Here is a 507,340-nt window from a genome sequence, read left to right as displayed (position 1 = left end):
AGTAAATGCACCCCATTCTCTGACCGCCGGTGTGCTGACATTTGAGATGGGGGTAACAACAGCTTCAATGGTTTTAGTGTTTGTGTTGTGCCAAGCACTGGTCTGAGGGCTGTAGGAGGTGTAAGCCTCAGAGTAGTCATCAGAAGTGAGAGCCGGCACCGTGGCTCAATAGGCTAATCCTCCACCTTGCGGCGCCGGCACACCGGGTTCTAGTCCCGGTTAGGGTGCCGGATTCTGTCCCGGTTGCCCCTCTTCCAGGCCAGCCCTCTGCTATGGCCAGGGAGTGCAGTGGAGGATGGCCCAGGTGCTTGGGCCCTGTACCCCATGGGAGACCAGGAAAAGCACCTGGCTCCTGGCTCCTGCCATCGGATCAGCGCGGTGCGCCGGCTGCAGCGGCGGCCATTGGAGGGTGAACCAACGGCAAAGGAAGACCTTTCTCTCTGTCTCTCTCTCTCACTGTCCACTCTGCCTGTCAAAAAAAAAAAAAAAAAATTCTTAAAAAAAAAGAAGTGAATACTGCTCTTAGCTCATTTTACCACTGCATAAGGAAGCAGAGGCACATGCTTAGAGACGTGTTTTTAGGAAGGGGTGAGCCAAGTGTCCAATCCAGCGAGCTGTGAACTCTGCATACACAGCCTCCAGGACGAACCAGCGAGGCTCTCCCTGCAGCAGGCAGGAGACCCCAGGAGGTCAAACAGTGTCCTCTGCTGCGGCTCTCAGTTTGGATCTCCATCTCTTAGTGGACCCCATGCATGGTACACTAAGGGTCTTCAAAAAGTTCGTGGAAATGGAATTCAATATTTTGGTGTGAGAAAAAAAATAGAAATCAATGTGTATGCCGTGTCCTCAAAAAATTCACAGAGAATGTTTTTTGCCCCCAGATAAACTTATCTTTCAATTCCATGTTCCATGGACTGTTTGAAGTTCCTCAAAATTGTCACCCTATCTATAAAGACACATTGTTAAATTCATCATCTCGAGATCGGTTCCCTGTCAGTGCCCATGCGTCTTACCCACCTCTACCCCGAGTCTCATCCCTCATGTGACAGAGCTTCAGCCCTGGTTTACTCCTTCAGTATTCATTTATCCTTTCAGGAGATTGCTAAATACATATATGCATGGTGAAGCAAACTAATATGCAGTAGTCCCCTCCCATCCGTGACCTCAGTTACACGCAGGCAACTGCATCTTGAAAATCTTAAATGGAAAATTCCAGAAAAAAAAATTTATAAGTTTGAAAGAACTTTTACTGTAGTTTATTGTTTGAAATGTTCTACTATTACTGTTAATCTCTTACTAAGTCTAATTTATAAATTGAGTTTTATCATAGGTGTGTGTTTGTCGGTAGCACCTGTGGCTCAGGTGTTCACTGGGAGTCTCAGAAAAGACCCTCCTCAGATAAGAGACAACTATGGTACCCATCATCTCTAGCGCTTCCTTCCTCCTTCCCTCGCTCCCTCCCTCCCTGCCATAGTGCTCCCATGCTACCTGAGCCCTCTGGCCTCATTCATCCTGCTGAACTGAAACCTTGCACTTTTTATCTGCGTTTCCTCCTACCCCGCCCCCGCCCCCTACTTCTGACTCTGCCTCCAAGATGGTGCTCCCTGGGGACACTCACATGCTGTTTCCAACAAATCATAAGGCCAACCTGTCTCCCAGGTGGCACCTCCCTGAAGATGTAGAGACTTTGAAGCTAACATGATTGATAATTTTAAACACCAATGTCTCAAAACAGAAATGACACAATAAATAAAAAGATATATATATATTAAAATGTTCAGAACCAGCAAAATGTAGGAGATTTGAGAAGCTGAACTGAAAATTCTGGACACCTCACTTTTCAGGTTCCTGATCTAAAATACTACATCCCAAACCTTTTTAACCCTGAAGTTCAACTCTGACTTGCAAAATCTGTCCTTCAACTGACTGTCCTGAAAACCGAGGTGGCCAGAATAAGATTCTTAAAACACATCTCAGTACGTTTTATTGCCATCCACAAACAACTTGGGTCATCACAGCAAATTGGAAAGCCCCCTGCTACGGAACAAATGGACAGTGAAGAGATTAAGTAGGTAGCAGCGACTTATTGGAGATTACAACAAGGGGTTTGGTATGCTGCTGGATCCCCGTCCCCTGCCGCCATCACATGCTTCGCTGCTTCCAGATGAATAAAATGCTCCCAGGGCACAGCATCGCCCTATCAGTACAAAGTGGGGCGGGAAGGGGGAAATCGCAATTGTTGTCACATATCTACAGTCAGCCTGCACTCTGGAATCCATTCGCTGTGATGTGTCATATGTCATCTGGAAGGTAATCTCCCCTTAAATTTGCAATTAGGCACTGGGAGTCAGCCCGTGACCTTGATGCCAGAGAGTATCAATTATACTGCCATGACGTACTCCATGCCTTAGCTTGCAAGAAACAAAGCAGAACCTGAATCATCTTTTGAGTTCCATGGAATCCCCAAAATGCAAAGCACGTGTTAACCTCGTGCCTTGTGCTGTGTCCTTGTGGGCTGTTCTTCCATCATTGACTTTGTTTCAGTCTCGACTTCTTCCTGTGAGAAACCCAGCCTTCCAGAGGCTGTAAAACCCACTCCGGCACCCCTCTCTTGCTACCTCCTCGTTTCTTAGAAACATCCTGCTCTCCTACTAAGTTTCCAGTGCTTTCTTTTGTCATTCCCAGGGTTCTGTCCCCAACTTGAGTAAGTAAAGGAGGAAAAGCCATGCAGGAATATAAATGGGTTTTGTTGTATTCATTCGTGGAAGCAATTGTTTCCTGCCTATTGTATGCGAGGTGCTGCGCTATGTATTGTGGATATAAAGATGAATTAAAACATAGTCGGCCGGTGCCATGGCTCAATAGGCTAATCCTCCGCCTAGCGGTGCCAGCACACTGGGTTCTAGTCCCGGTTAGGGCACCAGATTCTGTCCCGGTTGCCCCTCTTCCAGGCCAGCTCTCTGCTGTGGCCAGGGAGTGCAGTGGAGGATGGCCCAAGTGCTTGGGCCCTGCACCCGCATGGGAGACCAGGATAAGCACCTGGCTCCTGGCTCCTGGTTCTTGCCTTCGGATAGGCGCGGTGTGCCGGCTGCAGCGTGCCGGCCGCAGCGCGCCGGCCGCAGCGCGCCAGCCGCGGCGGCCATTGGAGGGTGAACCAACGGCAAAAGGAAGACCTTTCTCTCTGTCTCTCTCTCTCTCACTGTTCACTCTGCCTGTTTAAAACACACACACACACACACACACACACAGAGTCATCAAAAAGTGAAATAAAAAACAAAAACAAAAGGTCTGTTCTGTCCTTGCTATTGGATTTATGAGCACAATGGTTAGACTCTAAGAAGTAAATCTTTCAAAGTCACACAACCGAGACCACCACGCCGTGGAGGACAGAAAATAAAAACAAAATGAAGAAAAGGTTCAGTTCATCATAGAGAATTCACCAACAGTCTGTGCAAGGCCCTTCTCTTTTTAAATTTTAATTTCTTCTCTTTTTTCCCCACCTCATTCCTGGTCCCATCAGCCCTTCTGAGCACACTTACTGTAAGATGTTAGGCCCTTGTCCTTGGACATGTGTGCATCTGTGAAAAACAGAGTTGTGATATGTTTGTCAATATTTAAATTCACATCAGTAGTATGGTGCTGTTGATCTCATTCTTTTTCTTACTTTTTTGAAGAATTACCATGCTTTAAAGACCCCTGGGTGTTGCCGTCGGTGCCTCTGGCCTCTTCCTCCATCTGCTTCACTCTCTTCTAATAGATTCAGCCATCATTTTTCTCACTCATTCCCCTAGGTTAAATCCCAGGGTACCTCCCACTTGCCACGTCCACAGAGCTGTGCTAAATCACCAGGGCCTTGCTCCCCGGGGCCGGTGCTGCCGGGGAGTCTGTTCCTGGGAGTGGGATTGGTGGCTCAGAGCTCGGGAGCTCGCCTATTTCACCAAGTGCTGCCGTGCTGCTCTCAATTGGCTGCACCCTTGCACTCATGGCAGCAGCACTACGTTTTCGCCATATTTGCCAGCTTGGAATTTAGAATATTGACAATGACAATGACTTCCACTGAGCAAACATCTCCTCCTACCAAGCTCTACGATAGATGCTTTATGCGCACGATCCAGATCACCCACACTCTGCAAGGCACAGGTGAGGAATCCAAGAATCGGAAAGGCTGAGCTACTCCCTCAGAGGCAAACAGCTGTTCTCAGAAGAGGCCGGGTTTACCCCTGTCAGTCACTGGTGCTGAGCTCAATGTGGTTTGACAGGTCCTGTATTAGCAGGTGTACCAGGGTTTGTTATTATGGTAGCATAATGATGGGGGGAGGGGTGACCCTGGTCCAGACTTGACCTTGGGATGATGCAGTGGCACTTTGGAGAGGTTGTACACCACTCTGGGTGCTCAGAGAGACCTGGAAACTCTTGTACTTGGCTACAGCTGAAGTACAAATGAGGTCTTTGTGTTATTCCTCGTAAGTCCAGTAGTCCCTCCTTTATCTGAAGATATAGTCATCTGCAGTCAGCTTCTACCCAGAATTATTACATGGAAAATTCCTGTTTTATCTCAGGAATAAAACAATTCATGAATTTAAATAACTTGTTACAGATTATTGTCATAATGATTCTACTTCATTATTAGTTGCTGTTCCTCTCTTTACTGTTTTAAAAATTAAACATTTTATTTTCTTATTTGAGAGGCAGAGAGAAACAGAGTTCTCATCACTGGTTCACTCCCAAAATATCTGCAACAGGACAGGACAGGGCCAAGCCAAAGCCAGGAGCCCCATGGGGTCTCCCACGTGGGTGGCAGTGACCCAATCACTTGAGCCATCACTTTTGCATCCCAAGGTCTGCATCAGCAGGGCTCTCAACTGTGGGATGAGGGCTTGCAGACTGACATCTTAATCACCACATTAAATGCTGCCCCTATAAATTAAACTATATCATAGGAAGGTATGTATAGGAAATAACAGTACAAATAGGGTCAGAACTCTCTGTGGTTTCAAGCAGTCACCGGGGGTCTTGGAATGTATCCCCTGCAGATAAGTGGGACAGCTGTGTTCTAGCAGCAAAAACAAAACTTCTCAGTGGTCTCAGTATGGAGGGGCTGTCTTTGGAGACCCTCTCTATTTTATAATCTTGTAAGAACAGTATTATAAATTTTTTTCTCAGGGATTCAGACTATAAATCACAATGTTTAATGGTTGAAATGGCCAAGTCTTCTAGGGTAGACTGGAAATTACAGTTTCTACTCAAGGGTAAAAATGTGTTTGCTTAATACAAAAGCTTCCATGGGTGCAAGGATGGATGAGGTGTCCCCTCCAGCCTCGATGTGCTTGCAAGCTAATGAGAGCAGCATCGATCAACAATGCTGAGGTGGAATAAGGTCTGTACCAGCACGTGGAGAGACCCTAGGGTATCAGAACAGAAACCCGTGCGCAGGGGAAGTGCAGCCCTCCTTGCAGGTCTGTGGGTGACACCAGGCTTTTGTTACCTGAATGTAGGGGGACAAACAGCCTGCCCTGCTCCCGAGTCAGACAGACTCCTTTTCCAGTGTGAAAAAACCTGGCCCAATGAGCCACAAGCATGAGATAAAAGAAAATGCTCTGGCCTGGGCCATGGGGACTCCCAGTTGAGACCAGGAGTGAGCAGGGAAGTTGGAGCCAGCCTCGGGGTGGGGGGTGGGGGGAGAAAGGTTCAGTCTGCAGAGCAGCAGGTGGCTGGAGGTGTGCTAGTTCCCCCCAACTTTCAGAGCCCATCCTCCACCCTGTGCTCAGAGAGCAATCTTACAGGTGTTGGGGGAGCTCATCTGGGTAACATGAATCGGCATGGATGAAGAGTCTACTTCCTCTGACCCTTCCTGCAAGAGTTGCTTGGCGGATCAGAGGGAGTCACTTTTCAGAGAGGCTGCTCTGGGTGGGTGCATAGCTGGCATTCAGCCAAACAGAGATCAGAGCGAGTCCCTCTGCTACTTGGAGTTATAAAGCACAAACTGCTTGCTTCCTTGTTGCTTCCTCCTTTGCTGCTGAGTGAACAGCCACCGTCAGGAAGGGCAGGTGCATATCTGACATTTTCTTAGAGCAGGGTCCCATAAAGCATTCTGTGGCTTTCTGCAGTGTACAGTCATTGGCGCGGTTTGCAAGAGCTACTTCACCGTGCTGGGCTGTTCTGTTGTCAGTTCTGAAAACCCAGGGCTTTTCTAGATAGCAGGTTTAATAAGCAGTTTCCCCCTGCTCCCGGGAAAGAGAAAGGAGGAGAACGAGCCCGCCCTGTGATTGGAATGGCAATAAGCTCCCAAACGTGTTCTTAATTGTCTTCCGTAACTTAGCAACATGTTGGCAAAGAAAGGAGCTGGGTAATTTGAAGTGATTGGTAAGATGTGGGTGGGAAGAGAGCACAAGGGCCCCCAGGTGCAATCCCAGGAGGCGTTAGCTGGGTGGGGCACAGGGGTGGTTGCTGGTGCGTGCAGTTCTTCTTGGTTTGAGAAGTGAAGGAGAGAGCAGGAGCCAAGTGACAAAGGTGTTGCTTGCCAAGCTGCTGTAAGATGGGTTGGTTGCCCAGGAAGGGACCTGAACCTGCGCTGTTGCTTCCAAGCACGCACGGTGTGGGGCTGGCAGACAGGGGATTCTTGCTCGCTAAGCACTTTCTGCACCTGATTGACTTCCCAGCCGCTGAGCGCTGCCTGATTCTTTCAGAATGTCAGGGGAACTCTGCTCTCTCCTTGTGCTTAAAGGAAGAATTATGCTACAGAGATGTGCAGCAGGAGATGAATTTGTGACAACTGCCCAGGGCCCATCTGGCATGGGGGTGGGGTGGGGCAGTCCTCTCACAGGGCTCTGAGAACACAAGATAGCAAATACAATAGTTGCCAGAGCCAGGTTTACAATGGTGCTGAATGCTTCCCATGAGTAGACGTAAAGGCACTTATTTCTAAAATTCAAGTTCATTATGCTCCTTGACGTAGGATAGGGTTTTGTGCCAATAAACGCATTACAAATTGAAAATATCGTATGTGGAAAATGCACCCGATCATCTACACTGCCGCACAGCACAGCTCAGCTGCACAGCCGAGTGTTGGTTGTGTCCCTTAGCGTCTGAGAGAGGATAGGACTGCACTGTGCTAGCCGGGGAAGGTTGAGATTCCACCTTCTTCTGAATGCACATTGCTTGTACACCATTGTAAAGTTAAAAACTTGCATGTTGAACCATTCTGCGTCAGAGACTATCTGTATTGGTCAGATATTGGGGCTGGATTTTGTTGAATCACAAACTGATGATGAGACTTAAGATGAGCAGGTGATAAACACCTAAGGCGAACTCACCTGCCTTCCCAGAAGCATGGGGTTTCGGATAAGGGGGAGTAGGGATTTTGTTGTTGCTTTCCATGTGGATCACAGAGACTGTCACATGAGTGGAAGATCCAGTTCTGTGCCTGCTTTTAAAAAATTTTATTGATTTATTCCACAAGCAAAGTAACAGAGATCTTCTGTCCTCTGGTTCGCTCCCCCAAATGACTGCAAAGTCCAGGGTTGATCCAGGCCAAAGCCAAGAGCCTGGAGTTCCATCCGGATCTTCCAGCTGGGTAGCAGAGGCCCAAACACTGGGGCCATCTTCCGCTGCTTTCTCAGGTGCGTTAGCAGGGAGCTGGATCAGAAGTGAAGGAACTGGGACTCAAACTGGCACTCAGATATGGGATGCTGGTGTCCAAGGTAGCAGCTTAACCCACTACACCACAATGCTAACCCCTTAATTTTTAAACATTTATTTATTTAAAATCTTATTTAAAAGGCAAAGAGATGGGGCCGGCTCTGTGGCATAGCAGGTGGAGCCGCCGCCTGCAGTGCTGGCATCCCATATGGGCACAGCTTGGAGTCCTGGCTGCTCCACTTCCGATCCAGAGCTGGGACTTGAACCCAGGCACTCTGATATGAGCTGCTGGCATCCTAAGTGGCGTCTTAACTGCTGCACTGACATTGATCGACTTGAGGATGTCCCAAGGAATGGTGCAGCTGAGCCACAGTGCCGGCCCCTGGGCTGTGCTTTTCAAGTCGGCAGGACTTGGGGACTGGCTAGAGATGGGTACAGAGGAGGAGGCAGAGGAATATGGAGGTGGCAAAGAGAGTCCAAGGTTTAGGGCCATCGACTGGGAGTGGTCATGGGTGAAATAGTGTAGGGGAAGGCTAGATGCAAGAGGAACGCAGGTGCAATTTTTATTTTTCTTCAAGCCCCTCTTCATGGCAGACAGCAAGCAGGAAGGTTCCACTGGCAGAAGCGGGTACAGGACTCAGCTCCAGAAGAGAGTGGGTTGGAGCTGTTGGTTTTGGCAACTCCTGCATGGTGATGGCAGCAAGTGGGAGAGCTCGGATGTGCCCTGCCCTGGACAGAGCCAAGTGTGGCCCACAGGAAAGCAGCCCAGGGCAGGACACAGCCAGCCCAACGGCACAATGAGCAGATTCGACTCCAGTCTGAGAAGTGAAGCTGACTTCCCTGTGACCCAAAGGAGTTAAAAACTTGTTCCTTCTGTTTTCAGTCACATTTCCACAGGGCTGTCTGTGCCCCTGACAAACGGTCTTCCTTGGGTCCTTGGGTCTTTGTCTCTGAAGGCTACAATGTCACTAAAACCTTGGGACAGTTTTCAATAAAGGCAAGACAGTAAACATGCAGAGAGAGGGTCGTGCTGCTTCCTGCACTATCGCAGGGGCATGATGCGAGCTTGCATCTCGGAAAGCCCAGAAAGGCTTTCCCTCCGTGTCCCCAAGGGATCCCGTGGGAAACCCGACCATGCAGCTGCGGACCTGCGTGAAGAGAGGAGGCCCAGAGTCCTCCCTGGCCTGCCCTGGGTGCCTAACTACAGCCCTGCTCCCTGCCCCCCTGCACACCCAGTCACAGCACACTGTGGATCAGCCCATGGTCCTCCCTCCCCGCCCAGGGAACAACCGAGAGCTCTCGGGATGAATCCGTGCTTCTGTTTTCTCTTCGCCAAGGACACTGGGAGAAACAGACGGTGGCCCTTAAAAATGGCTTCACTGATAGCAATCTTTGTCAGACCCTGAAGATTCCTGGCTCCTTTGCTGGTGGACATCTTTGGGTTTTAGAAATCCCAGCTGAAATGTCAAGGAATTGATTCCCTTTCAAAGGCGGTGAATGGTAGGGCAAAGCCAGGCACGGTAGGGGGTGAAGACAGAAGGGCTGAAAAGCCCCTTCCGTGGCCCCCTCATCTCCCCACGCTCCGGAGCACAGCCAGGCTCTGGCACCCTGAGAGACTCTTTGATCTTCAACCTGACAAGTTTCCCACCAAGTCTGCAACCCCTGGGCGGGCGGAGGGGTGGGGTGGGAGGGCACCAGGCTCCCTCTGCTTCCTCTCCTTCGGGAGCTGCGGCTGGTGTCACAGAGGTGGTGGAGGGCTCCTGATAAGGCTCTGGGGGCTGGAGCCACTGCCTGGGCCCTGGATGGCTGCTGGCTGCTCAATTGCTCACATGGGTCCTGCCCCTCCAGGCTTGGGCCTCTTCCCAGCACCTCGCCCGGCTGCCTTTGTCCAATTGTGTTGAGCAATTGTTTTATAACATCTTGACAGCTGTGTTGGACCTTCCAGTTTGTAAGTTAGCCAAATGCCCCGCTGAGATGCAAGCACTGGGATCATGCATTTCTGGTCTCGTGAGCTTAATTCATCGTGTGATTGGCGAATTGCCATTTGAAGACTTGGGCTGAGACACAGACTGGGGAGACAGGGCGCTAACCTCTGCTGAAAGTTGCCTTTGTGGCTCCAGGGTTTCCAAAACAATGTTTGCAGTGAGGATTGTTTCCATTTTACAGAGAAGCAAAGTGAGGCTCCCAGCTTTCTGGAAATTAGCCAGAGTCACATGACTGTTACATGTCCGAATGGGGATTAGAACCTAAATCCAGCTGACTTCAAGCTCTGAAGTCTGTTTCTACTCCATGCTTCAGAGTGGAGCTCCGGGTCCACTGTTTTGATGACTCTCAGTGGGAACACGGAACTGTAGGCGTGCGCTGCCTGTCTCTATGGAAACATGCAGTAACAAACGCGGATTGTTGGATCAACACCTAGAGGAGGGGCAGACCCTCAAGATGTTCCTAGAAGGTTGTAACTGTGCTTTTTTTAAAAAAATAATGTAATAAACCTGCCTTTTTGTGTTTTTTAAAATTGACAATCATTGCACATATTTACAGGAACAGTGTGGGATTTGGCTCCATGTAAAACCTACTTTTAAAAAAAGATTTATTTAATAAATTTGAAAGACAGAGAGAGAAGGAGAGAGAGAGAGAGAGAGAGTTTTTCCATCCACTGGTTCACTCCCCAAATGGCCTCAATGGCTGGAGCTGCACCGATCCGAAGCCAGGAGCCAGGAGCTTCTTCCTGGTCTTCCCACGTGGGTGCAGGGGCCCAAGGACTCGGGCCATCTTCCACTGCTTTCCCAGGCCACGGCAGAGAGCTGGATTGGAAGAGGAGCAGCTGGGATTAGAATCGGCACCCATATGGGATGCCGGCACCGCAGGTGGAGGATTAACCTACTGCACCACAGCGCCGGCCCCCGGGGACAGCTTCTTTTCCTCCTGTAACTGGATGCATCCACGATGTCAAAACCCCTGGCTGTGGAGGCCTGGCTCTATTTACGTTTTCACCATTGTGGGCCAGAAAGGCGAAGGATTACCACTTGTCATAGACGAAGTAAGTGGGAGAGCCCAGGCTCAGGGACGGCTGTGCTGGTTCTGAATCTTCGGGGTTTCCCACACGATGGGCATTACCACACCTCCTCAGGGCCAGGACAGATGGTCGATAGTAGCCTTGTGTGGGACTTTGTATACACATGTATACTATGCACGTGTCTTTTATGAAATAACCACAAACCATCAGAAAGCCAAAGACTCTGTAGTGTGAGCCTGGCCTGTGTGGTGTCTGGAACGTCTTATGCTCACACATCTGAAAGTCCACAACCACTGTGGGTAACTCGGAAGCAACAGAAACGGCTTTCAAATGGGTTTCTTTCCGGTCCAGAGGCTGGGGAGCTCCAGCGTCACGGTGCTCGTGTTCAGCGAGGGCCCTATCTCTGCTTCTGAGATGGTTCCTTGTTGCTGTGGCCTCCAGAGGGTATGGATGCTGGGTCCTCACAGGGCAGAAGGGAAACGTGAGTCCCCTCCAGGAGAACCCCACCTTCATGGGGTAATCCCTACCCAAAGGCCCTACTTCCTAGTTGCGTTGCACTGGCAATGGAGTTTCAGCTTGTGAATTTAGGAGACCTTGAGACCACAGCACCAGACAGCCTGCGATTTCTTCTCGCCCTGGCAACTCTCAGGACATCCCCAGTTCTGTGTTCTGGCACAGCCCTCATGGACTTAGACCTGTTCTCCACTAGACATTCAAGTGTGGGGCCTGCTTCACTCTTCTCTTGCTGGGGTCTCATGTGGGCATTCTTTAAAAAAAAAAAAAAAAGATTTATTTGAAGGGCAGAATGACACACACACACACACACACAGAGAGAGAGAGAGAGAGAGAGAGAGGTTTACTCCCCAAATGGCTGCAAAAGTCAGGGCCAGGCCAGGCTGAAGCTGGGAGCCAGGAACTCCATCCGGGTCTCCCACGTGAATGGCAGAGGCCCGACTACTTGGGCCATCTTGCACTGCTTTACCAGGCGCATCGGCAGGGAGCTGGATTGGAAGTGGAGCAGCCAGGGCTCAGCAAACCTGTGCTCCAAAATGGGGTCCTGGCATCACAGGAGGGGGCCTCACCTGTTGTGCCACAACACCGGCCCCACGGGCTTGATTTTTATGAACAGTGCCTGATGTTGATGAACTTCCACTTCTGTCACTCCAGCCACATCTCTGTCCCAACCAGTAATCCTGAATATCTGTTTATGGTGGATTCTGCAAAAAGTTCGTGAACAACGGAATTAAATGAACAATGCAAATTGTCTGTGAACTCTCTGTGGTCCCCTTGTACTTAGCATCTTTTTTTTTTTTTTTTTTTTTTTTTTTTTTTTTTTTGACAGGCAGAGTGGACAGTGAGAGAGAGAGAGACAGAGAGAAAGGTCTTCCTTTGCCGTTGGTTCACCCTCCAATGGCCGCCGCGCACCGTGCTGATCCGATGGCAGGAGCCAGGAGCCAGGTGCTTTTCCTGGTCTCCCATGGGGTGCAGGGCCCAAGCACCTGGGCCATCCTCCACTGCACTCCCTGGCCACAGCAGAGAGCTGGCCTGGAAGAGGGGCAACCGGGACAGAATCCGGCGCCCCAACCGGGACTAGAACCCGGTGTGCCGGCGCCGCTAGGCGGAGGATTAGCCTAGTGAGCCGCGGCGCCAGCCTGTACTTAGCATCTTCACTGGGAAGTCCCATAAGCATCTCCCAGTCAGCCGTCCTAAGTGGACTTAACCTCCCCTGCTGTCTACTGAATGGCTTCACCACCCGAACTTGAGCCAGGACAATGTCTGCTCCCTCCTATTCCTTTCCTCTCCACTCAGCCACTCCAGGCTGCTGACATCACTGAACCTGCTGCTGTGCCCCATCCCCTCTTGCCTGAGCTTCCAAACAGCCTCCCACAGAGTCCCTGCCTGCTTTGCCTGCTTTGCCTGCTTTGCCTGCTTTGCCCGTTCTTAACCCCCTACACAGCAGCCGGGTGGGGAAGTCATTGCCAAACCCAAATCTGATTGATTGTGTCATTGCTGGCCAATGAATTCCATTTCCCTTGCAATAAACCCCAAACTCCTTGGCTTGGCCTGCAAGGCCCTGAACATTGTGGGTCTGTGTTGATGTCCTTATGAGGCAGAGGTGCACCTTACAACCAAGGGAGAGAAACAAATAAACAAGCAAACGGACTGTGATTCGTGTCATGAAAGAAAGCAAGGGGTTTTCTTTGGGAAGAACTGAGTTGATGCTGTAGATGGGGTGCTAAGGGGAGGCCGCTCTCAGAGGGCAGATTCGGCCAGACAGGGGAGCAGTTCCAGGAAAAGGAAAAGCCTGGAGGTGGGAAATGAGTTGGATTTTTTTTTAAAAGATGTATTTATTTGAAAGACAGAGCTACAGAGAGAGAGAGAGAGAGAGACAAAGGGAGAGACAGAGACAGAGAGATCTTTCATTCACTGCTTCATTCCCCAGATGGCTGCCGTGGCCATAGCTGGACCAGCCAAATCCACGAGCTTGGAGCTTCTTCCTGGTCTCCCACATGGGTGCAGGGGCCCAAGCAATAGGGCCATCTTCTGCTGCTTTCTCAGGCACATTGGTAGGGAGCTGGATTGGAAGTGGAGCAGCCGGGACTCAAATCAGCACTCAAATGAGATGCTGGCATCACAGACTGGAGCCTACCCTGCTGTGCCACAATGCTGACCCTATCAGTTGGAATTTGAGGAATGAAAGCCTAGGTCCTGGAGCAGGGACAACCGGGTCAGCTGGGAAGAGCAAGGGGCAGGATAGCAGTTCTGGTTTTAGCCCAAGTGGACTGCTCAGCAGAAGGGCACAAGGTGCGATGGACTGGGCTTGTCACGATGGGAACATGGTGGGGGTCCCCACTGCCAGAACCCCCTGCAGAGTTCTGGGGGCGAGAAGTAGCCTCCCCACATACACAACAGGGAAGGGGGGCCCTGGCGGTGGAGCAGAACTAGTGAGACTGAGTGACATATGCAGAACGCACACAGACCCCAACCCTCCCAATTTGCAGCCTGCTTCTCCAATTCAACAAGCAAATCAAGGTGGTAGCAATGGTTCTTAGACGTGATGGGAAAATGCACCTGCCCTTCCCCGTTTTGGTTGTGGGGGAGGCAGGCATGGACTGTGTACCACGGAAACCCCGGGGCTAGGGCACTCATGCTCTCAGGGACCGTGTGCGTCCTGGCCCCTGGGTGCAACTGGCCCCTGTCTCCCACCAGAGTGTGAACAGGACTGTGCTTGGCCAGCTCAGAGACGGCATCCACTGAGTGTGAACTCTTCTGCACTCACAAACTTTTCTTGTGCCAGCTGGGGCCTTGCTAGTTGGGTACCTGGCCAGTACATTCCTCTCCTGTGATCTGCTTCTCTCCTAGACCTGAGGACAGTGGGAAGGGGGCAGACAAGGAGCCAACCAGCACTTGTGTATACAAAAGCTGCAGTCTAGAACTTTCTGGAAGTTTCCTGAAGACCCTCAAACCACACTACTGTGCAGGAACAATCTCTGTTCCCTACACAGGAAGTGTTCCAAGGTGACCACTGATATTTGCCCAACTTTTTTTTTAAAGACTTATCTGAAAGGCAGAGTTAGAGAGAGAGGTAGAGACAGAGAGAGAGGTCTTCCATCTGCTGGTTCACTCCCCAGATGGCCTCAATGGTCAGAGCTGCGCCAATCCAAAGCCAGGAGCCAGGAGCTTCTTCCAAGTCACGCATGTGGGTACAAGGGCCCAAGCACTTGGGCCATCTTCTACTGCTTTCCCAGGCCATAGCAGAGAGCTGGATCGGAAGAGAAGCAGCAGGAACCAGAACCAGCGCCCATATGGGATGCTGGCACTTCAGGCCAGGGCATTAACCCGCTGTGCCACAGCACCAGCCGCTTGCCCAACTTTAAGTAGCGGCTAACAAGGCAAATCTTATTGAGCAATATTCCACTTAGTCTTTTTTTTTTTTTTTTTTTTTTTTTTTTGGACAGGCGGAGTTAGACAGTGAAAGAAAGAGAGAGAGAGAGAGAGAGAGAGAGAGAGAGAGAGAAAGGTCTTCCTTCCGTTGGTTCACCCCCCCAAAATGGCCGCTATGGCTGGTGTGCTGTGGCTGGCGTGCTGCGCTGATCTGAAGCCAGGAGCCAGGTGCTTCCTCCTGGTCTCCCACGCGGGTGCAGGGCCCAAGCACTTGGGCCATCCTCCACTGCCTTCCCAGGCCACAACAGAGAGCTGGACTGGAAGAGGAGCAACCAGGACAGAATCCAGCGCCCCAACTGGGACTAGAACCCGGGGTGTCGGCACCACAGGCAGAGGACTAGCCAAGGGAGCTGCAGCACCAGCCCCACTTAGTCTCAACCTTTAAAATGCACTTAAAGGAATGACATTTGGTCTAGCAGTTGAGATGCCAGTTAAGATGCTCACACCCCATATCACAACATCTGGGCTTGAGTCCTAGTTCCACGCCTGGTTCTAGCTTTGTGCTATTGGCTCAAGTAGTTGGGTTTCTGCCACCTCTTGGGTTTCCTGGATTGAGTTCCCAGTCCTGACCATCTGGGGAGTGAACCAGAAGATGGGAGCATTCTCTCTCTCTCTCTCTCTCTCAAAATCCCTTCTTAAATAAAATGAACTTTATTTTCTTGTCTGCAACCTACTCTGGAACTTTGGGTATCCATGTTCACTTGGACTACCAGGAGGCTCACTTTTGTCTGAGAATTTGGAGGAAAGAAATGTAGCAGTCATCAGTGTTAAAGAGACCCCTCCAGGGTCTCAGGAGAGGTCCAGCTTCACTCTTCTATGTGTAAATGTGCAATTGTTAGAGCACTACTTGATGAAGACTATTCTTTCCTTATGAATTGCCTTGGCCCCTTTGTGAAAACTCAGTTGACCATAAATGTAAGGGTTTGCTTCTATAATTCTCATTCTGTTTCATTGATTGATACACAAGGTCTTCAAAAAGTCCATGGAAGATTATGAAAGATCTAGGCATGAGTTTCAAATGTCTTTGCATCAAAATGAATTTAAAGTTCTAATTTGAGAAAGAAAGAGAGAGAGAGTGCATTCTCATAGGCTGGTTCACTCCCCAGCAGTGAACTAACTACTCCACAGCTGCCAGGGCTGGACCAGGACCAAAGCCAGCTCCAGGAATTCAGTCCATGTGTCCTTCTGTGTGGCAGGAACCCAATTCCTTGAGCTATAATTCTGCCTTTCAGGGTCCGCATTAACAGGAAGGTGGAGTCAGGAGCTGGAGCTGGGAACTGAACCCAGCCCCTCTCAGTGGGACATCCTAAATGGCATCTTAGCTGCTAGGCTGAAGGCCCCTCTCAATACACTTTTAATTCTACTTTTTCCAAAAATTTTTTGAAATATATTCATGTATCTATACTTGTGCCAGTGCCACACCATGTTGTTTATTATACTTTATAATGTTTCTAAAATTACAGATTTTGAGTACTGCAACTTTGATCTATTTCAAGATTGTTTTGGCTATTCTGGGTCTTGTCAGTGTTTACAAAAAGGCAGCTGGGAGATTTCTAGGGATCACTGTGAATCTGTAGGTCAACTTGAGAGGCATTGTCATCCTAATGATATTAAGTTTTCTGACCTGTGAGTAAGCAGTATCTTTCCATTTATTTAGTTCTTTAATGATGTTTTATATAGATTTCATTGTATCTGTTTTTTGAATTTATTTAAATTTATTTCTAAGTATTTTATTCTCTTAAACATTATTATAAAATGGGAATTTTGGGGAAATTTATTTGTGTTTTTATTGTGAATGTCTAGAAATAGAACTGACTTTATATATTTTTGTATCTGGCAATCTTTTGTTTTCTACAAACTTACTGAATTTGTTTATTAATTCTAACGAATTTGTATGTATTCATAAGCCTTTTCTATATAAAAAATTAGTCATCTGCATATAGTTAACACTTCTTCTCTCCCAATCTGGATGCCTTGTATTTCTTCTTCTCGCTTGTCCTGGATGGAACTCCAATACAGCTATTAAAAAAAGTGGTAAAAACAGACATCCATGCCTTGCTTCTGGTGCTGGGGGAAAACACTTAATTCACCGTTAAGTTCAATGTTTGCTGTGAATTATTCAGGTTGGGGAAGTTCCTTCTTTTCTTAGTTGGTTGAGTGGTTTCATCATGAAATAGCATTGAATTTCATCAAATTCTTTTTCTGTGCCTGTGCTATGATTGCATGGTTCTTGTCCTTTATTCTAGTTATCATATATCAATTTTTGTGATATCTTTGTCTAGTTATTTATATCATACTACAGGCCTAATAGAATGAGGTGCAAAGTCTTCTCTTCTATTTTTGGAAAAGTCTTCCATGGACTGGAACAAATTATTCTTTAAATATTTGGTAAGATTTGCCAGTGAAGCCATCTGGGCCTGGGGTTTTCTTTGTGGACGTTTATTGGTTACAAATGTAATTTCTTTACTTGTTATATGTCTAATGAGATTTTTTATTTCTTCCTGAACTAGGTTCAGTAGTTTGTGTCTTTCCAGAAATACATGTGGTTATCTAAATTGTTGGCATAAAATTACTCACACTGTATTTCGTTTTATTTTTATAAGGTTAGTAAGGCTAGCACCTCTTTCCTTCCTGATATTAGAAATTTAAGTCTTCTCCCATTTTTTTATTTCTCAATTTAACTAAGGTTTTAGAAATTTTGTTATCTTTTTTTGACTTAACCTTTGGTTTTGTTGATCTATTTTTCTATTTCCTATTTAATTTATTTCCATTCTAATCTTTATCATTTTCTTCATTCTGCTTTTCAGAGGTTTAGTTTGCTCTTCTCTGTCTAGTTTCCCCAGGTGGAAGATTCTATTATTAATTCAAGGTCTTTTTTCTTTTTTATAGGATTTACAGCTGTTACATTTCTCTCCAAGCACTGCTTTAACTGTGCTGTTTAAGTTTTGGTATTTCCTCCAGTTTAATTTATGTCAAGTAGGTTCTAATTTTCTTTGTGATTTCCTCTTTGATCATTGGTTGTGTAGCAACGTGTTTTTAAATTTCCATAGATTCATTTATACGAGTTGTTTCTCAGTTATTGGTCTCTAATCTCATTCCATTGCGATCACAGAACACATTTGTTTGCTTTCACTTCTTGACTTTTTATGCGGTTTTATGGCTTAGCACATGGTCTTTTTTTTTTTTTTAAGACGTATTTATTTATTTGAAAGGCAGAGTTACAGAGAGGCAGAGGCAGAGAGAGGTCTTCCATCCGCTGCTTCACTCCCTAAATGGCCACAATGGCTGGAGCTGGGCTGATCTGAAGCCAGGAGCCAGGAGTTTCATCCGGGTCTCCCAAGCAGGTGCAGGGGCCCAAGGACTTGGGTCATCTTTTACTACTTTCCCAGGCCACAGCAGAGAGCTAGATCCGAAGTGGAGCAGCCGGGACTAGAACCGGCACCCATATGGGATGCCAGCACTGCAGGCAGTGGCTTTACCCACTATACCACAGCACCAGCCCCCATATACATTGAGAAGGATAGTACTCTACTGTTGTTGAGTGGATTATTCTACACATATCTGTTAGGTCTGCTTGGTTTATGATGTGGTTCAAGTCCTCCATTTCCTGGTTGGTCTTCTGCCTGGCCATTTTATCCACGGTTGACAGTAGGATATGGAAGCTTCCAGCTGTTACAGCTCAATTGCCTATTATTTCTCTTTTCAATTCTTTTGAGTTTTTGCTTCATGCTTTTTTTTATTTTAGCACACATTTTCCAACTCTAGAATTTGTATTTAGTTCCTTTTTTTATATATAAATTGTATCTCATTCTCTAATTGGTGAGATATTAATTATATACTGACTCTGAATTATTTAGATAAATTTCCTTTAGTGAATTGAATATATTTATAGTAGCTGAGTTATAGTCCTTGTTTAGTAAATCTAACATCTGGGCTTTCTCTAGGACAGTGTCCACTGACTACTTTATTTCCTGTGCATGAACCCTACTTTCCATGCCTCACATTCTTTTTTGTTGAAAGCTGTATGTTTTAAACACTGAATATCCAAATTCCCTACTCCCTAGGATTAGTTGCTGTTGCTGCTATTTACTTTTCTGGTGGTTTGTTGACTTTTGTGAACTAATTCTATAAAGTCTATCTTCTCCGTGGTTTATACCTACTAAAATATCTATGCATTAGGGTAGTGGTTCCCAAGTCTCCCAGTCTTACTGAAGGACTCACTGTGTGTTGCATTGAAGTAAACCAGCAACTCTCCAGCAAACAATTTACATTGCCTTAGCCTTAACTCCCTGCTTGCACAGAGACGCCAGGTCAACCAGACATGAAAGACTAAGTCCTTCTGAGAGCTTACCAGGGCATTAATACAGCCTGGCACCTGTGAGTGGTCTTCTAAGTTCTCAGGAATATATCACAGCTTTACAAAGCTCACTACAGACACCTCATAGCCCAGAACTCTAAGTTTTTTGGTCAGCCTCTTGTTAGCCCCAACTAATGTCACCAGGACCAGAAGGTGTCATGTTAGATAACAGCCGCTGACTATGTTTGACAAATGCCCTGAGGGTACAGCTGTGGGCACTGAACGTTCTCTGGAGAAGGTCAATGAAGTCAGGCTCTGAGAATGGAGCTCTTCAGGGAACAGCCACGCAGCTGAAATAATGACAGTTTTTTAGGGGTAGCTTTGGGGGGGCTCCAAGCACATGTCTGCCCCTTCTCCTGGCTGCAAGGATGCTTGCTGGGGTTCATAGTTCCCACAGGTCAAAGCTGTTAGATTTCAATGCTAAGTAGAAGCCGGGAGAGGAGTAGAGTGGGAACAGGCAGTTGAAATGCCACAGGACATATTCCTTGAGTAAATAAATACTCCTTGGATTGTTGCAAGCCTAGGATTAACTTATAGAGTTCTGGAAAAGTTACGTGGGCCATATTTTGCCAGTTTTCTCATTTTTTTAAATGGAGAAGTGGGTTTTTGCTATTAAGTACTTCTCCAGTATTCACTACTTCAAAGTGCTTCTTAGAGCTCACCCTTAACCCAAGGAAGAAGCTGCTTTTGTGCTATAATTTTAGGCTCTCTGGCAGCTCTCCGAGGGAGCTATGGTGCACAGGGGATTCTGGATCAGGTGAAGTCATTAGGGGTGTGTCTCACTTATGTTTCACACCCCTAGTTGGCTTTTATTATTTCCTTGCTTCTTGAGAGACTACAATTGGTATGACCTGAATAATGCATAAGAGATAATGGATCTCATTTTAGAAGGAGATGAATCCATGAGAGGCAGATTCTCACAAGCGGTGGTGGTCATGAAGCAATGTGGGAAGTAATTAAATGAGTTTATGAAAAGAATTGGGGCCGGCGCCGTGGCTCACTTGGTTTATCCTCCGCCTGTGTCGCCAGCAACCCATATGGGCGCCGGGTTCTAGTCCCGGTTGCTCCTCTTCCAGTCCAGCTCTCTGCTGTGGCCCGGGAGTGCAGTGGAGGACGGCCCAAGTGCTTGGGCCCTGCACCCTCATGGGAGACCAGGAGGAAGCACCTGGCTCCTGGCTTTGGATTGGCGCAGCGCTGGCCGTGGCGGCCATTTGGGGGGGTGAACCAATAGAAGGAAGACCTTTCTCTCCGTCTCTCTCTCTCACTATCTAACTCTGTCAAATAAATAAATAAATAAAAAGAATTGAAACCGAAGATTATTCAATGGCCATCGACCCATGTTAGAGTCTGTTAGCAATGAGCTGCCTGTAGCGCTATGTAGAAATCCACACCATGGCATCTTCTCCCAGCCTCTGACTCTTAAAAATAGATTTTCCTATGGACATATTGTTCCCTATGAAACTACCACATGTTTGGCACCTTACTATTTCTATGTTTTAAAGGTGCAGCTTTGTGAAGAAGGTAGTCATTTTCAGTAATCAGATGCAGGCATTTTTATCTGAAGCTTCCGTAGGCCACAGGTTTACTGAAAAATAAAACTGAAGACTGGTTGAGTAAGCCTGAAACAGTAACATTAAGTTGAACTGTTTAATGTTTGGTATCTGTTCATTAACAACACAGGTGATTATTTCTTTATAAACAGACTCGGAGGGCACCGTAGCTGAGAGGGTAATTCATGTTATTTTCCAGAGCATCCTAGTGAAAAGCAGTGAGAGTGTTCACATTCTGTTAGCAGGGTCACATTTTGCTTGAATTATGTATTATTCAAAGCCATAAACAGTCCATCCATTCCCCCACCTGACCCTAATAAACAGGGCCTATATTTCACAAGGTTAAAAGGTCAGCCTCATTGAGACGCATCCATGGGAATCTGGTGTGTCTCACTGTGGCTGAGCTTGGCTTCAGGAAGGTTTTAATACAGAGTGAAAACGAATGTCTTTGGGTTCACTGAAGCTGAGCATCAGGAAATGCTGCGATTGGCTTGCAGTCCCCAGGTTCCCTCTGCTCTGCGCCCTTAAGGGTGCAAATGCTTTACCGTCACTTGACAACTTCTCAAAGGGCCTGGTGGAAGGCATTCCATCTAGCGGTTAAGAAGCTGCTGGGGATGCCGACATCGCATATCCGAGTTCTGGGTTTGAATCCCAGTGCCTCTCCTGATTTCAGCTTCCTGCTAGCGCAGATCTTCAGAGACAGGTTTGATGGCTAAAGTGATTGGGAGGTCTCCAACATGGGAGACTCAGTTGTGGTCTGGTCCAGCACTGGCCATTGCAGACATTTGTAGAGTAAACTGGAATGGGGGAGACAATGTTTTGAAAGATATTATTGTTGGTGATGTAGGTTTTCTCTCTCTTTTTTTAAAAGATGTATTTATTAATTTGAAAGGTGGAGTGACAGAGAGAAAGAGAAAGAGATTTCCCATCAGCTGATTTCTTCCCCAAGTGGTCACAATGGCTGGGGCTGAAAAGCCAGGAATCCAGAACCCCACCCAGGTCTCCCTCATGGGTGGCAGGGACCCCAAGTACTTGGACCATCCTCTGCTGCTTTCCTAGGCACATTAGCAGGGAGTTGGGTGGGAAGCAGAGGAACCAGGAGGCCAGCTGGCACTCTGATGTAAGATACAGGAGTCATAAGCAGTGGCTTACCCCCCCGTGCCACACCACCTAGGTTTTCTTTCTTTCTTTCTTTCTTTCTTTATTTTTTTTTTTTTTTGACAGGCAGAGTGGACAGTGAGAGAGAGAGACAGAGAGAAAGGTCTTCCTTTGCCGTTGGTTCACCCTCCAATGGCCGCCGCGGCCGGCACGCTGCGGCCGGCGCACCGCGCTGATCCGATGGCAGGAGCCAGGAGCCAGGTGCTTTTCCTGGTCTCCCATGGGGTGCAGGGCCCAAGCACCTGGGCCATCCTCCACTGCACTCCCTGGCCACAGCAGAGGGCTGGCCTGGAAGAGGGGCAACCGGGACAGAATCCGGCGCCCCAACCGGGACTAGAACCTGGTGTGCCGGCGCCGCAAGGCGGAGGATTAGCCTAGTGAGCCGCGGCGCCGGCCTACCTAGGTTTTCTTAATGCAAATGATTTTCTGAAAATTGAGATGGGCTTAAGTAGAAATGATCTATTAAATAGTCCCAATACAAACATGAAGTTCGGGTATGTTTCAGATAGAGCCCGAAGAACAGGTAGAAAGATCTGGCCCGGATGCTCCACCAAGATCTGCTCGACTTGTTTCTTCTCCGCAGAATGGGGAAACTGGGGGGCGGGGCAGTGTCCAGCAGAGGAAATAGAAACTTGACATTGTTGACTGTGAGGAAACTCTTGGATGGGTTCATTTGAAATATTTTCTATTTGTTAACTTCTAATGTATTAAGAAAGGACTGGCTGCTTTAAGAACCAAGAGGCAGGGAACACAGGACAGACAAAGGGGAAAGAGCTGGCTGTGGGCCTCAAACTTAGCACACTGCTTCCCATCATGGACTGCAGGAGTCATCTGGAATGCTTGTTGAAAGCATAGCGGCCTGATCTTTTCTTGTCCTGAGAAACTGAAATCTAGGATGTGGGATTATTGATGGTTAACAATGCTTCTCCCGGCCGGCGCCGCGGCTCACTAGGCTAATCCTCCGCCTTGTGGCGCCGGCACACCAGGTTCTAGTCCGGGTCAGGGCACCGGATTCTGCCCCGGTTGCCCCTCTTCCAGGCCAGCTCTCTGCTGTGGCCAGGGAGTGCAGTGGAGGATGGCCCAAGTCCCTGGGCCCTGCACCCCATGGGAGACCAGGAGAAGCACCTGGCTCCTGCCATTGCATCAGTGCGGTGCGCCAGCCGCGGCAGCCATTGGAGGGTGAACCAACGGCAAAGGAAGACCTTTCTCTCTGTCTCTCTCTCTCACTGTCCACTCTGCCTGTCAAAAAAAACAAAAAAACAATGCTTCTCCCAAACTTCTGTGCACTCTGAGTTGAGAGCTGCTGACTCAGAACGTCATGGAACTTTGGTTTTCCACTTATAAACAACTTCTTAGGCCACTTAGCACAAGAAAGCAAAACTAGCTTGTAGCACCAACCATACACTAACTTCCCCTCTCATTTCTTAACTGTCCCCAGCTCTGCTTACCTAGACACTCTGAACAACTCTTTCTCCTTCTCCTGTGCCTGGGCCCTCCTACCGGCTTTCATCGTGCTCGGCTGGTTTTCTCTGGGAAGATGTTTATTTCTCCACAATATTTTGTGCATTTTTAAAAATGTGTCTTCCTAAACTAGAAAAAAAAAACAATTTTTTTTGCTCCGGTCTCATGGTGAAAGTTAATGGCCTAGAACTACAGCTGCATCATGTCTGCCTATCCTGATATTTAAAAAAAAAGACAAGTGAAAGTACATGTCTTAGTCTACACCAGCTGCCACAGACTGGGGGGCTTATGGAGAACTGAAATGTGTTGCTCTCTATTCTAGAGGCTGGGTGGTTCAAGGTCAAAGTGCTGGCAGATTTGGTATCTGGTAAGGGCCAGTTTCCTGGGTTATAAGTGGCTCCTTCTTGTTGTGTCTCCACATCGTGGGAGAGGCAAGCAGGCTCTCTGAGGTCCCTTTTATAAGAGCACTAATCCCATTCACGAAGGCTCCACTATGGATTTGGGGAGAACAAAAGCATTCAGTTTTCAGCAGTTCAGATCCCCAGGTCTCTCAAGTATCCACATACCAAGGGAACTCAGTCACTACCCATAAACCATTTCAGCTTTCAACCCAGGGCAGCCTCCTTAAATGTGCACAGGGCACAGGTCAGTGTTCTCACATATCAACAGGCAAAGGACTCATGTTAAGGACTTGCTAAAAATATACATTCCTCGGCTTCGGCCACAGAGCTCCTGATCCATCAAGCCCCCCTCCACCCCTGGTGATTCTGGAGTCCTGGGCCCAACTTCCTGCACTGAGGGATTCTGCCAGGTCTTAGAGAATTTCAGTGGGGAATTGAAGTGGCCAGGGGAGAATCTATACACAGCCAACAGCCGTGGAAGGACAGGCCCCCGTGAATACTAACCCTTTGAGTCCAGCACAGAGAGCTCTAAGGGCACAGGCCTCACCTAAGAATCACACTGAGTTTAAATGAGAGTTAGCAGAGCTTGCGTCTTCTCGGTGAGTGATTTGCATGTGGGATGATGAAAGATGTTCTTTATGCAACAATTCAGATTTATCCATGCATTGAACATCTATGCTTAATATTCTTTTAGAATTGGGTGCACCATCTTTTTCCTCTACCTCCCCCTCTTCTTCCCTATGTTCCCAGACACACTGTCACCCACAACACCCACCCACACATGTGTTTTGGTGTTTGGATGGTTCTAGAGTTAAAGTGAAAGGCATTGTTAAGGGTTCTGAATGTAAGATTCCAGACGTGATTTTTCAGTCAATGTTTCTAGTGCTTTCTTAGAGAGAATGACAGTTCACATCGTCATTGATAGCACAAAATTATATTTTTTGCCACTCCATGAAAGCTAAAGGAACATTGGCTTTTAAGTATGGTGCCCGAAAATTGGCAGATTTATTGTCTGCACTGACACTTTAAGAGGCATGTTAAAAAATAAATAAATAAAAAGTGGTTATGGCCATTGTTTGAAGATGTTGTAATAAGAAGCACTGTTTTACTAGCTAGCAGATCATGTGGTCCTTATACATCTGAGCTCCTCGAGAGGCCAGCTGCTTCTGGGGGCCTTACCACTTCCACTTCATGCTCTCCGGGGCCCAGGGGTACTGAGCTCTGTGGTGGACGTGTCTGCGTAGTGCTCACAGTTTTGGGGTCTTCACTTTGGGTGAGTTGTAGATGCAGTTTCAAGTGTGTAGATGGGGTGATGTGAGGGTTCTGATAGGGCCTTAGATACTGCAATTAGATTCTGTATTTCAGGCCTCTCTCCATCTGAGAGGGTTAGTTAGAGGCCATCAGGATGTGACAGTGGTGCAGGTCCAGTCCTTCACAGGTGGACGAGAAATGCAGATGTCAGCATGAGCCAGACCCCAGGTGCCTGCCTTCCACTCCTTTTTAAGTGGAGGGGGATGCCTTTACAAGTTTTATGCAATAGAATGACAGGGTCAGATTTTTGTTTTTGAAAGAACACTCAGCCTAGTTTGGAGAGATTGGTTTGAAAAGAAGCAAAGAAGAAGCAGGAAGTTGATTTAGTGGCTCCTGCAGACGTCTAGGGAGAGATGGTTGTGACCCACACTGGTGCCCATAGAGTTGAAATGCAGTGGATCTGGACTCCTGCTGGATCAGGTACAGAGAGGGAGCCATTCAGGTTCTGGCAGAGGTGACTGGGCGATAGAGGAGGCATTTAATAGTGCTCGTAAATTGACATTTTACTGTAAACCATTGAATCTCAATAATCCTGTTGGGTAGGAGCTTGCAGAAGAGAATATAAATAACTTTGCCAAGGTCACAAAGCTACAAGTGATTCAGGAAACCCACAACTTAGTCTGCTAATTCCAGGACCCAAGATTTATGGGACAACCAGAAGAAAATAAAATTTGGAAGAGAAGAGCCACAACTGAGTTTTGGATTTATGTTTCCTGACCACATTCTCCTAGCTCAGAAGGCTGAAATACTAGATTCTGAGGAGGCTGGAGCCGCAGCAGGGTGATTCCTAGATCTCTGAACCAAAACACTAAAACACAAAGCAGCGAGATTAAAAGAAGAAGAAGAAAAACACCATGGACATCAATTACAATGGAAAGTATGGCAGGCCAATTTGAAAATTGCCACAGAGAATTTGCAAGTTTTCCCAATGTATGTGTAGGTGAAGGCCCCACACTCAGCAGAACGAACCCTCAGAGAACAGAAGCAAAATTGAATAAGGTGGGGACAGTAGAGATGGAAGGGGTGCCTGGGTTCAGTGTCTACCTGCACTCCTGATTCCAGCTTCCTGTGGATGCAGACCCCTGGAGGCAGTGGTGATGGCTCAAGTAGGTGTGTCCCTGCTACCCACTTGACAGACCTGGATTAAGCTCCCATCTCCCGCCTTCCACCTGGTCCAGCTCCAGCCATTGTGGCCACTTGGGGGAAGTAAACTAGTATATGGGAGCTCTGTCTGTCTGTCTGCCTCTGTAATATGTTTTTACCTTTTATTTTTAATGTAAAAAATGAGCCTGGCACATCTTCTCTGTCCAGACCACACAGAAGCTAGAGCAATGTCAAAGATTCAGGAAACAACAAAAAGTGGGACATCTGAACAAAAGTGGGATGATCTGAGTTTTACACTGAATGTTAGTGGCTACTGATTGAAACTCAAATATATTTCAATACATGAGTTTATAAAAATTACAGTTAAAAATATTTGTAATCAATTTAAAAAAATTGTAATTCATCTGAGAAAGAGAGAGAGAGAGAGAGAGAAAGAGAGAGAGAGCCCCTCTGCTGGTTCACTCTCAAGTCCCACAATGGCTGGGACTAGGCCAGGCTGAAGTTAAGAGCTGGGAATTCAATCCAAGCTTTTTACATGAGTGATAGGAGCCTGACTACTTGAGCCATCATTGCTGCCTCCTGGGAAATTGGAACTGGGAATTAAGATTAAGCACTGAAGCTACTCACTCTGGTATGGGATGTGGGTGACCCACCCAGTTGGATGGGCCAACCACTAGGCCAACCATCCCTCCCTAAAATATTTTCAGACTATTAAAATATATTTTTAAACTCTAATTGATCTCTTTTAGAGATTGGTAAGGAACCAAGTCATTATCCTGAACATTTTTCAACAGTGGAGAAAAAACAAACACGTATCCTACTTTATTTCTGTATACTGTTCCAGTTGATGAAATAAGGGTAAACATCTCTTTATAAAGTCATTCTTATTCATAAAGGAACAAAAAAATGAACTGCAGTATCACAATTTACAATCCCCAACGAAGCTGAAATGTGTGCTGTCCAGTAGGCTATTTGTCTCTACATTTTAATTAAATATCCTTAAATAAAATGGAAGCCTTAGTTTTTCCATCACAGTAGCCACATACATGTGCCAGTGGCTGCCCTAGGGCAGTGCAGCTGTGGAGCATATTGCTTGTTGCAAAAAGCATTGTTTAGATGTTGAATATCAACAGCTGCATTGCAGAGAGGACAGCAGACAAGGGTCCTTTGGACAGACCACAACAGACCCAAGTCCTGCCCCATAGGCCCAGCACAAGTCAGCTCAAGCTCTGAATCCAGCTGCCGACTTAGGAGAAGTAGAGAGGACAGAGTGATGAGTGAGCAGATAGTTCCAGATCTGGGAAATTCTACAGAGCAAATGATCTTGTTTTTATAAAGATTTTTACATTATTTATTTGAAAGGTAGAGTTAGAGAGAGAGAGAGAGAGATTGAGATTGATTTTCCATCTGTTCACTCCCCAAATGGCTGCAACAGCCGGGGCTGGGCCAGGCTGAAGCCAGGAGCCCAGAACTTCTTCCTGGTCTCCCACGTGGGTGCAGGGACCCAAGCACTTGGGCCATCCTCCAGTGCTTCCCAGGCCATTTGCAGGGAACTGGATTGGAAGTGGAACAGCTGGGTCTCCAACGGGCGCCCACAGGGGATGCTAGTGCCACAGGCGGCAGCTTAACTCACTATTCCACAATGCCTGGTCCCGTCCCGTTTTTTAAAACATATAAATTATAAGGAAAGCAAAGTGATTAGGTAGAAACTACAGTTTCAAAGGGACTTAAAATTCAAACTGCCAAGACTAAACTATCGTTTCTGTGAACGGACACCTGGATGAAAAACCTGCAAAGTGCAAGGAACTGATTGCCTGAGCCATCATCCTCCCAGGATCTGCATCAGCGGGAAGCTGGAATCAGGAGCCAGGGCTGGGATTCAAACCCAGGCACCCTGATGTGGAACATGGGTGTCAGCAGACATCCTAACCTCTACTCTAAATGCCCACCCCAGTGTTTTATTTTACAAAAAAAAAGTAATAATAATAATTTTTTTTTGACAGGCAGAGTGGACAGTGAGAGAGAGAGAAAGGTCTTCCTTTGCCGTTGGTTCACCCTCCAATGGCCGCCGCGGCCGGCACGCTGCAGCCGGCGCACCGCGCTGATCCGATGGCAGGAGCCAGGTGCTTCTCCTGGTCTCCCATGAGGTGCAGGGCCCAAGCACTTGGGCCATCCTCCACTGCACTCCGGGCCATAGCAGAGAGCTGGCCTGGAAGGGGGGCAACCAGGACAGAATCCAGCGCCCCAACCAGGACTAGAACCCGGTGTGCCGGCGCCGCTAGGTGGAGGATTAGCCTATTGAGCCGTGGCGCCGGCAATAATTTATTTTTAAAGAACCTTGATGTACCTCGTCAGGGCACTGTGCCTCTGATAGGCTAACTTCTGTGACTTGGGATCCTTAGTTTTCCTTACCAAACCTTTTTGCTAAGTGGCATTGATACTCCCCACTGCATTCGAACCAAAGATTATGTTCTGCTTGCTCAGAGCAGCTCTTTAAAGGAGAAAAAATAGCTTTTTCATTCTGCTCTTAAACATTTCGTTTTCAGATGAATTTACTTCTTTGATAGCTTATGCATCTTTAAGTGTGCTTGCTGAAACCGCGTCTCCTCTCTCTCTCTCTCTCTCTCTCTCTCTCTCTCTCATAGAGCATTTCACCTGTTACCTCTGTTGAGTAATGACAGAAGGTTCTGCCAACAGACACGGGCAGATGCTGACTGGGGTCCATCCCCTTTAACATTCGCTTTAGAGAACTGAGGCTGCAGGAGGTCGAAACTGTTTTCCAAAGTCACAGAAGTATTCAGAGTTGGGAGCTGATACTTTGGCCTTTGAATCTCCCACTTAGTTTCTCTTCAAAAGCCTACATAGAGACTAAGGCGGATTTTGTTTTTCCCTGAGCTCCGCCATCCTTGTCAGCCTCGCTGTAGGATTCAGCTCGCTGCACATCCTCACCCAGCCCCCACCCTCCTCCCAGTGAACTCTTGACTTCAAGTGGTAGATAGTAAATTCAGTGGTGCACTCATGCATTCTTTGAATAGAACTTTTCGGTGCATTTTAGAGTGCTGAGAAGATCAAACATCTACTTCTGACACTCACTTGGGGGTGCAGGTGGAGTGCGCAGCACTGAGTGTGACTTCTGGCTTCCCACTGCTCCGGTGCCCTTGACCCCTTATTCCTGTCCACATCAGGCTAGGGTCCCAGGCTCTGGGTGTCCCACGCTGCAAAGATTCTGCTCCCCACAGTAACAGGGACGCCCATTCCAGTGTCGTCTTCTTGAAGAGCTTTTCAAAACAATGTAGTTTTTAATTTAAAAATATTTTCTGTCAAATTACATGCCTGTTATAAAATCTTGAAAAATGCTTTCAAAAAAGCAAGGATAACAACTTCCTATTAACATCTCCCAGCACTGGTTTGATTATGTTACCTGCTATTGCTTCCCTCCACTCTCTTTCCTTCCCCCTCCTCATCGCTTCCCTTCTCTTTCCCGCTCTCCTCGCTCGACACATGCACATATAATTTGTTGAAAGGTGAACCAGCAGGACCCTTCTTGCTCGAGCAACACACATCTTCATCCATGATCTGCCCACGCCTGTCTCTTGCAGCGTCCCTTGTCCTGTGTGGGTCAGGCTCCCTCCAAGGACAATGTTGCAAGGTAAGCCTCCCTAGGGCATCTTCTGAAAAAGACGCTCCAAAGGTAAACCATGTCAGATTTTCTGCCTCTGTTCCTGTGCTCCTCTCTTGCCTGAGTCCCACACTCTCGGTTACATCTTCAGGTTTCATCCATGTTGCAGTGTATGACAGAATATCCTTATACATTGGAGCTGAATACTATTCCATTGTATGTATACACCTCATTCCATTTATCCTTTCAAACATTGGTGGATGTTTGGGTTGCACCCGCCTCTTGGTTATTGTGTTTGTGCAGTGAATATGAATGTGCCAATATCTCTTTGAGACTCGGCTTCCAGTTCTTTCGAATATATGCCTGGAAGTAGGATTGCTGGATCATATGGTGATTCTGTTTTTAACTAGTTGATGACTCTCCATACACTTTTCTTTAGTGGTTGGAAACATTTAACATTTCCACAAACAGTGCACAAGGGTTCCAAATTTCTCCTTGTCCTCACCAACACTTACTTGTTTCTTGCTTAAAAAAAAAGTAGTGAGTGTGAGGTGATATCTCATGATTCTGATTTGCATTTCCCTGATGATTAGTGACATTGGGCATCTCATGCACTTGTTGCCTATTTGCATACAGTACCTTATTTGGAAATATGTCTATTCAACTTCTTTGCCCGTTTTTAAGTCAGGTTACTTGTCATCTGTTGCTGAGTTGTAGGAGTTCATTATATATTCTAGATATTAATCCTTTGTTAGTCATATGCTTTGCCAGTATTTTCTCCCATTCTGTAGGTTACCTTTTCATTTTTTTGGTATTTTTCCTTTGCTGCACAGAACTTTTTATGGTTGACATAGTCTCTTTCATCTATTTTTGCTTTTGTTGCCTGTACTTTTGGTATCATATCCAAGAAATCATTGCTGAGATCAATGTCTTGGAGTTTCCCCCTCTATTTTCCTCTAGGTTCACATCTTGCATTTAGTTCTTTAATTCATTTTGAGCTGATCATGTGTTTTGTGAGAGGTAAGGTTCCAGCTCCCTTCCTTTGTATGTGGCTGTCCCCTTTTCCCAGCACCATTGTTGAAGAGAGCAGTGAAAACATTTTTACAGAGGTGAAATGGAAAATACCAAGTCACATATGCTAAATCATTTCAGGTTTCACTGTCATGATACCACCTTAAGGTTATTGACTCACTTGTAACAGAAATTGATCAGCGATCAATGTTCAACCCAAAGGTTATTGGGGGCCTATGGGCCTATGCTGTACTCTGAGGGAGACAACAAGATGAAGACTTTCAGTTGACTGAGGAGCAGAACAGGAGTTTCTGTTGATTTCGAGAGGTGTGACCACGCCCTCTCGGCCTCTGGCTCCTCCCCCTTACCCACCTTGCACTAGACACTTCCGTTTGCACTCGGATTGTGTTCTGCACAGGTGCAGTGGCTTCTTTTGCATATGAATTGCTGAAAATGAGGATGCTACTGGCTACGGCCTCCCCTGTAGAGTCAAATATCGGCCATACGGGATATTCTGGGCACTCACAAGGGATGGAGAAGTCCCTGGTGGGACAGTGAGGGCGGTGGACAAGGTATTTCACGGTTGAGGTCTGGACTCTCTGTGGTTCTCACTGATTTGGAGCTGGGTGGAGTGGTCTGTGGTTGGAGATGGGTACGTGGTTGATTTGGGAGGGGCTTGATTTAGTGAGTCTGGTTTCTGCCCTCAGGTAAGACGTCGTAAGGGCAGGAGGATCTCGTGAACTTCATTTAAAAAATAATTCTGGAAGCAGGCTCTAGCCTAGCAGTTAAGATGTTTGCATCTTACATCTGAGTGCCGGGGTTGGGTTCTGGGATTCTGACTCCCGCGTCCTGCTAATACAGACTTGGGAAGCAGTGATAATAGCTCAAGTAACTGGGTTCCTGCCACCCACATGGAAGTTCCGAATTGCATTACCAGCACCCAGCTTCAGCCTCGACCCAGCCCCAGCCATTGCAGGCATTTAGGGAGTGAACTAGCAGATGGAAGTACACTGTCTCTCTCTCTCTCTCTCTCTCTCTCTGCCTCTCAAATAAAAATAATAATAAGCCTGAATATGCTATAATGTGAAAATAACAGTAGCTATCAGCTATCCCACATACTCCACAAATGTTAATCTGTGTTACTATCAGTTTGTGTATTTTCTTTTTTTAATTAATTATTTATTTATTTTATTTGAAAGGCAGGGTTACAGAACAGAGTCAGAGAGAGAGGGAGAGACAGAGAGTGAGAGAAAGATCTTCCATCCTCAACAGCTGGGGCTGTGCCGATCCGAAGCCAGGAGCCAGGCGCTTCTTCCAGGTCTCCCATTTGGGTGCAGGGGCCCAAGGACTTGGGCCATATTCCACTGCTTTCCCAGGCCATAGCAGAGAGATGGATTGGAAATGGAGCAGCCGGGACTCGAACCGGCGCCCTTATGGGAAGCCGGTACTACAGGCAGCAGCTTTACCCGCTAAGCCACAGTGCTTTTTATCAACACTTTGCACACTTACAATTGAAAAGACCAATCGTGGTGTTATTTGCTATACAAAAGAGCCAGCCTGCACACCAAAATATTACTTGAACATACAGATTTTGGATGTCTGCACATACTCTGCCTTCACCGATGGACAGATGGCCTTTGACTTACAGTGATTCCAGTTACTGTTCCAACTTTCCAATGATGTGAGAGTGACCCAAACTCAGCAGACACTGCACTTGGGGGACTGGGTTGGGATCTTCCCCTGCCAGTGTTGTGCAGTCCGATCTTCGCTCCTGTGCCAGGCTGCAGCAGTGGCCGATGCTTTTTGGTGCACTGTGTGGCTGAGCTGGGATGTGCAGAAGGTTAGGTACATTGCATGCATTTTTGGCTTCTGGTATTTTCAACTTAGGATGGATTTATTGGGACGCAAATCACCGTGAGTCAAGGAGCACCTGTATATGTGTAAATATACCATCAACAAAGTTAGTAAAATTTTCCAGTGTCAGGGCAGGAAGCAAGGAAAGATAAGAGAAGGAAGAGATAAGGTTCCCCTGTAGAGAAGCTAACCCTGAAGAACACAGCTTCCTTTTACAGGGAATTTTCATCCTTTTTGAGAGTTCTAGCAATGTCCGGAACGGCCCTTTCATTACTCCTCCGGGAAGGGTGCCCTTCCGGCCAGGCTGCCCTAGGTTAAATTTGTCACTTCTCCCTGGTTATTCGCTGAGTAGGAGTTACTCTAAATAGGGCTGATTTTAGCACTTTCCAGTAATTACTTAGTTTGTTTCCTTCAGCCTTTCTGATTACAACGTCCTAAGTAATCCTGTTATATTAAAAACAACACAACAGTAGGCCTCCCTCTCAGCTGGACCCTGCGCTGGCACGTCCACTGCTGGCCACGGACATTCTCCTTCTGCGTCTGTAGCTTGAGCCTTCTTTACCTAATACCCAGCCATCACTCTAACAAAGACTCTTTATTCTACAGTCTAATAACTCTGATGGAATTAAATGTGGTTCCCCTAGTTAACTAGACAGAACCTAACCATACAGGTTTTCCAAAAAGGGCATCCATACTGTGCTTAATGTTTATAGAAAGTTTTAAGGCATTTTTTAAAAATTGCAAGACTGTTTTGGTAAAGCGTTTTATGGCTGTGTTTGCAGCACAAACATGCAGGAAGCTATTAATAGTGACAGGGTGATGGTCAACAGGCCTGTGACCTTCCAAGCCACCTCTGCACAGAGTGAGAAGACAGGGGCCTGGCAAACGCAGACCACATGGACCTCATGGCAACTTGTTTTGTGAAAAGCATAGTCTCCTTGAGAGTATTTCATGCAAGTCATATCCCTTTTGGGAAATGGAAATTAAAGGTGACATTAGCAGCTAAGGTCCAAATTCATATGACCTGGCTGGGTCAAGAACTTTTTCTAACTTCAGCTGCATCTCAGCCACAGAAAGCTTTGCTGATACAAACCAATACTGCTCCTGTCTCTGTCCCCTTGCATTTATGTGCTGTCATCCCATATGGGCACTGGTTCAAGTCCTGGCGCTCTACTTCTGATCCAACCCTCTGCTGTGGCCTGGGAAAGCAGTAGAAGATGGCCCAAGTCCTTGGGCCCCTGCACCCACGTGGAAGACCCAGGGGAAGTTCCTGGCTCCTGGCACAGCTCCGGCCTGTTGCGGACACCTGGGGAGTGAACCGGAGGATGGAAGACCTCTCTGTCTCTCTCTGACTCTGTGTGTGTGTGTCTCTCTCTGCCTCTCCTTCTCTCTCTGTGTAACTCTACTTTCAAATAAATAAATAAATCTTTAAAGAAAATTTATGAGGAAAGAGAGGAAACCAGGGGCCAGAGTGGGCAGGTAGGGTGGACAGGAAGTGGTGGAGGAAGACGGAGAGGGATGAAGATGGAGAAAGCCCAGGGTCTCCTCCTGGAGGCTGCACACCTCCCTGCCCCAGGACCAGCCCTTGTCTGAGTCTCATGTTCCTCTTTAAATTAGGAGACAATTCCTATGCTTAAGGTTGTTGGGAGATTAAGAAGCAACGCACTAATGCACTTGGTGCAAATGAAGCACTCCATAGATGGTCACTATTGTTGTTACTCTTGTTAGCTATAATTTATCCTTCCTAGTTTTGGGGAAAAAATCAAACTTAATTATAAATAGCATCCTCAATCTATATTCTCTTTGAGCCATGCTTACAGAAACAAAAGCCTTCTGGCAATGTATCTGCTGTGCATGGGGAGAAGAAAGCTGGCTGTTGTCCCTTGCTTGGCTTCCGCCAGCCCCCCACACAGGCGGGCTGACCCTGGACAGCTGTGGAGCCGACAGAGCTGGGGGCAGGGGCTGCGGGTTGCACTGCCAGGCACTGTCCTGGGTGGCCCGCTCTCTGCTGCCTTCTTTTCTTGCAGCAGCAAAAGCAGCTGAATACATTGCGTGATGGATTTTGTTGCACTACTCGTTTGTGGGCTCCGGGTGATGTATGAATAAACTAATAGTTATGAAGCCTTCTTCACCAGTGTAACAGCAGTTTCAATCGCAGGCTCTAACAGGGCTCAAAACCGATGCGCAAATCATGGCTCTTGGAGGGGGGGCATTTTGCTCGATTTCACACCCTTAATAAAGAGAAAAACAGTCTTTACCCCAAAGATTAGTGGAGAAATTAAATGCATTAATTATCCATAAAGTATTTAGCCTCGTCGACTGTGTTTGCTATTATTTGCTGGATGTTGGGCGCTGTGGGTGATGGGGAGTTAGGAATGCTGCACTTTTAATGATTTTATAAATGAAGTTACCTATAGGAAACTGTTAGAGAGGAGTAGATAAGAAACTTGACGACGTCCATGGCAGGCTGTCCACCATATATATAAGCACTGAGAAACTTCCAGGAAGGAGGTCGCGCTGGGGGAACGGTTGGGTTTTGCTGAATAGTAGAGGATAGAATGGGGCCTTTCTTAAGGAAAGGGTGTTTTATGTTTGACGAAAAGGAGCAGCTGATATTTCTTCATGTTAACTTAAAGGGGCTCTTACTAGATTAGTTTGTTAAAAAGAATAAATTATTATTAGTGTTTAAGTAGGTCGATTTGGAAATTCTCATGGTAGGTGTAAACCTACCAATCCTTACCACGCTTTCCCTTAAATACCCGTGTAAGGAACAGTGCTTTGTATTCCACACCTATACAATCTCCCTCTTGTCCTGGATGGGATCGTGACCATCCTTAGAGACAGTAGTGCCTCTGGAAAACAGGATTCCAGGAACACTCTTTCTATTTGATGGAATGGAGTGTTTCCCAGTTGTAGAATTGAAAATACAGATAATTAAGATCTAGGAAGAAAAGAGGAGAGGGGAGAGAGAAAGAAAGGAAGATTCCCTTTCGTCTAGTCACTATTCTTTCATAACAGTGATAGGATATATGAAATGCAAATAAAAGACTAGGGAAAGGTCCTGTGTTTCATGAGCTGAGTGTAACTAGCAAGGCCCAATGAACTGAGAAGGTATCACATAATATAAGAATAGTGCTTTGCACATAGCAGGTGTTCGGCAATCTAGATTTTCATACATTAGCTTGCGAGTTAATATTTTATATGATCAGCTGATTTGCTCTGGATAAAGCCCTAACTTTGTAGCCTTGTTACCACCAAGCTCACCAACTTCATTCCCACTCAGTCCCTCACACCAGCCTCCCAGTCCATGCCATCCCTTTCATGTTCTGTACTTTGCAATCTCGTGTCTTCCAGAGTGAAAACATCTCCATTTTCTCTGCCTAATGAATTCAGGTTCATTATTTTAAGAGCCTCTTCATTCCACGCTCTCAACTTTCTTGCTCCCAGGAGGAAGGAGTCACGTGGTCTTCCTAACTGCCACAAACCCCATTCACCCCTCTATTACAGTTACCCGAAATTAATTTTTTACAATTTTTTTCCATGTCACTATCTAGCCTGGGACAGGAGCTGTCCTGAGAACTCTAGCACCAACCACAATGTGAGGTGACAGTTGGGAAACTCAATAAATATGTGTTGCATGTATAGTAAAAGAAAAGGCCAGTGCCTGTGCTGTGGCATTGTGGGTAAAGCTGCCACCTGCAGTGCCGACATCCCATATGGGTGCTGTTCAAGTCCAGGCTGCTCCGCTTCTGATCCAACTCTTTGCTATGACCTGGGAAAGCAGTAGACGATGGTTCAAGTCCCTGGGCCCCTGCATCCATGTGGGAAACCCAGAAAAAGCTCCTGACTCCTGGCTTTGCATCAGCCCAGTTGCGGCCATTTGGGAAGTGAACCAGTAGATAAAAGATCTCTCTGCCTCTGCCTCTCTGTAACTCTGCCTTTCAAATAATAAATAAATTTTAAAAGAAAAAAGGCCTATGGAATCATAGTTACAAGAAATCTACAGAGACCATGTGTGGAAAGCACACAAAGACTCTTATAAGGGCTGAATTGTTCATATGCTGAAGGCCTAATGCCAGTTTTTCAGAATGTGACTTATTTGGAAACGGGGCCTTTAAAAAGGTGATCATGTTAAGTGGAACTGTCAGATACTCCCAGTGGGAAGACCATGTGGGCACACAGGTGGAAGATGGAATCTACAAGCCAAGGAGAGGGGAGAGAGAAAGAAACAGAGCCTGTGATACCTCCACTCCCAGCCCCAGAACAGGGGGAAATCAGTTTCTGTTGTTTGAGGCTCAGCTCTCACTGATGGAAAATTTTCCCATCTCTCGTCTCTCATTTGTTAGCAGCCCAGTTATTTTTCTCTACACTCAAGTTCCCTCGTACATAAAAATGTGAAGTATTCCACTCTTGAAGCTGTGGGAATCGTGACAGCTTTTTCGGTTTCCTGTCGTTCCTCTCACTTGGGCTAAGCAATTGTGCTGAAGCAACAAAGCCTGCTGGTGCACGGCTTAGCAGAGGGGCAGCCGCTGGCATGCACAGCACAACGCTCGCATTGTGTGTCACTGGGTCTAAAGACCAACAATCCAGTCACTGTTTGCCTCCAGTGTGGAATCCCTTGGGCTGGCTCTCAGTCCAGAGCAGACTTCACAAACAAGTTCAAGGTGAGGGCCTTGTCCACTTTACAGAGATCCCACGTTGCAGCTATTAAACTAAGAGCTTGCTAAAAGAAATGAGAATAATAGGTGGTCATGTACAGAAAGAGACAACAAAAGAAAAATCTTGTTCTGAAATTCATTAGATTACAGATAGCAGATTGGGTGAGTTCCAATCAATGTGGGATTATGAATTTGGAGTGTAGCCGTGTCCTAGTGTCTAGGGTGCCTTCTGGACACCCTTGCAACTGACTGATAGAATTTCAGTTGCATTTCCTCTCTGAAAACTATATTTCTGGGAACCTTCAGATTAAGCACAAACATGAAAGGATGATAAGGGCAGAAGGGGAAAAAAAGGGAAGAAATTTATGCTTGCCAAAGTAGTGGATAGGATAAATAAAGCTTTTACAGCTCTATCAGGGGAAGGAAATACTAGAAACTGGAGTAGATATATTGAGAAAAGGAGAGTGCAGTGCAAGATGATCACAAATTGGCTAGGGTCTCAAGTGCTCTTTGAAGTCTCCCTTTAAGGAAGAAAAAAAGAGACAGAAAATGTGAGGTCCTGGCCCTCTGGTCAGTCTACTGCCTGGAACACACTGCTGAAAGTGCCCCATACATCATCGATGATCCGCATCCCCAAAGGGGGGCAGTTTTATCCAGGTCTCCACTAAGTCATTTCAAGGGGCCAGAACAATGGTCGACAGATGTGAAAAAAAAATGTGAAGGCATAGAAGCCGAAATACTGACTTCTAATGTAAATTAGCTTGTTCTCTGGGGAAATATGAAAGACAAATATCAATTCTGAATGCGTGGAAATTCATAGATAAAAATTAGCTTCTCACTAAACGTACCTTAGTGCCAACTCCAACGTTGTTACATTTATGTGTGTCTGAATTCCACGTGGAATTCCATCTGCTGGTTCACTCTTCAAATACCTGCAACAGTCAGCATTGGGCCAGGCCAAAGCCAGGAGCCCAAAACTCAATCCAGGTCTCCCACAGGGGTGGCAGGGATCCAGCTCCTTAAGTTATCACCTGCTGCTTCCCAGGATGTGCACTGCTGGAAGCTGGAATCAGAAGCAGAGGCAGGACTTGAACTCAGGCACTTTGACATAGAATGGGGGCATCTTAACTGCTCTGCCAAGTGCCCGCCCCAGTACATGTTTCCTTTTTTGTTTTTTTCTTTTTCTTTTTCTTTTCTTTTTTTTTTTTTTTTTTTTTTTTTTTGACAGGTAGAGTTAGTTTGAGAGACAGAGGGAAAGGTCTTCCTTCTGTTAGTTCACCCCCAAAATGGCCCCTGCGGCTGGTGCGCTGCGCTGATCTGAAGCCAGGAGCCAGGTGCTTCCTCCTGGTTTCCCATGCAAGTGCAGGGCCCAAGAACTTGGGCCATCCTCCACTGCCTTCTCGGGCCACAGCAGAGAGCTGGACTGGAAGAAGAGCAACTGGGACAGAACCGGTGCCCCAACTAGGAATAGAACCCGGGGTGCCGGCGCTGCAGGCGGAGGATTCGCCTAGTGAGCTGTGGCGCTGGCTACCTTTTTTGTTTTTTAAGATTTATTCATTTGAAAGTCAGAGTTACAGAGAGAGGGAAAGAGAAAGAGAGAGACATCTTCCATCCACTGATTCACTCCCCAAATGGTCACATGGCCAGCACTGGACCAGGCTGAAGTCAAGATCCAGGAGCTTCTTCCAGGTCTCCCATGTGAGTGCAGAGGCCCAACCATTGGGCCATCTTCTGCTTTCCCAGGCCATAGCAGAGAGCTGGATGGGAAGTGGAGCAGCCAGGACTTGAACCAGTGCCCATATGGGATGGCGGCACCACAGGTGGTGGCTTTACTCGCTGTGCCACAGCACCCACCCCAGTGCATCTTTCTATTTCATTTTCCACACCCCTTTTGAAGCCCCCTCGTAGATGGACATAGTGAAAAACAAAGTCCAGGGAGTGATTACCCACACCCCGGAGACAGCGTCTAGTCATTTTTTAGACCTTTCAGTGGTAGCACTCATCTGGCTGTAAGCAAGATATGATAAAGATGCTACTGGCACGGTGGTGTAGTAGGCTAAGCCTCTGCCTGCAGCGCCAGCATCCTATTGGGCACTCTTTCATGTCCCAGCTGCTTCTCTCTCTTTTTTTTTTTTTTTTGACAGGCAGAGTGCATAGTGTGAGAGAGACAGAGAGAAAGGTCTTCCTTTTGCCGTTGGTTCACCCTCCAATGGCCGCTGCAGCCGGTGCATCGCGCTGATCCAAAGCCAGGAGCCAGGTGCTTCTCCTGGTCTCCCATGGGGTACAGGGCCCAAGCACTTGGGCCATCCTCCACTGCACTCCCGGGCCATAGCAGAGAGCTGGCCTGGAAGAGGGGCAACCGGGACAGAATCCGGCACCCCGACCGGGACTAGAACCCAGTGTGCCGGCGCCGCAAGGCGGAGGATTAGCCTAATGAGCCGCGGCGCCAGCTACTTCTCTTTCAATCCAGCTCTCTGCTATGGCCTGGAAAAGCAGTAGAAGATGGCCCAAGTCCTTGTGCCCTTGCACCCGTGTGGGAGACCCGGAAGAAGCTTCTGGCTCCTGGCTTTGAATTGGCCCAGCTCTGGCCATTGCAGCCATTTGGGGAGTGAACCAGTGGATGGAAGACTTCTCTTTCTGTCTCTCCCTCTCTCTAATTCTACCACTCAAATAAATAAAAAAAAATTTAAAAATGTTTTTTAAAAGATGCATATATTGCTCTATGAATGTATTAGTGTTCCACAGTATCTTTTGAGTCTCTAGTATAAAACCTGCTCATTGGGGCCGGTGCTGTGGCAGAGCAGGTAAGGCCGACACCTGCAGTGCCAGCATCCCATATGGGTGGCAGTTTGAGACCCAGCTGCTGCACTTCCAATCCAGCTCTCTGCTGTGGCCTGGGAAAGCAGTGGAAGATGGCCCAGGTCCTTGTGCCCCTGCACCCGTGTGGGAGACCTGGATGAAGCTCCTGGCTCCTGGCTTCAGATCGGCGCAGATCCGGCTGTTTCGGCCACTTGGGGGAGTGAACCAGTGGATGGAAGACCTCTCTTTCTCTCTCTCTCTCTCTCTGTCTGTCTCCCTCTCTCTGCCTCTCCTTTTCTCTCTGTGTAACTCTGACCTTCAAATAAATAAATAAATCTTAAAAAAAAAGAAAACCTGTTCATCTGTACTAACCTGGGCCCTCTTTCCCAATTTTAATAAGTATTATGTTTAGTTCTTAGGCTGTTGGTTCTGCTCTATCAAAATACTTCAGAGTGGGTGATTTATCAGAACAGAAATCTACTTGCAGTTCTAGCAGCTGGCAAGTCTGATGTTGAGGCGCTGGCTGGTTTGGTGTCGGGTAAGATCCTGGTCTGCACACCCAATGTGGTACTGGCTTGCTGTGGCCTCCGGAGAGGAGGAACACTCTGTTCTCAGCTGGTGGAGGGAATGCAAGCCACGAGCATCCCATCCGTCTTGGACCTCACGACTTAATCACCTCCCAAAGCCCTACCTCTTCTCGTCATCTCATCACCTTGGTGATTAAGTTCCAACTCCTGGATTCTGGAGGAACACATTCCGACCACAGCAGTTCTATCAGTTACCTCTGCATTTTTGTACCCAGGCTTCAGTGTCAGTGAGAGCACTTCAAACGTCCATGGAAGATGCCTAAAAGCTCCATGGATTTCTGAATTTTTTTTTGGTACCAACATACGACCACAGCAGTTCTATCAGTTACCTCTGCATTTTTGTACCCAGGCTTCAGTGTCAGTGAGAGCACTTCAAAATGTCCATGGAAGATGCCTAAAAGCTCCATGGATTTCTGAATTTTTTTTTGGTACCAACATAAACCCATCTTTTAATACCATTCTCCAGGAACTCTTTAAAATACCCTAGTGTTTCTTGATCCTTCAGTGTTGAACTTGATTACCCCAAATGTGGTTGTTGCCTATTTATATTTCAGAATAAAGGCTTCAGTTCATTGTTCTAGGTGCTTGGGATTTGAGGGCTGGGGAGCCTGCCTGGGGGACCCTGTGTTTGCATGGGCAGGGCCTGCTGCGCGTAGAGACTTGCTTTATGGGAAGCTTATGCTGAGTTCCTCACCCAGCAGCCAAGAGCCTTCCAAAGCTGTTTCCTTCATTTTCTCTTTAGAAGAAACTCTAAGCAGCGTGGGGTCTGGAAGTAAATGCTGGCTCCTGCCAGGCAGGGGAGTGCCAGAGTGCGGTGCCGGGGGCAGACTTCCAGGGTGATCCTGTGGTTCAGTGCCATCGCCTGTTCTTGCCCTTAAGGCCTTTGGCCCCAAGCTCAGAGTTTCTCTGGGGTTTTGCCAGAAAGATTGGCTCTCACACCAGCAGTTCAATCCACTTGGTTTCCCCTAGCAACCCACTTTGTATTTGCTGTGTCTTTGAGAAATGTTGAAAATCTCTCTTCCCCTGAGGGTCTGCCCCACTGGGTTCTCTTCGCCATTGTACATTCATTTCATCTTGTTTTTCTTCACCGTTATTTTATTGGGTCTCAGAAGGGAGGCAAGGCAGATACAGAAATAAGAAACAGTAGAGAGAGACCTGTAGTTTTTCTGTTTTTGTTTTGTTTTCATTGTCCTGGGTTAGGCATCATGGATCGGAACGCAAACCTATGGGAATTCTTTAAAAAATGAGCTCATTACTAGACACACATTTTCCCACAGTTAGCAACATCTTTCGAAGGACAAAAGTTTCAAAAAAGTTCAAAGAAATGTGTATTAATAAAAAAGACTATGGGGGCAGCCTCTGGAGCAGTGGATTAAGGCATCACTTGAGACACCAGCGTCCCCTGTGGGAATGCTGGTTTGAGTCCCAGCTGCTCTGCTTCTGATCCAGCTTCCTGCTCATGCTCCTGGGAAAGCAGTGGAAGAGAGCCCAAGTACTTGGGGCCCCTACCTCCAACATGCGAGATCTGGGTGAAGTTTCTGGCTTCAGCCTAACTCAGCCCTCACTGTTGCAGCCATCTGGGGCATGAACCAGTGGATGGAAGCTTGCTTTCTTTCTCTTTCTAAGTCTCTCCCTCTCCCGGTCTCTCTGTCACTCCACCTTTCAAATATATTTTTAATCTAATGTTTTTTATATAAAAAAAAAAACTATGGCTAGGATTCAGTTTTTTGCATCAAAATAATTTTAATTTCATCTTCACAAGCTTTTTGAAGTATTTTCACATTTTCTCCATCGTTACTTTTTTAAACTATCACTGACAAGCACACCTATTTATTGGGCACTGTTTGTAAATTTGACTACAGTAAATAAACCCAGCTGTAGTGAATATCTTTGTCAGTAGAATCCGTGTGCATTACTGACTATCCTGACTATTTCCTGGGGTTACATTTCTTTTTTTGTTTGTTTGTTTGTTTTTTGGACAGGCAGAGTGGACAGTGAGAGAGACAGAGAGAAAGGTCTTCCTTTGCCATTTGTTCACCCTTCAATGGCTACTACGGCTGGCACGCTGCAACCGGCACATCGCGCTGATCCAAAGCCAGGAGCCAGGTGCTTCTCCTGGTCTCCCATGCGGGTGCAGAGCCCAAGCACTTGGGCCATCCTCCACTGCACTCCCGGGCCACAGCAGAGAGCTGGCCTGGAAGAGGGGCAACCGGGACAGAATCCGGTGCCCTGACCGGGACTAGAACCCGGTGTGCCGGCGCCGCTAGGCGGAGGATTAGCCTAGTGAGCTGCGGCGCTGGCCCCTGGGGTTACATTTCTATATTCACTAAGACAAAAGGTTGTATATTTTAAGGCCTTTGATATACACTGCCAAATGGCCTCACAGAAAGTGTATATCAGGTTTTTCTTTCCTCTTCTACACTAATTTCCTTCTGACCCTGAATGGGAGCACATTTTGAAACTTGCTAATTTGGAGCCAGTGCTATGGCATAGCACATTAAGCTGCTGCCTGCAGTGCTGGCATCCCATGTGGGCGCCAGTTCGATTCCCAGCTGCTCCATTTCTGGTCCAGCTCTCTGCTATGGCCTAGGAAAGAAGTGGACAACGGCTTGAGTCCTTGGGCCCCTGCACCCACGGAGGGAGACCCAGAACACATTCTCGCTCCTGGCTTCGAATTGGCGCAGCTCCAGCAGTTGTGGCCATCTGGGGGAGTGAACCAGCAGGTGAAGACCTCTCTCTCTCTCTCTCTCTCTCTCTCAATGCCTCCGCCTCTCTGTAACTCCGCCTTTCAAATAAATAAATAAATAAATATTGAGAAAGAAAGGAAAGAAGGAAAGAAGGAAGGAAAGAAGGAAGGTAGGAAGGAAGGAAGAGAGAAAGGAGAGAGAAAGAGAGAAAGAGAGAGAGAGAGAGAGAGAGAAAGAAAGAAAGAAAGAAAGAAAGAAAGAAAGAAAGAAAGAAGCTTGCTAATTTGATAGTGAAAATTGCATCTTATCTCACTTTTTGGCTTTCTTACTGTTAACACTATAATCCTAGCACTAAGGGAAATAAAGTTATTTGGGTTTTTAAAAATATTTTACTTTTATTTATTTAAAAAATTCAATGACAAAGAGAGAGATGGAGACACAGAAAAAGATACTGTCCATCAGCTGGCTTACTCCCCAGATGGCCACAACACAGGAGATTGGAACTCCATCCAGGTCTCTGTGCTACATGGGTGGCAGGGGCCCAAGTACTTGGACTATCATCTGCCACTTTCCTAGGTGCATTAGCAGGGAATTGGATCAGAAGCAGAGCAGCTAGGACCCAAATCAATGTTCTGACATGGGATGCCAGTGCTGCAGGCAACAGCTTAACCTATGCTGGGCTGCAACACCAGCCCCAGCCTTGGTTTCTTTACCTTCATGGGCTCCCCACAGGGGAAACCAGGAGCAGTAAAAATTGGAGCCTGTAGAACCACTGCTTCCTGCTAAGCTCCTCTCCATGAGCCTTCAAGGTGGTGCAGGTGGCCAGACCACTGAATAAGGTGTGGGCAGAGGGAGGGCGGAAGGAAGATGGTTCTCCATTAGACCTCATCCCCCTTGTGTGGTGGATTGACAGGAAACGAGGGAAAGTGAGGACAAACCAGAGGAGGGGACTGTATTTTTGGGCCCAGATGATGGCCCTATTATAGATCAGGAGACAATCAGGGGTCAAGAAAGAGCTGGAGGAACTATGTCACCACTGCCTCCCCTAGAGTTGCCTCTAAAACTCCTCCCAGGGTGAGCTGCCCAGAACTAGCAACAGCTGAATGTATCAAACTTGGCTGCATCTCCATGATGACCTATGGTCTATTATAATAGTAAGATAAAATTGCCATGGCTGACCCTCCCACCATACCCCTGACATTGTGATACTTTTCAGACTTGCTAAAAAGGCCAGAAAATGGCAGTCACCAAATTCCTGGAAATCCTACTCATTCCTAGAAAACTCCATCCCTATGCCTCAAGGGATGACCCCAAACCTCCAGGGCTGTAGCTCACTCTAGCATGCCTGAACTCCATCCTGAATGTGTCCTTTCACTTTGTTAATAAATCTTATTTCTCTGCTAACCTTTATCTATGACTTGCCCTTGAATTCTTTCGTGAGTTAGAGACAAGAACTTGGACCCCTTGGACTCTCAACTGAACTAGATACAAATTCACTTAATATTGAAGTATGCGCATGGGCCAGGTCCGCACCTCTTGACCCTCCTGGCTGCAGTGGAGATGAATTGCTTCACGTGAATCAGCATCAGCCCCCTGATCTGTTGACAGGTGGGGGAAGGTAGTGGAAAAGTAGGGTCTGCAGACAAATGATCATGTGTTTTTCACTCATCAAACTTTTGTTGAATGCCTACCATGTGCTGGGTCCTGGGTACAAAGAATTAAAACAAGCATGCCCCTGCAGATAAGGTCCTTGCAGGCTCTTTGGGAAATATGTAACCTATGAGAGTAGACCCGTCATCTTATAACCCGTGGAGCTGATTACACACAGGTGGGCTGAATCTTCCCAGTCAACACCTTTGGATAAAAGAGTGAATTTTTAATACCAATGGTTTTGGATTCTGGCTAAAGATTGAAATATGTTTGCAGTATCTGTGAATATAAGGTATTCTTGACTCTCTTTGATTAATAAAAATAATATTTAAATCTCAAAAAAATAAAATAATAAAAGAAATAACAGGGAAAGATTTCTAAAAAAATGAAGTATAATATCTTCTATTCTACCTGCTTCTGTTGTTAAAGTCCTTTTTTAAAGATATATTTATTTATTTGAGAGGTAGAGTTACAGACAGAAAGAGGGAGAAAGGCAGAGAGAATGGTCTTCCATATGCTGGTTCACTCCCCAAATGACTGCAATGGCAGGAACTGTGCCAATCCAAAGCCAAGAGCCAGGAGCTTCTTCCACACAGGTGCAGAGGCCCAAGCACTTGGGCCATCTTCTACTGCTTTCCCAGGCCATAGAAGAGAGCTGGATAGGAAGAGGAGCAGTGGGGACATGTGCTGGCGCAAATATAGGATGCCAGTGCCGTAAGCAGAGGCTTAGCCTATTATGCCACAGCACTGGCCCCTGTTGCTAAAATCTTTTTTTTAATATTCAATTTATTTATTTGAAAGAGTTACAGAGAGAGGTAGAGACAAAGAGGTCTTCCATATGCTAGTTCACTCCCCAGATGGCTGTAATGGCTGGAGCTGAGCTGATCCGAAGCTAGGAGCCAGGAGCCAGGAGCTTTTTCCAGGTCTCCCAAGTGGGCACAGGGATCCAAGCACCTAGACCATCCTCCGATGCTCTCCTAGGTGCACCAGCAGAGAGCTGGATCAGAAGTGGAGCAGCCAGGACTCAACCAGTGCCCAACTGGAATGCTAACACTGCAGGCCAGAGCCTCAACCTGCTGTGCCACAGCTAAAATCTTTACTCATTTTCTTTGCCAAACATGGATCTTACCTCGTGGAGTCTATCCTTCCATTGGACTTTGATTGACTCCCTATTTATTTTATGTAATCAAATGGTCAATTTTTCCTTATGTGAAACCCTTCTTATATTTCCTAGTTGGTCATGAAAGGACTTTGAAAATGCATCTTGGAGTTTGCTTGCTGATAGAGAGGCTCCATGCTTAGAATGGAGTTACAGCCTGATGAGCCCCTCTCAAGTGGAAAATGTTAAGTCACACACATAGTGAAGGGCAGGCATTTTTGCACAGTGTGCTTGGGTTGCCCACTTCCCATATCAAAGTACCTGGGACCAATCCACTTCCTATCCAGTTTCCTGATAACATGCCTGCCAGATCGTGAGCAATGGCCTGAGTACTTGGGTCCTACTGCCCATGTGGGAGAACCAGATGGAGTTCCTGATTCCTGGCTTAGCCCCGGGCCAACTCTGGCTATTGTGAGCATCTGGGAGAGTGAACCAGTGTATGTATCAACCAATGATAGATCAATCTTACTGTCTGTTGCCCTGCCTTTCTAATTAAAAGAAAAATAGGGGCTGGCACTGTGGCATAGTAGGTTAAGCCTCAGACGTGGTGCTGGCATCCCATGTGGGCATTGGTTCAAGTCCCAGCTGCTCCTCTTCTGATCAAGCTCCCTGTTATTGCACCTAGGAAAGCAATGGAAGATGAGAGACCTGGAAGAAGCTCCTGGTTCCTGGCTTTGGATCAGCACAGCTCTAGCTGTTGCAGCCATTTGGGGACTGAATCAGCAGATGGAAGACCTCTCTGTCTGTTTGTGTCTGTCTATCTCTCTCTCTCTCTGTCCAATAAATAAATAAATAAATAAATAAATCTTTTAAGCAAATAAACTAAGAATGCTTTGCCTCCACCTGCCCTACCACACATTGCCGCTTAGTCACATAGTATACTGCAGAGCGCAGCTTATGGTCCCCTGTGACCGTGGGGCTGACTGACAGTGGCAGGCTGTGGGGAGCAAACCGGACTAGACTGAGTTACTGGAATTAAGACTTATTCTATGCATCTGCTCTCCCACAATATGGCGCTGGGAGAGAAGTAAACAGCTTCCGCACAGCTGCCTCCAGTTCAACTAATAAACTGTAGGACTTGCTCCTGATTGGAGGAGAGCAGCGTACTCGGCGTGTGGGCAGCCGAGTTAGGATTGGCGGAGGAGGACTATAAAGGAGGAGAGAGACGGCATGCACCGGGAACATCTATGGGGAACATCTAAGGGGAACACCTGTGCAGCCCCCCGAGAAAGCCGGCCGGTGGAGTGCCGCTCCCCTGCGGAAGTGGGGAATGTGGCCAGGGGGAACTGCCCTTCCACGGAGGTGGAAGGGATAGTAGCCAACCCGGGAAGAACCAGCAGCAAACCCGGGGAGGGCCGAGCAGACGAGAGAACAGCGCAGGGTCCTGTGTCGTTCCTCCACGAAGAGGGGGAGCGACAGCAGGCACTGCTACTGACTAGCACCCGAGAAAGAACTGCACCATACTATGCTTCCCAGAGAAGGTGCAAATCCAGCCTTCCAAGTGCAGTGTCTCTGGAGTGCATATAGCTTTCACGCCATCCAGAAGTCTAAAAGTCACATATCGAACCATCTTGGTCACAGACTGTTTCTCTCTTAAAAAAAAATTATTTATTTATTTATTTATTTGAAAGTCAGAGTTACACACACACACAGAGAGAGAGAGAGAGAGAGAGAGAGAGAGAGAGATCTTTCATCTGCTGGTTCACTCCCCAGTTGGCCACAACAGCCAGAGCTGAGCTGATCCAAAGCCAGGATCCAAGAGCCTCTTCTGGGTCTCCCACATGGGCGCAGGGGCCCAAGGACTTGGGCCACCCTCCACTGCTTTCCCAGGCCATAGCAGAGAGCTAGATTGGAAATGGAGCAGCCGGGAATCGAACCGGCGTCCAGATGGGATGCTAGCACTGCAGGCGGTGGCTTAACCCTCTACGCCAAAGTGCCAGCCCAGTGTTTTTTATTTAGGCTGTTTTGCCTTCGTGCTCATAATTGAGATTCACTGACGCTTTCCCCAGTTACACTGTCCTTGGTTGCTATCGGGACTGGTGTCGTACTAGATCCACCCAGTGAGCCGAGGCGCATTCTCGTTCTCTAAGTCGTCTTGAAAATGGAAAAGCGTCCTTGGAGAGGCGGTGGTGGTGGCTGCTTGGCCTCCCGTTCTCTTGCAGAGCAGCACTTGCCTCAGTCGCCTTTGGGTCGCCTTTCTCTACTCAGCGCGGGGGCACTCAGTTATCTGTCAGTGAGGTGGGTGGGCATGTCCTTCCCTTTCCGCATTCCTCTCACCACCCTTCTTGCTGACCGCTGAGCATGTTCAGGGTGGGACACGAATGAGGACTGGCTGTGCTCTTCCTGGGCACTGCGGCCCATCTGTATGGTTTGGCCTAAGCGTCTTCCGCTCCCCAGGCAGTTCCGTACTCTGCTCTCGTTGCCTCCCAGCACCTCATGCATAGCTCTGTAGCACTCACCACACTGCACCATCCTGAGCTGTAGGACTCTCTTGTCTCCAGCCAGGACACGTGAGCTCTTTATATCCTGGGCCTCGGAGTGGGAATTGGCAGGATGCAGCTCCATCCTTGTGTCCCATTTTGCATGCCTGCCCCTCCTCCCCAGTAACACTTGTTGAATAAATGCACTAAATGTTCTGAGCACTTAATCACAAACAATTTGTTACAGATCTAATAATACCTGGCATTAAAAAAGTTCATGAGAAATTGCGTAATATGAAAATACTACCTGGTTTTCTAAATAATCTTATTTTTAATTCCATTTTTCCATGAACTTTTTAAAGTCCCCTCATACTCCCAGTTTCTAACCAGGCACATGGATGTCTCAATCCTATTCTCTACCTTCTGAGCCTTGATCCTCAGTCCTCTGTTCCCTGCTTCCCAGGGCTGGGGACTGTCTCCCCCAAGTTCTTCCACATCTACTTGATGCATTATTTGGTCTTTGCGGTTGCTCCAGATTTTTTTTTTTTTTTTTTTGACAGGCAGAGTGGATACTGAGAGAGACAGAGAGAAAGGTCTTCCTTTGCCGTTGGTTTGCCCTCCAATGGCCGCTGCGGCTGGCGCGCTGCAGCCGGCCCACCGTGCTGATCCGACGGCAGGAGCCAGGTACTTCTCCTGGTCTCCCATGGGGTGCAGGGCCCAAGCACTTGGGCCATCCTCCACTGCACTCCCGGGCCACAGCAGAGAGCTGGCCTGGAAGAGGGGCAACCGGGACAGAATCTGGCGTCCTGACCGGGACTAGAACCTGGTGTGCCGGCGCCGCAAGGCGGAGGATTAGCCTAGTGAGCCACGGCGCCGGTGGTTGCTCCAGATTCTTACTCATGCCTTTACTGTGCTGTTTCATCAGCTCAGCTGCCAAGGTCTCCTTTCTATTGTTCAGACATCCTCGAGAACATTCTAGAATTTTACTGTTTTTTAGTTCATTCTACAGATCCCACTTAGCAGGAAGGAATCCTTAGGGGTAAGTCACAGACAAACCTGGCTTCTGGGAAGCTGGGTTCCTAGGATTGGGGAAGGAGAATGAATGTTGACACGGCTGGCCTTCCAAAAGTGTTCCTGAAGTGCCACTTAAAGGACATTCGGACGATGTCTACTTTGAGATTTAGTTTTGTAAACCACTGTATGTGGCTTATATATGCACATACCAAAATAAAATAAAAATCAGTTATCTAATATCTTGGGCAAAAGTTGTTGGGTTGTGGCCGGCGCCACGGAATCCTCCACCTAGCAGCGCCGGCACACCAGGTTCTAGTCCCGGTCGGGGCGCCGGATTCTTTCCCGGTTGCCCCTCTTCCAGGCCAGCTCTCTGCTGTGGCCCGGGAAGGCAGTGGAGGATGGCCCAAGTGCTTGGGCCCTGCACCCCGTGGGAGACCAGGAGAAACACCTGGCTCCTGCCATTGGATCAGCGCAGTACGCCGGCCGCAGCGCGCCAGCCGTGGCAGCCATTGGAGGGTGAACCAATGGCAAAGGAAGACCTTTCTCTGTCTCTCTCAGTATCCACTCTGCCTGTCAAAAAAAAAGAAAAAAAAAAGTTGTTGGGTTGAAATCATCCTTAGTAGTGACCTTAATTCTCTTTTGAAGTGGATGCTAGATGAAGCTACTTCTGTAAAGCAATCATGTTATATTTTTTAATAAAACAGGGAAAAAAGCAAGTTATATAGACACCTGCTCAAGTGTTGAGGATGCTATAAGTTTGCAAAGTGTTCTCTGTGGTTAGGGATTTGGTTTCTCATGCAGATTACTGGAATCATGAAAATGTTTTCTGCAAGTCTGAATGTGGAAGAATAATTTAGCTTGTCATTAGTGCTTATTTGAGAAGTACCAAGTCTTTCATTTGCTGTGTTGATTGACATATGTGGACGTTGGTTAGATTCTATAATGCAGACGTGCTGCAAGGCACCACAGTGCCTCTCCTGAAGTTGCCTTTGGAGACATTGCTAGACGGATCAAGTCCGCTGGAGAATGCTTGCTGTTCCTCTCTCTGGAAGTCTGTCAAATCTGAATGTGAATTGTCCTCACTGCTTCCTCAGAGCTAGAGCTGACTGGAAACCAAAACGTGAGCACAGGGCACAGGGAAACCAATTCAGTGTACGTGGGTGTGGGCATACGTGCACATGTGTTCACACAGGTGTGTGTGTGTGTGCATTTGCATGATGTGCAAGTATGAAGCCTCTCATGGATAATGCCTGCTGTGGAATAAATGAGTCTCCCAAATTTCATGTGCTCAAAACATAGTGCCCAAAGTCCTATGTTAATGGTATTTGTAGGCAGGACCTTTGGGAGGACATTGGGTCATGATGGCTCTACCTCATGAATGAATGATCCCATTAGCAGATTAGTGGGTTATCAAGGGAGTGGCTTAATCATAAAAGCAAACTTTCTCTGACCCACGTGTCTTCCCATGTGATGACGCCCTGGGCTGCCTCGGGGACTCACCAGATTCAGTCCCTTGACTTTGCACCCTCATTGTTTTTCATTACATATTTTGCAGTCTCAGGCATTGTGGTAAAGCAGTGGAAGATGGACTAAGAGCCTTCCTTCTGTGCTACTTCACATTTGGTGATCAGAAGAGAGAGCCAGCAGCACACACTGGCCCCATGTGGCCCTCCCTGGCCCCTCGAAGCTTCTCTGCACTGACTCAAGACCACAGCTACATTTTTCATGTTTTTAAAGATTTATTTATTTATTTATTTGAAATCCAGAGTTACAAAGAAAGAAGGACAGACAGAGAGATCTTCCATCTGCTGGTTAACTCCCCACATAGCCACAGCAGCCAGGGCTGGGCCAAGATCTTCATCTGGGTCTTCCACGTGGGTGCAGGGGCTCAAGCACTTGGGTCATCCTCCATTGCTTTCCCAGGTGTATTAGCAGGGAGCTGCATCAGAAGTAGAGCAGCTGGGACATATAGCTCCCATATGGAAGCCACTGTCGCAGGCAGCAGCTTAACCCACTGCACAACAATTCCAGCCCCAACATTTTCCATTTTTAAATTTTGATGATTTCTTCCATGTAGGGTATTGGGTTTTGGAAGGAGCTGAAGGTCAAACTCTTCTTGGTTCTGCTTTGAACTCAGCCCAAGTTAGGTTCTAGAGGTTGATTGGAGCAATTTCCAAAAATGTTCTGCCAGGGGAGAAGACAAGAATTTCCCTTGCCATTCTTTTTTTAAGTTCATTTATTTATTTGAAAGGTAGAGTTACAGAGAGGCAGAGGCAAAGAGAGAGAGGTCTTCCATCCACTGGTTCACTCCCCAATTGGCTGCAATGGCTAGAGCTGACCCAATCCAAAACCAGGAGCTTCCTCCAGGTCCCCAACATGGACACAGGAGCCCAAGGACTTGGGCCATCTTCCACTGCTTTCCCAGGCTATAGCAGGGAGCTGGATCAGAAGTGAAGCAGGCAGGACTCGAACCGATGCCCATATGGGATGCTGACACTGCAGGCAATGGCTTTACCTGCTAAACTACAGTGCTGGTCCCGCCATGCTGTTTTGATATAAAAAGGGAAAGAGCTAGAGAGGCCAAATAGCCCTGTACTTTTGATATGGTAAATTTCATAAATATAGTAGAAAGACATTTAAATGGTGGGTGTTTTGCATAGCATTGAAGTCATTGCTTGGGATAACCATATTAGAATGCTTGGTTCGAGTCTCAGCTGCTCAGCTTCTGATCCAGCTTCCTGCTAATGGGCACCGAGAGGCAGCAGGTGATGGCTCAGATAGCTGAGTTCCTGCCACCATGTGGGAAACCCAAATGGAATTCCAGACTCCTGGCTTTAGCCAAGCCTGGCCTTAGTTGTTGTGGGCATTTGGAGAATGAAGCAGGTTAAAACCCTGGCCTGCAGTGCTAGCATCCCATGTGGGCACCAGCTTGAATCCCAGCTGCTCTACTTCCAATCCATCTCTCTGTTAAGGTGCCTAGGAAAGCAGAGGAGGATGGCCCAAATCCTTGGGCCCCTGCACCCACATGGGAGACCGAGAAAAAGCTCCTGGCTCCTGGCTTCAGATCAGCTCTGCTCCAGAGATTGTTGCAACTTGGGGAGTAAACCAGAAGATGGAAGTCATCTCTCTTTCTCTGTCTGTACCTCTGTCTTTCAAATAAATAAAATGTTTTTTTATATATAGAAAAGATATTGGCTGAGACCACAGTCATCTGAAGGCTTGACCAGGCACAGAAAGTCAGCTTCAAAGGTGCTCAGCCAAGCCCAGCAGGCTGCCTGTTGGCAGGCACCTAGGCTCCTCACCACATGGTAGCCACTTCCTCCAGAGAAAGGATCCAAGGGAGGACAGGGTGAGGGCCACAGCTTCTACTGTGACCTAAGCTTAGAAGTCAGACCCATTATTCCTGCAGCGTCCCAGTCAGCCCTATTCACTGTGGAAGTGGAGTAGAGGAGTCTTCATCTATCTGGGCTGCTGTCATAGAAAACTGTAGACAGTGTGACATAAACAGAAATGCAGTACTCACAGTTCGGGGGCTGGGAAGTCCCAGGTCAGAGCACTGGCAGATTCAGAGTTAGGGGATGATCTATTTCATGATTCCAAGATGGCATCTTCTTGCTGTGCCCTCCCTTGGTGGAAGGGGTGATTAAGACTGCCTTCATGACCTAAGCACTACCCAAAAGACCCCATCTACAGTGGGCATTTGACCTAGTGGTTAAGATGCTAGGTTTGGATGCCTGCATCCCATAGAAGAGTGCTAGGTTTGAGACTTGGCTGTACTTCCAATTCCAGCTACCTGCTAATGTAGACCCTGGGAGGCCACAAGTAGTTGAGTACCTGCCACCCATGTGGGAAACCCAGATTGAGTTCCCTGCTCTCAGCTTTGTACTGGGCCAACTCCAACCAGTAAATTGGATCAATTTTTCTCTCTCTTTCTCTCCACTCTCCCCACCTCTTGAATAAATAAATAAAATTTTTAACAAAGATCCCATCTCCTAAGACCATTATGTTGGGGTTAAGATTTCAATATATGAATTTAGGGGACCCATGCTTGTTCAAAACACAGGAATAGGCAGTACAAGCTGTGGGCAGGGGCGGAGAGGACAACTGGAGGCTGGCTGTCATAGAAGAATTTTTTTTTTTTTTTTTTTTGACAGGCAGAGTGGACAGTGAGAGAGACAGAGACAGAGAGAAAGGTCTTCCTTTGCCCTTGGTTCACCCTCCAATAGCTGCCACGGCCGGCGCGCTGCAGCCGGCGCACAGCGCTGATCCGATGGCAGAAGCCAGGTACTTATCCTTGTCTCCCACGGGGTGCAGGGCCCAAGCACTTGGGCCATCCTCCACTGCACTCCCTGGCCACAGCAGAGAGCTGGCCTGGAAGAGGGGCAACCGGGACAGAATCCGGTGCCCCGACTGGGACTAGAACCCGGTGTGCCGGCGCCACAAGGTGGAGGATTAGCCTAGTGAGCCGCAGCGCCGGCCATAGAGGAATTTCTCAGAACCATATTTTTGTGCCTTGTACCCACATTTGGCACTGCAGTGTCTGGTCGGATATTTTACCTTCAGGTTACAGATGAAATGTTTCAGAGGATGACTAGTTTGCCCAATATAAAGGAAAAAGGCAGGATTCCAACCTAGGTCCAACTGTCATTGAAGTGTGAGGTGTTCATCATCTGCACACTGAATTGTGCTCCCCCAAAGTTGCATACTAAAGCCCTAACCTCCAGTGTGGTGGTATTTGGAGGTGGGGCCTTTGGGAGGTGATTTTGTTTCAATGAGGTCATGAGGATGGGTTCCTCATGGAGGAATTCATGTCCTTATGAGAAGAGACATCAGAGCTTCTCTCTTCCCTGCGCCCCGCCCCATCCCCCTCCTCCACCATCTGAGGACACAGTGAGATGGTGGCAGTCTGCAAGCCAAGAGGAGAGTCCTCCTCAGGAACTGAACTGGCTGGCACCTTGGTCTTGGACTTTCCACCCTCCAGAAACATGAGAAGGAAAAGTCTGTTACTGAAGCACCCAGTCTACATGTTTTGTTGGAGCAGCCCAAGCGGACCAAAACAACCGCTGTATTCTACTTTTAAGTCTTACATTTTGAAAGACAATACAAGATCTTCATTCCACTGTAAGATCTATGCCTTTGTTATAGATAGGATAACTGAATGATAGATGCAGATTTAATAACAGAGAGCATAGGTGTGGTCTGATATTAATTTGAAACCCTGAGTGTATTGTACTGAGAAAGTCATCAGTATCCTTGTAGACTTGTCGACATTTTCTTTTCTGGTCCTCTTGTTCTGCAAACTAATTCTCATTGTGTTTGCTGACTCATACCAAACTGCCTCACATTAGGACTGTCATGCCACCACCAATAGTGCTCAATCTTGGTCTGGAATTTCTCAGTTGAGAGAAGACTTCATCGAATGCATTTCCATGTGTTTTAATTGATTTCCTTATTGGATGACTTATTGCATAAATCTGGGTAAATTGTGAATCTTTTGGAGGTATGTTCATGTCTCAGTTCTCCAAAACTACTTGCACTGTCATTTTCCCTTAGCATCTCAGGAAGCTCCTGAAAATGATTTATAAGCACCTTTTTGAAAAGAGAGACAAAAAGAACAAGAAAACCACTCAAAATATTCCTGAATCGCACAAAGACCATTCTCCCCAGTGACTGCAGCTGCAGAGTTTGCTGTTTATTTCATTCCCTTATGGTTGCGTTACAGAGAAAACCCAGAATTGGAGTGCCATTATGCAAAGGAACAATGTTTGTTCATAATTTTAAAAGCACCAGTAATGCATGCCTTCTCCAGCTTCAGCATAATTAGCTTCCAAAAATCACTTTAACCATAAAAATTATTTCATTTTGCAAAAACTAAATAGGGCCTTAGAAAGACTTGAATAATATTTGTTTTCCTAAAGGAATTTCTATAGTAATCAACTTTTCTAGTTCAATTTCATTTGTTAGAACCAACTACAAATTACAAATTGTTGATCAAAACACTAAAACAGAAATCTGAAAGACAATATCATGAGGATATCCTGAATAGCACATGAAGTCATCTCCAAGCATAAAGTGGCCCCAGCTGACCCAAGTGTAGACCACTACTAACTTACCCAAGTGTAGACAACCACCAACTGACCCACCATAGATCTCCACCAGCTGACATCAGCATACACCACCAACTTCACACCATCACCAGCAGGTCTATGCACACACCACCACCAGCTCTCTCAAGCATAGACCACTGTCAGATGACCTCAGCGCAGGCCAGCAGCAGCTTAGAAGCCACTTGCTGAAAGAAGAGGCTCTGAGTTCCTCCACTTCACAGTTTTCTACACCAGAGCGTGCTCACTCCCCATCTCAATCCCTTATTACTTCTAGGGCTCTGATCAAGTCTCCCTAATTAATGGATAAACTCTTTCACATGCACAACAGGGAAATGCAGTGTGCACAACAATTGTTCATGGTCATTATAAAAACTGCATGTGACAACTCGGATTATTCAACAAGATGTACCCAGGACTTGGGAGTTTCTAAGCACAGGAAGTTCAGTTCACTGAAACTTAGAATCACGATGAGACCTGTTAGATATGTCCCATTCATTTTGTTGCAGCTCTTGACCTTCAGCCTGCATCAGAGCCTAAAGATCTAAAGAGAGCTTTGTTGAAAATAGATGGTTGGGTCTATTCAATGGGTTTCTAATGCAGTGGGTCTGGTTGAGTGGCTGAGAATTTGCATTTTCAGCAAGTCCCTGGTGCTGTGGTTTTGGGGACCTCACTTGGAAACTGTTGGGTGAGGCTGTCCCTTGAGAAGGGGCTCATGGTAAAGAGTCTTCCCATCTGTAGCCCCCGGCATAGTGCCTAACACACAGTCATCTCTCATTGATTAGCAACAGCAGGAAGAGCTAACTTTTATTTAGTACTGGCCACATGCTGGTCCCTGCGTTAAGACTTCTTTACAAGGTTAGGGCAAGCACTGTGATTTAGTTGGTAACCATCCTGGCTACTCTGCTTCCGATCCAGCTTGCTGTTAATGTCTCCAGGGAGGCAGCAGAGGATGGCTCAAGTGCTTAGACCCCTGTCACCCATGTGGGAGACCCAGATGGAGTTCCAGGCTCCTGGCTTTGGTCTGGCCTGGACCTCGCAGCTACAGCTATTTGAGGAATAAATCAGTAAATGGAAGATCTCTCTCTCTCTCTCTCTCTCTCTCTCTCTCTCTGTATATTGCTCTTTAAAACAAATAAATATTTAAAAAATGAATTAAAACAATTACCTCATCTAATTCCTACAGCTCTATCTGCTAAAGATTAATTTATAGTCCCATTTTGACAGACAAAAAAAATGGAGTCTTAGCACCGAGTCCAAAGTCACATGACCAGTACTTAGCAGGGTCAGGAGAAATGTTTTGCAGGTTGAATTGGAAAAAACTAAAGGAGCTGACATTGTGGTGCAGGGGGTTAAGCTTCAGCCTGCAACACTGGCATCCCATAAGAGCAACGGATTTGAATCCTGGCTATTCCACTGCTGATCCAGCTCCTTGTTATTGTATGTACTTGGAAAGCAGTGGAAGATGGCTGAAGTCCTTGGATCTCTGCCTCCCAGGTGAGAGACAAAAATTGAGTTCCTAGCTTTGGCCTGGCCCAGCCCCAGTCATTGCAGCCGTTTGGGGAGTGAACCAGTGGATGGAAGATCTCTGTCTCCCCTGTTTCTGTAACTCTGCCTCTCAAATAAATAAATAAGATCCTTAGCCAATATTCTTTTTGGTGATGGTTCTCAAGTTCTTCTCAAATCCCTGCCAAGGATAAACTTGGCAGTATTTTAAAAGAAGTAAACCCTTTACAAATTCAACAGAAACATTTTCAAATTGCTATTGGGGTGGGGGGTAGAGAGGGGCCACAGAATATTAGGCAGCTTACCTTTGCAAATGCAATTTTTTCTTAGTGGCCATGAGATTGTTTCCCATGGCCCCAGATGTCTAGGAACTCGCCTCTGGGAGCATCCATCAGAGCGTCCTCTCAGACTCCCTGTGCTCCAGCTGGGGCCGCTGGGAAAACCTTTGCATGCTATCAGCAGCTGTCAGTCACGTGTCTTCCAAAGCTGCAGAGTCCCTTCCTCAGGCTTTCCTGCGGACTTGCGGCTGTGGAGTAGCCTTATCTCCCGCTTCTCTGTAAACACTTCCACTGACAGCCACACCGCCCGCCTTCCCCCGGTGGGTATGAAGCCCAGGACAGCTGGAGCGCCTGGCAGGGCAGACAGGTGGAGCCTGTTCTCAGGTGCCAGTCTCAGGAGGACGTGTCCAGAGAGCATCTGCAGAGTCGATATCCAAAGCATTTGGGCAGAATTCCCACTGGCTTTCTCATGAAGTCAAATACCACAACGTGCCCTCTGAACAGCACAGTCTGAGTGATCCCCTCCCTCCCCCGCTCCTGACACACACACACACACACACACACACACACACACGGAGCAACTAGGAAGCATCAGCAAATGGCCCTGTTCAGCTGACGTGTTTATTTCCGCTGTCAGTAGTGGGGGAATTGATCAGATCCACCCCTGCTGGGATCTGTATCTGGCACCAAGGCCATCAGGACCCCAGTCTCCCTTGGGACCTCGTCCCCTCCCCCAAGCTCCAGAGACTCGGTTTCCTCCCTTTGGAAACAAGTCAGGGCTTCAGGACTGCCTCCTTTCCTGGTTAATAATTGTGGCACACTGCCATGTGACCACAGAGCTGTGGCGGAATGCGAGGCACCCTGCCTTTCCAAATGCTGGGTGGCCTCTGTGACTTTCTGAGGCCCTGTTGTTTTGCTTTGGGAATAACCACGACTTAAGCCATCTTTTCCTTGCCCTTGTCCCTTACACGGGTAGCATCAGTAGGAGCCACGAGCACAGTAAGATACCTGATCATTAGGGTCAGATTGCCTGGATTGAAACTCCAGCTGTGCCATTCACTCACTGTGTGACCTGGGCAAACTGCTATACTTCCCTGTGCCTTGGTTTTCTCGTCTGTAAAATGGAGATACTAGTGAAACCCAGTTCCTTGGGTGCCATGAAACTTAAATGTTGATGTTTAATAGTGCTTAGACAATGGCCAACAGACACATGAAAAAATGTTCAGGATCACTAGCCATCAGGAAAATGCAAATCAAAACCACAATGAGGTCTCACCTCACCCAGTTAGAATGGCTTTCATACAGAAGTCAACAAACAATAAATGTTGGTGAGGATGGGGGGAAAAAGGTACCCTAATCCACTGTTAGTGGGAATGTAAACTGGTGAAACCACTATGGAAGACAGTTTGGAGATACCTCAGAAATCTGAATATAGAACTACCATATGACCCAGCCATCCCACCCTGGGAATTTACCCAAGGGAAATGAATTGAGCAAATAAAAGAGTTATCTGCACCTCCATGTTTATTGCAGCTCAGTTTGCAATAGCTAAGACATGGAACCAACCTAAATGGCCATCAACTGAAGACTGGAAATAGAAATTTATGGGATATATACTCTATGGAATACTACACAGCAGTTAAAAAATGAAATCCGGTCATTTTGCAACAAAATGGATGAATCTGGAAAATATCATACTTAGTGAAATAAGCCAGTCCCAAAGGGACAAATACCATATGTTCTCCCTGATCTGTGATAACTAATAGAGCACCTAAAAGGAAATCTGTAGAAGTGAAATGGACACTTTGAGAAACGATGGCTTGAACAGCCTTTGTCTTGACTGTTTTTTTTGGTTTTGTTTTTGTTTTTCTCTTCTTCATATTATTTGTTGAACTCTTTACTTAACATAGAGTTAATCATATGTATATAAAGTCAATTGAAAATATATCTCAGTAAAAAATAAGAGTGGGAATAAGAGAGGGAGGAGGAAGTTTGTAACTGTAAAGCTGTATAGTTCTGCATATATTCCTACAGACTTACTTCCTTTTTTTTTTTTTATTTTTTTTTTGACAGGCAGAGTGGATAGTAAGAGAGACAGAGAGAAAGGTCTTCCTTTTGCTGTTGGTTCACCCTCCAATGGCCACCGCGCTGATCCGAAGCCAGGAGCCAGGTGCTTCTCCTGGTCTCCCATGCGGGTGCAGGACCCAAGGACTTGGGCCATCCTCCACTGCACTCCCAGGCCATAGTAGAGAGCTGGCCTGGAAGAGGGGCAACCGGGACAGAATCCGGCGCCCCAACCGGGACTAGAACCCGGTGTGTCAGTGCCGCAAGGTGGAGGATTAGCCTATTGAGCCTCGGTACCAGCCAGACTTACTTTTTATTTTTTTTTGACAGGCAGAGTGGACAGTGAGAGATAGAGACAGCGAGAAAAGCCAGACTTACTTTTAAGGGTACGGTTTAAAAACTTGCCATGGGACCCCAAATCCCGTTAAACTGGGTGGCAAAAATGTCATCTTATGTGTTAAAGTGATCATATAGATAGGATTAAGTGTTAAAGAGATCATATAAGTAGGATCAAGGGTCTGGTAATGATAATAGGTAGAATTAAAAAGGAGAGAATGTTCCACACAGCAGACTAATAGAATGACAATTGCTCTAAACAGCATTCTGACCTCACAATCAGCCCTTAATGCATTCTGGTCTGGCTGAAAAGCCCATGAGAGCATTTCAGGCATGGAAAGCCAAGACACTATGGCAAAAAAAAAAAAGTCCCATATGAAGGATCCCTGTGAGTGAGACCCCAGTGGAAAGAAGTGGCTATCAAAGAAGGAGGTGCTTTTTCTCTAAAGAGAGGAGATAACTTCTGGATTCAAAAGGCTTCCATAGCCATGGCACCTCATTTCAAGAGTCTCGGGTGATCACTGACATATGTTAAGAGTGTTAATTGTTTTTTTAAAAGATTTATTTATTTATTTGAAAGTCAGAGTTACACAGAGAGAGGAGAGGCAGAGAGAGAGAGGTCTTCCATCCGATGGTTCACTCCCCAGTTGGCTGCAACAGCCAGAGCTGCCCAGATCCAAAGCCAGGAGCTTCTTCTGGGTCTCCCACATGCGTGCAGGGGCCTAAGGACTTGGGCCATCTTCTACAGCTTTCCCAGGCCATGTCAGAGAGCTGGATTGGAAATGAAGTAGCCGGGACTCGAACCAGCACCCATATGGGATGCCGGTGCTTCAGGCCAGGGCATTAACCTGCTGCACCACAGCATCGGCCCCAAAAGTGTTAATTATTAGATTAACAACAAGAGTCACTATGCACTAACTACCCATGCAGGATCTCTGTCCTCAGTGAGTTGTATTGATATCGGACATGACCCCCTAAAATCTACACAAAAATGTGGCCCCTTAAGGTTCCCCAGAAGCGCTATCTGGGGTGCCACGCGTGCTACTGGAATTTGGGGTGCCATGCGATTTCACCATGGGCTTATTACTAAATCCTCAATATTAATAAGCCCAAGAGAGTTCTTGCCTAATATTTAGAGAAGAATTCTAAATACCAGCACAGATAAATGAGGCAGCATGGTACATTTTAAGCTTTTATTTAGTGCGAAAGATGCATAGGAGAGAGAGAGCTTTATTAAAGGCGAGAGGTAAATCTGGGTTCACACCAAGCACTAGGAACCAGCCATGTGGAGGAGCATCTGCATCTAAGCCAGGAAGCCTAGGGCACATGGCCTGAAGGCCACGCGCCCTGGAGGCACAGGGCTACAGCAAGCCCCCTCCAGGCAAGAGGCCAGGGCTGAAGAGAGGAGCAGACACACCGTGTCCCAGGCTTTTAACCCACTTCCAAAGGGGAGTGACTAATTAACCTGATTGGCTGGTGGGCACCCAGGTGTGGCCAGGTAGGGGAATAAGGTCACACAGAGGCGTGGTGAAGGTGTGGTCTTCCAGCTCACAAACCTAATCAGTTTTAACCTATATGCCTGCCTACTTCAGTACTATGAGAATTAACTGTAAAACTTGTTCTCAAATAGTTTGTGTGTGTATGTGTGTGTGTGTGTGTGTGTGTAAATCATTGAAATCATTACTTAGTATAGAGTTGGTCTTCTGTTGTATAAAGTTAATTGAAAATGAATCTTTTCTTTTTAAAGATTTATTTATTGAAAGTCAGAGTTACACAGAGAGAGAAGGAGAGGCAGAGAGAGAGAGAGAGAGCGAGAGAGAGGTCTTCCATCTGCTGGTTCATTCCCCAAATGGCTGCACTGGCTGGAACTGCACCAATCTGAAGCCAGGAGCCAGGCACTTCTTCCGGATCTCCAACACAGGTGCAGGGGCCCAAGGACTTGGGCCATCTTCTACTGCTTTCCCAAGCTATAGCAGAGAGCTGGATCCAAAGTGAAGCAGCCAGGACTAGAACCTGTGCCCATATGGGATGGCGGCATTAGGGGTGGTGGCTTTATGGAGAGTGGGAAAGGGAATGGGAGAGAGAGGAGGAAGTGGGGCAGGAAGGTGAGTATAGTGGGAAGAATCACTATATTCCTAAAGTTGTACTTAAAAAATGTGTACTCGTTAAATAAAAGGTTTCTTTGGAGAAAAAAAAATAAAAGTGCTTAGATTTTGACACAAAGTAAATACTGCATAAGTCCTTGCTGTTTGTTGTCATTACAAATACTTAAAGTGAAAATCAAACTATCCTCTTTTTTTTTTTTTTTTTTTTTGTTATTTTTGACAGGCAGAGTTAGACAGTGAGAGAGAGAGACAGAGAGAAAGGTCTTCCTTCCATTGGTTCATCCCCAAAATGGCCGCTACGGCTGCCGCATTGCGCTGATCCGAAGCTAGAAGCCAGGTGCTTCCTCCTGGTCTCCCATGCGGGTGCAGGGCCCAAGCTCTTGGGCCATCCTCCACTGCACTCCCGGGCCACAGCAGAGAGCTGGACTGGAAGAGGAGCAACCGGCACAGAACCCGGCGCCCCAACTGGGACTAGAACCTGGAGTGTCAGCACCGCAGGTGGAGGATTAACCAAGTGAGCTGCGGCGCTGGCCCAAAGTATCCTCTTAAAAATAAAAAAAATTAAAAAAAAACCACACCTTTTTGTGCATGTTTTGGAACTAGAAGGCTTGCCCAGTGTTTTAGAATCATTATCTACCAAGTATTTACAGTTTGAAGAAGTGGCAGGGCCAAACAGGCATTTGTGGCGTTCAATTCACCAAGGTGAACTTAGTTAGGTACAATGCTGTTTGGAAAGAATGGATGGCCCTCGTAGTGGGAAGTTTCCTGGGCTGGTGGACCTTGGGCAGAAAATTCAAGATTATAAATGATAAAGGGGAAGTGGGAGTTGTCTGGGGCTTGCTTAAAAAAAAAGCTTTTTTAATTACAAAAGCAATGAAAGCCCATTGGGGAATATACAGGAATGTTTAACGCAGAAAGTAAAGTCATTTAAACCTCCTCCGCCCAGAGATAACCATTGTTAATTCCCTCACAAATTTCCTGTTTTAGACTTTGGAGATAATCTGGGCAAACCCTGGCCATGGGAAAGGAAGGCCCAGGGCCCTGGGAGCTGTTTGTGCAGATTCACTTGGCCTGGGCTGGGGTGGATGGGCCTTGGTTCTGGGGCCTGCAGTCCATGCCTGCATAGACACAAAGCAGAAGGGTTCCTCAGAATCAGAACCAGCCTCCTTTGCCCAGTTCAGCCTGATCAGTGCTAAATCTTCTAAGCACCAAATAACATGTAAATCAATACAGAAAGCAATTATCTGTGGGTTCATACAGAGAAATCAGCTGAGTATTCGTTGATTGGGGATTTTTAATATTTTTGTACTTGGAGGCCAGCGCTGTGGCATAGTAGGCTAAGCCTCTCCCTACAGCTTTGACATCCCATATGGGTGCCAGTTCGTGTCTCAGCTGCTCCACTTCCTATCCAGCTCTCTGTTTATGGCCTGGGAAAGCAGTGGAAGATTACCCAAGTGCTTGGGCGCCTGTACCCACATGGGAGACCCAGAAGAAGCTGCTGGCTACTAGCTTTGGATCTGCTCGTCTTCAGCTGTCGTGGCCATTTAGGAAGTGAACCAGTGGATGGAAGACCTCTCTCTCTGTCTCTCGCTCTCTCTGTCTTTTTTTTTTGTATTTGACAGGCAGAGAGACATAGAAGCACAGTTACACAGAGATAGGTTCTATCCACTGTTCACTCCCCAAAGGCTCACCATGGCCAGGACTGTGCTGGGACCAAAGACAGGGGCTAAGAACTAGTCCAGGTCTCTCCGGTGGGTGGCAGGGAGCCAATTGAGCCTCCACCTGCTGCCTCCTAGAGTCTGCATCAGGGGGAAGCTGGTGTCAGGAGCTGGAGCTGGGTATTGAACACAGGCTGTCTGATAATGACATGGGCTACTTAGTTGAAATTTCAATGAGTTGAAACTCTTGTATACTTTCAAAGTGATGCTATCGCTTTAACTGTCTTATGGGTGGATAGGCCCAAGTTCCCTGGAAGCACATAAATATGTGCAACCAGGGTGCATGCTCAGACTCCACCCTGGTTGTGTATATCCACTTGGGGTACCAGCTTCTTCTCCTTATAAAAAGAAGTGTCAGAGGGGAGAGCGCTCTCTTCCTGCCACAGCCCTTGCTTAAACGTGCCGCTTTCATGTTCTATCTTTCAGCCACAGGCCCACCTAGGATGCGCCCCTCCTGCTGAGATACCGTTTTCCTGTTTTTCTCTCTCTCTCTCATACATGGACATCTCCTTGGCCCACTCATGTTGGGCATTTCTCAGTGTGAAGCAGCCCACCCTCACGTGTGAATGAACATTTATTTCCTCATGTCAAATAAATTATGTTTGTATTTGCCTGTGACACCAGTCTTTGCTCAGTATTTCTGTGTGGGAGGCAAGAAGCTGGATTAAAAATGAAGATGTTCATTGCCCGGATCCGTGTGGGATGTGGATTTTTAAAGATTTGTTCGGAGCTTTAAAACGTTTTATTTGTTTGGGGATATTGTGTCATTACCACTTGCTATAGTTTGGTTGTGGTTTGTCTCCCAAGGTTTGCGTGCTGGAAGCTTGGTGACAACATGGCAATATTGAGGTAGGCCTTTAAGAGGCGGGGCTTGTGGGAGGTCATCAGGTGATTCATGTATCTTGTGGAGGGTTACAAAAGAAGGAAGCCTGGCCCTTGAGCCTTTCTGGCTTCCTGTCGCACACACATGCTCCTGCCACACTGTGTTGCAGCCAGGGGGCTCTGCATAGAGGGTGAACACATGGAGCCACCCAATCTGGGATTTTCATCAATAAGCCTCCTTTGTTGGTGAAGTACCCAAGCCTTAAGCTAAGCCTAAGACAAGCCATAGAGCCGCTTCTGCCCCATCTGTAGGATCAGGAGGGTGCCAGCCACACGTTCTGCCCCTGAGTCACTCACTGCCTCTCAGGGCAGCCAGCAGAGGCCTCCTTCAGGACACAGCCTACACTGTAGCCCCTGAGTGATCTGAAATAATCTAAAGACAAGGCTGGGAGAAAGTGCCAGCCCTTCCAGTGCAGTCGCCGGAGATCAGAGCTTCCCAGACACAGGTGGGTGCCACCCGGGGCCACCGTGCTGTCTTCGAGGCTTTGGTAAAAATAGCAGAACTAGCCGGCGCCACAGCTCACTAGGCTAAGCCTCCGCCTTGTGGCGCCGGCACACAGGGTTCTAGTCCCGGTCGGGGCGCTGGATTCTGTCCCGGTTGCCCCTCTTCCAGGCCAGTTCTCTGCTGTGGCCAGGGAGTGCAGGGGAGGATGGCCCAAGTGCTTGGGCCCTGCACCCCATGGGAGACCAGGAGAAGCACCTGGCTCCTGCCATCAGATCAGCGCGGTGCGCTGGCTGCAGCGCGCCTGCCGCAGCGCGCCGGCCGCGGCAGCCATTGGAGGGTGAACCAACAACAAAAGGAAGACCTTTCTCTCTGTCTCTCTCTCTCACTGTCCACTCTGCCTGTCAAATAAGTTAAAAAAAAAAAAGGTCCATTTATCTTGGAACAAAGAAATTGAAATCCATGCAGAATGAATTTTGTAATGTACATTTTCTATGAGCTTTTGAAAGACTCCTCTGTGCATGGACTTCACTTTTTGAGGGGGCCTAAGTAAATGCCCCTTCATTCCATTTGCCACAAACTTTTTGAGGTGCTCTTAAATTTTGATGTAAGCAGTGCTCAGCGCCCTCTCGTTAGTGTTTTGCGCCCTGTATAGACGGCCAGGTTTTTGTTTTCTCGTGTCAGTCTGCCTGCTAGATTGGTGCGACCGGGGACCTCATTTGGGTGAAGGATCAAGGACTTGGAAGGACACGACACTCATTGCCAGGGTGAGGAGGGTGGGAGGCCTTAGACAATGTAGCGGCTCCATGGCTCCAGGGTCCTCTATCTGCTTTGTTTCCCTTCTTCTCCTCCCTCCCTCCCACCTCCTCCGTAAGGGCCCTCATGCCCCCCCCCCCCCCCCCGCACACCCCCATAGGTTAGGTGTATACCTACAGCTGCTGCTTAGGCAGCCACTCTGGAAGTGGTGTTGGGCGGTTCAGGGCTCACCTGTTCTGATGCCATAGGCAGAGGAACCTGCCAGTCTCCTGTCCAGGAGCTGCTTCCTCTCACAGAGGTGGAGGGAGAAGACCCTGTTCACTCAGAGTAGGGAGTCGTCTCTCTGCCTCAGGAGGAAAGAAAGTCATCAGGGACCCTCTGGGCCTCCGAGTCCAGGGAAGGAGCAGAGGGGAGGCTGGGGCGAGAAGAAGGCCTGTGTGCTCTTAACGGGAGCAGTTGGGGGACCAAGCTGAGCAGGGACACTGCAAGTTTCTCCCTTTCTCTGTGTCCTGCAGCATAGCATAGACAAAGAATGTGACCCTTGAGGGCTCAGAGGGAGAAAGCTAAACTGCACCCTCTCCCCACCCCCAACACACACATTCTAGAACTCTCTGAAAAGATCCGGTGGGTTAAGGAGTGAGAGAGGGTTGAGCAGGCAGTTTCTTCTCTGTGGCTTGTATTGTCACGATTCAAGGGATGGACATTGTTCCTCCTTGGGGTCAGGAAGGAGAGAGGAGTACATGGGGGAGGTGAGGACAAGCAGGAGGGCAGAAGTACTGTGGGCAACCCCAGGCAAAGGTGCGTGGCTGGGAATGGAAGGCAGCTGGGAGGCGGGAGGCAGGCACAGGCAGCCCAGGGCTCTTCTAAAAAAGAGCTCAGGAAACATCCGGCCAATGGACTGAAAGAGTAGCGCGAGGAGGAGGTGAAAGGGAACGCACTCTGGAATGTGGATTCCAGATGTTTCCATTCCCCAGCAATGATCCCCTCCCCACCACCTTGCAACTGAGAGCAACTATCTTCAGCTCTGCCCCAGGCCCTGGCCCTGTGGCTCCTGGAGAGGTGGAGACAAAGCAGGTGAACCAGGAGCCCTGTGTCAAACAGGTGAGAGTCTTGTGCCTTCCCCTGGAACCCAGCCAACAAGTGACAGGCAAGCATCTGTGTTGCATGAGCCTGCTGCAATCCCACTCCCTCCTCTGCCTGAGCAGGCTGCAGGGCTGCCTCTGGGGAGGAGGTAAGGTGGGCAGGAGCCATGGGGAGCCCTTGCTGCTGCAGCTCATTACGGGGTCCAGGAGAGGGGTACCTAGATACAGGATGCAGCCTGGGACTATGAAGCAGTGTTTCACAGCACTGAATTAATGAGCAGGACAGGAGTTTGGCCTAGCAGTTAAAACGCTGGCTAGGACACCTGCATTAAAGTTCAAGTACCTGAGTTACCTCCTGGCTTTGCTTCCAATTCCAGCTTCTTCTTCATGCAGACCCTGGGAAGTAGCACTGATACTCAAGTAACTGGGCTCCTGCTGCCCATTTGGGAGACCCAGATTGAGTTCCTGGCTCCTGACTTTGGCCTTGGCTTACCCCCAGCCTTAACAAAACGAATCAGCAGATTCATATTTGGAAACGAATCTCCCTCTGCCTTTCTCTCTCTCTGTCTCTCTCTCTCTTCTCCCTCTTCTGAATGTGTATGTGTATGTCTTCCCTGCTTGTCTCTCTGCCCCTCAAATAAATTCAACAGTCTTTTAAAAAGATAAAAGGAAAGGAATAATGAGCAATGGAGGGACTCAGGCGCAGATGTCGGTGTGGTTACTGCCACGCCGTGCCCGGGGCTAGCCCGGGGCTCGCACACTGCTCCTCAGAAACAGCTTAAAGCTGGTGATGCTCACGCTCATTCTGGAGTTTCCTGGACAGAACAGAGAGAGAGAGCAAAAACAAACAGGCAAACAAAAATAAATAAGCATTACTGTTCTCTTTATCATGAACTGGGAAGCTCTTTGCTAATCCGTAGCACAAACCTCTCTGTCCCTCTCTTGTCTGCATCTCTCTCTCTCTTATCATAAGATCAAAGCTTGTGACATGGCCAGCCATGGATCCTGCCACATCTGTTATCTAACTGTGGTCGTGGGGACATCCGAACGTCTCTGAGACTGGCTCCAGTCTATAAAATGAGGTTCACACTATCTACCTCGGTAACTCATTAGACTGAATGACATAATACCAGAGTCGGGACAGCCTTGCCCTTCCACCCCCATGGGAAGCAGGAGTAGCTGGAAGAACGTTTAATAAACGAGTTATTTAGCCGGCGCCATGGCTCAATAGGCTAATCTTCTGCCTTGTGGCGCCGGCACACCGGGTTCTAGTCCCGGTTGGGGCGCCGGATTCTGTCCCGGTTGCCCCTCTTCCAGGCCAGCTCTCTGCTATGGCCAGGGAGTGCAGTGGAGGATGGCCCAGGTGCTTGGGCCCTGCACCCCATGGGAGACCAGGAAAAGCACCTGGATCCTGGCTCCTGCCATCGGATCAGCGCGGTGCGCCGGCTGCAGCGGCGGCCATTGGAGGGTGAACCAACGGCAAAGGAAGACCTTTCTCTCTTTGTCTCTCTCTCTCACTGTCCACTCTGCCTGTCAAAAATTAAAAAAAAAAAAAATAAACGAGTTATTTATGTAGGGTCAGAAAGGAGTGGCTCCTCTCCTTCCCAGCCGAAGAGTCACAGCGACACTCCTAGAGCAAAAGCCCGGTGAGTGAGAGAGAAGCAGGACACATCCATTGAATGCAGCTGTCACAGGACACAGGAGCCTGCAGAGATGAAGACACAAAGAGCCAGGGGATCCATCTGTTTGCATTTAGGCTGGGGTGAGGGCTGGTGGTGATGGACTGCGGGGGAGCTCAGCCAGGCCCCGGTGCTCAGCTGCTCCCAGGCCTCTGTGTGCAGCATTCCTACCTCCCACGGAAGGGCCAGCCCCTCGGGAATGAGGGTCCCAGGATCCGCTGTCCCTCAAGGTGGGTCACAGGAAGTCACTGCCAGCTGTAACACAGGAGAGTGGGGGAAGCTCCGGGTGATAGGTCCAGGTTGTGTGGCTGGCTCGGGGGGTGAGGTTCTGGTTTCGATGACGCACCTTGAGGGAGAAAGGGACCAGGAGGAGGAGGGGCAGGGGAAGATCAGAAAGAGACTTTCCTTCTGAGACCCTTCCAGCATTCTCCAGTGCCAGGTGCTCAGCGTGTGGAATGCTATGCTAGGAGCTATCATTTTCTGAGCCCAAGCATTTAAAGGCTGTGGTCTGGGGGTAGAAAGCCCCAGGGATAGTGCCTACTCCAGGCTGATGGCATTGCGGTCACTCCCTGTGGCCTGAGCAGGACATCTGGGAGCACTGCCCAAACCTGGGGACAGAGGACTGCCATTGCCAGGAGCCAGGAGCTTCTTCCGGGTCTCCTACATGGATGGGAAGAGCACAAGCACTTGGGCCATCCTCTGTGTTTTTTCCCAGGTGCATTAGCAGGAAGCTGGACCGGAAGTGGAGTAGCCAGGGCATGAACCTGTGTCCATATGGGATGCGGGTGTTGCGGGTGTTGCGGGTGGTGGCTTTACCAGCTATGCCACAATGCTGGCCCTAACTTGAACGTTTCTTGAGAGCAAGCATCTCCATTTCCCTACAAAACGTTGGAGAACCTCCTATAGAGAGTTGGTGCAGCCAGCGGTTGCTGAACCGTAATCAAGTTCTGGAGAGGGCATAAAAGACTGACTTGCAAGCAGCCTTAACAGTTGGATTTATTGTGTTAAAAGGTATTTTGGGGGCCGGCGCCGTGGCTCACTAGGTTAATCCTCCACCTGTGGCACCGGCATCCCATATGGGCGCCGGGTTCTAGTCCCAGGTGCTCCTCTTCCAGTCCAGTTCTCTGCTGTGGCCCTGGAGGGCAGTGGAGGATGGTGCAGGTGATTGGGCGCCTGCACCCGCATGGGAGACCAGGAGGAAGCACCTGGCTCCTGGCTTCGGATCAGCGCAGCGCCGGCCATAGCGGCCATTTGGGGAGTGAACCAGCGGAAGGAAGACCTTTCTCTCTGTCTCTCTCTGTCTATAACTCTACCTGTCAAAGTCAAAATAAAAAAATTTTTTAAAAAAAGGTATTTTGGGGCTGGCACTGTGGCATAGAGGGTAGAGCTCCCGCCTGCAGCGCTGGCGTCCCATTTGCTCCACTTCCCATTCAGCTGCCTGCTAATGTGCGTAGTAAAGCAATGGAGGATGGTCCAAGTTTTTGGGCCCCTGCACCCACCTATGTGGGAGACCTGGAAGAAGCTCCTGGCTCCTGGCTTTGGCCTGACTCAACCCTGGCCTGGCCATTGCAGCCATTTGGGGAATGAACCAGTGCATGGAAGATCTCTCTCTCTCTCTCTCTCTCTCTCTCTGCCTCTGCATCTCCTTCTCTCTAGCTTTGACTTTCAAATAAGTAAGTAAATTTACAAAAAATAAAAAATAAAAACAGTATTTCCAAGCTGGTGTTGTGCAGTAGTGGATTAAGCCACTGCGTGCAGTGCTGGCATCCTGTATTGGCGTACTGGGTCAAGTCCTGGCTTCTGTGCAGCTGCCTGCTAATGCTTCTGCAAAAGCAGCAGATGGCCCAAGTACTTGAGCCCCTACCACCCACGTGGGAGGCCTGGATGGAGTTCTGGGTTCCTAGCACTGGCCTGGCCAAAATAAATAAACAAACAAACAAACAAACAAAAATACAGTTTGCTCAAAGACAGTGCTGTTAATGACTGAAAGTTGCTGCATCTTTATTCACTTATTTTTTCTCTGGAATTGAGTTTGCATCCTTTTCCTCTGCGAAGGGCAAAATGACAGCATCATAACTCACAGTATTTACAAATAAATGATGTGAACTACTGTGGAAGCCAAGGGCCAACCCATGTGCCACACTGTTGCTGTGGATTCGTTCTGAGAGGAGCGTGGTGGGGGCAAGAGGCACGGAGTCACCACACAGACCCCGGGAGCTGAGTGAAAGCCGGCCAGAGGCGAGCAGCCCGCAGACTCATTTATTTCAGTTAGTACAGCAGCTTAAATAGCCAAGGCAGCCAATCTGGTCAAGGGGCAGTCTATGCCCTAACCAATCACAGCCTGTTGCCAGTCAGGCTCCTTTGCCAGGTGGGTTCCAAAGCCATTCCTGAGTAACTGACGCTCGCTTGCCAGCAGCCATCTTGGCATGGCCTTCTCATTCCACCACACCATACAACCACCTCTTGGGGTCTGTGATTTTCTTTGAAGTGGGTAGGGGAGCTTTCTGCTTGTAGGGGAGACTCTGGATGGTAGAAGCTCTCACATATCAACCATGACTCCTGGAGTCTTGGGGCTTTACCTGAGGGAAGAAAGCGCCATTCACAGGCTGCCCTACAGCAGTCTGTTCTGGAACTGGGCCCCTGGCCCTTAGAACTGGTCTCCCTAATGGCCAGTCAGACATTTTCCTTGAGCCCTGAGGCACAACCAACTCGTGTGCACTTGTCAAGCCTGGGAGAGAAATACACACAGTGGCTGCCACGTGCAGAGGTGTTCTTCCTGGGCCTGACCCTGGAGCCTGCCTAACCCACTCTGTAAGTGTTTCAGAACATTCCAAGTCACCACTTTAATTTATTCAAATCCCAGTGCACAGTCAGTTTTTATGGCTTGATTTAGCCGCTTGAAGGGAACAGTAACGCTAAGAGGAAACCACACAGCACGGCATAGCAATCAGGAAGGTGCACTGGGCCAACTCATGCAGCGCAGGCCTCGGGTAGCTCCTCCATCTCAAAGTAAGGCTTCTGAAACCTCTCTGTCTCGTGGCCCAGGAATCTGCATCTAGGGCTCCACTGGGGCAGGTGTGGCTCTAGCAGTTAAGATGCTGCTTGGAATGCCCTCATCCCATATCAGGGTGCCTGGGTTTGAGTCCTGATTCTGGCTCCTGACTCCAGCTTCCTGCTAATGTGGGCCTGGGCAGCACTGGGCATGGCTCAAGTAGTTGGGTCCCTGCCACCCATATGGGAAACCTCGACTGGATTGCTGGCTCCTGGCTGTGGCCTAGATGAGCCTTTGGAGAGTAAACCAAACTGGAGTAGATGGGAGATTCCTCTCTGTCTGTCTGTCTCTCTCTCTGTTTGTCTGCCTTTCAAATAAATAAAGATTAATTGAATGAAGCTTCATTGGCATGAGCATACTGATACACCCTTATTTTGGAGACAGGATTCTGAAAACAAGGGTATAAAGAATATATTTGGGGAGAATTCAAACATAAAAATGTCCTACTTTATATAATAAGGAAATGCGTACCTCCCATAACAAATATGAACTCAAGTTTAGCCACTTACACTTATCTTATTACTGGTATCATTAAGTTCTGCTTGCATTTCTTACAAAATAACATTTTGCTACCATTTGATCTTTAAAGCCTGAGAAGAAAACAAGTGAACAGAAAACTTTCTAACCTTTTTCTAACATCCGAATCAGGTAATGCTTGGTAGCACTAAAGGCTTGGTAGCAAAATCAGCCCAATGTGACAGCTGTAGACTGCTGGACAAGATCAGCACCAGAACACCTGCCCTTCGCTGAGCCCCTGTGATGTATGGCCGTCTAGTGAGCGTGTGTCTAGAAGAGGTGGGCCTTCAGTCCAAAGTCTTGGGGGTGCCGGCTGAAAGGAGGAACAGTCTAGACTCTGGGCCTGGGTCAAAGATCTGCTTTCCACAGCCCACACTAGCATGCTGCGGTCAGAGGAGCACCCCGGGTCAAAGAAGTAGTGAGAAACCTATGCTGTGGGTGTGGGAGGAGATGGGAGGCCTAGCCCTGACTTTCATCCCTCAGTTCCCACGGCCCATCTTTAACCTTCCTGTTCCAGGATAGAAAAACGACCAAAAGCTCCGCTGCCCTCTAGTCTGGAGAAACATCGCAGATGTGAGAGAAAGGTCAGGCCTCAGGCCCTCACGGCCCCCGACCTCCCCAAGTTGGGGGCTGGTGAGAAACTACAGACGTGTCTCCTGCCGGAGGGCCCCAGCCCTGAGATCAGAAAGCCCAGGGTTTGTTAATTGCTGGATATGTGCCTGGAGTCAGAGGGGATCGGAGGGCCTCTGGGTATGAGACTAAGAGCACGAAGGGCTGGTTGGTGCCTTCTGATTTCCTGGGCATAAGACAGCCTCTGCCTTGTGTATTCAGTATGCCCCAGAGGCTGTGTGACGGACGTGCAGTTCTCATTCGGGACTTAAGACTCACTTTTGTAGGGCAGGAGTCGTCAGCCCCAGACTTCTCCTTGGACTGAAATTCAGCCCCATGTGAAGCGGGACTGTCCAGTTGTCGAAGGAAAACCTGTGCAATGGTGCAAGCACTTGGGCCCACCGTGGTTAGTACAGGGACCACTTCAATGGGGTCTGGCAGTAGGGGACAGAGAAAGGGTTCAACCCCCAATCCAGAAGGAGCAACTGGGCCTTGACAGCCCAGGAGCAGGCTGGGGACAGGGAATGGACACTTCCCAAGAGGAAGCATCCGGGTGGGAGGGATTCTGGCTGAACCGACCTAGCAGGATTCTTGTTGAAGACCAGCCAGGATGACCAGACAGCCCCTGAGGGACGGCTGGGCCTGAGGAAGCTGAAGCGATATTGAGGGTGATCAGATGTCAAGGAGGGGATGCCTGCTAAACGGACATATCGGGGCTCTCAGCTCCACATGGGTTTTACAAGGAAGCGCGCATACAGGCCTGAGAGAATCAGTGTGGCTGTGCAGAGGCTGTGTGGGGAGGGTACTGGGAGTTAACAGCCCCAGGACCTGCTGCTTCCTGCTGTGGAAAGTCACCTGGGACTCCCTCCAAAGCCTCAGTGTTTGAGGGAAGTGCAAAGAGGTGGGTGAGGCAAGCGGCCTGAAGGCTCCCTGCCCCCCTGCCCCCTTCTTCAGGGATGTTTTTTTCAGCCCAGAGCTGGCACTGAATGACAGGCTGACCTCATCCCCCTGTCTGAGGGCCTGTCCTTGCTGGAGGCATCTTTCCATTGTGCCCATGTGTGCCTGCACCCTGTGTGAAGGAATCACGCCAGGGAAACCACAAGTCCCCAGACCCAGGCGTCCACCCTAGAAACCACTGATTGACACTCCGCACAAACAGGTGCATGGTGCCGGTGACTTAGGGAGCAGAGCTTAGACCTCCTCAGCCCAAAGGAGAAATCGACCTATAACTGAATCAAAAGGAGCTGCTTAGCCAATATCAAAACAGGCCCAAGCCCCAGCCAGTAGGACAGAAAATAGGAAGCAGAGAAGAGAAAACATGGGAAGAAGCCAGAGATGCAGGCAAAGGCAGAGTTGATGAGAATTTCAGGAGACCATGGGGAATGATTGCTGCTCTGATTGATGGACTACTTGCCATCATGAGGTTTAATGCCTTTCAATGTCTTGTGGACAAGGTGCTTATCAGACAAGATCAGAGTGTAAGGGTGATCAGCTTTTTAGAATTGGTCATTCCACATGCATGTTCCCTAAGCAGAGAAGGAGTTAGTCCTTTGTGCTGGTGGCATGCTGAGGGTTTAATAGTTTTCAGGATAAAACACAGACCCCATGTGAGGAAGTCATCACTTACCCTTGGACTGAAAAGACACAAATCACCAGACCCTGGAAACAGATTCTGAGCTGATGGAACTGCCTTAAGGAACCCTGGTGAGCTGTGAGGGCGAGAGAAAGTGCTCAGCCATGGGCTCTCCTGCTTCATCCAGATTCACTTATTTGTCTCCATCTGAACCCCCTTGTTTTGAGAAATGAAACTCATCTGCAAAGACAAAGGTTTTTTCAACTGGGGACACTCGAAAGCGTTTCCATTTAACCCTGAGAGTAATTCACAAATAGAATTAAAAAATTGCTTTGAACAAAATCTGCATTATTAAAGTCCTCTTATTAGGTGACTGCTTTGAGGAGACTGGCATTTATGTGGGTTTTTATGCATTTGTTTACAGTAGAGAGGGAGTTACAATGCTGCTTAGTTTTATTTCTAGCACTGTGACTACGCACCTGTCACAGATGCGGTGTGAATTATTTATTCTTTTTGAAAGCAAAGGCAGAAATAGATTGGTCACCCTTCCATAGCAGGGGGAACTGGCTCCTGGATCCCCGTGGATACCAAAATCTGCAGACCCTCAAGTCCCTTAAGTAAAATGGAGTGGTATTTGCATAGAGCCACACATTTGCATAGAAACTATGCCTGTGGAAAGACCAACTGTATGCTGTGTTCAAAACTGGAGGAGATGCACAGCTTCCCTAACAGAAGCAAACAGCAGGAAGTTCTGTGAACCAAGGAAGCCAGGCAGCTAGGTAAGCTTGGCTAGCAGGCAGAGGAATGTGGGTTGGATCTGAGACAAGCGGGAAGCCTGCAGGTGCCTGAACAGGGCAGGGGACATAATGCAAACAATATTCCAGACTAATCTGACCCACGGGTGCCTTGAAGCTAGGGAAGGTAGAGAAAGACCAGGGAAAGGTCAGAGGATAGACAACACAGTCAACATTTGCAGATGGAGTCACGGCTTACAAAACTGTTAGGGAAAATGCACCCAGGGAAAGTCCCTGACGGGGTGGAATCCTGCTCTTTGTTCTGGAACTCTTCAGGTGCCTCTGCTCCACTAGAAGAGCAGGATTCTAGAAGCCTTCATCCTGAGACCCAGGATTCACACAGAACTCCAGCTGTATACAATAGATCCCTGGACGTGAGCCCCGGTACTAGTACTTAGTCAGAAATTGGCCAGAAACCTTACTTCTATCAGGTGCCTCGCTAGCCCAGCTGGGATCCCTGGAGCACCTGTCTCCCTGTTTGAGTCTAAGAACTCCTCCAGCTCCTGAGGCCCCTCTGCTGGCATCTGTCTGCCTCTTGTCGAGCCAAGCCCCAGCTGCTGTGTTCATTCTAGGTACCAGGAGGCGACACTAAGAAATTCCAAGTGGGTGGGAGGTGGGTCCCAAAAGCACAGGGGGCTCCGTTCCTGGTTCTCATTTGCACTTTATCTGTCCTAGGGCAGATAGCAAGTGATGGCTTCCCTTGTTTAATGTGCAGGTTATAGAGGGGGTCCAGAGATTGAGATCAAGAGAACCTGGCGTGTGGATCAAGGTGTGGATAGGCAGAGAGGTAGGGAGCACCCTGGGGACTCAAGGTTAGGACAAGAGGACATTGCATTCCTGAGTGTCACCAACATGGGAAGGAGCTGACATCAGCAATGGATCCCTGCCATTCTCAGTGGACGAATGGATGTGGTAGCAGCTGTCACCAAGACCTGCTGGCACCCATACACCCACTGTGAGGCTTGTGCAGACTGGAAGACAGCATGGGGTCAAACCCCTCCCCTGAACTTTCCCTCTGCCCAGAATGAAAGAAAAGACAAACTTGAACAATGGAGCATTTGCCCCAGTGAGACTAAACTTAACCTGGTAGGGATTGTTTAGGCCCATGATAAATATGTTATCTTAGGCCGGCGCCGTGGCTCACTAGGCTAATCCTCCGCCTTGTTGCGCCGGCACACTGGTTCTAGTCCCGGTCGGGGCGCCGGATTCCGTCCCAGTTGCCCCTCTTCCAGGCCGGCTCTCTGCTGTGGCCCAGGAGTGCAGTGGAGGATGGCCCACGTGCTTGGGCCCTGCACCCCATGGGAGACCAGGATAAGTACCTGGCTCCTGCCATCGGATTAGCGCCGTGCGCCGGCAGCAGCGGCCATTGGAGGGTGAACCAATGGCAAAAGGAAGACCTTTCTCTCTGTCTCTCTCTCTCACTGTCCACTCTGCCTGTAAAAAAAAAAAAAAAGTTATCTTTTCCTACCTCCACGAAGAAATGGCAGTCTTGGAATAGTTGAGATTAATTATTAAAAATAAAGTTAGATAGAGTTGGCCTTCTGTATCCACAAATTCTGCACTCACAGATTCAGCCAATGGTGGATTGAAAATATTTGAAAAAAATTATATCTGTATAGAATACATACAGACTTTTTTCTTGTCATTATTCCTTAAATAATACAGTATAACAATTCTCTACCTAGCCTTTGCATTGCATTAGGTATTATTAGCCACGTAGGGATGATTTAAAGTCTACAGAAAGATGTGAAGATGTGTACAAGTTCCATGCAAGTTCTACTTAATTGAATATGAGGCACTTGGCTGGCGCCGCAGCTCACTTGGCTAATCTTCCGCCTGCAGCGTCAGCACCCCGGGTTGTAGTCCCGGTTGGGGCGCTGGATTCTGTCCCGGTTGCTCCTCTTCCAGTCCAGCTCTCTGCTGTGGCCCAGGAATGCAGTGGAGGATGGCCCAAGGGCTTGGGCCCTGCACCCGCATGGGAGACCAGGAGGAAGCACCTGGCTCCTGGCTTCAGATCAGCACAGCATGCCGGCCATAGCGGCCATTTGGGGGGGTGAACCAACAGAAAAGGAAGACCTTTCTCTCTGTCTCTCTCTCTCACTGTCTAACTCAGCCTATCAAAAAAAAAAAAAAAAAAAAAGAAAAGAAAGAAAGAAAGAAAAAAGAATATGAGGCACTTGCGTATCCACAGATTTTGGTATCTGAAGATTCCTGGAACCAATCCCCCATGGATAATGAGAGACAACTATATTTGTATATCTGTGCCATTGCATGTAAATTTCAGTGCACATGCCCATAGCTCCAGAAGGGTTAATGTCAGTGGGTACAGGGAAGACAGAGTCAAACATGGAACTAGATACTCCTGCTGTGCTGGGGCAGGTGCTAGAGATACTCAAAAGGGAGTGGTGGGGGGGGGGGGAGCAGGTCATGCAGGTAAAATACAATAGGCAGAGGCAAGCAGCTGGTGGAAGGTAGGCCAAAAGTGTTGATTCCCTAACAGGTGTGTGGGTGGAACATGGCACAGGAATGCAGAGTCAGGAGCTCCAGAGCCATCAGCAGATGGCTGGGCTGGAGAGGTTGGCCCCACCCATGGAGCCAGGGTGTCGGGCAGACAGTAGGAGAGTGGCAAGAGAATACAGGCATGGCCTACCAGGGCAAGGGAACAGGACAAATGATCAAGTCAAGGACATTGGCACTGGCCTCCAAGAGAAGTCACGGCCCAGTGTGGAGCCAGGAGACGGACACTACACTGAGTGTGTTCAGAGGAGCTGCAGTGAGTGTGCTGCCTGGGAGAGGCCTGGCTGCACATACCCACCAAGGGCAGGGGCTGTGTTTGGTGCTGGCAGGATGTCTGCATGGGTAGGGAGAGATATCAAATGGTCCAGATAGAGGAGTGAGGTAGAATTATGCCAGAACCTCCGAAGCTGCATTGCTGGCTAGAGGTTCCAGCCCAGTGAATCTCCCTCCCTGCACAAAGACCTCATTGCCTTGATGCAAGGAGTAAGTAATGGCAGATGGTAACAGATAGCATTGATGTGCTGGGGTCTGGGGCCTTTTCAGACACCCTAAACGCCACTGTAAAAATTGCCAGCCTCAACTATCCTTTTCTGTGAGTAGTTCTGCCCTATGACTCCGTGGTGAGCTGCTCAGGGGCTGGACACACCCTGTGCTGCCTGCCTCTGCTATTTTATCACAGAGGCAGATGGAGGTCGATGGGCGTTGGCTGTGTAGAGGTTGAACTGGTGCCCAGAGTGGCACGTATGTTTTTGGCAGTTTAGACCACGCCTGCATCAGCCAAGGGGCTCCCCTAGGAAATGCTTTCAAGAGCAAGGAGAAAAGATCGTTTTCAGGGAGAAAGAGGCAAGGAAACATCAATAGAGACCGTGGACGTGCTATCCTGATAGCCCAGTCGTTCCTACTGACAGCCTGGTAGCCCAGTCGCTCCTACTCTTTTTGGCACCCCTGACTTCTAAGAGAAGTGGTTGAAACCCCAACACCCTCATCCCAGATCAGCATGCACCCTTGTTCACCACGTGCCTGAATTTCAGAGGAGTCAGGGGCTTGGTGCAGAACTCTTGCTGGACCAGCGGATGGCGTTCTTCATCAAGACGGTGAGTCTGGACTTCTCAGCCTTGTGTTCCCAGTACAAGAGGGGATGGAAGAGTTGCTCAGAGTTTCACCCAAGGCTGATGAGGCATTAGCTGTGACGTTATATTTTGAGCAGAAAGGCGCCTTTTCAATCTGTAGGAAACTGAGTCTGGTGAGTTGGAGAAGGAAAACCTGGGCTGGCGCTGTGGCTCACTAGGCTAATCCTCCGCCTGTGGCACTGGCACCCCAGGTTCTAGTCCCAGTTGGGACGCCAGATTCTTTCCTGGCTGCTCCTCTTCCAGTCCAGCTCTCTGCTGTGGCCCGGGAAGGCAGTGGAGGATGGCCCAAGTGCTTGGGCCCTGCACCTGCATGGGAGACCAGGAGGAAGCACCTGGCTCCTGGCTTCAGATCAATGCAGCGCGCTGGCCGTAGCAGCTACTTAGGGGGTGAACCAACAGAAAAGGAAGACCTTTCTCTCTGTCTCTCTCTCTCACTGCCTAACTCTGCCTGTCAAAAACAACAACAACAAACAAACAAACAAAAAAACCTGGATGCAGAATTGGGTGGCAGAGCCATGGGTCATAGACTCAGAACTGGCATGTGGTCGCTCAAGATCATGGCAGGTCATTTGACAGCTCCAGGTCTCGATTTCCCCATCCCCCAGAGGGGGCTACTCTCCCATTTACCATTGAAGGTTTCATTGAGGTGACAAAGGTGAAAGTTAAATTCTTGGTAAAATGTGATGCTGCATGTGAAATGTAAATTATATCATCCAGGTCGCCTGCTAGCTCCTGGCCTACAAAGACAAGACTTGATCCTTCTGACACAAACTGTCTTCCCTCAGTCCCAGGTTGTTCCTCATAAAGCTGGTGGAGAAAACTCACACTTCCCAGTTGTAACCCACTGTTGTAACGATGAGTAGCCAACATTGCCCTGAGCCTATGAAATGGCAGGCCTCTGTTCAGTGGTTTTATGACCTCACAATGGCTTTCCTTCTGATTATTAGCTGAATGTACCCACCCACATACATTCATGTATTGAAGTCCTAAGCCCCAGAACCTCAAGATGTGACCTTGTTTGGAAGTAGGGTCACTACCAATATTACTGGTTAAAATGAAGTCATCATGGTGGCCCTTAACCCAGTATAACTGGAGTTTTGTGGAGTGGGGGTTATTCAGACACAGAGACACTCAGCGGGAAGATGATGAGGAATGAGAAGAGGCACAGGGAGAAGACAGCATCTACCAGCCAAAGATAGAGCCTGCAAGAGATGCACCTCTGAGCTGGGAAGGAACACACCCTGCCCACGCCTTGGCCTTGGACTTCTAGCCCTTGGGACCGTGAGAAAATGAGGATCTGCTGTTGAAGCCCCCAAGGCAGCGATACTTTGTCAAGGCAACCCCAGCAAACTAATGCCCTCATCATTCACAAAAAATGAACAACAAAATCTACTTTCCTTTCTCTCCCACTGATTTGCCCTCTGATTTGCAGTGATTGGATAAGAGATAGTACAGCAATATTAAGATTGTAATAATCTATTAGAAGTTCAATTCCTCGTACAAAAAGAAAATCACTCAAAGATTGAAAACCACATAATGTGCTTCACTTTCACACTCAAAGAATATTTTTAGGTAGAGTTCACTTTCCCCAACTATGAGATTTTCCTAATCCCTAGAATTACTGCTGGGTGAAGGGAACTGTAATGAAATGCTAATGGTATTTGCTGAGAGTAAATACGCTAAGCTTGGGATCCTCAGGGGTGATTCATTTGCCTGACCTGGGGCAGGCACATTCATCTCACAAAAAGTCTGCAAATCTAGCACAATATAGAAGAAAATGGGCGCCGGGTACTTCTTTGTAGATCTTTTGATCTCTTGAAAACAAAGTATTCACTTTCCTGATCCCAGTTAAGAAGTTCGTAGTAGCGGTCAGCCTTAGAAGTTGCTCAAAGAGTATTAAGCTCGGTTGAGCTGGTGTGTGGGAGAGAAGTTTCTCTAAGCAGATTATTAGCAGGACGTTACTCCTCTGAGTTCCTGAATGGTCTTTCAATGCCAGACCACCAAAAAAAAAATCTTTTTTTCAAATATAAACAATGGAGAGAAATAACTAGAAAGCCCTCAGGAAAATTTTTAGATGACTAGTCTAGACTTCCCAAAGCCAAGTTGAAGAGCTCAACTCTGAGGGCAGCAGTGCCCACCAATACTTTGGATGAGGACAATTTGCACCCAACACAAGGTTGGCACATGGTAGGCCCACAAGAAATATTGGCTTAAGGAGCGATGCATGGCTGAATAGATTTATCTTTAAGAAATCTGGGTAATTGGTGGAAATTTTATTTAATGTATTTGTCATTTTTATGAAAGGTACCACGTGGCTCAGAAATAGGTGTGGACATCTGGGAATTGCTGTGCGAATGTGGCTAAATCATTTCGCCTCCTGAGGCTTCAGTCTTCTCATGAATAAATTGATTTCCAAGTCATCAACTTAGACTTTCCTAGTGTCATGGTGGGGTGGAAGGTCACTGAGGGTGGGGTGGAAGGTCACTGAGGGTGGCGTCAGAAGACGTGGGCTCCAGCCCCGCCCGAGTCTGCCAAGAATTCGCTCAGTTCAAGCTGTCTCTCTTTAAGTTTCCTCTTTGGTAAAATGGGGAAAACAGAACTTGTCTTGGTAATTTCAGGGAGAAATTGATTATGTAACAGAGAAGGAATTTTTCATTATGAGGAATTGTAAAATACAGTGTGTGCTATAATTTTTAATGACTAGGCTGGGCTTTTTGGAAGGCAGCTTCTGTGTTGTGTTCTTTTATGAGACAGTCAGACAGGGGCAGACACAAGAAGAGACACACAGTTTATTACACTCACTAGAGACTGGCTGCATGGCATGCTGCACAGGGCCACCCGGGAGAGACCCTGGGCGGTCAGCACATTGTTGGTGAAGGCTCAAGTACTTAGGAGATCCAGATTGAGGCCCAGGAGTCCCAGGCTCCAGTTTTGGCCTGGCCCAGCCTTGGCTTTTGTGGGTATTTGAGGAGTGAATCAATGCATGCGGGATCTCTCTTCATCTGTCTGTCTCTCTCACATTCTCTGTCTCACTGCCTTTCACATACAATAAAAATAATTTTTTAAAAAAGAGAGAAAAGTCCTTGGAAAAATAGAAGTAAAAGATAAGTTTATTTTGTTGCAAAAAATTTTTTTTAGTTAATGCATAGTGTTTTCATAATGTACATTTGCCAGACACTTTTTGGAAGATCCTTGAATTTATAGATTTCAAAGATCTTTTAATTCCATCTTCAGCAGTCTTTGAAGTTACCCTCATTTAAGGGTACTGCAGCAAGCCATGATCTCCAAATTTTAGACTATTTGCATTTTCAATATAAATGTATGACGTTAGTAAAGATTTCATTCTTTCCTTTTTACCAGTTCCTAACCTCTAGAACTGCAGAATGGGTAGATAGAAAACACATTCTCCATCAGCTTGGGTGCTCTGGGTTTTCCCCGGTTCTGGGACTGCTTAGCTACTTGACATAGGTACATTTGTCCAGTCGAGGAAGCTGTTCTTGTTTCTGATCTAGTGACATGCAGGCTGTAGCCTCCTCCAAGGCTTCTTGCAATTCTTGTCGCCAGTGAGTTCACGTGCATTCTAAGATCCCTTTGCTTCAGTTCCCATGTGTCTGTGTCTAGAGGTAAACAGTCGATTTTGTGTTTAGGAACGCAAGCCCTGTCAGCTAGCGTACAGTTAACTTACTCTCCAACCACTGCTATCCTGAAATACCACGTTGGGCTCTGAGAATGCCAAGAACTCCAACAGATGTTGAAAAGCTCAGATAATCAATGCAGTTTGTTTCCCCACATGAATCGAGGCTATTTTCCAAAGGTTCATTGATGTTAAAAGGGGAACCAATGCGACTCAACTATAGCCCTCCAAAGTACACCGTAATCAAGAGAGCTGTGGGACCCATGGGAGGAGATTCTGGGGACCAGCATTGTGGCACAGTGGCCACCTGGGACGTCAGCCTCCCATAGAGTCCTGGCTGCTCCACTTCTGATCCAACTTCCTGATAATGCTCCTGGAAAAGCAATTGAAAATGGCCCAAGTACTTAGACCCTCCCACCCCTGTAGGAGACCTGGTTTGATTTTCTGGCTCTTGGTTTTAGTATGGCTCAGCCCTGGCCATTGCCACCATTTGAAGGGAAAAGCAGTAGGCCGGCGTCGTGGCTCACTAGGCTAATCCTCCGCCTTGTGGTGCCTAGTGAGCCGCAGTGCCGGCACACCGGGTTCTAGTCCCAGTCGGGACGCCGGATTCTGTCCCGGTTGGCCCTCTTCCAGGCCAGCTCTCTGCTGTGGCCAGGGAGTGCAGTGGAGGATGGCCCAAGTCCTTGGGCCCTGCACCCCATGGTAGATCAGGAGAAGTACCTGGCTCCTGCCATTGGATCAGCGCGGTGCGCCGGCCGCAGCACGCCGGCCGCAGCGGCCATTGGAGGGTGAACCAATGGCAAAAGGAAGACCTTTCTCTCTGTCTCTCTCTCTCTCACTGTCCACTCTGCCTGTCAAAAAAAAAAAAAAAGAAAAGCAGTAGATGGAAGTGCTCTCTCTCTCTCTCTCTGTATCTCCCTCATCTCTCTGTAACTCTGCTTTTCAAATAAATCTATATATATGTATGTGTGCATGTGTGTGTGTGTGTGTATGCATATGAGAGAGAGAGAGATTGATTCTGGAACCCTAAGCAAGGAGGTCAGAGGTAGGAGCAGAGCTGTTTGCATCATGAGTCCACCTCTTCCTACTGGGGCACAGGGTCTTGTCCAAAAGTTTGGTTCTATGTGTACTTGTGTTCCTGTGAACGTCCTTCTGGAACAACTCTCTGTAATTTATTAAGCAAACAAGACTAATATTAAGCTAAGTAGTATTTCTGAAACTCTGCAGTTCCCTTAAGCAAAAAAGCCAAGACTGATATTGCACAAGGTGGGCCCACAGGTTCTGGGTAAATTTTTTAACTTAATAAGTGATGGACACCAGGATTCCCTTTGATGAGTGTTTGCCACATTTTTAGCATCAAAACTAGACAAGCCCATCTGTGTCATATAATCTTACAGGGTAATCATGAAAATAAATACTTTTAAAATTATTGCATTAAGGGGCTGGTGTTGGCTTGCATCACTGGCATCCTATTTTAGAGCATGAATTTAAGTCCCAGATGCCCCACGTCCCATCCAGCTTCTCACTAATGCACCTCAGAAGGCAGCAAAGTAGGACACTGCCACTCACATGGGAGACCCAGATGGAGTTCTGGGCTCCTGGCTTCAGCCTGGAGCAGCCCTGGCTATGGTAGGCATTTGGGGAGTGAAACAGCAGATGGAAGCTCTCTCTCTCTCTCTCTCTCTTTCTGTCCCCCACCCCACCTTTGTTATTCTGCCTTTCAAATAAAGAAATCAATAAGTCTGTTTTTTAAAGTAGCTATGCATTTAGATTTATTTATTTTAAGGCGGAGTTACAGAGCAAGAAGAGAGACAGAGATCTTTCATCTGCTGGTTCATTCCCCAAATGGCCGCAATGACCAGAGCTGAACCAATCCTAAGCCAGGAGCCTGGAGCTTCCTCCAGGTTTCCACGTGGGTGCAGGGGCCCAAGCACTTGGGCCATCTTCTACTGCCTTCCCAGATACATTAGCAGGGAGCTGGACTGGCAATGGAGCAGCTGGGATGCAAATCGTCATTCCGTTAGGAGACACTGGTGTTACAAGCAGCAGCTTAGCCCACTGCCCCACAACGCCGGCCCTGACAGTTTTAAAAACATTTTCTATCTGCAGTGGTGAATCCATCCGTGGATAGAGAGTTGGCTGTCGCTCCCCCTCTTCACGGAGGAGCAACACTAAACCCTGCCTAGGCTTCATATCCGAGTCACGGCACCATTATGTCGCTCCCCCTCTTCGTGGAGGAACGACACAGGACCCTGCGCTGTTCTTTTGTCTGCTCGGCCCTCCCCGGGTTTGCTGCTGGTTCTTCCCGGGTTGGCTACCGTCCCTTCCACCTCCGTGGAAGGGCGGTTCCCCCTGCCACTTTCCCCACTTCCGCAGGGGAGCGGCACACCGCCCGCCGGCTCTCTCGGGGGCTGCACAGGTGTTCCTTCAGATAGATGTTCCTGGTGCATGTTGTCTCTCTCCTCCTTTATAGTCCTCTTCCACCAATCCCAACTCTGCTACCCACAACGCCGAGTACGCTGCTCTCCTCCAATCAGGAGCAGGTCCTGCTGTTTATTGGTTGAACTGGAGGCAGCTGTGTAGAAGCTGTTTCCTCCTCTCCCAGCGCCATATTGTGGGAGAGCAGATGCATAGAATAAGTCTTAATTCCAGTAATTTAGTCTAGTCCGAGTTGCTCCCAGTTGCTCCCCACAGTTGGCCACTATGGAGGGCTGAGTGCTTTGTGAAGTCTCACTCCTCTGCCTTCCCTTTTGCACCTGACCCAGTCCTGCTTGTTCCTCCAAGCCTTCCTTGACTTCTCCAGCTAATTCTTCACTCCTTCCCATGCTCCCCAAATAGTTTGTCCTCTATGGAAGAGCGTATCAATATATCAGCTACTCAGGACAAGCACCATCGGGACGTGAAACCTTCATGGGGGGATGCTGTAAATCCTGTTGATCCTTGCTGCCTGGCTGCCTACTACACAGGAGGTATTTAATGTATGCCAGACGAGTCTAAAGTAGGGCAAACCATAAAAGGTTTTGCCTTTTATTATCAATAGCTGTGAAACCTCCAATTTAAGAAAACGAGACCCAGAGGTATCATTTTCTAATTCATGCATCTCTTCAAGGGCAATGATGTGCTGTTTTAGAGAGGACTAACCATCACTTTGGGCATGTCTGAGGTTTTCCTTTTCTGCAAAGCTGCCATTTAACTTGAACTTGCAAATGGAAGGCAGATCTTCCTGCTGCTATTGATCTTCTCCGCTAGGACATGTCAGAAGAACTAGAAACAACCCGTTAGAAGCGATGTGGCCGAGAATGAAGCAAACAGGACTTAGAGAGACTGCCATGGAAGGTCCAACCTGTACGATTCTGAATAAGAACAGGCAGTGCCTTTTGCCTTTTTCCTCTTACTTTTTAACAGAAATAATCCAACAAACTTTTTTTCCAATTGTGATTTATAGTCCGGATGTCAGAGCTGCCTCAAACAACTGTTAGTCATTTGTAGAAAAGGTTGCTTTAGCTTTTTTTTTTTTTTTTTTTTTTTGACAGGCAGAGTGGACAGTGAGAAAGAGAGACAGAGAGAAAGGTCTTCCTTTGCCGTTGGTTCACCCTCCAATGGCCGCCACCGCCGGCACGCTGCGGCCGGCGCACTGCACTGATCCGATGGCAGGAGCCAGGAGCCAGGTGCTTTTCCTGGTCTCCCATGGGGTGCAGGGCCCAAGCACCTGGGCCATCCTCCACTGCACTCCCTGGCCACAGCAGAGAGCTGGCCTGGAAGAGGGGCAACCGGGACAGAATCCGGCGCCCCGACCGGGACTAGAACCTGGTGTGCCGGCGCTGCAAGGCGGAGGATTAGCCTAGTGAGCCGCGGCGCCGGCCTGCTTTAGCTTTTATTTTAAAATTAATCTGAGGGACCAGGCATTGTGGCGTAGTGAGTAAAGCTACCGCCTGCAGCACCTGTATCCCATGTGGGCTCAGGTTTGAGTCCTGGCTGCCCCACTTCCCATCCAGCTCTCTGCTATGGCCTGGGAAAGCAGTAGAAGATGGCCCAAGTCCTTGGGCCTCTGTACCTGTGTGGGAAACCTGGAAGAAGCTCCTGGCTTCTGGCTTTGCTCTGGCCCAGCCCTGGCCATTGTTGCCATTTGAGGGGTGAACCAGTGGATGGAGGATCTCTCTCTCTCCCTCCTCCTGCTTCTGCCTCTCCAGCAAAAAATAATCTTAGACTTACAAAAACTTTGCAGAAATTGAATAGAGGGTTCCTACGTAGTCTTCCCTTCCTTTGCCAGATAAGAATACCTGTGGCGGGCCGGTGCCATGGCTTACTTGGCTAATCATCTGCCTTCGGTGCTGGAATCCCATATGGGTGCTGGGTTCTAGTCCCGGTTGCTCCTCTTCCAGTCCAGCTCTCTGCTGTGGCCCAGGAAGGCAGTGGAGGATGGTCCAAGTGCTTGGGCACCTGCACCCGTGTGGGAGACCAGGAAGAAGTACCTGGCTCCTGGCTTCGGATCGGCATAGCTCTGGCCGTAGCGGCCATTTTGGGGGTGAACCAATGGAAGGAAGACCTTTCTCTCTGTCTCTCCGTCTCACTGTCTGTAACTCTACCTGTCAAATAAATAAATAAAAAAATCTTAAAAAAAAATAATACCTGTAGCATCAACAGTGCAGTAACCAAAGCCAGATCACTATCACTGACACAGAACTCCATTCTAACCTGAAGGTCTTACACAGAATTCGCCCCTTTTGGCCGGTGCCACGGCTCATTTGGCTAATCTTCCACCTCTGGCACCGGCACACCGGGTTCTAGTCCCGGTTGGGGCACCTGTTCTGTCCCGGTTGCCCCTCTTCCAGTCTAGCTCTCTGCTGTGGCCCAGGAAGGCAGTAGAGGATGGCCCAAGTGCTTGGGCCCTGCACCGCATGGGAGACCAGGAGGAAGCACCTGGCTCCTGGCTTCGGATCGGCGTAGTGCGCCAGCCGTAGTGGCCATTTTGGGGGTGAACCAATGGAAAGGAAGACCTTTGTCTCTCTCTCTCTCTCTCTCACTGTCTAACTCTGCAAAAAAAAAAAAAAAAAAAAAAAAAAAAAGAATTCTCCCCTTTCCTTGCTGATGTCCTCTTTCTTGTTCAGGGGTCCCACCTGCTACTTCAATGCCAACTAAGTTCTTTTTCTGGGCTGTTACAATTCTTCAGTTTTTCTTTGTCTTTTCTGAGCTTAATGCTTTGAAGAGTCCAAGCCAGTTTCTTTCTCAGTTTCAGTTTGTCTGATGTTTTCTTATGCTGAACTGAAATGCTACCATAGAGGTATTGCACCCTTAAAAGTGCATGTGAAACACTTTTACATTGACTTCCTGTGTGAGTGTTGGAACTTGTCCATTTTTAAAAAGTTTTATTCATTTATTTATTGATTTGAAAGGCACAGGGACAGATGGTGGGGTGGGAATGGGGACAGTGAGAGAAAGAGAGAAATCTTCCATCCTTTGCTTCACTCCCCAAATGGCTGCAACATTCAAGGGTGGGCCAGGCCAAAGCCGGGAGCCAGAAGCTCCATCTTGGTCTCCCACGTAGGTGGCAGGGGCTCAGATACTTGGGCCATCATCTGCTGCCTCCTAAGCTGTGCAGTAACAGAAGCTGAATCAAAAGCAGAGGCAGATGTGGGACTCGATCCCAGCACTCTGATATGGGATATGGATATCCCAAGCGGTGGCTTATCTTGCCACACCACAATGCCTGCCCCTGGAACTTGCCCATTAAGAAGTAATGATTTCTTCTTTTTGGCATTTGGCAGTCTGCGTTTCTCAGGAATCTGGTAGCTCATGGCTATGGTTTGGATGTGTCTTGTCCCCCGGGAGTTCATGTGCTGGAAGCTTGGTCCCAGTGTGGTGGTGTCGAGTGGTGGCACCTCCAGAAGGTGAGGCTCAGTGGGAGATGGTTCGATTCCTGCAGAAGCTGACCCTGAGATGGTGACTTGGTTCTTAAGTCATTTATTTGGGCGGGGAGTAGGGAGGAGAGGCATTGGGGTGGAAGGACTTGGTGCTTCATCTGCTGCTGTGGCTGTACTGGGGGAGCGCCCCTCCCAGCGTTCACTTTCTGACATGAGAGCCTGTTTCAAAGCAGACAAAGCCCACAGGCAGAGAGTATCAGGTGCCTGAAGCAGAAAGTCCAGAAAGTCTTCAGTGTTTAAGGCAACTGCCGTGAGAAGGGAAAGGCACAACATCGCGTTTTCTCCCTTTGCCTCCCTCCTTTCTCCTTTTTCTCCTCCCATTCTCCCTAATATTAAAAAAAAATAGTGATAATATTGATAGTAATAATCCATGGGCCTAGCAGTGGACACACCAGGTAGGACTCCTGCATCCCGTATCAGAGTGCTTGGATTCGAAGTCTCTTTCAGCTTCCTGCCTACACACACGCTGGGGAGCAGCAGGTGATGCTTCAGGTGGTTGGGTCGTTGTCACCCATGTAGGCGACCTGGATTAAGTTCCTGGTCCCTGCTTCACTCCATCCAGCCTCAGCCATTGTGGGCATTTAGGGAATGAACCAGTGGGTGGGAGTTATCTCTGTCTCTCTTCCTCTCAAATAAATAAATGAATGAATAAAGATTTTTAAAAATCCTAAGTGGCAGATGGAGTGAGGTTGGGCAGGGAGCAATCAGAGCAGAAGTATTGTGCAAATCCTCATATCCCGGTAGCATTATCATTAGTATATTCTTTTTTATTTTGAATCAATTGATTAGTCCTATTTTTTTAAATGATGAATGACTCAAGGCAGGAAAATAAAAGTGTTTTCTAAACTTAAAAAGGTGTCTTTTCTGAGTTGTGGTCTTTCTTCCCAGGCCTCACAACCCTGCCATCCGCTATAAAGACAGGCGACATACCTGAAGTTGGGGATGCCCTGATAAAGCCCTCACTTAACTGCAGACACCCTACACAGGAAGCCCAGCACAGCCACCACTGGGAGTTTAACTTTTTCAGGAACTTGCTGGCTGCTTCGAGCCACATGGCAGAGTCCCACAATCCAGGATAAAGGGCTCATTTAGCGGGCAGAAAACAGACAGCTTTAATACTGTGCTGTCCGGCCAGATGGTCGCAGGCAAGTTAGTTGTCCGATTTCCTTGCTTGTAAAATGGAAATAACGACACCTGTCTCATGTGGTTGCCTTGAAGTTGACAAGATCCGGTCACATTGGTGGAACCTGGCCAGTCCAGGGTGGGCAGGAGGCGCCCCGGCGCGCAGGGGAGCAGTGGGGAAGGCGAGCTGCTGCTGTATCTCACACCGGGTGTGCTCCATGAGCGGCACCTGCTGTCCCAGCTGCTCCCAGCACTAACCCTGTGAAGTTGTTACTGTCATCCCCAGTTTGCAGAGAAACTCCCTACCCAGAGGGTTCAAGACCCCGCCTGCAGTCAGGATTTGAACTCAGGTCAGCTCCCCTTCTTTCCTCTGTGGTCCATTAGGCACAGGACACTGTCTTAGGCCACTTCCTGTTGCTGTAACAGAACACTGCAGACTGGGTTATATAATAGAGGTTTGTCTGGCTCAGAGTTTAGAGGCTGAGAAGTCCGAGAGCACAGAACCAGCATCTGCTCAGCCTCTGGTGAGGACCTCCCACAGGGTGTGGGGTGGGGGGCTCTGCAGACTCCACAGGCAGTGCAGGCCACCTGTGGTGAGACAGAGCAGTGTCCTCTCACCAAGCCACTAAAGCCACCCCACTCTTGTGACCTCATCTGATCCCAATCCCCTCCCAATCCCCTTCAACTTCCATTAACCTGGGACCGTGGGGGTTGAATTTCCACAGGTGTGTTAGAGGGGACGTTCAAGCTGCAGCTTACGGGCGCTCCACCCCTTTTTTTTTTTTTTTTTTTTTTTTTTTTGACAGGCAGAGTGGACAGTGAGAGAGAGAGAGAGAAAGGTCTTCCTTTTGCCGCTGGTTCACCCTCCAATGGCCGCCGCCCATCTTAATGGACCAGACTTTTAACCCTGGCTCAGTTCACCATCTGAGCCTGAGCATCCGCCACCTTCATGCTCACTAAGCTCACCAACTGTTAGTTGCTTCCACTTAGGACTACAAGAGAGTAGTTGATTTAATTTAAAAACAGGAGTGGAGAGGTGAGCATTTGGTGTGCCAGTTGGAACACCTGCACCCCAGATCTGAGAGCCTCACTCAGGTACCTGCTGTACTTTTGATCCAGTTTCTGGCTGGTGTGCACCCTGAGAGGCAGCAGGTGAGGGCTCAAGTACTTGGGTTTCTTACATCCATCTGAGAGACCAGGATTGGGTTCCCAGCTCCTGGTTCACTCCTGGCTCAGCCTTAGCCATTTGCAAGCATATGAGGATTGAACTCTGTGACTCTATATCACAAATGAGTTTAATTATTTTTTATAAATTTAAAAATTGCTGGCCGGCGCCGCAGCTCACTAGGCTAATCCTCCGCCTTGGAGCTGGCACACCAGGTTCTAGTCCCAGTTGGGGCACCGGATTCTGTCCCGGTTGCTCCTCTTCCAGGCCAGCTCTCTGCTGTGGCCAGGGAGTGCAGTGGAGGATGGCCCAGGTGCTTGGGCCCTGCACCCCATGGGAGACCAGGAGAAGTACCTGGCTCCTGCCATCGGATCAGCGCGGTACGCCAGCCGCGGCGGCCATTGGAGGGTGAACAAATGGCAAAAGGAAGACCTTTCTCTCTGTCTCTCTCTCTCTCACTGACCACTCTGCCTGTCCAAAACAAACAAACAAACAAACAAAATTTAAAAATTGCTAGGGAGATACATAACTAAATGGTCTATAGTCTTATCTACATAGTCTTAATAAGAAATAATATAGAAATCAGTATGATAATTAACACAGAGGAATTTAGGCTTTAAGTAGCCTCTAAAACATCCTTGTAGATAATATCATTACAGGAAGTATGCAGAAATTTTAAAAATTGCCAGTAGTTTTCTTACTTACCATCAATATATTTTCAAATGTCATGATTGATTTTATACACACACACACACACACACATTTATTTATTTGAAAGTCAGAGTTACACAGAGAGAGGAGAGGCAGAGAGAGAGAGAGAGGTCTTCCATCCAATGGGTCACTCCTCTATTGGCCATAACAGCTGGAGCTGCACTGATCTGAAGCCAGGAGCCAGGAGTTTCTTCTGGGTCTCCCACAGGGTCTAGAACCAGCCCCCATATGGGATGCCAGCACTGCAGGTGGTGGCTTAACCCACTACGCCATAGCACTGGCCCGTGTGTGTGTGTGTGTGTGTGTGTGTGTGTAAAATCAGTATATTCCTCTGTGTCTAAAGATTTTCCATCGTGGTTGCGTGTATTTTTTACAGTCTCAAATACCTCCTGCAATATGTAGACTATCTCATCCCACAGATGGGCTGAGATTTGTTGAACCCTGTCTCTGATTTGGGACATTTGCTCAAGTTCTGGTCATGCACAAAACCTTATTCTGATATAAGATGTTTTCTTCCTAGAAAAGCTGTAGAAATAAAGAGAAAGAAACATTTCAGTGATTCTTGGTATATAACAATAAATTTTTCCCCATAGGACTCTCAGTGAGCCTATTATTTTCCACAGTCTGTAACTCCAAGCATACATCAGGTGAAAAATGATACCTGATTATTAAGACTTTTTCTTTTTTACTACCAAGAGTGGAATTTTTTTCCATATATAGAAAAAAATTGTGCTTCAAGAACTCCGCCCTGGTTCATTGACATGCATGGGGGGGTGGGGTGTTTCTCGATGTGTAGTGTGTCTAATAACTCTGGCAGAACATGAGGCAGTGAAAGCAGAAAGGAGAAGGATGACTTTTCATAATTCAGCAATGCCAAACCTTAAATCTCTTCCACAGTGGCCGGCACCGAGGCACAGCGGGTTAACACCCTGGCCTGAAGTGCCGGCATCCCACATGGGCTCTGGTTCTAGTCCTGGCTGCTCCACTTCCGATCCAGCTCTCTGCTATGGCCTGGGAAAGCAGTAGAAGATGGCCCAAGTCCTTGGGACCCTGCTACCCACATGGGAGACCCGGAAGAAACTCCTGGCTCCTGGCTTCGGATTGGCTCAGCTCCAGCTGTTGAGGCCTACTGGGGAGTGAACCATCTGATGGAAGATTCTCTCTCTCTCTCTCTCTCTGCCTCTCCTTCTCTCTGCATAATTCTGACTTTCAAATAAATAAATAAGTCTTAAAAAAAAGTCTACAATAAAAAAAATCCCTTCCACAAAGCAACTCACACTATGTAAAAAATGGTAGAATACATAGAAAATAAGATTGAGCATAGTAACCATTTCTGCATGTCGAGTGCATGCATTGCTCTGCAGCTACCATCACCAGCCATCTCGAGAATGTTCCCGTCTTCCCAGAAGGAAACTGCACTCATGAAACAACCCCCGTTTCCTCTGTCTCCCCACCTCCCGCCCCCAGCAACCACCATTCTATTTCCTGTCTACTAGTTTGCCCACTCTAAGCACATCCTCTCAGTGGACTCATCCTGAACAGTGGTGCTGGGTATCCAAGGGAGGTTGGTTGCAGTGCCCGCACAGACACGTAAGTCACTTATTTAAAATGATGTAGTATTTGTGTAGTATCCGTGCACATCCTCCTGTAGACTTGAAAGCTTTTTTGGGTACTTATCATACCTAAATGGTAGGTAAATTGTTGTTACATTATATATATACATATTTTTTTTTTGACAGGCAGAGTGGACAGTGAGAGAGAGAGACAGAGAGAAAGGTCTTCCTTTTGCCGTTGGTTCACCCTCCAATGGCCGCCGCGGCCGGCGCACCACGCTGATCCAATGGCAGGAGCCAGGTACTTCTCCTGGTCTCCCATGCTGGTGCAGGGACCAGGGACTTGGGCCATCCTCCACTGCACTCCCTGGCCACAGCAGAGAGCTGGCCTGGAAGAGGGGCAACCGGGACAGAATCCGGCGCCCCAACCGGGACTAGAACCCGGTGTGCCGGCGCCGCAAGGCAGAGGATTAGCCTAGTGAGCTGTGGCGCCAGCCTGTTACATTATATTGTTTAGGGAATAAGTACAAGCAAGCAAGTCTGTGCATGTTCATTACAGATGCAATTTATTTTGTCTGAATATCTTCTATCTGAAGTTGGTTGAAAATCATGGATGTAGAAATCACTGATACAGAGAGCTGGCTGTATTTGTCTTTTCATGCTTGCCTTATTTCCTTTAGCATAATGTCCTCAAAGTTTATCCATGTTTTAGCACATGTCAGAATTTCTTTCCTTTTAAGGGTGAATGATATTCCATTTTGTGTGTGCCTATCTGGACGACCTTTTCTTTATTCATTCATCAGTAGACACTCGGGTTGCTTCCATCTCTTGGTTTTTGTGGATAATACTGCTATAAATACGAATATTCAAAAATTATTCAAGATCCGCTTTGAACTCACCATACACTCAGGCTACATTTTCCCACCTTTTTAGAAGACAAAGTCCGATATTTGCTGTTGTGTTTCTTCACTAAGAATCTGACATATCTTTTTAGCTGGGCAGTCCTTGGGGTAGGATTGTCACTGCTGCATTAGGGCTCGCCTTATAAAATTGTAGGTGTTTTTGGGGGGTCTGACTGGACCCCACTTCTCCCATGAGCCCTGTCATTTTTTGTGCACTTTGAACAGAACTCAAGGGATCTGTTTTTTGTTTCCTGGAGCAGAAATGCCCTTAAAGTTGAATAGAAATAGCTTGGAGGGGGTATAACTCTTGTGCGGTGCTACATAATTACCTTGGCAACCTTTGAAGAATTAACAGCCTCAGCTTTTGATTCAAGAAGGTTGCCTTGCAGGGTTCCAGCACAAGTCTCTGCCCTGAGGCCCGAAATACAAACACTTAGCCTACACATAACCAGTGTCATGTTGCCATTTCTAATGGGAGCGGGCAGAGTCGAGAGGTGTCTGTTAGCAACTGGCTTGATCTTTTCTTGTGCCTATAACTTCTAGCATCATACACGAGGCTTAATGGAGCAGACAAAGGAGACAAGTGGAAAACATAAACAAGAGTGTTCTGTTCCAGCCATGAGGATGTGTGGAGAGATCTGGAAAGCTTGAGGAAGGCAGGGAGGGGTGCAAAGAGGGGAGTAAGGACACAGGAATTGCTGTTATTTTCAGTGGAGCTGCTGGTTTATTATTCATAGTTTCCATGAGTGCTTCTACCAAGGAAGGCTCTACCCAGCAGGCCACATACAGGGGACTTTGTGATTCAGGGATGTGACTAGCCTTGATGGAATGTCAGCTCCATCTGCAAACAAAGTAGGATGAGGACTTGCTTGTTACATTGGAGCAAAGGGTAAAATTATTGGTAGCTGAGGGAGAAAGGGGCTCAGAGATTCCCCGGGGGTCCAGGACTTTGGGTAACCCTGGTGATCCTGGTCTAGATACCCATCTAGGCCTCAGGGTAGTTAGGCCTAAACTGTCACCAGCATTGAGTTCTTGGGATTCTTCTTTTGAGAAAAACTAGAAATGAGCACCATTTTTAAACAAAATGGTATCAGCATTATTGTAAAAATAAATGTTCAGAAGCTTGAAGTTACAATCAGAACATAGGAGAGAAGAGGAATAACATCCGTGTGTTTGGCAGGCAGCCATGAGCACATCAGGAGCTGAGACCAACGGTCTGCCCTGGAGGAGGACGTGGAGGGGACAGGCAAGCAGGTCCCTCTGCACCTGCCTGTCGTCATCATGCTCTGTCATTCCACATTCAGGTCACCACAGTGTTTCTACAACGATGGGACTCGTCCCACCAGTGGGTCCTGAAATCAATTTAGTGAGCTTCCACCAGAAGTGGATAAGATAGAGAATATCAGAATGCATGGTGTGAATGGGCCTGTTGTTCATGATTTCTCTTTACATTGATGTATCTATGCACTGTGGCCTGGACATGATGTGGCTCCTGCATCATGCAGACATTGAAGCCTCAAAGTCTTAAGTTAATGGTGCTAAAAGGGCAGAAACTTGATCACATTACAGTGTGTAGAGGTGAGGTCACACAGGAGGTCCTTCAGCCGATGGGGGTATATGCCCTAGGAAGATAGCTCTCAAGAGAGGATTGAAGTAAAAACCTGAGTTTGGGCCCAGCCACTCTCTACTCCATGACCACCCTCTGCACAGGCCCTGCTGTTGTCATCCTCCACCCTCACCAGAGCCTAACCAATGGGACTGTTGGATCTTGCATTGGACCCTACACAACTGTGAGCTAAATAAGCCCTTTGATAAAATGTGTTGCCTTGGGTATTTCATTATCATAGTGAACATCTGACTAGTAAAATGTGTCTTATGGATTCTGAGATGAACTATGTCTCTTCATTGTGAGGTGTGATCCGAAGTTTGAGAAACAGCCTGACATTGTGCCTGTCTTCACCAGCTTCCTTTTCTGTTAATGAGAATGTTGTGTCAATTCTGGCTAAGGGTGGGCTCCAGGGAGATGGTCCCTGTTAACTCTGTTGCTCGTTAACTTTGTGCCACTCTGTCATCAGGACTCAGGGTGACTGGGGGTGCTCTGTGCTCCTGGTACATCTGTCATAGGTGGAGTAGTGGAGAGAGAGTAAATTTAGAGTGAAAGACTTGGATCTGCAACTTAGCCACTTGCCAGGTGTATGACCACAGAGAGAGTTGCTTAACACATCTCCACCTCTAGCCCATCCTTTCCAGAGCAACTTAATCCAACAAGTCCTTATTGAGTGCCTACTGAATACAGGGGTGATACCAGGCACCAGAACTCCAGAGGCTTGCTTGCTTATGTTGAAGATAAACACATGTTCTAAAAAGAGCTATGAGGAAGAAAGATGAGGGGTGCTTGGGTCCGTGCATAGGAAGGGTGGGATGTGAAACACGGGCTGAGCCTCTGAGACAGAATAGCTTGCAGTTGCCTAGTGGAGAACTGCAGGCCTGGCTTTTCAGGTAGAGAGATGACCAGAAGCAGACTACAGGTGTGGGAAAACTCCTGGTATATCCAGGGAAGACATTCAGAGAGCAGGGGGCAGCACTGTAGTGCAGTGGGTTAAAGCCATGGCCTGCAGCACCAGCATCTCATAGCACACCAGTTCGAGTCCCGGCTGCTCCACTTCCAGTCCAGCTCCCTGCTAATTTGCCTGAGAAAGCAGGAGAGGATGGCACAAGTGCTTGGGCCCTTGAACTCATATGGGAGCTACAGAACAGGTTCCTGGCTCCTGGCTTCGGCCTGGCCCAGCCCCGGTTGTTGCAGCCATTTGAGGAGCGAACCAGTGGATGGAAGATCTCTCTGTCTCTCCTTCCCTCTCTGTAACTCTGTCTTTCAAATAAATAAATAAAAAGAAATTCAGAGGACAGTGTGGTTCATGCAAAAGCCTTATGGACAGGGCACAGGAGTCAGAGAAAGCTGGAAACACACAGGCCGGCTTGTGATGGGCCTTGTGTGATGTCCCAAGACACTTGACCATGATGGCATCCGTGGTGAGGAGTGTCTGTGTGTTTCAGAAAGAGCTCCCAGCAGCAGGAGCGGCTTGGGAGAGGAACACTGAGGCCTGAGCCTGCCTGCAGGGATGGGCATCATCGGGGCAGGTGCAGGGCCACCACAGCAAGGCAGTGGTTGATGCACCGATGCCGCAGTATTTGAGAACCTGTCCCCAGGAGGCTGGCATCTGCTCTGCGCAGCAGCCAAGAGTGCAGCCTGAAGGGGGCTGGAGCTGGACAAGGCTGAGACTTCTGGGTAGATGGATGCAGGAGGATCACATCAGAAAAGGGCAAAGAGGAAAAATCCAGCAGTAAGGCAACGAAGCAGCCCCTCCTTCCCAAGGCACCTCAGGACTAGCATGAGCTTCCTCCTGGCTCTGTGCTCACAGCCCTGGCTTCCCTAAATACTCAAGTATCTCCCCCACGCCCTGCTCAGCCCCAGAACACCCTTCGCACACGTCCCTTCACCTCCCTCAGTTGGCATTGCTACAGAATTCCCCTCCAGCCAGTCACCTTGAAAGTAGACAGGAGCATGAAGAACGTTCCAGCATATCTTTATCATTCATATTCAAGTCCTATCAGATGTCTCTTCACTGGCACCTGCAAGCTCCTGGCAGAGACCTGCTTCAGGCTTTTCAAAGCCTTCCTAGACTTGCTGTCTCAGTCAGGGTTCTCCAGAGAAACAGAACCAGTAGCAGATGGAGTAGGCGCCCCTGTGTCAGTGGTTTTGTTCTTAGTTTCAATTACCTGTGGTCAACCATGGTCTGAAAAATATTATGTCATGGAAAGTTCCAGAAGTAAACAATTGATAAGTTTTAAATTGTGTATCATTGTGAGTCGCATGCCCCAATCTCACCCTGTCCTGTCTAGGATGTGAATCATCCCTTCATCCAGCGTATCCACACTGTATATGCTACCCGACTATTACTCAGTAGCTGTCTCAATGATCATATTGACAGTTGGAGTATCACAGTGCTCGTGTTAAGTAACCCAATTTTACTTAATAATGGCTCCAATGCATAAGAGTAGTGATTCAGAAGAGGCACCAGGACCTAAAACATGGGAGGACAGATTACTACTATGTGGCAATGTTGAGAGCATATAGGAAAAAACATAACATGTATAGGGTTTGGTACTATCCATGGTTTCAGGCATCCACTGGGAGACTTGGAATGTATCCCCCACAGATAAGGGGAACGATGATCAGTAGATCAATCTGTAGGTAGATGGAAAGAGAGGGAGAGAGAGAGAGACAAAGAGAGAGAGAGAGAAAGAGAGAAAGGAAGAGTGAATGAGAGAACTTTTAAAAGGAATTGGCTTATACGTTTGTGAGGGCTGGCAAGTCCAAAATTTGTAATACAGGCCCGAGACTCATGTAAAGATTGATATTGCAGTCTTGAGTCCAAAACCCACAGGACAGATTAGTAGACTGGGAATTCAGGAAAGGTTTCTGAATTGCAGTCTTACAACCAAAATCTGGGGGCTGGTATTGTGGCATAGTGGGTAAAGCTACCACCTGCAACACCAGCATCCCATTTGGGCACTGGTTCGAGTCTCAGCTGCTCTACTTCCCATCCACTTCCCGACTAATGCGCTTGAGAAAGCAGCGGAGGATGGCCCAAGTTCGTAGGTCCCTGCACCCACATGCAGGACCCGGAGGAAACTCCTGGCTCCTCATTTGAGACTGGCTCAGCTCCGGCCATTGTGTTCATCTGGGGAGTGAAACCAGAGGATGGAAGATTCTCTCTCTCTCTCTTTCTCAACTCTGCCTTTCAAATAAATAAATAAATCTTCTAAAAAACTACCAAAATCTTCCTTCTTTGGAGATCCTCGGTCTTCAGGCCATCCAGTGATTCTGTGAAGCCCACCCATGTTCTGGAGGGTGGTCTGCTCACTCAGAGTCTGCCATTTAGCTGTCAGTCAAATCTAAAAAAGACCTTGACAGCAATTTCTAGACCAGTGTTTGACCAAACAGCTGGGCACCATGGCCTAGTCAAGTTGACGCATAAAATTAGTCATTACATATCCCCATTGAGGAGCTGGCAAATTCTTTTCTGCAGTCTTGGCATTCTCGTCATTTTACAGATGGGAACGTGGAGACTTGACCCAAACCACACAGTTCTGGAAATACATTTGTTATGTTTTCATGGCCGTGGGTGTCTCCTTCGGCAGTGCTGGCCTATCTGTGCTCCTAAAGTGGCCATGGGCACTGCAGGGGACAGAAATTCATCCCTGCTGCCCCAGGGCTTTCAAAGCCTGGGAGACCGAGGCGTAAACGCCATCTCTGCCAAGGACATGCAGCTGAGGTCCCAGGACTATTTGCTTAATTGCTTTCTGCCTCAGTTTCCCTATTTATAGAACAAAAACAATCACACACATTCCCTATAGGGTGGCATCTACAATGAAATGAAACATACAACGTGGTACCCCACATAGTGATCATGCCCTAGACAATAATAATGTTAGCAATAACAAAAATGCTTCACCATTCACAGCTGATTTATATAGAGCAGGGAGCAGGAACCTTGACACAACAGTTAAGATGCTGCTTAACACGGCTGCAACCTGTGATGGAGTACCTGGGTTTGAGTCCTGGTTTTGCTCCTGATGCCAGCTCCTTGCCAGTGCACACCCTGGGCTGTAGCAGATGATGGCTCAAGGAGTTGGTACCCACGTGGGAAACCTGGATGGAGTTTCAGATTCCTGGCTCAGCCCAACCCCTGCTCTTGCAGGATATTGGGGAGTGAATTAGTGGATGAGAGATCTTTGTCTCTCTCTCTCTCTCTCTCTCTCTCTCCACATTTCAAATAAATAAACATTAAAATAAATAAGTAATTTATAAAAATACCACCCTATTTCTCTGATAAAGAAAATAAAAAAAAACAGGCTAAGAGGACACCAAGTGTTAGTGAAGGTGGTATAAGCTGGGAGGCCAGCCTGCAGCAGTGGCTGGCAGTCCCTCTGGAAGCTAAATATGGAAGCACTGTGAAAGGTCGTATGGATGCAGGTAGGGCCCAGAGTGTACTCTGGCGGACAGAGTGGTACCTATCAAAGTGATGACAAGCATTTCAGTTTTATGACTTGTAAACATTACTGGTTTCCTGTGAAACATGTTCAGGAAGCAGTGTGTATATTCCAAACAATGCAGTCATTCTGAGAAGCTTCCAGAATTTCAGCACTTCTGTCTAATCTAACAGGGGTGGGGGAATCTTTTTGTCTGCCAAGGGCCATCTGAATATTAATACCAATACCACCATTTGTGGGCCAAACAAGACTATCACTTTAAAAATGATCCACCGTGGATTGATTGGATTTCAAGTCCCATCTGTGGTTGTCTCAGCAGAGCCAGACCAAATGATTTCACAGGACTTCCACATGGCACTCCAGGCCCGATGTTCCCCACCCCTGGTCTAAGGCTACTCCTGCTGTGTTTGGTTAGAGATATGCCCGTAGCGCTTGTGTTGGTCCTCTTTTTGTTCACCTTAATGGAAACACCTGAGAGGAACTTCTTGGGAAAGAAAAGGTTTATTGCGGCTTTCAGTTTGGAGCTTGCAGTTCAGGATCCGGTGGGCCCCACAGCTGGGGTCTGTGGAGGCTGGTCATGGCAGGTGTCAGGGAATGACTGCTCAGGGTTGCAGTTCAGGATCTGGTGGGCCGCACAGTTGGGGGTATGTGGAGGCTGGTCATAGCAGGTGACCTGGGGAATGATTGCTCAGGGAGCCAGGAACCTAGGCCAAAGGAACTCAAATGCTAATCATCCTCCTAGGGCACACCCCCAGTGACCCAAACACCTCCCCCAACCCCGCTCTCCCAATGAGACCAAATCTCCACCCTGAATCTATTGACCATTGAGACATCAGAATTTAAACATCTTTAAGAGTTTTGGGGCAACATGTCCTACTCAGACCAAAACACCACTGTGTTCTTAAGCTTCCCAAAGCGGGATTCCCTTCCTACAGTTCATTTTCCCAGCACGTCCATCCGTCTGTCTGTCCTGTCCCAAGGTCTGGATGTTCACTGTCAATTTCTTCAGTGATTTTTTTTTTATGATTTATTTATTTATTTGAAAGGGAGAATTAGAGAGAGGCAGAGGTGGAAAGAGAGAGAGAATCTTCCTTCCACTGGTTCACTCCCTAAATGACCACAATGGCCAGAGCTTCACCGAGCTAAAGCCAGGAGCCAGGATCTTCTTCCAGATACTGCACATGATTGTAGGGGCTCAAAGAACTTGGGCCATCTGCTACTGCTTTGCCAGGCCATAGCAGAGAGCTGGATCGGAAGTAGAGCAGCTGGGACTTGAACCTGCATCCATATGGGCTGCCAGCATTGCAAGTGGCAGCTTGACCCACTACCCCACAGCGCCAGCCCCTTCAGTGAATGTTTTAAGACTACCTGTAATACGAATGTCTCCTTAGCTTACTCCCTGTTGGAAAGTTACTTACAGGCAAACAGTGAATCACCTAGTTCTCTCCCATTTGTTCTCCTGCACTTTTGAATCTGGCTGCGGGGTGTGGGGGAAAATTAATGTGGGTTTTAAAATGGAAGGGTTTGATCAGGGCTGAAATTCAAAACTGGTCACCTGATGCAGCTCAAATGACAGTTGCCAGCTTCAGTTGTTACAAGGGGTGTGCTTAGAATTTTAGAGTTGAAAAGAATTATTGTTTTAATGTGAAACATAAAAATCAGCCAAATAGAACTGGCTACGTGCCTAGACTATGAGATCCAGGATTTCAGGAACAGGTTTTTATCTTTCTATTTTCATATTTTATTTATTGCATTCTTTGTGTAACTAATAGTATATTAATGTTATTATTACTTATTTTATTGAATACCTAGTACTACTATAAATTTATATTGTGGGAGATCCAAAAGAAAATAAAAATTAAAAAAAAAACACTGCTGTCAAGGAGCATATATGATCTCTTTGAATATGCTGAAAACAAATGTGTGATAAGGTCTTACGGTGACACTGGGTTTGAGGCACTTAATGATACAAGGTGGAGGTGTCAGGGTAGGCATCAGCAAAGGGAACTTGAAACAAGTCTGAAAAAGCCCTTGTGTTACCAGGAAGTCACGGGCTTGGGTGTCTGCACTTGATTTCTATTACCCACTCGGCACCTCAGGTCACCCTTGACACAAAGCAGAGCAGGGGGTATCATTCCCATCTCACACAGAAAGAAATGAAGGCACCAGGCAGTTTGTCCAAGGCCACCCAACTGGGGAAAGGCGAAGGGGGATTCCATGTGAGACTGCAGAGTGCACCCCGGGAGAGCATCAGATGCACCCTGTGTAGACGAAGGAGTCTGAGTGGCAAACTAAGCGTGTCAGAGGACACCAATCATGACAACATCATAAAGGGAGACAAGATGTCAGGGGCTACATGACTGAAGCATTGCAAAGCCTGCTTGTGGGGAACAACTCCAGCAGAGTGCTCTTCCAAGGTAGTCCAGCCGTGTTCTTTAATCCTGGAGTCACAAAGAGGGACCAGGCCCAGGCATTCAAATATCACTGGGGGCCCGGCATAGTGGTGTAGCTGGTAAAGCCGCCACCTGCACTGCCGGCATCCCTTACGGGCACCGGTTCAAGTCCTGGCTGCACCCCTTCAGATCCCGCTCTCTGCTATGGCCTGGGAAAGCAGTGGAAGATGGCCCAAGTCCTTGAGCCCCTGCACCCACGTGGGAGAACTGGAGGAAGCACCTAGCTCTTGGCTTCAGATCAGCTGAGCTCTAGCCGTTGCGGCCAATTGGAAAGTGAACCAGTACTTGGAAGACCTCTCTCTCTCTCTGCCTCTCATTCTCTCTGTGTAACTCTGAATTTCAAATAAATAAATAAACCTTAAAAAAAAAAATCTACTGGAAGCTTCCGGTTGCAGAGATAGCTACTTTCCCCAGATTCTAATGACTTTATGCAAATTCTGGCATGCAGGCTAGAAGCTGCGGGCTTTTTTTTTCTAACTGTAGTAAACTATGCACAGGATTTACCATCCTAACTACTTTTTTTTTTTTTAATTTATTTGACAGGTAGAGTTATAGACAGTGAGAGAGAGAGAGACAGAGAGAAAGGTCTTCCTTCTGTTGGTTCACTCCCCAAATGGCCACTACAGCCGATGCTGCGCTGATCCGATGGCAGGAGCCAGGTGCTTCTCCTGGTTTCCCATGCGGGTGCAGGGCCCAAGCACTTGGGCCATCCCCCACTGCCCTCCCAGGCCACGGCAGAGAGCTGGACTGGAAGAGGAGCAACTGGGACTAGAACCCAGTGCCCATATGGGATACCAGTACTGCAGGCAGAGGATTAACCAAGTGAGCCATGGCGCAGGTCCCCATCCTAACTACTTTTAAATGTATAGTGGAGTGGCATTAAATACATTCACGCTGTTAGGCAACCGTCACCACCATCCATTTCCAGAACTCTTTTTATCTTGCAAAACTGAAACTCTGTACCCATTAAACAAGGATCTAATCTCCCAGCCCAGCCCCTGACACTAGCATTCTACCTTCCTCCTAGGACTGCCATGGGTACCTTGTGATTGGCTTATTTCACTTAGCATGGTGTCCTCAAGTGTGATCCATGCCAGGGTTTCGTTCCTTTTTAAAGGCTGAATAATATTCCAATTGCATGTACAGACCACATTTTTCTTATCCACCCATCTACCGCTGGACACATGAGTTGCTTGTGGCTGTGGTGGATAATGCTGCCGTGGACGTGGGTGTATGAGTGTCTGCTCCAGTCCCTGCTTTCCATTCTTGTTAGTATATCTCCAGATGTGGAATTGCTAGGTCATTTGGTCATTCTGTTTTTAGGTTTCTAGAAATCTCCATCCCTGTTTTCCTTGGTGATGGTGGGGACAGTGTCACGTGTTCATTCTCCTGTCTTTCCTGTGGCTGCCTTGCCGAACCCTATTTCTTCCAAGCCCAGGTGTGAGAGCCTCCCTTTTGCTGAGTAAACAGGACCGCCTGCACAGGTGCATGGGCTCCCAGCCACTCATCCTGTATTCTCCAGGCCCCATTTCCGGGCACAGGGTAAGGAAAGAGCTTTCTTCCCTCTGCCTCAATTAGTTGGGCCCTCCCCACTCTGCCCTGAAGAAGTGCTTATAGGCTCACATAACTGGATAAACACCATACATTGCCCTGTCATCCTAGCAAGCCTTAAATCAGAGACACCTAATCTGATAAACTGCAGAACAAAGTATGGAAATCGCTTTAGCCATTCTAATCAACCATGACCGCCACTTAACTGAGCATCTGACTGCATGCCAGACACTGAGCGAGGACTTTACACACATTATCACCCTTAATCTTCACCCCAGTATTTCACAGAGAAGGATCCAGTCACAGCGAGATTTAGGCAGTCCTCTGACACCACAGGACAAGACAGTAGAAGAGACTTATCCTCTTTGGCCTTACCTGATGCTCCAGGCCCAGTCTTGGGCCATCCAATCCCCCCTCTTCTCTTCTCAACTTCACAACCAAACACAACACTGGGCACTGACTGAGGAAAATGAAGACATCAGCGATCTAACTGACAATGTCAACTGGTTTCCTGGCTGGTTCTAGACCTAACTTAGCCCCCCTAAGTGAAATCCTGGTTTGCAGTATCCAAACACCTACCCCATTGCTCCTTGCTGGGGTGAAAGTGTGAGCTAGAATCTTCTGAGCTGTAAATAAGAGAATAATTAGGGTAGTTGGATCAACATAGATGAACCAGTGAATTTTTCCCCCCACAATTTGGTAGTTGGTGGGGAGAGACTAGAACTGTTGCTTTGTGGAAAATCCTCCAAGAGAGAAACTAAAATGAGTTTCCTTTCCTGCCCTGTTCCTTTTGAGAATCCCCTGCCAAACCCTGAGTAATGGGACTGTCAGCAGACAGAATATAACACTGCTTCTTGGGGGAGATCCAGTCCTGGCTCCTTCACTTACTACCACTGTGATTTTACATAATTCATTCAAGCTCTCTGCTATTCATTTCCCTATCTGCAAAGTGAGAATGATAAGAGAAGCCCAACGACTGCTTCGAGTCTATTGGGAGATGATGCATGTAAAGACATGGCATACACAGTGCTCTATGGATATGAAGGGAGAGACACTGTCTCATTTCGGAGATGTTACTGGGTGGGGAGAATAAACCCACCAGGCACCTTCGACTTGGCGAAAGTTGGTGGCTTCTATCCCTGGGCATTCATTGTCCTGCAGAAGGTGTCAGTGTTGTTAGGGTGAATCTTTGGCTGTTTTGAACTGGCTGCTGTTAGTGAACGTGGGTACCAGCAGATCAGCAGAGAGGAACAAAGATCTCAGAGATCCTTGGAGGTTCCATCTGCAGGGAACACCAGAAAGGAGATGTCAGCTTTGTTGGCAGGGCTGTAAATGATGCTGGCCATGTGGGCAGAGAGCAGCCACGGAAGGAGTCTCGGGTTTTTCTTTATTAACTTAGCGTCACACTGTGATTCCTGTGCAGTAATGGAAACAGAAGGAAATTTAGAGATTCTTGAGTCTAAATTCTCATTTAAGAAGAGTGAGAATTTGAGGCTGGTGCTGTGGCATAGTAGGTTAAACCTCTGCCTGAGGCGCCGGCATCCCCTATGGGTGCTGGTCTGTGTCCCAGCTGCTCCTCTTCTGATCCAGCTCTCTGCCAATGGTCTGGGAAAGCAGCAGAGGATGGCCCAGAAGCTTGGCCCCCTGCACCTGCGTGGGATACCCGCAAGAAGCTCCTGGCTCCTGGCTTTGGATCATGGCAGCTCCAGCCAGCCATTGCAGCCATTTGGGAAAGTGAAATAGCAGATGGAAGACCTCTCTCTCTGTCTCTCCCTTTCTCTGTCTGTACCTCTGCTTCTCAAATAAATAATCTTAAAAAAATTAAAAGTAAGAAGAAGAGTGACAATCAAAGATGCTTGTGATTTACCTGTGTGATGCACACAGCTAGTGACAGAGTCAGGGTTACAATACTCCTCCTCTCTGAGTCAGATCAATGATTTTTCTCTTCAACCATCCTACCTTTCTCCAACAAATTTATAATCCTAATCCAGAAATAGATTTTGTCCTGGAAGCCCATGGTTCTTCTGGAAACCCTGGAAAATGTTTTTTGAAGGACAGGAACTAACAATTACCAACCACCAAACCGTGCCAAGATGATATCAAGAGTCTTAACTTAGGCTAAAGTTTTCATTCTCCTCTCACCTGTTCATCGAAGAGGAAGCTGAAACTCAGCCAGGTAAAGAGCTTGCCCAAGGTCACACAGGGAATCAGGGAGCAGGATGTCTTTAGGCCAAATCCGTAAGACTGCAGAAACCTGAGAGCTAGGCTTGTTTCCCTAAGGTCTTAGTTTCAAGTATAGTGATTTTTTTTTTTTTTTTGCACCAGAAAAAGCATTGTATGCAAACTATCAATAGTGATTTCCAAGCAGGCAGAAATGATCCTTTCAAATACAGATGTTTTCTTTTAAAAATTTTTAATTTATTTGAAAGGCGGAAAGATAAATAGAGCACAAAGAGAGATCTTTCATTCACTGGTTCACTCCTTAAATGCCCACAACAGCCAGGGCTGGGCCCGGCTGAAGCCAGGAGACCGGAATCCTGTCCAGGTCTCCCACATGGGTGGCAGGGACCCAAGTGTGTGAGCCGTCACCTGCTGCCTTTCAGGTGCCTGTTTTTAGCAGGAAGAGCAGAGTCAGGACTCGAGCCCAGGCAGGCTGGGGTGTGGGTGTGCCAAGGGGCAACTTAGCCACTGTGCCAAATGCCCCCCCCCACAGATTTTTTTAAAGAAAGATTAAAGTCTTGTCAGATTTGTACTAATTCTAAAGAAATAATAAACCCCTTTCAATTTAGCCTGTGGTCTTTTTTTTAACAATACTAAAATAGATTGCATTTTGACATTTCTGATGGTTTCATGCAGACTTTTTAAAGTTATAAAACAGATGGAGGCTGACGCCCCATATCAGAGTGCTGGTTCAAATCCTGGCTTCCCTGTCACCCACACAGCTCTCTGCTAATGTGCCTGGGAAAGCAGTGGAAGATGGCCCAAGTGCTTGGACTCCTGCCACCCAGATGGGAGACCTGGATGGAGTTCCAGGCTCCTGACTTCTGCCTCGCCTAGCCTTGGCCGTTACAGCCATCTGTGGAGTGACCCAGCAGATGAAAGATCTCTGTCTCTTCCTGTTTCTCCGTTACTCTGCTTTACAAATAAACCTTGTATAAAAAGGCAAATATAAAAAAGGAAATAAAATAGAGTATTAAATCATATTTGCGTCTCATGTCATGTCTCTAAAATTTTCCAAAATTTATTTTGTAATTTGTTTTGCTTTATACATAGGAGAGTCCTTTCAAAAAGCACACCAAAAAACAATTAAAATTTACATTTACTTTGGTGCAAAAAAATTTGAAATCCATAGATACATAGATATATTTCTCCTAATCTGCATTTTCCATAAACTTTTTGAAGAAGTCCTCATACATACTCATTGCTGAAAATGTGGAAAATTTCAATAAAAATTCAAAGAATAAATTAAATTTTCCCGTATTTCCACCTCTCTGATATACTCACCATTATTGTTTTGGTGTATGTTTTCATCAGACTTTATTTCTTAAAGGAGTTCATTAGTTTATTGGAGTTTATTATTAGTGCATCAATTAGACGAATTTTTAGAGGAAAAACGAGGAGTCCCACCCTTTGTGTAACGCCCATTGCTTATGAGGTTTACTCCTGAGGGTTTTAACAAGTACAAAAGGTGTGTACCCACTACCATATCATACAGGGCTGTCTTTTCAATATTTAAAAAAGCGTCTATAAAATTAGTTTTGACTTCACATTTACCAGTTTTTGCGTTGTTTAAAAATATTGTTGTCCTTTGATTATAAAAACAATGCATGTTTATAATAGCAACGCTAGCGTATAAGACTCCTCTGGGAAAGTACACTTTTTTAAAGAATGTACCAGAACAGATGTTTGGGGCAGGATCTCAGCGCAGCACCCAGGCCTCGCCTCTGGGGGTTCAGGTGCATTCACGATTAGATCCTGAGCCACCTCAGGAGGGTGATGGTTCCTGGGGGACTAGCCCCGGCCCCGGGGAGACTGGTGGGTTTCCTTTCCCCTGGCTCCAAAAGCCCAGCCCCAGAGCCTTCGCCCGGAGTGAACTCGCCGGGGCGGAGGTGGGGCGAGTGGGCAGCGGGAGGTGGTTGCCCCGGCGACGCGGCGGCTCCGCCCAGCCTGGGCGGGGCTGGAGGGTTGGTGGGGGGTGGGGGCGTAGTTGGGCGATCAGACGGTGGGTGCTAATGGGGGAGAAGTTAGGGTGGCTGGAGGAGAACTAGGCTGGGGTGGGCGAGCGAGGGCGGCTCGAGGGTGCAATCTGGTGGGAGTGGGGGTGGGGCGGGAAGTGGCTCTGAGGGACGACGGGGAGGGCCGGGTCAGGGGCGTGGCCTGTGTTCAGGGTGCAGGTCTGGGGGGCGTGTCCTAGGGTCGAGCGGGGGGGGGTCGGCTTGGGGGCGTGGCCTGCGAGGAGCCGGGCCGGGGGCGTGGTTCGGGGCCGGGGGCGTGGCCCCGGGAGCCGGCGCGAGCGGCTAGTGCGCGCCTGGCTTTCTCCCGCGGCCGCCTAGCGCGCCGCCAGCGCCCAGGCCAAGCACCGGAGCACACACTCCGAGGGCGCGGCGAGCTCTGGGCTGCGCCGTCCTGGAGATGCAGGAACGACTTGGAAACGCCGACTTTGGAGGCTCCGCCGAGTAGGGGCTGCACTAGGTGAGGCTGCACCGGCGGCGCGTGACTCTGCCGGGCGGGCGCGGGGCGCGGTCTGTTAGGTGAGAATTGCTCTCCCGGCGACGGCTTTCTTGGCGTGGGGGCGCCCTGCTCCCAGCGCCTCTAACGCAAGCGCCGCTCACCTGTTGGGCCACTGTGGGTGTTCCTTGCCCGCGAGCTGCTCGGAGCCGCATCGCCCTGGGGCAGATGTACGGGTGGTGTTCTTGCGAAAGGCCGTTTCCAGCAGGACCTGTCCAGGGATTATCCTGAAACTTTACCCCGCGCTCCCTGCGCCGGGCGGGCGGACAGAGCTTGGGGGAGCCTGGTGGTGTCCAGGTCCCCTTGAACGACTCGCTCCCTCCCTCCGGCGGCGGCTGGACCTGCGCATCCAGGGCACCGGGAAGGGATCTAACTTAGAAAGCAAGTTTCTCCCCATCTCCCAACCGGATCTTATTGCAGGAGAAAGGCTCAGGGAGCCGGCGCCTGCCGTCCCTGGACTGGAGGGGGGCGAGCTGGCGGGGCCGGTTTGGTTGCGCGTGTGTTAGGGAGGTGGGGAGGTTGACTCACTGGCCCCGGCCACGGGCCACTGCGGCCACACTCAGGGGGGACCTCGGCTGCCCGGCGCTGGCGGCCGCCGGTGCCGCTGTGCGCGGAGTTCCAGAGCCTGAGCAAATTCCCCTCCCTGCAAACACAGCCCCTGTGGTCGCTCGCGCCTCAGCGGCGGGCCGTGGTGCCGCTAAGTCGGATAATTTGACTGTGTTCCACACGTGTTGGCGAGGCTCTCCGCTGCTCCCCAAGGTTTCCTGGTACTTCACCTCTGCTTTCTTTGGCTTGCTCTTTTCCCCACCCAGCCCGTTCTTGGCTTTATGTTTCTTTGGTCTGCTGAGAGGCACAGAAATTGCACTCCCCTTTCCCTTCCCACCTGTCTTAACAGGTGCCCCTTTTCTCTGATGCTCCCCCTCCACACACGCACACACACACACACACACACACACACACACGCTGTCTTCCCTGGCTGCATTGTGCTCTGAATCAGGCACCCCACCATGTGCGGCTGAACCTTGTTCTCTGCCCCTCCCCCCATCCTTCCCAGTTGTGTGAGGCTGTTTCTTAACATCCCAATATTCAAAGTCTCGTGTACCCCCGTGGGCCCCCACACCTGCCGTCTTCCTCCCTCCCACTTGGATGATATTTGTGCACCAGTGCCCCTGTGGGTTTCTTCCTTCTTCCTGGCTGTTCCTCCCCACCCCCCCACTCCGCAGGCACTCTCTGCCCCTTTGCCTGCCACTCCCCGACAGGTGCCTGCTGCTGCTGCCCTCAGCTTCCTCGTGCTGGTTCCGCACTCCATCAACATCCCCGGGGTTCTTTCGGCACCTTTCCTGCTACCCTGACCTTCCCTGCATACATCTGCAGCTCAGAACATCTGGCGAGGGGGAAGAAGGGGGGAGGTAAGCAGCAGCCTTTCCCCAGGAGGCTGTGGAACCTTCCCCTCTGCCTCTATTTTCTTCCTTTAGGCCAAATCCTATAGGTAGTCCTGGAATGATGATTCCATTGCCTCGAGATACCTTTTATTAAACAGTGAGTGCCCAGCCCTGTGCTTACTCACTTCAAATCCTCACAGCCCTGTAGCCCAGGAACAACCACTGTCCCATCTTGGAGAGGAGGAAAGGGAGGCTCGGAAAGGGGTTTCTCCTGGCTGGCTGATGCTGGAAGCCCCTTTCTCACCTGTTGGCCCGGGTTCCTTGTCCCCAGCCTCTTGAACTCAGACTTGGGCGGGAGTTCAGCTTTGGGAATGAGGTCATTCTTTGACATGTTTTAGTTTTCAGTGTACACCAGTTGAGGGCACAAACTCCACACCTGTAGGGCAGTGCAGGGTGGTGGTGGTGAGGGGGACCCAATGCTGGGTGTTCCCGAGAGAGCTTGGGACAGTCCGGACCGACTGTACACTCACTCATCCCTGCTTTTGCCTGGCCCTCAGCCACAGGCAACCTTGAAGAAAGTGTCATAAAAAAAGGCTATCGCCAACGGTCTCCTCCTGTACAGGGGAAGTTCAGTTTCACTTTGGCAGGTGGACATCTGGGGTCCCTGAAGGCTGTGTGATTTATGGGTCTTGTTTATCTCCAACTGAGTTCCTAATCTTAGAGCCCCGATCAGACATTTCCTTGTTAGGCTGCACCTTCCTGGAGTTGGAGGCCAGCTTTCTACTGTGACAGAGACTGAAGCAGAGCCCCGGGAAAGCTGTGCACCGTGGAAGCCGGAAGGGACCTTAGGGAAACTGTGGCCCCTTGCATCCAATGGGGAGCAGCAGGACAAAAGCGTTGGCTCCACACCTAAGTCTTCTGACCACTGGCCCAGGGCTCCTGCGTGGCCCTGTGCTCTGTGGTTTGACCTCTGCTTAGTGCTAAAAGCGACTTTCTGTTGCTTCCTTGCCTTAGCTGAGAGGCTCAGAATGGAAATCATCTGTGGATTTCTTCCTTTTGTGTGTGAAAGCTACACATGAAAACAGGCTTGCTACCAGGGCAGGTAATGGGCATACATCACGGAAGTCTAAAATTCCAGTGTTGCAGGAAAGAACATTCCAGTTATTTCCACGACACCAGGAGGAACACCAAAGGGGCCTGGCTTCCAGGTACCACGCGGCACTTTGAAAACCAGTAGCTGGAGTGCTTGAGGGTCTTCGCCATTTGCAGAGAGAGAGAGAGGCATTAGTGTGAAGTGTGTATGTGACTTTCTGCATCCCTGTGTTACCCATCAAACAGCAGTGGGGGAAGCCGGTCTGTGTAGGCACAGAGTAGCTGCTGATTGTATATTGGCCTTTGCCGGGCCCACGCCCTTCTTCCCTGGACCTGCACCTGTGCCTCTGCTCCATCCCTGTGTAATCCCCCTCTCCTGGCCCTCTCTGGGCCCAGGGAGTGTGCGGGAGACTGTTCACCCCATACTCACCTCCTTGCATAGCTGCCGTTCTTGACGGCACTGAGGACGGTGCTCTGAGGTCCGAGTTGTGTGTAGCGACCCCACGTGCAACTTCCCCATCTAGAATGAGATGGGCCATCGCTGCCATGCTTGGGAGAAGAGAGGAGACCCGTGGGCAAGTCCTCCTGTATGTGGTGCGGTTCAGACTAGGATTGTCACACCTGAGCAGCCATTGAGGTGTCGCTGCTCCCTAAAGGGATACAGGCGTCAGGGGAAGTTTTTGTGACCAAAGACCCAGAGTCAGTGACGGGACTGAGATTCGAACCTGGGGCTACCCGGCTTAGGAGAGCCAGGTGCCTCTTTCTTTGCGGCTGTCCCCGTGGCTTGTAACTGCTGCAGGTTCCTGCTGCTGAGCTGAAGCAAGAACTCAGGAGGGAGAGGGAACAGCAGCCCCAGGGCTCGAGGGGAGTCCCGGGGCCGCTCTCCATGCCTGTGCTCCTCCCTTCCCTGTGTGCATGACTCGCTCTGGGCCTGGCAGGCCCAGTCGTGGCATCGCCACGAGGCACAGAGGATGCTCCGTGGGTTTGCTTCGAGGTTGTGGCACTTTGCTGGGGTTGGGACGTCAGCGCTGGTGATTGCGAGTGATGCCTCATCTGTGCCGCTCTGTTCAGCGTCCTAGACGTAGAACTGTCAGCTCCCCCAACCAGGAGCACGGAGGACCCCATCTCCTGGCCGGAAGTCACGTCCCCTGTTTCCCTGAGGCGGGACCGCCTTGTGTCTCCGTGGGACACTTGAGAGCTCAGATGTCATAATTTTAGGGATCTTGAGCCTGCCTGATGAGGACTTGGAAGCCTACCTCTTGTCTTCCTGCTCTGGATTCAGCCTCTGGTTTGAGTAACTCAGAGAGGAGTCCAGTCTGGGAGGGGTAAGGGCCAGGCTTTCTCCCTGGTCCCCATTCACTGCCACTGTGGCAGAGTGGGTTTTCCTGAGACTGGTGAGCTGTCCCTGAAGAAAAAGAGTGTAAGCCGGAAGTGGCCGGATTGAAAGGTCTTGATGGAGGGAGGCAGCCTGCAAGGTCTCTGGCCCCAGGGGTCTTCCTCAGCCTCCTGGGCTACCTGGCGGCCCTGCCCTGCCCTGCCCCCTCCTAGGGCCCCTCCCAGTCACAGCCCGACCCAGGGCCTCTCACTTAGACAGTAGGCAACTGGGCAAGGAGCCTCTTAGCCCAGGTCTGGGCAGGTGCAAGGGAAGGTGAATCTGAGTCCTACGGCAGGCGGGTCTGGAGGCAGCAAGGCGATGTGTTCAGCAGGTGTTGTGGATGGGAACTTTGATGGCAGCTGTTCACGGGGATACTGTTCTGTGGGATAGGAACAGTGCACATCTGTTGCACTTGAGTGTTAAAATTACAATTCAGACTCACTCAGCTAGTTTCTGACGTCAGGCCCTCTGCCCTCAGCAACCAGGCATGATCTAGATCTGGGCGGGGAAGCTTTTTCCCCTGCCTCATTTGGATATCTGTAACGTCATTCGCGGGCCATACAAAATTATGGACTGAAAAATGAGCCGGCTGCAGATGCATGGAATTTTGAGCCCTCCCTGCGGTTGCCTTGCCAGGGCCACACCAAATGATTTTGTGGGCCTGTTACGTTCCCCACCCCTGATCTAGGTAGATGTGCAGGTGTCTGGAGTCCTAACGGTGTACCGTACACTTGTATGTCGCACTCCTGACGGCTGAAAGAGAACTTCAGCAGTGTGTGTCGGGTGCTCCCTTCCTGGCAGTGCCTGTCTCCTGTGAGCTTCTTGCCCATTGATCATGAACTGCCGCCTCAGGGAGGGGGTGGGGGATTGTGCAGATTCGATGGCACAAGGTGGGGGTGGTAGTAGCTTTCGTGCAGGTTTGGAGGGCCAGATGCATACCTAACACTTGCTGTCTTGCACGCAGCAGGCTGTGTGCTAGATGTTAAAGATGGGGAGATTAATTCAAAGCACTTTCGTAAATAGACTCACATTCTGGTCCAGGAAGAAAGGTGGGCAAAGTAGTGAAAAGTGTGAGCATGCTGGTCTGGGGCCAAAAATCCAGGAAGGCTTCCTGGAGGAGGATCTCAGTAAACTCGGCTGAATCTGAACAGAAGAGGGAGCAGGCTGGGGCAGGAGGAGGACAGAGGAGGTGCTGTAGCCTCTGGGGACAAATGCAGCTTGGCGACTCTCGGGACCCTCAAACTGTTCCGTGTGACCCCAGGCTCCAGTTTTTCACTCATGGCTGAATCTGAGTGCTTAGAACGTGGTTCCAGCATCAGCAGCACTTGGGAATTTGTTAGGAAAGCGGATTCCAGGGCTCCTCCCCATCCCCAGACCTACTGAGTTAGAGGTTCTGGGGCTGCAGCCCAGTGATGTGTATTTTCGCACACCTTCCAGGTCACTTTCATAGGATAGACGTTTCTATTATGCGAGGGAAATGCCCATCCTGTGGTTTACTCCTCAGATGCCCACTGGAGTTGTGAGTGGTCAAGCCGAAGTACAGAGCTCAATCCAGTTCTCCCTGGATGGCAAGTATCCAACTAGCTGAGCCCACACTGCGGCTCCCAGGGTCTGTTTTAGCACGAAGCTGGAGTCATGATCTGGGAATGGAACCCAGGCGCTCCACTGTGCGGTGTGGGTACCTTCACCCCAGGCCAGATGCGGGCCCAGACAACTTCTCTTCCCAGTGCAGGCTCATCTCTCAAAGGTCTGTGACCTGCCCGTGCCCCCGGCTGGGGCTGCGGAGGCCCCCTCAAGCTCAAGGCCATCCACATTTCTGACACACTGTTTCTGTTGCCAACCCTGGTTCCTGTCATTGTTTTTCCTTTCGTTTTTATTTTATTTATTTATTTGAGAGGCAGAGTTATGGACAGAGAGAGGGAGGGACAGAGGGAGAGGTCTTCCATCTGCTGGTTCACTCCCCAAATGATTGGAGCTGGGCTGATCCAAAGCCAGGAACCAGGAGCTTCTTCTGGGTCTCCCATGTGGGTTCAGGGGCCCAAGCACTTGGGGCATCCTCTACTGCTTTCCCAGGTGCATTAGCAGGGAGGTGGATCAGAGGTGGAGTAATTGGGACACGAATCAGCGTCCATATGGGATGCCAGTATCGCAGATGGAGGCTTAACCTACTATGCCACAGTGCCAGCCCCCATATTCTCATTCTTCTTAAGTGAGAATTTAGACCCAGGGATCTTCTTCTGTCTCCATTACTGCACAGGAATCACTGTGTGACAGCTAAGTTAATAATGGGATGCTGGCACCACAGGCAGAGGCTTTAGCCCACAGTGCTGGTCCCTCCATTTAAAAAAAAAAAATTTACTGATTTATTTATGTGAAAGTCTCAGTGCCTAGAGCAGGGGTGGGGGTGCGGAGAGAGAAACACAGAGATCTTCTGTCTGCTGGTGTTCACTTCCCAAATGCCCAAACAGCCAGGCCTGGGCCAGTCCAAAGCGAGTAGCCAGGAACTCCATCAGGTCTCCTACATGGGTTTCAGGGACCCAAGTACTTGAACCATCATCTGTTGCTATCATCAAGGAATTCCAACTGGCACTCTGCTAGGAATGCAGGTATCTCAGGCAGAGGCTTAACCTACTGGGTCACTGTGCCTGCCACTGCTTCCTGTCACTGGCACACTCTACGTGATTTCCATGGCACCTGTAGCTATTGTGACTTCCTAGGGAATGGCAGTCCTCAGACAACTTGGATTCAGATCCCAGCCCTGTTGTCAGCTGGCTGGGCAACCTTGGGAAGGTCCTAACCTCTCTGTGCCTCAGCTGCCTAATCTTAAAATTATGGATAGGCTCTGTCTTGGTGCACTCCTACTGCTATAGCCAAATACTTTAGACTGGATATTGTGTAAAGAAGAGAAATGCGTTTCTCACTGTCCAGGAGGCAGGGAAGTCCAAGATCAAAACCCTGGTGTGGCTTTCTGATGAAGGTTTTCTTGCTGTGTCCTACTTGGTAGAAGAGAGGGATGGGCCGGGCAGCTGTCTGAAATCCCCCGGTAGCCACAGGCTTCCATACCCATCGATTCAACCAACTGGATTGGGAATTTGAAAAAAGTGGGTCTACGCATGGGAGACCAGGAGGAAGCATCTGGCTCCTGGCTTTGGATTGGTGCAGTGCACCAGCTGTAGTGGCCATTTTGGGGGTGACCCAATGGAAAGAAGACCTTTCTGTCTGTCTCTCTCTCTCACTGTCTAACTCTGCCTGTAAAAAAAAAAAAAAAAAAAAAAAAGTGGGTCTAAGTGTGTACAAGCTTTTCTCTTGTTGTTGTACAGCAGCGATTCGCCTGCGTTGTGTTAGGTGTTATAAGTCATCTAGAGATGATCTAAAGTCTGCGGGAGGATGCGTGTAGGCTCCGTGCGTTACGTCGTTTTATATAAGGGACCTGACTATCCCAGGTCCCGTGTGCCTGGAGTTTGGGAACCACTGCCACAGGCTGTTGAGAGGACGAAATATGTCACTCTTTCAGTGTTAGGAAGAGTGCACCTGGGACACAGGAATTGCTTAGGGTTTGTGTGGTGACAGAGGCTGGTGTTTAGGAATGAGAAGAAAGTATGCTGACTGCTTGTCCTGTGTCAGTGCAAGTCCGTTTGGAGATATGGTGCGTTCTGTCTTGTTTGGAGAGGTGAAGTAGAACAGCCCCACATCTGATTCTGTGAGCACCCTTCAAGCACACACAAAAGACGGTGCTGTGAGCAGAGCACATGGCTCCCACCAAGCCAATCTTCCCAGCATCTGGCACTATTTTGCTTACTTCTGTACAGTAAAAATTGAAGTTTTGAAATAACCAGATTCTAGCATCATGAAATACCAGCACTTTACAGCACACGTGAGGATATCCAGGTGAATCAGATGCCCAGAGAGTCTGTATCTCCCCTAATCCCATCATTTATAATTCAATACCAGTTTTCCAATACATGCAATCCATCTCTAGGCTTGGTCTTTCTTTGGCAACTAGTTTGTCTTCTTGGATTTAAATGTCACTGTAAGTTATGTATTTCTAAACAGTATCTGAAAGAATATGTAGTCTAGGGGCCGACATTGTGGTGTAGAGGTAAAGCTGTAGCCTACAACTCCGGCATTCCAATATGGGTACTGGTTCGTGTGCCGGCTGCTCCACTTCCAATCCAGCTCCTTGTTAATGGTCTGGGAAAAGTAGCAGAAGATGGCCCAAGTGCTTGGGCCCCCTGCTGCGTAAATGGGAGACTCAAATGAAGCTCTGGCTATTTGGGGAGAGAACTAGTAGACAGAAGATCTCTCTATTTCTGTCTCTTCTTCTCTCTCTGTAACTCTTTCAAAATAAATAACTAAATCTTTAAATAAAAGAATATATAGTCTGTTTGCATATCCTGTCATACATATTCATTGTTTTATTCATTCGAGAAATATTTGATGAGCACCTGGTTTGGACAAACTCCTACCTAGCAGTTCCACATTTCTGTCTTCGTCAGCTTGCGTATGTCTTTCTCTTGGTTCCAGTTTACGACAGCAGACTTCTCTATACATGTTTCTTTGGGGGACATAATTACTCAGCTTTTAATAATAGAACATCTGAAGGACATTTTTCATGTTGATTTCACGGGCCTTCTTTGAACCCTGCTGAGATTAATTAAATCAAGCCCCATGCAACAATTGCTCTAAAATATTCTGACAAGTTATTAAAACTGAGTTGACCTAAGACCGTAGGACTCAACCCACTGCACATGGTCGCCTTGGAAGGAAACCCGTGATTCTGTTCAAGCTCTAGTTTATTTTGGTGCTGAAGCAGCCCTGGTAGTGTGGGCAAATTAATTATATAAATGAAAAATACAAGTTTGTGAACGCATGTCTGGAATTTGTGATTTGTTTCTCTTTCCGTGGAAAGGTTCGATTAGGCTTCTGGTTTTGTTTGGCCCCGCAGGCTTGCGAGTCATGGCTGTTTACTGAGAGGTTGGCCCTAGAACATTTGAATGGAAAGAATTGATTCACTAAGGGGATTCTGCTGCCCGGCTGCTAAGCAGAAATCCACCAGTAGGCAAACTTTTGTACAGCCCCACAGAAACAGCTCAGTGTTTTATGGTAAAGACTGGCCTCCATTGTGTGGCCTTACCATTGTCACCCGCCTTACCCACGGGCTGAATAGGGTTTAGAAATACAGCCCTTCAAAGCAATTGCCCCTGCTGAAATGGTCCATGGATCCTTCTGAAATAACATCCCTCCAACCCTCATTTGAAACAAAGAAGGAAGGGGATGTATTAATATCTGCAGCTTCAGTTATATCGAAAAAGAACATATGTATTTAAATGAGAAAATTTAAAAATACAACAATTTTTAAAACCTCGTAAGTAATCTATACTATGCTTGGAACACTAAATACTGTATTCTTTCATGCGGTGTATTTTATGATCTGCCAGAGCTGCTTTCTATGTTTCTCTACTTCTGGCTTTTCTAAAACAAACCTAAAATCCCCAGGGTGGATGGCCCAGCTCATCTTACTGCAGATCCTGTTTATTCGACCAAATTCAGCTCAAAGCTGGCTCAGAGTGTCTCTGTGTGGCCTCAGGCAACTCTGCCAGAACCGTGGGTCCCTGCACTTCCTAGAAAAGAGCGTGGCTCTCACTCTGCTCCCAGTTCCCCTTCATGGCTGTGATATGTGGGGGAGCTGGTGGGTGATGGGCTGGAACGTTCTGCTCTGCTTTGCTTGCTAACCCGTGCCAAGTTCCACTCCCCTAGTCAGGTCTCGGACCCCTGGCCTTAGTCAGTGACTTAAACACCAGGGCCCTGACCGAGGAGAGTTGGCGGCTGCTTTTGAGTATTTCGGTTTTTTCATGACTTGAGGTGTGAGTTGGGAGACTGATTTCCAGCCTGTGAATGGATGTGATTGTCGGGGCGCCAGCTGCACAGTGGTTCATGGTGTAATGATGGGAGCACGTTCTGAGAAAGGCAGGTTAGGAGATTTTGTCATTTTGAGAACTTTGTGGAGTACACCTACACAAACTAAGATGTCTGTGACGCCACTAGGCGGTAGGATCTTAGGGGACCACCTTCTGTGCAGTCTGTTGTTGAATGTTGTTATGTAGTAGCGGTGGCCTTCTACATCTCCTGGATTGCATCATTCTCCCTCATGCTTGATTTAATCTCATGTTCTGTTCACATGGCCCTAGGATTAAATAGGCCGCACCATCCATCAATGCGGTATAGACCGCATAGCTTCCGTGTGCAGTACGGAAGTGCACCTGATGATGTTCCCAGATGCTGGAACCTATCCATTCCATTCTGAGTGCTTTCCCACGGTGAAGTGGGCGTGTTGGCCACTGCTGCCCTTACCCGCCGGCATCGGCTCTGCCAGATGCTGAGTCATCTGAAGGCAGGCACCTTCTCTAGGCCCAGTTCTTTTTTAAAGAATTATTTATTTGAAAGGCCCAGTTACAGAGAGAGAGAGAGAGAGTGAGAGGGATATAGAGTTCTTCTACATGCTGGTTCAGTCCCCAAATGGCCGCAATACGCAGGGCTGAGCCAGGCCAAAGCCAGGAGCCAGGAGCTTCTTCCGAGTCTCCCACATGGATGCAGGGGCCCAAGGACTTGGGCTATCTTCCACTGCTTTCCCAAGAACATCAGCAGGGAACTGGATCAGAAGTGGAGCAGCCGGAATTTGAACCGGCACCCTTATGGGATGCTGGTGTCACAGGCAGCAGTTTAACCCACCACAACACCACAGGCCCAGTTCTTGAACTCTGGGATGTGGCCCAATGTCCTGTACACCCCCACCCCGCCCCAGCTCATCCTGGAACATGATGCCACCATGCTGGCCCCTGCAGGTTCCTGAGGTTCAGTCCCAACCGTGACTCAGGTGGTGCTCAGCTCTGCCCTCCTTGACTCTTTCTCTAGGTGGTTCCTTCTGGGCTAGAATATTCAGCTTCAAGGAGTGGGCACTCATGGCCCTGTCAATCCTTGCTCTCCTCTCACATCTGCTTGCTGTGCCTGCAGACCACCTGTGCCTCTCAGGGTGCCCCTCCAAATTAGGAAAAATCCTCCGTGCTCAGAGCGAGCTGGACACTTGCGTGCCAGCGTTCGCTGGGAGGAGGAAGCAAGCACTCTTCCTGCTTTTCCTAACCCTTCTTGTTGATCGGATCTCTTCCTTAAAGCTCCCTGCCTTGATGGGATCTGGCCCTCAGGCCTTCAGGCCTTTTAGAATGGTTTGACATCACCACGTCATGTCTTCCATTTACGTGTTAGCCTTCAAATGTTTGCCGGTGAATAGCTTAAACCCGATAATAAATATAGGAGCCGCTGCCACATGCTTTCTTATATTTCATGCTAAAATTCCTGAAAGCAGGTACTCACTATGACTTCCCGGGGCTATGTTTAAAGCCAGCTGAGATTGATTAAGTCATGTCCCATGCAACAGTTACTCTAAAGCACGGCGGCTTCTCAGGTATCAGTGCCTGCTGGACTACCGAGTTTGAATCATCCGAGTAGATGCTGACGTTTTGATTGATGTCCTGCTAAACACTTGCAGTCTCTTCCAGTTGGTATGTTTTTGTTTTTGTTTTGTTTTGTTTTTCACGCAGGGATGGGGAGCCTGTAAAGCAGGAGTGGGGATCGGCCTGCCTGTGGGCCACAGAAGGCCTGGGAAATCATTTGGTCTGGCCCTGCCAAGGCGACCACAGGGGGCACTTGACATTCAATACATCTATGGCAGGCTAATTTTTAAGTTGATTGTTTTGTATGGCCCGCGAATGACATTGCGAATATCCAGATGGCCCTTGGCAGAGACAGTGTTCCCCAGCCCTGGAGGAAGGAGGAACTGTGCTGTTTTCTAGGCTTTCCTGGAAAGTTGTCCCTGTGGAAGCCACGTCTTCCTCGGCACAGGGCCCCTCTGTTGTCCTCAGGTTGGGCCTTTGCAGAACACTTTGTGTCCCTGGGAACCCTTTTCTTCTGAGATGGAGATAGTGAGTATCTCTTTAGATCAGTCTGGGAGAGACAGAGCACTGTGAACAGAGACCTGCTCAGCAGGAGGCTTCCTGGGTCCGTGTTAGGCTGAACTGGCACAGCCACCCGCTCTGGGTGTGCTTCTCGGTCAACCGAACAGAGCTGGAAGACTCTAGTCTGTTTTGGAGAGAGGATTACAAAAAAAAGTCACTCCCCAAAGCCAATGCTGGTATAACTGCTTTTCTGAATGGAAGAGGTTCTTTGATGCGATAGTTTGAAAGAGAACTGGGCCATCCAGTGACCGGTTATCACTCGTGCCTGGTTACTCCCTCCCTTCTGTCAGCTCATCCCTGCAGGATTCAGAAGGCCTGGAGGCACTGCCCCGTGGGGCAGCCCTGCCGCTTTCCCCCAGAGAAGTGGGAGGTCGAGAATCGGTCTCCTAGTGGCTCCCTAGATCTGGGTGGGTTTTGACTCCTAAGGAAATGGCCCTACTGCTGTCTGAGCGCAAAGGCACCTGGAAGCTGCTGAGTGGACGGGAGGTGGGGGCGCCCTCATCTCAGAACTCAGCAGGACAGAGCTGAGGGCGCATGCTGCTTCCCAGTGGAGGCTGCAGCGGGGAGGGGAGAACAGGTGCGGTGCGGGGAAGGCCAGGTGCCTGCCAGTGAGTCTCCTGTGTGGTTTTATAAGGACAGTTGTCTCCCCTTATCTGCAGTTTTGCTTCCGGCGGTTTCGGTTACCTGCAGTCAAGCAGTCTGAAAATACTAAATGGAAAATTCCAAAAATGAATAATTCATCAATTCTAAGTAGCTTTGATTACAGTATATTGTTGTTGTTATTCTATTTTGTTATTAGTTATCGTTCATCTCTTCCTGTGCCTACTTTACAAGTTAAGCTTTATCATAGGAATGTATATGTACAGGACACAGCACTATGTATAGCACACAGTATGTATCAGGCACCTATTGGAAGTATCCCTCGTGCGTAACGGGTACAGGAGCCACATCCTGCATCTCTCCCACGGTGTCATGCCAATGACAGCAGGAATGTTACAAGGGTTGGGCGAATGGTTTCAAAGCAGACGGTGTAGAGGGTTGGTAATTACAAGCGATTTAATGGGGGAGGTGGCCACATGTGCTTGCTAGTGGGTGGCTGGGTCATCCGTGCTGGAATTCCACAGACTTCTGAATTTGTTCTTGATTGTCCTGCTGAACCTTCACACACCAGTGGTGAGGTTTGGATATTCAAGAAGAGGTCTCTGTAAAGTAATTTCAAGCTTCTAGATCCTGGTGAAAGAAAGACAAAGCTGGGATGCACCGATGGCTTTCATTAGCTGGAGTAGTGATGGGAAGGTCAGCATCTGACACAGGAGAGGCAGGTGGAAAGAAAGAGTAGGAGTTTTTCAAGGCAGTTATATCGGTTAAGAGCTCAAAACTCTTGCCTACTAATATCTTAAAGTTTTTATTTCAAGATTGTGAAGAGATTGCTCGGTTTCCCCCTTGACAACATCTTGCACAACGGTGGTCCAGTGCCTCAGCCTGGATCTTGCCACGGGTACAGTCAGGATACAGAAGTTTCCATCAGCACGGAGGTCCCTCCTGTTTGTCCTTCTGTTACCACACCTGCTTGCCTCCTGCCCCCACCCCTGCCTGTACCCCTGACACTCACTGATTTAATCTCCATGTAATTTTGTCCTTTCAAAAAATGTTATAAAACTGGAATTGGCTTTTTTCACCTAGCATCATTCTCTGAAGATACTAATCCCTTTTCAGACCTGGGGCTTGCAAACGCGCTGTCTCCATAGCTTTTTAGCCTCTTCACAGGGTGAAAGCTTTTGTAGAACAAGAGTTTTTCATTTTGATGAGACTGCAGTTGATCGATTTTTTTCTTTTATGGATTATGCTTTTGGTGTCAGATTTAAAACTTTGTCTAGTCCTAGATCCCAAAGAATTTCATTTCTGTTTTCTAAAAGTTTTATGGTTTTACCTGTAAATCCATGATCTCTTCGAATTCATTTTTGTATCAGGTAAGAAGTTTTGGTTGAGGTTCTTTGGGTGGCCAGTTGCTCCAGCGCTATTTGTTGAAAAGGCTTTCTCTCTTGCATTCAGCTGGTTTTACTTCTTTTTCAAAAATTGGTTTATAGATCTGTTTCCTGGTGCTGTGTTCTATGTGTCTATACCTCAGGCAGTATCACAGCCTTGATTTGTAAAGCTGTTCACATCTTTTTTATAAAAAGACTACTTATTTATTTCACAGGGAGGTGGGGAGAGAGGTATCTTTCATCCAGTGGTTCACTCCCCAAATGACGGCAACACCTGGGTTGTGCCACGCTTCACTGAGGAGCCTGGAACTCCATCCGGGTCTCCCATGTGGGTCACAGGGGCCTGGAGTACTTGCACCGTCTTTTCTGCTGCTTTTCCCAGGCACGTTAGAGGGGAGCTGGGTAAAAAGCGGAGCAGCAGGGACCTGAACTGGGGCTCATAGCACCTTTTCTTTTCTTGTTATTGCATTAGCTATGGCATCCATCTTTAACCATTGAGTAAAATGGTAGCTGTGGTTTTTGGTGGATACTCCTTAGCAAGATGAAGAGAGTTCCCTTCTGTATTTGTTTTTCTGAGAGATGTGTGTGTGTGTGTGAAGAACGGTGTTGAATTTTATAAAGTGTTTTTTCTAAAGCGATTAATGTGATCATAACAATTCTTCTTCTTTAGCCTGGTAATAAGTGGGGTTGCACTATTAACTTTCAAATACTGAACCAGTGTTGGACATCAGAATAAACCTGAATGGAATGCCACTGAGTCATATGTACAATTATTTTATATTTTGCCCAATTGGATTCTGTTTTGTTAAGACATTTTTTGGTCTGTATTCATGAGTAATATTTGTCTGTAGTTTTTTTTTTTTAAAGATTATTTATTTGAGAGAGAGAGTTACAGAGAGAGGGAGAGACAGAGAGAGAGAGAGATCTTCCATCTGCTGGTTCACTCCTCAAATGGCCACAATGGCCAAGGCTGGGCCAGGCTGAAGGCAGTAGCCAAGAGCTTCATTCCAGGTCTCTCACATGGGTGCAGAGGCCCAAGGACTTGAGCCATCCTCTGCTACTTTCCCAGGCCATCAGCAGGGAGCTGGATTGGAAGTGGAGCAGCTGGGACTTGAACCGACACTCACATGGGATGCTGGCACCGCAGGTGGAGGCTTAGCCTACTATGGCATAGTGCCGGCCCCTGTAGTTTTCTTTTTTGTGTTTTTTAAAATGAGGTATAATGTCAACTTTTTAGAATGAATCAATAATCACTCCCTTTCCTTGTATTTCCTGGAAGAGATGGTGTGGACTGATTGTTAATTCTTATTTAAATATTTGGTAGAGTTTTTGAGTGAAGCCACCTGTGCTTGGAGATTGCTTTTTTTGGGGAGTTTAAAATTACCGATTCAGTTGCCTTAATGGCTAAGAGCTGCTGAAGTTAACCCTTTCACAATCTGTGAGTTGTGGTGGTTTGTAGTTTTTGTTTTTTTAAAGACTTATTAATTTATTTGAAAGTCAAAGTTACTGAGAGAGAAAGAGAGAGAGAGGCAGAGATCTTCATCCATTGGTTCACTCCCCAGATGGCTGCAGTGGCCAGAGCTGGGTCAGGTTGAAGTCAGGAGTCCAGAGCCAGGAGCTTCATCCAGGTCTCCCACATGAGTGGCAGGGGCCCAAGTTCTTAGGCCATCTTCCACTGCTTTTCCAAGGCACATTAGCAGGGAGCTGGATCGGAAGTGGAGCAGCTGGGACTTGAACTGGTGCCCATATGGGAGGCCAGCATCACAGGTGGCAGCTTTACCTGCTGCGCCACAACACCAGCCCCGGTCTGTGTTTTTTGAGGAAGTGGTCCTTTGTGTCATTGTCAAAGTGATGTGTGTGGATTTGTTTGTAGTATTCCCCGATTATTTTTCTTTGCTGGGGAGTGGAATCTACAGGGTCTGTAGCGATAACCTGCTTCATTGCTGATATTGGTGTCTTGTGTCTTTTCTTCTTTGTCTTGCCAGAAGCTTGTCAGTTATATCAGTCTTTTCGAAGAGCAGCTCTTTGTTTAATTCATTTTTCTGTTTTCAATTTCTTTTAAAGCTGTTTTCATCCTTAAGTATTTCTTCCTTCTGCATGCCTTTTTATAGGTTTTTGAGGAAGGAGCTTAGATCACTGATTTGAGAGACTCCTTCTTTTCGTGTATATGCATTTTGTCCCATAAATTTCCATCACAGCACTGCTTTAGCTATGTCCCACACTTTTTGATATGTTACATTTTCATTGAGTTAAATTTTTTTTTTAATTTATTTACTTGGAAGTCAGAGTTAAAAGAAGCAGAGGCACTCCCCAAATGGTCACAACAGCTGGAGCTGGGCCTATCAAAAGCCAGGAGCCAGGAGCTTCCTCCAGGTCTCTCACATGAGTGCAGCGGCCCAAACACTTGGATCATCTTCCACTGCTTTCCTAGGCCATAACAGGGAGCTGGACTGGAAGTGGAGCAACCGGATCTCAAACCGGTGCCCATATGGGATGCCGGCACTGCAGGCTGCAGCTTTACCTGCTGTCACAGCGCCAGCCCAGAGTTAAAAGTATTTTTTTTTTTTTTAAATTTCCCTTTAGACTTCCTGTGGGTTATGTAGAAGTGTGTTGTTTACTTCCCAAGTGTTTGGAGATTTTCTTGTTCTCATTCTGTAGTGGGAGAACATATTGTCTATGATTTCAGTTCCTTTAGATTTGTTGAGGTTTGTGCTATGGCCCAGGACATCTTGATAGATGTTCTAGAAATGCTGGAAAACAGAGCCGGCGCCGCGGCTCACTAGGCTAATCCTCCGCCTTGTGGCGCCGGCACACCGGGTTCTAGTCCCGGTCAGGGCGCTGGATTCTGTCCCGGTTGCCCCTCTTCCAGGCCAGTTCTCTGCTGTGGCCAGGGAGTGCAGTGGAGGATGGCCCAAGTCCTTGGGCCCTGCACCCCATGGGAGACCAGGAGAAGCACCTGGCTCCTGCCTTTGGATCAGCGTGGTGCGCCGGCTGCAGCGGCCATTGGAGGGTGAACCAACGGCAAAGGAAGACCTTTCTCTCTGTCCACTCTGCCTGTAAAAATAAATTAATTAATTAAAAAAATTTTTAAAAAATGCTGGAAAACAGGGTGCATTCTGCTCTTACAGGGTCGAGACTTCTGTAACTGTCTAATCCTGTTGGTTGATGGTGTTACTCTTGCAATGGAGTATTTTGTAGTGATATTGATAGCAGTGTTTGGGTTTTTCTTTGATTTATTTTTAACTGATTAATGAAGCTTCTGGCTCCTGGCTTCAGATTGGTGCAGCTCTGGCTATTGCAGCCATCTAGAGAGTGAACTAGCAGATGAAAGACCTCTCCCTCTCTCTCTGCCTCTGCCTCTCTCTAACTCTGCCTTTCAAATAAATAAATAAAAATAAGTTTGAAATGAACCAAGGTTGCTCTCAAAATCAGAGGTTAAACAGCTAAACTTGCCAACTAGGAGAGGAAGATAATGTTTCAAGGTTATCTAGATTGCTTCTTATTGAGTAATGTTTATGAGTAAACTACCTTAATGTTGACTAAATACTTATCCAATCATTAGTTCAATTATTAGACCAGAACAGAGAAATTGATTGTTAATATAAATGCTAGATTATTCATCTCTTCTAAACAATTTCTTGAATACTTCCTCCATTCCAGACATGGCATGGTTTCCAAGGATGTACATGCAAACCAGGGCATCCCAGACCCAAGTATCTTTTTCTTTTTCCACAAAAAAAAGACATAGAAGTATCAAAGGCTTCTGTAAAGAATGAGTTCTAGAACGCATAGGTCAATTCAACTTCAAAGATTATTTTAGTTTCAGATGCTATGGCTTGAATTTCCAAAGTGATATTGGTGGTGGGCATTTGGTGTAGCAGTTAATACAGTCCTTGGGATGCCCGTATCCCTTATGGGAGTCCTGGTCCTGCTTATGATCCAGCTTCATGCTAATGTGCATCCTGAGAGGTACCAAGTGATGGCCCAAGGACTTGGGTCCCTGCCACCCACATGGGAGACCCAAATGGAGAGTTAGTTCCTGGCCTTGGCCTGGCCAGCCCTAGCTGTTAGGCATTTGGGGAGTGAACCAACAGATAGACAGTATCCCTCTCTCTCTCTCCATCTCTCTGCCTTTAAAATAAATTTAATAAGCAAATAATTTCTAAACAAGAAGAAATAATTGATACTAAAAAAAGCTTTGCAGGGAAGCTGCTGTGTGCCTTAGGTTACGTAGTCACTTTAAATTCAAAACCTGGGATCGAGGGCTTGTTTCCTTCAGTGTGCCGGTCACGGGCAAAGGTGCAGGGAATCTGGGTTTGCTCAGCCCCTGGTGTATTTCTTTCTAAAGTTTATTCTGAAGATAGTGGCCAAGTATATACTTCTGAAGCTTTCTGTCCTTTTTTATATTTTATTTCTTAAGAAATAGAAGCTTTAGGCACTGGCCCTGTGGTACAGGAGTCTGGGCCTACGCCTGTGGCACTGGCATCCCATATGGGCCCTGGTTTGTGTCCCAGCTGCTCCTCTTCCAATCTAGCTCTCTGCTTTTGGGCTGAGAAAGCAATGGAAGATGGCCCAAGTCCTTGGCCCCCTGCACCCATGTGGTAGACACGGATGAAGCTCCTGGCTCAGCTGCGGCCATTGAAGCCATTTGGGGAGTGAACCAATGGATGGAAGACCTTTTTCTCTGTCTCTCCCTCTCTCTGTCTGTGACTCTTCATCTCAAATAAATAAATAAAATCTTTAAAAAACATAAGAGAAAAAACCAGAAATAGAATCTTCATGCACACAGGAACAACAGATCTGTTTTATGGCCAGGGTATTGTCTATGCAGTGTGTTCCACGGGCACTTGAAGAGAATGCGCTTCTGTCTTGTACAGTGCAGTGTCCTTTGACTGTCTGATCCCATTGGCCATGTCTTCTCAATGACACAGCTTTATGAGGACTGCCTAGGTCAAATCTGCTATCAATACTGAAGTTACTTCATGTCGTTTTGTAAACACAGCATTAGTTTAACCTGTTTTACCAGGTCTGACTTTGGAAGGGCAGCGAAGACCTTGGTCTGTTACTTTGCAGGTAACATGTACAAATAGTTAGAAAATGCAGCTATATAAAGCATGGTGTTTGCTCTCCTTTTCCCCTTGACATCATAGTTTCCCTTTAAGATCAGCTTTTTGGATCACAAAAACATGTTATTTTCCCAGAAAGCCAGGTCTTTTGATTAATGAAGCCAGTGAGGCCAGGGCCAGGTTAAGTACACTTAGTCCTGGCATGAATCCTGGAAGTGACCCTCAGTCTTCTTTCTCTCACTTTGGAGCTGTTTAATTTAATCTAATGCGTTTTCTGTGAAAATGGAGCCTGGTGATTCGCTAAAAACACTCCATAAATCTAAATAAATAATATAATGATTGGTTGATAGGCCATTTATTATAAATAGATAATAAACACGGTTTTTTATATCTTTTTTAAAAAGATGTATTTTATTTGTAAGGTGAAGGGGCAGAAAGAGAAGAAGAGATAGAGAGATCTTCTGTCTGCTGGTTTACCCCCTCCCCCCAATGCCCACAAAATCCAGGGCTGGGCCAGGCTAAAGCCAGGAGTCCAGAGCCAGGAACTCCATCTCAGTCTCCCATGTGGGTGGCAGGAACCCAAGCACCTGGGCCATTTCCTGCTGCTCTCCCGGGCACATTAGCAGGAAGATCAGAAGCATGGAGCAGCCAGGACTCAAATCAGCACTCTAATAAGGGATACAGTGTCCCAAGCTGATGTGTCACAGTGCCCACCCCAGTATACACCATTTTATTAGCAAACCTCTTCTTTCCTCCTTAGTATAAAATGGAGTTGAAAATTGTGCTGTCTATTCAACTTCTTTGACTCTCTAATCACTCAAAGCATAGTGGGAAAACACTGTTTTACTTTTCTGATTTTGTCATTATTTGGACTGTTGCAGTAAGAAGGTCTTCATAGATAAGTGAAATAGATACTTTCACAATAAGTCGGGGCTTTTGGCAGAGTAACTGGTGTGGTTTGCTTCAGGTAAATTAGGTAACTTTTTTTTAAGATTATTTATTTGGAAGAGTTATGGGGTGGGGAGGGAGGATCTTCCATCTGCTGGTTCATGCCCCAGATGCTGCAGTGGCCAGCGTTGGGCCAGACTGAGCCTGGAGCCAGGAGCTACATCCAGGTTCTTAATGTGGGTGACAGGGACCCAAACACTTGGGTCATCTTCCACAGCTTTTCCCAGGCTGTTAGAAGTGGAGCAGTCGGGAGACAAACTGGCACCCATATAGGATGCTGGCGTCATAGGCAATGGCTTTACCTACTGCACCACAATGGCAGCCCCAGCTAACTTCATTGAACCTTGTTTTTTTGTTTTTTGCTTTTTCTCTGTAAAATGAGTCCTGCTCATAATTTCTGACGCCACCTGTTTTGTGTGGGACGCTGTCTGTTTTGTGTGGTCGTTTTCATTGTCTCCTGTTAGTCTGAGAGCTCCTACAGATTGAGAGTTGGGACCTATTTATCTTTGTTATCTCCAGTCTGACAGCTGCAGATGCTACAAATGCATATGCCTCTTGAGGCCACACAGATAGCGGAGTTACACAGTCTTGGTGGAGACTTTTGTTCCGTAAGTTCCACCTACAGGGCCTATAGAGGAACATGGCCCAGAGTGCCCAAACTTTCCAATTTTCCAAGAGAAATCAAGGTGAAATTTCTCTGTTCTTAAAGATTGGAAATGAACTCCACCTTTTATTATTATTATTATTTATTTGACAGATAGAATTAGACAGAGAGAGAGAGAGACAGAGAGAAAGGTCTTCCTTCCATTGGTTCACCCCTCAAATGGCCGCCACAGCCAGCGCTGCGCCAATCCAAAGCCAGGAGCCAGGTGCCTCCTCCTGGTCTCCCATGTGGTACAGGGCCCAAGCACTTGGGCCATCCTCCACTGCCCTCCCGGGCCACAGCAGAGAGCTGGACTGGAAGAGGAGCAACTAGGACTAGAACCAGGTGCCCATATGGGATGCTGGTGCCGCAGGTGGAGGATTAACCAAGTGAGCCACGGCGCCGACCCCCTGAACTCCATCTTTTAAGTCTCTGTGCAGGCCAACTGAGGCATAAATACTGTCTTAGTCTTTTTGGGTTGCTATAACAAAATGTTATGGATTGTGGGGCTTAAACAACAGAAATTTATTTCTCATGGTTCTGGAGGCTCAGTAGTCCAGGATCAAGACAATGACAGGCGCAGTGTCAGGTCAGCGCTTGCTTCCTGGTTCTTAGATAGCAGCTTCACACTGTGTCCTTATAGGGTGGGAGGGAGAGGATGGTCTCAAGGCCCTTTTTATCAGGGCATTAATCTCAATCATAAAGGCTCTGCCCATGACCTAGTCACTTCCCCAAAGTCCTGCATTCTTTTTTTTTTTTTTTTTTTTGACAGGCAGAGTGGACAGTGAGAGAGAGAGAGAGACAGAGAGAAAGGTCTTCCTTTGCCGTTGGTTCACCCTCCAATGGCCGCCGCGGCCGGCGCACCGTGCTGATCTGATGGCAGGAGCCAGGTGCTTCTCCTGGTCTCCCATGGGGTGCAGGGCCCAAGGACTTGGGCCATCCTCCACTGCACTCCCTGGCCACAGCAGAGAACTGGCCTGGAAGAGGGGCAACCGGGACAGAATCCGGCGCTCCAACCGGGACTAGAACCTGGTGTACCGGCGCTGCAAGGCGGAGGATTAGCCTAGTGAGCCGCGGCGCAGGCCAAGTCCTGCATTCTAAAAAGCCTTCTTATCTCTTTAAGAAAGATGAATAAATTGAGGATCAGAAAGTTCACAAAATGACCCAGGCTGGCACCTGTATCTAGTGACTGAGGTGAGAAGCTAATATTTCATTCTGTGCTGTTTTGGAATGTTATCACCTTCTGTCTAAGGTTAGGAATTGACCCCATGGTGAAGAAGCTAGCCTTCATGTTTCTTTATTGACAGCTTTATTGAGATATGATTTCCACTTTATATAATTCATTCACTTAAGGTTAACATTCAGTTGTTTTCAGTATGTTCATGGTTGTGCAGTCATCACCGCAGTCAGTTTTAACATTTTCATCACCCCCAAAGGCAACCCTGAACTCATCAGCAGCCAATCCTCCATTTCCTGCCAGGCCCCTAGCCCCTGGCAACCACAAATCGACAGTCTGTTCTCATAGATTTGCTTAATTCTAGACATTTCACTGAAATGGATTCACACAATGTGGTGATTTTTTGTGTCTGGCTTCTTTCACTTATTTTACTGTTTCAGGGTTCATCTGTGTTGTAGCGTGAATCAACATTTTATTTCTTTTTATCGATGAGTAATACTTCATTATGTGTGAAACACATTGTATTTATTCACTCATCAGGTGATGAGCATCGAGTCATCTATGCTTTTTAGCTATTATGGGTAATATTGCTATGAATATTTGGGCACTAGTTTTTATATGGACATGTGCTTTCATTTCTCTTGGGTGTAGACACCTAGGAGAGGCTTTACAGCGTCATGGGGTAAGTCTGTGTTTAGCCTTTCAAAGTTTATAGTCCCACCAGCAGTATAGGAGCATTCCAGTTTTTCTATTCTGTCACCAACAGTTTAAAGTGGTGGTAAAATCTGTATAACGCATCATTTTCAGTTAATATTAAGTATATCGACATTTGTGCCACCAATTTCCAAAACTTTTCATCTTGGAAAACTTGATATGTGTACCCATTGAACACCTCCCCTTTCTCTCCTCCTCACGGCTATCAGCAGCACTTGTTTTATCTGCCTTTTGACTCCAGCCGTATTTATGTGTATAAAGTGTATTTCTCCTGGTTTTGGTTTGCATCTTCCTAATGTATGGCCATGTGCACATCTTTTCATGTGCTTGTTGGGTATTTGTGTGTCTTTGGAGAATGCCTATTCAGGTCCTGTGCCTAGTTTTAATTAGGTTCTTTGCTCTTTTACTGTTGAGTTATAAGAGCTCTTCATTTATTCCGGATATTAAACTCTTATCAGAGCTATGATTTCCAAGTATCTCTCCCATTTTATTGCTTTTCTAGGGATGTCTTTTACATCAGGTTTTAATTTTGATGAAATCCAATTTAGCAAATTTTTCTCTTGTCATTTGTACTAAGAAACCTTGTCTAACCCAAGGCCTTACACTCATATTTTTATCTAAGAGTTTGATAGTTTTAGCTCTTATATTTAGATAAATGCTCCATTCTGAGTTAGATTTGTATGAAGTGTGAGGGGAAAATCCAGTTTCATTGTTTTGTATGTATATCTGTGTTTATCCTGGCACAATTACAGAAAAGGTGATTCTTTCACCATCGAATGATCTTGACACCCTTGTTGAAAATGAATGTACAATAAATTTTCTTTTATTTTTTAAAAGATATTTATTTGAAAGGCAGAGTGATAGAGAGAGAGAGAGAGAGAGAGAGATCTTCCTTTACTCCCCAGATGGCTGCAACAACCAATTCTTGGCCAGACCAAAGCCACGAGCCAGGAATTCCATCCTGACCTCCCAAAGCGGTGCCTGGGAGCCAAGTACTTGGGACATGCTTCGTTGCCTTTCCAGGCACACTAGTAGGAATGTTGGATTGGAAGTGGAGTAGCCAGGACACAACCAGCACTCCAGTATGGGATGCTGTCATACAAGTGACCCCACTGAGCCACAATACCAGCCTTTAGTAAGTTTTAAATTGTGAAGTCTAAATTATCTAACTTTATTTTTCTTTTCAAGAGTGTTTTGGCTATTCTGAATCCCTTGAATTTTCTTTTCTTTTCTTTTTTTTTTTTTTTTTTTTTTTTTTTTTTTGACAGGCAGAGTTAGACAGTGAGAGAGAGAGACAGAGAGAAAGGTCTTCCTTTCGTTGGTTCACCGCCGAAATGGCTGCCACGGCCAGCGTACTGTGCCAATACAAAGCCAGGAACCAGGTACTTCCTCCTGGTCTCCCATGGGGGTGCTTTCCCAGGCCATAGCAGAGGCGTGGATCAGAAGTAGAGCAGCCGGGTCTCAAATTGGCACCTATATGGCATGCTGGCACTGCAGGCGGCGGCTTAACCTGCTATGCCACAGCACCAGCCCCTCACGCTGTCTTAAGAAGTCATGTCAATCTAGGATAGAAAATCATCTAAGTGGACAGTGACAGGCACACAGTGGCAGCCAGTGTTAGAATGCTGGGCCAAGAGTTCAACATGCATAGTTTCATTGGTTCTTAGATAAAGGCAGATGAAAACATTCCATATTTCACCCTTGAGATCAAGGCCATGAGGAGTTGAACAGTTTTTGCCCAGTTTGCCAACATTATCAATATTTTTTTGACAGAGTTAGACAGTGAGAGAGAGAGAGACAGAGAGAAAGGTCTTCCTTTTCCATTGGTTCACCCCCCAAATGGCTGCTATGGCCGGCGCGCTGTGCCGATTCGAAGCCAGGAGCCAAGTACTTCCTCCTGGTCTCCCATGTGGGTGCAGGGCCCAAGTACCTGGGCCGTCCTCTACTGCCTTCCTGGGCCACAGCAGAGAGCTGGCCTGGAAGAGGAGCAACCGGGACAGAACCAGCGCCCCAACCGGGACTAGAACCCCGGGGTGCCTGCACTGCAGGCGGAGGATTAGCCTAGTGTGCCGCGGCGCCTGCCAAGGGGCCCTTGAATTTTCTTACGAATTCTAGGATCAGCTTACAAATGTGTGCAAAGTGGTTAGGTAGGATTTTGATAGAATTGTGTTGAATGTATAGCTGAATTTGGAGCATGTTATCATTTTAACAGTATCAGGTCTCTAATTCATGGGTCCACTTATACTTCATTTGTTAGATTTATTCTTTTTTTTTTTTTTTTTTTTTTTTTGACAGGCAGAGTGGACAGTGAGAGAGACAGAGAGAAAGGTCTTCCTTTTGCCGTTGGTTCACCCTCCAATGGCCGCCATGGCTGGCACGCTGCGGCCGGCGCACCGTGCTGATCCGATGGCAGGAGCCAGGTGCTTCTCCTGGTCTCCCATGGGGTGCAGGGCCCAAGGACTTGGGCCATCCTCCACTGCACTCCCGGGCCACAGCAGAGAGCTAGCCTGGAAGAGGGGTAACCGGGACAGAATCCAGCACCCCGACCGGGACTAGAACCCAGTGTGCCAGCACCACAAGGCAGAGGATTAGCCTATTGAGCCGCGGCACTGGCCTAGATTTATTCTTAATATCTTATTCTTTCTAATGCTTTTTTTTTTTTTTTTTTTGACAGGCAGAGTGGACAGTGAGAGAGAGAGAAACAGAGAGAAAGGTCTTCCTTTTGCTGTTGGTTCACCCTCCAATGGCCTCCACAGCTGGTGGATGCGGCTGGTGCACCACGCTGATCCAATGGCAGGAGCCAGGTGCTTCTCCTGGTCTCCCATGGGGTGCAGGGACCAAGCACTTGGGCCATCCTCCACTGCCTTCCCGGGCCACAGCAGAGAGCTGGCCTGGAAGAGGGGCAACCAGGACAGAATCCGGCGCCCTGACCGGGACTAGAACCCGGTGTGCTGGTGCTGCTAGGTGGAGGATTAGCCTATTGAGCCGCGGCGCCGGCCTCTAATGCTTTTGTGAACGGAATTCTTTTCTTAGTTTTCTTTTTGTGTTGTTCATTGAAAGTATATAGAAATATAATTGATTGTTTCCATATTCACCTTTATCTTACAGCCTTCCTGAACTCACTTAAAGTCCAATTGTTTTTTAGTGTTATCTTTGATAATCTTTCTATAAAAGATCATGTCACATATAAATAGATATAGCTATATTTCTTCTTTTCCAATCTGGTTGCCTTTATTTCATTTGCAAGCTGGACTTCCTTGGAAAGAACCTCCAGAACAATGAGGGATAGAAATGGTAACAGCAGGCATCCTTGCCTTACTCCTTATCTTAGCATCCAGCCTTCTCTATCACTAGCTATGATGTTGGCTGTGGATATTTTGGGGATGTTTTTCATCAGCTTGAGGAAGTTCCCTCATAGTCTTCATTTTTTTTGAGTGCTTTTATCATGAAGGGGAATTTAATTTTTCGAAAAAAAAAAAGTGTATGTGTCTCTTGAAATTATTATGTATGTGTCTTTTATTGATATTTTGTATTCCATTAAATGATTTTTTTGATGTTAAACCAACTTTGCATTTCGGGATAAATTCTACTTGGTTATGGTATATAACTGTTATCGATGTTGCTGGAGTTATGCTGGTTTGTTTAGGATCTTTGTGTTTCTGTTCATGAGAGGTATTGGCCTGTCATTTCTGGCCTCACAGAAGGGGAAATGCACTTAGTAGTGTTTTCTCCTAGTCTGTTTTCTGGAAGATTTTGTGAAGAATTGGTTGAAATTCTCCTTATTTGTTGTAATTCCCGAAAGGACCAACAAAATGATTTTTCAAATGCCATCACATCTGCCTTTCTCTGCAGCCATTCTGATGTTTTCATCTTTCATGGCCGTGTAGCAGGAGTCCACCTGCTCGAAGCCTTCTCCTGAACTTCGATGCCGAAGTTCCGTTAGTGCAGTTACCTGTGTGTGCTATGTTGTTGTACTGGCTGATGGTTCATGCTTGCTCCTTTTATCTGCTCCACTGATTGTGAATTTCTCGAGGGCAGTGACTGCATTCTCAGCCTCACTTGAGAGTCCTGTGTGTACCCTGAAGTACCCAGCACATTGCAGCAAGAAAAAGTAGAACCTTTTAGATAGTTACCTATGTAACTTTGAAATATCTTTTTCAAGATTTCCTATTATGTATGAGTTTCTCCAAGTCCAATAAGTATCAAGAAACATCTTCATATGAATATATATTTATGCATGCCTGTATGGGTATATAGATCAATGTATGTGTGTTATGTGCCTATATGGATATACATACATGACTGTGTATATTATTTCAAACATGGGCCTAGCTATAGGTAAAAGCAATCACAAAGTTGATGGAAAATTCATATTATGGAATAACTACATGGATTTCACATTCCTTTTTGCACCAAAATAAACTTTATCTTTTAATTCCATTTTCCATGAGCTTTTTGAAGTATCCTTGAATTTTGGGGATTCAATCCTAGCTCTTTCACGCTGAGCTAAATACTGTGTACTAGACTCTGAGTCTTGGCTTCAGTCTTTTACTCATATATAAGTATGACATGGGAAATTGGTATGTAGGCCAGAATAAAATATATAAATTATTTAGCCCAATACCAGTAGGTACTGAGCAAATTAGGAAGAGCTGTTGATGGTATTTTTAATTTAAAAATTGTAGAGTCAGGGAGAAAGCGAGCTCTCCTGCTGGTTCACTCCCCAGGTGCCTGCAGCAGCCCTGGCAAACTGAATCCAGGACTCCCACATGGGTGATGGGAACCCAACCCTTAAACCATCACCACTGCCTCCCAGGGTCTGCACGAGCAAGAAGGTGGTGTCAAGAGCCAGAGCCAAGTAGGGAACCCTGGCACTCTGATATGGAGCATGGACATGACCCCAATAGGCATCTTTTTTACATAGTTGTTTCTTTTTAAGATTTATCTATTTATTTGAAAGGCAGTTACAGGGATATAGGGAGAGAGAGAGAGTGAGAGAGAGATCTTCCACTGGTTCTCTTCCCAAGTGGTTACAATGGCCAGGACTGGGCCAGGCCAAAGCCAGGAGCCAGGAGCTATATTTGGGTTTCCCACTTGGGTGGTAGAGGTCCAAGCACTTGGACCATCTTCTGCTGCCTTTCCCAGGCCATCAGTAGGGAGCTGGATCAGAAATGGAGCAGCTGGGACATGAACCAGTGCCCATTTGGGATGCTGACGTCACAGGCAGTGGCTTTATCTGCTACACCACAACACTGGTCCCTCAACAGACATCTTAACTGCTCAGCTAAATGCCTGCATCTTAAGTTCTTTATCAATGAGTATGAAATTCTGATATTTATATTTTAATATTTGTCTAATGTTAATGATTTTCTAATCTTGGCTCCAAATCATATTAATTTGCACCAATAGATGGAGATTTTGTTTAACAGCTGATTATTGAAGTGTTTCCTTATTAAATTCTTTGGCAAATGAGTATTTTTTCCATTAACTTCTATAGAATGTCTTTGGAGTCTGCTAAAAACTGTCATTTAACTGTTTGGAATATTTTTTGGAGGCCCTGAGACTGACATTTTCCTTGACCATAAAACTGTGGGGTCCTGAGAAAGTACTTAAAATGTGTGGACTCCAGGGCACTCAAGTTCAGCGCCTGTTGTTCCGCCCTCCCCCACTTCCTGATCTGTCACACAGGGATCAGTCCCTGCTTGCTAAGGTCCTTCTGAGAATTCAGAGACTCAGCGATAAGCCCTTGGCGTGCGGTCTGATGTTCAGCAAGTGCTGTATGTTGAGGAATTGTGTTCCTCTGACTCGTTGTCTTCAACACTTCATATGATGTGTGGTGCACAATAAATGGTGGAGTGAAAGGTTTTGTTGAAATTATTAAACTACTTGTGGAGCATTTCTGCTCACAATGGTTTCTGTTTTTTGTCTGTTTTTTCCTGTCGGAAGGATTCCTGTGTTGGGAATGAGGCCTGAGTAGATGAGATGGAAAACCTATTTCTAGATAGGCTAAGTCAGAATCTCAAGAATCCTTCTCCGTTGGCCTGTGTGTGGAGCGGGGGTGACCGGGTCTGCAAGACTACCATTTATTGGTTACGTGTTCGTCCTACTTTGAAACAAAACCTTTAACTTTTCAAACTTGCTTCTAGCAGCTTTGTTCTGCTAGGGTTAAATATGTTCAGCTGTGTGGATTTTATCAGCATATGTGGCTCTACTTCATTAATCGGGCCAGTTAAACAAAGCTGGTCCATTAAACCGACCTAGTGAAACCAAAATCACCCTTAGGGAACACAGCAGCCTTGCTCCAAGTGGTGGCACTGGTGCCGGTGGTGGATCAGTGACACACAGGGGCACTGTGTTTATGGCTACGTTTGGGATCAAAGTGTCTAAAACTTCTGAAAAAAAAATCTGCTCACCTATATTCTTTATTCATGTAATTTGCCAGAAAAGAGAATGATTTCAATATACTTAAGTGATCTCAAAGTAATTAAGTTATGTATTTTGAGGGATTATGATTATTATCATTTTCAAAACTTTTTTTAACATTTTATTTATTTGAAAGAGTTACAGAAAGAAAGAGGCACAGAGAGAGAACGAGAGAGAGCAAGAGAGATCTTTCATCCGCTGGTTCACTCCTCAAATGGCTGCAATGGCCAGGGCTGAGCCAGGCTCAAGCCAAGAGCCAGAAACTTCTTCCAGATCTCCCACATGGGTGCAGGAGACCAAGGACTTGGGCCATCTTCCACTGCTTTCTCAGGTGCATTAGCAGGGAGCTGGATCGGAAGTGGAGTAGCTGGGACTCGAACTGGGCTGCCATATGGGATGCGTGCACTGCAAGCAGTGGCTTTCCCCGCTATGCCACAGTGCTGGCCCCAAAACTGTCTCTCTTAAAAGAACTTAAAATTTTTGACCTTGTTCTTTCTTGTTTGCCTGTTGAGGTTCTTTTGGTATAGGGCTGAATTTTTCAAAGTATAACATCACATAATTTTTTTTTTTTTGACAGGCAGAGTAGACAGTGAGAGAGAGAGAGAGAGAGAGACAGACAGACAGAGAGAAAGTCTTCCTTTACCGTTGGTTCACCCTCCAATGGCTGCTATGGCCGGCGCACCGCGCTGATCTGGAGCCAGGAGCCAGGTGCTTCTCCTGGTCTCCCATGGGGTGCAGGGCCCAAGCACTTGGGCCATCCTCCACTGCCTTCCCAGGCCACAGCAGAGAGCTGGACTGGAAGAGGAACAACCAGGACAGAATCCAGCGCCCCAACTGGGACTAGAATCCGGTGTGCCGGCGCCGCTAGGTAGAGGATTAGCCTATTGAGCCATGACGCTGGCCTACATCACATAATTTGAGCATAAATTCTTCAGATACACATCAAATATAGTCAACATAAAATCCCTTTTTTTAAAAGAGTTTATTTATTTTGAGAGTTAGAATTACAGACAGTGAGAGGGAGAGACAGAGAGAAAGGTCTTCCTTCCGTTGGTTCACTCCCTAAATGGCTGCTACAGCCGGAGCTGCGCTGATCCAAAGCCAGGAGCTAGGAGCTTCTTCCTGATCTCCCACATGGGTACAGGGGTCCAAGGACTTGGGCCATCTTCTGCTGCTTTCCCAGGCCATAGCAGAGAGCTGGACTGGAAGTGGAGCAGTGGGGACTAGAACCGGCGCCCATATGGATGCCAGTGCCGCAGGTGGAGGATTAACCTACTGCACCATGGCACCGGCCCCAGCATAAAATTCCTTTAGAACAGATACAATTCTTCCCCCATTTCCCTCTGAAAACTATCATCACCCCCAGCCAAGAGTGAATGGCAGACCTAGAAACATATGACAAGGGTATCTTCACACATTGCACTTAGTATAGAAGCAAGCATGGCTTCCAGAAGTTGGAACTCTAAATGAGGAGTGTTTAAGGAGGTGCGGATCAAGGCGTCTATGATGTTATCACATTCTCCATAGGCCAGTAGTGGCCTTGCTGTCAGCACGCCTGAGACTGAGAAAGGAAGAGAGGTGAGCTGGATTCCTGCCTACCCTGGGTGGACATTTAGAGGCATTCATTCAAATCCAGATTTGGCTTGGTGTGATTTTATACATTTATTTAATTTATTTGAGAAAGAGAGAGAGCCTTCCCACATCTGCTGCTTCACTCCCCAGATGCCTGAAGTGTCTGATACTGGGCTGGGCCAAATCCTGGAACCGGGTCTCCGACATGATGGTGGGGACCTAATGACTGGAGTCAACACCACTGCCTCCATGCATCTGCGTTAGCAAGAAGCTGGGGTCAGGAGCTCAGCCAGGACTTGAACCTGGGCACTCGAGTGTGAGATACAGGTGACCCAAGCAGTGTCTAAATCACTCTGCCAAAGGCCCACTCACTTTGTGTAGTATTTTAAAAGTGCTCTTGGGGCCGGCGCTATGGCTCACTAGGCTAATCCTCCGCCTTGCAGCGCCGGCACACCGGGTTCTAGTCCCGGTCGGGGTGCCGCATTCTGTCCTGGTTGCCCCTCTTCCAGGCCAGCTCTCTGCTGTGGCCCGGGAGTGCAGCAGAGGATGGCCCAAGTGCTTGGGCCCTGCACCCCATGGGAGACCAGGATAAGCACCTGGCTCCTGCTATCGGATCAGTGCGGTGTGCCAGCCACAGCGCGCCGGCCGGGGCAGCCGTTGGAGGGTGAACCAACGGCAAAGGAAGACCTTTCTCTCTCTCACTGTCCACTCTGCCTGTCAAAAAATAAATAAATAAATAAATAAATAAATAAAATTAAAAAAAAAAGTGCTCTTGGAAGCTCGTTCTCCACAGTGCCATCGTGTCTTTCACGTATGGATCGCTTCCTACACAGCTCGTGAATGGACGTTATTATTCCTGCTTTGCTATAGAAGAGGAGACTGAAGTTCAGATTTGGGCACTTGTTTAAAGTCATTCAGAAAAACTGACTTCCTTCCTAGGGTCATTGTGGGAAGTAACGTGGAATACGATGCTAAATGAGAAGTAACTAGAACTGTGCATTTCTTCTTTATTTGTAGCCTGTGTTTGCATGACTCATTTTGAATAAATAGATGTCTGGTTTCAGGGTTTACTGAGAATGACTTATTTTGAAGAATCAGTGTGAAAGTCACTTGGATGTTGAGATTCCACACAAAACATTCTCCAGGAGAAATGTTTGGTTCTATTTTCAGTCAAGAACCACTTAGTCACGAGCAGAGGTACCCACATGTCCAGAAAGTGAAGGGAAAAGTATAGTCCAAGTAGAAGCAGCTAGATCACGAAGATGATCACTTTTTCTTGTTGTTGTTGCCAGTTTTGGTTTTCCTAGAGTGTATATTTAACTTGTTGATTTTTTTCCCCTCTCTCTGATGTGTGATTGCTGTTATACATTAACTTAATACCAGGCAGCAGCGTGAACTTAGCAAATCATGCTGGTGGGTTTTTGTGTTCTGTGCAGGACAAAGTTCAAAGCTCTGATAATTTCGTGGTCTGAGCTCTCCTGCCAAGTGACTGGACCTAAAATAAAATCATACCCACTGGGGTGTGACCTCTGTAACTTTTTGGAAACTTGCAGAAGGTAGGATGGGTCCCGTTTGTTGCTTTTAAATAAAGTGGCTCTTTTAGTTATCTTAATGAAAATCAGAGTTCACGGAAAAGCCATTATTTAATCATTGTTCTGTGTTTCAAGTTAGATGATAGAGTGTGTAAAAAGTGACCACTGCTTCTCTGTTATGGAGTTTAATCAGCTGTCTCAGTTGTTCCTTGGGAAAAACTAATGCTTTTGAAAGTGGGTACTGGGAATCAGTCCCTTTTTAGAAGTGCATGGGTGTAGCATTGTGTGTTGCTTCTCCAGGAGACCGGCTCTGTTAATTGCATTTATTGTCAGTTTGGGCGGCTCCCTTCTTTATGGCGTTCAATATAACCAGTTCCTAATAATGAACACCAAAGCGCCACACTGTGACAGGTGTTTGTGGCAGTGAGTAGATGCTGGTTTGCGTTACAAAAGACCATACAATAAATGCCTTTGTCTGTCATAGTGCCCAGCACATGGGAAAGGCACTCTGTAAAGTTTTATTGCCTGCTTTATGAAGGATTTTTTTTTTCCACAAAGGATTTTATTTATTAGCAAAGTACTGCCATGGGCATGATTTTTAGGAGCCTATAATTTAGATTTTCCTGATCCAAGGCTATAATTTATTCTAAAGCTATCTGGAGAGCCATTCAGTAAGAAATGAGCCTGTGCAAAGAACTTAAGAGATGGGGTTTAGAAGGGCCAAAGTCAGCTATAACTTTTATATTACCTCTGGAAATAATCCCTACTTTAATTTCAAATCCATTAGAAGCCTTCTATAATTTTTGGACATCATAATTATTGATAAGTCTTTTAATGTGATCTCATTTCAGAAAGCTTAAGCAAATCCTGGGTTTTAACAAAACAGGAATGGTGCTGTAAAAATCCTGTGATGCATTTTATTGACGGGTTCTAATTACCTGGATTTAACTTTGAGGACCTACAAATAAATCTTTTTCCTTCATGACCCCTGTATTAGTCAGAGGTCTGCAGGGAAATGGAAGCAGTAGCGTGCATGTGTGTTTGTGTATGTGGGTGTGTGTGGATTTTAAAAATTGCCTCATGTGACTCTGCAGGCTGGTGAGTTTAGAATCAGCAGGGCAGGCCAACAAGCTGGCCACTCCAGCAAGCACTTAATGTTTGAGTCTGGAACCAGAGGACTTCTTGAGGCCAAATTCCTTTCTCTTCCACCAACTTTGGTCTTTGCTCTGCAGGCCATCGGCTGATGGCACGAGGCCCACCCACGTCTTGGAGGGTCGTTTGCTTTACTCAGAGTCTGCTGTTGTAGCTGTTGATCACGTGTGACAGCTGCCTTCCTAGAGGCATCTAGACTGGTGCTTGACTAAGCAACTTGGCCTGGCCAAGCTGACGCAGAATTAACCGTGACAGGCCCCACTCAAAGACATGGGCATGGTGACCTTCTAACCATGAGGACACAGAGAGTCATCTTCCCTTCACCTGCTCATGCAGTTTAGACTTAATTACTAAGTGCAAGTGGAAAATTGGAAAGTCTGGGAGTAGCCACAGGAAAATCTGATGCTATGTCCGCAATTAGGAATTAACAGTATGACGAGGGCCAGAAGTTTCGGGTGTGTCAAGGATACATAAAGTCCCATGTATCCTTGTTTGCTGAAGGCTAATAATAGCCTTCAAACAGAAAGGGGTGCAGGAGAAGGATGGCCCAGCTACACCAAAGTGCCCTAAATCCCAGAACTGAATAAAAAGAGAATGCTGGCAATCTTCTGCGAGCCCCTTCCAGCTGAAATGCTTTCAGGCTGTCATAGGATCTAAATCCTGCCACTGTGCTGGGCCTGGTAGCTAAGAAGTTTATTACCTTTCAGAATTTTGCAGCCTTCGACTCTAGGAAGCCAAAGCACAACCATGTTGCAGGTACATTCATTTTCTGCATGGAAAATACCGGTTTTTGAGAAAAGCACTCCGCAGGGCACCTTGTTTGAAATGGGCAATGGAGCTGTTGAAACAGTCAATCAGATTGAGCTGAAGAAGGAAGGAAGGAAGGCCGGGAAGACTGAGCTAGGATTGGAAGCAGTAATGCATTTGACTTGTGTGTATCCTCGGGAAATGAAAATTGGCAGTAAAGCCACACTTAATATGCTGTTCAGTTAAAAGGAGCCTCAGTGTGGGTCCGATGTGTAGGTGTAGGTTTATGCAAACTGAGCAGAACCAACAAAGAGATTTCTATTAATTCTTTTCCTTGAGGGGGCAGTTGCAGCAAACACCAGGTTGCAAGCTGCGACACTTTGGCAGAAAGTAGTTTTGTCAAAGCGGTGTCATCAGCTGATCTCTTCCCTTTAAGACCCTGTACTATCACTACTGTGCACTTGCAGCCTTCAGAACCCATGAATTCCTTTGCTATATGAAGGAAGGAAAGAGATAAATGTTTGGCACAGCCGCTAAGATGCTGCTCAGGCTACCCACATCTCGTGTCTGAGTGCTGGGTTCATGTCCCAGCCCTGTTTCCAGTCCCAACTTCCTGTGCACTCTGGGAGGCAGCAGGTGATAGTTCAGGTACTTGGGTCCCTGCCACGCACGTGGGAGACCCAGATTGAGTTTTGGACTCCTGGTTTCAACCTGGTCCAACCCCAGCTATTGCAGGGGCATTAACCAGTGAATGGAAGATCTCTCTGTCTCTGTGTGTCTCTGCCTTTCAAATAATAAAAACTTTATTTTTTTTTTAGAAAAAGGAGAAATAGGTATAACCAAATCTATTTTTTCTCTTGCTGAATCCTCCCTGCCCCAAAGTTACACCTGAGTCATTGCAGACATTAGATGAGGCAGGTACAGCTCTTGGTTGTCAGGTGGCAGCTTGTCTGAGTATCTCTGCTGGCTGTCTGCTGTGCACTGCTGGTTTTGTTCACACACAGTCATCGCCCTCTATGTCTCCACCTTCTCTTTCTAGAAGTCTGACAGTGGAAAACAGCTCCCTCCTCTTCCTCACTAGGTAGCTCTAAACCCCTTGTGTTCAGTGTACACCTCATGAGAGTGATGAAAGCATATTCTAAGTCAAACAGTGATTGCTTAATTTCCGAGTCAATGGCATTTACTGCTGCTTGATTCTCTGCAATGCTCAGCATGTGAATTTGCCCCTCCTGGCAACCCTGCTCAGTGATGTGTCACTTGCCATGCTCATTTTCCCCTAGTCCTGTCGACCTCTGTGCTGGCTCCTCTTCCTCCTTCTCCATGCTACATTTATTTATTTATTTATTTATTTATTTGTTAGTTAGTTAGTTCATTCATTCGTTCAAGAGACAGAGAGAGACAGACAGACAGTTCCCATTCACTGGTTCACTCCCTAATGCTCTTAATGGCTAGGGCTGGGCCAGGCCAAAGCCAGGAACACAATCCAAAGTTAGTTTCCATGTGGGTGGCAGGGACCCAGCTGCTGAGGCCACCACCTGCTGCTTCCCAGGGTGTATATTGGAATCAGAGAATAGATCTTGATCTCATGTAGGATGTGGGCTTCTTAAGTGCAAGGCCAAATGGCAGCCCCCCACTTACAGCACTTGAACAGGAATGATGTGAGATGAAATGATTCCTACTGTTTTCAAGGAAGTCACCAATGCTGTGCCTTGTAAGTGTTCTTGAAAGTTTCTGAGACTAGGTGGAAGTAAGGGTGTGTGTGTGTGTGTGTGTGTGTGTGTGAGATAAGGGCTCTGAGGGCCCTGAGGGCCAGGCTGGGGAGACTGATATTTCATCTGGCAAAGCAGGAAGCCTTTGCGCTCAATGTAGATTGAGGGTGCCTTACCTGACACCCTGCATGCATGGGAGAGGAGAAAAATGGACAAATGAGATCACATCTTGGGGAGAAATAACATAGTTTGAGTTAGAGACTCAAATGTGCAGGAAGGAATGACTCCAGGAACCTGAAGGTGAGGGTGGAAGATGGGTGAGGCTGGCAGAGAGAGATGAAGACATACAGACGGTGCCCACTTAACAGTGGCTTGACTTGAGATTTTCTGACTTTGTGACAGTGCTAGAGTGGCCTGCCCTGAGAAGGTACCACCCTTGGAAAGTTGCATTGCGATCTTTCCTGACTAGCTTTGTGGGGTCTGAGTCTCCCTCCGATGCTGGATAGCTCTGGGGTCACAGAGGACACAGCCAATGCTCTGCAGTGATAGGCAGTGGGGTAGGTGTTTGATGGATATTTCCAACTTATAGTGGGTTTATTGGATGGAGCCCAACGTAAGTCAAGGAGCATCTGTATTCTCAAGTCTGTGAGCAACAATGGCCAATGAGGTGTTGTGAGAAGCGACTATGGCTTTGTTGGAAGTTAGTGCAAGGGTGGCTCCTGGTGGTGATGCACCTGCCTGTTTTTAGGGTCCCTTAACTTGAGCTGTGGAGAGGGTGTGACACAGCAGGCCTTCAGGCATGTCAGGAAGCTGCAGAGAGAAGTTGAGTCTGGAATCTTGGGAGTGGTCAGAGGAGAAGAGGGAGTGAGTAGGGATGGAGAAGGGGCAGGCAGGTGGGAAGGCATCAGAAGACCCTGCCGAGAGCGGCACTTCAGAAGCCAAGAGAGGAGTCTGCAGTTAGGGCCTTGGAGGCTGCAGGCTCATTAAGTTGCCTTATCTCAGAAGAGTCTGCATGATTGCTGGAGACATGTAGCTAGGCACGTCCTCACCAGTTACTTGTCGAGTTCTGCTGCACGTTAGGTACCGTGCTAGGTGGTGGAGCAACAGTGACAAGTGGGGCGGAGGCAGAGGGCTCATGGGCAGTGTACTATAAGATATGTCATTGTGAGATGTGTGGAGGGAAGAAATTCTGAGAAGGACAGAAATGCAAAAGAGAGCTAGCACCTTGAGAAGAGTTTGTAGAGGAGACTACATGGCTGTCCAAGTTCCCGGTCCATCTTCCCATCCTTGCATCTGCAGTTCAGTGGCGGAATCCTGGGGCTACCTCGCTGACCACTGCTGCCCTTCTGTTATGTGAACCCTGACAGCTTCACACACAGGCGCTGAGGGCCTTGAAGAACAGAGATTCTGGTCCAGGGACACTGAACTCAGCGATAAAAGATGAGTGCGTACATATCAAATGGTTTAAATGAGCAATGCAAATTGTCCCAAATGTTGTTATATCAAGCATATAACTAAGAAAGAAGAAGCAAGGAAAAATCTCATGCAGTTAAAGCAGGTTGAGTTTTCTCTTCGCCTGAGAGCCTGTCACGGAAGAGGCCAGTTCCCAGGCTCTTGGCAGGATGAGGAGAGTTTTGTTGGAAATGTTGAAAAGCGGGGACAGAGAAGTGAAGTTGGTGGTGGTGGGACACTAGATTGGGTGCTGTGAGTACCACTGTGTGTGGGTCACCCAGGCATGAGTTTGTGCAACAGACCACAGAAATGCATGAGGGGGCCGGCGCGCGGCTCACTTGGTTAATCCTCCGCCCGCTGCGCCGGCATCCCATATGGGTGCTGGCTTCTAGTCCCAGTAGCTCCTCTTCCAGTCCAGCTCTCTGCTGTGGCCTGGGAAGGCAGTGGAGGATGGCCCAAGTGCTTGGGCCCTACACCTGCATGGGAGACCAGGAAGAAGCACCTGGCTTCTGGCTTCTGGCTTCTGGTTTCTGGCTTCTGGCTTCTGGCTTCTGGCTTCTGGCTTCGGATCTGCGCAGTGCCAGCCATAGCGGCCATTTTGGGGAGTGAACCTACGGAAGGAAGACCTTTCTCTCTGTCTCTCTCTCTCACTGTCTATAACACTACCTGTCAAATAAAAAAGAAAGAAAGAAAGAAATGCATGAGATATTCTTCATCCAACCTCCCTTGTAAGTGAAGTTTTTGTTTTTGTTTTTGTTTGACAGGCAGAGTGGACAGTGAGAGAGAGAGACAGAGAGAAAGGTCTTCCTTTGCCGTTGGTTCACCCTCCAATGGCCGCTGCGGCTGGTGCGCTGCGGCCGGTGCAGCGCGCTGATCCGATGGCAGGAGCCAGGTGCTTCTCCCGGTCTCCCATGGGGTGCAGGGCCCAAGCACTTGGGCCATCCTCCACTGCACTCCCGGGCCACAGCAGAGAGCTGGCCTGGAAGAGGGGCAACCAGGACAGAATCCGGTGCCCCGACCAGGACTAGAACCTGGTGTGCCAGCGCCACAAGGCGGAGGATTAGCCTAGTGAGCTGCGGTGCTGGCCAGTGAAGTTTTAAAAGATTTTTTTTTTAAGATTTTATTTATTTACTTGAAAGGCAGACTTACAGAGAAGCAGAGGCAGAGAGAGAGAGAAAGAAAAAGAGAGAGAGAGGTTTTTCAGCTACTGGTTCACTCCCCAGTTGGCCACAATGGCCACAGCTAGGCTGATCTGAAGCCAGGAGCTTCTTCCAGGACTCCCATATGGGTGCCCAAGGACTTAGGTCATCTTCCATTGCTTTCTCAGGCCATTTCAGAGAGCTGGATCGGAAGTAGAGCATCTGGGACTCAAACTGGCGGCAATTGGGATGCTAGCACTGCAGGCAGCAGCTTTACCCACCACACTACAGTGCTGGCCCCCCAGAAGACGGGTTATTCTATGCCCTCCTTACCTGCACTGGTTTTAGAACTTGGTTGTCAGCTTGGTAGTAACTGTGCTTGCAGTGTTTGCCCAAGAGCGACTTGGCTGGCTGTGCCTGTAGAAGGACAAGGATTTCCTCTTCTCTCGCTCACAGTTTTGCTCTGTGATGGAATCATTGTATGCTATTCAAAATTCCACCTGCTCAAAGGTATGTGGAATTTTGACCTCACCTGCAGAAATTTAATCAGTGATTTCATCTGTTCCTATCCAAGGAGCTCACGATGGCTTTCTGACCCAAAGGACAGTTGCAAAATATTTGTTAATTGGAATAAAGCTAAGAGAGTGCATCTTGTGTGGATGAATTATGACAAAATGCATGGGGAGTAGGCAAAACAGCTTTTAAAAACAGCCTTGAGCATAATTTAAAATACCACAGAGATCACCCATGTATATAATTGAACTGAATGGTTTGCAGTATTTCTGAATGTGGAGAAATAGAAGTAAAACATGGTTATTTTGGTGCAAAAATGTTTGAGATGTATGCATGATTTTTCATAATACCCATTTCCATGGACGTTTGCCCTAGGGATCCCGGAGCATTTTTACCACCCTACAGAGAAACCCTCGTACCTGTTAGCAGATGGCCTCTCGTCCTCATCCCCTAACCTCTGGCCAATCATTAATCTGTTTTCTATCTGTCTGTGTGTGTCCCTTCTGGATATTTTATACAAATGGAATCATACAGTAGGTGGCCTTTTGTGATAGTGTCTTTTACATGGAATAACGTTTTCAAGGTTTTTCTGGATTGTCCAGTTATGTGGATACAGTACATTTGCTGTACTGTTCCTGGCTTTCTGGTTGTTCACTTATCTGGACAGAGTACATTTTGTCTTCCATGCATGTATTAATGGATGTTTGCTTTGTTTCTGCTTCCTAACTATTACGAATACTTTCATTATAAACATGAATATACATGGTGTGGACATGGGTTTTCGGGATCTTAAGGAATTTACCTGGGAGTAGTATTGCTTCTATGACAACTATGTTTAATATTTTGAGGAACTGAGAAATTCTTTTCTAAAGTGACTGAACAATTTTACATTCCCACCAGCCAGTGTAAGAGGGTTCTGAATTCTCCACATCTTTACCTACACTTGTTGTTGGGAACAATAGGGTATCGTACCAAACTCTTAATTGTTCACATGCTGATCTGCTAGAAGTGGTTTTTCTAGGATCTTTATCTTTCTTTGTCTCCTAAGTTACTGATTTGTTGGTTTCACTTTAATATCTAGCTTCACTTCCTTGGAGAGAGGAAGGTGAAGAGAACATGGCTAACTGGGTTAATGTAGATACACATTAACACCTGTTAACTTGCTGGCTGGACAGGTGTAAGTGGAAAAGATCTAAATTTGTTAGCTAAAGTCATGCTTTGGATTAATGGTAAGTATATCTTTGAACGACTGGGTGTTCTCGGCTAAACTATTCTTGGGTTCTATAACAAATGTGTTAGTTTTGTGTTTTCATTTATGAAAACATTCAACATTTAGTTGGGCATGTTCCATATTATCTGCATAACCACTATATAGGGGAATATAGCAAATCCTAATATTTCATTTGCATTTGAGTAATTCTTTGGTGACAAGAAATTCAACTAAAATGACAGCATTTAACTTGACCCAGCATTGAGTTAAGAACAGAACATCTTAGGGAGTCTGGGAAAATTTTCCTGAAAGCTTCCTGTGTGACTTCAACTTGGTGAGGTCCATCAGTCAGTCCAGAGCAGATTTTCACTATCCTTTCACATCATCCAGTCATTTCCTAAAGGTTCATTTACCCCTGCACTGGGGATGTGAAGAACATAAAGATGTCCATTCTTTTCAAGATTGCACGTGGTGCTGAGGAAGCAGCATTAAAATGTGATAGTGGAAATCAAGTACAGGTACAATAAAACGGAAAAGAACCTTCAAGAACTGTTAGATATATTTTTGGGCTGACTGATTAAAAATACTTGTGAATAAATCATTGAAAAGGAGTTTTGCAGCCAGTTTATGAGTTTATGCTGCAATTCTTACACTTGCTGTATGACTTAGCCTAAGATATTTACGTCTTCTAAGCATCACTTTACATGCATGCAAGTTCATGCTGAGAACTTTTAGAAGTAAGTGAGCTTGGAGAGGCAATGCGGAAAAGTGGAGAATAAATCAGATTCTGTTATCCCGTGAATGTCCCCCTCAGACCTGCTTCTGGGTGGGCTTGGGTCACTCTGAGGTCTCTAGGAGTCGTGACCTTGTATGTACAGTGCAGATTGTTGGAGTTGCATGTGGTGGAGAGAAAAGGACAATTAGACCATGCCTGGTCTTTTTACAAATTTGGGCATTTGATGTTGGAATCTGGAGAATGAATAGCACAAAAAGAACCATATTTAAAAGCTGTAGAAGCTAAATTTCTCTTTGTAATATAATAATTAATAGAAAACAAAAGGGAAAAATAGGAAAGCACTCAGAGTGGAGACATGCAGTGGAGGGAAATGAAGTTTTTTAGGATCATAACTGCGGATTATGATTTTTTAGAATACCAAGTAAAGATTGCAGTTCATGCGGCCGGTGCTGCGGCTCACTAGGCTAATCCTCCGCCTGTGGCACTGGCACACCGGGTTCTAGTCCCGGTTGGAGTGCCGGATTCTGCCCTGGTTGCTCCTCTTCCAGTCCAGCTCTCTGCTATGGCCAGGGAGTGCAGTGGAGGATGAACCAACGGGAAAAAAAAAAAAAAAAAAGGAAGACCTTTCTCTCTGTCTTTCTCACTGTCCACTCTGCCTGTCAAAAAAAAAAAAAAAAAAAAAAAAGGATTGCAGTTCATTTAAAAAGTAATTTTGGTTTCTTTCTTACCTGTTCACGCACAGGAATGGTTTAGTACAATGTCTCACACTTAGTCGTCCATAGATATCATACCAGTTTCTGAAGAAAAAATGGCAGATGGTTGGAGAGTAGTGTTTTTGAAGAGACAATGATGGAAATGATTTTTGAATTAGACTAGAGTATTGAATTAACTAGGAAAAAAGGACCAATTTGAAGAGAAGAAAAAGGAATGAGTTCAAAATGAATCTCTAGTTACCAGGTGTCGTGATCAAATACATTGGAAAAGCAGAACGTAGGTCTGTGGAAATCTTAACTTTGTGCTAAAACTTTTTATTGTTTCCATTTTTATTATTTTTCAGTCTTTAGAAAGGATCCATATTTAGAGAAAGATTTAATTCTTTAATTCACTAAGTCCTCTTCAACTGCTCAATTGTCTACAATAGTCAAGCATTAGAAGAGTTAAGAGTGAAAAATATTAGTAAGAAAGATTTTGACACAATACAGACTCAGTCGAAAGAAACAATGAAGATGGCAGGATTGAATAGGCAGTTGTGATGTGGAGAAGTAGGTATATCAAAGTAAAGCTTTCAAAGTGTTCAAGTGTGGCTGGCTAACAAATACATCATGAACATCTGTCAAAGCCTCCTTTAGCCTGTTAATGAGGGAAACAGCAGGGTGCTACAAAGATTTATATAGGCTGTCAAGCAAGGCAGACTGAAGGGTTGGCCAAGTTGGATACAAAACTAGTTAATGTCCTAGAAGGCAGTAAAACCATAACCTTTCCAGTTCTTTTCTGAAGTTATTTGCATCTCTATTGGACAAAAAAATTACTAATTAACCTGCAATTTACCTACTCAGTGGTAGTAAATAGTAAGTTAGAGAATGCAGTGATCTCTGCCCAGACCACCTGGACTTGTTCTGGTGTGATAGTGAAAGGGCCACTAGCCATCCTTAGCCATATTTCCATGTTCTGGATAATTTTAAAAATTTGCTTAGGATTAGGGAGGGGCCGTCAACCACCAGAACTACTGGGTACCACTGTGTTCCTCAGGTCTGTCAATGGGTGTGGGGTCTCTTGGAGGCAGATTTTCCCCTGGACTGAAGTCCAATGAACATGTGCCCCAGTCAGGCCTTTGTATCATTGGCTTTAGCATCCTGAGTTTCAGTCAACAGCAGGTTGAAAATATTTGGGGCGTAAAATTGTGCCTTTAAGGAATATATATACACTTTTTTCTTTTTTCCTAAACAATATTGTCTAATAAGTATTTACATAGCACTTACATTGTCTTGGGAATTTTAAGTAAACCAGAGGTGACTTAAAGTATATGGGAGAACGTGTAAATCCTATTCAAATGCTAGCCTGTTTTATATAAAGGACTCGGGTACCCATGGATTTAGGTATCCTTGGGATCCCGGGACCACTTTCCCCCAGACACTGAGGAGCTCCTGTGTTTGGCTCAAGAACAGAGCTGTTGTTCTTTAAACTCCTTTCTTTCTCACTTTTCCTCTCCTGTGACCTTGTTTTACTTCTAAATTCAGTAAACTCTCAATGGTTCTTGCCCTCTCCCAGCACTCTGAAAAAAACATCGACTCTTTGAAAGTTGCTTTACAATAAAGCAGCGTCTGTTTCAGAATCACATTGCTTTGCTGGATGTTCCAGAAATGAGAAAAAAAAATCTCACGCATATCTGAAACCCTTTGCCCTTAAATCCTTCACATCTGGTAGACAAAATCCAACATATTGCCCACAGAGGCGTTGTTGGGTTTGGCATGGGATTATTATGGAGGTATTATCCCATCTCATTTTTGTGCTAGTTCACATCAGTTTCCTTAGTAAGTGTCGATTGGAATTTTATTTATTTATTTGAAAGTCATAGTTACACAGAGAAAGAGAGAGAGAGGTCTTCCATCCGCTAGTTTACTCTCCAAATGGCCTCAATGGCCTGAGCTATGCTGATCCGAAGCCAGGAGCCAGGAGCTTCTTCCAGATCTCCCACATGGGTGCAGGGGCCCAAGGACTTGGACCATCTTCTACTGCTTTCCCAGGCCATAGCAGAGAGCTGGATCAGAAGAGGAGCAGCTGGGTCTCGAACTGGTGCCCATATGGGATGCCAGCACTTCAGGCCAGGGCATTAACTTGCTGCATCACAGCGCAGGCCTCAATTGGAATTTAAAACTCGACATACTATCAAGCAAGGAGATGAGTCTTGCTTCATAGACTCTTTGTTCTGGTTCCCCAGAGTCTGCCAGCGTGATGTGGGCCTGTCCCACGTGTTGTCATCAGGACTTAGAAACTATTAAGAGGTTCTGTGGTTCAGCAAAATTAGGTGAGAACCAGCGCCAGTGAGAGGTCGAATAGTAACCAGGGGACATCCGAGATGGCCACTTCTTCCCAAGGGAGTGATGCAGAACCTTTTCTGCTGTTAACAGGAAGACTATAACTGTAGACTCTCTGCTGTGTATTCTTTTCACAGTAGAAGCTTAAAGTTGGAGGGAACCTCAGAGGTTTGTAATCCATTCGCAGTCTGTGGTTCCCAGCCTCTGGGCCTTGCTGAAGGTGAGAAGTGTGAATGTGGCTGGACGGTGTGTTCATTCCGTCAACATCTTTCAGTGAATTTTCTGTCTTAGAGTGAAAATCAGCCACATTCTTGACATTTATTCTACCAGAGTGTGTGTTGAGGAAATTTCTAATTCTTCTTCCATAGCAAAACCATTATGCCATCTTCCCTAAAAATTGTCTTTTTCAAGCTGAATGTCTCAGAATCCTTCTGTTTGTGATAGGATACGAGGCGGCAGAACCTTGTCTAATCCCATCTGCAGTTTGTTTCTTTACAGATGTAGTTCTTAGGACAGGATGTATGGCTTTAAGTTAACTCACCAGTGCAGGAGCTGGGGGAAGCGTGGGGGAACTTGCTTTTTTGATCTGAGCTCTACTTCTGTGGTTTGCCCAGATTAAGAGAGTACTGGGGTTTTTGCTAAGTCTGTGACACTGTTAGGTGAGATCAGGCATCCATGACACCACATCTTTAGGTTCTTTTTCAAGTATATTGCTTTTGTGACAGGTGTTGTCATCCAGATATAGCTAAAAGGACATCTTTAACCTATTTTTTAAAATCTTAGTCAAGAATATTTGTTATGATAATAAATGATACCGCTAATAAAAATATATGTCTTATCAGGAAGATAATGACATGATGGTGATGAGCTTAGTGCTGGGATCAGAATGTGTTCAAATTCTATCTCTTGCTTAATGCATGATTTTGGAGTAATTACATGTGATCATACCTGTACAGTCCTTCTCATGGCTCCTGGCACATGGTCACTAATCAACAAATGAGAACTATTGTTATTCTTTATGCTGACTCCTTCTGATCTCTTCGATAGGTGTTTTCTTATCTAACCCATCTATAATTTGACAGTTCCAACTTTGTTTACATGCAAGAACTGAAACCAGAGCTACGTACTGTGTCCAGGGATATGAGTACCGCATGAATTTGAACATAGGTCCCTGATGTCAAATGATTTGTGTACCTTGTCAGCCTTATTACATTATGTTTGTTGTTTATATTGTTATTTTCTAACGCATCCTTAATAATATACATGTATCTTTTAAAATTGTTTTACTAAGTATTTAATTCACACAAAGATTATAACATATGCAAGAACAAAGATTAACAAACACCATGTATTCATGATTCAACCTGATGTATAAGATGCCGCCCATGTCTTTGAATTTCTTATTCTGTTCTCAGCCCCTTCCATTCCAAAAGGTGAGCGTCATTTGGAATTTGGGGATTCTCGTTCCCTATCGCTTCTTGTTGTTGTTTTTTTGTTTTTTTTTGTTTTTTTGTTTTTGACAGGCAGAGTGGACAGTGAGAGAGAGAGACAGAGAGAAAGGTCTTCCTTTGCCGTTGGTTCACCCTCCAATGGCCGCTGCGGCTGGTGCGCTGCGGCCGGTGCAGCGCGCTGATCTGGTGGCAGGAGCCAGGTACTTCTCCTGGTCTCCCATGGGGTGCAGGGCCCAAGCACCTGGGCCATCCTCCACTGCACTCCCTGGCCACAGCAGAGAGCTGGCCTGGAAGAGGGGCAATTGGGACAGAATCCGGTGCCCCAACCGGGACTAGAACCCAGTGTGCTGGTGCCGCAAGGCGGAGGATTAGCCTAGTGAGCCGTGGCGCCGGCCCCCTATAATTGGCTCTAGTGTCCAGGGGCTCTACAGCTGTAGATTCCACCAATCACAGATTTGAAAGTATTCTAAGTAAATTGCATCTGTCCTGGATGCATACAGACTTTTTGGGTCCATATTTCCTAATCAGTGTAGTACAACATCTATTTACATCACAGTTGCACTGTATTACGTATTATAAGCAATCTAGGTATGATCTAAAATATATAGGGGAATGTATATAGGTTCTATGCAAGCCATGCACCATTTTATATAAGGGACTTGGGCATCTGCAGATTTTGGTGTTTGCAGAGTTCTGGAACCAATCCCCTATGGATGCTGAGGGACAAATATACGAATGTATCCCTAAACAATGTTTCTCTTTGCATAACTGCTTAATAGAATAAGCATGAAGTATGAGATTGACTACAAAGCAGATTACTTTTTTTCCTTCCTGTGATCCTCTTAAATTACCTGTGTACCTTGGATGAAAACCCAGGCAGGTCTCATGACTCTTTGGACCACTTTCGGGTCATAAAAATTTCACAGTCACTTCAAGTTCAAAAACAGAAACAAAAACCATTCCCTGCAGTGGGCATTTGGCCTAACAGTTGGGAAGCCAGTTATGAGAAGTTATGAGCCACATCCCGTATTAGTGCACCTGGGTTTGATACCCAGCTCCAGCCTCTGATTCCAGCTTCCTGCTAATGCAGCAATGGCTCAAGTAATTGATGCCCTGCCAGTCATGTGGGAGACTTGGACTGAGTTGCTGACTCTCGGCTGCAGCTCCCCAGTGTTACGGGCATTTGGAGAGTGAACCAGCAGAGGAGAGCTCGAGCCGACACTTCCAAAGAAGTAAATAAAAGCCCACTTGCTTCTGCAACAAAAATCCTTAAATTCATGGAATAATAAAAACTTTAATATCGCTTTTAAATGAAAGCCCTTTAATACTGACAGGTCAGGTCTTACCTGTTTGATGTTTTTTTCTTTTCTCTGAGGAATAGTGTAGCTTTCTGAGTCTTTTTCATGTTAACTGAAAATTCATCTAGTCAAAGTCACACACACACACACACACACACACACACACACATAGTTTGGATTTGGATGGGTAGATTTTTTTTTTTTTACAGGCAGAGTGGACAGTGAGAGAGAGAGACAGGGAGAAAGGTCTTCCTTTACTGTTGGTTCACCCTCCAATGGCCACTGCGGTTGGTGCTTCCTCCTGGTCTCCCATGCGGTACAGGGCCCAAGCACTGGGCCATCCTCCACTGCCCTCCTGAGCCACAGCAGAGAGCTGGACTGGAAGAGGAGCAACCGGGACAGAATCCGGCGCCCCGACTGGGACTAGAACCCGGTGTGCCGGCGCCGCAGGCAGAGGATTAGCTTATTGAGCTGCGGCGCCAGCCATGGGTAGAATTTTTAAATGTTGGTATTGTTGTGGAATTAGCTTTTCCTTGCTTCAGTCAAGCTAACATGGTTATCAACATGAAGGGGTGATTTTTTTCTGAGCATTTAACCCTACACACTGTTTCGAACTCACTTAACAGCTGTTTGGTTTGTTTTTTTTTTTAATTAATAGACTTAAGGTTTACAAAAAAATTGATTGGAATGTACAGAACCCAAATGTCCCCTCTTTTACACACAGTTTGCCTTATTGTTTTTTTTTCCAGAACCTTTTTAAAAATATTTTTTATTTATTTATTTGAGAGGTAGAGTTACAGACAGAGAAGGAGAGACACAGAGAGAGATCTTCTATCCACTGCTTCACTCCCCAGATGGCCATAGTGGCCAGGAGCCAGGAGCATCTCTGGTCTCCCATGCAGGTGCAGGGGCCCAAGCACTTGGGCTATCTTCTACTGCTTTCCTAGGCCATAGCAGAGAGTTGGATTGAGAAGTGGAGCAGCTGGGACTCAAACTAAGTGCCATATGGGATGCCAGCACCAGAGGCAGAGGCTTAGTCCACTATGCCACAGCTCCAGCTCCTCCAGAAACCTTTTATTTAAGGTATACAAACTTCATGCATTTCCTAAATACTACTTCAGGTACATAATGATTCTTCCCACCCTCCCACCCGCCTTCCAACCTTTCTTCCTCCTCCTCTACTATTCCCATTCTTATTTTTTACAAAGATCTATTTTCAATTAACTTTATACACATAAGATTAACCCTGTACTAAGTAAAGTGTTCAACAAATAGTATGAAAAAAACTTCTTCAACAGTCAAGACAAGGGCTGTTCAAAGTCATCACGTCTCAAAATGTCAATTTCGTGTCTATAGATTAACTTTTAGGTGCTCTGTTAGTTACCACTGATCAGGGAGAACATATGGTATTTGTCCTTTCTGGACTGGCTCATCAGTTGTAGCAAATATATTCACTAAAGCAAAAAATAAGTGTCATGTTTTCCAGTTCCATCCATTTTGTTGGAAATGACAGGATTTTATTTTATTTTTTTTTTTACTGCTGTGTAGTATTCATGGTGTATATATCCCATTATTTCTTTACCTATTCTTCAGTTGACAGGCATTTGGGCTGATTCCATATCTTAGCTATTGTAAATTGAGCTACAATAAACATGGGAGCACAGATAACTCTTTCATATGCTCATTTCATTTCTCTTGGGAAAATTCCCAGGAATGGGATGGCTGGGTCATATGGTAGGTCTATATTCAGATTTCCGAGTATTGCTTTAATGAAATATATTTGCTCAATTGATGAGTCAGCATTAATAACATTCTTAACTGAAGTCTGTTGATGTTAGGGGTGACTTTTTTTGTGTGTTAAGATTTATTTGGCCGGTGCCGCAGCTCACTAGGCTAATCCTCCGCCTTGAGGCGCCGGCACACCGGGTTCTAGTCCCAGTCCGGGCGCCGGATTCTGTCCCGGTTGCCCCTCTTCCAGGCCAGCTCTCTGCTGTGGCCAGGGAGTGCAGTGGAGGATGGCCCAAGTGCTTGGGCCGTGTACCCGCATGGGAGACCAGGATAAGTACCTGGCTCCTGCCATCGGATCAGCGCAGTGCGCCAGCCGCAGTGCGCTGGCCGCAGTGGCCATTGGAGGGTGAACCAACGGCAAAGGAAGACCTTTCTCTCTGTCTCTCTCTCTCACTGTCCACTCTGCCTGTCAAAAAAAAAATTATTTGTTAATTTATTTTAAGATTTATATATTTTTTGGTTTTTTTTATTTTTTTTATTTAGTAAATATAAATTTCCAAAGTACAGTTTATGGATTACAATGGCTCCCCCCCCCCCATAATTTCCCTTCCACTCACACCCCTCCCATCTCCCGCTCCCTCTCCCATTCCATTCACATCAAGATTCATTTTCAATTCTCTTTATATACAGAAGATCAATTCAGTATATATTAAGGAAAGATTTCATCAGTTTGCACCCACACAGAAACACAAAGTGTAAAATACTGTTTCAGTACTAGTTATAGCATTACTTCACACTGGACAACAATGTGGACAGATCCCACATGAGAAGTAAGTACACAGTGACTCCTGTTGTTGACTTAACAATTTGACACTCTTGTTTATGGCGTCAGTAATCTCCCTAGGCTCTAGTCATGAGTTGCCAAGGCTATGGAAGCCTTTTGAGTTCACTGACTTTGATCTTATTCCGACAGGGTCATAGTCAAGGTGAAAGTTCTCTCCTCCCTTCAAAGAAATGTACCTCCTTCTTTGATGGCCCCATTCTTTCCACTGGGATCTCACTCACAGAGATCTTTCATTTAGGTCTTCTTTTTTTTTTTTTTTTTCCCAGAGTGTCTTGGCTTTCCATGCCTAAAATACTCTCATGGGCTCTTCAGCCAGATCCGAATGTCTTAAGGGCTGATTCTGAGTCCAGAGTGCTGTTTAGGACATCTGCCATTCTATGAGTCTGCTGTGTATCCTGCTTCCCATGATGGGTTGTTCTCTCCCTTTTTGATTCTATCAGTTAGTATTAGCAGACACTTGTCTTGTTTGTGTGATCCCTTTGACTCTTAGACCTATCAGTGTGATCAATTGTGAACTGAAATTGATCACTTGGACTAGTGAGATGGCATTGGTACATGCCACCTTAATTGGATTGTATTGGAATCCCCTGGCATGTTTCTAACTCCACCATTTGGGGCAAGTCTGATTGAGCAAAAAAAAAAAAAAGGATTTATATATTTTATATATTTTTTGAAAGGCAAAGTTACAGAGAGGCAGAGGCAGAGAGGGAGAGACAGAGAGAGAGGTCTTCCATCTGCTGGTTCACTCCCCAAATGGTTGCCTTGGCCAGAACCAGGCCGATCTGAAGCCAGGAGCCAGAAGCTTCTCTGGGTCTCCCATGCGGGTGCAGGGGTCCAAACACTTTGGTCATTTTCTACTGCTTTTCGAGGCCATAGCAGAGAGCTGGATCAGAAGTGGAGCAGCCAGCACCAGAACCAGCGCCCATATGGGATGCCGGCACTGCATACAGCAGCTTTACCCTCTATGCCACAGCGCCAGCCCCTAGAGGTGACTCTTGATGCTGTGTATTCTGTGGGTCTAAACAAACACAGAGTGACCTGTTTCTACCATTATACTCTCATACAGTATGTTTACCTCCTAAAAATCCCTCCCTTCCCACTAATCCCTGAGGATGACTGATGAAATAAGTAATTTATACGACTGAGCCTTGGTGAAAAGGTGATGTCCACACAGGCATATACTAAGAAGTCAAAGTTTCTTGTTAAAGTGAAAAAAAATGACAGAGAAGACATTTTCTGCACTCACTGGTGATGAGGATAGAAAAATTAGGCAGTAGCTTACAGATTTTCCTGAAGTATGGGTTTGAAAAGAAGTATATTGTGCCTCCTGACTGAAACCTATTACTTGCATTGTTAAGTATATGCTTTACATTGAATTATTTGACCTGTTACCTAAATCATCTTCATATTTGGTAGACTATTCATAAAGCAATTATTAATTTCTAAAAAAATTTCAGAGCTTCATTGAAATCATTTATATATATCATAAGATTCACTGACTTTCTAGAATTCAAAAAATTTTAGTGCCTTCCAGAGCTGTGCATTCATCACTGTAATCTAATTTTAGAACACTCCCATTATTCCCCTCAAAACCCCATGCCCATTTATCCTCTCTGCCTATTTCTCCTCCATCCCAGGCAACCACTGCTGACCTTGTGTCTCTGTGAACTTGCCCCTTTCTGGACATCCCAGTATGTCTATAGAATCACACTGTGTGAAGAATCTTCAAATAGTTCATGGAAAATGCATATTATTTTTAAAAACACATGGATTTCAACTTTTTTGCACCAAAATAAATTTTTAATTTCATTTTTCTAGGGAAAAAAATTGGGGAGGTAGAGTGATTTATCAAACAGACAGAGCTCTTATCTGCTGGTTCACTACCCAGATGACTTCAGTAGCCAGGGCTGGGCCAAGTCAAATCTGAGAGCCAGGACCTCAGTCTGTGTCTCCCACTGCCAGTGGAAGTGGCAGTGCCCTAACTCAGTGAGCCATCACATCTGCCTCCCAGGAGCTGCAGTAGCAGCAGGCTGGAATGGAGAGTGCTGCCATGACTTGCACTCAGGCCCTCCGTATGGGATACAGGCATCCCAAGCAGTATCTTCACCACTAGGCCAAATGCCTGCCCTCCACAAACTTCATCAAGTCCCTCTGTGTGAGTGACCTGTATTCTCTCACTTAAGTGGTGCTTTCGATGTTCATCCACGTTGCAGCAATATTTATTTTTATATAACTAAGGTTGGGGTCGACATTAGCCTAGTGGATAAAACCCAGATTAAGATGCTGGGTCCCACAAATACTGGTACCAACTACTGATGCTAACCTTCAATTCCAGAATTTCTGCTAATGCATCCCCTGGGAGGTATGTTGATGGTTCAAGTAATTGGGTCCTTGCCACACACAACAGACTTGGATTGAATTCCCAGCTTCCAGCTCTGACCTATCCCAGTTCCAGCTGTTGCAGTTATTTGGGGGAGTAAACAGTATATGGGAGCTCATCTCTGTCTGTCTTTATCTCAAATAAATGTTTAAAAATGGGTCTACCATGTTTAACTCCTGTATTTTTGATGCATCTGAGTTTGCCCTCGACTTTTAAAAGCTACAGGTAAGGGTATCATTTTGTTGTGAGATTTGAGTTCCAAAGGACATTAGCAGTGTCATTCTGTAGCAGAATTCAGTCTTCCTGGGACTAAGCCCCAGGCCGCACGGCCACATTGAATAGCTGGCCCAGCAGCAGTCAGTGTTACACCCTCATCAGAAAGGACATTAGTTCTGCACTTTCCTGGGACAGGTGCTTACCTGAGAGCTTTCTCATCCAAACCCAGCCTCCCCCAGAGACCCACGTTCTTGTTTCTTTAGCTTCACTTGTACTTTAAAGGTACAATAATAGAAACCCCTATTATTTGTGTGTGTGTGTGTGTGTGTGTGTGTGTGTGAGTGAGTTGGGGAAAAAGTTAAAATTGATGTTTTGATGTTTCAACCCAGCAAAGAGTAGGAGGAAGCAGCCTGCTAGAATAATAGATAATAGACCCAGGTTTTTATTCTGAAGCCTTAAGTGGAAGAAAGTGAGGCCTGTCTTGTTAGGCAAGCTTTTTCTCTTTTGTTCTCCATGTCTTTTTCCATTTCTTATTGAGATAAAGTTTCTAAAGTTGACTTGGAGTTGAGCTTGGAGTTGCCTCTTCCCTGGCACACCCCTGCCCTAAAGCCTACGGGATCTTTCTGCGGGTGGTATAAGTTAGTGCTGGGGTGATCAGTTCACAGAGAAGGGGAAAGTACCCATAATAGAGCACTTAAGCTTTTTCATATCTCTTCTCAGCCTTCCTCACGAGGAAGCCTGGCCACATTTTGTAAAGGCTGTCGTGGTATTTGACTTGTGAGACAGGGGTCACATCAAAGCAAAGAATATAAACCTCATGGCCCTTTATGTTGTTCCCTTAAACCTTGCCATTGGGCATTAGACATGGCATGCAGGTCTCTGTATGAGGTATCTGGATGGACAGTCACACGTGCGTACTGGGGACAGCATGACCTCAGTAATGGGGGCCTTCCAGTCATTTCAAGGCTGATTCATGAGGACCAGAACTGGGATAACGTATTTTCTTTTCTTTCTTTCTTTTTTCTTTTTTTTTAAATTTGTTTTATTTATTTGAAAGTTACAGAGAGAGTTAGATACAGAGAGAGAGAGTGGTCTTCCATCCGCTGGTTTACTCCTCTGTTGGCCACAAAGGCCAGACTGGAGCTGATTCAAAACTAGGAGCTTCTTCTGGGTCTCCCACATGGGTGCAGGTGCCCAAGCACTTGGGCCATATTCTGCTGCTTTCCCAGGTGCATTAGCAGGGAGCTGGAGTGGAAATAGAGCAGCCGGGACTCCAACCAGCAACCATATGTGATGCCAGCGCTGCAGGCCAGGGCTTTAACCTGCAGAGCCACAGCACCAGCCCCGGGGATAACATATTTTCTTAAATCCCATGGATCCTCCAATGCTCAGATTCACTTATCTTTTTTCTTGGTGGTTCTATGGGAGAAGAAGCTACAAAATCAGTCTCTCTCTCTCTCTCTCTCTCTTTTTCTCTCTCTCTCTCTCTCCCCCTCTCTCTCAATGTTGGAAAGTGCAGATAATTCACCAGAAGCAGTTTTGTCATCACTCCCACAGAAAGGTAAATTTACTTTGTAGCCATCCAAGCTTAATGTTTACAAAGAGGTCCTGAACATTTCATCACTGAGCTGCTGTTAGGTGGCAGACACGGTGCTATATAAGTATATAAGTATGCCGCAACGAAGGGTGACTGAGACAGTGCCGTCTAGTAGAGGGCATCAGTCATGCAGAGGTGTAGCTCTGTGTGGTTGTGGGTACCCCTTGAGCTGCCACCAGCAGCGTGGCTTCAGCCAGGAGTGGTCAGCACCAGGACGCCATAGCAGGACATCATTTCCTGAAATAACAGTTTCTGTTCGGAAGTTCAAAGTTAAGTTCACATTGCTCAGTGAGGGTGGCAGGAGATCACAGGGCCGTGTATGTCATGGCAGCCAGGACCTAAGCAGAATGTCTGTGATGTGTCAGTGTCACATGAATGATACTATTTATTCTTCATCGCCATCTTCCAAAGTCTCTGTTACTGTTTTCCTCATGAAAAAAAAAAAAAAAAACACTAAGGAAGTATTTGAAACCATAGAATAATTGTAAATCTTCATGAATCAAGTATATTTTGGAAATGTTTAAGGAATTTAACAGGTAAATTATTAAAGCCTTATTTTTATGCATTTGTTTAGCCAGAGCTTTCTTTTATGGTCATAAAATATGTGTAGCATGAAATTCACCATTTTAACCCCACGTCCACTCTCTTGTTATTTTCTGTCTTTATTTAAAGTCAGAGTTACAGAGAAAGAGAGATCTTCCATTCGCTGGTTTATTCCCCAAATGGATGCAATGGCTGAGGTTGGACCAGGCTAAAGCCAGGAGCCTAGAACTCCATCCAGGTCTCCCATGGGAGTGGCAGGGGCCCAAGCACTCAAGGGGCCCACACGGCACTCAGCTGGGATGCTGGCATCAGAAGTGGCTTAACTGACTGTGCCGCAGTGCTGTCCCCAGTCTCTTGTTCTTATGAGACATCCTCTGGAGGGAAAGTTGGAGGCGCTTGCCAGCTGTGGGGCTGTGGAAGAGGATTCAGCTGGGAAACCCCAAACCTTGCTCTTGTTAGAACTGGCTCAGTATTTGGAGGCGGAAGCCCCTTTGTCAGCAGGCTGGAGGGAGGCCATTGATGTCAGGTGAGGCTCAGGGTTGCTGGATGTGTGTGGACCTGGTCTCCCAGAACAGGGAGGAGCTGGAGAGGAGTGATCTCATCCCAGCATTTCCCTAGCGCTTTGTAGCCAAATAGGCTGACCTGGGTGCCATCTTCCTGTTGCTTAAACACACAGTGCATCCAATTCCGAGTTGTACTGCTGTGAAATAAAACACAGAATACGTGTAGAATGTGCCCGAGGAACATAGAGTGTAATGTTGGGTCAGGCCTTGTGGTGCAGCAGTCTGGGGTGCTGCTTGTGACACTGGCATCCCATACCAGTACCAGTTCCATTCCTGGCTCCTCGGATTCTAAGCCAGTCCCTGCCATGTATCTCGGGAGCAGCAGGAGATGGCTCCAGTGTTTGGTCCCTGCCACCCACATGGGAGATCTTTCTGGTTTTCCTGGCTCCTGGCTTTGAGCTGGCCCAATCCTGGCTGCTGTGGCCCTTTGTAGAGTCAGCCAGAGGGTGGGAGGTCTCCTTCTCCCTCTCATTCCCTCTCCCTCCCTCCTTCAAACTCTGATTCTGACACTCCTTTCAAATTAAAAAAAAAAAAATGAAATCTTTTTTAAAAGAGCATAATTTCGCCGCCGCCGCCGCGGCTCATTAGGCTAATCCTCCGCCTTGCAGCGCCGGCACACCGGGTTCTAGTCCCGGTCGGGGCGCCGGATTCTGTCCCGGTTGCCCCTCTTCCAGGCCAGCTCTCTGCTGTGGCCAGGGAGTGCAGTGGAGGATGGCCCAAGTCCTTGGGCCCTGCCCCCCATGGGAGACCAGGAAAAGCACCTGGCTCCTGACTCCTGCCTTCGGATCAGCGCAGTGCGCCGGCCGCAGTGCGCTGGCCGCGGCGGCCATTGGAGGGTGGACCAACGGCAAAGGAAGACCTTTCTTTCTGTCTCTCTCTCTCACTGTCCACTCTGCCTGTCAAAAAAATAAAAATTAAAAAAAGAGCATAATTTCATAATCGCCAGTACTCCTAGTATTCCACAGAGTTAGTGTGTATATATATAGTGTCCATGTTTTCCTGCCCCAACTGGGTGGCAGTGTACACTGGTCTTTGTCCAGCGGACAGTCAGCGGTGCCCAGGAGTGGGGACTTTCCAGATTGCTGGCTAGCTACAAATAGTTTTAGCCTCACTTCCTTAGTTCACAGAACCCTGGTGTCTCAAAAGTCTTTTATGGAATATGTAGGCCAAAAGAAATATAAATATATGGCAGTTCCATTTATAAAATAGCTTCTGATCATCTGTTTAGAAAAGAATACTCCTAAGAATAGAGTGAAAGAAGAAACTTAAGGAACGTTCCTGGCTTTTTGAAAGAGTTATAGAGAGAGAGAGAGAGTGAGATCTTCCATCTGATGGTTCACTCCCCTGATGGCCATAATGACAGGATGGGCCAGGTCGAAGCCAAGAACCAGGAGTTTCTTCCACTTGTCCCTTGTGAGTGCAGGAACCCAAGAACTTGGGTCATCCTCGGCTGCTTTTCCCAGGCACAGTCGCAGGGAGCTGGATCAGAAGTGGAGCAGCTGGGACTTGAACTGGCACCCATATGAGAAGCTGGTGTCGCAGGTGGTGGCTTTGCCTATCTATGCCATTATGTCGGCCCCAGTTTCTGTTTCTTTAGAGATTACTGTGCTTGATTTAATTTGAGGTCAACTGAGAGCCCCAAGAGGTGAATATTCACCCCATTGTTGAAGATTGTTTATTTTTTTTAACTTTTATTTAATGAATATAAATTTCCAAAGTACAGCTTATGGATTACAATGGTTCCCCCCCTCATAACTTCCCTCCCATCTGCAACCCTCCCCTTTCCCTCTCCCTCCCCCCTTCCATTCACATCAAGATTCATTTTCAATTCTCTTTATATACAGAAGATCAGTTTAGCATATAGTAAGTAAATATTTCAACAGTTTGCACCCACATAGAAACACAAAGTGAAAAATACTGTTTGAGTACTAGTTATAGCATTAAATCACAATGTACAGCACATTAAGGACAGAGATCCTACATGAGGAGTAAGTGCACAGTGACTCCTGTTGTTGACTTAACAAATTGACACTCTTGTTTATGGCATCAGTAATCACCCTAGGCTCTTGTCATGAGTCGCCAAGGCTATGGAAGCCTTTTGAGTTCACCAACTCTGATCATATTTAGACAAGGTCGTAGTCAAAGTGGAAGTTCTCTCCTCCCTTCAGAGAAAGGTACCTCCGTCTTTGATGACGCGTTCTTTTCACTGGGATCTCACTCGCGGAGACCTTTCATTTAGGTGTGTGTTTTTTTTTTTTTTTTTTTTTTGCCAGAGTGTTTTGGCTTTCCATGCCTGTAATACTCTCATGGGCTTTTCAGCCAGATCCGCGTGCCTTAGGGCATATTCTGAGGCCAGAGTGCTGTTTAGGACATCTGCCATTCTATGGGTCTGCTGTGTATCCCACTTCCCATGTTGGATCGTTCTCTCCCTTATTAATAGTTTCCTTTTTGAACCTGAAGTTTACCCAAATTATGTGGAAAATACAATGTCCCTGGAAAATAGGGATGAATAACTATGGGTTTGGTGTCTTCTGGGTGATGTTATAATCTCCTTGAGGACAGAGCCTTGTGGGTCTTGGCTCCTGGACCCTGATACTTGGTAGTTCTTAGCAGGTGTGATCCTAAAAAGTACAGAGATGTCACCAGGCTCCAACAAGGATGGTCAAGAACAGGGCCATTTTAGAAATTCAATGTGAAAATGCCTATGAGCACAACATATCAAGAGTAATTATTTTATTTTATTTTTGACTTTTAAAAATACTTGAGAGAGAAAGGAATCTCCTGTCCAGGGGTTTGTTCCTCAAATACCTACGTGGCTAGGGCTAAGCTGGGAACTCAGTCCAGGTCTCCCAAAGGGGTGCCAGGGACCTAACTACTTGAGTCATCACTGCTGCCTCTGCTTAGTAGGACTGAGTTAGGTGATGGACGTGGGACTTGAACCCAGGTACTGTGATGGGGGATGCAGGTGTTTTAACTTCTAGGCCAAATACATGGTCCCTATGTAAGATTTTCACTTCCTTTCCATTTCTAGATTTAAAAGGTTGTTGGTTTTATTGAAGCTAGATTGCCACACATAAGGTGGCAGGGGATGAAAAGTGAGAAGACAGCTTTGCCCAGTGTTGTCAATAAAGGGAGACAAGGCTATCTGGAGGAGGCCACAGCATCAGCGCCAGGTTCTTGCTGCTCCCAGAGCCCACCTGTGCAACAGGAATGAAAGCCACAATTCTGCCACGTTTCCCTCCCAGCTAAGTCCGCCTGTGTGCTGGACCACTCACAGGTGTTTCTTAAGGCATTGCACTGGCCTGCCCCCTCTGAACTGATTAATGTCCAAAGTGACAGAGTAGCTTTGGAGCTGTCTCCAGCCCAGAACTCTGGTCCACTCCAGGACAGCACTGACCCTCAGGGGATTTCAAAACATTCATAGAAGTAGACTTAAAAGGTAAGTGTACTTTGGTCAAATTTTTTTTTTTCAAATTCATGCATAGGGGCCGGCACTGTGGCGCAGTGGGTTAATCTTCCATCTGCAGCACTGGCATCCCATGTGGGCACCAGTTCTAGTCCTGGCTGCTCCTCTTCCAATCCAGCTCTCTGCTGTGGCCTGGAGAGCGGTGGAAGATGGCACAAGTGCTTGGGCCCCTGCACCCGCGTTGGAGACCCGGAAGAAACACCTGGCTTCTGGCTTCGGATCAGCGCAGCTCCGGCCATTGCAGCCATCTGGGGAGTTAACCAATGGAAGGAACACTTCTCTCCATCTGTCCCTCTCATTGTCTGTTACTCTTCCTCTCAAATAAATAAAATTTTTAAAAAATTATGCATAGTTTTTTCATAATATATATTGTCTGTGAAATTTTTGAATACCCTTGGGTGTGTGTATGTCTATATATGTGTAAATATATATCTATTATATATCTATATACTTAACATCTGTATATTCTATATATGTGGGAGTGTGTGTGTGTGTGTGTACTTGGTGTTCTTGATGTGCGTTTCCCAGATGATTGAGCATTTTTTTCATTTATGTATTCATCAGTTGTATGTCTTCTTTGGAGAAATATGTCTGTTCAGATCCTTTGCCCATTTTGATCTCGGGTTATTTGTGGTTGGTTTTTGTTTTCTTTCTTGTTTTTTTTTTTTTCTGCTGATGAATTGTTTCAGTTCCTTATGTATTTTGCATGTTAGTTAGCTCACTATTGGAAATATGATTTGCAAATATTTTCTCCCCATTCTGTTGGCTGCTTTTTCATTTTGTTGATTGTTTCATTCACTATGTAGAAGCTTTTAAATTTGATAAATTCTAGTTATTTTTGCTTCTATTGCCTGTGCTTTTGGTGTCATGGCCAAAAGAAAAAAAAAGTCTTTGCCTAGACTAATGTCAAGAAGCTTTCCCCTATGTTTTCTTGTAGAACTTTTACAGTTCAAATTGTATATTTAAGTCCTTAATCCATTGAATTGTTTTAAGAAAAGGAGCCATTTTCATTCTTTCACATGTGGATATCCAGTTTTCCCAGCACCATTTAAGAGACTGCCCTTTCCCTCTAGGTATTGTTGGCATCCTTGTTGAATTAGTTCACTGTGTATGTATGGGTTTATTCTGGGCCTCCCTCTTCAGTTCTATTAGTCTATGAGTCTGTGTCTATGCCAGTGTCATACTGTTCTGATTACGGTAGCTTTATAATATGATTGAAATCAGGTATGCCTCCAGCTTTATTCTTCTTTTTCAAGATTACTTGTGGAGTCTTTTATGGTTCCAAATGAGTTTTAGAATTTTTCCTGTTTCTGTGATAAATACCATTGGAATTTTTCTAGGAACTGCACTGGATCTTTAAATGACTTTGGGTACTGTGGACATTTTAATAATAGTAATCTTCCAATCCATGAATAAAGGAGATGTTTCCATTTATTTGTTTTCAGTTTTTTTCACCACATTTTCTAGTTTTTGTTGTACAGACATTTCAGTTCTTTGGTTTAGTTTACTCCCAAGTTTTTTATTCTTTTTGATATTATTTTAAATGGATTGTCTTCTTGATTTTTTTTTTTTTTTTGGATAGCTCATTGTTAGTGTGTAGAAATGCAACTGATTGGGAGACCTGAATGGGGTCTCTGTCTCAGTCCCTTGTACGCCCCATCATCTATCATCTCTGACATTCTGGGGGACACCAGGAAGCATGCACGCATCCAAACACCCTTAGAACCTATTTAAATTCTGTGCCTTTCCCGTGTTGGTTTGAGCTCTCTGGTGGCTGAGACCACATCTCCTGTGTCCGTGTTCCTCCTAATGAGTCTACCCTGGTCCTTCTCAGACAGGAGGAAGCAAGGAAGCAGCCATTGCATGAGTTAATGAATGAATGGAGGTTCTTTCTTCACAAGGTGAAGGGAGCAAACCACAGGCACCACGTTGATGCGGAAGACGCCAGTGGTCCTTTCCAGTTTGTTTGCTCGCTGATGACAGCCTTAGTTGACTTTGCAGGTGTTCTCCGCTGCTCAAGGCCGTGACTTGCTTATGTAACCACCCCAGGGGCTACTGAGGCAGCGAGCATTGCCAAACGCGGAGGCTGTTGCATCAGGACACTTGCTTGGTCTAGGAGGGCCTTTTGAGCCCTGCAGGGTTGATTGCTGTGCTATTGCAGTTCTGGAGTTATAATTGGAAAAGAAACAAACCAGAAGACTTTGAGAGGTTTTTTTGAGGGGTGAGCATGGGGAATGGGTGAAGCCAAGGTTGTTTGTTAAGTGAAACTAGAGTGTACTTAAGAGGTCACCTCACAGCCTGGGCAGCTGAAAGGCGGGCTGTGTTGGGTGCGTGGGCAAGCTGAGGCTCACCCGTCTCACCTGCTTCCAGGCAAGTGCTCCTGCCGCACCTTCCCATCCCTTGAATCCTAAAGTTGCAAAATTGGGAGAAACGACAAGGAGCCAAACAAGCTCAGCATGTGTTAAAGAGGCCAGGCGTATAGGGTGTGTTGACATACTCAGATAGCTGCCTCCCTGGCTAGTCTGACCCCCTCAGTGCAATAGGGAGGCACAGCAGTGGAAGTTACAGCATGTTCACCTCTGGGCACTGGCCTGTTTGCATTTGTCCCTGTCCCCATGCGTGGAGGACAGATTCCTGGATTGAGAAAGAGGAAAAAGGTGGGGTGAGGTGAGAGCAGCTCGCAGAGGACAAAGGTATAGAGAGAGGTCAGGGAATGGCTAAGACAGAGACCCATTGCCAAATACGAGGGGTCTGCGGAAAGTTCATGGAAAATGCCTACTACGAAAGGACTGTGGATATCTGAAGTTTGGGGTACTAAAATAAATTTATCTTGAAAAACGTTTTTTGTTAAACTGATTTATTTGAGGTACAGAGACAGAGATCCTATCTCCTGATTCACTCCCCCAAATGCCTGCTACACCTGGGGCTGGGCTCAACCCAGGAGCCAAGAACTCAAGCCAGGTCTCCAGGGTAGCCATCCCCACTGCTTCCTGGAGTACACATTGGTAGGAAGTAAGACTCAGGAGCTGAGCTGGGAATTGAACCCAGGCACTCAAATGTTGGGACATGGGTGTCTTAACTGCTAGGTTAAATACCCACCCCAAACTTATTTTTTTAAAAGATTTATTTATTGGCTGGCGCCATGGCTCACTTGGCTAATCCTCCGCCTGCGGCGCTGGCACCCCAGGTTCTAGTCCTGGTTGGGGCACCAGATTCTGTCCCAGTTGCTCCTCTTCCAGTCCAGCTCTCTGCTGTGGCCTGGGAGGGCAGAGGAGAATGGCCCAAGTGCTTGGGTCCCTGCACCCGCATGGGAGACCAGGAAGAAGCACCTGGCTCCTGGATTCTGATCGGCGCAGCGCCGGCCGTAGCGGCCATTAGGGGAGTGAACCAACTGAAGGAAGACCTTTCTCTCTGTCTCTCCCTCACTGTCTATAACTCTCTCTCTCTGTGTCTCTCCCTCACTAACTCTGCCTGACAAAAAATAAAAAAAAAATAAAAATTAAAAGATTTATTTATTTATTTGAAAGCCAGAGTTACACAGAGAGAGGAAAGGCAGAGAGAGAGAGAGGTCCTCCATCTGCTGGTTCACTCCCCAGTTGGCTGCAATGGCCGGAGCTGTGCCGATCCGAAGCCAGGAGCCAGGAGCTTCTTCCAGGTCTCCCATGCAGGTGCAGGGGCCTAAGGACTTGGACCATCTTCCACTGCTTTCCTAGGCCATAGCAGAGAGCTAGATCAGAAGTGGAGCAGCCAGGTGTCGAACCAGCGCCTGTATGGGATGCCGGTGCTTCAGGCCAGGGTGTTAACCTGCTGTGCCACAGTGCCAGCCCCCAAACTTATTTTAATTCTTTTTCACAAACGTTTTGAAATATTCATATTTCAAAGAGTCTTTCTCCAAGTGGAAAGAAGGCAGAGCTGGGCCAGCATTGTGGCACAGCAGGTTGAGCTACTGCCTGTGATACCACATTCTGTATTGGAGCACCACTTCCAGTCCTGGTGGCTGCACTTCCAAGTGGCTCCTGGCTTTGCCTGGCGCAGCCCCAATCATCGCGGCTACAGGGGAAGTGAATAAGCAGATCAAAGATCTCTTTCTCTTTGTCTCTTTCTCTCTGTAGCTCTCTTTCAAATAAATAAAATAAATCTTAAAAAAAAAATCAGCTCCATGTCAGAGGAGCCGTCCAGTGAGACGTGATTCCAGAACAATCCTTAGTCAGATACTCTCCCCTGTTCCATTCTATCAAGCATCTTCTTTTTTATTTGTGAAGAGTAAATATTTATTTCCTAATACATTGTCACATAATGCAGATCTTTCATACTGAATGTTGATAATAGTTATATTGGTATTGAGTGTCTTAGGATACAAAGCACAAAGCCAAAAACAGATCCAAAGAGTGCAAGAGGGGCAGTGTTGTGGTGGACCACATGCAATGCCAGCATCCCATGTGGGCACCAGTTTGAGTTCCCACTGTTCCACTTCTGATCCACATCCCTGCTAGTGGCTTGAGAAAACCAGCAGAAGATGGCCCAAGTGTTTGTGCACCTGCCACCCACATGGGAAACATGGATGAAGCTCCTGGCTCCTGGCCATTGTGACCATCTGAGGAGGGAACCTGCAGATGGAAGATATTCTCTCTCTCTCTCTCTCTCTCTCACTCTTGACTTTCAAAATAAATCTTTGAAAATAAAAAAAAAAAAAAGTGTGGAAGAAGACCACTGCCTAAGAGTAATCTCCAAGAACTTTGTATTTTCCATGGTAAGGCAAATGCTAGGGAGCCCACACTCTGTAACTGTAGTTTGAAGCCATTCATGAAGATATGCATCAGGGCTGTCCCCTTCTGAGGCAAATTTCGGCAGAAGTGCCACTTGGGTCTCTTTAGAACAGCTGCCATCATACAGTGCTTTTGTGATGCCCTCTCCCAGGACACATGCCAAGCTCAGACTCCTCCTTTGCAGGAACACATGGGTGTTTTCCCATATTGTGCCACTTAAGACTCTTTATTTTATCTTGAACACATTTTTTTTTTTATGGAAGGTGTATGTAGGTCCTGGGATGGGGTGTTGCAGAGCTGTTTATCACTAGGAAGTGATAGGAAATGACTGTCGGGAGGAACAGTAACCCTAACACAGCTACCACTTTTCACCCAGGAAAGCAGTTTTTCACAGAATGACTTAGATTTATACCTTGTAAAAACGGAGTTTAACTGAAGAGCCGCTAGCTCCTTTGGAAGCAATGAATATACTTCTGCATTTGTACTGAGTTTGGTTGCATTTTCTTCCACTGTTGCATAGGGGTTGTTTCCAATCATTGGCATGTGACAGTCAGTATAGAAGTAACTGATTGCAAACATAATCAGGGTAGAAATGATCAGACCTATTGCAAACTGGCTCACATTTTCAGTGTGGTGTCAGGCGCGTGAAGTCTGACAGGTCGGGGCAGCTCTTTGCAGTCACCAAGTGCAGTCACGGCAGGGTGGGACCAAGGGAACAAGTGCATGCCTGGAAAGAACACTCAGGCAGGCAGAAACCCAAGCTTGGTGCCTGCACCCCACGCCCAAGTCCCTAGATCATCAGGCAGCTGCTGAGCTCTTGAGGGCTGGACCATCACATGCAAGGAAAGACCCATGTGGCCAAGGCTTCCCCCCGACAGGCCATGTTGGAGGTTTGGGTAAGGTTGTGCCTGGTGACCGTCCCCAGGTTCACAAAGACGGTGTGGTTGGGAAGAAAATCAGGAGTGAAGGCGGAAGGTCAGAGATGCCCCCCGAGGCAGCAGGAGGTGTTGCAGTTTTGCGGACGAAGCTGCTGTATGCTGTTCTCTCCTGCTATCCCCTCAACCTGGCTGCAAAAGCCAGGGCTGTGCCAGGTCAAAGCCAGGAGCCAGGAGCTTCTTCCACGTCTCCCACATGGATGCAGGGGCCTAAGTGCCTGGGCCATCTTCCACTGCCTTTCCAGGCACATCAGCAGGGATGCTGGATTGGAAGTGGAACAGTCAGGACTCAAACCGGTGCCCATATGGGATGCTGGTGCCGTAGCCAGAGACTTAACCTACTGTGCCACAGTGCCAGACTCAATAAATGAATCTTTAAAAAAAAAAATGAATTGGGGCTCTGCCTTGAAATACATTTTTTATGTAAAGGGCAAAAATAAAAATGTACTTGAACACTAAAGTAAATGCAGGGAAACACTACACAGACATGCCCCTAACAGTTATTAAGTGAGTCTGGTTAAGTGCCAGAAGTTAGCGCTGCACTGTTTGTTCCTCAAAAGGCATTAACTGTGTCAGCTGCACTACAGAACATCTCAGCCTGTGAATGCAGGCTCCGGATTCTGGCCAATCTGCCTCCAGCGAGCAGAGACACTCTTGTTGTTCCAGTGACCTTGCAAGTACCTTCGAGATGAGGGCCGTCCATCTGGAAAACTTTCCTTGTTCTGAATGGTAACGGGGGAGGCGCGGTCTCGGCGGTGACATCAGTCTTGGCATTGGCTGCAGGCGTTAGGTAGTCCTAACTGTGAACACTGGCGATTACTGTTGCAGCCTTATGATTTTCGCCCCCAGGAAGGAGCTGGGCAGGGGATGAGCTGGAGGAAGCCAGACAGAAAGCTGCGCGTGTTCGGAGCTGCAGTGGATAGTGGCTCCCTGGAACCTTTCCAGGCTCGTGTAGCCCCCTGTGTTGATGTGATAGTAGAGAAAGAAAGGGCACGGAGGACTGGATCTTTGTGGGGCACTGAGGACAGGGTCAGGGAAGGACAGCTGGGGAAGATGTCACCTGCCCTTTCGTCTGGTGCTGCACCTCCCCCATCGCAGACAGATTTGGAGATTTCCCTCTTTGGTCTAAGACTGCCTGTACAAGCGTGCTTTTTCTCCATCCCATTGCCCCACAGGGTTGAAAAGCAAGCCTCCATCCCCATGGGGGAAACACCGTTCTCCCCCAGAGGAATGTGGCTTAGCCCAGTAACCCAAATAAGACAAGCCAAGACAGTCGCTCACTTGTATAAAATTGACGCCTTTCCCCAAGATGTGATTATTCCACCTTTGAACCATGTTTTTATTTATTCGAGAGGCACAGAGAGCAAGTGCTCCCGTGCAGGGATTTACTCCCCGAATGCGTACAACGGCCAGGGCTGGGAAAAGGCCAAAGCTGGGAGCCAGAAATTCAATACAGGTCGTCTGCTTGGGTGACAAGGACCCACGTGCTTAGCCATGACTGCTGCCTCCCGGGGTCTGCATTAGCAGGAAGCTGGAATTGGGAGCCAGACCTGGAAATGCCAACCCAGGCATGGGATGCAGGCATCTTAACCGCGAGGCCAGTCTCTTGCTTTCTGACTCAGTGTTTCCATGTGGACTTTCAGTTTACAAACATTTAGCATAAGTGGTCAAATATGTAAATAAAACCAGAGCTGCTGTTTCCATTGAAGCATCCTCCTCTCCCCACCTTGTGCAGAAGAGACCCTGAGAATCTCAGATCGGTCCACGAGTAAGGGCAGCCTTCTTTCCTTTCCTGGGGTGTGTCTGTCTGGGCTGCCAGAGTCTGGCATGAGGACTGCAGGAAGGGAAAGCAACTCTGTTACTGGACTTGGAACCTTGGATGCATTTGCCTACAGAAAAGCTGCAGATTGTGATTAAATTAAAGGCAGCTCTATTACAGACGCTATATATAACGAGATGATCTAAGAAGGCAATATTTAGACCTTGCTATAGGGAACTAGTGTGCTCATATGAGTAAACTGTGAGAATATACCTCATTCATGAAAGGTGGGGTGCTGGGATTGCCAGCCTCTGGTCAGACTCCAGAGAGACTGGCGTGAAAGAAGGGGGATAATGGGGAGAGAAAAGGGGAGACCAACCTGGGCTTGTCAAGCACAGGAGTAAGTCCTGTCACCATGAGGGCTGTCTTTCTACAGACCCCTAGACTGTCATTTGTAAAAAAGAACTGCTGTATAATTGTTAGCAAGCAATGCATTAACTGTTTTCAAGTACTTTGAGTTGTCGTATTTATCTGAATATATTTCAACAACTCATTTGCAATTCATTTGACTTAATGATAGAAGTTTAGTATTTCAAAAACTCAGATGACACAAAATATATATTTCAGGTAGGTTAATACAACAGCATTTGACCTGAAATGGCTACTGTTATTTTCAACCCAAATATGAGTGCTTTCAACTTTAAATTTCTAGACCAAGAGGTTCATAAAGCAGTATGCAATTTTACTTCTCCTTTATATTTTATAAATTTAAAATAGTTTCTCTGAACCAAGAGTAAGGAAAATATTAAGCTATAACTTGCATTAAGAAGTTATGCTAAGAGGCCGGCATTGTGGCCTGCAGGCAAAGCCACTGCCTGCAATGCCAGATCCCGTATGGGTGCCAGTTTTAGTCCCTGCTGCCCTACTTCCAACCCAGCTCCTTGCTAATGGCCTGAGAAGAGCAGCAGAGATGGCCCAGGTGCTTGGGTCCCTGCCACCCATGTGGGAGACCCAGATGAAGCTCCTGGCTCCTGGCTTCGACCTGGCTCAGCCCTGGCTTTTGCAGACACTTGGAGAGTGAACCAGCAGAAGGAAGATTCTCTCTCTCTCTCTCTCTCTCTCTCTCTCTCTAACTTTTTCAAATAAATAAACAAATCTTTAAAAAATTTTTTTTCCGAAAAAGAAGTAATGCTAACATATTTTGTAGATAAAATGTCTATATTTTTAATAAAAGGTAAGATTTTATGAAAGAAATATCATTTTCCTAATAATCACAGTACTTCAGAATCCCCCTTGAGCATTTTTTTAGTTAGATACTGCTGATTAACATGAGACTTAAGCATTATATGTTAATATTTTATCAATATCTAAATTTGGACTTTTTAAAAAAACATTTATTTGAAAGAGTTACGGGGAGGGAGAGGGAGAGGGAGACGGAGGAGGAGAAAGAGAGGGAGGAAGAGAGAGATAGAGAGAGAGGTCTTCCACCTATTGGTTCACTCACCAAATGGCTGCAACAGCCAGAGCTGTGCTGATCCAAAACCAGGAGCCAGGAGTGTCCTCCAGGTCTCCCACGTGGGTGCAGGGACCCAAGGATTTGGGCCATCTACTGCTTTCCCAGGTGCATTAACACCTAAAGCTGGATTGGAAGTGGAGCAGCTGGAACCAAACCAGTGCCCATATGGGATACCAGCACTGCACACAGTGCCAGCCCTTGGACATTAATTTTTAAAACTATTTTAAATGTGTTATAAAGCATTTCTTTATAACATTATTTTATTTAAAAAAGATAGATAGGAGTTGGCTTATTAAAAAGATTCATTTATTTATTTGAAAGGCAGAGTTAGAGAGAGAGGGAGAGAGAGAACTTCTGTCTGCTGATTTACTCCCCATATAGCTGCAACAGCTGAGGCTGGGCTAGTTGGAAGCCAGGAGCTAGATGGTTCATCTGGGTTTCCCATGTGAGAGGCAGGGGCCCAGATACTTGGGCCATCTTCCTCTTTCCAGGTCCAAGGAGCTGGATCAAAAGTGGAGCAGGTGGGACTTGAACTGCAGCTCATATGGGATGCCAGCACCACAGCTGTACCACAACACTGTCCCCTCTTCATAACATTCTTGTCACATTAACTCAAATGTTCATTTTGTGTAATCTGAGCATTCAATTTATACTAAACTTTGGTAGGCGAATTGATTCTCTGTTAAAATGAACTATCTGTATTAGTTAAAAAGTGACTGATTTGAGTATAATTATTAACAAGTCGTATTTACTTTTCTGTGATATTAAAATTTCTTTTTAACTGAATATTGAAAAAGTCACAGAATTAGACACATTACTGCAGTATTAGAACATTACTGCAGTATTAGAACATAACCATCATTAAATTGAACATTCTACCTCAGGACATTGTAACTGTTAATAATTTTTTTTATTTAAAGATTTATTTATTTGAAAGTCAGAGTGGCCAGCGCCGCAGGCTGCGGCGCCGGCACACCGGGTTCTAGTCCCGGTCGGAGCGCCGGATTCTTTCCCAGTTGCCCCTCTTCCAGGCCAGCTCTCTGCTGTGGCCTGGGAGTGCAGTGGAGGATGGCCCAAGTGCTTGGGCCCTGCACCTGCATGGGAGACCAGGAGAAGCACCTGGCTCCTGGCTTCGGATCAGCGCAGTGCGCCGGCTGCAGCGGCCATTGGAGGGTGAACCAACGGTAAAGGAAGATCTTTCTCTCACTGTCTAACTCTGCCTGTCCAAAAAAAAAAAAAAAAAAAAAAAAAAGAGTTACACAGGAAGAGAGAGAGGTCTTCCAACTGCTGGTTTACTCCCCACTTTGTCTGAAGCCAGGAGCTTCTCCCAGTCTCCCACGTGAGTGCAGGGGCCCAAGGACTTGGGCCATCTTCTACTGCTATCCCAGGTCATAGCAGAGAGCTGGATCAGAAGTGGAGCAGCCGGGACTGGAACTGGTGCCTATTTGGCATGCCAACACTGCAGGTGGCAGCGTTACCTGCTACGTCACAGTGCCAGGGCCTTCCTTTTATTGTTTATCAGTACTATCCAACAATAAATAGAATCTTCTCTTTAAAAATGATACATCCTAATAATTTCAAAGAAACCACTGTGAAACTAGTTGATGACACATTCACTTTCTCTATTTACTGTATTTCTTGTTCCTGAAAGCATCAGTGGCCACAAGGGTGATGGACATCCTGTGAAGCACCGGGAAGCGTCCTCAGGGAAGCTTGTTCTAGTCCTGCCTGCTGGGCTGACAGTCCTGAGATCTGCACAAGTGACACTTTCCCCATCCATCCTCAGTCATTCAACTGACGGCATGCTGAGAATGCAGGGTGAAACACAAAGTGGTTTCTGCCTTCAAAGAATTTGTCAGAGGTGGGCTTTGACCTTGAAGTTAAGGTGCCCACTGTCCACATCAGAGGACCCACCTGACTGCCAGTCCAGGTTCTGGCTCCTAACTCCAGCTTCCTGCCAGTGCAGGCCTGGAAAGCAGTGGTGATGGCTCAAGTAGTTGGGTCCCTGCCACCCATGGGGGAGACCTGAATCAAATTTCTGACTTCAGTCTGGCCCAGTCCTGGCCACTTTGGGCATTTGGAGAGAGAAACTTTAGATGGGAGCTCCTTCTGCCTCTTGGATAAGTTGTGTTTTTTGTAAGTAAATGAGAAAGTTAACAAAAAAGAAAATGTCAGACTCTTCCTAGAGATTAGTAGAGAATCAGACAAGCAAAGCAGAGTGACAGAGCCTCATGGCAAGACTAGAAAGAGCTATGTACAGGTTCCTGGAGCCCACAGGGAGCAGCTGACCGGGATAAGAAGGAAGGAATTCCTTTAGGACAAAATGCATTTGAATTCAGAAAGGTTAGGCAAAACACACTCAGATCTATGAGTGAGGAAGAGAAGTGCCTCTAGGTGCTTTGAGTAGACAATCTAACACAAGGGTTTCTTTATACCACAGAGAAGGCAGTGAAGCAACTCAGGTGGTAGCAGGAAGGTGCATGACTGGAGGGCCACAGAGGAGCTTGGTGTTACTGTAGCCAGGGACTGGTGCCACCTGTAAGACCTTGGAGCTGGGGTGAGGGGCGGGACGGGGAGCTACTCACAAGGGCTGCAGCGAAGGGGAGCTGCAACTACTGGAAATACCCCTCAGAGAGAGGGGGAATGCCTGGGACCCCCTTCACCCCACCTTCGCATCACTCACCCCTGCTTCCTGCTGCCCAGAGCCATTGTTGCAGGGACTGTGTTTCCCTGCAATACAGAGACAACAATGCTGGAGAATGAGAGCAGGCCAGGAGCTCCGAAGAAGGCACAGCAGTCCGTGAATTACTCAGCCGCAGCTCCACTGCAGTTTGGGAAGGAGACTGGCAGTAGCGTTGAGGACGGGTAGGGGTGAGCCAGTCCTGAGATCTGAGATTCCTCAGGAGGCTAAGGCATTGCCCAGGTGGAAGGTTCTACAGGACAGGGGGTGGTGGTGGCCACACTGAGCAAGAGCTGATGAGATACACGATGGAGTCTCTCTTGTGGGGCGAGATGGAGGTTGTGGTCTGGGAGGATCTCAGGTGTGGCCAGTAGAGGGCAGTGCTGGGGGTGGAAGTCCAGTCCGTTGAGCTTTCCTGACTGGTGTGTTGGGCCCCATCTACCTATCTTCCAAGAACCCAGTGGTGCCTGAGACCTCAGCACTGAGCGCTGTCCGTACTGTGTTTGTTCTCTCTCTCTCTCTCTTTTTTTTTTTTTTTTTAAGATTTATTTTTTTACTTGAGAGGTAGAGTTACAGACAGAGAGAGGTCTTCCATCCACTGGTTCACTCCCTAGAGGGCTGCAACGGCTGGAGATGTGCCGACCCGAAGCCAGGAGCCAAAAGCTTCTTCTGGGTCTCCCACGCGGGTGCAGGGGCCCAAGCACTTGGGCCATCTTCTACTGCTTTCCCAGGCTCATTAGCAGAGAGCTGGATTGGAAATGGAACAGGCGGAACATGAACCTGTGCCCATATGGGATGCCGACGCTGCACTTGGAGGCTCAGCCCACTATGCCACAGTGCCAGCCCCACCGTATTTGTTCTTATACATACACACCTACAATCAAATTATGACCTGTCATGTATGGCAGGCACATGAAGGCTTCTCTTTGGCGTGTCCAAATTGCCAGCCAAGTACTTGCTGTAAGATTATGAATTGTGTATTTGTGGAATTTTCCATGTAGTACTTGGGGGCTGTAGTTGACCACGTGGGTCCGGGCAACCCATGTGGGAGACCTGGATGGAGTTCTAGGCTCCTGGTTTGGGGCTGGCCCAGCCTGGACTCCTGTGGCCATTTGAGGCCACAAGAGTAGATGTCAGCTATCTTACTGTCTCTCCTACTCTCTTTGTCACTCCACCTTTTAAATAAACAAAATAAATATTTTTTTAAATAAGCTTGTTCCCTAAGATAATATTCTGTAGTGTTCTGATTCAAGGAGCTGACCTTTCATTCCTTCAGAATTTCAGATTTAATGTATTTTTTTCCAATGTCACACTTTCTGTAATTTACATAAGCATTTTACAGAAATTTTCTTGCTTGGATATTTAACCTGTTGTATATCCCAGAATTTTAAATGTAAGTTCTAACTTTAAAATTGCTAGTCTGAATTGTTTTTACAGAATTCTCATACCAATGAGACGAAATGTTCTATTCTAAAGTTCAGACACCCCGGAATCCAGCTTGTAGGAATGGATTTCACAACATTCCCATCTGAAAGTCTTTCTTGTGGTTCTGTTCATAGTATCTCTGGCAGAGCTCCCACGATTTATAAGACTTGCTCCAAAGCCACTCATTGAATTGCAACCCTTGTTAGTTCACGGAGGTCAAAGTCTTATTTCTAAATAATGCAACTTGGTATGTCACTCAGAAATTCCAGGAAAAGCTGTTTTCCGTGATTTTCAGTTTCGTTCCAAGCAGCACACAACAGTCATGTTGTTCAGCTCATGAACAAATTAGTAAGTCACTCATATTTAACAAGTGTTGCTCTAAACAGGAACTCGGATTTTCTTCCTGTCTCTTATGGAATCTGAATCTTAAACCGTAAACAAGACGAGCATTTGCCCTAGCAGGAAGACAGTGCTGGAGACACTGCATCCAATGTCAGGTACCTGGGATCGAGTCCCAGCTACACTCTAGATTTCATCTTCCTGCTAATGCACACCAGGGGAGGTGACAGGTAATGGCTTAAGTGATTGGATCCTTGCCATCCATTCGAGAGACCTGGATTGGGTTCCTGGCTTCCAGTTTTGGTCTGGCCCAGCCCTGACCCCTGTCATGGCAGGCATTTGTGGAGTGAACCAGTGGTAGAGGGGAGCTCTGTCTGTCTCCTATCTCTCTGCCTCTCAAATCAATAAACTGATTTTTAAAAACTTAATTAAGTTTTAAGTGAATATTTAGAATTGCCAGTGTTATAAAACTTTAATCATTTTTATTCTAGAAAAGTGTGTAATGATGATTTGTTTTGCTTGTATAGACAAAAAGGATAGCTGATAAAATTTCTTTGCTTATTTTTAGATTTATTTATTTATTTTAGATTATTTATTTTAGACTTACAGAGAGAGGGTGAGGGAGAAGCAGCGAGACAGAGAAGTCTTCTGTCTGTTGGTTCATTTTCCAAATGGCCACAATTACCCACGCTGGGCCACAGGTGGGTAGACCCACAGGTCTCCCATGTGGGTGTGGGGGCCCAAGTACTTGGGCTCATCTCCCACTGCCTTCCCAGGTGCATTAGCAGGGAGCTGGGTTGAGAGCAAAGCCGAAGGGACTCCAACCAGCACTCCAATATGAGATGCTGGCCTCCCAAGGGGCAGCTTAACCCACTACATCACAGTGCCTGCCCCCCCGGGTAAAACTTCACATCAAGATAAATGATCTGAGTGTGCAAAGTGCAGTTCTTGCCCTCCGAGTGCACAGTCTTGTTCTGAAGGCAACCATGTAAAAGTATCATTAGATTATATTTTGGTAAAACAGTTGGGTGAGAAGCTTGAGCACAGAGTAAGAATCTCATTCATTCTAGGAGGTTTAGGAAGGACATCCAGGAAACATGGCACCTGGCTTGGTCTCAAAGAAGGATCAGGTGTTAGAGTAGGAGTAGGTGGGCTTTCTAAGTCCATTTTCCCCTTACTTTCTGCTCGTCCTTACCTTGAGCTATCCTTCCAGCTATAGGCGAGTACTTCAAAAAGCTCATGGAAAATGAGATTTAGAAGATAAATTTATTCGAGTGCAAAATGAAAAATTGAAATCCATGCACATGAGGATTTTTCTACTTTCTGAAGGGATTGGCTGTTCCCAGTTTGTAAGGACTTTTTCAGCTTCATCCCTGAAAGTCTCACGTCGTGGGATGCTCCTTACTCCTGGGCAATCCGGACAGCTGCCCACCCTGGTTGCCTGCCTCGCAATCACACGTTCATGTTCTCGACCGTGCTGCTTTGCTCACATCATGTTACCGTGTAAAATGAGCCATTGCCATTCACTGCCTAGAGGCTCATGCTCATGGATGGCTCAGTTGGGTGACATATGCATAAATGTAGGCACCTGTTGTGTTGTAGACAACACTGCAGCATAGAATACTGAAATGTCTTACTCAAGATCCATGTGACAGGAGCTGGCACTGTGGCTTAGCAGGTAAAGCCACCTGCAGTGCCGGCATCCCATATGGGCACCGGTTGGAGTCCCAGCTGCTCCACTTCCAATCCAGTTCTCTGCTATGGCCTGGGAAAACAGTGGATGATGGCCCAGGTCCTTGGTCCCCTGCACCTGTGGGAGGCTCCAGGCTCCTGGCTTCAGATTGGCCCAGCTCTTACCTTTGTGGCTGTTTGGGGGAGTGAACCAGCAGATGGAAGACCTCTCTCTCTGTTCTCTCTTCCTCTGCCTGTCTGTAACTCTGCCTTTCAAATAAGTAAATAAATCTTTTTTTAAAAAATCCATAAAACAGTGCTAGATTGAATTTAGGGATCAGCATTGTGGCACAATGAGTTAAGCTGCAGCCTGCAATGCTAGTGTCCCATCTCAGCACCAGTTTGAGTCCCAGCTACTCCACTTCCAATCCAGCTCCCTGCTAATGCATCTTGGAAAGCAGCAAAAGATGAGCCAAGTCCTTGGGCCCCTGCACTCATGTGGGAGACCCAGAGGAAGCTCCTGGCTCCTTGCTTCAGCCTAGGGCAGCCTTAGCCGTTGTAGCCATTTGGGGAGTGAACCAGTGATGGAAGTTCTTTCTCTGTGTGTGTGTGTGTCTCTCTCTCTCTGTAACTGTGCCTTTCAAATGAATAAAATTTTTTCTAAAGAAAAAAATTGAATTTAGTTCCTACGCCACGGAATATTCTCAGACATACCCAGCATTTAATCATGTGCTTCCCTGTACCTCCTGAGCCCTTAGGGTCAGGTTAGCCCGGTCCTCCTTCCTTACAGTGTCCTCTACTTGTGGTGTCCACAAACAGGCTTTGTCTAGCTGAAGTGCAAGGCAGAGATGGGGCCTTCTCTCCTGTGTCCAATGCAAGTCATAATGAGAGCATTGTTACTACTTACTAGGCAGTCTGTCAACGCCCGTGAACGGACTTGACAGTTGGACTAAGCTGTCTGGTTCCTTTCGGGAGTCTGAGACACAGGAACAATCACAGTGCTCTGTCCCCGCCAGAGCAGGTGAAGGTGGACAGATGATTCCGGTGCCACACAGCGAGGGCTGCCCGGTGCCCAGGGCCTTGCTTTTGCTTCAAGAAGGAGTTCAGGAGTGAGTCAGAGAATAGTGAATAGTGAACTGCAGATGTTTTATTGAGCAAGCAAAGATAACACACTCCATAGTCAGAGTGAGGCCTGACTAGAGGGCATTGGCCCTGTCTCTGAACTGTTTTTTTTTTTTTTTAATTTATTTTACTTGAAAGTCAGAGTTACAGAGAAGCAGAGGCAGAGAGAGAGAGAGAGAGAGAGAGAGAGAGAGAGAGAAAGTCTTTCATCTACTGGTTCGCTCCCCAAATGGCTGCAACGGCTAGAGCTGAGCCAATCTAAAGCCAGGAGCCAGGAGTTTCTTCCGGGTCTCCCACGTGGGTGCAGGGGCCCAAGGACTTGGGCCATCTTCTACTGCACTCCCTGGCCACAGCAGAGAGCTGGATTGGAAGTGGAGCAGCCAGGACTCAAACCAGTGCCCATATGGGAGGCCGGCACTGACACAGCACCTGCCCCCTCTGCACTATTTTTTAACATTAGATGGGCATTTAATGAAAGGGGAAGCACTTTCTTTTTTTTATTATTTTTATTTTATTTTATTTTTTACAGGCAGAGTGGACAGTGAGAGAGAGAGAGACAGAGAGAAAGGTCTTCCTTTACCGTTGGTTCACCCTCCAATGGCCGCCGCGGCCGGCGCACCGTGCTGATCTGATGGCAGGAGCCAGGTGCTTCTCCTGGTCTTCCATGGGGTACATGGCCCAAGGACTTGGGCCATCCTCCACTGCACTCCCTGGCCACAGCAGAGAGCTGGCCTGGAAGAGGGGCAACCGGGACAGAATCTGGCGCCCCGACTGGGACTAGAACCCAGTGTGCCGGCGCAGCAAGGTGGAGGATTAGCCTATTGAGCCATGGCGCCGGCCAGGGGAAGCACTTTCTAATAAAGTGACATACAGTCTAATAAAGGGAAGGGGTATTTGTGGTTTTTCTGAGAAGTAGGTGAAGATTTTCCTGAATCTGGTTACTGCTCCTCTTTGTTCCTTTTATCATGGCTTCTGGTTAGGTGTGTCATTTAGCTTGCTGAGGTGTTACAAAGAGTGTATAATAAGGTCCATCTAGGTCAGCCTTGGGCCCTACACTGGTGTGACCTTCTCCAGTCAGGGGGGGTCTGTGTATCTTCAGAGCAAGGGGAACCAAACGCATATCCTGTAGGTCTTGGGATAACAGGACCTGTTATCTCCTGGTGGCTCAGCTGCTTCCTCTGCCTCCCTGTCTCACTACCAAACGTTGGATTTGTTTTGAAGCTGGTTGCAGATTTTTACACCCAATCTCAGTGAAGAAATGATTCAAGACTGCTTATGTGACTCATTCAGATGCCACCCACAGCTCCCCAGGCCCCCTGATTTCTCCCTTAGAACTTGAAATGTCAGGGCATAGGTCTTAGCCCATCCATCTTCTGATTAATGGATTGGCTGACAGGCTGAGTCAGTGCAGCCTCCCTGGTCCTAGCTGGGACCTTCAGCCCCGGGACTCTGGCTCTGCCTGAGAATCTGTCCTCACTGGGCACAATGGAGGGCAGATGTCTCTGCATGAGGTCAAATTCTGCACTTGGCAGCGGTAAGGTCTTTATCCAACTCCCTCCTCCTCCTCTTCTGCCTTTACTATTGCTTTGGAGGTAGTGGACTTGACTGGTGCCTAAAGACTGCTGGGATTCTTTTCATTTAAGGTCATGAGAACTGGAATTGGAGCCAGATACAGCCTGGGGTGCAAGTTCCAGCGGTGCTTGTCCTCTTCATTAATTCATTCATTCATTCAATGTAGTCCAGAACAGCATAGGCTTTTTTTCTTTGGGGGGTGGGCAGCTGTAGGCCCCCCCAGACCAATGACCTAACCTACCCTGCCCAAGCATCAGTTTGATATCATAAAAATGAAAATCATTCCATTGATCCTGTCGGTGTGTATGAGTACTTGGTGGCATGGTTTTTTTGTTTTTTGTTTTTTTGGACAGGCAGAGTGGACAGTGAGAGAGAGAGACAGAGAGAAAGGTCTTCCTTTGCCGTTGGTTCACCCTCCAATGGCCGCTGATCCGAAGCCAGGAGCCAGGTGCTTTTCCTGGTCTCCCATGGGGTGCAGGGCCCAAGCACTTGGGCCATCCTCCACTGCACTCCCTGGCCACAGCAGAGAGCTGGCCTGGAAGAGGGGCAACTGGGACAGAATCCGGCGCCCCGACCGGGACTAGAACCCAGTGTGCCGGCGCCGCAAGGCGGAGGATTAGCCTAGTGAGCCGCGGCACCAGCCGGCAAATTGTTCTTAATGACCTGACTACAAGGTCATGGACACAGGTGAATGGTGGGAGGGGCAAGGACACAGGTGAATGGAGGAGGGGCATGAATAAAGATGTTTCTTGGGAAAGGAATGGACACGAGTATGTGGGAGGAGGGCAAGGACACAGGTATATGGGGGAAGGGCCTGTGGAGGAGGAAAGAAGATATAACAGCTGTTTCTCTTGAATTATTGTGTCTGAATTTACAGTACCTCAGTGCCATCCTCACATCTGTCCCTTCCTTGGCCACTTGGAATCTGTTGAAAAGGCCCCTCAGCAGTGCTGCTTCTGTCACAAAGCCTGTCCTCAGTCTCCCTTCCCTGGTCCCTGCCCCCCTGGGCAGCTCTCTCCTCTTTGACCAGGGGAATCTGAGGCCCTCCTTGGACAGGGAGCAGCTGACATCCCAGCTCCTTGCACAGGCGCAGTTTGTGTATTACCAGCGCTGAACTTGACATAGTCTGGCTTTGTGATGTGACACGCTTTGAAATAGTTGTGGGATTTTTGGGGGGAGAGGGGGAGCATTTGATAATAAAAAGTTGTTCCATGTCAAATACAGACAGTCTTGCATAATGCCTTGACATATTCAGTCTGGTGGTGCAAAAGTTTCAGTTTAAAAATAGATTTCCGTGGATTCAAGAGTTTGCTATTCTAGTGAATGCACAACTCCAGCCTTATTAAAAAAGGGATACACACACACACACACACACACACACGCAGCTCTCCTTAGATTTATTATGAAATGAATAGGGGGAGGGGAAGTAAAAGTTTAATTTAATTTAAAGTAGTTCTTACTCGATGGGCCCTTTTGTTGTTAGCGATCCTTAAGCCAAGTGTTGGGTGCCTGCTCATTTGCTCCCTTGCTTTCTACCGCAGGTGCTGGCCTCTGAGCAGCGGGATGCGCCCAGCAGGTGCCAGAGCCAGTCCGATGGCCTTGGAGGTGAGGGGCTGCAGGTGGGGCCGGCGGACTCCGATGTGCACGGGGGTCTGAGCCTCGCCGCCCTGTGGCCGCGGGCGCCCCACCCCAAGAACATGACCACGGCCCAGAACGGCCATGGGCAAGGGGCTGCCATCGCCTGTTCAGCCTGCGAGCCGCAGGACCCCAGCACGGCGACCTGTGAGCATGGAGGCTATGGCGGCGATGCTGAGGCGCAGGGGGCCCGGCTCGGCCCTTCCAGGCTCGTGCGCCTTTTCTCCGTGAGTCGGAAGAGAATGGGCGCCAACCCTGAGAGGCCCCGCTCACTGGTCCTCGTGGGGAATTCCTCGACGTGGAACGCGCTGGCCTCCTTCCGGAAAATGGGCTCTTTCAAAAAGCTGAAGTCTTCAGTCCTACAAGGGATTCAGAACCGAGAGGGGTCGGAACCCTGGAAGGAGGAGGCGTCAGAACGCGACCCGGCCAAACCCCTGGCCAACGGGGCGGGGCCAGGGGGCCTGCCCCGCAGGGGCTCCCCCTCGGCCTCGACGAGGGAGCCCCACAGGACCGGGGAGGAGGCGGCGTCCGACTGCTCGGACCCCGAGGACGCTGACGACGACGCCTTCCAGAGGAGCACCCACCGCTCCCGCAGCATCCGCAGGGCCTATGGGCTGGGCCGCATCAGCTTGGCGGACGCAGAGAAGCGCCAGGGACCCCGGGGCCACGCCGAGCCTCTGTCCCCGGTCATGCAGGAGCCCACGCTGTGTGAGATCCTAGTGAAAGAGTCCGAGAACAACAGCATCGTCTACCGGAGGAGCAAGAGCACAGACAACCTGAGCTTCCTGAAGAAGAGCTCCTTCAAACGCAAGTCCACGTCCAACCTGGCCGACCTGCGCGGGGCGCACGAAAAGCCACAGGCGCCGCCCCGGACCCTGAGCAGCTCCTCCGCAGACTCGGAAAAGCTCGGCGGGTCCGAGAGAAGGACGAAGCGCTGGCGGAGCCCGATCAGGGCCAAGGACTTCGACAGGGTCCTCAAACTCGTGAGCAACGTGACCGACGCCGCCTGGAAGAGAGAGGGCCCTAAAGGCAGCGCCGCGTCTCCTGTGGGAGCCCCATCCCCCGTGGGAGCCCCATCCCCCTTGGGGGCCCCGTCCCCCGCGGAGGCCCCGCCGAGGCTCGGGCTGCACAGCAGGCTGCACGACGACTACTCCCGCCGGGTGTCCAGCTGCAGCGAGCGGGACAGAAGGCGCGCGGCGTCACCCGCGCTCAGCGCCCCCTCGTCCTGCGCCGCAGCCGCCTCCCGGGATGCCCGAATAGACGTTGACACCGCTGTGTTTCCGCTGGAAGCCCGAAACTCTCGTGCGTCGGAAAGCGATGGCCCCTGTGCCAGCAGCGCCTCTTCAAGTCCCATGGCTTTGGAATCGCCCAGCAGAGACCCCAGTGAGCCGCTGTCGGGCAGCCAGTTCACCTTGGAGCCGGAGCAGCCTCCCACCCCGCTGAGGCCCACCTCGCCCAAGCCCCAGAGTCCCCAGAGTCCCCAGAGCCCCCAGAGCCCCGGGCTGCTCAAGTATCCCAACACTCTCAGTGCGCCGTCGCTGAGTTCGGTGGAAAGTGAAGAACAGGCCGAGGACCCTGCTCAGCGGAGGATCCTGCAGGAGGTCGTGCAGACCGCGGGCAGCGAAGAGAGCAGCAGGGACGCCGGCCCCGGGAGCCATCCTCAGCTGACCCTCAGCGGGGCAGCTGGTCGGGAGGAAAGGAATGAGGAGGTAGGTGTCCGCGCGGGGCGACGGAGATTTCCAAGCTGCTCAGGGATTGTCCTTGGTCCTTACCCTTCCTTCCGCAGAGACTGCATGTCCCTGGGCGAATTGTGTCACCGAGATTAATGGGAACGGAAGTTATCCAATTGCGATGTCCCAGGTTCACGGGTTTTTTAAAATGAATTGCTGGCCGGCGCCACGGCTCACTAGGCTAATCCTCCGCCTTGCGGCGCCGGCACACCGGGTTCTAGTCCCGGTCTGGGTGCCGGATTCTGTCCCGGTTGCCCCTCTTCCAGGCTAGCTCTCTGCTGTGGCCAGGGAGTGCAGTGGAGGATGGCCCAAGTGCTTGGGCCCTGCGCCCCATGGGAGACCAGGAGAAGTACCTGGCTCCTGGCTTCGGCTAAGGTGTGAATTCCTTGAGATGACATTTACAACACCACTCATTCCCAAGGCACTATTAGTTGGATTCTGGGTGGAGGGAGAGACCCTGAAAAGCCTTCTTCCACTCCATTCAGCTGTTAGGTACTTTCTGGTTATTCGTTATGGAAGCAGTTTTTATTACCTGTGTCTGACTTCTTTATATTTTAAGCTGTTTCTCTGCCCTTTCGAGCAGACATCTAAATGAAATGCTTTGTGTTAAGTGGCCCTTACTTGTTCTGAATCTGTTTTCTTTCCTGGGAGTGGATTAGGAACATGCCGTTTGATACCTGTCAACCCCTGAAGTGTGCTTGTTCAGAGACATTTTTATGATGGTTATTGTGCTTATTTTTAGAGTAGAGCATAAGGATTTCGTGAATCGAGTCAGGTAGTTACTGTCAAGGCTACAAGAGCAATGTTCTTTTCATATCCTTCAAACATGCAGGCATTTTTACTCTGTAATTTTCATTTTTTAAGTGCACTCAGTAATACTTACCTTACATAGCTGAACGAGGTGGGAGTGCATCCATGTGGATTTACTGCAAATTATTCGTCGTGTACATCCTGAGATGATCTTAGAGGCATAAATGGGTGCTTGCCATGGAAAACAGTCTCCCGGCAGGCACTCCTTCCCACCGACCCCTGGAGAGCACCTCCGCTCTGTGTTAAAAGTCCGATGAGTGACTGCATAGCAATGTATGCAAACACAAAAGCCAGCACACAGCCAAACTGCCATCCATATTTTTGACCTTTGCTGTAGAGACACATAGATAGTAGAACCTTTCAAGAAAGACCTAAAAGGCAGCACCACTGTAGAGAACTTACAGGAGATTCAGCTCAGCCTGGAGGATCCCTGGTTGCTCAGAGCCCTGGGCAGCCAGAGAATGGAGGCAGCCTCACTCCTGTGGACTGGGTTCCCCCAGAGGCCTCAGGGCTGGTTTGTCCAGCAGAGATCTTGAATATTGATGACTACCCACTTATTTGCATATTGGGAAAAGAAGCCAGTGAAACAGTTGTAAGGACACAGGACCATTGGCAGCCTTGGGAAGGAGTCCCAGCTCCATCAGGTGTGGTCTGAACAATTGGCAACACCTGACCCGGCGTGAGCATCACTCATTCCTGGCTGCTCCACTGAAACCTTCCTTCCTAAAAGAGAATTTTCCTGAGTCTAGAAGATTCTTTCTGTGGTAAGGGTAAGATTTTATTTTCTGTTTAACAAAATGACTCTTAAAAATGTTTTATTGCTGAGTATATATTAGATGCAAGATTTAGTGTCTGACTTAGTCACTTGCCAAGTTGTGTGTGTGTGTGTGTGTGTGTGCTTGCTATTAATTACATATGACTTAATTTCTTCCCACAAGAGATCACCAAAGAGAAAAAACATTGGTATTGAAATTCTGTTTATAAAAGTGCACACATGGTGATAATTCTACAAATTTGCCTCAAGATATTTATCACATTTTAAAGTTGCATTAATTTCCTTGAAATTCTTATAAAAAAGAGAAAATGCAAGAATAATGATGATTTTATACAACTTGCATGTTATAGACTGGGAATCGCTGAAGTTACTTGCAGAACAGTGTTTGTAAAAATGACCTACAAGCTTCTCTTTTAGCTGGCACTGAGAAACAGTGCAAACAAAATGAAGCAAAAAAAAAAAAAAAAAAAAAAAAAAAAAAAAAAAAAAAAACCTTTGCAAAATTCAAGAATTCTGGACCTCATGGATTAAAAACTGTTTTATCCATTTTATATAGCATTATACAAGATTGAATTTTCTGCCTGTATTTTAATATGCAGCCTGTTGCTTTTTATCTAGTTCATTCGTAGTATAGTTCTTCTTTGAAGTTTTTTTTTCTTCTTTGAAGTTTAAAGCAAATTTAAGCTGTTTCTATTGTTGAATGTAAAAAGGTGGAAGATACATATATTGTGGTTCTATTCAAAATGTGTACAATATATTTGCAAAGAATCACGGGAAACAGAGCCGGCGCCGTGGCTCAATAGGCTAATCCTCCACCTTGCGGCGCCGGCACACCGGGTTCTAGTCCCGGTCGGGGCGACGGATTCTGTCCCGGTTGCCCCTCTTCCAGGCCAGCTCTCTGCTATGGCCAGGGAGTGCAGTGGAGGATGGCCCAGGTGCTTGGGCCCTGCACCCCATGGGAGACCAGGAAAAAGCACCTGGATCCTGGCTCCTGCCATCGGAGCAGCGCGGTGCGCCGGCTGCAGCGGCGGCCATTGGAGGGTGAACCAACGGCAAAGGAAGACCTTTCTCTCTCTGTCTCTCTCTCACTGTCCACTCTGCCTGTCAAAAAAAAAAAAAAAAAAAAAAAAAAAGAATCACGGGAAACAAAAAATGCATGGATTTTTTTTTTTGCAGGAAAATAAATGTATCTTTTAATTTCATTTTCCATGAACTTGTTTAAGCACCTCACATTATAGTGCACTTTCAATAAGCAAGAATATCTTTTATTTAGAATAATTTCTTTTTAACGTACTTCCCTACAATGACAAAATAATCTTTGAAAAGTTATAAGCAGTTTAAGAAGATCCTGCGTGACTGGGAATCAGAGCTGGAAATTTGTGCTGCTCTTATTTACAAAGCATGTTCTCCTTCTGCCACCTAGTGGTGAGCTTTGTTGTTCAAACTGTTTGGAGCAGGTCCCTGAAGTTGTCACCTGCTTGAAAAACGCATCTTGGCATTTACTTGTTGGTAGTGCTGCCTGGTCCCTATAAACGTACAAGCACTGGAGTTTAGAGTGTTACAGCTGGTTTCTGGATAGGACTTTGGCCTTCTGTTCCTGCAGTAGATGGCTCTTTAATTAATTAATTAATTAATTTTTTTTTTTGACAGGCAAAGTTCGACAGTGAAAGAGAGAGAGAGACAGAGAGAAAGGTCTTCTTTTGCTGTTGGTTCATCCCCCAAGTGGCCGCTATGGCCGATGTGCTGCACCCATCCGAAGCCAGGAGCCAAGTGTTTCCTCCTAGTCTCCCATGTGGGTGTAGGGCCCAAGGACCTAGGCCATCCTCCACTGCACTCCCGGGCCACAGCAGAGAGCTGGACTGAAAGAGGAGCAACCGGGACAGAACCGGCACCCCAACTGGGACTAGAACCCAGGGTGCCAGCGCCACAGGTGGAGGATTAACCTAGTGAGCCGCCGTGCCGGCCTAATTAATTAATTTTTAAAGATTTATCTTATTTGGGCCGGTGCCATGGCTCACTTGGCTAATACTCCACCTGCGGCACTGGCACCCCGGGTTCTAGTCTCGGTTGGGGAACCGAATACTAGTCCCGGTTGCTCCTCTTCCAGTCAGGCTCTCTGCTGTGGCCTGGGAAAGCAGTGGAGGATGGTCCAAGTGCTTGGACCCCTGCACCTGCATGGGAGACCAGGAGGAAGCACCTGGCTTCTGGCTTCTGATCGTCGCAGTGCCGGCCATAGCGGCCATTAGGTGAGTGAACCAACGGAAGGAAGACCTTTCTCTGTCTCTCTCTCTCACTGTCTATAACTCTCTCTCTTTCTCTCTCTCTCTCTCTCTCTCTCTTTCACTGTCTAACTCTGCCTGGCAAAAAAAAAAAAAAAAAAAAAAAGATTTATCTTATTTATTTGAAAGATTGGGGGGGAGGCCGGCGCCACGGCTCACTAGGCTAATTCTCCGCCTTGCGGCGCCGGCACACCAGGTTCTAGTCCCGGTCGGGGCGCCGGATTCTGTCCCGGTTGCCCCTCTTCCAGGCCAGCTCTCTGCTGTGGCCAGGGAGTGCAGTGGAGGATGGCCCAAGTGCGTGGGCCCTGTACCCCATGCGAGACCAGGAGAAGCACCTGGCTCCTGCCATCGGATCAGCGCGGTGTGCCGGCCGCAGCGCGCCAGCCGCGGCAGCCATTGGAGGGTGAACCAACAGCAAAAAGGAAGACCTTTCTCTCTGTCTCTCTCTCTCACTATTCACTCTGCCTGTCAAAAAAAAAAAAAAGATGGGGGGGTGGGTAGGGGGTGCCTTCCATGTGTGGGTTCACTCCCCAAATGGCTGCAACAGCTGGAACCGAGCTGATCCCAAGCCAAGAGCCAGGAGCTTCTTCTTGGTCTCCCACATGGGAGCAGGGGCCCAATGAGTTGAGCCATCCTCTCTGCTTTCCCAGGCACGTTAGCAGGGGGCTGGATGGGAATGGAGCAGCCAGGACTCGAACCAGTGCCTATGTGGGATGCTGGCGCTGCAGGCCTGGGCTTTAACCCACTGTGCCACAGCATTGGCCCCCTAATTTATTTTTAAATTTCTTTATTTTTATTTATTTGAAAGGCAGAGACAGAGGAAGATGTTCCATCTGCTGGTTCACTCTCCAGGTGTCTACAATAGTCAGGGCTGGGCTAAGCTGAAGCTCTCTCACATGGGTGACAGAGAATCAAGAATTTGAACATTGCCTGCTGCCTCCCAGGGTGTACAATAGCAGGAAACTGGAATCAGAAGCAGAGCTGGTACTGGAACCCATGCATTCTTACTGGAACACACGCATTCCAATCAGTGTCTTAACCTTTATGTCAAATGCTCACCCCTAGATAGCTCTTTTAAACAAAACAAGCTAATTGTGGGGCCAGCATTGTGTCATAACAGGTAAAGCCACCACCTGCCATGTCAGCACCTCTACGGGCACCAGTTTGTATCCCAGCTGCTCCACTTCTACGCACACTTGATCTTAGCCAAAAGGCCGAGAAACGATTCCACTTCCAATCCAGCTCCCTGCTAATGGCCTGGGGAAAGCAGCAGAGGTTGGCCCAGGTGCTTGGACCCCTGCACCCACGTGGAAGACCCGGAGGAAGCTCCTGGCTTGGCCTGGCCCAGCCCCAGCTTTTGTGGCCACTTGGGGAATGAGCCAGACCTCTCTCTCTGTAACTCTGCCTTTCAGATACATAAATAAATCTTTAAAACAAAACAGTCATGTCCCTTTCCAGGACAAACTATAGTCTTTTGATAAGTGTTTCTAATTTGATGGACCCTGGCTCTGCTATTAAAATATTGATAATGTTGGCAAACTGGGCAAAAACTGTTCAACTTCTCAGGGCCTCGGTCTTCTCAAGGGTGAAATGTGGAATGTCTTCATCTGCCTTTATCTAAGAACCAATGAAACTATGCATGTTGAACTCTTGGCCCAGCATTCTAACACTGGCTGCCACTGTGTGCCTGTCACTGTCCACTTAGATGATTTTCCATCCTAGATTGATGTGACTGCTTAAGACGACATGAGGGGCTGGTGCTGTGGTGTAGCAGGTTAAGCTGCCGCCTGCAGTGCCAGCATGCCATATGGGTGCCAGTTTGAGACCCGGCTGCTTTACTTCCGATCCAGCTCTCTGCTATGGCCTGGGAAAGCAGTGGAAGATGACCCAAGTCCTTGGGCCCCTGCACCCGTGTGGGAGACCTGGAAGAGGATCCTGGCTTCGGATTGGCGCAGCTCTGGCCATTGCGGCCAGTTGGGGAGTGAACCAGTGAGGGGAAGACCTCTCTCTCTCTCTCTCTCTCTCTCTCTCTGCCTCTCCTTTTCTCTTTGTGTAACTCTGACTTTCAAATAAATAAATAAATAAATCTTTTAAAAAAAGAAAAAAAGATAGGGGTGAATTAAGGTCTGTTTCCTCCAGAGTTCTTTTTTTTTTTTTTTTTTCTGATGGACCACTGTATTATAGTCTTAAGAGCATTGGGAAATTCTTCAAGCAATTAGTTGACAATCATTAATTTTTGAAAATGCATTGAGTTGTCATGTAATGTAACACTGATATGTTCATTCAATAATGGGTCACCCTGAATGTGTCGAGCACCTAGCAGGTGTCTGTGCTCTCTGGGGGACATGGGTAATGCCAGCGAGTATGCATGTGCATCCAGATGTGTCTGACTTACAGAAGAACTGTGCAGGATGGGTTAGACACCACACAGGAGGATTTCAGAAGAGATGCAGTTCTCACCCAAGTATCGGCTTCACCAGGGTAACTGAATCTGAGCTGGGGAAGCAGTGGAAGATGGTCTCCCGTACCCGCACGGGAGACCTGGAGGAAGCTCCTGGCTCCTGGCTTGGAGGATCAGTGCAGTTCCAGCTGTTATTGCCGTCTAGGGAGTGAACCAGTGGATGGAAGACCTCTGTTTCTCTGCCTCTGCCTCTCTGTAACTCCACCTTTCAAATAAATAGATAAATCTTTGGAAAAAAAAGAAAAAAATGAAGTAGGATTTCTATAGGTAGTTATGAATAGGATAGCGGGACATGTCAGTAAGATGCAGTAGCTTGGATAGGTGTGCAGAGATATTCTGTGATTGGAGAGAATTGGAAGTAATGTAACTTGATTTTTATATAGGGTAATAATCCAAGTTAAGATGAATCTGTTGGCTGGTGCTGCGGCTCAATAGGCTAATCCTCCACCTGCGGCACCAGCACACGGGGTTCTAGTCCTGGTCGGGGCGCTGGATTCTGTCCCGGTTGCCCCTCTTCCAGGCCAGCTCTCTGCTGTGGCCCGGGAGTGCAGTGGAGGATGGCCCAAGTGCTTGGGCCCTGCACCCACATGGGAGACCAGGAGAAGCACCTGGCTCCCAGCTTCGGATCAGCGAGATGCGCCGGCCGCAGCGCACGTGCTGCGGGCCATTGGAGGGTGAACCAACAGCAAAAAGGAAGACCTTTCTCTCTGTCTCTCTCTCTCACTATCCACTCTGCCTGTTTAAAAAAAAAAAAAAAAAAAAAAAAAAAAAAAAAAACCTGTTAAGTCTAAATCACAAGCACTTTGAATTCCAGGGTAAAGAGTCTATGAAGAATAGTCAGACCTTGGTGTATCCATAGGAGTGGTTCCAAGACCTTCCAAAATCTGCAGATGCCCAAATCCCTTATGGGAGTAGCATTTGCATGGAACCTGCATACATCCTCCTGTAGACTTTGCATCTTCTCTGGATGACTTACAACACCTAATACAATGTAAATGCTGCATGGATAGTTGTTATATGCATTGTTTAGGAAGTATGGCAAGAAAAAAGTCTACAAATGTTTCAGTGCAGGACAAAGGTTTCCCCCAAATATTTTCCCTCTAGGTTGGTAGGATTGGCAGATGCAAACTCCCTAGATACAGACTGCACTTAGTATGCACTGAGAGACCAGAAACATTTATGAGCAGAGACAAGATAGGCTAGATCCTGTGCTGAAGGGAACTGAATTCACTGTGGATAGAGAATCAGGAAGAAAGGCGCCCAGAGGAAAAAGCTGTCAGGAGTTTATTGTTCAAGAGCTGTCAGGTGATCAGGGCGTGAAATGTAAGTAAGGGTGGACGTGGAAGACGTAAAGGAGGAGCAGCAGTGGCTGACACTGGAAGACAGACCACACACAACTGATAGTTATACCCGTGGTTCGTCCACACCTGCTGTGTGCCAGGCATAGGGAAAACAAATAGTTAAAAAAATGTGTCCTTATCCTTGTGAGTTCATAGTCTAATTGGTAGCCTGGAATGTATCCAGGCAGTTTACACTCTGTGATAAATGCTGCTCCTGAGAACCTACAGTGCCATGGGAGCACCAGACTGGAATTAATCACTGCAGGTGAAAAGTAGCAGAACAGAAGAGCTGGATGGGATATTACAGGAAGACTGGGGCCGGGGGCCCGGGGTAACAGTGATGCGTGGCCTGGTCTTCCACAAGGAGGAGGCAGGTACTGCAGCTGGGTCTCAGCTCTGCTGCTCACTAGTTCTCTGCTTACTCAATGGTCTTCTCACCTCTCTCCCCTATAAATGGGGGTGATAAGAGTTATCACTGCATAGGGTGGCTGTGAAGAGTAAATGAAGCGAGAGCCCCGTATTGTGGTGCAGCGGTTAAGCCTACATTCGGGATCCCTGCATTCCATGTCAGAATGCCTGGGTTCAAGTCCTGCCTCTGCTTCCAATCCAACTTCCTGCTAATGTGCACCCCAGAGGTAACAGATGATGACTCAAGTACTTGGGTCCCTGCCACCCACGTGGGAGACCAAGATGGAGCTCCTGGCTCCTCATTTCAGCCTGACCCAGCCCTGGTTGTTGTGGGCATTTGGGAAGGGAAACAGTAGGTGAAAGACATTCTCTCTCTTTCTCATTCTTACTTTCAAATAAAAACAAATAAATCTGCTTTTTTGCTGCATCTACGGCGAGAATGAAGACCATTTGCAACAATCAGACTGTCAGCATTCCAGAAAATGTCGACGTCAACCTAAAGGGGCACAGAGTTATCATGAGGCGTCCCAGAGGAACCTGTGGAGGGACTTCAGTCACGTCTACGTAGAACTCAGGCTCCCCGGAAAGGAAAAGCAGAGGCTGTGGGTTGACCAATGGTGGGGAAGTAGAAAGGAACTGGCAACCGTTCGCACTGTCTGTAGACATGGGCAGAATCTGATCGCGGGGGTTACATGGGGCTCTGTTTCAAGATGAGGTCTGTGTGTGCTCACTTCCCCAACAGTGTGCTTGCTCAGGAGAATGGGTCTCTTGTTATCCTCCAAGATTTCCTGGGTGAAAAGTACATCCCTAGGGTTCGGATGAGGCACGGTATTACTTGTTCATATCTCAAGCCCAGAGAGATGAATTAGCCCTCAGAAGCAAGGACACTGAACTTGTTTGAAATTCAGCTGCCTTGATTCAGCAGGCGGCAACAGTTAAAAACAAGGATATTGACAAATTTAGGGATGGCTATGTCTCTGAAAAAGGAACAGTTGTGGAGGGGTGGGAGTGTGGGTGGGAGGGCTGATATGATGGGAAGAAGAGCTATATTCCTAAAGTTGTACTTAGGAAATTTGTATTCCTTAAAAAATAAATTAAAAAATAGTTAACTGGCAAAAAAAAATCTAAAAGTTGTCTGGCTACAGAAGCAAGAACCCGATTATGCCTCGTGGCATTTTAATAATGCAATAAAGGATTTATTGATTTGACCCTTCAAAATAAGTAAATAAATAAACCTTAAAACAATAAAATAAACGAGGTGAGATAGGCACCTAACAGCCCTGAGTATGTCTGCAGATAAGTGTCCAGTGGAGGGACTGACCCGCTGTGACCAGGGAACTGCGAATTGCTGTCCGTAACTTCCTCAGGGGTTGGGTGGGTGGAGAAGTGGGAGATAAGGTTGGCAGATAGGTCTGAACTTGATTAGGGAGGGCCTTACTTAGGTCTGTGGATCTGGACTTTGCCCTGCAGGCAGTGGAAGGGCAGAGATTGTGTCTGAGCAGGCCTGCAGAACAGAACACTTGTGTGGCTGAGGTGGACCAGACCAGCTTGTAGACAGGGCCGGGGTGCGGTAGCCAAGAGAGAGACACTGTCCTTCAGTACTTGAGTCCAGGGGTTGGAGATGGAGGGATGGAATGGGTTCATTAAAATTTTTTTTTATTTTTTTATTTATTTGAGAGGCAAAGATGGACAAATAGAGAGATCTCCTATCCACTGGTTCACTCCTCCAAACGCTCATACCAGCAGTGGTTAGGCTGGGGCCAGGATCTCAATTCGAGTCTCTCATGTGGGTCGTAAGGACCCGACCACTTCAGCCATTGCCTGCTGCCTCCCAGGGTCGCGGTTTCTGTTTTTAACATGTGTTTGGATGTTGATGGGAGAAAGCTCTCAAAGAAGGTAGGTGACTGGGTAGACTCGTGCTTTGGCATGCCACCAATCAACAAGCCACCAAAAGAACCAACTGGACAGAGAGAGGAAGGGTTCTTTTTTATTTTTTTCCCTAAAGATTTATTAATTGATTTATTTGAAAGGCAAAGTTACAGAGAGAGGGAGAAAGAGATCAATCTTCCATCTGCTCATTCACGCCCCAAATAGCCACAAAGCCAAGGGTGACCCAAGCCAAACCCAGGAGCCTGGAACTCCATCCAAGTGTCCCACGTGAGTGGTGGGCCATCTTCTGTTTCTTTCCCAGACCATTAGCAGGGAGCTGGATCAGAAGTGGAGCAGCCAGAATTTGAACCAGTGTTCACATGGGATGCTGGTTTCACAGGCTGTGGCTTAACACAGCTATGCCACAACACTGACCCCGAGGACTGCAGAATTCGTGGCAGTACCAAAAGCCAAAAGGTCTAAAATAAAGCCTCCCTGTAACCTTGTAGTTCTGGAATACTCCCGGTGATGAACAGGGGCTAAAGTCAGAACTACTTTGAATTGGAATGAAGGATTGTGGAGTTTTATGATGGTAATGGATGATACTTCCTAAATAATGAAAGCTCAAAGGTACATATTAATTAGAGGAACAGATCCATGATACAATTTAGTCTGTAGATTGTCAAAGCATTCCTGTTTTTAAATATTTATTTATTTTCATTTTTATTTAACAAACATAGACAGACAGATAGCTTCCACCTGCTGGTTCACTCCCCAGATGCCCACAACAGCCAGGGCTGAAACCAAGAGCCCAGAATTCAATCCAGGTGTCCATGTGGGTGGTAAGGACCCAACCACCTGAGCCTTCAGCTCCTGTTTCCCAGCGTGTACATAAGTAGGAAGCTGGATTGCAAGCAGAGGAGCTGGGACTTAAACCCAGCACTTTCATATGGGATGCAGGTGTCCCACTGTTGACTTACCCATTATGCCAAATGCTTACCCGTAGACATTACTCATTAGGTGCCCAATGTCCAGTTAGGGGATATTAAGCATTCCGGAGTTTAGAAATTATACATAGCTGCTCCAAAGATCCATTTCTAGAAGCAGAAAGATGATGTGTTTATGGAAATAAATGTAACCCCAGAAAGTTTGCCCAAGATTTTTTCAGCAATCTTACTGAGGTATAAATCGCATAGCATCCAATTCATCCATTGTAAGTATACAGTTTACTTAGTTTCAGGACATTTACAGTTGTGCAGCTACTGCCATAGTTAAAAGACAAACACTTCCATCACCCTGAACAGTTCTCCCAGGCCCCTTTGCAGCCAGTCCCTGTTCCCATCCAAGAGCAGGCAACTGCTGGTCTGCCTTCTGTATCTATCCTTTTTCTTAAGTAAATGATTCCTGTTCAGAGGTCACCACTATCTAATTTTATTTTTTAATTTTATTTATTTATTGAGAGGCAGAGTTAAACAATTAGAGAGAGAAAGAGAGAGACAGAGACAGAGAGAGAGACAGAGACAGAGAGAAAGGTCTTCCATCCACTAGTTCACTCCCCAAACGGCCACAACAGTTGGAGCTGGGCCAACCTGAAGCCAGGAGTCAGGAGCTTCCTCCTGGTCTCTCACATGCGTGCAGGGGCCCAAGCACTAAGGCCACCCTCCACTGCTCTCCCAGACCATAGCAGAGAGCTGGATTGGAAGAAGAGCAGCCAGGATACGAGCCAGTGCCCTTATGGGATGCTGACACTGCAGGCAGAGGTCTAGCCCACTAATACCACAGTGCAGGCTCCTCAGATATTTTTTGATCCAGGGTTCTCTGAACCCAAGGATGCAGAATCCGTAAATATGGCAACCAACTGTAATTGTCTTCTCATCACACTACAAAGCACTCCATGAGGGGTAAATACCTGTTGTATATCCACTCCAGGGTGGCTATTCAGGTATTATTATAAAGTACTGACGGTCACGGCAGATGATAACAAAATGCTAAATTCAATATAAAAATGTATAACAACACAAATAATATTAGAAAATTATCTTAGTACCAATAATTTCAATTTTGTGATTTAAGTCTAGGACTTCCTTCTCATAGAGAATGAATGATAAAGAACTCAGTGGAGCAGTAGATGACTTCCATTCTCTGTGGCATAAAAACCACCAGCAGTTCAACAAAAGACATAGGATTACTGGAAGTCCATAGGTAAAACAACAAAACTAAACAATTAGCCTTGGTGTGATGTTCAAAAATGACTACAAATAAAGCGTGTCCCTAAGTGTAAGAGCTAAAAAATCACAAAACTTGGGGCCGGCTCTGTGGTGCGGTGGGTTAAAGCCCCGGCCTATGGCGCCAGCATCCCATATGGGTGCCGAGTCCTGGTTGCTCCTCTTCCAATCCAGCTCTCTGCTATGACCTAGGAAAGCAGTAGAAGATGGCCCAAGTCCTTGGGCCCCTGCACCCGCGTGGGAGACCTGGAAGTTCCTGGCTCCTGGCTTTGGATCAGCTTAGCTCTAGCCATTGCGGTCATTTTGGGGAGTGAAGCAGCAGAATGGAAGACCTCTCTCTCTGTTTCTCCTTCTCTCTCTGTGTAACTCTGACTTTCAAATAAATAAAATAATTCTAAAAGAATAAAAAAATCACAAAACTTCCAGAGTGTAACCTAGGAGAAAATCTTTGTGACTTTGGGATAGACAAAGATTTCTTAGGTCTAACACCAAAAACACACAAAACTATTAACTTTGTTTTCATCAACAAATGGAAACATTTGTTCTTTGAAATCCATTATTCACAAAAAAAACCAAAAAGATCCATCAGCCTGTGAGACAATATTTGCAAAGCAAATCTGTACTGAACACGTGTAGTTTTTGTTTGTCATGAGTCTCCATACAATACAGTATAACAAATGTTTACATAGCAATTGCATTATATCAGGAGTATATGTAATCTAGAGAGGATTTAAAGAATATGAATGTGATCAGGATCTATGAAAATACTATACCAATTTATATAAGCAACTTGTATGAATGAGGATTTTGTACGTAAGGCCCTGGGACCAACTTTTGTGTGAGTTTAAGTCTTCCTAGAGTGTTTATAGTTTATGTCATTTGTTTTTTCTTTTATCAGGAGAAAAATTCATAGAGAAAAAAATCTGTTGCTGAAATCTTAAACCATAGAAATTCAGATCGTGAGTCTAAATATGAAAGTAGCTTTTTACTTTAACAACTGAGTCATTTTCAAACTTTTGAAAATAAATTTCCACTTGCTTGTGCTCCCGATTACATAATGTACTCCTTTGCCAGTGGAAAGTTTCACAGTATTTCTGAATGGGTGTGCAACTTTTGACAGGCCGTGGGACTCTGTAAACTTGAAAAACAGCCTCTGAGATGGTTTCTAAAACTGTGAAAGTTAAACATGCATGTGGGTTTTTAACTTTCCAGTGGCTCATTTCTAGAGTAGTTTTTCTGCCGTGAAATGTCACCAAATAGGATTTTGACTTTAAAAACTGTGGGGCAGAGGGAGACAGAGTCACAAACCTGTGTACCTGAGTGAGCATCTCGTTGCTAGCTTGTATAGAAATGACCACAGGTTTGTACCTTTGGCCCAGCAGTTAGAGCCACCTTAGTGGGGATGCCACATCCCCCATCTCAGTGCGTCTGGGCTGGAATCTCATCGTGGCTCCCAGTTCCCACTTGCTGCTAATGTGCACCATGGGAGGCGGCAGCTGATGCCTCAGGTTGTTAGATTTCTGCCAGCTACATGGGAGAACTGGACTGAGTTCCCTGTTCCTGGCTTTAAGATTATTGTAGGTATTTGAGAAGTCAGCCAGTAGATGAGAGTTCTCTCTCTGTCTCTCAAGTTAAAAAAAAAAAAAGTTAAACAAATTACCATAATAACCATTTATTAAGCTATAAGTTATACACCATTCATATTAATACTCTGCATATTGAGCTCTCTACAGTTTATGAGGAGCGAGCATTGTGGCACAGAGGGTAAGGCTGCCACTTGGGATATGTCCTACAGCAGAGTGGCAGTTCCAGTCCTGGCTGGGCTGCTTCTCATGCAGCTTCTTGTTCATGAGCTTGAGGAGCCAGTGGATGATGTCTCAAGGGCCTGGTCCCCTGCCACTGATGTGGATGGAGTTCCAGTCTCCTGGCAATACAGGTTTTTAAAAAGAAAGCTTACGGGGCTGGCGCTTTTGCGTAGTGGGTAAAGCCCCCGCCTGCAGTGCCAGCATCCCATATGGGCGCCAGTTCGAGACCTGGCTGCTCCACTTCCAATCCAGCTCTCTGCTGTGGCCTGGGAAAGCAGTAGAAGATGGCCCAAGTCCTTGGGCCCCTGCATCCGCATGGAAGACCCAGAAGAAGCTCCTGGCTCCTGGCTTCAGATCGGCACAGCTCTGGCCATTGCGGCCAAATGGGGAGTGAACCAGGGGTTGGAAGACCTCTCTCTGTGTGTAATTCTAACTTTCAAATAAATAAATCTTCAAAAAAATAAAGCTTATGAAATACTTAGATGAAATTATATGAACTGGTATCATAAGATATTCACCAAATTTTTCTTTTTTCTCTCTTTTTAAAAAGTTATTTATGTGAAAAAGAGAGTGACACAGAGAGAAAGATCTTCCATCCACTGGTTCACTTCCCAAATGCTGCAACAGCTAGGGCTAGGCCAGGCTGAAGCCAGGAGCCAGGAACTACATCCAGGTCTCCCAAGTACTTGACCTGTTAGCTGCTGCCTCTCAGGTACAAGAGCAAGAAGCTGGATGGAAAGCCGAGTAGCTAAGGTTTGAACTGGCACTCTGATATGGGATGTGGTGTCATAAGCAGTGGCTTAACCCATTGAACCACAAGGCTGGCTCCTATTATTTTCTGTTAGTGCCTTATTTTAACTTGAGAATAGCAAAGGCACAATAAGCCATGCCGAAGTCCCAAAATACACAAAGGTAAAATTTTAGTATTCTCTTGGGGAAGTTTTAATTTCATGGCTACAAAACCGAGTATTTACATGCTTTCTCTGGTTCTCATTTTCTCTTCTCAAGCTTTCCTGTAAAAATTAAGATCAAAGAGCATTTAAGGGGCGGGTGTTGTGGTACAGAGGATTAAGCCACTGGCGTCTTTACACTTCTGTTTCATTTTATGCATTTAAAAATGTGCTTCTGAGAAAGTGTCTGTAGGTTTCCCCCGGTTGCCTGGGGCACCCGTTATCAGAGCCTTCCCTCCTCCACGAAGCCCCCTCAACTAAGGGAAGGAATGTCCACGGTGTTCTGCTTCCCTCCTGTCCATGTATATGCCAAGGACTTGCAGTGGGCAGCAGAAAGGACAGGGGGTTAGAAATCAGATGGATGGAGAGGTCCCGCCCCCTTCTGGCTCTCTGTATTTATTTGAGCTGCAACGTCTTGGTCAGTTACTTGTGGATAGTGCCTGCCTCCACAGAGTGACTGTGAAGGTTAAACCAGGAAACGTGCACCTGGCACAGGTCTGGCACATTGCAGGCATTCAGAAACCCCTGCTTTCATTCCTGCCATTGTCGCAGCCCTCTCTGCGTTGGTTGTCAAATGCTTTCCCTTCTCGCTTCCATTTCTGTGGCTGTTCCTGAATCCCGTGCCGGGATCTGGGACCCTGGAGCCCCGGGGGAAACCTGGGCGGTGAATTCCTGATATGCCTCTTCAGAACACCTGTGTGCTTTCCAAGTCTTCTGCTGTATTTACTTTACAAATTGTCACAGAGCGTTTTTAATTTCCTAGTTTACAGAGTTGTCTTCTGAATCACTTAGTTGTCTGACCTGTCCATCCCCTAGGGATAGTGCTCCCAACACTGGGTGTTTCGTTCTCTCGCAGTGCTCTTGCTTAGCTTGCAGCAGCATTGTTCTGGCCCCTGCCCCTACTCTCGTGGCTTACTTCCTCTTGTGTAGGTCCACGTCGACATTTCCCTCCTCTTACAAGGACCTCAGCCGTTGGATTCGAACCCGCCTAACCCACGGAGACTTCATTTTTAACCTGATTATGTCTGCAAAGATCCCATCTCTAAATACAATAATGTTCACAGGTATCTGAGGTTAGGCCTCCCACGTATCTTTTTTGGGGGACACAACTCCCCCCCTAACACTTGCTCTCTGACCCTGTATATTGACTGTGGGTCAGGCTTCTGAATTGCATATATGGGAAATCAAATTATTTCATATGACTCTTTCTTTTTTCCCCTTTGGGTTAATTGTTTGCTTTTCCTGTGGTTTCAAAAAAAAGGCTTAGAGGGTCTAACAGGGGGTGACAAGTTGGTATTGGTTCTCTATTTTCACAAACTGAACGAAGAAATCTTGTAGAGGAAGCAAATGGGTCTTACTGAGCAGGGAAAGTGCTTTGAAAGTGCTCAGGGATGCAAGAGTTAAAAGAACAGTGACTCCACCAAAAAGTCTGTTTACAAACGTTTATGACTAGGGTGTGAATTAACCAGTCAAGCTTATAGGGCCCTGAGTGATCCGAAGCTGAGACTGTTGGATTGGACGAGGCAGGGCTCTGAGATGGCCACGTAGGTCTCCGGCTGTAGAGTTTTAAAGGCAAGAAAGACTGCCGAGAGCGATGGACATGGTTCATTGCTTGTTCCTGCAGTGTGTCTGTGGGGCACCGCTGCCCATGGCCCAGTCCAAGGTAGGCTCTCTGCTGGGGGGGTGGGGGGGGTGGGGAGCGTTTGCACGGGGGAGGGGCGTGTGTGTTTGGAGTTCAAGATAACCACAGCCAGGACTTAACTTTACCTCCAAAGACTCCGTTTCAGGATATCCATCAAGGTTCAGATCTGTTTGCTGAGGAGGCTGGCTAGCTCCCTTCTGGCTGAGAACGGTGCCTGAACGGGAGCTAAATCTGAAGGGCTGCCCCGCTCCTCCCCTCTGCATTTTTCCCGGGAGTGAAGTGGACATTTCCGCTTTGTGATTGCCCTGTTACCTGGGTTCTGCAGTTCCTAGAACACGCAGGGCCTTTTACAGAGGGTGTTTTCTCCCCTTATGTTTTCAGTGGAGCTCTAGAAATCCGGAAACTAGACTCACGGTTGGTTTGGGTAGGCGTTGCCCTGTGCCGGGGCGGCAGCTGACACTGAGGCCCGATGGCGTTGGAGGATTAGTCCGCAGCCTCTCCACCTCCGCGTGTGGCCTGCTTTGGGCATACCTGCCTTACCCAGCCTGGGTGCCTTCCTGGAGTACTTCCTTATTTCAACATCAGTGGAAACAAAACAAACAACTGCCTCCCCCCCCAAAAAAAAAAATAAAGGGAAAAAGCAGGCTGCATGTTGTATAATTGCAATAAGAAAATGAATGCAAACCAAAAAAAAATCTAAAAACAAAACCGAATCACTGCTTCTACATTTGTGAGCAGTTAAACTACTCCTTGCTCGTGTCTTCTCACAGGGTGGTAATAGAAATGAACGTATTCTCACTGTGTATTCAAGTTGTCTGTGCCATTTGATACAGTAATTTATTTAAACCATCTGTAATAATCTGTGTTTTGTACGTAATGCAAAATACTGTTTTCTATGATTTCTCTGATATTTTACCATGGTGTTGCTGGGGAGGAAAAACTTTTCCATGCCCCTAGATGCAGTTCTTGGGGGCCTGTGAATTAAACAGACAAGTGTAAGATTAGGAAAAGAAAAGGCAGGTGTTTATTCCTGAGTGTATGTGTGTGTGTGTGAGAGAGAGAGAGAGTTCACAGACAGCGTGACTCAAGAAGGCAGCTAGAATTTGAGGGTTACATATTGTCTTCATAGTGGAAGGGACAGGAGAGAAGGAAACTTAGGAGAAAGCAAATGAATGACAGTAGGAAAGGTGAAAGACTGTGTCTTTAGGGGAGTAGATGGAGATGGAGTGTTTAGAAATGGCTCCTTCAGGGCCAGCGCCGTGGCTCACTTGGTTAATCCTCTGCCTGTGGCCCCAGCATCCCATATGGGTGCTGGGTTCTAGTCCTGGTTGCTTCTCTTCCAGTCCAGCTCTCTGCTGTGGCAGTGAAGGATGGCCTAGGTGCTTGGGCCTCTGCACCTGCATGGGAGACCAGGAAGAAGCACCTGGCTCCTGGCTCCTGGCACAGCACCAGCCGTAGTGGCCATTTGGGGGGGTGAACCAATGGAAGGAAGACCTTTCTCTTTCTCTCACTGTCTATAACTCTACCTGTCAAAAAAAAAAAAAAAAGAAAGAAAGAAAGAAAAGAAAAGAAAAGAAAAAGAAAAAAAGAAATGGCTCCTCCTCTCTCCCTGGCCCCCAGAGACTCCCAGGACAGGATTTATGACAGTTGAGTTCTTAGAAGGTTCTGCTTTTATCCAGATAGCAGAGTGCAGGAACAAACAAACAAAAAGCCTATTCTGCAGTGCTTCAGCTCCGAGGAATCTCTGTACCACAGGGGCATATTCCAGACCCTGCAGCGTGCCTCAGTGGAAGACGGCATCCGGGCTGTAGGAGTCAGTAGATCAGATGGCAGCATGAGTGGAGGTGGGGAGGACTCAGCAGATTTTCTTTGGAGCAGCAGCGATGTGCACTGTGCACTGGGGGAAAGTCTGGAGCTGCCACTAGGAGGCCAGCTGTTTCCAGGCTTTGTGTCCAGTGACTGGGCGGGCTGCCCTGGGGGAGTCAACTCACTGCTTTAGGACTCCGCTTTCTTAACTTGAAAACCGAGTGCATTGGAGTAGATCTTTAAATCCCTGCAGCTTCCTTGCATCTTTGTCAAACTTGATCATGCCTCCCGGTGTCCCCAGGGATTGGCCCTAGGACCCCCAGGGACGCCAGCACCCTCGGATGCTCAAGTCCCTTCTGTAAATCTACACATGGCCTCCTCTACACTTTACATCATCTCTAGATTCCTTATACTACCTAATACTATATAAATAGGGTTTGGGGGAATAAAGACAAGAAAAAAGTCTGTATGTTCAGTACACTTGTTTTTCCATATATTTTCTTTATTTTTAAATTTTTGTTGAATTTTCTTTAATGTGTCTATGTTGATATCTGACTTCCCTGACTATTTTTGATCCACATGTGTGGAACCCATGGACGTAGGTGGCTGGCTTAGGGAAAGCTAAACATAGCAGACTGGAAATTAGAAATTCAGGTCTCCGTTGCCATGGACATGAGGTGTGTCTTCTTGGCCCACAGCCACTTAGTTTTTCCACGCCCACTGGGGCCACCTCCAGGTGCACTTGCCGCCTGCCCTGCTGTCACACACACTCAGCCTCTCTGGCTGTTCTGGTTGACCCTTCCTGTGCCTGTGGCCTGATGGCCTTTTTTGTTTGTATTGTTGAATAATGACTAGGGACGGAGGAACTGCAGGCACCCAGCCTGCCTCGCAGGTGCCCTGCTCTGCCTGTGGCTGGCTCTGCTGCCACAGGTCTCTGCACATTCCTCCTTAGTAGCGGGACATAGAGGAGTCTTCCCAGAAGAGCCCTGTCCTGTCAGTCCCCTCGGGATGGATACTCCTTGGCATTGCTTCTTTTATGTCTACGTATAGATACACACACACACACACACATATATATATATATGCAGGGCCATATACTTGTGTGTGTGTGTGTGTGTATAAATGTATTTGAGAGAGACAGAGAAACAGCCCCAGTCTGCTTGTTCAATCCCCAAATGCCTGCAGCAGCTGGGGCTGGGATGGGGCCCAGCCAGGCCGGGAGCTGGGAACCTAGAACTCAATCAAGTCTCCCACATGGATGGCAGGAACCCAATTGCTGCCATGGCCTAGCTTTTTGGAAAGCGGTAATTAACTCCAACTGATAAGCGCTAAGTTACTATGACCATGCTCCATCCTGACAAGTCCCTGTTATTTCCCCACTGAACAGTTACAGAACCAAATCATGGAATTTAAGCAGCCTGGCTGGGGTTACACTTCTAGCTCTTGGCCCAGATGCGCACATCTGCCCCATGCATCCCTCATGATTGTCTAATGCACGGCCTGGTCTCTCTGAAAATAGGAGTTGAGAAATGACACAGTGTGATCGTATACTCGTGAGCTGTGGGATTGTTCAGTATGAAATCTGGGAGCCACCGAGGTTAGCTGTGTCTTGTGCAAGCTCACACAGCTGGTGGGGAGTGGAGTCTATTTCATTGAACCCCAGTTCATTGCCCTCCCCCTTCACACCGCTGCTCCGAGGCTGTCCGCCTGAGCACCGGGACCCCACCTCCCAGCCCTGGACTTAATCTTCTTAAGGTACCTTCTGTTTTTAAGTCGTGCACGGTATTGAAAGAAGACACCTCCGTGCAGCCATGGGTAGCATTTCACATTCATTCCTTTGGCAGGCCTGCTAGCCCTGCATGCTGTTGTTATGCATTTGGAGGGAGACGCTGCCCATAGTTGCAAGCTCATTTTATTAACTCACAATGGTGCTGACTTTCCCTTTGTCTTTGACCTTGATCATCATGGGTCACCAAATATCACAATTTAAATTGTGGTTGTAATTCAGCCTGGAATCAATTATTTTCATCCTTGTGTTCGTTGTGCCTTGGCTTTCTGTTACACAAATAACTGTTTTTAAATAAACAAGTAAATCAAGAAAGCCTTATGGCCGGGCCAAGGAGGAGGGTGGGAGGGGAGGCAGCCGGCTTTGTTCTTTGCTAATACCTCCCTGGATCGTGGAGCTCACCTAACTTGTTCGCCTTTGACAAGGTTGTTACTGATGACACGTGGAGGCGAGGCTCATCACAGGATGAGGAAAGGACCGAGGCCCAGAGAGTCACCAGGCGGAGATGGGGCTCCGGGAGGCGGGCCAGGCCGCGGCCACTCTCCGACTACGGCCAGTTGGCCAGCCGAAGCTTGTCCATTCCTGAAGACGCGATTGCTGCGGATCCCCAGGGCGAGGACTGTGTGGATGGGGCCCCCCCAGCCAGCATGACGGCCCCCAGGCCTGCAGACCAGAACGCTCCAGCAGCCTGCACCAAGGGAGGCCGGAGAAGACGCCCCATTTCCGTGATCGGGGGGGTCAGCTTCTATGGGAACAGCCAGACAGAGGAAATCGAGAATCTTCTAACCCAAGTAAGACCCCGTGTGCCTCCACCAAAGGCAGCCAAGACCCTCCAGCTTCCTGGCCTTTGTTCTGCTGCCTCGCACTAAACAGGAAGCTGCCTGTGCTCTCTCCTCTCTTCCTCAAGGATGTCGCCGTCTGCTCACCACCTTTTCTGCCTGACTTGAAACACGTGCATGGGTTCAGACTAACTCTCCCACGTTTGGACACCTCTTACTAATCTCCTTCCTTTCCTGGGGTCTCCAGTGGGTGAAGCTAGGTCGCTGCTTGTCTCCCAATAACCTGAGCTCTTAACCTAGGGAAGGTAGCAGCACGGTTTATTCCGGGAGCTTCCTAGAAGAAGTCATCTTTGAAAAAGAAAGTGCTGTCTGTTGTTAAAATGTAAGATAAGAAAAAAGTGAAGAGGAAATAGATGACTTTTTTAGGAGATAAGGAAGTAATAATGCTTTTTTTTTCCTACTTTTTACTTTTGAGTTGTGTCTTTGCAGCTGGTTTGACAGTAAACACTTACTATTGATGCCTTCGTATATTTTAGTAATTCAACAAGGACTTGTCATGCACTAAGTGAGCACTTGGAGGAAACAAAGCACTTATTTTTAAATGCCCTGTCCTGGTGTAGTTTATACTTGTTTGACAAGGCTAATACTACCTGGCTGTGGTCAGATGTTCACAGAACAGCGTATGAGTAATGTGTGTGCTCAGTTTCATTTTTAAAGCCTGCTAGCTGTCGTTGTACATGACCTGTAAAATTCCCTTAAAGGGAGACCCGTGAATGAGTCGTGGATTGCACGATTCCCTTCTTGTGAACCTTGACCACAATGCCTTGTTTATGGAAAGCATCAGCAACTCCCGTTTAATTCCATTGAGTTGCATTGACTTTTTAAGGTAAGAGCAGATCAAGTTGAAGAACACCTTAACATCTTTAGGAATGTTTTAAGAGTCTCTACCTATTAAGAAATAATTCTAAACTGACACAAAATGTAATCTACTCTAACTCAAAACACAGTAGAGGCTGGATCTAAAGCACTTACAGATTGCCTCTCTGCACTGTAACCCAGTTGAGGGAGTTGGGTGGAAACGTCTTAAGAAAAGCAAGAACTGGGTCTTGATGCCGAGTTCTTGCGATCGTTAATATGGAAAATCAGAAGGGCAATATGGATAACCCTGGGGCAATACATAAGCAACCAGCTCTTCTTGGTGGTGCTCACGTAGGCAAGGGAGAATTGTTCCCACCAGCACTGGTCCAGGCTCTGCAAGCATGGCTGAGATGAGGCTGAATAAATACCCGAGGGTGCACCTGTCATCCCAGCTGGGGCTTGAGGCCCGGGCCCTGCTTCCTTCCTTCCAGAGGCTGCCCCTAGGGAGGCATGCCCTTGCCCATCTGACCCCGCATGGGTGTGAGAATAGTGCCTCTTCCAAGAGTGACCTCTGCTCTCGCAGACCCAAGTGCTCTCCCTCAGTGCTCCCCATTGGCACGTCGGTGGCTGACAAGTGATGCTGAAGGCCCGAGCTTGTGAGCTGATAATGACTGCTAACAACTGCCTAAGCGTTAGTGCAGCCCGCAGCTCGGCAGGATTTGGAGAAACATCTGTGAGTGGCTTCGAGGCGAGAACGCTGCGTGTGCGATGCTCGCAGGAGCTGTGACTTCCTGGCACCTCCTCACAACCGTTTGCTTTCCTTTTGCAGCCAGCAGCCAGGCCGCCGGTGCCCGCACACCAGGTGCCACCCTACAAGGCCGTGTCGGCCCGGCTCCGGCCCTTCACCTTTTCCCAGAGCACGCCCATCGGGCTGGACCGCGTGGGACGCCGGCGGCAGATGCGAGCGTCCAACAGTGAGTCTCAGAGGGCCCTTGCGGAGACTGCATTGGAGCTGTCTCAGGGACTGTTGCCGGGTAGCCTGAGGCAGGCAGGGGCTCCCACACCCTTCCCCCCGCTGGCCCGGTGAGGGCCAGGCCGTGAGGAAGGCTGGTCTTGGGAGAAGAGTGTTGTCAGATGTCAGGGGTGGGTGCGCTGATGAGTCTGACAAGTTGGCTCCTCTCGTGGTGTCTGCACACCTTACTTCCTACAGCCAGAGAGGCCAACAAGAACTGGGCTAGCACTCTGAGATCACAGTGTCACAGGGCTGTCCCTCTGTCTGTTCCAAACCCCTCCCCCCCCAACTCCAGGTAGCCTCTGGCACACTTGGTTAGGAGGTGTATGCTCTGGATCTCTGTTTTCGTTTTTTTTCCCCCCACAATGATGTATTTATTTGAAAGAATTACAGAAAGAGAGACTGAGAGATCTTCCATCCACTGGTTCACTCCCCAGATGGCCACAACAGCCAGAGCTGGGTCAGGCTGAAGCCAGGAGCCAGAGCTTCATCCAGGTCTCCCACCTGGGCAGCGGGGACTCAGATACTTGGGGCTATCTTCTGTTGCCTTCCCCACGCCATTAGCAGGCATGCTGGGTTGGAAGTGGAGCAGCCAGGACATGAACCAGCACCCACATGGGATTCTGGCTTCGCAGACAGCAGCTTTACCCACTACACCACAACAGCAGCCTCGGATCTCTGCTTTCTGCTCCCACAGCCTTTTCTGTGTCCAGCTTTCTCCTTTTAGGAGGTCTCCAGTCTCACTGGATGTGGGCCCACCCTAAGGTCTTCATCTTAACTTGGTCATCTACAAAGACTACTTTTCCTATAACACAGTCAGTTCTTGGATACTGGAAGGGAGGACTCCTGGTTTTTGGAGGAGACATAATTCAACCAAAAATATAGACCATGATCATAACCATCTACAACATGTGCATATCTCAGGAATCTTCAAAACATTCATGGAAAATGTGTATGACGGAAAAAACTGCCTGGATTTCACTTTTTTCTTGGCACCAAAATAAACCTGTCTTTCCATTCTATTTTTCTTCATGATTTTTGAAGTTTCCTGAGATGGTCAAGACTTTCAGAGACTAGACAGAAATGAAAATGGTGTTTTGAGGGTTTTGGGAATATAAAGGGCTTCTTCAACCCCCACACTTACAAACAGCTCATGTTGTGTTTTCTGTAATACTGTCTTGTTTTTTTAAGAATTTTTTTTAATTTTAGGGTTCTTTTGTTGAAAAGCAGCAAAACCAACTCTGGCTAGTATAGGCTAGAGGAGAATGGTTTGGAAGGGTGTCAGGTGCTCCCAGAGTAGATGGGGTAGCTAGGAAACCAGGCCAGGACATGAACAGTAATCTAGGCTGCTCCCAGGAGCTGGGGAACTGCAAGCAGGTATGTGTGGAGGACTGGCCAGGATATAACCCCTGGGGATGAGAGAAAGCCAGCTGGCCCTTCTGTCACTCACCCAAGAGTCAGAGTCCCAGGATGGAGGAGCTTGGGTACCATGTCTACCACTGGCACAGGGAGAAGGATTGGGTGCGTCCAGGGACCCCTTGCCTTCCCTGTCTGCTGTGACTGAATGCAGTAGAGCAGAGGTCATTCTCCCAAAGGAAATCAGGTGGTGTTAGAAAGAGGAATAGAGGGATGGATGTATGGCTTAGCAGTTAAGTCATCACTTGAGAAACACACATCCCATATTGCTTAAGACAAACCACATCAGTGTGAGATAGAAATAGAACCTTAAAAATCATTTCTTGATGGGGTGAGCATTTGGCACAATTGTGAAGTCACTGCTTGGGTTGCCCACAGCCCATACTGGAGTGTCTGCTTCCAGTCCTGGCTCCTCAGCTTCTGATCCAGCTTTCTGCTAATGTGCACCCTGGGAGGCAGCAGATGGTGGTCCCTGCCACCCACAGTCTCCTGTGCCCCTCCCTTATGTTACAGACATTTGGGGAGTGAAGCAGCTGATGAAAGATCTCTGTCTCTCTGTGTTTTTCAGGCAAAAATAAATAAATTAGCAGATAAAACAGAGGAGTAGATTCTAGGCAGGTCCTGCATGCCTGTGAGCATTTGTTCGTTTATACAGTAACTGCAGAGTGCTTCCTGCAAACCAGGTGACGGCAGTGAATAAAACAAAGCCCCTTCAAATCACTTACATCCTAATGAGAGGATGATAAGTAACCAAGTAAGCATTTATGGGGGTGAGTGCTGCTATAGAGAAAAATAAAGCAAGGCAGAGGGCGTTCTCCAGAAGGGAGCCACTCTAACATGCACTGATTGCCTGTGTCATTGATAACCCTCTGGCTCTCTAGCTGGAAGAATACAACCCATAGCTTTTTCAGTTAAGCACGCATCTCCGTGTCTAGACCCCCTGCCTGATAACCAACCCTGCCCCAGTGTTGTCACAGTGCTTTTCAGTGCTTCTAACCCAAGGCATATGTCAGCCAGTGATCCAAAGGGCGAAGAGGATGAACAGAGAAATTAAATTGTATGCACACATACATGCCATCCTAAAAGGAAGCATCTCTCTTTTACCTGTGGCTGCAAGGCCACAGGTAATTATCCAGCTTAGCATCGCCCTGGGGCCAAGCCTTTGGGGGCACTGAAGCTAATACCAGCCTACAGCAGGTAGTTCTGGCTCTGCTCATAATGTTCCTGTTGCCTGCTCCCTGGTCTCTCCCATCACCTTCCCTGATAGGGCTCTCTGCTAGCTGAAGTGGTACAGACCTGTAAGTTTCTGAGCTGCTCATAGTCCTTCTTGCTTATAGTAGCCATAGTCACCTTTCGTTCTATTAGTCAACAATCAGTCAATTTTCGAAAATGTGTGGAGCATTACCTATGAGCCCAGACCGTCTCTCTCCTGTGGGATACAGCAAAGAACTCAGCATCACAAGAAAATCCATAGTCACCTCTGCATATCCACGGGTTCCACATCCATAGATTGAACCAACCATGGATTGAAAATACTGGGAAAATTGAGCTAGCATTGTAGCAGAGTGGGTTAAGCCGCTGCCTCTGATGCCAGCATCCCATCAAAGTGCCCGTTCAAGTCCCAGCTGCTCCATATCAGATCCAGCTCTCGGTTGGACCTGAGACTGCAGCTGAAGATGGCCAAAATGTTTGAGCCCCTGCCACCCATGTGGGAGACCCTGGTGGAGTTCCTGTCTCCAGGCTTCAGCCTGGCCTAGCCCAGACGATTGTAACTGTTTGGGGAGTAAACTAGATGAAAGATCTGTCTCTCTGTCTCTCCCTCTCCATAAGTCTGCCTTTCAAAGAAACAAAAATAAATCTTAAAAAAAAATTAGGGGGGGCAGGCGCTGTGGCATAGTGGGTTAACGCCCTGGCCTGAAGCACTGGCATCCCATATGGGCGCCGGTTCAAGACCCAGCTGCTCCACTTCCAATCCGGCTCTCTGCTGTGGCCTGGGAAAGCAGTACAAGATGGAAAGTGGTAGGAGATGGCCCAAGTCCTTGGGCCCCTGCATCCACGTCAGAGACCCGGAAGAAGCTCCTGGCTCCTAGCTTCGGATCGACGCAGCTCTGGCCGTTGCAGCCAACTGGGCAGTGAACCAGCAGATGGAAGACTTTCTCTCTCTCTCTCTCTCTGCCTCTCCTTCTCTCTGTGTAACTCTGACATTCAAATAAATAAAAAACCAAATATTTTTAAAAAATTAGGGAAAAACATGCCTCTGTACTGAACATGTAGACTTTTTTTGGTTTGTCATTTCCTAAACAATTCAGTATAATAGCTAATTACATAGTATTTACATGGTATCAGGTATTATAAGTAATTGAAATATTGAAGAAGTCAGAAGAATTGTGTAAGTTCTATGCAAATACTATGCCACTGAAAAAAAAAAATAAAAAGTCAGAGGGAGCTGGTTCACTGGTTTACTCCCAAAATTCCTGTGATAGCTAGGCTGGGCTGGGCAATGCAGAAACCGCAATCCAGGTCTCCCACATGAGTGTCAGCGACCCAGTTACTTGAGCCATACTGCTGCTTCCCAGGGTCTACATTAGCAGGAAGCTGGAATTGAGAGCAGGAGTCAGATACTAAACCCAGGTACTTCAATATGAGATACAGGCATCTTAACCAGTAGGCCAAACTCCTGCTCTCATTATGCCATTTTTAAAAGATTTTTATTTATTTATTTACTTATTTATTCATTTGGGAGATAGAGTTACAGAGAGAGAGGGAGGGAGAGACAGAAAGAGAGAGGTCTTCCATCCACTGGTTCATTACCCAAATGGCCACAATGGCCAGAGCAATGCCAAAATGAAGCCAGGAGCCAGGAGCTTCCTCCAGGTCTCCCACATGAATGCGGGGGCCCAAGCACTTGGGCCATCTTCTTATGTTTTCCCAGGCCATAGCAGAGAGCTGGATTGGAAGAGGAGCAGCTGGGACACAAACTGGCGCCCATATGGGATGCTGGCACTGCAGGTGGAGGCTTAGCCTATTATGCCACATGCCATTTCATATAAGGGACTTAAGCATGCTCAGATTCTGGTATCTTAGGGGAGTCCTGGAGGCAGTCTTTGCAGGCACTGTGGGACGACTGTACCTTCCAGCATTTAAATAGATTTTGTAATCAATACATAGGATTGTCTAAGGCACCACTGATTGCCCTGGATGAACTGAATGTGGGTAACGTGGTAGAGGGTAGAAGTAGGAAGGAGAGGAGAAGGCCGCCTCTCCAAGGTTCACCATGAAGAGGACACTTGAAGATGAGTAGGAGGCAGGGAGGCCGAGATCTGGGGGAGGAGAAATCTCAGTGGTGGACTGGCGGGAACTCCATGTGTGTAAGGTTCAGTGAGGGTGACTGGGGCTCTGAAAGGAAGGGTTCCAAGAGGAGCAGTCTGGAAGGCAGCCTGTGGCTGGACAGAAAGGGCACAGCAGGTCACAAGGAGGAGCTGCGGTTACTCCAAGTGCAGCAGGAAGCCATTGCCAGCCGGAGATGATACCTTCTGATTCATGCTTCAGAGACGATGGATGGTTTGGGGGACAAAGGCAGAGGAAGGGAGATGGACTTGAGGGCTGTTGTGCGAGTCCAGTAAAGAAACAACAGTGATCATGACCACAAAAAGCCACCCACGTCTTGCTTCGGCGCTCATTTACTTCCCCAGTGGCATGAGGAGGCTAAAATTGCCAGCTGTAGTTCAGATTCAGGGGGCTGGGGCCGTGAACTCCAGAGGAAGAACTTCCCCTTGCGGGGGCCAAACTCAGTTTTAACACAGCAGAGTGACTGGGTGGGAAGGAGAAATGTTGCAAGAGAATCACGAAGCAAAGTCGAAGCCCCGTCCATGTTTGCCCGTGGTCTTGAGACCTGCACGCTCTGGGAGTGGTGAGCTTCTGGCGGTGACATTAGTCATTGGTCCCAGCCAGGCAGTGTGGCTTCAGGGTGTGACTCCACCCAGCCTCCACCTTTCCTTTTCATTTGACCATTGTTGAGAGTGATAGGATCACGTGCTCCATGGACTGCGGCATTCTGGGGATGAGCAGGGTTACGTGAGGTGCCCCATCAGTGGCAGAGCCTTCATTAAGCTCGAGCGAGACCTGAGGGCTAAGGGAAACCAAGTCCAGCATAAGTGGCTCTTGCAGAAAGGACAAATCATGGGCCCCTCCATTACCAAGAGGCCTATTGTAATCAACTTTCCACAAGTAGCTGTCTGGTTCCTTCAAGCAACCACATCATTAACTTTGTTAAGGGGAAAGCCCTGTGGTTTAGCCCAGCTTTGGCATCCATTTTGCCACCATGGCCTTGGGAGGTTTTTCTTTTTTTTTAATGATCCCACTGAGCAAGCATGAAGATGACAAGCATAGAAGATTGAACAGCTGGGACATAATGTCTACAGTATTTTTAAATTATTGATTCATTCAAAAGACAGTGAAAGAGAGAGGTCTGGTTCACTCTCCAAATGGTGGCAAAAGCCAGGGCTGGAGGGGGTCATTGTGGAGTAGCAGGTAAAGCCACTGCCTGTAATGCCAACACTGGTTTGTGTTCTGGCTGCTCCATTTCTGATCCAGCTTCCTGTTAATGGCCTGGAAAAACGGCAAAGGATGGCCCAAGTGCTTGGGCCCCTGCTACGTATGTGGGATACCTGGAAGAAGCTCCTGGCTGTAGCCGTCTAGGGAATGAACCAGCAGATGGAAGATTTCTGTGTCTGTCCTGTGTGTGTCTCTCTTTTTCTCTCAGTAACTCTTTCAAATATGTAAATAAATAAATTTAAAAGCCAGGGCTGGGCCAGCCCAAAGCCTAGGAGCTAGGAATTCCATCTGTGTCCCCTACATGGGTGACAGTGGCTCAAGCACTGGGGCCATCTTCTGCTGCCTTTCCCTTTAAGGGGAAGAATCTGGATTGGAACTGGGGCAGCTGGGACTTTAATAGCACTCTGAGAGGGGGCACTGTCATCGCGAGCAGTGGCTCAGCCTACCTCACCACAACACAGGCCACTCTGCAGGGTTATTAAACAACCTCTGTGGCAGTGAGGATTCCCTTGGGACAGATGCCTTCTCGTGCTTTGAGTGTATGCTGATACGTACAGTCATACCTTCCCTAAACCAATCTCCAATCCATTTTATCCTTTCCACACTCCCCCAGGCCATTAGCTCCTAGGGAGTCGACACAAGCTAAATGTTTCTTGAGGCCACACTTCTTTCCAGTGAGAAAGGATTGGAAAGAATATTTGTTGGGCCAGCGCCGTGGCTCACTTGGTTAATCCTCCACCTGCGGCGCTGGCATCCCATATGGGCACGAAGTTCTGGTCCCGGTTGCTCCTCTTCCAGTCCAGCTCTCTGCTGTGGCCTGGGAAGGCAGTGGAGGATGGCCCAAGTGCTTGGGCCCTGCACCCGCATGGGAGACCAGGAGGAGGCACCTGGCTCCTGGCTTCGGATCGGTGCAGCATGCCAGCCGTGGCGGCCATGTTGGGGGTGAACCAACAGAAGGAAGACCTTTCTCTCTGTTTCTCTCTCTCTCACTGTCTTAAAAAAAAAAAAAAAAAAGAATATTATTTGCATTTTGCCAATGGGGCGTTTCTGACTTAGGGCCACAGTGGACCAGGTAGATGGTGAAAGTTCCCCTTTGGAACTTTGGCTGGGAAGAAGACTGGTAGCCTCAGACGCCTTCCCCAGGGTTACCTGGCTTTCCCTTCATAAAGAGGCCCTGAGGGCTCTTGACTGCTCTGTTACCATGGCTCCCATCAGGCCCTACTCATCAGACCTGGAGATTTCCTGTCACAAATCAAGTGACGCCTTAGTGGAGTTTACTCATCGATTTTGTTATCATGGACTCTGCGATGAGTCAGACCATTCTGATGACCGACAGAGCTATGCCCGCTTTTTCCCTCACAAGTGTCCCTCCTCCCTGGGGGTCAGGATTTTCACTGCAATGAAACCATCTCTTACCAGCATCTCTGGCTGGAGAGGTTAATGGCACGTGGCTGACAAGAGTTGCTGCCACCATCCTCATCTGGTTTGGGAGATGTAGTCTGGGGTGGTGGGACTCACAGGATAGAACATCACCAATATCTCAGTCTCCCAGAATTAGGACTCCTTACTTTCCACTTTCTAAGGATTTTTGGCACCCAGTTCCATGAGGCCACAGATTGAATGCCAAATTTCTGAAAGTGTCACCTAAATGGAGATATTTGGTTTAATGCAAATTATATTTGGTCAGTGCAGTGTGTGAACTACATTGGGTTCTGAAACAATAAGCCAGATGTGAAAAGATAATTTCGAGACAAGCTGGGGGAGTTTTCACAGGGGCTGAATATTTGCTCACGAGAAGGAGTTGTTGTTCCTTTTATTAGCTGAGTAATGATAGTGCAGTGACTTTTAAGTCCTTAATTGTCACAGATGTAAACTGAAGTAGTGAGGTTTGCTTTCAAATACTTTAAAAAAGGGTGGTAGGAAATAGTTAAAAGTTGTAAAATATGGATCATTGGGGCCTCATCATATTAATTTATCTGCTTTTGTTTGAAACTTTGTATAATCAAAACTTTAAAAGATAATAAAAGTGTATTTCCTCCTCCCTGGTCAAGTGCTCTTAAAACCTCCAAATGAAGAAATATCAACCCCACCTCACCCCCCCAAAAAAGAAATCAATATAACACATTTTTCTCAAAATATAGGAAATTGAACATTAGCAGTTTAACTTTTTTTTTTTTTAAGAAATGCAGTCCTACTCCTCCTAGGTGGTGCAAGCACTCCCTTCTCAGAATTTTGCAGGACTGTCCTGTGCTCTTGGGTTCCTGTCTTACCCTGACGGAATCCCCTGCCTTCCCTCGTCCGGCCCAGTCTGTGAGGACAGTCACGTGGAACAGTCCTGAGTAATGCTCACCAGCCTCCTGGGCGTGGTATTTGAGATACCAAATCAGGACGGTGAATCACTCAGAAGTGCCTTTATAAAGTTCATGCATAAGAAGGCTGCCCACCTATAAAAACACGCGATTGCTTTATTGTGGTGGTGTTTGTGGTTTCTCCTCCCTTGGGTTTAGGAGGGGCACCCATTCCCTGGGCTGCCTTTTGCTTTCTGCTTTCATGAAGCTTTTCTCTTGTGTGGGAGACAGCTTCACACATCACAGCCTACTGACGCTCCTAACTTTTCCATATTTCCGTAGGTTCGAGCTAAACTTCTTCCTCCTTTAAGGAGTGTATATTTTGGTCAAAATGCAAGTTTGATTGTTTTTCGACATTCTTATCTTCATGTCCAGTTTTCTTTCTGCTTATCCTGTCCATTGTCTATTCAGGTTAGTTTGCTCTTGTGGTAAACCAAGATTATCTTAATTGTTTTCCAGACAGGAGAATATCTAATTCATTAGCTTTTAAACATGAGTAGCCTTTCCCCAATTGCAGACAAAGGGCCAAAGCACACCCATCCTTTGCCATCAGTAGTTGTGTGTGCCACTAAAGTGACCTGGGCCAAATCCTTCTATCTTCACCTGGACAATATAGCAATATGAGCAGCTAACCAAGTTGCAGAACTCTTTAAATCATAACAACCTTCTACATTTTTCACTAGGAAACAACAAAATTTTAGTCCTTTAGGGGCATGATACACATATATACATGGTACTTATATACAAAGGATTGCCTGATCTAATTGGTTCTGCATCTGTGGATGCAGCCAACCTCAGATTGAAAAAAACTGGGGGGGGGGGGGCAGGCACTGTGGCACAGTGGGTTAACGCCCTGGCCTGAAGCACTGGCATCCCATATGGGATGCTCCACTTCCAATCCGGCTCTCTGCTGTGGCCTGGGAAAGCAGTACAAGATGGAAAGTGGTAGGAGATGGCCCAGGTCCTTGGGCCCCTGCACTCACGTGGGAGACCCAGAAGAAGCTCCTGGCTCCTGGCTTCGGATCAGCGCAGCTCCAGACATTGTGACCAATTGGGGAGTGAACCATCGGATGGAAGACCTCTCTCTCTGCCTTTCCTCTCTCTGTGTAACTCTGACTTTCAAATAAATAAATAAATCTTTAAAAAAATGGGAAAAAAACATTTTCAGACTTTGGTTCTTTTCCTTTTTGAGTTTTCATTATTCAAAGAGCTCTAGAGAGAGAAAGAGAAGAGAGCTCTTTCATCTGTTAATCAAGTCCCCAGATGCCCACAATAGCCAAAGCTGCATCAGGCTAAAGCCAGGATCCTGGACCTCAGCATCTCTTACTTGGGTGGCAGGGACCCAGTCACTTGAGCCATTATCTGCTGCATCGCAGCTGTTCCAAGCCCTGACTTCTGTGCCAAACACGTGCCCCCAGACATGTTTTTTCTTGAGACCATTCCTTAAAGAATACAACTATTTACCTAGCATTTGCATTGCATTGAGAATTATGGGTAATCTGGAGATGATATGGGAGGATGTGAATAGGTTACATGCAGATATTATTATGCCACTTTATATAAATCTCAGCATCAGATTATGGTATCTGCAGCAGGTTTCCTGGAACCAAACCTCCAGGAATACAACGAATGATTGTACTCCTATATGCTGGTCTACCTGTGAAAACTAATCAGAGCTAGCCAATGATTGGTGGGGAAACTATCTTGAAGCTTTAAAAAAACTTTCCAGTTCTGCTGCCAATACAAAAGCAGGTAAAAAGTGTTAACAGATGCACTGAAATTGATCAATGTTTTTACCAGGCTCTCACAAAAAAAACAGGTTCAAAATAAGCACAGGGAATGAGATGCTTAAATTTATCTTTTCTTTTTTTTAAAAAAGATTTATTCATTTATTATTATTTTTTAAAGATGTATTTTATTTATTTGAAAGGCAAAGTTACAGAGAGGGAGAGACAGAAAGATCATCCATCTGCTGGTTCACTTCCCAAATGACCACAATGGCTAGGGATGGGCCAGACCGAAGCCAGAAGCCAGGCTCCTCTTTCAGGTTCCCATGTGGGTGCCAGGGCCCAAGCACCTGGGCCCTCCTCCACTGCTTTTCCAGGCACATCAGCAGGGAGCTGGACTGGAAATGGAGCAGCCAGGACTCAAACCAGCAGCCTACATGGGATGCCAGCATTAAAGCTGGCTACTATACCACAGCACCAGCCCTTATTTATTTCAAAGGCAGAGCTAGAGAGAAAGAGAGACAGATCTTCCATCTTTTGGTTCACTCCTCAAATGGCCCCAATGGCCTGGGCTGGGCCAGGCTGAAGCCAGCAGCCTGGAACTCCATCCAGGTCTCCCACTTGTGTGACAGGGGCCCAAGCACTTGGGCCATTTCCTGCTGCTTTCCTAGTGGGGAGCTGGATCGGAAATGGAGCAGCCGGGACTCCGACAAGCGCTCATGTGGGATCCTGGTGTCTCAGACCAGGGCTTACCCACAGTGCCACAATGTTGGCCCCTAGATTTTTCAAGATTAATTTCTTGGTGATTAAAAAAACTAGGTTACTGCATTTTTTCTTTTTCCAGAGGAACAAACTAAGGCCAATTTTCATAAGAAATACTCAGTTCTACAAAGAGTGACAGCATTATCTTCCTCCAAAAAAAAAAAAAAAACAAAAACAACTTCCTGCTTCCCCATATAACTGCTGTTAAATGTGGAAAAACTTTGGAGATTTGCGAGGGCCACGTCCTAGGCAGCCAGGTGGACGCACAGTTACCGTCTTCCAGGGTAGGCCCACCCCTTTGCGTGGGCAGATGGTGGATAAACATCTGCGAACCAGCCCTGGGCACTGGCTGCTGCCCAGGTTCTGAGCTGCTGGCTCAGTCCTGCCTGTGATCTCCTTCCCTAAGCCTTCGGTGCCCCACAGGGATTCAAGGGGCTTTGCTGAACCCTGGAGAGGGAGAAAGGCCCCAGCGCTGTGGGCTCTAGGGGGGACATTTCTAGCAGATGGAAGACTACCTCCACGGGGGGCGGGGGGGGCGGATCCCAAGCTGAGCAGGGGGGAGGCAGCGTCGCCCTCGCCACGCCCCACGCCCCACGCCCCGCGTGACCTCGGGCTCCGGGCCCCTTGGCGATGCCTTAGCGTGACTGCGCACTTGGCTCCACACGGCCCGCCCCACACCGTGGCCCCGTCCCACGTGACCTCTCCCGCTGTTGAGAGGATTGCTGTCGCCACCCCCTGCTCCCACAACGGCCCGCCAAGCTGCGTGTGGTAAATAAGTGTTTCACGTACAGGTTGTAGGTCGGGTTGTATAAAGACGATAAACGTGCCAAGACTTTTTCAGCGTGCGGGGGTCCGGTGATTTCAAGGAAGCCTCGGGGTTGTGGGTGGCCTCCATTGTTGCGCTTGATTTTCTAGAGTGGGTAGGCGCCTAAGAAACGGCCAAGAGTTGTTCGTGTTTACTGACTTTCGGTGCTTCAGCTGGTATCGGGTGTGAGATCACGCCGGGGTGCCATTGCTCCGGCACCTGCAGCCTCCGTTGCCCTGGGAGAGGCCGTAGTGGGCGCCCACAGGACTGTGGCGGGCGATGGCCCACCTGGGCTGGAGCCTGTGCCAGGTGGGGTTTCCGTGTGCTCTCGGTTTCGGTTTCTGGTTTGGGCATATTTAACAAATACTTGTTCGGTGCCCATGATAAGTGAGGCACCGTGCTGCGGGCTGGGGTGTCCTGAGGAAGCTAGACCGTGTTCTCCCGGAGCTGCTGCTGGTATGCTGATGCCCAGTGACGCCATTGCACACGGACACGTGCCAGTCAGATCCGGGGAGTCCCCTGACGTTCTCCAGGAGGTGGCACCAAATGCAAGTTGGGTTAAGTTGGTTCTTTTTTTTGGGGGGTGCCAGTCTGAGGGAACAGCACATGCAAAGGGTGGGAGTCAGAAACAGTAAGGTAGCCCAACACAGACCACCCTAACCAGGCCCCATGCTTATCACATTAAAGCTGTCCTCCAGTGCTTCTGTGAAGGGAGCTGACTGATGCCCACAGTGTAAGGCCGCCACGAAACACACCAAACCCCGGAGTAAGGGAAAGGGTTTATTAGTGGGGAAACCTGGCAGACTTGGGGGGAAGGGCAAAGAAGGAAAAAGAGCATAAGAGATCGAGAGAGAGAGACAGAGAGAGAGAAAGCCATGTGTTCAGAACAGGTCCTGTTAAACCTTGGGTGGGGGGGGGGGGCGAGTAGGGAAGTAGGAGCAGCAAATCCCATTAGGATGGGGGTGGAGCTGATGCTGGATGTTGGGCTGTGGGGTTAGCTGGCTTCCAGCCATGGCAGCGGGGGCCAGAGCCTAGGATGGTGTCCAGGGTGTAGATCTCGCCATGCTACTGTCCTCTCATAAGCCCGGATATAGCCTTACCAGCCAAGGGCATAGCCCTCCAGCTTGTTTATGGCTGTTGATTATGGAGCTGCTTTAGAAATAAAAGCAAATGAAATGTGAATTCGAAACTTAAAAGGAAACTTGAGTCTTTGAAAACTTTGGAGAGACTCCAAAATGAATTGCCAAACAAAACAAAAAAAATCATCTGTCAAATTAGATAAGAATTAGATGATCTTAGAAAAATGGAACAGTCATGGAATCAGAACCCTAATTGTGTCACCTGTGCCTCTGGTATTATTGTTACACTTTAAAGAAGCCCAAACTGGAGTCAATAGTTAACATACTGTAGGTGTTTGTACTGTAAGAAACAATGGAGTCCTTTCAGATGTTCATCACAGGAGACTGGGTCTTACATTAAGACACAGTCGGGGGCTGGCGCTGTGGCCTAGTGGGTAAAGCAGCAGCCTGCAGTGCCGGCATCCCATCTGAGTGCCAGTTCAAGTCCCGGCTGCTCCATTTCTGATCCAGCTCTCTGCTACGGCCTTGGAAAGCAGTAGAAGAGGGCCCAAGTTCTTGGGCCCCTGCACCCGCTTGGGAGACCTGGAAGAAGCTCCTGGCACCTGGCTTCGGATCGATGCAGCTCCGACTGTTCCGGCCATTTGGAGAGTGAACCAGTGGATGGAAGGCATCTCTCTCCATCCTCTCTGCCTCTCCTTCTCTCTGTGTGTAACTCTGACTCTCAAGTAAAATAAATCTTTAAAAAAAAAAAAAAAATGACACAGATGGGGGCTGGTGCTGTGGTGTAGCAGTGCCTGCAGTGCCGGCATCCCATATGGCGCTAGTTCGAGACCCGGCTGCTCCACTTCCGATCCAGCTCTCTGCTGTGGCCCGGGAAAGCAGTAGAAGATGGCCCAAGTGCTTGGGCCCCTCCACCCATGTGGGAGACCTAGAAGAAGCTCCTGGCTCCAGGCTTCAGATTGGCGGAGCTCTGACCTTTGTGGCCAATTGGGGGATGAACCAGCAGATGGAAGATCTTGCTCTGTCTCTGTCTCTCTCCTCTCTGCCTCTGCCTCTGCCTCTCTGTAACCCTGCCTTTCAAATAAATAAATAAATCTTTAAAAAGAAAAAAAAGACACAGATGAAGAGGTAAATATTTTAAGTTAAAGTGTTTATGGCACAGAGACATGAATCGAGTGTTTTGACTTAGGACTTTTACGCAGTCCCAGCTGCTTGGGGTGAGAGAATTTCAGCTGTGGGTCCTAATGGTTTGACTCAATGGAGGTGGGGGAGGGGCGGAGAGATGGGTCTAGACTACAGATCAGGCTGCTGGAAGGAAGGAGCCTGGGGCAAGCAGGAACCACTGCAGGGTTTAAAGGAGGGAGATGAGCAGATTTGCATTTTAGAGAGCTCCTGGTTGGGTTGTGGAGTGAGTAGAAGTCTGTTGCTTCCTCCAGTGGCCGGGGAGCCATTAATTGGGAAAACAACAGTAGTACTGGAAAAATAAATTGGAAGTCAAGCTCTTTGGAGGTTTTGGGTGAGGGAAGAGGAGTTAGTTCTGACACCGAAGCCCGGGTAATCGGGGCCTAGGAGAGCACATTGGTGGGGGCCTGGTTCTGGTCTAGGAGGGTGGTCTGAGAGCCAGCTCAGTGGAGACGTCATCAGGACGCCCTGGATTACAAGTGTCTGATGTGGGAGAGACAGACCCAGGCTGGAGGCAGTGATTTGGGCAAAGGGGCCAAGGAAGGAGCATGATCGCTGCGGGTAGGGGAGGCTGTGAGCAGTGCTCTGAGGAGACCAGTGAAGGCAAAGCAGCTGACAAAGGTAGGGAAAAGAAAAGGCCAGAAAGGTAAGTGGTGTCTTGGTTGTTCAGGGACGCCAGGGCTTCAAGGAGGAAGGGATTGGCAAGTGTTACAGACCAGAGAGTCCCAAGTGAGACAGAATCTATTGGATTCAGCTGCAAGGTAGAGCTCAAAAAGCAGTTTGGGTCTGTTGCTGGGGCAGAGCCAGAATGCACTGGGAGAGTGTGGAAGGATAGGGTCAAGAGGTTAAGTTTTAAGATTGAGATACTGTATCTTTTTAATTTTTTTTTTTTTTTTGACAGGCAGAGTGGACAGTGAGAGAGAGAGACAGAGAGAAAGGTCTTCCTTTGCCGTTGGTTCACCCTCCAATGGCCGCCGCGGTCGGCACGCTGCGGCCGGCGCACCGCGCTGATCCGATTGCAGGAGCCAGGAGCCAGGTGCTTTTCCTGGTCTCCCATGGGGTGCAGGGCCCAAGCACCTGGGCCATCCTCCACTGCACTCCCTGGCCACAGCAGAGGGCTGGCCTGGAAGAGGGGCAACCGGGACAGAATCCGGCGCCCCGACCGGGACTAGAACCCGGTGTGCCGGCGCCGCTAGGCGGAGGATTAGCCTAGTGAGCCGCGGCGCCGGCCTGTATCTTTTTAAATTTGTGTTGATGGATTTCTGGTTTTCCCTCAAGTGCTACAGATTAATTAAAAATTATTTGTTAGGCTACTGTATTAAATTATTTTGTCCTTACATTAAAGTGACTGGTTCATTTGAATTTGTCAATATTTATTACTAAATGTGTTTGAAAGAAAGAATAATGGTAAGCCAGCACCACAGCTCACTAGGCTAATCCTCTACCTGCGGCGCCGGCACCCCGGGTTCTAGTCCCGGTTGGGGTGTCGGATTCTGTGCTGGTTGGGGCACCGGATTCTGTTCTGGTTGCTCCTCTTCCAGTCCAGCTCTCTGCTGTGGCCTGGGAAGGCAGTGGAGGATGGCCTAAGTCCTTGGGCCCTGCACCCGCATGGGAGACCAGGAGGAAGCACCTGGCTCCTGGCTTCAGATCGGCGCAGCACGCTGGCCGAAGTGGCCATTTGGAGGGTGAACCAATGGAAAAGGAGGACCTTTCTCTCTGTTTCTCTCTCTCTCACTGTCTAACTCTGCCTGTCAAAAAAAAAAACCACACACACACACACACATAAAGTTCCATTCATTGATTTATACTTTGGATGTGATATCCCAACATTTTGGAAATAGAGGAATTTAATAAGTGCTTAATGTTATTTCAAATCTGATTTTTAAAGTAAGTTTGAGGCCAGCTCTGTGGCATAGCAGGTAAAGCTGCCGGCTGGCAGTGCTGGCATCCCAGCTGGTTCAGGTCCCAGCTCTTCCACTTCTGATCCAGCTCCCTGCTGGTGCACCTGGGAGAGCAGCTGAGGATGGCCCAGGTTCTTGGGCCTCTGCACACTTGTGGTTAGACCCAGAAAAAGCTCCTGGCTCCTAACTTCCAATGGACCCAGCTCTGGCTGTTATGGCCATTTGGAGAGTGAACCAGAGAATGGAGGATCTCCCTCTCTGTAACTCTGCCTTTCAAATAAATACGTAAATCTTTTTTTAAAAAAAGTTAAATTGTAAGAACTTCCTGGAGAATATTTCTTTGCAGGGTCTTGGGGTGAAGCTAAGGAATTCATTAAAACTCTTTGGATTTATTTTTTGCTTGGTCCTGACAGTTTTTTTTTTAATCCTTTGCCTTCAATTTGTGTGTGTGTGTGTGTGTGTGTGTGTTTTAAGATTTATTTATTTATTTGAAAGGCAGACCTACAGAGAGGAAGAGAGAGAGAAAGAGAGAATCTTCTGTCCACTGGTTCACTCTTCAGATGGTCTGAAGCCAGGAGCCAGGAGTTTCTCCTGGGTCTCCCACATGGGTGCATGGGCCCAAGGACTTGGACCATCTTCTGCTGCTTTCCAGGCTACAGCAGAGAGCTGGATTGGAAGTAGAGCAGCCGGGTCTCAAACCTGCATTCGTATGGGGTGCCAACACTGCAGGTGGCTGCTTTACCTGCTGTGCCACAGTGCTTGTCCTTTTTGTGGTTGTTAAAAAGACCCTTTCATTTTGTTGGAAATAGAAAATTCACATGCTGATTATTCAATTAAAAACCAATTGTAGCGGCTGGTGGTACAGTGCAGCAGGTTAAGCTGCCACTTGGATGCAGGTATCCTATTTCAGAGTGCCTGGAGTTAAGTCCCATCTCTGTTTCTGATCCAGCTTCCTCCTGATGTGCACTATGTATATAGGAGACACAGATGGAATCCCTGCCTCTGCCTGGCCCTGCCCAGCTGTTTTGGAAGTGAATCAAGGGATAGAATGTCCTTCCCTTGTCCCTTTCTGTGTCTCTCTGCCTTTCACATAAATAAAAATAAAAAACACAGATCACAACATGTTTCTTTCCTTAGGACAATCAGTAGACAAAGACATTAAGAATTTTTTTTAAGATTTTATTTATTTTATTTGAAAAGAGTTACAGTGAGAGGGAGAGACAGAGAGAAAGGTCTTCTCTCTATTGGTTCACTCCCCAAATGGCTGCAACGGCCGGAGCTGCACCGATCTGAAGCCAGGAGCCAGGCACTTTCTCTTGGTCTCCCACGTGGGTTCAGGGGCCCAAGGACTTGGGCCATCTTCTACTGCTTTTCAAGGCCATAGCAGAGAGCTGGATCCGAAGTGGAGCAACCGGGACTAGAACTACCACCCACATGGGATGCCGGCGCTGCAGGCATAGGATTAACCTACTGCACCATGGCGCCGCCCCCCCCCCCCTTTTTTAAGATTTTTAAAAATTTTATTTGACATTAAGAATTTTTAATAGGGGCCGACGCTGTGATATAGTAGGTTAAGCACCCGCCTGTGGCACCAGCATCCCATATGGGTGCTGATTCGAGTCCTAGTTGCTCCACTTCTGATCCAGCTCTTTGCTATGGCCTGTGAAAGCAGTAGAGTATGGGCCAAGTGCTTGGTCCCCTGCATCCACATGGGAGACCAGGAAGAACTCCTGGCTTCAGATAGGCTCAGCTCCAGCCATTGCAGCCATTTAGGGAATGAACCAGCAGATGGAAGATTGCTTTCTGTCTCTCCCTCTCCCTATCTGTAACTATAACTCTCAAGTAAATAAATCTTTTTTTAAATGACAATTTAGCATATACTTGTTTTTAAAAAAAAAAAGAATTCTTAATAGGCAGACCCAGTGAATGACAAGAGGAAGCAGATTCACACAGTTCTGGGGTTATTCTGTTCTAATTATTATTGGCCAAGTTAATTTTCTTATTGACAGATCTAAAAGCTAGAATTGAATCCCAGTTCTCTATTGAAATGATGTATGTGAATCACCTAATCTTGAAGTCTATTTTTTTCTCTTAAAATATTTATTTATTTGAGAGGCAGGAGTAGGGGAGAGTTTTTTTTGTTTGTTTGTTTTTTGTTTTTTGTTTTTTTTTTTTTTTTTTTTTTTTTTGACAGGCAGAGTGGACAGTGAGAGAGAGAGACAGAGAGAAAGGTCTTCCTTTGCCGTTGGTTCACCCTCCAATGGCTGCCGCGGCCGGCGCGCTGCCGCCGGTGCACCGCGCTGCTCCGATGGCAGGAGCCAGGAGCCAGGTGCTTTTCCTGGTCTCCCATGGGGTGCAGGGCCCAAGCACCTGGGCCGTCCTCCACTGCACTCCCTGGCCACAGCAGAGAGCTGGCCTGGAAGAGGGGCAACCGGGACAGAATCCGGCGCCCCAACCAGGACTAGAACCCGGTGTGCCGGCGCCGCTGGGCGGGGGATTAGCCTAGTGAGCTGCGGCGCCGGCCATAGGGGAGAGTTTTTATCCACTGGTTCACACCCCAGATGGCTGGAATGGCCAGGGTTGGTGCAGGATGAAGCCACCCCAGAACTCTATCCTGTTCTCTCATGTGGCTGCCTTTCCAGGCACATTAGTAGGGAGCTGGATAAAAAATGAACAACTGGGGCTTGAACTAGTGTTCCAGTATGGGATGCTGGCTTGGCAGTGGCAGCTTAGCTCGCTGCTCCACAACAGTAGCCCCTGCAGTTGAACTGTTACAGTAAATTATATAATCAGCTCATGGGTTAGGAAAGTGTGTTTTCTTTCTTTCACATTACTTAGCACAGTGCTGTGAATCCAGTTTCTATCATCTTTTAGCAAACTATATGATAGTAGTCAGAACTCTAAATCCATGGGTTCTACACGTGTGGATTCAACTGTAGATCCCATTCCAGAGAGTCAGAGCCATACGGAGGATCACAGCCCTCCTCCATTGGGACGCACATGGAGAAGACGTTACCTGCTGACAGGCAGTTGCCTCTATATTAACCTAGAAGTCCTAATGTTTGTGTGCAATGGGAGATACTAATATAATCTACCTACAGAGGTGGAAGAATGACCTGGTGCACAGTGAGGCATTAGTAATTAGGGAAATATTAATTACTGCAGACAGGGGCAGTGGTGAACAGTGAGCTGTTTAGATTAAGTAATGCCACTAACCAGCAGCTCAACCCTATGCCTAGTCACTTAATCTAATCAATGAAGCCCTGGAACACTAGTCCATATAGAACAATATTTTGATTTAATCATTGTCCAAATATAGGTTAAACAAAATTAAAATATATAAACTATTATTATTAGAGAGATAAAAAGCTGGACTGAATCTTTCCTGTTAGTTTTCTTGACCCAATCTAAATTCCTTCTTCAAAAGAAGAGAAATAGCAGGAGTTGGGGGAGGGTATGTGGTATGTATGTATGAGAGCTTTTGAAACAATTTTTAAGTACTCCATGAAGTCTTTTGTTCTTTTTTATTGTATTTTTCAAGATTTATTTATTTATTTGAAAGTCGGAACTACAGAGAGAGAAGGAGAGCCAGAGATCTCCCGTTCACTCCCCATGTGACTGCAACAGCCAGGGCTGAGCCCAGCCAAAGCCAGAAGCCAGGATCTTCATCCTGGTCTTCCATGTAGACAGCAGGGGACCAAACAATTGGGCCACCTTCTGCTTTTCCCAGGCACATTAGCAGGGAGCTGGATCAGAAGTGGAGTAGCCAGGACACAAATGGGCACCCATAGGGGAGGGTGGCATTGTAGGCAGCAGCTTTACCTGCTGCGTCATGACACCAGCCCCTGTATTGTGTCTTTCTGCTTCTTCATTTTATTCAAATTATTTCTCAAAAGTTTTCTTTCAATAAATAATCAGAAAACATAAAATCCAGTGGCACCTGTTGAGTGATAGTAGCAGAGCTCTTAGGAAAGCTGACTGAAGTATGGGTGAACCCAGGGCTTTGGTTGTAAGATGTGGATGTTATGTGTCTTGCCTACTTCCCTTCTCTGTTTCTCATCCCACTTTCTATTCTCATCCCAAGGAACACTGAGTGTTGGGTGTATTTATTTACAAAACAAGATGAATCAGTTCCCTTATCTGTAGGCAAGTATTTGCAGTAAAAATGTTTTCCTGACTGCGAAGACTGCACAGTAAGATTACTGTCTTCTGACCCCGCTGTGAGCCAGCACAGATTCCATAGAGGCTAAGGAATTTAGAAATTATGAAAGGCTTCCGTATGGAGGAACAAGGACTACAAATATGGACATCAGTGCTTGAAACCATACTGCCCGCAAGGCTTGGAGATTATAGTAGCTAGCGCCAGTAGCACTTATCTTAGCTGTTTTTTCATGCCATATCATTGCCTATAATCAGGATTTTTAAAAAGGAACATAGTGTTCTGGTCCCTGTCTCAGAAAAACATAATAAAGTATTCAGCATTTTTCCAGAAAGCACGAATTTCATCTTGTAGCAGTTAAAACATCTTCAGTTTTAAAACTTGTATTTGAATCTTCCTAAACTACCAAGTTTCAGAAATTGAATTTTAAAAGGAAAATAAAGAATATCCCACATCAGAGGAAGGTGAGCAAGAGCCCTAAACACCCAGAAGACCACCCCGGAATGCCGGTGGTGCTCTCTGCATGCTGCTGGCCTGATCTTACAGACAAGGAATCCCAAGGCATAGCGATGTTCAGTAACTTTCTCTAGTTCAGCTGAGCAAGATTTAAGTAGGAGGTAGTGAAGCAGGTATTCAAACAACTAAGATATTTTAACCATCCAGAAAGAAAACTAGGTAAAGATGAACACAGAAAAGAGGAGCTACTCATTTGTACTAGACCTTGAAGCATGAAAAGGATCCACAAGAAATAGTGGCCAATTTTTATTTGTTTCTGTTAAAGTTCTATTCAGTGGCCAGGTGCAGAGCGTCTTATTTGGAGCAATTATAGGAGAAGGTGGAGTATGAACTAGAGGCAGGTGATGGGAGGGTTCATTTAAGCCACTGAGAGCAAATCTTCATGGCTTTGTGTGTTTCTGGCCTTGAGGCCATATTACCCCATGAAGAAAAGCAACGGCTTTGAAGCATGGAGTAGCAGCCCTCCTTCATTGTCTGCAAGGTCGCACTGGGTGTTTCTCACACAGTGTAGGTTCTGGTAACCCATGCTCCATTTCCTGTGTGCTGCCTGTGATTGCGCCCTGCCCTCTGGCTGCTGAACATTGTGTCACTAAGACTGAAATGGAGCCAGGCTCTGCTGCACAAGAGCAGGTAGCATGCTGAAACAAGAGTCCACGGTGTAGGCCACCAGGTGCTAGGTAATGTTAGGTTGTATGTCATGTGAAATGTCTTTTAGATTTCTCCAGAAAATAGCATAGCTATGACCTCTGTTTTAATAGTAATGTTTGTCTTTCATCCATTTAGAATTAAAGGATCACTCTGGATACTCAATTATTCATGCTAATAGAGGAGAGAAAGTTGAACCGAGTAATTAGTGGCAAACTTGGCAAGTTATTTCCTGCTGAGGGATCCCTCATCCCACCTTTAGACACGGCAGCCCTATTTCAGCAATGGCAAATCAGCACACCCAGCTCCTGGTTCTGTTCCTCTGGGCTCTGGGTAGTGATTACCCATGTGGGAGTTGAGACTATGGTTCTGTCCAGCCAATGAGAGTTGTAGGAAAGGGGGTTCCTTGGCCAAGTTGCCTGCCTGTCCACCCTGTAGCCCATTTGCTAAAATTGACAATACATAGTGCCAAAAAGTAGAATTACCCTGTTCTGAGACCTCCTGACTAGCATTTTTCCAAAAGTTTGTAAATATGTATGGGTCAACTTGGGGTCCCTGTGTCAAAAGTAACTTAAATTCCTTCATCTATAGAATGCAAAATGATTCTAACATTCTATGTGCATCCAACATTTATTTTATCCTCTCTGATTTCTAACTATTTGATATTAATGTATACTTTGGCTCTCTCCACTTCTCTGGGACTGATCCGCTGGCTAATTCCTTCAGTGTTGCCACTCATCAGGGTGTTGTAGTGGCATCTTAGCCAAAGCCAGTGGATTAATCTGGGGGACGAGCAGGTTTTGAAGACTTTTTCCAACTGTGCTTAAGGTTTGTTTTTATTTGTAATATTCTTACTGATCTGGTAAATGTAGGCTGTCATCACTAAAAAAAAAAATTTAAAAGCTGGAAATCAGACCCTCTCTTTATTCTAGAATACCCCTTTCTACACTTGTAGCTTCTTCCAAAAATATTTTAGTAGCATTGTGGGGTCAGTGTCCTTTGAGAAGATGACTCTGAGTTAAGTGTAATTTCTCTGTCTTGTCAAGACCTTTTCCCGTTCTTTTTATCTTTTGTTTTGAGTGTGCAGTAGAGAAAGTTTTCTTCGTGAGTACCTCTGGTTTAAGATATTAAGATCCCAAGGCTCTCAATCTAATACCCTGACCTATCCCTGGATTTAGGGGGAAAAAAAAAACTCTTGAGAAACAGAAGCTACCGTCTGTACCAGATGCCAATGAAAAGTGAAAGCAAACAAAGAGACTTGGAACACAGGACTGAGGAATCATAGCAGTGAGAGCTTTTGCTTCTTGAAAACTAGCAATTTTAACAACACCAAAACATTAAGAAAATGGAAATACTTGAGTTTTATTCTCCTACCATGGGGCTTTAGGCTTTGTTAGAACGGATACTCTTTAGAATGAATTCACTCTTCCTTACTACTTTGTCTGACAGTATTCAGCATTTTATCTCTTCATTCTGACTGAAACCAGGCCTACCTGTTCCTTCTGTGGTCTATTAGTTTCTGACTTGGTGAACAAAAGCACGCTGGCATTTGAGATAGTCTTGCTGCAGTTTCTCGAAGTGTGTTGTTCAGTTTCTTGAGGTGCCTAGAACGATGGAATGACTTGGGATCTCGTTAAAATGCAGATTTCTGATTCTGTAGACCTAAGGTCTGAGAATCTTCATTTCCTTTTAATTTTTATTCATTTGAAAAACGCAGAGGGACAGAGACAGACAGAAATCCCGCATGTAATGATTCAATCCCCAAATGCCTACAACAAAACCGAGGCGAGGCGAGACCAAAGCCAGGAGCCAGGAACTCAGTGCGGTCTCCTACGTGAGTGGCAGGGACTCCTGTACCTAAGCCATCACCTTCTGCCTCCCAGGGTGCACACTAATAGCAAGCTGGAATTGGGAGTGGACTGGGACTTGGAGCCATGTACTCTGCGATATGGGATGTGGGCATCCCAAGTAGCATCTTAACTCCTGCTGCTAACCCTCACTCCCAATCCTGAATATTCATGTTTAACTCACTCCCGGGTCACGCCAGTGCTACTGATCCGTGGACCCCACTTTTAAGTAGCAAAGTTGTGGGGCACTTTCTTTGGGATGGTGATACCTAAAAGAGCTCTGGGAAATTCTGTGTGAAACTAGATTATTCAGTGGTCCATGTGGACTTCAGAAAGCTTGTAAATCATTTTTTCATAATACTAGGGAAGATCTAAAGCTCATCTGGTTTTATGTGTGTTTCACTTTTATTGTGGGTTATTAAAGTGGTAAATTCCTCCAGAAAATTTTTCTTAGCTGCATTTAAGGGAAGGAGGCACCAAGTCAATAGAAGCGCTAATACTTGAAGGTACGAAAAGTCCACAGTGCAGCGTGAATATTAGAACCAACCACGCAGCTCTGCCCTCTAAGCTGGAGTTGTGATTTTAGCAGGAACTAACGTGTTACGGACCTAAGGCTTTGCAGAGCAACCATAGCAGCACTAACACGAATCCCTGAAGAAGCGCTGGTGCCGCTGGAAACACTTTGTGATATGTCTTCTAATAACCTGACAAGGTTCATCGGTGCCGGCTCTGCAAATGAGGCAGTTGAGCTGCCCAGTGGAAATGTTTCCTAGTTTTGCTGTGGTAGAGCAGTAAATCCTGATAGCAGTTAGTTATTGGAGAGAAGTTAATTATGGTAGAGCAGATTTTGAACACAGGCTGACTGCAAAGTCCATCACTGTTAAGCTTGCATTTTACAGCTTGGCGCTTGTCTAACCCCCATTATTTAACGATGGTGGTCACTATTTCGCATGTACTGTGTCATTTTTCATTCATTTAAAAAGGCAGTGTCTTCCTGTCATGAAGAATTTGAAGGAAGCATACTGTTAACAGTTGTTTCATGATTAACAGACAGCTTTGATCATTATAGATTAATTGGGAAACAGAGAAGAATGAAGGGAAATAAGAATAGCCCATAATATTATCAAAGAGAATCTCTTTAAATAAAAACTTTCCTCATTATAGGGGATTATCTATGAAAGGATTTTTTAAAAGTTCACAGAAAGGCCAGCTTTGTGGTGCAGCAGGTAAAGCTGCCATCCGTGCCAGCTTTGTCCCAGCTGCTCCGCTTCTGATCCAGCTGCTTGCTAATGGCCAGCAGAGAGTGGCCGAAGTGCTTGGGCCCCCGCCACGGATGTGGAAGACTTGGAAGAAGTTTCCCTGGCTCCTGCCTTAGGCCTGGCCGAGCCCTGGCCATTGTAACCATATGGGGAGAGAACAGCAGATGGAAGATCTCTCTCTCTGTGTCTCTCTTTCTCTCTCTGTAACTCTCACTCTCAAATAAATCTTTTTTTTTTTTAAAGCTCATGGAAAAATAAATTAAAATGTAAGTTTATTTTGGTGTAAAAAGTTTAAGTCGATGTAAGTTTTTTTCATGATATGAGTTTTCCATGAAATTTTGAAGACCCATTACACTTTACATAGTAACAGATGACACATATTTCTTTGACACTGTAGAGTAAACACATAGGTGTATCTTACAAACAGAATCCTCCTTTTAAAGTGATTTCATAAATTTACAGATAACACAATGTAGCGTCATAACTTAAATTTTTGTCATACCATAGAGTGAAATCCTGACTTCCTTTTTTAACTAAGTGACCTCTGTGCTTTTCTCCCATGAAATAAATACCTTCTGAACAGCTCTCTGAGAGTCTAACTCAGGCTTGGGGATCTTAGTTCGATGCAGCAAGCACATTTCCACCGCCTTCCTTGGGGGCTCTCCACGGCCCCTGATAGGCTTGGGAGTCTGTTTGGGTTTGCTGTGCACAGGCTTAGCTTTCGTTTAGAATTTCCTGCCCGACGACATCCCGCGCTGTCTCCGGAGTGACTAACAGTCAGTCATACTGAGCCAGCAGGGAGCCGGCTGTCAGTTTCTGGGCAGGCTCTGGCCAGGAATGCACACAGCGTGAAGCAGTGAATAAGCGATTTCTGCAGTTCCCGAGCTGCAAGCCTGGGAGATCCTCGGCGATGCTTTGAGAACAGACTTCCTCAATCACACCCTGGTGCTGCTGTGAATGTCGCTGTTTTCCAAGGAACCATGGTAGCCAGAGGGGAAATAGCACGATTTTGGAGTCTGGAAAGCCTTCACATGGGTATGTGTGCAGAAAATGAATTACTCTCTTGGGACAGTGTTGCTGATTCAACTCAACCTTTTTCTCTCTCTCTCCCCCACCCTTTCTGTTTCTTTCCCTTCCTCTCCCCCTTCCTCCCTGCTGCTTGTCAGGTGTGAATGTACATGGGAAAGTTCCTTCCTTGTAAGAAACAGTACCAGCTAGTGTGAGTGGTGGACATAGTCCGTCCAAGACAGTGGTTCTGTTTCTGGCACATTAGTTACTATGAAATAGAAGACAGTGAGACGCATGGGCTATCCTGTGTGAAGAATGAGTCTGGCTTTTGCTTCTGGTATTCTTAGTGGGTCTTTACTTCTATTACAAGGAAGTTATTGTTGGGGTTACAGAAAATGTTCCTTGCTAATTTAGAATATATAAGTGGCTATTGATTAAAAAAAAAAAAAAACCTGCTATTTACCATTTTCAAAAGTGACTTTGCCCAGTACTCGGTTACTGTGTTGTGCCTACTCTCCTTTTTAAGTTTTGTTGTGAGTGTCATCATCTGGACTAGTTCCTATTTAAATGTGAACTGAATGTTATCCTCTCATACTAAGAAGTTATAAATTGTGATCCATGTATTCTTAAAAGGAAGAGGAAAAATACTTCACAGGAAGAATTTTCCCTGGCTGCAGTACATGGATATAATACAATGCTTTAAAAACAGATCTTGTCTCTGGTTTTGCTTAAAATAGACGCCAGCGCCTCATGCTGAAATGAATGAGCATTGTAGATGACAGCTTGAAGACAGCCTTGGGCCTTGTCAGAGCAAGAGTTTGTAGTTTGTGATTTCTGCCTTGTTTTGATTGGCTTCTCTGCTGGCCCTAAGAAAACAGGAATGTGGTTACGGCTTCTATATCTGGGATCATCAAAACAAGCCCTGGCTGGGCTTCACTCCACTAGCCGGAGTTCAGCAAAAGAAAAGCCTCGCCCGGCGATTTCGCTCCTGAGAACAGAGACCTGCCTTCCCAGTGGCCGTGTTGGTCACTTGATTGGCAGGGCCCAGGAAGGCCAGTGTCCAGCCCGGTACTCACTGAGCGAGGCTGGGTTGGAGGGAGTAGGGAGAACAGGAAGCCCCTGCCTGGGGCTGTGAGTGATGGTGTCCTGACTCCCACAGAGAGCATGAGTCCGGTGTGTGGGCAGGCAGGCACGACCGGCCAGGCAGGCCTGTCGGCCTCCTGCTATCCCCCAGCGTTGCTCCGCTCCTGCCTGTGCTCCTACACACATGCAGAGGTGGAGGAGGAGTGGTCTCCGACTCTCAGTGGAATGCTCTCTCCATGTTGCTAAAGCGTGCCTTAATCTTCTGCCTGAGGCTTTGTCCTCTGAGAAATGAATTCACAGCGCTCCCCACCACCTCTGCCTCCAAAGCTCCCTTCTGGAACTGGATGATCCCAGCGCAGTGGGCTCAGCTGCCCTGGACTAGTCTGGTCATGAAGAGGAAACAATAAGCTCCCATGCCAAGGTTGCCTTCTAAGGCCTTCTGGAGCCATCTTTCATTTTCCTCTTCTGAAAGTTCCCTGATTCCTCGGATTCCAACGATGGTGGTCTCATGCACTCACCTAATGAAATGCCCACAGGCACAGTATTTAATCACCTTTAGGTGGTGTGCCAGTGGAACATGAAGAATAGAGCTTGCTGATGGCGGGAGCCCTGAGGGACCTGGGCAGGGGAGGGCTATCTATGGTCGTTGGGCTGTTCCTGTCTTGTGAGCTCAGGGAGGCCAGAACAAGACAGGCTCTTGAAAGAATTGCTTTGGAGCCAGGCACACATGGGTTTGAATGCAGTCCCTTCTCCAGCGAGCAAAGACTTAGCCCTCTTTGAGCCTGGTTTCCTCCTGGATAAATGGATAGTCATGATTGAGGATGCCTGTGATGCTAGAATGAGGTATATTTATGTTAGTACTGAGAACAGAAGTACTCAGTACTGAGAACACCTTTCTCAGCAGATGCAGTGAAAGTAGATGGTTGCTGATCCCATTTGTTAGCCAACCAGTGAGGCGGCTGTTGGAGCCAGGCGGGGTGGTGAGACACCAGCGAAAGGTAGAGAAGAAAGCATCAGGACAGAACCTCAGGCTTCAGCAAGGATGGACAGGAGGAGGCCCCAGTGCAGCCAGAAACCCAAGGAGGAACAGTAACTGGTAAAGAGGGAACAGTCACCAGGAATGAACCAAATTCTTAAAGACCAAGTCCCAGGTCTGAATTGGAGATTGAACAGAGACTGAGCTTTGAGAGCTGGAATGAGGAGAAATGCTGGCTGAGAACTCTGGAGCCCTCATGTTCCCAGAAGTGGGCACGTACAGGACCCTGCAGACCCACTGTACATATGAACACTGTCAGACTTTTAAGTGACACAGAGCACGTAGGAAACAACTCCAGGGCACACTTTGGCTTCAAATTGAGAGGAGGGAAAGTTATTGATGGGCACTTTTACTTGATTAAAATAAATATTTAGTGAACCATTTGTAGAAAAAGCATCTATTCTCAAGGATTTGGTATAAACTGAGTTCCATCTTGACAGAACTCACTCTTAGCATCTTTGGGCAGCCAAAGTCGTTACAACTCTTATTGAATGCCATGAAAAGCTGTGCAGTGGAAAAAGTGTTTCTTAGAGACCCTTGTGCATTGCAAAAGCTGGTTTGTAGGGGTACTATATCAATTGTAACGGTGTTTTTGGTTGTAATCATTGTCAGTGTGCTTAAAAGATTCAAAAATACTATTTATTGAAAATGATTTAAAAGTCCAGGTTAGGTATAATTCACACTGAGCATCTCTAATCTGAAAAATCTCTGTGTTCCCAAATCCAAATCTTCGAGCACTAATTGTGACACTACCAGTGGAAAATTTCATACCGAAGAACTTTCATACAAGCACAAAATTATTAAAAACAGGACACCTGCATTCCACACTACAGTGGCTGTGTTTGGGTTCCAGCTCCAGCTCCTGACTCCGGTCTTTCTGCCAGTGCAGATGCTGGGAATTAGCGATGATGACTCAGGTCGTTGAGTTCCTGGCACCTGTGTGGAAGGCTTGGCTTGTGTTCCCATCTCCCTACTTCAGCCCTGGCTGTTGCAGGCATTTGGGGAGTGAACCAGCAGATGGTAGCTGTCTATGTCTGTCTCTTTGCCTCTCAAAAAAATAAATAAATAATAGTGTATTTTGTGAGGCTACCTTCAGATTATGTATATAAGGTGTATATGAAACATGAATGAATTCCATGCTCAGACTTGAGTCTCAGTCCTAAGATACCTCATGTGTATGCAGATATTCAAAGATTAAAAAAATCTAAACTGCTTCTGTCCCCAAGCATTTGGGCAAGAGGTACTCTCCTGTAGTAGCTTTTCTGGCAGTAACGTTTTACATTCTAGAGTATGAGATATTTTGTGCTTCAACTCAGTCAGCCAACACTGGGTACCAAGTATGTTATTTGTCCTTGAAAAAGTCATAGCTGGAGTAGTAGTGACAGATATAAGGAGACTGGAGCATAAACAGCTATCTTAAGTATAATGGTTAGAATATGAATATGATAAAATTTTTTGAAAGAAGTACTCTGAAAGTGTTTGTAGAATATTAGCAGGTTGTGATGCTGGCAATGCCATTATCAGATTATTGGTTCAAGTCCCTGATGCTCCACATCCAATCCAGCTTCCTGCTAATGTGCCTGGGAAGGTAGCAGAAAATGGCCCAGAAACTTGGGTCCCTACTATGCAAGTGGGGACCCAGATTGAATTCCTGGTTTCAACCTGGCCCAATCCCAGCCATTGTTTGGAGAGTGAGCCAGCAGATTGAAGCTCTCTCCCTCTCACCTTTGACTCTCTGCCTTTCAAATAAATAAATAAATAAATAGTTGTGTGTGTTTTTTTTTTTTAAAAGAAAAATAGATTCTTAACAAACCACATCCTTCCCACCACCCAACCTGTTTTGTTGGTCCAGGGTTAGAATAGGATCTTTATTTTTCTAAACACTCTGTGTCACTGAATGTGGGAACCCCTGAGGGGGAATGGTCAGGGGCCCTGGAAGTCTTGGAACATATTTGACGTTGCTTGAGCCCTCTGTGTGCCTGTCCGTGGCTGGAGAGCTGTTCTCGGGGAGCAGAGGTGAAGCCATGGTTTCAACCCCCAGAGCAGCAGCTTGTGAGGGCTGCAAGCTTGCGGGCAGCTGTAAACACAGCTGCCTGCCTGTGCTTGCCATTTCCGCTTATCAGATGGGAAGCCAGAGCGGCATCTCAAGTCTGAGGAAGTCAGAATGAGCAGCAGCAGATTTACTCTGATGTGTGTTTGTGACAGATTATTCTAGGCGCAGGAATTCCCCCCACGCTGGTGTAGGGAAATCCCCGCTGCGGGTGCTGCTCCTGAGCTGCTTGGTGTTGGGTGACTGGGGAGGTGGGGACGTGTGACTGCCACCTGCATCACCTCTAGGCCAGCTTCCTGTAACGTAACAAAACACTTCCACATCCAACCCCCAGCCCCAGTCCCCAGACACTTAAGACAGGGGCATTGTTCCCAGTTACACATGAGAAAGCAAAGATTCAGAGATGTCAAGGCCTTTCCCAAGGTGGCATCCCTGGTGCTTCACCAAGGTCTTAAAGAAACGGAGAGAGAGAGAGAGAGAGAGAGAGAGAGGTGTTTGGTGATTTTGAAGAGCAGAATGTCAGAGAGCTCTTCTGTCTAGTTACTCCCTAAATGGCCACAGCGCTAGGGCTGAAGCTAGGTGTCAGGAACTCCATCCAGGTTTCCCACATGGTGGCAGGGACCCAAGTACTTGGGCCATCATCCTCTGCCTCCAAGTGCATCAGCCGAAAGCTAAATTGGAAGTGAAGGCAGGACTCAATCCCAGGTACTCTGGTGCGGGATGCAGGTTTTCCCACGTAGCAGCTTAACCCATTGCACCATAATGCTTACCCCAACCTAGTGCTTTAAAGAAAAATGTATTTTCTTGAAAGGCAGCTTGTCAGAGAGAAAGAAATGTCCATCCTTTGATTCACTCCCCAAATGACCACAACACCAAGGCCAAAACCAGGAACTCCTTTGGGGTCTTCCACATGGGTGACAGGGCCCAAGCACTTGAGCCATCATCCTTGCCTCTGCAGAAGTGGAGGCAGGACTTAATCCCAATCCCAGGCATTCGGGTATGGGATGCAGGTGTCTCAAGTGGCAGCTTAACCTGCTACCAACACCCACCCCAGTGTAGTACTTTTGAAGTTCTGTCATTGAGCAGAAGCCCTGTGTGTGCAAAAATAAACCAAATGGGAATGAGACCTGCTATTTTGAGAAAAGCTCCCCCACCCCCCGCCAGACCTAGCTGTGAATCTGTCTTCTGTGTGTGCCAGTAGGAAGGTGGTGTAAAATAATACTTCCCATTGTTAATGCTGGTTGATGCTTCCAGTCCTAAAAAGTCGCCTTTAAAATCAGTGATCAAGGGCTGGTGCTGTGGGGTAGTAGGCTAAGCCTCCACCTGTGGTGCCCGCAACTCATATGGACACTGGTTCGTCTCCTGGTTGCTTCTCTTCTGATTCAACTCTCTGCTTATGCCCTGGGAAAGCAGAAGACGGCCCAAGTGCTTGAGCCCCTGCATCTATGTCGGAGACCTAGAAGAGGCTCCTTGCTCCTGGTTTTGGTTGGGCCCCGCTCTGGCTGTTGTGGCCATTTGGGGAGTGAACCAGCAGATGGAAGACCTTTCTGTCTGTCTCTTCCTCTCTCTGTCTCTCCCTCTCTCTGTGTATAACACTGCTTCTCAAATAAATAAATAAAATCTTAAAAAATGAATGGTCAGTTTTGGTTCTTTCATAGATGTAAAACCCGAGTTCAGACAGAAGCATGTCTGTTGCTTTCGTGAGCAGCATGGAAGCTATTGGTTATTTTTTGTTGTTTCATAGTTTCTTTATATTCTTTCTCTTAAACAAGAATTTATTTTCAGGACTGTACTCTAGATTAAAATTTAATACAGTTTCATGCACTTATGAAGACAACTGTAGAAGCTAGCTGGGTATGACGATTGCTATTGATTATTGTCTTCTTGCTGTGTCTTTTCTGTGCTTGAAAAAGTCCTGTTGACCTAGGAACCTGGCACATCCCACGTAGAGGCCATGCTACTCTCTGCTGTTGCTCTTCACATGGCAGCCACAGCCTGCAGAGCCAGGAAGTTCATCTAGGAAGTAGACAGATTTGGGGGTAGACGAGATGTTCTGGGGCTGAACCTTGAGATGGTGCTGGAGAAGAGACAGGGCTGCTAAACAGGTAGATGATTGCAGAGAAGCTTGCCCAAGGACAGTGCTTGGGAGACTTAGGAAGCCAGTGTCCAGGAGTGTTAGTTAAGCCATGACAATGGAGAGGATTGTACATGCATTCTGTTCTGCTTTGGAATTGGTCATGGTCCGTGGACAAAGTGGCTGCTCTTGGGCTTGTCCCTAGCAGAACCTGTGTTGGCGGGCGGCACGTGGAGCTGCCGTGGAATAAATGCTATCATATCAGCTCCAGGCTGCCCAGAAGCTCTGGGAAGTGCTGTGGAAGGAGACCTCGTTATCTCTCCAGGTTTTTGGGGTGGAGACACTTCTGGTCTATGCACTTAGAAAGGGGTCAAGATGATAAAATGCAGCGAGAGAAGAGGAAAAAAACAAGAATAAAATGGACTTTTTTGTTATATATTTATTTTCCTTGATTTTGCTGACATTCTGAGAATTTATAATAGCTCTCACTATGTAAAATTCCCCTGGATAAAGACTTTGATCTGTAGTAGAGGATTCTGATTCCCGTGGGAGTCAGTGAGACGCCACTGTGGAAAAGGCCAGAGCCAGGCTGGGCCTGGGCCGGAGGAGGCCCGCCCATTACAAGTGGGTGTGGCTTTGGCGCACAGTGGCCATGAATGAGGTTATCAGCTGAACTGCAAGGCACGCTTTCATCACCAGCAATTTGTAGTTCAGTTGAAAAACACTTAACTGCGCACACATCTGGTTGTTAAGTAGAGTGAAAGCCGATTACAGGAGGGCTTTAGACTTATGCTGAGGGATTTTGCCACGGTGCAATAGATGACTACTGTGTCATTGCTTGTGAAACCACTGTTTTAGGAAGTTTACCTTGGAAATAAAATATAGAGGAGCTCTTGGAGAGGGAGATAGGAGGCCAGGAGACTAGCGGGGAGAGTTTTCTAGCTAGGGGCTGAGCTGAGCGCTGAAGTGAGAGTCAGGAAGACTTGGGTCTGCTCCTGGTTTTGCCCACCTTTAGCGTGGGCCAGTTAAATTAACTGAGCTTCTTGGAACCCCAGTTTCCCATCAGCGGTTGCAGTTCAGTGAAAAACACTGATGCTAGATGCTGGGAATACAAAATGAGAAAGATTCTATCTGTTCCCAAAAGAAAGTAGCCTTCTTAGGAGGAAAGGCACACACGAAGGGCAAGTATGGGAAACAAGGGAACCATGCTAGGCGCAGGCGTAACAGCGAAATGAGTGTGGCACTGAAATCCCTCCTTTCTAGACCCCAGGTACTGACAACTTCAACTCCATAAAACACATGGAGTTACAGCACAGGAACACAGGGAGGCACTTAGAGGGACTTTGAAGTCATGAAAGCAGTTCAGATCATGAAGGAAAAAGGCTGGAAGAAAACAGAATCAGGTCAGTGATAGACCTGGTTGAGAGCAGAGATCAGGAGTAGGAAAAGAAGGTTAGCAAATGAGCAGAGAATCCATGACTACTGCTGCTCTCCAAAATGGGCTACAAGTACCAGAATTGGGGTACTGAGCTGTTTTTGGTAACTGTCCGATGGCTTTGTTTACTTCGTGGTGACTGAGGTCCCACAGGAAGAGGCAGTACTGCCCAGCAGGTCAGGGTGAATGGCTGGAGCAAGGGCTTGCTGCACACAGCCCTGTGCTATTGGAGCTCCAGTTCACTCATCTGTAAATTGGGAAAGCTCAGTGTATCATGGCATGGTGTGGCATGAGGTACTCCAAAAAAGGCTTACACTGGTGCCTGGCACATTTTGAGCACGCAATAAAATAATATCTTGCAGTTCTATTCTGCTGTTCAGTTCACAGAGTTTTTACTATTCTCATTTTATTTGAGGCACAGCAAACCAACAGCAGTTAGTTGTTGAAGATTTACAGACAAGTTTGATAGATAGGCATTATTTATCCACATTCAACAAGTTTAGGAAAAAAAAAAAAAAAACTAAGAATTCACTGTCATTTGAAGCCAGGTCTGCTGACCTGAAACCCTACATTAAGGCAATACCTTGTTCATCTATCTGTCCCTTAGTGATAGAGACATGTCCCGAGAAATATATTACCCAGCAGTTTTTGTCATTGTGCAGACACCAAAAGTGTGCTTACACAAACCCAGGCAGTTTAGCCTGCTGTACACCCAGGTTGTATGGTAAGGCCTGTTGCTGTATAGCTTTTACTGGACTGAACAGTGTGGTAGTTACAACACAATGATAAGTATTTGTATATCTGAACATGTAAAACGTACCATAAAAATACTAGGTAGTGGGAAGTTTTTAACTCCATTACAATCTTACGGAACCAAACGTCATTACACAGCACATTACTGTATTTCCTTCTGTCCATCCATCCTTCCTTCCTTACTGGGTATCAGTATGTGCCAGGCTGTGGTGTTGCTACTATGAATGCAGTTAGGAATAAAACAGATGAGAATTACTGCCTTCATATACCTTACATTTCTAGACAGACAACAAAATATATTAGATGGTGATAACTGCTGTGAGAAATGATCCATGGAGAAAGACATGGAGACAGAACGGGAGCTGCAGCTTTAAATGAGAGCATCAAGGAAGGTCTTGCCTGGAGAGGGGCGGGTGTGTGTCTGGAGAGGGGTGTGAGCACAGGGGCAGCCAGCTCTGCGCAGGGAAGAGGCCATCAGGGCCAAAGTGGAGTGCGGGGGTAGGAGGCGCAGGGTGTGTTTGGGGAGGACCCTCAAGGACTTTGGCTCTCCCTTGTGGAGAGAAGTGATATGATGTGACTTTTTAATGTTTTGTGTGTATTTATCCATTTGAAAGGCAGAGGGACAGGGAGAGAGAGAGCACGCTAGCTAGCTCTTCTGTCTGCTGGTTCAATTCCCAAATGGCTGTAACCGCTGGGGCTGGGCCAAGCCAAAGCCAGGAGCCTGGACTCGAGTACTTGTACCATCATGTACTGCTTCTCATGTGTATGAAGAATGGAGAGCTGGGTAGAAGTGGAGCAGCCAGTCCTCTAACCAGAACTCAGATATGGGATGTGGGCACCACCACCAGCAGTTTAACCCAGTGCACTGCAGTACCCACCCCCCCCCCGTGAATGGTTTAACAGCGTTGCTCTGACCACTTTGGTGAGAATTACCTGTATGGGGTGGGGGTGTCAGCATGGCCAGCAGGGGTTGCTAGAGTGAGCTGAACAGGGTGACCCAGGCATGAATGGTAGGAGAGGGGCGAGAGGTGGCCAGATTCTGACACAGGACTGTGAACTGATACCATTTTCTACAGAAGTCATTTCGCTGGAAGGTGGTGACACTAGGAAATGTGTACAGGGTATATTGACTTTAAATTCCATCACTTTTTTTTTTCTTTTTTTTTTTTTTAAGCACTGCATCTCTCCCACGCAGATCTCTGCCTGCCTCACCCAGCCCACAGGTGACAAACTGAGTCAGCCAATCTGAGAGCACTCAGGGCGATTTTGTTTCCAGCGCTCAGTACATACTAATCCTCGACATTGAAACAGTCTGTTGAAGTTCTTACGAGCCACTCGTTTTCCTGGGTGTTTATGGTCGCAGCAGAGAGCATCGCCGCACCATGACCATTTCTCCTTCCTGTGGGTTCTATTCTGGTAACTGCTATCCAAGTTTAACACTTTTTCAGTGGAGTCCCCTTTTCATTAGACTCCTGCAGCTTGTGGGTTTGTATATGATTTCTGCTGGCTGGCTTGCTTTCTTTCCTACTTTTCCTTTTCTTTCTTTACTGATTTTCATAGCAGCAGCCAGATCAGATGGTAAAGAATTCTCCCTGGGAAAACAGCACTCAATGGTTCTTGGAAGGAGGAAGTGCTGTTTTCAGGGCTTCGCTTTGGTAGGAGGCCCAGCTGCCTTTATTTTCCTGAGCTTCATATTTGGGGGCTCAGCCGTGGCTGAAATGTGATCAGGAGCAATGGCCTTGGTGCTGGCCAAGATTCCTGTGGCTTTGGGCCCCTCACAGACCAAAGGTTTGTCTTTGTTCTGACCCAAGAGCATCAAAACATTGCAGCCACCAACCCACGTCATTGTCAGGCTCCGTGGTCTGGGCAGCTGGCTCAAGGTTAGAGAAGGCTTTCAACTTTAATGTGTCTTCTTTATAGTGCAAGACATAATCATGTGTGGAAACAGAGCTGTACTTGCTTCCTCGAGACCCCAGATACACACCCCAGAAAAGTGCTCTGCAGTAGACTAGGTAGCCCTCAGATCTCCACCTGCAAGCACTCTGACTGCGGCATGGGAAGCGGAGGTTGCATTGAAAGAGGAGCAGTCATGGTATGTTGTACAAGCTTAAGTGCCTTTCTCAGACAGCAGAGGTTTGGCATTCTCAAGACCTCCCACCTGCACCCTCGCACAGCTCTGTGTTCCCCAGGGAGGGGACCTCCCCACCCAGAGAGATGGAGGGAGGGAGCTAGTAGATGTAGTGGATGGCATCTCCCCTCTCAGCTGGGGGTGCCCAAGACAGACAGACACAGCTGGCTGTCTGCTGCCCACCTGCCTGCACTTTTCTCACTTATGTGTGCTGACAGTGCTTTCTCCCTCCCCCTGGTGAGCCAGTAGGAAAGCAGGTGCCCAGGGGACAACTCCAAGGCTCTGGAAAGCTTCTGTTTGCTTCTGGGCCTTGTCCTCACGTCTGGGACACAGGACCCCTGCACCTTGGTTCTGAGATATGTCCCCAGGTCCAAGCCTGGTCCTTTCCTGAATGAGACTGGAGATGGGGACTGGAGGAGGGGTTGAGCAGGGGAGTGGGGGCCAGGCCCTGTGCAGTCAGAGCCGAGAATCAAGACTTTGCCCATGCCAAGAGCTCTGACTCAGCTCGGCTGTTGTCGGCTCATCTTCCGAGGATCCAGGACTCCCTGAAGACATTCAGTGTGCCAGTCTTGGCAGTTTCACACCTGAGGTGCAGACACGAGGATGAGGGGTGGCTGGCTTCCCCTGAGCTCACAGAAGGGCTCCAGGGAGGAGGTGCCCCTGAGTGACTGTGGGTGGAGGGAGCACCCAGAAGCAGGGAGAGCAGTTGAAGAGCACAGGCTTGTTGAGCAGACCTGGCTCAGGGGTGCTACTGAGAGGTGCTTTGCACCACAGGATGCAGCTGGGCACACAGAGCAAGGACAGCCAGTCAGGAGGTGGCTGGGGCGGAGTCCGAGTGAAGGGGCTGGAAAAGGTTCTCAGCTGCTTGGGTGCCTACTCACCTTCCTGTATTCTTCTGTTCCTGTTTCCAGTGCTCAAGTGCATCACCCATCTCTAATTTATTGGCTTGAATTCTTCTCATTCTCATTAAGATTCAGCTTGGAACACCTGCATCCTGTATCCGAGGGCCTAGGTTAGGGTGTCAGATCTCTTTTTTTTTTTTTTTTTTTTTTTTTTTTTAATGACAGGCAGAGTGGGCAGTGAGAGAGAGAGAGAGAAAGGTCTTCCTTTTGCCATTGGTTCACCCTCCAATGGCCGGCGCGGCCGGCGCGCTGAAGCCAGCTCATTGCGCTGATCCGAAGGCAGGAGCCAGGTGCTTTTCCTGGTCTCCCATGCGGGTGCAGGGCCCAAGCACTTGGGCCATCCTCCACTACACTCCCTGGCCACAGCAGAGAGCTGGCCTGGAAGAGGGGCAACCGGGACAGAATCCAGCGCCCCGACCGGGACTAGAACCTGGTGTGCTGGCGCTGCAAGGCAGAGGATTAGCCTATTGAGCCACAGTGCTGGCCAGATCTCCTGATGATTCTAGCTTCCAGTGAGTGTAAACCTTGGGAGGCAGTACTTGAGTCCCTGCTTCTAGTTTTCTGTTGTAGCAAAGTCATTCCTTTTTTCTTTTTAAAAATTACTTATTTATTTAGTTGCAAGGTAGAGTGATAGGAAGAGACAGAAAGAAATCTTCCATCTGCTGGTTCACTCCCCAAATGGCTGCACAGCCAGGGCTGGGCCAGGCAGAAGTCAGGACCCGGAACTCCATCTGGGTCTCATTTGGGTGACAGGGACCCAAATACTTGGGCTGTCATCTACTGCCTTCCCAGATGCACATTGGCAGGAAGCTGGATTAGAAGCAGAGTAGCCAAGACTCTCACTGGCCCTCCAGCATGGGATGCCACTGTCACAAGCAGCAGCTTAACCTGCTGCACCACAGCACTCGCCTCCAAGTTGTTGTTGTTGTTTTTAGCCTAGCTCTTTTGTGTTCCATACCATCTCTCACTGGGTTCCAGCTACGTGCCAAGGATGCCAGGACCTTGATACACTCTTGCCTAACGAAAGAAGTATGTGAAGCTCAGACAAGAAGTTGCCATCTTCTGTCGCATGCCTACAGAGGGGCAGGGCTGGAATTCAGATCCAGGCCTCTGTGACCCTAAAGAGCCTTCTCTTTCTGTAGCATCGTGAAACCTATACTCAGAACCTATCACTCCATGACCCAGAGCCCTGAAAAAGTAACCCCAAGGTTTGTTGTGTCCCTGAGGCCCTCCAGTGGGCCTCATCTGATATACCTAGGCTCATCTTTCATTCCATGTACTAACTCCCATGCAGCATGTGCTTTGAATTAAATCATGCTGTTCTCAACCAGGGATCACTCAATGTCTAAAAAAGCCAGCTGCCTGCTGGGGCTGGCACTGTGGCGTAGCGGGTAAAGCTGACTCAGATGAAGCTCTTGGCTTTGGCCTAGCCCAGCTGGGGAGCGAACCTACCAACGGAAGATCTCACACTTTGTTTCTTCCTCTAATTCTTTCAAATAAATAAATAAATCTTAAAAAAAAAAAGTCTGTCATTAAATAGAGACAGATTTCTTTTCAGGCTGAAAGCCTGACCTCAGGACCAGAGATGTCTCCATCACTACTTTCTCAATGGAATGATTGCCAGGCGCTGGGGTACACAAAGCTAAGCCACAGATGGTCCCTGTCTGCTAAGGGCCAGGGCCAGTACTCTAGTGAGGCTGCAGTGAAGACTGTGGGAGGCACAGGAGTAGATGATTAAACCTAAATACTGATGAAGAAGGCCAGGAAGCGGAACTCCAATAAGCAAGGTTCAAACGGAGCAGCAGGAGGATTTAAAAGAGAAAGGGAACGTGCCTTGTGTAGAGGATCAGGAAAGGGCTGTGTGACCAGGCAGTTAGCTTTTTTTTTTTTTAAGATTTATTTATTTATTTATTTGAAAGTCAAAGTTACACAGAGAGAGGAGGAGAGGGGAGAGAGAGAGAGAGAGGGGGAGAGAGAGAGGGAGAGGGAGAGAGAGAGAGAGAGAGGGAGAGGTCTTCCATCTGCTGGTTCACACTCCCCAGGTTGGCTGCAACGGCTGGAGCTGTGCGGATCTGAAGCCAGGAGCCAGGAGCTTCTTCCGGGTCTCCCAGGTGGGCGCAGGGGCCCAAGGACTTGGGCCATCTTCTACTGCTTTCCCAGGCCATAGCAGAGAGCTGGATCAGAAGTGGAGCAGCTGGGTCTTGAACCGGCACCCATATGGGATGCTGGTGCTTCAGGCTAGGGCTTCAACCCGCTGCGCCACAGCGCCGGCCCCCATGGAGACATTTTCTAATGATTTTTTATTCTGGGTAAGATAAAAATGATTGGGGACTGGCATTATGGAGTAGCGGGTTGAAGCTGCTGCCTGTAATGCTGGCATCCCATATGGATGCTGGTTTGAGTCCAGCTACTTAACTTCCAATCCAGTTCCTTGCTAATATGCCTGGGAAAGCAGAAGAGGATGGGCCAAGTGCTTGGGTCTCTGCATTCATGTGGGAGACCTAGAAGAAGCTTCTGACTCCTGGCTTTGGTCTGTCCCAGATCTGGCCCTTGTGGCCATTTGGGGAGTGAACCAAGTAATTCTCTCTTTCAATTAAATACATAAATAAATCTTTAAAAAAAAATAAAAAGATTACCTCCTCTAGGGAATGTGTTGTAAGAGACTGTTGTATGAAAAATTTGTTAGCTATATCTTTTAAACCATGCCTTCATTTTCTTTTTTCTTTTTTTTAAGTTTCTTCAGATGGAGGTACGGAGTCCTCTGCCTTAGTAGATGACAATGGTAGTGAGGAAGACTTCAGCTATGAAGAACTTTGCCAGGCCAACCCTCGGTATCTACAGCCAGGTGGGGAACAGCTGGCCATCAACGAGGTACTGTCATTTCCACAACTGTGGCAATATTGGATCCCAGGGTCCAAAACCATCTCTGAGTCTGCCATGTAATTTTTTTGTATATATACTAAGAATATCCTGGAATCTAGAAGTCTGATTAAAACAACACTGTTATTTTCTTACATTGATCAGGTAAATGTGTGTGCTAGAACTTTCTGGGTAACTGAAAGTTGCCTTTAGATAAGAAGACCAGCGGTCATTAGCATCTGGGGGATACGTTTCAGTTTACAGATTTTCTGCCTTCGTTGTCTCATGTAGTTCTTCATAGTATCTTGGTTTATCTCACTAAGGAGAAATAGTCTTACGTAATTCTCACAACTGACGAAAGAGGTGAATGTTACAGTTATCATCCACATTGTAATACACGCTCTGCAACAGAGAGGTTCAATTACCTGTTAACAAATGGGAGAGCTGGAATTCACCACATGTTCCTCACTCCCAGTCTCATGTTCTTTCTGCCACAACTCAGCCCTGGCCCTTTGCGTGGAAATCTAGAAGGCGCCTCCAGCTGTGGCGTTCTTGAGCAGGGCATGTGGAGCGTACTTCTCAGCAAGCTGAGGTCCCTGCTGAGATGGGCAGTCCTCACTGTATAAGATGAAACAACAGGTCTGGGAGCCAAGGAGATGTGCAGAACCACCTGCACCTGCAGCCAAACATCGGCAGCTACAGTGTGTCCTTAATTGTCTGTCTTTATTAAATTTTAAACATCCTGAGAACATGCTGAACTCTCTTTAATAACAGTAGCGATAAAGCTGGCTCCAAGCTTACTCAGATTGTGAACCAGGCCTGAATACTTCACTCCGGGGAAGATGGGAGACTTCAGTAACACACGTGCACAGCTTTAGGAGGTCTATCTTGCTGACATGTTGGCTGCTCAGAAACATGTTTTTTGGTTCTTATACTTTAGTTTGTTAGATACCAATTTACAGCCAAGTGAGCTTTTATACTGGTGATGCCCAACTTTTGAGGATTTGACTTGGAATTTTTTTTTTTACTTCACAATAGAGTGAAAGTGATACCCATTCAGAAGAAACCATACTTCAAATTTTGCATTCTGATTTTTTTTCCAGGCTAGAGAAACAAAATAACTATTCTGTTTTCACTTTCATTGGGTATTCAGTAGAGTACATGAGACACTCAACATTTTATTAGAAAATGGGCTTTGTGTGATATGATTTTGCCCAAGTATAGACTAATGGAAGTGTTCTGAGCACCTGGAAGATAGGTGAGGCTTAGCTGGGATGTTGAGTAAGTTATGTATAATGTGTTTTCCACTTGGGATATTTTCTATTTACAGTGGGTTTCTCAAGAGGCAGCCCTGATATAAGTAAAGAAACACCTGTATACTTTTAAAAAATATTTATTTACTTATTTGAGAGGCAGAGCTATAGAGAGAGGGAGAGACAGATAGAAAAGTCTTCCTTCCACTGGTTCACTCCCCAAATGACTGGCTGCAGTGGCTGGAGCTGGTCTGATCCAAAGCCAGGAGCCAGTGCTTCCTCCAGGTCTGCCTTGAAGGTGCAGGGGCCCAAGCACATGGGCCATCTTCTGCTTTGCCAGGATGTTGCAGAGAGCTGGATCAAGACTCGAACCCGTGCCCATATGGGATGCCAGCACCATAGGTGGAGGCTCAGCTCACTACACCACAGCGCCGGCCCCACATCTGTACACTTTTAAAATAGATTTGGGGTTTCCTCTAAGAGATGCTCCCATGATTTTGTTTTCCCTGGAATGATTTTCTCATTTTGTATAACCAAACAATAGGGAGTTCACTGGATGCCCCTTGTGCGTCCGAACAAGAAGCAGAAGATGTTGGCGTTGCCCTGAGAGAGTTCACACTGAGGCCCCTGGCCATCCTGCCCACTTGGTTTCCACACTGAGCATGCCCTCTGTCTCTGTTTCAGCTCATCAATGATGGCAGTGTGGTCTGCGCAGAGGCCCTGTGGGACCATGTAACCATGGACGACCAGGAACTGGGCTTCAAGGCCGGCGATGTCATCCAGGTTCTGGAAGCCTCTAACAAGGACTGGTGGTGGGGCCGGAATGAGGATAAGGAAGCCTGGTTCCCCGCAAGCTTTGTGAGAGTAAGTATGTGGTGCTCTGTGCTTTTCAGAAGTATCTGTCACAGGCTGCAGAATCATTTCAGGCCAGATCTCACGCTTCACACAGATTTCATTCTTTTGTAATTGTTTTTAATCCAACATGTAAATCACACCTGTAGGAAATTAAAACTGAGTCAAAGTAAAAGTTTCGTCAAAAGTAAACGGGTTGTTTGCCACCATTGCTCTGTTACTTGAGCCTGCTGGTGGGGCTGAGGCTCTGCTAAGTACAAAAAGACGTAAGCTGGGACTGGGCTGCCTTCATGCCTTGCCATGGAGAAGTAGAAACCAGGAAGGTATTCTGCACTGGGTCTGGTGTCACCATCCCCTCCCCAAGTCACCTGTCCCCTGTGTGTGAACCGCAGCTGCGAGTCAATCAGGAGGAGCTGTCGGAGAATTCCAGCAGCACCCATGGGGAGGAGCAGGAGGAGGATGCCAGCAAACCCCGCCACAAGCACTCTGAGAACAAGCACCAGATGAGGACCAACGTCATCCAGGAGATCATGAACACCGAGCGGGTGTACATCAAGCACCTCAAGGATATCTGCGAGGTAAGGCGCCAGCTCCGCAGGTCACAGTACGCAGAGAGTGAAGCCCCCGTGCGCGGCCTTCCCCAGCTCGTCCCCAGTCCCACCTTCGTATTTGATACCCTTCCACACCCCTCATTTCTCCTCACTGCCTGGCCCATCAGGGCCCTGCGCAGACTCATTAAGCACCTGCTGTCTGCGTTGCTGCAAACACATACGTGGCTGTTTCTGTGGCTAACCCACCCTCAGTTACTGTAGCTGGTTCTCCTTAAGGACACGGTCTCCAGCTAGCTCTATCATGATTTAATTCTTGAGATTATTAAAAGTGGATGACTTCCCTAGAAGGTGGCAACACCCTTAAAGTGAAACCCACCTGGCTTTACAAATCATCAAAGGTTTGTCACTGTCTCCAACCCCACTGTCTCTGATCACTGACTCGCATATGAGATTCACAATCATTTGACACAGACCAAAACAAAAAAATTTATCTGATGGTAACCAGTGCTGTATTTTACACGGTCACAGTCTAATTGGCTATCAATTTTATTTTCTAAAAAAATATATTGTCTTGACTTCAGAGAACTGATTATTAGTAGATGTGAATCTGAAAGAGTTTTTCCTTCCATATTTTTCATTGTTGTGGATTTCATCAGATAATTACACTGCACTATTGTTGGCCCAGTCTGATCATTCCAGCATTCCTGAATGCTGGTGTCGGTCTTGTGAGTTCAGCTGTGACCACTCAGTGCTAAAGGCAAGTGGAAATCAGCAGTGCTCATTCTGTGATCAGATGAGCCAGTTTGGCTTAGATGTGCCACATCTTATTCTGTATTGATGTATGGCTGTAGTCACCTTAAAATGATGGTTGCTAGTAGTTACTGAGTGCTGACTTTTGCCAGCCCTTTACTTGGATTAACTCAGCTGTTAAAGCTTCCTCGTTGAACAGGTCCTGTGAGCCCCGTGTTGCAGATGAGGCACGGAGAAGTTAAGTAGTGGACAAGGGATTCAAACCCCAGAGCCTGAACTCTGAACTATAACATTACACATTTTCTCTGTGAAAATGTATACCAAATAATCAGTGGTTTATATTATATTTAATTCATTTAGTCTGTTTAATTCCATGATGCTAGTTTAGAGGTGACTTTACATATATCTAAGTGTTAGTGTGCCACTAACACTATAGCCATGGTGTTGTACATTGAGAATTAATTAGTGCAGGCCTCTGGGTAAGAATGTACAGACTTACTGTGTATCTAGAAAGTGGGTGACAGTGGAATACTCTGGTAGGAAATTCTTAGCTCCTTGCCATGATTGACAATGAACAGAACTTTGTTAGCTGCTCAGCAAGTGGTGATATTCTGTGTTTGACAAGTCTTCTCGGCTGTGGAATGGAATTCATGATGGGAAAATGATTATCTTAAGAGTTTAGAAAAAAGTGTGGCAACACCAGTTTTTGAGCTTTGGTATTTGAAACTGCCATTTGAAACTTGTTTCTGGAAACTTCCTGTGATGTCTTCGATGATACATCCAGCTGCATGAAGCTTTTCATGTTTCTTTTGTTCTTCAAATATTTCTGGCAAATTGTAGTCATGGAAATAAGATCATTTCATCAGGGACTCAGAGAAGTTAAAATAATTTTCTCTGATTAAAATTCCAAATGCTCTGGCATAGGGCCCTAAGAACTATATTATTCAAATAAAGAATTTCTTTGAACTTCCAGATAAATAAAGTTTGCTTTTGTATTTTGCAGGGTTACATTCGACAGTGTCGTAAGCATACAGGAATGTTCACTGTTTCGCAACTAGCCACTATTTTTGGAAACATTGAAGATATTTACAAATTCCAAAGAAAATTCCTGAAAGACCTTGAGAAACGGTACAACAAAGAGGAGCCTCATTTAAGTGAAATAGGATCCTGCTTTCTGCAGCACGTAGGTCACCCTTTGCTTCAGTATTAGTGCATCCGGTTACTGCACTAACAACAGGAGTTTTTGTTTTGTTTGTTTGCTAGATTAATTTCCCGTACAGTAGAAATTTCTATGCTAAATGTGATTGATTTATGAGGACAGTGTTTGCCTAAATACCCCAAGTCATTTTTCAAATTCCCCTAATGTAGTTTGAAGTTAGAGGGCTGTGTCAGCTGGCTTATACTATCTGGTAAATATGCGGTATTTCACGTGCTGTGAGTCTCCTGTTGACTGCTGTGCTAACCTGAGGCAGGTCTGATTATTTCCTCCATCTTACAGATGGAGGATTTACCAAGTTACTTAATTTACCAAGTAATAACCATGACAACAAAACCACCTCCTTCACTTCCTGGGTGCAGGACCCAATAGCTTTCAGAGCCAGTAAAGGGAGCCAGTCCTCTGGATGAGAGGATTTCACATAGCTGAGCATGACATGTTTTGGGGAGTGGGCCCCAGAGGTGGCCTGGGCATGTTTGGAGCATTGGAAAAGCCTTGTGCAGGCAGGGTGGGCAGGGCAGCCACATCCTATAGCATGGTGATGTGAGCTTCCAGTGTCAGGTCGAGGGGCAGGGCCATGTGAGGCCCCCAGCCTCAGATGGCAGGTCTGCCTGGAGGGCCACACGCTCTGCCACGTGGCTGCTGCCACGGCCGTCGGGGAGATGGGTAAAGAGATATTTGTTCAAATTCGTGTTCTTCAGAAAAGCTGACCAGAAGGGTTGTAGGCAACAAAGGTCACAGTCAAAACTGCCTGCATGGTTTTGCCTATCAAAGGATTAGCAGGTTGACTAGGAAGATCTGTTCTCTAGGGGGTGGGGGTTTGGTGTTAGACATGTTGCCTTGGTCAGGGAGGTTCAGCAGTGGAAGTACAGTGGACAAAGCCAAGAGGCGGGCTTTGGTCTGCCACCTTCCCCTGCTACCTGAAAGGCAGATCAAACTGATAAGGAAGGTGTTGTAGAGGGATTCGTGAACAGAGACGAGACACCAAGGCCAGGAAGCAGTCTTTTATTATTATTATTATTATGCTGGCATAAGGCTCAGTTGGATTTTTATCCAAAAGCCTGAGCTTCAAAGGAAGAGGAGTATTAGGGGTGTTAGCCTCTTTGTCTCCCTTATGTGGTTTCATGCATACATTTGATTGGATATTCTCATGCTCCATGGAGGCTATAGGAATTGATACAGTACTGCACATGTGTAGATATTCACTGAGGATGTTTCCTTTACACACATTCTGAGCTGTGTGCTGTCTAGCACACAGAACACCAGGAACCCAAGCAGATAGCAGATAGCAATTTCACAGGCAAGCAGAGAACAACTGCATTTCATTCTCAGGACAGGTTTTCCCCACCCCGCCACCCCTGTGTTTTGTTTTGTTTTTCTTTCTTCTGACCTTGGGAAGGCCTCCACCACAGCTTCAATCGTGTTAGTTAGAGACAAGTTTAATTAAAAGACAAAGGCCTCGGATGTCCTAAACAGCATTCTGGCCTCAGAATCAGCCCTTAAGGCATGCGGATCTGGCTGAAAAGCCTATGAGAGTATTTCAGGCATGGAAAGCCAAGACACTCTGGCAAAAAAAAAAAAAAAAAAAAAAAAAAAACCTAAATGAAAGATCTCCACGAGTGAGATCCCAGTGGAAAGAACGGGTCATCAAAGAAGGAGGTACCTTTCTCTGAAGGGAGGAGAGAACTTCCACTTTGACTATGACCTTGTCTAAATATGATAAGAGTCGGTGAACTCAAAAGGCTTCCATAGCCTTGGCAACTCATGACTGGAGCCTAGGGAGATTCATGATGCCATAAACAAGAGTGTCACTGTGCACTTACTCCTCATGTAGAATCTCGGTCCTTAATGTGCCGTACATTGTGATTTAATGCTATAACTAGTACTGAAACAGTATTTTTCACTTTGTGTTTCTATGTGGATGCAAACTGTTGAAATCTTTACTTAATATATACTAAACTGATCTTCTGTATATAAGAGAAATGAAAATGAATCTCGATGTGAATGGAAGGGGAGAAGGAGCGAGAAAGGGGAGGGTTGCAGTGGGAGGGAAGTTATGGGGGGGCATTGTAATCCATAAGCTGTACTTTGGAAATTTATATTCATTAAATAAAAGTAAAAAAAAAAAGAAAAGAAAAAGGCCTCTACCACAGTGTGGCAGAGGTCCCTGCCCCTTTTACCTGTCAGGGTAAGTGGAGGTGGGGCTGTATCCCAGAACAGCCTGGCCCTTCACCCCACCAAGAGAGAACCGCAGGTAACCACCCACTGAGAGCCTGTGACAGCGCCCCGTCTTGCAGACAAGACACAGGTTCACTGTCCAGGCATGAAGCCCATGCGGAGCAGCCTGGGTTGCAGTCACAATCTCCCCCTTTTCCAGGAGTGTCCTCTTGTGTGGGGCTGGGCTGTTGCCAGAGCCGCCTGTAACCTGATGAGGCTGTGCTTTCCCTTCCTCAGCAAGAGGGCTTTGCCATCTATTCCGAGTACTGCAACAACCACCCGGGCGCCTGCGTGGAGCTCTCCAACCTCATGAAGCAGGGCAAGTACAGGCACTTCTTTGAAGCCTGCCGCCTGCTGCAGCAGATGATTGACATCGCCCTCGACGGCTTCCTCCTCACGCCCGTGCAGAAGATCTGTAAATACCCCCTGCAGCTGGCCGAGCTGCTCAAGTACACCACACAGGAGCACAGGTGAGGGAGTCCTGCCTCGCGCGTCCCTCAGGCTCGGCCCCACCCCGGCCCCGCCCCCGCCCCCCACGGGCTTCTGGCATAGCAGAGACAGATGCCCTAAAATGATGACCTCTAGTTCCGGGCAGAACCATGCGCGGCATGGTTAAGATGCCTACATCCCATCCCGCATGCCTTCTGATCCAGCTTCCCCTAAATGTGGACCCTGGGAGGCCATGGCGGTGATTCAGGTATTTGGGTTCCTGCCACCCACGTGGGAGACCCAGAGTTCCAGGCTCTTTGTTCTTAGCCTGGTCTCGCTCTTGCTATTGCAGGCATTTGGGGAGTGAACCATTGGAAGTTTCTTTCTCTCTCTATGCCTTTCAAATAAAATGAACGTAAATAAATAATAATGAATAAATAAAACACAGTCTTAGCACTGTCATTGAGCTCAATATGAGTAGTTTGTGGATTGATTAGTGTTTGCATGCGATTGTCAACTCTTGAAATAAAGTACAGCAATTCCCTCCTCTGCCCTCCCCGACCCCCAACCCCCATTTGTGGAAATCCAGTTATCCATGGTCAGTCACATTCCAAAACTACTAAGTGGAAAATTTCAGAGATTAAGAACTTTTTTTTTGACAGGCAGAGTTAGTGTGAAAGAGAGAGAGACAGAAAGGTCTTCCTTTTTCCGTTGGTTCACCCCCCAAGTGGCTGCTATGGCTGGTGCGTTGTGGCTGGCGCGCTGCGCTGATCCGAAGCCAGGAGCCAGGTGCTTCCTCGTGGTCTGCCATGCGGGTGCAGGGCCCAAGGACCTGAGCCATCCTCTGCTGCCCTCCCGGGCCACAGCAGAGAGCTGGACTGGAAGAGGAGCAACCGGTACAGAATCCGGCGCCCCAACCAGGACTAGAACCCAGGGTGTCAGTGCCGCAGGTGGAAGATTAGCCTAGTGAGCTGCGGCGCTTGCCGAGATTAATGACTTTTAACTTCTGCATAACTTTCATTGTGGTATATTGTTATAATTCAATTTTACTGTGACTCATTGTTTTGAATCTCTTACTGTGCTGTATTTATGAATTAAACTTTATTATGGGAATATCTGCACAGGAAAAAATATAGCTTATATCAGGTTCAGCTCTACTCAAAGTACAGAGAATGCATGGTGTTTTGGAACGTGCCCCATGGATAAGGGGCTTGCTATGTTTGATAAAGTCTCCAAAATATCCATTCCTAGAGAAATGAAAATATTATCTCATTCTCACACTGTTCCATGCGTGCCTAGGGACTTGTACCATAGTGTTAGTCCTTATCATTTACAGATACACACACACACACACACACACGTATTCCTTTGTTGTTGTTTGTTAGTTAAAAAAAACCATTTTTTAAAAAAGATTTTATTTATTTATCTGAGAGGTAGAGTTACAGACAGAGAGAGGGAGGGACAGAAAGAGAGGTCTTCCCTCCACCGGTTCACTCCCCAAATGGCCACAACAGCTAGAGCTGTGCCAATCCAAAGCCAGGAGTCCAGAGCTTCTTTCAGGTCTCCCAAGCCAGTGCAGAGGCCCAAGCACTTGGACCATCTTTCACTGCTTTCCCAGGCAGGCCATAGACAGAGAGCTGGATTGGAAGCGGAGCAACCAGTGTATGAACCGGCCCCTATTTGGGATGCTGGCACTGCAGGCGAAGGCTTGGCCTATTATGCCACAGCACCAGCACCAGCCGTTTTTAAATAAGGATGATTGACAACGCCCTTGATGGGTTCCTCCTCATGCCAGTAAGAAGGTCTATAAATACCCTCTGCAGCTGGCTGAGCCCCAGTGCAGCACGCAGGAACACAGGTGTTACAGGTGTGCCTGTAGCCTCACAAATTCGTTCCTTCTCTCCTGTACTCCTGTACTCCTTACCTTGGTTGACAACAGCTCACTCCCTGAGAAGTATTTACTACACCAAAAAAGGTTACTGTATAGAAGGGGTAAAGATATACAAAAGTTTGAAGCATGACAGATTAGGGAATACCCACAGGATAGAGGAGCACCAGGGTCTTTCCGTGACTGGGTTTGCCCTGTGTCACCTTGTGTGTTGGAGCCTCAGCTTCTGAATGACCACACACTTTATTGTCAGCTTGGATTGTTTCTGGATTCTTCTCAGTCCCTTGTATCCTAGCCATATAGGGGAACCACTTATCCCTTGCTTACTTAACAGCAACCCATCATTGTCCTGCATGTACATAGCCTTGCCATGACTCCATGTAAGAGGGTGCATCACCCATTCAGCATTGGAAGAGGCACGCCCATTGTCTGCCACATGGGAAAATGCCACCACAGTGCAGTGCCATGCTGATTGCTGGTGTTCTCATCTGGCTGTGGCTGGGAAGCCTACAGGGCCAGGACAGTAGCAAGGCACCAATTCTGCCAGGCCACACAGTAATGCATAAGAATGCATAAACTGCATGCCCATGTCTTTCAAGAACTCTTTGCTTCTTAATTACTTGTATTTTCTCTGGCTTCTTATCATGATCTGTTTTCATACTTTTATTATTATTTCTTGGATTCCCTAACTTTTCTGGTTTTTTTTTTTTTTTTTTTTGATAAATGTAATTTGCTTTTCTCTATTTCACGAACTCTCTAGTGCTAATTCTCTAAATTAAAACCCTTAGCTAGAGTCTGCTGTTCACTGACCTCCCTGTTACTTTCAAGCCAGTGCCGTGGCTCACTTGGCTAATCCTCTGACTGCAGCACCGGCACCCCGGGTTCTAGTCCCGGTTGGGGCTCTGGGTTCTAGTCCCACTTGCTCCTCTTCCAGTCTAGCTCTCTGCTGTGGCATGGGAGGGCAGCGGAGGATGGCCCAAGTGCTTGGGTCTCTGCACCCGCATGGGAGACCAGGAGGAAGCACCCGGCTCCTGGCTTTGGATCAGTGCAGCACCGGCTGTAGCAGCCATTAGGGGAGTGAACCAACAGAAGGAAGACGTCTCTCTCTGTCTCTCTCTCTCTCTCTCTCTCTCTCTCTCAGTCTATAACTCTGTCTCTGTCTCTCTCTCACTGTCTAACTCTGCCTGTCAAAAAATAAAAATTAAAAAATTTAAAAAAACAGATTGCAATCTAGGGGCGGGTGCTGTGGCGTAGCAGGTAAAGCTGCCACCTGCAGTGCCAGCATCCCATATGGGCGCCAGTTTGAGACCTGGCTGCTCCACTTCCTATGCAGCTCTCTGCTGTGGCCTGGGAAAGCAGTAGAAGATGGCCCAAGTCCTTGGACTCCTGCACCCATATGGGAGACCTGGAAGAAACTCTTGGATCCTGGCTTCGAATTGGCCCAGCTCTGACCGTTGTGGCCATTTGGGGAGTGAGCCAGCGTTTGGAAGATCTCTCTCTCTCTCTGCCTCTGCCTTTCTGTAACTCTTTCAGGTGGATAAAAAAAAAGATTTCAATCTAATTGTAAAAGGTTACCCCCCCCCCCATTTTAAGACTTATTTATTTATTTGAAAGACAAAGTAAGAGAGAGAGAGGGAGGTAGAGAGGGAGGGAGAGAATCGATCTTCCATCTACTGGTTCACTCCCCAGGTGGCCACAACAGCCAGGTCTGGGCCAGACCAAAACCAGGAGCCAGGAGTTTCTTCTGGGTTGCTGTCCTACATGCATGACAGGGGCCCAAACACTTGAGCCATCTTTTGCTCGCAGGCCATTAGCAGAGAGCTACATTGGAAGTAGAGCAGCCAGGACATGAACCAGCACCCATATGGGATGCCGGCATCACAGACTGTAGCTTTACCTGCTAACACCACAACATTGCCCCCAAAAATGGCTCCCTTTTTAAAGAAGTCTCCCCTTAGGTGCTCAGAGACAGAGAGAACAACAACTATTAATTTGCTGTTCTGTGCAGGACAGCACAACAGTGCCCCCCCCTTACCAGGCTTCCGCTTTCCAGGGTTTCAGCAGTTTCACCTACCCAAGGGCAACTATTTGAAAAGATTTAATGGAAAATTCTGGAAATACACACTCATAGTTTAACTTATTATATTGTTATAATGGTTCTGTTTTATTATTATTGTCAATCTGTGACTGAATTATAAATTAAACTTTATCCTAGGTGTATATGTATAGGAAAAAGTATATCACAAGGTTACTTCAAAAAGTTATCTAAAAATGGAATTAGTTTGTTTTGGTGTAAAAAAATTTGAAATTCATACATATAAAGAGTCTTAAAAATGTTCATTAAATGTTACAGAAAAACTATTGTGGATTTCAAAATGTTTTTGCACCAAAATTTTTAATTTTCCTCAAAGTTTTGTAGTACTCTCATACATATAATGGTTTGTATCTGCAGTTTGAGACAAGTTCAGGATGTTAGAAAAACTAGTCATGGACAAGGGAGAATTACTGTATTGAGTTGATTTTTTTCTCTCTTTTTTAATTTGTTGTCTTCATTGTAATTTTAGTTACAGTGAATTTTAGTTATTTGAAAGACAGAGAGGCACAGGAGGATCTTCCATCTGCTGCTTCACTCCCCAAATGCCCACAATAGCTTGGGCTGGGTCAGGCTGAAGCTAGGAGCCCAGAACTCAATCTTGGTCTCCCACGTTGTGGCAGCGACCCAGGCACTTGGGCCTCATCATCATCTGTTGTTCCCTGGAATGAGCGTTAGTGAGAAGAAACTGGAGTTGGAAGTAGAGCCAGAACTCAGCCAGGCACTCTGATACTGGATGTAGGCATCCTGAGTGGTGATTTAATAGCTTTGTCCTATTCCCTACTCCATAATTTTTCTGTTAAAGGGCACTTTTTTTTTTTTTTTTTTTTTTTTTTTTTACAGGCAGAGTGGACAGTGAGAGAGAGAGAGACAGAGAGAAAGGTCTTCCTTTTGCCATTGGTTCACCCTCCAATGGCCGCTGTGACCGGCGCACTGCGGCCGGCGCACTGCGCTGATTCGAAGACAGGAGCCAGGTGCTTCTCCTGGTCTCCTATGGGGTGCAGGGCCCAAGCACTTGGGCCATCCTCCACTGCCCTCCCGGGCCACAGCAGAGAGCTGGCCTGGAAGAGGGGCAACCGGGACAGAACCCGGCGCCCCAACCGGGACTAGAACCCGGTGTGCCGGCGCCACTAGGCGGAGGATTAGCCTAGTGAGCCGCGGCGCCGGCCTAAGGGCACTTTTCAATATGAGCATTTGCAGATCTTGACTATTAAAAAAAAATATATATATATAAAATATATATTATATATATAAAATATATATATAATATATATATATATATTTGAAAGAGAGAGTTACAGAGAGAGGTAGAGACAGAGAGGTCTTCCATCCGCTGGTTCACTCCCCGGGTGACCGCAATGGCCGGAGCTATGCCAATCTGAAGCCAGGAGCCAGGAGCTTCTTCCAGGTCTCCCACAATGGTGCAGGGGCCCAAGGACTTGGGCCATCTTCTACTGCTATCCCAGGCAGTAGCAGAGAGCTGGATTGGAAGAGGATCAGCCGGTTCTTGAACCGGTGCCCATGTGGGATGCCGGCACTTCAAGCCAGGGCTTTAACCTACTACGCCACAAAGCCAGCCCCATAAGTAAATCTTTTTAAAAAAAGAAAGTTGCTACAGGAAAGTAGAAGGTTCCTCCCATTAGTGGGTGATTGTTTACATGTCCCAAATTATTAAGGCTGAACAAAACCAGAATGCAAAACTTCAAATTACCTGTTTTCTAGCCTGTGTGAGATTGGAAGTATGTCATTTGTTTTTCCATTGCATACAATTGTGGAGGCCTGGGAACAGGACTCTGCTGGGGAGAATCCGAATTTGATTTGACTGTAGTGTATGCAAAACAACAGAATTGCAGATGTGTTGCTGAGCCAAGTGCCCCTCTAGCACTGGCATAACTCAGATTCAGGTATCTGAATCTGTGGCTTTCATCCTCTTCCTTCCCTTCCTGAGCAACCTAAACGATGAAACCCAGCAAATAACTGCTCTTGAAATGGTGCGGGATTTAAAAAGTATCTCACAGGACAAAACCGGTTAAACCAGAATCAAAGCACTGAAAAAAGATTACTCTTTCTGTATTAACAAAAATATTCCATTGTCACAGTGGCTAGAACTTAATTCTTGTGGCATTTACATTCATTCGTTGTGATTTCTGGGAAGTGAATGAAAACATTCTTATTCCAGATAACTCTGAATTGCATTCCATTCCGTCAGCTCCCTTAACCTATGCAGACTGTGGTCTATTCATGGGGGAACAGAACAAGGAAACAATAGCTATTATTTGAATGCCACTTCGTCTAGACTATTAGTATACAAGTCGGGGATTGAACGCATTATTTTGTCAGCTCTCATTTGTGAGTTGCATGTTGTATGACTAAAAGTAACCTCCCATTTTGTAGTGATTACAACAACATAAAGGCAGCCTATGAGGCCATGAAGAATGTGGCCTGTTTGATCAATGAGCGCAAACGGAAGCTGGAAAGCATTGACAAGATCGCCCGCTGGCAGGTGTCCATCGTGGGCTGGGAGGTAAGTGAAGACCCCGGAGCCACCAGCACCATGTCACCCAGCACCAGCCTTTCTGTACCTTTGACCTAGTGGTGACATACTTAAATATCCTGTGGCTGAGCACGTTAATAGCTTATATACACTTTGCTGCATTTACCAGTCAACACTCTATCCTCCTTGCAGACAAAGAAATAAAAATCTGAAAGGTGCCTGTGATTAATTTACTGCCCAGGCTCCATCTCTCCCAGTAGAGTCAACTCCATGGGGGCAGCTGGAGTATATTTCACATACAGTCACATAAGACAGTGGTAGGAGCAGGGGGAGTCTGAGTTACTGCCTGCATTTGGATCCTGTCAGATCTGGGCAAGATTAATTTTCCCATCTCTTCAAGTTAGGGAGAAAAATTACCAACCTCAGACGCTACTGTAAGCAGCAGCAGCACTACTTACTATGACCCGTAATGGCCCAGCAAATACACACACATGTACACAAGCCTTTCTTATTTGTTTATAGAAACTGCAGTGACTGTTTATCACTTTGCTTTTGTCTGGCACTGGTCTAAGCTGTGTGTGTACACAAACTCACTTGATCCTCTCAGCAATCCTAAGAATTAGGCAGTATAGATAACACCCATTTAACAGATGGGAAACACTTAAGCACAGAAAGATTAAATAGCTTGCCCCAAGGCCACACAACTACAAAGTGGCAGCCCTGGATTGAGACTCAAACACGCAACCTGGCTTCTAAGTCTGTACATGTACCCACTGTGCTCTTCCACTGTTAGGAAGAACAGTAGGCTGACACCATTCAGATTGTGTTCAGAACAAGAAAAATTTGTATACTCATCAACTGGGGAGAACTTGCTCCCCAAAACGACCAAGAAGATGCATTGAGAAGTTAGGGTTTTAGTCACTGAAGGGCATAGTGGTGGAAGTTGGGAAAAATTACCTATATTTCAAGCGACTTATGGACTTCTGTTGCATAGATGGGATCTCAAAGATGGCTGAATCTAACTCCTTTGTTTTGTAAGAAAAGAATCTAGGGCACACATTGCTCTAAGCAAGTAAATAGAAGAACTGCTTCAGAGTGGAGCTTTTTTGCATCCAAAAACTGTTGTACATGGCTAAGATTAAAGGGGAATAAAATCTTAAAGAAACAAAGGCTGGTGTTGTACCAAATACCATAAAGTAACATTGGATTAGATCCAACCTAAATATTGTAAAAGTGTGCTTTTCATTCTGATCTTGGACTCTGACAATGAAGGGCTGATTTACCTTCAGAAGTTTTCTTGGTTCTTACCACAGTTTGCTGCCTGGTTTCATTGCCAGGGCCCTAAACTAGTTGTTACTCCAGGGAGCTGCCGTACACGTGACTTCAGAAGCCACAAGAGCGTGTACGCTGGTGTTCTGTGTTCCCCCACGTTCCAACCTCCCAGTGCTTCCTTATCCTGAGAGGGGCAGTCTTGGTCAGCTTCTGTTTCAGATCTTGACCAATCATATTAAGTTAGCATACATTTCGCTGGAGTTTTAGGTCCGAAAGACTCCTCAGGTAACCTAAAGGTTCTATGATGTTTTCTCACTGAGTAGGGGGACAAAGAAATTTCATGCACAAGGCAATCAAGAAGCAATTTTTAAATGGCTTTTGAGGTCCTGCCCACCTGTGAAGGAAGGAAGGCTGTGGATGGTCTGAAGTTACTGGAAAATGCTAAAAAGACTATCAGGGGCCCCTTCTATGTGCCAAACACCCAGAAGAATCTGAATTGGAAGATTTTTTTTTAAATCTATTAATTTATTTGAAAGTGAGAGTTATATAGAGAAAAGCAGAATGAGATCTTTCAGCTGCTGGTTCACTCCCCTGGATGGCCACAATGGTCAGGGGTGGACCAGGCCAAAGCCAGGAGCCCAAAGCTTCTTCTGGGTCTCCCACATGGGTGGCAGGGGCCCAAACACTTGGCCATCTTCTGAGACTTTTCCCAGGCCATCAGCGAGGAGCTGGATTGAAAGTGGAGCAACTAGGACTTGAACCAGCGCCCATATGGGATGCTGGTGTTGCTGGTGGCGGCTTTATTGGAAGCGTGTTTTTCTCTCTCCAGGGACTGGATATTTTAGATCGAAGCTCAGAGCTGATTCATTCTGGGGAACTGACCAAAATCACAAAGCAGGGCAGGAGCCAGCAGCGGACGTTCTTCCTGTTCGACCACCAGCTGGTGTCCTGCAAGAAGGACCTGCTGCGCCGGGACATGCTGTACTACAAGGGCCGCATAGACATGGACGAGATGGAGCTTGTGGACGTGGAGGACGGGCGGGACAAGGACTGGAACCTCAGTGTGAGAAACGCCTTCAAGCTCGTCAGTAGGACCACTTCTGAGGTTCATCTGTTCTGTGCCAAAAAGCAGGAAGACAAGGCGAGGTGGCTGCAGGCCTGTGCGGATGAGAGGCTGCGGGTACAGGAGGACCAGGAGATGGGTGAGCAGCCATCAGTGACCCCGGGGCTCATCTGCCTCTGCTTCTGACCTCATCCTTCACCCCACGCCACAGGCCTGCCTGGCCCTGGCCCTGGCCCTGGCCCTCGCCATCACCCCCTTCTTCGAAACTAAATCCTGCAATTGGGAAAAGAGAAAGGGTTTGCAAATCCCAGTGCAGTCGACCCTCTGTATACATGAGTTCCGAATATGCAGATTCAGCCAACTGCAGATCCCATAACAATACACTACAACTATTTGCATAGTTTTTCCACTGTATTAGATGTTCTGAATTATCCAGAGATGGTTTAGAGTGTACAGGGAGTGTGCACAGGTTCAATGCAAATACTAACTACTAAGGACTTGTGCATCCACAGATCTTGGTATCTGAGGAGGATCCCCAAATCAGTCCTCCACAGTACCAAAGGACAGCCAAACTCACTGAAAATGAGCCCTGGTCTCCTTGCCACATGTTCAGAGGACCTAGATTCATCTGACTACTTGGAGCCAGACTTGGCTTTAGAAGACAGACCCTACCATGTAGTTACTGCAGACAGCATTCATTAGTCACTGCTGCCAAGACTCTGCTCCAGTTTCTGGTTTGTCTCATTCAGTCCCTAGGATGTGGTTACTACGATTATACACATTTTACAGATGAGAAAATGGAGGCTTAAAGAACTGACTTACTCTTAGAACATGGCTGGGTAGCATTTAAAGCTGCCTCAGTGTGACCCCAGAGACCAAAGCATGTTGAGTCATTCTCACCCAGCCCATCAGAAATGCCAGATGATTCTTTTCTTAAAAAAAAAAAAAAAGTTTATTTATGTATTTGAAAGTCAGAGATACACACAGAGAGAGGAGAGGCAGAGAGAGAGAGAGAGAGAGAGAGAGTGAGTCCTCCTTCCACTGGTTCACTCTCCAATTGGCTGCAATGGCTGGAGCTGCACAGACCTGAAGCCAGGAGCCAGGAGCCTCCTTGGGGTCTCCCATGAAGGTATACTGGCTCAAACACTTGGACCATCTTCTACTGCTTTTCCAGGCCATAGCAGAGAGCTGGATCGGAAGTGGAGCAGCTGGGACTTGAACCAGCGCCCATATGAGATGCTGGCACTGCAGGTGGCAGCTTTACCCACTGTGCCACAGCACCGGCCCCTCAGATGATTCTTGAAGCTGCCTCCTCCATAGTAACTTTGCAAAAAGCACTTTAAAAACACATTTATTTATTTGAAAGGCAGCGTTACAGAAAGAGGGAGAAACAGACAGTTCTCTCTGCTGGTTCACTCCCCAAATGGTTGCAACAGCCAGGGCTGGGCCATGCCAAGTCCAGTAGCTAGGAATTTCATCTGGGCCTCCCACTTGGGTTCACTTGGGTTCAGGGGCCCAAACACTCGGGCTATCTTCTGCTGCTTCCCCAGCTGCATTAGCAGCGAGCTAGATGGGAAGTTGAGCAGCCGGTGCTCAACCTGGTGCTCATATGAGATACCAGTGTTGCAGGTGGCGGCTTAGCCTGCCGTGCCATAACGCTGGTGCCTGCAAAAAGCACTTGGAGTTACTTTTGCTGCCACAGTCCATTCAGACCCAGCAACGCTGCCTATGTACATCCCCATCTCCCTCCTCCATGGCACCGAGGACATCAGGGCTGCTTTGTCTTCCCAGCTTCCACTGACCTCAGGTACTGTGTGTCCCTGTGCCACTGAGGCCGCTGTGCCTGGGGTAAATGATGGTGGCACCCACAGACTCTGGCAGCATCAGCCACAGAGGCCCCAGTGGAGCCAGCACCTGCCTCCGGGAGGGAAGGCTTTCCATTGGAGAAGGCTGTTCCCTGGGCCTGTCCCTCAGTCTCTCTCTGCAGCTTGTCTTATCCCGTTTGGCCAGTGCAGCCGTTCCCAGCCAGTCTGCACATGGGTGCGACGGCATCCATCTGCTCTAGAACTGCAGAGCGTGGGGGGAGTTCATGGCACACAGTGTGCCCAGATGTGATACAAAGTCCAGTTCCCCCTCTGGGGTGGTACATTCATTCACGATTGAATCCCTGATCCACAAAGCTCACAGAATGTAGGGGACACACCCGGGGAACCCTTCCGCTTTGTCATCTCCTGAGCTTCACCCTTCAGGGTCGTATTAGATGATCCTGAATGAACATTGGCCCAGTGTGTCTGGCTTTACACAAGCACCCATTTCACGTGTGTGACTGTCCTCTGCCACGGTTTCAGTCTCTTGTGGTTCTGAGGACCACACTCCATGGATCCGGGTAATGGTAAATGCCTCAGCCCTGATTTGGGTCATGCTGCACGTTCTACTCTAAGGTGTTTCTATTTGCTCTGAATATACTGTTGTTTGTTTCTGAATCCAGGAATGGAAATCTCAGAAAATCAAAAGAAGCTTGCCATGTTGAATGCCCAAAAGACGGGACATGGAAAGTCCAAAGGTAAGTTTCGGAAGGGGCTTTGTCTCCTGGGTGGGTGTTAGTATTGTCATGAAAATAGAGCCGGCGCCGTGGCTCAATAGGCTAATCCTCCACCTTGCGGCGCCGGCACACCGGGTTCTAGTCCCGGTTGGGGCGCTGGATTCTGTCCTGGTTGCCCCTCTTCCAGGCCAGCTCTCTGCTATGGCCAGGGAGTGCAGTGGAGGATGGCCCAGGTGCTTGGGCCCTGCACCCCATGGGAGACCAGGAAAAGCACCTGGCTCCTGGCTCCTGCCAGGATCAGCGCGGTGCGCCGGCTGCAGCGGCGGCCATTGGAGGGTGAACCAACGGCAAAGGAAGACCTTTCTCTCTCTGTCTCTCTCTCTCACTGTCCACTCTGCCTGTCAAAAAAAAAAAAAAAAAAAAGTATTGTCATGAAAATAGAGGAAGGGCCCAAACTGTAAGTCTGTGACCAGCTCCGAGTGAGGGAGAGGAGGAGTAAGGGTGAGACGCCGAAGGGCAGACCCAACCTCATGGACAGGTGACCATAGTCTGCATTTGGTTTTTGAACTTGACATAGAAGATGTCACTGGAGATGGCACCAGAGGATGACAGACCACCCTGTCCTGCCCAGACCTCTGCCCCTCACCTTCCTGAGGGCATGGTAGTGTTACTCACCAGGCCAAGGTCACCAGTCTGAGGCAAACTAAAGACTGTGCCTGGGGCACATTAAGGAATCACCAACCCCAAGCTTCTTGTTGGCTCTGGGCTGGCCACATCCCAGTGTAGGAAGGAAAGAGCCATAAATCCAGCCCATCAGGCAGGGAGATCAACACAGTGGAGACGCACAGGCTAGTTGAGAAGTGGCCGTCTGGCCTCCACACACATCAGAGTAGCCTGGCGTCTGCAGCAGAAGCAGCAAGGCTCGGGCGTGCACGTGGGAGTCCCTGTGCACACAGAGGTCTCCACAGTAGAGACACCGCACAGGCTCTAACCCAGAGGGAATTCAGTAATGGGGATTTTTGTTACAAACATGAGCACGGTATTCCTAGGAACTTTATTCAGATCAACTTTGTAGGCTAGGAAGGATTTGTGCTATGAAAGTGATCCCATGCTGTGTTTTCCTAACTGAAAATGCAAAAAGGAAGACCAGTTAAAGCCCAGGTTGTACTAGGCCATCAGCCAATGGGCTAAGAAGGAGTCATTACCAGACACTTAGCGGCCCCCTGCTTTCTCTGCAAATGCAGATCTTTTCTTCCCTAAGTTGTATCTTCAAGGCAGATAGGCCCATTGTACTATTTTTTTCATGTTTCTGATTTTAATACCCATTTGATTTATCAGTTTCTCTCTGTAATTTCTGAGTCACTCAACAACAGCTGGGCTCCTGGGGAACAGAGGAACACAGATGTTCTTAGGTGACCCCATGCTGGGCAACTTACGTGGGCTGTCTTAGTTCATCCTCTGTGTCACCCCCTGAGTCAAGGGAAGCCTTCTGGCAAGTCAGGTTAGGCTTGGGTTCTGCACCAAGTCCTGTCTGCTTCAAAATCCCCTCTCTTGGGGCCAGTGCTGTGGCTCGGTGGGTTAACACCATCTGCAGTGCTGGCATCCCATACGGATGCCAGTTCATGTCCTGGCTGCTTCATTTCTGATCCAGCTCTCTGCTATGGCCTGAGAAAGCAATAGAAGATGGCCTAAGTACTTGGGCCCTGCACCCACATAGGAGACCCGGAAGAACCGCCAGGCTCCTAGCTTTAGACTGGCCCAGCCCTGTCCTGGTCATCTGGGGAGTGAATCAACAGATGGAAGATTCTCTCTCTTTCTCTCTCTCTCTCTCTCTCTGTAACTCTGACTTTCAAATAAATAAATGTCTTTTAAAAAATGCCCCCCCTTTTTTCAAACTTTTATTTAGTAAATATAATTTTCCAAAGTATAGTTTATGGATTACAATGGCTTCCCCCACCCCATAACTTCCCTCCCACCCACACCCCAAAAATGCCCCCATTCTTCATATCGTGCTGCCACATGCAGTTACCTTTCCATCTTAAACTAATTTCAGTCTATCTCTAATTACCACCACACACATTTAAAATGTCTATTCTGATGAGATGATTTTGTTTAAAGCAATTAGGTAGGGGACCCTTTATTTATTTATTTATTTTTGCCAGGCAGAGTTAGACAGTGAGAGAGAGAGACAGAGAGAGAGTTATAGACAGAGAGAGACAGAGAGAAAGGTCTTTCTTCCGTTGGTTCACTCCCCTAATGGCCGCTACGGCCGGCGCTGCGCCGATCCAAAGGCAGGAGCCAGGTGCTTCCTCCCGGTCTCCCATGCGGGTGCAGGGACCCAAGCACTTGGGCCATCCTCCACTGCCCTCCCAGGCCACAACAGAGAGCTGGACTGGAAGAGGAGCAACCGGGACTAATACCTGGCACCCCAACTGGGACTAGACCCTCGGGTACTGGCACCGCAGACGGAGGATTAGCCAAGTGAGCCACAGCGCCGGCCAGGTAGGGGTTCCTTTTGTAAGCTCTTACATTCATTTAATTCTCATAGCAACCTGGTAGGTTCTATGAACCTCCATGTTAGAGATCAGGAAACTGAGGCACCAGGAAATCAAATGATTTCCCCAGTAATTCCAGCTGTGAAGTGGCAGAGTGGGATTTGGGCTGAGGCAGTGTGAACTCCAGGCTTTCACTGGGAGGATTTTCTTGCTTCAGATCCCAACAGGCAGAGCAGTTCCAGTTCTGCCTCACGAGGCCTTCTGGGGCCTCAGTGCCCTTCTTGGCACCTTGACGTCATGGTGCCTTCCCTGCGTGGTCCTGGGAGGATCCAGTGAACTAACCGACCTTAAGTCCCACACGTAGTCTCTCATCCTAATGAGTATTCCACGATAGCCATTAGGGGTTCTTTTGGATAACGTGTATTAAGAATCAGCTAAGAACTTGGAGTCTTGCCACCTTTTGCTTTGGCGTTGTGGTAGAAGAGTGCCCTTCAGCCTGTGTTCTGTCTTCTTCTCCTCTCGAGTCAGGCTACAGCGGATGCCCCGTGGCCCCGCCGCACCAGAACCTGCACCCCATGCACCAGCGCCACGTCACCGTGCCCACCAGCGTGCCCCAGCAGCAGGTCTTTGCCCTGGCAGAGCCCAAGAGGAAGCCCTCGCTCTTCTGGCACACCTTCAATAAGCTCACACCCTTCAGGAAGTGAACACGGGGGCTGCACTTCCCTGGAGGGGGCTGTGAAGAAGAGAACCATTTTGGTTTCTTCTGCAGGAAATGTCTGAGACCCAGTGCTGAAAACTTCTTTCGGGGATCAATGAAGGAGCCGAAGGGCTTGGGCTCCCTTCTGTCTTCGGAGATCCAGCTGCCTTCATGGAAGGGAAGAGAAGGTCATGACGCACCGCTTGTCTGCACCAGAGCCCCCGGGGCCCGCCCAGCAGCCCGTGTCGTGTTCTACAGCGGAGGCCGATGCTGTGGCCCCGGTGAGCCGTGCCAGGCTGAGCGCGCTCCTGCTGCGGTCCGAGCACGTTTCATCCGAAGCAGGGGGTCCCTGGTGGGTCACTGCTGTATTTGATTGTGAAGGGAGTCGTTAACGGAGTCGCTAAGACACTGCTGCTTGCTCTAGCACGTGTCTGGTCACACCGAGAAGGCGAGCTCTTCCTCCCTTCCGTAGTATTAGCGGACCCACAGCTGCAGGGGCCATGGCCGTGGTGTTCCCGGTGTTGTCAGCTGCCACGTGTGCAGGATCTGTCTTGCAGGGCTGATCCTCACAGGCTGAGGAGGGACACCTGTGGCCACAGCCACCCTGCAGCGTGGCCTGCAGTGCAGGGGTGGAAGCTCCCTCCTGATTCTGCTGCCAGGAGCGGGAGCGAGAATCCTGCTGCAGGCAGCCCGGCACGTCCTTCTCAAACCAGGTCCTCACCTGCCCGAGTGCCTTGTGTAACTCCACGAGCCAGAGTCACTGAGAAACCCCGACTCCTGCAGCTGGTGGCCACGGAAAGGCCTGTTTACCTTCCCTCTTGTGACAGCAAGCACGGAAGCACTCTGGTTGGAAGATACCCGTAAAGAGCATCCTCTGCTTCTTCCTGTGCTTGCTTCTGGCGTCCTTGCTGGCTGATGAAGTTACAAACACGCAGACTTTCCATGGAGAAAACACGAGGGGCACAGCCGTCCCGCCGCCCAGGGGTTGAAGCTGCCTTTCTCATGTCAGCCCCGGACAGGAGTGCATAGCCGTGCCGTCATTATGTCAGCGGATTCCTGAAAATCCATTCCTTATAGAGAGACCTCGACCAAATACCTCGGCTCAGAGAGAGCAGTCTTTGCTAACGAAGGCCACGCGGGGCTGGTGCCTGCAGGTAATAGTCTCCTTTTCTGGGACCATATTGTAAAGTTTGCAGAACACATGTTTTAAATACGCGTGGAGAAGACAGGCTGAATCAGAGAGAGAAGCTGTTTCCCTTCCCCCCAGGCATGCTGGATCGGGAGGGGAATGTGTTGCAGTTTGTTTGCGTTTGACAAGCCCCATTTTTTGTATGTTGCTCTTGCAGAGTTCCTTTTTCTAACAGGCCCCTGTGTGCGAATAAACAAACCTTCAGTGTCCAACAGAGGTGTAGTCTTCCGTCTCCAGGGGTGCTGTTCCTCCATTCTCCCTGCCTTTCCCCATATCCAGAGCTGTTCCTGGAGGAGGTAACATCACGTGTCAAATGCGTCAAGAAAACATAACCCTGGGCCTCTCTGCTGGGCCCCTGGAGCACTGTGTGACTGTGCGTGACCCTGTGTCGCCTGGGAATGCCTGCCTGCGGCAGCAGTGCTGAGAGAGTCCCGTGCCCCGTGGCAAGCCGCCCTAGGGTTGCCTCTGTGGCCCCTCATGCTACAAGTTGCTGCATGAGGAAGGTTTTTGGGAGGTGCCGTGGCTTCCCCCGCATTTGCCCCTGTGGGTGGCTGTGCGTTTCCCAATAGACGGCTCAGCTGTAGCTGCATTTATAGAACTGACCTTTTTACTAACAAAGGGTAATGATGCATTTTGGAAACGGCACTTACTGATTTTTTGGACACCTCAGCAGTAACTGTAGGAGTCTGTGTGCTACATGGAGTTGCTTGTACATATGTACAGCAGTTCTCAACAGTGTTGTGTAATGTAATATAAGAGAATTGCTTTAAGGAAGCAGAGATCCTTCGCTTACGTTACATTTTCAGCGAGAACTCAATTTCAGTAAAGAAACACCCTGAGGGTTTCCATTTCCTGCTGTGTACTATCAGGCTGATGAAGAAATGCTTTAAGTTTTGTAACCAGTCCTAATTTATTTCCCAGTCGAGCCCTGACTTCCTGTTCCCACCTACCTCCGTGGACTTCCTGACAGAGGATTGTGAATATCAGGACATGTTTTCAGAAAATCAGGTTCAGTTGTCCAGAATTGTCCAGTCAGCTTTATACGGTGTGAGAGTCACTTGATCAAATGTCTGTCCTGGGTAGACCCTACCTGGATTTTCAGGCCATTTTGAAATCTGTTAACATTTTTAAAAGGATACACCATCCTTTGACTTTCTGAAAATCTTTATGTCTAGCTTAGATTTTTCTTAGTGAATACTTGAGTTCTACAAAGAATAGAAGACTCAACTATCCTCACTTTTCTTTTGCTGAACTTCCTTATTTAAGTCACAGGTTCCCCTTGGAAAGAAACAAACAGCCCCTACATGAATTGTGGGTGCAGTCTCTCCTCTCCTCTCCTCTCTCCTCTCTCCTCCTGTCTCATTTTAACCCTATGTTCCTTAATATGAGTGAGCTAAAAAAAATGGCTCAATCTTTTGATGCATTTCACCTATCTTTCACATTTCAGAATCTGCCCACTCTGTTGACAGACAGTTGAAATGGCCTTGGATCACAAGCAGCCTTCTCCATGTTGGTCATACCTAAAGTGTGTCACTGCCCTGCAGGAGACGCTAAGCAGTCATCCAAGGGAATATTCGCAATGTTCTCTGGAGAGTAAGCACTGTCTGTCTCTGACCTGCAAACTAAAAAGAGGAGAAGTGATTTACCAGAGCTTTCATGATGATAACCATCCACACAGCTTTCGTTAGATCAGTCTTTTGTCTCCCACTTGAGTATCTGATTTCATTGTCAGAAACATTTTACCAACATCTAGTGCTATTTCTGAATATTGTGCCTTTTTGTGCCTATTTCAGCTGAAGACTGTTCAGTACTGTTGTCTAGACAGAAAGCAAACATATGCTTAATTCAAAACTCTGCTCCCATAGACACCTTCTGTAGAAGCCCAGGTGACCCAGCATTTTACCAAGTGGAAGTTTCTGTACACTGAAATTCCTGCTGTTCTTCAGGACACTTCTACCCAGCTTCCGAGGCAGAGAGAACAGCCTGCTCACCTGGGTTGAGGGGGAGATTTCTGCAGAATGACTGCATCAAGGGGAAGAGAAACAGAGACGTGTCCCTCGCAGCGCAGTGCCCACAGTGAGAACAGGTGCCCTTTCAATAGCGCACAGGCCCAGGATGCTGCACTCAGCCCCACTGTAGGCTTAAACCAGAAGCAGAAAATTGCCCCCTCATCCCCCTCATCGCAGCCTCGAAATTGCTGTCTTTGTGCAGCCTCACCTGGCTAATGCTGTTTGTTTTCAGGATGCAGTGAAAGTGGAGCTCAAAAGACTTCAGGAAGAACTAAGTGCAAGCTAGCTGGTCTTGACCAAAAAAGAAGCCTAAGTATTCGATGTAAATTTATTTAGCTACAAATACTTTTCATTGTTGCCTGCCTGTAATTATCTCATAGGCATTGACATTTGTATATAGAAAAGGCTTTTAACAGATTCATTAATTTAATAATTGGTCTTTTTTGTAAATATTAGCATCCATTGTGTGTGACTTGCTGACCTATTTGGCAAGACTTATTAGTAACTTTTTAACTCAGCGACATCAAGATGATGTTCTTTGTAAAAGTGGGAACTTCCACAATGATGAACTAGCTGTTGACAGCTGAACTAGGGTGTACAAGATTGCTGTAACTTGATATGTATTTTTGTTGAATGAGGATTTTGTAAAAAAAAAAAAAATGTTATTTGAATGATTTCTTGTAAATGCTGTGAATCTATATTTGTTGTTCTGTATATTAAAAATCATTTGCCAAACTGCTTCTGGTTACAATGTGTTTGAGTAGTAAGGGAGGTTAGAGCAAGAGAAGCAGGGAGTGCTTGCCGGGAAAGGCCGGGACTTGCTGATCTTTGCCTGCCCTGCTGTCTTTGGATAACCTTTTTGCGTCACAAGCCATCCATGAATGAGCTGGTCAGACCCTGCGTGGGGGCTGGGCTGGGCACTTGAAGCAAGCTCTGTAAACAGAACCGGAAGTGAGAGGTCTTCGATTGTAGCAGCAGCTTTGCTATCCATGGTGGAGGGCAGATAGAATTTGCCTTTATGCCCCTTTGGACCCCAAAGCTGTGGGCGGGACCCTCCAGTAGGACGTTGGCCAGTGTCCAGGGGCTCTCTTACTTTTGGGAGTGGGGTAGAAAAGAATTTCCTCCGCTAATTAACAGTTCGGAAAAGCGGAGTAAACAGCCCATTGTTTGCTGTGACTGTAATCAGAAAAGGGTTCCTATAAAGGTTTCTGAGCCAGGACTTCCAGTGTGGCCTGGCCCGCCCCTTCCTGGGCTGGTCTGAGAGCTCTGGAAACCGAACGGTGCCCCGAGATGGAGTCCTATATAGCAAAGAGTGGAGAAAGGTAGATGGCAGTGGCGATTTCTTCTAGAAGGCTGGTGGGGCAGATGAAGAGAGGCCAAGCATCAATGTGTCAGTCCCTGTACAGAATGAGTGGTACAGGCAAGCAACAGCACAGAGAGGGAGTGAAATTCACTAACTGGACAGGGCTGGAGGTGTGTCACAGCTGTGCAGAACGTGCAGACAGGGAGGCCCTGGTTTGCTGGGCATGGGGGCACGGATGACCCCATGGGACTGGCAGAGCTAGGCAAGGCCCTGCAGAGACTCGGGGTCTCAATGTGGCTGGGTTTGAAGTGGGAGCCCACGATGGTGAGGACGGGGCCCTGCAGCCAGGTGGGGTGTGGGGCATTTCCTTCTGCAACAGCAGGATCCAGGCTGCTGGGACCAGCTTTGTCCACTGGGGAGCCTGCAGGTGGCAGTGAAGATGTGGGGGCCTTTGGGGTGGGGGAAGATAGGGGTGCATGGAGGCTGGGGCCACAGTCTTCAGTGAGCAGGTGAAGATGGTTGGGAGGTGGAGCCTCCCGTCCCCACCACGATGGGAAGAGACCTTGTCGTGCCCTTGGACCTCCTGGTGAGGGAGTGGAGGCGCTGTGAGGGGAGCCAGAGAGGCGGCCTGCCATCCCTGTTACCCGTGTGCCTTCTACAGCTGGGCTCAGTCCTCCTCACGCCCCTGAGATGCCACGTTGGGGACCTTCGGCCTCTTGAAGCTGGGTTTCAAGTTTCAGTTGAGAGACACCCAGGAGTGTGCCTGCAGGGCGCTGGAAGCATGGTGGCACCAGGGTGGAGTGGGCCCTCTGTCCTCACCTGCACACGTGCTACACGCAAGTCTAAACACCCCAGTGAGGGGACAGAGCCTACTGGGCCAACATCCAGTCTGGTGTCCTGCTGCTCCACAGCTGAGAGGCGCAGGGAGTCCCACCTCCAGACGCCACTCAAAAGAACACCTGCAGTTCCCTCCTTTGATGAACAGGGACCACAACAAACCAAAAAATGAAGGGTTCTGGGAGGAGATGCTCCTGACGCACGTGTGGCTGTGAGTTCTGCAGCCCTGCCCCTGTCCCTCCCCTTCCTGCTGTTTTGCACACAGAGCCACTAGGGACTTGGTGTGGCGGGAAGGCTGTACTTCTTCAGTTTGCCCTGGATTCCTGGTCCGCACTACACCTGGGTCCAGCCTGCAGCCCTGGGGATCAGGTAGGTGTGTTAAGCGAAGACTTTACATTCCATGGAAGGGATCTGACTCCTAAAACAGCACTTAGCTTAGCAGTGAGTGAGAATCCTGCTTAATGATTTGTGAAATCGATTTCTGCAGTTTGGGAGAGGAAAATGGTAACTGAGCTGGTTCCAACATTCATTCCTGAGGAGGAAGCTGATTTTGAGATTTGTTTTGCGGAATCTGCAGGCTGGCCAGGAGGAGGAATGAAAGCATAGAAAGAAGAACCTTTCTAGAGAGCTTCCTGGAGAAGCGTCTAGAAAATAACCTACAGGTCATTTTGCACAGTTTTCAAGGTACCCACTTTGATGTTTATGGCTATATTAATTTACACGGTGTACTTTAACAAATACTTCTTCTGATTTACAGAAAAAGTGTCCAATGTATCAATAGAAGAAAATATACAGGGAGACTTCAGAAAAGTTCATAGAAAAAAGATGTTTATTGCCAAGAGTTTTGAAGTCCATGTAGAGTTCTTTCACAATACTAGTTTTTCATGAACTTTTTGGGCAGATTATTTATTTGAGAGACAAAGAGCTGTTATTGGTTGGTTCATTCCCCAAACGCCAGCAACGTCCAGGGCTGGGCCAAGCTATAGCTGGGAGCTAGGAGCTGGGAACTCAATCCAGGTCTCCCACATGGGCAGCAGGCACCCAACCACTTGAGCTGTCACCTGTTGCCTCCCACAATCTGGAGTAGGAAGGCAGAGTCAGGAATCCATCCAGGCACTCTAATGTGGAGGACAATGTCTTAACCAGTGATTTAACTGCTAGACTAAATGCTTGGGCTTCATGAATATACTTAGTTGCTTTTATTTATTTGAAAGTCAGAGAGATAGGGATCTTCCATCTGCTGGTTCACGCCCCCAAATGCCCACAACAGCCAGGGCTGGGCATGGCAGTCAAACGTAGGAAGGAGGAAGGTTGAGGTGTTAGTTTATCTCTCCAATCTTCCGCACAAGGAAATGAGCCTCGATAGAGATTGCTCAGCTGGGTTTTGGCAGGTCTGCGTAAAATCTTAGTTTGGGGAGATAGCATTTTGGAGTGGAAACCCTCATCCTTGGCTGAGAATTACAGAAAATTAATCAGGCGGGGCACGTGTGATCGTTTATCGAGAGATGGAACAGTGAAGCAGAAATACAGTAAATAGGAGGGAAAGAACCCAGAAATAAGGTGTTAACCAAGTCAGAACGTGTTGTGTTCAGAACTGAAACTCAGTGACTCCAAAGACATTTGCAGCCTGCCTCCCTCTGCCTCCCTCTGCCCGACCCGCACCTGTGCATCAGGTGCACCTCAGCCCTCAGCAGAGTGACCGCTTTGTTCCCTCCCCCTGACTTGTCTGGGGCACTCACAGTCCCAGAATGGTCATAAGCACAGCGAGTCCTCAGCCTCTGCATTTGGGCTGAGTGAGGAGGTGATGAGTGGCCACACCCTGCGCAGCAGAGGTTAGGATGCCGTTAGGATGGGGACTTAGCTGTGTGTCATTGAGGAAAGTGAAGTGTGTTCAGTTCATCAGGACCATTTGCTGAAGCCCGTCTGTGTTCTCACCCACAGTGTGAGCAAGCGAGGTAGACTCTATCAAGTATGCAGAAGTAGTGAAGGAAGGATGAAGGGAGACGTGTTTGCTTTTACGTAACCTCGTATTTTGCTGGAGAACAAAACAGTTTATGCTGACCCGACTCCTTATGGTCTTGTGATCTTTTTAATACTGGAATAATTGTATCGCACGTGTTGAAAGGCTGGAAATATTCATAAGGTCCTCAACAGAGGTTGTGTGGTGAACTTCAGATTTGGCTCCCACGGTCATTTCTGAGTTAACTCCAGGAGACAGGTGTAGATTGCTCATGGAATTTGTCTCTAAGGAGATTCAACTCCGTTTCTGGAAACAGAGTGAGGTTGTGGCTTCAGAGGGAAACATCTGCATTTCCTTTTCCTAAAATGCTCTTCGCATTACACTGCACCCTGTGATACTTAGAGGTCCCCATGAGATGGCGATGTCATCCTTTGGATGACCATCAGGCAGGTTCAAAAATATGTATCTGGAAATGTGTTTATCAGTACTGTGAGAATGGCATTTTTGTTTTTTATTTATTTGACAGGTAGAGTTATAGACAGTGAGAGAGAGAGACAGAGAAAGGTCTTCCTTCCATTGGTTCACTCCCCAGATGGCCGCTACAGCCAGCGCTGCACTGGTCCAAAGCCAGGAGCCAGGTGCCTCTTCCTGGTCTCCCAGGAAGGTGAAGGGGCCCAAGCACTTGGGCCATTCTCCACTGCCCTCCTGGGCCACGGCAGAGAGCTGGACTGGAAGAGGAGCAGCCAGGACTAGAACCCGGCGCCCATATGGGATGCTGGGGCCGCAGGCAGAGCCATGGCACCAGCCCAAGAATGGCATTTGTTAAGAAGGAAAAGTTCCCCCATCTCAACATCCTAAAGCGACTGTGCTCATCTGAAACTATTTGCTTCTAGTTTTTGTCAACATGAATCTCTTAAGAAGTACATTCATGACATGCATCTTAGACAACTTTTAAAATTCAGCACAGCATACATATTATTTTAAAGATTTATTTATTTGTGGCCAGCGCCACGGCTCAATAGGCTAATCCTCCACCTGCAGCGCTGGCACCCCGGGTTCTAGTCCTGGTCGGGGCGCCAGATTCTGTCCCGGTTGCCCCTCTTCCAGGCCAGCTCTCTGCTGTGGCCAAGGAGTGCAGTGGAGGATGGCCCAAGTGTTTGGGCCCTGCACCCCATGGGAGACCAGGAGAGGCACCTGGCTCCTGCCTTTGGATCAGCGCAGTGCGCTGGCCGCAGCACAACGGCAGCGGAGGCCACTGGGGGGTGAACCAACGGCAAAGGAAGACCTTTCTCTCTCTCTGTCTCTCTCTCTCTCTCTCACTGTCCACTCTGCCTGTCAAAAAAAAAAAAAATTGATTTATTTGAAAGAGTGACAGAGAAGGGAAGAGACCGCGAGGTATAGAGACCTTCCATATTCTGGCTCACTCTCCCAAAAGGCTGCAACAGTCAGGGCTGGGCCAGGCTGAAGCCAGGAGCCAGGAACTCCATCCAGATCTCCCACATGGGTGGCAAGGGCCCAAGGACTTGGATCATCATCTTCCTCTGCTTTCCCAGGCACATTAGCAGAGAACTGAATTGGAAGTGGAGCAGCCAGGACTTGAACTGGGGCTCTTATGGGATGCCAGCATTGCAGGTGGCAGCTTAACCCACTGTGCAGCTATGCCAGCCCCACAACAGGCATATTTGGCACAGTTCACATGAACTTCACATGGCACTCTTCAATAAGAAGCACCAGAGACAAGTTTTGGTGACCATGTCTGCTTTATTAATGACCAAGCACACCTTTTAAAGGGCAGGCAGAAGGGGCGTGACCAATTCAGGGCAGCACTAACTTTATAGGATAGAACTCATATTGGCGCTGCTATGCCTCTCCAATCAGCTTGAAGGTCACATAGGTAACTTTCCTGATGGGCCTAGGTACACCCGGGTGCAGTTTCCCTGATCAGCAGAAGGCAGGGCTAGGAGAAATTTGCCTGCAGCTCGCGCTGTGTGCCAGCAATCGGCCTAACTGCATGGGCTAGGCAAGCAGTTTCACGGGATCACCCACATTTTTTAAAAAAAAGATTTTATTTATGTATCTGAGAGGTAAGTTACAGACAGAGAGAAAGATCTTCCAACCGCTGGTTCACTCCCCAAATGGCTGTAATGGCTAGAGCTGGGTTGATCCGAAGCCAGAAGCCAGGATCTTCCTCCTGGTCTCCCATGTGGGTGCGGGGGCCCACACACTTGGGCCATCCTCCACTGCTTTCCCAAGCCATAAGCAGAGAGCTGGATCAGAAGTGGAGCAGCCGGCGTCGCGGCTCACTAGGCTAATCCTCCGCCTGTGGCACCCCATGTTCTAGTCCTGGTTGGGGCACCGGATTCTGTCCCAGTTGCCCCTCTTCCAGGCCAGCTCTCTGCTGTGGCCCGGGAGTGCAGTGGAGGATGGCCCAAGTGCTTGGGCCCTGCACCCACGTGGGAGACCAGGAGAAGCACCTGGCTCCTGGCTTCGGATCGGCGCGGTGCACCAGCCACAGCGCACTGGCCGTAGCAGCCGTTGGGGGGTGATCCAATGGAAAAAGGAAGACTTTTCTCTCTGTCTCTCTCACTGTCCACTCTGCCTGTCAAAAGAAGGAGGAGGAGGAGGGGGAGGGGGGGAGGAGGAGGAGGAGGAGGTGGAGGAGGAGAGCAGCCAGGACATGAACCGGTGCCCATATGGGATGCCAGAGCTGCAGACAGAGGCTTAACCTACTACACCACAGCGCCAGCCCCCTAATCTCATCTTTTGATTCCAGTTTCCCATGAACTTTTTGAAGGATCCTCATATTAAGTACTGGGAATACAATAATAAGGAAAAATAGTCAGGTGAGAAGCCAGATTTACACAAACAAATGCAAAGCTCCTTCCACGGCGGTTAGCCTGAGAGAGCAGGACATGGTGCTCTGGGCGTCTTAATGGATAACCATGGCCAGATCAGGAAGTCCCACTAACCCCTGGGGGCTTGCATGTTGCTATTCCCTTTGTTTGGACCCTTCCCAGGTGTCATCTTAGCTCCTGATGAGGTCAGAAAGCAAATCAGCCACCACGAGGGGGAGGAGACAGTGCTAAAGGGAAAGGACTTAATGTACTTCTCCCAAACCATAAAGTTCTCTTTCTTCCATCTTATGGTTCACTCCCCAAATTGCTTCCATGGCTGGGGCTGGGCCAGGCTGAAGGCAGAAGTCAGGAACTCTATCCAGGTCTCCCATGTGGGTGGCAGGGGTCCAAACACTTGGGCCATCTTCCCCTGCTTTTCCCAGGCCATTCGAAGGGAGCTGGATCGGAAGTGGAGCACCCAGGACTCAAATTGGTGCTCATATTGGTTGCCAGCATTGCAGGCTGTGGCTTAACCCACTGCGCAGACCTGATTGTAACCTCTTGTGTGTGTACAGCTGTGTGTATGTGTGCATATGCACTCATGTATGTGTGTTCCTTTTTTCACAATGGCCTCCCATTGTGAAAAAGAAGACTTTAATGCAAAGAATATTATCCAATCGTAGTAAAATATGCATAGCATAAATTTATTTTTTATTTTTTTGACAGGCAGAGTTAGTGAGAGACAGAGAGACAGAGAGACAGAGAAAGGTCTTCCTTCCGTTGGTTCACCCCCCAAATGGTCGCTACAGCCAGCACACTGCGCCAATCCGAAGCCAGGAGTCAGGTGCTTCCTCTGGTCTCCCATGCGGGTTCAGGGACCCAAGCACTTGGGCCATCCTCCACTGCCTTCCCGGGCCACGGCAGAGAGCTGGACTGGAAGAGGAGCAACTGGGAGAGAATCTGGCACCCCGACCGGGAGTAGAACCCGTGGTGCTGGCACCTCAGGTGGAGAATTTATTATTTATTTATTATTTTTTTTTTATTTTTTTGACAGGCAGAATGGACAGTGAGAGAGAGAGAGAGAGAGACAGAGAGAAAGGTCTTCCTTTTGCTGTTGGTTCACCCCCCAGTGGCCGCTGCAGCCAGCGCGCTGCAGCCAGCGCACCGCACTGATCCGATGGCAGGAGCCAGGTACTTATCCTGGTCTCCCATGGGTGCAGGGCCCAAGCACTTGGGCCATCCTCCACTGCACTCCCTGGCCACAGCAGAGAGCTGTCCTGTAAGAGGGGCAACTGGGACAGAATCCGGCACCCCAACCAGGACTAGAACCCGGTGTACCAGCGCCACAAGGCGGAGCATTAGCCTAGTGAGCCGCGGCGCCGGCCTCAGGTGGAGGATTAACCAAGTGCGCCACGGTACCGGCCAATAGCATGAATTTATAATTTTTTTAAAGATTTACTTATTTATTTCAAAATCAGAGAGAGGGAAAAAGAGAGAGAGAGAGGTCTTCCATCTGTTGGTTCCCTCCCCAGATGGCCACAATGGCCAGGATTGAGCCAGGCCAAAGCCAGGAGCCAGGAGTTTTATCCGGATCTCCACACATCCTCTGTTGCTTTTCCCAGGCCATTAGCAGAGAGCTGGATCAGAGGTGGAACAGCTGGGACTCAAACCGGAGCCTCTTTGGGATGCTGGTATGGCAGGTGGCGGCTTTATCCCCTACGCCACAATGCTGGTCTCTAAATTTATCATTTTAACCATTTTAAGTGTACAGTTCAGTGGCATTAAATACATTCCTATTTTTAGGTAACAATCACCACTGTCTATCTCTAGAATTTTTTCATTGTCCCTGATTGAATCTATGTCCCCACTAAGCAACTCGCCATGTCCCCTTCTTCCAAGGGACATATCATTCTAGTTTCTGTCAATGGATTTGACTGCTCTGAGTATCTCATGTAAGTGCAATCATTCCATATTTGACTTTTGGTAACTGGCGTAGTTCACTTAGCACAGGGTCCTTAAAGCTCATCTGTGTGCCCTCATGGGTCAGAATTCCTGTCTCTTTTAAGGCTGAGAAATACTCCACTGGGCATTTACACCTTGTGTTTATCCAGGCATCCACTGACGGGCACCTGGATTATTTCCTCTCTTTGGCTGCTATGCGTGATGCTGCTGCAAACACGGGTGTTCTGTTGGAGTCTCAGGGGGCCTTGGTGTTTGTTTGTTTGTTTGTTTGTTTGTTTTTGAGTGTATCCCTGGAAGTGGAATTGGTGGATCCCGTGGTGATTCTGTTTGCTATGTAGAAAGTGCTTTTGTGTGCCTTGTGATCAAAATTGGCCTTTCCGGCAACCGTAGGAGGTAAGTAAGCTTTCAGCTGCTCCTCTGGCTCCAAGAAATGGTTGCCCACAGTGAACGAGTCCATAGGTGAGTATTATCCTCGCCTCAAACTCTGCTTCCTCATTGGTCAGTCACCACGAAGTCGGATCCCAGTCAGGTGTCTTATCTCCTCGGGAAAATGTCCTGGGTATAAGCAGCTGGTCACTCCCACTGTCCACCCTCACCGTGTGCCCTGACCATTCTGTCTTTGTTGGACCGAGTGTGGAGCCTTTGCCCTCTGCAAGGAGCAGAGGCTGTGTCCACGGCCCCCATGGCCAAGGTTCCTGCTTTCAGTCTGTGTCTCCCTCTTCCAGTTCAGACCTGGTCACCTGAACCATGAGGATCTGGTGGCTCCTGCTTGTCACTGGAGTCTGCACGGGGAGTGTAAGCTCGCAGGACACGTGCAGGCAAGGACACCCTGGCATCCCTGGGAGTCCCGGTCACAACGGACTGCCTGGACGAGATGGACGAGATGGAGCCAAGGGTGACAAAGGGGATGCAGGTACGCCCCGCCGCGGCCTCTGCTGCTCTGCCGCTCACCCTTCATCACTTTTATCTCAGTAACGCATTCATCATCGGTGCGGGGCCCACCCACCCACTCACTCTCATTCATCCACCCACCCATGTGCTCGGCCAACAGCCAGTAAGTCAGATTTTGTGCTCGGTACAGGGGCGGACTCAGGACAAGGCTGGCATGACCCAGCCCTCGTGGGCCTTCTCATCTGGTGGGGATAGCTGTTTGTTAGCCCTCACTTTGACACCACAAGGCATCCGCCATGGTGCAGCCATCTCTCCACAGTGGCTAAACACAGGCTAAAAATATTTGGGGAAAAATAGCTTTTGTACTAAATATCTAAACATTTTTTCTTGTCTTTATTCCCTAAACATTATGACATAACAACTATTTACCTAGCATTTACATTGGAGTAGGTGTTATAAGTCATGTAGGGATTATTTACAGTCTACAGGAGAGGGGCCAGCATTGTGGTGTAGTGGGTTAAGCTGTTGTCTATGGCACTGGCATCCCACATGGGCACTGGTTTGTGTCCTGGCTGCTCTACTTCCAATCTAGCTCCCCGCTGATGTGCCTGGGAAAACAGTGGAAGAGGGCCCAACTGCTTGGGCCCTCTGCACTCACATGGGCGAACTTGAAGCCTTCAGCCTGACCCCTAGCCCTGGCTGTTGTAGCCATTTGAAGAGTGAACCAGGGGATAGAAGATCTCTGTCTGTCTCTCCCTCTCTATATATAAAACTCTTGTTTTTAAATAAATAAATAAATCTTTTAAAAATTAAAAATAAAATATCCATGCCAGAATGTACACAGGTCCTATCCAAAGACTACACCATTTTTATACAAGGGTGTCGACCATTTGCAGATTTGGGTGTCCCAGGAGGTCCTGGGACCAGTCCCCTGTGGATATGGAGGAGCAGCAATATCTATGTCATAGCTCTTCCTGCTCCAGGCAACAGGTAGGATGGATCTTTGGCCACATGAGCTGAAATCAGAATGGGAGGCGGATGCCTGGTGAGTTCCCCTCAGCGCCCTCACAAAATCGCCCTTGTTTGGCCAGGACGGACGGGCCATCGTCCCGCTGGACAGGGACTCACTGGGGAAGCGTCCTGCGGGTTTTTCTGGGAAAGTTTCGGCTGGTTGACCTGCTCAAAACACTCATACTAAACAAACGCGACTGGTCCTGGCGCTCCAGAAAGTCATCAAGCGAAATGCTCGAGCATCCCCAGGGCCTGTTGCCACAGCCTTTGCTCCGGACTGGTCCACCTTGGCTCTGACTGCACCACTTCCGCCTCCTGCCTCCCCCTCCTCCGCCATCTTTTTAAAGCTATTCTTCTCTTTTTTTAATATTTTATTTATTTATTTGAGAGGGAGAGACAGAGAGAGAGGTCGTCCATGCACTGGTTCACTCCCCAAATGACCACGATGGCTGGAGCTGAGCTGCTCTGAAGCCAGGAGCCAGGAGCTTCTTCCAGGTCTCCCACATGGGTGCAGGGGCCCAAGCACTTGGGCCATCTTCTACTGCTTTCCCAGGCCACAGCAGAGAGCTGGATCGGAAGTGGAGCAGCTGGGACTCGAACCAGTGCCCATATGGGATGCCAGCACTGCAGGCGGCGGCTTTACCCACTATACCACAGCGCCGGCCTCTTAAGCAGAAGTCTTACTGCTTGTGGTTCTAACAAGTTACTGTGAATTTGTTGATGTGCCAAAAATACTTTGAAATTCACACATGGCTTTTTCATAATATGTATTTTCCACGAGCTTTATGGAGACCCCCTTGTATTTGATAAAAATACATATGCTATATTTTAAATATATATATATAATATTTCTTAGTATGATAATCACATTGCTCATACTAAAAAGTCCCTTAATCTTATCCCCTTCAAATGTGTTTATCTGTATGTTTCACAAGAAACGCATCTGTGATACGATACCTGTGCCGAGTTTAGAAACAGAGACGTGTCATGGGTTAGGAGGCGTTCTTATACTTTATTACTCGGGCTGCGTGCTCATGGGCATTTGGAGGCCACAGCTCTTGAGAAGGAAGAACTTGAAGTAAGCAGGGAAACCATAATGAGATCAGGAGAGGCAGCTTTAAACTTCCGCTGTGGCCTAGTGCAGGTTATGGGGATGCACAGATGAAGAGGAAGCACACCTAGGGATGACTGCGGGCGCACTGGCTCCCCAGCTGCCAAGAGATCAAGCAGCCAGAGATTGTGATGGAGATGCCTCCGTCTTGTCGATCCTGTCCTGGGACCTGCCCCCGTATCTCACAGCCCAGTCATGGGGCTGAAGTATGGGGGGCTCTACTGCTTTTGGGGGAAGTCAGACTCCGGGGTGAACTATGGCCTCATGAGCTCTTCAGCACCAGGGCCAGAGCCGCCTCCTGTGCGACTCTGTCAGGCGAAGCAAGAGCTCGGGGTCCAGGGAGATCCACACGTGGTCAGCAGAGCCGCACAGGTGTTCCCGTGGGCTCTCCCAACGCCAACACAATCAGGGGCTTTTGCCACCGCTCTGTGGTTCCAAAGAGATCTTTTCAGAGTCCTCCCTTCTGCCGCAAACAGCTTCAGGTACCAAAGTCACCTGTTTCGCAGGAGGCTGAGAACTGCCAGTCCACTCTCCACAGGAATGCTGGAAAAGGCGCAGAAAGCCTCCGAGGTACAAATCACTTCCTTTGTCCTCGTCACAGGAAGGAAGTGCGGCCGTGACCACCAGCACGGCCTGAGCACACGGGGACTCCCCTCTCATCCTGCTGCAGAGCGCTGGGCAAGTCCCCAGCTGATTGGCTCCCTCCCTCGGCTGCATGGCCCACAGCCTGATGCACGCTTCTGCTTGCCTTTCTCCGAGTGTCCTGGTGTGAACAGGGAGCGCTCGCAGGGCTTGGGCCACCCCTGGACTCTCCAGCATGCATCACTCATGGAGGAATCTAGTGGCCAGAAAACTGGGAATTGAAATGTCAACTCTTTTCTGTTTTCTTCCTCCCCACCTAGGAGAACCAGGACATCCTGGCAGCCCGGGGAAGGAAGGAAGGAGCGGAGAGAAAGGAGACCGAGGTCAGAGCTGGCTTCTTCTTGGCCCCGCTCCAAGTCCTGAGCTATCAAGGATCTCACAGCAGTTGTTAAGTGCGATCCAGCACGGCTCTTGCTCTCTGGAAGTTCATGACTAGTGCAGGAATTGGCCAACTTGTCCTGTAAAGGGCCAGAGGCTAAACATTTTTGGTTTGCAAGCCCTGTTGGATCGGTCACTGCTCCTCAGCTCTGCTACCGTGACAGAAGCAGCTGTAGATGTTGCCTTTGTAAGCCTGGCTGTGTGCCAGTGATGCTGGCTGTGTGAAGACTGATATTTCAATTTCCCGTAATTCTCACATATCCCAGAATATTATTTGTGACCATTTAAGTGGGGGAAACCATTCTTAGCTTGTGGGCTCTGCCAGACGGGCCGGAGCCTGGAAGTAATCTGTGGGCCATCGTTTGATGAACCCTGAGTCCTCAGGAGTGAGACTGGCTTTTGGCTCGGTGCACCTGGCAGCATGGCCCAGAGAAGGCGGCTCCTGAATTGGGCCATAAGGGACACAGAACACTGGTGTTTGGCGAGTGGTGGAGAGAGAGATGTTGACAATGGTGAGCACAGGTGCTGCTCATGCACTCTGTTCTTGTGTGTGGACTCAACACAGGAGGCCCCCAAACAAGGGGCTGTCATTATCCCAAGTCTGCAGAAGAAGGGACAGAGGTGGTGGAGGCCCATTAGTGGGCCTGACATGCCAGGTGCCTGGGAGGAGCACCAGGATGGAGTCTGGCATGGCACCACAATCCATGCTGGTCACTCCCCAGGCTGGGTGGAGATGCAGGGAAGCCCCCAGTGTGATCAGTAACGCAGCGTAACTGTAGGCAAGTGGGGGCTTGACAGTGGGGAGCAATGAATGCCCTCCGGAAGAGTTCAGCTAGTGTTCACGGCAGGGAGGAACTCATAAGGGGCTGGCACACCCTGGGGATGAGTAGCAGCCACTAGCCGTGCTCTGAATCAGCGCACCTGTCACTGTTCATCTGCTCCCCAAAGTGCTCACTCTCAGGGACTGGCCTTGTTTGGTAGGCAGCCTGGTACACTCAGATGGTACACAGCTTGTCATTTCTTCCTCTTTCAAAAATTATTTTTACTTGGGGGCCAGAGCAATACCAGGAAAGAGAGACAGACAAAGCTGCCATCTGTTGATTTCACTCCACAAATGCTTCTAACAGGTGGGGCTGAAGCTGGGAGCTGCGAATGCAATCCAGGTCTCCCACGGGGGTGGCAGGGATCCCATGACGTCAGCCATCACCAGCTGCCTGCCAGGGTCAACATTAACAGGAAGCTGGAGCCAGACCCAGGAACTGAACCCAGATGTAGGACGTGGGCATCCTAACCGGTATCTTAACCACGAGGCCAAATGCCTATCCCAAGAGTTGTCATTTTTTAAATGTGAGTAAGTGGATTTGCAAGCCCTGAGCAGGTCCTGAGCAGGTGCATGACCACGCCCCGTGTGTACGCTCAGAGAAAGGGAGGTTGTTCTCAAGCAGATGTTTCACAAGCCTCCCTTTATTCTCTCTTCCTCTGTTTAGGAGCAGATGGAAAAGTCGAAGCAAAAGGGATCAAAGGCGACCAAGGCTCCCGGGGGCCTCCAGGGAAGCATGGGCCAAAGGGATCTGTGGGCCCCATGGGAGAGCCAGGCCTCCAAGGAGAGACCGGCCTGCAAGGGCAGAAGGGGGACAAAGGCGATGTGGGTCCCAGGGGGCCAGAAGGCCTGACCGGCGACCCCGGACCTTTGGGCCCAAATGGCTTACCTGGCCCTGTAGGCCCCATAGGCAAGCCTGGCCCCAAAGGAGAAGCAGGCCCTGTGGGGCCGCAGGGGGAGCCGGGAGTCCGAGGAATAAGGGGCTGGAAGGGGGAGCGAGGAGAAAAAGGGAAAATCGGTGAGACCCCAGTCCTGCCCCGAAGTGCTTTCACCGTGGGACTCACCGTGCTGAGCAAGTTCCCGGCTTCCGACGTGCCCATCAAGTTTGACAGGATCCTCTACAACGAGCTCAACCATTACAACGTAGCCACGGGGAAATTCACCTGCCACGTCGCTGGGGTCTACTACTTCACCTACCACATCACTGTCTTCTCCCGCAACGTTCAGGTATCCCTGGTCAAAAACGGCGTGAAAGTACTGCACACCAAGGACGGCTACATGAGCTCTGAGGACCAGGCCTCCGGCGGCATCGTCCTGGAGCTGAAGCTGGGGGACGAGGTGTGGATGCAGGTGACCGGAGGAGAGCGCTTCAATGGCTTGTTTGCCGATGAGGACGACGACACAACCTTCACCGGCTTCCTTTTGTTCAGCTCCTAAGATGGAGAAGACTTCGTACGTCTGCTTCACCGGCCGGCCGAATCCCCCAGGGGAGGATGCTCTGAGATGGTTTGACTCCATTAATCCTAAAAAAGGGGAAACAGGAAAACTAAAATTGAATCTAAAACTGAAAATCCTGGGGCTGGCCCTGTGGCACAGAGGGTTAAGCGCCCTCCTGCAGCGCTGGCATCCCATATGAGTGCTGGTTCGAGTCCCAGCTGCTCCACTTCCGCTCTAGGTCTCTGTTAATGCATCTGGGAAAGCAGCGGAAGGTGGCCCAGGTATTTGGGCTCCTGCTACTCACGTGGGAGACCTGGGTGGAGCTCCAACTCCTGGCTTTGGCCTTGCCTAGCACCAACCTTCAAGGCCATTTGGGGAGTGAGCCAGTGAATGGAAGAGTTCTCTGTTTTCCCCTTTCTCTCTGTAATTCTGCCTTTCAAATAAAATAAATCTATCAAACTGAGATTACTAAAACAGATTCCGTGGAAAAGAAAATGTTTGCTCCCCTCCGTGACTACTGAGAGCGTTAAGCTGGGGGTGGTGAGATGCTCCAGTCAGCTGCAGACACTTCCCCAATGTTCTCTAACATGGACCTTCACTGCCATTCAAGCCAGCCAACCGTCCAGCTCGGGCTGCTGGACCTGATGACATCCGCGAAGGCCCAAAGGCCGCATTCACCGACACCGAGGGTTACAACTTCACTGTATCTTTCTGGGAGGCACAGTTCAACCCACAGCCGTCTGCCCCCGTGCCTGCCCCCCAAAGCTGCCCTCCTGTGTCTGCTCCCTTTTCCGTGTGCAAAATACATTCCCCTTATCCCAACATCCCCCAAAAGTCTAAACTATTTCAACATCAACTCTAAATCCAAAAATCTCATCTGCCTGTCATCAACTTAAAGTCCTAAATCTTGCCCTGTAAGCCACTGAAACCTATTATATGATTTTCCTCCTGCAACAAAATTGCTCTCCACCTGGGAATGTGTGCAACCATGAAAGCTACCCGCTTTCACAATTCAGTGAAGGGCCAGGCATAGGACAGGCAGCCCCATTCCAAGGAGGGATAACTGGAGGATCAAGGGCATCATGAGTTCCTAAGAAGTCCAGAATCCAGCCGCAAAAATTCCATTAGCCTTTTTTTCACTGTGTACCTCGCTAAAAGTTTTAAAATGAGGTACAAAGGAGAGAAGTAGCTACTGGACCAAGATGTCAGAGTTATAGTTAGAAGTGCAGAATAGGGGTGGATTTACTAAGAGAGTAGGTTCAAAGGGAAAGTTTTCCTTCATGACTATAGTGGACATTTCTTGTTTTGTTTCCATTGTGTTTGTTTGAGGGAGAGAGAGAGAGAGAGAATCTCTCCATCTGATGTTCACTCCCCAAATGCCTACAGCAGCCAGGGCTGGACCAAGTATAAGCAAGACGCCTCGAACTCAGTCCAATCCGGGCCTCCCATGTTCGTGGTAGGGACCCAAGTACGGCATTAGCAGGAGGCTGAAATCAGAACAGGAGCTGGGACTTGAATGTAGGCAACTCCAGTATGGGACGTGGGCCTCCCAAGTGGTCTTAACTGCTATATCAAATGCATGCCCTAATGTTTCCTATTTGAATTGACACCATTGATTTCTGTTTCTTCTAGTACAATATCCTAATGTCCACTTTCTGGTCAAGTCTTCCAAATGGTATAAACTTGAATCTCTGGGTCAGGACCGGTGATCAGAACAGCACCTTCCAGCAGCCATGGTGACTTCTGCGAGATGGCACTTGATCCTGTCAGAGAAGCAATGGCACAATTTTGTGCCAAAAAGGGGGGGGGGCCTGCTCTTTGTCAAATGCAGTCAGAACAGGGAGGATGCAGACTTGAAGCTGACAGCACCCACTTTCTCATCTGCAGAGCTGCAGGATGAAGCCAAGTAGAGCTGGAAATACCCAAGCTACAGTGGTATGACTGGGGTCCCTACATTTCACCTGCTGGGGACCTATTCCCTAACCTGACATGCTGATGGTATTGGGAAGTGGAGCCTTTTGGAGATAGTAGGGTTAGATAAGGTCGTGGGGGTGGGGCTTTATAAGAAGAGGAAGAGAGGCCTGAGCGGGTGCACTTGTTCTGTGTCGCCATACGGTGCCCTCTGCCGTGCTATGACGCAGCACAAGGCCCTCATCAGATGCCGGGCACGTGCTGGCGCCGGCCCTTGCACCTCCCTGTCTCCAGAGCCATGGGTTCAGTAAGTGTCTGTTCTTTACAAATAACTCACTCTGTGGCTTTCAGTTCTAGCAACAGGAAACTGAGGGGGGCACCAGTCCTGATGGCATTGTTCAGGCTTCTAACTCCTGCTGTATCTGTAGCCTGAGTGAGCCCTGGACTATTTTGCTCTGCAGCCAACAATTTGTATGCTTAAACTAGACTGGTGAGGTGGTATTGCTGTTACTGCCACTCATGTCTCAAAAAAAACAAAAAAACAAAAAAACAAAAAACTCAGGTGGTCCAAGGTCCAAGGACAGGGGCAACATGGTACCATGGAAAAAGCCCAGGACTAAGACTTGAGGGATATGGTTGTCCTCATAGCCATGACAGAGGAATTTGAAGTTAGCCTTTCTGTGCCCCAGGCGCCTGTTGTGCAGTAGTGTGGGAGCTGAATAATTTCATGTGCTCCCAATCTTTCTAATTCTTCAAGTAATTGCATATGCTAAGCTAATATAATAGACTTTTTTTTCTTTTCTTCTTCTTTTTTTTTTTTTTTTTTTTGACTGGCAGAGTTAGATTGTGAGAGAGAGAGAGAGAGACAGAGAAAGGTCTTCCTTCCGTTGATTCACTCCCCAAATGGCCGCCATGGCCAGCGTGCTGTGCTGATCTGAAGCCAGGAGCCAGGTCTGGTCTCCCATGTGGGTGCAGGGTCCAAGCACTTGGGCCATCCTCCTCCACTGCCTTTCCGGGCCACAGCAGAGAGCTGGACTGGAAGAAGAGCAGCCAGAACAGAATCTGGCGCCCTGACTAGGACTAGAACCCGGGTTGCCAGAGCCGCAGGTGGAGGATTAGCCTAGTGAGCCGCGGCGCCGGCCTATAGACTTTTCTACACTAAGCATTTAAACCAAATCATTCCTAAAATTTGCCGAAACAAATAGTCTGCTGGTATCCTTTGAGTCTGAAACAATCATCTTGCCAGAATTTTCTAGTTCCTTATATGATCTGAATGTAAGGGCCGTGCTGTGGCTTACATGTGTCTCCCAAATTTCATGTGTTGAAAACGTAATCTCCAGGGGCTGGTGTTGTAGTGCAGAGGCTTAAGCAGCTGTCTGCAGCACTGGCATCCCAAAAGGACACCAGTTCAAGTCCTGGCTGCTCCACCCAGCTCCCCGCTAATGCGCTCCTTTCTGCCCATTTTCCTGGGTCTCCTGGTTCCCACCCACTCCACCAGCTTCACTTCTGCAGAAATAACAGTTTCAAGGGGCTGGTCCTGGCCCCCTGAGATGCCCGTGGCAGGTCTCTGGGGCACAGCCAGAGCTTGTCCAAGCACAGAGCACTCTGCATTCAAGTCTAGCGTGATTTTTCACTCATTTAAAAGAGACTGGGGCTGATGGAAATTTCCAGAAGTCTTCCCCAAACAGCCTTCTCTTTCATTGTAAGGCCTCCAAACACAATTTCCTAATACATTCCCTCCCTTCTGCCCCATCTTCGTTCACCTGTTGTTAATTGAAGTTTGGCAAAATCGTGTGTGTGTGTGTATTATTTAATTTGAAAGGCAGAGAAAGAGGTCTGTTCTGGCAGTTCACTTCTCAAATGTTTGCAATGGCCAGGGGGTCTCAGTCCGGGTCTCCAATGTGGCAGGAAGCTGGAGTCAAGAGTGAGGGTGTGGGGGGTTTGTGGGGGAATGGGGTGGGAATGGAATCCAGGTACTGACACGAGATGCACATGACCTCACCTCTAGGCTCAAGGCCCACTTCCTGTACTAATTTATATTGTAAATTATTATAATTTTACAAACCCCAATAGACGAAGATTCACGGCTAGTTAATTCACTCTGCTGCACACAACCCTAACTCACATGCACTCACATTGTGGACCATCATTCAAGTGTAGACAGGTGAACTGGACGGACTGACAAGATGGCGTGTCCGCGACCCCGGGTCGGGCCACAGACCTTGTCACTAAGTCATGTCGGGGAAGGCACCAAGAGCTCAGAATGCAAGGCTGCATTCTCTTGGATTCCTGCTTCAGGAAGAATTCGAATGTTTAGTAATAAGACTCTTCTCAATCCCCCGCTAGTCACGTGGGCAGGACCGGCCAACACTCACCGTTCCTTATTCCAGCCACACGGGGGCGTCGTTCACCAGAAGTTGCCTAAAAAGCGGCGGGGTGACGCTCTTGCCCACGTCCTGACGGCCTCGCGCCCTGACCCGGAAGCGCGGGCGTCACGTGGTGCGGCGTGAGCCGCTACCTTGGAAACGCGGAGAGCGTGTGCCCTGCGAGAGCTGCAGCGCGGTGGCCGGGGGCCCCTCTAGCTCCACGATGCTGTGCACCCAGAGGCTGGGCCGCCTCAGCGCCGGAGTAGGGGCTCTGCGGCCCAGGCGAGCAGGCCAGGGCAGCTTCGGAGCCGGGCTCTGGGCCCGGAGGGTCAGCACCAGCTGGTCCCCGGTGGGCGCCGCCTTCAATGTCAAGCCCCAGGGTCTCCGCCTGGACCTGTTCGGCGAGCGCCGGGTGAGCGGCGCCGCAGGAAGCGCCCCTTGTGTCCCCACACTCGGGCGGTCCCCTTATTCTGGCGGCCAGCGGCGATCCGGGCAAGGTCGTTTGGGTCTGGGCAGAGCTGGACACCGCACCGTTGTCCGGGGGGCGTATCGTGTGCAGCCCTAGCGACCTTGTGGATAAGGGAGCTGGGCGGGGCGGCCTGAGTGAACTTTTCGGCGCAGTGCGGGGTGCAGGGATCGCCTCTGCGGGACCCCCGAGCCTCGGCGCCGCCTGCTGGAGTTGGGTGTTGCTCCCGCTCTCCCGCTGCCTCTGAAGGAAGGGGGTCTCCTGCGAGGTCGCAGCCGGTGTCACGTCGTGTCAGCAAGGCCTCGGTGGACCTCGGTGGTGTCGGAGTAACTCCACTGACGCCCGAGGTTCGGGCACCCGATAACCCATTCTTTCAGAACTTTGGACTTCCTTGTTTGCTATATATAAAGACTGATTTATTTGAAAGTCAGAGAGAGAGAGAGAGAAAGGGCTTCCATCCGCTGGTTACTCCCCAGTTGGCCCCAACGGCCTGAGTTGCGCTGATCTGAAGCCAGGAGTCAGGAATTTATATATATACACACATATTTATTTATTTGAAAGGTCAGAGTTACACAGAGAGAGGAGAGGCAGAGAGAGAGAGAGAGAGAGAGAGAGATCCTCCATCTAATGGTTCACTCCCCTATTGGCCATAACAGCTGGAGCTGCACCGATGTGAAGCCAGGAGCCAGGAGTTTCTTCCGGGTCTCCCACGCGGTTGCAGGGGCCCAAGCACTTGGGCCATCCTCCACTGCTATCCCAGGCCACAGCAGAGAGCTGGATCGGAAGTGGAGCAGCCGGACTCGAGCCGGCGTCCCTATGGGTTGCCTGCACTGCTGGTGGTGGCTTTACCCACTAAGCCACAGTGGCGGGCCCTTTGTTTGCTTTTAAGAGCAAAACCCTGTTGCTAGGCGTCTGATTTCCTGGTCATGTTGATTCTTACCCTAGAAAGTGCCTGGATTGACTTTTTTGGTTCTTGTTTTATTTCGGTATCCATTTTGCCTATTTTAGACTGAAGGCTACTTTTTTGCCTTCATAACTAATCTCATTATACCATTGCCTTATAAAGAGTGTAGGAGATAACGCAGGGTGCTAGGCGGTATGTTTTGTATTTTATCTCCATTACTAGCTCTAAGGTTCTCTTTGTGTGAAATTTGCTGCTCCAGTGTCTGTGGCAGTAGATCATGTTGGTATTTGCATGGTTGATGTGAGGGGAGCTACCTGTGGGTACTCAGCAGGAAGACGGGGAGGGTACACCTGGTCCAGGTGGGTGAAATATATAATTATTGCTTTTTCTTCGGTGCATCAAGATTTCAGGTACTGATAATCAGACTTTTGGCTTTTGCCTTGAAAAAATGGTTATGTAGGTAAAAAAAATTTTGGATTTTTTTTTTTTTTTTTTTTAATTTGAAAGGCAGAGAGAGAGAGCAAGTTTCTGTCTGCTGGGTCACTCCCCAGGTGCCCACAGCAGCGGGAGCTGGGTTCAGACCAAAGCCGGAAACCAAGGCACGCGTTCAGTCTGTGTCTCTCGTGTGGGCGGCAGGGATCCAGGTACCCGAGCCGTCACCTGTTGCCTCCCAGGTGCGCATCGACAGGAAGCTGGAATTAGGAGTGGAGCGGGACTCCAGCCCCGGCGTTCCAGGATGGGATGTGCCAGATGCTTGCCCACGGCGTAGTTTTTTTTTTTTTTTTTTTTTTTTTTTTTTTTTTTTTTTTTTTTAGCATTATTTGGTAGCTGGAGATTTTAGAATTCCCAGTTGTCTTTCATTTATTTTCTTGATCTTCTTAATGTATTTTGAAGAGAGGTTAACAGCGCAGATTCATGGATCCATTCTTGTGGAAACAGTAGCCTTGTAAGGCCTGGAAGATTTACCTGTTCGTGTTTCCTAAAGTCTTCATCTGAAGTGTCTACGAAGTTAAATCCTCTGCATTTGTTTTCATCACTGAATTCAGCCACGTGTTAGGCAGCTGACTCTAGAGTGGCGGGCACGGTTCCTGCCTCCAGGAGCTTGCCTTGCCGGCACAGGGGACTGTCAGAAACATGGGCTGCAATACGGGAGGTTTGGGCAAGTGTGGCTCAGTGGTGTGCAGAGTAGGAGCAAGTCCTGGCTCTCCCACTGCTCGTTAGTGACCTCACACCTGTTGCTGTATTAATAAAAGGAGAACAGTACTCTCTGTTCTAGCTCCGTGGGATTTAAATGAGAAAATTTATTATATGAGGTATAACATACCTGATGCTGTGCCATAGATGCATGTTAAAATCCCTTCCCCCTGCTTTCTTGAGTGTCCCGGCAAATGATGCAAAAAGTGCTATACTTTCTACCTTAGTACCTGTGTCCATGCCGTGAGCCATGTATTGATTGACATCTCTGTTGTACCTGATGAGACAGTTGAGATCTGTGATGAAAAGTAACTTGGCCTTGGTTGCAAGCTGGTGATTATAGCTGACATGTCAAATGCTTTCTGCATGCCAGCTATTCTGAAAGTTAACAAGTAAAAAAAAGGTTTCTTTATAAGTCAGAGCTACATGGGATGGGGGTGTGGAGAGAGAGCTCTACCTGCTATCTGATGGTTCACTCAGCAGATGGCCACAATGGCCTGGGCTGAGCCAGGCCAAAGCCAGGAGCTTCATCTGGGTTTCCCACGTGGATGGCAGAGTCCCAGGCACTTGGGCCATTAGTAGAGCAGCCAGGACTCAAACTGGTACCCATATGGGATGCCAGCACTGCAGGTGGTTGCTCTATGCCGCAACACTGGTCCCCTGAAAATTAGATGGTTCTCCAGTAAGTGATAGCTGGAGTTTGACCCCACCCTGTTCTGTTTGGTTATTTAGAAAAGCAGTACCTATGATCCTAGGTATAATTATGTGATATGCCAACAACAACTGAGATTTCCTTTATGAAAAAAGTATTTTTAGTTAATACAATGAAAAATAATAGTTTTGGACCTATTTGGATTTAAGGGTCTTTTTGGAGTTCCTGAGCTCAGCGCCCCAGAAGGATTTCACGTTGCACAAGAGAAAGCCCTAAGAAAGACAGAGTTTCTGGTGGAGCGCGCATGCTCATCACCCCCGGGGCCCCAGACCGTGCTCATCTTTGACGAGCTGTCGGATTCCTTGTGCAGAGTGGCTGACTTGGTAAGACACCTTTTCTCTTTCAAGCTGTTGACATTGGAGTCAAGTTTATCCTTTGTTGTTTAGTATTGGACCATAAGATTCAAAATGTCTGAAGCTATTGGAGACCTGTTGGGTTTATTGTGTTGCGATGAAATATGTCGTTAGGAATGGGAAAAATGCATAGGAAAGGTGCTTTTGGAATGTGTGCTTTGGTATGTATCTTTAATAAGCTGTATCTGTAAGAAAAGGATGGATACTGATGTAGCGCAAGTGTCTTTGTTGGATAAAAGTTCTTCCTTTATGAAGGCATCTACCAGGACTGTAACAGAACTCTTCATGTGCACATTTGCAGCGAGACTCCTCTCTGCCATATGTGCAATAAGAATCAGTTCTTTCAAACTTTGCACGAATGCCTTTTCTGATGAAAAATGGTTTTGACACCAAACTGACTGTTTTAAAGACTGCTTTGTGTTTTAAAGTTGCAGTAGATGTGTTCGGAAGTCTCTTCACCAACTAAGAAGCCCGTGGCTGAGATAGGAAGCCCAGCCCGAAGGGGTCAAGTCTCCATTACTTGTGTCAGTGAAGGCAGTTAATGGTGCACGTAATCCAAAATACTGGTCATTCACGATCCTGTCTACCCAGAAAGGCCACTGAAAAGCTTTTTCCCTCGCATGTGCCAAAGTCTCTTGTGGGCACCAGGGATGTTGTCGTGAGTAATGTGATGTTGAAGTCAAGGGCTTATATTCTGGCGTTTGGGCTTTTGTAGGCCCTCCTGGGCAGCGTGCCCTAGGAAAACCTTTACCTGGGGCTGCTGATGGACCTTCCTCAGCACGTCTCCATTTTCGGCCGTGCAGAGAAGGGCACTAAGCGGTGGAGTGATGTGCGTGGTCCCCCAGCCAGCCCGGGACCTGCCTTCTGGCCCTTCCGGGGCTGCCTGGCTGCTCACACCAGATGAACCCTTAATTAGAGAGGTTGAGGACTTAGCTTCTCCAGCTTTTTAAATAAGTACTTGTTTAGTTTTACAGTTATTGCCCAGTAAGGTTGACTTCATGAAGCTTAACTCATGTATAACTGAGTAACCACCACCAGAGTCAGGGCGTGGAGCTGTTCCATCACCCTAAAACAGCTCCTGTGTGATCCCATCTACCCCTCAGCCCCAGCCTCTGGCAGCTGCCCGTCTGTTGCCCATCCCTATTTTGTCTGTTGTAGAGTGTCATTCAAGGGCAACCACGGGTACCCTTTGAGACTTCTTGCACCTGCCAGCACACCTGCTCACCTTTGTTCTTTTGCCTTCTCCAGAAAGCAGAGCTCCTTCCTCTGCTGCACCTGCACTGAGCAGTGACCCCTTTCGGGTGATTACACCGTCACTGTGAGTTTCCTAGGATTAAGCAAACTGGGAAAGTGCCTAATTTTAAAGATTTTATTTTATTTTTTTGGAAAGAGTTACAGTGAGAGGGAGAGACAGAGAGAGAGGTCTTCCATCCACTGGTTCACTCCCCAAATGGCCGAAATGCTTAAGCAGAGCCGATCTGAAGCCAGGAGCCAGGAGTTTCTTCAGGTCTCCTACAGGGATGCGGGGGCCAAAGGACTTAGGCCATCCTCCACTGCTGTACCAGGTACATTAGCGGGGAGCTTGATTGTAAGCTGTATGGGATGCTGGTTCTTCAGGCTGGGGATTTAACCTGCTGCACCACAGCGCTGCAGAGTGCCTTATTTTAAAGGGTTTTCCCCGGGAGTGAAGATGCAGCTTTGGGTAATGAGTTCTGTTTCCCTGGCTTTGCTCAGGCGCCCCAGTACACTTGTAGGGCATGTGTCTGATGGTGGAGGGCCGTGGCGGTGTCCTGCCAAGAAGAGGTGTCACCCCTTCTGCACCACACGTGTCACTGAAACCTGGATAGGGAATGTTTGTCAGCAAATTTCACTGGCGAGTAAGTGAGTGTTGGCTGTGGCAGTCAGAATCCCACAGTTCATTGTTGATTTGTTACGTTATTCTTTCTCTTAATTAAGCAGTGTTCTGGGATTTTTTCCCCCCACATTTTTGTTTTTTTGCCTTCATAAAAATATTCTAAGTTCTCTGCCCTAAAGTCCTATTTTTGAAGTTTCAAATATTTATGATGTATAATGGAATGTCATTTAAAAATGATTAAAATATAATGTGATTTACATTTGTAACTCTGGGTGAAGAAACAAACTCAAACCTTCCTTTTTGAATTTTAAGATATTACTGGCCAGTGAAATCAATACTGTTTTAAGGAAGAGTTTTGTAAGTTATAAACTGTTTCTCACCAAGTGGCCATCTTGTTTTATTTTCCTTTTTTAGTATTGTTACATAATTGAACTGTTTTTCTGATTGTGTTCTGAATTTTAATGTCCATGTTAATTCTACAACCTGTAGATAAGTGATTTATAAAATGTATTGTAAATTTTACCAGCTCATATTTCAGGTGCTTCAGTACTGAATGTTTCCTGTTGTTACAGAAAATGTATCAAACTATGATCTAAGTGATCATAAAATTTGGAAATTTTACCTTGTGGTGATTTATGTTTTATTCGTGTTTTCACCAGCCATGTTCTCTGGAGGAGAAAGAAGCTATGTAGTATTTTATAGTTCCTTGATGTTTCCTTTTGCAGTGTACTACAATCAGTGCAAAGCTAAAATCTAGTTTTACATGATTTTGTCTTTGTAAAAAGGAATTCTAATGTGCATGCAGCAGTTGCTGTAGTCACTGTGACTCGTGCTAAGAGAAGACTTAATATAAAACATGACTTCAAGTTTTACCAAAGAAGAATTTGTATTTGACTAGAAAGGCTATACAGAGAATGTGCATTGGTTTTCTGCACAAATACTAGATGTGGTTTAAGTGGATTTCAAAGCTATGCTGTGTGTCAATTTTTAAAAAGCCTCCGCGAGTTGTTCTCTGTGGCCTGGTTAACCTGTGAGAACTGTTTCACAAAGCATGTGAGTTAGATTCGAAGCCAGGTTCTGTTCTTTGGAACTGCAGATGTGGGAAGCATTTGCTTGGTGTTTGTATTTAAAGGAGGAAAATCTTTTCTAAAGTGAAGTGAGTGAAAATATTTTCTTTGGAATGAAACCGCTTTGTTCCTAGGAGTAGCAGAATAAATAAATGGCCCAGCACAGCTGCTTCGCCTTATGACAGGGAATATCCAGTCGTGGAAACGCACAGCTCAGCCATGGGACACATTTTTAACACGTAGGCTTTCATGTTCACCCTCGCGTCTTGGAAGAAAGCTCCCCAGCAAATTCCCTTCTGGTTTTGTCTCCCTTTTATCAGGCTGATTTTGTGAAAATTGCGCACCCTGAGCCAGCGTTCAGAGAGGCCGCGGAAGAAGCCTGTAGAAGTATTGGCACCATGGTAGAAAAGTACGTGCTGCGCCCGTCACGGTGCTGGTGATGTGGTTTCCTGGTCTGGCGGGTCAGGTGGTTCTGTCCGCAGTGCTCGAGCCCGTCCAGCAGGGTGTGTGGTGTGTGTGATGGCTGGGTGTGGGTCACAGCGCTGAGCACTGTGACTTGGGGCGTTCTTTCAGCTCCTCCCCTTGGCTATAAATGGGGTGATGAAGTCTACCCTGCCTGCTAGGGTTGTGGTGAGGATTAAATGAGATCAGCTGCTTGTACTGGTGTCAGCCGTGTGGCAGACATCCAGCCTCCATGTTACCATTGCTTGTGTAAAGGGTTTATTAGTATGTTAGCAGCAAGTCGGAGTTATAGATCAGTGCGTGATTAAATTGCACTGGTGGCTGTGGACCGCAGGGCGTGAAGCCAAAATTACCCGTGCGCAGTACCCTAGCAACCCTGTGAGGTTGGGATCAGGTGGGGCCTGGGGTGACCATAAAGCTCTCTGGGAGGGCTGAGACAGGCTGCAGAGCCCGGCTGTGATGGAGCAGATTATTTTAATGTGATTTTGTGGTAAATTGAAATGTCTTTAAGCCATTTATGAGCGCTCCAAAGTGCTTGTTAAAATAACGGAGGACAGAGCGCTATTCTAAAGCCCTGGAACACATGACACTGCCGGGCAGTGTATAAAGCTAGAGAGAGCCCTGGGGCCTGCATGGCCTGAGTTACACCGGGAAACCTGGGCCAGGCAACACGGGAAGGCTGTTTCATAAACCAGATGTTGTTGGGGAGGCGGGGAAAAACCTCTGGTTAGACCAGGCTTCCTGGCAGATCGAGCGTCAGGATGTGCTGCAGCCACTTGTCCCCTGATCACTTTGGCACAGTGACTGTGGCTTTTCTTACAGCCACTGACAGTCAGCTTATTGAATGGGATAAAAGGGGTCTCTGCAAAGCCCAGACACTGGATGTGCCAAAGGGGCTGGGGACTCTGGGGAGAAAGAGCTTTGCATGGAGGGGAAGGGCCCAAGAATGGGGGGTCGGCACCACCAGACTGCCTGCCTGGGGCATTCTCAGTGCTGTATCCTGCTGGACTTAGATAGTCTGGTCCCGTGGAGGAATACTCTTAATTTTGGGGAAGATGTTAGAGAACCACAATCGTCGTAGCCAGGTTGTGTTGGGTGTCAGATTGTCACTTTGCTGTAGAAGGCATGGCAGCCCACGGAGAAGGTAAAGCCCTACAGCAGTGTTCACAGCCTGTGCTGGAGCTTTGCCTCCTGCCTGCTCTGAGCACCCTGACCCATTTTCTCTCTCTCTCTCTTTTTTTTTTTTTTTTTTTTGACAGAGTGGACAGTGAGAGAGAGAGAGACAGAGAGAAAGGTCTTCCTTTGCCGTTGGTTCACCCTCCAATGGCCACCGCGGCCGGCGCGCTGTGGCTGGTGCACCGCGCTGATCCGATGGCAGGAGCCAGGTACTTCTCCTGGTCTCCCATGGGGTGCAGGGCCCAAGCACTTGGGCCATCCTCCACTGCACTCCCTGGCCACAGCAGAGAGCTGGCCTGGAAGAGGGGCAGCCGCCCATTTTCTCTTAACCTCCCTGAGTCCTAACTAACTTACTCAGTTGAGGTTTGAAAAAAATGGAAAAATCGGGATGATTTCCCACGCATGTGTAGAGTTGATATAATTTCTGGTAGTGGAAAAAAGTCTAAAAGTAAGCGAGGTTGTTGAGAATTGATGCCACATATACAGTGTAAAGCTTAGTCTCAGGGTCTTCCAGCATGACGGTGTGGGAGATTTGCTTAACCTTCTGAAGAGGGTGTGTTGCAGGCCACCTCTGGGCCCCTGTCCCTTTGACAGGGAGTGGCTTCTCGGGTGAGCAGACCAGCAGGAGGTCAGCACCCACACTGACCATGTCCCTGACTCCAGCAACAAGAATGTATGTCTGCCCTTCTTGTGCACTTCTTGGATGTGGGTGTTTGGGAAGAGCCATGAAAGTGGTGGCCATGGAAACCATTTGGTTCCTATTTTCAAAGCTTTCATTTTTTGATTATGGAGTGAGCAGGGAGCCGGGCCATCTGAGTAGGAATGCTGGCTGGTTCCCCTGGCCTCATGCCTCCCTGAGGATCCACCAGGCAGGAGCACATTCTGTCTGCTTGTAGACCTGACTCGCTCTTTGGCGTTGGGGCTGCTGGGGGTGCTGTTTGGTGTCTGGGGAGGAGGGACTGGGTGGCTGGCAGTGGTGCTGGGGTTAGGTTGAGATTAGTCCTTGTTTCTGTTCCCCAGTTTTGGCTAGGGGTCAGCTGCAAGGCCACCTAACAATGGCTGTGGTTTACTGGTGTGGAGAATATGTGATGTGCACGTATGATCTCATTTAATCCTCACAGCGACCTGAGGTCTAAATAACTTTCCCAGGTTCACAGAGCAGTGGCAGGGCCAGGCATGCATCTCTGAGTCCTAGGCGCTCCCTTGGGGTGTGGGCCTCCACTGTCTCCCAGAAGAGCACGGGCACCCAAGGTCCTGGGCTGCTCAGTTCAGGGCTGGAAAATGTGTTTGTCCAGCCTCCCTTCTATCCTCACCCCTTTTCCCATATTCAGAATTCAAATGGCCAGGGCATGTTGGAGTCAGGCACTGATTCTCAGATCACCAATTGTCACCTTACCCCTTTTCCCTCTGTCCTGTCTGCTCTTCCTGCGCCAGCTCCTGACTGTGGCTTGACATTTATCCTTTCTCCTTCTGGCACGGTTAGTGCCTCTGGTGCTTGGCCCAACCGACTGCCTCTGTGCTGAACAGTTCAGTAAGTATGGCTATGTCCCTCCTGGTCCAAAGGAACAGACACAAAACTACCCCAAGTGGTTGCTGGGCATTGGTGTGCTATAATCTGATACTATCTTTTTACTGTCAAATTAAAAGTAAGGTATTAGGAAATCATTTAATGTCATTTTGTGATTTTTTTCTAGGTTGAACACAAATGTGGAATTATATCAAAGTTTGCAAAAATTACTAGCTGACAAGCGCCTTGTGGATTCCCTTGATCCAGAAACCAGGTACTCGCTCCTTCCTTTGCATCTGTCAGGACTGTGTGTGTGCAGCCTCAGCACCTCCAGGTGGTAGGTGGTTAGCTAATGAGTGTCCTCCTGTAAACAATTGATAGTGACACTTAGCTTTATGCTTAAAGTTTCATAATCGATGCCATCAGAAGATACACGAAAAGTGATTTTATTCCTTGAGGTCATTTGCTTGATTCATTAGATTACATTTTAAAAATCTGGATTGAAAAGGCCCAATTTCTGGTTGAGTACACAAGTAAGTGTATTTGATACTGTACCTTAACTTAGTTCTTTTCTCAGGGTTTTTTTTTTTAATATATAAAATAAATATTGTAGGGTTTGTCATTTACTGGCTTATAATATTCATGACATAAAATGGAGATGTTGTTTGTACCCATTTACTGTTTATTTGTGGTATACTGACTTCCTTTGACTACTTGAATCTCCCTCCTCTCCTCCTTGTCACCATGTATGGCTTGTGACCCCAAGTGAAGCTATATTCTGGATGGACCAACTGATAATGAAATTTTGCTATGACTCTAATACAGTCATGCATTGTGTTTTTCAGAAGTGTGTTGTCGGGTGCTTTTGTTTCTGCACTGACATCATAGGTTTATTGGCACAGATCTAGATGGTGTAGGCTGGTACTCGACATGGCCTCTTGATTCAGTTGAGAAATGCAGTAAACACAAGATGTATGAGGCTGCTGTCTGCCTAACTAGAAGGAGTACCCTAAAATAATGACAAATAATAGACTAGAGGGGCCAGTGTTGTGGCACAGTGGGTTAAGCCACTGCCTGTGACACCAGCATCCCATATGGGCACCAGTCTGAGTCCTGGTTGCTCAACTTCTGATCCAGCTCCCTGCTAATGTGCCTGGGAGAACAGTGGAAGGTGGCGCAAGTACTTGGGTTCCTGTCATCCACATGGGAGACAATGAAGAAGCTTCTGGCTTTAGCCTGGCCCAGCTCTGGTCATTGCAGTCATTTGGGGAGTGAATCAGTGGATAGAAAAATCTCTCTCTCTCTGTAACTCTCTGTCTCTCCCTCTCTCTTTAACTCTGCCTTCCAAATAAATCTTTTTTAAAAGGTTTTTATTTATTTATTTGAGAGGTAGATTAATAGAGATAGAGATCTCTTCCATATTCTGGGTCACTCCCCAAATGGCTACAGTGGCCAGAGCTGGGCAGATCTGAAGCCAGGAGCCAGGAACAACTTCTGGGTCTCCCACATGGGTGCAGGGACCCAAGCACTTGGGCCATTTTCCACTGCTTTCCCAGGCCGTAGCAGAGAGCTGGATTAGAAGTGGAGCAGCTGGGACTTGAACCAGTGCCCGTAAGGGATGCTGGTTCTTTAGGTGGCAGCTTTACCCACTGTGCCACAACACTGGCCCCCATAAATAAATCTTTGAAAAAAAATGTAGACTATAGTAAGCACACATACAAATAACATAGTTGTTTAATATCATTATCAAGTATTATGTACTGAACATATAATTGCATGTGCTATAATTTGATGTGATCGGCAGCATAGCAGGTTTGTTTATATTAGTATCACCACAACCATGTAATGTGTTGTGTTACAATGATCTGTGACATTATAATGACTACTGTGCCCCTGGATAATAGAAACTTTTCATCTCCATTTTAATCTGTGGAACCACCGTTTTCCTATATGTGGTCTTTGCTGAATGAGACAACATTACTCAGCATGTGACTACATGAGTACTTTAAGGGGTTGTTTTCACTTGGCTAGTATGTAAGTACCTGATCTTATTTCATTTCATTGACCCCGATGCTCAGGATACTGGTAAAGCTACATGTATCATAAAAATAATTTTTTGTTTTAATTTTTGGCTTGCTTTCATTAGCAAAGCAAGTCAAAGATCTTTAAAAAAACCTTTAAAGTATGTTTATTGTTTTTATTTGTTTGAAAGGCAGAGGCAGACCAATGTCTTCTATCTACTAGTTCACTCCCCAAAGGCCACAACGGCCAGGGATGAGTGAGGCGGAAACCAGGAACCAGGAATTCAATCCGTGTCTCCCACATGGGTGGCAGGGACCCAGCTGCTTGAGCCATCACCTGCTGCCTCCCATGATGCACCTTAATAACCTGCTGGACTCAGGGCCGGTGCTGTGGCGCAGTGGGTTAAGGCCCTGGCCTGAAGTGCTGGCATCCCATATGGGTGCTGGTTCTAGTCGTTCTAGTCCTGGCTGCTCCTCTTCTGATACAACTCTCTGTTATGGCCTGGGAAGGCATAAGAATATGGCCCAAGTGTTTGGGCCCTTGCACGCATGTGGGAGACCCGGAAGAAGCTCCTGGCTCCCGGCTTCGGATCGGCGTAGGTCTGGCCGTTGCCCCCATATGGGGAGTGAACCAGCGGATGGAAGACCTCTCTCTCTCTCTCTCTCTGTCTCTGTCTCTGTCTCTGTCTCTACCTCTCTCTGTAACTCTGACTTTCAAATAAATAAAATGAATCTTTTAAAAAAAAAACATGCTGTACTCAAACCAGGTAGTCGGCCGGCGCCGCGGCTCACTGGGCTGATCCTCCGCCTTGCAGCGCCGGCACACCGGGTTCTAGTCCCGGTCGGGGCTCCGGATTCTGTCCCGGTTGCCCCTCTTCCAGTCCAGCTCTCTGCTGTGGCCAGGGAATGCAGTGGAGGATGGCCCAAGTGCTTGGGCCCTGCACCCCATGGGAAACCAGGAGAGGCACCTGGCTCCTGCCTTTGGATCGGCGCGGTATGCCGGCCGCAGCCACAGCGGCCATTGGAGGGTGAACCAACGGCAAAAGGAAGCCCTTTCTCTCTGTCTCTCTCTCTCACTGTCCACTCTGCCTGTCAAAAAACAAAACAAAACAAAACAAAACAAAACAAAAAAAACAAACCAGGTGGTCTTATATGGGATGTAGATGTTCCAGACAGCTTCTTATCCACCGCTCCAAACATCTGTCCTCAAGTAAAAGTTGAATGCGTGTTAATTATAACAGAGATGCCGCTAAGTAGCAATAACAACAATATAATCTGACTTTAGTAAGGATTGACATTTCCATGTCTAATGAATAAAAATTATAGTGGAGTTGCAGACCATTTAAAAAAAAACATTTATTCAAAAGAGAGGGACACACATACACATACACACAGAAGTATCTTCCATCCACTGGTTCATTCCCTAAAGGCTGTAGTGGCTAGGACTGGCCCAAGCCGAAGCCAGGGGCTGAGGAATCCATCAGGATCTCCGGTGTGTGTGGCAGGGGTGCAAGTACTTGGGCCATCCTCTGCTGCTTTTCCCAGGCACATTAACAGGAAGTTGGATCAGAAGCAAAGCAGCTGGGACTTGAACCTGCCACTCAGGGGATACTGGCTCACAGGCTTAACATGCTGTGCCACAACACCAGCCCCTAGCAGACCATTTTACATTCAGAGGACTTATTGGATATCCCATGTCTAGATGTGGCCAAAATTGCCCATAGGAATTTTTACATGACAAGATGCTAAGCACATTGGGAAAAACAAGCTGGACAGATTATCAGTAGTCTAGAAAGTAATGGCAATTTAGAGTTAAGAAAGAAGAAGAATTTGAAGTAATAATTATTGAAATATCACTGCACTTGTGCATCACCGGGAGTGTGTTGACTTGTAACAAGAAAGAACTGTATCTTAGAACTTGGCATATGATGAAGTAGAAGACAGTGGCTACAATGAAGAATTACAGATTTAATAAAATATCTCATAAATTGGTATTTGAGATAGGAGAAATGATTTAAATTGAGTAGTTCATCATTTTATTCTTAGGTGTAGTCTTTAAAGTACTAGTTCTATGAGTCATTCAAAACATTTCTTAAAAGGGTCTCAGTGGTCAGTAAGTTGGAAATCTGATATGTTAATGTATTTCCTTCCCTCAGAGAATATTAGTTTAGAGTCCCTGAGAAGCACAGCCACAAGGAAGCCTGTTCAACCTGGGGCTTTCCAGCCGAGAGCTTGCCCATGGGCAAAGAACATAACAGACACACCCTCCAGAAAATAGAGCGGAGAGAAAATCCCGGCCACAGGGGCAACGGAAGCTGCAGTACACCTTGGCATAAAACTGAGGCATCAAAGGGGATAACACGTCAGTGTGCAGCCCACCCCCCAAGAAGCGTGGAAGGTGGCTGAAGTGGAGAAACATCTGTAGTCTTAGGCAAGAAAGAATAAAGCCCAATAGTGTTCTCTGCTGGGCTGCAAGATTAATGCTAGCCAATGTACATTTGTTTTAAAAATTTATTTTTATTTTACTTGAAAGAGTTACACAGAGAGAGAAGGAGAGGCAGAGAGAGAGAGAGGAGTCTTCCATCTGCTGGTTCACTCCCCAGAGGGCCGCAATGTCTGGAGCTGTGCCAATCTGAAGCCGGGAGCCAGGAGCCTCTTCCGGGTCTCCCACGTGGATGCAGGGGCTCAAGGACTTGGGTCATCCTCTACTGCTTTCCCAGGTCACAGCAGAGAGCTGGATTGGAAGAGGAACATCCAGGACTTGAACTGGCGCCCGTATGGGATGCCACCACCATAGTTGGCAGCTCCACCCGCTACGCCACAGCGCTGGCCCACCAATGTACATTTAAAGACAGGTTTTTTTGTTGTTGTTACTTAAAATGATTTTGAAATCATAGAGAACAAATATGCCAGAATAGGCAGGAAAAAGCTAATCAAGAAAAATATTAATAAAGGACATGTAGCACTTTGTAAAACATTATAGTAAAAAATGCTATATTTAAAAGAATATTACAAACGCAAGCCTTTGGCACAGTGGTTGAGATGCCACCTGGGAGGCAGTGTTGTGGTATAGCAAGTTAAGCCACCACCTGAGATACCAGCATCCCATATCAGAGCATAGGTTCGGGCTGCTGCCAGCCATGTGGGAGACCTGGATACAGTTCCAGACGCCTGTATTTAGCCTCTCCTGCCCTAACTATTGGAGCATTTGGGAAGTGAACCAGCCAATGGAACGTATCTCTCTCGCTCTCGCTCTCCCTCTCTCCCCCTCTCCCCCCTCTTCCTCTCCTTGTCTCCTTCTCTCTTTCACACACTCCCTTTCAAGTAATAAACACATAGATAAATAAATAAATAAAATACTTTAAAAAATAAAACAATGCCCTTGGGACAGCTACATCCCAAATTGGAGTGGCTAGGTTTGAGTCCTAGCTCTACTTCTGACTCCAACTTCTGCTAATGGGTGGCAGCAGATTATGGTTGAAATAGCTGGGTTCCTGTCACCCACATAGAAAATCCATTGACCTGGATTGAGTTCCTGGCTCCTGGCTTTGGCTTGCCCTAGCCCCAGATATAACAGTGGTTGGATATCTTTGTCTGCCTGTCTCTGCTTTCAAATAAAAATGAAAATAAAAATTCATAAAAATTTGTAAAAGAGCATATAAGTCGTAAAAGTATTGATAACTTGGGATGTAGAAGATCTTTCTTGGTGTGATACCAAAGTCAGACCCAAAAGTGAAGGATTGGTTGGTTTAATTATATAAAAATTGTAAACTTTAGTATGTTTAGTATGGCAAAACCTTTCCATATTCAAAGTAGGAATACATCATTTGGACATATGTTACTTATATGGAAAAAGGTTAATATATTACTGTGTTAACAGACCTTACAAATTACTAAATAGAAAAAAGAAAGAAAACGAACTCCCTCATAGAAAAATGGATAACGGATTTTTTTCAAAGTGAAACTCTTGCAAAATAAGGACCAGTAGTAGAGGGACATAACACGAGTAGCATTGGTGGGAGTGTGATTGCCTGGGTTGGATGTTGGCTTCATGGCTCTCTAAGCTTCAGTTTTTGTCTCTATAAAAGAGGAGTAGAAAAGCACTCTTAGAATTACTATGGCATTTAAATGAAATGTTCCTATAAAGTGCTTTCCTTGGTACCTGGCACATGGGAGTCACTCAGTATGTGGGACCTGCCAATGTTAAAGGAAAGTAGAATACAGCAGAGGGCCTATCAGTTGGCAAAGCTCAAACAGAGTAAGAAGAGTGTTGATGGTTTGGGCTAACGAGTCCTCTCTAACTATGTATAAACCGATAAATATGGAGGAGGGCCATTTGGTTAAATATATCTACATGTATAATTTTTGATCAGTTTAATTTTTTGCAACTTATTCTAAAGAAACAAACAAGGATAAAGAGATGTATGCAGCTGGGGCTGGTGCTGTGGCATAGCTGATAAAGCCGCTGCCTATGGTGCTGGTATCCCATATGGGCACCAGTTCTAGACCCAGCTGCTCCACTTCTGATCCAGCTCTCAGCTATGGCCTGGGAAAGCAGTAGAAGATGGCCCAAGTCCTTGGGTCCCTGCATCCTCATGGGAGACCCGGAAGAAGCTTCTGGCTCCTGGCTTAAGATTGGCACAGCTCTGGCCGTAGTGGCCATCTGGGGAGTGAACCAGCGGATGGAAGCTGTCTCTCTCTCTCTCTGCCTCTGCCTCTCTGTAATTCTGCCTTTCAAATAAATAAACCTTAACAAAAAGATATATGCAGCAAAGATTTTTGTCATAGCATAGTTTATGAAGCAGGAAAACTGAAAGCATTTTTAGGCTATATGACAAAACACAGTAAAAACATTAGATGTTACGTTTTTGAGGATTGTTTAGCGATATAGAAAATATTCGATGTTTGTGTTATACTTTTATAAGAAAAAGCAAGATCAGTAATACATACACACACACACACATATACATATATGGTTAAGCCCCAGTTATTCTAAATAAATAATGCAACATTGGAAGGAGTTATAAGAACTTAATTTTTTAAAGATTTATTTATTTTATTTGAAAGGGAGAGTAATGGAGGGAGAGACAGGGATCTTCTATCTGCTAGTTCACTTGCCAGATCTGGGTCTCCCACATGGGTGGCAAAGGCCCAAGCACTTGGGCCAACTCCCACTGCTTTCCCAGACATAGCAGCAGAGAGCTGGATGGGAAGTAGGGCAGTCAGGACTGGAACTGGCACTTTGATATGGGATGCCAGCATTGTAGGTGGCGGCTTAACCTGTGCCACAACACTGGCCCAATATAAGAATTTTAATACTAGTTATCTTTGGTGGGATTTAGTGATTTTAATTTCTTCATCCATTTCTATATAAATGTTTTAATGGTAAACCTATATTGATTAACACAATTAACCCCACCCTCAATTTATCAACCCCTCCTGTCTTGTCTTTTTTTTTTTTTTTTCTAAAGTAAATGGAAAATATCTGCTTGAAAAGACAATGCTGTGTTTTGAGGCTGAGTGAGGGAGATGAGTGAAGTGGAGATAGTGGGTATAGTTAAGGAGTATGGGTAAAGTGCTTTCTCTCATTGGAGAGAGAAGAGAAATGAGTAAATAATGACTAGTCTGTTGAATTTTCAGAATTTTAGAAGAACGTAATTCTGTTCTTTCAGGGTACAAGTGACACAATAACCAGGAAGATACAGTTATCCTTTTTAAAAAGCCAGGGAAAGCCAGAAGAGTAGATCAAATATTTGGTGACCCTTCCTCTGGGAGAATAGGTAGTTTAAGAAAAAACATATTGTTGACAGGAAAAAGTGTTACACATGAAATTGGTTCCAAGCATGGAGCAGGATTAAAAACAAAACAGTTCTCACTAGCCAAGAAAACCAACTTCCAGTGTAGCATCAAAGAATTTAGTTTTCTAAGCAGCTGCTGCTAGGTTGAAAAGAAAAATGGGAACTCTCATGCAGAGGGCCTTTGAAAAATTGACCAAGTAGAAACCTCTATGCTTTTAAGTATTGGGATTTGGATAGAGTTGAAATAAATAAGTAATTATGGTGGTGACTTTCATAGGTTAGTAATCTCTACATAAGGGGGTGAGCTTACATGCAAAGCTACTCGTAATTGTCCAATCAGTGGGATGTTTTGCCTGACTTCTAAGATAGTAAACACTTCATTTAAAACTGATTATCTCTGTGAGTCTGTTAAAACAACTTGTCAGTTGTGAAACAGCTTATCTAACAAAAATGCTGATTTATTTATCAAAAAATAGCTCTTTGTCAATAATTTTTTTTTGACAGGCAGAGTTAGACAGAGAGAGACAGAAAGAAAGGTCTTCCTTCCGTTGGTTCACCCCCCAAATGGCTGCTACGGCCTGCTCACTGCGCTGATCCGAAGCCAGGAGCCAGGTGCTTCCTCCTGGTCTCCCATGCAGGTGCAGGGCACAAGCACTTGGGCCATCCTCCACTGCCTTCCCGGGCCACAGCAGAGAGCTGGCCTGGAAGAGGAGTAACCGGGACAGAATCCGGCGCCCCGACCGGGACTAGAACCTGTGGTGCTGGTGCCGCAGGCGGAGGATTAGCCTAGTGAGCCGCGGTGCCGGCCATCTTTGTCAATAATTTTTATTACGTATTGTAACCTGGGGCTTATTGTCTTATAGGCGAGTGGCTGAACTGTTCATGTTTGATTTTGAAATCAGTGGAATCCATCTAGATGAAGAAAAGGTAACACTTTCCTCTTGTTTTTGATTCCCTTGTTTCACTGACACTTAGTTGATATCTTTGTTGCTACAGTCCTTGTGTATTGCTTAAATTTGCATATTATAAAAATGTCCCAGTATTCTGTCTTTTTGAAATTCTTCAGGAGGTTGTATTTGAATGTATTTCTCTCTGCCTGTAGTAACTTAGAATTCTAAGAAATGACTTGAGACAGTTTTTGATGCCATGGAGTTAGTGTGAGATGTGCAGTATCCAGGAAAGACTAGCAGGCGAACAGCAAAGCTGACGTCATTGAACATCTGATGGACGGGAGATATCATTTAGACTTTTACATATGTGTGTTTTATGCTATACATGTCTTTGACAGATCCACACTCTTGGTCTGGAAGCAGTAAGCATAGATGATACACTGTTAGGCTGGGACGGAGGGCCTTATACATTTGTCTAGACCTCTTGTTTTAGAGATGTGGAAACAAGACAAAGTTTTATTTGTTCAAGTTCTCTACTTTGTTCCCAGAACTTCCAGCATTGGCCACTGCTCTCTCACTCTCTTTTTTCCCCCAGAAACCTTCTATTTAAGGAATATAAACTTCATACATTTCATAAATACAACTTTAGGTTTATAGTGATTCTTCCCACCATACCGCCCTCCTACCCACACTCCTGCGACTCTTCTTCCTCCCTCTCCTATTCTCATTCTTACTTTTTTTTTTTTTATTTTATTTTTGACAGGCAGAGTGGACAGTGAGAGAGAGACAGAGAGAAAGGTCTTCCTTTGCCATTGGTTCACCCTCCAATGGCCACCGTGGCTGGCGCAATGCGGCCGGCGCACCGCGCTGATCCAAAGGCAGGAGCCAGGTGCTTCTCCTGGTCTCCCATGTGGGTGCAGGGCCCAAGCACCTGGGCCATCCTCCACTGCACTCCCTGGCCACAGCAGAGAGCTGGCCTGGAAGAGGGGCAACCGGGACAGAATCCGGCGCCCCGACTGGGACTAGAACCCGGTGTACCGGCGCCGCAAGGCGGAGGATTAGCCTATTGAGCCATGGCGCCGGCTCTCATTCTTACTTTTTATTAAGATCTATTTTCAGTTAACTTTAAACATATACAATTAACCCTGTACTAAGTAAAGAGTTCAACAAATTGTATGAAAAAAGACTTTTCCTCAACAGTTGAGACAAGGACTGTTCAAAGTCATTGCATCTAGAAGTGTTAATTTCACTTCTATAGATTACCTTTTAGGTACTCTATTAGTTATCACAGATCAGGGAGAACTTATGGTATTTGTCCTTTTGGGACTGGCTTATTTCACTGAGTATTATATTTTCCAGGTTTTTTTTTTTTCTGCTGTGCATATCCTATAATTCTTTTATCCAGTCTTCAGTTGATGGGCATTTGGGTTGATTCCATAACTTAGTTATTGTGAATTGAGCTGCAGTGAACATGGGGGTAGATAGCTCTTTCATATGCTGATTTCATTTCTCTTGGGTAAATACCCAGGAGTGGGATGGCTGGGTCATATGGTAGGTCTATATTCAGATTTCTGAGGTTATCTCCATACTGTCTTCCACAGTGATTGTACCAGTTTGCATTCCCATCCAACAGTGGATTAGGGTACCTTTTCCCCCCACATCCTCGCCAGCATTTGTGGTTTGTTGATTTCTGTATGAAAGCCATTCTAATGGGGGTGAGGTAAAACCTCATTGTGGTTTTGATTTGTGTTTCCCTGATCCTGAGCATTTTTTCATGTGTCTGTTGGCCATTTGGATTTCCTCTTTTGAGACATGTCTGGTTAAGTCCCTAGCCCATTTCTTAACTGGGTTGTATGTTTTGTTGTTGTTGAGTTTCTTGATCTCTTTGTATATTCTGGTTATTAGCCCTTTATATTTTGCAAATAATTTCTTCTATTCTGTCAGTTGCCTCTTAACTTTGCTGAGTGTTTCTTTTGCAGTGCAGAAGATTCTCAGTTTGATGTAATCCCATATGTCCATTTTGGCTTTGATTGCCTGTGCCTCTGGGGTCTTTTCCAGGAACTCTGTGACTATGCTAGTGTCTTGCAGGATTTCCCCAATGTTCTCTAATAATTTGACGGTATTGGGTCATCGATTTAGGTCTTTAATCCATGTTGAGTGAATTTTTGTGAAAGGTGTAAGATAGGGGTCTTGCTTCTTTCTTCTGCATGTGGAGATGCAGTTTTCCCAGCACCATTTGTTGAAGAGACTGTCCTTGTTCCAGGGATTGATTTTAGATAAATTGGTTGTAAATGTATAGATTGATTTCTGGCATTTCTTTTCTTGCTTGGACTGCTGCAGTCTGGTCTTATCTTATCCAGAGCTGGTGCTGAGACTCTCGGCTGCTGGGGTCCTGAGCTGTGTGGGTCCATACCCTCCACAAAGGTTCACAGTGTCCCGCCAGTTTGCATAGAGTTTCCTCTGCTGTTTTCTCCCTAATAACTCTTCCCTGAGATTGCACTCTGTAATGCCCAGATAAGTGGATCCCCAAAAAGCTATCGGTGACCCAATCACACCAAAATGCAAAAGCAAGGTTTATTTTGAAAGTACAAGCCGCGACAGGGACCTCACCTGACCAGCCAACGCGCGGAGATCAGAGGAAGGCCCAGGCCTTTGTTTGCGAGTGCTTTTAAAGGAAAAAACCACAGGGTTACATCAGTGGGGGCTTACAGTATGGGGCTTTTGATGATTGGACGGGGCTGTTCTGGGTTGCTCTTAGTCGAAGGGGGGCAGTCTCCGTTTGGCTTGGGTTCAGGGAGTTACCTCATTTCGTAATCTCTACTGAGCTGCCCTTGGTCTGCTGAACTGTCCTTGGTGAGCTTTGATATCTTCGGAATGCCTGAATGCCTGCTTTCACAAGGACTTGGGTCTGCTACGGGAAGCGGAGGCTGCTTTTTATTTATTTATTTTTTTAAATGGAGTCACTTTGGCTCTTCACACTCTATCTAATTTTTTTTTTTTTTAAATATTCTCCCCTAGACTAGAGCAGCATGCTCTCTCTCTATAACCCCATCTTGAACTTCTATTGTTTTATTTAATCCTCATGAAAGATGCTTGCTGAGAACCGGTGGGTGTTCAGTTTCACCAGCATAGGCCTTGCTGCTCTTCTGTGACCTGCATTCTCACAGTAGAACTTCTCTTTCCTCAATGTCCTGGGAAAAAATTAACATTTGAGATACAAGTTAAGTAAATTGTTAAATTCATCTCGTAACTTTCAGGTCTGTTCTCACAGGTGCTCCACTAGGACAGGAAACAAGAAGGCATGTGACATGTTTTAGAAGAGAAATTGTAAAAGAAACCCACTTAAGCTATAAATCAGAAAGTTCCATATTCCCTCCAGTTTATTTCTTATTTAATTTTTAGTATCTCATATGAATATAACAAAAAGTTTAAAATTAATGGAAGTGTATATTTTATGCAATAGTGTAACACAATTTTATAGAAAATTTCAGCAGTTTAGAATACTGAATATTCAGCTGTGACCTATATGAGTGGTGCTATGTCTTGTAGATCATTGAAGTCAGGATATAAACTCGGTTTTAATTTTTCCAGGGGTTTTACTAAATGATAAAATCTTTGAAATGATTTTATCAGATTTAATTTTGCTTTTAAATAGTAAGAGTACAATTTTGCAAGAATAATACAATTTCTAAGTATCATTCCTCTTTTGTGTTATTCTATTGATCACCATTAGGTGGTGATAAATGGCCACATGAAAACAAAAGAAGCAAAGGGAAATCTTTACTTTTATAAAGACATCAGAGTCTCTCAATATTTGTCCCATGAAGTTTGAATTTTTTATATTGAAAAAAATTTTTTATATTGAAAACATTGGGTTATTAATATATAGTTAGTTTTCACCTTTTCATCAAGCATACATCTACATCTCTATTTGTCTGTTTAAAATAATGAGTGCTACTTAATTTTTTAAGGCATTATATAATTTAGAATTTGTTGATAGCTATTGATCCCCCTTCTCAGAAAGGCCTTTGTAGGATTTACATGAAGCCCATCAGGAGCCCAGCCCAGTAGCCGTCTGGTTTCTAAGGAAGAGTAACTGAAAATTAATGTCTTGTTCTCTAGAAACCCCAATTGGACTAATCATATATGTTTCATTTTGAAACATTTAAGGCAGCTCCTTAGATAATACCTGATTTCTCAGGAAATTGTGTGTTATAAAGGTATAACTCAAGGTAAACCCACATAGTTGTCCCAGCCTCATCAGTGACCATTCTAAGGCCTGATGGTATGAGGCTGGTGTGCCCTAAACTAGGGACACCGAGTGGAAGACATGGCCTTGCCCTTAAGAGGCTTCAGTGACTGGGGCAGGCAACGACTTGAGCTAGGAGCTGGGAATGCAGTCCAGGTCTCCCATGTGGATTGGCACGAGCCAAGTTACTTGACCTATCCTTGCTTCCTCTCAGGATGTGCATTAGCAGGAAGCTGGAGTTAGGAGCCGGAGCAGGGAATCTAACCCAAGTACTCAAATGTGGGGCATGGGTATCATGGGCACAAGGCTCCCCAAATCAGAACTTTAAAAGTGTGCTTCCCCACTTCCGAATGTTCACTACACTCTCTGAAGAATTATATTTCTTTTCTCTTTGCCCTTTAGATAATCTTTTAAGAATAAGTACATTTTCTAACATGGCCTTTAATACTTAATATCTTTAGTCTAAAAATACCTTAGAAGCACCATATTGGATTGATTCAACCATCTTACTATTTTCTGATTACCCTCACAAAGGTTTTCTGAAAGGGAAGACAGAAGAGCATTCTATACTTCTTGATGTTGCTAATGCAAAGATTAGTTTTATAACCTAGACATAAAATAGAACTCTATATGTTATGTAAATCTTATAGCAAAGAAACATTATAAAACCATAAGGATAGTCTTTCTGTCAGAATATTAAATACCTGCCAAAAATAGAATCAGTATCTTACATATACTGTGTACTTATGTATTATACCTTCATAACAAACAGTATATCCATTTTATTTAATATATTTCTATGGAATCATAATACAATCCTATAATATGTTTATTGATTTGCTACCCTGATAGGTTGTCTATTGGAAATATTAATTTTAAATACGTCTAAATAACTTATTCTCCTACATATAGCGTAAAAGAGCAGTGGACCTTAATGTTAAAATCTTGGATTTGAGTAGTAAATTTCTAATGGGAACCAACTTTCCCAACAAGATTGAGAAGCATCTCTTACCAGAGCACATTCGCCATAACTTTACACGTGATGGGGATCATATAATAATTGATGGTCTACATGCTGAAGCACCAGATGACTTGGTATGTATATTTCATTCTCCTTGTTGTTTAAGTTTCACCTGCACATGGGGTTTGTTTTTATTTATTTACTTGTTCATTTAAAAGGCAGAGTGATAAAGAGGAAGAGACAGAAAGAATCTTTTATTTGCTGGTTAATTCCCCATTTGGCTGCAACAGCCAGGACTGGGCCATGCCAAAGTCAGAAGCCAGGAACTCCATCTGGCATCGCACATGGTACAGGGGTCCAAGCGTTTGTGCCTCTTCTGCCACTTTCCCAGGTGCATTAGCAGTAAGCTGGATTGGAAGCAGATCAGCTGGGACTTGAATGGGTGCTGTGTTATGGGATGCCAGCATTGCAAGCAGTGGTTTGACATGCTGTGCCACAGTGCCGGCCTCATGGCTGCTGTTTTAATCCAAAATTCTGTACTAATATAATAATGTCCTTAAAAGTCCTTTAGTGTTACTAAGCTCTAACAATTTAACTTGTGGGATCATTATTTCTTTAAGTGTTTTGAGTAATGAAAATGGTTTATTTACTCATGTCTCATAAAAAACTCTTTATTTTTTATGGTAAGTAGTAGCAATGATTGATTTTTTTTAAGATTTATTTTATTTATTTATTTGGAAGTCAGAGTTACACAGAGAGGAGAGACAGAGAGGGAGGGAGGGAGGGAGGGAGGGGTCTTCCATTCGATGGTTCACTCAGAGAGAGAGAGAGAGAGAGAGAGAGGTCTTCCATTCGATGGTTCACTCCTCAGATGGCCACAACGGCTGGAGCTGTGGTGATCCGAAGGCAGGAGCCAGGAGGTTCCTCTGGACCTCCGATGTGCGTGCAGGGGCCCAAGGACTTGGGCTGTCTTCTACTGCTTTCCCAGGCCATAGCAGAGAGCTGGATCAGAAGAGGAGCAGCCGGGACTAGAACTGATGCCCATATGGGATGCCTGCGCTTCAGGCCAGGGCTTTAACCTACTGTGCCACAGTGCCGGCCCCAGCAATGATTGATGTTTTAGACTATTGAGAATTTCTAACATGTGAAGTCTTACCCTGGTTAGAGGTACCTTATGACATGGAGGCAGGCATGTTGGGTAAAAGTTGTCCCACTTCAATCAGAAGAATACCCTGGAACTCTAGTCAAGTGTACTGTTGCATTGTATTGTTTTATAAGGAGACTCAAAAAGTTGTTGACATGTAGAATTAAAACGTAATGTATGTTTCCATGGACTTTTTGAAACTCTTCATATTACACTGAAAACTTTATTTGCCTTTTGTAAACCACTGCATTGGATTTTGTGTCTTCGTATTTGTATCTCTTACCATTTATTTTTTACATGTAGGTGCGAGAAGCTGCTTATAAAGTTTTTCTTTATCCCAATGCTGGCCAGTTGAAATGCTTGGAAGAACTACTCAGCAACAGAGATCTGCTGGCAAAGTTAGTAGGATATTCCACGTTTTCCCACAGGGCTCTTCAAGGAACAATAGCTAAAAATCCAGGTAAGCCTGTTTATACAACTTAAAGGACGAAATATGGTTTTTATGAAACCAATCTTCTGATTTTAAACAGCTATAAATCAGTGTTCTATTTTTAATACACTAGAGAATCATTAAGTGAGATTTCTTAGGTTTTTTGAAAGGACTGTTTTTTAAACATAGCTAATAATTTGATGTATATGCTGTCCAACTAAGGCCTTTTTATCTTATTTGCATGTTGAGAATAAATCATGTCTATATTTTCATTTGATTCTGGTTTAAGTTTATTTTCACTCTCATGCAAGTAATTTCTGTGCTCAGTCTAACCATGTTGGTTAAAGGATGAGAGATCCGTGTTTTTGCCGAGTGGGAGGCTTAGGGTGGGCTAGGTCATGTAATAACACACAGGCCTCTGAAACTGCTTGGCAGGGTTTGTGCTGGGGAGGGGTAGGGGAATGTCTTGGGTTTGTGATAAACTTAACTTGCACCATGTTGAGTTCCTGATGGTTCATCATGTCTAAGAGAAAAAAAATTACACAGTAATAATAGCACAAATGTATATATGCTTTTTCAAAGGTGTTTATTAAATTACGATTGTAATTTAGGCAGTAAATCAGCAGTAGGGAGATTGAGATGGTGGAACTGTTTAGATTCAAGGCAGATTTTGGAGGTCAAAGTCACAGGGCTTGGTGATGAGTGGAGAGGGAGGAGAAGGGAGTGTGATGGCTGCCCTTGGTTTCTGGTTGTGCATCTGGATGGACTTGCCATTCACACAGAGAGGGGACACAGGGAGTGAATGAACCCTGTTTAGGGGAAATGTTGCAGTCTATCTCTGTCCTGTCCTTATTCTTTCCATGTTTATCCCCTCTCTCCTTAGCATGCCTGTCATCTTAAATGCACCCAATTTTGTTCCCTACTCTTTTTTTTTTTTTTTTATGACAGGCAGAGTTAGAGAGAGAGACAGAGAGAAAGGTCTTCCTTCCATTGGTTTACCTCCCAAATGGCTGCTACGGCTGGCGCGCTGTGCCGATCCAAAGCCAGGAGCCAGGTGCTTCCTCCTGGTCTCCCATGCGGGTGCAGGGCTCAAGCACTTGGGCCATCCTCTACTGCCTTCCCACACCACAGCAGAGAGCTGGACTGGAAGAGGAGCAACCCAGAAAGAATCCGACGCCCCAACCAGGACTAGAACCCGGGGTGCTGGCGCCGCAGGCAGAGGATTAGCCTAGTGAGCTGCGCCGGCCTCCCTACTCTTTCTTAAGTAGCTATTTTTCCTTGGCCCATCAAGACTGTGTAAAGCCACAGACAGGTCACTCCCCAGCCTGGGTGCCTTCGCTAATGCCTTTCCCATATGGGGAACAGACTCCTCTGTTGAAGCCCTATCCAGTTTTGTAGTGCTCAGTTCTGGACCCACCTCTTTTCTGAAACCTGTCGAACTTTTTCAGATTCCTTGGGTTCCCATGTCCCTGAGCCCTCAAAGTAGTTTTCCAAATTTATTTAAGTCGTTTCACATAATTTATTTTCTTTTTTTTTTTTTTTTTAATCTTTTATTTAATGAATATAAATTTCCAAAGTACGACTCATGGGTTACAATGGCTTCCCCCCCCATACCGTCCTTCCCACCCACAACCCTCCCCTTTCCCACTCCCTCTCCCCTTCCATTCACATCAAGATTCATTTTCGATTATCTTAATATACAGAAGATCAGCTTAGTATACCTTAAGTAAGTATTTCAACAGTTTGCTCCCACACAGAAACATAAAGTGAAAAATAATAGATGATTTTTTTTTTTTTTACATAATTTATTTTCTAAATAGTTATCATGTGAATGTTTTGTATTGTGTGTTTTCCTGTGGTCACTGCTTTATGCTATATTTTAACTTTTATATTATTATTAAATAATAGCATTAGAATATTATTCAGTGCTTATTCTGCTAATATGTCATTTATTTCCTTTACTGCCTTGTGCATTAGATATCTGTATCCATGTCACAGACAAGGAATCCAAAATTGGGGTATGTTGCTAAAGAGTGGCAGAACTGAAACCTAAACACAGTCTAAATTCGTTGTTTTCTATGGAGACTGTTTGAGACCAAATGTCCTATCTTTTCTGTTGTCTACACTCTATTTTCATTTATTGATTAAAGTATTTATTTATTTATTTAGAGAAGCAGGGAGAGAGAGAGAGATAACCCATCCACTGTTTGTTCCCTAATGCCTGCAACACCTGGGGCTGGACCAGGCTGCAGCTGGGAGCCAGAAACCCAATCTAGGTCTTCCCTATGGGTGGCAGGTCTCCCATTTAGGTTAGTTGAACCAACACTTGCTGCCTCCCAAGGTGCTCATTAATAATAAGCTGGATTTGGAGCCTGAACTTGGAACTCAGGCACCTCAAAATGGGAAGCAGGTATGCCAAATCTCAACTTCTGCACCAAATGCCTACTCTAGCTTAAGATATTTTTACTGATTACTTATTATGTCAGATGTCATTCCAGCCACTAGAACTAAATCAGTGTAGAAGGCAGAGAAATTCAGTGCTCTTAGGCAGCTTGCATTCTTGGAAGGGAAGACAGTGAAGAAAAAAATTAGTAGGTAAAGTATATGCTATGCTATTAATTGATCCAAGCAGTGGAGAAAATTAATACAATTACAGGAAGGAGTCTGTGGCTCTCTTGGGGAAGAAAGTTCCAGGCAGAGGCACAGTCTGATACTAAGGTATTGAGACAGAAAAAGTGCCCATCATGTTTGAGGAAAAGCAAAGGGTGCAAAGTTGGCCAGAGGGGTATGGTGAGGGGAGAGTAAGAAGAGGTGCAAGCAGGTGAATGCAGAAAAGGAGCTACATGAAGGAGGGCCTTTACCTGAGTGAGAGGAGAAGGCGTCAGAGGGTGTAGACAGAGAAGTGAGATGATCTGACCTAAATTCTCATGCTAAGTCATATGCTGCTGATACTGAGAATAGATTGCAGCAGGGCAAGGGTAGAGAGACAACACTTAGAAGCTATTTTGCAGTATTCACCATGAAAAATTATGATGTCTTGCCAGGGTGGTAGCAGTGGAGGTGGTAAGATGTGATCAGATTCTGGATTTATAGCATTTTGGAGGGAGAGCCAAAATTTTTGACCTAGGCAGCTGGAAAGACAGTGAGATAACTGGAAGGACCAGTAGCTTGGTGGTAGTGTTGTTTTTTTTTTCTTTTGATAAAGATTTATTTATTTGAAAGTCAGAATTACGGAGAGAGAAGAAGAGACAAAAGAGAGATCTTCCATCTGCTGGTTCACTTCCTAAGTGACCTCAACAGCCAGGGTTGGACCAGGCCAAAACCAAGAGCCAGAGGCTTAATCCAGGTCTCCCATGTGGGTGTAGGAGCCCGTACACTTAAGCCATCCTCTCCCACTTTCCCAGGCACACCAGCAGGGAGCTGGCAGCCAGGACCCAAACTGGTGCTTACGTGGGATACCTGCATTGCAGACAACAGCTTACCCTGCTGTGCCAGAGCATCAGTCCCAGTAGCTTGGTTTAGTTCAAAAGAAATTTGAGATGCCAGTTAATATTCAAAAGTGATGTTAAATAGCCATTTAGATCCACAGCCATGGTGTTCAGAGGGTTCTGAGTTGGGGATATAAACTTGGGTCTTTATTTAAAGTCATGAGACTGTATGAGATCACCATGGGAGTACATTTAAAGAACTGAAGTCCAGGGGCAGGTGTTGTGGCATAGTGGTAAAGCTGCCGCCTGTAGTGCTGGCATCCCGGGTGGTTGCTGGTTCAAGTCCTGGCCGCTCCACTTCTGATCCAGCTCTTTGCTAATGTGCCTTGGAAAGCAATGGAAGATGGCTTAAGTGTATGGGCTCCTACACTCACATGGGAGACCTGGATGAAGCCCCTGGCTCCTGGCTTTGGCCTGGCCCAGCCCTGACTGTTGAGGTCACTTAAGGAGTGAACCAACAGATGGAAGATTGATCTCTCTCTCTTTATCTCTCTCCCTCGCACCCCCGCTGTAATTCTGACTTTCAGATAAATCCTTGGGCACCTACCTATACCCATGTGGGAGACCCAGAGGAAGCTCCTGGCTCCTGGCTTTGGATCAGCCCAGGTCCAGCCATTACAGCCATTTGGGGAGTGAACTAGCAGATGGAAGACACCTCTCTTTGTCTCTCTCTCCCTCTGCCTCTCTGTAACTGTGCCTTTCAAGTAAATAAAACAAACAAACAAACAAAAAACCCAAAGTCCAAGGACTGCACTTGGTGCCTTCCAAGTTTGAGAGGTCAGGCACATGTGGAAAGACCAGTAGAGGCTGCTCAGAAGTACTGAGCACTGAGTGGGGAAGAGAGTAAACGGATATGTGGTCCTGAAAGTCACAGAAGAGATTTCATAAGGAGAAGGGAGCGATGGGCTGACTTAAACGCTGTGGGCAGGTCAAGCGTGAAGACATCTGGGATCAAGCATTGTGGACTGCAGTGTTCCTTTGGAACTGAGAAACTAAACCATACTAAAACATACCTCCCTTGTTCACTGTGGCTGGTGTGATGATGTATACATGTACATTTATATATGTGTGTGTGTACATATATATGTCATTTTTTTTGGAAGTGAGACAGAGACAGAGGTTGATTGACCTTCCATCCACTAGTTTCAATCCTCAAATGCCTGCCACAATCAAGGCTGAGTCAGACTGAAGTCAGGAGCCAGGAACTCCATCTACGTTTCCCACAGGGGTAGCAGGAACCCAAGTACTTGAGCCATCTTCTCCTGCCTCCCAGGGTATGCATTAGCAGGAAGCTGAGTCAGAAGTAGAGGCGAGACTCAAGCCCAGGCACTGTGATATGGGATGCAGGCATCTCAAGAGGCAGTTTAACCACTGCCAGTGTTTTGGAGTGAAGACTTTTGTACACAGTTACATAGGATGTGACCCATGTCCCTGAGGGATTTAAAATTTAGCTGAAGAACCTGGATATATACATATAAATGTTAACAAAGATTGGCAAATTTTTGGTGCCACTTGCATAGATAAAACAATGCCATAGGATTTTAGGAGTTGGGAAAATCTGTCAGAAGATTTGCAGCTGTTGGAGGTTTCCTGGGATGCAGAGTGAAGGAATGGGGAGGTTGCCATGGAGAGGAGAGGGTAGGCCAGGAGTAAACAAGGTGCAGGGGTGCATTCACGTGACAGGCAAATTAGGAGGTGACTGTGCAGTGAGAGGAGCTTTCATTCTCAGGGCATTTCAAAGGCAGTCTTTAGTATGGCAGTTTTTCCCCGATACCTAAATACTTGAGCCGTCATCTCCTGCCACCCAGGGTATGCATTAGCAGGAAGCTGAGTCAGAAGTAGAGGCAGGACTCAAGCCCAGGCACTGTGATACGGGATGCAGGCGTCCCAGGAGGCAGTTTAACCACTGTGAATGGCTTTAGACTGGTTCTTCACATATGATTAGAAAAATAAAATAGGTGAATGGTAGTAAGACATGTTAAGAAATAAAAAGTGTACATGGTGACATGCTTGAAAACAGAGCTGTATAGTAGCTGGTATGCTATTCTGAAATGAAATTGCAGTGTTGACTAGAAAATTGTTTTCGTTTCTTTTCTGAAATTCTTAATAGCATTGAATGTGGTACAGTGGTACACGAACGAGGCAGTGTTCTCAGAACTAGTCTATCGGAGACTTGTTCAGCATCGACAGTGGTGGGGAACCCAGTGGCTTTGCGGTTTAGGTTAACCTCCATCCTTTCCCTAGCCTTTCATTTCACTCAGAGAGGAGAGGAGAGGAGGTAAATTGAAGAGAGGGTGAGAAAGTTGAAACCATATTAAAGATCATCTGGAAAATATAAAGACAATGTTTGTGGCAAACTAAAGTACAGACAAAGCTCTAAACACGTAAGTCAGGGGCTAAAAGTGCTACAATAAAAATAACACAGAGAACATTTCCTATCAAGAGAAGAGGTTGCCTTTGTGAGTTTGTAAATTGTAACGACTGTAGCTGAAGTATTTTAACAAATTACTTTAAAAATTCTATCAGAATTAAACATTTTAACATCATAATTTCTGTTTTCAGAATAGATTATTTTACAACACTGTATGCAAATACAAAAAGAGTTAGCCAGAAAAATGTTGCTTTTTAAAATTTAATTTTCAGTAAACCCTGCTTCTCAACTGTACTGAGTTTTAAGAGCAAGTCAGAGTCTATCTCTTCAGTGCGTAGAAAAAAAGTCAGACATAGCTAAGAAATTTTTTTTTCTATCTTAACGTATATAAATCGAAGCACATGGAAATTTGGGGGTTTTATCTTTTGCCTCACCTTACCTCTTTTAATTTGGGAGTTTAATCTAAGCCTTTGGATGATTACTGTGTCAGTGTGATTTGTTATTCTGATTAAGAAGCCATCATCATTAGAAATTTTTATTGTATGCCCAGTATATGTTAGCAATCTGGCTTTTCTTTGAAATTCATCACCGGAAGGGAGTTGTTGTGTACAGATTACGACCATTACATTGTAATTTTGACAGATGTGTCCATTTTATTTCACATAATTGAAGATACTTTCTTTTGGATTTCATTTTTAGAGACTGTTATGCAGTTCCTTGAGAAACTATCTGACAGACTTTCTGAAAGGTTAGTTTTCAGTTTTCAGTTATGTTATTTGTTTATTGAGAATTAGACAGTGACCTGCTAGGAGGCTACCTGGCCCTTTGAGCAGGAGCCCTTCCCACTGAGTCAGACGGCACGTCGTCTTCCTCAGGGGCTTCCCGGAAAGCAGAGGCCGTCCCCTCGCATGAGCCACTTGTCTGTAGGAGCTCACCTTCCGTGTGGAGTTTGAAACATGTCCAGTACCACCTTGAAGCTGTTTTAACGTGGACCATTGATTTTACAACACGTTCATAAAATAATACTTGCTTTCTTTTGGCCTGAGTGCTGGAGGCTCTCTGATGTGGTTGGTGGTGCTCACGTGTGTTTGAAGACTGTCCTGCCTCGCTGTCTGTAGATTCTGACTCCCCTTGCTGTGCTGCTGCCTTCCCTGCCCAGGCCCTTCCATCCCGCACGTGCCCTTCCCTGGTGCTCTTCTCGGACTCAGTGGGGGCCGATGCACAGCTGCCCCTGAGCCCCGGGCTGCTCTGGATCAGAAGAGGGCATGCCTTGGCTTTTGTTCCCAGTGATGCTGTCTAAAATTTTGCTTGCTTTTTTTTTTTTTTTTTGACTGCACACACGCATTCAGCTTTAGCTTAGATTTTATTTGGCATCATAAACTCCTACCTTAGACTCCATCTTCTCTATTTTGAATTAGTGTATAAATTCTAAAATTTTCTTAAATCCCAGTGAACCATTTTGTCGTTAGTATGATGAAGAGGGAGTGTTGATTATGCAGTTATTTGAGAATTTATCCTATTTTGCTTTGTTAGTTAAGTGACAACATTCTTTCTACACTTAGTGTAGCTACACATTGTATTTTGAGCTTATTTTCATAATTTGCAAAAGTATATTATTATATAGAAATATATTGGAGTTCTAACAGAGGCTTCATATTTACAAACATTGAATACCTATTTAATTATTACCCAGCTAGAGTTTCTCTGTAAGGTAAAATATTTAAAATATTAAGTGTTAAAATATTAAATATAAATAAATGCTTATATTTTTTGTAGAAAGCATTTGTTACTTTTTTACCTTTGTAAGAAAAAGCAGTGATTTAAAGCTTGCTTTGCACATTTCTGTAACATTGCTGCTTTTTCCCCACTTCAGTACTTTCCAGACGTATCTGCCGTGATATTTTTTAAGGTAGAAATAGCAGTCGAGGGGCCGGTTTTGTGGCATAGCAGGTATCCACTACCCAGCACCAGCACCCCTTATGGGCAGTGGTTTGAGTCCTGGCTGCCCCATTTCTGATCCAGCTCTCTGCTATGGCCTGGGAAAGCAGTAGATGATGGCCCAAGTACTTGGACCCCTGTACCCGCGTGGGGGACCTTGAAGAAGCTCCTGCTGGCTTCGGACCAGCCCATCTCTGGCCGCTGCAACCATTTGGGGTGTGAAATAGCAGATAGAAGATTCTTTATCTCTCTCTCTGTAATTTTGTCTTACAAAAATAAATAAAAATCATTTAAAAAAAGAAATAGAAAAAGAATACTGATTTATATATTTTTGTCTCTTCTAATATCTTTGTAAACTTTGGATGAATACTGGTTTACATTTGCACTGCAAATTAAACTATTTTTATTAGAATATTAGAAAGCATTATAGGCAAGCTAGTTCTTTTATAATGTACTTATTAAAATTTTGTTCTAACAAATATTGATAACCCTCTTTTACAGAACCATAAAAGATTTTGAGGTGATGAGAAAGATGAAAATGAAACTAAATCCTCAAAATTCTGTAAGTAACTATGTTGGAATATTTTTACTATAATGTAAACAAGATATCAACTGAAATCGCCATCTTTTGATTCTAAAACTTTCTTGTGATATGCTTGTTGGAGGTCTGCATAGTCTTTTTTTTTTCTTCTTATCCTTGTTTTTTTGAAGTAAAATCTGTAGAATATTTGATCCATATGTCCATGTCTGTGTTGCCTGGAAACCTCCGGTTGTTGTTGATTAGTTATGTGAGTGTGCCTGTACGGATAATACCCATAATGTATGTGCATTCATGCGAAGGCTGCCTCCGTTCCGTAGAGAATTGGCTTCTCGGATTTTAAGCAGCCTTATGTGGGCGTGGTCTGCAGGTCGGCGGTAGTCGCCATCAGTCTTGACGTTGCACTTTCTGTGCTCCTTTGTTTGCTCACTTGTGATGCTCAGCTAAGTAACTCATTGTTGATTGAGGAAGTGTACTGCACTCAGAACAGTTAAGTGTTCTTCTCAGTCACAGAGTGTCTGTGCCCAGAATGCTGCCCGAGGGATTGGGGTGCTCTGAAAAGCGATGGGATTCTGCATTTTCGGACTTTCATCCCCATTTGGCGTGGAGATGCCACAGAGTTGCTAGGGTTGTGTGCGTATTCTTTTATAGGCAATGTTGTTGGAAATTCTTGAGATGGTAGCTGTTGGCTGCCAGAGCCACAGTCATAGGGAAAATACAGGGAAACAGGCGTTGTAGATTTAGAAATTATTTACTAGATTCCCAGATACAGCCACCGAGATCAATCATGTGAAGTTCAGCCATTTACTGCATGACATGTCAATCTGTTAATTAATGGTGGGAGTTCTGTCCAACAAAGTAATGCACCCTTTCGCTAGGTAGGTAGTTCCATTTAGGAAACTAGAAAATAGATCAGGATTGATTTTGGTGAATACAGGCATGGAAAAAATGAAAGATAAGTGTGTTGCCGAAAGCTAATTTAGTAGAAGCTAGTATAACTCAAATGTATTCTCCCCAGACATTTATGCCTAGCTTATGTATACAGGAGCTTTGTTGTTGTTGTTGTTTAATTTATTTGGAAGACAGAGTTACAGAGATAGATCTTCCATCCACTGGTTCACTCCCCAAATGGCTGCAACAGCTGGGGCTGGGCCAGGCTGAAGCAGGAGCCAGGAGCTTCATCTGAGTCTCCCAGGTGGGTGCAGGGCCCCAAGCACGTGGGCTATCTTCTGCTGATTTTTCCATGCACATTAGTGGAAAGTTGGATCGGAAGTAGAGTAGCTGGAACTCGAACTAGCACCCAAATGGGATGCTGCTGTTGCAGGCAGACGCTTAACCCAGTATGCCACAACACTGGTCCCAGTACTGGTTGTTCTGATCTGTGGGAAATGCTTGGTCTTCTTATGTGAGTCTCTTTTAGGGAAATGATTCCCTCACTTGCCTTCCTGCCCTAGCCAGGACCTGCACTTTAGGCCAAGGGTTCTCAGAGTGTGGTGCCCCAGACCAGAAGCAGTGGCATCGGCTGGCAACATGTTAGAAATAAAAATTCTTGAGCCCCATGTCAGCCCCACTGAATGAAAGACTCTAGGATGGGCCCCCCAGTCTGAGTTTCAAGAAGCCCTCTGGGTGGTTCACACTCCCTCCCCCCATCATCAGGTGTTAGGTCCTGCAGATTCTACCTTCTCAGGAGCTCAGTGTCCTCTGCTCCTTGTGCCCACTGCCACAGCCTTGGTTGGGGACATTGTTAACCTCTCCCAGATTATAATTGTAGTTACCTCGTTGGTTTTCTAGCCCTTTAGTCTTGCTCCTCTCAAAACCCTCCTGGAGTCTGCCTGCTTAGCAACACCTAGCACAGTGTTAGGCATAGAGTACATTCTCAACACTTACTTGAACTACGAAACAATGAAATGAATTGCCACCAAAGGGATTTTTCGTTTTATTTTTCTTTCTTATGAATGTGGTCAATATTTACTCACTTAATTACTTGAAAAGCAGAGATAGAGAGACCTTCCATCTGCTGGGTCACTCTCCACATGCCTGCTACAGCCATGAGTGGGCCGGGCCAAAGTCAGGAGCCAGGATCTCAATCCATGTGTCTAGACATGGATGGCAAGGACTCAGGTTCTTGAGCCATCACCTGCCGCCTACCATGGTGGACATTAGCAGGTAGCTGGAATTGGGAGTAGAGTCAGACTTGAACCCAGGCACTCTGATAGGAGATGTAGACATCCCAAGCAGCATCTTAACCACTATACCAGCTGCCCACCCCACAGGCACTTTCCTAAAAAGCAGATCTCATCTTGTCACTCTCTTGATTCAAATTCTACAAGAGCTCCCTGTAATTCTGAGGTTTTCTTTGCAATTTTTGAATTCTCCTACCAAGCCCTTGAGGTTTGGCCCTTACCTGTCTCTCCATCCCCATCTTTTATGCCCCTTTCTGAGGCTAAGTTCATAATTTTTGCTTTCTAGCTAGTTCCTGTGTGATACTCATGCCCTTTCTTCACTTACTTTTGTCTTCCTCCCCTCCCCTCCCCTCCCCTCCCTTCCCTCCCTTCCCTCCCTCTCCTCTCTCCTTTGCCTTCTTTTATTCTTATTGAATTTGGTGGGTAGCTTCCAGTCATTCACAAGCACAGTACATGGGAGTGCCTTTTCTCCTTTCCCACCTGGATTAACTACTCCCATCCTTCAAGTCTCAACTCAGGTTTTGCCTCCTTCAAAACATTTCCTGACCTGCCATGGTGACTTCACTGCCCTTCCCATGGGCTCTGGATCATAGGCTTGGCATACTGCTCTCTAATTGTTGAGTCACCTGTCTTTTCCCCTGCCTACCCCATCAGCTCCTTGACACAGGCATGGTGTCTTCCTTGTTTCTGTGTCATTAGCGCCTGCACTCTGTCCAGCATCTGAAGATGGTAAATTCTCATCTCCTAGGGGCTGGCACTGTGGTGTAGTAGGCTAAGCCTCTGCCTGCTGCGCAGGCATCCCATATGGGTGTTGGTTTATGTCTTGGATGCTTCTGTTCCAATCCAGCTCTCTGCTTATGGCCTGGGAAAGCAGTGGAGGATGGCCTAAGTGCTTGGGCCCCTGCACCCATGTGGGGGACCTGAAAGAAGCTCCTGGCTCCTGGCTTTGGACCAGCCTAGCACTGGCCCCTGTGGCTGTTTGGGGAGTGAACCAGCAGATGGAAAACCCCTCTCTGTGTGTCTTCCTCTGTCTCTCTCTATAACTCTGCCTGTCAAATAAATAAATAAAATGTTTAAAAAACATTTCTCATCTCCTAGAGTCAGAGTATGCCCGGGACTGAATCCTGAGGAGCTCACAGGCAGAAAAAAAATCAGCCTACAGGTGTCTTACTTCATCACGCATCCTGTAATTCAAGTATGGTTGTGGAATTTGGAGATCACCTTGTGATCAAGGAGGTGATGCCAGGCTGAAGTTTTAAAGGATAGGTAATGAGCAAGGCAGCCAACATCTGTTAGGCTCCTACTTAGTGCCGGGTGTTCTACTGAACAGTTTAAGTGTATTTAGCAATGCTGTTTGGGAGACACAGTGGTTCATATGCCAAATATTTATTGAGTGACTGTTATATACCAGTAACTCTTCAGGGTACCAGGATACAGTTGGACTTGATGAAAGCAAGGTCCTTGCCCTCATGCAGCTTACAGTCTGTTAAAGCCTGAGAACTTGATCCCAGGCCATCTGACTGCACAGCCTGACCTCTTGTCCACTTCTGTCACTGTCGCCTGGACACCTTACGTGGAGGATGATCCGTTGAGGTGTTGAAGCTTTTCTTTCTTTCAATGTTTTGTACCAGTCATCAACAACTATTCAGTACTTCGTTATGATGTATTTTCTTTGCCAAGATTCAACTTAAATCTGCATAGTTGCATTTCAGATTGTTGCTTACATGTTGGGGATCCACCCTAATCTTCTTGCTTAGGTTTAGAAAGAACCATAATCTTGCCTGCAGTGTATCTTAAGCATCTTAATACGTGGCTTACATTTTGGGGGAAATTTCATCATGACTAATTTAATCCATTAATGTTGACTTCTGTTAGTTTGCATTTGGGGATGACATTTGTTTACCTTTTCCCCAGATTCTGAGGTTAGGCCTTGTTTATACTTCTCTACCCATTGATTACATGGAAGTCAAAATAAAAGGAAGGTATTTCCTGTCAAGCCATGAATTTTGGAGTTTTTCTGAAATTTTTCTGATTTACATTAGCACTAACTGGTTTACATTTTGTAAGCTGACTGACTTGGCAATAGCTGGTTTATATTTTATAAGCTAGTTAACACTGAAGCAGTCACTGTCTTTTGTAACTGTGAATTATTTCATTGTAGGAATTAATGCCTTGGGATCCCCCCTACTACAGTGGTTTGATTCGTGCAGAGAGGTAAGTTTTTCAAGAAGTGACATCTGTGAGAGGGAAATTCATACTTCTTCAGCACTTCGTGCATTCAGTTAGTAACTGCTGTCACCCTCTCACCTGCACACATTACAAACCTGGTTCCCCACAAACCCATCCTCTGTGTGCTGGCATGGCCAGTGCTTGCCACAGAGTTTGATGCCTGTGCATTGCAAGGCCATGCTGTTGCTCATAGTATCATGGTTTACTCTTCACCCATAGGCCCATTTTTATATCATTTCCTTGTTTAAAACTCCCTACTAGGGCAAGCATTTAGCACAGTTGTGAAGACTCTGGTTAAGATGTCCATGTCCTAAAAGAGGAAACCTGGATTTGATACCCAGCTTTGCATCCTGACTCGAGCTTCCTGCTGATACACACACACTGGAAGGCAGCAATGATGGCCCAAGTAATTGGGTTCCTGCCATTCACATGGGAGACCTGCATCAAACTCTGGCTCTCAACTTTAGTCCCAGCCATTGTGTGTGTTTGGAGAATGAATCAATGGATGATAACTCTGTCAAGTCAGAAAGAAAGAAAGGAAAACACTCCCTCTGGTGTTCAGAATCTGGTTTCTGTGGGGACTAGGGCTTTGCCAGAATCTTTGCCTTGTCCGATTGCCAGCCCAGGGTGGGTGCCAGCAGATGTTTGTTGAAACAATGAAAGAATAAACAGGTGGTACTTTGCCTGATGCTAGGTGATTTCCTTATGTTTTCTCATATAAATTTGAACATACTGTCAACATCTAGCAGGACAGAAATTGAATGATGAATTAGGAAATTTAAGTAGCTTCTTGTTTACTCTTCTGTGTTTATTATATATGTGGCAAAGTATTAGACATAAGTATGTGTTTATCCCAAAGTATACTTTATTTCTGCCATTTTCATATTTACTTTTTAAAAAAAAAAAAAGAATTTATATATTTACTTGAAAGGCAGAGATAGAAGGGATGGGCAGATAGAGAGAGATCTTCCATCTGTTGGTTCACTCCCCAAATGACCACAATGGCCAGGGCTGAGCCAGGCCTAAGCCAGGAGTCAAGAGCTTCTTCCAAGTCTCCATTTGGTTGCAGGAGCCTAAGCACTTTCCCAGACACATTAGCAGGGAGCTGGATTGGAAGTAGAGCAGCTGGGACTTGAACTAGTACCCATATAGGATACCGGTGTTGCAGGCCAGGTCTTTAATTGGCTGGGCCACAGTGCAAGCCCCAGCCCTAATCTTATTTTAAGGACATTTTTTATTTACTTATATTTGGAACGCAGAGAAATGAAGACAGAGAGATCTTCTGTACATTGGCTCACTTCTCAAATGCCCACAATAGCCAAGACTGGACCAGGCTAAAGCCAGGAGCCTGAGACTCAATCCAGGTCTCCCATGTGGGTAGTAGGGACCCAAGCACTTGAGTCGTCATCTGCACCCTCCCAAGATGTGTATTAGCAGGAAGCTAGATTGGAAGTTGTTCCAGAACTCGAACCCAGGCAATCTGACATAGGATATGGACATCCAAAGTGGCATCCTAACCACTACACCAAATGCCTGCCCCAGAATCCTACCCTTCAGTAAACCATGAACACTTTTCTCTTATAGTTAGTTTTTGAGATATGCAGTTTAACTGAGAGTTAAGATGGATTGAGGTAATAGATGAAGATAGCAGTTTTTAGTCTTTGTCCTCATGAAAACATGTTGGCATAGATCATGGTATTGATTTGGCTGCTCCTAGGCTTTGCCATATTTCTGTTGCCGTACATTATTGAATTATCAAATAGAGGGTAGTAGGTACTTCTCCAAAGCAAGACCTGACTAGTTTTTAAAAATTCTTTTGGCCTGTGTCAAAAGCAAGAAATGGTCACTTTAGACGTCCTCTTCTGCACCAGCAGGCCAAGATGTCCTCACCTCAGGTGGTATGTGTTAGAGAGCCTACGTGCTGAATTTTCGTTGGCTTTTCCATCTTTGCCTTCTCTGTTACGTAACAGTTCCTCATACCAGGCTCACCAAAAGTAACAGTCTCCTAACCTTCATGTGATAATATTTGGTCAGCTACTGTTTCTTATAGTTGTGTCCCAAATTCAGCGTCAGTCATCTTTTCTATGAAAACACTTTAAATTCATTAAAAAAATCTGTAATAATGTGGTCATAATAAACAGTGAATTCTTAGAATATATTATGGCTTAATGTAAGGTGAGGTTTCATAAACATGTTTTGTGGCTTCAGAACTTCACCCTGCTCCCTATGATTGCATAAAAAATATTTTTTTCTTTCAAAGAAAGATTTGCCTAGATTTGCCTAGCACAAAGGCGTACTAAAATTTGCTTATTAATTCTTTGCTTACATATATAAATTATTTGCTGGATTTTTGACATTGGAAAGTAAATATAAGTTGAATGTATTTGTTTTTGATTTTTGCTTCTGTGATTTATATTTTATATGGTATTCCTTCCATGTTATTTCACCCACCCTCCAATTATCACAGTACCTTAGCCTTGAATTTAGTGACATTTTTGTTATTTTACTGTGCTCTGTAAATATAGCCTGCCCAAATGATAGTTCTGTGGATGTTTACTTATGAATATTTGAAGATTTGGAAAAGATACAATCAAGAGGGATTTCAAGCAGATGCAGTAATTGGGCATCTGAGGTCCCTGAGTTGTTTGATCTTAAACAGAAGTCACTGCATAAGGACTGCCTCTTTGCCTTTGTGGGACAACCACAGTCCTGGAAAGTGCAGCCCTTGCCGACTGGCTCTGGAGTCAGTGCTTACAGATCCCTGGGCCCCCAGCAGCTGGGAGCGCTCTCTGGGCTACACTCACCATGGAGTATGTGTGGGGTGTGTGTGTGTAAGGGGGCGCTTTTGTCCATGTCTGACATTGGAAAGAATGGGAACTGCTGTGGCATTTGGAAGGAGTTCTCTGAAGTCAGGGAGCTGGCAGGTCGTGGCACCACCACTTAAGAACTGTCTACCCTCCGCAAACCTCTCAGCAAGGTTATTTGTAGCAGAGGGGTTGTAGTCATCCCTACTTGGCAGTCAGGGTTAAATGAGATTTTGTTGCTAGTAGTTGAATAACACTGTTGTATGGAATTGGCCATCTGTGGGTCATCTTCTAGAGAATGCTGTTTAAGTACTGTGGTGCTGTTTAAGTACTCTCTATTGAGGGAAGGGTCAGTTCTCCCTTTAATGCTATCATCTAGAGGCAGGCATATGGCACATCAGTTAAAGACACCACGTGGGATGCCCACATCCCATATTGGAGTGCCTGGCTTGGAGTCCTGGTTCTGCTTCTGATTCTAGCTGCCTGTTGATGTGCCCAGGGGAGCAACAGGTAATGGCTCAAGTACTTGGGTCCCTCCCACCCATTGGAAGACCCTGACTGAGTTCTGAGCTCCTAGCTTAGGGCTGGCTCAGGCCTGGCTGTGGCAGGCATTTGAGGAGCAAATCAGCGGATCCAAGATGTCTGTCCTTCTCTCTCTTTCCCTGCCTTTCAAGTAGAAAAGAAAAGCACTTATTTAAAGTGGAATAAATGTATTGAGTTGTAGAATGCTCATCAGACAAGGTTTGAATATAAAGAAGACTGAACAGGGGCATCCACTTTGCTGGTGCTTCATAGCATCACTGCTCAGTGGAGGGGCCTTGCTCAGCCCACAGGACAGCTCACTGCTGTTGGTCACTTCCTTCTGTGAGGTCAAAGGTCACTACCATCTTCAACATAAAATTGGAGCTGTCAATCAAGGCTTTGTGTGATCTCATCACAGCCTACATATCTTACTTGTATTTTTTTAAGATTTATTTATTTATTTGAAATGCAGAGTTACAGAGAGGAAAAAGGGAGAGAGCAATATTCCATCTTCTGTTTCACTCCCCAAATGGCCGCAATGGCTGAGGCTAGGCCAGGGTGAAGCCAGGAGCCAGGAACTCCATTCAATCTCCCGCATGGGCAACAGTGGCCCAGATACTTGAGCCATTCTCCACTGCTTGCCCAGGCACATTAGCAGGGAGCTAGATCAGAATTGGAGCAGCTGAGATGCCAGCATTGCAGGTGGTGGCTTAACCCACTGTATCACACACCAGCCCCAGCCTACTTTTCTTTTGGGGGTATAGCCCAAAATAACCCTTCTGATTTTCCCCCAACAACTCTCTCCATCCATAATTTACTTCAGCCAGACTAAACTCGGTTCTCCAGCCAGACCCCCTTTCTGCCACAGAACCTGTGTCTGGCAAGCAGAGGGGCTCCTGTTGCCTTCTTGTCTACTCTCTGCACCTGTTGCTGAGAGCGCCAGGAGCCTCCAGGTCTGTGCTTGCCACATGCAGCTCCTGGCACCACCATGCTCACAGCTTGTGTGCAGCCCCGTTGAGCTGTTGGTTATGTGTTCCGGGCAGTGTGCTCCTGACCTGTGTGAGCTAAACGTGTCTGGCCAGCCTTGTTTTAAAACTGCATGGCACGTACTCTGGATATTCAGCAGACGCATAGCAGTTGGTAGCCATTTTTCTAGCCTATATCCAAATCAGTCAGTAGAAATCAATATTAAAATCAATCTAGTGATGATGTGTGTGTGTTTTTTTTTTTTTGAAAGAGAATGTCATATTTTTAAATGCAGCTGATTATTTGAGAGGCAGAGAGAGAAGGAGTTTTTTTTTTTTTTTTTTAGATAGAGTTAGAGAGAGAGAAAGGTCTTCCTTCCATTGTTTCACTCCCTAAATGGCTGCCACGGCTGGTGCACTGCGCCAATCCGAAGCCAGGAGCCAGGTGCTTCCTCTTGGTCTCCCATGCGGGTGCAAGGCCCCAGGCACTTGGGCCATCCTCCACCACCTTCCTGGGCCACAGCAGAGAGCTGGACTGGAAGAGGAGCAATTGGGACTAGAACCCAGCACCCATATGGGATGCTGGCGCCGCAGGCGGAGGATTAACCAAGTGAGCCACGGCACTGACCCTGAGAAGGAGATGTTTAAAGAGGGATTACTCCCATCGCTGGTTCATTACCCAAATGCCTGCTATAACCATCTGGGGCGGGGCTGGGCTGGGGCCAGAGCTAGGAGCTGAGAATTCAGTCCAGGTCTCCCACATGGGTGACAGGAACCCAACAACTTTGAGCCATCAGTGCTACTTCCCAGGGGCTTCATTGCCAGGCGCCTGGAGTCTGGAGCCAGAACTGGGACTGAAACCCAGGGACTCCAACATGGAACACAGAAGTCTTAACCTCCAGGCCAAGTTCTAGGCCCTCATAGCTTTTTTTTTTTTTTTTTAAGATTTATTTATTTCTTTATTTGAAAGGCAGAGTTACACAGAGAAAGAAGGAGAGACAGAGAGAGAGAGGGAGAGAGAGAGAGAGAGATCTTCCATCTGCTGGTTCACTCCCCAGATGGCCGCAATGGCTGTAGCTGTGCTGATCCAAAGCCCGGAGCCAGGAACTTCTTCCAGGTCTCCCACATGGGTGCAGGGGCCCAAGGACCTGGGCTGTCTTTCCCAGGCCATAGCAGAGAGCTGGATCGGAAGTGGAGCTGCTGGGACTTGAACCAGCACCCATATGGGATGCTGGCACTGCAGGCAGTGGCCTTACCTGCTATGCCACAGTGCTGGCCCCCCCTCATAGTTTTTTGAATGTTTTTCATCCAGCAGATTTGTTGAAAGTAGTGATATGGTCAGGAGATCTTTGGAGTGTGTATCTGTTGATGGAGCCTTCTACCTTGTTCACTGAAACTTTGCCATCACCAGCGGTCCTGAAACACAGTGTAGCCTGCCTGATATGCACATGGGCCTTTAGCTTACTTAACTAAACCTTTAGTACCAGTTCACTTATTTGGCTATTAATTCAGTTTAAAAAAATAATGGAGAGAAGGGATGTGCAGAATTGCCTCAGAGGTCGTTGTAAGAAGTGGGGATTTTAAACATCTGTTTTAAGTAGCTTAGCAGGCAAGTGATTGAGTTTTGGATTGAGGTTTCAGTAATCTTGATTGATAAGAGTGGGCACGGAGGCACAGGTAATGGATGGGAAAAGAAAGGGAAAATATCATAAGTCAGGTTTTGAGGTTAGAGGAGTGGGACAAAGCAAAGATTTCTAAATCCTTGTTGAATTCAAGGACTTTCAAATAAAGACTTAAATGTGTGGGGTGACACAAAAAGAAACATAGACGGGGCTTTCCTTTATGTTAACCCCAGGGACATTTTTGTTTTGCTTTTGTGTTAAATACTTCAGATTTATTATAAGTTTCTTAAATGTCTGCCTAAAGAAAAAAGAACCTATTTAAAAGTTGGAGTAGAACTTAATGTGCTTTCATACCCAAGTGCATCTTGGGAAATAGTGACTGTTGTGCCATCAGAAAGAGCAGTGTGGCTTTTTTCTTGTTCAGGTTTAGGACTGCAGTCCTCAAGGGGGAATAAAATGAATAGTTTCAGCTATGAAAAGTAGATGTGAAATGATTTTATTGGAAATTAAATTTCGTTTCTAAATAGGCAGTGCATTCACATGATTCCTCAAAGCAGTGCTGAAAAGTGTTCGTTAAGACAGGATGAAGTCATCCCTGCCTGTCCCCAGAGGTCATCACTTTAAGGTTGTTTAGTGGTTCCTTCCCTTGTTTGGGTTTTGTTCTTAATGCTTTGGGCACATTATTTCTTTTCTGCCAATAATGAGTTTCAGAGAATCATATTTCATTTATTTTGGTGCTTTTTAAAATGAGTATTTAAAAAAACTCATGGAAAATGGAATTAAAAATGTTTGTTTAGGTACAAAATTTTTTGAAATACAAGCATGTCTTTTTTATAATACACATTTTTAATGAACTTTTTGAATATCTCTGGTTTAGATTTCAAAATTTTTTTGTATGAAAACAAACTCAATTTTCCACGAACTTTTTGAAGTTCCTCTGTATTAAGATATCATTGGGAAGTGGAATTTGGTATTATCCATTCCTTGATAAGGACATGTTCTTAAAATCTCAAGAGTATTCACATAATGAAATAAGGGTGTTTTGTGTTTTAAACTATTCAGAAAACACTGGACTGTCACCGAAGAACTTCTGTTTGATTTGTGACATTATAGTCTTTGTTAGCATAGGTGTCATGATCTTAGGTTTTGTTTTTTTTTTTTTTTTAAGATTTATCTTATTTATTTGAAAGAGTTACAGAGAGAGAGGAAGAGACAGAGAAGTTTTCCATCCGCTGTTTTGCTCCCTGAATGGCTGCAATGGCTAGAGCTGGGCCATTGTGAAGCCAGGAGCTAGGAGCTTCCTCCAGGTCTCCCACATGGGTGCAGGGGCCTAAGCACTTGGATATTCCTCTGCTTCATTCTCACATGCATTAGCAGGGAGCTGGATCAGAAGCTGAGCAGCTGGGACTCGAACTGGCACCCATATAGGATGCTGGTGATGTTGGTTTTAACCTGCTATGCCACAGTACCAGCCCCTAGCTTCAGATTTAGTCATTTTAAATTTAGTCATTTTTTGGGGGAATGCCAGAATAACTGTAAGTGGTCAGTTGTGCTAAGTTTTAATGCCTTGGATTTGAACTTGGTCTTTAGGAGCCTGTTCAGTGAAACTCAGAGCACCTGGGTTTATGAGGGCCAGTTGGTTCTGAGAACTGATGGCTGCATCCCTGCGGAGGGCAGAGGGCAGAGGGGCTGGCGGTCGCTGCAGTTCAGTGCCAGGAGCTTCAGAGACTCGGCAGCATCAGAGGGATGGCTCTGTGGCTGGGCAAACTCCGGAGGCAAAGGACTGTCCTGGCCACTATCGGCTCTTTTCCCAAAGCTCTGGGGACGAGCACTTGCCTCTTTCTCTTCTGCTACTGTCACAAGTGCCTTCTCACCAGGCTGGCTTTCCTCCCCTCCCAAGGCACGCCCGGCCCTGACTCACAGGTTGTTCTCCCCAAAGCAGGCTGAAGCACATTTGCATTTGTCTTGGTCATTCCTGTCTCACTCTTCCATCGCAGACAGGGCTGAGTGAGAGATGGCTGCAAGTAGAGGGCTCATTGCTGTCCTGAGATTGGCTGCAGCCTCAGAGGTGGGGGTGGCTCTGTCACCTAGTGCCACCTCACTGTGATGCTGTCACCCCTTCTCCCTGCAGGCAGGCCTACTGTCTCTCTTTCCTGCTTCTCTTAAGAAGAGAGTGGAATTGCGCTATCTTTGTTTAGTTTTCATTTCTGTTAACCACAGTTTCCAGTGAACTGTGCAGCTAATGTACACCGTTATGGAAAATTATTCCCTGATTACCAGGACATTTGGCTGGAGCAGTTCTCTGGCTGCTAGCTTCAGAAGTCAACATAGAACCAAATTTGCCTTGCGGATTCTTTTTAAACAAAAGGGGGAAAGGTCTTCTTTATTTTCAGAACAACGTAATTACCTGTGAGAGGCAAACAGGTTCCAATATCATTCAGTTCTTTTACTGTTGCCTCACCTTTATTTAACCAGATAAAACAGTAGCTCTCCCTGTGGCTTTCAAGGCTTAAACATTTCAAAATGTCATCCAACTCTAACATTATAATCATAGTTAGACAATCTTTCCTGATGCCAAAAACATTCTATTCCATTTTCTTTTGATAAAGTTAAAAATAGTCCTCCTGACAGTGCGTCACCTGCACTCTCCCTTCATGTGTGCCTCACATGTCCTCTAACAGGCTGTCTTGTCCGTGCTGAAGTGAGCCTCTGAGGGCGGTTGCCCTTTGGCGTGAGTGTTCTCTCTCCCACTTGCCTGCACTGACTGGAGAGAATGGGGTGAGCCTGTTTACCTGCAGTTTCAACTGGATTCACAGACGGCACTTGATTGTGTTTTCTGTTTTCACTCAGTCCAGTGCCAGGAGTTTTGGAAGTAATTGCCAAGTTCTTTCTTTACCTTAATTCCAAATATAACAGAGGTTGAAATATAAGTCTGACTCATAGAATATGCCTCATAAATATGGTGATACATTGATTTTTTTTTTTTAGAAAATTCAAGCTACAATGAATGAAAAGTTCTTCAGTTGAAATTGAAAATCTTGACTGATATTTTTGTGCTTATTTTAGTCATAATGAGTTTTCCTGATGAGGGTTTATATATATTGCTAAATTCCATTGTTAATTTTAAAAAGACTTCTGGTATTTATTCTGATGATCATGTTGACTATAATTGTTCTACTTTTTTTGAGGTTGGAAAGTTGTAAAGTCACATGAGCACATTTTTAACCAGAATGAAGAACAGAGCAGCTACTGAGCTTCACTCAGCCACGCTGGTGGATGGTGACATTTTCTTCCAGTTTTCTTCTTTAGAGAAATCAAAGGGTTCTCAAGAATTCCTATTTCTAGATCCAAATCAGTGAGGTCTTTACAAAAAACTTTGCATGTGTGAGATGAAGGTATTGCAGCTAATCCTTAAGACACACTTAAATTTCCCTGTCTAGGTTGGGCTGTGGCTCTGAGATGCTGGCAGGTTTATGTGTGTTGCCTGTAGTGCTTGTGCATGGTTTTGGGTCTCTGGGTGATAGTGGAACAGGTGTTTTTTGTATGTAGTGTCTACATACACTTGTGGACGAAGGTGCTGGGAGCAGGTACTCACAGGCAGATCTTGACCTGACAGTGCCCTGTAGAGGCAGGAGGAGCAGCCGTGTCCTGAGCCAGGCTTGCTCGGCTGGGGGCATGGCACCCGTGGAGGTCTTAAGTCGCGCTGAGGCCAAGGAGCTGTGACTCCTGAAATATCACACTGTGTTGACGCCCTGGGTTGAGAGCGTAACAGGCAGGGAGTCCTGGGGGGCCAATCTGCTGCCTTCTGACTCCTTGTCATGAGAGACTGTTCTTGGAGCCCCTCAGATCTGGGTTATAGCTGCTTGGAGATACCTTCATGCTTTATGAAGCACTGTACCATTGCTGGACCCTTTCCCGTTCTGGCTGATCTTCAGGAAGGAATTAACTCCGACTTGGTAGGCATCACAGAGGGTGTGGAGGAGCATGCAGGTGTGGGTAATCTCTTTCTTGATGTTGAGGTGGCTGAGTAAGGTCCAGGGCGATCCGTGCTTGATGGAGCTTGCATGCCTTGTTAGTTTTCATTGCCCTGAGCCTTTGAGCCTTTGTGGCTGCTCCTTTGACCTAGAGTGCCCTGCAACAGCACCCTTATCTTTCATGGGCTGCTGTAGATGCCGCCTCCTCATTGCAGTTCTCTCGGATTCTTCCATTTCCATTCTTGCCCGACTAGCAGGGGAATTAACCACATCCTCATCTTGGTGCCAAGGCCCTGGTGCACTGCTCCCATGCCGCTTATCACCTGTGTTGTTCATGCTTTATGGTTACAATGTTTCTACATTGAGGAGTTAGCAGGCACACAGAGTGATAAATGGATGCCTACTGCATCAGCTGGAGCTTCCTGACAGTGCTGCCTGTCTTTTTCTAGGTAATGGCAGCTTTGAGGAGTCCAAGGGAACTGGAATGGGAGTAGGAGTCACGTTCTAACTGTAGTAATACCAGTGGCTGAGGTTCATTCAGTGCCCTCTTTTCTCCAGACCCTGCCAGGTTTTTTGCTTATATTTCTTTCATTGTCAATAGAGCCTGGAGGTATTGGTCCCATTTTCCTGGTGGGGAAATTGAGGTCACCAAAAACCAAGCAACTTGCCAAGGCACAGAACCAGTAACACACAGAGCCAGTATTTTAACCTCAAAGTCAGGGCTCTTCTTCCTTCTCAGACTGCCTTGGATGGCCACAGGCCTCTTTGAGCTGCAGTTTTGTCAAGTGGTAGCAGGTAATAATTCTTGCTGCGCTGTCCTGTAGAGTTAAGTAAGGAGTAGGAGAGATTGTTGTTTTGAAAGTGCTTTGCACATTATAAAGCACCATGACAATGCAAGATAATCTTATCTCAAACCATGACAAGTCTTGCTTTACCAGTTATTCTAACTTTATCATAATCACCAATCTCTTCCTCTCCACCTGCAAACCTGCTAAGATATCCTTTATCTTAGAAGATAAATAAGGGGCCAGGGCTGTGGCATAGCGGTAAAGCTGCCTCTTGCAGTGCTAGCATCCCATATGCAGGGGCCCAAGCACTTGGGCCATCCTGTGCTGCTTTCCCAGTCCATAGCAGAGAGCTGGATTGGAAGTGGAGCAGCCAGAACTTAAACTGGCGCCCATATGGGATGCCAGCACTATAGGCAGTGGCTTTACTGCTATGCCACAGTGCCAGCCCCAGCACTGTGTAGAAGTGTAACTTAGTACAACTTTTTGGGGAGGGTAATTTGGCAGTAACTATCAAAAAATGTAAAATCTCATATTCTTAAATTATGCCATTTCTCTGATATGTCTTACAGATAGGCTTTTACCAGCATGACAAGGATGTTCATTTTTGGCATCATTCTTGGCAGAGATAAACTAGCAGAAGCTAACTGTCACCCACTAGGAGCAAAGATAGACTGAGACAGGGAGTTGAGCTCTGGGTGAGGCCATACAAGATGCACTTTTCTTTAGAGAAGTTAAAGTCATTAGTAGACGCGGTTAGAAGTCTGGGTTACCTTTTGTTATCACTAAGGTGGGCAGCTCCAACCCATGTCAGTGGCAGGATACTTGCTTTATGGATGCAGCAGCTCTCACTGGCCTTACATCCCCCACCCGTGTAGACCACAGAGGAGGAGATGTATTAAGTAAGTTCTGAACGTGTTTGCTGTAGATGACTCTGTACCCATGAGAGAGAATGAGAAAGACTTCCTGTATGGAAATACGAAGTTTTCCAAATTATATATTTATGAAAAATAGTAAATATAAAATACAGAATTATATTTATATGTTAAAGCTTGCAGGATAGTAAGAATGCTACAATTCTATTTTTGTAAAAAACTTGATGTGTATATAAACTTCCTCATTAATACAGAGAAAGTGCCTGAGGATATGCAAGAAGCAGTTTAGCAGCTGTTACCTGGGGTGGGGCGGGGAGTAGAAATAGGGAGCCTAGAAATTCAGCAATGTTCTTTTTTCTCTTTTTATTGTTATTTGAGGGTCTTTTTTTTTTAAGCAGGGAGTTTATACTACTTCATAACAACATTTGTTCTTAATCATTTCAAGTTAATACCATTTGCTTTTCAGTGTTCATAATTGATTTTATGTATACAAACTTGAAGCCTCATGTAGAATATTGTAAAAACTTATGTTCTGTATGTAAATATTTTTCTCCAAGACAGACTGTTTCCTTAAATTTTGCCTGACTGCCACATATGTATGTTATGAGCATTACATAAGTCAGTAAATATTTTTAGGTTATAGTTTAACCAAAAAAAAAAAGACTACAATATTGTCAGCATTATTATCTTTATTTATGAAAATAAATGTTATCTGTCCATTATAATCTTAAGAAAGGTTTAATTTTAAGATACAAAGCTTGTTTTTCTACTTTGTTTTAATGTTGATTTTCATTATCTTGCAACAAAAAAGTGAATTTTCTTTTATAATCAAGTTGGCTAGCTAGAGTATTATGTGATTAGCTTGTATTGCTATGTATTCATGTTCTAACTAATTTGAACTTGACCTTTTCATTTTATCTGAGGTCAGTCTGATGCAAATGTCAACTGATAAGTGAATTATTTATTTTGCATAAAACATTGCTCTGTTTTGATACTCACCCAAACAAGTTTGTTTTTAGTGTTTATGAGACAAGAGCACCTTCCCCCAAAGACATGCCTTCTGATTACCAATAGTCCTTTTGACGATTATTTTAATGTGAAACATTTATGCTGTGTAGTCTGAAAAGATCATTGTTTAAAGCCATTATGTTCAAAGGGTGACTACTATGTTGGGATTATTTCAGCTATCACTTCTAGAAATTCGGTTCAAGTTCAGCAGACGAGAGAGTTGATTGACTCACATAGCTGAAAAGTGTAGGGGTAGCGTAGAGACATCTGCATCCAGGATTTAGGAGGACTCCTGCTAGCCAGGTTGCCTGAGTGTGCCTGTAACCCGTGGGGCGGGGAGGTGGTCAGTGCTGCTCAAATGACCTGGAAGAGGTTTGCCACAAGGCACAGGGGTTCTGTAATCCACAGTGCAGAATGCAGACACGGCCGTGCAACTCCTCCTTCCCCTCTCCATAAGTATAACTTACATTTATTGAGTATTTGCCATGTGAACTTTTCTAAGAGTTTCATCTGTTTTACTTCATTTAAACTTTGCAACAGCCACAACATGTAGGTATGGTTTTGATCCTGATGCTTTTAATCAGCGCTCTTTCCACCCACACAGAGTAAAACTAGTCTGTGTTCTAGGAAAAGGCACTTCCTTCCTGCCCAAAGCCACATCCAGCTGGAGCACTCCCAGGGCAGGCTGGGCAGGGGGAGAAGCTGCTGTGGGAGCTGCAGAGCAGGCTGGTCCCTCCTGCGGGAGGTCCCAGTGACACCACTGCCTGGGTCCTTTTGTTTGGAAGTCTAGTGGTCTGGTTCGCCTCTGCTCCTCAGAAAGCCTTCCTGGAACTTTGTGCGGGCAGTTTCTCTCTTCTTCCAGAAGTGGCCAGTTCTGCCAAGTGATCTTGGTTCCAAGCCTTGATTCCCCATTTTACTGCCCAGAAGAGCAGTCAGTGGACGACACTGGGCAGGCACAGTTGCCTTGACATTTTTTATTATTGCCCCCTCCCGCCCCTGGAAGTGTGTTTTTATTGTTCACTTTTGATTGTTGGATATCCTCAAAATAAAATACGGTCTTGTAAGACTGAGCCTTGAGAATCAAATTTGCCCTCTCACATACACAGTGAAGAAAAAATTCCAACAACACATATTATAGAGTGATTTTCAGACACAGGAAAGCTGTCAGTGCAAGACAGTGATCCCAGAAAGATGAGAGACTGATGAGCTTACTGCCTGGGGGCCCTTCCAAACGTCAGCCAAGGGATGGGGCTGCAAGTGGACTGCGGTGCTCTCCCAGAACAGTGAGCTGGGGGACCTTGGAGGCAACAGTGTGCAGCTGCAGACACAGAGTTCTGGAAGTCTGGGAGTGCTGGTAGGGGGAGAGACCCTGTGGGTGTTCACTTGATCTTGTTGAGAATATTGGCTCAAGGCAACAAGGGAAAGCCGGGAGAGAACCACAGGATGGAGCGGAGCAGCAGTGTGGCTCACAAGTATTCACACGCCCCTGCCGTGTTGGAGAAACCTGATCACCTGGGGGCTCTCGGGCAGGGCAGAGCGCTCAGAAGGTAGCACTTTGGTAGTGGAGCAGAATTAAGCCTAGCCTCAGCAGTTGCTATGGCCATTTGTTTGTTTGTTTGTTTTTACAGGCAGAGTGGACAGTGAGAGAGATAGACAGAGAGAAAGGTCTTCCTTTGCCGTTGGTTCACCCTCCAATGGCTGCCATGGCCAGCGTGCTGCAGCTGGCGCACCGCGCTGATCCGAAGGCAGGAGCCAGGTGCTTATCCTGGTCTCCCATGTGGGTGCAGGACCCAAGCATTTGGGCCATCCTCCACTGCACTCCCGGGCCACAGCAGAGAGCTGGCCTGGAAGAGGGGCAACCGGGACAGAATCCGGCGCCCCGACCAGGACTAGAACCCGGTGTGCCGGCACCGCTAGGTGGAGGATTAGCCTATTGAGCCGTGGCGCCAGCGCTATGGCCACTTGTAAGAAAGCTTCAAAGCCGGCTTTCAAACATGGATTTCTAAAGTGGCATTTTGACTTATATTTCAATGAAGGGAATTTATTTTTTCTTAGGTTTATAGAAACATTGAGCAGAAAGTACAGAAATTTTCCATCAATGCTACTGCTTCCTCATAGTTTTCCTTATGATTAACAGTTTTCACTATGGTCGTGGTACATTTGTTACAACTGATAGGACAATGTTAGTATAAAGTTCTTGGTTTACCTGAGGTTTCACTCTATGTTGTGCATTCTGTGGCTCATTGCAGATGTATGTCATGCGCCTGCCTTTATGTGTAGATCCATTTTGAATTAATTTTTCTGAGGGGTATAAGATCTGTGTCTACACTGATTTTTTTTTTAAACATGTGGATATAGAGTTGTTTTTTTTTTTTTTTAAAGATATATTTATTTTACTTGAAAGTCACAGTTACACAGGGGGTTGGGGGGGTCTTCCATCTGCTGGTTAACTCCCCAGGTGGCTGCAATGGCCGGAGCTGTGCCGATCCAAAACCAGGAGCCAGGAGCTTCTTCCAGGCCTCCCACGTGGGTGCAAGGGCCCAAGCACTTGGGCCACCTTTTACTACTTTCCCAGGCCATAGCAGAGAGCTGGATTGGAAGTGGAGCAGCCAGGTCTCCAGCCATCACCCATATGGGATGCTGGCACTGCAGGCGGCAGCTTTACCTGCTAGGCACAGTGCTGGCCTGTGGATATACAGTTGTTCCAGCACTGTTTGTCAAGAAGATTTTTTCTTTCTCCATTGGATTGGTTTGCCCATTTGATAATAGTGAGTCTTTGTATCTATGAACATGCAGTATTACTCCATTTATTTAGATCTTCGACATCTTTTGCAAGAGTTTTTGTAGTTTTCCTCCTATAGATCTTATGAAAAAAAATTTTTGGATGTATACTTAAGTATTTTTTCAACTAATGTAAAAGGTACTGTTTTTAAATTTCAGTTATTCATTGCTGATATATGACAGAACAGTTGACCTTGTGTTCTGCAACCTTGTTATCATTGCTCATTAGTTCTAGCAGATTTTTGGTAAAGTCTTCAGAATTTTCTATGTGGGTAATCACGTCACCTGCAAACTGAGTTTCATTTATTTTTTTCTTACTCCATCACTTATTTCCTCTGCTTTATTCCATTATCCAGGATTTGCAGCATGATGTTGAATGGGAGTGGCAAGAAGGGATGTTCTCACCTTGTTCCTGGTCTTAATTATTTGTTAAAAATTTTTTTTTAATTTGAGAGCAGATGGGGAGAGAGAGAGAGACAGACAGACAGACATGCCCAGAGACAGAGACAACAGACAGAGAACAAGAGTAGAGAGAAAGGCAGAGTTTCCATCTGCTGGTTCACTCCCCCAGATACCTACGATGGCCCTGGACCACAGCTCTACCTGGGAGCCAGGAACTCAGTCCAGGTCTCCCATGTGAATGCGGGAGCCCATTCACTGAAGAGCCATCTTTGCTGCCTTCCAGGGTCTGTTTTAGCAGGAAACTGGACCCTAGAGTAGAGAGCTGGGAACTGAACCCAGGTACTCCCATATGAGATACAGGTGTCTTAACCAGCATCTTAACTACTACGCCTATGTCCCACTCCTCATTCCTGAGCTCAGCAGGAAAGTCTCTAGTTTTCCACCATTAATTGTGATGTTAGCAGTAGGTGTTGTTTTTCTTTTTTTGGTAGATGTCCCTACCAAGTTGAGGAAGTTCCCCCCTATTCCTTATTTGCTGAGAGTTTTAATTTTTTTGTTGAACTTTTTATTAGTGCTTTTTCTGTGTTTCTTGATAGGGCCATATAATTTTCTTTAGCCTGTTGATGTGATAAATTACATTAATGATTTTCAAGCTAGTCTTACATACTGGAATAAATCCTACTTGGTTGTAGTGTATAATTCTTTTTATACATTGCTGTATTTGATTTGCTATTTGATTTTTCTTGAGAAAATATTTTTGTATCTGTGTTCATGAGAGCTAATGGTCTATTAGTTTCCCTTTCTTGTAATGTCCTTGTCTGAGTTTTGTATTAGGATAGCTAGTTATTGAATGAGTTAGTAAGTATTTTGTCTACTTTGTTTTCTAGAAGACATTGTAGAGAATTATTGTAATTTCTTCTTTAAATATTTGGTAGAATCCATCTCTGGGCCTGTTGCTTTCTATTTGAATATTGTTAATTATCTATTCAGATTCTTTGATGTAGGCCTATTCATGTTTTTCCTTGTTGGGAGTTTTGGTAATTTCATCTTTCCAGAAATTGGTCCATTTCATGTAGGTTATCAAATTTGTGAACAAAGAATTATTCATAGTATTCCTTTATTAAAAGATTTATTATTTATTTGAAAGGCAAAGTTACAGAGAGGCAGAGAAAGAGTGAGAAGTCTATCCATTGGTTCACTTCCCAAATGGCTTCAACAGCTGGAGCTGGGCCGATCTGAAGCCAGGAGCTTCTTCCAGGTCTCCCACATGGGTACAGGGCCCCAAGGACTTGGACCATCTTCTACTGCTTTCCAGGCCGTAGCAGAGAGCTAGATTGGAAGTGGAGCAGCCAGGTCTTGAACTGGTCCCCATATGGGGTGCCGGCACTGCAGGCAGCGGCTTTACATGCTACACCACAGCGCCAATCCCTGCTTTATTATACTTTTGATTCCTGTGGTATCAGTATTGATGCTTCCTATTTTCTTTTTTTGTTGTTGGTAAGATTTATGTGTTTATCTGAAAGGCAGAGTGACAGAAGAAAAGGGAGAAATCTTCTACTTGTTGTTTTACTTCCCAGATGCCCACAGTAGCTATCGCTGGGCCAGGCCAAAGCAAGAGACAGAAACGTCACCCAGGTCTCCCACGTAGGTGACAGGAACACAGATACTTGGGCCATCATTTGCTGTTAGCAGGAGGCTGGTTGGAAGTAACGAGTAACTGAGACTTGCGCCAGCACTCTCATATGGGATGCGGGCCTCCCAAGCAGCACCACAGTGTCACCTCCCCTTTGCATTTTTGATGTTAGTATTTTGTCTTCCCTATATTCTTTTTAGTTAATTCAGCTAGAAGTTATCAACTGCGTTGATGTTTTCAAAGAGCTAGTTTTAGATTTCATCTACTGATTTCCTGTTTTGTATTGTTGTCTGTTTTTCTTCTCTTTTACTTGGATTTAATTTGCTCTTTGCTGGTTTCCTAAGGTAGAAACTTAGATTACTGAGTTTAGATCTTTATTGTTTTTTTAGTATATGAATTCATTACCTTAAATCTCCCTCTAAGCACTGCTTTTACTACATGCTACAAATTTTGATAATTATTTTGTCAAACTTTAAGTCTTTGTCAAAAATTTTTAAGAATTATGTTACTATAGCCTACGCCATGGCTCAATAGGCTAATCCTCCACCTAGTGGCACCGGCACACTGGGTTCTAGTCCCGGTCGGGGTGCCGGATTCTGTCCTAGTTGCCCCTCTTCCAGGCCAGCTCTCTGCTATGGCCCGGGAGTGCAGTGGAGGATGGCCCAAGTGCTTGGGCCCTGCACCCCATGGGAGACCAGGAGAAGCACCTGGCTCCTGGCTTTGGATCATCGCGGTGCGCCGGCCACAGCGGCCATTGGAGGGTGAACCAATGGCAAAGGAAGACCTTTCTCTCTGTCTCTCTCTCTCACTGTCCACTCTGCCTGTCCAAAAAAAAAAAAAAAAAAAAAAAAGAAGAAGAAGAAGAATTATGTTACTGTAGATTTTGTAACTATTTTAAAATTTACTTTATATGAGTGAAGTTGAATATATTTTTATTTGATTATTGGTTTCAACATTTACCTATTTTCCTGGCTATTTTTCCTATGATTCTTTTACTTTGTATTTGTTGAATTCTTTATTTAGTGGCACATTATGCCTATGACAATAAAGTAAAGTAAAAATATATTGTTTTGGGGCCAGCGCCATGGCTCATTTAGTTAATCCTCCGCCTGCGGCACCGGCATCCCATATGGGTGCTGGTTCTAGTCCCGTTTGGTCCTCTTCAAGTCCAGCTCTCTGCTGTGGCCTGGCAGAGCAGTGGAGGATAGCCCAAGTGCTTGGGCCTCTGCAGCCATCGGCACAGTTCTGGCCATAACGGCCATTTGGGGAGTGAGCCAATGCAAGGAAGACCTGTCTCTCTGTCTCTCTCACTGTCTATAACTCTGTCAAATAAATTAAAAAAACAATATTGTCTCAAAATAAATGAAGAGATAAAATTTTTTAAAAAGTTTGAAGAGTAATCGTAAAAGTTTTTTGATGTGTATTTTCACATTCATTTAGTTCAAAATATATATATATATTTTTTTGACAGGCAGAGTGGACAGTGAGAGAGAGAGACAGAAAGGTCTTCCTTTGCCGTTGGTTCACCCTCCAATGGCCGCCGCGGCCGGCGCGCTGCGGCCGGCGCACCGCGCTGATCCGATGGCAGGAGCCAGGAGCCAGGTGCTTTTCCTGGTCTCCCATGGGGTGCAGGGCCCAAGCACCTGGGCCATCCTCCACTGCACTCCCTGGCCACAGCAGAGGGCTGGCCTGGAAGAGGGGCAACCGGGACAGAATCCGGCACCCCGACCGGGACTAGAACCCGGTGTGCCGGTGCCGCTAGGCGGAGGATTAGCCTAGTGAGCCGTGGCGCCGGCCCTCAAAATATTTTTAAGTTTTTTTTTGACAGGCAGAGTTAGAGAGAGAGAGAGAGAGAGAGAGAGAGAGAAAGGTCTTCCTTCTGTTTTCTGTTGGTTAGCAAGATCGGCCAGCGTGCTGCGCCGATCCGAAGCCAGGAGCCAGGTGCTTCCTCCTGGTCTCCCGTGTGGTGCAGGGCCCAAGCACTTGGGCCATCCTCCACTGCCTTCCCAGGCCACAGCAGAGAGCTGCACTGGAAGAAGAGCAACTGGGACAGGATCCGGCGCCCCAACCGAGACTAGAACCCGGTGTGCTGGCGCCACAGGTGGAGGATTAGCCTAGTGAGCTGTGGCACCGGCCTTTAAATTTTTCTTGAGACTTGCCCAACCCATATTTGTTTAGGAATGTATTGTTTAATCTCCAAGTGTTATATGGTTTTCTAGCTGTCTTTCTGATGCATGTGAGACATACATTATATGATTTCTGTTCTTTTACATTAGTTTAGGTCTGCTGTTTTCCCCCCCAGGATGGGGTCTTCCTTGGTGCATGTTCCGTGTGAGCTTCAGAAGAACGTATATCCTGCTGTGTAGCTGGATGAAGTAGTCTGTGGTGAACAGTTGTATTCGCTAGACTGGTGGATGCTCTTTAGCTTATGTCTTCACTGATTTTCTGCTGATTCAGCCTCTCCATTTCTACACAGAAGTGTTGATGTCCCTAACTGAAATAGTACATGCACCTGTTTCTCTTTGAAGTTTTAGCAGATATTGCCATTAGGTGTGTGCACATTAAGGCTTGTCAGCCTTTCTGGTCAGTTAGCCCATTTGTCATTGTGAAATGCCCCTGATGATTTTCCTTGCTCTGAAATCTGCTTTGTCTGAAATTACTGTAACTACTTCAATTTTCCATTATTGTTAACATGGTATGTCTTTCTCCATCCCTTTATTTTTAATCTATCTGAGTCTTTACATTTAATGTGTTTTTTTTTTTTTTAATGTGAGTTTTTTGACAGGCAGAGTTACAGACAGAGAGAGGGAAAGGCAGAAAGTTCTTCCATGCACTGCTTCACTCCCCAGATGGCTGCAACAGCCAGAGCTGGGCTGGGAGCTTCTTCTGAGTCTCCTATGTGGGTGCAGGGCCCCAAGCACTTAAGCCATCTTTTACTGCTTCCTCAGACCATAGCGGAGAGCTGGATCAGGAGATGAGCAGGCAGGACACAAACCGGCGCCCATGTGAGATGTTTGCGCTGCAGAGGCTTAGCCTACTACACTGCAGCTCTGGCCTCAGTCTTCACTCCTGAGTGCCGACATCTCATGGGCCTTGTGCCTCTATTACTGAATTTTTGTTCTTTGCACCACCCATCTTTCTCCCATAATTGAACCTCATTTTCCTCTTTTCTCCCACAAACATCCATAACCCCTCTTCTTTTGTTTGTGTTCAGCGCTCTCGTTAAACGCTTGGCCCTGGTTGGCATTTGTTGCAGCAGTTAAGCTGCCATGTAGGATGCCTGATTCCCATATCAGAGTGCCTGTTGTGGAGATTTGGCTGCAGTCTCCATTACAGCTTCCTGTGCACCCAGGGAGGCAGCAGGTGATTGCTCAAGTAGTTGGGTCCCTGCCTGCCACCCATAAGGGAGACCCAGATTGAATTCCTGGTTCCTGTCTGGGGCCTAGCCCAACCCTGGTCACTGTGGGCTTTTGGTGAGTGAACCAGTCAATCAGTGGGGGAGTGCATGCTCTCTCTTGCTCTGTGGCCTACAGAAGAGATCTCCCATGTGGCTCTGTAAATGATCCACTGAGGATCTAGTCATAAAAAATTACAAATTCTGTTTATTTTTCTTTGTTTCAACTTGCAAGAATTTCTCCTTTTGCAGTATAGTAGAACAGTGGCACATGCATATAATTTATAAATATAATAAATGTAAGGTAGGGCCTGCAATCTGTAGTCCCTCTGCTTGGTATACCAGGCCCTGCGTTTTCTAGCTCCTGCCTGCTCATTCCAGATTTCTCCTACTCTTTGCCCATTTATCCCTGCATCAGTACTGTCATATTTATTCACATGGTTTCTAGAAGTTAGCAGGTTATTTTATACCATCATACTTTTGTTCTGCTCAGCCTGGAATTCCTTACTACCACTCTCTCCCCATCCCTAGTCCCTCCCTGCCAACCCTAATTCTTCCTCAATTCTTTTTTTTTAAAAGATTTATTTTATTTATTTGAAAGGCAGAGTTGCAGAGTGAGGTAGAGACACAGAGAGAGGTCTTCCCTCTACTGGTTCACTCCCCAGATGGCTGCAATGGCTGGAGCTGCGCCTATCTGAAGCCAGGTGCCAGGAGCTTCTTCCAGGTCTCCCACATGGGTGCAGGGGCCCAAGGACTTGGGCCATCTTCTACTGCTTTCCCAGGCCATTGCAGAGAGCTGGATCAGAAGAGGAGCAGCTGAGAATAGAACTGGCGCCCACATAGGATGCCGGCGCTTCAGGCTGGGGCTTTAACCTGCTGCACCACAGTGCTGGCCCCATCTTTCTCAATTCTTGTCTGTGAAGCCCTCCCTGTGGCACCACCCTGGACTCCACAAGTGAAGTGAAGTCTTGTTTTCCTTCATTCTCCCACTGTTCCATGCTTGTTGCTTGATTCTTTTAGCACTGGCTATTGAGTGTCAATTTAGGCTGTTTAGAGACAAAGATTGTCTGTCTTTCCTCCACCATCCAGCAGGGCTGTTGATGACATGTGTAAGTGAATTTATCAATCAGGTTCCTAGAGATGGAACCAACCGGGTATGTGTAGGTCTGAGAAGGGGGTCTTTTAGGGAAAAGTCTCACATGGTTATGGATGGCAGCTGAGAAGTCTTAGGACTGGATATCTGCAGGCTGGAGGCCCTGGGACATTGGCATGTGGCTCAGTCTAAGGCCTCAGAGCTGAGGTGTGACTCTCTGTGTAAGGCTGACAGCCTAAGAGCTTAGCAAGGGAGCTGCTGGTAGAAGTCCAGGGGTCCAAAGAGTTGTTGAGCTTGGAGTCCTGATGTACAGTACAAGGCAATAGAAGGAGTCTCTCCCAGCTCTTAGGGGAAGCGACCAATTTGCCATCTTCATTTGTTGTCTCTGGGCCCCAGCTAATGGGACTATGCCTGCCCACATTGAGGCTGGATCTTCTTCCTACCTGGTCAACCCAGACTCACACACTAACCTCCCCTGGAAAACACCCTACCAGGCTCACCCATGATAGTGCTTTGCCAGATTTCTAGGCATCTGTTCATCCAGTCAAGTTGTCATCTAAAGCTATTATCCTAAGCGTGAACCAGCAAGTGAAGGCACTGGACCATTCACTTCTCACTCAATGGGAGGAATCCGTTTTTGGGAAAAATTGATCAGAAATTAGGTTGTACATTTGTGGATTTCTGTGGCTTGCAGTTGTATTGTGAAATTGATGTTCACTCACTAGATTTATTAATTTATAATTGTTAATTTATTAATTCACATAGTAGTAAAAGTTATAACTTTACGTACGTGGTTCACATATGAGCTTGTGTGTATTTTGTTAAACCCAGGAGGCAGAAATGTTGTGAGCACCTACTCCTCCTGTGGAGCTCTATTGTGGACTCCGCAGGTAGGAACCGTGGTTTGACTTAATGACTTGAAAGTGAACATTGAGGTCAGATATTTTGGATTTGCTCTGATGTATGTTAGAATAAATAGGATATAAAAAAGTTATTTTTGGATGAGGAATGATTAACCTTACTAGTTAATTGTCCTTAATTTAGTTATTGTCCTTAATTTAAGATATGTAGTCATGAAGCAGATAGAGATTTGATTGTTTGTATTCCAGACAATTTTTCCCACAGACAAATATTTTTACTAGTTGAGAAGTTTAAGTTTACTTAGCGGGATTCTTACTTAATATTTCTGTGCTATAATCACAGGTTTTTTAGGATATAATACGTTTGTATAAAGTGAAGCATTTCTAAAGGCAGTATGTTTAAAATGTGGGTAATTCAGAGAGTGTGCTTAACTGACTGGGTCAATGAGGAGCAGATTGCCTGCAAGGGAGCAAGACTGGGGAATGGCCTGTGTTAATTAAGTGCAGTATTACTGCTAATACTAGCAATAACGAGAATCATCCTTCTGAAGAAAACAAAACCCCTTGAGGGACAGAAATAGTCACTCAGCCTTGGCTGAGGATTGATTCTAACCCCTGTGTTACCAAAATCGACACATTCTCAAGTCCCTTCTAGAAAATTTGTTTCCTTCTAGAAAATTTGCATGGAGCCTTCACAGGTGTGTACACTTGGAGTCATCGTTAGGTGACCTAAAATACACAACACAGCAAATACAGTGTAAAGGGTTGTTAACTCTGTTGTTCAGGAAATAATGACAAGGAAAAAAGTGTGTACATGTTTAGTACAGACATATTTTTTTAATTTGTATTTTGTGTCAAAGGTTGGTGGATTCCTCAGATGCAGAGCGCAAGGGTTCGGAAGGCCATCTTTATGTTTTCAGTCCTTTTTGTTTCCTAGTTGTGGTATTCCTAAATATTAAATGAAAAGTTAACTGAATTTGCCTTCAGAAACTGAAATAAACAAAAACACTATTGAACCTCTCTTCCTTCTCTTAGGTATAATATTGAGCCCAGTCTGTACTGCCCGTTTTTTTCCCTTGGCGCATGCATGGAAGGGCTGAATGTTTTATTTAATAAACTGTTGGGGATTTCGTTGTATGCAGAGCAGCCTGCTAAAGGAGAGGTGTGGTGTGAAGACGTCCGAAAACTGGTAAGTCTGCTCCCCCTCTCAGCTTGGAAATTGACTGGAGAGCGGTTTCATACTGAAGTTAGCTTTGTCCTGATTAATTTATAATTATTAATTTAGGACATTATTAATTAGGGACAGGAGTGTGTCCTGCTTTATTTACGTTTCATTAGAAAATCCAAGTTGCCCCTTCTGACTTAGGCCACTGTATGGAAAGAATCCGAACACCTAGTGGCAGAGTGAGTTCTCTGAAGAACACTCTGTAGGAGCTCGATGGAAGGTTGTGTCCACACACCTGTGCCTGCACACGTCCGCAAATTCTGGCTAAAGGGAAATTGGTCTTTACTTCTCGCAGACCTTCAGTGCTAGGCGTCCTTTCTGGCTAGTTTCAGGATCCATTGCGTCAGCTCCCCTACTTTTTCTTTCCAAACCTTTTTCCACGTTGTTGGAGCTTATGTTTGTATTTGATACCAATTTATATCCTGTTTCCCTTATTTGACTTTGGTAATAACTTCAAGCCCAGTGTTCACCCTTCTCCTGTCCTGCTTTTTGAAGTGAACACTTACAATTCTCCCTCAGAAGATGGGGAGGCTTTCTTGACTTAGTGTTTATCATAAGGCTTTTTCATCGTCTTGCCTTGTTTTCTGCCTGCACGCTTACCATGCTGTACTTTTCCACTCTATCTCAGGGTGTAAAGTGTCTCATATTCTCTCAGCTGTGCTTTGTAGACACAGTGTGTGTGTGGCAGGGTGGTTGAAAGGAGAGCTGGGACAGGAGGTGTTTCATCACCGCAGTAGCTGTTTGTGTATTACACACTGCCCAGATTGAGATGATAAAGTGCTGGGAAGCAAGCAGGAAACTGGTGAAAGAAGAGTGAAGGGACAGAGTGCGCGTGATGTAGACGTGTCACGTGAGCCTGCCTGCCAGTTGCTCACTGCTGTGTCCCAAACGCCGTCATCAGTTCCTGGTACAGAGTAAATGCATGATAGATGTTTGATGAGTAGATGAATACTTACAGGACAGTTACTTATTTTCATTTTATGTATGTGAGAGAGAGATCGAGATACTGTCCATCCACTTGATTCACTCCCCAAATGTCCATAATAACTGGGGCTGGAACAGGCCAAAGCCAGGACCCAGGGACTCAGCCCAAGCCTCTCCTGTGGTTGGGAAGGGCCCAGCTACTTGAACCATCATCTGCTGCCTCCCAGTGTGTGAAGAAGCAGTAAGCTGGATCAGAGGCAGAGCTGGGACTTGAACCAGGTACTCCAGTATGAGATGTGGGAAACCTAAACACTGTGCCAAGTACCTGTCCTTTCAGGAAATTTAAAGCACAAAATTGGGATTCTCTTTGATAGAAGCATCAAGTTCTGGAAAGACAAGTGAACTTGGAGACAAGCAGCAGAGTTTTCTCCTATGAGCTCTGCCTCTTTTATAGGCCCTTTGGGAGAGGGAATAATGATATTACCAATAATTCAGCTGAAGCTGGGAGCTGCATTTTTGTTATTTTTTGCATTCAGGGGTTATAGTTTGCATGGACATATATCATCATATACTAAGCTTAGACAGAAAAATAATTTGGCTGCCAAAACTGTCCAGCCAGCACCTTTCCCCAGCTCCTCGGGTAGTTTGAGCAGTAGTGTTGAAGAGCCATGGCTGGGAGTGCCACAGCAGAGGGTTGGCAGCCAGCACGAAGAGCCTTCAACGGAGGGTTTCCCGGCCACAGAATTCCCACATCAGTATCGTCCGAGAGGTGGAGCAGAATGGAATGGGGAAAATCTGTCTCGAGAAACCTGGGGTGTAGGAAGTAATGAGAATGCTCGTGTCTGTGGCTGTGGACGTGAATAAGTGCATTGTTGTGTTCTCCCATGTTGAGAGTTGTTGACAGCCTCATTCACCACTGAATTCAAATTTTCTTTCTAGGCTGTTGTTCATGAAGCTGAAGGATTGCTGGGCTACATTTACTGTGATTTTTTTCAGCGACAAGACAAACCACATCAGGTGATCTTTTATTTAAAAACTGGTCTCCCTAGAAGTTATCAGCAATAATTTGTATTAATGTTGACTTTATATGTCACTTTTATAGTTCTATAATATCTAAAGGCACTAATGATATTTAGTAAATATACAAATCTGAAATTAGGATAGAATTAAAAAATAAAGCCTATGAGAATACCTTCATCAGCCTGAGTCTTTCACTTTTATCTGGTTCTGAACTGTCATTTGTGCCAGCCAGTGCCCCAAGCCCTCCATGCACATCACAGCTTTTCATGTTCACCTCCACTTTTTGAACTAGTCTCTCACATTCAGGGAGACTGAAACCGGCAGGTTGAGTTACTTGCCCAGGGTCACACAGCTAGCAGTGCAGAAGTTTGAAACTGAACATTCTTTTTTTTTTTTTTTGACAGGAAGAGTTAGTGAGTGGGAGAGACAAAGGTCTTCCTTCCGTTGGTTCACCCCCCCAAATGGCCGCTACAGCCGAAGCGCTGCACCGATTCGAAGCCAGGAGCCAGGTGCTTCCTCCTGGTCTCCCATGTGGGTGCAGGGCCCAAGCACTTGGGCCATCCTCCACTGCACTCCCTGGCCACAGCAGAGAGCTGGCCTGGAAGAGGGGCAACCGGGACAGAATCCGGCGCCCCGACCGGGACTAGAACCTGGAGTACTGGCACTGCAGGCGGAGGATTAGCCTAGTGAGTCATGGCACTGGCAAAACTGAACATTCTGACTAGAGCTCCAGCTCTTAACTCCTCTTCATGCTTGACAGTGATCCTAGTTTAAATTGCAGAAGATACATCCATATGGAAACCTTACCAACGACAGTTACTCCTTATATGGAAGATGTAAAGGTCATTTCCTTTCCTTTATCTGCACACCAGGTTCGCTAACTCCAGCAGTTTGATGCTCAGCTCATAGAACCAACCCTCTCATGGGAACCACCTTCCAGGAGCATGCCCCCAGTGACATAGCGACCTCTCACCAGGTCTACCTCTCAGACACTGTAATTGAATCAAACCATCAGCTCTAATCCTTCGACCATTAACATTAATCCATTCACCATTAACGTAAGACTTTGGAGTTTCAGAGTCTGCATGAGTGGGGGAGCCAAATCCTGTTCAAACTGTAACACTTACCAGTTGGCTCCTCATGTGGAAGAGGTGAAGTTCATTTCCTTTCCCTTAGCTGCGTGCCAGGTTTGCCAGCTTCAGCAGTTTCATGCAACTTAATGGGAAATGTCAAGAGTTCAGGTTGTAAGTTACAACAGAAATAATGGAACCTTAGATTGAAAGAGTGAATCACAATTTCCATAGCATTTTAACAGATGTGATCTTAAGAAATCTGGACAACCACTCTGGCATTTCACAAGGTAGCACTCAAGGCTCACAGAGGTGAATCTCTTTCCAAGATGATAGGGCTGGTGGGTGTCAAAGTGGGACCAGACTCCAGGTCATCAGACACAGGCCCATATGCCCCCTCTTTCCTCCACTGTGGTGTCAAGAGCCCTGCTCCTAGTCACGGGCCTGTGGTCAGATGCAAGATGCAGTGATTCTAAGCTGGTGTCTTTGGCTATGTTACTGAACATTTCCAGGAGAATTTCTTTTTCTCTCGTCTTCAGAGTGAGACACTAGTCTCATCAGAGATGGTTGTGAAGAGTCTGGTGTGGCTGAATCTCAGTGTGGTGCCCATTCCAGTGTCAGTCACTCCGGAGTCCTTGCTTCGTGATAGGTTAGAGCCATACTTGCAGGGGATGCAGACAGCAGACGTGGGTCATTGTCTGACACTCGGTTGGGCCTCAGACGTTGGTATCCCTTCCCACTTAGTTGTGACTGTTTGGAGGGAGCGAGTCTGAGCCTGTGTTGACTTTGTTTCTGGCAGCTGGCACAGCAACAGTTTAGTGCATGGTTTTGGAGCCAGTGCCTGAACGAATCAGTCTGAGTTCAATGTTTTTTTTTTAAAAAAAATTAAAAATGTAGCAGATTAGAAAGTGTTGAGGAAAATTATCTATGACTAAATACGTAGAACAAGAATAGAATTAAGTTAAAGTTTGCAATCATATGTTTTGGTATAATTTCACATGCATTGATGCTTTCTCTCCTTGTGTGTTTTCTGATTGTCCCAGGACTGTCATTTTACCATCCGTGGGGGCAGGTTGAAGGAAGATGGAGAGTATCAGCTCCCAGTCGTAGTCCTGATGCTGAATCTCCCCCACGCCACAAGGACCTCCCCAACGTTGTTAACCCCTGGCATGATGGAAAACCTTTTCCACGAAATGGGCCATGCCATGCACTCTATGCTGGGCCGTACTCGTTACCAGCACGTCACTGGTAAGCCATGAAGAAGGCTTTTATTTCATCAGAATCCGTTAAAAGCATGTGTGTCTTTCCCTGGAAAGACGGCTTGTTATTGAGAAAATCAGATCATTTAATAATGTCCCGTGGTCCTTTATCTCCAATTGCCTCATCTCGTTGTTATGCAGCCTGATCCTCTGACGCTGGTTCTGGCCTTGCTAACATTTCTCACCAAGGACTTCCTTCTCAGCCTTACACGGCTCTGTGCCATTTTACGTGGTAGAGTGTCCTGTGTGGAATTTAAGTTTGAGGCTGTGTGTGTATGCCTCCTTCGTGCCAGCACAGATATTGTGAATAAGTGTAGGAATGTTGCCTCTTTGTATGCAGAATCAGATTGAAAACAAAGTAAAGCCTGGTTAAAAAGCATGAGGGAGTCCTTTTTGTTTTTTCTTGAACTTTTGCCATTTTTCTTATGCTTTCCCCATATAAAGTTTTAGTTGTGCTTTGCTAGTTTTTTATGTGTGACATATTTGGTGATATTATAGACTTCCCTCTTGGTGGTCTTATCTCTACGTTTTATGCTATCATATGCAGTCTGCGTTAGACAAGCTGGTACATTGTTGGCTTTCAGCAATGATTAACTAACTGTACACATGCAGGCTTTGGTGCAAGGAGAAGATACTTGAGAAGGCTGCAGGCAGGCTGAAAAAAATTATAAAATGTCACCAAAATGTCTTAAAGGGTTTGTTACTTGAAGTAATTTTTAAAGTACTGCTTTTTTGACTTGCTATGCAAAGCAATAAATGAATAAAACAAAGTACTTTTAAAACAAATGAAGGATAAAAGCATTTGGTAATGGAAATCAGTGCACTAAATAAAAACGTTTTATTAATTGTTAGCATGTTTTACTCTGTGTTTCATGTATAGCCAGCATAGCTGAAGACCAGTTTGTTTGTAGAGGGTGCAAGCACTGCTTTATAAGGTGTTGTAGCAGCTGTGCAAATATTTTGTTTCACTTTTGATATAAAGAAAAATATATAGGATTATAGTAAACTTTTCTGCAAATATGTACAATAATTTTATAGAAGTAAAATATTGATTTAATGAATTAAAGCTTATCATAGTTCATCAGAAGTACAAATAAAAGACTTAAAAGGGTGTGTAAAAGTAAGGTACATATGTTGATTTGATTCATACCAACTTTTATTCTCCCCCCACCTCTTGTTTTAGGGACCAGGTGTCCCACGGATTTTGCAGAGGTTCCCTCTATTCTGATGGAGTATTTTGCCAATGATTATCGAGTGGTTAACCAGTTTGCCAGGCATTATCAGACTGGGCAGGTAGGAATGCTAATGTTGCCGTGTTACCCATCAGGCTGCCACATGTGGTTTTTTTTTGACCTCCTACATCATGCAGAACACTTTGTACCCTTTCAGAACTCTGTCCCCCTTCTCAGGAAAAGATGCCTTGTTTGTTTTCTTTCTTCTTTTCCTCCTCCTCCTCTTCCTCCTAATTCCCTATTTCTTTTCCCAGACTGTAGAATCTTAGTCGTAGCATATAGTCATATGTTGAAAAACAGGTTCCCTTATCAAATGCCAAGGAACCTGCCAGTTGGTCCTCATCAGCCTCATAGGAGGAAGGCGCTGTGTCTTCATTTTCCAGATAAAGCAGCAAGTTATGTGGTAGAACAGGCAGTCAAGCCTGTCCTGATTCAAAAAAGCCTTTGCTTCTGAATATTTTTTCTCTTGATCTGAATTTTTGTGTTGTTCATAAAACTGAATTACAATGCCATATATGTTTTTAAGATTTATTTAATTTATGAGACGAGAATCTTCCATCTGCTGGTTCAGTCCCCAGATGGCAATAATGGCTGGAACTGGGCTGATCAGAAGCAAAGAGCTTCTTCCCAGTCTCCCACGTGGTGCAGAGTCCCAAGCACATGGGCCATCTGCTGCTGCTTTCCCAGATGCATTAGCAGGGAGCTGGATCAGAAGTGGAGCAGCTATGACTTGAACCAGTGCTCATATGGGTTGCTGGTATTGAAGGTGGCAGCCTAACCTGCTGCACCACAGCGCCAGCCCCCAATACCATATTTTATAAGTGTTATTGGTATCTATGGGGTACTTCAAAGTTCACGGAAAAATGGAGTTAAAAGATCAGTTTATTTTGGTGCAAAACAATTTGAAATCCATGCATAGTTTTTTCTTTTTTTTAAGATTCACCTATTTATTTGAAAGTCAGAGTTACATAGAGAGAGGAGAGGCAGAGAGAGAGAGAGAGAGAGAGAGAGAGGAGTGAGGAGAGAGGTCTTCCTTCCGCTAGTTCACTCCCCAGTTGGCCACGATGGCCAGAGCTGCACTGATCCGAAGCCGGGAGCCAGGAGCTTCCTCTGGGTCTCCCACGTAGGCGCAGGGGTCCAAGGACTTGGGCCATCTTCTGCTTTCGCAGGCCATAGCAGAGAGCTAGATCGGAAGTGGAGCAGCTGGGCTCAAACTGGCACCCATATGGGACGCTGGCACAGCAGGCAGCGGCTTTACCTGCTACACCACAGTGCCAGCCCCTGCATAGCTTTTTCATAATACATATTTTCCATTAACTTTTTGATGACTGCTAATATATGATGTTGTCTCAATATTCCTTCATTTTAAGATTTAGATTCCAATGATGCTTTGTAATTCTAAAAGATTTTTAAATTAAAATGAGGGGGCACTGTGGTATATTGGGTAAAGCTGCTGACTGTGATGCCAGCATCCCATATGGGCACTGATTCAAGATCCAGCTGCTCCATTTCCTATCCAGCTCTCTGCTAATGTGCTGAGAAAGCAGCTGAAGATGACGCAAGTTCTTGGGCTCCTGCACCCACGTGGGAGACCCAGAGGAGGCTCCTGGCTCCTGGCTTGGGATCGGCACAGCTCTGGCCGTTGCGACCAGCTGGGGAGTGAACCAATGCATGGAAGACCTCTTTGTCTGTCTCACTCTGCCTTTCAAATAAATAAAGTAAATGTTTTTAAAGTAAATTTTAAATAAAATAAATTGTATTTATTTGAAAGTCAGAGTTACACAGAGAGAGGAGGAGATGCAGAGAGGTCTTCCATCTGTTGGTTCACTCCCCAATTGGTCGCAATGGCCAGAGCTGTGCCAATCCCAGGCCAGGAGCCAGGAGCCTCCTCTGGGTCTCCCACGTGGGTGCAGGAGCCCAAGAACTTGGGTCATCTTCTGTTGCTTTCCCAGGCCATAGCAGAGAGCTGGATCAGAAGTGGAGCAGCCGGAACTCAAACCAGCACCCACATGGGATGCCGGTACTGCAGCTGGCAGTTTTGCCCACTACGTCAGTGCTGGCCCTGAAATAAAGTAAATCTTTAAAAAAAAATTAAAATGAGAGATACCCAACATTAACTTAGCTATAGCTATGAACATTGTACTGTTTGCTGTCTACTTATACATTGGGAAGTATATTCTTCTCTTCTCTTAGAACCTTGATTATATAATCTTATACTCTTATACTAGGGGGGAGTTTCCCCTCAGAGTGTTCCTGCCTGGTACCAGGGGAAACTGTAGTCATCTTTGAATCCTAGCACCTAGATCCTTGACTAGAAAAAAAAAAAAAAAACACAAAAACCCAAAACGGAAAGAAAGTAAATGAAGGAATGAACAGTTCAGAAAAATAAAACCCAGACCACGTCTGTTTATAACTACTTTTCTGATTATAACTCCAGATGCATTCATTAGTTTGGTCAATAATTTCTTTTGGTGACTTGATTTTATGTAACTGTTATTGTCAGTGGCAGCATAATGGATGAGTGTCTGGATACCTAATCTGCATGAGTCTTCATGTGATCAGTTTCTGTTACTTAGATGGCATCAATAAAGTATTCGTTAATTCCTTCTCTATCAGCCTGCAAAGAATTGCTCTGGGAATTTTATAGCCTTGGCTGATAGCATAGAAACACTTCCCTCTTCAAATAACAGCCTAACCCACCCCTGGCTGCTGATTTAGAGGTTTGGGAATGATGAGGAATTTCATAATTGCTTTGTGCATGAGGGCTGTTGCGGCAGGGCCCTGGGGAGAGCCCAGCTCAGCTTGCCCGGGGCTGGAGGAGCAGCGGTACTTGAGGGACCAGGTCTTGGAGAAATACACACAAGGGGCAGTTTGCCAGCTCTCTCTCAGCAGTTCTTATCTATTTTATTAAAAATCATTTATTGAGGACATCTTCAGGACAGAGGTCCTTGGGTCAGGAAGTATTTATGACTTTCTGTTATATATACCAGTCACTGTTCTTGGGAGCCAGGAAACAGCCATGACCATGTGAGACAGCATCTCAGAACCCACAGCATTTCACTCGTAGGGGACTGAGGTTAGCCAGAGACCTGGGCATTTGTCCAGAAGGCGTGGGGCTGGAGCTGCAGGGAGAGGGGCCGGAAGGGGAAGGCACCGAGGATCCCAAATAGGAGATGGGACTGTGTCCCGAAGGAGTGAGATGGGGTGGGATGCTGTGTAAGGTTTTCTAGGCAGGCAAGTGATGTCATGACATTTTTATTTCTGGAGAACCAGCATGGTCTCAGGGAGGAAGACAGATGAGAGAGGTGTGAGACTCGGGGTCTGAGAGAAGGGCATAGCTTCAGAGAGCTGCCGAGGCGTCCTGAAGAAGAAGGGCCGGCCGCGGCGCACAGCAAACAGACCCGGCCCAGTCGCCCTCTTGGGTTTGATGACATTTTGCAGGAGCTGTCCCGAGAAGCAGCCCTTGGCCCTGGAGCCAGGCTCATCTGGAGCACTCTCTGCCTGCTCTCCAGAAGTCTCCACACACACACAAACACACACGCACACACACACACACACACACCCCACTGTTTGTTCCAGCTCTTCTGCCAGCCTGGCCCTGCCCTGGGGGGGATTTTGCTGGGCATTGTCTACACTGGGCGTTGCTATCACTCCTCCTCCTGGCCACTGGTGCTCACACAACTCTGCCCCCACCCATTTTCTCATCAATCCTTGGCAAACAGCTCTCCTGGATTCCACATTTGGATTTGTGGTCTTGCTTAGCCTGTGGCAGGCCTTAAGTGAAGGGAGGGGGCTGGGAGCAGCAGGGGCCGGAGCCTGGAGAGACTTACCTGCAGGTAAGCTGCCAGGGAGAGGGAAAGGTGGAAGATGGATCCCACCGTCTGCGATCCGGGAGAGAGCCAGGCCCAGGACGAAGATGCCGTGTTATGTGTGGAAGTGTTGATGACCCTCCTTCATGTCTGGGAGGCCATCGGGAACACAACCCTGAAATGGGGGACTCAGGTAGACCCTGCAGACACGTGAGGCTCCTTGGCAGATAGATGGTGGTGGGAGTTCAGCGTGCTGAGGGCTGGCGAGTTGTCTAGGGAGTCCCGAGTGGCTAGGGGGAGCATCTGCAAGCTAGCCAACCTGCAGTGAGAGGGAGACTCCCAGGGAAGCAGGAGTCATGCAGAGTCGACATTTCTTTTAAAAAGCTCAGTCTTGGGCTGAAATTCACCACAGATGCTAATGCCAATTTTTAAAATATTAACCATCCTACTTAAAGAGAGTGGAGAAGGGGTCGAGCCCCAGCTTAGGGGTGATGTAATGTCCAAAAACAGGGGAGGGCCTCCCAGTCCTGTGCTCTTACTAAATCCTGTCGTGGGAGGGACCCTTTTGACCTGGGTAGCTGCAAGAAAACGGTTGTGAGCCCCAGATCTGTCCCAAGATAGATGAGATAGGGAGAAAGCATGAAGCCTCTTTGAATTAATTCAAGTCTCACACTTGGAAGGCTGTCTGGGGGCCCTTAAGGGACTCGCAGACACAGTTTCTAAAGAATTTTAAATAATTCTGTGAGCCTGTGGAGAATGGAAAGTGTGCCCCAAAGGCAGAAATGTAAATGCTTTGAGCTTCACAAAGGACTTGCCTCTTCTTGTCACTAATTAAGACACCGGGTGGCTTGGTGTTTTCATTTTTAGGGCAGTGCTAGCTGTCAGGATCAGGAGTTAATTCCTTAAAACCCAAGCCTTTGTAAATAAATGTCACTTAAGCCCATAAGGAAAAATAACAGAATTGCATCTTTATGCTTTATTTCCTATCCTGCGATATCTCAGTGAAGAACATTTTTTTTATATCTTGAGATATATTCCAGAAAGTTCTGAGTCTATGATAATCTATCAGTGATTTATTTACACCTCCAAGTATTTTATCTTAACTAGAGCATAGCATGGCCAACACATTCCTTGTGGTGGAATGAGTAATTAGAGACATCTGCTTATCAGATGTGCAGGTGCCATGCAGTTAAGTATGAGATAACAAGTGCCAGAGGTACTCATCTGAGATTCAAAATTGTCTTGACAAGCTACAACATCAAGGCACAGGTAGACTTTGTTGTGAGTTGATCTTAAAGTCAATAGCACAAGTGTGGAGGGGGAGAATACGCTTGGTAGCAGCCCCAAGGCCTAAAAGCCGTGGTAGACTTGGCCTGGACCAAGAGTGATGAGATTTCCCCACAGATCTCGCCCAGGCTTAGGCTGCATTAGCAGGCTCCGGAAGGCACTGTCCCTCTGTCCTCAGTGCCCCTTGGTTCCTGCCTTTGGTGCTTGCCGGTTGCTGTGAGCACAGAATGCTTTGTAAGCAGCCCCCACTTCTGGCAGCATCACGCCCACCCTGCCTTCACCTTTCTGTGATGCAGCGTGGCTTTTCCCCCCTGTGTTTTGATCTTCTTTAAACTACGTAGGGTCCCTTGTTACAGTATTGAATGGCGTTGTGTGTGCTGGCCCACGTCTGTTGCAGAAGTCTCAGGTGCTCTTCACAGTCCCTGAAGTCTTGGGTTCCAGGCAAGGAGACAGCGCTCACCCAGCACTGCAGCTGCCAAGCACACCTCCGTGTTGCAGGCCCGGTCTGCAGACACCCTGGCAGGGTGTGGCCCAAGTGCTGTCCCTGAGTGCCACAGCACTTGAGGCCCCAGTCTTTGCTTTTTGTTTTTTCTCTCTTCACCCAGTACTGATTCATAAAGAAGCGAGATCTTTTTATCTCTGCCCTAGATTTTGATCTCTTCATGGAAGGTTTTAGATATATTTCTGAAAGTTAGCAAAAGCTCAAAACTTCTAGTTGTGCCTTTCTTTTGGCATTTCTGAGTCTCTGTGCCCATCCTGCTGTCTGAGACTCTGTGTCCCTGTGTGACAAAATTGAATTAGCCACACCCCCAAGCAGGCTGTGACTGGCTGTGTCCCCTGTTGTCTTCAGTTTCCAGTTCCCGACTCACAGCACTTGCTCCACACACACTAATGTGTCCTCACCTTCCCCTGCAGCACCCCCTCTGCCCTCAGCATATTTCGTGGAGCGGGGCTGCCAGTATTGCTTTTTTCAGTCTACTGGGCGCCTTTTGTTCCCTTGGGTCTGCCATGTTTCACAGCAACAGTGAAGGACTGGCAGATGTCCTGAGGAGAGGCTGCTACATTTGTGTGAAATGGGAAACCATTTCACGTAGGAATTTTTTAAGAAAGTTTTTTTAAGCTTTGTTTATTTATCTTACAGAGTTAGAGAAGGAGATCTTTCATCCTCTGGCTTACTCCCAAAATGGCCACAACAGCCGGGACTGGACCAGGCTGAAGCCAGGAGTCAAGAGCTTCTTCCATGTTTCCTACATGAGTGGCAGGGGCCCAAGTACTTGAACCATCTTCCATTGTTTTCCCAGCACATTTGCAGGGAACTGATCAAGTGGAGCAGCTGGGGTATGAACAGGTTCCCATATGCGGTGCCAGCATCTCAGGCATGCTATGCCACAACCTGGTCTCAGAAAAAAATTTTTAATTATTATTTTATTTTATTTTATTTGAAAGGCAGAGATACAGAGAGAGAAGAGAGAGAGAGTACGCTTCCACCCACTGGTTCATTACCCCAGATGGCCACAACAGCTGGGTCTGGGCCAGGCTGAAGCCAGACGCTTTTTCCAGATCTCCCATGAGGATGGCAGGGGCTCCAGCACTTGGGCCATCTTCCAGTGCTTGCCCAGGAACATTAGCAGAGAGCTGGATTGGAAGAAGAGCAGCTGGGACTTGAACCAGCACCCATATGGGATGCCAGCACTACATCACAGCACTGGCTCCCCCGAAAAAGCTTTTAGGTTAGAAGAATGAAACTGGAGTCTTGTATTTTGTATCTGAAGGGTGCTATATTAGTCTGCTTTTCATTACTTTAACGAAAATGCCCGAGAAGAGCTTCTTTGAGAGAGAAAGGTTTATTTCCACTCACAGTTTGGAGGTCACAGTTCAGAATCAGGTGGCCCCCTAGCCTGGCATGGGTGGAAGCGGGTCATGCCCAGTGCAGAGGAATGATGTCATGGTGAGCCAGGAAGCAGAGAGAGCACCTATGCTGAACTCGAACTCAAATAATAACCTTCCAAGGGCACATCTTCAATGACCGAAGACTTCCCACAAGAATCACCTTTCAGATGCCATGATTATATTGAATATCTGTTCTTAATCCATCAGCCATTAACATTATAGCATCAGAGCTTAAACATCTACATGAGTTTTGGGGAGGTCAGTCCTATTCAACCCATAGCAGGTGCGTTCATGTAAGGGGAAGAGAGCATACTTAACTATGTGACATTCCAGAAAAGAAGCCATAGTACAGAGACAGTGAGTTGGAACTGATTTCAACTCCAGAGATTCTGCTTAGAAACGATTGTGGAGGAAATGAGGCATCTCTGAAAGTAGAAAACTTAGCTCCTCAGATTTAGTATTGGATGTTGCAAGATAGCATGCACAGAATGAACAGCTGTGAGCTCTCCACGCCCCAGCTTCAGACATCAACATTCCTATGTGCCCTTCTGCTATGAACGCATCCCTGTTCCCTACCTCCCAGGCGTAAGGAGTCCTGAATTCTTACTCATGTTTCTTTTTTGCTTAAAAATAGTTTCTCTTGCATTATTTATTCCTAAGTGATGTAGTAGTGTTTAATTTTAGCTTTGAGATTTACAAAATGGGCATTTTAGTCTTCTATGATTTTTTCAGTGATTATATACTTAAGACACATCCATGTTGACGGTAACAGTGTGTTTACTTCTAGTTCTGTACAGTATTCCATAATTTTTGTACCCATTCTCCTACATGAGTGGCATGTCATTAAGCATATGTGTTCTCCCATTTTTTTTTGTTTGTTTGTTTGTTTGTTTGGCTAGTTCACAGGCTGCTGATGTGAATATTTTTATGCTTTTCTCTTTTGTATTCATGTATAAGATTGAAACTGCTGGTTTTTCTTTTAAATATTTCTTTGAATGTCAAAATGGCAGAGGGAGGGATGGAGGGAGAGAAAGACCTTCCATCTGCTGGTTCACTCTCCAAATGCCTGCAACAGCAAGGACTGGGCCAAGCGGGAGCCAGAAGCCAGGAACTCCATCTGGGTGGAAGGGGCCCAAGCACTTGAGCCATCATCTGCTGCTTTCTCAGGCTCATTAGTGGGGAGCTGGATTGGAAGTGGAGCAGCCAGGACTTGAACTGGCGCAGGTTGCAGCTTAACCTGCTGCACAACACTGGCCCATTTTTTTGTTCATTTCTAATCTGTATCTCTTTTATTTCTTTTTCTTGCTCTGTTCCACTTGCTAGAACCTCCTATACACTGTTGCAAGTAGTAACTATATGGCTGTTACTTCTTTGGTCCTGATTTTTTAAAGAGAGAGAGCCAGAAAAGGGAAGAGAAGAGAAGAGAGGTACCCAGGACCTCCACCTGGATCTTCCACATGGATGGCAGGGGCCCAAGTCCTTGGGCTGTCTTCCAGTGCCTTCTGTGGCACATAAACCGGGAACTGGATTGGAAGCTAAATAGTTGGAACTCAAACTAGTGGTTTGGTGTGGGATGCTCCTGCTGTGCCACAGTGCTGACCACTGGTCCTGGCTTTTAAAGGAAATGTTTCTAATGGTTTACTATTTTTTTAAGGCTTATTTTATTTCTTTGAAAGACAATTACACAGAGAGGTAGAGACAGAGAGAGAAAGATTTTCCATCCATTGGTTCATTTCCCAAATGGCCTCAATGGCTGGAGCTGAGCTGATCTGAAGCCAGGGGCTTCTTCCAGGTCTCCCACGTGGGTACAGGGGCCAAAGGACTTGGGCCATTCTCCGATGCTTTCCCAGGCACATTAGCAGGGAGCTGGATAGGAAGTGGAGCTGCCAGGACTGAAATTGCGCCCATATGGGATGCCAGTGCTACAGGCAGGGGCTTTAACCTACTGTGCCACAGCATCAGCTAAAGTATTTTTTTTTTATAGAATTATAATCACCTGTTCCTTGAAACTCTGTTAGGATTCATCTGTAAAACCATTCAGGGTCTACTAATTTCTCTTTGAGAAGAATTCTTAAATGATGATTCTTAACTTTCATAGGACTCTGTGTGCCTTTTTTCTCCCTTAAATAAGCTTTGCTAAGTTGTAATTTTCTAGAAATTTATCCATTTAATCCAAGTTTTTAAGTTTATTGGCATGAAGTTATTTATTGCTATCTTTTATCCTTCAGGTCTTACAAAATTACATCCTTTTCATTTGTATTGTTTTTTTCTCTGTTAATCGTGGCAGAAGTCTGTTTATCTTAGTAGTACTTTCAAAGTGCTAATGATGAACTTTGTCCTCTCCAATTTGTTTTAGCTCATTAGTCTCTGCTCTTGCTACTGCTGTCTTCTTCCCTATACCTTGTTTTCTTCCCCGATTTCTTACACTTAGCTAATTAAATGTCAGTCTTATTGAATGTATGCATTTACATTTTAATGCTGTAAACTTTAGATTGTGTAATGAACTGCTTTAGCCGCATTCTACCACCTTTCTTATTTAGGAACCTGTAATTTTCATGTGAAATTGTTTTTTAAGATTTATTTCTTATATTTGAAAGGTGAGAGTTAGGGAGGGAGGGAGAGAAAGAGATTTTCCATCTTCTGGTCCACTTCCCGGATGGCTGCAGTGGCTAAGACTGGGCCAGGCAGAAGCCAGAAGCCAAGAGCTGGGAGCTTCATCGGGATCTTCCACATGAGTTCAGGGGCCCAAGCACTTGGGCCATCCTCTACTGCTATCCCAGGCCATAGCAGAGAGCTGGATTGGAAGAGGAGCAGCCTCTACAAGAACCGGCGCCCATATGGGATGCCGGCACTTCAGGCCAGGGCGTTAACCTGCTGAGCCACAACACCACTCCCAAGTCTGTTGTTTAGATCTTTGATACAAGGCCTGCGCCGCGGCTCACTAGGCTAATCCTCCGCCTTGCGGCGCCGGCACACCGGGTTCTAGTCCCGGTTGGGGCGCCGGATTCTGTCCCGGTTGCCCCTCTTCCAGGCCAGCTCTCTGCTGTGGCCAGGGAATGCAGTGGAGGATGGCCCAGGTGCTTGGGCCCTGCACCCCATGGGAGACCAGGAAAAGCACCTGGCTCCTGGCTCCTGCCATTGGATCAGCGCGGTGTGCCGGCCGCGGCGGCCATTGGAGGGTGAACCAACGGCAAAGGAAGACCTTTCTCTCTGTCTCTCTCTCTCACTGTCCACTCTGCCTGTCAAAAAATAAAAATAAAAAAAAAATTAGATCTTTGATACATAGCTAGTTTGTTTGACCTAGAAAAAAATTGAGAAGTGAGAGTCTTCTGCTAGGCTGACTGATATATCACTTCCCTCTTCTATCCAGTTTTGCTGTCTGTATTTTGAAAACATTTGATTAGCTATATAGAAGCACAGAATTGTTCTACCTTCCTGATGAGCTGTTTCTTTCTTCCTCTAGTGCTGTTTGCTTAATTGCACGTGCTTGTTCTAAACATTATTTTGCTGATAATTCTGCAAGCTTCCCTGCATTGCTAATCACCAGATATAGCCAACTGAGTTTCGAGAGAACCTGACTTTTTAATAGTTTTGATCTTTAGCTGCTATGCTAAAATATATTACTCATTGTTTTCTCACAAAATATTAATCACACAGTAAGTGATAGAAATCAATACTTACTATTTTATGCAGTTTTTCTTATTTATTTTGTTTAGCAATCAATCTTTAAAGTAGGTCTACTGCCATCCACGCTGGATACTTGGCCAAAGATCACTCTAGAGTAACCTGGGGGTTAATAGATCCATTAGTTTGTTGTCAGAATTTCCTCAAAGTTCCGTCGTGTTTGATATGAGCAGTGTCACAACACTGGGTATTTTCTTGTCCCAGTTTTTCCTAGTCAGAAGTCCCTTAAGATGGTAGGTGGGGCCGGCGCTATGGCGCAGTAGGTTAATCCTCGCCTGCAGCGCTGAAGCCGGTTCTAGTCCCCGCTGCTCCTCTTCCGATCCAGCTCTCTGCTATGGCCTGGGAAAGCGGTGGAATTGGCCCAAGTGCTTGGGCCCTTGCACCTGCAAGGGAGACCCGGAAGAAGTAGCTGGTTCCTGGCTTTGGATTGGCGCAAAATGATGGTAGGTAACGGCTTATACTTGTACTTCTGACAGCGTGTTTCACAAAACTCACAAAGGTAACAGACCCACACGTATTTTTTTTTTTAAAACCCACATGTATTTTAAGCATTATTTCTGGAACTGTAAAATCTTAACACTTCATTTTAGAATTGTTCTGCCTGTCTCATTATAAGATTTTTGTCTGTTGCCTCTGTAAAAATCAGCCCAAGGCTACAATTGCTTAAGTTCTATTTCCAAGGAGACCTACAAACGTGTAGTAAATCTTTGCCTGTCATTCTTTTTCAGGAGATATGAATAAGGACTGAAGGTAAAAACTGAAGTGCAACTAGAACTAGATTAGCTTTGGCAGGTTCAAGTTGTTTTGGAACTTCTCTTATTTTCACCTTAATAGTTCTTAATGATGTCTAGACAAGAGTGTTGGACCAGCAGGTAGACAGACAGACCTGACCTTGGTCCTGTCACCATGCACGAGTGATCTTAGACAAGTCACTGAGCTTGTCTGAGACTTTTCTGTTCCTTTATATAAAAGCAGTTAAATCAGCAAAAATTAAAAAGTACTTGCCTCAAAAAATTTAGTCACAAATAATAACGTATGCAAACTGTAAAACATGGTATTATTGGAATTTTTTTGGAAAAAAATTAGAAGTTGGATCTGTAGCACACATTAGAATGTTTAATGTTGGACCCTGTAACTCCCAGAGCCATGTGGTTTCTATCTCTTTGAGCGAATGGTGGGTCTGTGGTTCTAGATGAACATTTTAGAAGTTCTTCATCTCAGATCATCTTTTTCTGTTAGAAAACACCACTAAGTCAAGTAACTGAGCGATGATAGCATTTTCTGTGAATCAGGCCTGAGCTGTTTGTCTCTTTGGGCCGACATAGCATTTTAATTATATTGATTATGTGCCATGTGGATTACTGGTAACAGCAAAACAGGCTAGTTGAGACCGGCTGTGATCCAGCTGTTTTTCTGTTATAGACACGAGGGGAGATTTGGTGTTGCTCCATCACCCACAGCTCAGGGTGGGACGGGAGCGAGCTGGGCAATGGAAGCTGCTGACTCGGGGCCTGGGCAGCTTTGGAGCTTGGCTTTATGCCTCTGAAGTGTTCTTGTTGTTGGATGTCTGTGCCTCCGCAAGCTTTATAGCCAACCCAGTATGTTCTAAGGGGACAGCCATGGTAGGAGTTCTTTGCTTTGGGAAGAGTTGAGTTATTACCATAACATGGATTTGTACTAGAGAATGTCTTGACTTTTGGTATTTATGCAGCCTCTAACATAAAAAAAAATTTTGAATGATCATTAATAAAGCAAGTTATTTTATCACAGTGATTCGGCTCCCTGAGAATTTGATGCCAGACTTATAACATAATTTAAATTAGACCAGCGAGATTGTGAAATGATAGAAAATCTCTGCAAGTTGATAAGGTGACATGCTTCCAAGTTAAGCTCATGGCGAAACATCCAAGAATGCAGAGGATACCGAGTTGGCTACAGCAGTTGTAGTTTTGACATTATCTCTAAAATCTTCCCAAAGTATTGGGTTGTCTTAGTGTAATGCAAAAGCTGATATTATTTAAAGTTTTAATTCTTTGTTATGGTCAACAAACACTGCGGCTTTTGCTTATCCCAAGTAGTACTGTCAACAGCTTCTGTGTGTGGTGAGGCAGCACGGCACAGCTGAGGGCTCTAGCGTGGTGTTTGGCTCAGACAGAGCTCCAGTGAGTTAGTTGTTACTGAGGGACGGTGTGACCTCTGGCCAAGCCAGACCACTGTTAAGAAGGAAGGGGTGCCGTTACTATCCACATGAGACAGCAGTCCTGACTGAGGACTGCCAGGCCCACCTGCACGTGTGGTCATGTGGGCTATGGCAGCATTTAAGTCACATGTGTCAGGCAAGGGGTTGAATGTCTTCCCTTTTATTACCATTCACAGGTTGAATACATCTCACCTCATTGAATCTTCTCACAGTTTTTGTTGTGGAGTGTTTTATCCTAATTTACAAACGAGAACCAGGATACTGCAAATGAGCAGGAGTAGGAAACCCATTATGCCTACTCAGACGCAATCCTCAGTCTGTCTTGCACACACTGTCCCCTTTTTCTGGACTGCTGTTTGGCTCCTAAAATTAGAAAGATTTTGGGCGGGTGCCGTTGCATCGTAGGCTGTCTCTGCCTGCAGTGCCAGAATCACATCCTCTTCTGACCCAGCTCTCTACTAATGGCCTGGGAAAGCAGTGAAAGGTGGCCCAAGAGCTTGGGACCCTGCATCCACATAGGGTACCCAGAAGAAGCTCCTGGCTCTTCTGGCCATTACAGCCATTTGGGGAGGGACCCAGTGGATGGAAGATCTCTCTGTCTCTCCCTCTCTCTGTAACTCTGCCTCTCAAATCAATCAATAAACAAATATAAATCTTTTTAAAAATTAGGTTTAGTTTTGTTCACCATTGTTTTTCAGGTGATTATTATGTTTTACTATGTCAGGGCATCTCAAACTTTCACATGCAAGAAATCATGTGGCGGTCTGGTCAGAACACAGATTCTGACTGAAAGAGTCTGTAGGGCGGGGCCAAAGTTTTGTAATTGCAAGAAGCTCCCAGATGCTGCTGATGCTGCTAGTTTGCTCACTCTGGGCTTCCTATAGTTGAACTATTATTTTTCTTATAATTCATATCTAAGCAAGAAGAATTGTGATTCTGAGCAAGAAACCACACTTTACCTTCTTGACCTGGGAAGGGAGTTGATTTTATAGCCTCTGATTTTTCCCTTTTTGGCTGTAATTGCATTTCTGGTATAAGAAAAAAAAAAAGCATGGGTTCTGGGAGTCAGCTCCAGCATACCATGTGCTCTGGATACACAAGGAGGGTGGGACTTTCACTCCCTGGAGTGTTGTCAGGAGACCTTTAACACCATCATGCTGGTCTGATTGAAGAGTCTCATTGAAGTTCCCCTAAACTTGAATTCACACCATCAAATGAATGACTATGTTAAGTCAACCCTGGAAATAGGAACTGCTACTCAACATGTAGCAGAGCCTTGCAAAGTGAGTGTGTAGCCACTGCTCCAAGGCTTAAGTCAGCTCTTTCTAACTTGTAGGCAGCTTTGGCATTTATTGTTAGATAAGGAACATTTTCCTTGTTGTAGTCATGTAAAGCCTAACCTTGTGTTTCCAGACATAAACACAACAATTTTTGTTGTTAAATAAAGATATGTGGTCATTGTGGGAAAATTCAGGTAGACTTACTAAAGTTAGCAAGTCAAGTCATGGTAGTTAGTTATTAACACATCATGTTCCAATTGTAGAAATAACATTTCCACCATTTTCCTGTTTAACCAAGTGTTTTACTGTGTTTTTTCATGAGGGTGGATCTGGATCTTTGAATCTGAAATAGCACCAATGCAGTAACACAAGCAACATCATTTTTTTTTTAGGGTAATTGCCTCTGAGAGGCTGTCAATCACCGCTGTCTCCTAAATTCCTTCATTGCCTTCCTCCTTTGCCTGTGCCGGTCTCAGGATCAGGTGGGGTTCATTGCTGGCTTAGTAGGATGTCCAGCACAAGCGGGGATGCTGGGTGAAGATGTGTCCAGTGAGTCAGCCTGGCAGAGCCCACCTGCTTCTCTTGCTGACTTCTCCCAGGCCAGGGCCTCTAGTCAGTAAACACAGGACACAGCAGCCTCACACCAGGCCTACTTCAGATGCAGTGGGGGTCCTACAGAGGCAAAAACTGCAGGCATTTTTGCAAAAGAAACTCAAGGAAGGGCATCAGTTATCTGAAATACGAAGTTCACTCAATAGGTATTATCTTGAAATAAATTTGCATTCATAGTTTCAAATCCTTTTTAAAATAGACTGCCCTTATTAAGTAAGGGATACAGGTTATTTCAGAAAACTGCTTCTGAACAACTGTATGGTAAACTAGTTGGTAAAAGTTGCAGTTGGCTAAGCTTTATTGAGGTTATAACCAGATTTACTATTGTATTTAAAAGAATTGTCTTTGTCTGAGGAATAGCTGATACTAACAGTTACCTGAAAAAAAGGAAAATCACAATCTACTTGTTTATACTGCAGAAAAAAGTTGTGTGTGTGTGTGTGTTTTAAGATTTTATGTATTTATTTCAGAGGCAGAGTTACAGACAGTGAGAGGGAGAGACAGAGACAAAGGTCTTCCATATACTGGTTCACTCCCCAAATGGCCACCAACAGCTCAAGGAGGGCTGGTCTGAAGCCAGGAGCCATGAGCTTCCCCAAGTGGGTGCAAGGGGCCCAAGCACTTGGGCTGTCCTTCAGTGCTTTCCCAGGCGGTTGGTTTATCTGGGGCTTTTCAGCATGGAGGAAGGCTGGCTGTTCTGAGAAGGAGCATGTGTTGTAGAGCAGGGCAATGAGAAGGAGCTTTGTGGATCCACTGATGCAGGGAGCAGCCCCAAAATGCAGCGTACCCGGTGCCCTGCCCTTTCTTCCATGGTGGGCTCCATCAGCTTGCATTGCTTGGGCTGCTTGGGCTCTGACCAAAACAGTGGAAACTGATGGCAGGCACGGGGAACCCAGAGTCTCTGCAGGGAGTTACAGAAAGCTTGGGATCTGTGCTGGCCCTGGAAAAGCCAGTGCTCAGGTGGGACTCAGAGGAGCTGAAACAGAAAGTGAGTGTAATGTAGGATTGGAAAGAAGCTTACAGGTTAATGAAAATGATATAACTGTACTCAAGCCTTTTTTTTAAAGATTCATTTATTTATTTGAAAGAGCTACAAAGAGAGAGGGAGAGACAGAGAGAGAAAGAGAGAAGGAGATGTTCTCTTTGCTTGTCCACTCTCCAGATGGCCACAATGACCTAGGACAGGCCAGGCTGAATACCAGAGCCAAGACCTTCTTCTGGGTCTCCCATGCAGGTGCAGGGGCCCAAGGATTTGGACCATCCTTCAGTGCTTTCCCAGGTGCATTAATAGGGAGCTGGATCAGAAGTAGAGCAGCCTGGACTTGAACCAGTGTCTATATGGGATGCCAGCCATAGTGCTGGCCCCCAGCCTTTATTTCTCTGGGAGACTTTATAAGAATTTTTTCCTAGAGTTCACATTTGATTTCTTTAATAAATTATTTCTCAACAAATTATCATCTGATTGTAAAGATGTATGGGGGTGCAGTGGATATAGTAATTAAGTAGGGTTTCTATATTCTAGAAACTAGGGCTGGATATAATTTTTAATACACTGGTTTGCACTGGGAATCTCCCCCACACCAGGAACTGACTTGGTTGACTCCTGGGCACACCCCACTTGCTTTGTTGATGTATCTTCCACCAGTGGGCAATACCTCTGTTCTTGGTGAGTTCAGGCCCAAAGTCTACCAGTTCCAAGCAGCTTCATGCAACTGGGCTCAGTAGATGCAGGATGAGACAGTGTATTTAGAGTTTCTTGTGCTTCATTTCGCTACTTAGCCTCATGTTCTAAATGACACCCCAGTAAACCTCTTCAGGAAGAGATGTTTGTAGAACACTTTGGAAAGTTTTTGGCCTATTTAAGTAAGAAGTATGAAGTTAACTCTGTATCAGTCAAAATATTTGCCATGTAGAGATTTATAGTTTAAAGATTTATTTTTATTTATTTGAAAGAGTTACACAAAGAGGAAAGGCAGAGAGAGAGAGGGACATGGGTCTTCCATCTGATGGTTCACTCCCCAGTTGGCCACAACGGCCAGAGCTGCGCCGATCTGAAGCCAGGAGCCAGGAGCCTCCTCTGGTTCTCCTGCACGGGTACTGGGGCCCAAGGACTTGGGCCATCCTCTACTGCTATCCCAGGCCATAGCAGAGAGCTGGATAGGAAGTGGAGTAGCTGGGACTAGAACCTGCGCCCACATGGGATGCTGGCGCCTCAGGCCAGGGTGTTAACCCGCCGTGCCACAGCGCTGGCCCCAAGTAGATTTTTTAAAAAAAGATTTATTTATTTGAAAGAGAGAGGAGAGACAGAGACCTTCCATCTGCTGGTTCAATCCCCATATGGCTGCAACATCCAGGACTGGGCCAGGCTGAAGCCAGGAGCCAAGAGCTTCATCTGGTCTCCCGTGTGAGTGGCAGGGGCTCAACCACTTGGGTCATACTCTGCTGCTTTCCCAGGCACATTAGCAGGGATCTGGATTGGAAGCAGAGCAGCCAGGACATGAACCGGTGCCCATATGCAATGCTGTTGTCACAGGTGGAGGCTTAACCCACTGCACCACAGCGCTGGCACGAAATAAATGTTTTAAAAAGATACATACTTTACAAACCTCCTGTTTGTCCAAGCCAGGTTTTGCCATCAAATATGTCAAAGTTATAAAAAAACCTTTCAGTCCTGTGGGAAATACCCTTACCTGTGCACTCAAGAGATGGACCCAGGCTCAGGAAGGACAGAGAAAGCCAGAATTAATCCAGGATCTTGCAAGATTCAGCGTCTGATGAGCAGGTACACCCTGAGCAGAGCAAGCAATTTATACCTTAGCAGGCAGGTCCCTCCCATGGTTCCTCATTGGCTGAGTATTATGGGGTGTACGATCTTCCTGGAGATTGCCTAAGTTACAGAGTTACTTCCTTCACCCTTCTGTGGACTTTAATTTCCTCATTTCGGGTGGCCACTCCATGACATCCTGTTTGCCTCAGGAGTTTTGCTACATCTACAAGGCAGCTAAGGGTAATTTTCCATTCTGTGTTGAAAATGATCACCGTTTTCTTACAGTCTCCAGAGCCTTCTAGATTTTGGAATTTGAGATAAGGGATCCAGACCTGTTCTCAAAGCAATCATTCTGTTGTTTCTGTCTGCACTCTGCTCACCTATAAGCTCAGTTCTGAATGTATGGCCCAACAGTGAGAATTGTGTGGAATTACAACAGACATTTTTAGTTGCCGAACTTCATTTCTGGCCTCATTTTATTTTCTTTCTCCCCCTTCCTCTCTCCCTCTTCTTCCTCTTCCCAGATGTTAGTACCTAGGAAAGTATGAACTGTTGAGTCTTTTCCCATTCACTTAGGGTGTGGAACGCTCAGAAGAGTGCTTCTGCCGACCTGATACAGAAAAGGCAAATACAAGCCTCATTTTTATTGGGCTCACAAGGGAGCTGAGGTCACAGGGTCATCTGGGTGTTTGACTTCAAGGAGACACAGATTGGCTCACCTGTGGCACAGCTCGAGGAAGAGCTGACCGCTCTACAAGGCAGATAAGAAATCATATAATCTTTTTCTAAACTGTTGAAAGCCCAGTGTGCACTGGCCTATCAATCTGTAATACCCCAGGATTCTGACCCAGAGGGAGTTTGTCTTCATTTGTGGGCTATTTCCTCCCATCCTCCACCAGGTACTCAAGAAGTTAGTGGGAGCCCAGATAAAGCCATCCTCAGTGTTGCAGGCCTGTGGGAGTGATTGACTGTTACACACCAACCCACAGAAACCTGACCCCCTACTCACAGACACAGCAGTCAGGATAACCACACTCAGGGACTTTAAAAGAACTAACAACTAAAATAACTTTTAACTCTCAGAGACTTAATTAACTGATAAGGATCATGGAAAAGATGCATAGTGTATATGAACAGGTAGGAAGGAGAGATGAAAACTATGAGAAACAGTCAAGAAGAAATACAAGAAGTAAAGCCACAACATCAAATATGAAGAATTCCTTCAAGGAGTGTGGGGAGCAGCCCGGACTGGACTGAGTTACTGGAATTAAGACTTATTCTGTGCATCTGCTCTCCCACAATATGGTGCTGGGAGAGAAGAAAACAGCTTTTACACAGCTGCCTCCAGTTCAACCAATAAACTGTAGGACTTGCTCCTGATTGGAGAGCAGCGTACTCGGCGTGTGGGCAGCCGAGTTGGGATTGGCAGAGGAGGACTATAAAGGAGGAGAGAGACGGCATGCACCAGGAACATCTAAGGGGAACATCTAAGGGGAACACCTGTGCAGCCCCCAGAGAGCCGGCCGGCGGTGTGCCGCTCCCCTGCGGAAGTGGGGAATGTGGCCAGGGGGAACTGCCCTTCCACGGAGGTGGAAGGGACAGTAGCCAACCCGGGAAGAACCAGCAGCAAACCCGGGGAGGGCCGAGCAGACGAAAGAACAGGCAGGGTCCTGTGTCGTTCCTCCATGAAGAGGGGGAGCGACAAAGGAGCTCATCAGTATGCTTGACATGGCTGAGGAAGAAATCAGTTAACTTAAACTTAGGTCAGTAGAAATTATCCAAACTGAAATACAAAATGCAAGACAGAGCCTCTAAGAACGCTGGGACAGTGTCAAACAGTGTAGCATGTGTGCAGTCGAGCACCAGAAAAGTGGAGCGAGAGAACAGGGCAGAAGAAGCATGTGAAAGGATCATAGCTGATAATCTGCCAAAAATAATGAAAATCAAACCAGACATTCAAGCAGCTTAATCAGTCTCAAGCAGGAAAAATAATAGAGACTATTCCTAGATATGCATTATAGTCACACTGCTGGAAACAAAGATTAAGAGAGGACCTTGAAGGCAGCCAGAGGAAAAAGGGCACATTACAAAGAGAGGTAACAATTACAGTGGGCTTCTTATTCTAAAGAGTGCATATCTGAACTAATGAAACTAACTGGGCCCATAGCATGAGCTCTATTTGATAATAGCATCAAAAGGGGAACATTTTGTACCAGTCCTTTCTCAACATCAACTAGAACTTGCAGATGAAGTACCAATTCTTTGTTTGGTAACTGATTAAGGTTGAGAAAAAATATTTTCCAAAAGTAAGTTAATGAGCAACTTCGTGGAAGATACTTTGATATTGAAAATAGACTGATATCACATTGGTTGACTTCATGTTTTCTAAAAGCCTTAAATTAAGGTTGGAAAAAAGTGTCTTCTTTTAAAAGCTGAGTAATTTGAATAGACACATGTGTTTGGTTAAAAATATTTGACTATTTTATAAATAAAAAGAAACATAAACCAGAAACCCTGACAATATGTTGCTTATTTGGAACTTGTTCAGTGGTACAGAGAGAGAATTATTTGAACTGTTTAGCTATAATTTCTCTGTCCTAAGAAATTCTAATCCCAAACCTACATCTACACAATGTGTAGATAAAGCAGTGAAATATAAAGTTTGTAGATGTCGATGATTACGGTGTTATATAGGACAGTAGTGTAGTAAGTATTTCTAGCTATGATGAATTCAGCATTCATTCTGTTTGAACTTGTTTTTAAAACAGTTTAAAAACATTGCTTTTAAAATACAGTATCTTGAGAAAAATCAATATTTTGCATATGAGGAAAATGTGACTTAGAGCCTAATAAATCGCCCAGTATCATGCCACTAAGCTGGAAAGTGGCATGAAAGGATGCAAACTTAGCTTTGTCTGCCCCCAAACCTAAGCTGTTTCCTTTATAGTAATAGTCTAGCACAGTGATGGGAGTTTGGGATTCGGACATGCATTGGTGCTAAGACAGGCTCTCTCTTCTCTCATACGTGTAAGAAGAAGTGCATTAAATGCTTGCTGTTTCTGGATTCTCAGGATGATGTGAAGCAGCCATTCCCATGGTCAGGAGTTAAATTGAAATCGGACAAGACCCCCTAAAATTTACACTGAAATGTGGCCCTTTAAAGTTCCCTAGAAATGCTATCCGGGGTGCCACATGTACTACCGGAATTTGGGGTACCTTACGATTTCACCACAGGCTTATTACTAAATCCCCGATATTAATAAGCCCAAGAGGGTTCTTGCCTAATATTTAGAGAAGAATTCTAAATACTGGCACAGATAAACGAGGCAGCATGGTATGTTTTAAGCTTTTTAGTGAGAAAGATGCATAGGAGAGTGAGAGCTTATTTAGGGGAGAGAGGTGAATAGGGGTTCATACCAAGCACCAGGAACCAGTCATGTGGATGAGCATCTAGGCCAGGAAGCCTAGAGCACATGGCCCGAAGGCCATGCACCCTGGAGGCGCAGGGCTACAGCAAACCCTGTCCTGGAAAGAGGCCAGGGAAGAAGAGCAGGCCGGGCCACACTGTGGCCCGGCTTTTGTTTATTTATTTTTTATTTTATTTTTTATTTTTTTAAACTTTATTTAATGAATATAAATTTCCAAAGTACAGAATATGGATTACAATGGCTTCCCCCCCATAACGTCCCTCCCACCCGCAGCCCTCCCCTTTCCCACTCCCTCTCCCCTTCCATTCACATCAAGATTCATTTTCGTTTTTCTTTATATACAGAAGATCAGTTTAGCATACATTAAGTAAAGATTTCAACAGTTTGCTCCCACACAGAAACATAAAGTGAAAAATACTGTTTGAGTACTAGTTAGAGCATTAAATCTCAATGTACAGCACACTAAGGACAAAGATCCTACATGAGGAGTAAGTGCACAGTGACTTCTGTTGTTGACTTAACAAATTGACACTCTTGTTTATGGCATCAGTAATCACCCTAGGCTCTTGTCATGAGCTGCCAAGGCTATGGAAGCCCCCTGAATTCACTGACTCTGATAATTTTTAGGCAAGGCCATGGTCAAAGTGGAAGTTCTTTCCTCCCTTCAGAGAAAGGTACCTCCTTCTTTGATGACCCATTCTTTCCACTGGGATCTCACTCACGGAGATCTTTCATTTAGTTTTTTTTTTTTTTTTTTTTTTTTTTTTTTTTTTTTTTTTTTTTTTTTTTTTTGCCAGAGTGTCTTGGCTTTCAATGCCTGAAATACTCTCATGGGTTTTTCAGCCAGATCTGCATGCCTTAAGGGCTGATTCTGAGGCCAGAGTGCTGTTTAGGACATCTGCCATTCTGTGGGTCTGCTGTGTATCTCACTTCCCATGTTGGATCGTTCTCTCCATTTTTTATTCTATCAGCTAGTATTTGCAGACACTATTCTTGTTTATGTGATCCCTTTGGCTCTTAGTCCTATCATTATGATCAATTGTGAACAGAAATTGATCACTGGTGGCCCGGCTTTTAACCCACTTCCAAAGGGGAGTGGTTAATTAACCTGATTGGCTGGTGGACACCCAGGTGTGGTCAGGTAGGGGAATGAGGCCACACAGGGGCGTAGCAAAGGCATCACGTAGGGGCATGAAGTCACACAGGGGCATGGCGAAGGCATGGTCTTCCAGTTCACAAATCTGATCAATTTTAATCTGTATGCCTGCCTACTTCATTCCCCCCTCAGAGACTCCAGACCTTAATCTTAAGGGGATGTTGATGGGCGTCAAGTTTCCATCTTCTGTAGCTACTTCCTGCTGATTAGGGGTGCAGACGCTGCCTGATCTCGGTCTGGAAGTCTCTGCCTATCTCATCTAATGAGTTCACTTCACGAGCTGGATCTCTTTCACTCACCGCCATCCTCAGTGTCTCCTGCATGGTCATCATTATTCTCAGAAGCTGCTGGGTTCTGCTGGGTTATTTTAGATATAAATGAAGGTCCATTGTCACTCTGGAGTGACCATGGGAGTCCAAAGCATGGCACAATGTCTTTCAACAAGGCTTTAAGCACCTCGTGTGCTTTCTCCGTTGGGGTCGAAAAGGCCTCTATCCATCCTGTAAAAGTAACAATAAAGACTAGAAGGTACCTATAATTTGGCCACTTCTAAAGGCTCCAGTACTGCCTGAAGTAGAGCCAGTATCTCTTTTCCATATTTAACAGAGGAACTCTTTGCAGTCATTAAGCCCCTCTCTTTCCAGATTACTGCGTGTGCATGTAACACAAGGAAAGCATATCTGGAATCTGTATATATATCATCTGCCTTTCTAACTCATTCCTTCACATAGCTGCTGCCATCAGTAACCATTTGGCATCTGGATTTTCCAGGGGCTCATCTCATAGGTCTGGCCTGCTGGAGTACACCTGCCTAATTCATTCCCCCCTCAGAGACTCCATCCCCTTAATCCTAAGGGAAGTTGATGGCCATTGAATCATCTCTTCTGTAACTGCTTCCTGTTCATGAGGGGTGTAGTGCAGGCCCTGCCTATCCAGTGTCTGTAAGTCTCTGTCTATCCTGTCTAACAAATTTGCTTTGTGGGTTGGAGCAGTCTCAGTCATTGCCAAGGTCTGTGTCCCTGCGTAGTCAGTTACTCCCAGAAGTCGAGTTCTAAGGTTTCTGATTGGCTTATAGGAACAGTCAGGAATGTCTTTCACATTCACCTGTGAAGACTTAAGAGGTAGAAGTTTAGTCCTAATTTCACAGAAGTAGTCGTGCTCAATAGCACCTGGTAAGGTCCCTTTAATTTAAGCTGAAACTGATCTGAAGAGGATCTTCTATGAATGGCTTGCTCAGGAATATCTAATGTTGGAGTTTTTGTTAAAAACTCCTTGATTCCTTGGAACACCTTTGCAGCTCCCCTTTCCAGTACAGTGTCTGTTTCAGAGGCTTTTAAGAAACAAAGGCTTAGAATCCAGATCCTGGAATCCATAACTCTTGTAGCTACCCTTTTCAGTACAGAGTCTGTGTCAGGGCCTCCTTAAAGCTATATGCAAAAGTTTGGAATCCAAATCCTGGAATCCAGGTTCCATAGAATCCTGTCATCAGCAATTCCCAATACTGGAGCTTTTATTTAGAAACTCCTTAGTTCTCTGGAGCAACTTTTGCAGCTACCCTTTTCAGTATGGAGACTGTCTCAGGGTGTCTTTGAAGCTATACACAAAAGCCTGGAATCCAAATCTTGGAATCCAAAGTCCATAGAACTTTGCCATTCTCAGAAATCTCCTCGGCTGTCTTTATGTATCTGACCCTATGTTAAAACATACAAGATACATGTATCCAAGATTTTACATTTGAGGCACTTACTAAACCTTAAATACCTAGAAACACAGGCAATGGAGTTTGGCACTTAGACATAACTAGAACTCACGATGCATAATATCACACAATAGAGCAAAACAAATCTTTGGGATTAAGTTTTTCCATTAAAGTTACTACTGTAGCTCTTTTGAGAACGGAGATCCTACATGGGAAGTTAGTACAGTGACTCCTATTGCCTGTTGTTAATTTATCAATTAACACTTTTATGTGTGATGTCAGTGATCACCCTGAGGCTCTTGACATGAGCTGCCTAGGCCATGGAAGCCTTCTGAGTTCCGCAAACTCCATCAGTATTCAGACAAGGCCATAAGCAAATGGAAACAGCCCCAAAGAGCTCCCTAGTCCTGACATTTCTTGCACAACCATTCCTTACTATAATTAATACAAGCTTTATTCATGACTTGTAGCATTCTTAATATGCTATTAGGGTCCTTTACAGTCTTTGCTAAGTATGGCAGTGTCCAGATCCTAAAAAGAACTGAGAAATTATATGTCTCTATTGGGATAGGAAATTCAGAGATGAGTGAAAGAGAGTATTTCCTACCTTGGAAATTATGAATTTCAAAGTAGTAGATTCTCAGATTGATAGTTGCTTTAGTTAGCACTCTGACCTCAGAATCAGACCTTAAGGCATTCTGGTCTGTGTGAAAAGCCCATGAGAGCATTTCAGGAGTGGAAAGCCAAGATACTGTGGCAAAAAATGTCCTACATGAAGGACCTCAGTGGATGAGTCCCCAGTGGATAGAAGTGGTCATCAAAGAAGCACATACTGGCCATCGCCGCAGCTTACTAGGCTAATCCTCTGCCTGTGGCGCTGGCAACCCAGGTTCTAGTCCCGGTTGGGGTACCAATTTTGTCCCGGTTGCTTCTCTTCCAGTCCAGTTCTCTGCTGTGGCCCGGGAGTGCAGTGGAGGATGGCCCAGGTCCTTGGGCCCTGCACCCACATGGGAGACCAGGAGGAAACACCTGGCTCTTGGTGGCCATTTTGGGGGGGGTGGTGAACCAATGGAAGAAAGACCTTTCTCTCTGTCTCTCTCTCTCACTGTCTAACTCTGCCTGTCAAAAAAAAAAAAAAAAAAAAAAAAAAAAAAAGAAGAAGAAGGACATACTTTTCTTTGAAGGGAGGAGAAAACTTCTACTTTCTTATGGCCTTGTCTAAATACTGATGGAGTTTATGGATTCAAAAGGCTTCAGTAGCCTAGGCAGCTCATGTCAAGAGCCTTGGGTGATCAGTGACATCATTTGTAAAAGTATTAATTGTTAAATTAACAAAAGTCACTGTGTACTGACTTCCCATGCAGGACCTCTATCCTCAAAAGAGTTGTATTATAATTATGTCTAAGTGCTCACAAAAGATATATCATTCTTGGGTACTTTTTAAAGTTAATTAAGTTTTAAAAAAAAAAGTAAAATTAACTTCAAGATGCAATGACTTTGAACAGCCCTTGTCTTGACTGTTGAGGAACAGGTTTTTTTTTTTTTTTTTTGTTCCCATGCAAATTATTGAACTCTTAGTTTAGAGTTGGTCTTCTGTATATAAAGTTAATTGAAAATGGATCTTAGTAGAAAATGGAACTGGAAATGGGAGAGGGAGTAGGAGGAGGGGTGGGAAAGTGGGTGGGAGGGCAGGTATGGTAGGAAAAATCACTATATTCCTAAAGTTGTACTTATTTTTTTTAAGATTTGTTTATTTATTTGAAAGTCAGAATTACACAGAGAGAGAAGGAGAGGCAAAGAGAGAGAGAGAAGTCTTCCATCTGTTGGTTCACTCCCCATTGGCTGGTTGGAGCCAGGCTGATCTGAAGCCAGGAGCCAAGAGCTTCTTCCAGGTCCCCCACACCGGTGCAGGGGCCCAAGGACTTAGGCTATCTTCAACTGATTTTCCAGTCCATAGCAGAGAGCTGGATTGGAAGTGGAGCAGCTGGGGCTAGAAATGGTGCCCATATGGGTTGCCGGCACTGTAGGCAGCAGCTTTACCTGCTATGCCACAGTGCTGGCCCCAAGTTGTACTTATGAAATGCATGAAGTATGTATTCCTTAAATAAAAGGTTTCTTTGGTGGGAGAAAAAGTAGTAGAGTCTGGTAAACGTGGAAGGACCACGTGTGTGGTGAAAGTATTATTTCCAGTGCTGTAAACACTGGTAAATTTCATTTCAGTGCAATGAAATGAATTATAATACTATTCAAAGTTCAGGTGTTTTAGATGTATTTTCATTTATATACCCTTATGTGTACTCTTTTATTTTGAAATAATTATAGATCCACAGGAAGTTGCAGAAAATGCTAGAGAGAGATCCTAAGCCCCCTGCACTCAGTTTCCTGCAGTGGTAGCATTTTCTGTTACCGATAGTAGCAGGTGGCTTTTTCAATACATAATTTTTGCTAAAGTATGTTCATTTGTCCTTGGCCTTCATACTCATTTTCTTTATACATTGTGTTGTTCGACTGCAAACCTGACAAGGAAAGCCTTAAGCCGCACTGAGTCTGTCCTATGATGTTTACCATTCCTCCAAAGGCTTGAGCCTTTGAGATACTGGCCTCTAAATAAATGAGCTACTTCAAAAACGGGAAGGTATGTTGGGTTTGGCTCGTGGAGCTAACACTTGGCGTTTCCGGTCATTGTAGACAGAACTGAGGGTGGAATCTTCAGCAGCTGCCTCACCCCAGCTGTGGCCTGCTGGGTGGTCTGGCCCTTCCTCTGCCTTGGCAGGGCACCATCGCTTTGGCCTTTGTTCATCCACCCTGAGCCCCTCCATCTCTTGCTCTCTAGGGTGTGGGCCAGTGTGCTCAGCTCCTGACACCACCTCCCTCCCCCAGCCTCCCCTCTGGCCTCTCCTCTGCCTGCTGTCTGCATCTGAGGGGCTTCTCTTCCCTGCCTTCGCAGGGCCTACTGCAGGTCCTCCTTGTGTCTTTGCTGCATCCTCACAACAGTATTTGCAATGTAAGCCTGCTTAAGCATTTCCTAACCTTAAACATGCAAAAGCCTCCCACCCCTGCTTTCATCTCCTCCTACCCAGGCTCCTCAGCCACATTTCAAACAGCTCTGGGGGTGCTGGACTCCCATCTGTCCTCTCTCCCACTCCTCTCCAGATGCCTGTGGAAAATGCTAAGGGTGGGCCTCCCAACTCCTGCCTTCCTCCTGTTCAATACCTGCCCTGAAGCCAGAGGGATCCTAGTAGAACACAGAGCTGACCCTGTGACTTCCTTACTTAAGACTTGCCCGTGGCTTCCCACAGAGCTAGATGCCACAGGTTGGTCTGGCAGGCTCCTCCAGCTATAGCAATAGCTTTGTGTTCTGCCCCATGCATGTCCCAGAACCGCTGCTGGGAATGCTCTGGGTTCCTCCCGCCCCTCCCTATCTGGTCTGTGGAATGCCTGTGCCTTTTGCACATCCTACTTCTAAATCCTGTCCTCAGCTGAGCATCTCAAGGTCACAGGTGTCCCTGGGCCCTGCGTGCCGTCCTGCTGAGCACTCACTGCCTTTAGGAATCTGAAATTGCTGCTTACTCAGAGGGCCTCCTGGGCAGTCCTTGGGCCCACTGCCTGTCCTGGCTTGCCATTTGTGTCCCCGGCTGCGGACAGGACTCCCTCACAGGCATCCCCAGGTTTGTGAAATGAGAAAACGTGGTCCTTCCCCATGCACATATTTTGTGAAAGTAAACTTAAGACTTCGTGAAGCAGGAACCATCCCCCCAGTGCTGCACAGCCTGTGAATGTAAGCACCTTTAGGTGACTGAACGGGCTGTTGGCAGACAGGAACTAACTGAATCTTGACTTCAAAGATACTGTTGGAGGAAATGTTTCCTCCATACGTATGAGGTGGGTGACCCTGGTGTCAGAAAGCCCCAGAATTACACTCCACAACTTGCTTCCACCTGTGTCTTCACTCTAAAATCCGTTCCTGCCTGCTTGGCTCTTGTTAGAGTCATGGAACGAGAAGAGAAAGGGTGGAAGGTTTGTTGCCTGAGCCCTCGCCGCGTCCTCCTGCAGTGTTTCTCCTTAGAAGCCTTCTGCTCATACAGTGGTGCTTGGAGTCATCCCTCCCTTCAGCAGGTCTTTATGGAGGCTGCTGTCTGCCGGATCCTGTCCTAGGAGTATATACGAGGGGACTTCCAAATGCTTATGGAAAATAACATCTTACCAGAAAAACTGCGTGGATTTTTTTTAAACACCAAAGTAAATTTATATTTTTATTCCATTTTTTTCCACCAACTGTCTGAGGTTCCTGTGTTTAAGCAGTGGCTGTGTGCCCAGCCAGAAGACAGCCCACATTCTCATTGCAGTCAGGGGTCTCTGCAGCCACACTCAGGTCACCTGCTGTTAATCTCTTGTACTCCTATAGTGTGTTTCTCTTTAGAGGAGCTATTAGTTTAATTTAGATTATAAATAGATTTGTAGCTTTCTTCCCTATACATCAGTATTAGTTATTTTAAAGTAGAGCAAGACTGAGCAAATTGCATCTTCAACTACATTATTAGATTATTTCTAAGGGGATCTGTATGTTACAGGATTAGGCCTAATTAGTCTCACAGAGAAAGCCTTCAATCAAAAAGGAACATTCTGTTGAGCAGTCATGCTATGTGATTCTTTCAGGTCAGATTCATTATCATGTTTGTTTGTCAGGTTATCAGTTCAGCTTTAATGCTGGCTGGCACCATGAATTACAGTTTATTTTTTGACGTTTTAATCTTTCAGTCCTAGTGTCAGTTATCATATGCACTTGAACATGGAGAGAACACTTGAACAAGCACTCATTGATAACAAAGGAACAGCAAAAGTATTCTCTTTCATGTATGAAATAGATTTTTAAAGACTGGTGCCGGTGTTTTAGTTCCCTGTAATCCTGGTTTTTGATGTAGCAACTTTATTTGACAGTTACTGCTTTTTAAAATTTAATGGAATGTCTCCATTCTTGTCAACTAAAATACTTAAAAGTTACCTTAAAACTATAAATTCTGTTACTCATTTTTTCACTTGGTGTTGATATTATTTTTAAATGTCCTGACTCATACTGAGCAGTTTATTCACATATATGTTCTTTTGTTTTGTCAAGCCACTGCCAAAAAATATGGTGTCTCGTCTCTGTGAGTCCAAAAAGGTTTGTGCTGCTGCTGATATGCAACTCCAGGTGCGTATGTACCTTTCTCTAGAGGCATTATCCCAGATAAATACATCACTTTCAGTTCTTGCCAAGGCTTCACATTTATTATTATAATTATGCTTCTAAAACATCTTTCATCTGAGTTCAAAGAACTTGGCCAAAATTGACTCATTCAGTCCTCGCACTGTCCTTATGAAGTTGATGTTAAAATAAGGTTATTTCCCATTTTAAGTCAGGGGAAATCAAAGCCTAGAAAGATTATATAACTTCTGCTTCACACATTTCAGCTGCCAAGTTAAGGCTCAAACCCAATTATAGGTGTTCTTACACATTTTATATCTTTTTGGTAGATTTGTGGTTTTAGATGTGAAGTTTAGACTAATCACCATATTACCATTAGCTTTAGATTTTATTCAAAACCAATTTTCTAGCTTTTTTTTAAGATTTATTTTATTTATTTATTTGAAAGACGGAGTTACAGAGAGAGATAGAGACAGAGAGATAGGTCTTCCATCCGCTGGTTCACTCCCCAGATGGCCACAACACAACGGCCTGAGCTGTGCCGATCTGAAGCCAGGAGCCAGGAGCCTCTTCTGGGTCTCCCATGTGGGTGCAGGGGCCCAGTGACTTGGGCCATCCTCTACTGCTTTCCCAGGCCATAGCAGAAAGCTGGATTGGAAGAGGAGCAGCCTTGACTAGAACCGGCGCCCATATAGGATGCCGGCGCCCCAGGCCAGGGCGTTAACCCACTGTGGCACAGTGATGGCCCCCTCAATTTTCTAGATTTCCAGATGAAGACTAGATAAATGCTGTGAACCATCTGGATTTCTCGTCTGAACGATCGCAGATGCTTAGCTATTTGTGATTACTGAGATTGTTTATAGAATTCTTATTCTTCATCAGATGTTTGGAGTTATGTAAAAATAACCTAGACTCCTAACTTTCATCTTGGCCAATATTCACTTTGTAACAATTCAGTTACTTGTTTAATAAGCGTGTAGCTGATATTTAATTGCTTTTGATTTTGTGTAATTCTGTCCCTACAAAGTAATGAATGAGCCTTTTCTTGTACCTTAAGAGATATATTTTAGAGAAAAAAGTGCATTATGTAGACAGAACCCTGACTTTACATTTGATTTACATTATTCAGTGTCTATGCATATCAATGTAATTAAAAGGGGATTTCAGAATTATTTGTAAAATTTAAAATTACTTGATAAAATCCATTTGATTTGCCGATATCTATGGTAGAAGGCCTACCTTGTAAAAGCCTGTATTGTGGCTATCTTTCTGAACAGTTGTCCCAGTGATTTTCTTTTAAAATAGAAGACCAACCTTTCCTTCTTCCTACCATCCAAGAATAATAACCTTCAGGAAGAGACAAAGAAATTTCTGCCCAGTGACTCTGCCCAGCTTTCAAGTTAGTTTTTGTACAGTGGCAGCATACAAGGATGAAAAGGAAGTGAACTGTTTGCATTTTCGAAGGGAGTATAAGCAGTGTTTTTAAAATTGGGATTTTTAGGAGTGGGCATTTGGCATAACAGTTAAGATACCATTTGAGATGCCTTCGTTTCAAATCAGAGTTCCTGCTCCACTCCCAATTCCAGCTTCCTGCTAATGTGTACCGTGGGAGGCAGCAGGTGATGGCTCAAGATCCTGATAGAGTTCCAAGCTTTTGCCCTCCACCTGACCTAGCCCCAGCTGTTGGAATTATTTGGGAAGTGAAATACTGCATGGGAGATCTCTGTCTCTGTCTCTTTGGCTTTCAAATACAATAAATAAGTACGTAAAATTGTTGAGACTATTAAAATACACCTCCCTTAAAAAATAAAAACTGGGAGTTTTAAAAAAATTATGCATTGTTTTGAAAATATGGTACTTATTTTTCTGTGGTTGTAAGATTCTTAGTTCCAGTAATGCATTGCTTCCTGCATGAGCAAGTAGGCTCTTGGCTTTAGAATTATTTGGTGTATCAGCAAATAAGCATGAAAAAAATGCACATTTAATTTACTTTGCTCTCTTTTGTAATTCAAAAATTGTAATTCCATGTTTATATCATGTGAAAAAGATGTAAATGAAGAACTGAAACTCTAGAATTCTGGTTTGTTGATCAATAGAAGAAAACAAAAAGCACCCTTCAGCTCAGGTTAGAATTTACAAGTTTTAGTTCTTAATAGTTTACTCTGTTAGAACATAGCCAGGACCTGGATGAGTAATTCTGGCTTCTCTGATCTGCATTGTTACTTATTATAGACTATAGAACTAGAAGAGCTGTATTTACCTGCATGTTTAGATAACCACTTAGAGGAAAGCAGTGTTTATATTTAGGAAATGTCTGTATTTTTCTAGGGAAGGTTTAAACTTCACTTTATAATTTAGAGCCATAATTCTATATCTAGATGAAGCCAGAAGCTAGAGGTCATTTAAATTTTTTCTTTTATCCAGACTAATCCTCGCTTCTTTCAAGTCAACAGCTGCACATTCTCCACAGATTCCATTTCTGAGTAGAAAGATACATATCAGAAGTACAATTGCATGTCAGAATTTTTCCTTTAATGTAAAACATTTTCTCCTTTCTTGCATCAGGTAAACTCCAAACAGTATTAATATTCAAGTCCAGTGTTGCAGTGGAAAAGCAGTTTACCTTCGATTTTCTGTGCAGAATTTAGTTTTTGATACTTTGTCAACTGCAGATTTCAGGTTCAAATAGTCTTTACTGCTTTATTCTCCTCTTATGTTTCACTGGCCTGTATCCTCTGTTCCGAAGGGGCCGATCCTTCTGCCCTGGTCACCAGCTGAGCTGGAGCAGCCCTGTCCAGCAGCTGCTTCCTTTATTCTTCTGACACCAGGCGTGGGGCATTGTGGCCCTCGCTCCGAGCCCTCCAACACCTGTGCAGAATTCTTTGTCACATCTGGCCTCGTCACAGATTGCTATTCGTTTCTCCACCTTCACCCTACCTATTTCGTGTCTTTTCATCTCCACAGTTCTGACCACTTTGCTTCTCTTATTTAAGATAAATCAGGATTTCAGGGAGAAACCAAACAGAATTTATTAGGTTAGGGGGTGGGACAGAGTCACAAATTATGACTTTTATTTTTTGTATTTCTAGCTACATATATATTGGCTAAATTTGGATTTGTGGTCGCACATTTAATTTGGTACATTATACATAAATTATACATTTTGACTAAGGGTCAAAAGTCTTTTTAAAGTTTTTAAAGTTTATTTTCATTTTATTTGAAAGAACTTAGAGAGGGGTGTGGGCCCATTGTCCATCCGCTGGTTCACTCCCCAAGTACCCTTCACAACCAGTGCTAGTCAGGCCAAAGGCAGGGCCTGGAAGTCAATCCATGTCTCCCACATGCGTGGCAGGGACCCAAGTACTTGAGGCATTGCTTGTTGCCTCCCAGGGTGCACATTAACTGGAAACTGGAATCAAAGCAGTACTGAGAGTGGAACCTAGACACTCTAATATAGTATACAGGCATCCCCAGTGGCATTTTAACTGCTGTGTGAAACACCTACTTCTCAAAATTCTTTAGTATCTTTAATCATGAAAACATTGAGTGCATTCCTTTTAATATTTTAACATGGTTTTAAATGCACAAAATACATCTTAAACCATATAGGGTTCTGTTTGTGAATGTTTCCAACTTTGGTTTATTATTCTGGTATGCTCATCACTTCTTTGGTCAGTCATGTGTGAGATATGAGTATGAACAACCAACACTAAATAGATGTTTTCGTCTGTCTAGGTCTTTTATGCCACGCTGGATCAAATCTACCATGGGAAGCATCCCCTGAGGAAATCAACCACAGACATTCTCAAGGAAGCACAAGAGAAATTTTATGGCTTGCCATATGTTCCAAATACTGTGAGTCCAGCATTGTGATTTTTGTTGTGTTCTGTTGAATGGTTTTGCCAGTGTTTCTGTATGTTGGGATCACCTTCCCTCTTGGTGGACTTGAAATCCCTACATTTAGGGTAGATGTGTGGAATAGCCTTTAAATCACTGCTTGGCACTCATGCATCACATATCAGAGTACCTGAGTTTGAGTTCCAGCTCTGCCTTTGATTCTAGCTTTCTACTGCTGTGCCCCTTGAGAGACAGCAAGTGCTCTCTCTCAAGTATGTGGGTCCCTCCCACCATGTGGGAGACACAAATGGAGTTCCAGGCTTCAGGCTTCAGCCTGTCATAGTCCTGGCTGATGTGAGCATTTGGTGAGTAAGCCATTAGATGGAAGGCTTTCTCAATGTGTCTATCTCTGCCATTGTCTGTCTGTCTCTCTCTTTCTCTTTCTCTGTCTCTCTTTTTGTCTTCATTTAAGTTGAGGTTTCTCATGCAGCATATGCTAGGAATTAACTGGCTTATCTCATGTCTCCAGCTACCTGTTTACATGCTTTTATTTTCCTCCCTCTAGCAGTGTGTTTCAAGATTCTTGGGAAAGTGGGGGTTAAAAAAGCTGTTAGAGTTAATTCTTCTCTGCTTTTTAGTTGCTTTTCTGTAATGAGAGAAATAACAATGTAAGATAAATGTGATTATCAATTCTAATCACTTTCATTGCAAAGAGAATTATCTTTAATTGAGAACCTTGTATTGTCAAAGGGATTGTAGTAAGTACTTCATTTATTTTATCTCATCTGGATAGTAAGCAGGAACATTGTTAACTTTTTATTGGCTTGAAGGTCCCAGACTATACCGACTGAAAAAAGAACTCTAATTTAATTATCAAAAAAATCCTAAAAATTAAGTAATGGTCACAAATTTGGGCTCATATTGAAGTTCATATGCATCATATATCCTAGCTAAGAGTGGTAGTAACCGATCTCAGGCTGTTTTCATTACTCCAGGTTTCCTGTAAGGAAGCTGGATGTGGTGAAAAAGCACTGAGTGGCTGGTGCAGTTAGCAGTGAAATGACTCTTAGATTACCCTGTAAGGTACAGGTGTGTGTCTGGTTCCAGGTAAGTTGGATCTAAGAGTCCCATGATACTGTTAGAAACATTTCTCTCAGGGCCAGTGTTTGGCCTGGTGGTTAAGTCATTGCTTGGGGCTCCTGCATTCCTACATTGGAGTGCTATGGTTTGAGTCCCAGCACTGGCTCCAGAATCCAGCTTCCTGCCAATGCAGATCCTGGAAGCAGTGGTGATGGCTCAAATAATTAGGTCCCTGGCATCCACCTGTGAGAGCTAGATTGCGTTCCTAAGGAAGCTCCTGTCTTCAGCCTGGCCCAGCTCTTGCTGTTGTGGGCATTTGGACTGTAAACCAGAAGGTTGGAGATCTCTTTTCTGCCTCTCAAATAAATCATTTTTAAGTGAAAAGATAAAAAAGGGAAAGAAGTGTTTCATTCTAGTTCTCAGCTCAGTTTTGTTTTGTTTTGTTTTTTAACATTCATTTATATATTTGAAAGGCAGAGTTATAGAGAAAGAGAGACAGAGAGAAATCTTTGTCTGCTGATTCACTCCCCAGATGGCTGCATGGCCAGGGCTGGGCCACGGCTGGGCCAGGCTGAAGCCAGTAGCTAGAAGCTTCATCCGAGTCTCCAACACGGGTGGCAGGGGCCCAAGTATTTGGTTCATCTTCTGCTGCTTTCCCAGGCCACTACCAAGGAGCTGGATCAGAAGTAGAACAGCTGGGACTCGAACCAGCACCCATATGGGATGCTGGTGTCACATGTGGAGGCTTAACCTGTTATACCACAATGCTGGCCGCACAGTTCAGTTTTTTTCTATGAGTTTTCTATGAGTTTTCTTTCTTAGACAGGCTCCTCTGACAAGGTGGTGTGATGGCTACAAGTAGTCAAGATTTATGCACTCCAGCTTAATCTAATAGAAAGAAAACTAATTTGAAATTGCTGTAAAATGCAGAATAAATGTCAAGTGGTTTTATTTGTTGCAGGATTGGATTCTAGACTGTGTTGTGCTAAGAAGTTAAGCTAATCACTAAGCGATAAATTATCACTAAATCTTCAGACTGTGACACTGAAACATACCTGAGAATAGTTCTTATTTACCTGAAAAGTAAAGTAGCAGGGCGTTTTATCTCCAGAATACTCCTTGTCTCCCTGTCAGTATTTTTTTATTGTTTTCAAAGTTTATTCATCTGCTTCAGACATGGAATATTTATCTTACATATAATTTATTGTTCTAATACTGTGTAATGTTAATTCTAGATTTATCTGTATTAGTGAAAATTTGTAGTGATAGGACTAATCTACCTATTCATCTGTGGAATAAATAACCACTTGCTAGATTTTACCAACTTTTTCTACTTTATAGAGCATTGCCGGATTCATGTGCCTTTGGGCTCATATGATTTTTGTATTCATCTAATTGTCGTCCTTTTACAATTTTAAACGGATATTAGTTCAGCTCCATATCGTTACAATAAGACCAGTAAATAGCGAACTCTTAGGAAAACCACAGTTAGGAGGAACCAGGATGCTTTTCCAAAGCTGAGAAACTTCAACTTTACTGAGTTGCTTCCCCTAGATTTCTTTATCTGAAGTCTTGCAATGCCTCTTTCTAAAAAAGAACTCAAACTTCCCTACTGTCCAAGTTTCTTCTTCAAGGGGACTTCAGAAAGTCATGGAAGGGCAAGTGTTTGGCCCAGCAGTTAAGATGCCAGTTAGGACGCTATGTCCCACATCACAGCAGCGAGGCTCAATTCCCCGCTCCAGCTCCTGACTCCAGCTTCCTGCTTTGTGGACCCTGCAGAGCAGCAGTGATGGCCCAAATAGTCGGGTTCCTGCCACTTACCTAGGAAACCTAGTTTGAATTCTTAGCTCCTGGCTTAGGCCAATGGACTACTGTGGGCATGTGGGAGATTAACCATCAGATGGGAGCTCCTTCTCTCTTTCTGGCTCTCTGACTCTCAAATAAATAAAGTTATGGGGGAAAAAAACTCATAGAAATTGTACTTTATCTTTTAATTTCATTTGTCCATAAACTTTTTAAAGCCCCTTGTATATTTAATATGCAATTAATATACAAAGGTGAAATAACAGTGTAACCAAATTCTGAGTTCCCAATCCGTAAATCATTTTTAATTTAAAAGAAAGTTGATAAGCCCACCAGCCTTGTACTAGATCATTTTGAGAAAATGTAAATATTTATCTCTGTACTGAGATTATCTCCCCAATTCATGTTCGGTAGCTATCTTTGTATAAATTATTTTAAGAGATCTTGGGGGAAAGTACAGGTTCACTTAGGGAAGGAAGTCATTATTTTAGAGTTTGCCTTTTCTGTTTTTTAAATATCTGAGAGAGTTTGTTTACATTTTTGTATATATTCTACTCTTCCTACTTCTGCATTTCTTCATTCCTTTGTCAGTTTTTTTTTTAAGATTTATTTATTTATTTGAAAGAGTTCACAGAGAGAGAGGTCTTTCATCTGCTGGTTCACTCCCCAGATGACCACAACAGCTAGAGCTGAGCTGATCCAAAGCCAGGAGCCAGGAGCTTCTTCCCAGTCTCCCACGTGGGTGCAGGGGCCCAAGGACTTGGGCCATCCTTCACTGCTTTCCCGGGCCATAGCAGAGAGCTGGACAGGAGGTGGAGCAGCCAGGTCTCGAACCGGCACCCATATGGGATGCTGGCGCTTCAGGCCTGGGCGTTAACCCCGTGTGCCACAGCACCGGCACCCAAACATTGTCATAAAAACGAAGAATAAGGCCAAGATGCTCATTGGGATCCCTGTATATAGCATTCATTAGGGTAGTAGGATAAGGAAAACTGAAGGATTTAAACACTGGAAGGGAAGAAAGAAAAATGTCATTTGTGGATTACTGATTAAAGATAAAAATCAAAGTTATCTACAGATAAGTTGTTAAAATTATGAGAGATTCCAAATATTTATGCATAAGGAATATGCTAAAATTAGTTTCTATGAGTAACAAAAAAATTTTTAAAGACACTATTATGACAAATATAAAGAATCAACAAAAAAAAAATCTTTTTTTTAAAGTGTATTTTGGGGACTGGCCCTGTGGCATAGTGGGTAAAGCTGCCGCCTGTAGTGCAGGCATCCCATATGGACGCCACTTCAAAGTCCTGGTGCTCCACTGTTTTTTTTTTTTTTTTTTTTTTTTTTGACAGGCAGAATTAGAGAGACAGAGAGAAAGGTCTTCCTTCTGTTGGTTCACCCCCCAAATGGCTGCTACAGCCAGTGTGCTGCACCGATCCGAAGCCAGGTGCTTCCTCCTGTCTCCCATGCGGGTGTAGGGCCCAAGCACTTGGGCCATCCTCCACTGCCCTCCTGGGCCACGGCAGAGAGCTGGACTGGAAGAGGAGCAACCGAGACAGAACAGGCGCCCCAACCGGGACCAGAACCTGGAGTACCGGCGCTGTAGGCAGAGGACTAGCCTAGTGAGCTGTGGCGCCAGCTGGTGCTCCACTTCTGATTCATCTCTCTGGCTATGGCCTGGGAAAGCAGTGGAAGATGGCCCAGGTGCTTGGGCCCCTGCAACTGCATGGGAGACCTGGAAGAAGCTCCTGGCTCCTGGCTCCTGGCTTCAGATCGGTGCAGCTCCCAGCTGTTACGGCCATCTGGGGAGTGAACCAGTAGGTGGAAGGCCTCTATCTCTCTGTCCCTGCCTCTGCCTCTCTGTAATTCTTTCAAATAAATAAATCTTTTTAAAAATATTCACTTATTTATGTATTTGAAAGTCAGAGTTACACAGAGAGAAGAGAGGCAGAGAGAGAGAGAGAGAGAGAGAGAGAGGTCTTCTATCCAATGGTTCACTCCCCAATTGGCCCCAATGGCCGGGGCTGTGCTGATCTGAAGCCAGGAGCCAGGAGCTTCTTCCAAGTCACCCACGCGGGTGCAGAGGCCCAAAGACTTGGGTCATCTTCTACTGCTTTCCCAAGCCATAGCAGAGAGCTGGATGGGAAGTGGAGTTGGCTGGTCTCGAACTGGCATCCATATGGGATGCCAGTGCTTCAGGCCAGGGCGTTAACCCTGCGCCCCAGTGCCGGCCCCATAAGTCTTTTTTTTTAAGTGTTTTATATAGGAAACAGTGAAACTTTACTGAAATATATTTTCAAAATCTTAAATAAATGAAGAACTGAGCCATATTTATGGATAGGAAAATTTAATATACAAAAATGTATCAGTTCTTCTCCAAGTAATCTTGAATGTTGTATGTAATATAAATGTAATACAATGCTATTTGCTTATTTTAACCTAACAATTGATGGTACAATTTTATATGGAAAAGCAATGGCCCAGGAATAGCCAAGTGAGTTGTGCAAAACAGCAGTTTAGTGAATCTGCCCACTCTGGCTTCGAGTAAAGCCATAGGAATTAAGGCAGTGTAACACTGGTGTGGGGCTGGACAAAGAACAATGAATAGAAGCCAGAGCACAAAAGCAGATTCAGCACATTTATGAGGCAAGAGTTTGGTGCAGTGGTTAAGTCACTACTTAACCACATTAGAGGGTCTTGTTTGAATCCTGGTTACTCTGCTTCCAATGCAGCTTCTTGCTGATAACTCAGGTCCATGGGTCCCTGCCATCCACGTGGGAGACTTGGATTGAGGTCCAGCCTCCTGGCTTTGGCTTGGCTCAGCACCTACTGTTGTGGGCATTTGGAGAGTAAAGCAACAGAGGGAAAATCTCTATGTCTTAAAAATAAAATGAAAAATTTTAAAAAGCCACATTTATGAATTGTCAAGTATCACTTGGGTGTCTCTGTGGATCTGTGGACAAAGAATTATGAACCCATATTTTTTTAAGTGAAGTTGTAGTGGTTGATTATCTATTTGGAAAAGACAAAAATTGGATCTTTGTCTCAGCATTGCTCACAAAAAATAAAATCAGTTAATGACCAAATTATGAGAAATAAAACAAAATTTTTAAAGGATAATGCAAAAGAATGTCTTTTTGATAGTTTTTAATACTCAAATTTTTTATATCTTATGTGTAATACAGAAGATAGAAAACATAAAGCAAAAGATTGACAAATTCACAGTGCCGCGGCTCACTAGGCTAATCCTCCACCTAGCGGCGCCGGCACACCAGGTTCTAGTCCCGGTCAGGGCGCCGGGTTCTGTCCCGGTTGCCCCTCTTGCAAGCCAGCTCTCTGCTGTGGCCAGGGAGTGCAGTGGAGGATGGCCCAGGTCCTTGGGCCCTGCACCCCATGGGAGACCAGGAGAAGTACCTGGCTCCTCCCATTGGATCAGTGCGGTGCGCCGGCCGCAGCGCACCGGCCGCGGCGGCCATTGGAGGGTGAACCAGCGGCAAAGGAAGACCTCTCTCTCTCTCTCTCTCTCTCTCTCTCTCTCACGGTCCACTCTGCCTGTCAAAAAAAAAAAAAAAAAAAGATTGACAAATTCAGTGTATTAAAGTTTAAAAATTAAAATAAATGAAATATTAAAAAGCAAAAAAAAAAAAAAACAAACATGTAACAAGGGCAGCACTGTGGTGTAGCAGATAAAGCCATCACCTGTAGTACCAGTATCCCATATGGGTGCAGGTTCAAGTCCCTGCTGCTCCACTTCTGAGCTAACTCTCTGCTGTGGCCTGGGAAGGCCATCTTCTGCCTTGTTTATTCTTTTTTATTTGAAAGGTAGAGCGACAGAGAGAGAGAAAAATCTTCTTTCTGTTGGTTCACTCTCCAAATGCCTCCCTCCAACAGCTCAGGCTGGGCCAGTCCAAAGCCAGGAGTTCTGAATTCCATTTGGGTCTTCCTCATGGGTGGCAGGGACCCAAGTACTGGGGCCGTCACCAGCTGCTTCCTGTAGTGCACGTTAGCAGGAATCTGGATCAGAAGTGGAAGACCGGTAACTTTAACCAGACGCTCTAATACGGGATGCATGTCCCAAGTGATGTCTTAAGTGCTACAACACAGTGCCTGCCCTATATTTTGGTATCATTATAGAATATTTATACATTATTATTAATAATTGATGCAATGTGTATAGTATCTTTGTGTGATGGAATATAGCAGTGGATAAAACAGATTAGGATCCTTGCCCTCCTAGAGCCTTGTGGCTTGTTTTTGATGTGTATACATGAACTCATTTACCACTGTGTCTGTCCTGTCAAACATCGCTTGACCCCGACACATTGCTTTGAGTGTCGAACAGATGGACTGAACCTAAAAGCTTAGAAGACAGATATATGCTGATGCACAGTGCAACTGATACACAGGAGATTTCGGAACTTGAGTGTTTTTTAATTTCCAGAAGAGGCTCTTTCCTCTAACCATTCTGGAGAAAAAAACTGAATTTTCATCAGCTCTGGCGTCCTTCCTCACCGTTGCTCAAGTGGTGACCTTCACCTTTCTTGCATCAGTAAGCATTGGTGGAAGCCTGAAACCCCCTGAGCATAGCACCAGCTGGTCACCCGAAGTTAAGTGAAAGAAGAGTGGTGTTAGAGGCTCCGGTCAGTCGTCAGACAGAGTTGGGTGTTTAAGAGATTTTCAGGTTGAACAGTGGTAATAAAAGATAGGGGTGAGGAGGAACACCTGCAGCTTTACTAGGGTCATCTGTGGGCCAGGGCTGGCTTTCAGTGAAGCATGGACTATAGAAGGGCTGGCTGCTTAGTGGGCTGAGATACAAAGGTGGTGAGTTTAGTTTGGTGCAACTGGAATATTCACATGAAGATGAACAGATGGGTCAGAAGTCCAGAAAACAGGTCAAGGGAAGGAGCGATATAGATTTGAGGCATTACCCTAGCAAGGATGTAGAAGCTATGGTAATGGACAGCATTGAGCAGGGAGAGTTTCGGAGTAAGGAGGAAATCTAGGAGATGACCCTGAGGACAATGTAAGCCACAGGTGGACAGGGGTGTGTGTCGACACAGACACAGTCACAGACTGGGCCTACTGTTGTGGCTGGAGAGGACCTTCTCACTGGAACAGCTTTCAAGTACCAGCAAAAAACAGCTGTAAACCTATTTTTTTCTTTTCTGCCTCTTTTACTATAACCACACAGTATAACGCTCTGCTGTTTTCCATTATTTTTTAGTTACATTGCTTATATGATAAATTGAAAAATTGTTTGTGGAACATTTGATTTGAACATGTGTTCTGAGTTCCCAGATAACAGACTAATAACATGAACTCATATCGTAAGACTTACATGTAGTTGGAGGGCTTGATTTTTGGAGCAGGTTCTTAAGCTGACATTGCTGTGGTTGTGATTATATGGGCAAAGGAAAGTAACCACTAACTTACCAGCTCAGAGAGAGAGTCCAACCGCTGGTCAACCCAGTTGTTGATGTGGTGCGCTCATCCCAGATTAACTTTCAAACAGACCTCCTAGCCACATGGAAAGATGGCAGCGGGGTGGGGGATCAGAAGAGAGTTCAGAGAGATTTTGAGGATGCAGTGATCACATTTCCTATCCCGTTTAGAGTTTGGTTTTTAATACTCTCAAAAAGAAGAAAAATGAAAACACCAGCCACAAGAAAATGGCATTGGCATACACAGTTTGTGCATTAAAGCTTGGTTTACTAGTACCAGAGGTCTGATAGTCAATTTTTTGAGAGTTTAATTGTTCAGAAAATATAGGAGTATGCCTGTGTTTTTATATATACACATATAGATAGAAACACGAAGGCAGTTGACATTTGAGTGATCAAGCATATTTAACATTTTTTTGTGTTTTTAATTCTGAATGTTTATTTTAAAGCTTTTCATAGGTGATTTCACAATTCTTGCTGTGATGTTAATATAAAATTACATCAGCACTTATTAACCTTATGTTGCATCAGATATTAATGATTCTTACAGTTTTAATTTAAATAAGTGGTAAAACATGAAGATAATAAATAGTTCTCTGTTAGATGATTTTTGCCATCTAAATTAAAATGGCCACTAAAGTAAGAGAAACAGTGACCACATGAGGAGCCTTCATATAAAAACGTGAGGGCCATTTTTGATCTTTGCTATTCCTAGCTCACACTTGTTCAGATGTTAGTTTAGAGGCATCAGGCCTCATGTGCAAAGTAATATAGTATCTATTAAGCTGGACAAAGCCCAGGGTGAGTAGAAGTTCCCTACTCTCTTTTCAGAGAATACTCAACTTAAATTATGGGGTAAAACTGCTTAGTCCTCCCATTATTTTTTTTCCCTCTGGGGAAGAAGTTACATTTCCTTCCTAGTCTTTTGCCCCTGCTCTCCTGCAAATGGAAAATATCTCCTAAGAGGTGAAAGTACTACTGGTTTGGACTGGTTTGTAATATTTGATGTTGCTAAGCAAATTTTAGATTAAAGAAAACAATATTTATTTTTGTTGTTCTTTATCTTAAATACAAAGACCATATGGTGCATATCTAGAAACACCTAAGTGGTTAATTGCATGTTAAATTCCTTTCCTCTTTGGCTGCATAAACAACTGGGAAAATATTTACCTTCTCTGTCATGCTAGATTTATTTATGACTCTGTAACTAAAACACAGAAGTGTTATAAATTGAAACTTTAATCTCATGATTGACTCATTTTCTAAAAATTTATATGGTTTCAGTTTGTGGGACAGCTGCAACTCTAGATTTCAGTGATTTAAAACACGAGGAAATTATATGGCTACCTGGGTTGTTTTTATAATACAGCCCTTTGAGCCAAGTCACCAACTTTCATTTTTGTCTTGGTTTTCATGAACAGTGCAGCACCTCTTTTTTTTTTTTTTTTCTTTTTTGGCCTACAGTTTGACGTGGGCTAGGCACTAAATATAATGAACTAAAACCCTCCAGAATATTAGCGGTTCTTTCTTTACCAGATAAACTCTTGTATTCTAAAGTATGCACACATGCCTTTTAGATTTAGGCTGTTTACATTTCTGGAAGCCTTTTCTCTGGTGACTCTCTAAGGTAAATACCGTTCTCATCCATGAGGTATGTGAACAGGACACAGTACAGGTTCTTCTGGATAATGCCTGGCGGAGCTTGCTGTGGTGGCCCTTTCCCTGCAGGCCTTGTTGCTAAAAGGAGCTCTCAGGGCAGCATCAGTAGTGTAGGGAGGGTCCAGTCGAGCATTAGGGATTTTAGATTTCAGTTGTATTTTGAGTCAATAGCATGTGTACATGACTGAAACTCAGGGCCCTCAGTCCCTTTCCCTGGAGGGAAGCTCTGTTACTATTTCCCACACCCTGATTTGGAGACAGAATTGCCTCTTAAATATGAAGACATAAGATCTGCACTTCTCAGTACTGCTCTTCCTACACTTTCTCCCAGGTAAGCCAGCTGTAGACTGGACAGCTGCAGGCCTTATGTATTGAGTGTCCCCGCACCTGCCTGACTGCTGGCAGAGGATCCTTTCTAAATACAGATTTGATTATGATACCCCTCCCCTCTAGACCCTTCCGAGACTTCCATTTCTCTTAAGCTAAAGGCCACAGCTCTTCATCCACCCACAAGTTCCTGTGGGTATGGCCACTCCAACTTCATCCAGCTGGACACACCCTGCCTCCTTTGGCACGAGCTTCTTGGCACTTATTCCCTATGCCTGGAGAACTCTGTTTCCTGTTCACTTTGCTTGAAATGTCACTTCTCCAGACCTAGCCTGTCCCACCATTAAACAGTCTCATGGCACTGGGGACCTTCCCCTCATACTGGTCATCTTCCCACCTGGAGTAAAACCCACATCACAGCAAGGCCCATTTCTGATTTGTTCATTGTTTTTCCAGAACCTGCATAGTTACTTCTTATTGTAAGTGCCCAATAAATGTTGATTATAGAACTTTTAAAATTTTTATTTATTATTTGAAAGAGTTACAGAGAGAGGCAGAGAGAGTGAGTCAGATCTTCCATCCGATGGTTCACTCCCCAGATGGCTACAACGGCCGAAGCTGCACCAGTCCCAAAGCCAGGAGCCAGGAGCCTCTTTCAGGTCTCCCACATGGGTGCAGGGTGCCAAGGACTTGGGCCATCCTCCACTGCCTTCCCAGGCCATAGCAGAGAGCTGGATCGGAAGAGAGCAGCCAGGACTAGAACTGGTGCCCATATGAGATGCCAGCACTCCAGGCCAGGGCTTTAACCTACTTTAACCTTTTCCCACAGTGCCGGCCCCTAAAATTTTTATATTGAATGTAACTTTAAGTGCACAAATCCTAATAGGCAGCTCTGTGAATTTTTAGAAATATATTTACCTTTGTAGCCACCACCCAGAAATGATGGATGATGCTCAGTGGCTTCAAGGCCCCTGCTTTCTGTTCCTGGTCAACATACCTTCCCCACAGGTTTTGTCTGTTTTGGCTTCATGTAAGTGGCATCCTACAGTATACACTTTTGGTGACTGACATGTTTCATAAAACATGGTATCTGTGAGAACCATCCATCTTCTTGCAGGTTTCAATATTCTGTTCTTTTTTTTACTGCTTCATAGTATTCCATTTCTAGGATGCCACAATTTATTATCTGTTCCACTATGACAGGCATTTGAGGTATTTCCAGTTTGGGATCATTATGAGTAATGTTACTATGAATAGTCTCATAGCTGTCTTTTGATGGACATGAGCATTCATTTCCCTTGAGTGAAATGGGACTTTTGTTTAGTTGCGATGAAGCTATTACCAAATAGGTTTTTTTTTTTTTTTTTTTTTTGACAGGCAGAGTGGACAGTGAGAGAGAGAGAAAGGTCTTCCTTTGCCGTTGGTTCACCCTCCAGTGGCCGCCGCGGCCGGCGCGCTGCGGCCGGCGCACTGCGCTGATCCGATGGCAGGAGCCAGGAGCCAGGTGCTTTTCCTGGTCTCCAATGGGGTGCAGGGCCCAAGCACCTGGGCCATCCTCCACTGCACTCCCTGGCCACAGCAGAGGGCTGGCCTGGAAGAGGGGCAACCGGGACAGAATCCGGCGCCCCGACCGGGACTAGAACCCGGTGTGCCGGCGCCGCTAGGCGGAGGATTAGCCTAGTGAGCCGCGGCGCCGGCCACCAAATAGTTTTTGAAAGTGAGTATCATAAATTATATTCCGGCCATCAGTACCATTTTCTCCAGTATTTGCTATTGTCAGTCTTTTAAATTTCAGCCATTCCAGGGGTGTGACACATTATCTCATTGTAGCTTTCATTTGCGTTTTTCTCATGACTGATGATATTGGGCACTTCTTCATTTGTTTGTAAGTTACCTGGCTGTCCTTTCTGTGTTAAGATTTTAACTGTAATCTGAATGAAATGGGGAACTGTTGAAGGGTTCAACAGATGTCTGACAGGTTGCATTGTGGGATATAAGAGAAAAGAGAGGAGCTGAGATTTATTACAATGGTTTTGGCCTGGGCAGCACAAAAGATGGCACTGCATTAAGGAGGACAAGACTGAAGAATGTAGGTCCATAAGAGAGATCGGGAGATCATTTCAGGAGTGTTAAGTCTGAGCCATCTGGGAGACAAGCAGGAGAAGCTGTATTGAATACAGGCAGTCCTATGTACAAGTCCAAGGTTTAGAGGAGCTCTCTGTACTGCCAGTACCTATTGAGTTAGTTCATATAGATTGTATCCAAAGCCAAGGAACTGGGTGGAAATTGCCCCTAAGAGTGAGCATATGTGGGAAAGATGATCTACATGCTGAACCTTGGGGCACACCAGTATTTATAGCCAGAAGATGGGAGGAGTCAGCAGAAGAGAATAAGGAGAGTCCAGTGACCTAGGAGGAAAAAAGTAGAGAAGTGTTGCCTTGCAAACCAACTGAAGGAAGTGCTTCAAGGAGGATAACTGTTTGATTGTTGTCATGGTATCCCTAGGTCAGGAGAGCTGCAATTTCAGAACTAACCATTGGATTCAGCAATATGAAGGTCATTGGCAACCTGGATAAGAAATGTTGGAGTGGAGTGGTGGTGGGACAAAGGCTAGGTGAAGTTGATTTCAAAGGAAAATGGAGGGAGAGGAATTGGCAACAGTGTTTCTAGGTGACTTTGGTGTTGAGAAGGAATGAAATTGGATTTCAGTGGGCTGCAGGGGTAAAGAGAGGTGGTTTTTTGTGTTTTGTTGTTGTTTGGTTTCATTTTGATTTTTAATGATAGGAATTACAACATGTGCAGGCAAATGGGAAAGATCTGTTAAGACTAAAAGACGGGGTGGGTGCTGTGGTAATATTGAGTGAAGCTGCTAGCTGCAACACTGGCATCCCATATGGGTGCCGGTTTGATTCCTGGCTGCTCCACTTTTGATCCAGCTCCCTGCTAATAGCCTGGGAAAGCAGCAGAAGATGGTCCAAGTGCTTAGGTCTCTGCACCCGTGTTGGAAACACGTAAGAGGCTCTTGGTTCCTGGCTTCAGCCTGGCCCAGCCCTGGCTATTGCAGCCATTAGGGGAGTAAATCAGTGGCTAGAATATCTCGCTTTCTTTCTTTCCCTCTCTCTGTGTAACTCTGCCTTTCAAATAAATAAATAAATAAAAAATACTGGAAGTGCAGGAGAGAGGAAAGTGGCTAAAACAGATGAGAGGGGATGGGATCATCTGTATGTGTGGAGGCCTTAGTCTCTGCTGGGAGTACGGACACGTCATCTTTAGGGAGTAGGTGCAAAGGGACAGCCTATGCAACTCCGCTTTGGGAGGCTCTGCTCAGTGAGAGAGGAAGTAGGGTCCTCAACAGAGCACTGGGACAGTGGGCTGTGTTTGAAGAGAGGGGAGCAGGGGTTAAGTGGCCACACAGGAAAGGGCAGAGTCTGGAATGGAGAAGGGAGACGGGATAACCGGACAGCACGTGGGGCCCACTTGAGGTTGAAACAAGAGCGTGGGCATGGTTTTGTGCTTTTCTCAGCCAAACTGAGCTGTGTAGATATAGGTGCTTTGCTTTAACCAAGGCTACAATGTTGCAAGGTGAGTCTAGTGACCACCAGAAGGCAGTAGACCTGAGAGTTAGGCAAAAAGTTATTGTAATGATTGACCGTGGGATCTGATTGGCAAAGAAGGCAGTGAGCCCCTGAGGGAGCTGAGACCCCCGAGCACTGGGAAGTGGGGTTTTAGATAGGTACTAGAGTGTCAGTTGAAATGATGGGAGATGGTGATTGAGAAAAGGAGTGCCTGGAATTGAGACTATGGCAGGGTCTGGATGGTAACCGTGGGTGTGAGGGACTGAGTTAGCACCAAGGGCTGCACCACTGAAGAACAGGAGTATGCAGAGGCAGAGCATGTTCGTTTCCTGTTGTTGCTGTAACAAATTATTACAACAGCACAAAGTTTGTTCTCTTACAGGTATCTTACAAAATTGGCTTCCAGAGGTCAGAAGTCCAAAATGAGTCTTAAGGGGATCTGTTGGCAGAGCTGTTCCCCTCTGGAGTCTCCAGGGGAGAATCCGTTTCTTGCCTGCTTCAGCTTCTAGCTGGTTCCTTGTCTGCCTGCCTCCTCACATTGCCTTTCCTCTCCTTAACCTACCTGCCTCCTGCTTGTAAGGATTGCTGTGGCTGTACAGGGCCCCTCAGACAAGCTAAGAGAATCTCGGCTCAGCATCTTTATCGTAATCACATCCATCTGCAAAGACCATTTTCCCATGTAAAGTCACATTCACAGGTTCCCAGGATTAGGATGTGGACATCTTCAGGGAAGGGGCGCTGTTCTTCCTCCCATGCCAGGCATTTGAAAGATGAGTTTCGCAGCTGTTGATATTGTCAGAATTTTAGCAGGCGTATTGAGTGAGGGTTAAATGAAACAAGCACAGAATGTTAAGGAACAAGCAGCGATGGCTGATGCTTGAGTGAAGGGTGAGGAAGTATGCAGGTCCACTGTCATAAAGATCAAAGGTGGGCCAGCGCCGCAGCTCAATAGGCTAATCCTCCACCTAGCGGCGCCGGCACACCAGGTTCTAGTCCCAGTCGGGGCGCTGGATTCTTTCCCGGTTGCCCCTCTTCCAGTCCAGCTCTCTGCTATGGCCCGGGAAGGCAGTGGAGGATGGCCCAAGTGCTTGGGACCTGTACCCCATGGGAGACCAGGAGAAGCACCTGGCTCCTGGCTTTGAATCATCGTGGTGCACCGGCCGCAGCGCGCCAGCCGTGGCGGCCATTGGAGGGTGAACCAACGGCAAAAAGGAAGACCTTTCTCTCTCTCTCTATCTCTCTCTCACTGTCCACTCTGCCTGTCCAAAAAAAAAAAAAAAAAAAAAAAAAATCAAAGGTGGCTTGCTTTTGAGGAGGAGGAAGGAAGAACAGACTGGAACTGGCAATGAAAAACAGGTATTTCAGGGGCAGGTGTTGTGGCACAGTGGGTTGGCCTACCACTTGGGATGCCCACATCTCATGGGAATGCTGGTTTGAGTTCCAGCTGCTCTGCTTCTGATCCAGCTTCTTGCTCTTGCACCCTGGGAGTCAGCTGATGATAGCTCAAGTGCCTGGGCCCCCACCGCTTGCCCAAGTGGAGTTCTGGGCCCTTGGCTTCAGCCTGGCCCAATCCTGGCTGTGGTGGGCATTTGGGGAATAAACTGGTGGATGGCAGATCTCTGTGTGTTTCTTTCTCTCTATCTGACTCTCTGTTCTTTCTGTCTCACTGTCTGACTCTCTCAGTCTTGCTCTTTGACTTCCAAGTAGATAAAAAAACAAACATACAAAACAAAACAAAACTCTGTGCCTTAAGGTCTCCAAGGGTGATTTGTGGGGTTTGAGGGAAAAGCAGCCGTCTTTGGAAAAGGTTTTGAGGGAAGTGAGATTCTCACCAGAGACCCAGGTTCTATTAGAACAAAAGGTGAACAGAGAGCTTAGAGGAGGTGGGTAGAGGACTTTGCTGGTGACTGAATTGGGGGGAGGTCAGGATGGGACATGGAGAGCTCTTGGGAAACTAGCACTTTCTGTGGTTATTGATTGCCACAAGTGGAAGGGGTCAGACAGATCCTGTTACTTGGTGGAGCGGTGCGTGGTGGCCCCCAGGGCTTTCGGGGTGGGAAGCCTTGCAGAATGTGCAAAGCCCTGGAAGCAGCTGGGGAGTTGGGCTCACCCGGCATGTAGGAGTGGAGTGAGTCAGACTCAAGGCTCATCATGCTGCAGAACCTAGGTGACACGGGGAATGAGATGGGTCTTCTGTGTTAGTCTGTAAAGTAGTACAGTGCATTTCTTTGTTCCTGAAACTCCAGGTCATGGAAGAGGCCAGGGCGCTGATTCCATTTTGTACTGAGGCTGGGAAGTCTCATCCTAGCTGCCCACTCTGTGGAGTTGCTTGGTGGGAACAGAATGGAGGGGGAGGACTAAGTGATTTACCTTAGGTGGCTCACTGATTGCCTGATGCTTGGACTCTGTTATCCTCGTTTACTGTCATGAAATAAATTCCAGATGAGTAAGCATCCAGATGGAAAAGTCAGTCACCAAAAATGGCTCGTGTAGACAAATAGTTCTTTTTAATTTAGCAGAAAATAAATTAAGGTAGTGTGGAGGAATGAGGGAGAGGTTGACTAGCAGATACAGCTTGTAGTTAGGGGGAGGAAGCCTAGTGTCATTTTGCACAGTAGGGTGACTGACTGTAGATAATGGTAGTACACATACATCTTTCTCAAAGAAAAAAAGCTTAGAAGAAAGGGTTTTTCAAATATTCACCATAAACAAGTGATAAATGTTTGAGGAGGTGGACATATTTACCCTGATTTGAACATTGCACAGTGCATATGTGTGTTGAAACATCACATGGTACCCCATACACGTGTATGATTTATATATCAGTTAAAAAACTTTAAAAATTAAAGTAAAAACTTGTAGAAAGAGATAGAAATCACAAATGAGAAGAGATTTGATGACAAAATATCTAACTTCTCTCAGAAAACATGATTAAAATTCATAATATTTATGACAACATCATTGTTACATAAAGAGCTCATGCAGTGACTGCAGAAGAACAATTAAGAAACAATCCCAACATGCCCACATAGGATAATAGACAAAGAATACTAAAAGGTCAGCCACAAAAGAGGAAGATACAAATGATTAGTGTGAATATGTGAAAAATTATTTGAATCTCCCAGCACTCAAAAATATCAAGTGGAAATGACAATGAAATGCTGTATTCACCTGTGAAGTAAGTAACTATTTTAAAAAACCAACTACACTCCTAGTGTTGATGTACTGAGATGGATGTGTTTGTGTTTGTTCCTAAGAGGAGAACAGATCCAGCAGGAGGGAATGGAGAAATCCCCTAAGCTGATAATGTAACATTCAGGGATGTATTCTAAAGAAGTAAATGGAAATCCAAATAGAGCCGTATGCCTGATGATCACCAAATGTACAGAAATTGGAAAGAGTACCACATTCAAGGAATGGCTTGGTTAAGCTATAGCGTGCCCATGTGGTTGTCATTTAGGACTGCTCCTTACCCTGTGCAGTTTAGTTGTAGGCGTGCGACTTGATTTGAAGAAATGTGGGCAGGAGGTATGTGTGTCCTAGCCAACCTGTTGCCTTTGAGAGTTCAAGTGCTTGGCCCTGCAAACAGTGACCTTCCAGGTAGCAGGCCCTGGAAGCACAGCTGTGTGGGGGCTGTCAGCAGGAGAAGAGCTGGGGTGAGTGAGTCTGGTCATGAGCTCCAGGGCAGTGGCAGAGATTTTAGGATTCATGTTATCACACCGTTACTTAGCATAAATTGATTAATATAGTCCAAATAATACACAGCCATTAGTGTTTGCAAAGAATTTTTTAAGATAAGTTTTGTGAAAGTTGGATATAAAATTATAGGTAATGTGATTTTTGTCCTTTGAAGCAGAGAACTTTCTAAAATAAACAAGTGTTTATTATACAGATGTGAATTAAGGGTGAATTTTATTCTTTTTTCTATTTTTCATAATATTCCAGTTTTCCTGTAATGACCGTGTATTTTTTGTTAAACCATTGGACTCCCAGTGATGTGGGTTCCCAGTTCTCCCCATACTATTAAACAAATGCAGCTCATTGAAATGACAATGATCATATGGGCCATCTCTCTGGCATTTTTATACTCCTAGCTAAATGAAGAATCAGGACTAGGCTTAAACTGATTCACAGGAGAAATTCCCCTTAAACTTAGAGTTGATCTAGAGTACGTGGGAAGGTTTGTGGATAGTTTATTTGGTGAGGAGAAATTTTGAAATCCATGCATAGTTTTTTCCATAATTTGCATTTTCCCAGAACTTTCTGAAGATGCTTCATAAAATCCACTCTCCTAGAGCCTTAATGGTTGGCCTCTCTTCTTTAAGTGATCTTGGGGGTTGAGAATGCAAATGGTCTTGGCCTTGAAAAGCTGCATCCAAAGAGATGTCCTTTGAAGTGATAACTGGACTCTACACGCCATGAGCAATTCTTGATGCAGAATATTGCGCAGAGGTGCTATGTTGGAGAACGTTAAAGGAAGAGAACTTGTGCCCTTTGCCCGGATAAGGCATATGGCAATCAATAAATGAAAATGGATGAAGTCCTAACCCAGGATGTGATGGTAGCAGGGGGTGGGATCTTTTAGCTAATTAGGTTGTAAGGATGGATCCCGATGGAAGGGGAAGAACAGACAGGAGAGCTTTTCCTGCTTCTGCAGTCGGCAGTGTGAAGATAGAACCGGAAGATGGCCATCTGCAAGCCAGTAAGCGGCCTTCACTGGACATTGGATGTGCCAGTGCCTTGACCTTGGACCTTCCCTCCTTTAGAACTATGAGAAATCATTTCTGTTATGTAAACCACCCAGTCAGTGATATTGTGACCAACAATAACTTCTTACTGCTTTTTAATTCTTCTGTTGCTAGTAAAGTCAACATCTTTCCCAATGCTTTTTTTTTAAAACCTTCTGTCTGGGAGGGGGAGAGGAGGTGCATGTTTCAGTCATTTTACCATATTTATGGTGATCTACTTTTTACTGTTGATTTTTTATAGGGTTATTAACATTTTATCCCTCTTGTTATAAATATTTCCTCCATTTTGTTATTTATCTTCCAACTTCTTTTTATTTATGGTGAAATAACATATATTGAGAATTAGCCAACTGGATTCAGTGTAGATGATTCCAGTATTGTTGGCGACATCCAAAGCATCACAGCCAGGAAGCCTCTGTCCATCAGGCCTGCTGGGGTACTGACCTTGGCCACATCAGTGTCACCCGGCTGCTTCCCAGCCTGTTTGATCCGACGCTTGTTGGCCTTGACATCCACAGTGAACACACGTGTGCTGCCGTCTGTCTTCTCCCGGGTCAGGGTCAGGAAATGTGGGGATGACACAGTGGTCAGACTTGTTTCTCCTAGGGGGGCCCTTGTGAGGATGTCTGGGCTGCCTCCTGAGCTGTGGTATCTTGGGCCACTGGCGGGTGAGCGGTGTTGGGTCCTCTTTTGTCAGTGGCTGTGGGTATCCTTCAGCACTGCCTTCTTGGCCTTCAGAGCCTTCCCTTTGGCTTCAGCTTTGGAAGAGGCGGAAGCTTCCTTCCTTTGTCTATGGCGTCATTTTGATGAAAAGCTATCTTTCAGCTTATTTTGTTATTTTTGCTTTGTTCTTTTTTTTTAATTGAAAAAGTTATTTTTCATTGGTTTGCCATGTGTTGTTGGTTTTATTTATTTACTTATTTATTTTTAAAGATTTATTTAATTTATTTGAAAGAAAGAGTTACAGAGAGAGGTAGAGACAGAGAGAGGTCTTCTATCCACTGGTTCACTCCCCAGATGACCACAATGGCCGGAGCTGCGCCGATCCAAAGCCAGGAGCCAGGAGCTTCCTCCGGGTCTCCCACAAGGGTGCAGGGGCCCAAGGACTTGGGCCATCTTCCACTGCCCTCCCAGGCCACAGCAGAGAGCTGGATCGGAAATGGAGCAGCCGGGACCCGAACCGGTGCCCACATGGGATGCCAGTGCTTCAGGCCAGGGTGTTAACCCGCTGCACCACAGGGCCAGCCCCAAGGTTTTATTTATTTAAAGCTATCAGACTTCTCTTTTGGTTTTCTATCATGCTTAAAAGAATTCCTTAACCCAAGATTTTTAAAATTTTTGCCCGTATTTTCTTCTGGTGATTTTATTCTTTACTTTTAAGTCTTTTGGTTATTTAAATTTACTGTGGCGTAAGGTATGGGGTTTGGGGCCACTTTTTTTCTCATTGATTTTCTTTTTCTTTTTTTTAAATATTTACTTATTTAAGAAGTGGAGTTACAGACAGAGAGAGGGAGAGACAGAGAAGTCTTCCATCCACAGGTTCACTCCCCAAATGGCTGCGATGGCCAGAGCTTTGCCAGTCTGAACCCAGGAGCCATGAGCTTCTTCCAGGTCTCCCACATGGGTGCAGGGGCCCAAGCACTTGGGCCATCTTCTGCTGCTTTCCCAAGCCATTAGCAGAGAGCTGGATCGGAAGAGGAGCAGCAAGGACATAAACCGGTGCCCATATGGGGTTCCGGCATCATAAACAGAGGCCCCACTACCCTGCCTTACTCACTGGTTTTCCAATAACCGTTTTTCCCCCGTTAACTTGAAAAGGCCTCTGCCAGGTGCTTAGTTTATGTATACTGCACGATGTGTCTCTAAGCTTTCCAGGTCAGGGTTCTTGCCCAGGCTGGATAACATGTGTGGAGTTTTTTGGTTGGTGGCTGTTCTTTTTTCATACAGATGCCTTTGTTCCACTATTCTGTTTACCTGCATATTGCTGTCACTGTCATATATTTATTTTGTTCTTAGAAGTCCTGCATACATCTTGTTAAATATATATTATTTTGTTTTGCTGTTCTAAATGGAATATTTATGCCTTCCTCTTTTCCAAGTTGATCATTGAGACATAGAAGGTTGTTTTAATCTATTAGTTTTGTTACTGGCCATCTTAATGTACACTGTTTTTGATACTTAATCAGATTTTAGGTGTTTCCTAAATAAACAGAGAGTACTTCAAAAGTTTATGGAAAATGTATCTTATGAAATAACTATGCATAGATTTCAAAATTTCTTTGTACCAAAATAAAATTATCCTTTTAATTCCAATTTCCCACAGTGTCCTCATATATCACTCACAACATTTATAGATAATATTTTTGTAGCTCCTTTACAATATGTTTTGTTTGTTTTGATGGCTTGAACTCTCAAAATAATGCTAAAGGATAATGGAATGTGTCTGGTTTGATCTGTGGTTTGAAAGAGGACGAGGTGACCAGCATTTTAAGCCAAAGCCTGAGACATCCATATGAGTGCCAGGTGGGGCCCCAGCTGCTCCACTTGTGATATGGCCCCTGCTAATATGCCTGAAAACATTGGAAGATGACTGAGGTTCTTGGGCCCCTGTGTCCTTTGTGGAAGAGCCAGAGGGAGTTCCAGCCTCCTGGCTTTGGCCTGGCCCAACCCTGGCTGTTTGGGGAGCTAATCTGCAGATGGAAGATCTCTCTGTCTGTCTGTCTCCCTCTCTCTTTCCCCCTCCCCCTGCCTCCCACCGTGGTCTCTCTCTCCCTCTCTCCTTCTCTCTCTTGATCTCTCTCTCTAATTCTCTTTCAAATAAGTAGATCTTTAAAAGCAAGCAAACAAGAGGGCTAGTATGTATGTGGGGTAAGGAATGGTGTGTTCACATGACAGAGAGGAACAAGAAAGTTCCATGTGGAAATAGATATAAAACAGGAGCTCTGTGAGGAGGGGCTATGGCATGAGCTCAGGAGTGTAAGGTACAGGAGAGGTGTGGAGTGTGAAGTTCTGGAATCACATGACCTTGTTGAGTGTTGTGCATCAGATCTTCACCTTTAAGATGGTGATGTCTAATTCAAAGGGTTGTTATAAGATCAAATGAAACAATCTTTGCCCAGAAGACATAGTGGGCAGTAAACAAGTATCTTGTATTGTTAAAATCAGAAAGGGTGCAGAGCTTGAAAGGAGAATTTAAAGGATAAAAATTATGTGCTGGAAAAGTAATTCCATCAGGTGCAGGTAAGGCAAGCCAGAGCAGGAAAAGCAAAGTAGTAGACTAAGATAGACTGGCATACATCTGTATGCACTGCACTCCTCCGACAGTGAGTTTTGAGCAGGGTGGGGGGTGGGGGGGTGTTGGGGGGGTGGGGGTGGTCCCTGTTCCTCAAGGAGAGCCCTTTGCCAGGCCACCAGAAGTCCCCACATTGACGTAAACCAATCGGCTGGGCACGATGAATGACGGATTTGTGCCCTTCTAACAGCCTTCCATGACCGTATGTGGTTATTAATGTGTTAGAATAGTTTATCTTGGTGCCTTTCACACATCGCAATTTATAATGTATATGTTTAATAATTATAAAAGTTATTTGCTTTCTTTAATATACATTATCTTCAGATTCCTGACTCAGTGGTGATGCACTTATTCTTTTCACATGTGTATGTTTTTCTGTGTCTAGGGAAGCTTTGAAATACTTGCTGATTTATGGAGAGTAAAAAGTGAACTAAACTTTCTCAGAACATTTAGAAAACGCAGGCACTTAAAAGCTAAAATCAACTAGTATTTGAAATGATTTATACAATTATAGCAATAACTTTTTTCCACTTAAGCCAAAGTACAGTCTAAACAACCCTTTCACACTGCTAAGTCCTTTAAATGGAAGCAGTGGATGTCTATAAATCAAACGATTGTTTACATTTAACTCATAACCACTTTTTTTCCTAACTTGTTTTCTCCCTTCAAACTAAGAATACCCTCTAAAATGTTGAACCAGTCCTCTACTGAATTAAAATTAAAGTGAATAAAGGAATATACAAAAAGATGTTAGGGATAATATGCTCCACAGCTTAATATAAAAAAACAGAGTGCTGAAAGTGGAGTAATGCTGGATGCTGTTGAACGGGCTTGTTTGAAATAAGAGACTTCGACTGTGAGCTAGTTTGTGAGTAGCAGCAGTCCCTGTGGCTCAGTAATCTCATACTAGGCCATTGGCATGGATCCTAGGAATCCACAAAACACTTGAATCTGAATTACTTTCTGGTCATTTCTTATTTTGGAAAAACCCAGTGTCCATAAGTTGCAACAGTAATTTTTGTTTACTTTGACCCAGCTTTCCCGATGAGAATATCCCACCTAACCATAGTACATTGTCAAACCCAGGAAGTGAACTTCGGTGCAGTCCTGTAAAATCAGTAATCTGTGTTACTTCTGCAGCCTCTGCTTGTTCATTATGAGTACTTCTGAAATTTACTGTCTTTTCTTTTCCATGAAGATACATCTCAGGATGGTTAGCTAAAAATGACATAAATTTAATCTATAACCTGCAACTTCTTTTACTCTTTTTTTTAAAAGATTTATTTATTTATTTGGAAGGCAGAGTAACAGAAAGGGAGAGGGAGAGACAGAGAGAAAGAGAGATCTTCCATCCACAGGTCCACTACTCAAATGGTTGCAATGGCCAGAACTGGGCCAAGCTGAAACCAGGAGCCAGGAGCTTCTTCCAGGTCTACCCTGTGGGTATAGGCACCCATGTACTTGGGCCATCCTCTGTTGCTTTCCTAGGTGCATTAGCAGGAAGCTAGATCTGAAGTGGAACAGCCAATGCTCATGTGGGATGCTGGCATTGCCGCTGGCGGCTTTACCTGCTACACCACAGAGCTGCCTCCTCCTTGTAGTTTATCTGAATCATGAAGATTGGAACAGTAGAAACAGGACCAGTAGAGAAGTGCACATTGCTGAGAGCCTGCACTGTGACGTTACGATGTTGCAAAAACAAAAATATTTTAAAAGCAAATAATCTCAAAATCAAAGTGTAGAGCACCACAGAGAACCTTTCTGTGGGGAGCAACTCGGACTAGACTAAGTTACTGGAATTAAGACTTATTCTATGCATTTGCTCTCCCACAATATGGCGCTGAGAAGGGAGAAACAGCTTCTACACAGCTGCCTCCAGTTCAACCAATAAACAGCAGGACCTGCTCCTGATTGGAGGAGAGCAGCGTACTCGGCGTGTGGGCAGCCGAGTTGGGATTGGTGGAAGAGGACTATAAAGGAGGAGAGAGACAACATGCACCAGGAACATCTAAGGGGAACATCTGAAGGAACACCTGTGCAGCCCCCAAGAGAGCCGGCCGGCAGTGTGCCGCTCCCCCGCGGAAGTGGGGAAAGTGGCTAGGGGGAACCGCCCTTCCACAGAGGTGGAAGGGACGGTAGCCAACCCGGGAAGAACCAGCAGCAAACCTGGGGAGGGCCGAGCAGACAAAAGAACAGCGCAGGGTCCTATGTCGTTCCTCCACGAAGACGGGGAGCGACACCTTTCTTGTGTTAATGTTGAGTTTGCCTGGTTGGTGGGTACAATCATTTATGCCATGAGATCGTCTGTCTTAAGCTTCTTCTCCTGCTCTTATGTCCTCGGCTTCTCTCTCTAGTTTTAGTAGCAGATTTTCTTTTCTTTTCTTTTTTAAGATTTATTTTATTTATTTGAAAGGCAGAGTTGGAGGTGGTGGGGGAGAGAAAGATCTTCCATCTGCTGGTTTACTCTTCAAATGGCCTTAACAACTGGGGCTGTGCCATGCCAAAGCCAGGAGCCAAGAGTCTCTTTCAGGTCCACTACATGGGTGCAGGATGCCAAGGACTTGAGCTGTCTTCCTCTGCTTTCCTAGGTCCATTAGCAGGTAGCTGGATTGGAAGTGGAGCAGCCAGGACTTGGTGCCCATGTGAGATGCTGGCATTGCAGGCGGTGGTTTAACACGTGCCATAATGTCAGCCCCACTTATCGTTATTCTTGAACTGCTCCCTCATTTACTTTCCAAGGATCTTGAACAGACCCACTGTATTAAATGCATTTTACATTAGAATCTTTATAGATACGTGTATGTGTGGTAGATGTGTGTGTGTGTTAGGTATATAGGTATATGCTTGTGTAGATGAAAAGATGAAACAAAAAGACCACAGATCAAAAATACTCTAACTATGTACAGTTTCCTCCAGTATTTTCTATTCAATATTTTAAAAATATTGGGTATAACCTGTTGCATAAACCACTAGTAGATAATGGCTAAAACTTCACGTTTGCTTTTCTTGCCCCATGGTTTTGCCCATTCTACTCTTCCCCAAGGTAGCCATAAAACCTGCTTCACATAGAGATGTTTTACAACCAAATTATGAAGAACAATAAAACCACAACTCCTGTTTAATCCCAGGACCACCATTTCTCCCTGTGTGTGTTAATTCCTTTGACAGGTGTTGTGTTTCAGGACAGATAGATATACACATCTGTGAGTGGGAAAAATGACCTAATGCAGTGTCGCAAGAACTCTGTTATAGGTAGGGAAGTGTTTAAAAAACTACATTTTTCCTGGGTTTAGTGACTTCTAGTTCACATTTTACCCTAGTGTAGGTCACAGTACAGCAGCGGGAATGAGGAACAAGTGGAGGTGTGTTTTATAAGAGGCAGTTAGAGGCTGTGTGAGTCCGGGCTGCTTGCTGATGGGGGCAGGGTGTGGCTGGATGGCTGTTGTTTGGGCTTGAAATTTAGGTTGGGATCAAGTACTGAAGAGTTCTTTGTGTCTGCTCAGAGACCTAATATGTGATCCTGGAGGGAATGGGAGGCCTTAGAGGTTTGAAACTGGTAAGCAGAGTATGACATGAGCAGATAAAAACCATAGGGAACAAATTAAAGTGTCAACACGGAGGATGGGTTGAAGCTACAGATTGAAGGCAGGAGGAAAGAAATCTATCCGAGTGATAGAAAGAATGTAAATACTTAGTGGATTTTACTGTATACTTGGAAACGTCAGTGTATTTTGTGAAAATTGGTGATTCTCTCTTAGCAATGCATTTACAAAACCATTTCTTTAAATATATTTTAGTATCATAGGGAATAAAAAGCTCAGGAAAAAATGTAACAAAAGTTCAAAATATTTGTGCAGTGAAAACAAAGCAATCACTGAAAGAAATTAAAGACGGAAAAATGTCTCAGGTATACAGATCAGAAGACTCATTGTTAAGATGACAAATTGACCTGCAGATGCAGTACAACTTCTTTTGAAATCTCAGCTGCCTTTTTTTTTTTTTTTTTTTTTTTTTGCATAAATTGACAACCTGACCCTAAAACTTCTCATGGAAATCCAGAGGACTCCGAATAGCCTAGACAAGCTGGCTATTGGTGCTACTTGGGGAGTGAACCAGCAAATGGAAGATTGTCTCTCTCTCTCTCTCTCTCTGTGTCTCTCTCTGCCTCTCTCTCTGTGTATGTCTCACATGATCTCTCCTTCTCTGTTGCTAGGCCTCTGAAGTAAATCTTTAAAAATTGGGGCCGATGCCGTGGCTCACTTGGTTAATCCTCTGCCTGCAGCGCCGGCATTCCATATGGATGCCGGGTTCTAGTCCAGTTGCTCCTCTTCTAGTCCAGCTCTCTGCTGTGGCTGTGAAGGTAGTGGAGGATGGCCCAAGTGCTTGGGCCCTGCACCCCATGGGAGACCAGGAAGAAGCACCTGGCTCCTGGCTTCAGACTGGTGTAGTTCCAGCCATAGCGGCCATTTGGGGGGTGAACCAACGGAAGGAAGACCTTTCTCTGTCTCTTTTTCACTGTCTAACTCTATCTGTCCAAAACAACAACAACAAAATCTTTAAAAACAATAGATACTTGAAGGTCATCATAGTGAAGATGAAATGACAGCTTGCAGAATGAGAAAATACATAGCTGATGAAGGGTTAATCTCCAGAATACTCATTCATAAAGAACTCTGGTAACTCAACAATAAGAAGTAATCACATTTTTAAAAATAAGCAAAAGGTTTGAGGAGATGTTTCTCTAAGGAAGATAATTCACATGGCAAATAAACACATGAGAAGATGCTCAACATCATTAATAGGGATTTGCAATTCAGAACCATGAACTACCCCTTGATCCCCACTGAGATGGGTAAAATAAAAAAGACCTACAGTAATAAGCATTGGTGTGGGTGTGGAGAGATTGAAACCCTCTCATGTAGCTGGCAGGCAAGTAAAATGGTGTAGCAGCTTTAGAAATCAGGCGGGAACGGAGTTAGCAGGTGACCCAGGGATTCCTTTCCTGGGTGGAGTACAGTTCCACTGACTAGAGCACAAAACATGCCCACCCAGAAGTTTATACATGAGTGGTCACATTACTCAGCATAGCAAAAAATAAGTGAACACAATCCAGATGTCCATCAGTGATAAATGGATAAACAAAAGTGGTGTCTCCGCACAGGGGAATATTAGTCAGTCATGAACAGTAATGAACTATTGAAACATGCTACAACATGGGTACACCTTGAAAACATGCTCAGAGAGAGAAACTAGGCACAAAAGACTGTATTGTATGGTTTAATTTATATGCAATGTCCAGAATAGGTAAATCCATAGAGAACCCCCTCACCCCCTCCCCCCCCCCCAAAAAAAAAAAAAAAAACAAATCCAAATAGATTAGCTTTTGTCAGGGACAGGAGGAGGGGAGTGACGAGTGGCTGCTAAAGGTACGGGATTTCTTTTTGCTGTGATGAAAATGTCTGAATTTGGTGGTCATACATGATTTTGTGAATACACTAAAAAAAAAAAAACACTGAATTGTTCACTGTAAATGGTGAGTGGCATGGTGTATGACCCTCATCTCCCTTTCAAACAAAGTCAGTGTTGACATAATATGGTGGGTCAGCCTCAATGGCCTCCACTCCTTCCCACAACAGAGGAGGATAAATTAGTGTAGAAGTTGGCGATCAGCTTACCTCAAAGGGGTGTTCTGGTTAGTGTTCTGTGGGACAAGCTTAACTTAGCAACCTGTAGATTTAGGGAGAAATGCAAGGCCATCAATTCATTTCAGCCTGAAACAAGCCATCACTCACTGCTGACCCTTGTGAAGATTAAACCTGGAACCTTCAGACCTGGGAGACATGAGGAAAAAAAACAATTATTCTTAGGGAGCTGCTGTGTGTGACATTATACATAATGTTCTAGCATTCCAAAGTGATGCTAGTTGGTAGGATTTTTATACATGTAGTTGTAATAAGACCTCATTGTTGCTTAAAATTGTTCATTTTAAATCAGATGTTGATTAGTTTTACCTAAAACTTTTTAATCCAGTAGAGCATACTGTCAGGCATTACCCAAGTTTCCCATGTGTTTCTACCACAATTGTAACAGTTCCTTTTCTTGTTTAAAAAAAATTGTTAAAAGCTGTTTCATCAGGAATTCTGGAAATTCTTCACACGAGACAATCAGGGAGGACTGATGACATGCTGATAGAAAGCAGGCAGCCCTAGTACTTCCAGTGGATCAGTCATGTATTTAATTTCTGGCAGTTACTTGGTACAAAGTACAGGTAGTAACATGACCTGCGGATGACACAGTATTACAAGCCCGGGGCTGTACTTCAGAATATGCAGGTACTTAACAACCTTCTGGAATGCCTTCGTGGTGTTGTAGGAGGCGGAGGGGGGAAAGCAGTACTCTGTGTTCCTGGAGGTGAGGGTGTTTCTACCGTCTCTATTAACTCTCTTTCATCTTAGCAGGACCACAACCCTTGGTAAGACATACAGCTAATTGCAAGTGTCTATCTTTTGTAGCTCTCAGGCAATGTAAAGGTAGGTTCATAGAATGCACTTTTAAAATATGATCAGGAGGGATCTTTCACCATGAGAATCACAAAAGAAGTTTAGCAGGCAGCAGTTATTCAAACCAAGGAAGCTGAGTGCATATTAGGACAAGATTAACGGGTAAGAGCCAGTGAAATGAAGATGTGACCGAGCAGACACTGGCGCTCCCGGGTTTCAGCTGAGATCCTGTGACTGGCGGGAGAGAAAGGGCCCTTGAGCCAGGCATCCTTCAGCATCACATACACACCCTGGCCTGCTCCCACGGGAGAGGGGGTCATAAAAGTTCACAGCAGGATTGTTTTAGTTTTGTTTTGTCACTATAGAAATTCATATGTGTGTGAGTGTGTGTGTGTGGTCACTGAGTAGGTTATATGTTACCTGTGTTGATGTTTTATAATTTTAGTGATTATTGAAACTAGTTATGGAAAAAGAATTTGGACTTACACGTCAGTCATGTCTAAATTACCATCGTTTGTGTCTTGTTTTTTCAACTCATCGTATCATCTTTCTGGTGAATATTTGTTGAAGACACTATGCTGGTCACAAGATACAGACACATGCCCAGTATCCCTGGCTTGCAAAACGATTGTATGAGCCGCCAGAAAACAGGGCAGTTTCTGAGGGCCGGCCCTGTGCATGCCCTCTCCTTTCTTACTCTCATTTAACCCACCCGCCAGTGCTGTGGGGTGGGTGTGAGCACAGTCACATTTTCAGGCTAAGAGTTTAGGGGCATTGTAGGGTCTGGTGAAAGTTTGCAGCTGGTGAGTGCAGGGACTGGATTTGCATGGCACTTGCTACATTATACTCATCCAGTGACCCTGTGCTTAGTGTCTGTCTCCTTAGTATACCCTGTGGCCCTCAGAGCAGGGTCCTCTGTACCCAGGCTGGTATGCATGTCCAAGGAACTTTGAAAGGTGTATCGTTGTTGAGTATACAGCTTCACCATGTTGAGCTGTGCTCCTAGATGAAGACAAAAGGATTGTGCACGGGTACAGCAGTGCAGGCCCTGGCTACTCGTGTAGCTACTAAGGACTCCAAGGGCTCAGGGTAAGTTGGAATGACCCCTCCAGCTTTTCTTCCAGAGATTTTGCCTGTATGTTGCAGTTTTAAAAATATTCGTATTTAAATAAAATTGGCAGTTAAGGTTGGCATACTAAAGACACACACACCCCTGCTTAATATTCTGTGCCTCGTTAACAGCACACCTGCCCTTGTTCCTATTAATTACCTAGATAGAAATGGGCAGATTGTTATGAATGATATTTTTCTTGTAAGACTGGCTCTGTCTCCTTAAAATAGGCTGCATTTCTGCTGTTCACATAAAAAATTGTATTCCAGTTGTCATAAAATTCTCATAAGAGACCGCTTTTTAATATCACGTAGAAGTCCTTTCCCAAGCCCCAGAACCCCCTCCTCAGGTCATAACGTGGATAAGGATTAGTGCCTGGGACATATTTTTGCATATTAAAAGGCAGTGTTAGCATTTTGAACCAAAATACTCTCATTATCAGTTGCATAAGGACATTCATTTCAGCGGTAAGACTAGCTTTGTGGTGTGTCCTGAGGCATATTTTAGCAGTAGAAATGAAGAGTTAGAGAAGTCAGATATGGGCTAGGCATCTGTCTGGGGCTCAGCAGTTTGAAATCAAGGTCGTTGAACAGTGGATTTCCTCCTGCCTAACATGCCAGAGGTGGCGTAGGGCTGGGGTCTCAACACGTGGCTTTTATCTTTATAGAGCCCAGTGTGTTATGCGATCCAGTTTTCGCCTTTGCAAAGCTAGCGGGAAGAGGGAAGGAGGACAAGTGGGGAGAGCAGCTTCCTCTGGAAGCCCCAGGTTGTACGCATCTCCTGCAGTCACTTCGCGTGGTTTGAGTTGCACAGCCACCCCAGGCCTCAAGGAAGCCGGGACACATAGCCGAGAGCCCTGCTCCGACTTAGTGGAAGGGCGCCATTCTGTTTGTAAAAGGGGTGAGGTGACACACTGTGTCCTCTGCGGGTAGGCTTGGACAAACTACTTGATGAGTCTGTCTGTAAAATACAAGCTGTTAAAAGGCACAGAAATCTCTCCCTCTGAAGATGTTCACAGATATGCAGGTGTACTTCTAGTAAGGTACGTGTTTCACAGTTTCAGGGCTTGCTTTGAACACGGCTGTCCTGGGGTCAGTTTTCTACTGCCGTGTGCAAGTTTCAGTAACCTACAGCCCTCATCTGAGTTTCTGTGCTTGGAGTCCGCGTGGCTTCACTGTACCTTTGCTTGGGCTCTCACAGGCTGTGTGGTCACAGTGTCATCAGGCTGTGGTTTCATCTGGGGGCTTGGCCGCATCACCTAGGCCATTGGCAGAATTCATTTTTCCTTACGGTACAACTTAGAGCAGATTCCTTTTGGCTGGCTGTAGGCCTCTCCTGGGCCCTAGAGGCCTCCCAGATCCTGAATCTCCCACTCACCAGGTGCTAGAAGTCCTTTCCTAAGCCCCAGAACCCCCTCCTCAGGTCCTAGGGTTGCCTCCACCCCCTGGTTCCTGGCAGCGGGCTTTCCCAACAAGGCCCAGTGCTTCCTCAAGCTACAAGGAGGGTTTCTAGAGTGAGCCTGCTGGCAAGACAGAGGCATCATAAATAGCAAAGTGCAACCGCCGCAAGGACAGCCGCACACCATCACTGTGCTGTGTTGCTGAGAAACACACATTCTGTGCTAAGTGGAGGGGTGGATTTGGATTTCATGGCGGCATCACCACAGGCACTGTGTTTCGTTTAATAGCACTTCATGCTCCAAATGGAAAGCTCCTGTTTGTTGGGCACTGGTGTTTTGTGGGCTTTGATAAAGAGTCAATAGGGGGCCGGCGCCGCGGCTCAATAGGCTAATCCTCCACCTGCGGCGCCGGCACACCAGGTTCTAGTCCCAGTCGGGGCGCTGGATTCTGTCCCGGTTGCCCCTCTTCCAGGCCAGCTCTCTGCTGTGGCCCAGGAAGTGCAGTGGAGGATGGCCCAAGTCCTTGGGCCCTGCACCCGCATGGGAGACCAGGAGAAGCACCTGGCTCCTGGCTTCAGATCAGTGCGGTGCGCCGGCCACAGCTCGCCAGCTGCAGTGGCCATTGGAGGGTGAACCAACGGCAAAGGAAGACCTTTCTCTCTGTCTCTCTCTCTCACTGTCCACTCTGCCTGTCAAAAAAACAAAAAAAAAGTCAATAGGGGTGCTGATGATTTGGTATCAAAAGACATACTCCACAGACCAACAGTGGGAGCGGGGTGTGTAGAAAGACCAGCTCAGAACTGTGCTGCTTCCTACCTGGTTGTCTGTTAGTTACCCTAATTATAATAGATAGGCATGTGAACCGTAGGCTTGCATGAGCTTGTCCTATGTTGCCAGCACGTTGTTTATGCAGTCTCTGAGGCTAGAGGGAGATTGAAATCCCTCAAGGAAGCACTACTGAGATTCTGTACACAGTCTAGACCTCGAAAGTCTTATACTTTCTATCAAATAAGGGAGTCAAAGGACTATTAAAAAAAAATCAATGGCCTAAGAGTCGCATTAGTGATTAGCACTGTTTAAGATCCTCTTTTCTGTGATAGAGAAATGATTGCAGGGCTCCTCAGCCCAGTTGAAGTCCAGTGTCAGTAGCGCTGGGCAGCATGGTGAAGGAACCCCACGGTGTCCATCTCCTCCATCCACCCATTTGTTCAGCAGCGTGCTATTGCGTTCCTGTTGTACTCCAGTGCTGTGTGGAGTCTAGATGTGGACACAGCATGTGGTTGAGGCTCTTAAGAAAGTTTCAGTTCAATATGGCACACACGAAGAAAGCAGTGGATATCGTTTTCTATTCTTATGCAGTTTATAATGTTCCAGTGATGAGTGCTTTGAAATAAATTTTAGCTAAGTGCATCTCTTCCCCTACAGCTAGAATTGAAGAAATTATATGTCATTGAAAAGCCTGATTAGAAGAAGCTATTAGTCCTGTGCTTCAACATTTAGCACCCCGTTACCATGTGCTTTCTCTGCACCAGTCTCTGTTCTAGGTCTGAAACTGAAAATAGGTAGTAGGTAAGCAGCCACTGCGGTACCCATCCATTCTGGCCCCTGGGAAAACACAGAGGCAGAGCAGGGCGATGGTCTGGTAAGCACCCTTGAAGGGCCCCCCGGCTCCTGTAGCTGTAAAGCAGTACCGTCATCCCCAGTGCTGTTCCGTGCTGCTTTGCCTGCTGCACGTTTCATGTTTTGTATGGCATTGGTGACGTTCTCTAACTCAAGAATGTTGAAACAGCCATGCGTTAGAATCCACACACCTCTACTTGTAGCCATGAGAAAAGCCAAACTGCCAAAGTGTTTGAGTCACTGGTGTTTGAAATCAGATCCACGCCATAAACTCTGGAGGAAGGCTGGATGCTCCTGTGGACTGGACAAGTTCTCTTAGCAAGAACAGCCTTCCATGGAAAAAGAAGAGGTATCGCAGTTACGCCGCTTAAAGTTAAATGCTGTCTTTCAATTTAAAAAAGATGAATGAGTGGAAAGGTAACAAGGACTTAACATTAGGTTGAATTAGCAGGAATTTAGCAGTTGTGTCCAAACAACATTGGGATTGTAGGTCTTCGTTGGCCAGAAACTCACAGATCTCTGATGAAAGGTGTCAGGTGGGTATAATTTACTTAGCGCGTCTTGAGGTATGGAAAGGGTGTTGTACCAAACTCAAACCTGTAATTTAAGAACAAGACACAACGCGGATACCCGTCTGCAGGCAGGGATGTTACTATGAGGCAGATGCCATGGCAGTTCAGGAAAGGGTGTGTTGCACATCCTGATGTCTCTTTTTGCTCCACTGAAAGGTCTCGTTTTTATGACTCTGTTTAAATGGGAACTCAGTTACCAGCTGATGGGACTGAGCAACTTAGAAATTTCATAGCTCAAGTCAAATGCCGCTAATGAAGTAGGCCCACCTTCAAGATAGAACAGAACTGTTCTATCAAGCTCAGATCCAAATGGAATGTACTGGTGTCCGCTGCAAAGCTGCCAAGCTAGCTCTGGCACATCACCCTCACCCTGAAGAAGCTTCAAAGACAAAGCCCCTTCATCTACCACTGGTTCTGGAGCTTCCACCCCAACAGATGCTTGTATCATCAATGGCTCAAGTCAACATCTCAGTGGAGTATTGAGTTAAAGCCGCAGGCTGTGTCCAATACACAGACATCCTCCTGTCCAGATTGCTTTATGTGGGAAAGATTGCCAATGATATGGGAAAGATTGCCAATGATTCTTGGTTTCAAGCAACATTTAGTAGGTAAAGACTCCAGCTTAACACCAAAGCTAGTATAGACCCCCTCTTAAGTGAGACACAGTAAATAGAGCTATGTATGTGTTAGAGACAAATTCTAAACAGCCCAGCCCTTTGACTGAAAATAGTTATTCAGAGTTCCTTGTCCTGGGATTTGACCCATTAGATGGCCCTGGGTTATTTGCTTTCACTTTAAATACTGCTTGCATTCACACAGGGTGGAAAGTCTCTCTCTGCCTTTCTCTGCCCTCCTCAGCTCCTGAAGGAGCCTTAGAGAGAACTCCCATCTGCTGGTTTACTCCCCACATTGCTACAGTGACCAGAGCTGTGCCGAAGCTGGGAACCCAGAACTCATTTGAGATCTCCCATGTAGGTGACAGAGACCCAACTACTTGAGCCATCATCACTGCTTCCAAGGGTTTGCATTAGCAGGTAGCTGGAGTCAGGAGCTGGAGCCAGGCATCTAACCCAGGCACTTAAAAATGGAACCATGGGCCTCTTAACCACCATTTTAAACACTGCCCCAGTCATGTTTCTTTTTTTATATACATATATATATATATATATATATATAATGTTCTATTTATATAAGGTGAACAAATGTCATGTATTTCATATATACAGATTTAGGAGTATAATGATATTTCTTACCCTACCCTCCCTCCTGCCCACATTTCCATCCTCTCTCCTCCATCCTTCTTTATTCTTTTAATTTTTACAATGACATATTTTTAGTTTATTTTATAATCATAAGGTTATGATTTACTCCACTAGTAAAGAATTCAACAAATAAAAAAATACTGCACCTCAACACTAGAGACAAGGGCTGTAAACAATAATCAAATCTCAAAATGTCAATTTCACTCATATATATTATATTTTTGATAGTCTATTAGTTACCCCACAGATCAGGTAAAACTTATGGTATTTGTCTTTTGGGGACTGACTTATTTCCCTTAAGTATAATGATTTCCAGTTGCATCCATTTTGTTGTGAAAGATAGGATTTCGGTTTTTTTATGGCTGAGTAGTATTCCATCATGTATATATACCACATTTTCTTTATTCAGTCATCGGTTGATGGACATCCCACTTGATTCCATATCTTAGCTATTGTGGATTGAGCTGCAATGAACATGGCAATACAAATAACTCTTTCATATGCTGATTTCACTTTGTTTGGGTGAATTCCCTGGAGTGGGATGGCCCCAGCCCCATTTCTAAGGCTCAGCTCCTCCCAATAGCAGAGCCTGGGAGGAGGGGGTGGCAGTGTGGGATAGTGGGTTAAGCTGCTGCTTGTTATGCTGGCATCCCATTTTGGAATTGATTGAGTTCCAGCTGCTCTGCTTCCAAGCCAGCTCCCCACTACTGTGCCTGGGAAGGTGTTGAAGACAGCCCAAGTACTTGAGTTCCTGCCACATATGTGGGAGACTGGGATGGAGTTCTTGCCTCCTGGTTTTGGCCTGGCCCAGACCAGGCTGTTGTGGATATTTGGAGAGTGAATCAATGGATGGAAGTTATCTCCCCACTGCCTCGTTCAAGTAAATAAATAAATCTTTTTTTATTAAAAAAAAAAAAAGGAATCTTAGGAGCTTAAGCCCCACCGTTGTTTATATCTTCATGGTGCTACAAGGGGAAACCCTGCACCTGAAGTGGATGTATCTTACGTTAGGTAGAATACAGATCTGGTTACCACAACAGAGACCCAGGATGACAACTGTGCCAGTGCACCCACTCAGCTCGGTGGCAGCTGCGTAGAGTCAGAGACCTGAGCTCTGCCTGGCTCTGTCCCTGCTGTCAGGTGCTGCCCTCACTGATGTTCCTGTATGGTGAACCCCTAGGATGCACCATTCTACTCACAAGGTGCCCACACTGCTACTAATCCTATCTTTTTGTGGAGAAGAGAGCGTGGACATTGAGGACACTGGTGCATTTCTGCCACAACAGCCCTGTTTCCGACACTGACCGGGCTGCTCCTGCACACGTTATATGTGACAGCTTCCTGACCAAATCCAGGCAAGCCAACTGATTTCATCTTTTTTTTTATTTTATTTTATTTATTTATTTTTTTTTTACAGGCAGAGTGGACAGTGAGAGAGAGAGACAGAGAGAAAGGTCTTCCTTTGCCATTGGTTCACCCTCCAATGGCCGCCGCGGCCGGCGTGCTGCGGCCGGCGCGCTGCGGCCGGCGCACCGCGCTGATCCGATGGCAGGAGCCAGGAGCCAGGTGCTTTTCCTGGTCTCCCATGGGGTGCAGGGCCCAAGCACCTGGGCCATCCTCCACTGTACTCCCTGGCCACAGCAGAGAGCTGGCCTGGAAGAGGGGCAACCGGGACAGAATCCGGCGCCCCAACCGGGACTAGAACCCGGTGTGCCAGCGCCGCTAGGCGGAGGATTAGCCTAGTGAGCCGCGGCGCCGGCCATGATTTCATCTTTAAACTAACTATGCAGAGTGTATAGGCTGAGTATGTCACCAAACTTGCCACACCTGAGATGAAAACCATTTTTTTTTCACGGTTGTTTCTTGATATAGAGACTATAATTCACTGCCCTAGTTTGTAGAGTTGTACTGAGGATTATGTGTGGTTTTTTTTTTTTTAATATTTATTTATTTTAAAGGCAGAGTTACAGGACGTGGGAATGGGAGTTCTATCTATTGGCTCATTCCCCAAATGGCCTCAACATCCGGGACTGGGCCAGGCTGAAACCAGGAGCTTCATCCAGAGCTCCCATGTTGGTGGGAGGTACCTGGGCCATCTGCCACTGCTTGCCCAGGCACATTAGCAGGGAGCTGGATTGGAAATGGAGCAGCCAGGACTCAAAACTGGTGCTCCTGTGGGATGCCAGTGTGCCTGCTATGCCATAAAGCTGGCCCCCAGGATTATGTTCGATTTGTGCTTCATTTTCTACACAGTTAAAAGATTTGTTAGAAAATGAGGTTCCCATGGAAATATTCACCCACAAAAGCACACATGGCCTTTCTTAGAATAACTACATCCTTGTCCTTAGAAAGACCAGGTGCTCTCTTGAAGTTCCCTCTTGTGCTGCCAATGGCCTGGTGGCCCACTCTGGCTAGAGCAGATGTGGGAGAGGCTAATCCTCCATTGTTGTCACTCCTGCTGCCCTTGCTGTCACAGGGCTGTCCTCTGTGTACTGTATCACAGAAGCAAATCTTGGAGTGATGAGCTTGTACAAACAGATAGGTGTCGGTTTCTTCTTGTTATGATTAAAAGTAAGCTGACTTGGAGAAGACGGAAACAGTTGCTCCCTCCTTCCACGGAGAGGCCACAGTGGCTGGTGGTTAACTTTGCTTTTTAGCATTTTTCTTCTTAAAAAATAAAGTACATTCCCAGAGCAGCCCTCTTTATAAAGTTATGATTTTTCAGTTCTCCCTCATTTTTCTTCTATGCCTTTCCATTTTGTCATGAAATATAATTATGGTTAAAAATATGGAATGTTGGCTGGCGCCGTGGCTCACTAGGCTAATCCTCCGCCTGCGGCGCTGGCACTCCAGGTTCTAGTCCTGGTCGGGGCACTGGATTTGTCCCGGTTGCTCCTCTTCCAGTCCAGCTCTCTGCTGTGGCCCGGGAGTGCAGTGGAGGATGGCCCAGGTGCTTGGGCCCTGCACCTGCATGGGAGGCCAGGAGAAGCACCTGGCTCCTGGCTTCGGATCAGCGTGGTGTGCCGGCCGCAGCGGCCATTGTGGGGTGAACCAACCGAAAAAGGAAGACCTTCCCCTCTGTCTCTCTCTCTCTCACTGTCCACTCTGCCTGTCAAAAATAAAATAAAATAAAAAATACGGAATGCTATAGCTTTAGAAAAAAAAAGTAGCCCAAAAGCAAAATAGTGATTGAGAGTAAAACTTTTGGTCCTAATGAAATTATTAAAAACAACTAAACTCATGACTATGTCTTTTTTCTGTATAGTCATGGGAAACAAAATAGATTGTAATCAGCATAAATATTCAAACACACTGAAGAAGACAAAAGTCATGTATTTGAAACAAAACATGCATATACATACAGACAGAATAATGCTGAAGATTATATTTATGTGCTGGAAAGCTTTCTTTGTCCACACATGTGTCTGCAAGAGCCTGCCAGAGCAGAACACGATGGCCAACCTGGCTGAAGCCACACAGGCTCACCATGCATCTCTTCTGGAGGCTGCAGGTCCGAGAACACTGGCTTCCCCTGAGGCCTCGCTCCTCTCCTGGCCGATGCCACCTTCCTGCCGGGTCCTCCCAGGGCCTCTCCTCTGGGTGCGTGTGAGCCTCTGGTGTCTCCGTGTGCCTGCATTTCCTTTTGCTGACGACACGGGTCACACTGGCTGAGCCTCATTAGGACGTAACCGTCTCCTGAGAGGCCCAGTGGCCAAATCCAGACCTAGCTCAGGGCTTCAGCTGGTGATTCTGAGGGCCCGTCAGAGTGTGTAAAATGTAAAAATACTCGTATCACGCTTGACATGGCCCACTGGGTGAATTTTAAATGGAACTATTTGCGGGTTTCTTGACCTACTTCCCTTGTGCTCTCGAAACCCAAATTGAGTGGTTTCCCTTCTGTGCTTCTGTTTGGCAGGCCTGGCAGCTGCGATTCAGCCACCTCGTGGGCTATGGCGCCAAGTATTACTCTTACCTGATGTCCAGGGCAGTGGCGTCCATGGTTTGGAAGGAGTGTTTTCTACAGGATCCCTTCAACAGGTAATGAGGAGTGGGGAGGATTCATTATGCACTCCTGGAATGGTGGTAATGCCCCACCCTGCTGCATCTACCAGCTGAGCTCTGTGGTGCCCCCAGGGCCCTTGCCCTTGCCCTCCCGAGGCCTGCAAGGGCCCTCACACTTTGGCTGCTGCACCGAATGACCCTGGCTGCCCTCCGCTCCTGTGCGCCTTCTCGCCTCCCAGGCCACTCCTGCCCCAGGCCTCCTGCTCCCTTTGACAAGGCTTCTGTACTTCCTGCATGAGCCCTGAAGTTGTCTTCATCGGTGCCCAACATGGGACTTATTCCTGCTCCTCACTCAGGAGCAGTCGACTTTGTTTGCCTCTGGAAAGCTAGGCCTCTGCCTGTTCGTGGAAGACATTCCTTCCCCGGGGAGGCCGCCTCCTGGGGCAGCGCAGGTGGCTGTGACTTCCCTTGCATTATTTGTCACTGGCCACCTCCAACCTGCTGTCCCACACAGCCTCGCTGCACACCCCTGTCCCCAGATAGTCAGTGGCTGAGACCATCCAGCCTGTAGCTTTTTCTGTAGAAGGCTGATACAGGGGCTCCCTGGTCTCCCCAGAGCAGGGAATGGGGCGAGCCTTCGCTGATACATGAGCGAATCGGGATGGGGAGTTTTAGCTGTGGATCCATGATCTGCCCACCCCCTTCCGCAGAGGGAGGCAGGGCATGCAGCTGGAGAGGGCCTGAGCGAGGCAGTCGTATTTTCCCAGTGAAGCCAGGAAGCACCCCACAGGGGTGTCGTGTTGGGTGGAAAGGTGCAGGGGCGTGGTACTAGGGAGAGAGGTGGAGGAGTGCAGAGTCTGCCCTTGCTCCCTGATTTGGCCTCCTTCTGATCCTCCTCACAGCACTCCTAATCATAGGGACCAAGGGGAAGTCAGGTTTTGCTCTTAGGATTCCTTAGAAGGCGCTTCCTTTGAAAGCAAACCAGTAATTACAACCTAGTGTAATAGTTGTTTAAAGCATTTTGTCTCCTCACCACACAAATAAATACATCTGCAAACGCCTCTCAGGCAGCTCTGCGGGTGACTCTTATCTTGACTGTTTTAACATGGCTTAAAATAAATGACATCTTAGATTTCTAAAGTGCCTCGAGTTTTCATGTGGAGTTCCCAGAAGCCTTGGCAGAGCACGCAGAGGCTCAGAAGACCAGTAATTTGCCCAAGCTTCCCAGTTAATCAACTGGACTGTGATGATAGCGCAGGTGTTCCTAGTTCCTCGCTCCCTCCCTGCCTCTTTAAACCCCGTCCCCCACCCCCACCCCCATCCCAACCCGAGCTTTTCATACAGTTTGACGCGGACTTGGATTTCTTTGCTGGTTAATAATCACATTCAGTTCCAGCATCTTTTGAACTTGACTCTGATGTCATAGAGTTTGCAAGTGTTTTACGGCTTGGTACCCACATGTTATTTTGTCTTCTGCCCTTTGCAGACTGCAGACGCTCAGTCCCTTCTCAGATTTCATTATTTTCAAAGGATCTACAGCCAAACTTGACTCCAGTAAATCAATTTCAGGGATTACAACTCTTTACTAGAGATTTCTATAAAACAGGCAAAATATCATCTTGTTTGAAGGAACTCTGCTTTACTAGAAAACCACATTCTATTAAAAACATATCTCTCCAGATATTTATGTCTTGTTTATGTGTGCATTCTTGCTGAAACATGTAGTTGCTGTACTTTTATAGACACGTAAAAGTAAGCTAGTAAAAGTGCTCCCTGGGCTAGAAAACTCCTAACTCTGTCAAAGGATCCTTTTTGATCCCATTTGTGAGAAATGGCCAGGCTGGGCACTCACATCAGGAAGCAGGCAGGGCAGAGTTGAGGCCAGCCAGGACCTGGATGCCTAGGGGGAGGCCTTTGAATTAGGGGAAGGGGGGCTCTCTCTTAAAGCCGAGAGTGGACCACGGCCCTCCAGGCTGGGGGCCATCCAGACCACTCAGGCGCTAGCAGAGTGAAGCAGTGTCACCCTTTATTTAAGAGGAACACTTTCTAAAGGGGTTGTTTGGAGGTGCCGTCGAGGTGGAGAATTTCTGAGTATCCTTACAGTGTTCCTTCTAGAACTCAGTGTGGGAAGGTGGAGACAAAGGGGTGCCCTCCTCTGCTTTGGCCCCCAGCGCACAAGGAAGCTGAGTTTCTAGGCCCATTACTTGTTTTCTGGAGTAGTTACCCCTTTCCTGGCAGCTCTTTTTTCTCTCTGCTCTTATGTTAGAATGTTACTTTTCTCTCTCTCTGTTAGGTGCAGTCTCAATTTTTTTTTTTTTTTTCTGGACAGGCAGAGTTAGAAAGGTCTTCCTTTTCCGTTGGTTCACCCCACAAATGGCCGCTACAGCTGGTGCGCTGCGCCGATCTGAAGCCAGGAGCCAGGTGCTTCCTCTGGTCTCCCATGCGGGTGCAGGGCCCAAGCACTTGGGCCATCCTCCACTGCCTTCCTGGGCCACAGCAGAGAGCTGGACTGGAAGAGGAGCAACTGGGACAGAACCGGTGCCCCAACCGAGACTAGAACCTGGGGTGCTGGCGCCGCAGGCGGAGGATTAGCCTAGTAAGCCGCGGCGCAGGCCTCAAATTGTTTTTTGAAAGTAAAGAATAAGTAATTCCACACCTGACTTTAACCTAAACATTTTGGAGACCAGGATATAATCTTTTACTCATCGTATAATACATCCTTTCCACAAAGAGAGATTGCTTGCTAATGAAACAGAAAGCTAAAAATGCAGTTATCCCATCATAGTGAATATATTACGTTTTTAAAAGCTTTGAAAACCCGAATTAGGGCTGCATTGTCACATGGTGGCAGCATGTTTGCCTATGACAGCAGCTTGGCTTCCTTTGAGAAACTCGAGAGGAGTGTGGATGGAGCCGGGCGTGCTGTGTGAGCAGGTGTCCCTAACAGAATCTTGTCTTCCCCAGGGCGGCCGGGGAGCGCTATCGCAGGGAGATGCTGGCCCATGGCGGGGGAAGGGAGCCCATGCTCATGGTTCAAGGTAAGCAGCACCAGGGAAATAACAAATTAGTTATGCATTTATGTAAGGGCCAGGACAAGCTCTCAGGCTGTGGCTTTCAAGGTGTCACTAACACTCTAAGGGGAAATTGTTAAATCTGTCGTAAATTCTCAGAAAAATTGAGATTTTAATGGGTCACAACGTGTTTTCCTTAGCCTAAAGATTTCATTTATTTATTATTTCTGTATTTCTTCTGAAAGCTTAGTTACATGAATTTGAGAAATTCAAACTGTATCAGAATTTTTCACTCAATGAAGAATCGGAGCCTGATGCACCTTTTCTTTGAGGTTATCACTGTGCTATTCTTCTGTGTTAATTTTTTTGAACGAAATTTTATCTAAAGATTTTCATTGAAAATGGAAGTAAACATAGTGATTTTTCATAAAGTATTGTCATAAATATTTCTAGGAAGATGTGACAGTTTGGAGGGTACTCTCGTTATATTGTGCATTATATTTGCAGCTGAGCCTTCTGACTGGTAGAATTGCATTTAGGAAGTAACTCCCAATTTGGGGAAAGTGTTATTTTCATAGTAGGAATTGATAGTGGCTGCTTTGGCTTGAGCGTCTCTTTGCCCAGATCTGCTGGATGAAGCCCACGGCCCCTTTCTGTGTAATTCCCGATGCTTACCTTCAGCCAGTCATTTATTGAACATCTATTTACTGAGTGCTAATTGTATGCTAGAAGTGAAGTAGTAAAAGATGGATAGACAGAAATCCTGCACTTGTGGTGCTTGTGTCCCTCTGTTGGATCGTCTCTTCCTGGGAAGGAGTGTGCGTTTGTGTGTTCATCCAGGTTCAGTGTGCCCCACACAATGGCAAGTCTGTGAAATAAGCCAGGCAGCTTGTACAGAGCTGTTGTGGGCTGTGCCCTGGGGGTGCCGACTGTGCTAAGGCAGCTGGTCCTTCTCGGCCCTCAGCAGCTCGGCTACTCCAGGCACTGTTCTGAGAGATTTTCAGATATTGGTGTTTGGAGTGTTCTTAGTCACTCTATGGAGTAGGGATTATCAGTATCCCTATTTTATTTTTGGAAGGTTGAATTACTTTTTTGAGAGGCAGAGAGAGACCCATCCTCTGGTTTACTCCCTCAAATGCCTGAAACAGCCAGGGCTTGGCCAGGCAAGATCAGGAGCCTGGTGGCAAGGAACCCACGTGTTTGGGCCGTCATCCGCTGCCTCCTAGGTGCGTTAGCAGGAACGTGGATCAGAAGCACAGAGTAGCCAGAACTTGAACCAGGCCCTCTGATGTGAAATGCGCACCTCCCAAGTGGCGGTTTAACCTGCTGCACCACGGTGCCCTCCCCACTGTCCCCATGTTATATGAAGTAGGCCCAGGTCTCCCACCCATGTAGTGAAGAGAAAGAGCTGGAATTCGACCCTGGGACTTCTGACGGCAGAGACCAAGTGCATCAGCAGTTTGTGCTGTTGAGACAGGACACCTGCTAAGTGACTGCTGTGGACCCTGGCAAAAGTGAAATTCATGGGCTCATCCTGGTTAGCGAGAGGTCTGTGTGCTTTTGGCTGGTGGACTGCCGTGCTGTATAGACACCCTCTGTGGGCTGAGAAGGGAAGGGGCGCCCCCAGCCCACTCTCTGGCATGGACACATCTCCCGGTAGCCGTGCTTGGCTTATCCTTTCTGAGCCCACACATAAGCTATTGGTTTACATGTGATTCCACTAAAAGAAAGAAACTGTAAATCCTGTTCACTGTTTATCTTTTTGTTTGGTTTATTTTTCTACTCTGCTTCCAGGAATGTTTCAACAACCTATCTAAAAATTCTGCTCTTTATCTAAAACATTTTTGTCTCAAGAAACCTAATATATTCCGCAAAAAAAAAATTCACAACACTCATGAGAGAAAAATGAGTCCGAAGTTCAAACCAGAGATTACGAAATATTCTAGTTCCATTTACCACCAACAATGGAAAGATTCTGCTTTTTAAACTTTAATATTTTTCTTAGGGATGTTCTGTCATACCTCATTAATTCACATGATTTGTTGCGTGTCAAAGATGAATGGGGGGCCGTGCAAAGAGGTTTTGCCCGTTGTTCTCTTTATCGGTTTGGGTTTGTAAGACAAGACCGGCAATGGCTTCTCATTTACTTGTATGCAGCCAGTGTGTACCCCAAAAGAGAATGTCCTAGGTTGGGGCTCGTAGCCTTCCAATGGTTGTCCCTAGGAGTAGTTGGGGAAATTACTGAGATGTCTGGTATAAAAGCATAAGCCTTCTAGTTGTTATTGTTCTTCTATGAAAATTTAACTCTTTATTGGTGCTTTCGATAGTTTACTTACTGGAGAGATGTAGAAGTCAAAGAACTAGAATGCCTGTCTTCAAATTCTGTCACTCCCTGAGCATATCACGCCTCTGTGTACCTCCCCAGGCTGTTTCTTAGCTCAGAATGCCTTTGAGTCAAGCTCACACTCTGCACGTGAGCTGTCACACAGAGGCTGCTTTTGGTCCTTTGACCCTTTCTAGTCCCCACTGACAGATGAGCCCGCCGTGGCCAGAACCCCAGAACCCCACTAAAGGACTGCCAGAGAGCATGGCAGTCCCTGCTTTGCACCGCAGTTGGCTGTGCGTCCATCAGTTGCAGGACTGCTGGGCCACCATGTGCCTGTGCTCGCTCCGCCGCGAGGCAGCCGTTCTGTGTAGAGGGGTCCTCACAAGAGAAATCCAAGTTACAGCAACAGGGACTTTTCTCAAAGAATACAAGACATTTTTTCTTCTCAGTACTGTAAATAGCATGGAAAGACATCAGAACAGTTGTAGAAAGTGTATTTTCTTCCTCCGAGAAGAAAAGTGGTCTCGTGATGAGTGCAGCTGGGATTGTAGCTGCCGCTCTGCTGCTTGCTGCCTGTGAGTTATTTGGGGAAGTCGCATGATCTCCTCAAGGAGGGCAAAGTGTAACTTGCCTTCACACGCTTCATTCTCATCCACTTCTCCCTTTCTCAGTCCATCCCTCAAGGTGTGTACGTGTGCACCTGCGCCAGTAGAAAGCCAGAGCAGCACAGACTGACGACACGTGTGGCCTTATCTGCTGTTAACTATCCCCAGAGCTTATAGGAAGATACATGTTACAAGCACAGTATGCGTTACTGCTCGTTTCCCCACCCAACACAACATGGCAATAGCCAACGGCAGCCCACTGTGTTTCTCTCTCTCTGTTCAGCTGACACCGTGAAGGTTTGCTGCTGTTCATTCCATACCTCACAGTGTCATCTGGCTTATGTTAAGTATCACGTTTCTGAGTAACCAGAGAACGTAAAAGTTTTGCTTAAAATAAACCTTGATGATACCGCTTTTCATTCATTTTACCATTTTATAAAATCTATACTAGAAAGTTTAAGTGTGCTGTGGTGAGCGAAGTTCAGTTTCCGTTGCAAGCATTTTGGAAATATGTGGTTGTCTAGAAAGGTAAACGTGCTCTGAGGTTTGTGAGTAGGAAACAGGAGCTTGTTCCCACTAGGAAGCAGAGTTGTTTCCTGCCCCAGCAAGTAGAAGGTGTAAAGAATAGAAACTGTATTACTGCAGCAATTTCTGAGTGAGAGATAAATTACTCGTCAAGGCTTACATAGCTTTCTCGATTTTATCCTTTTGTGTTTCATGTTGTCTGAAATTTTTGGAGCTATAGCCCTTGCTGAGGTCCTTTTGTTTGGTTGGTTGGTTTTAGGTTTAAATTTTACTTCTTTTTCAATAAGTAGGGGGAAAAAAACTACCATGTTGAAAAATTATTATGTAGGCTGGCACCGCGGCTCACTAGGCTAATCCTCCGCCTTGCGGCGCCGGCACACCGGGTTCTAGTCCCGGTTGGGGCGCCGGATTCTGTCCCGGTTGCCCCTCTTCCAGGCCAGCTCTCTGCTGTGGCCAGGGAGTGCAGTGGAGAATGGCCCAAGTCCTTGGGCCCTGCACCCCATGGGAGACCAGAATAAGTACCTGGCTCCTGCCATCAGATCAGCGTGGTGTGCCGGCTGTAGCGCACCGGCCACGGCGGCCATTGGAGGGTGAACCAAGGGCAAAGGAAGACCCTTCTCTCTGTCTCTCTCTCACTGTCCACTCTGCCTGTCAAAAAAAAAAAAAAAATTATGTGACAGGTGCCCCACCTCATTTAATCCGCCATGATGCAGGTCATCACATAGTCCCCATTTTTTGTTTTTTTAATTTATTTGACAGATAATAGTTAGCGAGAGAGAGAGAGAAAGAGAGAGAAAGGTCTTCCTTCCATTGGTTCACCCCTCAAATGGCCCCCATGGCCGGAGCTACGCCGATCCGAAGCTAGGAGCCAGGTGCTTCCCCTGGTCTCCCATGTGGGTGCAGGGCCCAAGCACTTGGGCCATCCTCCACTGCCTTCCCGGGCCACAGCAGAGAGCTGGACTGGAAGAGGAGCAATCGGGACTAGAACCCGGCGCCCATATGGGATGCTGGCGCCGCAGGTGGAGGATTAACCTAGTGAGCCACGGCACCTACTCCCCCACTTTTATTAATAATGAAACTCAGACAAGGTTCTTACTCTTTCTAGTGCTGCCTTACCCATGGAAATTCTGACTTGAAATTGATGTGGTCTTTAGAAGGTGGGAGATGTAAGTGACTGGAGCCCTTGTGGCTCCCTGAATAATCCCCAAGTCCTTTTTCTTCTTTTTTTCGTGGTACAACCTAACCATTGCCGTTGGTGTTGGAGAGGCCTGCCTGACATCCAGTAAAATCTTTCTTGGTCTCTTGGTCTGTTTTCCCATGAGCTCTTGAGACATTGGTGGCAAAGCTGCCCAGTTAGTTTATAACGGCCCTTGGGCATAGTGGCCCTGGGCTCGCTCACCTCAGCTCAATAAGCAGGTGGCCCGGGGTCTGGGTACAGCGTTCCCTTGTGCGCCCACCCTCCACTCCTTCCCCAAAGAACTCTGTGACGGGAAGGGGAAGGGTAAAGTCCAAGATCTAGCATTCCACCAGGCTGTTTTGTAAATATTAAACAACTTTGATTTCTCCGCCCCTTTGTAGAAAGAAACTCTTAGCTTTATTATTATGTCTCCCTGACCAAAAGCAGTACCCAAGTAAAAGTACAAACTAATCACCTGGTAGAGTTTTAAAAAGAAGGGAGCATCAGATAAGAGGGAAAGAAATCTTGGATAAATGAGTCAGGTCTCAGCACACTGAAACTCCCTTCAGCTTGTCTTTCCTTGTTGCCAAATTGGCTCAGAGAACTGAAGTCTAGAAGCCCTCAGGCCTTAGATCATCTAATACTTTACATTTCTGCGGAGCTTATAGTCTCCACAACACACTCAGCTTTGGCCATAATTATCCTACCTCACCTCTTCTAGCTTATTAAATACTATTTCTGTTCCAAAAGCAAACCAGAGACTTGTGGTTTACACCCCAAGATCACCCCCAGCCTGCAAGGAGATTAAGTCAAACGGTCTATAAAGACATTTACTCTTCAGAAACCTTCCTGGTGCGCCCAGTGTCCAGGTAACGTCCTCAGGTTTGAAAGGGAAGCAAGGCTCTTTAGAGAGAAGGAGGAAAGAAATGGGAGGCCAGCACTGTGGAGTAGCAGGTTAAACTGTGGCCTTGTGATGCTGGCATACCATATGGACACTGATTCATTTCCCAGCTGCTCCACTTCCAGTCCAGCTCCCTGCTAAATCATGGGAAAGCAGAGGAAGCTGGCTGAACTGTTGGGACCTGCCACCCACATGGGAGACGTGGATGGAGTTCCAGGCCCCTGGCTTTGGCTGTTGTAGCCATTTAAGGAGTGACCCAGGGGAAAGAAGATGTATATTATATTCTCTCTCTCTCTCCCTCTCCCTCTTCCTCTCCCTCCCTCTCTCTCTCCCTCCCTCTCTCTCTCCCTCCTTCCCTCCTTCTCCCTCTCTCTCCCTCTCTCTCCCCCTCTCTCCCCTTATCCCATTCTCTTCCTTTCCCCGCTTCTTTCCCTCTCTCTGTAATATTGCCTTTCAAATAAATAAAAAATAAATCTTTAAATAAATAAATTATACTAAAGTTAATAAAATTGTATTGAGGATTGAAAGAAAGAAAAAGAGAGAAGAGACAAATCCCCAAGGAGAAAAACTAAACAGTGTATGTAGGTGCTCCTCTGTTACACGTGGACTGCACATAGCAGCTCCCACAGAGCCGGGATGGAGATGAGGAAAGCAGGTCACCTTAACCACAGGAGGGTCCAGTGCTAAGTCCCGTGCATACTACATAGTGCGTTCCCTTGCGTGATGCCATGAGAAGGGCCCCTCATCTCAGTGGTCTTCCTCCCCCAAACCCACTACCCCAGTTTAATCATGAGAAAACCATGAGACCAAATTGAGCACTTCTCCAGAACACCTGAGCAGTACTTCGCCCAGCTGTCAAGGTCATCAGTGGGAAGTCTGAGAAACTGTCACAGCCCAGGGAAATCGAAGGAGGCATGACAATTCCGGGCGATGTAGTCTCCTGGATGGGACCCTGGGACAGAAAAGGACATCAGATAGAAACCGCGACAGTCTGAATAAGTATCCATTTAGTTGTTAACTCTTTCAGACTTGCTTCATTAGTTGGGGCAGGTGTGCCACTCCAATATGCTATTAAGAACTCCATACCATCACAGTTTTTCACTAAGTAATGAGCCATTCCAAAATCAAAAGTTTGTTTAAAGACAAAAACCTCGGCCAGTGCTGCGGCTCACTAGGCTAATCCTCTGCCCGTGGCGCCAGTACTCTGGGTTCTAGTCCTGGTTGGGGTGCTGGTTCTGTCCTGGTTGCTCCTCTTCCAGTCCAGCTCTCTGCTGTGGGCTGGGAAGGTGTGGAGGATGGCCCAGGTGCTTGGGCCCTGCATCTGCATGGGAGACCAGGAGGAAGCACCTGGCTCCTGGCTTCGGATCGGCGCAGCACGCCAGCGGTGGGGGCCATTTGAGGGGTGAACAACAGAAGGAAGACCTTTCTCTCTGTCTCTCTCTCTCACTGTCTAATTCTGCCTGTCAAAAAAAAAAAAAAAGACAAAAACCTCCTTGGTGACATTTTCGGTAATGATGCTGCTGCCACCCATGGCTCCATCTACACCTGGAGTCCAGAGTCCCATTTCCCTGCTTCCTGGCAGCCATCCTCTGAGGAGAAAGAGGTGGAGACACAGAGGTATATCTGGAGGAGGTGCATCCCCGTGGCACAAAACGAGGCTGGGGAGGTAAGTCGGTAGGCCTCAGGTCGGACGGGGCACTGTTGAGATTTCTGAAGCATTTATTCAGAGGACCATGAGAAACTGTTGGCAAGATTTTCAAGACAGGCAGTGATAACACCAGGTTTGTTTTGGAGTCTCCATTACTGCTGCAGGCAGATTAGCAGGGTGCACTGGGAAAGCTGACTTGAATAGGACCCTTGCTGTTGGCAGTCACCTGGTAAAAGACGAGGGTAGCCAGGACTGGGAGACCCCAGATCAAGGGGTCTTGGGGTTGATTAGCATGGAGATAAGTGAAAGGGATGCTAGGGTGATCCCCAAGTTTTCTCTGTCACTTCTGCAAAAATGGTCTGGTTGCTGTGGCAACTGAGAGCCACAGAGACCTGTGTGTCAGTCGGGGTAGGCAGCAGGGGACTCAGGTATGAAGTGTGGGCAAGAATAGCATAGAAATATGGAAGCAGGAGCTAGGCCTGCTACCCTGGAATCATTCGGCGGCGTGTAGACTTCTGCTGAAGAAGCCCCCTAGCCAAGGAGATTGACTTCCTGAATCACTGAAGAGGCCCTCTACGGCAGGGGTGGGGAACATTTTTTTCTGCCAAAGGCCATTGGATATCTGCAACATCTTTTGCGGGCTATACGAATTACAAGTTTAAAATTACCTGCGATAGATTTTTTTGAATTTTGAGTACTGCCCGTGGTTGCCTTGGACAGGGCAGACCAGATAATATCATGGGCCTCATACATCCTGCAGGCCATGTGTTGCCCACCCCCACTGTCCAGAATGGACTAGAAGCCCAGCTTCTGCCTGAGTAGTCCTGGTGATGAGAAACAACCCACCTTTTCTCTGGGCAAATGGGTTTTCGTTTCAGATAGCTCCAATCGACAGGGTGACACAGTTATTCAAATTAACCCAAAATATATAGTCCACTTTGAACGTTTCATGTCTGTTGACGTAGTATCTCAGTAATGAGCATTAATGTCCGTTTTGTTTTTAAATAATCTGATTACTACCCTGAAGGGCAAACATGCTTAGCGAGCGGCTTTGAGGTGGTGGTGCTTGTGCAGCACAAACATGCTGGCAATCAAGGAGCAGTAAGTCCTGTCAGCAGAAGTACAGCTGACATTTAAAGTAGGAAGGCTAAATAAACAGTCATTGTTCAACACCAGCTTGATTGATTTTCCCTATTGTCAAATGCATGCACAGTTACTTAAACAGAAAAGGCATTTTTACATTGTTTTACAGCACCGAAAATTAGTGGTAGTAATTACTTGCAGTTTTAAAACATGCCGTTAACGTTTAATCATGCGATCTGATTAATCCCCAGTGCTGGCATCCTGTGGCAAGGCAGGCGTGCCCAGCACCGCATGGGAACAGTAAGTGCATGCCTGCTGGCTTTGCCTGGTTAGTCCCAAGTTTGTTTTCTAAAATGTCTCCCTGCGTCTTTTTTTTTTTTTAATCAAGTGGGATTTGCAAGGGAGTGATAAGCATTGACACATGACAGGTTCTGCCTGATGGAGCCAGCATCTGCCTCCGGGTGGATGGAGGTTCCTTGTCAATGAATGCCGGAAGGTGTGCACAGGCCCTGGGCTTGGCTTGGGAGCGCCCACCCCAGAGTGTAACTTACACGGCAAGAGACTCGGGTTGGACGCCCCCTCACACTGATACACGCACTATTACAAGAGAAGGTCACAGAACAGTACTAGTGTGCAGGCCAAGCAGTGCTGTTGGAAACCAGCCGTTCCCATGGATGTCGATGGGTTGCTCAAAAATGTATAACTATCGATTCTCCTCATCTCCCCTGGATCAGAGAGGCCTGCTGTTGCCTCCTCCCTCCACTGCCTTCCTCTGCACTGTTTTTTCCTTCCCAGTACATGCTTACTTCCTGACTCAACACTAGCGTATCTTATTTCATTTACTGGTTTGCGGTCTCTGCCCCGAGTCAAGTGTGAGCTGTTGAGGGGAGGGGAACGTGTCCTCATGTTCATGGCTGTTATGCAGCCCTCCATTGCAGGGCTCAGCATGTAGGTGGTCAGTAAAGATTTGTTGAATGAGTGGATACCTGGGGGCTAGTGCTGTGGTACAACAGGTTAAAGCCATGACCTGCAGTGCTGGCTTCCCATACATATGGGCGCCAGTTTGAGTCCTGGCTGCTCCACTTCCTATCCAGCTCCGCTATGGCCTGGGAAAGCAGTGGAAGATGGCCAAATCCTTGGGCCCCTGCACCCACCTGGGAGACCTGGAAGAAACTCCTTGCTCCTGGCTTCGGATCAGCCCAGCTCTGGCCGTTGCGGCCATCTGGGGAGTGAGCCAGCGGACAGATCTCTGGCTCTACCTCTCTCTCTAATAACTCTGCCTTTCAAATAAATAAAATAAATATTAAAAAAATTTAAAAATTTAAAAAGTAAATGAGTGGATACTTGAATACCAAAACAGGCTCTGCAGATCAAGTGCTTCTTGTGCCATGAATGTTGTGCTTATTAGAAGAGGAACAGGTTTTCCCTATGTCTGGTTCTGTACAGTTTTGTATCACTGAAATATTTCCAAGTACTCTGTGGCCTTAAATTTTTTGAAGTCCTTTTATATGTAAATATATGTGTACATTAACAGCAGAGGAGTTCTGTGTTCCTGTGCCCAGCATTCCTGTGTGCTCTGACTCCCTGTTAGCACATCTCTGTGTCTGGAGCATCTGCTCAGCTGCCTTCTCCCTACCATCACCCACGTCAGTACCACTGCTGCCCGTTTCACTGGCTTCAGCCTTTTTTAATTTAACAGTCTTCTTTAGGTAGGAAAAACCTTGACTTTTTTTTTTTTAAGATGTATTTGTTTATTTGAAAGGCAGAGTTAGAGAGAGAGGGAGAGACAGAGAGATCCTCCATCCACTGGTTCACTTCCCAATAACCGCAGTGACTGGGGCTTGGCCAGGCCAAAACCAGGAACCAGGAGCTTCTTCTGGGTCTCCGACTTGGCTGCAGGGGCCCCAGGACTTACGCCATCCTCCATTGCTTTCCCAGGTATATCAGCAGGGAGCTGGATGGAAGACTCAAACCTATGGCAGCACAGCAGTGCGTGGCTTAACTCACTCTGCCGAAGCACCGGCCCCAATCTTGACTTTTAAATGAATACTGTGCACCTCGTCTGTGTTTTCTTTGTAGAGCTTTTCCTCGTAAATATTACATCAGTCTAGTTACTACATATAACCAGTGTTCTCCAAGATATGGTAAAAATAGATCATTCCTTCCCTTTATAATTTTTTTTTTTTTTTTGACAGGCAGAGTGGACAGTGAGAGAGAGAGACAGAGAGAAAGGTCTTCCTTTGCCATTGGTTCACCCTCCAATGGCCGCCGCGGCCGGCGCACTGCGGCCGGCGCACCGCGCTGATCCGATGGCAGGAGCCAGGAGCCAGGTGCTTTTCCTGGTCTCCCATGGGGTGCAGGGCCCAAGCACCTGGGCCATCCTCCACTGCACTCCCTGGCCACAGCAGAGAGCTGGCCTGGAAGAGGGGCAACCGGGACAGAATCCGGCGCCCCAACCGGGACTAGAACCCGGTGTGCCGGCGCCGCTAGGCGGAGGATTAGCCTAGTGAGCCGCGGCGCCGGCCCCCTTTATAATTCTTAAAATGCAGGGATACCAAGGTGCTGTGGTAGATGAAAAGATTTTAAAAAACTGAGATTAAGGTGGGGAGCACTACCACAGAGGTCAGAAGTAAATTCTGCACCTTGATTTAAGAGGCTTTGGATAATCTGTGAATAATAATAATAATGTGTTTTGTTCTATAAGCTAAGTCCGCTCTCGGGGCTTAAGTGAAACAGTACCAACCCCAGGCAAAACTCTGCCTTGGGCCAAGTTGTCATTCAGGCCAGTGGCCTTGAACACCTCCATCCAACGTCTCCTCTTCCCAGGTGCCCTGGTGTGGACTTCCAGGAGCACTTGGCTTTTAGCCCTACCACTGTGTAAGTTCAAATAGCTGTCCAGAATACTGTTTCTGATTAAAATGCCGTGCTGTCTTGTCCTTGGGTTAGTGACCAGTAAGGTAATCTGATGGAATGGTAAAAGTCTTGGTCAGTTGTTGGTGATGTTAGTTTATTTAAGGTTGGTATACATTTATTGAGTACATGTGACTGAGCTAATACTTAGGGGATACAAAAAGTGAATACTGATATAGGGATCCTACGTTTAGATGGGTTGGGGTACACGTATGTGAGGGGGATAGGATCCTGTGAGGAGCACAAACAGGAGTGTCCTCTAGGAGGTAGAATTGCCAAAAGGTATCTGCTCTGAGCCATGGGCAGTCTGCCTGCACCTGGGCAGTCCTGGATTTCATCCCCTGCTGACCCCTGGAGGACCATATGAGACAGCATGGGGGTATGTGGTGCACACATAAGTGAAGACGATGGTGCTGTCCATCGCAGTTACCTTCCATGTGCAAGGAGGGCAGGTCTTAACAGCCTTCAGCCTGCTTTCACAAATCCCCGTTCCCCGTGTACCTTCAATCTGTTCCTTTTGACAGGTAGCACGCCCTAAAGATCAGAGGCACCCACTCATTGAGTGGCTACTCAGGTGTACTTTGTGAAAAAATGGGAAGGAAGAGGTCAGACTCTGAACTAAGCACATAGACTCGTGGGATTCAAGAGGCAAAGAAGCAAAGTCAAAATATCAGTGTTCCAAAGATACAGATACACAAAAGAGAAGACATGTGGATGCGAACGTTCCCGTGCAAGGAGTTGGCAGTTTTTTCAGTTTTCTAAGTAAGCTGACTTTGGAATGACAAGAACAAGTAATTCCTGTAGGTCATTGATATTTTACTCACCAGCACATAACCATATAATCTCTTACTAGAAACCAGTGGACATTGTGTGTAATTTTCACAGTGGAGGGTAGCAGAGCCGTGTAGCTTACTGACTGACCCCTTTGCATCTGCCTGACTTAGCTCAAAAGCCTCTACTGTCCTTGAGTGTTTTTTTCCCTTCTTGCTTTGGATCTTCAGTGTCCCAGTGACTACATTCAACCAATATAACTTTTGCCCACACACACACACACACACACAAAGATGATGAAAATCCTCTGGAAAAGTAGCTTTTAAACAGGCAGAAATTTGGGGCTGGTTCTGTGCCTCAGTGGGTTAAAGCCCTGGCCTAAAGTGCCAGCATCCCACATGGGCGCCGGTTCTAGTCCCGGCTGCTCTTCTGTCCCAGCTCTCTGCTGTGGCCTGGGAAAGCAACAGAAGATGGCCCAAATCCTTGGGCCCCTGCACCCACATGGGAGACCCAGAAGAAGCTCCTGGCTCCTGGCTCCTGGCTTCAGATCGGCACAGCTCTGGCTGTTGCAGCCATTTGGGGAGTGAACCAGCGGATGGAAGATCTCTCTCTCTCTCTCTCTCTCTCTCTCTCTCTCTACCTTTCTCTGTAACTCTGTCCTTCAAATAAATAAAATAAATCTTAAAAAAGACTCAATAAGAAACACACTCAAACTCAGAGTATTTAAAAAAAAAAGGCATAAATTTAACTTGTAAGCTGTGTACCCTCAGTCAGCTCTGTACTACATTATGAATATTTGGGGTACTTTTTATTTCGATTCAATGTCTTGCTTCTGCCCACTAGGCAAGCAAGCAGGTGTTGATTGTAAAACAGCTAGAGAGAAGAGGCAGGCAGATGAGACCCCATCAGACAGAAGGCAGGCCACTGTAGGTTCCTGCTGGTCAGAACCTAGCGCCTCTCACCAAACCCTGGGGATCCGAGATTCCTGCCTTCATAATTCCAGATAATCCATACTCTGCTCTAAATGGCATGCAGGAAGGAGGTTGTGTGGCAAAGACCAATGACATGGTGCAAGCGTGCAGGCTTGTAGGTGTCAATAGCATCTTTAGTCCAGGGAACGCCACTTTGACAGGTCGTGTCACCCCCATTTCACACGTGTGCAATGTCTAGAGAAGTTGAGAAACAGCCTCAGTGTTGCATCGTCTAAGTTACCCAAGCTGCTTTGCTTCAGAGCCCCTGGAGGTGCCTACTTCATCTGCTGACTCACAGCCCTCTCCACCGACTACCCCTGGGAGCTGGGCTCCTCCCCACTGTCTTCTTTTTGTCACTGATGACTTGGTGGCAGCACTTGTTTCAGTAGTTTTCTCTGAATAATAGTAAGCTATAGTTTTCTACTTGCTGTGTGTGTTAGGAAAATGGTGCAGTTTTATCTATGGCGCAATCTACACCCTGATTTACATCCTAGGCCCTAGCCCCCCACCCCACCCCCCGCCCGCCATTGCTGGAAGCCAGGTGCCCACATGGCCCAACCGCTGTTGTCAAAGCTCCACCCCCATCCTAATGGGATTCGCTGCTCCTGCTTCCCTGCCCGCCCTCTGGCAAAGCCTTGAACACAAGGCTCTCTTGGCTCCTCTCGTCTGCTCTCCTCTCCTCCTCTTGTCTCTCTTCTCTCTGCTCTCTCTCTTCTCTCCTCGCTAGCTCCTCTCCTCTCTGTTTCTTTCTCTCTTAGGGTCTCCTTCTCTCTCTTTTGCCCTCTTCACCCCACCCCTCTGGTCTGTCGGGTTTTCCCTAATAAACCCTTTCCCTTACTCCAGTGTTTGGTGTGTTTTGTGACGGCCTAACAGAAATACGTAACAGTGTGTAAATGTGATTGCGCTCTCTCTGATTTGTGTGGCCATTTGAGATTCACGTGGAATTTGATTTTGAGGACTGAGCACCTTTCTGCCCAAGTAACTGTCTTGCATTAAACTTATTCCAGGAAATAGACCAGTCATTCCATGTCTGTGTTTTGATTGCCACATGGAAGTATCGTAAAGTGTTTCTTACAGATAGTTCTGAACATGCGGTTACAAACATGCTGTTGGCAGCGGGCTGCATACAAACAGGTTAGGAAAGCAGATGCCATTGCCCCACACTCTTAATCTTCATCCTCAGCTCCCCTGCTTGACACCCTGAGGCACTGAGCTTCAAAGCCCAGGAAACGGGGAATCTTGAGTGTCTCAGGCAGGGCTAATGGGAGATGCATAGAGACCTGCTGGAAGTTCATGGAAATGGAATTAAGATAAGTTTTATCCATGCATAGTTTTTTCATAATACACATTTTGCACAGATTTTTTGAAGACCCCTCGTATTTGAAAACTTTTAATCAAAATTAACTTAGTTTTCAACCCCATGTTCCATGGGTGTTTTGCAGTACCCTCAAATTTACATTTCAGAAGATTCACCTAAAAGGTAAAATGGGAATGTAGAGCAGATTTTAACTGAGGAGTTGACATTGACATTTGCAGACCAACTCTTGTTTGAAAGTTGCCGCAGAGAATGAGGACAGGAAATTTCTTTTGGTTAAACTGGATCATTCCTGAAAGATCACTTACAAGATACCTTCCAGTGTTTATTTGAGTCTTTTAAGCGATCTCTAGAAGAAACCTTTTTTTCCTTTTCACTGTTGTGTAATGTTATTAATAATGAAATTAGATTAAGGAATTAGCATAGCCAAGCCTGATTTTCTTTTTTTACTTAATAGTTCATCTGTACATTAAAGTTTTTTATGGAATAATCCCTCCTTAATCTCATAGTTTACACATCTCAAATATTTGAATAGCATTATCAAGTTCTTTTTCTAACCCATCACTTGAGTGAAAGTATGTCAGGTAACTGGAGTTTAATTTCGTGCTCTCCTTCGCTTCAGGACTGAATGTGTGTTTGGTTTGCTTAAGCTGCAGGGTCAGGAGGAAGGCCAACCCCCACTTACATTTTCCCTTCAGGCAGTTTAAACAAAACCAAGCTTTGAAAAATTCTTAAACTCTTTAAGTTACACACTCACAATAATAGGAATTTCAACACTAGATTTGGTTTTGTCTTCCTCTCCACGCACATGCATTTCACATGAGGGTAGGGATTTTATTAAAATGCTGCAGTAGCCTTTGTTTCTAGTACTTTATGTTGAGTGTTCTCTAGTGGCCGACTTCTACAACTTGTATATTTCTAGAGTTGATTGTACAGGAGGGAGTTGAAGTAGTAGCAACAATGAGAGTAAGAATAATGTGTGTAGCTAAAAGCATTTGTTGAGTGCTTTTGATGTGCCAAGTCCTATGCGTGTGTCTACTTTAATTCTTGAAATAGTCCAAGGGTTGCTTAAGTAGCTTGCTTCCCTGAGGTCAGCCAGTGGCAGGAGTGAAGAAAGGATTCAGGTTGAGGCACTCTGACTCATCTTGTATGGGCGGGTAATTCCTTATGCTTCTCTTTCATGTTACAGTGGGAAGCTTGGAAATAGGTAGCATGTGTTTTTCCACCATGTTTTTCCTGTGCTCCTTTATAATATTTGACGTCTGGGTTGCCTCGTCAGGAAAACGCTGATGCTCCAAGATGATGATGTTGGGGCTAACACTGTGGCACAGTGGATTAAGCCCCCACCTGCAGTGCCAGCATCCCATATGGGTGCTGGTTCGAATCCCAGCTGCTCCCCTTCCAATCCAGCTCCCTGCTAACGAGCCTGGGAAGGGACTGGAAGATGGCCCAAGTGCTTGGGCCCCTGCACCCATATGGGAGACCTGGAGGAAACTCCTGGTTCCTGGCTTTGACCTGGACCAGCCCTGGTCATTGCGGCCATTTGGGGAGTGAACGAGCAGATGGAAGATATCTGTCTCTCTGTGCGCCTCTCTGTCTCTCTCTGTAATTCTGACTTTCAAATAAATAAGTATTAAAAAAAAGAGAGAGAGAGAGATGGTGTTGTTGAGCCCTCAGCAGAGTAAGGTGGGGTGGGGCAGATCTGCGGCATGCATGTGCTAGCCAGACTGAGAGAGCCCCCTTGCGCTGTGAGTGGTTTTACAGCACAGTAGGATGCGTACAGTGTCAGCGCACGAGAGCGTGCACGCAGAGCTTGTTGGTGCTTTGCGTTATCCTCATTGGCAGGCATCTGTTTCTCTTCCCTGGCGTAACAGGAATAAACAGGGCAAGCGTGCCCTGGGCTCAGAGGTAGAGTTTAGTAGCTCGAGGATTACGGCATCGTTTCAATAACAGAGGTAAATGGCAACCCGGAATACTAGCCAAGTAAATAGAATCCCTAATCTCTGATTTGTTTAGACACTCAGCCAGCCTAGCCTCTGAAATAGCTGAGGGCTTTTAGGAAGAAAGACATGGAAGAGAGCACCTGCGTTCTCAGGCTGAGACCTCCCTTTAGTAAATGCACTGATATTTTAAGAGGGCGTGTGCGTGTTTACTGTGTGGGTGTGTGTTTAAGGAAGACATTGAACTTCAAAAGGCAAAATGCTGTGTAACCCAGAAATGTGAATGGAATGATTAGCTCCGATGATGACATTAAACTCGCGTGTGAACAGCGCGCCTGTGGGGCCATGCTTGCCGGCTCAGGCCCGCACGCGTCTCCCATCAGCCCACAGGTACAGGCGCTTATCTCCACAGCCCCCGATGCTGCTGCCATCCCCGCCTGGGCAGCGCCGGAGTTCTTCAGTTCAAAGGGAGACAGGAATTTCACTTTGTTACTGCGAATCTGATTTTCCCAGGAACTGATTGTAGATAGTGGGAGTTCCCCTTCAGAGAAAGGTGTGGGCCAAGCACAGCCCTGGAGCAGAGAAGACTTCAAAGTCCAGAAGGTGAGCCAGACAGTTGCCCCAGGCCCGGGCGAGACGGATCTGGAATGAGACCTCTGATCTCAGAAAATTCACTTAGGATTTTCAAACTGCCACAGCAGCCTTTGTAGCTGTAATTCTCAGGCAGTCTGAACTGAGTTTGGCACATATAATTATTTCAGCATAAAAAAGAGCCTTTAACTATTGTGGAGGATTCTTTGTAGTGCTGTTAGGACTACTCAGACCTTGTTTATATCCAGGCCATATCTGGTGATAATCCGCCTCTCTGTACACCCCAGTTAGTGTGTTTGGTGGCAGACGACAGGGTAGCACAGGCAGCCGCACATCTGGGCAAGTCACAGGCGCTAGCATTGTGCATTTTTTTTTTTAATTATTTATTTGAAAGTCAAGAGTTACAGAGAAAGGAGAGACAGAGAAGAGATCATCCACCCGTTGGTTCATTCCCTAGATTGCCACAACGGTCAGGGTTGGGCCACTCAGAACCCAGGAGCCTGGAGCTTCATTTGTGACTCCCAGGTTGGGGGCTGGGTGGGTGGGCCCAAACACTGTCCATCTTTTACTGCTTTCCCAGGCCATTAGCAGGGAGTTGGATTGGAGGTGGAGCAGCCAGGACATGAACTGGCACCTGTATGGAGTGCCAGCATGGTAGGTGGCAGCTTTACCCACTACGCCAGCCCCTAGTATCATATTTTTGATCTCTTCTTTTATTATTATTATTATTTTTTAATTTGTTAATGTTTTTGAAGCTTTTTTTTAAAAAGATTTGTTTATTTACTTGAAAGAGTTACATAGAGAAGGAGAGGCAGAGGGAGAAAGAAGGAGAGAGAGAGAGGTCTTCCATCCGCTGGTTCACTCCCCAATTGTCCGTGATAGCTGGAGCTGCGCTGATCTGAAGCCAGGAGCCAGGCACTTGGGCCATCTTCTGCTTTCCCAGGCCATAGCAGAGAGCTGGATGGGAAGTGGAGCAGCCAGGACTTGAACCAGCTTTTACCTGCTACACCACCGTGCCGGCCCCCTTTTTTTATTATTATAAAAGTACCAGAGTACTTCAGAAAGAAAATTGAAAATTGAATTACAAGAAAAGTTTATCTTATTTTGCCACCAAAGTAATTTGAAATATATGCATAGTGGCCAGCACCGCGGATCAATAGGCTAATCCTCTACCTGTGGCGCCGGCACCCCGGGTTCTAGTACCGGTTGGGGCTCCAGATTCTGTCCCGGTTGCTCCTCTTCCAGTCCAGCTCTCTGCTGTGGCCTGGGAGGGCAGTGGAGGATGGCCCAAGTGCTTGGGCCCTGCACTCGCAGGACCAGGAGAAGCACCTGGCTCCTGGCTTCGGATCAGCGCGGTGTGCTGGCCGCAGCGGCCATTGGGGGGTAAACCAACAGAAGGAAGACCTTTCTCTCTGTCTCTCTCTCTCACTGTCCACTCTGCCTGTCAAAAAAAAAAAGTGCACTGATCCTGGTTACATCTTCTGTTTCCCGTAGTAGATAAGCAGTTATCCGATAAAGCACAGACGGCACAAAGTAGAAAAAGGAATGCAGTGACTCATGAGCTGTATGATTTGCTTGTGATTGTGAGTTTTAGGATAGTATCCTGCATACTTAATTGTAGACCACAGTTTGCAATTCAACTTGTGCAAAAATAATAAGCAACCTCATGCTTCAACTCGTGAACCGAGAAGGAGATTGTCATAAGCCTGTGGGTCTGGTGGTCTTTTTTGCCAGTCAGGAAGCAGCTCTCTGTGTCACACACACTGTCAGATCCTCGTGGCAGCCTAGCAAGGCAGAATGACAGGAACTTCCCAGGCTGCAGTAAACTCTAATGTCTCACTTTTTCTCGGATTTCTTCTAGCAGAAACAAGGCACAGGGAAGTGACGGTGAAAGAATTTATTTTTCTTCGCCGCTCCTCCTTGGCACCGCTTCCAAGGAAGACTTTTGTACAGTCAGAAGGAGAGAATTAGACCAAAATTTTAAATACGAAGAGCTATGAGAAGGACTAGCATTTGGTGTAGGGGTTAAGATCCCCACATCCCGTATCAGAGTGCCTCGGATCAGATTCCGCCTCCGCTTCCCATGCAGCTTCCTGGTAGTGCTCACTCTGGGAGGCAACAGATGATGGCTCAGCTACATGAGTCCTGCCCTTCAAATAAACATAAATAAATAAACTTGATAATGATAATGATGTAATAAAGATGCCCACATCCCATATTGAAGGTCCTGGGTTTGATACTCAGTGGCTCTGATTCCAGCTTCCTGCTAATGCACACTCTGGAAGACAGCCGTGATGGTTTAAGTGATTGGGTTCCTGCCAACCACGTAAGAGACGTGGGCCCAGACTCTGCCGTTGTGGGCATTTGGGGAGTGAACCAGCAGAAGAAAGTGCTCTTTCTCTCTGCCTCTCAAAAAAAGATAAACAGAAAACTATTCAGTCCAGATAATGTTCCATTCAGCCCCACATTTAAACCTGCATGGTCTCTGCGGCGGCTGGAGAACCACGGGGGAGTTCCGCTGCTGGCTTTCCCAGCTGGGCTGTTGTCCCCAGACCTTCCCTTGAGAGCCTGAAGCTCCTCTCCGTTCACCAGACTGTCCCCTAAACAAGTGATGCCTGTAGGCCTTAAATGTAAACCTGGTCCTGGGAACTTACTTTAAAATAAGTACAGTGCTAAGGCTGAAATATAAGAATGCAGTTGGCTTTTAGCTTTGATTTTAAAGAACCAGTGTGCTGTGTGACCTGGCCGTCCTGGCCTGCAACACTAGCCACTCCCGGTGGGTGTTGGTCTTTGTCATCTGGAGGCACTCAGGTAGCCTCAGACACACACGCCGCCCTCCATGAACTTCCTCACACCTTCAAAACCCACAGGCAAGGGCCTTTCCTTCCCTGACTGCAAAGGAAAGAACCGGTTCCAGGACCCCCAGCACTCCCCAGCAGGCTCTGCTGCAGTGAGCTGTCCTCGCCCTCACTTTGGCCAGCACCACCCCTGGGAGCTTGGGGAGGAGCAGTAGACAATCCAGCTTGCTCTTGTATGACCCCGACTTTATAAATCAGAAGAAAGATGGGGTCGTTTGAATGGGGCTGGGGGGAAGGAAGCCTCCTTGTAAGTGTAAACCCTGGGTCTACCAAGCAGGTCCTTAGAAATGTCCATGTCCCCCAGCCATCGTGGCATTCCTTCTGACAAATTGTGAACTCATCGCTTTTGGTCAGCTGGGAGTGTGTTGGGAAGAAAGAGAAGTCTGGCTTGCTAAAGCAAAAGTGGCAGATTTTGGAATGATACAGAGGAGGCCACGGAATCTCTGAGAGACTTGAGAACAAGGCCCCAGGGGTTGTGTTTGTGAAGACATCGGTGCCGGGAGGGCAGGTCCAGGCATCTTCAAAGCTCTCCTTATTCTGCTCAAGACTCTGATTTTGGGGCTGGTGTTTGGCGTGGTGATTAAGCTCTCACTTGGGACCCCTGCATCCAGTATCCCAGCCCTGCTCCCAATTCCAGCTTCCTGCTAATGCACACCCTTGAAGGCAGCAGGGGATGGTCAAGTAGTTGTGTCCTTGCCACCCATGCAGGAGACCTGAATTGAGTTTAGGCCCTTGCTTCAACCTGGCCCATATCCTGCTGCTGGGGACTTTGGGAGAGTGAACCAGTGGGTGGAGATCTCTGTCCCTGCCTTTCAAATAAATAAGTAAAAACTGAAATTAAAACCCATTCCCGGGGCTGGCATCATGGTACAGCGGGTTAAGCCACTGCCTAGGAGGCTGGCATCCCATAAGGGTGCTGTTTTTCATCCCAGCTGCTCCACTTCCAATCCAGCTCACTGCTCATGTCCTGGGAGAAGCAGTGGAAGATGACCCAAGTGTTTGGGTCCCTGCACCCAAGTGGGAGACCCTGATGAAGCTCTATGCTCCTGGCTTCAGCCTGGTTGACCCCTGGCTTTTGCCACCATAAGGGGAGTGAACCAACAGATGGAAGATCTCTGCTTCTGTCTCTCTCTCTCTCTCTAGTTCTGAATTTCAAATAAATAAATAAATCTTTAAACAAGCAAACACCTCGCATTCCTGGAAGAGCACGTGTGGCCAGCCTCGTGCAGCAAGGGGAAGGCTGGGAGGCGCTCAACAGAGGCTTCCATCGGGCTGTGTTGATGGACTGCAGCAGGTGCTATCCTTTGGGACGAGGCGCATTTTTGCCCTGGGACCTGTCCTACGTGCAGTAGGCAAGTTTCACCAAACACCACTGGTTGCGCTCCCTAATGGAGCAACCAAGAAGGTCTTCAGACGTTGTCAGATGTCCCCAAAGCCACTGCTCCAAAGCAGAATCATTACTCCAACCAGAGGGGAATGGGTGCTGGGCGGCACAAACAATTACCTGTCTACTAAGTCTTCCCCCTGTCGCCCTGTCTGGCCTGGTCCTCTTCCTAGTAGTGATCCAGCCCCCAGCCTGTGGGCATCCAGCTCTGGACTCTCACAGATAGCCTGCTGCTGACAAAAGAATCGAGACGTCTCCCGAGCAGCGTCCCAGCTGCCTGGCCATCACTCCGCCTCCATTATATGTTGTTCTATGTGAACCAAATCGCATTTCCATGGCTTTCTCCCCAGCCAGCAAACCCTGGGACTAGAGAAGCTGTCTCCCTCTATCCGTGTGCCTGCTATTTCCAACACACCGTGTGGAGCACACGGCTGGAGCTGATGTTAGTTTTTTATTGTTTTATTTTAAAAGATGTATTTATTTAGTTGAAAGAGTTACAGAGAGAGAGAGGGAGATACAGAGAATCTTCCATCTGCTGGTTCGGATTGGAAGTGGAGCAACCAGAACACAAACCCTTTCTCCTCAGGATCGCTGCCAGGCAGACCCCAGAGAGCAGGGCCCCCGCACTCGCCCAGAGCGCCAGTGCCCACCACACTGCTCCCTGGTCTTCCCTTCATGGGCCCCTCTCAGCTGCTGCCTGTCTGAGCTTTCCTCACAAGAGTCAATAACTGGTAAACACAGAACACTGTTTTCCAGGGTGTTCCTCGCAACCCACACATACCCTGCTTCTGAATTCTTTAAAATAATGCTAGGGCTGGCATGGCGATGCAGTGCCAGTATCCCATGTGGGCACTAGTTCAGGTCCACGCTGCTCCACTTCCCATCCGACTCCCTGCTAATGACCCGGAAAAGCAGTGTAGGATGGCCCAGGTGCTTAGGCCTCTGCCACCCACATGGGAGATGCGGATGAAGCTCCTGGCTCCTGACTTCAGCTGGCTCAGAACTGGCTATTGAAGCCATCTGGGGAATGAACCAGCAGATGGAAGATCTCTCTGTCTGTCTCTCCTCTCTCTCAGTACCTATGATTTTTGAAATCAGTAAATCAATATTTAAAAATAAAAATGCTGCTCTGAGCTCCCATACATAATGCTCCCAGCTGGAGACTTCTTTTTTATTAATTAATTGTTATCTGTTTGGGAATCAGCATTAGCATTAGAGACTCTCATCTACTGATTCACTAATTGTACACAATAGCCAGGACTGGGCCAGACCAAAGCTAGGAGTCTGGAATGCAATCCAGGTCTCCCATGTGGGTGGTGAGCACTCAACTTCTTGAGCCATCACTGCTGACTCCCAAGGTGTGCATTAGCAGGAAGCTGGAGTCAGGAGCCAGAGCTGAGCACTGAACCCAGGTGCTCCAGTGTGGCACATGGGTATCTGAATTGGTAGGCAAATAAATGTTGTGCCACTCCCAGTTCCTGAGTGAGTGGGTCTGGGATAAGGATCAAGAATTTACACTTTTAGCAGATTCCCAAGTGACACCCATGACATTGGCCTACATTTTCTGGCCCAGTAAATCATTATTTCTGTCAGTAATATTTATATGTAACAGCTTCCTAATACTGATGGTCTTTTTTTTTTTTTTTTTTTTTTTTTTGCTACAAGCCGCAAATTTACATTAGGCACTTGAGGTATAGATAAGGATGAGTGAATGAATGAATCAATGAATGGGAAAATACATACAAATATTTTGTTTATGATTCCTTCATTTGGTCTTTTTTTTTTTTAAGATTTATTTATTTATTAGAGAGGCAGAAGCAGAGAGAGAGAGAGAATCTTCATCCGCTGGTTCACTCCCCTGAAGGCTGCAATGGCCGGAGCTGTGCCAATCTGAAGCCAGGAGCCAGGAGCTTCTTCTGGGTCTCCCACGTGGGTGCAGCGGCCAAAGGACTTGGGCCATCTTCTACTGCTTTCCCAGACCACAGCAGAGAGCTGGATCAGAAGTGGAGCAGCTGGGACTTGAACCAGCATCCATATAGGATGGTGGCCCTGCAGGTAGCAGCTTTACCTGCTACGCCACAGTGCTAGCCCCCTTCATTTGTTCTTCCATGGCCTCCACTAAACTTTGATCCATCTCAACCAGTTTAATTTTATTGGGCACACTCAGTTGGTCTTAAGCAGTATATGAAATTTCATAGATTACTTAACAGTGATGCAAGCTGTAACTATTTTACTTCTCATTCAAAGCTTAGAATAATGCTAATGCTTTTTCATTCCTCAGTGATCACCTGTGCTCTCTAAATTAAATGATACATGAAGCATTTCACACCAGGAACTGGTTAAAGGGAGCCTGAACAAGATTCTGCCCTCAAGGTTGGCTTAGAGGCGTAGGCAGAGGCCAGCCCGTTGCTCTCAGTCACATTTTCATGTAACTGTGTTGGTTCTACATCCAAGAGGCCATCCAAGGGGTGCAAGGGTTCAGGCCACGAGTATGCTAATTTTGAAATGAAGATCTGATTGGATTTTATGTCTGTTATATGGATTTTATATCTGTTACATGTTGCAAAATAACAGGTTGTGGTCTCGCAGCTTTATGAACATTTTAAATTTGTCCTAGAGCTGACAGTTTGTCCTTAGTGAAGCATAGTTAGGGCTTCTGTGTGCAAAGGGGTTAGCACAGAGGTGTGGAGGCCACCCAAAACAAGTGCAACATTCCTGGGCACCTTGTTCTCCCAGCGTCAGGCCAAGGCAAGCACTAAGTATTTTGAGCCTGCCGCCCTGGTGCCTGTGCCTGAGTGCCTGTCTAGTCCCAGTCATACAGCGGGGCAGAGGCCGCCACGTTTGCTAGTGCTGTGCTGTGCCTGCTCGTGCAGTGCGCTGCGTGGCTTGGAAATGGAATTGCCCGAAAAGCAAGGGATGATTTGACTCCGTCTACAAGGCAGCAAGGGACACTGGGTAAGTTGAATACATACGGTCACAGGTGGCATCAGGCAGTGGGGAGACTTTGTAAAGAATTTCTCCACATATTTAAGCTTGTTGCATTGAGAATGCTAAATGTGGACCTTTTATCGTAGAGAGGTTCAGGGCATGAGGCGATGCGGCCTAGTGCTGTAGGAGCGTGCGCCCTGGAACCAGACTGCTAGGGCTACAGCAAAACAAACGCAAGAGTCTTGTCACCTCCTTTGCTTCTGTACTCTGATTTGTGAGACTGGTCCCTCACAAGTGTGTTTTAAGAAACAGATGGGTTAACACTCTCAGCACGATGTCCAGCACTCGGTAACTGTTCCATGAAATGGCTGTCATCATTTGTTAGTGGTGCAAATGGTGGTCCCTCCCATGGACACTCTCTAGTTGAAAGGTAGAGAGACACAGATTTCCCATCTGCTGGTTCACTCCTGCAAAGGCCCAGAAGAACCAGAAATGAGCCAGGCTGAAGCCAGAAGCTGGGAACTCAATCTAGGTCTTCTACATGGTAGCAGGGACCCAACCGCTTGAGCTGTCGCCACTGGCTCCCAGGGTACACATCAGCAGGAAGCTAGACTCAGAAGTGGAGCCAGGACTGAAACCCAAGCACTGGAGTATGGGGTGCATGCGTCTCTAGCAGCCTCTTAACCACGAGCTAAATACCCTCCCCCTGTGAGCTCTTTCCAGCCTGGCTGTCTGGGCCAGGTCCTGCACGCTAGCTCTGACTTCTCCTGTGTCCAGCTCCACACCACATGGGAGTCACACGGGAGTCAGTGTGGTTGGGGCGACTCTCCTACCTCCAGAGTCAGCCTTGGAATCCTTTTGATAATCGTAATTTATTTTAGTCAGGCTTGGAGTAATTGCCCTCATACTTCAAGGTTATGAAACATTCTAGTTTGAGCAGAGCAGAAGGAAAAATGTTCTGGCTTGTTCCATCTTTTATTAGCCCATTTGCCTCTTAGGTAAAATGAGGAGAAAAATAAATTAAATCATCATTATTTAACTGCTCATTATGTATTTTCTACCCCACTTAGTAGGACAAACATGAAAACCAGCTACTTGATTTCTTTCTTACAAATTTATATGTGCCATTTGTGTCCTAATGCAATTTTGTGGGTTTTTTTTTATATATCACATATATTTTATTGTCTATTTTTCTATCATTGACACTTGTCTCTTTTTAGTTGTTAGAATGTTTGAGACTTTTGGCAAAAGTCCATCCATTTTCCCTCCTAACTTCGGTGATTTGTCTCCTCCACCCACTTACGATGCTACAGCACCAACCTGTTTCCAGGACCTCCTAGGAAAGTACTAGTCTAATTGTCACCCTTCTAAAGTTAACACTTGAAGACAGAAGGGACATCTTTGTCAGCTTTAACAAAAAGAAACCAAAGTATTCTCGGAATTTTTTGACTGTACACTCAGAGAAAAGCCAAGTTCAATTTTTCTTATTTGTGGAGCTGCCTGAAACAGCGGGTTTTTCTTTTGCTTCTCTGTGCCATGATTAGTTCATGTTGACACTCGCAAAACACTTAACCCTATTTATAGGGAGAGGCTCCCGGAACAGCGTGCCCGGGACTCCTCTCCCCAGTAGCTGTTCTTTCTTCCTTCGGGTCCGGGTTTTTCCTTGTGCACCTCCATCTTACGCAGTCACAGTACAGAGTGAGTTATCAAACCATTCCACTCTAAGATTTTATTCAAAAAGACCGTGAGTACATTTTTCTTTTGTTGCCACCATCTGTGTTCTCTGAGGATTCAGGCATGGTTTTAGATGAGCAGTTGGAGCAGGATGCGTGCTGGTTAGCTCTGAGGAGAGAATAAGGGCACATTTGGACAGTTTGTTGAGTTGAATTGAACCACTTCAAAGGAACAGGATGGCCAGCCATCCTGGGATAGATTGGGTCTGAATCAGTGGTTTTACCTTCTGACGTTTCCAGTCATGTAATTGTAAACTGCCAGTCATGTAATTACAGAAAGATTTCAAGTATTAAAGGGGGGAAAATGGTGTCACATTTGATTGAGAGTCATATTGAAATATTTTCCCTACAAGTATTCTCTGCATCGAGAAACCTGACACTTAAGAAATGTGTAAAACCGGCTTTAGGATTTGAGTGAGTCCGCTTGAGTAATAACGTTACAGAGGGAGGAGGAACAGAGAGATTTCCCTTCCTCTGGTGTGCTCCCAAGTGTCCACAACATCCAGAGCTGAGCTAGGCCAAAGTGAGAAAGCCAGGAGCTCCATCCGGGTCTCCCACTGGGGAGCAGGGGCCCAAGCACTTAAGCCACCTTCTGCTGCTTTTCCTGGGCCATTAGCAGGGAGCTGGATTGGAAGTGGAGCAGCCGGGACTTAAGCCACATGGGATGCCAGCATTGGAGGCACAACGCTGGCCCCCCATGTGAAGTTTCAAAATCCATGATATGACTTACATGGGTTGTCTGTTCCTTTTTGTTGCTGAGTAATATTCCATTACATAATGTATCAGTATGTTTATCTGTATCCAGTTGCTGGGAACTTGTGTTATTTGTAAGTAGGGGTTGTTTAAATCCTTTCTCTTCTGTTATATGGAGTGAAATTGCAGGATTATGGGGAAGGTATGCGTTATAAGAAACTGCCACACCCTTTTCCAGAGTGACTGTATCATTTTACCTCCACCACAAATGTATGATGATTTAGGTTGCCCACAGCCTTGTCAGTCTTTTTAACTTCAGCCATCCTGGTGGATGTTTAATAGTATCTCATTGTGATTTTAGTTTCTGTTTCCTGATGACTAATGATAGCAATTATCTTCTCAGTGCCTATTCATTATATCTGCTTGTTTGGATATCGTATTTTATGAAAAGTCTGACCTTGTGCACAGACAAATCTTTTCTCCATTTATAATTCCTGAAAGTCTTCTTACGATGAGTTGAAAGACTTGTTGATCTACTCCGGATACAAGTTCATGGGAAATGTATGTTGTGTGATTGTTTCCTCTACTCTTTCATTTACCTTTTCACTGTCCTAATAGTTTTTTTTTTTTTTTTTTTTTTTTTTTTGGACAGGCAGAGTGGACAGTGAGAGAGACAGAGAGAAAGGTCTTCCTTTTGCCATTGGTTCACCCTCCAATGGCCGCAGCAGCCGGCGCACTGCGGCCGGCGCACCGCGCTGATCCGATGGCAGGAGCCAGGTACTTCTCCTGGTCTCCCATGGGGTGCAGGGCCCAAGCACTTGGGCCATCCTCCACTGCACTCCCGGGCCACAGCAGAGAGCTGGCCTGGAAGAGGGGCAACCGGGACAGAATCCAGTGCCCCGACCGGGACTAGAACCCGGTGTGCCGGCGCCACAAGGCAGAGGATTAGCCTAGTGAGCCGCGGTGCCGGCCCCTAATAGTTTCTTATAAAGAGTAGACTTTTTTTTTTTTTTTTTTTTTTTTTTTTGACAGTGTTAGAGAGAGACAAAGAGAAAGGTCTTCCTTCTGTTGGTTCACCCCCAAATGGCTGCTACGGCCGGCACGCTGCGCTGATCCGAAGCCAGGAATCAGGAGCTTCCTCCTGGTCTCCCATGCAGGTGCAGGGCCCAAGCACTTGGGCCATCCTCCACTGCCTTTGCAGGCCACAGCAGAGAGCTGGACTGGAAGAGGAGCAACCGGGACAGAATCTGGCGCCCCAACAAGGACTAGAACCCGGGGTGCTGTACTGACTTTTTTTCCTTTTATGGTTAATCCTTTCTTTGTTCAGAGAAACATTTGGCGGCCTGCACTGTGTGCAGCCGGTTAAGCTGCTGCCTACTAAGCCGGCAGCCCATATACAGGAGCCATTTCAAGTGCTTGCCACTCTGCTAATGCACCTGGGAAAGCACCAGAAGATGGCCTAGTGCTTGGGCCTGTGCCACCCACGTGGCACCCACGTGGCACCTACGTGGCACCCATGTGGGCTCCTGGCTTCAACCTGGCCCAGCCCTAGCCATTGCGGCCATTTGGGGAGTAAACCAGTGAATGGAAGATGTCTTTCTCTCTCCGTCTCTCCCCCTTCTGTCATTCTGCCTTTCAAATAAATAAATAAGTCTTTTAAAACGAGGGGGAAGGGCAGGGAGGCAGGAGGGAGGGAAGTTGGGAAGCAAGTTAGTTTTGCCTACCTCAAGCTCACAAAGACACGCTGTGTTTCCTTCCAGACATGTCATGATTTTAACTTTTACAGTGCGGTGTGTAAATGTCTCAAGTTAGCTTTTATGTGTGGCATGAGTAGGGGTCATGGTGGTTTTTTCCACCCTGTAGGGATGTGCAGGTCCACACAGTGCACGTTTGTGGTCAGGTCCTTCTCACCTCACACTGTGACTTAGCCTGCCCAGCTTTGTAGGCTCATGAACTGGCCTGATGCTCGCACGCAGCAAATAATCAATACATGTTCACTGGTTGCATTAAAGATTTAGAGAATGATGGAGGATCTGGCAGTCTCCCAGCATCCTGATGTTGGGTGCAGTTTTATACCAGGCATGCCTCACATTAAGCCAACCCATAAAACCTGTTCAGCCTGCGCGGTCGCATCCCCTGCTGAGAGAACACAGGTTGAAGCAACAAGGTCGATTGCCTGAATCTTTGCCTGTGGCTGCTTTGGAGTGAAGAATGGAGATAAGTTCAGCTTTCTGTTGAATTGTTAGTGTATGCTGGACATGGAGCCTCATCACTTTCTCCTACTTCTTGTTCTGTCTTCATAACAATCTTGTATATTAGATGAGGAAATTTGAATAGTAGGCTTTTTTAAAAAAAGATGTATTTATTTAATTATTCAAAAGTCAGAGTCACAGAGAAAGAGAAATTTTCCATTTGCTGGTCCACTCCACAGATGGCCACAATGACCAGGGCTGGGCCAGGCTGAAGCCTGGAGTTTCATCCAGGTTTCCTATGGGTGGCAGGGACCTCAGCATCTGATCGTCTTCTGCTGCCTTCCCAGGTGCATTGGTGGGGAGCTGGGTTGGAAATGGAACAGCTGGGACACAAATCAGTGCCCATGTGGGATGCCGGTGTTGTAGGGGCAGCTTTACTTGCTACTCCACACTGGAAACCCCCTGTTTAAAAAATATGTATTTATTTGAAAGAGAGACATATGCAGAAACTTTTAAAGTGATTTCTACATTGCCCAGTTAGCAAGTGTGCAGAGCTACGCATTCTCTAAAACAGGGAAATCTGGAGGGAAGCCAGTAACTTCACCCTGATGTATTTCTGCAAAAGAATTAGCATATGATTGATTTTTACTTATTTATTTATTTGAGAAGTAGAGTTACAGACAGTGAGAGGGAAAGACAGAAAGGTCTTCCTTCCCGTTGGATCACTCTCCAAATGGCCACAACTGCTGGAGCTGTGCCAGTCCAAAGCCAGGAGCCAGGTGCTTCCTCCTGGTCTCCCATGCGGGTGCAGGGGCCCAAGGACTTGGGCCATCTTCTACTCTTTCACCAAGCCATAGCAGAGAGCTGGATTGGAAGAGGAGCAGCCAGGACTAGAACCGTCACCCATATGGGATGCTGGGCTGCAGGCAGAGGATTAACCTATTGTGCCATGGCGCCGGCCCCATGATTGATTTTAAGTACATAGAACTTGATAATAAAATTTGATAAGTAGGCCAGTGTGGTGGCTCACTAGGCTAATCCTCCACCTGTGGCGCTGGCACCCCAGGTTCTAGTCCCAGTCGGGGCGCTGGATTCTGTCCCAGTTGCTCCTCTTCCAGCCAGCTCTCTGCTGTGGCCCGCAAAGGCAGTGGAGGATGGCCCAAGTGCTTGGGCCCTGCACCCGCATGGGAGACCAGGAGGAAGCACCTGGCTCTTGGCTTCGGATCAGCGCAGCGCACTGGCCATAGCGGCCATTTGGAGGGTGAACCAACAGAAAAAGGAAGACCTCTCTCTCTCTCTCTCTCTCACTAACTCTGCCTGTCCAAAAAAAAATATATATATATATATTTGATAAGTAATTTAACTTCAACACTCTGAATCATTCCAAAATGAGTCTTCTAGCATCACTCCAAGTAGACAGTCATATCTGCAGTAATAATAAGAAAGAAGCCCTTGGGAAGTATGCATGGCCTGAATCTATAAACTGTGGATTGGCTAGAAAAACGCCTGAAAGTTCCAAGCAGCTCCAGGGCCCTCCACTGCCCCTGACCACCCAGGGCCTGATGTCGGACAGCTGGCAGGCTCGGCGCGCCCTCGGCCCGCACTCAGCACTCAGCACACCCCTCTGCCCGCCCCCTCATCTGACCTGTCCTCTCTTGCAGGTCTGCTTCAGAAGTGTCCTTCCGTCGATGACTTTGTGAGCGCCCTCGTCTCTGACCTGGATCTGGACTTTGAAACCTTCCTCATGGATTCTAAATAATGGAAACACTCAGATCTACCAGACCAAGAGCCTGTGGATACTAACTTTGTTACAAATGCAATAGCTGCAAAAATTAGTTTCTGAGTTCAATACTCATTTGTGTAATAACTTTTGAAAAGGTCTTAAACTGATGGGACTTGGAATAAATGATTTGTTCTGACGATGCTGGCTTTTCACCTGCTTGACAAAATTTTGAGCCCAGAAGACTCCTCAGTGAGCTGGCGACAGCTGCGCTGCGCGCCGAGTGGCACCTGCAGGACGCAGGCGTGGCCTTCGTATAGCCACACTCCCCCTGGGCCATCACTGCTCTCTGTGGATCGCTAGCAGTTAAATTAGAGACTTAATTAAAAGCAAAATTAATTTAGGCCAGTTGGAAGCAGTCTTCAGAAAGATTACACACATAGTTCTTTTAAGAATGGTTACCATTTCCTGAGACCTGTTAGGCTTTGAAAATGCACTTTGGTCAGTTCCAACAACAACTGGGAAATGGAGCGTGGCTCTCTGATTGTGTTTGTGTTGCTTTTCATGCACTACACAGAGAGAACTTGAACGTGTACTTCTTCAGCAGCGACAGTGAGGAAGTGACATGCCAGGGCCAAGCAACTGGTAGGTAAGAAGCCTGGGATTCGGAGCACGGCTGTCTTCGTGCAGATCCCAGCTGCTTTACGCTAGTGAGTACTGCACCGTAGTTGGTTAATAAAGAGTTCACGACAGCTGCAAGCAGCCTCTTGCGGCTTCTCCCTGAGTTAGCAGTGGTGAAGCACAAAGGAAGGATTCGGAATCCCCCGAACCTGAACATGTAGTCCGCTAGCCACAGGATCTGGGGGAATTTCTCTAAGCCCAGAAACAGGTGGCGCTGGGTGGAGAGGCAGAGGCCACCGATCCTTCCTCCTTCCTCACCTCCTGGCCTCACTAAGAAATCCAGGTGCACACCAGCCAGCAGGCAGAGCGGCCGGCAGCCGCCAAGTGGGGCTTCCATTGCCCCCTCTTGCCACCACTCCCCATTCGAACGAACAAATCTGTGTGAACACTTGGGAACTGCCACTCACAGAGCACCTGGGCAGGAGGAGGGTGAGGCTGGCCGCGGCGTCCCCTCCACACCACAGCAGAGTTGACGGGAGAAGGTTGGGGCAGAAGTGAGGTCAGCAACACAAAGCCCCCCCACCCCCGCCCCCCAGTGCCAGTGCCCAGGGACGCATTGAGCTGTTTCTGTGTTCTTGTTTTTTTTTTGTTGGTTTTTTTTTTTCAATTCTAAAGAAAATTTGCTGATGAAAACAAATTCAGAAAGTGTCTCTGGGTCATTCAAAGAACAGTTTTGAACATTGAAAAACTTGACATCGACACCCAAGGTTTGGCCTGATTGGTTCAAAGCAGTTGAGATACCATATTAACATCCGAAGAGCAGGACACCTATTTAAGCCTTCTCCAGTTTATGCAGGAAGTTCTTACACGTTATCTCCCTGTGTGCAGTGACACACAGTGACATAAGCCAGGCAGACAGGCGTGGGGACTGGCCCAGCACCACAGAACTGGTCACGGGCAGGGACGGGCAGGAGCTGGCTCCCTGCACTCCTCACCTGCTGTCCTCAGGAGATGGAGCACGCGTGACGCAGGCTCCGGGGTGTCCGCTCAGTGCTGACTGGGTTACTGAGTGCCACGTGACCCACATGAGCCACGTGCCCTTCTGCAGTTCGCCGTCTTTTTGCCTGGGAAGACCGGTGTCCATGGACAGACAGCAGATGAGAAAGCACAGTGTGATGTTAGCACATCAGACTGGCAGAGATGAGGGCTTGGATCTAGGTGGGGTTGGAGTGGAGGAAGGAGAGGCAGTGCACAGACATTCTGGACTATCCCTCGGGCAGTTGCATCTTTTCAGTAAGGTCATCCAGCAACTGTGAACTGTTCTCCGGAGATGTTTTCTGTCATCTCTGTAACAAGAACTTTATCCGGTGCCTTGCTGATACCCAGCCATATAATTTCATTGCATGGCCACAGGCGCTGTGCTTTTGTCCTCGTAGCAGTCCTTTGGGTGAATGCAATGATCATTAGGGAGATGTTGGGCAAGGTCATAGAAAAGCCAGCTAAAACGTGTGTGTGTCTTTACCTCTAACGGCTAGGAATCCCGTTCAGGAGGAGCAAGCCATAAGCAAATCTTGAAATAAATGGTAGCAGTGAGTTGGAAAACTGACTCAAAAGGCCATCAGTGTGGTTAATTCAACTTGGCAAGGTACAAAGTTTTAACTTGCTTGAATTTGAAACCATTCAGTTTTTTTATGATACAAAATAACAAAGGACTCAGGACTACAAAGGTGTCTAATATCCAAAAGCTCCAGGACATACATGTATCTGCTACATAAATGTAAAATGCATTTGACTTTGGGAGGCTCCAAAATTGTAGATGGAAAGTTGCAGACCCAACATCGTGCCATGTGCGAGGTCAGCTGGCATGCTGATTTTTTAGAACCTTGGTCCTAATCCAGATGTCTTTCAGGCTGTCTATATTACCTGTCTTAAAACACATGAACTTCCTCCTCTAAAACCAAACAGCCTTTATCCCAAATGTTCCTCCTGAGTCAGTGTCAGTGTCTTGGTCCGGAGCTTCACACCCGGCCCGGCCCGATTGTTCCAGCAGAAATTCCAAAGGAGTGGGTCGCACCTCACCCTGCCACGCTCACCTTCTTCCTGACCTGTGTGTCTCAGGGTGCATGTCTTCCTCCTTGTGGTTTCCTTCTTGCCAAATTCAGTCACCAGATGCATCCTAGATAATCCAGAAAAGCCTCCTGTGTGATCTGGCATAAAGTGCTGAGGCACGAGGGAGTGAAAGGGGGAACCATCAGGAGAGCCTGAGTGGACAGGCTTGAGCCATGAAAGGAACTGAATGTTTGGAGCCTAATTCTTTTGGAAACCTTGTCAAACTCCGTCAGAGTTATTCAAAATCACTGAGATGGGGGCCCACAGTGTTGCACAGTGAGCTAAAAGATGTGTATCTGAGCGATGGTTTGAGTCCTGGCTGCTCCACTTTTCCATTGAGCTCCCTGCTAATGTGCCTGGGAAAGCAGTGGAAGCTTTTGGGCCCCTGCCACTCATGGTGGGAGACCCGGAAGGAACTCCAGGCTCCTGGCTTCAGCCTGGCCTAACCCCAGACATTGCAGCCATTTGAGGAGTGAACCAGTGGGATGAAAGATAATATCTCTCTATCTCCCCTTGAGATAAATAAATCTTTTCAAAAGATAAACAAGAATTATGGAAAGGTTTCCATTTCTCCTGTCACTTCTTCAGAAGAACCCACAAAACAAATCCTGGACGATGGTGAATCTTGTGTCGAATGGGTCCAGTGGTGCCCAGATTCAACCTTGATTCTGGGTGTGTCTGAGGGTGTTTTGAGATGAGATTAGCAAGTGAAAGATGGATCCCTAAAGCAGGTGGCCTTCCCTAATGTGGGCAGGCCTCCTCCCGGTGAGCGTCCCAATAGAACGAAGCAGAGGAAGGAGGAATTTGCCCCTCTGTTGCCTGTGGGCCTGCCTGCTGTGCTGGGACATTGATCCTCTCCTGCCCTGGCACTGTCATGTGCTCCATCAGCTCCCCTGGTTCTCCGGCCTTTGGACTCAGGCTGGAATTAGACCATCAGCTTTCCTGGGTCTCCGGCTTGAGATGTGGAACTTTGCAGCTTCCACAATTCTACAGACACACACACACACACACACACACATCCTATTGATTGTTTTTTTTTCTGGTGAACCTTAATACAACTCACAAGGAAATAACAATGTGTGTTTTGGAATTGACATTGAAGAAGGAGGAATCAAGGAAATACCAAGGAAAGCAAGACCAAAACAGCTTGAGCAGAGAAATCCTGAGCGTGGCTGTAGATTTGCATTAATTTTTGTGTAGAAGGCGCGTCCGACCTGTTTCTGTTCTTGATTTCTGTTTCAGGATTTTTACACGATTAAAAGGAGGCTGAGCACAACTCTGGCTCTCACCCAAGTCGGATGCTAATTTACCAACATTGAGCCAGAAGAGGCAAGCCCAAGGAAACACACAAGGAAGGTTCTGAGGGAATTTTTTTCACGCCTTTTTATGTTGACTCTGCACTAAAGTTCAAGTTATTTTTAGTCTTTCTCACTAATCGTGTGCGAGCAGAGACTGGGAGCTGGGAGCTGGGAGCAGACGGGAACCAGCTTCACTGAGAACGGATCAAACATTACAGAATCCTCCTGCCTGGACTTGCGGCCGGCCTGTTCTGAAGATCTCAGTTTTGAGCTTTTTCAAGTCTTAAAAACTGTTTTAAAGGATGTATTAAATTTTATTAAATTTAGTGAAAGTGCCAAGTGGTATTTGTATTTATTCAGATACTGCTTTCTTTAAAAAAAATTGTTTATTATTTGGAAGAGTCACAGGGAAAGAGGGAGAGACAGATATTCCATTCACTGGTTCACTCCCCAAATGACCACAACAGTCAGACCTAGAATAGGTCGAAGCCAGGGTCCCGAGATTCATCTGGGTCTCCCAGTGGATGCAGATGTCCAAACACCGGGCCATCCTCCGCTGCTTTCTCAGGTGCATTAGCAGGGAGCTGGACCGCAGGGAGTGGAGCTGCCTGGACTCGAACCAGTGCCCATGTGGGACATTGGTGCTAGCATCAGCACCTGCCTCCCAGAGACTACTTTCACTTTTAGTCTTTAATACTTGCTATGCATAGCTTGTAGAAGGATCTTTGTATCTTTTTACCACAAATGAAAGAGATGAGTTAGTATAAGCGGGGAAGGCCTTTCTGTCTGGGCCATGGGCCAGCAAGGAGATCCTGGAGGGTGAGAAGGGGACACCTGGTCACCCAGCATGTTGGGTACTAGCTGGCTGGCACAGTGGCCTGAACCAGCACACAAAGGCATCCTCATGAAAGAGACAGAGTGCAGCAACAGTGAGGCATGGCATAGTGCCCGGCCCCAATGAGGAGGACGGCCACCCTGGCGAGGGCGGCACTAGCCCTTTCGTGAGTCCCCCCGAACTCTCTCGTGCTCACTTCCTGCAGTCAGCTGTGTTTTCAGCAGGGCAAGCTCTAGATCATCACCTTAGAGCTTTGGGTTAAACGATTCGTTACAGTTGGAGGAAAAGCATGTGGACTAAGAGCAGAGATCGTAAATGTGCACAGAGCGAGGACTGCTGAGGAAGATCAAAGATAAGCAGTGCAAATTACTGTGCAGTACGATATGTTTCTAAGAGCGCTCTCGTTGTTTGCCGATTGCTGATTAAATAAGCCAGTTCCATACCACAGATGGCTCTTCATTGGCAAGCTCATGGCTCACTGTGTGTTCTCAAAGCCCCTTTCCTTTTTAGGTTGGAAATTTTCAATAATAACACAAGGGGCCAGAGCAACCCGTGATGGGTAACACCGTTGCCCGCACACTTCCTGAGTGAAACTCGCAAACGTGATGGAATCCCGCGTGCAGCACATCTTCAAGGAAGCGTGCAAAACTCTTCTTATCCCTGGCAGCCAGCAGTTCTTTGGTTCGATCACCAGACATCACATCAGACTTACTTAGCAAGCTCTTGTAGCTCCTGAGGAGTCAAAGGCCAGGGGACTTAGCTCGGGACATCACTTGTACTCCTTAGACAGGAGCAGCACTGACCCAAGCTGGGGACAGTGGAACACAACGCTGCAGTCACCTCCCACAGTCGTGGCGAGTGGGAGCCACGACGAGGATGCACAGGCATGAGCAGGGTGCACGTGGACACCTGCAGCTTGGGGGTTCCTTGTCGGTGCCTCTCCGTGTGTAGATTCTCGATGGAGACTGACTCAGTCACTGCTTGTGTGCGGAGGACTGTGCTGGGTGCTACAGATACCAAGATGAATGCAATAGGAAACCTGCCCTGAAGTTGCCAGCTGTGCCGTCGGTAGGTGCTGAGGAAGCCCGGGAATTTCAGTGTGATGTTGCAAGCTGACAGCTTTTCAGAGGAAGATGAGCTGATGGATGAGAATTGGAAAATGACTGGTCTTTGGCTTAGTCATTAAGTCACGCTAGGACCCTTGCCTCTCAAATCAGAGTGTGTGGGTTGCAGTCCCGGCTCTGAGTCCTGACTCCTGCTTCCTGATAATGCACATCTGGGAGGCAGTGGTGATGGCTCCAGTGATTGGGTTTCTGCCACCCTGTGGAAGATTCCGATTGAATTCCTGGCTCCTGGCTTTGGCCTGGCCAGGCATGGGCTATTGCTGGCATATGGGGAAGACCCAGCAGATGGGAGTGCTCTTTCTTGCCTGTTCATGCATTCTCTCTCTCTTTCTTCCACCTCCCCCCTCCCTCCCGCCCTCCCTTTCAAATATTTTGCAGCAAGCATTGTGGTACAGTGGGTTAACCACTATCTGCACTGCCACATCCCACTTAGCCACAACAGCCAGGGCTGGGCCAGACCAAAGACAGGATCCTCTGGGATCCATCCAGGTCTCTCAACTGGGTAGCAGGGATCCAAGAACTTGGTCCGTAATTTACTTTCTTCCCCAGGTGCAAGCAGGAAGCTGGATCAGAAGCAAGGAGCTGGGACTGGAACCAGCACTCAGTATGGGATGCCAGCATCCCCAGTGGCAACCTAACCCTCTGTGCCACAAACTCTGCTCCAGTTTCCATAAGTTTTTTGAAGACTCCTCGTGTGCATGGATTTCAATTTTTTTTGCACCAAAATAAAATCTGTTAATGTCACTTCCCATGAACTTTGTGAAATATCCCTTGTATACCCCAAAGAGTTAAAAGTGAGAACCCAAGTAGATAATTGCACAGCGGGGTTCACTGCAGCATTATCAGCAATAGCCAAAAGGCAGGAACAGCCCAAGTGTCCGCCAGTACCTGAGTGGTGCATCTGTGCGGTTGTGGGTGACTCCCCCATAAAGAGAAACAGAGTTCTGGTAGATGTTGCAGCATGGAGAAGCCTTGGAAACCTGCTCATGAAATGAACCCAGCAGAGAAGGGTGAGACTGCAAGGTTCCACTAATTTGAAATATCTGGAATAGGCAGATTCATATTGCCAGATAGTAGATTCTAGCTTCCCAGGGCCCGGGTGGGTGATGGACTGGAGGGTTGTTGCTTAGTGGCTGTTGCTGTGGTTCTTGGCACACACACACACACACACGCCTGCTGATCCATCACTGAGTGCTGGAGGTTACAGTAACAAAAGCAATAGTTGTATAGAGTTTCAGTTTCAGGTGAAGGAAAAGTTTTGGAAATAGTCAGTGGTGATGGTTACACAGCAATGCAAGTGTGACGTAATTAATGAGTTTAAAGATGGTTGAAATCAGGGCCAGCGTTGTAGCACAGCGGGTTAATCTGCTGCTGCCTGATGCCAGCACTCCACACCAGAGCACTGGTTTGAGTCCCAGCTGCTCTGCTTCCAATCCGAAGCCCTGCTAACGCACCTGGGAACCTAATGGAAGAGGGTCCAAGTACTTAGGTCCCTGCCACCCATGCGGGAGATCTGCTAGAGTCCCCAGCTCCCGGCTTCGGCTCGGCCCAAACCCAGCCGTTGGGGCCATTAGGGAACTGAACCTGCAGATGGGAGATCTCTCTATCTTTCCCTCTCTATCACTCTGCCTTTCAAGTGAATAAAATAAATCTTTAAAAGAAATGGTTAAAATGGTGAATCTTGTTATACTTTACCGCATTTTTAAAACGTTAATGGTGTAATATATTATGCCTTTGATTTATAAACTTTACATAGGGAAATTTTATTACACATTAATTAAATCTCAGTAATGGAGGCCGGCACTGTGGCATAGAGGGTAAAGCAGCCACCTGCAGTGCCGACATCCCATATGGGCACCAGGTCATTCCCGGCTGCTCCACTTCCAATCCAGCTCTCTGCTATGGCCTGGGAAAGCAGTAGAAGATGGCCCAAGTCCTTGGGCCTCTGCATCTGCATGAGAGACTCAAAAGAAGCTCCTGGCTCCTGGCTTTGGATCAGCCCAGCTCCAGCCACTGCGGCTACTTGGGGAGTGAACCAGTGGAGGGACGATCTCTCTCTCTCTCTCTCTTTCTCTCTCCCTCTCTCTCTCTGCCTCTGCCTCTCTGTAACTCTGCCTTTCAAATAAATTAATAAATCTTTTTTTTTAAATCTCAATAATGTTTTTACAAAGATGAAACCTATAGATCATACATGATCGATGGTTCTCTCCCCATTACACTGTGAACAAATCCAAGCTGGAACGTGTATCCGTTCCTCTTTGTTTACCTAGGGACTCAGGCGGTGTCTGGTGCATGGTAGCCAGTTGACCACATCTCCCTCGGAGCCTCACTGATGCTTGGCAAGCCAAGTTCTTCCTGACAGATCTTCTGCTCTAACGGTTTTATTCCTGCCCCAGGTAGACAGGCTTGGTTTTTTTTTCCCTACTCATTAGCAGGACAGCTTTCAAAAGGTAATGCTGGTTGGAAGTGCTCTTGTTAGTACACGCGCCTCTGATTGATGGAAGATTTCTATTTAGTTTCGAAAATGTAACTTCCTGAATGTACCTAGAAATAGTAATGCTTATCATTCTGATTGTCCTCGCCTTTCTTTTTAATGTCCACACAGCCATTTTTCATTTCATCTTTACCTCTTCAGAGAGAGATGATATTTTGTGAGGGAGAGAAAACTGAAATGTGGATTACTTTTCTCCTGCCATTCAAAAGAACTGTCAACTTATCTTCTTTCTCCAGGGTTTTTAAAAAGATGAACATTGCATTTGCTTATTCTCCTGATTGCAAATAACAGAATTCAAACTCTGAGTAAAACAGTTTTTTTTTTTTTTAAATAAGGATACTATTTGGATGTCTCCCAGCACCCAAGGATTGCCAACAGCAGTTAGGAATTGGTTGCAAATAAGATACCTTTGTAATGAAACTGTTAAACCACTAAGAAAAAAAATTCTCATGTCACACAGTTATAAATAAGCACATGAAAAGCAGTCCCAAAGCCGGATTTCCTCTCTAGTCCAGGAGCTGGTCATTCCCACCGCCACTGTTGGCTGGCTACAGGTTAGGACACGCAGAGCTGCCCCGTAGGCTTTGCTTAGGAGGAGGACCTCGGGCCCCTGAGCATTTAAAAAGGAGTGTTTTCTGGAGGTCACAATCTCTTCTCCTTGGTTTGCTGTATCTTTAATGCTATCAAAAAAGGTTTGGAATAAGGTTAAGAAAGTCCAAGCTCAGGAAACCGAGTCAGTTGTCTGGGAAGCAGATGTGGAGACAGGATTAGATGTGGAAGAGATTTATTGGGAGGACTTTCTACGAGGGACACACACGGGGAACAGAAGCAGGCAGAGGGAGAGAGCCTTGAGCCCTGATGAACACCCGAAACTCAGCACAGCTCCAAGAAAGTTCTGGACAGGCCAGTGGGAGGCCCCAAGTCTAAACTGACCATTACAGGGATCCCGCATCTCACAGGAATCACCACGCATTCACACAGAGCCACAGGGAACCCTTGTTTTTCAAGAACAAAGCCGAAGGACTCGCAATTCACAATTTTTTTTTTTTTTTTTTTTTGACAGGCAGAGTGGACAGTGAGAGAGAGAGACAGAGAGAAAGGTCTTTCTTTGCCGTTGGTTCACCCTCCAATGGCCGCCGCGGTACTTCTCCTGGTCTCCCATGGGGTGCAGGGCCCAAGCACTTGGGCCATCCTCCGCTGCGCTCCCTGGCCACAGCAGAGAGCTGGCCTGGAAGAGGGGCAACCGGGACAGAATCCGGCGCCCCGACCAGGACTAGAACCCGGTGTGCTAGCGCCGCAAGGTGGAGGGTTAGCCTAGTGAGCCGCGGCGCCAGCCCCGCAATTCGCAATTTCAAAACAGTACCCAAAACACTGGCACGGGTCACCCTGAGGGTCATGTGAGGCTCCCATCTGTCAGGCCTTGTGAGGCGGCTGGATGGGAGTGCCTAGTCACTGGGGCCGACTCAGCCAAGGTGCCATGCTGGGTTGTGGACCGCAGTAGATGCCCATGGTGCCCCCACAGCATTATGACACAGGGCCTCAGGGAGCTGGGCACGGCAGGGCAAGGTGTGTGTGTGTGTGTGTGTGTGTGTGTGTGTGATCTCCCTCGCTCCCCCACTGCCACTGCCCTGTGGGTTCAGGGAGCCTTGACCTATGGCTTCTCCTCGTGCGCACCTACACCGGATGACGGCGCACCAACGACAGGCATCAGTGGAGGACCAATTTTGTAGTTTGCTGTGGTCGCAGGGATGAAGAGCTGGCGTCTAGTGGGAAAGAGATGTTTCAATAAACAGCCGTCATATACACTGGATCACAGAGGTGTTGCTGGACAGCGTGTGTGAAGGCACAGAGGACAGTGATGTCGCCAGGGAGCTGGGACCAGCACAGAGTTTCAGACTATGTGTGGGCAGGGCCATTCGTTCAATACTTTCAAAGGCTTGGAGTCCTGAAATCATCTTCCTTCCACTTTTGTCCGTCAATTTTTAAGATTTTTCTTGGCCGGTGCCATGGCTCAATAGGCTAATCCTCTGCCTTGCAGCACCAGCACACCGGGTTCTAGTCCTGGTCGGGGCGCCGGATTCTGTCCCGGTTGCCCCTCTTCCAGGCCAGCTCTCTGCTGTGGCCCGGGAGTGCAGTGGAGGATGGCCCAAGTGCTTGGGCCCTGCACCCCATGGGAGACCAAGAGAAGCACCTGGCTCCTGCCATTGGATCAGCGCGGTGCGCTGGCCGCAGCGCACCAGCCGCGGTGGCCATTGGAGAGTGAACCAATGGAAAAAGGAAGACCTTTCTCTCTCTCTCTCTCTCTCACTGTCCACTCTGCCTGTCCAAAAAAAAAAAAAAAAGATTTTTCTTTTTATTTTGAAAGGCAGAGATACAGAGAGAGGAGAAGAAAGAATGAGATCTTCCATCTGCTGGTTCACTCCCCCAAATGGCTGCAGAGGGCCAGGGCTGGGCTGTTCAGAAGTCAGGAACCAGTAGCCTCTTCTGGGTCTCACATGTAAGTGCAGAGGCCCAAGCACTTTGGCCGTCTTTCACTAGGTGCATTAGCAGAGAGCTGGATTGGAAGTGGAGCAGCCGGAACGTGAACTGGCACCCATATGGGATGCCAGCGTCACAGACAGAGGCTTAAGCTGCTATGCTATAGCGCCAGCACCCTGCACATCAGTTTTTATTTTTAAAAATTTCTTGTTTGAGACGTGGAGAGACAGAAAAACAGACAGAGCGCCCATTTGGGTTTTTACTCCCTAAATGTCCACACAGCCAGGTATGGGCCATACTGAAGCTGAGAACTGGGAACTCAGGCCAGGTCTCCCACACAGGTGGGAGCAACCCAACTACTTGAGCCATCACTGCTTCCTCTCAGGGTCTACAGTAGCAGGAAGTCAGGAGGAAGCAGCTGGAACGCAAGCCCCAACACGCCGTATCTAACCTGGGAGTCTTAACCGCCAAGGTACACAGATTTTATTTTCCGACTATGAAGGTGTGATGGCGAAGTTAAGAAAGGATGACTCTGGAGAAGTAAGGTTTCTGTGGCCTGAGGCAAGATGACCTTAGATGTTCTGATCATAGAGAGTGAGTCAGTATTGCCTGCAAGAACGAGAGCCCGCAGGGACAGTGCCTGCCCAGAGAGACAGTGAGGAGAACCGCCGTGAAACCATGCTGCACTGTCTCAGGTCTCCGAGGTGGGTGGGGACCTCTGAGCAGCCCTCCTTTCTCTGCATCTCCAACTGCCACCCCCCTTGCCTCTGGGCAGGACGGGGAAGAGGGGGTTGACAGTGATGGGGGCAGTTGCAGGATTTCTGGCTAGAATACCACCTACCTAATAACTCTCTGGGCCCCCAGAGTTCCTTACAGGGGCCGCCCATGCCTGGGGCTCACAGGGGGCATTCTCAGGATCCCTCAGGGGCTGTGTGTGTGTGTGTGTGTGTGTATGTGTGTGTGGTCCTTGCCAGGTACCCTCCTGCCATTCCCTGTCCCCAGCACCAGGTGCCGGTCAGAGAGAGGGAGTGCCCAGGCGTCCCGTCCCTTGCTTCTTCTCCATTTCACTTTGGTTCCCACCTCTGTCCCCAGACAGACACTGTAGGGAATGGATTCCACTGCTAGTGGCCCTCAGGTGCCCTGGCAGCGGGAGGCAGACCCAGACTTCGTCCAGCCTCGAGTGCTTTCGCTCTTGTTCTGAGTCCTCTGCTGGGCTTGGAGTTTTAAAATCCCACTTTTTCTTTCTGGATTATTTAAGGAATAGAAGGCAGAACGCTTACCTACAACTGCTTCCTCACGGGAACTAAGGCAGAGGGCCTGTCTGCAGGGAGAGCTGCTTTGGTGTCTGACCCGCGCAGTCTCCCCGTTGGCACACGGGCTGCGTGCACGTGTGTGTGTATTCATGTGTGGCTTGCATGTGCATGTGTGTTAGGGGCTGGCCACAGGCAGGATTTTGACAAATGCACAGGCCAGATTTTCATCTCCCTCACAGGAGGAAATCCCTACCGCAAGCAGCATTAGAGGTGTATGTACTTACACATTCAGCTGTTTACATAGTTAATAAATTGGTTTATAGAATTCACCGCCTGGCACAGCACATGTTTCTAACATTTGTGCGCTAAAACTGCAAACCCATCGCTGCCTGCTCAGTAGTGGGGCTCTCAGGTGGCTCCTGGCTGTGGGTCTGAGGCTGCCCGGAGGCTGGGCAGAAATCCTTCCAACACTAACACAGCCAGAGGCCTGGCCCACAGGGCCGCGGGCGCTTTCTTCCAACAAATATTTATGGGGAGCTAGGAGCTGGCAAGTCCCTGTGTGCAGCGCCATAGGAAATGCACAGATCCTTGTGATACCAGGGGAAGTGCCAGGCAGCAGGGCAGTGCGGGCTGAGAGTGCAGGAGGAGGGCTGTGGGCGCAGGGCTTCCCTGTCCTTCCCCAGGGCAGTGGTGGTGCGGGTGGCCCAGCCCCCTCCTGGCAGGACCACACTGCACCCCTGAGCCCTCACCTGCACCCTCCTCCAGGCTGCAGCTCCCCAGGTGCGGTAACTCTCTCCCTAACTCTCCGCAGGAGCTCTGATGCCACCTTCTCAGAGGGGGTCTCCTGGCCAGTGGTGCCTGTTCACTCCCCTGGGTACCCTCTCCAGAACAGTGCTCAGAACCTGCTGTCCTCACACAGCTCCTGCAGAGACTCCCCCCCCCCATCTCCTCCCCTAACAGACAAGCTCTGGATCAGCGGAGACCTCTTCATCCGGGTCCCTGTTGAACTCCCAGGCTTTAGCGAAGATCCTGGCACCCGATGGTGTGCGTCGCCCAGTGGCCCAGCATGAACGCTGCTTCTCTAGTGGAGGTGGCTTTGCAGGGGCGAGGGTGCAGGGCGGCCCATGGAACACCTCATTTTCTCCGCAGGGGTTTGTGTATCTGCATTTTGTTGGGATGAGGGTTCACGGGTCCAGTCCCCAAGGGCACCTGTGACACCTGCCTTTCCCAAACAGGAGGAGTCTCAGGTGGGCTCCGCTGGGGCCAGAGCGCTGAGCCGGGGCCTCGCAGGGAGAAGCAGGGCCGGGGCCGCTCCTGGAAATGTCTGAGTCCATGTTTCAGAGCCTGCTGTGCCCAAGAGTTCCACCAAGAGAACAGTTGCTACTTCTCTGGGGACAGGAAGGGACGGAAAGCCCTTCCTGCAGGCACAAATGCGTCTTCACTTAGTGTGGGGTCGTGGGCCGCTACACACATCAGAAGTTGTAGATACTGTAAGTCAACACACATTTAAGACACTTAACCTACTACACATCCTAGGTGGAGCCTCACTTACCTGAAATATGTTCAGAACACTTCTGTTAGCCTACGGCTGGGCAAAATCATCCAACACAAGCCTACTTTACAGTGAAGTGAAAATAATCAAATAATCTTCCTTAAATCTCATATTTTACATTTACTATAGTCTTAACTTTTATACACCCAAATGAATCTTTTGCTTCCAAAAGAAAAAGATATTCTTTAAAAAATCCCACAAAATTGACTTTATGCTGTATATTCTTTTTAAATTTGAGAGAGAGAGAGAGAGGGACAGAGAGAGAGGGAGAGAGAGAGAGAGAGAGAGAGAGAGAGAATCTCCCATCCACCATTCATTCCCCACATGTCCACAACAGTTGGGGCTGAACCAGGTTGAAGCCAGGAATGAGGAGCTCAGTCCAGGTCGCCAACGCCCACATGGATGGTGGAGACCCCAAGTACTTGAGCCATCACCTGCTGCCTCGTTAACAGGAAGCTGGAATTGGGAGCGGAGCCAGGTAATCTGATATAAGATGTGGGCACCCCAGGTGGTGTCCCAACCTTCTTATTTTCCCTTAGAAAGTTTTGGGGGTAAAAATAAGTAATGTATACTTAAGATAGATAGAATTTTAGGAAATAAAGTTGCCAAATATTCCTTACCTTAAGGCAAAGTTTTTTGGTGTTAAATTTAGTAAGCGGGAGGCCATCGGCCTGAGGCTTTCTCTGAACTTGGAGTTTCTATGAAATGAGCCACAACCTAACTTCATATGCAAATAAGGCAAAAGCTAGCTTAGGAGGCTGGTTAATATTTTTGGGACTAAGCCAATCACAGGCAGCCAACTGTTCATACCATGTCCAAATAAACAGGTAGCTGTAACCAATTAAGGCTTTTTTTTTTTTTTTTTTTTTTTTTTTTTGACAGGCAGAGTGGACAGTGAGAGAGAGAGAGACAGAGAGAAAGGTCTTCCTTTTGCCATTGGTCCACCCTCCAATGGCCGCCGCCGCTGGCGTGCTGCGGCCGGCGCATTGCGCTGATCTGAAGGCAGGAGTCAGGTGCTTTTCCTGGTCTCCCATGCGGGTGCAGGGCCCAAGGACTTGGGCCATCCTCCACTGTACTCCCTGGCCACAGCAGAGAGCTGGACAGGAAGAGGAGCGATCGGGACAGAATCCGGCACCCCGACCAGGACTAGAACCCTGTGTGCTGGCGCCGCAAGGCGGAGGATTAGCCTAGTGAGCCGTGGCGCCGGCCCCAATTAAGGTATTTCTGTACATTACATCCTGTGCTAACGATAGATCCTCACTGTTCACACTGCAAAGTGGAACTCTCTGCTTCTCTTCTGGTTCTGGATGCTGCCTGGTTCATAAATTGTCCTTTGCTATTAAATTGAACTTTTCTAAACTTCTTGTAACACAAGATGGAAGAAAAACGAACGCTCAGGCAAAACGACCTTCTGTGCACTGCATACTCTATAAGCAGGTGCTATTTGGCATAAGGGCATGGGCCGTGTGGGTGGCATGGGGCTGAAGGCAGTCCCGGGCAGCCAGGAGGCGCACTCGCAGCAGGGACAAGGATACCTGGGCACCTCACAGTCTGTGTCCTTCAGCAGTCGCTGCCTGTGGACTCGCTGGCATGTCCTGAAGTTGTTCACTGGATAGAAAATTCACAAGGAAAACCCAAGGGCTCGACATCACACCTGTGGCTCAACACCGCACACCCAGCCACCCATCGTATCCATGCAAAGAGCCGAGGGAGGGGCCTGTGGTCCATGCTGGAGAATGTGGATCTTAACAGAACTCAGCAAAAGTTGGGTACCTTCTCTCCCTGCAGTGATGTGAGAGTCAAGGGCAGTGAGCAGAGGACTGGGGGATTTGATTTAGGGTGGACGATGATGGACTTGGAAGAGGAAGGATGCTGATGCAGTCGAAGGGCTAAGGGAGCCACCGAGCACCAGCAGCGCTGCTGGACAGAGGGCTGGGACCGTCCTGACCACCAGCTCCTGGCTGTTTGCAGACCCTCCAGTGAGGTCAGGGAGGCTGGGTGAGAAGGTACAATTACAGAAGCCAGTGGGAGACAGACCTGGGGGTGGTGAGGGGCCTCAGGCAAAGCAGAATCCCAGGGGACCATTGGGTTACTAAGTCACTCATGCCGAGTTTGGACTCCAAATGTCTTGAAAATTGTTAAAGGTGCTACCAGCTGCAATGCAGTAGCACTACTTCCTGCCTGGATAGCTTTACAAAGCATCACACCAATGGAATCCTGACTTGAGCTCCCCATAATTGAGGGTGTGTGTGTGTGTGTGTGTGTGTGTGTGAAGCCTTCCTGGTATATTGGAGGCAAGGGATCTGATTACCTCAGGACCTTGCAACAGAAAAACCAGGTTTCCTAAGTGGTTATTGTTGTTAGTTTGTTATTTGTTATTTTTATTTTGTTACTTGTATTTGTTATTGTTATATTACTTTGATGATTTAGGGGGTCTGCATAATATTTTACACTGTTAATAAATTCTTTATAAGACATCTCCCACTCTGTAGAACCCTCTGTTTAAGAATAGTATCTTTGTAGCACTTGTATTTAACAGTGTCTGATGTACTATACACAACTTTGTGGAGTGAATGAATGGATGCGAGGCTCAGTCATTTCCCTTTAGATGAAGTGCTGGGAGAACTGGATCGTGTTGCTTATTGTGCTCAGCCACTTACTAGAATAATACCTTGCACATAGTCAGATTATAAACATGATAAAAGAGGTAAACTAATTATCCCAAGAAATAGATAAATTAAAAGTCAATAGCACCAGAAGACCTTGAGATCTATGAAAAAATGAGACAAAACAAGCAGGTGCCATTTGCCCAATTAATTTACTAGTATGGATGTGAAAATTATATCATTTTTGGCAGAACAGCCACATTGGGATTTTAATTTATCAACTCAACTTTACTGTGGAAGAAAATAAAGTAAAACCAATAGGCAAAGGGCTGGCGCCGTAGCTCACTTGGTTATATGGGCGCCGGGTTCCAGTCCCGGTTGCTCCTCTTCCAGTCCAGCTCTCTGCTGTAGCCCAGGAAGGCAGTGGAGGATGGCCCAGGTGCTTGGGCCCTGCACCTGCATGGGAGACAAGGTGGAAGCACCTGGCTCCTGGATTCGGATCGGCGCAGCGCTGGCTGTAGTGGCCATTTGGGGGGTGAATCAACAGAAAGAAGACCTTTCTCTCTCTCATTGTCTAACTCTGTCAAATAAAAAAAAATGCAAATAAGCATGCTAGAACTCTCCTACTTGGATGCAATATAATAGTAAAAAAGTAAAAACAAAAACTGAACAGGTTCAGAGTTTGGTAGAAATGGATAAATTCCTGGCTTGCCATTTACTGGTTTTGACACCATGATGGATGTAGGTTTCTTACACTGAAATCAAGGGCTTAATGTCTACCTTACCAGATAAGAGAAATTATATTTATTCAGTGCTTGGGACTTTGATACCAAATAATTCATGTCCTGGTCCAGCTGGAGGGCCAACCATGAAGGAAAATCTGTTAGATAAATGTTCTGAGAAGTAACTATAAACAGAGGTCGGGCGGTGCCGAGGCTCACTTGGCTAATCCTCCACCTGCGGTGCTGGTACCCTGGGTTCTAGTCCTGGTTGGGGTGCTGTTCTGTCCTGGCTGGTGGTAGAGGATGGCCTAAGTGCTTGGGCCCTGCACCCGCAAGGGAGACCAGGAGGAAACATCTGGCTCCTGGCTTCGGATCGGTGCAGCGCCGTCTGTAGCGGCCACTTATGGGGTGAACCAACGGAAGGAAGACCTTTCTCTCTGTCTCTCTCTCTCTCTCACTAACTCTGCCTGTCCAAAAAGCATTTCTTCTTAAACTTACTATGATCCAACATTCTGCAACCTTTAAAACATAAGCACCTATTTGGTTTGGTCCTTGGACCCAGAAATGTACCACAAGGTGAACTCAGACCTCTGTACTTGCTTCTGTATTATATTTGGAAATGTTTAAATATCACTCCCTGCATGTATGTTTTCTAAGCACATTATAAGTATAAACTCACCTCATGCCCACCTTGCGCGAGGTAGTACAGTACTATTGTTTATTTCTCACTGCCTCCCAGCACGCGGACCTGCAGGAAGACACAGTTGGCCCGTGGCCTTTGGCACGTCCAATTCCCGGAGTAACTGCTCAGCACCCACTGATTGCGTAGTGTGGTGGGCAGCCTCTCTCAGTCCTCTGCAGTCACCCAGAGTAGACAGCGGTGGGGGCTCTTGTTGTTTGCTCGGCTGACTTGTGGGCAGGCCAATGAGGACACGAGCTATGCCCCTGGCCTCAGCGGCCCAGGCACCCTGCACTCTACCCAGCAAGAGGGAGGGGGCGTTCCGCAGGAGCCACGTGGTTAAACATTTATCCGAGGTCTTCCATGTGCAGACTTGCAATTGGAGGGGGTGCAGCAAACCACTCTCCTTCAAGTGGCTTCTGGCACGACCTGCAGCCGTCCCTGAGGGTAACCGGGAATATACGGGCAGAGGAGCAGGAACTGCTGTGGAAATCTGTAGCATTTCCTGCTGTTCTTAACTCTCTCCATTCCGGGTGCCCCGTGACAGGAGGACCCTTCCCTGCCAGCCTCACTAGAGAGAGTCAAAGCATCCAGCAGTTTGCCTGGAATCATGCACCTGAAAACTGGTCATTTGGAGTCCTTCTGTCTTTCTCAGGCAGAATAAGAGAGAGACAGAGAAAGGGAGAGAGAAAGAACGATCTTCCCTCCACTGGTTCACTCCCCAGATGGCCACAACAGCCAGGGCTGGGCCGTGCTGAAACCAGGAGCCTGGAACTTCATCCAGGTCTCCCACATGGGTGGCAGGGACCCAAGTTCTTGGGCCATCCTCTGCTGTTTCCCAGGTACATTCACAGGGAGCTGGATTGGAAGCAGAGAAGCCAGGACTTGAACTTGCACTCCAATATGGGATATTAGTGTCAAAGGCAGCACCTTAAGCCACTGTGCCACAGTGCCGGCCCCCAGGGTCTCAGTTTTCTCCTGTTCCAAACGCTTTACTCTCCATCATCATAATCACGGCCCAGAATGGAGTGCAGTTTGGCTTCCACGTTGGAGATGGCCCAAAGGATGGCATCGTCCCCAGAGAGCAGGATAGAGTTTTCTGAGTGGCTTGGGAGGATTTGGTTTGCTGAGCTCAGCTGCCGACGTGCAGTGGGAGACCAGTTCTTTGGATATTTGCCGCGTCCCTCTGACATGGCCATCTTTGGCCCTTGGATGATAGAACTGGAACACTGTCCAGGGCCACAGGGACCAGCTGTGGTTGGGGACCTGTGCTTTGACTTCAGGAGCTCTGGCAGAAGAGGTTATTGTGGCCATGAACGTGGGCACACAGGATCCGCTTTGACCCTTTCATCTCTAAGCAGGAAGTCCACAAAGGACACCTCCCTGTACCCAAAATACTGTGGTCAAGTCAAGCAAAGGCCCGTTGGTATTTGCTAGGCTGCAGGGCACTTTGGAAGCAAGCCCAATGCGCCTGGCCCAGACTGAGGGCCTGACAGATCCTCCCCCTTCAGAGCCCTTCCCATGTCTTGCGCCAGCTGGATGGCAGAGGGATGAGGGCCCCTGTGTGTCAGAGTGGAGGGGAGGCTGCCCATGCAGGGACGAGGCCATTTGATAAGAGGGACCTGAGTGCGGACTTCAGAATCCTTGAGGATCCTGACACCCATCCCCTGTGGATACTGGGTGAATAAATTATCCATTAGCATAAAACTCAGTGGCTTCTGAGTTACTACTTATGGAAAATAAGGGTTCTGGAGATGGACGGATAATGTCTGCACAGCTTCAGGAATGTAACTGTTAACACTGTGACTGTATTGAATAACATTACGAATGCATTTAGTGATGGCTTCAATGGGAAGTGTTTTTTAAAGCTTTACTTATTTATTTGAAAGTCAGAGCTACAGAGACACAGGGCAAGACAGAAAGAAAGAGATCTTCCATCTGTTGGTTCACTCCCCAGATGACCGAAACGGCCAGCGTTGTGCCAAACCGGAGCCAGGAATCAGAAGCTTCAGCTGGGTCTCCCACGTGGGTGCAGGGGCCCAAGCACTTGGGCCATCTTCCGGTGTTTTCCCAGGTGCATTAGCAGAGAGCTGGGTCAGAGTGGAGCAGCCAGGACATGAACTGGTGCCCCTGTGGGATGCCAGTATTACAGGCAGCAGCTTTACCCACTATGTCACAACACTGGCTCCAAGATGGTAAATTTTGTTATTTTTATTTTACCACAATAAAAAAAAATTGGGAAAAAAAAATGAGTGACTTCTTCCTCTACTAAGAGATTGGCTGAGACTTCACTATGGCTTAGAAATGGGAGTGCCTCTGGCCCCAGGCTCCCTCTTGGTCTCTGCCTGCCCCGAGGCCGGAGGTGCCCGTGTTCGGTCACCTCCAGGCCAAGAGCCTGGGGAAGCTGCCGGCCAGTTGGAGCGGTCCACCCAGGTGAGGGATTTCACAGCTGCGAAGCGTGGACTCCGATTGCTCTGATGACTCACTTGGCCATTTCGGGGAACCTATTTTTGCCAAACTCATCTTTTGTCTGCAGGCTGCCCTCATGTTATACATTTTGGGAGCCAAATAATTAACTGTGACATTTGCTTTCGGTTTGCTTTTTGGCCACCAGTAAATACATGTTTAAGCAGTAGCTTCCTACAGCTTTTAATTATGCAATATAAAAATACCAGAGTGTTTTAATTTTAGTTTTGCCCATTACATAATTGAAACATAATGGCGAGTATAATGAAAAATCGTAATGGCTTTTGAAGTCGGTGAAATAATAAGATTCAGAAGCCAACTTCCCCTCTCCCTCTGCAGCAGACTCAGGGCCTCCCGCCTTCCTGTGTCCTTGGCTGGCCTCATCCTCAGGTCAGTCCTGCTTCTGCCCGCCCTGTCTTGGAGCTTCCTGTCACCTGGTCCTGAGCAGTCACGCGGCAGTGCTCCAGGTTCTTGGTTCCAGGACCCACTGTGGATAGCACAGTCTTTGGAGGCTGAAGATCCTTAAAAACAAAAACAAAAACAAAAACAAACAAACAAAAAAAAAAACAGTGCAGTGACTGCACAGACCCTGCCTGCCTCCTCCGAAGACTTCCCAGCATGCCTCAGTGACTTACAACACCTACCACAGTGGATACACTACGGAAACAGTTGCGGTGCTGCACTGTGTAGGCTGGACAAGTTCAGGGCAGATGCACTACGTTTTCCAGCTTATTTTCCATCTGCAAAGCTGGTGTCTGTGATTTGCATCCTGATGTTGTACTCAGGCCCTGGCAGAGCTGCCCCCTCTACCTCGGCTGCCCTCCCCTTCCTCTGCCTGGGCAGGCCCTGTCCTTTCTCCAAGAGCCCCCAGACCCCGTGCTCTGTCAAGTCTCCCCTGCCAGCTTGGGCGGCCACCTCCCTGCACGTCTGGGTCCTCACGCCTCTTGCACCCAGGAGATCATGGACCTCCACGTCCATCTGCCCTGTCCCTGGGGCCCATGGAAGCGCATGCTCTTTGTTTTTGCATTGCAAGTGTCTAGCATGGTGTTGAGCATAGGGGGCTCGATAAGTACTTGCTGAGAGCAGGAGAGACTGAGTGATCCGTACAAGCCTGGTGCAGCTGATGAGTGCAGCCAGACCAAGCCTGCCAGCCTGGGTGATGGGCACCTGCACTCAGCCTCTCCTGGGGATGCCCCTGGGGCTGTGGACAGTGGCTCCCTCACTGCAGCCTTCAAGGCCAAAGCCTCCTCTCCCTGGGGTCCCCTTCAGGGGCTTCCTCTCCCCTCCACCCCAGGCCCACAGTGTTGGCTCTCTGCCTTCCACTGCTTTTGGTTTTTTCCATGGCTTTTGGTGAAAACATGGGCAGAAAACAGATGGCAGTAAATTATAGCAAGACAAGGCGTGGAGGGGAGGGGTAAGGGGAGGTGGGCGCCACGGGAGAAATAGTCTTTCTCATTGGGGTCCTGGTCAGTGAGGATGGGAAGAGGGAGCCCCTTCTTCAAGAACTGGAGCGCTTGCATGCCCAGACCGCCACACAGAGCCATGGACTGGACGACTTGTCTCCTTCCCCCCTGAGCGTGCCCAAGGCCATTGAGTGGCTATGCAGACCCCATCCTGGTTTGCAAGGCTACTCTGCTTCCCAGGGCACCCCGATGGCACCCTGAAGCTTCCTGGGGTCCCCAGGCCTTGCCCCGTGGCTGTGTCCAGCTGCCAGCTCCTCTCCACAGGCCTCTTCATCCTCCTCCTGCCAGGCCCTCGCTGAGCAAGCTCCGCCGCTCTTAGTCACCGCCGGCACCAAGTCTGCTGGCGTCCTTTGCGGCCCTGTCTTCCCAGCCCCTGCCCTCTGTGGTCACCTTCTTTCCAACTCCCTCCATCTCTTCTAAGTCCCTTGCCTGTCTGAGGGCGCTGGCCATGGTCTCTGGGGGCTCGTGGGGAGATCTCTGGCTTCCTCAGTCCGTGACTTGATACCTCAACTATGCAATTGAGAATTATTTGTGATTCGTGTGGTCGCTTTGGCCATATCGCGTTGCAAGCTCACATATAATTTGCTGGCCTTTTTTCACCCCCCTGAGGTCTCCCTCAGTGTTTGTGTTTTCCAAATACTCGATCTCCTTGCCATTAATAACTATGCTTGCGATCCTTGTCCTCCTTAGCGTAATAGCTTGCATTTTTTCCACGGCAGACCTCCTTTTATTTACTGCCCCTTAATTATCGCCTCTTGCTAGCCCCGTCCTATTCCCTCCCTGAGTGGGAGGCTGAGTTAGCTTCAGTTAATGGACAGCTGCCCACCCCAGCCTTCCCATCAGGGAGGCAAAGTCAAGGGGATTAGCTGTACTGTGGGCGGATGGCAGTCAGCCTGCTGCAGCCACAGAGAGTAGTGCTTGCTTTGCTAGGGCAGGTCCTGCCGCCCACCCACAACCCCGGGGCCCATCCTTGGAGCCTGTGGAAGGACCCCAGGGATGTGATCTATGATGAAAACCCACACTAATGGGGACGGCTTCACTGGGAAATGGAAGCAAATGCCCCTCCCTGTGTTCTTCTTGTGGGTGCGGCACTTTTGTCCCACACATAGATTAGTTCTGTTTCCTATCTCACAGGCTGCAGGTGGCTTCATGCTGGAGCAAGGGGGTTGTCTTAGCTCATTTTCTGTTGCTGTAGGAAAGTACCAGGGACTGAGTACTTTCTTTCTTTGTTGTTTTTTTGTTTGACAGATAGTTAGACAGTGAGAGAGACAGAGAGAAAGGTCTTCCTTCCGTTGGTTCACCCCCAAAATGCCGCTACAGTCGGCACTGCATTGATCCGAAGCCAGGGGCCAGGTGCTTCTCCTGGTCTCCCATGTGGGTGCAGGGCCCAAGGACTTGGGCCATCCTCCACTGCACTCCCAGGCTACAGCAGAGAGCTGGACTGGACTAGAACCCGGAGTGCCGACGCCTCAGGCAGAGGATTAGCCAAGTGAGCCATGGCACCAGCCCCAAGGGCTGAGTGCTTTCTAAAGTACAGAGGTTTATGAAGCTCACAGTTTTGGAGGTTGGCGAGCATGGCGCCGGCGCCCTGGTGAGGAGGCCCCCTTGGCTGTGTCACAATGTGTGTGTTGGGGGGAATGGGAAGGCAGCTGGCCACGGCAGAAGGGATCACATGGCGAAACAGGAGCCCAGAGAGATCCAGGCGCCAGGCTCACTTTTTTTGTAACAACCCACTCTTGTGGGAACTAACCAAGGTCCCTTGAGAAGTACATGAATCCCTTCCAAGGGCACTGCCCCCAGTGACCTCACCACCACCCGGCAGGCCCACCTCTTAAAGGTCCCTTCAACTCCCAACGTTGTCACCCTGAGGACCAAGCTTCCTGGAGACAAAACACATCCAAACCACAGCAGAGAGTTGCATTTAGGTTGGAGAGAAAGCTGCTCAACCCTGAGCCATGGGATGAGGGGGCTGAAGGAAGGTTTCCTGGGGGGAGGGGGGCGTGTCTTCCTTCGAGACCTTTAAAGACAGAACAGAGATTGTCCTGTCCAAAGGGCTCACATGGAATCCTTAGCACACGTAGACTCGGCATCTTCCCACTCTCATTCCACTCTTTGGGCTTTGTTCTCTATTCTATTCTTTCCTTCTGTTCTGTGTTATTTTTGGTTCAGGAGCAAATGACCCTCAACAGATTTCTAGCCAGCATTCTTTTAAACAATTGTTGATTTATTCTTTATTTGTGAAGCAAAGAGACACACAGAGAGAACTCTCATCCATGGCTCACTACCCAAAAACTCAGGACAGCTGGGACTGGGCTGGACTGAAACTGAGAGCCAGGAACCCAATCCAGGTCTCTCTTGTTGGTGGCAGGGACCCAAATGCTTAGGCCATCACCCGCTATCTTCCAGGGCCTGTATCAGCAGGAAGTCAGATTGGGAGTGGATTAGCCAGGACTCAAACCAGCGTACTCCAATGCAGGACACCGGTGTTTTAGCTAGTGGCTTCACTGCTAGGCCAAATGCCTGAGCCGTACAGTCAGAATTCTTGATCCATGGGCCTATTTCACCTCCACACATCTCATCTCAGACCTTGAAGTTGGTCTATGTGTGGCCTCACCTGAAACTGACAGCTTTGGAACCAGCTGTCTCAGGACGGATCTCAGCTGTGGGACCATCGGACCCAGATCCCTGTGCCGTTGGGGGTTCCTACTGCTGCACCCCAGAGTCTTGGCTATTATAGGAAAAGAGAAACACAGAGCCTGAAACAGATCACATGACCAATGAATATGTTGTTAGTGTTTTTTTTTTTTAAGATTTATTTTATTTATTTGAAAGGCAAAGTTACAGAGAGGCAGAGGCTGTGTGTGTGTGTGTGTGTGTGTGTGCGCGAGAGGGGGGGGGGTCTTCCATTAGCTGGTTCACTCCCCAAATGGCCGCAACGGCTGGAACTGGGCCAATCCGAAGCCAGGAGCCAAGATCTTCTTCTGGTCACCCACTCAGGTACGGAGACTCAAGCATTTGGGCCATCTTCTACTGCTTTCCCAGGCCACAGCAAAGAGCTGGATTGGAAATAGAGCAGCCAGGACTCGAACCGGTACCAGTATGGGATGCTGACGCCACAGGTGGCGGCTTTATCTGGTACGCCACAGCTCTGGCCCCTATATTGTTAGTTTATGGTGATGATAATGTGGTATAGAAATGATCCCAAGTCAGTTCTTCCTCTCTTGGTCTCAGTTTTCCCACAGTGACATATTTGTATCTATATTCTTCCATCCTAACTCTACATGAGGTCTTTTCCAGCTCAGATTTACTCTATAGGTCTACACTGGCGAGGCAGAACACCTCTCCTTACCCTGTCCTGGCCAAGGTTCACGGAATTGAGTCAATTTTCAAAGAATAGGATTTTCAAAAATCAAAAATGCTCAAAATTCCAAAATCTTTTGAGCACGGACATGATAACACAGGTGGAAAATTGCACACGTGACCTTGCGTGATGGAGCATGGTTGGAATGCAGGCTTCATAGTGATTGCTGTACATGAAATGTAAATGAATTGTGTGTTTAGATTTGTGTCTCATCCCCAGGACAGCCCATTATGTGTGTGCAAACCTTTCAAAGGGCTCTGAAACCCAAGCACTTCTGGCCCAGGCATTTTGGATAAGGGAGACCCAACTTGCTATTTTCTAGCCTTTTTCTTTTTGCAAAAGAATGATTAGAAGCACTGTAAGGTCTGAAAAAAAAAAGGTAGGTTTCTAGCACTCTGCCGGCTGGTCCTTGGAGGCTCCCTCCAATTTCCACCCCTCCTACCGCTGTGTAGGGGAATTCCAGGTCTGGGCAGACTGTAGCTGCCAGCTGGCCAGCATCAGCCCCCTAAAGAACACGGCATCATGGAACGAGCAAAGCAGGCTCATAGCACCACTGACCGACCAGGAACTCGCACAAGCTGATGGCTCCCCTCTCAGCCCCGATTTCAAAGCATAGGCACCGTCACCCCTAGTTCCCTGGGGAGGCCGGGAATTAAGGTAGCTGTCCAGCTCCTTGATCTGCGCTTTGCAGTAAATGCCTACCTTCTTCCACCGCCCCGATGTCCGTGATTGGCTTTCTGCATGTTGGGCAATCGGATCCAGGTTGAGGGTTCTACAACTAGTTTGGAGTGTTGTTTGGCAACAATTAGAGACACGACGAGACTACCATCCCAAGTGGGCTTCCTATCTATGGGACCCTTGGAACCTGTCTTGTAGCTGTCTGAACATGCATTTTTTTTTTTCTTTTCAGAGAGTAGGTCCTAAAATTTCAAAAGATTAGGTACTATATCTAAAAATAAATAAATAAATCTAAAAGTCTCCCTTGGATTGACCTCTTAACTTTGAGAGTTTGTGAATCTGAGACTATTATGTGTACTTAATGACAATAGTCAAGCAACAAACTATAGTGTACCTGCTTCTAGATTGTACCTGCTTCTAGATTGTAACATCGTTTTTAGGCTTGCTAACCTTGAGAGTTTCCTGGGTCTGCTTACTATGTGATTAGTCAATCTTCCATGTGTATTTACATGAATGAGTCGATTATAATATCCCTGCTTGTGCCGCGCTGCAGGAGATGGGGTGGTTCCTGTTCAGACAGCTCACCACGGTGCGAAAGCTCCGTGTGCACTGCCACTTCTTCAGCCAAAGGCAGAGTCCTGGCTCACTTCCGGTTATTTGGGAGACACTAAGTCATACTATCTATAACTGAACTGTTACTCCAAGTCCGTGTCATCTTTCCTTCCAGCCGCCTTGCCCCCAGAGTCCTGCGGGGAAATGTGCACAGCTGATTATAGATTATCGAGCAGGTGTGTCCTAGTAGGCTAGAGCTGACTGATATTGAGAGGACAGATCTGAAACATTCATGGATGGAAACAGCGTCACAGACCAGAAGAATCAAGGGTTGGATATGCAGTGGTTACTCCCTAGGAAACTTGAGAAACCATAGCATTGCCACTGGCTGTCTTAGCCCAGAAGGCTGAACTCAAAGTCCTCACCCACGCCTTATGCTTTAGCAGAGGTCAGAGGGCAAGCACACACTCTGACTCTAAGTAAGGAAGACACGTTGGTGGCCTTCTCTTCCCGGGAGATAGAGAAAAATATGTACTTTGGGCCTTCTTTGGGTTCAAGGGAGATAGAAAAAATATACAAAAGTCTGCCAGTTTCCCAAATGAGCTTTATAGATACACCAGGCCTGTCTTCCACTGATGTGCTGACTTGCTATCTTGGTTCTAGAGATGGGGCTGGAGAGCCATTTTGCTCATCAAGACACCGAAAATTATATTCAGCCTGTCCTAATATGACAGTGCCATACATTCAGTCTTTTTTTTTTTTTTTAGATTTAGTTATTTATTTGAAAGGCAGAGTTACAGAGAGGCAGAGAGAGAGAGAGAGAGAGATCTTCCATCTGCTGCTTCACTCCCCCAAATGGCCACAATGACCGGAGCTGGGCTGATCTGAAGCCAAGCTTAGAGCTTCTTCTAGGTCTCCCGTGTGTGTGTGTGGGGGGGGGGGGGGGATCACCTGGGCCATCTTCTGCTGCTTTCCTAGGCCATAGTAGAGTGCTGGATCGGAAGTGGAGCCACCTGGACTTGAACCGGTGACCATGTGGGATGCTAGCACTGCAGGGGGCGTTCCCTCCCCTCCCCCCGCCCAACCCAATGCGAATCAAGGGCCTAGTCCTGGTTCAGGACTGAAAGCTTTCTGCTGAGAAAAATGACTGACTTCCCTGGCTTTCATTACAGGTCTAGGAATGTTGGTATGTGGTTGCCTTTACCGCTGCTGTGGAATTGTGATACGTATGCAAGATAAAGCTGTCTAGAGGCTGGTGCCGCGGCTCAACAGGCTAATGTGGTGGGAGTCAATGGGAGAACATATGTGAATATAAAATGTGCTCTTTAATATAAATTTATAAGATTACATATAAAACATATATTCCCAGCCGGGAATCCAGACCATAAAGAAATAAAGTGGGGGTTAATCTGAGAGCCTGGAGTCTTAGGGGCTCTAGGGCAAGGAGATCGTTTTGGTCCCAGGTGTGGCTCCTGAAAAGGCCAGGTGGTGAGAGCAGAGGAATGGAGTGCCGGCGGAACCAGTGCGCCAGCCAGTAGACCGGAATGCTGGCGCAGACAAGAGAAGTGAGCCGGCTGGGCGTGGGGGTTGTAGGGAGGAGCAGGGACCCACATGTGGGCTTTGAAGCTGATGGGGAGCGTCTTGGAAGAGGTGCCCTGGGAGTGAGATCACCTAAGGTCAAACTAGGTCACCCAAGGACACCTTGCCTAGCACAGCGCGGGGGGGGGGGGGGACGTGCCTGTCCTCCCACTTGGGTCCAAGCACTAGGTCCTGCGGTGATGCAAGTTGAAAGGAAGCAGATGCGGTCTCTGGGAGGTGCAGCAGAATGTTCTGTCCAGGGCCGTTCTTTCGTCTTTAAGGCGGGGCCGCGTTTTCAAGGGCTGAGTGCGCGTGCGCGTGCTTTGCGGGGGCGTTCTTGTGGGCCGGGTGTGGAGATCTCCGCGACCAAACAGGGCTCCCCTTGAACGTGTGGGTTCTCTGAGATCTGAACCCTGGAGCCTGTAGTTTGGGCTTGAGTTAGCATTTGTGGATCAGCCTAAAAAGAAAGCACAGAAGGGCTTTGAATCCTGGCCCTATCCCCAAGTAGCTACTTTACTGAAGTTGGTGAAAACTCACAAAATGCTGCCAGACACAAAACAAGAATAAGGCTGGCGCCGCGGCTCACTAGGCTAATCCTCCGCCTTGCAGCGCCGGCACACCGGGTTCTAGTCCCGGTTGGGGCGCCGGATTCTGTCCCGGTTGCCCCTCTTCCAGGCCAGCTCTCTGCTGTGGCCCGGGAGTGCAGTGGAGGATGGCCCAAGTGCTTGGGCCCTGCACCCCATGGGAGACCAGGAGAAGCACCTGGCTCCTGGCTTCGGATCAGTGCTGTGCGCCAGCCGCGGCGGCCATTGGAGGGTGAACCAATGGCAAAAGGAAGACCTTTCTGTCTCTCTCTCTCACTGTCCACTCTGCCTGTCAAAAAAAAAAAAAAAAAAAAAAAAAAAAAAAAAAAAAAGCTAAACCTGGGGCTAGGAAGTTTCTTGACAACTTCCTCTCTTCTGATGCTGCAAAGGCCCCCACTTTGCCCCATAACCAGCATGAAGCAGTCAGAGCGCCCATCATCCCTAGTCCCTCGGGACTGGGGAGTTAACAAGGAATAGGGGGGGATCAAAACCAGACTCATAGTCTCTTGTCTGTCTCTCTTAGCCCAAGGGGTCCTTGCCTGTCCTTTATCAAAAGGAAGTCACTGACTTGAGGCAAGGATCCAGCTGGCCCTACAAGGTTCTAATCGTGCAACTCCAGAAGTCGTTTGCTTCTCCAATAGATAAGAACTTTGATGGCCAGTGATGTCCTGGAGTGGTTTGTGTAGGGGAATTCCAGGTTCTGGCAGAATGTGGCTGCCACCATCACATAACCCCCAGACCAACTGGGGCACACCTGGCCACCATCTTCCCTAAAGAGCAGGGCGTCACTGACCAATCAAAGGAAGGTCACAAGCTCCACCGACCAACCAGGAACTTGGACACGAGCTGATCATGCACCTCTCAGCTCCAATTTTACCCTGTAAGAACCTTTGCCCCTAACTCCTCCAGCAATTAAGCACTAGCTGCCCAACTCTTTGCTCTGCATTTTGCAACAAATACCTCCCCTCTCCCACCAGCCTGATGTCCGTGATTGGCTTTCTGCACGTCGGGCAAGAGGACCCAGCCCAGGGATTCTGCAGCAATGCCTCCAATTAGTTTGGGGTGTTGTTTGGCAACAGGCTGGGCTTATGTGGGACAGGGGATGGCCCAAGTCCTTGGGCCCCTGCACCCACATGGGAGACCCAGAAGAAGCTCCTGGCTCCTGGCTTTGGATTGGCGCACCTCTGGCCATTTAAGCCATCTGGGGAGTGAACCAGCGATGGAAGACCTATCTCTCTGTCTCTACCTCCCTCTGTAACTCTGTCTTTTAAAATAAAATCAGTCTTTAAAAAATATGAAAAACTGGTGTCCTCTGTTGAAAAAAAAATAATTGAGGGTTTCAAGAAGGTGACAGCAAGTTGCGTACACGACTTCTCGAGAGCTGCAGGCCTGTGCAGCCCTGTGCCCTGGAGCTGACCCTGGCCTCTGGACATCACCAAGGTAGTTGCTTGGCCCAGAGAGGCAAGGGCAGCTTTGCCAACACTCAGGCTCAGGCGGAATCTGGATTACGTTGCCCCGTTGCCCGCTGCCTGCACAGAGCGCCATGGTGAGGCTCCTTCCCACTGCTGGTCTGATTGTCCTGTAGATGAGCAGCGAGGGGCCCTGTCTGAGGGCTGTGATGCAGGTGTCACGTGGACTGTGGCCGCCAATCAGAGCGAGGGGGGCCGGGGAGCAGCCGCCTGCTGCTCCGAGGGACTTCACAGGAATGCAAGCCTTGGAAGAAGCCACGACAAAGAGGAAATTCTTCCTCTCCCCCCAGCACGCCGAGGGCCGGGTCCCAGATTCACCACAGCCCACTTGGCAGAGGAAGAGCACGCGGCTGAGTTTCATGGTTTGCACTGGCAGAGGACTCCTGGCCTGGCACAGCCCACGACACCCCTTCTGGGCTGCGCGTCTCCCGAGAGAGGTCGCTGGGAAAGGCATCTTGGGCGGTTCAGGCTGTTTCCAAGGTCAAGGCTATCATTAGCTGGGTTGCTTGTTATCTCTGAACAGTGGGCTCTAACCAGGAGAGGGCTCTGGGTCCCGCGGGCTGGGAACATGATTGGTGACGCAATGAGGAATTCAGGCCCTGCGCCCTGTTAGAAGAACCATGCTTACAAATGTCCCCAGTAGGTCTCTCTGGGGCCCCTCCCCATGCTGTCCTGCCTCAATGCAGTCACAGGTAAACCAGAGCACACAGATCCTCTGCACAGGTTCTCTGTGCAGCAAGCATTGGAACAGATCCAAGCACTGGAAAGATCCAAGAGAACTTGACCCACTGCTTCTGCGTGTACCGAGCCCAGTGATTATGGGCACCTGTGGGTCCTGGGGCCCCTCCTGGTGTAGGCAGGCAGATGGGATAAAATTGATTAGGCTTGTGGGCTGGAAGACCACACCTTCACCATGCCCCCTGTGTGATCTCATGCCCCTACCTGACCCCACCTGTACGTCCACTTGCCCATTGGGCTGCATAACCACCCCCTTTGGAAGTGGATAAAAGGCCCGGGTCACGGTGGGCCCCTCCTGTATTTGCCCTTGTTGCCCCACGCCTTCGGGCCGCCCACTCCCTGCTTTCCTGTCTGCACCCCAGCCTGCTCTCTGCCTGGTATGGACCCAACTTAGCTTCTAGACTTCTCATTCTCCCCTAAATAAAGCCCTCACTCTCCTGCACAGTTCTCTCACTGAATAAAATCCTAAAAACTCACCATGCTGTCTGGTCTATTTGAGCTGGGGTATTCAGAATTCTTCTCTGAATCCGTGGCAAGAGCCCACAAGATTATCACTGTTGAAAAATATTAATAAGCAGGATGGTATCCCTCCCAGATTCTGCCTTGCCTCATCCTCCGTGTCTCCTGGTCCCTGCTCAGCAGTTCTCCAATGGGCATGCCATGTTGCTCCATACCAACCGCCCATCCCTACTAAGCGTCTCCTCTTTCCTTTCTCCCTGTGTGATAAACACACAGAAAGAAGACACCAGTGTAGTCACAGCTGAGGTTACAGTAGCCCTCGCTTCTCTGTGGTTTTACCTTGCATGTTTCAATTACCTGCAATCAACTGAGGTCTGAGAAATATTATGATAGTGCCAGGAGGAATTAAGATGTTTTGAGAAAGAGGAAAACACACTCATATAACTTTTATTACAGTCTATTGTTACAACTGTCCTATTTTATCATTTGTTTTTGTTGGTAACCTCCTTAGACCAGGTCTGTGTGTATAGGAAGAAAACGTAATTTATACAGGGTTTGCTGCTGTCCAGTTTGAGGCATCCATTGAGGGTCTTGGAATGCATCCCCTATGGACAAAAGGGGACTAACAGAAATAGATGTTAGCACCACTCCATGATTCAGAGGTTTTTCAGAAAAATTAGTTTCAGTTACTCCCTATCTCAATCTCCAGTCTCTCACTCTCCTTTTTCCTTAGTTTCTTTTTTAAAAATTTTATTTTTTTTAAAATTTTGTTTATTGATTTGAAAGGCACAATGATAGATAAAGGAAACAAGAGAGAGGGAGAGAGAGAAAGAGAGAGAGATCTTCCATTTCTTCCTTTTTTTTTTTTTTGGTTCATTTCCCAAAAGCCTGCAGTGGAACCAGGAACTCCATCTGGGCCTCCCACGTGGGTGGCAGGGGCCCAAGCACTTGGCTCATCTTCCACTGCTTTCCCAGGCACATTAGCAGGGAGCTGGTTTGGAAGAGGAGCAGCTGGGACATGAACTGGCACGCATAGGGATGCCAGTGTCACAGGTGGAAGCTTAGCCTACTATGCCACAGCACCAGCCCCAAGATAAATTAATTATAAAAATTTTATTTGAGGGCTGGTGCCGCGGCTCACTAGGCTAATCCTCCGCCTAGCGGCGCCGGCACACCGGGCTCTAGTCCCGGTTGGGGCGCCGGATTCTGTCCCAGTTGCCCCTCTTCCAGGCCAGCTCTCTGCTGTGGCCCAGGAGTGCAGTGGAGGATGGCCAAGTGCTTGGGCCCTGTACCCCATGGGAGACCAGGAAAAGCACCTGGCTCCTGGCTCCTGCCATCGGATCAGCGCGGTGCGCCGGCTGCAGCGCGCCGGCCGCAGCGGCCATTGGAGGGTGAACCAACAGCAAAAGAAGACCTTTCTCTCTGTCTCTCTCTCTCACTGTCCACTCTGCCTGTCAAAAAAAAAAAATTTATTTGAGAGTCAAAGAGAAAGAGCAAGAGAGATAGACATGGGATGGAGGAGAGAAGGAGAAAGAGAGAGAAGATGAGAGAGAGAGCAAGCAAGCATGAGCTCTTATTCACTGGCACATCCAGTAACTCAGTTCAAGTCTCCCACATGTGGCAGGAACCCAATTATTTGAGCCACCACTGCTGCTTCCCAGGGTCTGTGTTAGCGGGAAGCTGAGGTGTGGAGCCGGAGCTGAGGCTTGAACCCAGAACCCCTGATATGGGATGTGGGCATCCTAACCAGCAGCCCACCCCTACAGATCATGTTTTTAACACCTCATTAAAGCTCTCCCTTCCCAAGGCTTCTCCTGGCCCCCCAGAAAAGATCATCCCCTTTATTTTATTCTTAAACTTTCAAGGTTTGCTTTGAACATCTAGATATTTATCCCACAGGGAACTTATTTTGGTGCATGGGATGAGTGAGGCCTCTAATTTTATTTAACATGCTCCTCTGGAAACCACCTGTGCCAGCACCGGCCGAGCTACAGCGCCACCTGTCACATAGGATGTGTTCACTCGTTGACTGGCCGCTTCCCTAGCTCTCTGTCATGCTCTGTTGGTCCCTTTTTAGACTGTCGGGGTCATTTTTCTCTCTGAATATCTTGACATCTGATGAGTGCTCTATTTGGTTCATTTCCAGTAGTGCCCTGTCCGTTCTTTGCTCTTCCAGAAAAAACTTAATCAGCGCATCCAGGTCAATGAAATACCTATCAGTATTTTGGTGGCTTTTTATTAGATTGATTGACAAGTGTGTTAAAAACCCCCACTGGGAAATCTATTAATTCCAGCCTGCCATTCTGGCCATGGTACATATTTTGTTCACCTCTGTATCTGAGCCTAGGCTGTTCGGCTGATAGCAATGTTCCTAGCTGTATTTTCCTATTTTGTGTGTGTGATTATACAATGACCTTCTTTGAGCCCTAATAAGGAATTTTTACCTTAAAGCTCATTTGGTCTGATGTTAACATAGGAGTCACAGTTTTGTTTTTTTTTTTTTAGATCAGTATTTGCCTCAATAGTCTTTCCTATCTGATTAACCTTCCTTTCATTCTTTTCTTTTAGGTATGTTTCTTCTGAGCTTTATGTTTCTTTTAAGCATATGTTTTTACTTAGTCTGATAGTCTGTATTTTAATGTTGAGTTCAGATGATTCAACTTAATTGTGGTTAATAATGTTATTTGATACTTCCTGTTTTCCATCCCTTTTCTTCTTTTTCTCTCCTTTCTGACAAATCTTTTAGATTTTTCAAGTTTTCTTTTCTTTTTTTATTTACTTATTTTTTTTTGACAGGCAGAGTGGACAGTGAGAGAGAGAGACAGAGAGAAAGGTCTTCCTTTGCCATTGGTTCACCCTCCAATGGCCGCCGCGGCCGGCGCACTGCGCTGATCTGATGGCAGGAGCCAGGTACTATTCCTGGTCTCCCATGGGGTGCAGGGCCCAAGCACTTGGGCCATCCTCCACTGCACTCCTGGGCCACAGCAGAGAGCTGGCCTGGAAGAGGGGCAACCGGGACAGAATCCGGCGCCCCGACCAGGACTAGAACCCGGTGTGCCGGCGCTGCAAGGCGGAGGATTAGCCCAGTGAGCCGTGGCGCCTGCTCAAAGTTTTCTTTATTCCAACTATTCCTTCGACTGGTTTAGAAGTTACACAATCAATTTATTTTATGAAGGTTACAGGTAAAGTTTTTTAAACACGCGCTTGACTTCACAAGGTCTAACGTTAATGTCTCTGGCCTCCTTTTAAATAGCAGAATTTATTTTTAAATTCCCTCCATCTGTAAACATGTATCCTCAGGTGGCTTGTGAGCAAGGAGATCGAGGACTAGGTTGGGATTCTCCAGGTCCAAGTATCTCCATTTGCAAAATGAAGAGATTTCTGGTCCTGTGCTTGGAGTGGGGCTGGGATCCTCCACGTTCCTCCATCCCAGGTCCCTGTCCCACTCCCTGAGGCCGGCCTCCTCAGAGCTCCAGGGTCTCATGGGTCTCTGTGCCCAAGACACAGAGAGGCGAGACAACCTCTGAGACTCCTCCCATCTCCATCCCAGAGTTTTCAGGTGAACCAAGGAGCCCGTTGCCCTATTATAAACATCTTTTGACTTTATTTTGCATAAAGATGCATAAAGATGTATGCTGGGCCCTCCCCTCACGTCAGGGTAGGAGGGAAAGTCACTTCCAACTGCATCACATAGCAAAACGATCATGTGTAGGAAGTCAGCAGCCGTCCTAGCTCTACCACTCACTGGCTGAAAACCAGGAGACAGGAGCTTCCTCCAGGCCTCCCACTCCCATGCAGGTGCAGGGGCCCAAGCACTTGGGCCATCTTCTACCGCTTTCCCAGTCCATAGCAGAGAGCTGGATTGGAAGTGGAGCAGACGGGACTTGAACCAGCGCCCATATGGGATGCTCGCACTGCAAGTGGCAGCTTTACCCGCTATGCCACGGTGCAGGCTGGAGATTGTTTTGTTTTTACAAACAAGCCTTGACTATCCAAATAAATATCATATACTTCAAACATGTCACTTGGCTGGGACTTCAAAACTCATTCTGACAATGTCCTGCTACTTAAATCTTCTTCAAATGTATCTTTTGGGGCCTGGTCCTATGGTATAGTAGGCTAAGCCTCTCCTGAAGTGCGGGCATCCCATATGGGTGCCAGCTCTACTTCTGATTCAGCTCTCTGCTTATGGCCTGGGAAAGCAATGGAAGATGGCCCAAGTACTTGGGCCCCTACATCTATGTGGGAGAACCAGAAGCTTCTGGCTCCTGGCTTTGGATCAGCCCAGTTCTGACCACTGGGCCATTTGTGGAGTGAACCAGCGGATGGAAGACCGCTCTCTCTCTCTGTCCCTTTCTCTGTCTGTAACTCTACCTCTCAAACAAATAACAATGTTAAAAAAAAAAATAAAAGATGACATCTTTTGGTGTCATCTCAAGAGCTGGGATCGCCTTGGTGTGGTTGCTCCATGGATTGGACTGGATTGAATTTTGATGAAAAACCCGAGTGAGATAACTCAAATGTGTTTCAAAACAGTGAAGAATGCTTTCTGTGCCATGAGCTTGCTTTTCTGAAATGCAGGCCTCTGGTACCATTTGCCTGCAGGAGGATGAATATGGCCAGCTGGCTAGGTTTGCTTACAGAACAGTGCACTGGGCATTCAGACCAATAGGAGACATGTCCTGGGTGATGCCGTGACCCCGACTCCCAGAGAACTACACAGAACTGTCATCTGGGACGGAACCAGATGATTTCCCCTGATGTGACTTACAAAGGTAGGTGCATGGGCGTGGCTTTGGGGGAGAGGAAGCAGCTCTGCTGGCAGGGCCTTTGCTTTGAGCCGCAGGGAACAGGCCCTTACTGGAGTTAGGGGACCAGCAGGAGGCAGAGGGCTTCCTCTGATCCTGCCTGACTCCCAGATGCCCCCGGCTCTGTCTGTGCACCTCTCTCTTCACCGCACAGGGGATCCATGTCCTGCACTGCGGCAGAGATGGGCTTATGGGGAGAACTCAGAAGCTCTTAGCCCGGGGAGGAGGTACGTGGGTGGTAACAAAAGCCAATGCTGCATTCTCATTAAGAGTTCCTCTCTAAAGCACCCATTTGGGTCATTCTTCCAGAATCCTTCCTTTCTTTCTCTTTTTCTTCTGAACTAATATGGAGTCATCATTTCATAACCAACGTGAGCCAAGGCCCTTCCCATAAAAGGAGAATTGCGTCTCTGGGGAGAGGCAGAGCCCACCCAGTAAGAAGCAAGGGGAGTGGAGAGCTCATCTGAACCTGAACTTCAAGGTGGGGAGAGAGGGAAGCAGGAGGAGCAAAAAGGGATGTGTGTTGGAACGAAAAGCAGAGCAGCTCCAGCACTTTCAGACGGACAGGCTGATGACTCCTGGGCTGTGTGGGGTTTTAAGGCATCCTTGAGCCCCTGCAGACTCCCTGCAGAGGACATTTCCCTCGTTGTTGCCACGCCACGGGTTTTGACTGCTGGTGTCTGTTTAGTCTGGGAGATTGATTGATTGAGCCCTGTGTTAGGGCTCTTCAGAGAAACAACCTATAGGATATATGTGTATGTACATGCATGCATATATATATGTATTCATGAGTGTGTCTATCATCTGTCAGACGAGATCGGGCGCGTTCAGGGTGGTATGGCCGTAGACAATGTCTATCATCTATCATCATCTGTCATCTATCTGTCATTATATATTTGTCGATTGATTAAGACGGTTACTTTAAGAAATTGACTCCTGTAATCACGGTGCTGGCAAGTCTTGAATCTGCAGGGTGAGCTGGGGGCCGAGGAAGGGCTGATGGTCATGCTAGAGGCCGACGGCTGTCTGGAGATAGAGCTGCCTCTCCTGTGGGGGCCTCAGTCTGCCCGGCAGGCCTTCCACTGGCTGCCCAAGGCCCGCCCTCATGGCCGAGGGCCGTCTGCTTTACTCCAGCTGGCTGCTTTAGCTGTCAGTCTCCTCGGGACGGGTGGTTACCCACATATCTGTGGCCCCGGCAAGCTGACACACAAAATCGCCCTTGCTATCTCTAACATGATATCTGACGGGGATCCACCCAGAGAGGAACCCGGAAGCCATGAAGCTGTGGGTGGTTGACTGGTTCATAGTCTCAGAAATCACATTCTCTGAAGAAGCCATGGTGGGGGCCCTGGCCTCCTGTCCCCTCCTCACCCAGCCCCCACCTCAGGAAAGTACACGTGCAGAGGTGTGCCTCTGTCGCTGCACCTGACAGCCAAGCGCAGGTGTTCCTGTGAGCATTAATTAATTGTGAAATTCCTCAATGCAACACAAAGTCTACCGGAAGACACGAGGGGCTGCACACCCCCACCCCCATCCCTGCCTCTCCTTGTTTGTTTTGTGTGCCTCGGTCGGACTCACATCCACTGGGACCTGTGCTGCTGCAAGGCAGGAGATGAGAGTCTAGGAGTCTTTAGAGAGGTGGTGAGGGACGTGAGGCGGAGGGGACAGCAGTAACTGAAGCCGGACCGATTTCTGTCTATGTGCGTACATTCTAAGCCCCGCCCACATTAGGCCCCTGCTCCCCGAATGCCACTGTGCACCCGCGTCCCCTCCGCAGCCCCGACGCTGGGTTTTGGCGACGCGGGCATTAACACACTCATTCCCCCAAAAGCTGCAGCTCCGTTCATGCTATTCCCGGAGTTGTTACCCGTGAGTGCTAGGCCCTTGGGGAGCCCACTGGGCAAATGCCCTTGAGTCCGGCTGTGGGTCATGGGGGCGATTTCTGGGTTTGTTCAATCTTCTGTGTGACTTCTGCTTCTGGTTGCACATCTATTAACCGAGCTGTCTCTCAGTGCATTTATTTGTGGTTAGCATAGCCACATGAGTGCATCCGTGAGGCTGCCACTTGGGATGCCTGCATCCCATATGGGAGTGCCTGCACACCCTGGGAAGCAGCAGGCGATGACCCAAGTGCCTGGGTCCCTGCCAGCTGTCCGGGAGGCCTGGATTGAGCTTTGGGCTAGTGGTCTTAGCCTGGCCCAGCCATGGCTGTTCTGAGAATTTGAGGAGTGAACCAGTGAATGGGAGATCTCTCTCTCTCTCTCTCTCTTTGCCTGTCAAAGAAATAAAATGGAATATGTATATAAATGAAAGCATATTTTGCATTCTTTTATATATACAGAAGTATTCATGTATATAAACTGTATAAAACAGTATCTGACAAGGCCTTGAACTCAGCCAGAGCTTTGCATGGCTTCTGTGATGCTGGGTGCAGGGAACACACAGGCCCCGCAGCCACAGCCACTGGCACATGGGAGACCTCGGCCCCTGGAACAGAAGACTTAGCAGGCCAGGGAGCCACAAAGCAACAGGTACCGGATGCTCAAGCCTTGCTGCCCCCAAAGCCAGGGGCCAGTCTCCCACCCTCGGACTGCAGGGGGAGGGCAGGCGCTGCTCAGCCAGCTGAGACCCATCAACAGCGGCATTTCCAAGAGGAAGAGTAAGGAGTTGAGAAAAAATGATCCGGCAAGACTGGGGCTCTGCTGCAGGTGACTGGCGGGAGATGGGTGGACACACACACACTCCCCCTACAGGCCGACTCAGACCTGGTGACCTGGGCTTGGGTGCAGCAGGACTCCCAGACTGAGGCCAAGGCTCGGGGAGGGGGAAGGCCATGACCGATGGTGGCAGGCCCAGGAAGGGTGCAGTGGACTCACGGTTCCTGCACTTTCTCTTCTCAGGGGCGGAGTGTTGGTGTGAGGGCGGCAGGCGGTTCAGCCAAAGCCCCAAGTGCACAGCTGCCATTCACTGTCCACTGGAAGTAGGAAGTGGCCCGAGGTGACCCGGATGATGGGGTTTTTGAGTTGGAGATGGCCTGTTCACCTCTGACCCTGGCTGGGGCCCGTTTCCTGTCCAGGTAGAAGGGGCCTGCTTCTGGAGAGGCGGAGCGCTGCAGATTCTGTAAACGGCCAAGCTTCTGGGAGACCAGCGTTGTGTGTCAGTTCTCTAGAATGTCCAGTTGGAAGCCCTGGGTGGCCAGGGCACCTGGGACACTTGCGAAGCTGGATCTCAGCCTGCAGCCAGCACCCTGCCTGCCCCTCATGCCTATTCGCCCCAGTCCCAGAACTAGCTGGGCTTCTCCGTGGGTAGCTCTGGCCCCGTCACCCCAACCTGCCTGCTGAATGCCACACTTGACTTGGCTGGCCCTAGAAGGGCACTGCTCCCCTGAGCCTAAGCATTTGTACTTAACATCTTTGCAATTAACATTAAATTTATAAATATACACAAGACCTGGCTTCCTCACATTTCTTACTATCCGCTTCAGCCCTGCTTTGGACTCGGGCAAATTCTCTCCGTTGCCATACAAATGTATGTTGATGACTAAATTAACACAGGACATGGCCGCTTATGAGAACGAGTCTTCTCGGGGGAATTCGCCTGTGTGGTTAGAGCGTCAAGGGAAACCGTTTCTATCTGATGTGTGCAGGTGGCGATGGGGGGAATGACTGCGGGGCAGCTGCCTTTAACCCTAACGCATGATTAAAAGATGATGGCCAGCAAGCATAAGCAACCCAGGTAAGGAAAATTTCTTTTAGCAGTGCTGCTAATTAAGTTCTGTCCTCAATGACACTGATAGAACACAGGTCTGTCTGAGGTCAGAAGAGCTAAAGCCATTTGAAATGAAGAAAAGGGACCAGCGTTGTGGCACAGTGCGTCTGGCAGCTGCCTGTGATGCCAGCGTCCTGTATTGGAGCACTGGTTCAAGTCCTGGCTGTTCTGCTTCCCACCCAGCTCCCTGCTGATGCTCCTGGGAAAACAGCAGAAGATGGCCCAAAACTTGAGCCTGGCCACCCCCACGGGAAGACTGGATGGGATTCCAGGCTCCTGGCTTCAGCCTGGCCCAGACTAGGCTGTTGTGGCCATTTGGGGGAGTGAGCCAGCAGATGGAAGATCTCTCTCTCTGTCTCTTCCTCTCCCTCTGTCATTCTGCCTTTCAAATAAAACAAAGTAAATCTTAAAAAAAATTAAGGAAATAAAGAGTAGTTTCTCTGTTGTTACAGGCTAATAACAGAAACGTGCCTCAGAAGACCACCCGTGGTTCTAGAAAGAGTGGTTTTGCTGTCAGTGTGCAATGCAAGTCTTCTGGAGAGGCTCACGTGGAAGCAGCCATTAATCACAGCAATTCAAATGCCACTGGCGGTTTATGCAAGGACCACACCAGCCTGCTCAGTCTCCTGGGTAGAAGCCTCAGGGACCCTCCTCGGGCCGAAATGTAACTAAATCAGTGTTACTGTGAATGCCGACTTGATTCAGCACAATTCTATCTCTATCATCACATACTTGGTCTTAACTGACACGTTTCAACATTATAGAAGATTCTAGACATTCTCAGACCATCATTTAATGTCACGACGACCAGGTGAGAAATGTAAGCTGTACTCACATCCTTATTGGATTCCAAGTTTGTGTTTTTAAAAATCAGACGATACCTTCTTGAGTTAAAAATCAGACCGACAGACATTAACACGATGGCAGATAGCCAACTGCAAAGAGGCTTTAATTATGGTGGCAATCATGAAATGCGAGGGTACATCTGAGCTTGTGAGAAACAGAATTAGAACCTAAGTTTATTTTAGTGCAGAAAGTTTTGAAGTCCATGCATATGTGGGATCTTCAAAGAGTTCATGGAAGGCCCATGTTGGGGTGCAGGGGCCTCCCAGGATCCCACACTGGAGCCCCGTTTTGAGTCCTGGCTGCTCTGCTTCGGATCCAGATCCCTGCTAATGCGCCTGGGAAGATCTGGGTGGCGTTCCAGGCTCCTGGTTCATGCCGGCCCAGCCCTGGCTGTTGCAGCCGGCAGACGGAGGATTTCTCTCTGTCGCTCCCTCTTTCTCTGTCATTCTGCCTTGCAAATAAATTAAAAAATCTTTTTTAAAAGATTTTGAAAATGCATATTAATTAAAAAAAACTATGCCAGGATTCCAAGTGTTTTTTTTTTTTCTTTTTGCTCCAAAACAAATTCACCTTTAATTTCACTTTTCCAGGAACTTCCTGAAGTGCTCTTACATGCTGCTGATATAACTACCATTAAAATGCATCCGACCTCTTGCGAGAGCCTTATAGGCTTTGAGTTATTTTTTCGCAGGCAGTTGGTTGATGGAGGTGTGGTACCCACAGCTCACCCAGCCCCTGTGGACAGCAGGAAAGTCCACAAGAACTGCGGGGCCTGTGGAAGGGGTGAGAATTCATTGTCCTTGCCTCATGGAATCTGGTGTCGTTTTACACCAGGGATCTGCAGCTAAGAGAGCTCCATGTCACTTTAAAACCCTCTGTCAAAATCTAATAAGAGCCTTAAGAGTTTTACTGGGGGT

At 46.8% G+C, this 507,340-nt stretch overlaps 3 protein-coding genes, 1 long non-coding RNA gene and 1 pseudogene across 15 annotated transcripts; 4 read left to right on the top strand and 1 right to left on the bottom strand.

Annotated features, from left to right (window-relative positions):
* Positions 1–10,198: 10,198 nt before the first annotated feature.
* LOC138843844 (uncharacterized) lies at positions 10,199–58,022 on the bottom strand. Its single transcript, XR_016212957.1, has 4 exons — positions 57,315–58,022; positions 37,932–38,146; positions 11,737–11,871; positions 10,199–11,420 (listed from the first exon to the last, which is right to left on the bottom strand). It is a non-coding gene; the product is annotated as an uncharacterized LOC138843844 (long non-coding RNA).
* Positions 58,023–108,095: 50,073 nt separating this feature from the next.
* Positions 108,096–275,260, top strand: SPATA13 (spermatogenesis associated 13). 8 transcript variants are annotated; one of them, XM_070049161.2, is made up of 13 exons: positions 108,096–108,300; positions 185,360–187,162; positions 207,765–208,130; positions 209,806–209,950; positions 249,392–249,528; positions 251,454–251,633; positions 252,014–252,199; positions 253,926–254,105; positions 256,593–256,825; positions 263,159–263,288; positions 265,360–265,732; positions 268,082–268,156; positions 271,159–275,260. In XM_070049161.2, the coding sequence occupies exons 2-13, from the start codon at positions 185,516–185,518 to the stop codon at positions 271,332–271,334; spliced, it is 3,828 nt and encodes a 1,275-aa protein (XP_069905262.2). In that variant the 5' UTR covers positions 108,096–108,300; positions 185,360–185,515; the 3' UTR covers positions 271,335–275,260. The 8 variants fall into 8 exon arrangements, with proteins under 8 accessions (XP_069905262.2, XP_069905261.2, XP_069905260.2 ...); XM_070049160.2 differs by lacking the exon at positions 108,096–108,300 and having other exon boundaries at positions 271,400–275,260; XM_070049159.2 differs by lacking the exon at positions 108,096–108,300 and having other exon boundaries at positions 271,155–275,260.
* On the top strand, positions 190,907–196,283 carry LOC127492128 (large ribosomal subunit protein uL6 pseudogene; annotated as a pseudogene). Its single transcript, XR_016213716.1, has one exon. The product of XR_016213716.1 is annotated as a large ribosomal subunit protein uL6 pseudogene (transcript).
* A 1,636-nt stretch (positions 275,261–276,896) lies between the features above and the next one.
* On the top strand, positions 276,897–290,185 carry C1QTNF9 (C1q and TNF related 9). 3 transcript variants are annotated; one of them, XM_089303736.1, is made up of 5 exons: positions 276,949–277,034; positions 277,243–277,349; positions 284,147–284,334; positions 287,337–287,399; positions 288,942–290,185. In XM_089303736.1, exons 3-5 carry the CDS (start codon positions 284,169–284,171, stop codon positions 289,709–289,711), a joined length of 999 nt encoding a protein of 332 aa, XP_089159862.1. In that variant the 5' UTR covers positions 276,949–277,034; positions 277,243–277,349; positions 284,147–284,168; the 3' UTR covers positions 289,712–290,185. The 3 variants fall into 3 exon arrangements, with proteins under 3 accessions (XP_002712842.3, XP_089159862.1, XP_089159863.1); XM_002712796.6 differs by lacking the exon at positions 277,243–277,349 and having other exon boundaries at positions 276,897–277,034; XM_089303737.1 differs by lacking the exon at positions 277,243–277,349 and having other exon boundaries at positions 276,989–277,034; positions 282,186–284,334.
* A 3,888-nt stretch (positions 290,186–294,073) lies between these two features.
* MIPEP (mitochondrial intermediate peptidase) lies at positions 294,074–466,082 on the top strand. Of its 2 annotated transcripts, XM_002712797.6 has the most exons (19): positions 294,074–294,400; positions 297,414–297,587; positions 300,860–300,948; positions 303,872–303,958; positions 312,367–312,430; positions 317,555–317,737; positions 319,051–319,207; positions 325,736–325,784; positions 327,476–327,536; positions 331,857–331,909; positions 355,678–355,831; positions 357,731–357,808; positions 359,925–360,129; positions 361,324–361,433; positions 390,301–390,375; positions 394,105–394,224; positions 432,515–432,636; positions 435,565–435,638; positions 465,824–466,082. In XM_002712797.6, exons 1-19 carry the CDS (start codon positions 294,212–294,214, stop codon positions 465,919–465,921), a joined length of 2,142 nt encoding a protein of 713 aa, XP_002712843.3. In that variant the 5' UTR covers positions 294,074–294,211; the 3' UTR covers positions 465,922–466,082. The 2 variants fall into 2 exon arrangements, with proteins under 2 accessions (XP_002712843.3, XP_089159861.1); XM_089303735.1 differs by lacking the exons at positions 390,301–390,375; positions 394,105–394,224; positions 432,515–432,636; positions 435,565–435,638; positions 465,824–466,082 and adding an exon at positions 374,941–375,141.
* The last annotated feature ends 41,258 nt before the right edge of the window (positions 466,083–507,340 follow it).

The sequence above is a fragment of the Oryctolagus cuniculus genome, chromosome 9 (genome assembly GCF_051225735.1).
Source record: "Oryctolagus cuniculus isolate XC-2025 breed Fujian yellow rabbit chromosome 9, ASM5122573v1, whole genome shotgun sequence".
Lineage (NCBI taxonomy): Eukaryota > Metazoa > Chordata > Mammalia > Lagomorpha > Leporidae > Oryctolagus > Oryctolagus cuniculus.
Note: the sequence above shows the minus strand (reverse complement) of the source record. Positions and strands in the feature narration are given on the sequence as shown.

Bases quoted from the DNA above. Each gene is read 5' to 3' on its own strand.
- C1QTNF9 (XM_002712796.6), top strand. From the start codon at position 284,169: ATGAGGATCTGGTGGCTCCTGCTTGTCACTGGAGTCTGCACGGGGAGT. The intron at 284,335-287,336 runs GTACGCCCCGCC...CTCCCCACCTAG, and splicing joins GGGTGACAAAGGGGATGCAG to GAGAACCAGGACATCCTGGC. The intron at 287,400-288,941 runs GTCAGAGCTGGC...TCCTCTGTTTAG, and splicing joins CGGAGAGAAAGGAGACCGAG to GAGCAGATGGAAAAGTCGAA.
- MIPEP (XM_002712797.6), top strand. From the start codon at position 294,212: ATGCTGTGCACCCAGAGGCTGGGCCGCCTCAGCGCCGGAGTAGGGGCT. The intron at 331,910-355,677 runs GTAAGTTTTTCA...TCCTTCTCTTAG, and splicing joins GGTTTGATTCGTGCAGAGAG to GTATAATATTGAGCCCAGTC. The intron at 390,376-394,104 runs GTGCGTATGTAC...TCGTCTGTCTAG, and splicing joins CTGCTGATATGCAACTCCAG to GTCTTTTATGCCACGCTGGA.
- SPATA13 (XM_070049161.2), top strand. From the start codon at position 185,516: ATGACCACGGCCCAGAACGGCCATGGGCAAGGGGCTGCCATCGCCTGT. The intron at 208,131-209,805 runs GTAAGACCCCGT...TTCCTTTTGCAG, and splicing joins TCGAGAATCTTCTAACCCAA to CCAGCAGCCAGGCCGCCGGT. The intron at 263,289-265,359 runs GTAAGTGAAGAC...TTCTCTCTCCAG, and splicing joins TGTCCATCGTGGGCTGGGAG to GGACTGGATATTTTAGATCG.